Genomic DNA, 576,716 nt, shown 5'->3' with positions numbered 1-576,716 from the left:
ATTTCAGCAAGCCTTCCAGGCTTGGAAAATACTGTACTGTAGATTTCTTTGATTCCTTACAGGATCTGAAAGAGAGGGAGACCTGCTGCTTTTCATGTGTCTCCACACTCTGTGGGTAACATACCTTGCCTGTCGAGATAAGAGCCTGCTACAAGAGTGGGTATGTGTTATATGTATTGTAACGTTGTCTACGGCAGCGGGAGCATCCCCAGCCTGGTGCAAGCCGCTCGCCGTGCCAGCAAAAGGAGGCAACCCCAAAAACGGTGCCCTGAGAGGCAGGGGTGCCAGGCAGGACTAGTGAGAAAAGTACCACATTGGGCAGCTGTATGTCTTTCAAGATATGACTCTCATGGGACAGCTAAAGATGGGGTGTTCCAGAATACCCTGATGAAGCCATAGGCCAGCAGTTTGAGAGAGGAACAGTTTCCATGGCATGCTTGATCATGTCAGAGGGTGAGAGCTTAAGGAGCTACTAGGTTAAATGTCACCCATTAAAGTGTTTCACTCGCCATCCCCAAAGCCATGACAATTTTCCAGGCGCTGGTAAACTGCCACATACAGACGTAAAATAGAAGAGCTTGTTAGTTGGAGGAGGGGGTGAGCAATAAGATCGCTTTGTCATCTCGTCAGTAAAATCTCTTTTTATAGCACTAGGTTTTTAAGCAGAAAAATCTTGACTTTGTATGATTCAGCTGCTGTTACACATTGCAGAGCTGTGAGAGGCTGGTGGGGGCCGCAGGGTCCACTGAGACATCAGAGTATCTGCTTCACTTTTCTGTTTGCTCTTGCACATAGTTTCAAGGCACCACATTTGAAGGGGCACTGTATCTGGCTCATGAGGAAGTGGAGAGTTCTTTCTCCCTTTGTTTTTGATGTTTTTCGCTAAATTAAAATTTTCCAAGCTAAAGGAATTGGGTATTTTTCCAAGCTAACCTACACCAGGTTGAGGGGTGGGGCAGGAAGGTGGAGGGTACTGTCTAATTCCTTTCGCAACAACTGGCCACAGCAGGTCCCTCTGAAAGGAGACATCATGACCCAGCTTGCGCCCGCTGGGTTGTCACCCCTCAGCGTTTCTGGGATTTGTCCAACTCAAATTAGTGATTAGCTACACCCTGCTGGCTCTTCAGAGTCAGCTGGGGAGACATCCCTCCATTTGGTTGGCAGCCCCCTCTGCTTGGCCAACCCCAAGGGGTTCCCCACAGGGCTCCTGGGTCACCTCATAGAGCTTAAGTGACTGCCAAGGTCTTTGTGCCCCTGGGACAGGACAGACCCATGGCTGTTGCTCTGCCCCTCGCTCCCTCCCCATTGCACCTCTTGAGGCAGCCCCACACCAGCGGTTCTTCCAGGCTGGCTGCCAACCTCTGTGGCAAGGACAGCATGGAGGGCTGTGAGAAAGTAGAGCGAATGAATCGATGCAGCTTTCTGGGGTAGCACATGACTAAGAACACATCTTGCTCCCTTGTGAGAGTACCTGGGGTGATTCAGCCAGCAGCTGCTCAAGTGTCCCATGTCCAAGCCATGGAAAACTTTTTTCCTTCACAGTGAAATACTGCATCTTTTAAAATCTGGCTACTACTATGGAAAAAGTCATGAAATAGCAACATGATTGCTGACATTTTAAAGAATGGTGAGTTGTAGGATGCAAAATACATTTAATACTGCAATGATATGTATGCCAAAATAATGGCAAATATTTTTTAATCTACGTTCCTGAGGTCTAGGCTCACGGATGTTTCAGGAGAGCTTTCTTGGCTAGGTACCATTACAGATTTACAGGAAGCCTGATTTTGAAAAATCTAACCAGTGTCTTGAATTTGCACAGTGCTTTAATATTTCAAAGTGACTGCAGAAATTTCTAAGTCTCACAGCTCTTTGTCTCAGAAAGCAAAAGTTACCCAGAGAAGGAAACTGTTACACAGCTCTGAGGGAAAAGACCTGGGGATAGTGTGATTTGCAGTTTCTGGCTTCCTCTTCATATGATCAAAACACTGTACAAACTTGCTGCTTCAGTTACTTTCACTGTAAAAAGGTGGATTTTCTCCACAGAGCTTTAAGTTGAATTAAGCTGAATGAAGTTTAAACCAGAACTTTCATTCTTCGTGTAATGAAATATTCATGAACATAGGAAATAATTCCATGGATTCTATAAATTAACACCTTCGTCCCTGATTTCTTCAGAGCGAAATGGAAAAACAAACCCCTTAATACAACGGAATCTGCCAAAGATTAAAAAAAGCAGAAAAAAAAAAGAAAAAAAAGAAAAAAAGAACAAAGTTCTTTCAAAGATGTCTTTGCAGAGTCTGGCTGGTTTTCTGAAACCAGAACTGAACTTTTTCACTCTACATAAAATTATGCCTTGTTTTGCTTATGCTCTTTTATTGTCTTCTCATGACTACAGGTTCACTGAAAATACAGTTAGGGAAAAACAAAAGAAAATGGTATTTTAAAAGCAGATTAACTGAAAAGCAAATCGAACCCAATAAATAGTTTAGAACCCTTTTTTTCCATAGGTACAGCCATGTTGAGCATGGCAGTGCTTCAAATGTTGATGGATTGTTCTGTGTTAAAAGGATGATACTCGTTTGTGTGAGACCAAACGTGCTGCAAGTCTACCAGATAAACGCTGAGGTGCTGATTTTAGACATAAGAGGCTTTGAGGAAAGAAGTATCTCATTATAAAAGGAAGTTAAATACCCTGGTATTTGCAGGAGATATGATACTGTGGACTACTATAAATGTATTTTGGACAGTTTGTGAACAGCAGCCTCTGATGTCCAGCACTATAGCACATTAGTGATATTTAACCTAAACCACACTTCTACAACCCACTTCTGTGTTGAAATTGTCCAGCTAGTCGTGCCACAGCAGTGAGCCAAACCCTGGGTCACAGCATTGTCCTCCTGCAAGGATGCGTGGAATGAACCATGGAGGCCACTGGCCTCTCTCTGCTGCCTGATCCTGCAGGTTAGTTGCAAGGCAAGCAAGGGTTTGGGAAGTGTCACCAGGATGGGAGTGTCCCCCTTCCCTCCAGGAAATCTGGACAAGGTGGGTCACAACTCAGGTAGTATGAGTGAAATGCTGCAATTTTCCCTGTTTCCTTTCCCAGCACAGGCTGGCGTGCCAGCAGATTGCTCACTCTTGCCAAAACCACCTCTTTCCACCAAGAGCTTCATGGGATGGAAAAGGTGGAAAGCCCAGGTGTTACAGCACTGATAACTAACATAGTGGGTATCATGTGTTCCTGAACAGAAGATCTAGTGACCTTCTCAGTGTCACCTAGTGTCACAGATGGTCTTTTAGGAGCTCAGGATCTGAGGTCTTCCCTGTCACTGTCAGATACTGCACTGATCATACGAAACGAGTCACCAAGCATGCAGTGCTTTTGCTGGTGTTAACAGAAGGCTTAAATATACCAGGACTGTATAAATAGGTCCTTAAGTTTGTTTCCAGGAAGTCTATGTTAATAGCTTCTCGATTTGTGTTTCATGTCATTAGCGTTAACTTTGTTCAATCTTCTCCAGGTCTTTCACCTCCGCTTTCCTCTTCTCCATTGAAGTTCAGGTGACCATTGGTTTTGGTGGCAGGATGATGACAGAGGAATGTCCCTTGGCCATCACGGTCTTGATCCTGCAGAACATTGTGGGTCTGATCATCAACGCTGTCATGCTGGGCTGCATATTCATGAAAACTGCACAAGCTCACAGGCGGGCTGAGACTTTGATTTTCAGCCGGCAGGCGGTCATTGCAGTTCGAAATGGCAAACTTTGCTTCATGTTTCGAGTGGGAGACCTGAGAAAGAGCATGATCATTAGTGCCTCAGTGAGAATCCAGGTAGTGAGGAAGACTACGACCCCTGAAGGAGAAGTCATACCCATTCACCAAGTAGATATCCCTGTGGATAACCCCATTGAAAGCAACAATATTTTCCTGGTGGCTCCCTTAATCATTTGTCACATCATAGACAAACGGAGTCCTCTGTACGATATCTCTGCAGCTGACCTTGCACTCCAGGACCTGGAGCTCATCGTGATACTTGAAGGAGTTGTAGAAGCAACTGGCATCACGACGCAGGCGAGAACCTCCTACATAGCAGAGGAGATCCTGTGGGGTCACCGCTTTGTGCCCATCGTCACCGAAGAGGAAGGCGTGTACTCAGTTGACTATTCCAAGTTTGGCAACACTGTCAAAGTGGCAGCGCCGCGTTGCAGCGCTCGGGAGCTGGACGAGAAGCCATCCATTCTTATCCAGACCCTGCAGAAGAGCGAGCTGTCCCACCAAAACTCCCTGAGAAAACGCAACTCCATGAGGAGAAACAACTCCATTCGGAGGAGCAACTCCATGCGGAGAACCAATCCCTCCCTCATTGTACCCAAAGTGCAGTTTATCACACCTGAGGGAAGCCAGAGTGCCTCAGAAACGTGATAGACAGATTGGTGTGAGGTCAGTGGGCTTTGGAAGGAAGAGGCACCTGTTGTGTGTTGTTTATTTTGTCTTTTACTTAAGAAAATGAGAACACGATGCAGAAAAGAACCATGCAAGAACTATTTATTCTTACTTACTGAAAGCACCACCTGATGACATTAGGCAACACTTAAACACTTAGTGTATGAATTAGTAAAAAATGGCACGTACACTAAAGAAAACACAGATCACTCATGTAACATAATGTGTATTTATACTTGTTTTAATGGCACTCTTGTTTTTTAATCCTATTTTTCCTATCAAGAGTCACTTTCATATCTTCCGCTGCTGGCTGTCACAAAATGGTTTTTTTTCATATATAATGGGTTTCCAACCTGCAGGCAAAAGTGAGTGTGTTTTCAAAACTGCTTCATTCAACAGCTCCCACAGATTTTGTGCAGGGTATTTGATTATCAGTCTTTTGGGGGTAAATTCCTTGTTCTCTTGAAAGAAGCAGCTAAATTAATGGAATCATAGAATCTTAGAATGGTTTGGATTGGAAGGGACCTTAAAGATCATCTAGTTCCAAACACCCTGCAAGGGCACCTCCCACTAGACCAGGTTGCTCAAAGCCCCATCCAACCTGGCCATGTGGAAAGACCAGTGAAATCATTCCTCAATGATTTCTCTTCAGTGATTTCACTGGAGAAGAGCCAGTATTTTACCTTCAGTTTTCCAGACCTTTTCTTTCCATTGATTTATGGCAAAGGCATTTAGAGAGCAAATTCAGGTCCTCCAAAGTGACCTGACAATCCCACAGGAAAACTGGTGCCAGGCAGCACCAGCAGAAAAAACAGTGAAAAAATGGCACGGCCTCTTGCAGAGCACTTCTGTTCTTCTCAGGGTGAGATACTCCACTGCAGGACACCAGGCACCTGTAACTTCACTGTAGCCCAAGCTGAGAAACTCAAGTCCTCCTGGCTGCCATCTGAGCATCCATTTCACTGAAATTGTTCAAGCTGAAAAAGGCAATTGCCTCTTCAACATCCTCTTTATATCAGTGGAAGACTAAATCCTGTCTTGTTTTCTCTTATAGATTCACACACTGAAAGGCAACAAGTGTACTTCCTTCACTTACAGTATTTTTTGTAGGATCAAGTCTGTTTGCTTCAGCAGAAGGTTACTTTTTGCCAGTGGGAATTAATGAATGGGAATGAGAGGGAATCATGCCAATAATATTAAATACAGTATTTTCAAAACTATGTGAATAATTTTCAGGGGGACTTGGGTGCTGCTAGTGAATTACTATTTTTCAGCAGTGTCTCACCTGTTTTTTTCTAGAGTATGGCATTGAGAATTGGTGGCAAGCAGCTTTTCTCTTCAAATTAAAATGGCCATTTGATATCTAGAGCTTTCCTAAAAATGACATAAAAAGTTTTTCTATAAGAATAAATAAATGTATAGCAATGAATTGTATCACATTTGGTAATGCTAAATTGATGCATACTTTTTTCCTCTATGAATAAGAAATATGATTCTAGACAATTTCCTGTTTACATTTCTTACAAAAGTTGTCTTGCTGTGTCTGTGGCTCAAAAGAAGCACTATCCTTGTACTGACTCTCCAAGCCACTCAACCACTTCAATGTTTTGTAATTTAAAATAATTTTCTTACTCTTTCAAGGTATAATAGTCAAAAGCAATGCTGAATTCTCATGGTGTTTGAAAGTCAGTTTATCATAACTTGTATGGATGATTTGCAGGCTTCCTGTGGTGTTGGGTGGTGGCACAGAGGGGCATTGCTCTGTAGTGTAGGCTCCCTACATTTGGAGCAGGTGCTCTCCAGAACTTAATCACTGACAAAATACTTCATCTGAAGCAAGAGCGGAAACTGAAGTTTCTGCTGAAAGCTTTTGTTCCCTGGCCTACCCATTAATGTTCTGGGAGGATGGATGGTGAACATCTGGATATATTAATCTGTCCATTGTGTGTCCAAACAATGAACATCTATAGCTACCAAGAAGAGTCAAAGTGAAGCATACACATTTTTTCTCTGGCCTCTGTTTCCAGGGCTGTGAATTTGAGGTTGTTTGATACGTGGTCAAGGCAGGTGCTTTACAAAAGCAAATTTTCTACAAAATAAAAAAGTGATAATAATTATTTCTTCCGTCTCTGATTTTTCCCTATTTCCCTTTTTTCCTTTGTATTCTCCATTTGTTCTTCTATACTCTTGGGCCTTCTTGTCTCCCCAACTTTTCCATGGTCCTTTTGAGTAATAGTTTTTATATTATCTCAATATTCTCTCAGTATTTCAGCTGAGATTTATTATTATTTTTTATGCACAACAATGTTCTCATTTTTTCCTTAAGAACACTCTTCCTTCCAGTTTTTATTTTACCTTCTTCTCTCTCTCTGATTTTACACCTAACGTACTCTCTTTCCTGTGAGGCTATTACAGGGATCTTGGTATTTTGAGATAACACTAAGACACCTCAGTCATATGCAAGGTTGCTGAACAAATGCAGGAGGCAGACCCTTGTGTCATGAAAGTCATGTTCAGATGGGCTGTGCTCCTGCTCCTTGCAGAAAATCCCTGAGTGCAAAGCCCTTTTCTTCAAGTTTTCCAGTCCTGGAAGGGGCCAGCAGCAGAAGCAGTCTTAAGCTACCTGTCTGGCCACGGAGAGTGGCAGGGAGGTTTTGGGGCTGGGAGCAGCTGTCCTCACTGAAGGACAGTTTTCAGACCCAACTTTGCAGCATTGTGCTGACTGAGAAGGGATGAGCTGACAGCATCACGGGTCAATATGTTTTATTATTTATTCTCTCTGGCATCTTTATCAGGTAAAAAGGGCTTTATTTTAAATTTGAACTTTTCTGTGTTTAAAGTACACTGCCAAGTTAAGAATGACAGTTGAGAATTCTACCCAATACTGCGGACAGTTCATGCTGACATTTAAGCATCTGTTTCTCTCATTGATCATGTAGAATTTAGAAAATAAGAAGCAATAATGTATATGCATCATCTGACTGCCATCCTTTCACACTTACTTGTGTCCCTACCATCCCCCTGTAACAAGATGTAACTGGGACTGCATTACTTGACACTGCTTATTCCGTGCATTTCATATGCTCTGGCTCTTTGAACAGCCTACCAGACAGATGTTGCTGGGAAGCAAAGCTATTTCCTAAGAGTAGAAAAGGGATTATAAATTCCTTCCAGGACAGGCATAATATCTGGGGCTGCATTTTATTTTTTTCTTTCTAGCCTTAACTTAAAGAACTTCTCTGTTTTAAACAGAAAAATGTCAGTAAGACCCTTTGTCCTCTCTTTGGACACCCAGGTGGTTTAGAGTTAACCATGCTGGGGACAGAGAGAGCAAACAAACACAGAGAGTGCTTACAGAGGATACAAAGCTTAATACTCCAGGGTCCAAGCCAACATCTGAGTAATAGGATTTGGAGGAAACTTTCCCTGTTGGCAAGTTAGTCTGCAGCTGTCACCTTCAGGATTTCAAGCACTCTCTTTTGAAACATCTGGTGCAAGCCAGGGACAGAAGCAGCACCCTAGCATGGGTTCACCCAGAGCAGGGCAGGTAGATCAGGTCTCTGCAGGAGGTCTGGCAGACCACAAGCACAAGGGCTTGTCCCTTCCTCCCACCCAGGCTGATGCCATCAAACCCTGCAGTGAAGCCAGCCCCTGGAGACCCCCAGGTGCTGCCAAGCCTTGCCAAGATGGTCACTGAGGGCTGATCATACCTCAAAAACTGGCTTCAGGGAGGAGTCCTCAGTGCCCATGGCATGGTGGAGAGCACTGCTGAACCAGACAGAGCTCAATGTGAGGTCTGGGGTTGCCTGCTGGAGGTGGTAACCTGGCTGATTGGAGTGGCTGGGGTGCTCAGCACCACAGGCAAGGCAGCAGAGTTGCACTTCGAGCCGAGGCTGGACCAGGGCTCCTGTGGATGCAAGCAGGATAGGAGCCTAAGCATTAAAAGCTAATGGAAGTGGCATCCTGACTCAACGAGTAATAACTAGGGGTATTTTGGGTGGCCTGGGGCTGTTGGATGGACACTGGTCACCTGTCAGGGCCATGACACTCCTGCCCACTCAAAGCGTTGCTCTTGGACACCCTTCAGTGCTCCCAGCTGCATCCTGCTCTGCCTACCAAGCCCCCCTAAAGCCTGCTGTGAGCCACACTCAGAACATTTCCACAACAAGTAAAATTATCCCCTTCCTGAGTATTGTGTCATGGGCACGTGTTGCACCACAGCAGGTTGCCCTTGTGAATACAACTGCTTGGCTCCATCCACAGAAGGATTAACCCAGATTTTCTGGGACATTGAAGACATCGTACAACAAGAGAGTGAGAAGTATATTCAGATTTAGTGACTACCTCATGCGTGCAATAGGCCTTTACCCTAACACCACCTCTTACTGTAACCCATTGGCTCATGTCAGTGGCACAGGACTCAACTTACCTCGCAACCACTTTGAATGTATTTCAAAAAACATGTGCCTTTATCTGTATTGCATGAAGTTCAGGCAAGGAATCATGCTTTTTCTTGTCCATCTGGAAAGCAGCATGCACACGCCATTCTTGCTGACTGAAGAAATATGGCTAATTCTGCATATCTTTTTTTGTTTGTTTTCCTTCACAAACTGAGATTGAGGACATTTTGTGAAACCAGTTTCCAAGCTCTCCAGTGACTATTATTAGCAAATGCTTGTTGCTGCAGGCTGAAAAAGTAGTCAGACCAGAAAGGAACTTTGGAGAAGAAGACATTAAATATTATATGATGAAAGGAATAAGGCTTTCATTATTTTTAACAAATTATATTCTCTGCAGACCCTGATATTTTCAAAACATAGGTGGGGGTTTGGAAGGCACCATCAGTCACAGAATCAAAGAATACCAGGTTGGACGGGACTTCAAGGATCACCTAGTCCAACCTTTCTTGGAAAAAGCAAGCAATAAATCATGCCCTGCTAGACTTGGATTTTGTGCTGTGCTGCTACTAGCAACATGCCTTTGTAGCCCCAGCACAGCATCCTACAAGTGTGTGTCAGCCTGGTCTCCAGATGCTTGCAGTCACTGAACATGGTGCTGGGGATTCATGGTGAGCTGGGTGGTGGCTGATTCCATGAGCTCTATGGGAGTGATGCTGGGGCTTGTGGGTGTGGGGCTGGAGGCACCAAGGACTCTGTCAGTGCCCTGGGTTGGTGGCTTGTCCCCAGTAGCAGACTGGGAAGTGGTGTGGCTTCTCAGGTGCTTTGGACAATGTCCTTTTCAGGAAGGTATCGGTCTTCATGTCAAATTGATGGGGACACTCTTGCTGAGTGTGATGGATGACAGTGAAATACAAAATGATGGAGTAAGTTCCTGCTTCTCTAAACCTGATTTCCTGGTCTGTGTTGCCTGCATAGCCAGGTGAGAGTTAACTTTTTCTCCCCCAAATGCTTATGTAAAATAAATTTTCCATATATGTGTGTTTGCATCACATCCAGACTAATATAAGCTGATAGGCAAAAACTTCTAATACCCCTAGCATATTAATAATGCTTCTCAGCCCTATCTCTCTGAATTATGTTTCCTACTTCCCCTTAAGAATTGCTTGAACTTGGAAGAAAAAAGATTTCTCATATGATAACTGGGCAGTAAAGATAAAATGTGTTCCCACATTCCCTTATTGGATAGTGTTGAGAGATTTAGCCTGCAGAGATGAGATCAGTGTTGTCCAAGAGAAATAACCACAGAGACTGGGGCACTCACAGCCAGGACACATCGTTAAAAGAAATATTTTAAAGTACTAAGTACTCAGTAGGTTTCTGGCTGAGGACTCTCCTTTCAGACAACTGATGAGTTATTGGCTAGCAGTGAAAGGAGTATACTATGGCCCTCAAGACATACTACAATGTAAGAAAGACAAAATCCATGCATTTAAGGAAAACATTGTCCATATTTTAGTTATTGCTACCAATAATTTTAACATTTAGGTTGTTAAAAATTTAAAGAGATATACAAAAAAGCAATGGATTATCTCTTAACCTTTAACAAAGGTTTAACACCTTTGTGGTTGTTTTTTCTTTCACTCCAAAAAAAAAGAATTGATTCAACTGAAGACCTTATTTCTACCCATAAACATACCGTAGTTTTCTAAAGAATACATGTTACAATCAACATACTTTTCTGGGCTCAGCGTAGGAATAGCTGTGCATGATGTCATGGCCTGTGCTTCTCGTGAGGTCAGATGGGATGACATAATGGTTCCTTCTGCACTCCACATTTATGAAGAAGGAGGGTTAATGAGTTTTGGTCAAGAGAAAGGCTTCTTCTTCTTAAAAAGTCTTACATTAATCTCCAGCTGAGGAAACAAACATGGGGGGGGGAAACAAGACAAAATCAACAAGGTTAGACACCTACAAACCTACAAAACTGTTGAATTATTTTGACAAATGCAATTCAATGATAATTACGGATCCTTCAAAAAGTACTGACAAATGTCCCTGGGTATGATTTGTAAAAATTAGGCTATCTTACTATGACAGGAGTTTTCTTTGCTTCCTACTGTTTTTAAATTTTGGCTTAGTAGGAAGGATGGGAAAGCCAGCTTCTGTGTGGACCAAAGTGAAATTATATTTCTTGGTTTTATGGTCTGAGTTCTACTGCAAGGATCATTAAATTGAGGAACGGCACTGAAATGACTGCAAAGGGCTGTTGTGGTTTGGGACTCAGTGTCTTCCTCACCCAGGGAATATCTGTGCTCTCCTCAAGCGCTATTTTTGTAACCACAATAATAACAAAAATTAATTGCATCCTTCCATGGCCCTCAGCCTTATGATCCTTCAGGGTATGTTTTTGATGTTAGGTCTTTGATTCTGGGTGATCCGGGTTGGTCTGTCAAAAAGGGGCTGCTTCTGCTGACTGTCGTGCTTTTCAGATTCAGTCAAGGCCTGGACATAAAGCAAAACCGAAGGGTTGCAACATCCAGGAAAAAAAACTCTGATGAGTCTGAGTGAGAGCAAGTGATAACTGTTAGCCCCTTGGGTGGCCAGCTCTGCATCTCCCAGCATTTAAAAAATATATCAAATAATAAAAGATGTTCTATGCTCTGCCTTAGCTAGTGTCTTAAATTATGTTATAAACAGATACTATTCCTGGCTGATCACATCAAATTGTTTCTGATGTGCTATTTTTTCCATATACAAAATCTCACCATATTCTCTAAATCTTTTGTGTTAAATGGGGAGAGCAATAAGATTTCTGAACTGAAGCTCTCCTTAGAGTCAGCCCCTTTCTACTATCTATGCATCAACATGAAAAATGGAATATAAGTATTAATGTGCTTCTTGCAATATTTAATTTAACCTAATTTTAAATATATTAGTATCTTTCAGTTTATACTGGCATTAAGTATGTCATTATCAGTCATGCGTTTTTTTTCCTTCAGGAACAACAATCTGTTCAAATATCAATTCAGATGTTCTCGCTAACAATAAAAATAATGTATTGGTTTAGCAGGTTTTTTTGGTAGTGGGGGAAGGCCCCCAGGGGCAGCTCAGGTAAAAAGCTGAGAAGCTCCCCCTGCTCCAAACCCAGCCAAGGAGCCATTAGAGGGACAATAGATGCACCTCTGCTATTAACATACAAAAGAAACGATATAAGACCTGAGCAGTTAGAAAGAGCTGAGCTGGAGAGGCAGAGCAGTGCCAGGGTGAAGATCCACTGGCTGGTGAGGAAGAAGGGGGAAGAAGATGGCCAAGCAGAAGTTTCCCTGCAACCCATGGCGAGATGGCAGCTGTTCCCCTGCACTCATGGAGGAACATGGTGGAACATTCCCTGAAGGTGCCAGGAAGGATGAACTTGGCTAGTGGACTTGGATTTTGCTGTCAGTGGACTCTGATTGTGCAGCTGCGGAAGACCCCAGAGCCAGGGGAGGTGGCTGTTCCCGAAGCAGCCCCTGACTCTGTGGGAAGCCCAGGCTGGAGCAGCTCCGGACCTCGTGGGAAGGACTCATGAAGGAGAGGTTGGTGGAGGACTCTCTGCCATGGGAGGGACCCCGTGGGGAAGCAGGGCAGGACTGTAAGGAATCTTTCTTCCTGAGGAGGAAGGAGCAGCAGGAATCACCAGCCTGTGAACTGACTCTAAACCCCATCCCCTGTCCCCCTGTGCCGCTGGGGGGAAGGAGGGAGAGAAACCGGGAACAAAGGGATTTGGGCCCAGGAAGGAGGGAGGGGTGGGGTAACATATGCAAGCCCTGCTCTGTGTGTCTGTGTCCTGGATGTGTTTGATTAGTGTGAAATGAAATTATTATTTTTTCCACAATTTGTGTCTGTTTTGCCCAGGACCTTAATCAGTAAAGATCCCTCCTTGTCCTTTGTCTCAACCCATGAGCTTCTAGTTGGGCTTTGTCCTCCCCATCCCACAGTGTGTGTGTTGGGGGAGATGTGAGTGAGCGACCCTGTGGCTGGTTCTTTGTTGTCGGGGTTCGGCCCAAACCACGACACCACATAAAGCCACAAAGCAGCTGCCACCAGTGGAGCCACACAACATTTGTGCTCCTTCTGTCAGTGAAGGCTCAAGGAAAAATGGGCCATTTTCTGTTTTATTTTTCCTTGTTTCAGATCTAGCAAGTATTTTACCCCTGTTTAACTAAACTGAGAAACAGGGCAACCAAAATAATAGACAAACTCCTGAAACGTTTCATCACAATAGTTTAAAACCTCTCATGTTTATAAGCAATGGATGAAATGAAAAAGTTAAGATGACTAAAATAAAGATCTCCTGACCATGTACTGGATGGTGAGTGCAGTAGTATTCAAGGCAGAAACTTTACTGAAGGAGGTATTTAAAATGAGAAACATACACAGACACATAAAAGCCTAATAATTCAGCAGAGAACATGTAGACTAAGTCGCCTTTATCTTTCTAATTTCTGATGTCAACATCTGAACACTCACTCAGAGGCTGCTAGCAATGGCCACAAAATAGAAAGATCTTCTTCAGTAGGTAGCAACACCTTGCACAGTGCCTGCAATTCACTGCAAAGCACACAGCTATCAACTAGTGATAACTCCTTATGTCTAACAGAATACATCTGTGTACATTAATACATTCTTTCCTATTCCACTTCAAGAGCAGGACTATTAATTCACTAAATTCCTTAAACTCAGATTCTCCTTGTGTATATTATCAAATCAAAGGAGAAAAGCTGGTTTAATTTGGTATTTATATAGACAGGTGTGTGGGTATACATACATATACACACACATATAAAAAGAGTTAATTTTTTGCACTACTAGATTTGACAGCAGGGATTCTCCAGGTTATTCCTACTTTGGTTTCCCATCAAAAAGATTCTATTTAAAGCTTAGTCTCTGGCCACACACCCACAAATTTTATATATATATATGTCAGGAGTCCTCATGTCTCAGAGACCCCCTCATGTACTTTACAGAGGAAAAGACCATCACTGTGATGTTCTTCTCTCCCATCCAGGGCCTCAACTAACCACGCTGACCTTTCAGCAAAGCTACCAGCTCCATCTGTTCTGGCAAACATTAAGGAAGGTCCAACACAGCAGAAGATGCATTTTTTTATTAGGGAGAACAGGCTGTGAAGAGGGAATTTTCATCCTTATTAGGGCAACCTAACAGTGATTAATGTGACATGATGTCACAGGAGAAGCACTGGTTTTGAGACTAATTTTTGTTTGTAACTCTTTGCAATGTGTTGGTTTAAATTTCTGCCGAGTGTCTCAGGGAGTTTCACACGACCACTTTCTTCTTTGAAGTTTTCCACTTGACTTACATATATATGCAGTGGTGGAGAAAGGCTGGTACGTGCCAGTGTGTCATCTGAACTGAAAATGGGGCAGGATAGTTACAAAGTAAAACTTGTTTTTCTTTCATTAGGATTTCCAGGCATTTCATATGGGTACTTCAGAGCTGTCAGTTGGAGTATTACACAGGGGAAATAAACTGTAATGGAAAAATGTGTGCATAGGCAAGTGCATGTGTGCAAATATACATGCAGAGATTACGTTTTGTTCCTGAGCTTTTTTGTTAAAAAGGAAGGGTTGTTTTAGTAGAAACAGATTTCAGACCTCCCTTTGGAAAACTTGCCCACAGAAATTTGGCACATGAAAACATCGAGAAGCTGCGGTGGTGCAAGTCAGTAAAACTGCTGTACGTACAGACCTATCTGTCTGACAGCACCTGTCATGGCACACACACAAAAGAGGATACAAACGTTCCTTCCAAGGGGTGAAATATTTATTAGCAAAGCCGTGGCGGGCCTACCAAACAGTTTCATTCAGAGATCTGATGTTTTTAAAAGCTGACTCTTACTCTTAGTACGCAGCCATGGCCCCAGGGAGCTCCGTGGGTGCTCACAGCCACAGGTGATGCTGTATGGGGAGCTGCACACACTGTGCAGGAGATGCTCTTCAGGCATGAAAAGCAGGAGCGACCACACAGCTACGTGCCTCCCTGTTCATATCGGGCAGGCACTCACTTCCAGCTGGGTCGCATGCCGTGGCCATGCAAACTTCACAGCAACAGCAAGGATCAGCTCCAGAACTTCTTGCTCTCAAAAGCACATGTGCCTAATGTCTCCCTGGGGAAGGATTGCTTGGAGCTTCCATAGCACAGTTCAAAGGACTGTGAAAGGCAGATTTCAGATTCTCTTCTACAGCTTTTGATTTTCCTCTTGCTAAACAGTTGATTATTGCATGTAGGGATCTTGCACACACCAAAAGAGGCCCTTGTGCCCTCTAATTGAACATGGATTACCTGGTTTCTCTGTAGTAAACAGTGGATAGTGAACGCTCTACCCATTCCTACAGTGTCAGACATGCCACGCCACTGTGGTGAATCAGTTTGACAAAGGGCTGCTGGGCAAAAGAAAGAGAAAAACCAAAAAAAAAGTAAAAAAAACCATCTTCAGCACACATGGAGTAATGTAGAGAGCCAAGTCCAGGGATACCAGAGACCAAACTACTGCCGCAGACTCGAAGGAACATATTGTCCAAGGGAGAGGAAGACAGGTCCTCCGGGGAAACCGGCTAATTTGGGAATGCACTGCAGAAGTCAAAGGATAGCTGGCTTTTAAAGAAAGGAGAAGTGAATGTCAGCTGTTCAGTGTTTTAAAAACATTTTTACTAAACGCACTATTCTTTTTGGCAAAGTAGATTTGATTTTGGTTTATTTCAGGTCAAAGACTTATGAAAGGGACATCTCCAACTACTGGATTCTAGTTGCTGTGCTGGTTAGGACAAAATAACACATAGGTACCTAATTAAGTGTGAGCAGTAGACTATTATCTGCTAGTATGAATAAATGTGAACATAATTAAAACACTGAGGATGCTGTTTACCTGCTGAGATAGGCAGAAACACCTAAGCACCTCTGAAATCCTAAACAGTTCTGCAGCCTCTGTACCTTTAAGTCCCCTCCAAATTAGGAGTAGTCTCAAGGAAGCCTGAAAAGTTCAATATACACTTAAAAGTCCAGAGGCCAGGCAGAAGAGCACTGAAAGAGAAAAGTGGCAGGATCTCCAGAGCATAAATCTATCTATCCGGGAAATTTTCCTGATCTTGAAGCAGCCCTTCCCAGGCAGCATGGGTGTGTGCCTTCCAACCATGGGGAGTTATTAAGCCCTAAACTTAGGTACAAACCCCAGCATCTTTGTTTAGACATTTCAAAGCAACCTCTGCTGGAAAAGAAAATGGCAGTAAGGTTCTAGCTGCCCTTTCCACATGGCAGCAGTGTACTTTTGTTTCATACGTTTCTGGTAAAAAAAGATTATGTAGCAACAGGACCTTAATTAATGGTGAAACAAAAATACATCAGTAATCAAGTAAGTGAACCAGATTTGTTTTTCCCTGCACTGCAGGGTAGACTGGTGCCATTTGAAATGACAGATGTGAAAACTGTGTCATGAAAATAAATTTAGGTACACTGTTTGGATCACCTGGGTGCATTTATCAGATCTGTTCTTCCAGTGAGTCTGCAAAGTACCTTCCAAATGCTGTGATTGCAAGCAGCTCACATCAGACATCAGTATCAAGTAGAAATCAGAGGTTCAGGTTAGCTAAAATTTGTGATTAGTTCTGACATAATCTGATTGTATCCCGAATCTTTCTAATCCTAAATCTTAACTGGCACAATATGGTCTTCTGTGGAGGACTTCAGGTTTTCCAGATGCAATTCCAACATATTTTACAAGCATTATTCCCTCCAACTATGCTGTATTTCCAGAAGATAATACAAATATGCGTTCATTTTTATAAACAAAACAGAGTTTGTTTCTGGTTCAACGACATAGTAAGTACACTGTAGTTGGAGCAGGCACAAATCATCACTGTCTCCTTACACCATGGGTGCTGCCCTGGTTTGCACTCAAGTCTACTGGCTCTGGACCCCAAATTCCCTGTGGGACAATATGTGAAAGCAGGATGGACAATGGCCCAGTATTGGGAATTGGGATTTCCTGAGCACAGGGAGGACAAACCCCTGTATATCCAGTGTCATAAGCCAGTTTAGCCTTGAGCATAAAGGAAAGAGCCTTACAATTACAGAATTACATGTACTACTTGAAGTCAGGGAAAGAAAAATTACTTCTCTCATCTGAGCGAAGGCCCAGATCACTTGAGAAACAAAATGTCAAGCAAGAGGCATCTCCAGGGTACTGAGCATTCCCAGAGGAGCAAGACTCACATTTCTTCTCAGAAGATTTTCCCACCGACAGAAAGCAAGGTCATCATGCAGTTTACATAATAAAAATTTTAACAGATCTCAGTATTAATAGAGCAATTAAGCTTTTTTGGAGTGTGATTTGTTTTGTTGTTTGTTTTGTTTTGTTTTTTTTCATCTGGTTCATAAACCTGAAATTAAATATCTGCAAACAGTATTTTACATTGTTTTGCTGATAATAGGGCTTTCTATTTGCCATTTAAAACAGAAGAGCCAGCATTACAATGCAAAATCTCATCAATATCAAAATGAGGCTTGCAGGTCACACATCCCCTTCTAACATACATTGTTATGTTATATGAAACATATATGTTTGAAATGTTTGAAAACATTGTAAGGTTTTAATAACTTAATTCACAGGAGTTTGTTTAGTGCTGAATTGTCCCATAGAGCATGTCCCAGAGTTCAGGGAAGAGAAGCTCTGTCTATTCATTTGTGGATCAGCCAAAACTGGATTTTGCACAAAAATGGAGAAACACCTAGACACTCAAAATAGATGCCCTGTTTTTAGATAACCTTTCTTTACTGAATTCTAAACCCCAGCAGGCTAAGGAGAAAGATAATTGTTTTCTCTGTACAATAAAGCAAAATTATGGAAAATGACCTTTCTTCAGTTTAGTCCTAAGTTTTCATTAGCCACACATCCACATGCACACTCCCTCTTTTCCTTTGACTGTTTTTAGCGGTGTCCTCTCCCATTTCTTTTCCCTGTGTGGGGAACTCCATGTCAGCACAGAGCTCCAGGCTGGAGCCACAGCCTGGCTCAGCTCACCCTTCTGCTGCTGACAGTGTGGCCATGGTGCCACACAGTGACCCAGCACTGACAGCATTTCTGGTGATCAGCCTGGCAAAAAAATAAAAATGAGAGATGTAATTGAATTCCAAGAAATATTGTAAGCAAAATACTAGTGAAAAGCCACAGGCTGAGAGAAGACAAGGGAGGTAAGGTTTAAATTCTGTGTCTCTTTCACTATTCAGGTGTCCAGGATCAGAGGGTTTGGGTTTATTTCTCTCTGGGATAGGAATCATTCCCAGGATGCTATTAATTCTTAAATATTTGTTCTCAAATTTTACTAATGATGGCAGACATTTTTTTTCTTTTTAATCTAAAGACTTAACTCAGATTTTAATATCATGGTAAGGCACTACTGTGAAACTTTTCATACTTTTGTTTCTATCAAGAAATCACGTAAGTTGAGACAGAGACACTTTACCTTTGTCTTTCTCTTAACAGCATCTTTAATTGGATTCATGCCAAACCTTGCTGGAACTATGTTTATCACGCCAACTAAAACAGCCAAACTATTTCTGACAGACTTTAAGATAGGATGATATTATAGCCATAGGAATCAAATCTTACTAGTGATCAAGCCTGGAGGCTGTTTATCAGACTGGCTTTACAAGAAACCAAACCATAGTAATCTACAGACATTCATACCTTTCCACAAACTACAAAGCTTTGGGTGAGTGGAAAATTAGAATAAACACTCTTTACTCTGTGTGTATATAGCTACATAAACACATGTGTATGTGTAGCTAAAGGAACAGTTTTAGCAGTGAGGATTAGCAGAGAGGCTACATTATTCCTGGATGTTGATCTTCTAAAAACTGCAATTAATTTCTTCTGAAAGCCTTTAAAAGGTGGATCCTGACCTCTGCTGCATCACTGCCTGGATGGAAGAGGATGCAGAGCAGATCAGGACCCACATAAGAAATACAACATATTCTCACTGACAGAACAGTATTAAGAAATAAGCCACTGAGACAGTATGTCACCCCTTAGTGATAAGAAACTATTAGAGAATGTTTCATTCAAAAGAGAAGGCATATTGCAGCATATTTCTTGTTGCACTCATCAGTAAGAAAGGCAAATCATTCACCAGACATTTTTGCAATCCATTCTCTGAATTTCCCAGGAAATATATTGTTCCATAACTTTGCAATGCCTTACATCAGTGGCCATTTCTCTTACTGAAAAGTATGGGATGACATTCAGATGAAACTCATTTGCCTTCCTCATGCTTTTGTCCTTGTTTTGGACGAGGATGCATGTAATGTTTTCCCTAGTCAGGGAAAAATTCATTCAATAACTATACCCATCATTAGGTTTGATGAAGAGAAAAATGGTGGATGGATGAAGAAGCTTTCCTGACTCTTAAGGGTGGCTGGGAGCATTGCAGTCTTCAGTATCACTGGCCTGTCACCTTGGGGACTTCATTTCCACATAAATCAAATGTTAACAGGACAGGGTAAAATTGTTCTCACTGTTACAAAGCAGGCAGCTGGCCAGCTCTAAAGGACTAACTCTCTATTCCTCTGGGACATATAGAAATGGTCATTACAAGACAATATTTATTTATAAACACACTTGGCCCCATCAATTGGGCTTGAATATATAGACGAAGGGAGCTTATTAGTAAGATAAAGCTTTCCCATGACCTATAGAGGACACTGCATAGGGACCACAGATGTTCCGTATTAGAAAAGCTGGGAAAATGTTGCAAATGGCCATGAAAAGCCCAGTTTGCAAGTAAGTAAATAAATAAATAAGGAGGTCACCAACAAAGACAAGGTTAAGGACACTGGAAAAAGGATATTTAACCTTTATTTATTTAATTAAGTGGAACATATCCTGGCTTGACAGCATGTGTCTCTCCTGAGCGACTCTGCTGAAGATACCAGAATTATTCTGGACCTGCACCAGTGCCAAGCTGGGCAGACAGCAGCTTCTGTGGTGGCTGGTCTTTCACGCAGGTGAACACACATACATACATACAAACATACATACACACAGATGTTTACCTTAGTAATGGCATTACCACAGGTAGTGTTGGGAAAGAACCAGGGAGAACTGTTCTGAATTCAATCCATGCCACTTTCTGATGGAAGTATGGAAAGATCTCTATCCCTGACAGACAAACATGCAAGGACTGATCTTCAGCTGCATAACTTAAACCATGGAGCCTCTTAGCACAGAAATTGTAGCCTACTTTAAGATGGAAAGCTAGGAAAAACTACACAAAAAGATCATGAGACCTGATTCAGTTTTCATTTAGCAGGGTCTGGTTCCTCAGGTTGTGCAAGCTGGCCTGTGTAAGCCCATGGATCATCTCTGCTTACACCAGTTCTGAATCTGGCCCTGACCAGATGCAAACTGTATCACATCCTGGCTGGTCTGAAGCCCTGTATCAAAGGTTTTATGTATCTATGCAGACTGTGCTCATGAAAGTCAGTGAACACAGGCTGATGTATGCATAGCTGCAGGCTCACTGTACACCTGTGGTCTGGCTCACAGCCTCCTTCTGCATTTCAGCTGCCTCTTCCTCCAGCACAACATGGAGCAATCAGACCAGCATCTCCTCACCTATCTGTACAGCAAGGGACTTTTCTGTCACACACTAGCTCCTTGGGCAGTCTTGGTCCCCCCTTCTACCATAAGGTGCTGGCTAGTTACCTTCCAGTAGAGACTTCTGAGAGACATCCAGCATGGACTACTGATTTTTCCAGTCGTTGAAATGCCCTTCTCATGTTCAGGTGTGCCAGGCCACTCACTGATGCAGTAGGAACTAGGTAACAAAATCCCTGCTTTTTCTAGCTGGAACTGAAAGAAGCCCCATTAATCTGCAGGAACAGGAGTGAGGCCATAGAACACTTGGGGTGGTGAGACATCTTCCCCACCCCAGTTTTGCAATGAAAATGCTACAGCTCTCTCATGGCTGACAGCACTATAGAAGTGGGAGTGACTGACTGAACACCATCAGACAAACAAAGTCTAAGTTCTTCTAAACCCTTATGGTGCTGTGGGAGGTTTCCAGCTGTTCTCAACTTCAGAAGGCCTGGCAAGCATTCACTCAAGTGACTACAAGTATGGGTGGAACCTCTACTCTCAGTTTGCTTCACTTTCTATTTTTCCCTAAGCACCTGATCTCACAGATATTCCCACCTTTCAGCTCACTGTAGTCCAGAGCTACTCAGCTTTCTCTCAGGCATGGAGAAGGCAAGTATGTCCTCAGCCAGCTGTCTGCAGAGGCCTGGGCCCAGGCTTCCATGTTCCTATTCTCCTGGGAGCCACTGGTGCCAATCTTCCCAGCAACACAGAGCTCACTGCTTCACACCATGGTGGATTTCATGCTGGGCAAGAGCAATAAAATGTTGAAGGAGGAGCAGTCATCCTCCCCAGGGTCAAGACTTTGCATCTTCCTTTGTTGAGCTTTGTAAGATTCCTCTCAGCCCAGTCCTCCAGCCTGTTGAGATCCCTCTGAATGGCAGCACAACTATCTGGTCTATTAACTACTCCTACCATTTCTGCATTGTCTGCAGATTTGCTGAGGGTGATGCCTCAGTGCCCCATCATCCAGCTCACTAACAGATTTTTAAACAGTATCAGTTCCTGGGGTACACCATTAGTGACCGGCCTCCATTGGACTTCATGTCACTGATCACAACTGTCCAATAACACTCTCTCAAGCAGATCCCTGAAGAGTCTGAAATCTACCCTGCTGAAGTCAAGGATAGTAAGCTTACCGTGAGTCCTCCTTGCTGCCCTCAGGATCTTGAACTCCACCATTTGGTGGTCACTACAACCAAGGCTGTCCTTGAGTTTAGCATCCCTCACCAGCCCTTCCTTGTTGGTGAGAACAAGGTCCAGCATAGCAACCCTCCTTGTATGTTCCTCAATTATTTGGAAGTTGTAGACCATGAACTCTAGGAACCTCCTGGATTGCTTGTGCTTTGCAGAGTTGTCCCTCCAAGAGATGTCAGGATGGTTGAAATCCCCCATGAGTACCATGGCTTGTGAATGTGAAGCTGCCCCTATCTGGTTACAGAGAGCCTCATCTATACTGGTCTGCTGGTCATACAGCCTGTAGCAGACCCCCACTGTAATGTCAGCTGTCCCTGCCTTCCCTTTAATCTTAACCCATAAGCTCTCAGTTGGCTCCTCATCTGTCCCCAGGGAGAGCTCCATGCACTCCAGCTAGTAAAAAATATGAAACGCTTTGTAATTTGCATGTCATCCTTTCTTCCAGTCCTCAGGAACCTCTGCTGATTGCCACAACTTTTCAAAGATAATCAAGAGTGGCCTCACAGTGACATTGACCAGCTCTTGTTGGAGCAACCCATCAGGTCCTATGGACTTGGGTATGTCCAGTTTGTTTAAATACAAGTATTTCTTCTTAGGGAAGGAAAATACTGACATTTACTTCATTTACTTACTTGTTTTCATTGTTTTTTTGACTCATTTGTTATACTTCTAGAAACACTGGTGCTGAATGTGTCATGTCACAGCTCGCAAATTTTTAAGTCCACCCATCATCCCATTATTTGAGTCAGAATTTAGAGACTTCAGTTCTTTCACACTGCCGTCTTCACTCTCTGCTTCATCCCACAAGGAATTCTAGTTTCTGAAACCTGAAGAGCAGGAGAGAAAAAACTATTTAAATATTGTTCTTTGTGCTTTTGCTTGTAATGAGAGCCCAGAGCCTGTGAGTATTATTTACTCTCGCTCCCCTTGAAACAACCAGCAATGTTTCTAACATCAGTGCTCTCTGTTCTGACACTAATCACTCTGGTTCTCACAGAGGCAATTCTGTGTGGAATTAGAAACACTGATTCATCCCAATTATTCCATGCTCAGGGCCTTTCCTCATCTTCCCATGCAAGATTCTGAGTAACCCACAAAGGGAAATGTACTATCACAATGGAACCTTTCTTTCCAAATCCTCTGCTGTCCCTAGATACCACAGGAGCCCATTTCAGCCACAGGGACAAAGACATTTATTTTGATTTATGCTTTCCTATCTGCTCCCCCTTAGCCACAAGAAGCTGATCTCCAAGCAGACGCATCATCTCTGCGTATCTCTGTTCCCCAACCAGACAGTGACCTATTTCAGAAGTCAAACTGAGATCAAATGTTACTCTCTGGTTCATGGGTAAAAAAATTTTGAATCACAAGAGGAACTGGAGGAAAAAGAAGTCCATCCTGCACACTGCTGTGTTTTCACAGTGAGTACAGTTGGTTCCTTTCCCACACATCTTTGCTGTTTATTTTTTTTTTATTAAGCTAACATGCATTTCAGCAGCTGGATCCTTGAGAGTTTTAAAACATATCAAGGAGAAAGCTGACCAGTTAATAAGCAAATAGGACTGAGAGAAAGAAAAATTGTAACCTGGTAGCTGCTGAAGCTTGTTTTTCTCCTAGTGGCTCAACATACTCAAGGAAGTCATGAGGTAAATGCATGTGAGAAGATTTCATGAAGCATGCAAATGACAACACAATGTGTGCTGCTCTTGTTAAAAATGTATGTTCTAGAAGGAAAAGGAGAAGGAAAAGGGCAAGGAAAAGGGCAAGGAAAAGGAGATGGAGAAGGAGAAGGAAGGAAAGAAAAGAGAAGGAGAAAGATATAAAAGGCCCCAGCCAATAGTCCTTGTTTCTGCAAATTAAAGCTGGAGCCATTGACCATAAACAAGCCAGGTCTGTGTCCCAGAATTCATGTTCATGAACTGGTAGTTCATGGTCAGACTGAGGCTTTTAATTCAAGGTACAGAAATAGCACAGCAGTAGAGCCTCCCTATATTTAAGGGCATTTACACTTGAACTCAATAAACTCAGATGCTTGCCACATCTCCCTTTCCCCTTCTGTTGCACCACTAACCTTCAAGTTTTTAGTGGGTTTTGCTATGTACAAAGTCCATGAAAAAAATTATTATCTACAATCCAAAGACACTGGTTGAAATAATCAAGCTATAAATTTGTCTTTGTTCGGTATGTCATCAAAACATCAGTTAAATGAACTTTGTTTCTTTTTATGTTCCTTATAGAAATGATGAAGCACTTTGCCTTAACAAAGATGGATTAAATGCAACAAGTCTGTGGTTTGTTGTTTGGACCACTTGTCTGTCTAAACCAGGTCTGACAGTTACTTGTCTTAGATGGAAACCAGTGAACCTTTAAAAAATGGGGGAAAAAAAGAAGGAATTAAGCAACTTCCTACTACCTACCCTAAGCTTGATCAACCCAAATCTGTGTTATTTTTCATGGCCACTCATACTCCTGGCACTGGAGGTACTGGAGCTCAAGCAGATTCCAACAGAAATAAAAGGAAAGAAGTGCCCTAGAAATAGCCAACACCATGTGAAATGCTCTAGTTTGTTATGAAACACTACACTAGTACAATCATTTACCCAAGGTTTGTTTAAAGAAACGTGGAGACAGGGAGATTGTAAAAGAAAACATGGGTTTACATCTATTAAGGATGGAGGCACAGTTATTTCCAAACAACAAAAACATAACATTGCTAAGTGCAGTGCAAATTGACTTAGAGGTTCAATAGATAAATAAATAGGAGATAGGCAGGCAGGAAGGAAAGGCAGGCAGGCAAGGCAGAAAGAGAGAGAGAGAGAAAGAGAGAGAGAGAAAGAGAGAGAGAGAGAGAGAGAGAGAAAGAGAGAGAGAAAGAGAGAGAGAAAGAGAGAGAGAGAAAGAGAGAGAGAAAGAGAGAGAGAAACAAATAAACAAACAGCCTTGCTGGACAACCTGTTTAAGTGCTTGCTCACTCCCACAGTGAAAAAGCATTTTCTGATGTCCAGACAGAACCTCCTGTGTTTCCGTTTGGGTGCATTGCCCTTGGTCCTGTCACTGAGTACCACTGAAAACAGCCTGACTCCATCCTCTTTGCACCCTCCCTTCAGGAGCTTATATACATTGGTAAGTTTCTCCCCTCAAGCCTTCTCCTCTCTAAGCTGAACAGTACCAGCTCTCTCGGCTTTTCTCACATCTCTTTCTTTGTTCTGAACCTCCTCTGACAGTTTGAGGTGATGCCCATTGGCTTGCATGAAAGAAAGAGTGAGAAGTGGTTTCTTACCCAGTCAATGCACATCTTCTAAATTTCTGTCATGTGCTCCTTTGGGCACTGCTTGCCCAGGCTCAGGGGTCCTACCTCATTTCCACCCTATTGATCATCCTGGATTTGTTTCTGACCCTATTGTTTCTACCACATCTTTTCTGAACTGAGAGGACCAGAACAGTAGACAGTGTTCAAGGTACACCATGGACATCATGATGCTCTCGATTTACTTCAATTTTTCTTTCCTAATGATTCCCAGCATCCAGCTGCCAGCAAAGGTCTGAAGCAGAGGTCTCCAGGAAGGATGCTGCAATCTGTGTTCCTGAAATGGCAAACACAAGGAGTGAGGATTTAGCAAGTAATAACTATTCCTTTCCATTGAGAGTCTCAGTGGCAGCTGTGTGAATTGATTAACAGGAATTAACAGGAAATTCAAACTCGCTCTCTTTTATCTTTCAAAGCCTGAGTTCAGATTTAGGTTCCCTTGTACAGCAGTGAGACAGATATGGGGTTTTCAAATCCTTGCTACATACCTACCAACATCATTAAGTGCTGAAAGAGTTAAAGCCTGCATCTGAGGGTTTTTAATAAAAACTACAGAAACAAGGTAATTAAGCCCATGCTTTCTATTTCCTACACAATTTGAAGTCAGGGAAAAGTGACACATGATGTTTTGAGCTGAATGAATGTCTTTCTCCATCAGCTCATCTGACAGCACAGTGATCTAAAAGACAAAGGGGAATTTCTCTAAAAAAGCAGGAGAGAAGGGGACTTTTCTGCCCTGTTTATCAACCTGAGCAGCTCCAGGTTGGGCAGAACGGAGCAGAATGAGCACCAGCAAGCAAGGTGCCAGCCCAGTTGCATCACCTGACTTCTCTCCAAAGGGGTGTAGGGAACCTGTTAAAGGGTTCTATGCTGCCTACCAATACCCAGGTGCTTTGGCCCCACAACATCTTATGGCTCACAGACTTGCAGCATGGTGATGGCCTGCCATGGTTGTTAAAACTGCAAACTCTGTCAGCTTGTAAAGCTGCTGCTGTTGAGCAAAACCCTAATTTACCTGGAAAATGCAATGACAAATGAGAAAGCTAGAGTGTACTCTGGCTTATTTGTTACCTGCTGTGGTAAGTAAATATTCTAGGAATACTTTTAATATTACCATCAGCTAAAAAATGGCTTTTTCAGTTGTATTTACAGGAAGGATTTGTTTCCTTTGAGTAAGTTTGCTTTGACGTTATTGGGAGAACTTTTGTGGCAGATATTTACACTCAGTTGAATTCCTGTGGCATTCTCCAAGCACATCTGACACAGGCTGGAGGCCCAGGCTGCCAGAAGATGAAATAGCAGTTTGCACAGCACCTTATCTGTTTGTTGTGCTGACTGAGTGGCCTGATTACTTTTCCATGGCTGGGAAGGCTGGCTAACCCTCCCTGAACCATTAATCTCAGGACAGTTTGAACTAAGAGAGATTTCTGTAAAAATAGACCACAAAGAATGCATCAGCAAGGAGAGACTCTGCGTCTTTTACAGCATCTTGACCTCTTCTGGGTGGATTTTTTTGCTAATGGGAAGGATTAAATGGAATATCTTGGTGCCTCAGCGCAATGCAGTGACCAGTTTGCACAGCTGTTCTTAGTCATGTCTCTGAACTGCACGGCTGCTTGGGCCTTGCTATTGAGCACACAAAATAAGGGCCTGACTCATTGCTGCTTCATCTCAGTTTCTGACCAGTAGCTCAGGTTTTTTTTACAGGTCTCAAACTCAACCCTCATATTTTTGAAACTCATTATATTCATGTTTTTGAAGTTTGGTTTCACTGGAAGCAGGCTGGAGAAAAAAACAGAAGAAAAAGGGCGAGAACACCTGAGAAGACCGCTATTTTCCTAGCATGTAACTTCTGTCTAGTTGGTGATTGGTTGTGATGGCAGGCCACCTGGTTGAGAAAATATCACAGCATCAAGTAATCATTGCAAACACAGTCATGAAAGATTGATGATAATAAAACAATTGAATGCTAATGCAAGATATCCTGTGACTACAAAAACATGAAGTGGAGCAATTTACCTCAGCATGGGAAAAAGCCTCCTATTTTTAAAAACTGAATTTGTTATGTAAGGTTATTTCTTTTGACAGATATTTTATCTGGTACCATAAAATAGAAGATAGCTTTTTTATTGTGGGAGAAATGCACTCATCTTACCAAATGATGAGAAGAAGGCTTTAAAAATTTACTACTAGAGTAGTAAAGATTGCAGAATACTGAACTGGTTCTTTAAGCAGAATTAATTTTGTAAGAGCAATAATCAAGTGAGTCTTCATTGTAGACTACAATTAATCATGTATCAGTGTAACTCCCATTATTTTTTGATACTTTTAACTACAACACAAAATTCACTGTTAGGTGGAAGGAACACATTAAGTGGTTATACCAGCTGAAGTGCTTACACCAGCAGATATATATACTAACTTAGGCACAGAAGGAATTCAAATTTAACACCCCAGTATGATTTTTTTTGTGTATGTAAACCTCAGTTACACTACGGTGTTTAGTGTGCTGCCTGTGCAAGGACTTGGCAGCAAAGGTGAAGAAAATACTTGTGCAGTACATTGTTTGGACGTTGGTCCCAAGAACACAGATTCCTTTTCTCTTTTTGGTGAGTTTTCTGTTTGGAAACCCTTAACAGTTAGGAGGTGCAAGAACAGGAGATTGGCCAAGATACATGTGAAGACTCTTTAGCTTAAATTTTGTTGCACTGGAACTGAACCAGTGCCTAACAGCAGTCTTGTGGCCCGAAGCTGCAGACAAATAAATACTAAAGCAAACAGAAAGAGAGATCCTTATTTTATCCTCTACAATATTTTCTATTTAATTTCATTTTAAACAAAAGAAAAGAGGAATTTGGTTGAGCTTTTAGGTTTTAAACCATACACCCGCTAAAGCTGCTGCAGCATGAATCTTGCAACACCTGGGTGCTAATGCAAAAGTGTGAAATCAACCATGAATATAAATATTCCAGCCTTTAAATACAGAAGGCATTTAAAAAGTAAATCTGTAGTGAGCAAGGAAAACTACCCTTTCCTTCCACTGCTCTGTAATTAGCAGCATCTACTCTATCACCAGTTTATGTAATCGAGCTGTTTCTGGCTGTTTCGGGGGGAGCAACGTTTTTCCCACTGCTGGACTATGAGCCTGTGGTTTCCATTTCACGTCTGAAGCCTGACGAGTGTTTCATCGTCGCCTAACAAAGTGTTCACTCAGTGTCATGAACACATGAAATTGTCAGCCCTTTCCTCTAAGAAAAAAAACAAAACAAAACAGACCAACCAAGAAAACGCGCCGTTACCACCACCTAGTGGTATTCTTGGTAGTCTCGCAGCAAGCACTTTTACTGCATAAAAAACTACTTCAGAATAAGGCTGTGGGCACATGATTTATATGACCTGTTTTTAAATTCATGCCTCTTTGGTGTGGATATAAAAGGCTCACTGATTTTTCTGCTTATGCTGCTTTTAACTTGTTCCTAATGATTCAGGATTCTGACAAGTTCTCAGTAAATTACTTAAAAGCGTCTTTTGAACAATTTAAAGTTGAAGCTGTTAAGGAGCCAACTGATAACGCATGAACTTCCATAGTCATTACCATATATATGCTTCAGTGTCTATCCCTTCGTCGTGCTTTTCAGTAGCCAGTATGATGAAAATGAACGGAGTAAGATTGAGAGCCAGCCATAACTCCTTTGTAAACCCCAGCAAACAAAAATAATTTTCTCCATATAGAGGAAGCCAGCCCCAGTCCTGACTCTCCTAGAAATTGTCCTGGCCTCACTTTTTATAAGCATCCTTCCAGCATGCTTGGTAATTTCTAGGAGAGCAAGCACAGCATAGCCTATCCACAGAATCACAGAATATTAGGGGTTGGAAGGGACCTCCAAAGATCATTGAGTCCAACCCCCTGCAGGAGCAGGACCAAAAAACCACACACAGCTAGGGCAGATCACTCAGAAAGGCATCCAGACAGGTCTTGAAACTCTCCGGAGAAGGAGACTCCACAACCTTTCTGGGGAGCCTGTTCCAGTGCTCTGTAACCCTCACAGTAAAGAAGTTCTTCCTCATGCTAAGGTGGAACTTCCTATGCTCGACTTTGAGGGATTCACCAAGACTTCAGAATAGGAGTTAGAAGTAAAGACCATGCAGTATGCAGCCAAATAGTAAGTTTGTAGGAAATGTTTATTTTTCAGTTTCCCAGCAGACTCCTCAGATGCCTTCCAGGTAGGTGTTAAGCCTATGCTGTGTGTAGAGGAGAAGCTTGCACAGCTTCAAATATGAAGCAATGAATATGGGCAGGTAAAACCTGTAAAAACAGCTTCATGGAGGACATCCCTGGTCAGCCAGGACCAGTGATAAATGATGGAGAGCAGCTTAGCCTGTTCTTCTGCCCTCAGCACCCTAGGATGAATCCTGTCCAGTCCCATAGACTTGTTAGAATCTAAGTGGCACAGCAGGTCACTAACTACTTCATCCTGGTTTACAGGAGGGATATTTCACTCCCCATCCCTGTCTACCAGCTCAGGAGCCCAGTTGCCCTGAGGACAGCCAGTGTTTTGTTAAAGACTGAGGCAAAGAAGGTGTTAAATACCTCAGCCTTTTCTTGGTCTTTCATTACTATATTCCCTCCCTCATCCAATGGAGATTTTCCCTGGTCCTCCTTTTGTTATTAATGTATTTATAAAGGCACTTGTTATTATACTTAACAGCAATGGCCAGATTAAGTTCTAATTGAGCTTTCATATCTCTAATTCTCTTTATACATCACTTTACAATATCCTTAAATGCTTCCTGATTCACCTGCCCCTTCTTCCAAAGTTGATACACTCTTTTTTTGTTGTTGTTTTTGTCTTGAGTTCTTGCAAAAGCTCCCTGCTCAACCAGGCCGGTCTTCTTCCCTGCTGGCTCCTTTTTCAGCACACAGGGAAGCCTGCCCCTGTGCCATTACAATTTCATTCTTAAAGTAAGCCCAGCCTTCCTGAGCCCCTTTGTTTTTGAGGGTTGCTTCCCAAGGGACTCTCCAAACCAGCATCCTGAATAGACCAAAGTCAGCCCTCTGGAAGTCCAAGTCAGAGATTTTGCTGATGACCCTCCTAACTTCACCACATACTGAAAATTCTATCATATCATGGTTGCTGTGCCCAAGATGGCCTCTGACCACCACATCCAGTCCCTTCAGCATCCTTGTGACCCTGTCTTGGACTCTCTCCAGTATGTTCACGTCTCCCTTGTACTGGGAAACCCAGCACTGGACACAGTACACTTGCCAAAAGGGGCTTCCTTTCCCCGCCTCCCCCTGCCCCCATCCCTGTGCTTGGAGGGCAGCAGTCTATAGGGGCGCTGGGGCACAAAGGACCCCAATGCCACAGGCTCCTTGACACCCCAAGGCAACACAAGAATGGCCACACCAGGGCCCCAGGGAAGGACCTCAATATGTCCCCAAGTTGGCAGGAGAATGGACATGCCAGGGGCCACAGAAAGAGGTCCCTGAGGCAGCACAAGGATGGCCACACCAAGGGCACAATAAGAGAATAAAGTTGATTGTGGAGGCAGCACAAGAATAATCATGCAGAGCCTCAGAGAGGGACAGCCTCAGTCCCACAGGTGGCACAAGGATGGTGACACCAGAGGATCAGGGAAGGACACAAGCAGGTACCCAAGGCAGCACAAAAATGGCCATGCCAGGGCCCCAGGAAGGAACTGAAACATGTAAGAGAGCTGACATGTGGATGACCATGCCATGGACCAAGGGAGGGATAGATGAAGGTATCAGAGGTGGCACGATGATGGCCGTGCTAAGGCCCAATAGTGGGATCAAATGTGAACCCAAGGAACAAGAAGAATGGCCGTGCTAGGGCCCCAGGTAGGGAGAGAAGCAGGTCCTGAAGGCAGAAGGAAAACAGATATGCCAGGGCACACGTGAGGGAGTGAATGAAATACCAGAGGTGAAACCACAATGACCATACCAACGCTCAAGGGAAGGACAGACATAAGTTCCCAGAGCCACCAGCAGGACAGCGTATGGGACAAAGAGGAAAACTCCACAGACGGCGCAAGTATAGCCACACAAAAAGCCCCGGTAAGGGATAAAAAAAGGACACAGAGGCTGAATAAGGATGGCCATGCCAGAGATCCAGGGACACACAAAAGCAGGTCCCCAGTGAAGGCAAAATGATGGCCATGCCAGAGATCCAGACAGAATAAACCATTCTGTTTATTGTAGAATGGTTGAATAGCAGAGAAAAACAAAAAATCTTCAAAAAATAAATGTATTTTCTATGGCAAAAGATGTATGTTAAAAATGTATGTTTTCACATTCTTCCCTCTTCCGCATCCTAAGTGTACATGAAACAAGATATAAATAATTAAGTCTTTCCTCACTATTTTCATGCCACCATATTTTCAAGTCTTCCTGATATTTTTTAGTATTACAGATTAGCAGTGCTGTTTCATGTCGCCAGACAGGATAACATGCAAACTCCATAATGCCTTGTTGAAGACAAATGGCTTTTTCACCCTTAAATTCCTTAGCAATGTGTATTTAACCTATGAGCAGGATTTGGATTAGTGAGCTCACTGGTTGAAATCTTTGGACCAGACTTCAGACGGATCCTTTCGAGAACATAAAAGGAACAGGAAACTAGCAGTAGTAAATGTTCCCAAGGCTATAGGGAATCATGAACCATGCAGCTTGCTATAGTTTAACAAGGAGAAAAAATCACAGAATCACAGAATCTTAGGGGTTGGAAGGGACCTCGAAAGATCATCTAGTCCAACCCCCCTGCCAGAGCAGGATCACCTAGAGCACATCTCACAGGAACTTCTCCAGGTGGGTTTTGAATGTCTCCATCAAAGGAGACTCCACAACCTCTCTGGGCAGCCTTAATAAACTTCTTGCAGGTAGCTCATCTCCAGTGCCTTCCTCTTCTGCTGGAGCTTTTGCTGCATGAGCATCTGTGCTGCTTTGGCTTTCCCCTGTGTGCTGTGCGGGGGGGCTCCCAGCCAGGCAGGAACAGCTACTAAGGGGGTGGAAAGTCCTGCAGTAGTTGCCCCTGTCTCCTGTTAGCAAGGGGAAGAGTGTTACAAGACTGGCGTAAGCATTTTGTTTCTGATGTGGCAGTATCCCCAGTTAGCCCCACCTTGTAGCAAATGAGGCACAGACCTTACTTCTGGTACAAACAGGAGTTGTTTATTCCAGACAAAAATCTACTATTGTTAGTACATTATCTCTTCTACCCTAAGGCTTGTCCTTGCTACACATTGTTTCTTCCTCTGCTATGTTCCACACTTAGCTAACCAATCAGTTCCCTGTCCATGTCCATCCACACGAAGATTACAGGAGCAGTTGACCTGTTCATTGGTCATTTAGAAAATAAATCTAAATAAGTGTCCACCCATTATAATGTTAAGTCCATCACTTTATCAGCGACTCTTCTTAACCTGTCTTCCTTCTATCAGCAGTGGAGACAGAAGACATTCCTCGTCTCAGTTGAATGGCTTCTTCAAGGACGCTTGTAGTCTATCTCTAAAACTACAGACAAGCTCATACAAAAGAATTTCACAACTAACTAGCAACAAGTTTAAGTGATAGATTTACAGCTGGCCTCTTCTATCAGCTTAACCCCTTAACGACTCTCCACATCTCCCCTTTCTTTGTTTAACAATTCCAGTGCTAACACAATATTAACATGTAGTGTCATTGCATGATGAAGGCTTTGATCAATCATTCGCTGTACACATGACAACAAACAAGGGATACAGATCAAAATTAGAACAAACACTCCCAATCACAATTCCCAAAACTAGCAAGCATTTTAACCACATGTTAACCCCCAAGTTCTCTAACCAAGAGAATAGGTCCCAAAAGTTATTGCTATCATTTTCTTGGAGTTGTTCTGTTAAATCCTTCGATTTACTAATGCTGGCATGGACTGATTCAGAGTGGTCACTGAGATTCATGCAACACATGCCTTCAAAATCTTCACATCCGTGTCCCTGTGCTAAAAGCAAAAAATCTATGGCTGCTTGGTTTTGCAAAGTAGCATGTCTGATAGAATCTACATCCATCAATAAAGCAGTTAGGGCTGCACTTGTAGCATTAGCTTCTTTTGTTAGCCAGCAACCTCACTTATTCCGTGAGTTTAAAGCATGAGCTGTCCCTATAGATGGAACAAGGCTTGCAGAAATTTGTTGTGCTGTGTTCCAAAAAACATCAGAATTACAATCTGCACTAAGTGTATGAGTTGATCACTTACTTATTTTATGATAAGCATTATAAACAGCTGTTCTTTTTGGGTGAAAAAGGGTTAACTGACCAAATGTACAAGGACCTCCCACTGCCTTTGCAGATATGCCTTTCCATGCTTTTTTGCCACATATTAAAAATAAATCTCCAGAAAGTCTTATTGCACTATACAGGGCTCCCCACAACAGTTGTTCAGTGGTAGTATTACACCAGAGTGAGGCGTTCTGGAAAACACCTTTAGGGGAAACATCAACTCCTGAAACTTTCTTGTCAGCAGAAGGGGTAAACTCAATGTAAAAACATACCTATGCCTTTAAGGTTACCAATATATCTAATTCCTGTGGACTGAAAGGCATAGCTGGAGAGTTAAGGACCATCCACAATCTGTCTTTATACCATGTAGAGCTTTCTCCAGCAGTGTGTTGTCACTTCTCTTGGCACCACCAGAGGGGCTGCAGAACTCCTGGGTGGCTGCAGCTCTCTCGAACTGTCTCATTGTACAGGAAGCCAAATCGATGGGTGGTGAGGGGCACACCAGGCACGTACGAAAGGGGTCACTGGGTGTAGTGAGTGAGATGCATAACACCTTGGAGTTGGTAACATTGGCAAGTGTGATCCACACATTTTCTCTGTTCATGGCACGCTTTTCTATGGAGAACCCCAAAGCTCCTACGATGATGCCACATAAGGCCACACACATCACAATGGGATGCATTTCAGCTGAGAGACTGCAGAAACACAAGCATATCTCCTTCCCCAGATTATGAGATCCAGTGGACCTGTCCACTGTCCCGTGATTAAATCTTTTACCACCACTGAAGGCTTGTTAGCTGCATTTAGCACATCGGCTTATGTTGATGTTCATACCCACTATGGCCAGTATCATGACAATTCAGAAAGTTTAAAGCCTACAAAGCTTTCCATAAGCATTCCTGAGGGCTGGAGTTGGACTCCCCCTTCTTTTGTTTTTGCAACATTTCTTTAAGGCTGCAGTGTGAGCGTTGGACAATTGCCTGACCTGTGGGTGAATGTGGAATATCAGTGGCATGGGAAATGCCCCAATCATGCAAAAACGTGCAAATTTTGGCTGAACAATACTCAGGCCCATTGTCTGTTTTGATACATTTTGGTATACCAAGCATTGCAAAACAGCTAAGCTAATGTCTAGACGCATCCTTGATTTTTCCCCTTTGAGTGCAGCAGCTACCATAAAGAGAGTGTGTCAACAGTTACACGGATGTACTTTAGGTGCCCAAAGTCAGGTATATGTGTAACATCTGTTTGCCACGGCTCATTAGCTGTAGCACCTCTGGGACTAATTCCTTCTGACATGGGTAAAGGAGCAAATTGCTGACAGTCTTGACAAGACAGAATAATGTCACGTGCTTGATCCATTGTGAGCTGAAATCGATGTTTTAGTGCACGTGCATTTTGGTGGAAAAATGTATGAGACAACTTGGCCTGAGCCAATGTTCTAGGAACTCGGGCATACAAGGCAGAATCATCTGCCCACTGATTTCCCTCAGCGATGGGTCCTGGTAAATTTGTGAGACTGAATATGCAAAACATAAAAGGCAAATTTTCAGTGGTTAATCATAAAACAGAGTCTATGTAATTCAGCAAATACATGCAGATTAGAAACTTCATGGAGAAAAGAAGCTTCAAGTTTCATAGTAATCCCTGCTGCATAAGAAGAATCTGTTACAATGTTAAGTGGCTCGTCACAAAAAATTTCAAAGGCTATTCTTACAGCAACTAACTCCAATACCTGTACTGAAACCCATTGCATCGTTTGAGCTCTTTCTTCCCATTGCTGAACTTGTGGGTTGATCCAGGAAACAGCAGCTGTCTTGGAGCATCCAGAAGCATCAGTGAAGGCAGTCACTCCAGATACTGGCTGAGCTTGACATCGTCACGTAGCAACCAGAGGCAGGTTCCCTATCTCTGCCCAAAGTCGATGCTTGGGATAACGAATAGAAAGTTTTCCAGTAAAATCAACAAGAGCTATCTGAAAAGATATGTCCTCAGCCATTAACCAGTTGAGATTGTCCAGGTTAGCTGGAACATATATTGTTTCTGGATCACACCCATTCATTCTTTGCAGTCTCTCCCTGCCTTTGATTACAAGCTTAGCAGATATTTAATTTACTGTCCATACTCTTTTAGGAGAAGAATGAGACAAAAACAACCATTCCAGTACTCTTAATGGATCCTGAACATTTGAACATCCCCCTGGAAAATTACTGCAAAAGGCTGAAACTTACTAACAACAATAGCCAGGTGTATAGGAAAGTCAGGGTTCCAGCACCACCCCTGTTGCAGCTCAATTGCTTGTGAGCAGCAATTTGTAGTAAAGCAAATTCTGTATCTGGTGTCAAAGTTCTTTTTGATGATAAGTCAGGGTCTCAAATAATTCAAACAGGGGGTGCAATTTTTCAGCTGAGAGACCTAATATGGGTCGAAGCCTATTAAGTGGCATTTTCTGCAACTCATTCAGTGTCACAACCTTCTGTATTTTAATTTGAATGGGCTGTGGTTTAATTTCCTGCTGAGTGATTTTCCATCCAAGATACTGCCAGGGTTCCATTGCTTGTGTCTTTTCTAGTGCTATCACAAGACCTGCTGCCCCAATAGCTTCATGTATAGCAGGCATCACATCTTGCAGCTCTTGTTGCTGTGCAGCAGCTACCAAGATATCGTCCCTGTAATGATACATGATGACATCAGGATATCGTTGCCACACAGGCTGCAGGGCAGAGACAACTACCTTTTGACAAATCGTCGGGCTGTTTCGCATACCTTGAGGCAGAACAATCCAATGGTATTGTTGCATCGGCTCTGCATGATAGAGTGATGGTACAGAAAAGACAAAACAAGGAGCATCCTGTGGATGTAAAAGTGAAAAACAATCTTTTAAGTCAATAATCACTAATGGCCACCTTGTCGGAATCATGGATGGAGAGGGAAAAACAGGGTGTAGAGCTTCCATTGTCTCAATTACTGCATTAATAGCTCTAAGGTCATGCAGCAAATGCCATTTGCCATTTGTCTTAGGAATACAGAAAACCAGAGTATTCCATGGGCTGGACACTGGGACTATGTGTCCTGCATTTAACTGTTCTTGCACCAGGTGTCGCAATTGCACTAGCCGTTCAGTTTTAAGGGGCCACCGATCGAGCCGTACCGCGTGGTTAGTAAACCATGTAAGTTTCAGATCAGCTTGGAACGGCTGATCAAAGATCCCTAAGCAAAAGCCGTTGATTTACTGCTAGATTCAATTTGCACAACAGTCCCAAGCTGCCCTAAGGCAACCCATCCCCACAGGGTACATGGTCTAGAGGCTATGAAAGGAGCGATTCTCCCGACTTGTCCTGGTCCCAGAACAGTACACAAGTGAGCGCTTTGCTGCTGTCTCTGCACACTTCTGACACCAGCAATAGTTGATGCTGGGGATACTGTGGGCCAATCTATGGGCCACTCAGAGGCTTGAATTATGGACACATCGGCTCCTCTGTCTACCAGGCCTTTAAATTTATGCCCATCATGAGAGCAAGACATTGTCTGCTGTGACGCTGTGATAGTTTTTGCCCAGTAAATCTGAGGGGCACCTGTGCTGCCAAATCCTTGTTCCCCTCTTTTCCCTTTTCCTACCTGGGAAGCATTGTAAAATGGAATCAATTGAGCAAGCCTTTGTCCCTCTGGAATACAGCAAGGAGGAACCAGAGTCCATGCCATAATTTGTATTACCCCAGTATAGTCCGAATCAATTACCCCAGGCAAAAAAAAATAACCAGTTTAGTAGCTGGTGATCTCCTGATTAATAAAGCATGAATGCCAAGCTTAAGAGGTCCCCATACACCAGTGGGTATGAGAACAACAGCCACAGAAGTGAGAGTTACTGACTCGTCGTCATTGGCCAGGTCCAAGCCTGTCCTCCCAGCAGCAGCTGGGAGCAGTTCACTGGCCACACGGTTTGACTTGCATTTGTTTGGTTGTGAGGAGTGTAAGACCTCGCTCCTTGCCTCTCGTTTCCCTGCATCAGAGGTTCCTTCTTGCAATTAAACCTGGAGTGGCATTCATTAGCCCAGTGTCTACCTTTATCACACTTAGGACAATCCCTTGGTGGAAGCTTCCTGGGTCCTCCTTTCTCTAGAGGACAGTTTTTCTTAAAATGATCAGCAGCCCCACAGATATAACAACCACTTCTTCCTTGACCTCCCCCCCCATAAAAGACAATTGTGCTGCTAAAGCAGTCCCCAGAGAGGCAGCATGATGACTTATTAAACCCACGATTTGACATGCTTGGATCATATCAACAATAGTACAATTTGGTTTGTTTCTGCAATGCCCTTCCGCAATCACTGTTTGCATTTTCCAATACTAACTGCTTTAAAATTATTCCACAGGGTTCATCATTCTCCACCTGCCTATCTGAAGTACTCTGTAAACAGTCCAAGAAGGACATATAGGACTCAGTTGATCCCTGCAAAAAATTTTGCAAAGGACATGCCAGCCTTGCCAACCCCCTCCAGAACCTTTCTGAGTGCCTGTAAAGCTAATTTAGCAATCAATTAATACACTTCTCATGGATAATTGATTTGATGCCAAGGAGCAGCATGATCGCCCTCCCCCATTAAGTGATTAAACCCAATGTTTCTCTGCTGATCACCATCATGAGCAGTACAAGCTTCTTGATAGTCAGAAAGCCTATCTGTGTATTGCGTTGTTGTTAAAGCAATTCTGAGCAATTTTTTCCAGTCACTTGGAGTCAAAACGTGTGTATTACTGATTCTTTCTAAAGAAGCGAGCACACGGGAAGAGGAAACACCTCCTTCCTGCACAAGTTTCCGAAGCTCTTTCACCACTGAATATGACAATTCCTGAAACTCTGGGATGTCTCAAGCCCCGTGATAAATGTCACAACATGCAGTCACAACCTGTAAATCATCAGCAAGCAACGCCTCCTCCCAAGACTTTTTCCATTTATCAGCATTAATAAAGGCACACGAACGCTGATCAGGAGGAAAGGTATCTGGCTCCTGCTCCAGGCTGACCTGGCCAGGGTCAAATGGATCATCAGGTTCACCATCCTCCTCCTCCTTAAAAGAAACTGCTGAGGAAGGTGTCGGGGAGGTCTGCATTTTCTTTTTGCCTCATGACTTGAGGTGCCTCACAGGAGCAGCAGCCCTCTTTGGCTATGAGAGATGCCGAAGGCTCAGCGTTGGAAGCCGCTCCAGCGTCTTTCTCATTTTGAGCTGTCTTTAAAGTAATCATGATAACCCCCCATGTAGCCAGATGTTTACAGGCTGCAGAGTCACCACCTCCAACAAGTTCATAGAGTTTCTTTCCCAAGCTTTGCCAAGTGTCTAATTGGAAAGTGCCATCTCAAGGAAACCCCAGGACATTGTCTGCAATCTGGTCTATAAGAGTTACTCATTTTGCACTGGACACTTCCCGGTTTTGTCTTTGCATAAGTCGTTGCAAGGCATCTAGATTCTGTCTTTGTTCTAGGGGTAACTTCCCTCCCATGATTCCCTCAACTGCTCACCTTCTTCGAGGTGATTGGCGCACACTGATTCTGCTTTGCTTTACTCCGGAGCCTTCCTTGGTTCACTTTGGGTTCACTACCGGACCAGCGTTTGAAGTCCCTGTTCTGGCACCGTTTGTAGCGAATGAGGCACGGACCTTACTTCTGGTACAAACAGGAGTTGTTTATTCCAGACAAAAATCTACTATTGTTAGTACATTATCTCTTTTCTACCCTAAGTCTTGTCCTTACTAAACATTGTTTCTTCCTCTGCTATGTTCCACACTTAGCTAACCAATCAGTTCCCTGTCCATGTGTGTCCACACAAAGATTACAGGAGCAGTTGACCTGTTCATTGGTCATTTAGAAAATAAATCTAAATAAGTGTCCACCCATTATAATGTTAAGTCCATCACTTTATCAGCGACTCTTCTTAACCTGTCTTCCTTCTATCAGCAGTGGAGACAGAAGACGTTCCTTGTCTCAGTTGAATGGCTTCTTTCTTCTTCAAGGACTCTCATAGTCCAAAATTACAGATAAGCTCATACAAAAGAATTTCACAACTAACTAGCAACAAGTTTAAGTGATAGCTTTACAGCTTGCAGCTGGCCTCTTCTATTAGCTTAACCCCTTAATGACTCCCCACACCATCTTGCAGCAGGGAGAATATACTTGTGTCAGTTTGGTCTGATCAAACTGGGTGCTGCACAGAAGGGTTGTCTTCAAATACCTATCCCAAAAACCTTCCCTGAACGTTATTTATTGTCATCCAAATAATCTAATATGCATTTCATTATATATCTGGGGTATTTTATATTTCTTCGTATGTATCAACGCACGAGACATGAAAGCCCAAATCAAGCAAGAAATAGGGGGGGAAAAAAAGAGAATAATAACAACAAAAATACAAAAAATTCAGTAGGCATTTGAATTGTTTCACAAGACCGGCTGTTTTTATTGAATCATAACAAATATAATTTTTTTCCCTGATAGATCATATTTCAATTTGATAAGATGATACGTCTGCCTGTATTGCCTTATGTTATTTCCTTAGTTGCTTCTGGTTTGTTTTGTGTGAGGAAAATATGTGAAATGTAGCAAGCAGTGCGGTGTTAAATACTGGCTGCCATTTGGAGGCTGCAGTATTTCACTCCTAGTATTAAAACAAGTCAAAAAGCCAGAATAAAACTGAGAATATGTCAGTTTTCTGATAAAAATGGAATTTTTAGAGAAGCAAATGCCTTCTCAGTTTTCATTTTTACCAGTTTTCTCTAATGCTATTCTCTCCATGTGTTTCTTTTTCAGTTGTTTGGTTTTATTTGGCTTTTTTTTTTTCTATTTTTTTTGGTTAAGAAAGGTTGTTGCAATTACTTTCCATATTCCAAATATTCATTATGACAATTAGTTTTGTCTTCTCCTACTGAGTTTACACCAACCTAAATTAAATAGGAAAATACATACAACAGAAAAGCAAACCAATGCACAAAATGATGTCTAGAATTTCAGCAGGCTGTATTTACGGGGTTTTGAAACCAACAAGAAATATTCAGAATATTTTCATTGGAAAAATTTTGTTTGTCACTTGGCACCCTGTGGAATTTATTTTTCCCAGAGAGTTCTCTTCTTGCCTTCATTTAAAATTAAGACACGTCTAACATATGTACGCTGATTTAAAAGAGAGATGGTTATTCTGAGGTGGCTGGGGATCCCTTCTAGCTGCTTAATGCTAGGGACATGTCACTTCCTGTTGTTCTTAGTTCCACTTGACTCAAAAAACATCTGTCTTGTAAACTGGCTTGGGGTAAAATCTTCATCCTGCTGAAGTAAATGGAAGTTTTAATATTGGCTGCAATTGCATGCTGAGATCTAAGAAGGACACAAGAGATCCCATGCTGTAAGTTTCTTCTTCACTACAATGAAATAAATTATGCTGTAGCACACATGAAGGCTGTCAGTACTTCCTTGGACCACCTGCCACATTCCTGTGCCTTTTGTATCCTTCTCTTCTATGATTCTCACTCCTTCCTCCTACATCCTGCTCCTTTTCAGGGACATTTGGAAGGATACTGTCAGCATACTACCACACTTAAAATGGCAGCTGCACCTCAGTGATTTTTAGGGCAGATTTCATTCTGACTCAATATAAAAATAACATATGAGCCTGTCAAATATATCTGTGCTTCACAGCATGGCTGCTTCAGTATCTACCTGGACTTGTGCTTTCTCTAACCTGTAAAAAGAAATCATCTTGTACATTGTAGTGTCAGGAAGAGGGCAAGAAATACAATCCTGATTTATTGTGGGCTACAGAGTTCACAACGGTAATGAATAAGATGAGATATTTTATCTACATTCCCCATCCACCGTGCTCTTAATCATAGACATTATGTATGATCCAAGAAATGGGTACATGGATGAGGCTTTTGTGATGCCTCTGCAGCTCTAGATGAAGTCAGGAAGCTTTCCAAAGTCAAAGTTCATTTTTCCAGTGTTAGCAACATGCATGTGTATGCACATGTATATCCTTCATATCCCTTAAAGTCAAATATGACTGGAGCAAAGCATCTCCATGCCTCATGCCCTGTTTTTTATCCCACTGAGGAAAGCGAGTCCCATGCTGTGAGCAATGAGTCTTGGCTATTTTATCTCCATTTCACACCAAGCTTGGGGGTCAAAGTTGTGCTTTTTCTCCTGAAGATGGAAAGGGGATGAATAGACTACATCTGTCTAAGGAGCCTCCACTTTTGTGTGCTTACAGTTGCAAAGTTTATCTGCAGACCCTAAGGACAACTAGTCCAGTTTTTTTCCAGCCTACTAATTAGTAGATTATGTCTCCTCCTCTTTGACCCATTAATGATGACTAAATGGTGATGAGTCTGACTTCTGCAGTGGGGAGAAGTCAAATCATGTGATGAAAGCAATCACAAGAGGCTGGAATAAATATAAGCTATCCAAATAGTCCCATAATTCCTGATGGAGGATCTGGGAAGCATATCTGATCTCATGTCTTGAGTTATGGTCCAGAACACACACAAGCAGGTTGGGATGGACAGGTCAGGTCATAGGACAGTATCTGTGCTTGCAGGAGCTATTCACAGTAACACAAATTCAACCAGACTCTCTCCTGAATGCTATTTTCATCCTGGTGCCAGAGGTTAGTCTACCAGAATGAAAACAGAACTAAAATTTTATAGTTGTTACTGATAAGATGAATGTTAACGTCAGCTACCTAAACACATAATAGTAAGGGTGAATGTCATATTCCTATCTGCTTTTCCTTTTAAATTTCAGTAGGACATAGTATTCTGCTTTTTCACTAGATGGAATGTAGTATTATGGGCTGAAAACATGCCATACTCCATCCAAGAAATGGCTGCATGGAGCTCTACTGAATATGTCAAGTTTTTTTATCAGTTCCTTATGGATTTCATTAAGATGCTGAGACACAGTGTGGTTTACTGTTTGTGAAAGCCTGTTGAGATCCTGTAAGGAATGACAATACAGATTCGTGTTAATTTACAGCATTTGAAAATATTTTGCTAAACTTAGAGAAGAAAAAATGCATCAGGTTTGTTTGTCAATTGCCTGTTTTCTTTACTATTTATTCTTTCTACATTTCAGAAGAGTATTGTGATTGAATTTTACATATGAACTCACATTTTCTTTGGAAATGTCAAATTAAAAAAAAAAAACAACAAACACAACAACAAACACTGCAAAACAGAAGAAAGTATCGAGAATCTTTTTGGAATTAATTATTTGCTTTCTAGCAGCTCCTACAGGAAGAGCTGTATTAACAGATCATTTGACTGGACTGCTTGAGCTGACTATGTTGTATCAGCTGTGCAGACTCAAATCTCTGACCATTAACTTTTACATACAGTTCCTCTAGTATTCTTTTTTCTCATCTGTGTTCCTAAATCATTTTGTTCATATGAAGCAAATAATTTAAATTGTGAACAGTGTGATTTCTGAAGCAACTAACAGCTTTGCATTTATTACAACTGGGACAGATTTCCTGGAGAAAGGAGGGACTTGGCTAAGAAGAGGGGGGCTTCACATATTCCAGTGAAGGCTATTAATTGTTTTCTCAGTCTGTTGGTGCCTTCTTCTTCCTACCCCTTCCTTATCCTCTGTAACAACATTGTGGGTACAAGTGGTAAAAGCTGCTAGAGAGCCAGGGAAGGTGCTGAGGCAGCGGACTCATCTGAGGGCTGCATTGCTCTGACTAGACTTCTCCCAGAGCCAGAAGTCTGTCGGTGTGAAGTTGTCTCCCATGCCTGCGAAGCACTGCAAACACTCCATAACCATGGCCTTCAGGAGCAGCACTGGACTGGCACCAGAGCAGAGAGGAAAGTGATCACACTTGGAGAGAAGCTGTGGAGACAGACAAGGTGAATGGGGCAGCTCTAGGGAGAAAGCAGAAATATTCAGCTGAAGTTTCTGCAAAAAGGGAAAACTGTCTGTGCTGCAGATCATTACTGTCCCATCTGAGAGAGACAGAGGTGTCCACTTTTTTAATATTTCCTGAGAAATACCTGTCTGCACAGCACTGATCTGTGCTTCCAAGAAAAAACTGGTCTCTGAGCCTCTAATAGCATGAATATTTGGCAAAGATGAAGAGGTGTTTCCACACTAGAGGAATAACTAAAAGGAGGAGGAGAAAATAATGGATGTGAGCAATGGAGCCAAGCTAGTGTCCATATTAAAAGATGAAGCATTTTCTGATCTCCTCTTTTGTCTTGTAGAAACTGTTCCAGCTGTAAATGCAAGCTGAGGGGAAAAAATGTGCACAGAGCTTATACAGGCAAGGCTTAGATGGGCTCTGGGAAAAATTAATTCTGTGTGGGTTTTGTTTTAAAAAAGCTAAAACTAGCAAATCACATACTTCTTAATAAGGAGGTTTTAGACTTTAAATCTTCAATTTTTATGGATGCTCAACAGAAGTGTGAACAGAGCATTTTACAGTATGTTTTTTTGCTCTGTCATAACTCAAGATTGCAACTTGTCACTCTTAGAGTCTTCATCAGCATATTTCAGAGCATTTTATGCTTGAAACAAATATAACTCCTTGGGTTAGAAATGGGGAACTTTCCAGGGTCCAACACAGCAGTAGCAGAGCTGGGAAGATTATGGACATGTCCAGTACCTTCTTCCAATGCTCTAGGCAGTGTTATGAGTCAGAAAGAATTTTGCTCCAATTTTGTCTCTGGGCACTGCTTCTTTTTATGATGAAAGGCTGAAATGGGGATTTATCTCTCTGCTTGATATATAGTGACAGTTATGGGTAATCGCCTATGCCACAGTCATGGCAGGCACACACAGCACTGTAGTTCATCAGTGTGTTTGATCCTTGTATCTTCATTCCTCATTTTCTCTTCATTGCTTTACAGTGGTTAGATTGAAGCGAATGTATAGTTAATGGATTGCAAGAAGTGATCAAATTAAACCAAATCTATATTTTGTGCATTATCATATTTGTACTTCTGCCTGTGTACATAACTAAATAGCAAGATTCTGGGGAGATCTGCTAGTCCATTAGCAGCACACTGTGTGCAGCACATACCTCTTAGCTGCTCCTCCCTGACAAGCAAGCCACCGATGCTGGCTCAGTAACATTCTTACAGGCAACGAGGTAGAGTTGCTCCTTTTCATGAAAAAATCTTCAATATTTTTTCTTCCTTCCTTTCTAGAAGAGATGAGCCTGCAGCTTTCTAAAATAAGATCATCAAAACTGCCAGTTTAGTTTTGTTGTAGCCTTATGACCAGCGGTGCCATAGGAGTGAGAGGACATGACTTAGCTCCTACTTCTTAGAAAACACTACCAAGTGGCTGTCCATCTGTCTGTCTCATAATACTGTGCTGATCGGCCATTACATCAGCCAGGGTATGTCATTGTTTCGTCCACAATGAGTGAGCACTGCTGTAGTCATGGACACTCCAGCTCCTGGTTCCCAAACATCTGAGAGGAAAAGTAGAATAATTAAATCACTTAGACAGTTTTCAGCAGAAAAGACCATTTTTTGCTCTGTGGAAAGGTCAGCTGGAGACACAGCTGGCCTCCATGTCCCCCACTTGGCTTTGTCTCTGGGATCTTGAATATTAATTTACTTATCAAGATAAAGTCATCAGCTCTACAGTAGAAACACTGTCGTGCATCAAGAGTTATCAGTGGTCTGTCTTTCACAGCTCTTTTAGAAGATTTTTGTCTTTTTTGCTCAATTTGTTTCAAACATTTCCAGTATTCTTGAAAGACAAATACACATTTTTACCTGGTGGCATGCCATCCTGGACATAGACTCATTAAAATCTGCATTATAAATTATGTGTTCTGCCTCTAGCTATGCAAATGGCATATAACTGGATTATTTCATGGAAACAGATAAAACTTACCTTATGCCTGGGCAACACTCTTATTTCTATGCTGCTTGTAGATACTGGCAAGGAAGTGGCAATGGTCCTAAGCGGAGCACTGATAGTTCAAGAGTATGCATCAAAGGCATTTCGTGGAACATGGCTCTTATAAAATCCCTGTAGTAATTTGCAATAGTTTTTCCTTTCCTCAAGACGTATCTTTGGACACGCTAGTCAGACATTGGATGTGCAACTTTTATACAGGTACTACTTTGCTGTTTTGACTGACTTTTTGCCAGCAGTGATCAAGATGTTTAAGCTGCTATTTTGTGGGAGATGTCCCATCTCATTGCAGTCTCCTCCTTGAGCTTCCAGTGAAATAGGTGTGCCACCAGTTCATTGCTATGACTAGGGATTGCATTTATTCAAACTAGTTCTATCAGAGCACCTTCCTCTAGGGGATGCTCCAGTCAGCACACACATCTAAGAGACTGTGGAGATAGTTCTGAGATAATTTACAAAGTCCAGTGGTCCCTAACTGGGTTAGTATCATTAGGTACAGAACTGTTTTGCAGTTTGAAATTTTGAGGGGCTAAAATGTAACCTGTAAAAGTGAGCCAGATTTGCTTTGTGATACATTTAATCAGAAGTTTACCTCTTATTTCTCCAGTTTTTGTTTAGTTCCCCAGGCTCTTCTCTGGGAGAAATGATACTATGATTGTGATCTTCTGTAGTTTCCACTGCTTTTTGTCCATGTTTTTATACAAGAATGTGATAAATGATGTTGCTGATCCCTGTGAGACCTATTAACATATCTTACTGGCAACCCTGGTAGTCTTCTGCTGGCAATTTGATCTCTAAAATACACTCTCAATCATCTGTATCTACTGAGTGGCGTCCAAATTAGATGATATAACTGTGTTTCTTTCTACGTTCACTCTCTTTGGCACAAACTCCTGACAACATTCTGGGTTGGGCCAAGTTACACAATACTTTTAGGTAGGAGCTCTTTTTAGGGCACAGAGTTGCTTGATCTTTGCAAAGGTGAAGCTGCTTCAGTACCTAATATGCTGTAAGTACGTGCCATAGCATTTCAGGATGGATTTGTAATTATTCCACTGGCTTTATTACTCCCATTTCTTACCTCTTCGCATATAGTTGTTTGTGAAGGACCAGACCTATCCTCACACGAACATAATATGCCCTTTAGGTCAGCAGTCATAACTGACTTAAAGATGGCTGCTCCACCAGGCACTTCAAACCCTCTCCTGTCTGCCTGCCTCCTCTGCCGTAAGACAACAACTCAAGACTCCATGAGGGAGGTAACCAGCCTGCAGGAGCAGTGGCGGGAACACCGCAACAGCGTTGCAAACAGCAAGTCAGCGGTGGCAGGGCAGCCGTTGCCAGAAAAAGGTCCCTGCCTGATTGGCAGGGAAGCCCCAGAAACAAGAAACTGGCCAATTGGGAACAAAGGAGAGCCATAAAGAGACTGCGTGCTTGCTGCTTGCCACACGCTTTTTGGACGGACACTGAAGCTGCTGCTCCTTGCTTTTGGGGGTTGGCCTGCTCCTTGGGGGTCCCTGCCTGCCTGCGGTCCCCGTTTACCTGCTCACCTGTGGTCCCTGCTCCCCTGCGGAACCTGCCTGCTGCCAACCATCTGTGGTGAGACTTCTTCCCACCACCCGTGGGTTCTAAGACCAGGTTGCAGGGGAAGTCATCTGCACCTAATATATAAATACTTAGACCATCTCAGGAATAAAGTAAGGGATTACATTTTGGTATCATTCCCTCCATAAGGTGTTCCTGCTTCACTTACCTGCACACAAACCGCGACCCTATATGGGACAGGCATTGGGCATATCCCTCCTTCCTCTTCCCCTCTTAGATAATAAGAGTTAATCTGGGTGTGTAAATAACAAGGTGTATCTATATATAAGTATTAGGGCATATATAAGTGTTTGGTATTTGGTGTTTTAAAGACATTTTAAAGACTCTTATTTCTTTTGATTACCCTCTTTGAGCCTCCTGCCCCGAATTATTTTTCACCTCAGTAAACTGTATGTTCATAAATTTTAACTGGGAGTCGGCTGCTGTTATTAGAAGCATTAGTGAGCATTGGGCAAGTGTCTCACCTGAAAAGTCAGTGCCGAAGTTCCCTGCTCCTCTGTGAGAGGCGAGTGCTGCGTGCGGACCTCTCGGCAGATCCCGCTAGGTTAAAATCATTCCAAAAAGGAAATATAATAGGTCGCAGATCATGACAGTTGTTACTTTCAGCAGCAACTGTTTTACTCTCTGAATAATTTTATCCCAGCCGAAACATATTTGGAAACTATCTTTATGCAAAAACATCCTGATCATCTTTCGGCAGCTTTTGCAAGGACGTGACAGTGCATTGTCTGTCGTGGGCACGTGTTTTGGCTTCCCTTGTGCATCCATTTTATGACTCATTTGTGCTAGTTTTAGTGCCACCAAGTTAAAAAATTCACTTATTTCAGCTGTCATCACTAACTCGGTCTTGTAAGCATTGAGTGAAATCTCAGTCTCTTTTCCAGGTAGTCTACATACAATTTGAGCTGCTGTAGGAATGCTGGGACATGCAGTCTCATCCTTTTAGCTTGGTTTTACTTGGATATGTTTCATTTTTTTTCTTTTGCATTGTTTGTAGTTTGTTGTGAGTGCACTTGGGCTTTCAGCGTCCTGCTTAGTTGCATGCTCCTTCATTGTTTTAGCTGGTGTGTACCATCCATCATCAAAACTGCCTGAAGGAAAAAACATCTTTGCCATTTCTGTCATTTTCAACTATTTTTTGACAGTTCCTTTCAAATTTTCCTGTCTAAGCAGTCTACAGCTATGTGTTTTGGTGGAGATGTATGGGGTGGGAAAGTCCTTCTGCCTTTTTTGTAATGTGGTGCAAGTGCTTTGGAGTTAAGGCCAGCTGCAGAAAACCATCTTTTTTTAATGTTTAAAAAATCCAAGAACTCATTCTCTCAGTCACTTGCTCTCTTTGCATGGTTTGGCAAGCAACTGAAGTTCAGAAAACAGCGTTGCCTAAACGTGTAATTTGCTAAAATATAGTTTAAAATATAAGTGAAAAAATTTTCCTTGAACTTAGGAAGCTTTTCATGTGAAACGGATCCTTTGAAGACGATTTTAGAGAAGTGAAAACTGGAACTTAAAATTACAGATTATTTTAAAATATTAACTATGATGTGTTGTTTGCCAATAGCAAGAGTAATAAATCGTATTTGTGTACAAAAGTTTGGTGCCTTTCCAGATCTCATGGGGCCTTGTGATTTGCGTCAATTTTTACTGTAGTTGTTTAGATTTGACTTTCAATTCTGTTACAAAGAATACCTTCATGTAAGCAAGGGAACAGAGAGCTTTCTTCTCAGGATGTAGTGGGCAGAAAATTTTACACAAGTCAGTCTTCTATACTTAGGCATTGTGGCATTGACAAAACTGTTCTCAGTGCGAGCTCCTATTTACTGGGTTACACTGTTCATAACCTTCCAGCCTTTCGTGTTTGAACATGCTGATCTCCAGAAGTGAGTTTGCATTTTCTGTTTCCATGCAATATAGGAATGAAAAGGGATTTTCTGATGTATACTATTCTAAGGCTGCCAAGGTGAATTAATCATCCAAATCATCAGTGGCTCTGGATTTCATCTAAACAAAAGTCAAGACAGATTTTTCAAAGCACTTCAAGTTTTCAGGTACATGTAAGTCCTAGGGCTGAAGGTGATCTTGGTTATTTATTGAAATAAGTGAAATTTGGGGGGGAAATCACAAAAGAGAGAACAAAGAGACATGAAGACTAAAAACAGAACTTACATAACACTAACACAGCAAGAATTAGAGAAAAACACATCCCTGGTAGTCAACAGCCTGTCTTTGAGAAGCAGGCCTGCAAGACAGATGAAAGGGATGGAAGGGAGTACTCCTGTGACTGACCTTGGTTGCACAGACTAATTTGCCTTACTGTATTAACATCTCATGAGGATATTAATGAACTATTAGCATACTAAAATACCCATCCACAGGCTAGGGGGACCTCCTACTAACAAATAGCCCCCTACCCTTTGAGCACGCGTGGTGAAATTTTTAAGCGCTGTCACTTCAAATGAAAGCGAATCACTAATTAACCAGTCACTGATGCGAGTGACAGATTATCATTAGCAGTAATTTTACATAGCTCTGTGTGTAAAAGTAGCCCTTGTGTTTTGGGGGCTCTGCTCCCTTTTCTTTGCAGAACTGGGTATTACAGCAAATATCTCAACTCTGTGTGTGGATTCACTTAATGCACACCAGGTCATGGGTTCCACTTTCAGGACAACAAAAGACTCAGGACATTATAAAAGTTTTCAAATTTGAGAACAAATTTCCTGAATGAGTTTAATACTTAGAAAGATTAGTTATCAGTTTCTCACTGATTTTAAAAAGGAACCATTTCAGGCTCTTACTTATGAATATATAATATAGTAAGGAAAACCACTATGTCAGGTCACCTGTAATATTGGATAAAACTAGATTTTGAGGTTTGCAGGTATGAGGTTTTTACATTGCTTCAGTGCTTTATCTTAGTTCTCTGATCCTGGATACAAGCAGCAAAAGTTAAACAATCCACAGTAGGCCTGTAGAGAAATGCAGTTTTACCTCCATTATTTCTAAATTACTGCAGCAGAAGAATAAAAGAGCTGCTCAAATGCCCAGTGCTGTCTGGGAAAACACCCCTTCACAAGCCTTGCTATTTCTTTCTAGTCTGAGCATGGAGTTTTCTTCTTAGGTTAAAAACACATTCCCTTTTTGCTAAACGAAGTCCTGAATAAAGCAAGAAGTACAAGAAAGTATTATTCTGGTCAGAATCGGCAAAAGAGAGATTTTGTAGACCAAGGACTTTAATGAACGTTTTCAGGAATTGTTATGCACAACATGCATCTGACTGCAATGGCATGCAAGCACAGATCTTCCCCTGAGGAAGAGCTAAAAACATTAGACTTAAATTTATGGAACAGATACATCTGCAAATATGTTTGTAACAGTTTGCAAATACATTTATCAGAATGACTGAACTGTGGTGTAAAATTGTTTGTCCAGATCACAAGGCACACGTGGGAGGGCACAGAAAAGAGTGGGACTGCATGCACTGGAAGCACTTTTTGCATTTTAAGAAGAGTTGTTCAGATGTTTGCAAACACAAGAATAGGTTTTATTGTGGATTGCTCTTTTACTAAAAGCAATTGTTCTTTACCATCAAAAAGAATATTATGCCTTTTTATTAACAGTGATAGAGGCTCAAATTTTCCCATCAGAGATCTGAACTTTTTCTTTTTTTCATCTCTTCAGTATATGTTACTGGTCTGAATAGCACAAATATACATTTACTTCCAATGTTCAGTAGATAAAATTACCTTGAAATTAATAACACTGGGCCGATTTGTACTGAGGTTGAGTCTTTTCATAATGTGTCACCTGGTCTGAACTAACACCATGTAAAAACTAGGCTTCAGGAATAAGAGGTCTTTCCCAGCCACACTCAGTCGTGCCAGGCCACTTCATTGCATCATTTCAGAATGGGAAATCTGGAAAAGGACTTGAGCAAGGAGTTGTTTTTTACCTTTACTGGAGAAGGAGAGCCACACCTTGGTGAGAATGGCCCTTGAATGGTGACCTAGAATGGCAGCTGTCCAATGCTAAGCTGTCCCAGCGCCTGCCTCTCACTCCAGCAGTCAATGGGCTTGGAAAGCAGGGGAGTCCTGCTAGCCTGCTTCTCCCTTGGGCATAGCTCCCCATACACTTGCCTCCTGACCTTTAGGAAAACAGCTGTATGTTTGTGTCACTGCCGAATGCTGCCCAAATGCAACGGATAGGCTGCCTTCAGCTCTGCACATCTTGAAAAATAAACCTGGGGCAGCAGGAGGGAGGAGGAAGAAGATGGAAGATTTGAAAGCACAGGCATAAAGGACAAAATGAAATGGCCCAGAGGAATCCAATGCTTCATGCTGGAACTGGGCATCAGGGAAGGAAAGAAACCCTCTCCCTCAGCATTAGGTGCCTTGGTGTTCATGAGCTAGAACACACCACCATTCTTGACCAATCAACATGGCTCAAAGCCTCATCTGAAAGGAGACCTTCTTATACCGCCTCATCGCGACTGAGAAAGAGGGATGGGAGCTCCTGGGTCTCTGTGCAGGCTTGTCTATGTAAAGCAGAGGGCCATGCTATGTTAAAGGAAACCATCAATACCTGCATCAGGCTAAGTGTTCAATGCTTACCACTTTGTCTACCCTAACCTTGAGATAAGTAGTCATATGTTCGGATATACTGTGCTTGGCATTCAGAGGATTTCCTTTCCTGGTTTACATACAATAGTGTAACACTTTCTTGTCTTCCTCCAGACATATGCACTGGTTCTGAGTACAGCTGCAGAGGTTTGGACCCTGTCAGATTCACAGTGCTTTAGGCCTGACTCTGCTGCAGGGCAAAGTCACCTGTCCTTTGTTGGAGTTATGGACATGGCCCAAGAGGGACCTGAAAGTAACCCAGCTGGTATGTTGGGCTCTCATCGTGCTCTAAGAAAAGGCATTCCCCTCCCTGTGTAATCATCAGCACTCAAACCTGGGGTCTCAGATTTGGTACGGCCACAAGGCCAGGCGTCTGGCTACATGAGGAAAGATGGGCTTGTTGGGGCCGTGGCTGGGAAGTATTTGAAACACCAGAGCTCGGTACTGCCAGAGATCCCACAGGAAGTGTTAGCAGGGCATGCTGGGCCAGGGGAAGGGGATCTCCAGCTAAGGGCAAGGACTGATGTGGGCAGGGCAGTAATAATGAAGAGTAGATCTTAAGGGAGGCTGCAGAATCACAGAATCACACAGAATCACAGAATTCCAGGGGCTACTGGAGATCATCTAGTCCAACCCCCCTGCTAAAGCTGGTTCGCCTAGAGCAAGCTGCACAGGATAGCATCCAGGCTGGCTTTGAATCTCTTCGGAGGAGATTCCACAACTTCTCAGGGCAGCCTGTTCCAGTGCTTTGCCACCCTCAAAGTAAAGAAGTTCTTCCTTGTGTTCAGATGGAACTTCCTGTGTTCCAGTCTGTGCCCATTGCCCCTTGTCCTGTCGCTGGGCATCACGGAAAAGAGTCTGGCCCCATCCTCTACAATCACAAGAGTCCATCATGGCATTCACCTTGTGGTAGCAACTGATGTTGCTTTGGTTTCCTCCATGGCATGGCAATTGCCTCACAGCACAGCATTTTGTGCCCTGTATTCCCTTAGAAGTGAAAAAAACAAAGCTGGACAGGATGCTGGCATACTTTAGAGATAGCAAAAGAGCCTGTTCATAGGCTTAAGAAAAGAAAAATAAGCACTTGGCACAGATGATGAACCTCTTCTCCATGACAACAGATTTTTTGAGAAAAATTATCTATTCAAGTTACTTTTTGGTTTAAATCTTGTGGTGGTGCATGGAATGAGACAGATTACACATCCATCTCTGGAGAAAATGCTTTGTTGGTGTCTGGTAGCAAGCAGTTCCTTTTGGTTTCTCTCAGATAGTCTTTCATCTGCTCGATTTTGACAGCCTGTGACTGTCATGAGTATTTCTTTCCCTCTGCAGCAAGTGGTGTGTGTCTTGCAGTTCCCAGGTACTACTCTGCAGTCCCTTATTTTTTGTTCAGCAGCATTAGTTATCACACCTAGCAGCTGTGGCTTTATTTCTGACACTGGAATGGATTTCAAATTGTCCAGGACCTCATGCCAGAAAGCTGTAAGGCTTTTCCCTACTGGCTATGCTGTTTCAGTGATACCTCCCAGAGACAGCTATGATACCCCTGTTGACAGAGGCAGCATTTTCACAGCAGGATAGGCTGGCATGAGCTTGAACCTCACACATGCTATTGCAGAACATACCTTTGTAAAATTGTAATGGCAATAGCTCATATTTTTGTCTTGAGCACTAACACTTGCTTTTCTTACGTTTACATTGTAATAGCTTGTGCAGCTGAGTTATCCCAAGGCAAATACAGCTAAGACAATCCTGGTTTTAATCGATACTGCTTCCAGAAAAGGGAAATCCAGACAGAGGCACAGACTGATGTCAAAGACTATGTCAGAGTGAGGTGGTGGTCTTCCAAGGACAGTAAGGAGAAACACACCTGATAATCATCTAGGATCTCAATTATTCCTGAACCCTCTAACCCACCTTATAAGGTGACAAAAGAAGCCATGGCAAGAGCCAAACTGTTCCACACATTTATGCTTAACTTGCTGTTCCTTTCAGTTTGGTATTGAATGAGAACAGGATTAATAAGATTGACCATATTTTAAAGCATACACATGATCCAGACCCTTGTTTGGGACTTAAGGAAAATCCAGAAAGAATTTAACATTTCTGTGTGTCTTCTATAGTCTATAATGACCCTTGCTTCCTAAGTATTTGTTTTAATATTTTTACTCTGGACAGAAAGCTTTTCTGAACCCATTAATAGATTATCCATCTTTCCCTGGAAATTATTACTCCCATTACAACCCTGTTAGATATTTTGGTGGAGTGGTGCCTTCAGCAATGTGTTTGTTGAGTTTGTTTAGTAAATGGTTTGAGCTCTGTGACCTGCTCTTTTCAACATTTTTTCCAAGTATGTTTAACGTTCCTGCAAGTAAAACTGTACCTCTTCTTCACTGGCTCTCTCATTCATTTGCTTTTTCCCAGTGTACCAAAACACTTCAGTCTGGACCAAAGACTGACCTTCTTACTACAGTGTCCTGCTTTTACATTTGAGGGTGGCTGTTCCTGTTTTGATCAAATGTAGACAGCACAAAATCTGGGAAAAAAACTCAGCATATCTCAACATCGAACCATAATGTCTTTTTCAGATGTATACCCTCCTTCCCTTTTCTCACTTTCAGTAATCCTTCCACTTTTACTGAAAGGACAGGCTTGTGCATCCCCTGTTTCACTAATGGTCCCCAGAAGGAGAACCAGCTGAGAAGCCTAGATCTCAGCAGCTAAGGTACAGGAGATCATAGCTTCTCAAGGTATTAGATAAGAAAAATGTTCTGTTTAGGAAAGAACTACAAAGTCAGGACCACAGAACAAAATTAGGGACATCAGACTTGAGTATACTAATTGAATGCACCAGAATCACAGCTGATGGCTAAAGATGAACAATAGATCTTTCATGAGAGACCTTCCCTTAAAATCCTTGGGACCCAGAGCAGTAGCTAAGAAGTTGCAGCCAAACTTGGCAAATACCACACCATATAAATCAAGTCTGTTGAATCACTACTGAGCTGCTATGGGGAAAACCTTCACCTGGGAAAAACACATCTCATCCAGAGTTGTCTAATGTTATGCATCTAGTTTTGTCAGAGCCAAGTATCTTTGTCTTCTTTTTATTGAGCTGTTTTCATGACCAGTAGGAATTAATTTTGTACTTTCATGGTTTTTGCCTACACAAACAATACAGTCAACATTTCAATGACTGTTAAACTGTTGTCTGAAATTTGATTTTAAAATAGCAAGTGGAATTAAACAGAACTTGTAATTTTTACTCCCATGAGACCAAAAAAATGGGCAATCTTTCTGATAAGGAGCTGAATACTTTTGTTTACTAGCTCTGCTGCTCTTTTTAGTTTCAATTAGCTTTCATTCCAAACCATTGCATGGAATTCCTTATGAATGCCAGTAATCCATATTAAATGGTCTCAGACTTCTCCTTCCACTCACATGGAATTTTAGATGTTCAAGCAGTTGGCCTTCTAATAGCAATGCCAATATCTGGCAAGCTTACTCTAAAGTTCCTCAGCAGGTTAGTTTGGACTAACCTGCCACAGCAGGTGAAATCAGGGACTGGGAGAATGAAGTACCCCCTGCTGTAGGAGAACATGTTCATGACCATCTAAAGAACTTGAAGGTGCAGAAGTCTATGGAACCTGATGAGATCCATCCACAGGTCCTGAGTGCACTGAGATGCAGTTCCTAAGCCTCTGTCCATCATATTTCAGAAGTCATGGAAGCCTGGTGAGGTTCCTGCTGATTGGAAAAAGGAAACAGAGCCCCTATTTTTAAAAAGGGGGGAAAGGAAGACCTGGGGAACTACAGACGGGTCACTCTCACCTCTGTGCCCAGCAGGATCACGGAGCAGATCCTCCTGGAAAATCTGCTAAGGCACATGGCAAATAAAGAGGTGATTGGTGACAGCCACCATGGCTTCACTAAGGGCAAGTCATGCCTGACCAATCTGGTGGCCTTCTATGACAAGGCTACAGAGATGATGGATTGTGGCAGAGCAACTGACATCATCAACCTGGATTTGTGCAAGGTGTTTGACACTGTCCCACATGACATCCTGGTCTCCAAACTGACAAGGCATGGATTTGACAGATGGACCACTCAGTGGATAAGCCACTGCTGGATGGCTGCATCCAGAAAGTTGTGGCCAGTGGTTCAGCGTCCCAGTGGAGGCAAGTGACAAGTGGTGCTCCTCAGGGGTCTGTACTGGGGCCAGTACTGTTCAACATCTTCGTTGGAGACATGGACATTGGGATTGAGTGTATCCTCAGCAAATTTGCTGATGATACCAAGCTGTGTGGTGTGGTTGACTCCCTAGAGGGAAGGGACACCATCCAGAGGGACCTTGACAGGCTGGAGAGGTGGGCCAGTGTAAACCTCATGAAGTTCAACAAGGCCAAGTGCAGGTCCTGCACCTGGCTCAGCACAGCCCCAGGCACAAATACAGGCTGAGGGACAATGGCTGGAGAGCAGTCCTGAGGAGAAGGACTTGCAGGTGGTAGTAGATAAGAAGGTCAACATGAGCCGCCAGTATGTGCTGGAGCCCGGAGAGCAACTGCATCCTGGGCTGCATCAAAAGAAGTGTGGCCAGCAGGGCCAGGGAGGTGATTCTGCCCCTCTACTCTGCTCTGGTGAGGCTGCACCTGGAGTACTGTGTACATCTCTGGAGTCCTCATCACAGGTTGGAGAGGGTCCAGAGAATGGCCACAAAGGTGATGAAAGGGCTGGAGCATGTCTGCTATGAAGACAGGCTGAGAGAGTTGGGGCTGTTCAGACTGGAGAAGAGAAGGCTCTGGGGTGACCTTATAGAGGCCTTCCAGTACTTGAAAGGGGCTACAGGAAAGCTGGGGAGAAGCTTTTCACCGGAGACGGTAGTGATAGGACATGGGTAATGGTTTTAAACTGAAAGAGGGTAGATTTAAGTTAGATATCTGGAAGAAATTTTTCACCATGAGGCTAGTAAGGTGCTTGAATAGGTTGCCCAGGAAGGTTGTTGAAGACCCCTCCTGGTAGGTGTTTAAGGCCAGGTTGGATGAGGCTTTGTGCAGCCTGATCTAGTGTGAGGTGTCACTGCTTATAGCAGGGAGGTTGGAACTAGAGGATCTCTAAGGTCCCTTCCAAGCTTAACCATTCTATGATTCTATGACTTGCTTCCTCTTTAGATGACTACTTGTTGGTTTGCAAAGCTCCGCAGAGTCCTGCTTTCATTCCTTTATCCCTTGAAGTCACTCCGCTCAGGAAACCATAATAACCCATAATAATTTAATGGCAAATTTATACTTAGACTATTTAATTTATTTCATTTTAAAGGATCCTGAAGCATGTAGAAGGCAGGATTGTCAAAACTGGCCATAGTGCTCAGACATGCAGGTAGTCCTAAGTCAAATGGGATAAGTCAGTTGGCCTACAAGTAAAGGCAAATGTTTGTCTATGCAGAGCTGTGTGTACAATCCCTTACCCTCTGCTGAAAAACAGCAAGACTATGACATATATTTAGCAGTAATGTGACTTTATTAATTAACAATAAAGTTTAGGTACAGGAGGGGATTTAGTGCAAAGTGATAGTGACCACAATGGTTTGGTTCACATCTGCCTTCTTAATAAATGTCCTGAGAAACCTCTAGGGAGCACAAACCACAGGAACTTTATTTTGTGCCTTTTCAGAAGGCTTGGATCTCCTGAACCACAATGTGGCTCTTCATCAGGTAGGAATATGATAGCATGATATTGCTGCAGACAGAAGATTTCAGCTTACTCAGTCATGAGGGCCTCTGCCTGCTGGGGCTGCAAATGCACATGCACCAAAGTTTAACAGCACAGTAAAAAAAAACTTTCCACCTTCTGTGCTGTAGGGCCTACTCAGCAGCTATTCAGTTTTCTTCCACTTCTACATAACCTTTTCTGATTATTTTTGCCTCAGACACGTGGGTGCTTGATTTCCTGTCTCAAAAACCGTGGCAGTATTTTTGGAGTCCCTAACGCAAGTTTCCAGGCATCAGAGGAAACCCACATATGGCACAGGCTCCCCAATATCCAGGCAGACAGGAGAAAAGACAGAGACACTAGATTCCTGGTGCTTTCTTCTCACTCTTGGCAGCTGGAAAACAAGCTGCAGTTCAGTCTTCACTTCTAGACAGCTCCACTACTGCCAGAATCCCCAGTGGGGATTCAGGCCACAAGTATCTTAACACTTGCAGTATCAAAACCAGAAGGAAACACTGTGGTCTAAAAAAAGAAATCCCATTTTATGTGCATATCTTAATACATCAGAATGAGAGACCCAGGCATAATTTTGTTTGTTTGGACTTACTGTAATTTTAAATGCCTTTCCCTGTTTTACTAGCTCATAAAAAATCAACTTCACATATTCTGTGGTAAAATCTGACAGCTCCATTAATTGCAAGGAGGCAACTCTATCTATATTGCCTGAGGCTCTGGCCCTTTTAAACAAGCTTCATGTGGCAGAGACTCTTTGAGCATACCTTGATGCACTGAGAAGAAATATGTATTTAGGATTCTTGGTTTAACTCTGCATGGTAATGTAAATCATATTGCTTTCATACCCTAATACCAATTTATTAAAAAATTATAACTGCCTTCATTGTATCCCTTCTCTGCTTGTCGCAGTGCAGTATTTCATGTGTATTGATTATACTCAAAAGTACCCAAGTGAATATTCCTCCTTCTTTATTATTCCTGTATTTCATACCCTGTAAGTCTTGATCTGAAACATGTTTATTGAAAGTGACAACTGGGAATGTAAGAACCTGAGCACAAAGAAGACATTACCTACCTTGCAGGGTTGTGCTTCTGGAAGTGTTCTGTTTCAGGCTAGGCTTGCAAGATTTTGTCACCTGAAAAGACATTATTACACAAATGTGACCCTAGAAACATTGATAATGAAATTGATAGAAAAATTTTTTAAACGGCTACTTTTAAAGTCATTTTCAGTCTACAGGATGCGAAAGGAAATAATTTTGTGCCTGACACAGTTTGCAAGCATTTTCATCTAAAATGTCTTTTGTATTTCCTCTTTCATATCCCTTTTGTCTCTCCATATATCCTTTTCCAATCTTAGCACACTGCTAAGCAAATGGAAGAAACAAGGGGAGAAAAACTGAAAAGGTGCAGAAAACTGTTTTTTAAAGGAAGGGGACAAAGATAAAAAGCCCACATTTTCTTCTCTCCTGCTACAGAAATAGCAGAAAAATGGGATGAAGAAGAGATAAAACATTCTTAAAAAGTCCTTAGCCAGTAATTTGCACATTAATTTTAATTTATTAATGACATTAGCTTCCTGCCACCACCACCACTGCCCTGGTGGCATTATTTCATTCTGTCCTCTGTAGAGGCATGGTGGGGGGGAGCAGAATGAGGATGCTACAGCCCATCTCTGCAGCACATGGGGTCTTGCGTTAAGCAGAGGAGTGTGGGGAAAAATAAACCCCCCTGGTGAATCTCAGCAAAAGTGTTAAGCTCTTCTTCCCCTTCCATAGTGGCCAAGGAGGTAGGTCAGGGGTTGGTGGCACATTTGGCTGAGGAGGATGTAGATCCATGCTCCAGCACTGTACAATGTCAAAATCATTAAGGATGTAATTCTTAATTAACTTCAGAAACAAAAATAAGTAACTGATGTAAATCACCTCTTGACAAAACAATGGGATAGAAGGAACATACAGACCTAAAAAAAAACTTTAGTGGGCCAATTGCCCAAGAAGCTTGGCCATACTGCATGAATCAGCTAAAAATGTGCCCTTTTTATAAACTTAACTAATTATAATATGAAAACCACACTTCCAGAAGTTAAGATACCCACCTTCCCTTGAAGACCCTCACACACAGAGCTTGCACAGTAAAATTAAAAGGCACTGTACTTCAAATGAAGCCAAGGATACCCTACACCATCAACTTTAACATAAGGGATTGGAAGCAGTAAAAACCTAGTGAACAATGAATATGCTAAACATGTTAATTTGCAAAGTATAAATGTATGACAGTTCTAATGTTGTACGTGCAAGCTTTGTGGGAATACCGCCTAGCATTCCTTTCTGCACAGAACTGCTAGCAAGTGGCTAATACTTTAGTTCTGTTACTGGCTTGCACACCAGGTAAATGAAACCCATTTTGGGACAACAGGCTGGTCCTTCACCTACAATCTTCTTTTTCCATTGGTGAAAGTACCCACAGTTTTGTGGTGAGACAGATTTCTGGCCAAAATTGAACTTTCTTAGGTACAAAGAGATTCACAGCAGCAGGGAACTACTGTATTCAGGGCCAGCCTGGAGTTAGAACAGATGGATGTTCCAAGGTTGTCATGCTGCATTAGGAAGGTAGCTGTGACAGGGGATGTACTGGTTCATGCTCTAAATGCAGATGCTTCATTGATGTTTCAAATGGTGCTGTACTGTCTAAATAGTCCTGGTAACAGCAGTAGGTCTAGATCTGAAACAGAATACCAGCCCACTAGGAAAGGGGACTAGTGCTCTTCACCCAGTGGAGAATTGTGCTAGAACTAGAGTATGGGTCCACAGGGCACCATGAGCAGGTTCTAGCTGTTCCTATACCCCATATCCAGCAGCAACCAGTTTGCAGCACTTCAGGGGAAATGGAAAGGTACCTTTGAGCTAGTGATTTTGGAATTACATGTAAGCACATAGGGAGTGTTTTCAATTTCAGCTTCTCTCTGTGATAGTTACTACTCCATTGCTAAGCAGTACCAATAATTTCTAAAACACAGAAACACAGCTGTGTACAGATCTATGGATGGTACAATATACAGAAGTAATTATACTTTTCAGCAGAAGTCTAAAAGAGAAGTGATGTCCTCTCCCTGTGCCCAAAAGCAAACAGGGCTCTAGTTGGAAGAAGACAGAAAGGTCTGAAAAGTTTTTATTGTTTTACTGCACTTGAGAGGAGTTCTGTCAGGGCCTTGAGGGCAGTAGGAGGCCTTAATGACACTCAATAGCCCTCACCTGGGGCCTCCACACCCAATCATGGGCTCTATTTAACTCAGCTCTAAAGCACCTATTTCCACCTGAACTATGTTGGAGAAGTGCTAGTCCACAGCTTCTGCTACAACTACCCTTGTTCTGGACCTCAATCCATGGACTGACTTCCTGGCTTTACCTAGGACCTGTCTTGTCTCTGTGGATCTGCAGTTGGTGATACTCCAGTGAAAGGTGGACTAGCAGAACGAGGGGTGAGTAGCACAAGAGAAACACCACCAGACCAGTAGTGTTTTGAAACAGGTTTCGATATCAAGTGACACTTGATTGATAGTCCCAGGCTGTAGAGCAGTTCTCACAGGTAGGATTGAGAAAGCAAACAACTTGATCACAGCAGCCATCTCTCCAGGAGAGAGCTCTGTGACACTTAGAGCTGTACTTGAGGAATTAGGTGTTGTGTATCAGCCTGTTTGGTCTCCCTGGGGGCACGGGGACTAGGATTAGCTCTTGAATAAAATATTAAATCATTGGAACTAGAATGTTCAGCTTACCTTCTCCAGATCTCTGGATGAGATTTGAGCCAGTGTTGGCTTAGTGATGCTTTAAAACTTGAGTTGCAGCTGTTGCCACCAATGAAGTTCTGGCAAAAAGCTTGTATAAGTGTACAAAGAGAACAGCTTAGAAAACATAGTCTACTATTGGCTTTCCATCAGAGAAAGTATTTCAACAGTGACTGTGGCAAGTTTTCAAACAATTTATCTAGAAAAGAATGGGCAAAGGTGTTAAGGGTTATTTGGTGCCAGGCACCTCATGGGCACTGAAACAAACTGGATACGCAGCTCCTGCTTGTCTCCTGTAAGCTCTCTAGCTGATAGTACTGTGGTGTAACAGCCTACATTCCATTTCTGCAACTGATTCCTACCTTCCTATACAGAAAGCCTCTGGAGAATCCATCCATACCATATTCCTGATGTTTATGCAGAGTTGGTGTGTCATGATGAGGCTTGACTGTAAGGTCCAACAGCTTCTGTAAATGTTAACTCATGGCCAGAGGAGACTTCAGATTATCCTATGTTTCCTATCATGTTAGAAAAAAAGAAGGGATGAACACTTGAGTGATGGATTTGTCAAATGTGTTCACTGTTACAGCTTCATCTTGCTCCTTCCCACACCTATTTCTGCTCCAACCAGCTTTGTTGAGTATTGCTGACTAACTCTTATATGGGTGACTGACTCAGAAGAACTTATTCTGGTTCAATATATCACTATGTAATCATAGGGTACCAAAGTTGTTATTAATGTTGGTGCAATGCAAAGATATTACCTTTATTCTCCATATATTCTGTCAGAACAAATGTTATTGCTACAAATGACAGTTCTCTACCAAGTCATACAAATGTAGCTGTTTTCTCCTGCCATTGCTATTCATTTTTACCTACCAAATAGCTGTTTAGAATTCAGAAGATGAAGTGAATCCATCTGTGTTTTGCAAATAACAGGACCATGTGTCTGATGGAGGTCAGCTGTAGACATTTTGTGAAACTGTAAGAGTCAAGAAAAGCAGTAAAAACAGCAGCCACTGCACTGTCTTAATGATGACAGACATCAAATTTGATGTTTAGCCAAATGTTTGTTCCAGATATTTTTTGAAGGAAGCGCCAGTGGCAGTCAGAAAAATCCTCAGAAAGGCAGAATGCTACATCCAGCTGAATGCTGTGAACATTTGATTACTCACTGTAAATATATGAATAAAGGGCATCTTTAAGGAGGTAAGTGTAATGCTCTGCCGAAAAGAGGAAAAGGGTGAGGGAGAACCACTGCTCTGACACTCCTGCTGAGTTGCAGGATTCCAAGTTTGGCACCAATAAAGTCCAGTTTTTGTTCTCCTCTCCTTTAGACCAAGGTCTACTTTCACTTAGTAGGGATGTTACTGATTATTTTTTTTTACCTCCTGAACTTCTGCATTCCTCACTTTCTCCACTGAGTTGAGCCAAGCATCGTGTTCACCACTGAGTCCATTCATAATTCAAGTACTGCCTTTCATTTGGATTTTGTCTTAGGGGGCTTACTGAGCCCATGGCCAAGCTTTCAGTTCTAATATCTTTGGTCTTTGCTTGTGAACAGAGGTGGACTAAATGACTTTTAGCCCACTGTTCTTTTACACAGCATGAGTAGTACTCACAGCTTCAACATAGGACTATGTCCCACCAGCCAACTCTAAAATGTTTACCCACAGTCTGATCATATTCACAGAGCACCCAGAAACTGGAAAATATCTGAGGTAAAAATGAGAATTTGGGGTCTCTCAGATACATCACATTTCAACTAGTAATAGGTATCAGGTTTACCCTCAAAGCACTTTGTATATAGTCTATAGAAGCATAGAATCATAGAATGGTTAAGGTTGGAAGGGACCTTAGAGATCATCAGGTTCCAACCTCCTGGCAACCTATTCCAGCACCTTACTACCCTCATGGTGAAGAATTTCTTCCTGATGTCCAACCTAAATCTCCCCTCTTTCAGTTTAAAATGATTACCCCTTGTCCTATCACTGTCTTCTCTGATGAAAAGCCCCTCCCCAGCTTTCCTGTAGCCCCTTCAGGTCCTGGAAGGGTGCTATAAGGTCATCCCAAAGCCTTCTCTTCTCCAGTCTGAACAGCCACAACTCTCTCAGCCTGTCTTCACAGCAGAGGTGTTCCAGCCCTTTGATCATCTTCATGGCTCTCCTCTGGACCCTTTCCAACAGGTCCATGTCTTTCCTGTGCTGGGGGGCTCCAGAGCTGTACACAGTATTCCAGATGGGCCTCACCAGAGCAGAGCAGAAGGGAAGAAACACCTCTCTCCATCTGCTGGTCATTGCTGTTTTGATGCAGCCCAGAATGCAACTGGCTTTCTGGGCTGTGAGCACTCACCTGCAGGCTTTTCACATTACCATGGTGGTTCTAGTGGTGCTGGTGCTCAGAGCCAGCTCCTTTTCTTGGGTACAGAGAGAGAAAAGATCTGTCAGTGATAATCTGATGCAGTTGATGCAATCACAGCCATACTGATATGCTATCTATACCTTCCTCTGTCCTGTGAATACTTTCCATATGATGTAGTATCATCACTCTGTAGGATGTAGGCAGGCCACCCATTCAAAAATCATCTGAATTTCAGCCAAGGCAGTAAAATTGATTTACTTGTGAATGCCTGTCACCAGACTTGCTTTTTGCTCACATTTTTTGGAAGAAAAGTGCATAAAGTCTCTTTGCTGCCTTCAGTGCTCTAACTTTGGGCAGCTGAATATCTTCCAAAGCAAATCAACAATGATCAATGCAAAGTGAATGAATGCAAGTCACAGACTTGTTAATAATGTGGAATTTATCAGGTACATATGGGTGTCTTTTGTTAAGTGCTTCTGCGCTTGTACAGGAATTTCCAGTCTGTCCTCATATGGCAATAATGAACAGTTTAAAAATCAGTCTGAAAAGGAAAAGGCATTTCTAGAAAGCTTTTTTTAAAAAGAGAAAATATATTTAACTGCATATATTGCATGCAAATCACAACTTTGAATGCACTGCATTGCACTTCTGCAAGGCACTAGATACACAATTCTGTATTTCAATTTATACATGAATACTAAAGGAATTTATAATCAATAATATGGATTTGCTATAACCATTATTTCTATTATTCTAAAAATGTTATTTAATATTTTTTCTTTTAAGATTTAATATTTTTTCTTTTTTAAAGTAATGATCTTTATTAGTGTATTTGCTAGGTGTGCTGTGGCTCAGAGTGGCAGGCTGCTGAATACAAGTTTTGGTCACTGACTGCAGTTTAACAAAAAAAACCCTTTAGAATATGTATATTGGTAAGTTTAAGCATGAAGCTTCTCTATTCACCATGGCCCCTGCTGAATGAACGTCTCCAGTTCCTACAAGTTTAGTGTCTTTGGTATATTGTTACTATTCCTCAGCAGTCAAATATTACTGTGCAATACATTAGGGAACTTATTTCATCCTTTTCATCATTACAACTTCATAGTGTGTTATAGCTCCTTCTTTTTAAAATGTTGGGATTTTATATGGCAGATCATGCCTGTCTGAATTATGCCTTCACAATTTACCAGCAATTGTTTCTTTCATATTTTTTTTAATTTCTTTGTGATTTCAATTGTTATTCCAGCCTAGTTAACTCATTGCTTTAATTTAATGCTCATCATTTAGGTATCATTGAAAGCTAATAGCATGATCACTGCTCTGTTGCACAGAGCACAAGATGTATTAGATGTCTTAAGAAGCGTGTAACTGAAAACAGGTTGGAGACCATAGTGAATGCATTGCATTCCAAAGTAATCCTTCCTGGGTTTGTTTTTTTCTGCTGGATTCCAAATGTTTGACAAACTGATTTCAATTCAGAGTACTGGCTCTGTGGTTCATAACTACTCACCAAATAACTGCTGCAGCTTATGTTGCCAACCTTCTGGTTACTAGTTGTTGATCTTAATTTTTGTATCTGCGATTTACATTGCTACTTTTAAGGGGGTGAACGAGATGTGGTAGCTGTGTCACACAACCATTTCTGTTCCCTCCTTGGATATCCAGGTGGTGGATCGGTGGATTTCACGTCACACCCCTTCTGATTTATGATCAACTGATAAGGGCAGCCCTGTCCCCATCAGCTTCTCTGTACTGAATATGGTGGCCTACAGGCTCAGTGGCAGGAGATCACCTCAGTCATCTGAAAGACAGGAAGTTCCTTTTCTTGTTTCTGCAAACTGATCTGATTCAACACATGGCTGAAAAATCTCTATTTGATGCAATAAAAGTAGTGGGAGGGTACAGCCATGAGAGGAGAGACCAGCACTTAAAGTTAGACACACTTAGGAATATTAAGCTATACCACTAAGTCCCACTAATATAATTAACACTATTTGTAGGTTTAAAGGCAATTGCCCAGAAGAGTTGCTTCTATATCCTTAAGTAGGAGACTTAAGAAATTGAAAGAGTTAATAACATGTGGTTAATGTAATTCATGATTTAGTTCCTTGTAATGGTGGTTTCCAGGATGCAATATAAAGCCTAAGCTTCAAGTAGGCAAAAAAAAAAGGAAAGGTTTTGTAAAGTGTATGTCCTTCGTTTTGGGAGAGCTCATTGAATAAAATCTGTATTTCATATAGAACATAGAATTTTATCTCAAACAGGGAACAGAAGGCTTTCTTCATAGAAAGCAATCCTTTATTTTGCAGTTCTTGAAATTTTTTTATCAGCAAGTGGTTTTGTTGTGTTCTAATCTAGATTAATATCTAGATTTAATTTATCTCATAAACTTGCCTTTTTTCAGATACGTAGGTATATCCTCAGGCAATCTAATTATTCCAGAGGGATGAACAGTGCAACTTTGCAAGCAAATCAAAATCATCATTCCCATTCATGATCATGTTTCTTTTTTGCTTTTCTTGGTTTATTTTTCTGCCTAGTGTAACAACAAACAGCTCAGATGATGAATGCATTGACTTAGGAGAGCTTGGAGGAGCCCTGCATGAAGTGGTCTCCTAAAAATATATCGTGTTTCTTTCATCTGCAAATCTTTCTAAAAGAGGGATGTTGGAAAGAGGGCTGCCTCAGAGAGGATTTCTCTGAATAGAGGAAAAAAACAAAAAGCTGGCACATGTAAAGAACTAGTGAGTGTAGCAAAGATTAAGGAATGTCACTTGCCATATGTGCATGCTGAGCAAAGAAATGCAGCAAAGTGTTTCTGCCTTGTTAGCTATGGGGGTTTTTAAGGACAAATACCTTTATTGGCTTCTCTTTTGGTGTGTTTGTGTTTTCAACCATGTAGAGTTTTTTGTTGTTTGGTTTGGTTTTGGTTGGGGTTTGTTTGTTTGTTGTGTTTGTTAGAGAATTATTTATGAAGCACATTCTCCCCACTGATTGTTTCCTTCCTAACGAGAAACAAATACAAGTAACTATGAAGCTGTTCTGGTTTGGTTTGTTGGGTTTTTTGGTAGCGAGGGAAGGGCCCCATGGGTGGCTCAGGTAAGAAGCTGAGAAGCTCCCCTTGCTCCAAACCCAGCCTAGGAGCCATTAGAGGGACAATAGATGCACCTCTGTGATTAACATACAAAAGAACTGAGGTAACACCTGAGCAGAGCAAGAACTTAAAGAACAAGTGCTGAGCTAGAGATGCAGAGAGGTGTTGGTGGTTGGTGAGGAAGAAGGGGAAGCAGGTGCCAGAGCAGAAGCTCCCCTGCAGCCACTGGGAGATGGCAGCTGTTCCCCTGCACTCATGGAGGAACATAGCAGAACACCACCTGAGGGCACCAGGAGGGGTGAATGTGGACCTGCAGCCCATGGACTTGGATCTGAAGCCATGGACAACCCCTAAGCCAGGGGAGGTGGCTGTTCCCAAAGCAGTTCCTGACTCTGTGGGAAGCCCAGGCTGGAGCAGCTCCGGACCTTGTGGGAAGGACTCATGAAGGAGAGGTTGGTGGAGGACTCTCTGCCATGGGAGGGACCCCATGGGGAAGCAGGGCAGGACTGTAAGGAATCCTTCTTCCTGAGGAGGAAGGAGCAGCAGGAACCACCAGCCTGTGAAGTGACTCTAAACCCCATCCCCTGTCCCCCTGTGCTGCTGGGGGGAAGGAGGGAGAGAAACCGGGAACAAAGGGATTTGGGCCTGGGAAGGATGGAGGGGTGGGGTAACATATGCAAGCCCTGCTCTGTGTGTCTGTGTCCTGGGTGTGTTTGATTAGTGTGAAATGAAATTATTATTTTTTTTCCATAATTTGTGTCTGTTTTGCCCAGGACCTTAATCAGTAAAGATCCCTCCTTGTCCTTTGTCTCAACCCAGGAGCTTTGTCCTCCTCATCCCAGTGTGTGGGTTGGGGGGAGGGGCTAGTTGAGTGAGCAGCCACGTTGCCATTTCTTGGTTGTCATGTTGGGCCCAAAGCACGACAGGAGCAAACTGTTATTTCACTGGAATATCAGAATTTCCACTCTGGCTGCAGATGGTTTCAGGTCTTGTAGCCAACCAAAATTGCCAATGCTTTTGCAGGAAAAGAATGGACCAAAAGGCCCCATTTTTTTCAAATGTATGGCTACTATTTAGATAATCTACAACTACCTCTTCTGTGTAGTTTTTTTCAGTTTGTGAAGAGCATGCTATCCTCAGACTAGCCAAAGGGAAAAACCTAGCAAACCTATCTTCTACACTAAATGCAATTTTTTTCTCAGGCCAAAGAGATGTAAAGATTAGACATGTGTTATGAATTCTAGCCAGGAATCTGTCTTCATCCTGTGCCCAAAATTCCCTGAAGAACTAAAGATGTATCTTCTGAGTAATGTTAGGCTCTCATTTACCCCAAGAATATTTCTGAATGAGCCTGATCCTCCCTCTAGTTTTCAATTACTGCTCTAGCAGACCTGCCCTGGTCACCTCCTTTCCTCCCAGTTCTTCCCATTAATTTTTCTGACATGTTTTCTGTATTTTTTTTTAGTTATTCTTTTTTTATCTCCCCCTCTCACTGTTGTTCGATTTTTGCACGTGTTTTTGTGCATGGTGCCTATATCACTTTTTTCTGCTGTAAGCCTAATTAAATCTAATTGCATTGCCTGGGTAGCCTTCCACAAAGCCTTGCCTGCAGCATCCCATTTGGTTTAACTCAAATGTTAACTAAATGTGCACATGCCCTTCTGAAAGCATGTCAAATGAGATAGAGCCTAGGCTATATAAAGCCAAGTGTGGTTCTAGCACTTTCAGTTTAATAGTGGATAACAAGAAATCAAATGGCAAACCATAGCTGCTCTCTGATCAATGTCTCCTTTGCTTGGAATTGTGACACCAAATATTTTGCAATTTGGGTATTTTTGTTGATGTTTTGTTGTTGTTTTTTTTTAACATTCAGGAACTCATGGAGGTTCCTGAAAGTAGAGGGGAAGGTGAAGGTTAAGGGATTGCTGGAGCAAGGTGAGAGCTCAGTTAATGTTAGAAGACATGGAGCAAGGTCTGAAAGAGCTTGCATCCCTCAGTGCATCATTTTACTCCCCCAAAGGGGAAAGACTCACACTTATCAGGTGATTGGTGTTCACCTCCCATTTGGGGCCTGGATGAAGCCCTCTTGGACTCAAGAACTTATTAATACCTCAGTAGTTATGTTAATTTTTGAACTGACTCACTACATTGAAGTTGTAGTGAATAGCTTAAATTGGTATGATGTTATTGCTTATAAGTTTTGCAGGGACAAGGTACAAAGTTTGCACTGGATATTCTGGTTATGATAATGTTGACCTTTGTGATCCAGCTGACAGGAGCTGTGTCATTGATTTAAATTAAGATAGCTACAGTGCCCACTGCTGAGGACTGCTTCATGGGGCAAGGGGTGGAATTTTAATATGTACAAATTGAGACTAGCATAATGTGAACCCAGATAAGCTGGTGTGCAGGAACAAGAGGAGGAGGACTATGAGATAGGTAGTAAATTCAGGCTATGGTGATGGTTAACCCAGTAACTAGTTTCCCAGAGATAAGGGGAGGGTAAATGCATGTGTGTTTCGCAGCCATGTTGTGACCAACTCTTAGAATCAGATTGTCATGGACAAAGGATGGAGTTTATAAGGAAAAAATACTAAGACTGTGATGATGCTGATAGGAGAGTTTATGATGTATTTTATAAGAACAGGGGTGCCCCTGAGGGTGATGATGGTCCACACCAGGACACGGTGCCCTCAAGGGGCCTGTGAGTGCCCTGTGCCAGAGCAGAAGAAGAGGAGTAGAGAAGTCAAGTGTAGCAGGAAGAAAGTGTTAGGTATACAACAACAACACCCAGAGCTGCCTGACTCCTCACCAGAGGAAATGGGATGGACAGAGAGTGACCTGCTGCAAAATTTTGGAAGCTGGGACAAGGAAGAAGGAGAAAGAAGGGTTTGGTTTAAGGTGAGCAGGGGAAAAATAGGTCTTAAGTGTTTGCACTCCTTTTTCAGTCAAACAAATTGCCTGATTTTATGACCAGAAGTTGCTGTTGATTGGCAATTAACTAGATGAAATACAAATTCCCTGAGTTGAGACTCTTGCCTCTGACCTTGCTGAAGGACCAGGAATACTCAGCTGAAATGGAAGAACAAAGAGTGACAAGAAAAGCTTTCAGTAGGGGGTCCTGGCTATCCAGAAGGCATGGATCCAAACTAAAGAACACATGAGAGAGCAAGGAAATTGAGGCAAGGATTTTTGCCAAGCTTGTTACTTTCTCTAGACTATGTGTTTATTATATTCCTTGGCTAAAGAGTCAAGAAAAGAGACCTTGTGAGATTCATGTGACACTTTGTGTGCATGTGCCTTTGTGACTGTGTGCATATGGTTGTTTACACCTATAACACAACTAAGAAGTTAATTGTAAGCCAAACAAATTGTGTATCAGTCCTCTGTTTGGGACTGGAGTGTGTTTAGGTCACTACAGAACAGGTACTCTAGGAGGAGATGCCAGTGCAATGGTTCCCTAACTGGTCACCATTTTAATGATGGGATATCTCAAAAAAACGGTACTGGCTCTAGTTCTGAACTTTAACTTCCAATCAATGCATCTTACATTACTGTTTGCTACTAGCTTGATTATTCATTTAATATCACAAATCTTGTGATATTAGCTTGTTAAGAGAGCATTATCAGGTCTCCTTACATGTTTATCTTGTATGATGGACTGAAAGCAGGCTTCCCAGTCCTAAAGTCATCCATCTTACCCTTATAATTTTTTTTAACTCTCTTGAAATACAGACACCAGCATATAATCTGCTTTCTTGCAAACAAAAAAGGGAAGACTGAAGAGAGAATGATGTTTGACCTTTTTCATTTTTGCCATTGAATTTCTTTTCCTTTCTCACAGAATTCCTGATATTTAGGTTAACACTACTTTTAGACTAGAAATATTCATGGCTTTCAAATTTACTTGTGTCTCTGTGTGATAAAACACAGATACGTTTTTCAAAGAGCATTTTTAAATGTGGGTGGGCTCTTCCTCCAAGAGCTAGGAGATGTCTGTGTCTATTTAGTATCTTGAAAGATCCTGGTCGTTCACAAAACTTTAGTTGAATGTTTTTGGGAAGGACTAATCACATCTGCTTCTTTTGGCATTAAACATTTGTGCTTTGAATCGTCTCCTCCCCCCACCCCAAAGTATATCCTCTGTTATTCACTAGCTACATAGACAGCATAAGCGTTAGTCAGACTATAAAAGGAGCTTAAGTTAGATGCCTGACGAAGCTGGTGTGGATTTTTGTTTCTGGCTACATCTGCATGGCATGGTACAGCGCTGTGTAAAGATACTCTGACGTCCCTGCAGAGTCCCAGTGAAGTAGGTGGTTCTGTATGTATGTGCAGACTTTTTGAAGCATTGGCACCTCAGCTTTCATTGTTAAAATACACAGATACTCCTCTATAGCCCAGGCTGAAGCACATCTTTTTGATAAGTGCATAATGATGCAGCAAGACTTCATTCTTCTGAATTCTTCTGCATATACACATTCCTCTCTTTGTCAGTGTGACCTACAACAGAAACACAGTGAAGTGACTGCAGAGCATGAAAATGTTACAGAAATATGTCAAATAATACATTTCTGTCATAAAGCTTTATCTATGATGTGTATTCAGGGGGAAAAAAGGGTATTGTGATTTAAGGCGTATCCCTTTTCAGTTAAGTTGCTGGAGGAAAGAAAAAAGGAATTGAGAATGCAGAATTAAAATTGGCTTTTCTGGAGCTCTTCTGAGCTGAGCTGCTGAACTGGAATATGATACCTGGAGCTGAGTTGCTATGATCTTCCTTGTTGAAGAAGAGGAGCTTCATCTAAAATATCTCATGAATGCCACAAAAGTCACATTTACTATTCTGGTATATTGTGATGAATATGTTTTAGATGCAAAAATTATATTTGATCTCTCCACTTTCTCTGCAGATTCACTGTAGTGGGAGTAGGATCAGGCTTTCAGATACTTTATTCTGCACTCTGTCTATCTGTCTGCACCTCCCTCTCTTGTGTTTTCTTTAATCTTTCTGAGCAATTTTCTCTCTTCCTGAAGGGGTGACTGAAATGATCCTTTGAAGCATCCAGCTTTGACACTTGGAAAAAAAATAAAAAATGAAAGAATGCTCTAATTAGGCAAAACATCACTTAAAGCACAAGTAAAAATACAAGATTCTGATGAGTTCTTTCATGTACACTTGAAAACTGTAGTGGGTTAGCAGAGGGGCTCATTAGAGGATGCTTACAGGAAGTCCAGATTATCAAGCAGACACCCGTGAGTGATAGCCAAGCTTGTATGTAGGAAAATTAAATATTCACCACACTTGACAAAATATATGTTGTGACCTAATGCCCAAGCAGTTCAGGAAAAGAGAACATTTTGTTTAAACTGGGGCTATTAAACACTTCTCCAGAAGTAAAAAGGAGCTCAAAAGGGTGTGTATATTCTTCACTTTTGGTTTCACTGAGAGCTGAGCCCTCTGGGTGCAGGTACTTGCACATGTGTGCTTAATTGTACCTGTGTGATGTATCAAATGTATGGCAAGGTTTTTCAAGAAAAAGGTCTTCTCAAGACCACATGGTTTTCTGTTCTTCTGTGGTGTTGCCCATATCTTGGGTGCTCAGTAGACTGAGGAAGTTCTGAAAGTACCAGCTTCATCTTGTCTCCCCATGTTTTACAGCCACCTGATGGAAAAAGCTGAGTTTGGATGTTGTGAGAGCTGAGGCCAGCACTTCTGCACACAAAATGCCCACAGCTCATTGTTCCAGCTGCAATGCCATTGCTGATACGATAGTGATTACTCTTGTTGTGAAAATGACGCACACAATATATTAAAGGATATTCTGAGTTTAACCTCCGAGAGAATCTGTGAGGCAGGGCTGGGGGGGGATGTTGAGGCCCAGAAGGTGCAGCCCTGTGAGGCCTCAGCCAGCCAGTTCACAGAATCCACTTCATAACAGTAGTGAGACACAGCTTAAAAGTGCATAATTGTGGTGCGCCCACACACTACCCTTTGAAAAGCTGTTTAAGTGGAATGATATAAATAGTTTGCATTGTTTTACTCATTTTCCTTTTCTTTTTTTGCTGAGTGAGGAATACTTTTCTCCAGCCAAGTTGTGCACTGCTGAGTTGAGTTTTTTCCCCCTAAGCTTTCTCAGTTAATTTAGCATTGTTGGGCAAAAATGCTAGAGGAGCAAGATAGGTGGAATTTGTAAAATCCCCTGGTTTCAGTCTCCCTGAGTTTGGGGTGTGCCCAATTCCTGGCACAAATGGCTTCCATTTAGTCATAGGCTTTTTAGCTCAGTGTCTGCGGACAGCTACATGCATCCTTAAAAGTACTACCCATTGGAAAGCTGCACGCTCATGGGAGGCAAAATTAATGAAATAGGCACAGAGGCAGGAGGAAGGTCACAGCACTTTGGCAGGACTGGGAGTTTGCTGCCTGTGTTAATAATGTGCTAGTGCAGGAGAAATAAATCTTGAGAAGCGATTGCTTGGGGGGTGGTGGTACTGTGGTGTGAAGACTTTTCCCTGCAAGAATCTATGGCCTTTATTTTGCAGCAAACACTGCCCTAGGGGACTGGGCACCTTCAGCCTGGCTGCTTCAGGTGGTTCTCTCCGGATTTTGCTGACCTTGCCTGGCTCACAGGATGGATATAATGCTCTCTCCCCATGGCCTGCACAAGGGGCCTACTCAGTTAGCTTAGGAAGATAGCCAAGAGTTAGGGTGGCAGTCCACGCATGCATGCTAACACGTTCTTGTGTCCTGTTGCTCTTTCAAGGACACCTTGAAGAAGTCTTGCTGCTGGGGCTGAGCAAGAACCTCTTCTATTGGGCAACAGGAGCTATCTATGAACAGGGTTTACTGATGGACGGGGTGTTTTTTCTGGTGACAGCAGACTGGAGAATTCCTGACCGCTCTGGTCAGTCTCAGTTTCAGCATGAGACAATGCAGCTGATGGATATGTAGAAAAGCTTCTATTCACTTTTCTGTTATCATGGTGGTGTTCAGGAGGTCTTCATAGCGTAGTTAAGACTTTGGAAAGGTGTGGCTGTCTGGGTGGGAATTACTTCCTCATGCAAAAGTACAGCATAGGTAAAAACAAACAAGTGTTTTTGGAAAAAATATGGGCTCTGATGGATTAAAATCTTGAACTGTTGGCAGAACAAGGAAGACCCTGCTCTTTACTCCTTCAGTCATCAGGCTATCGTTGACAATCAATTTGGCATGCATAGCACACATACACACTAAGATTAACCATACATGTATTCAGCCTCCTGCAAAAAATAAGGATTGTGCTGGTCTTTGATTCTGCAGCCTTCTCTGGTGCCAAACATGAGAGAAAATGAGATCTAATAGAGTAAGTCTTGGGTTGCTTTACTTTTAAATACATGTATTTTAGTTTTATATCCCTCCCAGAACATTTACTGGCAGCAGATATGGCAATACCATGTTAAAACTGACTCCTTTGATAGCTTCAATCAGATCTGACAAGGAGTTTGTTCCCAACAGATATTTCCTGGGGCTTCTTGGCTAAAGCATCTTCCCAATCTTTTGACAAATTCCATGTCTCAACACTGAGAATCTCACACCCACCACCCCCAAAAATACTGTCAGAGCAAGTGGCTTTCTTTAGAAATGTCCTCTTTCCAAGTTTCGCATGCTGAAAGTTCCTCTTCAGATTTACTAAGTCTAGCTTGTGGGAGGATCTGATGACATCTTCTCTTTTTATCATCATTTGCAGCGTGTCAGCTGTTCCTGTCCTGCAGACCTGATGGCTTATTCCTCACTGCACAGGCCTCTCCAGCCTGCCTGTGTGTCTTAATGAGGCTGGAAAACAAGTTTCTCGACACCGGTCCTGTGAGCAGGACCTAGTGCTGGAGCTCCTGTGTCACTGCCACAGGCAAAGGCCAGGATGTCATGTCACTGCATGGCCTAGCACAGTTCAGAGAATAACAAATACGAATTGCCATCTGTTGGCTAGCAGTGATGGCTATCCATCACAGAGAGTATCTATTTTGCTTGTTCTCACTTTGTAGATTATCTCCTGGTAAGAAAAGTATAGCTGGATGAAGAGGCCTCTGGAAGGGAAAGGGATGCTCCTTCCCTTAGGGAGCAATTGAATCTGCCCAAGGGAGAGAGACATCCGGATTATGGGGTGGATCAGAGGAAGCAGCAGCAAGACTTTAGCCAGGCAGTAATTAGCAGACCAGTGAGGAAGCAAGAGACTGGTAAGAGGAGCAGGGAGCATGCTTCAAGCTCTGTGCTGATGTGAGATAGAAGCTTCTTAGAGGCTAAGGGAACTCTGCAGATAGTTGCAATGCACAAAACCCTCCAAAATCTATCTTGAGAGCATTGGCTTGCCTTTCTAGGATACAATGGGCGGGGGGAGATTTGTTTATAAGCTTTTTTAACTACTTCTCTGTTTTACCTAGTGACTCAGGATTGTCTGATCTAAAAACAAGTCAGGTTTTCAGTCTAATAGAGACTGGCTTTTAACAAATTTGAACACCTTCTGGGTTGTTTTTGAGGAGCTCCCTGTGAAAGAAAAGGTCTTGACAGATTTGTATCAAAGATTGGGCTAGTCTGGAGTCCTACCACGCAATCTGGTAGTTTTTCGTAAAATTAATTAGCAATCTGACCTGATTTGAATTGAATAATCATACTAAATGACACTTTCATCTCATTTTACCAGACTTAGCAGGAAATCCTGAGACTGAATCATCAGAGCACTATGAGGTTAAGGTGCTTTTCAGTCTTCTGTGCCTGGTCTCTGCTTTGAGTTGCATGCCTGGGTGGAGGAACTTCATCTTTGCAGAACAGTGGACACTTCAATTCTTTCCTTCATCAGGGTATTGTAAATCTCTACCATTGAAAAACTGCCTCCACAAAATGTATCTCCAAGTTTTGCAATGTTGTGGGATAGTTTATGCTTTCATCTGTCTTGTGGAGTAGAGGGCACTGGCAGTGGCCTGGACTACTGATCAGATGAAGTGTGTGATGGGAAGAATAACACTTCCTTGTGTGGCTTTTATTTTTGCCCATCTCTGCTCAGGTGTTGCCTCCTGGGGCAGAAACCATCTGGCACTGTGACACTGTTGTGGTTTGGGCCTTACCACTCACTCACTCCCACACACACTGTGGGGAGGACAAAGCCCAACTAGAAGCTCATGGGTTGAGACAAAGGACAAGGAAGGTTCTTCACTGATTAAGGTCCCAGGCAAAACTTGTGGAAAAAATAATTGAATTTCACACTAATCAAACACACATAGGACACAGACACAAACAGAGCAGGGCTTGCATATGTTACCCCACCCCTCCCTTCTTCCCGGGCCCAAATCCCTTTGTTCCCGGTTCTTCTCCCTCCTTCCCCCCAGCGGCACAGGGGGACAGGGGATGGGGTTTAGAGTCACTTCACAGGCTGGTGGTTCCTGCTGCTCCTTCCTCCTCAGGAAGAAGGATTCCTTACAGTCCTGCCCTGCTTCCCCATGGGGTCCCTCCCATGGAGAGAGTTCTTCACGAATCCCTCTGACATGAGTCCTTCCTATGAGGTGCAGTCCTTCAGGAGCAAGCTGCTCCAGCCTGGGCTTCCCATAGAGGCAAGGGCTGCTTCTGGGAACAGTCACCTCCCCTGGCTTAGGGGTCGTCCATGGCTTCAGATCCAAGTCCATGGGCTGCAGGTCCACATTCACCCCTCCTGGTGCCCTCAGGTGGTGTTCTGCTATGTTCCTCCATGAGTGCAGGGGGACAGCTGCCATCTCCCAGTGGCTGCAGGGGAGCTTCTGCTCTGGCACCTGCTTCCCCTTCTTCCTCACCAAGTTCAGGATGTTCCCCCTGGCCCTGCTGCTCACCTCTAGAGCTCAGCTCTTTCACTTGCTTTCTGCTCAGGTCTTGTATCAGTTCTTTCATTGCAGGGACAAATCAACTGTCTCTTTGATAGCTTGGCCTTGGCCACCTGATTTGGAGCAGGGGGAGCTTTTCAGCTTCTTACAGGAGCCAGTCCTGGGGCCCTTCCCCACTACCAAAACATCCCACTAAACTAGACCAGCACAGTGACTACCATGCATGTGGATGGTCTTGCTCTGACTTGAGGCTGCTGGAAGATGCTCTGAAGAGGGCAGAGGAGCATTTATTTTTCTGACCTTGGCAGATCAGGAATACTGCTCTTGTGCTGCTCCAGGTAGATGCATTAGTGATACTGCCTTTCTAAGGTGCTCACTATCAAATCAAACCCTGTGATCACAGAATTGTAGAATGTATGGGGCTGGAAGGGTCCTTTAAAGTTTATTTAGTCCAGCCCCTCCTGCAGTGCACAGAGACATTTTTAACTGTATCAGGTTGCTCAGAACCTTGTTAAGCCTGACTTTGAATGTTTCCAGGGATGGGGCCTCCACCAGCTTTCTTGGCAACCTGTTCCAGTGCTTCACCACCCTCACTGTAAATAAATTCTTCCTAATGTCTAATCTAAATTTAGTTTAGATGCTCTAGTTTAAGACCATTGCCCCATATCCTATCACTACACACCCTTGTAAAAAGTCCCTCCCCAGCCTTCCTGTAGCCCCTTCAGATATGGGATTGCTGCTATAAGGTCTCCCCAGAGCCTCCTCCTCTCCAGGCTGAACAATCCCAGTTCTTTCAGCCTCAATAATGCAGGAGTACATATTAAACATCTCTAAAGGCTGGTTCAGTAGCTATGCTCTCCCTTCCCTTCTCTGCAACTCTGTATGGACTGAACCTGCCCTGACCAAGGCAGAAGCACATCCCTCCCCTTCCTCTTTTGGAGTCAGCAAAGCTACACAATTTGACTCTGGTACACCAGACCCTCCATTCCCCTTTAGGTTTTAGACTTACTCACCAGCCTTAAGCTTTGGCAAAGGAAGAGAAAAATTTGTTTGAGAGAAGGCGGAAGTTCTTTTCTGCCCAGTATTCACAAAAATGCTAGTGTACATCAAGTCTGTATTGTCCATGTGAGAAAGAAGCACAGTAAAAGGAAAATAGATACCTCCAACAGGGGAAAAAAAAAAGCATCATCGGTGTGCAGCTGAAATTGAAAAATGTTATACAATGTCACTCTGAAACTTCAGCAGGTTTGTAGCTGGTCTAACCAGTCTTTTACATCATGGAATCTTCCCCTACAAATTATTAATTAAACAAAGGTATTTATTAGAGCAGAAACTGCAGCATGTGGCACAGATAACATCTCTAGCGCAGAGAGAAAAAAGCTCTAACCGTTCTTTGGAACACAGGTTGCTTTTTTGTCCATGGCAGGTAATGCTCCTTCAGTGGTAGGGACAACAGCTTCCTGAGGAGCACACAAGATTTCCACAGTCAGAGCATTTAGGAGCCAACAAATGCCCTACTTATGCTTCCACCCACCTTGTTCATCTATGACTGTTGCTCTTGGTGGGCTTTTCTGCCTTGTTTTTCTGCATATTCCATGTAGCAGGCTTCCAGCTGCTCCTGAGGGGCAGCCTTTTAAACCTGTGCCTTTCACTTTTTTCTTTTTTTTCCCATGAACTCCAGAATGTCTCTGATTTTAAAGTGTCCATCCAAAAGTACAAACAAAAAAAGCTATCCTGCTGGTAAGTGGGCTTACGTTTGGCACGTAGGAGGCTGTAGAGTCACTTGTAAGGCTTTACAATTGCACAGCTAAAAGGAGATTGAAAACAGATTAGATGAAAGGATTATCATCCTTGTACCCGTGTATATTTTGGCTGCCTGATAATGGCCACATCAAAGCAAAGGCCATCTCCAAAGGAACTGAAGTCCGTAGGCAGTGTTTACCATTGTGCTGGCCTTTCTTCCAGTTATTTGCATAGGTTGTTTGTCTTTCTCTATTGATGCATGTTTTTCTCTTTTCAATTTCCTAGAACTGTCTCTCTTCAAGGTATCAACAAGAAAAACTCCTTAGTGACTGCACATTGCACCATGATCAAGGATATTTCTCTTCCACAGAGCTGTTCTTTGGAAATGTCATGTCGTGTTGACCAGGGAGCTGAGCTGTTTGTAGGAGAAAAGCTCTCCTTTGAGCAGGAATGCTACAAACCTATGTATGTACCTATCCACGGGGATATGCCGCTTGACTTTTTGAAAATATAGAACTTGCAAACTGTGGATTTGACTGAGTAGCAGACTACCTACTGACGTTCTGTTTTACACAACTCCCAGAGTCTTTTGCCATTCCCCAAAAGAGGTAATGCTCCTGAACAGCTGACATTTTCTCACCCTACTCTTATTGCTCCTCTTCCTGAAAGTGAGCTGCATAAAGGTGTGTGGCGATGCCTTGGTGCCTTATGTAGCCAGGAGAGCCCAGCAGCTTAAACTCAAGAAACTCCTAACCCACAAATATATAAGATTTAATTTGTATTTGCTGTTGGAGGAAGGTCAGCTACGGGTGCTGCTGCAAAAAAGCATTATAAATGAGATGGAGCAGATCTAAACAGTCCTGGGCAGCCAGTCATTATGGAAGCAATGTGTCTGGATATATTGAGAGAGAACAAGCTTTTTTTTTTTTCTTTTTCAATTATTTGGAAACAGCAGTGGCTGTGCAAAGACAGATAGGTTATGTTGTTGGAGTCTTACAGAAATCTCAGATCTTTTTATGGTAATGCTTTTGAAAGAACTGTTACAACCATGGATATAAGGGAGCAAATATGTGTGAATTATAATTTCATTACTTTTAGTCTAGCATCAGGTTTGGAATGTTATTTATTAAAGTAATTTTGGTATATGGATTTTAAAGAAGATGTTATTCCCTGCAGCATTACTAGTGTGCTGCTATTAATATTTAAAATCTGTTACATAGAACTACAGTGAGTTTGATCTTTAGAGTATTAACAGAGTACTAAAAAACCAAACAAACAAACAAAACCAACAAAAAAACCAAACCAGACTCTCTTAAGGAAGAGCTTCAGCACTGTAATAAATTGTTTAAAAAAGCCATGAGAAAATATGAAGTGACAAATTCTAAAATAAAAATATTTTTATAAGAACTTGGAATCACTCAATGATACATGGGAGGTTCTTTAGCCACACTTTTTTCCTTAAAGTCTCTGACATTTCACACTTGCTTCTGAGCTTCTCATTGTTCTGGGAAATTTCAGCATGGTAACTATGTATCACCTCTTCTTTGACAAAGACCCTTAGCACTTAAAAAACGTTTAATGACATTATGAGATGCAAGTATCACTTGTGCAATCTGGGAAATGCAGCCAGCCCAGGCACAGAGTGTGGCAACTGCTCAGTAGCCAGGCAAACATGCTACATGGCATCATGGTCATGGAAGGAAGAGTTGAACTGGATCCAGTAGTGAAATAAACAGTGGTCCAAATTTGTCACCTAAAATTTTAGAAAGGGTGGCCAGAGAAGTCCTGTAACCTAGTTCCTTGGGCCAAAGTGAGTAACTGACATGACAGCGAGAAACCACTTGCCTTACTCCCTGCAGTACCTGCAGCAGGGCCATAAAGAAACCATTTTTACTTCCTGCAACAACTTTTCAACATATTTTTGTTGTTGTTATTAGAGCTGTTCTGCTTTGAGAAAGCCATCAGATACTCCACGTGGCCAGGAGAGCCCCAGTACCTGCCAAGCAGTGAGAGTTTGGGGCAGTCTGTACTGATGTGAAGCACAAGGGAGGTTTGAGAAACTGAGAGATGGAGGCAACAGCGATGCCTGCAGCCCTATTGCACGGTGAGGGAGAGGGAGCCTCTCTGCAGGCCTTGCCAGTAGGGGTGGGAATAGGGTGAGAGGGCAGTGACAGCTGCTTGGATAGATACCTTTTTGCTGCTGGATCTCATCTGCTAGAGATGGAGGCACTCCCATAATTCATGTCTTAACTGTGCAGTTCCCTGAGGTCCAGCAGGAAGGTCTGTGGGCAAGAGCCTGTTTGTGTGCCCAGTTCAGAAACAGAATAGTTTCAAAGACAAGACAAAGAGAGGTTCTCCCTCAAGCAGACAAAGTCATAGTTGTAGTTTTGCTCGTACAGAAGCTGCGGGAGACCTGCTTGCAAATTAAACAGTTAAATCAAAGCAGGAACTTGGGTCCCTGGCATCCTGGACAAGCATTTTCAGTCCTCTGGTGCGTTGTTTATTCTCAGGGCAGCCTCACTAATTTGGATGAAAAGTTTCAGTCTGGATTTGAGACTTTCTCCCTAATGAAAGTTTCATTTGAAAATTACCCAATCCTTTTTCGTTTACAAGTAAACTTAAAATCAGGAGGAAGGATGGTATCTCTCTTTACTCTCTGTGGTTCAAAGCCATGTCATATCTGGGATGGTGGGTGCAGGACTGTGGGCTCCTGCTGGACTTCACGTGAATGTGTGTGTTTGAACAATGCTAAGTGCAAAAAGAGCAGAGATCCCAACTGGCATCTCTGCAGAGTACTACAGTACTGCAACCAGTAATTGTTCTCAGGGCTGATGTGGCACTGAATTGCATCACCAAAGATGCTGATTTTTGTTGTGTCAGCTGAACTGCAGTTTCCTTCCCTTCTCTCATGACTGTCAAGTTGAAACCTCTGCTTTATTTCATGTATCATAGAATGACATGGGTCCTGGGTCAGAAGGGAGTTCTAAAGAAGGTCATGTAGTCCAACCCCCCTACAATAAGCAGGGACATCTCACATGAGGACAGATTGCTCAGAGCCCCATCAGGCTTGACCTTGAACGTCTCTAGGGATGGGGCCTTCACCACCTTTCTAGGCAACCTGTTCCAGTGAGCCACCACCCTCATATTAAAGAACTTATTTGTAATATCCAACCTAAATCTACCCTTCTCTAGCTTAAAACCATTACCCCTTGTCCTTTCGTAACATGCTCTTGTGAACAGGTCTTCCCCAGCCTTCTTTATAGGCCCCTTTCAGGTATTGGAAGGCTGCTATAAGGTCCCCCTGGAGTAATCTCTTCTTCAGGCTGAACAACCCCAGCTCCCTCAGCCTGTCTTCATAAGAGCGGTGTTCCAGTCCAGGACCCTGCACTTGGCTTTGTTGAACCTCATGAGGTTCACTTGGGCCCACTTCTCCAGCTTGTCCAGGTCCCTCTGGATGGCATCCCATCCCTCTGGCCTATCTACACTACCCATCTATCCTGCAATGTTGGCCAAAACGTCTCCAAAATAAAGAATGGTTCTGATGTTCAAAGCTCTTTGTTTATGTTGAATCCATGGTGACAGCCATCTACTGCTGTACTCATATTTAACCTACCAGAACATCCTGAGGTTGGAAAGTTCCTGGGCCACCAAAAAGCAACATGAGATGGGACACAGGATGTCTAAGACACATATCAGTGGTATATCACTGATTTGCTCCATGCCCTTCAGCAACTCATACCTTTTACATCTATTTTGGTTGAAGTATGCTTACTTGCATTTTGGTATTTTACCTACTGCAGCTATTTTGCAAAATAACTATCAGTGTCTCAACTGGATGTTTTGAAAGAGATAATTAATTAATTTTAGTGAAGCATTTGGTATTCTTGGATAAAATACATTACAGAAAACCAAAATATGATCCCTTATGTTGTAAATCAGATTCCACTCCATTCCTAGATACTTGCTCTATCTAAGGCTGATAGCAAAAACCAACAAGCTCAAAACAAAAAAGGTAAGATACCTGAGGGCATCCTTAATCAGATAAGATCTTTCCTTTTCAAATGAAAAAGACATCTACAGTGAACAACTTCACTAAGCCAAGAAACAATAACGAAAAGTCTTTCCATGTTAAGTTAAATAGTGGGTAATTACTTTTGCTAGAGAAGGGGTGTGGGCAGAAGGTTGAGACAAGCATCCCACTTCTGAGCCACTTAAACTGTGAAGGAAGCCAAAGTTCTATAACTCTATTAAGAATCAGAAGTTAGAGGTCTTTATCCCAGCTATCCTATAGCTGAGAAGATTATTTAATCATCTACTTGCACCTCGGTTGCCTAGGTAGATTTTCTTTTCTGCTGTCTGCATCTGTACCTCTGTCCTTAAAAGCCCTATTTGAAATTTTGTGATTATGATTCATCTTCACTTCCCCTGAGCTTGCCATTGTCAGTGCCTCTGACAACAATCCTTTGTCTAATTAGAGGAGATGCACCAGCAGGGACACGTAAAACAAGTGTGCACCCAAAACCTGTTACTGTTCAATAAAGTAAATCCAGCCTCATATTAATTTTAACCAGCTGCTGAAAACTGAGCTTTCTCTGTGTTCCTACTTAATTGTTTAGAAAAATAACTTCTTGGCAAGCTATTGTTCTTGCAGATGGAGGGAAGTTTCTGCCTCCAGTAACATCTGTGGAATGAAGTTGCCTGGAGTGGGCATGCTATGGCTTAACTGAGGACACTCTGGCAGTCATACTGTTTGACAGTGGGAGCTGGTAGTTTTCCACAGCCTTTGCCCAGTATCAGGACATCAACCTTTTTCCATTAACTCATCCTTTCTGCAGCTCTGTGGTTTCCTGTGCTTGTTCTGGTGTGAATTTCCTTCCATCCATAACTTTGTTGTGCAGTTTTTACTTTAGGAGACAAGAGGTTTGCCCTTGCTTTGATAATTGTGAACTGCTGAGGGCACAAAAAAAAGTTCTAACAGCTAACGCCCTACATTTCCCAAAGCTCTACATATTCTGTCTGCTGCTATAGCTGAGACATCTAAAAAACATGCCACCTCAGCCCACTAGGCACCAGGAAATGTTTACTTAAAATTAACTTTACCTATCTCCCGTCTCTTTGGCAGCCTGAGAATATGTGCACCAGAATCTCCAACGACACACAGATGACCATGTTTCTTGCAGAGCTGTCTCAGAGCTTGGCAGTCCAGCACAGCACGGCTTATACAGATGCTCTCTCTGATTGCCTCAGCCTTTACTACTGCCACTCAGGCTTCCCTGGTGAGTAACATCTGCAGCACTGGTGACCCTGCTCCTTTTAAATATTCCAGCTCATTTTTGCCACATAATTAAGTCTCCTCAGTGACATCACCCATGGGAGGGCAAAGAAGCTCATAAACTTGGTGGTCTAATTTAAAAGCTGCTGCTGTCTCTGTCCACATCTCAAGCTATCTGTGTGCAATGCTGCTGCTCCCTTTGGTCACCTAGTGCAGGAAAATGAAGCAAGATGGAAGTTAGTCAGGGTCATGTCAGTAGCCACCCAGACCTGGCCCCTCCCACGAGGTATCTTTTCCTTGCTGCTTAGCACAGACCCTCTGCTAGGCAAGCTCCCTCACGCAGGGAAACCTCCTACTCCAGCCATACAAATTTCTGCCCCCTTCAGCAGCCAACCAGGAGTGTACTTGTATGTGCAAGGCAGCAGCTTGGGCTTTTGCAGTGTGAGTGTGCCCCGCCAGCTCTCACACATGGCCTGCAACCAAAGCCATCTTTGCAAAGAGGTGAGGAGCAGTGAGGGGATCCTTCTGCATCACCACCTTAGCCAGCTGGCTTCACACACCTTCTGATTTGCTAGAAGCACATGTTCAAAAAGGAAATCTGAAACTGGCTCTGGGAAGGGAGGACCTGAAATGCAGAGAATGAGGCTGAGCTGCCTGTTGATTTGGCTCCTGCTGCCTTCCTGGGCATGCTTTGATCGATCATTTCTAGTTTTATACAGCTACTGAAGAGGGCTTGCTGTATCTTATAATATGGGGAAAAATCAAGTATTAGTTCCTATGTACAGACAACTCTACAGCAGCCTGTTTTGCTGCTCTGGTCACCTGGACTGACTACTGTTATAGCACTCCTAGTCTGCTTCTTGATGCACATACATCAGTATTGAACTGATGGGGAGCAATAAAATTAGTCAACACTTTCTCTGAACTGTTGCTGTCTCCATGTTACCAGTTACCAGTGTAGCTATGCTGTACTAAACTCTGCTCATCATCTCTTCTACTTGCTCTAGTAAAAAGTGTAAGTATACAGATGAGACCCTAGTAGGAAGATGTTGCTAGTTAAGAGGGCTTCCTTCTGAAGCAACTGGATGCCTTTGGCTGTTAGCAAAGGATTTGAGCATATTCTGACTGATGCTACTCGATCTGGCTCTGTGATTGAATCCTTTGGTATTTTTTTCCTGTTGTGAAAACCAAGCTTCAGTAAGTATTTCTCACACCAAGATACCAACCATATCAGGGTGGTAATTCACCAACCCATAGTGATCACAAATTAATACTGCAAAATGAGGCTCTGATCCCATTAGAGGTTGCTAATAGAAGGAGTTTTGTGCCCATGCTAGTTTTGATGGAAGTCAGCTGGCTGTGGAGGGTACAGAGAGGCTGCTCATTCAGCTGTAGCTATGATGCTGGTGATCATCATTAAAACCAACTGTAAGTATCAGTTCTCTCATTGTCATGATTGCTAGGGAGCGTGTAGTTTTTAAAATGAAACTCTTAGAACACTTCCAGAGAGAATGTAAGCTGTACATTTTTGCTTGGTTAAAAAGGCAAATTAATGTATTTGAGGCTTCTGTTGACAAATTCAGCTATCAGTTTCTACCCAAAAAGTATTAATAGTGATTCTGTAATATTTGTGGGTCAAAGACCCATCTCAAGTTCCTTTGTGTATTAATTAGTTGTGTTACAATAATTTAGTTTTCTAAAATGAAGACAACTTAAAACAGACAGTGATGAAAATGTCTCTTCTAAGGGCTTTAGTTTGTTCTAGAGACCTACTGTTTGAAAAAATGCCAGATCTGGAGAAGAAACTGCTCTCTGATCCTCAGATTAACTCTTCTTTGCATTTATGGATGAGGGCAGCCAGGGACATTAATTTCATTCTTCTACCACTGATTTAGAAGGGCAAACTTTGTCTTCTCCAGCTTTCTGAGTCAGTCAACCTGATGAAAAACCATAGCTTTCTTCTGTGCAGTAGTGTTGTAGGTTACACAACTCTTGGACTACTTGGTAACGAACTTGATTGTTTCACCATTTAACTGCAGGACACCATGAATTCCCTGGGTATAAATACCCAGTGACAACTCACGCGCTGCTGTTGTCTTTGCAGTCAGTCACACAATAGGCAAGAGTGTACTTTATTAATTGCTTCACAGTCTTAACAATTTGCCCTGAACACTGCAAAGGAGAAATACTTCGTATGATCCTTGCTTCTTCTCTGCTAAATGGTTTTATCTAGTGTTACCATCCAAAAGTAATTCTATTGCAAACACAAATTGGATCAAACAAATACAGTAAGCCACCGATTCCTCCGAAATGGAAGTGAAGCATGAGCAGCCCCTTCTGAGATCAGAAGACCACGCATTTACTGTGATATGATGTTGTGGCATGAACACTCCAAGATAGCCATCATTCGAGTCCGCTTCTCCCCAGCACGGTTGTTCCCTCAGGCGGGACAGCTGAAGCAGGTAGGAAACCAGAGCAGCGCGCCTGCCAGATACTCCAGGCGAGCTACGATTTGATGTGGCTGAAACTCATGGTGGAATTGATTCGTATAAAACTTCCTTTGGTTTAAATCCCTGCAGGGTGTACTTTAAATCCCATTACTCAGACCAAAACTACCAACTACAGACCAGGCAAAACCGCAAGTTCTGGTTGATACGCAGCCGTCAAGCCAACTGCAGCCAGCCAGCATCACGCTGTCCCTGCAGAGGGTTTCATGCCCCGGCAAAACCCTCACCGGGGACCTCCGCACACACGAGTCCTCACGCCAATACCTGACACAAGGCTTGATGCTTCCCAGTGGGCTTCCAGCTCCTCCGGCCCCGGAGCAGCATCCACGTGCCTCGAGAAATGACGCCCTTGGCTTGATGCCCGCGGTCAGGCTCATTTGTGCGCCTGCCTCCATTAAACTCCTGCCTCCACCTGCACCTTCTTCCCAAGAACTACACGTTTGATTTCTCTGCCTCCGTGCTGCTCCCTTTTCTTCCTCCTCAGCAGCTGCAATCCAGCGGGTGGCTGGGCCGGGGAGGGGGTTCCCCGGCCAGGCTTCGCCTCGGCGGTGCCTCCGCACCCCCCCCCCACCCCGCGCCAACACGCTCGGCGCGGAGCTACCGCGCACCGGCCCGTGCTCGGCTCTCAGCCGGCACCCACAGCCCTCCTTACCCGCCGCTCCCGGTGGGGGGGACCAGGGTCCCTCTGCCCACCCAGAGACACCGGAGCGGGGAGGGAAGGAGCTGCCTTTCAACACCCGCGGGCCCCGGCTTGGCGAGAGGTCTCGGGAGCGGGGGCCGAGAGACCCCGCCGCGGAGGGTCCCCGGATTGAGGGTTTCTGAGCGTTTTGTTGTCCCCGTCTCTCCCTGCCGCCGGGCACCGCCCCCCACCCCGCCCCGGCTCGTCCCGCCCCGCCGGCGCGGCTCCCGCGGCCGCGCATTGTGCATCGCGCCGCTGCCCCGGGCGGCAGCACCGGTGGGAGAGCGTCTTGCGGCGCCGTTGGACCTTCCCCCCTCGCCCCACGGGCCGAGCCGGGCCTCCGGCTCCGTCCCTCCGGCTCCGTCCCTCCGGCTCCGTCCCTGCGCGGCGCCGGCCGCGGTCGCGCACGGTGAGTCGGGGGCGGTGAGGACCGCGCAACCCGGGCGAGGCGGGTTAGGGGAGGACCGTGCGCTGCCAGGTCTGTGCCCAGCCTCGGCATCGCCCCAGAAAACTGAGGAAGGGGAAGTGGGTCTGTCCCCGTCCCTTCCCTCTGCCCCTCCCGGGGCAGGCGCGGCGCCTGCGGAAGGTGCGGCGTGTCCGTCCCCTGGCAGCCGCGGGGCTGGGGGGCTGCTCCGCGGACCCCTCTCACCGCCCAGAGGCCGTGCGGCGTTGGGAAGTCGGGGCTTTCCAGGCAGGCAGGTCGGGCTTTGCCGAGGAGCCGTCTCCGTGGTCCATGGGGAGGGGTGGGGGGGCTCCCGGCTTTGTTTATTCCTGTGAAGTGCACTAAAATACGGCCCTCGTAGCCGTTCTGATGATTTCTGCTAATTCTAGATCTCCGGCTGGCAGTTTTTGCACACTATGTGAATGTTAAATTAGTGTTTGTGCAGACACTCATCTCCTTTTCTTTGCAGTCTGAAATTGTTCTCTCAGGTAACTGGAGGTGCCTCTAAATGTGATGCCAGTGGGTTGACTGCTGTAAGCCTTATTCACACAAGTAAGATCTGTATGCATGAGTAAGATTTTTTTTTTCATTTGTTTTTTTTTTTTTTTTTGCAGAGTGAGTTTGCATGTTTCCACCCTGAAGTGTGTAATCTCTTTTGCAAAAGAAGATGGGCTCGTTCTTTTCAATTTTTGTATGTGCTCTCAATTTTGGCAGCTCGCTAAGTGATCGTTGGGAAAGGTCCGGTTTTCTTCATGGACGCATCAAGTTGAATGTGTGCCAGCGGTTTCATGTTGTAGAAGCAGCAAGAGAGACAGCCTTAGAAAAAGGAGTGAGGAAATGGTTTAGCTTTTCTAATGTTCATCATTTCCAGCCAGCGTAGTTTTAAGCATTTCATTTTTAATTACAGGAAACGATCAGTTTTAGGATTTATCAGCATGTTGATTAATAATGGAAAGATAGGTCTAAAACTAAATTCTGATGCTTCATTTAAGAGAAAAGCTTTTCTTCTGTCTCACACCTAGTCGCATTTAGGAAAGAGATGTAGATGATAATTAAACAGCTTTCTCACAGTTTGAATAAAATAAATAGTTCAGTGTAGGCTGTCTATAGAATAATGGACACACTTGGCATCTAGTGCGTAGTGGGAAGTAGAGCTGTGTTGCTGCGTAGCAAAACTCTTGATTTGTTGGTAACTTCTCCCATAGCAAATCTAAAAGTTAGTTCTGTTAGTCAGATGAATGTAACTCCAGTTTCTCTGTAGTAGTCTATTAATCTGTGACTTACTATGAAACATGTATTGGCAGGGATTTTGTCTTTATAATCTACACCATTGAATGAATGGCTCAATGCTTCATCTTTCTCTTATTAATAATTTAATTAGGGGAAGACTCTGGAAGGAATATGGAATTAAGGCATGTTCTCAATAGATATGCAGTAAAAAAGACACTGCAAAGCTGCCAGTGTAAGAGGGATTTCCAAAAGTACTCATCACCCAACATAGAACCAGATTTTAAACACTTGTAGGCTTGTATTTGGGCTCCAGAGTAAATGTCTAGATTTTAAGTTCATTCCTGTTAGTTTTCAAACTTTAATGCCCAAAATTCTTTGGGAGACCCTGAGGGAAATGTATCTGTGTAAGTCAAGTTCTGAGTCTTTCAGCACTTCAGAAAATCAAGCCCTGAGCACTTAAAAAAAAATAATATCTAAGCCTGGAGGTACAGTCATACCTCCCACCATTTTAGAGGTGTTTCCTTTCAATTTTTATGGTAGATAGAATTACAGTTGTAAATGTAGCCACAATAAAGCAAGCCAGTAAAACTACTTCCATTTGTTTTAATGTAGAAGCCAGCAGGATTAATGGAAAGCTCCACATATGCATGATAGAATGCAAGATCAGTAATCGAATTGCACTTCATCTTTGAACAAAAATAATAGGTAAGGGCTAAAAATAGTATTTCCCGTCTCAACAATAGGGTTAAATACTGTAATGGATACTGAATGCAACAAGGTAGATGGGAGAGCTCTGGAGGCTCTGACCATTTGTACCAGCCTACCTTCTGGCCTTACTTTTTTGTTTTCCTTTAAAGAGTCACTCTTGTATATGTGTCTGATAATAAGTCACAAAAGCAAACTGAGGGGAAAAAAAAAAGAGTTCTAAGGAAAAAAATTGGAGCTTTTTTGGAGCACAATAGTGGCACTGTAATTTCTGGAACGTATTCTGATCTTGTGTTGTTCAGTGCAAACTGCTGAGCTGCATTCAGGTTGTGCCCTGCTTCACGTGAGTGTCTGTTCCCCTGCATGGGCAAGAACATCCTTTGGCCAGAAGGAAGGCACTTAGGCCTGGTTCTGATTGTTTAACAGTGTTTGAAGTATTTCGACATCACTGCAAAAAAAAAATTGCCTTCATATTAAGATGAGTGATAAACTGGCCTCTCCAATAGGCCCAGCCGCAGCCTCTCAAGGAACTGTTGAATTGTGAGAGCTGGTAATTATCTGCCTACATCTGTGGCCTGGGATTCATTGACACTGAGCACAAAGGAGAAGAAAATGACAAATGCTTGTCTAAGAGCATGTCTTCTTGGTGGCATTGCTCTCCTCCTGGTTTCTTAGGATAAGACTGTCGAGTTTGGGGTGTGGACAAAACAGTGATTAATTAACTAGTGCATACCTAGCCCTTGGAAGATGGAAAATACTTTACAGGGATGATTAGAATTAAGTAGTTATTCCCTGCTATTAAGGAAATTGCTTGCCTGCTCTACATCTCCAGTTGGAATCATAGGCGATTTTAAAGCATTGTTTGAACTGTGGTTTAGGACTGTTGAAGCAGAAAGGCCAGGGAAAGTCTTTCAATAGGAAAAATAATAGGTAAAGATTTTCTTGTTTAAGCCCTTTTCTTAGTAGCTGGAAAATCTATGTATATGGCAGGGAATAAAGGGGTGTTGAATGGAGCTGAGCGAGGAGCTGTGGTGTGAGGTAAAATTCTGATATTGTTCTCTCATGCCACCCTGCAAATACATTAGCATTTAACATTTTCAGGCAAGCCAAACTGTAGGACCGATGCAGAATGCTAAACAAAACCTGACAGCTAACTTGCAAAACACCACATAGCTATGCTGGGCATTCCCTTGCTTGAACAATTGAGTTGACCGTTGTTTCTTGTAATTATTATGGATCCGAAACAAAGGTGTGGGGGGAAAATGGGCTATCAATTTTATTCCAAGCTCTTTTCACTTGAAAGATGTTTTCTTTCTGCCACATTACCCTGTGAGTGCAGGAAGACTCAGAGGAACTGTAAACCCCAAATCCGTTCCTGCCCAGCAACTAGCCACAGTATCTGCCTTTGTGTAGCTCAGGCTGAAATTCATTCTGCCTGGGAGGCTGACAAGTGGTTTGAGGGGCAGTTGAGATCTGAAAGATATTGGGTATCACCATGGAGGAGGTACCTTTTACACAAAGCAGCAGCTCTTTGGGGGAAACTTAGTGATGCATCTCCTGTATTGGAATAAAATGCATTTATGCTTAGTGGCAGCATGAGGTAGAAGCCAGGATGATGACAACCGAGGGAAGAACATGAGAGGCATCAGAAGAGCTTAGTGCATTTTACCTTTTCATGTGTAAAAGTTGTGTGTCTGCAGTTATTGGCAACGAGCTCTCCCTCTGTAGACAGATCAACGGTGCAGAAAAATCAGAAGAGACTGAGGGATGGAAACAGGAAAATAAAATAAACGGTAGGTTAACGTGTGTATTGGGTGTGAAAGAGCACATGAAAAGTCACAGGGGCTGAAACAAACCGAGGGCCTGTGGTCAGGCACGGCTGCTGCAGTGACGTGATGATACGAGGCAGCTCAGCTGTCTGTGATATCCCAGTTGTGAATGGAAGAATAACAAGCTTTAGGTGTGCTGTATGGATGCATCTGGCTTAAATATGGGACACCTGCCCTTTGAAGGTTTGAAAGGGAAGGGAAGGAGCTGATTAGGAGAGCGAAGGAGCTGATTTCTCTGGCATGATTTAAAAAGCTTAATATAGATAGATTATCTAAGAAGCAAAGATACCCACAGTTTTAGGTGTGAGTACTCAAGAGATAAGCATTTAGCCTTTGCAAGAGGGTGCAACTAGACTTAGCAGGCTGCAAAATAAATGGTAGCTTAAACATCAAGAAAAGCTTCTTGCTGGAATGAGGCTAAATAATCTTCCATGAAAAATGCTGGAAGTGTTGTCAATTGAGGTTTCATAAAGCTCTTATAGAGCCCTGGAAAATGTCCTGCCGGGCTGGCAGCTCAGGGTCACATCTCCCCTGGCTGAACTGTGTCTGAGGATTAGGGTGGAGGTTTGAGGAACAAGGCTTTTGTTAGCAGGCAACTCCTCTGCTCAGAGTCAACTTCTCAGCTCCCCTGAGTTTTCTCTGCTAGCTTGGATTAGTTGCTCAGAGGGAGGGAGATAGGCTGGAGGAATTGATAGATCTTATTCCATCATAGGAGCCTGTGATCCAGAAAAATACAAATACTTACCTTGCTGGCAGCTGAAATGCATACCATTATTCTGTAAAACAAATGCTATAGCATCTCATATGCCTTTCTGGTCACGCCATGAAGGAGGATGAGAGGAAGGATGTGATGGAAGACACTTTTCTGTAGAGCACAGCAGGCTGGTCTAGAAATATTTCTCAGTTTACATTGACTTTTATTTTGTGTCCTAGAATCCATGCTGAATTATGAAGGAAAAATTTTCAAGGAAAAGCTAGAAAGCAGCAGGCTTCAGGATGTTTTCCTGCTTTAAGTTACAGCCATTATTGGGGAAAATAAATAAATATATTCTTGGACAGTAGTTACCTTTTCCTTTGCTGAGTCCTGTAATAGACACAACATTATGTACTTACCAAAATGTGAAGAGCAGCTTCCAAGGGGTGAGCAGCTCTGCTGGAATGGTGGGTGATGCACAAACAGATGAGAAGGGCCGAGGGCTGTGATCCAGTCAGGGCAGAGACCGCTGCTTTGGATCTGCTCCAGCAGTTCTTCAGTCTGAGATCTCATGTTTGCTCATGGTTGGATTTAATCAATTGCTTTGGGATTAAGGTATTTTTTTAGAATGCAGTTCCAAGAATGTAAAGAGATTGCTGGTTTGAACTTAATTAGTTTTATGGCATTGCTGTATAGTAGTAATTATTGTTCTGTTCCTTTTCAGATAAAAAGTGGGTCACTTAATGAAAAGTGTGATTAAAGAGAGCACTTAATAGTTTGATGTATGATAGTACAGTAATGCAACTTTCATGGGTGTTTTGATGTCTTAACATGTAATCTTTCTTCCATGGCATTTCTTGTTGCATCCTAGAATAAACCAGAGTTTGTAGAAATTAGATGTGCTCTTACAACAGGTGGAGTTCTAAGTGCTCCAAGATGGTATGTTGTTGCTAGATGAAGGGAAATATTTTTACTCTGATTCATAGTGGCTGCTCTAAAAATTTGAGACAGTTTGACTGTCTTCTGCATGAACAGTTTATTGGAGGGCAGGCTGGGAAAACATTTACAAACATTTACTACACTGGCTTAAGGATGACTTTCCTTTAATTAAGTGTAACTTGAGTCCCAAAATTTCCTCATCCACTGACTTGGTACCACGTTTTTACTTCCTGCGTTGTCTATTTGAAATGGAAAGTCAGAAGAGAAGAAACAAGTTTTGTTGTCTTGATGCAACGGAAATTGGAAAGCTGAAAGAAGCTAAGCATTCTTCCAGAAAATGCCTTAATTCAGTCTGTATGTGCTCATCCAGCCCCTCTGTGAGCCAGTACTGCTGGTTTTCTTTAACCACAGTATTAATTTTTATTTCTGTAAAGTACCCTCTTAAGGTTCTCTCCAGGAAGAATGGAAGGCGACTTCTTTTCCTTAACCACTTATGCCCTGATCTAGAAAAATACCAGTGAACTGGTTGAAGTTGGTGCTTTTAATTTATTCCAATGAGTAAAGTAATTTCACATCGAGTTGTCCCTATAAGAGGAACACCTGCTGTTAACCAAGAGGTATGCCTTGGGTTTATAGTATCACTTACTTTTTGAAGTATGGGCACTAAGGTTTACATAAAGTGTTGATTCACGCCTGACTGCTCCATTGATGGTTACTATGACGTTATGGTCATGGTTTTGCTTTCTTGTTTTGCTGTTTTTTGTGGTGGTTTGTGTTGTTTTGTTTCGGATTTTTTTTTTTTTTAAATTTTAATTATTTCTCTTGAAGACTAAGCAAAGGCTGCTCTTTGTAGTTTATCAAAATCGACAGATGATTGGGTTGGTTTGGGACAACAAAACCTCAACTCCTAAATAAAGCATCATTTCTGGTATAATTTATCCTGTAGTATATCCTATCTGTGAGGTTTGAATCAGTGCAATTCAAAGTGCCAGGAAAAAGACATTCTTGTGGTAATTCTGGCATCCCTGAAGATAGAAAGTATTGGAAAATTTGATACAGAGCTTGTTCTTAAGAAACATCCAAGCCAGTTTTGTATAACTGAGAAGCAGCTTGGAAAGGTCAGATAAGAAGCCAGATGTTGGTCCAAACTCATGAGCTTTGCTTGCATGGATCAAATTTGGCATTACTGCATGCTTCCTAAATTAATTCTTTAACATGTAATTCCAGCATGAGTTGATTTTCAATTTTATTCTGCATGGCTGTTGTTCATTTATCATTATGAAGCCATTTTCTGGAGATACTCAGACTTAACTATGTGTGTATGACCACCAGAATTATGTGTGGTTATACAGACAGGACAGAAAACATTAATGCAGGTTTGAAGAGAAATTTTTCCCATCTACAGCACTGTGTATACCTTGTTACAGTCATCAAGGATTTCCCAAACTTTATCAGAAATTTAATTTGAAGAATAGTCCTAAGCAGGAACAAGATGCGAGGCTTATGCTCAGCATACCCATGTATAGTAAATTCCTCTTTCTTTTGCTGTTCTTAGGGTCAAGATTTTTAACATTGATAATACACTACTGGCATCATCCCTTTTTACTCTTTTGCTGGGAAAAAAGTATCCAAAAGAATATTTATTAGCTGATTTAAATTCAATTAATTTCCCTTTCATGGAGTTTTTAACAATGTTTAATGAGAGATGCAACTGCATTGCAAAGCTGTTATTTGGGTCTGAATACATCGAGGTCTTTCTGGAATTCCCATTCACATTTTAATCCCGGCCCTGATACTTATTTTGTAGCATATGGAAAGTCCTGTAGATGCTAATTCTGGTAACCTTTGTCATGCTTATTTAACAAATAGTTCCAGTTCCTCACTTATCTGCCTGTATCTGTTGTTTATTGGTGATTTTTTTTTCCTGCGTTTAAACCCTTGGATTGAGGAACCAAGACCACCCTGTGCTAGGCAGAGTACAAACACAAAACAAAGTGCACTCCCCGACCTGCAAATTAACACTTTCTTTTTATGACTAAATGAGGGAAATTATTCTTAACTGAGCTGTACTGAGACCCTCAGTTGCCACTTTAGCAGCGTTTAGATATCCTAGAAAGTAAATCCCAGCTTAGGCAAAACAATTTAAAGCCGGGCACCACTCTTTCAAAAACAAGCCTTGTGCTTGTTGGAAGCTTTAAAAAAACAAGTTTCTAAAGCCTACTTATCATCTGTGTGCTTAGGCAGAAATGTGCTGCTCTTCCCTTTGCCTTGCCTTTCCTCTCATGCCAGCAAATGAGGTGATGAATACTCGGGCGAAATGTGCCCCTTCTATTGTCTGTCTTGTTGCCTTCTTTCAACAACTTCTCTAGTCTGTGTTAAACAACAGGAGAAGAGAACCACCACTAAAAATGAGGATCTTCTATTATCACATAATCTTGTGAAAATAGCAGTTCTGCTTCCCCCACAAATGATCAAACTAGAAAGGTTCCTTGCTGGCCCTAGTATCTGTGATGGCCGGAAAATGGTAAAAGCGCATTGAAATTACAAATCAATGTGTTGCTGAGAGCAAACTCCTCTATGAGGTGCACTCTCTCTACCCTTTGAAGACCACAACCTGGAGTGTGATGTTGTAGGCAGAGCTTGAGGATGTCAGAGGGCAGTTAGCTGAACTAGTCTCTTTTCTAAGCATTCTTTGTTTTCCCTTTGGTTTCCATCCAGGGGCTTACATGCAGATACACATCCAGATGCGCAAGGTTTAACAGACTGGGCCCAAGGCTGACCTGCTGCTCTTAACGCCGTGGCCATCACTCTGCGTGTTTTGCAGTGTGTCCTCCCTAGTGTCCCATGTAACCTTGTTTGGGAAATTAAATGGAATATGACTCCCAGAGAGACACATTGGGTATCTAGATGATGCCCTTCTGGTACTGATACAACTGGTGGAAAAAATGCATCAGGTTTGCCATTCTTTTGATCCAGGAGAAGTTGTGTCCAGATAGATCCCAGACAGCTTCTGTGCAGTGATCCTGTCATCAGCAGCTGTGAGAAGGAATGGTTGTGGCTTTCTGCTGCTAAGATGTATCCTTGAATGCTCCTTGCTTCGTGCTCTTATAGGGAATGTGGGGAATGCTACAGTCATGAAGACCAATGAAACAGCTGATACATCTACTGGGATTCCTGCTATTTCAACTTGAGCTTTCTGAAGCCTGGCAAGATATATCTGGCAAAGCCCTGAGGAGATGAAATGGCTTTCTATCCATCAGCAACGTATACATGACTTGAGGCAGGATCCCCTGTGGTTTAGTCTTGGAGTGTGACCCAAGTCTACCACTGTATGATCCCGTATAAAGTCTAGAGGCATGTTGTGGTTTGGATTGGCCACAGTGATTAGGAGAGCTCTTTCTAGGGAGCCATGGGGAGCTTAAGCAGCCACTGCTACTACTCGGGCTGGCCCCATCAGCTCTGTGCATGCATTCAGAGATCCCAATATGAACAAATAAAAGCCATTTGCTTAAGTTCCCCCCACTGCCTTTTAAAAAGTAATTTATTTAACTCCTGCATCTGCCGTGTTGCACAGTCGCCTGTCTGCCTCTATGAACGAGATGATGATGGAGCAGATTTCTTAAGCTGATAGATTAAGTAACAGGAAATAACAGTGAATTTAGTGGAATTTCAAGACAGTTGTGACCTCTGGGGAGCACAGCATAGTGTGCTGGAATAAGGCTGAAAGATGATGACACTAGTCAGTGTGTTCAGTGTCACAGGGGACATTGGAAGTAATTTAAGAGAGACTCGATTTGCTTATGTTTTTAAAATCACCTTGTTGTTTTGCTGACTCTACATCAAGGCACTTATTTTCTTCCTATGTTGGAAACAAAGTACAAAACCTTTAGCATGCTGGTGATGAGGGTCCCTTTCAGACCAACCCTTGGTTTAGTTCTTAATTTATTATGCTCTTTGCTTACTGAGAGGAAGTCAAATGGATTGTGGTGCTTTGGTGGTGGCAGGAAGTGTCTGGGAGTGGTGAGTCCAGCAATGTTGCAAACAAGACTTGGTGGTCTTGGCTTGCTTTGTGGCTGCCAAGCAGGGTGTGATGAGCTGGGGCTTACACTGTCATATTACAAAAGCTGGTTGAATTCTGGGGGAGCACTCAAGTAAGAACATTAGGTGCAGGATTTATGTGAACAAGTGTGGGGAAGGCAAGTAATGCACATTTAAAGTAGCTAAAGGTACAGTTAGTTTTGCATTGAGTTTTTAGGCATGAATCCTGGCTATAAACGGCACCATGTGCCCAATTGGAGCTTTTCCATGTCAACAGTGCTATCTCGTGCTGTAGCTGATGCCTACAGCACTGACAGCCAAGGCTTCTGTGCTGTCCTGCTTCCCATATCTCTCTCTTCCCCAAGCCTTCCAATTACTTTTCAGTTTCTTCTATTTAAGAACTGTAAATTACTACAGTAAACCTATTACTCTCTGGGGTTATGTTTGTCTGTTGCTGATTTTACTGAACGGAACTGTGCAATATCCTGAAAGATAATACCATGTGAATTAGGGTACTAGGTCATGTTGGGGGATTTTAGTTTCCACTAAGTGGAGGAGCAAATATTGCAAGCTTGAAGAAATAGAAGAGAAAAACTTAATGCAGGCTCTGTGCATGGAATAGCTTCAGGGGAGGATACAGATTCACCAGCCCTGCTGTACCTGAATACACCTGAGCAAAAGGCAGTGCAGCTCCCTGGTGCCTAAGTGGAAGATGGACGTTTGGCACAGGACAGCTTGATGCAGATGTGACCTTGTGCCTTAGTCCCAGCAAGGTTGCACAATGAGAGACAGTGGCAGCAAGGAACCAGCACAGAAGGGAAACATCCTTCCAGTTTTCTCTCCTCCCTCCTGGAAAAACCTGGGCCTTGTGAATTCACCCCAGAGCTAAAGCAGTTAAAAAAACTGAACCCATCACCCTTGCCAGAAAGCAGAAATCTGGTCTTCATTTCAGTTAATTCAGCCACCAAATCCCCTTTGTAATTGGCCCTGATGACAATATTCCAGCTGTTTATTTTGAAGAGCCAGTCTGGCTAAAGCCTTCTTGGGGAAAAACCTTCCTCTTACAGGGCATACCAAGACTGGAGAATCCTCTGGCTCTGCAGGAGGCATTTATATTCAGATAGAAACAAGCAGATCTTTTTACTGAATCACAAATCCCCATTTCTGGTGCATTTGGGGGCTGACTGCTGCAGTGTCTTTATTTGCTGTGCTGTCGTGGCTCCCTGGCAGTGCTCTCTGCTGTCGCGTCTCATTGTAGGTTTTCTGTGAACACAAAGGCATCTGTGTTAATCTCTCATTTTTCAGGCAATTCGATGCTCTTTTCCAGCCTCTGGCCACCTCCTTTTTCTGAGATTTTTATCCTAAGGTGGAAATAAAATTTGGTAAAAATGACGAAAAAATGTGTGTAAGGGGGATTTTCCCCAAGTTTTCAAGACTTGAAAATTATTGTGAAAGGAAACCAAATGGGCTTATGCCCTTCTTTATTTATGTTTGATTTTTTATTTTTTTTTTAATAGAAGCCAGATCCAGCCCAGCCTGTGAGTTTTCATGATCATAGTAAGTCAGGCAAGGCAAGAGGGACTCATGCATTTCTTTCTTGAGCAGAACCTGTAGCCTTCTGGCCAAAAGGCACCACCTTAGAGACGCAGCAGATTATTTCAGCTCTTGAAGGCCTGCCTGCGAGCTGCTCCATCACTGAAGAAAGTGTGCTGGAGAGGCTGTAGGGGAGGGAGCGTTCCCTTGTCTCTGATTTTGTTTTTCACTTTTGAAGACTATTTTCTGTTTTTTTCACTGCCTAGAGCTTCACTATCTCATCAGAAACTAAACCTTTGGAGTATCTTTCTTGTCCTGTCCTTTGATTGGTGGATGAGAGCTACCAAACATTGTCCCACAAATATTTCAGCAAAAACAAGACATTCCTGCTGTATACGCAAGGTAAGCAAATGGAAGGAACAAACCCCAGGATTTTGTAACACAGGTATTAATAGTAGGCTTTCAACTTCTTCTGAGGCTTCAGAACTAATTTTGAGGCATGGAATTAATTTTTTAATTACCTTTAGATAGAGCGCTGAGGAGTAAGCAAAGCTGCGTTGGCTCTCCATAGGGGAGGAATGGAGCAGCAATGACCCAGACTCTCCTTGAGGACCTCTGAGTTGTTGTTGTCTCAGTGAGGTCTTCAGTATTCAGAATCAGATACCAACTCTGTGTGAAACAAATTGAGTCCGCCAGCCTTCTGTGGCATCTGGTAAAAACCTTTTTCTCCCTCATCATTTGAAAGTGAAGGAAATAAGGAGCAATTTTTTGAGTCGTCTGTCTTGCTGCTATAAGATTAAGTGGAAATGCTTTCACTACTCTTTAGTTACCTGTGAATGATTGTGCCTAGAACGTATCCTGAGAGAGCATATGCTTCTGGTTTTACTTATGCTTAATTATCTCTGTTGTGCTGCCTTCCTACAGCACCTACCTTAATCAGATTTTGGTCTTGAGACTGTGGCTGAGGTTCCATAGTTTGAGAATAGTGCAAAAAAGCCGAACAAATAATTATTCAACATCCTTAAATACAACCACTTTTATGCTGTTTTGTAGATGCTTAGGAGCCTGCTCAATAAAACCTGGAGGAAAAATCATCTGACTCATAGCTAATTTTTATTGAGGTGCAGTTTCCCTTGGAGCTCAGAGAGTTTACCCCGAAGTCTGAGAAACTATACTTAGGCTTGTGCAGTCTCTCAGGCAGCTTTCAGGTTTTGGGTTTGCGTTCTTCAGGGTTTCCCCTTCTTCATTCTCTTTGCATCTGAACCCTTGGCAGCTTTCCAGCATTGTTCTCCGACCTGCTGTGAACAAGTGGAGGAGCAATGCTCTCACCACTAATTCAGCAGAGATGGAGCGATAACTTTCAGTAAAGGTTAGAGATGCTGGCTCAGGATTGGTTCAGAGTCGCCCACCCCACCACATGCATGAGCTTCTGCTTCCTCACCACTTGTACATGGCTGTTTCTTAGTGGAGGAAAGCACTGCCAAAGCTGCCTATTGCTCTTTGGGATTCTTCTGATTAGCCTTTTTTATTTTCTTCATATTATTCTTTTTTTTGTGTTGCATAAGTGGAATAACAGATGCCCCAGTGTAAATACTATGGCTCTGGCAAAAGCCTCTCTCTCCCTTTATTATTAATGCTATACAGATGATTGTGTCTCTGTATAATGCAGAACAGTGACAAACAAGGCTCCAGGTAAATTCATCATCAAAACACTTAGCAGTCAGTATTGTCCATCAGCACCCTTTTGATAAGCTCTACAGTGTGCCTTAATATCCAGGCTCTTCCTTCTTTTTCGTTATCACCTAACTTTTGCTTTTGGAAAAGCAGAGCTTCCCTAAGACTTCCCCAAGTTTGGTTTCACATGTAGTGGAACTGGTTGGGTTGTGCTGCTGGATCTGAAATCTAAATCATGTTGTCATTCAGCAGCTTGTGCTACTGGATCTCAAGTGTTTCCTTTGTTTTCATGGAAGCTTGAAAATTTTCCAACTATATTGTCTTTTGTTGAAGCAGTTTTGTTCAAGTTTTAAATGACTCCTTCTTGCATAGGTTTATTACCTGCTTACAAAAGGGTTGTGGAAATAGGGTTTCAGAAGTTTGTAGGTTTGTGTTCTCCTTGCACCAGCTGAAAGTAGCACTGAGGCTTTTGCTGGATGTCTCACATAGGGCATAGCAAAGATGCTGCACGGCCATCCACTTTACAAACTGCTGTTGCTGGTTAAAATATATAGAGGCACCCTGTGCCCCTGCTGTTTGATGCTGCCCTTGCCCCTCTGACAGCAGTTAGTCTTGTGTGTGTCAGCTCAGCAGAACAGACTATGAGTGTTCCCTAACCTACTGCGGGCAAAATCAGAAAGCTCAGGGTAAATTGCAAGTGGGAGCTGCTAAAATGAGGATGGCTGTCTTGGTGTGGCTGCTCCTCCTCTGACCTGGGGACAGATCCCTGGACCTGGGGACTGCTTTAACCCTCCCCCTTGCATTTGCAAAGCGATCTGTTTGCACAGTGTGACAGTATCTAAGCAGAAGCTTAGACTGGTTTAAAGAAATCCATTTAACACCAAGTTCAGCAATCATGTTTTGGCAGAACGGAAGTGCTCCTGTGAACCTGGATAACATCAGTTTTTATATTTGCAAAATCTTCACCTTTAAACTGCCTAGTATTGTTTTTCTATCAGCTCTTTTCCCTCTCCTCTGCCTGGACACTTGGCACTTTCATTTATGAGTGGGTTTTTTGTCCTTGTGTTTTGGTACTTGCTCCCAAAGCTGCCAGGGGCTGGCTGTGCAGGTAGCCGGCTGCCTGTTGTCTCTCAGTGGGTGGTGACTCCTCCTTTGCTGGAAACAAACTCATCCATCCATTCATGAGTAAAAATCTCAACACTCATGGAAATCTTAGTAGGAATGAAGACATGACAATTAAAGTCTCTCAGGACAACCTGGCAAATTACAATGGGGAAGAGAAAGACGCCACCACCCAGACCAAAAAGTTCTTTTTAAAGAAAGTTTAAAGTTGTGTAGAACTGAAGCCAAGTTGGGAGCCAGATGGATAGTGCAGGATAACTTGTTCCCTTTACCAAGTGGAGGAGAATGGGGAAGAATTTTTAGGTTTTTATTTACAAATCAAGAATCCTTTTTTTAAATTCTTCATGTAGTAAGGATGATTCTTTTCAGTTCAGCTGATACCAGTTCAACCCTTAAGATGATCTTGAGGCTTTCATGTTCACAGTAATGCCAGGCTGGGACAAAGCAGTGCTGTGAGGGTTGGCAAAGTGACATTGAATTCTGGCTGTAGAATGACTAAAGGGAGACACTTGGTGATATTGCTGCTGTTGCAGTTATTTAATCATGATTGTACTTAAGCAACTTACTTGCAGAACCATTGTATTAGACTTTAATAAGTATATGGAAATAGACACTTAGCATATATATGCACACACGTGCATGTGTATACACAGTCTAAGTTAATAAAAAATAAGAGGTCTGGTAAGAACTTGGAGTGAGACGGTCAGCCAGCAGCAGTGAGGATGCTACAGCCTCCTTCAGTCACCCAATAAATGCCCAGTATTAAGTCTTAATCGACGAGTATACATATGCCATCCTGCAGGAACAACTTACAAATCATGCTCTCCTCAACTGATAGGCAGAGTTTTCTTTCTTGCTTTCCTTGCAGCTGGGGAGCCAAAGCAGCATGACACCTGCCTGCCGTTCATCCTCCGGCTTTGCCCGTGCCAGAACAGCTGTGCAGCAGCAGTTGCCATCTGTCTGGGGTGAGGGCAGATTCCTAGTACAGAGGCTCGGGAAGGAAGTATAAGGCGAATTTAATTTCCTCTTTGAGTACACTGAGGTCCAAGTAGCTCTCCTTCCTCCCACTGAAATAATTGAGGGGGTGGGGGAAGAAAATGATAGGAAGGAAATATAAGCAGGGAAGAATTGAGCTGCATCCTCGCCATCTGTGCACGGCAGCTCATGCAGCTGCTCTGCCGCTGACAGGTTGCTGTCTCTCCACTCAGCACAGACAGCCAAATGACTTGCATCGTGAACACAAATCACTGAAGATTAATACTAGTAAACAGCCTGGTCAGAATAAACTGTACCTGGAGACAGAGCCTCTTGCTGCTCAAAAACCTTAGGTATCCTCTCTCTTTACTCTTTCATTTCTCCTTTCTCCACCAAAGATTTTCAAAGAATTTGGAAGCAAAACATAATTTTGGTACACATTAACTTTCTGGATCAAACCCCTTACCTCTGAACACAGTGTGATCAGTTTTGGAAAATATTATCTAGAAGCAAAGGGGAACAGCCAGTTGGAGCTATAGTGGGACTATTTCTGTGCTTAAAATTGGTTAAAGATGTGCTTAACTGCTTCTTCAGCTCAAGGCCTCCATCTGCTACCTGGGGCTGCAAAGTTTCTGTCCCAGCTCCAGAGGCATGTGAAAGGTGCCCTCCTTTTATTTGTGAAGAATACGTATTTTGCATCTATTGCTCTGGAAACATGCAAACAGGCAAACATGGACTTCAAGGTAACAAGTGCTAGAAACTAAACAAAAATACCAAGGATGTAGTGTGCTTTTGTGAATGGCTTTTACCTATCTTTCTTGAATTATCAGTGGGGCACTCGGGAGGTGTCGGAGGGGTTCCTTCAGTGCATGGTGTGTGTGGAGTCTACCTCTCCTCTCCTGGAGGCTCTTCAAGGGGGGCACAGAAAAACCTGGCTCCTGATCCAGTAACTGTTGATGTCAATAGAAAAATACCTTGTGTACGCAGTATAAAAAAGTCGAGCACAATATTATTTTTGGTGTTCCTTTCCTGGTATTACTAATGATCGTAGAGATTTTTTCCAGAGATTACTCACTGGCAAGTGTCCCTTCCTGAGCCCAAAGGATCGTTCAGGCAGTTGTTAATCCCCAAGAATAGCTCTATGCTTCAGTCATTACTGAAAAATTGAATATTGTTTAGAGGCTCAATGTGTATCTCGTAACAGTTCAGTGAGGTGATGATGAGATGACACTAAAGTTCCCTAGTGTTTGTGCTGCTGGACTTGAGAGTATTGATGGCAGAACCTCAAAATAGTAGTTGAGCTGAATCCAGATGCTTTTTATGATAGTCCCGTAAGTGCTGCTACATCTATATACGTCTTCTTTTTTGAAGTCTGTGTATTTCCCACAAAACCCTTCCCTACGTAATGCCTCCAGCACACCAAGTCCTGACATTGCTGCTCAGTTTATCTAGTTTCTGGCTAATTTTCAGTGATGGAGGATTGATGGAGCCATGAACTTGCCAACTTCTGCGTAAGTCTGGGCCCAGCATTCATGTCTCCCCAGACTTTGTCAGCTGAGAGATTAGAGACCTGGTCTGTGCTTTCCCAACAGTACTTTATCCTCTGCTATCTAGTCATATCCTCACTAGAGATGAGATAAAAACTTTTAACCTTACATCCTTTTCTCCTTTTATTCTTAAAGGGTTTCAGACAGCAGTACCTGCTTTGAGAATGGCAGCAGTTACAGGCTGTGGAGCTGTATTCTCATGTTACTGGGTTTCCTTGGAAAGCTTTTGACTAAGCAGCTGCTGTCTCATGCATATTCTGAAGCATGAGTGAGTCTCAGAGTGTAGTAGAAACGTCAGAGGAAACACAAGAAGTCTCTGCTTCCACCTATTTGCTACCTTTTTTTAAAATGTGCAAGGCTGGGAGAGCAGAAACTGACTGAGCCAGGAAGAGGGACCCAGCAGGTGCTCAAGTGAAATTCTTCCCAAATACCCTTATTTACACTCACTGCATCCTTTCCCATAAATTCCTTCAAATACTGCTTCAAAAATTAATGCTTTTGAATGCTTTCATGGAAACAAAAGAGAAACCTTTCATTGAAACAAAGGAGAGACCTTTCTGTTTCATTCTGAAAAGGCCTGTGGAAAGTTCAAAGTGAGCTTTTAGTGTTTAGTTATGCTGCATTCACCCATCCAAGAACTCTTATCCACAAGTAACCTTAAGCTTTAATGTGTTATTGAAATTGCCAGGTGATGTTGACTTTCATGTGAAACTGCTAAATGGGCAGCTTGCAAAACAAAGGCACGAATATATCAAAGATGAATTTAGATTAAAATGATGCGTGTTATGAATAGGATTTTCCAGTCTTTTCCTGTTGAAATTGTTGAATAGTTTTCTATAATTTTCATTAAAGCAGAGCCAGGGCAGTGCAGAAATATTTACAATTTAAATATTTTGTCTGTTTTGTTAAGTGGTAGTTGTCCCCTGCAAGTTGTGTTACTGTTTTACCTCCACAATTAAATTCACAGCTTGCTTGCAGTGTGAAAACGGTGGCAGTGATGCAGTTGCATTTGCAAGCTTTTTTTGTGAGATGTTTTCACTTGTCTGAATATGAATTAAACTTGGGGTGCTGCAAAATCCGGTTCACAGGATGATCTCTATGAACTGGAGCATCACCACCTACATCTGTGCAAGCACGCTAGCAGTAATCTATGCACCATTTGTCTGTTCCATCAATTAGTCCTTACATTTAAGATGCAATCTATGGGAAATGAAGAATGAGAGAGGCTTTAAATATGAATTATTAGGCTTTTGAGTGTGGAAAGACGTTTTAATTAGGACTTTTGAGTGTGGAGAAAGCAAAAATGTGAGAGAAGAGGCTAGATCTTTTGGTACTTCTAGACTCAATTGATCCTGTAATGAGCCCCTTAAGATTTTATTTTTGGGTTTGGTACATTCGAGCTTTTTCTTTGTCTCTGTGGAGTAAAATGTGACATATTTTAATGCAGAGCTTCCTATGACATTTTCATCCTACTTAAAAGAGTAGCACCAAGGATTTTCAGGAGAAATTATCACCTTTAGGTTTCTTATCTTCATAAGCTGATGTCCTCAGAGATGTAAGAGCGGATTGTCCCTATTGCAGCAGAAAAGAAACTCAGTGATACATGCAACAGAAACGGACTGTCAGCAAAAAAAAAAAAATCTGCTTTGAGAAGTCAGCATTAAAAACAATCATGTTATTTGTCTGAGGTATAATGTTGCCCCTGGGAAGGTCAAGAGAGGCTTTCGCTTCCATTTCTGTAGCTAGAATTCATACAAATTCATATTTTAATTATCATTTCAATGTATAGTATCAGTTTTAATTCCATTGAAGTGAAATATTTATTTAAAGGAGGAAGATCAGGGAAGTAAAGCCCAGAAGATATACTGCCATTTTTTTATCTCTGGCAAAAGAAAAAAAAATATATTTTTATACTGGCAAATCCTTCACAAGTCTGAAAGAAGAGTGAACCAAAATGCTTGGAAAGCCAGCTATAGCATAGGCAGAACCTCTTGGTTTTGCTTGTTGAGAACAGTTGTAGACTGGCTTGTTGAATGGCTGGGGAGGGGAAGGGCAAGAGCACAAAAGACCACTTGCTTCGTAGACTGAAATGAGGCTTAGCTAGCCCAAAGGAAAATCTACATGTGTGTAATTTGAGGAATAAAGCCAAGAGTACAGATGGTACATTTTATATCAATGTCTTTTCACTTGACTCTTCCCAGGCACTTTTTTCCACACTAATGGTTGATTGAGCTGAGCTTGCAAAACTCTGAAAGTACTGGCCAAGCCTTTGCAATTGATATTCTTCCTGGTCATTGCAACCCCAGATTAAAATCTTCCAACAGAAGAAGGTCTGTAACGGTGCTGCTGTGGGTTTTCACACAGCAGGCCTTCATCACATCAGCCTGCCAGGCTGATGGTAGCTTAGTTGCAATCACCATTTCCAGCCCGTGTGCTGATTCTTGGCTTGCAGCTTTGTAGACTGCAGTCACTGAAATGATAGAGCTTATTTGCCATCCACTCAAGGCTGAATTGAAAGTCATAGGCAATGATACCTGAAATTAGGGCCTGTGTGACTGATTTCTCTGGCCAGAGCTGGCTAAGCAGTAGCTCTAAGTAGGGTAACTGTGTCATCTTTGCTGAAATACTGATGTGTAGCAGCTCTTGTTGTCAGTCCTGAGGAGGAACTGACAGTCCCTTTGCTGAGCACATTCATGCTGTATGAAAAATTAATCCACATACACAAATAAGTTCAAATACTTAGGAAAGGAGGGGAGTGACATTAATGTGTTAGTTATAATGCGCCTCTGATGCGTGATTTTGAGTTTTACCCTGTATTTTTGAATATTTGGACAACTAGCCTCTCTGCCAGAAGTAGCATTTTGGATTTGAGCAAATTCTGAAATAGCTGTTCTTTCAAGCAGCATCACCCGCCATGCTACACCTTTTCCTCCTCTGCCTCACATATGCAGAATATACCCTGTGGCTCAGAGCAGCTTGAACTGAATCTGGATTTGTGGCAGCTTTTGAGTCCAAAAACCTCTGGAGTCGGTTTCTTCCCATGCTGTTCAGGAGGTCTCTAAAGCTACAATGTGATGGTTATGCCTGCAAAAATATTTTGGGTCATTCAGCCTGGTTGCCCTCAGAGACTTGAGTTGCTGCTTTGCCTATAGTGAGGTGGATGGACGGACAATTAGTGTGGGCCTGAGAAACCTGTAAAGCAGCACTGGGAAATGCCTGGTTTAAGGTGTGGTATCAATACCTAATAACAAAGGCTGCAGGATTTGCTTTACCTGCCAAAATAACATACTGATTGCTCAGCTGGTGCATGAGGAATATGTTTCTTTACAGTCCTGGAACTTCTGTACAATAGCAGAAGTTGGTCTTTTTCAGGCATTCTCTTTTTCATTGAACCTATAAAACAGTTTCAGATATGCAGGATATTAGATGAAAGCAAGGTAAATGTAATTCACAAGTTTTAAAAAATAATAATTTATACTTCATGCATGCATTGAAGGAATAGCTGAGCTTTGATCATCAAAGTTAGTTTGATTTAAATAAAAGATGGTGGAGTTTTATTTTGAAATAAACTCCTCAAATCCCAAAGAATAGTACTGTGATGTTGGTTTGTTATGCCAGCTAATCAAATTACTACAGGTTATAGGCAAAACGGAGGATTTTTTTTTGCTAGCATAGAAATGTCAAAGCAGGATTTCTAAGCAAAACACTATTCTCTATAATATTTTGAGAACCAAATAGCTATTATTATATTTTTCCGTCCACAATATCTGTCTGAAATAAATGGGATTCCTTGTATAATTTAGAAGATTAAGAATTTATTCAATTTGTCTTTTAAGCAGGCAAGGGAAAAAAATCCAAAATTTGTGACATGGCCTATTATTTTAGACAGATACTTTGATAGTATCTATCCACTTCCAGCTGAGATCAGTCGGTCATAGCTTTTGGAAGACCTCAGTGCCCTGACTGCTCTAGCAGTTTTGGCAGAACCTCCTAATATAAACCAAGCTACATCAGGAAAGCTCTATTGTGATACACCTTGCTTTGCTTAGAGCAGTTTTTCTGTACTAGTACAAAATCTTTGTCCACAGGAGTTTTTGTTGGTGTAGCATGTTCGTACCCAGTGTGCTATGCTGATATCTTGGTTTTTTTGCTATGCATCATTTCAAATTTGTTTCTGTGTCATCTCCCTGATTCACATGTGCTGCTGAAAAGGTGGTTTTCCTTACCTTGCACCCAGGTACTCAAAGTATCAGTCCATGGCTCTGTAGCCTACAAGCTGTGGGTAATTTCTCCCACTCTGCAGGCTGTCTGCTGAGCAGCTGCTTATGTGTGCGCTCCTTAACACATTGGCAGTCAAAATGCACTGACTTCACATGACACTGTTACTTAAACTAACACTTCTGATTCTGACTAAAGTGCATGATACTAGAATGAGACTTACACCTATAGAGCAGGCAAAATTGGGAATATAAAGGGATTATTTAATTCTCTCAAATACGGGAAAGTTTAACGTTAAAATATGTATTTTTAAATAATGCAGTTATTTATATCCTTACAAAGTCAGTATGAAATGCCACAAAACAAAAGCAAGAGCATTTTGTACCCAGGATAAACTGAGCCAAAAAGGACATCTGTATATTCCTAGTTAAATTTAGCAGTGGATTGGAGCTGGTACTAATGACTATGCAATGTACAAGACATGAAGAACCATTCTCAGAACATAGATGCAGGTGTGTGTGAATACGGCTGTCTGTCTGGGTGTATGGATCTCTGTGTGTGTGTATATATATATATACACACACATTTTTTTTCCCTAATAGTGTTTTATATTTATTGACCAGTTCTTTAAAAAAAAAACACTTTAGGTTATTAATACATTTGTATTGAGGTTGTAGGTCACATAATCACAAATTCTGTGCTGCACAAAAATAGCCACACTGGGGTGGTTTATGGTGTTAGCAGTCATCTTGGAGATGCACTTCAAGACCAGCTCAGGACAGGCAATAGTTTTACAACCATCATTTGAAGACCTAAAGAAAGAATTTCCAGTATTTCTGTAGGATGCACTTAGGACTTTCCTGAGCCTTAGAGGACAGCCGCTCTCCAAAAGTGATCACTGAAGATCATGCAGCATATTTCAGAACTGTTTCTGCCGTCACTTTAGTGCTGGAACACAGAACTACTTGCACTGTTTGCTCATGGCAACTCCCTTGTCCTCTTCAGCAATAGGAGTATCTCTTGGTGTTAATGCATCCTTGCAGAAAACGGAACAGAAGAGGGAAAAGTGCAAGAATAAATGTTTATTTATATCAGCAGTGGGATGGAACAGCATTTGTTTTGTGTCCTGGTGTGTCGTGCATGAGTTTATCAATGCGCTCTTAAGAAAAGATTCTGAGAATAGTAGTATGTGCAATATTAATTGTTGTTAATCTTTTGTTACAGAGTTGCCTTTTTTGCAAGGGGCCGACTTTTTTCAATCAAATTGTATCCTATCTCAAGAATTTTCATGTGACTTTTGGAAACCTGCTGCAGTCATTCCTGTTTGCTATTCAATCCTGTCTTCTCCCTGTAGCAGGTAAGCACATGTTTCTATAACACTGTTTGCAACTGGAAAATGTTCTCAGTTTTAGATACCTGGAGAGTTCTCTTTGTTGGACTCACTACGGTTAGCATCTCTCATCCAAAATTTCCCATAGAACCCACTGTACTTTCTGCCATAGAAAAATATCTGAATAACAGTGCAGGACTCCGGGATTTTTTTAACATCAGCTCATGTCAGACTACACATCGCTCTAGCTTCATTGCAGCTTCAGAAATGGTATGCATGAATTTTCAGCTGTGAATCTATTGACAGCAGTGTTGTGAGCAAGCAATACAGAAAATTGCTTGAATTTCTGCTCTCTGAGAGGAGCCTCTAAATAACTTTATGTCCTTGGGAAAAAAAGCTTTGAAGTAGACAGCCAGACTGGGTCCTGCAAAAGCTCATGTGTTACCCACCATGACGACCTCAAGCTGAATGAGGAGGTTCAGATAGTGTCAAGACTGTACTCAGACAACTATTGCAGAAACAGATTAAGCCTCCCCAGTTGACTGTGCTCTAAAGCATATGAGGAATTCTCAAATGACCTATACAAGATTAAAGTATATGTGGGTGTGGCAAGAAGGAGCACTGAACAGCTGAGTGGTAGAAGTATCTTGTGCAGCTGCAGCTATGTCTGCAGAGGTGCTTGACACAACCTGCTAGAATTCTTTAATATTCACAGCTAGAGTTGGATCTGTGTTTGAGACTCATGGTTTTTAGGAAGGAGGAAATTTTTACCGAACTTCTGAAATCACTTTCAAAAAACAATAGTCATTAATGGAGTGTATGGGGGGGTGTGTGTGTGTGTACATGGCTCTGAAAGGAAAGTGAATGTGCTTAATCTGTATTTTATGTTCTGTTTTCTGTTTATTGTTATCATCCCATGTGGACACACTTATTTTTTCAAAGCGACTTAGGAATTTTCTCAGAAAACAATTGCCAGTTACCTCCTCCAAAATAATTCTTTTTCTGAACATATTAAGAGACTTATTTTCTCTTACAGATGTATTTACTTTATCACTAAACTGTGGAATCTAACCTTTGCCATGACTTCAGGGGTTTTTTTCTGTGTTTTAAGGAAAGAGGTCTTTTCTGTAGGGTTCACTCTTGAAAATGTCTGTTTTGATTTACTTTTTGTGGTAACATGTGCTTCCTTCCCAGTTTGTATCAAGTGGTAAATGATGGGAATGCCTATTCCATGCTACTTCATGGCAGGGGTAGCAGCATTTTGCTACAGTAGTTACTTGGTCTTTTCTCAAGTTGCAGGGGAAAAGGGTCCCTTGCAATCTGCAGCTCCCACCAGGCCCTTATAGCACAATCCAGCACAAAGCTGTGACCTGCAGTAGAATTTAGCTTGGTCTTCAAACTGGGCACAGATATTTAAAAGGGAGAGAAATAATTTTCACTTGTGTTGCACTTTTATCCCCAAGGATTTCCAGGTTTCTGTTACCTACTGCAAGTTTGAGTTCCCTGAGAAGTGAGTTAGCAGTATTAGAAGTTATTTGACAGCTATACACGGTACAACAGGAACTTGACAGTCCCAGATCGTGAAGAGTACGGGTATGAGCATCACTCTTCTTGTAAGCAATTCCTCTGGAGAAGTTGAGGGAAGAATCTGGGTACAACTCAGTCAGGAAATCCCTGCTACATCTCTCCATGTTATTTCAAGCGTACCCAGAAAATTTCTACTCCTGGACTTTACAGTATTTTCTAAAACAAATACCCCTGTCTGCTGTTAGCTAAGTTAGCAGTTTAACAACTAATCTGTTACCAAACAAGTTCTTTCAGCAGCAACTTCATATGCAGCTGTTAGAAGGTTTCAGCCATTGCCAGAAGAACTGAAAGCTGCTCTAATGCTTTGCTGAAATACTTTGAGAAGGTCACTGTGAACAGTACATCTTTGTTTTGTTCAATGTTAAACTTTTTATTCTTGGTATTGTAAATAACTGCCCCTCAGAGTAAACAGAGAGACATGTGCGTGCCTTCTGTTTTTAGAGGAGCATTTGCAAACTATCCCACTGTAAACTTTTCATAGATTACTATGAACATCTTACTATGATGGGCAGTCAGATCAAAGTTCCCACAATACAAGGAAGGTGATATTAGACATTATGCCTTCAGCAGCTCACCGCCACCCTGACTTGAGTGTTTCCTGACTAGAAGTATCAGTGCTTTTTGAAAAAATACTGCCTGCCTGCTGCATTATTCTTTTGCTCTTTGCAAAAGTAACTTCTCACTTGCTGGCAACATAGTAGACTTCAAGTGATGCTTACAGTTTAAAGTGCAGCATTGTAGTAAAATTTTTTATTCCAGCAGTGTCTTTATTTTCAGAATTGCGTTTATTATTTGCTCCTCTTTAATGGAAGAGGCTTAGGAGTCTGGTCCTACTCTAATAGGGACCACAGAAAACATGTGTAGAAGATTTCAGTCTCCCATTAGTTTACATCTGCAATCCATGGCTTTTGCAAATGGTTTACATAGGTTTTACATTCTGTATGTGTAGAATCCCATATTATTCCATGGAAATGTTTCAAATCCAGCACATACAGAAGCCTTGGCGTGGCAGGGGCCTAATTGGAAGCAGCAAATTAACATGTTTTGCTGTGCTCACAAGGAGACAGAAGTCAGTAGGAGAGTGTTGAGATAATAAAGGAGGGTAGCAATGTGTACTGTGTCACAGCTGATAAGCACTCAATCTTTTCATAATTACAGTTATGAGAAGTTCCTGGCATAGTTGTAACTCTCTGTTTGCTTCCTTTTTTCTTCTCCTCCAATACAAGCAAGAGGACCTGACAGTATCGTTCTTTATTTTCCGATTCTGCTTGTCCACTGCTGGAGTGGGTGTTACTCTCAGCTCAACTCTTCTCTAAAATATCAACTGATTCCCTAGCCAGAAAGTGCTCTTAACCAGCAAATCCCTTGTGCCTTTCTGTTGAGGCTGTCCCATGAAAGCTGCAAACTTTGCCCTTTTCCTTTCAATTCTGCAATGCCTTTGGTCGGCAGGAGATTCTCAGAAATACTCCTAATTTAATATCTCCCTACTTGAAATACCAACTGAGCTTGTAAACCAAAGACATCTCCCAAAGGTCACTTCATCTAGGGTCAGAGCATGTACTTGAGGAAGTGAAACATACGTTCAAAGGCGGGTTGGATGAGGCTCTGAGCAACCTGGTCTAGTGGGAGGTGTCCCTGCCCATGCTGGAGGGTTGGATCTAGATGATCTTTAAGGTCCCTTCCAGCCCTAGCCATTCCATGATTAGTTGGATGCCAGATTACTTACATTTATATTATGATCAATCTGGCAGTAAGAGATTGGGGATTGCAATTGATCTAATCTAATTTTAGGTATTTACAGCTTGGAATACCATATAAATATCTGAACTGCTCACTTTATGTTAATTCTCTTTATAGTTGGTGGAGAGAACAGGTAGGTCCAGAGCATGACTTACCTGACCAGTTTTATATAACCTTTATAGGATATGATGAAGTGCACCCTGGATGTGCCTTTTTTTTTTTTTTTTTTTTTTCCTTCTGGCAACTACAGAATAAGGCCTGGATTTTCCTGTATGTATCTACCTGTACTTGTACACATCTCACAGATGCCACTGTTAATGTCTGTTACCCCATTTCATAGTAGCTAGTGCTGAATTAGCTTAAAATGGGAAGATCAAACTAGAGTGACTGAACTTTTATCACAAACATGTCTTAATTGCACCTTCTGATTCTGACCTCCCAGGTCACTGCGCTGCTGCCACTGTAGTCACCAGCGTCTCCTCTCTCTTCACAGCAATTACAGAGAATTTTACCATCTCAGTAAAATACAGACAGTAGTAAAGTGTAGGTAAAAGCATAAAAAGTCTACCTAGTGAGCTGCCTATCAAACTGTATGAAAATAACTATCAACTGTGTAACAGCTGAAGACTTTACATGTATTAGATTTAATTTTGTTATAAGTGAAGGCGGGTGAAAATACTGTATTTCGTTCCTCTCTTGATTTTCCAACTCTGCTCAAATGCAACCCTAAGAACTTCCATAGAGCTGAGCAAAGGAGGACAAGTCACCTTGCTTGGTCTGAATTATCTTCCAAACGTTAGGTAATGAGGTTTACCGAAATAAGGCCTTAAAAATATATACCAGGCACAAAAAAAATCTTGACATGTGCTTGAAAATCTATTTCTTTATTATTATTTCTTTAGAACGTGTATTCTGCTTTTGAACTGAAATGGGACTGTTCCAGCACCTGACACTGAAGACCAGATTGCATTTCTTGATAAAGTAGTAGGAAGAGCATTTAGATAAATGCAAGCAGGTCTAGCCACATTTGCATTAAGCCTCTTAACTAGAACTTAACCAAGAATCCAGTAATTTTGGATGCCTTCTCATAGTGAAAAATTGTTGCGCAGCGTTAAGGATCCAGTCTTTAAAAAATTATTTCTTTAACACTACTGGGTACCAAGACTAGAGTTTGAAAGCCTTCTTGCCTTTAAAAAAAAACAAAGCAAACAACACTTCAAAAATTTTATCCAAGATTTTCTGTTGAAAGCATAGGTAGGAAGCAATGCACTACAGTAAATGAACAGTGAAAATTTCTATTTTATTCCAGATGAATAAGTTTAGATGTGTTTATGTTTCATGTGACATGCTAAAATCAATGCAATCTTGCATTAAAACCAAGGAAACTCAAATGGAGTGAATGAACCAAAAGCCTGGATTTAAAAATTAATTTATCTTTATGCCAGCCTGAGTCAAAAGTTCAGTTCTGGATACTCTCCTTCCTCAGAGTGTTCAAATCGGTATCCAGAGGTTTCTATTGGGGCCAGTCTCTAAACCAGATGACTAATAAAACTAACATCATCACATGCACATATTTGCACGCACATTATCTCCTTTTTAACATGCAAAGTATTAGCTGAGGGCCAGGATTGTTTCAGATTTATGTATAAAGTGACTCAACTCTCCCCTCCCTGTCCTCCTCCCAGGTCTGGCCAAATCTTTGTGCTGGCTTCTAGTGCTGCATAGCCAAATATTGTGGAAAAAGAGACAGCTTTCATTTATTTATTTATTTTTAATTCTATTTTTTACCAAAAAATTGAAAAGCTTTTACTCTTTCTCTCTGTGTTCATCGATCAAATTAAACCGACAGTTTAAAAATTTGATGCAAGCAAAAGGCCTCCAAAGTGACCTTGTGTATTTTATAATTGCACCCAGCTGTGATTACAGTCCCACAGAATATGTTTTTGCGTTTTCTTTCCTTTTGGTATACTTCATTGGTGCTTCACCTCCCTAGGAGGGATTCACCCCTTTAGGAGAGAATTTACTGGTTTCGTGACCTTTTATTTCTGCAGCAGAAATGGGTGACCTCACTTAGAATAAATATGAATCAAAACAAAACATTACACAGGACAAAATTAATTCCAAATCTTACCTTTCTGAATCTTGGAGGCAAAATTAAAATAAAATAAAAAAATAAAAAAGAAAAATATAAAAAGAAAATAAGAAGAAGGTTGCTTCCCTCGGTCTGTTGCCTGTGCCGTACAATTTGCAGGCACCAAAATATCACAGTAGAGTCTAAAGGTTTATGGATGTGTGTCCTGGTGAGGAGTTGAATGGCAAAACTGGAAGACTTGCAGTGCTATGTGCCTGGAGCGTGGTGTAGGGAGCCCCTGCAGCTTCTTGGAACTGTCTGGATGACCAAGCTGGTTTGAAGCCACTGGTAAGGGGTGGTAACGTATTCTGCCTGAAGGATGCTGTCACAAGTCGTGAGGCTCTGTCCAAAAGTTAGAATCGGGTTAAAAGCAACCCGCCTGGGAGCAGGCCTTTACAGACATTGTGGTGCTTTTTTTATTTGGGGGGTGTGTGTGTTGTGCTTTATGCGGCTGTTTTCAGGGCTTCCTCCCCGTGAACCAGGTGGGTGGTGGTTCTTCTCGCTGCTGCGACAGCCCCTGTGCTGCTGGGGGGGACGTGCAGTCCCTGCCCAACCCAGCCTAGCTCCCCTGGCTCATCCTCATCACCTCAGGGCTTCAGCCCTTCAGGTATCATCAAGCTGAAACCTGGTATGTGGGCTCAGATGGTCTTGGAGTTAAAGAAAGGGGGGGGGAAAAAGGCAAGCAAAAAAGCAGGCTGACACAAATGGGTTTGTCACGTTTTAAGAATTGAGGTCAGCAAAGGCTGCAGTTTCCTCCATGAGGCCCAGCTTTGTTTATCCTCCTGTGATCCTGCCCTCAGCAATCACCCTGTCTCACTGTGAAAATAGCAAGTTGGTGAAGCCTGGTACCAGCCTATTTATGAAGACTGAAGTATCTTGAAAGGACTTGAGATGGATTTCAGAGTGAAGCTCACCACATTCCAGGCTTCCCTGGTCATGAGTGGTTTTCAGTTTATTTCTTTTTCCCAATGACATTCCCAAAATGGAGTGTTCTGCAGAAAGGAAACAATTCAAGGAAATGCAGACTGCAAGACAGGGTCTACCTGGCCTGCAGCTTTCTGTATGAAGAAGCCGTGCATCCTAGAAACATGGCTCAGGGCTTTCAGCACCAGGATCCCACCAGACCTGCAGAGGATCTGAGGGCCTTGCTCAAGATAAGTCCTTCAACCTTTCACAGAATCATAGGATGGTTAAGGTTGGAAAGAACCTTAGAGATCATCAGGTTCCAACCTCCCTGCTATGAGCAGGGGCACTAGATCAGGCTGCACAAAGCCTCATCCAACCTGGCCTTAAACACCTCCAAGGAGGGAGCTTCCACAGCCTCCCTGGGCAACCTATTCCAGTGCCTTACTACATGGTGAAGAATTTCTTCCTGATGACTAACCTAAATATCCCCTCTTTCAGTTTAAAACCATTACCCCTTGTCCTATCACTGCCCTCTCTCACTGCCCTCTCTGGTGAAAAGTCCCTCCCCAGCTTTCCTGTAGCCCCTTCAGGTACTGGAAGGCTGCTGTAAGGTCTCCCTAAAGCCTTCTCTTCTCCAGGCTGTACAGCCCCAACTCTCTCAGCCTGTCTTCATAGCAGAGGTGCTCCAGCTCTTTTATCATCTTCATGACCCTTTTCTGGACCCTCTCCCTCTCTTTATGCTTTGGAGTGGGAGAGCTCTCTCTGTGTGTGCTTTCAAGCTTCAGACTCTAGAGCAGCAAGCCTGAAAGACCCTGGCTGGCTCATGTCTCCAGATTCCATGAAGCCTAAAATCTTTGTGGTCCCAGCAGTTTTCTGAGAGGAAAAACAAAACAAAACAGTTTTTGATATGTTTAGAGAACTTGAATTATTTTGCAGTGAAAAGTTAACATAGCCTGAGTTTGGAGAACAGATCATTTGAAATGATTAAAGGAAGCCTGGTGAACAAGAAAGCTGGAGCAGCAGGACTTACCAGGAAACAGAGACAGGAAAGGTAGCATAAAGCTGCTGAAGATGTGCAAACCTTCTAAATGACGTCTCTGTTCTTCTGCCACATCCCTCAGTAACTTGAGAAGGCTGGTGTTCGTGCTGACTTTAGGAAGGGAGGAGTACCTTGCCTAGTTACCTAGTTGTTGCTACCTTGTGGGGAAAATAAAAATGTTTTCTTGGAAGGATATGTAATGGAATTTGCCTTACCTCTTCGATAATTAGATATTCCTTCTAGGTATTAGCTCAAATGACAATATCATGTTGATGTCTGATTCAAGATTGAGACTGACTAATGGGCTGGAGTGAGAGTGAAAGGAGTTTTTCCAAACCTTGCTGCGGAGTCTAAAAAATTCCGGCACTCAGCTCTTTGAGATAAGTTATTTCGCAGAGCCTCCTGAGAAAACACTGACGTGATACATGCTGGGAGGTCATAGTGCTGGGCCTGCTAACCTGGTGAAATGAAGGTTTAAGGGTACAAGTGTAAAATAAGATGAAGGCCTTTTCTACCCTTGCCGTTTCCACTGCCTGATACATCAGTCTGCAGGGTCTGTCTCAGCATTTGTGTACGAAAAGATGGCAAAAGGTCCCTATTTTTAAGTTCCTGATGAAAGCTCCACCATACTGGATGTGACTGAGTTCAACTGCACCTCTAGATGTTTGAATTTCAGATTATCTTTGGAATCTCTGGTGATCTTTTCCATTCAGAAAAATAACCTTGTAATGCTGAGGGAGAATGATAAATTTTCTGAAAGAATCCATCTTTATTGAAGGCCAGGCTTTTGTGACTTTTGCAGGGCTACAAGATTTACTCCAGGGAGCTATTGTACTGTTTGAGTAACTGCAGCATAGTACTGTCAAAGATTTGCAGGGCTGTCTCTTGCATTGCTCAGTACTGAAGTGACCTCCCTGACTTACATACAGGAGGTGGCAGTAATCTCAGGGTAAGGTTCGTGTACATTCTTTTAAGAGAATATCATGCAAGTGATACCCTGGCTTTGAGAGTAAAGCCAGGATATCTCTTGTAACTAATAACTGGCCACTAGTGCAGCTTATTAGAAATTCAGCTAGTTACTGAAGTGGGTTCTTTATCTTGGTGACCTTCCAAGGCAATCAGAGCCTTCTTGGAAGACCTTGAATCAGAAATGTTTGGATATAAGAAAAATAGCACTGTGCAGTACACCATTCTGATCTCCCAGAGTTCACAGATTTGGAAGGCACTGTACCATATATAACTGTAGAAGACAGCACTGAGATACTGTAGCTGCTGCATCAAGGTCATGGTGTTCTGGGATCCAATTAAAATTATGCAAGATAGGCAATTTAGGAAAGAATTCACATAGAGCTTAAGGAAGGAAAAAATGTCATAAGCATTAGGAGCTCGGTTACTTTGTAAGATTAATTTTCCACTATCTCATGATCTTGTAATAAGAACATAAAGTGTTTTAAATGTTTGATTTGCTTATTGATCGGAACTCTTTGGACCTTACTTTCTAAAATCACAGTTATAGGTTTTACTTCCATTTAACACTAAAGTAGTGGGCTTGCCTTGGGGTATATGGGGGTTGCAGTGGTTTGTCACTTTGGTGCATGGGCAACAGTGAAACCTGGAAGAGGCACATTGATGCTCAGAAACCCACCTCCTTCCCTGGAGGTGCTGCAAATACAAGGGTGATAATGTCACAGATCCTGTAATCCACAGCACTTGTCCTCACCTCCTCCAACATAACCATCATGCTAATTCAGATCACAGTGCTGTCTTTAATTCCCAGAACCTATAAAGAGATATTGAGGAATGATAGCTGCAGGCTAGGTGAACTGCCGTTTGATGGAAAGCTTGATATTTTGGGAGGGATTGTAACAGGGCTATTCCTATCCTAATTCTCTCCTATATCCTCAAGGACAAGAATAAAACATTTAGCTGTCTACTGTATTTTAAGAACTGCTTAAATTGTTATGTTCTATAAGCCAAAAACTGCCACTGGCAAACGGGACAGGATTTCATGGATGCTTTGAGCAAAGGTTTCCTTACAGGTATTGCTAGATTCATGACCTGTGTTAGATTAGGCTGCTGACTGGGGACTTAAACTGAGCTCAGGGCCCTGTTTTGCTAGCTGGAGTACTCACTGTTTAAAAAGGATAAGGAAGAGCTCACAGTCCAAACAGGGAAGACGAAGACTTGATTCCCTTAGAGCCAGACAAAGAGTGGTTTGCAAACGTTGTGTTAGTACCAGTGTTTTGGTGTTCTTTTTGTTTTCCCTTTATATTTAACAACTTTGCCTGAGGTGGAATTAGCAAACCAAGAAAGACTAAAAAGGAAGAGGGAGCACAAGCGCAAAGGATGATGGAGAAGCAGGAAGGGAACAAGATGGGAAGACTGAGAGGCTCAAACAGTCAGTGAACAGATAAGAGTTGTCATCCAGCAGAAAACTGAAACTACCCATGTATGGTTGGTTGCTGCAGTCCAGATTGCTGTTCACTCAGATGCAGGTCTCTCTGCTGAGAAAGTATCCTAAGCACATTCACAGTTCTCTGCCTCACACCAAGCAAAACTGGGAAGGGAAAATCCAAGAAAATGACCTTCAATCCTCTGCAGGTTTCAGTGATGATGTGTGTCTGTGTTTGGTGCAAGCCAATGTATCTCCAGTGCAGACAGAAGAACTGCAGCAGCCATGACTGCCTGCAAGTGGGGTAAGAAGCTTTGTAGGACAGATTGTGCTTGCAGGTGTTGCTGCAGAAACAGCAAGGGGGCACATCATCCCCTTCTAGTGGTAGTCAAAGGACTCTTCTTAGTTGTTGCCTTCTGCTTCCTTACAAAGGAGATGCTGTCTTCCACATTTATTCTTTTTCACAACATAAAAGACAAAAGAAAACCCATTTGTGAGTCCTACGTGCAGTTGAAGGAGCAGAAACTATCTCTTTCTACAGGGGGCATCTGTTGTCACGGGCACTATCAGTTACAGGATGCAGAAGTGCAGGAGTACACAGGAGGTGTTTCACAGACAGATGACCCAGTAAGTCCAGGTTCCCTCCTATAAATCAGAGCTTGACTGTGGTGAGGGCAGAAATCAAGCAAAGGACTAGCAAAACCAAGGCTGTCCTGTGACCAGCGTCAATAAATGACAGGCAGAGCTGTCCTTGCAAGTGCCTTTATCTCCAGAGGTTGCAGAGAAGACCATAGGATGGAAGGGAAACGGCAAATAATGCCTGTTTGGTTTCATACTTTCTTTATTCTCTTTATTCTTTGTTTTCTGATGATAAAGGAGCTTTATGTGGATATTGTAGCAAAGGAATAGATGAGTCTTAAGGTTTGCAACTTCATTTCCCCCTCTGCTCCTCTTGTTTTTTTCCTGGTACTCACATCTCCTTCCCTCCTGCCTTGCCACTCCTCTGCTGGCACAGCAGGACGTGCTGTGCCTTTAAGAAGTGTGTTTTTTCAGAAGACTAATTCCTGAGCTTCTGCATGTGTTGAGGCATGCCCTAAGTTTTGTGGTGTGGTTTATGAAAAACTAAAGCGCATTTGTCTGGAGAGGTTGTCAACTCCTTTCTGCCATAGAAACACTTTACCACTTTGTTCTTCATTTGCAGAGCATACACCATTGAGCATTTCCTCAGGGATTTCTGCTCCCTTCTCCAAAACAGGAGGGGAGATAAAGTGAAGTAGCAGGCTTCCCCTCCTCCTCCATAATTAACATTTATATTTATTGAAGGCTTTTTTACATGGCAAAGCTCTGGTGAATAAAGCTGAGATAGCAAATTCTCTTGCTGAATATATCCTCCCACTGGCACCAGTATCGCTGCAGTGTTAACCTGTCATTGCAGTAACAACAGTTTAGCCGAAAACACGTTGACACACAGCAGGCACCACATCGGCAGCTTTACTATGAATTTCATATATTGTGAATTTTTTAATGTTCCTCTTCATCCACGTTACTTTTTACGTCATTTCCCCTCTCATCATGGCCAAAAAGAAACTTGTAAGAGGACAATACGACTGTACTGTAAAAATTATAGTAGCATTATGTAAATAAAACTATGGGTTGTTTTGTTGGGGTTTTTTTCTTTTTGTTTGTTTTTTTTCTCTTTTTTTTAGCAAATCTCATTCTTTAGAAACCAAGTGTATGGTTGCGGAGGTCTGCCTGGCATTTTTTTTTTTTACATTTTCTAGGGGTGGCAATTCAGTCTTTAAAGCACTGCTCCCAACAAGAGTACTGCAGGTGTTACAGACATACCAGTAGGTAACTGCAGAGTTACCCTTGGCGATTATTTTCAAAGCCATGGTTTGCTACGAGGTCCTGGATCTTCATGCTAATATAGTCTCCTAATAACAGCATAAAACCTCTTGGGCTGTCAGCTGATGTTCATGTACCTGTACATTGTTTTAGTCCTGAAGTTAGCAAGCAAGTCCAGGTGAGCAGAATTCCCCTAGGTCTCTGGCACTGTGGCAGCTCCAGGAGTTGCCATGCAGTCACCCGCAGGATGTGGGCCCCACAGATGAAAGAACAGTTTCTAGTAGAGACAGGTCTTGTTTTTAAGAGGAGAGGTGTTGGAGGGGAAGGGAGGGAGCAAGAAGCTGGGGCTGGATGTGCCTTCTGCACTAAGGTGGTTGTGTGGCTCTGATTAAATCACTTAACCTTTGAGCTGAGGGTTTCTTGTGAGTGAAATACTGGTATTAGCATCGTATACGGCACGCTGGGATTAAATGAATTAACGTAACAGTACTTTACAGTCTTGACTCTGTAAATGTGCTGAGTGCAGTTGTTCTATTTAAGAAGCTTGTAGTGCTTGTTATTAAGCCTATAGGAGGGCCCCTGCCAAACGCCCATCCTCCCCTCCCTCCCAGTTTGTCCGGTCAGTGCTCTTATCCCTCTCCATGACCAATAGCAAGCAACTCTGCTCCTTCGCCTTTCGATCTTGAAGCAGTGCTGTATTGCGACAGCTCTCTTCACAAGTGGCTACAGAAGAACGGCTGCATCGCAAGCCCTGGTGAGGAGCTCTCTCTTTTGCATCACCCTCCAGCTGCCCAGGCCCCAGGAGTTCCCGGCTGCTCAGGCCCTGCAGCATCCTTTCAGTAGTGTGCTGAAATGGGAAGTGGAGGTCAGGTCCTGGGATCTCTTGATATCTCTGCCACCTTCTCACCAGGTGGCCTGGGCAAGTCACATCACCTTTCTCTTCTTCACTGTTAATGCTGAAGTACGGATCTTTTACCTTCATACAGAGAGCTGCTCAGGGCTGAAATAACTAATGCCGTGAAGTCAAGGATGTCCGTGGACACAACAGCACAATGTAAATGTGAAGTCTTACTGTGTAATTATGGGTGGAGGTAACTTGCTGAAAATTATTTATTTTATCGTAAGTCAACATTTGATCAGGTGCAATCACAGGAAGGTGGTAGAAGTGTAGAGAAAGCCTCTGTTACCACAATCTGAAATTTTTCAGGAAACTGGAATGCTGCCTCTCCCATGTATTTTGTGCATGTGTCAGCTCTGTATCTAGTACTGGTCACTGAGATTGATGGGGTGGCATAAAAATAGTCTGACTTCTATAGGTGTAATATTTCAACATACAGACAGAGGTCCTTTTTTTTTTTTTTCTTCTCTTAGGATTCAGCATTTTATGAGGAAGCAAAGTACTGCTTTTTGCAGTGTCATCTGGCATATCCAAGGCTGATACAGCAGCTCAATTAGCAAGTTGAGGATTTTAGGTAAAACAGCAGATGAAATGTTATTATGTACCTGCTCACATACTGGCATCATCAGGGTTCAGTTTATAAAGTCTGAAGTGCTGCTGAGGGATCAAAGAGTTAAAAATTCCAAGGGTTTAATCCAGTATAATAACATTTTGCAAGGCCTATCAAATTTGCAGCAAGTGAGAAGCAGAAGAGCAACTGAGCTAGATGGGAAATGAAATTAGATGGAATTATACTGCCACAGGTTTATCTAACTAGTTGTTTCACTTAACAGGGTAGATCCATGTTTATCTGAGCTCTCAGCAGAAGCTCAGACTGAGTGTGCTCCCCTGCTCTTCCAGGCTGTATTATCCACAGAAATGGAGTGCCCTTCATCCGATTTGAACAAAGCAGTATTCTGCTGCATCTATTTTTGGTCACTGATTTGTATGCTGTAGAAACCATCTCATTCCTTAGAATACAGCCATATATTGTTGTGTTTGTTTTCCTTTTGCTGTTGTGTACATAGTGGATTGTTGTTCGTTTGTTTGAAGGATTTAAACATCTGGAAGAGATCAGGGATAGCGAGGTCTTTGTACGTAGGTTAGATACGGAGCTGCTGGTCCCTTCCAAAGTGAAATGTTGTGTGCCATGCACTGTGAGGCTCATTTGTATACTTGACTGTTTTAGTGTGGGAAGGACAATCAATATAATGCTAACCCAAGCAGCTGGATAAAACTACTGATGCTAAAACTAGCACAAGGTAAAAATGGATTTATTTGCCTAGGTAATTCTGTAACTGCTTCCCACAGAAGTAATATCAAATACAAATTTTGGAAGTAAATATTTCTATGCAATAAGCTTAGCTGAGTTTGGGCAAGCACAGAGAGGAATCAGCTTTTACTAAAATGTCAGTAAATTATGCACATAGAGCTGAGCTTGCCATGAGAAATTCAGTTCTGCAGTAATGCAAGATTTGCAATATTATTTGGACAAGCAAGTCAAGTTGTAACCCAAATCTAGACCATGGGTTGTCACAAATGAAAAGAATAAGTAGAAGGTGGGGAAAAAAAAGAAAGGATAAGTTTCTCTGTGGTGCAGCCCCCTTGCAGTGAGTGGAAGGTTACTCTGCAAGGAGCTCTCACGGCTTTTACAAGACTATTTGCAGACCAGTGCTGTAGCAACAGACGAGCAGTTCTTACTCACTGGCTCAGTCTATTGCAAACCATTTCTTTTCTGAGAAAGCTAATAACTGTTTTGTTACACTACTTCCCAGCAGATGAGCCAGGCACTCCTGACTTTAAAACAGAACCATGAGTGAGTGACAGCAAGCTAAGTATGGGCTGGAGTCTTGTAGCAGCATATTCTTCAGCTCCAGTGCTGCAGTCAGGGAGAGAGAGAATATTTTTCCTTTGAAGATAAGACACCTGGGGCTTTTGTAGAAACTGTCCCCTGAGTTGTGCAGCTGTTATCTTACTTCAGGGAAAAAAAAAAAAATAAAGGCAGAGAAAGACAATGCATCTAGCTCTTCTGTGCACACCAAAAATTCCTCAAAATGCTAAAACCAAAACTAGCACTTTTCACTCTGCAGTTGTGTTGCTTGTGAGTACTTTCAGTCTTGTGTGACACTTTGAGCCCCGAAGGAGCCTCCCAGGCGAGCCGTGAGGCTGTGCCGTGTGTGTTTGGGAGAGAGGGAGTGCGGGAGTGTGCCCATGTATATGTATGAGCGAGGGAGCGAGAGCGCCTGTGTGCAGTGTCGTAACGTGGCAGGGCACAGGCAGTTATGAAACTTTCCAATAAAGTCTCAGTGCGTCAGTATTGGTTGCTTGGTTGGTTGTGTTTTTCTTTTTTTTTTTTCCTTCTGTCCGTTGCCCTCCAGTTTCATTTCCATTTATGAGTGCAGAGGGAGGGAGAGGTTGAGAAACGCTAGCAGACCCCCCCCCCGCCCCAAGCTGCTGGAGGAGCTGAGCAGTTCCCACGACAGGTGGAGCACGCCGCAGCACGGAGCGAGATTCCCGGGTTGTGCCCGGGGACAGGGGGAGGGGAAGCTCTCGCTCTCGGGGCAGCTGCTGGTTGCAAGGGGCCCCTTCCAAGTGCTGCTGCAGCAGCAGCAGCCAGAAGTTTGACTTATTTTTTGAAAGGACTGGAGAAATTATTAACCACAGTTGATGACGTCAGAGTTGATCTGATTAAAGGTTTGTTCTCTTGCTGGCAGAGGTGTGCTCCGTAGAGACTGGTTCTCTCTTCTTTTTTTTTTAAGTTTCTTTTTTGAACAGCAAACGGAGGGAACTGCTCGCATTGCTGCTGCCGCTGCCACTGCTCCAGCTGCGCGTGTGTGTGTGTAAACAGGATGGTGTATCTGTAGCCGCCACGCGCAAACACACATTTGACCATGAGGACTCTTCGCAGGTTGAAGTTCATGAGTTCGCCCAGCCTCAGTGATCTGGGCAAGAGAGAGCAGGCAGCCTTGGACGAGCGGGGGACCCAGCAGCGACGGGCCTGCTCCAACGCTACCTGGAACAGGTAAGGTCTGGCACGACGTGCCAACTCCCCTCCAGCCTCTCCGTGCTGCTGCAGCCGGGACGAGCGCGTGGGCAGCCACTCGGTCGGCTCGCAGGCTCTGGGCTGCCTGGCTCCCAACGCGGCAGCGTTACAGTCCGTCAGGCTTCTGCCTTAACGCGTTGCGCGTACTAGAGTTGGTGTTCCAGTAACATACGGGAGGGTTTTTTTCCCCGTTGCTGTTAACCTCTCTCTGAAGGCTGACAGCAAAGAGCCTTTCCTGCAGATGGCTCAGCCTGCTCTTCTTTGTGATGTACAAGGACTTATTTCAAAGGGTCCACCTACAGCTATGTCTTTGTGTCTATCTAGATATTCTCATTCAAGGCTAATTTGGTTTATTTTAGTTTAAAAAAAAATAACAGACAGATGCTAAAATACACACTTATGCAGATAAAAAGAATGCATTGATGGTTGCTGATACAGATCAGACAAAGTATACTCAGTTTACTCACATTGATACAATATCTCTGCATGTATGCGTGCGCAAGTACACACACTTTGGACAGGGAATACTAAGCCCTGGTTGTTTTCTTTATTGTGTTGATACATCTGAATTTTATTACTGTTTGACAAAAAATACCAAAAACCCATGCAAACATTTTGTTGAGAATGTGTCACTTAGCATAGATATTCAGAAAGCATCTTAATGACCATGTTGGTGACACTCTTAAAGATGGGTCACAGAATCACTTCAGGGATTGGAAGGAACCTCTGAAGATCAAGTCCAACCCCCCTGCCAGAGTAGGACCACCTGGGGCAGGTCACATAGAAATGCATCCAGATGGGTCTTGAAAGTCTCCAGAGGAGACTCCAAAGTCTAAGTCTCTAAGTCACTGGGAATTATATTATCTTTTTTGAAAATGACATGTCATATCCTGGTTTACAGCCTGGAAGGCATCATCGGTAATGTTTTATAATTGTATGGCAGTACAGCTCTAGGAAGAAAAACACTGTTGAACTATAGACACATTTGTTAAAGGTATTTGAGTTCTGAGAAAAAAAAAATAATTGTAAAATATCAATTTCTGTTGCTCTCACTACTCAATTTGTGGTTTCGTGCCTGCATTATGAATTGGTTGTTTAATGTTAGCAGTAGAGCAAGCACTGAAACTGTACTGGTCACAAAAGAGACTGAGTTTCTCCTCAAATATTGTGCTATTTACATGACTTCGTGTTAAAAGGCTAGGCTGGGACACTTTGGCTTATGGCAGTTGAGGCTTCACTTGGCCACAGGAAGCAGCAGGGCGTAATGTAGTCCTTGGTGTGAACCAAGGTGACAGAATACAGTGCCCAAAGGCTTTTTGTGATGAAGTGCTGACGGCTTTTGTTGGCAGGGATTAGTATTTCCATGTCTTGCTTGCAGGGAGGGAGCTGTGGAGGTGGATGCGAATGCAGAGCAGGTCAGGGTCAGGCACCAGGCTTGCTGGGATGGAGATTCCTCCAGGCTTAAGGACTGATGATACTTAAACCAGAGGCTTTTCTTAAGTGAGCTGGAGCTAAAGTTTGTTAGTTTTAATTTGGACAGGACAGGTATCGCTCTCACCAGAAATGGTTGTCTATCAGCAAGCTAGACTTGTGCACTTTTCATCCAAATGCTCAGACAGCTGTTCCATTGCCTGTTTCTGGAGATGTCTGCGAATTGTCCTGTTGCTGCTTTGTGTGAACTCAGGCCTAACTGTGCTTTCCTGCCATGGCTTGCCTTTTCCCTGCATGGGGATTACCGGGCCATCCCTGGTGGTGGTGGCATGTGCCTCAAAATCGCGTTGGAAGTGCTGGCAGAGTGACAGTCATGCAATGCCAGACTGGTGCCACCTGCGGTGGCAAGTCAAGTGGGCATCGCGTGCCTGCACTAACAGCTGCCTACAGCTATGGCAAGTGATGCAGGTTATGAGCTGTTTGTGGAGCATGGGCAAATGGAAGGCCCTTTCTTTCTTAATTTATAGCGCAAGGCATTCTTCTGAGTGGAAGAGAGAGTAAGGGTGATACTTCTTTCAAATACAAAAAGGCTTATATCTTCTTTTAGTTTTAAGAAACGGAGCTATTCTACAGGCTGTAAGACTAGAGCTTATCCTCAGGAAAGCCAGGGCTTAAATAATGTTGGATTAATTATATTAAGAATTTATCCACTGTAGCTTCTGTTTATCACCAGTCTGTGTCCTTCTTGACATATTTAACAGGGTGTGGTCTTGAAGAAGTCAAGCTTCAGCTGTCCTGGAGAGACCAGAGTGTCAGTGTCACAAACTAAGCGTCTGAACTTTGACTCACCAGACATCTTGGGTGGGTTTTGAAAATCTTGGGCTGTGGAAGATTTTTTTATTTTTCCCCCACAAAAGTGAAACACTTCGACTGAGGACTAGTATGCCATACTTTGGTTTATGGGAATATTTGTTCTTCCAAATGAAAGGATTGCATGTGCTGTTTCATTCTGTGAAATACTGAGACTAAGAGCTTGGTGATCAAGGAAGTCAAGGTGCACCAGCAGAACTCTTCCCTCTCACCAAGCATGGCTGTTCTATATTTAAATGTATGCTGGTTTCTTGCCTAATGTTGGCAGCTGTGCCTGGGTGTGGCATGTGCGTATCTGCTTTTGAAAGAGGCTTTGAACTAGGTTCATCAAAACTGACATGGGGAGAAGTAAAGCACAAACCCATGGCAGGCCCTGCCGCACACGAACTGCTGTTCCCATGCTGAAAGTCAACCCTTCGGAGGTGAGGCGAGGATGCTGCCTTGGCCCTGCCAGGGACCACACTGAAATGCTGCCAAGCTGGAGGGGTCTTCTGCAAGGTAGAAGCAGCTCTGTGACCACAGGCTTTTTCTGAGGAGGACGTACATGCGGCTTCTGCAGTTGGCTTGTGTGTGGCTGTGGTCTGGCTGCCCAGCGACATCCCCTCTGCTGCCTCCACTCTGCTCAGAGGGTGCCTGCTGCTTTCTGGCAACTGCAGGAGCTTCATTGCAGGGTTCAGTGTGCAGGGGTATGTTATGTCTCAGTTCTGGCAAGGCAGGTCTCTTTAACTTTCCTTCATCTCCAAAGTAAAATGCTGTGAAACTTCTCACCACTGTTAGACCAAAGGGAAATCAGTGCTGAGCTTCTGTCTGCTACTATGCAAATGAATCTTTATATCAGGGCTCTGAGCTTCCTTTCCCATGAACCCCAAAAGATTTGTACGGCAACACACCAGCAGTGCACGTTAACTAGCAACCAACAGCAACGTAGTGGAACAACACAGTTTCATTACAGCTCACAGAATTTGCATTGGATTAAAATAGCTTAGATTTTTTCACTAGCATTGTCTTCAATTCCTTTTCTCTCTCCTTTTCTGCTTGAGGCAAAAAATGAGGACTAAACGCTGACTAAACCAATTGGACTGAGAAACCCAGGGGTTGTAATCTTGAGCTTGCAAGCCAGGGGGGCCCCTCTCAGGGCAAATAAAACCCATTGCGAGGTTTTCATTCTGACTGAGCTAGCACAAACTGCCTAATCAGGAGCTTATACTGTCTGAATTGTCCTGTGGGAAAGCTTCTAGTCAGAGACACTTGGATCCTCGTTGGGGTAAGAAAACGGGGAAAATTCACGTAGAGGTAGAAAATAGCAATGAAAAGGCGAAGAAAACACAGATGAGATGTCTGTGACAGTAGTGAGATCAGCAGTAAATCCAAGGAGACATATGGAATCAGAGTTTTATGGTTTGGGCTAATTTTTACAGGGTTATATTAAGCACAATAACTTGCTGTGAAGTAATTTTTTCAGTCATGGGAACCGTATTTCATCTTCTAATTAAAAATGAATGTTTTTACAGATCACAGGGAGGCTTTTTTAGTGGAGAAAACATTCCAGACCAGCATATTTATCTTCTGTTCTGCTCTGAAAATTTCTTTTCTGCCAATATTTAGTGTTTATTCAGAAATATTTTTTAATATTTCTACATGTCTGAGAATCACCTTTTTCCTGACCCTTTGTTTGGAGCCCTCTTGGGAGCATTCGTCATGGAAAGCTGACAGAATCAAGCTTCAGGGAGGGGAGGAGGGACAGGGGAGTGAAGGGGACTTCCCAACTGGTCAAACCACCACTGCACCTTGGAGCATGGGAGCACGTGCCAGCCTTGACTACAGTAATAGAAAGTGGGGGAGGTGGAGAATTGCAGCTCCCCATAGCCCTCCAGATGTATTTATACTTGGTTGAATGCAGCTATAATTGGAAGCAAAAATCTCCTGAGTCCTACGCTTTTTAGAGATACTAACACTTGGTAACACTTAGGGATGTCCCTTCACCTGTCTGTGTCAACTTCTTAATACAGCAGGGTAATGTTTATAGTTGCTGAAGTTCATGAACTAATGCCTCTTAAAGCTCTTTGAAGATGGAGTTTTGCAGACTAGCTTATTTTCACTTGTATGATCCAGTGCATAATTGCAGCCAATCCCTCTTTGCAGATTGCTTTACCTTGGGTAGAAATTTCAGAAATATAAGTGAACTAGCAGCAGCATGCTTATTTTGAAAGGGTCAGGGCCTCACGGAAGGCCTGTGGAGTTGCAGCTGGACTGAAGCTGTGCTGCAAATGGGCTCTTCCTGATTGGATTAAGCTAACTCAGAAAAATGAGGTTTTATTGTGAAGCTAGGGTGTCTTCAAGGAGATTTAGATGCAAGTATATCAGGTTAATTATTGTTAATTAGCTATTCCCATAACTGTCCAGAGGAAATGAGCCCTAAATCACTTAAAATCTTTTTTAAATAAAAATGTTGCTTTTAACTACCCAGTACTTGCAGGGTGTGATTATTCACTCAGCATTGCTTTTGCATGCAAAGGTAGTGATTGCTTTAGAGAACCAGAATGACCTGTGTGCTGTGCATGAATGAAAACATGGGCTGTTCCATCTGCTTTGCCAGGAAACGCCAAGCTGGGAGGACCGTGGCCACAGGTGAAACAGGCACGTCAGGTATTCAGACAGAGACTTGTGAACCCAATTTTGCAGGTATTCCTCAAATCTGCAGACAGACTGTTTCTGACCTGACAGAAAACAGTGTTTTAATGACACTTTTTTTTCCTTCTTGGCTTCTTAAAAATCTCAGTGAAAGAACAGGGGTGGTATTTCAGTGCTGGGGGTAGCCAATGTTACACCCACCAAAGGCAGTAAGGCAGTGGTATCTGCAGGGACAACTAGCACCTCAAGGGAAATGTATGTTTTGGTAGTATTGAGCTACTTAGGCAGTGGTTTCTATTATGCAAAAATCAGAATAATAAACCTCACCTTCCACGTCTTGGCACTTGCACTGTTAGGCTAGTTGGGAGTGCTGCCAGCAGGCATCCAACTTTGTGCTCTGGGGATTTACACCTTCCAGATCCATTTGTGCTAAAGCAAACCGTGGGGAAAGGTCTGCCTGTGCTAGAGCTGCCATTCCATGCTTTCTCAGTGGCCAAATAGTAAGTCCTGGAGCTTCCACCTTCTCTGGAGGATCAGGCAAATCTAGAATGAATAGTCTTTCCAAAGAGGTGAAGTTTCACTAGGCTGCAGGGTTAATTTTTGTTGCTGTGAGTGCCTTCTTGGTTGTAGGTAGTTCTCTTTTGGCAATCAACTGCAGTCTGTGGTAGTTGTGTGATAGGTAAGTACACTGCTCGAGCCATCGGACATTTTAATCTTAATTCTAAAGGCAACCCCTCCCCAGAAAAAAACTGCAGTTTTGCAGTCCTGATTTCCCCACCTACAACCAGCCTGCTCTATCCCTGTGTCTCTCTTTCCTGCCTACCCATTGACCTGTGAGAAGCCTTCCCCCAGACTTCCTTCTGACCTGCTGCTAGTATCTCAAAATGTCTTCATCTAGGCATAGACTTCAGATGAAGGGTGACCCACGGCATATGTTTCTGTGGAAAGCTGCCTGCACAGTGTATCTTAGTGCTTGGATTCATTTTAATTGCCACAGCGATTTACCCCCGTTCATAGGAGCTGAGGAGCTGACTAATGTATGGTGGTGTGCTTTCAAGAAATGCCATGGTCCTGTAACTCACAGGTTTGCCTTTTCATGCATTGTGAGGGTGACTGTAGCTCGTTTCAAAGGTGCACTGCTCAGGTTCACAGAGCTTCCAGGTCCCTTTTGTTCCAGCAGAAGATACTGCTGGGGAATGTTGAAAATTACTTATTTCCTTAAGCAGGAGAAAGTTCAGCGATGCAGGAGTAGGAGGCTGCATCTGCGCTTCTGTGGAAAATGTGGCTGTTGGTACAATGCGGCAAACAAGAAGCATTTATAACCTGGACATAGACTGTGAGGTCTGGTCTTGATTGCAGACTAGAAGCTTGATCAGGACTTAGCATGGACAATTCAGGAGCTGACCTTTTTTGGTCTCTCTTGGTCTCTTGTCTTCTCTGTGCTGCTTTGTTCTTGTACACCTTAAGCACATTTATAGACTCAGCCACTACAATGAAGATGTTCAGAGTAAAGTCAGTGCATGAAAGCACCCATTATTAACTTCCATGTTGTAAAAGAGTTACAGAAGGGAGTTTACAAGACATTTCCAGTTCAAGCAACTATAAGTTTAATTACATATATTATTGTTGTAAGCCTCAATGGGAGGTGGTTACAGACACAAGTAAAGGTGATCCACCCACCTCAAGCATCTTGCAGGACTTCTGTGTGTTATGCAGCAGCTCAGATTTTCTTTACACCAAAAGGTTGTACTGTTCTGATTAAACCATTTTAAACAATCATTCATCCTAGAAACCATAGCATTACTTTGATTTAAGCAAGGGCTGGGTTTGTTTTTTTCACGAGCTTAGGGTAACTAAGTAGAAATAAGCTAGCTTTTTATTATTCTGACAGCAGCTTATGCCAGTGATAGCATTGCTGTTGCTGCAACTCCTCTTTGTTTCCTCTTGAGCAAGTGTGGAGAGGCAGATCTCCACACCCCCCCTGGGACTCCATGCCTGTAGCCTGCATGCAAGTGCTGCTGTCTGTGGTGGGAAGAAGATGCTGCTGGTCATTGTGGTGGGGCCAAGACTTTTTTCCCAGACGAGGCAGTTGTCCCTCACTACAAAGGAGATCCCAGACTGATTACATGATCACCACTAGAATGTTTTATGTAGGTGCAGTTGTACTACACAAGCAATAACTTACATGCTTATAAGATGTCCCCTAAAGCTCTTGTTAAAAAAGCTTGTTCTGTCTTACATCTTTGAGGAATAATAATGGACCTGTTAAGCTGGAAACAGAAATCCTCCCCCTCATTTAGAAAGGAGTGCCAGAGAGAAGGAGAGAGAGCATGATGGCTTCTAGGAGAGATACTTAGTCATTCTTCTTTGCAGAAGGCTGGCAGGGAACATTGCAAAGTTCATTTCCGAATCAGAAGAGCGTGTAAAGACTGCTTGTTTTATTCACTACATTAATCGTACTTCACATATTACTCATAATATTAAAATACCCAAGTCGCTTCACTGTATACCAGAGACATTTAGCTGCCAATTTTCAAATAATCGTAAATTGAGTGTGTCTGTTTGAGCCAGCCAAAATAAGCTGGGTTAGATCATGAACGTATGTCTGTGCACGTGGGCTTAAGGGAGAGGGAGGCACCAATGGGGGGGAGCAGGTGGGTGCTTAATGCCCTCAGAACATCACCAAAGGAGCAAAAAAGGGAAGAGAATAATGATTCCTATTTTGATGTGCTTGCACTTTTCTCCAGTGGGTCATATCCTTCACCTGCCACTTTTAATTTCCTTTTTCCACAGATGAACAAGGTTAAAATTTTCTTACAGTGCCTCTCTTTTGCTGTCAGCGTTGTTGTATGCCTGCATTTTGAACCTTGCAATGAGTAGAGGCAGTTTTACCTTCCAGCCCAGTCCTCTGCTCCCAGCAAACATTGAAAGGGGTTGTCTTACTGTGGACCTGGGAAGGTTTAATGTGAGAGCCTGAGGTTCCCAGGGTCACTCCACTGCCACCTGCCAGAGTGCCTGCCAATATATCTCACTGCAGTGGGAGTAGCTGCATGTGGCTGGATCTGGCCACATCCACGAGTAGGAATTTGGCTTCATCCCTCTCGGAGCCTAATGAACAGGTGTCACCTTTAGCTCTTCTTTACAAGACAGGGCAATTGCAAATCCTTGGTCCTTCTTTTGCTTTCCAGAGCTCTGAAGCTGATTGTTGCTCCTTTGCACCAGAATCCAAGCACATTGTGAGTAGGGGGAGGTCAGCTGCAAAGCTCTGCAAAATGGTGTTGCAGAGTCACCAATTAAACCAGATCTCCAGAAGAGATGTGCATGATGCAGGTTCTGATCCTCAGAAGACCTTTTCATCGGATATTTTAGGGGTGAGATTCCAAGCTGGTGGCCCCCAAATACACCCCCTGAGCACCCCTGTGGCTAGTTGTTGCTGTTCCTCAGTCCTGCTGAATACAGGCTGGGAGGTGGCATGCAGATTGAGAGCCACCCAGTGAGATGGTACAGAGCAGGAGGACTTCTGCCCTGTGCTTTTTTATAAAATAAATGTTAAGATGTCATCTGCCCTTCTCAGTTGCAACATTGAATAAGAAGAGCCACGTGCCAGAATCCATATTTTACCTATGTCGTTAGTAGGATTTTGAGGGAAGATGAAAAAATGTGTGACAGTGATGGCATGTAGTACTGCTGTTGTTAATCACACTCAGCGCTTTTGGTACAATTTTCATAAATATATCTTAAAACACCCTTTAGTGGTCAGCATCATCATCTTTATTTTACATGTGGGGTGAAAGAGGCAGACAGAAATTAAGTAACTTGCAGTTACTGCCCATTGTAGAAATGGTCATTTCAGTAAAACAAGTTGTATTAAACTGAGTAGCAGCCATATGTGTGGATAAAGGCTCTCTGCTTGTGTGTTAGCGTTTGGAATGGTAAACTGTGTGCATGTTGACTAAAGGCTGAGCTCACCCTGCATCACGTTCTTGGTCACTAAAAGATGCCGCTTCTGTGCCAGCTGACACCTAAAAGACCTTAATGTTTTGGGGACTTCCACTCCATAGTTAAATGTGGTAGAAGTTGTCGAGGTGTTGTAAGAGTGGAGGAGTGGGGATGAGCCGACAGATGGAGGGACCATGTGAGATTTCTTTCCGTTTGGAAGTGGGGAATGGGGAAGGAGACTTCTGCTTCCTTTCCCTAGTGCTGGAACAGGTTTGGTCTCACCTTTCACTGGCATTTCTTTACCTTTGCCCTCAGAACTAAGCTTAGTGATTTAGGCTGGTGTGTCATCGCACTAATTGTGTCGGGTGTATTTCAGGAGCATTTCAGGACTTCATCTTGAACTACATTCTCATTTCAGTAACCCTTTGAGGTGTGGTCTTGTTAAGTTCATAGGATCGGTAGACATCCCTGTTAAGCATGTGGATTGCCAGGTTCCTGCAGTATCTGGCAGATTTTTTGCCACTCAGCATCCTAGAATTTATGGAGCTGTTGGCTTTACACCCCAGGGCTGGACAGCACTGTGTGCGTGACTTTCTGTTGAGCTGGATAGTTTTGTGATCTCAGTCCTATCTTTGCATCTGATTGCAGCAGAAACTCACCACCTCTAAGCAACATCTGTTTGGAGAAAAATTACTAATGGCAATGAAAATGAAAAGGCAGTATTTTTGTAGAGCAGGTGGCCTATGCTGAGCACATCACTGCCTCTCTCACTCTCTGCCTTAGAAACTCTTGATCTGTTGTTCTTGTAGAACAGCCTTGGAAAAGTGTAAATCTCTGAGAAATTAATAAATGTTAGCAGGAAACAGTCTATGTAGCCAGTTGCACCTTTTCTATTGTTTCATTTTTGAAAATAAATGAGAGATTGATTAATTGACTTAGAATTAATAATTGTTCAGTGTTCCTTTAATTTTCTTTTTTTTTAAAGAGCTAAGCATTCCTGAGATTACATTGTAGTAAAGGCATTCTGTATTTATGGGTTAAACATCAGGCTTAGTGTGCAGCCTGGATAAATGCTGATTTGGTGGTAAAGAAACCAGGTAGCTGTAGTTCAAATATATGCCAGCAATGCTGGGAATATCATCTCTGATCTCTTAGTGAAGCTGTTGATCGTCTCTGTGGTGAGCTGTAGAGACAAAAATATACTTTATAATACTTCAAATATATTAGTATATTAAAAGTTATACTTAATATACTTAAAGTACCTAAAATATATAAGCCTAAGTTTTCTGAAATTGCTGATTTCAGATGTGCAGCTGTTGAAGTTGCTGAGTTGGAACAAATCAAAAAGAACTGATTTTCAGAGATGTTACATGTTTTCTAGGCAATAATTCCCTTTAAGGCATCTGGGATGAGGTACCAAAAGTCATCTATGACTTGAAAAACGTCCTGCAGTGTCTAGGCAGAGATGTTAGGCTTGTTGTGGAAGTGATACCCTTCTAAAATGTAATCAGGTGCTAATGTCTCCTAATGTCCTCTTTCAGTATCCACAATGGAGTAATAGCAGTGTTCCAGCGTAAAGGTCTCCCGGACCATGAACTTTACAACCTCAATGAAGGAGTCAGGTAAGAGACTCGACTCTATGCAAGGTGTTAGAAGCCAGCATGCACAGTACTGATCACTAGAGCTCACACTTGAAAGCTTCTACAGCAGTATTGCAGCGTCTTCTCCCCAGTGGTAGTTTCAACCAGTACAGTCAGTTTGGCCTCAGTGAGTAGCTGTTGCTGTGTGTCAACACCTCACTGCGTAGCGAGAGCTGGGTTCCTCCTCCTACAGAGCAGGCATTTACCTGAGAGGAACATGGATTATTTCTGAGTCTGTCTTGATGTACTGGATTGAAACTAAGGAAGGGAAAACTTGGACCTCTCTAGTAATGCAGCACTATGCCACTGCAATGATGCTGACCTTTCTGTAGGTGCTAAGCCTAGCTCTGAAGTGCTTCCTTTGCATCTGTGGAGGATGTAAAGCCTCCAAGTGCTGAGTGGGACATGGCAAGGAAAGGTGTCCAGCCTGGTGTGGTCCTTTACATCTAGCTGCTGCTTCTGCACCAGCTGGGTATGGTATAGATGTTACAAAGCTGTCTTGTCAGCACAATGACCTAGGTTCCTATTTCTTTCTCATACTGTGATGATACTGTTGCAATAGACTAAACAGACCGGTGAAATGTGTAATCGGAAGATTTTTTTCCTAAAAATAAAAAAGAAAAGGTGAAAATACTACCATTGAAGTTATTGAAATCACAATTGTAAAGAAAAGTTTACAAAGAGATAAGCTGGTATCTGGATTTACAGCACTTCACTTTTTACTACTACTTCTAGCACTGTTATTACTTACTAAACCCTCTCTCACTGACAAGGGCAAGATAGCAGATTTCCTTTTAGAAATTTGTCCAAACAGTTTGAAAAATAAACAGTGGAAAAGAAGCTGCACTTAGAGAAGACAGACAGCTTATTACGTTCCCTGGCTGTCTTCAGACAAGCGCCTCAGTAACTCTCTTTCCCTTACTGCTTATTTTCACTCTATCTGGGCACTGGAGTCTGATAAAACCCACAGAACATCCAGATATTCTGGCACTATCTGTCCCTGTCTGGTTCCCAGTCTAGGATCTGGTCTGGTTCCCTTATTTGTGGGAATATCTCCTGATAGGGCCACGTGAATGACATTTGGCCTGTGATCTCTCTTTATTCCCCCTCTCTCTGTCTTTTTTGAAATGAAAAGAAACTTATTCTCCAGTTATTTCTCTGGGGAGAAAGTGACATACAAAGAATAGCTTTTCTAGGATGGCTGTCAGTTAGTACAATCCATCAATCATCTTCAGTTAGTTATTGGAATAATGTTTTATCATTATTACTGTAAGTGCAGTTAGGATTTTTCAGCTTCATCTGAATGATAAAAAATGGTAGTTCTGGGCTAAGATTTCCTGGGCCAATGCATTTGTCTCATTTACATCTGTTAGTGAGAGACAAAAGATGAAATATTATCTGCTGATGTGACAGAGAATCATAGAATCATAGAATGGTTTCGTTTGGAAAGGACCTTAAAGATCATCTAGTTCCAACCCCCTGCCATAGTCAGGGATACCTCCCACTGGACCAGGTTACTCAGAGCCCCATTCAGCCTGGCCTTGAACACTTCCAGGGAGCGGGAAGCCAAAACATCCCTGGGCAACCAGTTCCAGTGCCTCACCACCCTCACAATGAAGAATTTCTTCCTAATGCATAATGTAAATCTCCCCTCTTCAAGTTTAAAGCCATTACCCCTTGTCCTCTCTCTACAAGCCCTTGTAAAAAGTCCCTCCCCAGCTTTTCTGCAGGACCCTTCAAGTACTGGAAGGCCACTATAAGGTCCCCCTGGAGCCTTGTCTTCTGCAGGCTGAACAGCCTGAACTCTCTCAGCTTATCTTCATACGCCAGGTGCTCCAGCACTCTGGACATCTTTGTGGCACTCCTCGCTCCAGGAGCTCTTGTATGTAAAAAAAAATAGAAGGTAGGTAGGTGGATGGGTGGACGGATGAATGGATGGATGGACAGTTGTTTTTTAGTCAATTGTGCCCAGATTTTAATTTATCTGGGTTTATAAACCCTGCACCACCAGTATATGTGCTTATGTAGCTGTGATTAATATATTGCAACATCCCAGGCAGCTGAGCAGGCAAGCTGACAACAAATAGAATGATTTTTTTTTTTTTTTTTCCATTTTATGATGGGTTTCCTGCCATGTCATAGACCCGTTTCTTTTTCTCAGGGTAAGGTTAATGCTGCTTTGTTGTTATCTCGGCTGATTGCTCAGTTTTGTTCTGCTTCGGGGAGAGCAACTCTTGGTGACTCATACCTGAGCTGGTGGACAAAACATTGTGAAATCTAGACTGAGCTAGAAATCTGCTGTTGTAAACAAGGCATCAGCAGCGTAACTCCCATGGGATGATCTCTCCCATTTGGTGAGATGCAGTGTGGCTTTTGAGACTGGTTTGTGTCTCCTGCTGCTTTGAGATTTTCCCTCTTGCCTCTGGCTTGACCTGAACAGCCTTCTAGTTTAATGCCAAAAGCTGTCCATCCTCTTAGTGACAACTCCAGGCTTGTTTTTGTGAAACTTCTCGTGTGTGTCCTGCTTTCTTCATTCACAGAAGAAAGCTAAGATGAGAAAACGGTGAGTGGCAAAGCGGACATTGCAGCCAAAAGATCAGTGTCTAGAGGAGAGCATGGTAGTGGTTTTTCAGACATGCCTGTTCACATGTCCAGCCACCACCTGTTTCCAGAAGCTTCTGCCCTCCTGCTGTGTGCTTCATTTTACTGCCAACCACAGTCAACAAAGTTTTAGGGCCTCCTGACTATTTGCAGTCAAAGCCCTTTTGCCTCACTTAGCTCAAACCTAACTAAGAAATCACTGAATTTACACGAACAAAAAACATCTGGCTGGAACAAGTGCATATTTGCCTTGTGATTGTTTCAGGTACATTTTCCTTGCAGGTACATAAATAAAAAGAAACTTAGAAAAATAGCCATTATTTCCACTGGGCAGAATTTGAGTGTGGAAGCGTTCAGTTAAATTGCTAGTATCAGCAACTTTTTTCAACAGTTACAGGACTGTAAAATAAGTTATTTTACCACTTTAATTAGAGCAGATTCTGGGATACTTTTCATAATTAAACCTTGAATATCCTAGTTGACTCACAGAGCAAGTGTAAATATTTGAACAGTTGGGTCATGCCCGCAGTTCTAGCACACCGTTGTTTTGACTGGGGAATGTCATCTCTATCAACTGTATGCCACAAACATGCAAACAAACAGGTATAGCTTTCTTTTCCAAACACACATCTCCAGGCTTTGAACTCTGATTATGTATGCACTGATTATTTATGAAAACATAAGTGGGTACAAGTCTGTACAGTGCCATTTACTTTTCTTTTAGGTTTGGTCATAAAAGCTGCCCCTCGTTTACACCAGTGCCCTTTGACACTGTTCTTGCATTCCTCTGGCATTAGGAAGTGGCCTTAAAAAAGAGTTATGTAGCACTCAGAAGCCCTATTACTAATCAGATTGGTGTGTTGACTTCAGTTGCTTTCATATTGCTTTAACTCCTCAATAACTCTGTTAATGCTAATGATCTACAAGAAGATGGTGAGAAGATACTTTTGTAACTGGGTGTATCACCCATGTATGGCCTGTATATTACTTCTTCTGAGCCCTTACTAGATTATTTAGTAGGGGATTGATTCAAAAGTCATTTAATAAAAATCTAAATCCATGTACTTATTGTTAGGTATTTCTCTTGATGTATGTGTGTGATATTAGTAATCATACAGTGTTTTTTGCTTATTCATTTCATGCACCGTATGTCATTTCAAAGTGTTTATTTACACTACTTGTAAATCAAGGAAGAAAAAAGAAGGGAAAGGAAACACAGTGGAAGCAGGATGTTCTGTATTAAAGCTAATACATATTTATAGCTGCCTCTTTTCTGAGTTTCAGGATGCTGATTTGATGCAAACAAAGCACATTTTGGTGGCATTTCCTCTTTTGTAGCAAGAGTTCAAATCCAGTACAGTCACTTGTTTCCCTTTGGTTAATTTAACTTTATTTAACAGATAATACACAGTGTTGGACTTTCCATTCTGCGTAAAGTTGTGAGAGTTCATTTCAAAATGAACCAAAGAAGTGGCAGCAGGAAGATACAAAAAAGACAGGAACTATTGTAGAATTTATGAAGTCATTAAACATGCAATGAAGACCTGATACCAAATTATATACTTCATAAGAGTGCAAAAAAAAACTGGCTTCAAAATCAGATGTGCTTGAAATGAGGTCTGCTGTCTGATTAGCGATCTCTTTTAGGCTCTATCAGATTTTTACCCAGATTCCATCATTATGTCCACATATGCAGAGAAGGTTATTCAGTCATTAAGTTATCCAGGATCTGACAAGTGACAACCTAACAAAGGAAATGAAGCAAGGATGAAAAAAAATTGCACACAATGTTTTGAATCCAGTTGTGGATCTCTTTTAAATGAGTATGGATACAGAGAACATCAGACATCAGTATTCTGATATGGCCTCACTATTTCACGAAAAATTTATTAAGCAGCATGAAATATCTGTATTATTAGGGGTTCAAAGAGCAAGATGCAGTAGTTGTTCTGTCAGTTCTTCTTCCATCCTGTAAACAGAGATGCTAATATAACCATAGTGCTGCTTGGTGTGATGGAGTCCAGTGCATGTAGTTAACTACAGGCTGGTTGTTTAGTTCATTCACAGCTGAAAAAATGGGAATGTGGTGGGATTTTCTTTTGTCAGAGGACTAGTTATTGGATAAGTAGAACATGATTTTGTATTTCCTGCCCTAAATGCCAGGAATTATCAGTGGAACCTAAAATATGAAAAGAGAAGGTATTCGCAAATCACCTGTTCAAGACTATGAGGAATCCAGGACTACACTTCAAAGAGCTGGTAGTGTGAGGAGAGGGTAAAAAATTAAGCAAAACCTGTCAGCATGAAGTATCAGTGTTTTTTAAAACAGAGGCACAAAGATGGATATCTGGGAATAAATTGTCTCTGGCCTAGGAGAACTGAAAACTGCAACTTTCTTGTTATTTTAACCTGAAAATGGTTTATCTCTACATGTTCAAAGTAAGAAACATGTTCAGTGCCATCACTTGCAATCCAGAAAAAAGTCAGACCACTTGGACAGGAAATTTCCATTTTGAGTCAGCATGGCATAATTTGGCTATAGCATCCTCGTACTCATTGACATTAAGGCTTTAAGACTCCAACAGTCTTTAGGGGAGGTGGGTTTTAATACCAGCCAAGGCTTGTCAGTGGCTACCATGGAGGATGGAGTCTTAGGGCACTGCAAGGCTGGTCCTCTCCCGTATGTTGCAACAGCTTACCAAGGGAACTAGCTATAAAATGGCCATTCATGGCAATGAGAGACCCTATGGCTAAAGCCTGAGCTGTCTTTGACAATTTTTGTCCATAGATAGTTTGTAGGAATTAATCAGGTTTCTAGCACAAAAGGATTTTGATGCTTACCAGCATCTGAAAACCCAATTCCTTTTGTTTATTTTCTGTTTCATTCATGCCTGGAGTATTTCCTCAGGGTGCTGTGGTGTCAGTGTGGACATGTGCTTGAGGGTAAATAAATAAGATATTGTATTTCGGGTTCTAAAGACAGACCTACCCCTCCTTTCTCTGAACTTTCAGAAGGTCTCAAGAGGCTGTGCTGATCCAACTCCTGCAGACTTTTTCATGGAGCATAGGGATATCCTTGACTTTTAAAACCAGACATGTATTTGTTTACTAGCTAAATAATTTGATTAATTAGGTATTTGTTAGTTAAAAACATAACCCAAAGGGACAGATGATAGCACGCTACCAAATATATCATTTGCATAACTACACTAATTGGAGTGGGTGTTCAGATTTTAAGTCGAATTTGACCTCATTTCTTCATGAGACCTGAGGTGGTTACACAGGGATGGGTTTTCAAAAGAGCTTCAGGCCTGATTTGCCTATGTTCAGAAAACCCAGCTGAGACTACATTTTCATAAGGTCCAGGCTCTCATTTACGCGTCTAAATAGTGACTTGAGTGCAGAGAAATAAATCTAGCATTCCGCGTGTGAGACCTGCATGACATCCAGCTCTTTAACAGTATAGTGAATTTTACCTGGATATAATGGGCTTTCACATTGGATTTAATTCAGTTTCTGAATTTGAAGGTTGTTTGTGGGAACTTTTTTACGTGTGAGTTTGGTTTGCTCTCTCAGATGGTTTTGTAGGTTTCAGTCTAGAGGAATGAGAGGCCGAGCTAAACTGTTGAATTCTTACCTGCTTTTTACCTGAAACCATATGAAACTTCAACTGTTGTGGGTCTCCTGAGTGGAAGATTACGACCATTTCAGTGAAAACTGACCGAGTTTCATGCCTGCAACAGCAAAATCCCATTCTGCTTCAGGTTTCTCTCTAAACATTTTGTCACAGTTCTTTTTTCAACCCTCTGCAGGACAAGGATGATTCGGTTCTGAACACATTAACCAAATCATGTGCTTGTTTTTTGGCTCAGGCCCATGGATGAGAGGGCTAGAAGTTCTCCCGTGTCTGCAACTCCAGGCGCCCGTGAAGTCCTGCCACAGCAGGAGAACAACTCGAGCATTTTTGGAAAGGGTTAGATGGAGCTTCCTCTTTTAGTCAAATCTGAATTTCCTTTCATATGTATTCATGAACCTGAGCCATCTAAAAGCACAGCAGATATTTTTCAACACACAGAAATGCTGTTTGGGAGTCTTGGTGTTGTTGACCCTGTAGCTAGGCATTATTGACAGGCTCTGTGCACATACAAAAATATTTTGCTGTTAGTAACTTCCTCTTTTCCATGCAGTGCACAGCTAATAGAATTTGCTGATTACACAGATCCTTTTCTTATTCTTTTATTACAGGCAATTATTGAAAACAGAACTGGGATCCTTTTTCACTGAATATCTACAGGTAGGCATGTGTTTTCTTTCATGGAAATCAGATTTTGTTATATGCTACTGAGCAAAATCATTTCACCCACTCTAAATGCTGATCTAGAGTGATCTGGAACCCCTTGAAATCTTTCAGAGATGTCTACTGACTTCTCTGTGTTCTGTCATTTATGGACTAATGAGATTTGGATTTTATATATGTATGTTTAGTTATTTAGATAGTAAAAGCTATTGAAGCAGTATCTTTCTGCTTTTGTAAGATGAAGGGCATGCTTTGTGGGTCAGCAGTGGGTCAGAAGTTTGAGAAACACTTGTTACCACACAGTATATGTGCTGTATCCTGAAAGCTGTAGGTGATTATATAGTCATTTGACTTGTGTCCCAAGTGATTTAAGGAAGGTGGACACAGGAGGAGTCCTTTTATGATCAATCATTAAAGTAAAAGATCCCCTTTACTGTCAAAAGTTAAGAAATAACAAAATGTGAAATATGATGGCTGTAGGGAAGTATGTATTGAGTAAAGGTAGTCTGTATTTTATTTACAGAATCAACTGCTCACAAAAGGCATGGTGATCCTAAGGGACAAGATCCGGTTTTATGAAGGTAACTTGGATTTTAGCATGGCTATGTCTGTCACAAGAGATTTAACAAATGCACTCTGGAGGCATTGTGATGCTTCCTGCTATCTTCCTGGGACTGTAGATTAGCTTTGATCAATTAATTGCTGCAGTCTGTGATGTTGTATCCTGCCTTGGTGTTCCCACTGGCTTTCATCAAGGAGTCAAGGACAGCTGGTTGCCTAGAGTAGCAGCAAGTGAGTAAAGAGATGAAGAAAGATGGACACATCCTTCTTCAATGATAGGCTGCTCAGGGTTAAGGCAAAGTGGAAAGACAGAGTGAGATATCTTAATAAATAAAAAACTAAGCACTAAGATCTCAGTTAGTTCAAGTGTCTGGCTAAGTCCAAAATAATGCTGTATGTTGTTTTAAGAGTTGTTCTGGAGTCATGCTTACATAGATGAGGTCAGACACTGTCTCTTTTTTTACAGTCTAGGCTCCATTTGTCTGTCTGCACCTTCTGGAGGTGACACCTTACGGAAGTAAACATCAAGGATAACCTTCACCCAATGTGTCATTTTACAGTAGCCCTCATTTTGTGTCCTAGGCTATTGTGCAGAATTTAGATGTGCTTTATTAAATATGCTTTTTTGTCCTAGACACAGGCATATGTTGTCAGAAGGTTAAATAGTTTTAGAATATATTCAAGTGTTATTGCCCATGTGAACTGTCTGAAGATCTTTGGGTAGTTTGGAGGCAATTTTAAATAAATGCATCTTTCCTTTTCCAGAGCTGTAGTCATAATACTACTTAGTCTAAATATACTGTGTAAGAGGTAGCCTGGAGGCAACTGTTTCCATTAGTTGCAGCTATCTGTAAATCCTAAATATGACTTTCCATTACTGACAGTACCATTGGTCACATTAAGATAGTGCTATGAGATTCAGCTTTTTTGATAAAAAGACAAGATCCCTGAATACCACAAAAAAAGAAAAAAAAAAAATCACATTAATAAAAACACCCCAAGAAAGTGCCCAGACTGTTCTGAAGTTGAACACAGAATTCCTCAGTTATCTGAAATAACAGCTTGGTGGAGAGCATAAGGGGAGTTGTAAGGATCTCGAGGCCTTCATAACACTTTGTAAATCACAAAGGAAGTTGGTTTTCAAGTATCAAATTAGCAAATTAGATGCAGAGACCTACCGAAATCCAACCCCTTTTTCTTCTGGTTTTACTAGCTTCAAAATAAAAAATAGTATCTCTGATGTGTCAGATCAAAGCTATTATGAATCACAGAATTGTCGTGGTTGGAAAGGACCTCTGAGATCACTGAGTCCAACCATCAACACAAAAAAACCCCAAACAACCACACACACTCCACCAAAAAACACCCACAAAAAACTTCACAACCTTGGCTACTAGAGCATGCCTTGAAGTTCCACATCTACAAGTTTCTTGAATACCTCCAAGGATGGTGATTCAACCACCTCCCTGGGCAGGCTGTTCCAGTGCCTGACCACTCTTTAAGTAGAGAAATTCTTCCTAATATCCAATCTAAACCTCCCCTGCTGCAACTTCAGGCCATTTCCTCTGGTCCTGTCATTATTCACTTGGGAGAAGAGGCTGAAACCCACCTCCCTACAGCCTCCTTTCAGGCAGTCATAGAGGGCAATGAGGTCTCCCCTCAGGCTCCTCTTCTCAAAACTAAACATCCCCAGTTCCCTCAGCTGCTCCTTGTATGACTTTTTCTCTAGACCCTGGACACAATCCAGCACTTCAGTATCCTTCTTAAAGTGAGGGGCCCAGAACTGAACACAGTACTCAAGATGCAGCCTCACCCGTGTCTTGTACAGAGGCATGATCACTTCCCTACTCCTGCTGGCCACATTATTCCTGATACAGGCCAGGATGCTGTGGACCTTCTTGGCCACCTGGGCACCCTGCTGGCTCATGTTCATCTGGCTGTCAACCAGCAGCTCCAGTTCTTTTTCCTCTGGGCAGCTCTCCAGTCACTCCTCCCCAAGCCTGTAGTGTTGCCTAGGGTTGTAACTGAAATGCAGGACCCAACACTTGGCCTTGTTGAACCTCATACAGTTGGCCTTGGACCATCGATCCAGCCTGTCCAGGTCCCTCTGCAGAGCCTTCCTACCCTCTAGCAGATCAACACTCCCACCCAATTTGGTGTCATCTGCAAACTTACTGAGGGTGCACTCAATCCCCTCATCCAGATGATTGAATAAAGATGTTGAACAAGACTAGCCCCAAACCTGAGCCCTGAGGAACAGCACTGGTGACCAGCCACCAACTAGATCTGACCTCCTTTACCACAACTCTCTGCGTCTGGGCATCCAGCCAGTTTTTTTACCCAGTGAAGAGTTCACTTGTCTATACCACGATTCTCCAGCTTCTCCAGGAGAATGCTATGGGAGATGGTGTCAAAGGCCTTACCAAAGTCCAGGTAGACAATGTCCACAGCATTGTCCTCATCCAAAAGGCAGGTCACATGGTCATAGAAGGAGATCAGGTTGGTCAAGCAAGACCTCCCTTTCATGAACCCATGCTGGCTGGCCCTGATCCCCTGGCTGCCCTGCACTTGCTGTGTGAGCTCACTCAAGATGATCCTGTCTGTGATCTTTCCTGGTACTGAGGTCAGGCTGACAGGCCTGTAGTTCCCCAGATCCTCCTTCCAGCCCGTCTTGTAGATGGGTGTCACATTATTCACTCTCCAGTCATCTGGGACTTCCCTTTTTGACCAGGATTGTTGATAAATGATGGAGAGAGGCTTGGCGAGCTCCCCTTCCAACTCCCTCAGAACTCTAGGGTGGATCCCATCAGGTCCCATAGACTTGCGTCTAGGTGAAGAAGCAGATCATTAACCACTTCATCCTGGATTATGTGGGGGTCATTCTGCTCTCCATCCTTATCTTCCAACTCAGAAGGCTCAACACCCTGAGAGAAGCAGGTCTGACTATTAAAGACAGAGGCAAAGAAGGCATTAAGTATCTCAGCCTTTTCCTCATCCCTGGTTGCAATGTTCCCCTCTGCATCCAGTAAGGGATGAAGATTCTCCCTGGCTCTCAAATGTGAGACTCTCTTGAAATGGGAGACCACTAAACGGCTTTCAAATGTAGGAGCATGCTTAACAATTAAAAAATTTTAGCAGGCTGTTCAGTTTATTTTGGCATTGTATTTCGTGTATCATCTTTTGGTTGCCCATTGAAATACAGAGCAGAAGCTGGTAAGGTGGGGAATACATTTATTCAGTGGGTCATGTTTTATCCAAGTCCATCCTCAGAAATGTGAGCTCACCTAAACTGGCAGGTTATGGGAGTGTAGGTGTAATTTAGGAACCTCAGTCAGAGACTGAGGTCTTTCTGACAGACAGCTTTCTGTTAGCTTGCTTGGGCAGCTGCTGATGGATGTAAGTTTCCAAGCCTGGAATTTTGGTTTCCTGGCATCAGAGGCAGCACTCCAGAGTCCATCCCATAGAAGGTGAACCCATGGCTCCCAAAACACCCAAGACAAAGTTGGGAGCTCAGAAATCCTAGGAGCTTCTATTCTGATCAGGGCTCCATTCCTGGGTCTGCGGCATCAGCAGTCCTGCCCTCAAATCTCAGGTTGTCCCACATCCCATCATTTAAGATTCCCTATCCAGTTGGTGTTGAAGTTTTCAAAAGAAAAAAATAAATCACTTGAGAACATACTTTGCAGGATTTTTGTCCTGCAGAAGTGTTTGAAAATCTTTAGCTTTTGTTCTGAAATTATTTTTTTTATTATTCTTATATTTCTTTCAGGAGTTTCCATTAATTTTTTAAGAACTGTGAAAGTACTATATGCATTTTTATGTCATACAAAGTTGACTATATTTTGCTTCATAAAGATGAGCAATTTAGAGTAATGCACTTTCCTGAAATTAGGCAAATGCTTCTGTTAAATGTAAGGATCTTTACCAGACAGTAAAACAAACATATTCTTGCCAAGTGCACTGGAGTCACGTTCCTCTGTGTGAAAGATGCTCATCATCAACAAACTGTACGGATCCACAGCCCCCAGTAAAAGGCCTGCCTGGCAAACAGCCATTAACTTTCTGAACAGCCTTTCTGAGCTGCTGTGCAGAAATCCATCACTTCAAAAAACAAGCTGCCCACAGGATGAAGGAGGGTGTAACAATAAAGGCATGTTTATCTCAACGGAGTAATTTAACTTCTTGCAATTCTAGCAGCCAAATTTGAAAAGCACCAATGTCCCACCCACATCTGGAGCCAAATTTGTAAGGGCTTAGTATCCACCTAACCTCAACTTGTGGGCAGCTAACCCATTTATCTGTTTTTAAAACTCTGCCCTCAAGGAATATGGTGGTTGGGTTTATCCTCCATGGATGGATTTTTATCTTTGAAACACTTTAGTGTTTCAGACAGTAGTATATGGAGTTTATAATGCAATGTCGTTGTCGTCGTCGTCGTCTTCTTCTTCTTCTTCTTCTTATTATTATTATTATTATTATTCTTGCTACTGCTACAGCCGCTAGACCTGTTTCCCTGCTATGTTTCACTAGAAATAATGCAAGACAATTTTTTTAAAAAATTGAAGCATAAAATACCCTTTTTAGTCTTTTGCATGAGTATGTAGGACAAGAAGGACTCCTGCCTGGTGGTGCAGAAACAAAGTCCGTGGCATGGTTCACAAGCCAGCAGCTGCGATATAGCATGGTGATCCACATTTGTCACTGAAAGCACTTAAAAGTCATCAACCCAGGAATAATTCAGGAGTTCCAGATGGGCTTGAGCTGGAGCTATTTGTCATGTGCTTAAAAATGCAGGGAGATCAAGTATCCCATAATAAAGACTGGCACTTGGCTAGCTTGGAGTGTAGATTTTGTCATGCAGTTTTGTTGTGATGTGCATACAGTTCTGGGCAAAATGTTCCCTGCTGAGGCCCTAAGTAATGCTATAATACCCAAGTAAAGAATAGTATCTGATTCTGATACTAGTAGTAATATTGATTGATTGCTATTTAATTTCCTTCCTGATAGTTGTATTGTCTTGTCTGAATGCCTCATGATCATGGATGCATTTATCTCCATAATTCTTGCTGCTGGTGGAGGTACAGTGGCATTGCTTTCCTTTCACAGTTGGGTTAGGGGCACAAGGATGCTAAAGAGCTTGCCCACGGTCACACCAGGCCATTTGGGGGAACAGGAATTTGAGGCCAGCATTCAGCTATTGAGCCAGACTCCTGTAGAATTTGGCTCCTACATTTGCCTCTGTGTTTAATGGTATGTTCTGTGAGGAACTCTGTGTCCAACCTGCTTGTAGTGCCTGGTCAGAGCTTCTCCAGTGGGGAGGCTTCCAGGTGGCTGCAGCTGGGGAGGGAGTAGAGAGAGGTAGCAATGTGTCAAGGACCATGGGGAACTCATGTCATAGCAGATTTTGACTGCATCCTTTGAAAGTTATGGTAAAAAGTAGAGCCACAATACCACTTGCTTTTTCCATAGATCTTGAGTGAGATTTTCTATGTAGGTGGAGATACAGGGAAGCTAAGGGATCAGTCTGAAGGAATGCTTTGTGGAAGTTCTCCATGGATCACAGTTTGTTCTGCTGGCTTAAAGGGCAAAGGGGTTCATGATGGGGGAGATTTCTCTGCAGGAATGTTTCCATGTTTAACTTATTGTGTCCCCCTTCTACTGCTCTCTTCTGCAGTCTTGTTCAGTAGATACTACTGCAAAAAGAGGAGGAGGTAACCTCTACTATTCTTTATTTTTCACAGAGTCTCTGTTAGTAAGCTTTAACCTCAAAGTCTCCAAGTTTACTAAGAACATTAGATGTGTCATCTAAAAAGACACAAATACTGAATTACCTGATACAGTGAAAGGAATATTAATTCCACACTGCTAATAGTAGCTGTTACATGACTCATCTTTGTGTATAATAGCAGATCCACACTGTTTCCATTGTGTTTTAGTCTTTGCAGTTAGCTGATTACAACCTAAGCAGTTCACTAGTTTATTTTGTGTTGGTTTTTTTTTTGCAGGGCAGAAACTATTGGATACCTTAGCTGAAACCTGGGATTTTTTCTTCAGTGATGTCCTGCCCATGCTTCAGGCTATTTTCTATCCTGTGCAGGTGAAAAATTACTCTGTTACTACAGAATCTTGAAAAACTGGAAAAAGCAACTCTACTGGTTCATCAACAGATTGATGCAACCCTTAGCTCTCGCTCCTTGGGCCAGCCTCCCAGTGCAGCTGTTCTGTATAGTCATGTCATGCAAATAGGTTCCTTATGAAACAAGTTTGAAGTGCTTGGGTAAAAAGATGAAGGAGAACTGTGAAAACAGGCGTGGAGTACAGGAAGGGTGGTTAGTCCTGATGTCAGCTCACACTAAAACTCAGAAAAGGTTATGAATAATAAACTGAAGTGTGCACACAGTGGAATAAATGGAGCTGTGTTCACTTCAGTGTATGCATTTCCTTCTCTGAAATACAAATTTATCTCTAAGTATCTCCACTTTTGAAAAGGAATTGTATTTCTGAGGTCAAATTCTGTGCTTTTGTGAATGAACAGCAATAGTCAGTGGAATTGAACCAGTTTACGTGAGCATAGAGTTTGACTCCAGTAATTTTAAATCCACCACAGGTGCTCGGTCTGATTTGGATGAAGGCTCAATCCTCTAACATAGCGATGGCCACAGAGTGTTGTTTATCACTTAAATCCCAAGGAAGTCTGTACCAGATAGGTATAAGTGATCTTTTAGAGTTACTCCTAGATGTCTGCAGATTTTAGTGGGAATTTGGTGCCTGAACATATTTGGGAAACTTCAGAGACTTTCACCCATTTTTCCTAGTGCACTTAATGCCTAAAATAATTGCCAGATGTTAATGATATTACCATTTTAATCTGTAGATAATTACAAACATGAGATCTGAATTCAGTGGGAGAGCTGCAATTTTACACAGAATTTTATTCTGACAGAGAAGAGCTCTAAAAACATGTAGGGCTAATTCACCCTTTGGTTTGTGTCTTATCAATAGGAACGTCAAAATGATAGAAATAACTTGGTATTGAAAACCTGTTAGAACACATTGGGAGATTTTTCTAAGTTCCACGGAGTTTAAATTGAGGGCATTTGGGCACCTAGAAATATAGGTAGGCTCTCAAGCTGGTTTTACAAAGCACTTGGCTAAATTAGAACTTGCTCAGATGTTTTTGAAAATTGCACCAAATACTCCTTTTTGCTGTTATGTTCCTGAGGCTTTTGAAAATAATTTAGCAACACAAGTCTCCCCACCTTTCAGATGGAAATAACTGCTTTAATTTTGAAAGGAGCCAAGAGGGGACAAGAGTCCCAAGTCCCATATAATTTCAAATAAATCTAGGTGCCTGATGTTCTCAGGTTACTTCCAAAAGCCCAGCTGGTGCTTCTGTGCTCTTGTAAATTCTATTAATTAGCAACTGAAGCAGATTTGAGGCCTTTATTTCAGCATAAATAATTAACAAAGTGAAAGGGCGTGGGTAGGATTGGGTCATGCTTATTTATTCCAAACTAAGTTAAATCAATACCAGCTGAATACCAGACCTTCCGGAAGTGTTAATATTTGGCTGACAGTGCTCACAGCTACAGGCAAGAATATATAGATGTATAGCCAAATATACCCAAGGAAAAAAAAAATGGATGCCAGAAATAGGGACAGTTTTACAACTCCTCACAAGACAAGCAGTGTTAATCTCTGCAGGTGAAGCTAGCATTTTATTCTTCAGGTGTGATTTTCTTCAATGAGGCATTCTTGAACTGCAAAGAGATGTCTTTGAAAATGCAATGTGAAACCTCAGCTCTGCTTCTGCCTTATAGTGAAGTCTCCCAAACTGTAGAGAAAAGGAGGATCCACAGGTGGGATGAGTCAGGATTCCCACCATAATTTGACAACAGTACCCAGCTGGAAGTAAATATCTTGAGAAATAATGGAAATCCAATGCTTTTTCAACATTGTTGCTTTATTACTTCTCTTTCTTCTTTTCTTTCATTACTGTTAAGTACAAAATATTCATAAATATATCCTTTACTCAGGATACCCCCATGCCCCACCCCTGTCCTTCATCATCTTCATACACAGGCAGGCTGTCATTGTCTGTCGCATTCATTGCTGCCAAATCTAATCCACTCTATAGACTTGTAGGCTGATCCATGTCCTTTGTTGTGTTTGCTTTGCTTTTCACTCAGGTTTACCATTCTTGTAATCCCTCAGAAGTGGAGGAAGAAATTGTGACAGAGGATTTTGAAACTAATTTTCACACTGCTCTTAATCCGTATTTCTTTGTTTCTGTTTTTAAGGGGAAAGAGCCCTCGGTTCGGCAGCTGGCTCTTCTGCACTTCAGGAATATAATTACACTCAACATTAAATTGGAAGATGCATTATCACGTTCCAGAGCAAGAGTTCCACCTTCTATTATTCAGATGCTCTTAGTACTTCAGGTAAATTGGTTATTTTTCTCTTCCTGCACTGTATTGATTAAGTCTTCTTAAGCAGTCTTTGATTTTGCTCATGAATTGAAAACTTCTTACCCAGAAATGCCAGAGCTGTGCAATTAAATGTGGTCCTAATATTGAAAAGGAGAGACTGTAAAGGTGCAGATTGCATGCCTGAAGATCTGAGAGTTTGAGAGTAAAGACTCAGTTTGAACGGTGGGCTTTGAAACACAAAATTTTATGAGCAGACTGGGTATGTGGTAATAACGTCTTCCATTACATGCTGTGTTGCTGCATTATGCTACTAGTTCTGGATGTGAAGCTTTGCATCTAGAGGAGGTAACAAAGTGAATGCAATTTTTTGTTTAATCGTGGTCGTATTTGGTCACAAAAACTTTACGACCATATACTGGTATTTGCCTTCAGTGTTGTTTTCAATCAAAACAGAGGAATTCCAACCAAAAGGCAAGTGTTTTTTTATATATTTTTTTGGCTTCATAAAGGAAAACCATGAACTTGTGTTGAGGAGAAGGTAGATGAGGCGAGAGAGAGACAGCCAGGAGTGGATTCTTAGTGGGTGAGGAGGTTGAGGTTTTCCAGGCTAGCAATTTCTTTTTTAAATAAACAAATAGATTTACATCAAATGAAGGGATATAGTTTTTCACACTTAAAATGTTTCTTTGCTCTTCATCATCATATGTATTACTTCTGTGCCTGCAAAACGTTTAAAGAGCAGCATAATCTAAAGGCCAGTGATGAAAATGGAGCAAGGAGTAAGATTATCTGTGCTGGGTCAAGAAATGATATTTCACTCCTGCTATGGCAGTGTCTATTTGTTGGAGTGTATAATGCTGTGTTTAACCTAGTTTTCTCTGAAAAAGATACTCCTGCAGTGGGACTGCCTGCTTGCCCCTTGTCTCTCTCTTCTCCCTCGCCTCCATCTTGCCAAATGCTTCTTGTAACTCCTGGCTGATTGTGACTCAATGACAGCAATATCAGAGATATTAAGATTCCTAGGAGTTTCATGGAAATAAGCATCTGGAGAGAGGAGAGGAGAGGAGCCTCAGGGAAAAACTGGGAGCATGGACTTAACTGCATAATGAGACATCAAAGAATTAATGTAAGTGAACTGTGAACCTAGCTGTGTTAATAGACACCAGAGACTCTACATGAGAGAGTACCTTTGTGAAAACCTTAGTCACAGGAAGGTTTCTATCAGGCCTTATGCCTGCTTAGACATGAGGTAAACTGTCCATTGTAAACCAGACTCCAGAAGTCTCTTTGCTGACAGATCTGCTCACTTTTTTGCGGCTTCTTCATTAGAGAACCTGCACTGGCTGTGGGCAGGATCGGGCTTCAAATAAATTCAGTGGTGAGCTGGGAACTGAATAACATCCTGATTTAGGAAGTTCATAGGAGGTGATTTGGAGTAATTTGCCAGGATCAGTGCTACAAGAAACAGTTTCTTTGCAAATCTGCTTTCTTCCACAACCAGAGATGGATACCTGTTTAGGGTTAAAGGCCAAATCCATTCTCATTGCAAAGCTGTTGATGGAAATCAGTAACAAAGAGAGACAGATTTTGGCCCTGAGTGTTTATTTCTGCATGCGTTACCTACAATTGTGTGGTGAGGATGGTGAAAGTCCCTTCTTAGCGATAGCTCTGCCAAACTTGTGGTTTAAAATCTAATAGAAATAAAACGTCAGAAGATCTTGGAATGAACTATTTACATGATCAGCAGTGTTAGTCAATTATTGGATTTCAGAGAAAAGACTCTTTGTACAGTCTTAAACGTCATACTAAACAAAAGCAAGTTTTCTACATTTATGATATCATAATGGAATTTTCTTGACTTAGATTAACTCAATACATGAAAAGAACTGAAAGAAAGATAACAGTTCAGCTGTCCAAAGAGCACGTGGGGCTCTTGTGTGCATGGCTTATCCGGACTGAGAGATGATGTCTTGGTGTGGACACTGTCTAATCCCTCTTTCTGTCTACTGTGTATATTTCTTCCACAACAAACTCGGTGGCACTGAAGCAGATTCCCTTGGCCAGATGAGTCTAGTGATGTCGACCCTAGACAAAGTTTTGAACCTGACACCTGTTTCTGTTCTTGACAGCTTTGTGCAGCTGTGTTACACAATTAAGGAGTAGGTCATGTTCTTCAAGACAGCAGCTGTAGTGTCAGCTGAAGGTCACAAGCTGACCAAGGCCCCTGCTGTCTCACATGCACCAAGTCTGTCCTGTTGGACTGGATTAAAGCAGCAGAGATTTGGTAGCTAATGCAGAGTGCATCTGGTATTGCTCCTGTTTTGGCTTGTCGTGGTATAGGGAAAGAGCTCTGTCAGTTTGTCCTTATGATGGAGAAGGGGAGTTCTTTAGAGGAAACAGAAGCTGCAGTAATCCCTGACGTTTAGGTAGGTGCTGATTTGAAAGCTCAGTAAGCTCGAGTTTCACATTTTACCTGTGCGTGGGTTGGCTTCATTGGCTTCAACATATGAGCTATTTCATTGACCTCTGTGAAGTTACTGACCTACTGCACGTTGCACACATTCCTTTCTTGCCTAGCTGGCCACGTTCCGGCAAGGAGAATACTACAGTCCCTGCCAAAGACCTCTTGAATACAAGGGCCTGAATTGAAGTTGACCCCCTTTATTATTTGTGTGATTTATTTGCCTTCTTTGCATCAAATCTTTCATCCTGTCCACAGAAAGCTATTTGCTGGAATTGTGCCTGCCAGCCATGCATTTCATATCCTAGCATATGATACAGTGCTCACACCAGTCCTCTGGCATAGAGTGACATGATAGAGCCAGTTCTGCATCTCACCAGTGCTATAACCTGGACTAACTACAGGCCAGTAATCTAACAGGAAAGAAGCAGTCCCCCAGAACTGAGGGAAGGAGTGCTGTTCCAATGCTGTTGAAGTCATGGTGTGGAAGAAAGGCCTTGTACCTTATGCCGACATAGCCTGACTCAGTTACAAAGCACAAACTGAAATGTTAATCCTTTGTGGTCACTCATAGGCATCATAAGCTGAAGTGCCTCCAAGGTACTCCTGTTTAACTTCTAGGGCCTTCAAGAGGAGAGTCATGGCTGAGGGAAGTAACAGAAGAGCAAAACCTGCTTTTGAGCAGAGAGATGCACAGGAGGTCATGTAACTACACTGAGCTGTGAGTCTCACCTTGATGACCCTTCTCTTTGGGTGGAATTACAAAGCTAGAGGAAGGGGGATAGACAGAGGAAGAGACTAGAAAAGAGTTTTCTCCCTTATGTTCTGTGAACCAAAGAGAGCAAAACTACCACTGGAGTTTAAACAGTATGATTTACTTCCCAAAACATGATGCAAAAGAAGACCTTTGTCTCTGAAACTGCAACATCTTATCTCCAGGTATCTCTCTTGAGGCCTGAGAAAGTTGGAAGAGAAGAATTCAGGTGTATTTATCTGCATCTTTCAGTAAACATGGGGATTATTTGAGTTCACAGACTCTCTTCTGGGTGACCTAAGGCATTTAAAAACCCTAGAAAAGCACAGTACAATATGTTTCATGCTGAGGATTCAAGCTTCACTAAACATAAACTCTGAAGAGAAAAACAAAACCTGTGGTTTCCTTTTTGGCTTCTCTGAGCTTCATTTGAACTCCCTTGTTCATTGTCTTTCTCTGTAAAGGAAGACAAAATAAATACATAAAACTGCCCAGTGGGACCTGTTTGTTATCTCTGTAAAGTTCCTAAATGTAGGTTCAGCTCCTTGCACTTCAATGGGGTGGAAAAGCACATTGTCAGAGCTGAAAGCAAGTGCAAAGAGTGCTGTTTTTCCATCTCAGCAGCCACACAGCAAACCAAAGACAGTGTGGTGGTTAAAAACAAAACACCCTTTGCTATAAGAAAACTGCAGGGTCCTGCCTGTGTAACAACAGGTTTGCTGTAATGCTGCGATGTGTGCCATCTTGGGTCAATTTTTTCTGCCTGTAGGGCTTTGAATTTGGTGGTTGCATTGGAGAGGTTGTCCTACTAATAAGTCTCTTAAACCTGAATTGAACAGATCTCCAGAGGTCCCTTCCAACCCCTAACATTCTGAACAAAGTGGTGTGGGTGCGAGGTTTTGACGTTTTTAATTTCTCTTTACCTTTTGGTAAATTTCTGGTTTATAAAACACAAAAAAATGGACACCAATAAATAAATTTATTGTAGGCTCTGTTTAAGTATGAATCAAAATATCAAAAAGCCTGTGCTTCCCCAGGCTCGTACATAAATGTGTTTTCTTCCTTCCTGGTAAAAGGGTGGCTTGCCTGTGTTATTTGCATCAGCCCCGTAAGGAGTCAGGTAACAAATCTTACAGCCAGGATAGAAAAGGAAGAGTTACTTTGTATTGACATACATGAAACTGAAAATCTGAGCCCCAAGTTTTTCACCTCAGAGTATTTTGTAGAAAGAACACTTACGTTTAAGCAATATCCTCTGTTTTATTCTGTCTTATTTATTACTTCTATCAGGAAGTACAGTTTGCAGTAGTTAAACTGACACAGATTTGTTATCCTGGAATGAATTTGTATTGTCATGATTTTTAACAAGACATAGCATTATTTTGTTGTAGGAAAAAGATCCTTTTCAAAGAATATCTTGACTTTTTTGCTAATCTGGTGGAGTACTTGTCATATTTGATTTTTATTTTCTTTATAAGGTTTTTATTATTGTGATGTTTTTCCGTTGCTGGGAATGATTTCTGCATGGAAGCAGCAAAAATGCTAGAACTGTTTAATCTACATCTCAGGGTATTGCCTCAAATAGATTGGAATGTGCTGTGATAATTAGTATAAGAAAAGAAGCTGAGAACTGTCTGAGAGTTCAAAAAAGTGGCAGCAGCAAAGCCTGAGTGCAACACGAGGGAACCAGAAAGGTCTCCATGTAAGTTAGCAGTGCTAACACTTCAGTCGGCCGATGGTGCCAGGCAGGAATGCTAAATACACTATTTGTACTAACCACATCCCTGCCTTCGTTTGTTTGCATGTCTGTCAGTCAAGAGCAACTCCTCTGACATAGAAGGGCCATTGGTGCACATGGTAAGGACCTGAGTTGGCAATTACCCATTTTCGATTTATGAGCTGTAGGCTTATAGCTAAGGAGGAAAACCACATCCGAAGCATTTTTCCTCTATAATGTTTTTAGCTCTGTTTCCACCTGGCACTTATTTCACAGCTCACCACAAGTATGTTTTTTCTCTAGGGGCAGAGATAAGGGGAGCAAGTGTGGTTGCTATTAACTGTTCTGTAAGGCTGACTGACAGAGGGCTTTTTCAATAGTTACTCCAATGCAGCCAGCATTCCTGCACCACAGACCTTGGAAGATCTGTGCTCATGTGGACTCTCTTTGTAACTAAGGCCAATGGAAGTTCATTGCCATATGAAAAGAACAGATTTTGTTTTGGAATAGAGTGCTTTCCAAAGCTAACTCTCAACATATTTGACAACAGTATGTGTTGCCACTTTTGTAACCTTACGTAGTGGTAAAACAGGGTAGCAGCATAAAATGTTGTAGCTGTTTTGCTTTGTTAGATATGAACCTCTCCCATGAACACCGTGGCGTAGTAATTCAAATGTGTGGCTTGTCCCTCCTCTTAACAGCAAGACAGAGTTCAAGTGAACATGACCATAACCTTGTTCATAGCAATTAAACACAATTGGCTTAGAAGGCAATTTGCATTGTGCAAACCTCCTTTGGGGTAGGCTCATGGTGTATTTTAAGAGTACCTCGCATTAAGTAAAATGTCCCTTCTGTGAAGGATGCCAGGTAGCTAATCAGCTACAGATGGAGTTGGTCAAATGCCGCAGGAGTTGTCCAGGCTGCCCTCAGTTACACTGTCACATCCGTCAGGTTCCCTGCAGTTACTGCCCATTTGCTGTCTTGCACTGTGGCAGGTGAGAAGTGCTTACTTGTCCTCCTTCAAATTATCCAACACCTGCCTAGAGGCTAAAAGTGGGCGTGCATGAATTATGGTGTAGCTGCTGCATTCGGCACCTGAGACTTCCCTAGCCACAGTAATTTACTTGTGCAACCTAAGTGTGAGTTGTTTCAGCTCAAGCCAGTTAGGTACCTGTTTAACCTCAACTGAACCAGGTTGGCCTTAATAAAATATATGTCAGTCTCCTGGAGTTTGCCTCCGTTAATGAATCTGGCCTATTAAAACCACTACAAGTTCATTGGTAGACAAATCATTAATCCTTAACAAAATAGAGTTAAATCAGTAAAATAATTCTTAACTTGAATTAGAGTGTCCCTGCAGACCCCATAATTTTATCAAGGAAGAGGGAGAAGGTTTTAACTAATTACATTAATTAGTAAAAATGTATTTTCTGGACTCATTTGGGCCAGTGGACTAAAACTGGCATAAAGGATAGTACAGAAATTTTGACTATTGAAGAGCTCTGAATAGAAAACATTCCCACAGTGCAAGAATCCTTTGGGGCTGGTTTCTTTAACACTGCAATTCATGGGCTGTCTACAGGGGGAATATAAGAAAGTTAATCTAAGCTACCTTTTAAAGAAGATTAATTAAACCTCATTAAAACTCTGTATGGACACTCATTCTGAGAATTAAAGGAGTAGGAAGGGAGGAAAGTTAAATTAATGACACTTCGATTCTACATCAGAGGTCTAAGCACAGTTATCTAAACAGCTTTCTGTTCTTAATTTAGTGAATATTATTTCATTTTCCTGGATGTCCCCAGGTAGACAAGGCAACTGGGGAACTGCAGCTGTTGAATTGCCTAGGGCTGTACTGGGGGGCCCTCAAGAGGTTGCAGTCACTTCTTGGCTGTCATGGCCAACCACAGACCTGGGAGTCATCCCAGGTACCACCAGCATGATGGTTGGTATCTGTAAGCCATGGCAGTGGTGGTACCCAGCACAAAGGGGGAGGACAGTTTGCTCTCTGTGACTGAGCTGGTTCCTTGCAGGTAGCAAGGTCAGCCAATGCTGTGGTCAGGGTTGCTAGTGCAGCACCTTCTGTTCTGCCCAGCTGGAATTCACCTGGCCTCACTCATGAGAACAGCAGAAGTCACATTGCCAACAGAAAGACTGTGCAGGATTGTTTTGTGGTGTTGCCTCTGCGGGCTTCCTCCTGGTTTTCAGAGATGAGTCCCCATCAATTTCCAGTCAGATCTATCTTGAGCTGCAGCTGTGTGTGGAGCAGCTTAAGTAGTCAGTCCCCTGTGCAGGTACCACCTTGTCCCTGTCTTCTTACTGCCTAAAGCTTTCTGGCTGGGCACGGGGCTAGCAGAACTGCTTTCTGCTAGATTTCAGAGGCACCCCGTGAACTTGTTCTCCTGCTCCTGGAGCCATTCCTACCACAGACAGGGGGTGTGTGATGCTGCAGCGTGCTGCCTTTTGAACAGTAGCGCTTGCTGGTAGCGCAGCTGCTTCTCCCATTATCTTTCTTGCTGCTTTCTCACCTTTAGCTTTCCATGTGTTGTCTTCTGACTCTTTCCCTTCCCCAGTCCCATCCTATCACTCTCACTCTCATCACTGTGAGAGTGACAGAGCACTGGAACAGGTTGCCCAGAGAGGTTGTGGAGTCTCCTTCTCTGGAGACATTCAAAACCCGCCTGGATGCCTTCCTGTGTGATGTACTCTAGGTGACCCTGCTCTGGCAGGGGGGTTGGACTAGATGATCTTTCGAGGTCCCTTCCAACCCCTATGATTCTATGATTTTATGATTCTATGATTCTATTTCCTATATTCCCTCAGGAGGAAGAAGGGAAGTCAGAGAGGGAAGTAGCTGGCAGCATAGTAGTCATAGGGAGGATAGCTGGAAGCTCATCCTTGCAGGCAGCTCTTTCTCTGATCATTTTCCCCCTTCTGGCTTCAATTATGTCCATAAACCAGGTCAAAGCCCGGTAGCACTGCCAGTTGCAGAGTCCCAGGACACACAGCAGGGGGAGCTGTCTGTGCCGTGGGCCCATAAGATGACTGGCTGATGAGCATCTCTCAGCAATGCCCAAACTGCTGAGTCCTTCTGAAGGCAGCAGCAACCTGAGCAAGATACGGGGAGCCAGGCTGCAGCTACTGGAAATGCAGATGCCATGGAGCTCCATTTGCTGTGTAGGCAGGGGAAGCTGGAGCTGGCTGCGGTCTCTGACAGGCAGCCAGATGCCCATTTGATTTGGTGACAGACAGGGGCAGGGCCAGGGCTCCTTACCCTAGAAGGGGTCTCTCCCAGCAGCAGGCACTGCAGTTTGCCTATGCTGATGTGGATGGCAACTTTGTGGAAAAGTCCTCTATGATTGGAGAGAAGTAAAATGAATCGTTTCCTGTATATTAACTGTTTGGAAGCAACCCTGGCAGCTCTTTGCTCTCCATCTGGAGATGGTGTTCATCTGTTTTTCTGTCTATGCTGTAGAATTTTATTATTATGGGAAGATGCGTTTCTGTCAGAGCTGACATGGTAACTAAAACAAATTATATACAATGCCCTAACCTCTGCATTCTCCCCAGAAGATGCACTGAGAAGGGAAAGAATTGTGGAATGTATGGAAGCTCCTGCTCTGAAATGCCATTCAGCCCTTCTCCCTAAACCTCTCCTGTCCCAGTCTGTGATTGCTTGCAGCAGAGCCAGCAAGCCTTGGGGACAGTGTGTACCAGGCTAGTGCTACAGGGACTTGTGCAAAGGGTAACTGCTTTGTGATGTACTTAAAAAACAAACAACAAAGCAAAAAAACACCAAAAAAACCCTGTGTGTTGTATTCTGCAAAAGATAAGGAAGTGTCCGAATGAGTCTCTTGGAGGCGTCCTTTCTCCCCTGTTGAGTGATCATGGTTCATTGTCTTCTATCAGTAATTTCGTAATCTTACCCTTAGTTCTTCTGTGGTTGCAGAAGAAACAATAATGTAGCACAGTGATAAGCAACACGTACTGTAAAATTCATTAACTTGCCACTACCCAATTATTACAGGCAATTAAAAGGTAAACAGGTAATCATGTGACAGAGCAGGATTCAGACTGCATTTTCAATTTAAGCCATTATCTCTTGGGAGCCTTTGGTTGTTTCCAGTTTGTTACCAGATGGTTGCAGCAAAACTCCAGCAGCACCAGGTGGCAATGATGTGACAGGCTCTGCCTGCCAGTCAGGCCTGTGGGCAGTTGCATCCTGGTTTTGCTGTGAAGTGACCGCCCCTCAGAAAGAGCATGAGAGTTGTGGTTGGGCAAGCCAGGGGTGCGGGGAGGAGAGGGAACTGCTCCCTACTCTTGTGCTCTTGAAAATGGATCCAGAAGCCTCCAGTTTGAAGTCGTTATACATGGGGTTCTCTTCAGTGCTCTGAGGTCCAAATGCAAAGCAAAAAGCAAGTGTGTTGTAATCAAGCAGATGTTGGCAAGAGGGAAAATCCATTGTTTAGCCTGGCTGAAGTATGTCAGAAAGGCATTTTGCAAAATACAGCTGTTGTGCTCAGTGTCTCTGACATAAACCAATAAAGTTCCTTTTCCTTGAGCAGCTAAGAGCTGTCATCTGCTTCTTTTACCAGCCGTTGCGTATCTCCAAGCCTCCTTTTTGGCTTGCATGGATTGGCAAGAGCCTTCATGCACTTGGCACTGTATAAACGTAATGGAAGTATGGTCTGCACTAGGGTTCGTGCAGCCTAATGCAAAACACAGTAGATGTATCTGGACAAACAAATGCTAGAAGTGATTTTATAACATACAGTGTTTGCCTTAGTGGTCCAAATGTCCTCTAGAGACTAAGGGCTTTGTTCTCTGGTTGTAGGTTGCCTTTTAGCCTCCAAGAAAAAAGTAGATCCCTATTCCTCCTGTATCACTTATGAGCCTTTCTTGCGGTTTGCTTTTTTTGTTAAAGAGAACAAAACCTTGGAAGAAACAGTGGGGCATTTCCATTGTTTCTCAAAATATCTGAATGACATGAGGACAGATGTTTAGGCAGTATGAAGCTAATGCAGCTGTGCTAAAGTCTGTGTATACTAGAGGAGGAATTGGGCAATAGTTTTGTCTTAAAAGTTTTAGAATACGGTTATATATTTAGCAGTGTTGTTAACATTTAAAACAGAAGCAAAAGGCTTGCTCTGTGGAGATGGCTCTGTGATATTATGTGAGTTAAGTTAAAGCATCAGCCAGCTTGGGGGTTGGGGGCGAGGCGGTGGGGACAGAAATTTTAAAATACTATCACTTCAGTAGTAGAATCATACTAACAGGAGGTGGGTCAGGGTGTCTGTTGTTTTCAACCACACAGGTTTCCGTTACATGTAGATCTACCACAGTTGTTGCAAGAATTGCTGAATGCTGCTGAATTTTGCCAGAGCATGTACGTGATGCGTGATAGGGATGAAGGAGGAAAGCTCAGCCCTTTTAGAGCCACTTCTGTGATCAAATCCATAATCCATGTACTGTTTGTATTTGGGGAGCACACAGCTCAGTGCTCTCTGGCTGTCAACTCAGATTTTGTGTGCTTCTATTTCTTTGTTTCCTTTTCATCCTCAATGCTTTGGGTTGCTGAGAGGGAGTTTCTGCTCTAGATCCAGTCAGTTACTTACCAAGTATTTTTTTATTGAAATTGAATTGTTCTGTAGAAATGTGTTGGTTTCAGCAAAGTTTTTGCTGCAATCCACAAGGGCTTCCACAGGCCCAGGCTGCCAGGCACCTGGGCTCCAAAACTTCTGTGTTCTGGGACTGATGGAAGCTCAGCCTCCTTGTGCAAGAGATTAACCATGAAGCACTCGCTCAGGAGTGCACTGCTCAGTTCCCAGTTGTGCTGGTGTGTTGCTCTGTCCCTGCACAAGCAGCAGGCTGAGGGCAAGCAGCTCTCCTGAGTGGCTGGTTGCCCCAGCAAACAGCTGCCTGCCAATGCTGCCTGAACCATGCACCTTCTTGAGCCAGAATCGATAGGTGGTCTGGAGGTGTTCTGCTAACTTTCTGGCTCACTGGGAGGACTTGGTCATGGTGAAAATTGTGTCGCTACCAGAAAAAGAAAAAAAAATAAATCCAGAGCTGACCTGTCTGCTCAGTCTATTCAAGTGTATTTCAGAAAAGAAGAAAATTTCTGGAGTAGATTCAGTCACCTAAGAAGGATGAAGCGGCATGGAGGATGCTGAGGGATGAATGTTCATGAATGATTTAAAAGGGGAGTGTGTCTGTGAAAGGCAGTATCAGAAATCCTCACAAGCAGCTCTTCAAAAGCATTTCTTGGATGTCTCTTCAAAAGAGCCTTGGTGCTCTGAGGGAAGGCTTTGCCATCCTTTTTTCTGTTTGAGTAACCACCTGAAAATAAATGCAAGATGGATTTTCTTGTAATAAATGTTAAATGAGAAAACACTCAGAGCCAAGAGTGGGTAAAAGACTTGAATGCTCACAGTTAAAAATAATCACTTCCCCAGCAAGGTTAGATGAGCTTTATGTATATAGATCAGCAAGAACTTCAGGAGGGAGCCTGAAAAGAAGTGAGAAGCTTTATTCTCTTGGACATTAAACATCACATCTGATTATTTGGTAACTCACAGGGTTATCTCTGAGTGTGACGGCACATGCACTTCTGTGCATGTGCGTGTTTGCCCATGAGTGTAATGTGGCAGTGCCAAAGCTTTGGTAAATGCAGATAAATTAACTCCAGCTAAAATTTATTCCATAAACAGCTCTTCAGAAACACCTCTGCATAGATTCATTTGGTGGTTTGTTTCAAAGATACATTAGCTTATTTGACTGAGATGATTGCAGCTCTCATCTGTGCCCAGGGGAGTCACTTAAGCCAGGAGTAAGACAATCTCTAGCCCTAAAACTATGAAAGGCAGAAATGCATAGCACTATTTTTGGTGGATCTTTATTAGCTTTTCAGCTTCTGCAGGATCCTAAGCACTGTATTCAAAGCTTCAAAGTAACTTCCTTACTTCTAATCATTTAGTATCTTTTGCTTATCTTCAGTCTTCATCTTCTTCTTTGTCTTTTGCAGTCTCATATAAAATGTTTAATAACAGTTTAAAGAAAAACAATACATTAGATTTCTGTGGGTCAGGGGAAGAATAAACTGTTCTTAGTATTTTATCTGTTCTGGAAAGAAAAATCCTATTACTATCTTTCTGCAGCCGAGCCATTTGAAAAACTCTCACCCAGCTGAATGCAAACTGTGTCTGGGTGTTTTGTCTTCCTTATCTTTTGTCTGTGTCTCAGTGCCACCAATGAAAGGAATAGAAAGACAGAGCAGCTTCTGTGCTGACAGTGACATAACTTGGCACTTGCTGGAGATGCAAGTGAATATGACAAGATCTTTATTTCTGAGGCAGTCACAGTGATCTGAAGTGCTCACTTCTGTCAATGCGGCAATGGCAAGCTTCTCCTCCCTCCCATGATCACTGTTGCTATGAGAAAAGCAAGAGGCAGAGATTAGACAATACATGATTTAACCCTTCAAATATTTTAGATTTTACCAGTATGCCAGTGACTTAGGATAGAATGAATGGAGGGAAAAATAATGTGAAGGAACGCTGCTGGGGGGCTTATAATGATACAATCAGTAATTGTGTGGCTGCATCTGTCCGACACATGCATCCAACACATGTCCTAGAAACGGACATGGAACACACAGGACACTGCCTGCAGTAACTCTAAACCAGTATAAAATTATTAGCCTAACAGGGGTTATTCTGACTTAAAGCAGTTGAGAATTTGACGTACAAGTCATACTTTTCACATTTCCTTCCGCTGTGAGATACACCTGTTTGTGAACACATGTAGTAGAACATGTTTTGTAGAACACATAGAGGTGTACTGAAGATTAGTCCATTGTGAATTCTTAGCCCCCTCCATTGGGCTGAGATAGTCCTACAAGAGGAGAAACTGCTTTCTGCCAGCTTGTTCCAGTCTGCAAAGGTATGGCCTCCATTTCCACCCAGGCCAGGCAAATTTTCTCGTTCTGCCTTTGGATTGCTGCAGAGAAACTCCCACAGGGAAAAGGGCACACATAGGTTAAGTGAATCAGGTGCAGCTTAGTCAATACAGGCTTGGACAAAGCAAAATTTAGTCTGTGCTTGAGGCAGATTGGATCGTGTTATGAGTCTGTTCCCTAAAGGCTAAAACAATGTCTGAGTTGTCTGCTTGGGATGTAAGTGGCATGAATCATCAGGGAAACCCAGGAGGAAGTACCTGAAATTTTCTGTCCTGGCAAACACAGGCAAGCGGACTAGAAGCTGGAAGATTGAACTCCCAGTCCTTGACCTGTTTGCTTGATGCAGGGCATTTCTTTTTACCCAAGTGTCTCTTCAGAATGGATAAATTGATCCTGTAGTACCTCCGAGTGAGCTCCCAAACTTTTAACGTTTTTATGGGATTTTTAAGTTCTCAGATGGAGAGTCTTACAGAAATGCTGAACCAGCAGCATGCCCTTGCTGCAAAAAAACCTAATGGTATCCTAAGCTGCACTAGACAAGGTATTGTCAGCAGGTCGAGGGAGGTGATCTTTCCCCTCTACTTGGCACTGGAGTGATGTGTCCAGTCCTCAGTGTGAGAGAAACATAGACATCCTGGAGAGAGTTCAACAAAGGACCAAGAAGTTAATAAAGGGAGCAGGAGCATCTCTCATATGAGGAAAGGCTGAAGAGCTTGGACTATTTTGCCTTGAGAAGACAAGGCTCAGGGACGTGTTTCCAGTATTTATAAAAACCTGAAGGGAGAATGTAAAGAAGATGAAGCTAAGCTTTTTCTCATTGGTACTCAGTGGCAGGAGCAGAAGCAACAGGCACAAACTGAAATGCAGGAGGGTCCATCTGAGCATAAGGAAACTGTCTTACTGTGAGGGTGACTGAGTACTGGGACAGGTTGCCCAAAGAGGTGGTAGAATCTCCCTCCTTGGAGACATTTAAAAGCAGTGTAGACATGTTTCTGGGCAGCTAGCTTGAGGTGACTCTGCTTGAGCAGGAGTGTTGGACCAGATGACTCCAGAAGTCCCTTCCAATCTCAGTCGTTCTATGATTCTGTGAACATCAGGATTTCATCAGTTTAAGTGGAAAAATTCCTGACTCTCTCCATGCCTGATCTGTTTTCATCCTGTTTTCACCCTTTCTGGCTTGGGCTGGACTGCCAGCTGATGTCCCTCAGCACAGTTCCACTTAACTGCAATTACCATTCAGAGTTAAGCTGAATAATTGCTGCCAACACTCCTGTCCTTCTCTGTCAGACAGCAGAAGGATTCAGCATTGCACTCACTCACCTCCAAAATAGGAAAGCTGCAACTACACAAGGAAAGCATTTAGTGAAATGAAATCCATCTTCTCTGTTCAGAGGACTCAGTGGTTTGGCTGGTTCTTTATTTCTGGAAACTAGTTATCCTATCAATTATTGACCATCTTCATCTTCTTGGTTAAATAATTTCTAGCACAGATTGTTTATGCTTAAGGGCAACTACAGAGTCCCATGTGGCAACTTTTTACATCCCTATTTGCCAGAAGCACCAACATATTCTAAAAAAAACCTACACTGAGTGTGCCTCATTTCCTTTTTTTTTTTTTTGCTGTGCTCTTCTCATGCTGTCACAGTTAGCAAGAAAATGCTTAATTTAGTTAACTTTTGATCTCACACTGCATGGCTGATGCGACACGCTGTGTTATCCTAGGTGTTAAGATTGCAAAAGATGAGAAGAATCCTGCATCACATCTGATATTTCCATTTGTTTACTCATGGGTTTGCATTTACTCCACGTGTAAATGAAAGCCATATGCTGCTCCACAAATTCCACGTGTGTAATACTGGGAGATTCATTCTGCAGGAAGCAAATTAACCAGTTTAGGGATGAAGAGCCCGCTATCTCCACCTACTTGGGCTTTCTGATTTTGTGTTGAAGCCCAGGAAGTTTCTGCAGGGGGTAGAATAGTGAGATCTTTGAGTTTTTCAGTAGAGAGTTGTGCACATTATCTGAAGATGGACTAAATTTGTCCAGGAGACTCCCATGATGATGCTCTGCATTGTATTAAGAGCAGCAGCTCAAAAGAGCTGTACACAGGAGGACAGCCTCAGTTGCTTGGGCAACAGTTTGTGCTTCAAGAGCCACTGTGGTCTCCTCGAAAGCATGAAGCTGGGTGGGCTTGGTCAACAAAAGTGCCTGCATTAGAGAAAAAAATTTTGCACACTTGGGGACTACTCCTGAGGCTTCTCAAGCTTTTCAACCACATAAAACTGTAACATAACTTCACTGCCATGGGGCTGTGTGTGAGCACTGCAAGATCAGTACAAATTGGATGAGTAGATAGTAGATGATACTAAGTATGTGCATGTGTCTATTCAAAGGAAGTTGGAGGAATGCAGACCTAATCCAGAATGTGACCCATAGCATACCTTGGGGCACATGCTGTGCATAGCAGGGACTGCTGGCCTGTTTGTCCCTAGTTCCTCCTTGCAGTGATTTCATGGCAGCTCTGAGTCCAGGTTGCTCTGTGTTGCTCAAGTTTTAGAAGGTTAGATATGATGCAGTGAAAGGTGTTACGCGCACCAAAATGGGATAAGAAGTAGTCATGACTTGTAAGGGCACTGGTTTCCGAATCTCTTTCAAGCAAGGCTGCTGCTATCTCTTGAACTAAGTTAAGAAGCAGAACTCGCTGTTTATGTGGTGACCAGGTTGTGCACTGCAGGCTGCACACCCTTATCAATTCTGCACCAGCAGCATTGGCTGAGTAATATGTGTTTTCACTATAGATATTATTCTGTGTCTGCCTTGCAGTATGTCTTGTGACTTTTAATTTCAGTTTTTTCTGGGAGTAGTTGGACAACTATTATTATCCAGTATTTGTCAGATCATCACCACTGCATGTGTGTTACTTTCAGTCATATTGATCTGAGTTGTTGCCAGTTGAAGAAATGCATTTCTTAATGCTTTTTCTGTCCTCCAAGAAATCTGCTGGTTTTAAGCAGAAAATATTTAATGTTTCTTAGCTGTTTTCCTGTGTGGTTAGCACAGGGCAGTACATGAGGCCAGGACCTCACTTTGCCTTTGGACTCAATACTGTAAATGCTTCCTGCAGCATGTTTTGTTTCATGTAGTACCAGGTCAGGACTGCTTCCCCAGTAGGTTGTTGATTTCTTTGGTAGACCAGAGTAGAGGCCAGCCATTAAGGATGCCCCGGCAGACCTGGGCTGAGGACACCCAGCAGGCTGAGGTTCAGTGTGTGTTTCTTGGCCATGAGCTGCTTCCTGTCTTGTGGGCAGAGGACTTTGCTCTTCTGAGCCATCAAGTTACCAAGAGTAATGATTGCTGAAATGGCTTCATTAAATCATCCAGAAGTCTGGCTTCTGCTTCTTTCTTTTCATGAGTTCTGAAGTCAGTAACCCAGAATCTGACTTGCAGCTGTTTCTGCTTGGGTTCTGCTGTGGTAGAACTGCTCCTGCGTCAGGAACCAAGATGTGCTCTGTCTCCCTTGGTGCTGTGTCCACTTCTGGCAGGGTGCTGGCCTTGGCCTGCTTACTTTGCCAACCCTGACCTCATGACAGATTTTAGACATTTTTTATTTTATTCTATTTTATTTTCTTTTTCATTTAAAAGCTGTCCAGCAGTGTGCCGGATGAAATAGGAGACAGTCTTCTATACCAGTGTTTACTCATGTTAACCTGATCAGCTGAAACGTGAAGGCTAAAGTTGAATGCTACATCATTTAATCAATGACCCGTGTATACATTGGCACATTTGTAGTTGCAGGTGGGGCTGAAGTAGAGCCCACCGTTATGTCCAGTTGCTAGGGTACTCTTAGTGGAGATAATCTTTTCATGGATAATGTATTAGGTAAATGATCCTATAATACTCGGTGCTAAAGTGGGAAGTGAAAAGCAAGTAAGTGAAACCATTTTTGGGTGTTACCAGTGGTGGGTGCTAGTAGTCAGAACTGTAGAACTGTAAAAGGACCTTTTATAAGTACTCAGCAAAACACTAAGGTATGACTGGATGATCTTACAGTCTTTTCCAACCTGAATGATTCTACGATTCTAAGTTACTGCTGATCAGTTAAAAGCAGTTTGGTGTTTAACAGTGGCTTTTGATTGTTTTCAGACACAGCTGAGTGAGGAGTTACCTGGGGCAACGTGCAGTTCTCCAGCCAGAACTGGAGCAACCTGTGGTAAAGTTTAATACAGGGAGGCTCATACAGCAGAGGAGCTCTGCGGATGGCAGGAGGCTTGCCCAGGGCCTGAAAAGGGAGCTGAGAATGGATGTGGGCTAATGTGAAACAGCACATGTCAAAGGGATGAAGCAAAGGGTTAAGACAAAAGAAACCAGGCATTAGAGAGTGCTGGCCACATGGAGATTCAGCTAAGACACTGAGGTGGAATAATGTGAGCCAAGCATCAATGAAAAGCAGCCAGGAGAAGCAGGTAGCAAAAAGAACAGCCAGCAGCTAGGTTTATTTCTAGCCTCTAGCCATGCATGAGACACAACCCCTTCAGGTATGCCTGATAGCCAGAGGACTTGACAGCTTTAGCTGTAGCTCTTTTATCTCCAGCTATTGTGATTTATGAGATCAGTTCTCTGGGCTGGTGCCTCACCTGCCATCAAGAGAGTGAGGCTTTGCAGGATTTCTAGGGTAAGCAATTTTTTCAGTCAGTGTAGCCCACCAATTCCCTAGATTTCAAGACAGTTGGATGAAGTGGTGAATATACTATTCTTCTGCTGCTGGCTGCTCTTCCAGCCCGGAGTGAGCACTTGAGAAGAAAATTTCATCTTTGTTCTTATGGCTGTGCTTAGCAAGCATTTGTGAGTGGGCTGTTAATTCGTGGAGTGATGGGGCAGAAACTGATGCAGCCTGCTGCATGGCCCAGGAGCAGTCTGCTACTAGGACTGTATTTTGTTATTAGTCCCCTCTGGGCAGGATTTTAACAAAAGGAATTTACCACTCATTTTTGCTGCCAAAATAGTGAGGTTTTGCCACATCTTTGCTCCCTAATATAGGTAAAAAGGAGATGTGCAGCTTCATATCCAGGTTTTGGGGTGAGAAACAAGAGGTATAAGCAGCAGACAATACACAAGAACTACTCCCTTTCTGCCATGTGCCAGGCTTTCACAACCCATGCTCACAGGGGCATGGGAAGCCTAAAAACTCTTGTGTCCTAGGTTGCCTGGACTGTCTAATGAGACACACCAGCCCATCAGCAGCCTAAAGAGGTTTTCATGGCTGTGACTGTCTTTGGGGATTGCTTTATGTCTGATCTTTTTACCAGAGCCCGAGGAAGTGAAGTAGCCAAAACCAGGAGAAAAGTGGTGGGAGGCGGATGATAAATTTCTGGGCTCCTTTGCCCAGAAGACCTGAAGGCCTCCCCAGTGGGCTGGGCTTGGTGCAGCCAGGTCTATAGTAATTTCAGAGCTTTTGTTTGGAACTGCTGATACTATCCAGTTACATTTTCAGTGACCTTTTTTTTTTTTTTTTTTTTACCAAAAATTAAAGGATTTCAGTTATGGTGATAAATAAAAAGATGGAGCCAGAGCCTTGGGGAGCATGCAGCAGTGACCAGTCCCAGTTGCAGAGGGACAGAGGCTGCAGGCAAGATTGCATCTTACACTGAGTGGGATCTGGGGCAGGTGTGCCTGCCTGCGTGCTGCTGTCACTGTTCACTGCCTGTGCAGAGAAGAGCAGGGTATTACAAATTGATATAACAGGGTACAAAAATAGAGAGTTGTGATTGTGGTTATTTCATTGCCATGGTAAAATAAATAAAGGATATTTTATACTTTTTTTTTTTTTTAAGAAAGATTGTGGCAAATGTTACCAAAATGGAGTTTAGCTTTCCGGCAGTTTTACAAGTCAAGTAGCCTGTGCTTAGATACAATGTTGATAATGGCTCAAGAGTATTTTTTGTTAAAGTATACATTCATTAAAAATTTTCAGAGTAATCCATCTTTGTTGTACAGCATGCAAAAGGTTAAAGTAATAAACCTTAGCCTCAGGCAGGTTTTAAGGTTGTGTTTGAGGGGGACTCTTCAAGTCATTAAATGCTTGCTGGGAGTGGCCTTCACTTTAGGACCACTTTGAGGCTTAGAGAAGTCCTGTATATTGAAAAAGGAGGCTGTGGCCCTTAACCTGGGGTTACAAACCCCCCAGCTATTATTCTCATAGAGTCAACGTATCTGCTTATTCACAGTGCTGAAAGACGAGTTTATTCTTTCCTCTGTGCTTTCATAAGAAGCCCTTGTGCCCTTTAAAAACTCAGTAGGAGTTTGTGGTTGACTTATGGAATTAACAGGGATGGAAACCTGAGCAGTTTGATGCATCTATTCTCCTTGGAATAGCTTATGGTTTTGACTCACAGGGTTTTGTTCCCAAGCACAAGGAATGTTTTGTTCCAGCAACTTACTGGAGTGCAGCAGTGGGGGGCAGGCAGGGCAAGTAACTTCATAAAGTAGCTACCTCAATAGCCTGTAGTCTTTAGGGTATATGTCCCTTCTAGGAGTGCTTACAGATCTACATATCAAAAATAATAGTGGATAGGGTCCTTTTAGTGCTTTTGAACAACTATATACAATTCTCTGATTCTAAATTATTTAACTACAGGTTAATGAAGTAAGGGACTTGGATACGGTGTTATATGCAGGAATACGTCTCTGTTCTTGATGCTGAATATAGACCTTTTCCATTTGCAATGGTATTCACATATTCAGGACTCACATCACTATTATCCATGCCTTGAGAGTAGGGCAGACTCTTGTAATAACATTACATTATAATCCTTCCAAAGAGAATGAGGTGACTCAAGTTGCATTTCAGAACAGTGTGAGAAAGATGAGGATTTTATCCAGCAGCTACACTGCTACAGAAGTACTAAGGTACTTGCAGCTGTTCGATATTGAGCTATTTTGGCCCTCAGTTGATAAATAAATAAATAGCTCTTTTGAAATTCCTTTGAAAGGAATTTAATAGATACATCTCAAAATTGCAGAGAAGCATGAAACTCTCCTGCTAAAATGAAATTGGGTTCATTAAAGGTCACTGTCATCTCTTAAAGTAAGTTTTTACATGTCTGCAGAGCAAATATTGCGTTGAAGTCTCTGTGGTGGAGTCTCTGTTTTACTGTTAATGCTCCAAGTTTTCTTTTTTCCTCCAAATTACGATACCGTTTCCTAAAAGGTAAGCAGCCAGCCTCTAGATATGACTTTTGTTTTATAGCTATATAGTGACATACCAGTCTAGTTAGGCATCAAGCAGTAAGTGCAAGAAGAACCCTGAGCAGCCAAAATAATAGGAAAAAAATTTTTTTGTTCTTTTGATGGTGACTTTTAAGTCCTGCTATCAGTTTTTCAGAAACTATTGTGACACAGATAACAATCCCAACATAGCTTTGCTCTAACGCTGATTTTGCCTTTATTAGCATAATCACTTAGAACATTGGAAAAGGACTTACATACATCTTTAAATATATATAGATATCCATGTAGATAGATGTATATATGTCTATACAGGTATATCTATCTATCTGTATTTACATACAGATAAAAAAGCCTTTAGAATCATACTTTGCTCCATCCTAAACTTCCAACAGAAGTGCTTTCCCACTGAATTTGGTGTCATACAAAGAGGTGATTTCACATGTGACATAATGGTTGGAGCAGAAACATCTAGTGGAGAGAAGAGTTTAAATGCACTCATGGGGCTGGCAACTAAAGCAAAACAGAAGCTTTCCCTGGCCTGCTAAAGCTTGTCTGCTTTAGGAGGTGTCCATCCTTCCCCTTGAAGGGGGCCCCTCACGCCCCTCAGACCCAAATTACAGTGCCAAATTACAGTTTGAGGTTTGCACACTGCTGTAGTAACAAGAATTGGCAGCTCAGTCACCATTTCAGACCCCTCCTGTCACCCATCTTCTGTATACTAATAGCAGCGACGCAGTAGGAGCTGGGACTCTAGCTCCTCCCCCAGGGCTGTGGTATCTGTTGGCTGCTGCAGCCCCTGTTGCTGTGGGCTTGCTGTTCCCCACACCCTGCTCCCGGCTGTCTCAGAGGTGCTGGTGCCAGAGCAAGCTCACCTCTGGCTGCCCTTCAGCAGCACCAAACTCAGCACCAGCCACACCCAGGGTTCACTAAAGAAGCAAAACTGAAGGAATTGCAGAATTGGAGAGTCCCACTTTCTCGATAGGATTGTGTGCACCTCTGCCCCTGTTCCTACCTTTGGTATGTCTCAGCTAACCTGTTGTGGGCTCATGAATGAAGCTGCAGCTCCCTTCTTCCTGGGACGTGATCTTAAAAGCTCATGAAGAGAAGCAGGGGTTGCCTCGCATCCCATGACCCAACCTTTGACAGCCTACAGCCCCAACTTGGGTCGGGATGCTTCCCAGCTGTGTCATATTGACACAGCTGCAGCAAGGACCAGTTGGCTCTGGGTCAGGGACATTTGGCTTTGTGAGCAGCACACAGTGACAGCAGCATTGTGCCACTCTGCCCCTGGGCAGGGGCTGCGGCCAGGTGGACCCAGCTTGCTCTGGACTTGCAGACACTCCTTTGGGCCACTTGGGCTGGGGTAATTTGTAAGTAAGTGAAGGTGGTGTTCTGCTCATATGGAAAGCTTAGGTTTAGGAAGCTGAGATTGTCCTTGCTGAATACTGGGATGGACTTGTATTTGGTTAAATAGAGGCCTGGAGGATGTTTGTCATTGAATGACACAGCAGAAAGAAACTCAGGAAAAACAGTCTTTTACATGTTCAGGACGTGGTCTGCAGCCTCTTACACTCATGTTCTCACAGAAGCTGCAGACCAAGAAAGTGATTTAAGGGAACTGTCCCATGCAGTGCCTGCAGGAAAGTCTGGAACAATGGCCAATGCAGGAAGGATATCACAGGTGGATACGGCACATTTTTGCCAAGTTGCAGAGCAGAAGAGAAGTCACCATGGCTCCAGCGGATGCCAGAAGTTTTATGACTTTTCAGTATGTTTTGAAAAGCATCCCACAGTTGATCACAGAGCTGAAGAATAAGGCTCATGACTGGCTGTGTTAATACTGGGTGGTTTTATGCTGTAAAGGTCTCTTCACATCAAAGGTGGGAACTAAAGGAGGCTGAAGTGAAAAGTGAGATTAGCACTGGAGAGCAGGAGTGAAACTTGAGGGCAAGACTGAAGAAGCAGCTGATAGAAGTCGGTAGGGAATTAGAATTTTGAGAGTAGAGGGTGTTTCTCAGGAACAGTGAGCCAACAGGCTCTCCAGGCACAGCAGCCACAGGGCAGCAGTGGTGGGGATGATACAAATCTGTGCCCCAGCACAGCTGCTCCCCAGCCCTGTGATGGAGGGGTGTCACAGCATCTGGAGCTTGGGGGTCAAGTCTCCATCCTCTCAACTCACCCCAGGAGCCTACCCTACCTGAACAGAGCTGCTGGAAACCCCTTATATCCCTGCCAGAGCAGCAGTCAACACAGAATACAGCTCAGGCTTTTGAGGTGTTCATCAAGGAAGGAGGAGTGCATAGCAGAACAGATAACTCAAACCAAGAAGGAAACCAAAATAACTTTTCGGGCATGTAAGGCCAATAGGAAATCAGATTGTGTTAAGATGCTATAAAGCAACAGCACTTATCACTTGTACAGTGTTGCAGTTCTGCCAGCAATAAGAGTGATTCTGTAGGCAGCGTGGTACTAGTAAGTCACTGGGTTTCATTCTCCACAATTGATATTTAGCTACCCTCTTTCACAAGTATCAAAAATACTTAAATGGCAGAAAAGTAAATACAGCGTTAACACAAAGTCTGAGCGTGAGCATGGCTAAATGTCACTGGCTTTTGCCACTAGTATTATATATCACGTTTAGGAGACCAGGTCTGGAGGTAATTGGAGTGGAAACCTGGAACAGTGCCAGTGGGTTATGAGCTCGATGCAGTTGTAAATACGTAGTAAGGTGGAAGGTAAGGCATATTGTCCTTCCAGGGGCTGAAAAAGTCTTGGCTAAATCCCAGCAAGACAGGAAGGGAAACCCCAGAGCAGATCTCAACATGATAAGAATTGAGAGCCTTCCTCTTGTTTCTTGAAACATTTCCTCTGATAGAAGTCAGCAATGACTTGGAAATAGTACATGCACGTTCACTAAGTCTTCTGAACCATTCGCATGTTATTTTTGTCTGGTTTAAACTGGTTGACTAGGTATGAGTCCATTCTACTGTTACTTAGGTGTTTGCAAGCTTTCAGATTCACTGCGTATACTCCTCTGCTCATATTTGTGACTCTCCAAAAGTTTGACAAGACATTGCATCTCTCCAAAGATTGCTATACATTATTTAAAACCTACTGAACTGGAATCCAAATTCTCTCCACCCTCTGTTGGCCATAATTTATTTTCCATTCATAAACTAAAGTAAGGCCCCGCACCCAGGGGTGATGTAAGCCATTGACAAACACGTCACAGGCTGACAGTCACTCACAAACACTGGCTGGTGAATCATACTGGGCAGCCAAAACATCCTAAACATCAGGATCCTTTCACATGCCAAAGGAAATGTTGCAGTTTTACTCATTTGATCTGCATATTGCTCTCTGGAGGCTTTCATCCCAACATGTTCTTTTTTACAATAATTCAGGGACATGAATAAGAAATCTGGAATTCTGCTAAATTCAAACTACTTGCTGAGTATGACATTTAGGATCTTAATTCTGCAAGAAGTTACGTCAAACATACGGCCACATAGCAACACAATTTAGTAATTTAGTGATTGTGAACAACAATTTAGTAATTGTGAATTTAATTTGGGTTGCAAGGGGAATCCTACACTAGTATACAGTGTCTGCTCAGACAACACAGGAACACATGCTGCAGCTGCAAGTGGAAGGGAGAGTACAGCTCCATGGGATTTTTCTGCCACCTCTGCAGCCTTGTACACGTATTTGTGGGTGGAAGTGCAGAGTTAACAGCTAAGAGCAACAGATTTTTCCTGTGGGTAAATCTTATAACATGACTTCTGTCTGGATGATGGTAGGTGCCAGTGGGGGGGTGAGGAAAGAGGTGCAAACGTCTTCACTATAAATATTTGTTGTTGAAAATATCCTGGACAAAATATTTCTGAATCTGTTTCACCTTTTTCTTAACCATGTTGGCATTGCTTAGATGGCAGTGACACCCTGTGGTACCAGCTGCTGGTGCAGCACTCGGCAATAATGTGTTCAGGAAGTCAGTGTAAGATTGCAGTAACAAAGTCCAGGGGTGTTTTTAATTCACCTTCACAGACTGCATCCTCCCTAACTGCCTTTGCACTAAGTGGGATGTACCTTTCTGGATTTAAGTATGCTGGAAGTAGCTACTGCCTCTTTCTGAGCATTTGTGCAGTGCCTGCATGGTGAGTCTCTCTGGTTTGACTCGCATCTCTCAGCTTTACAGGAAGAGGAATCAGTTGTAGTAACGAACAGGTTCTGAGTAACACACCAAATCTGGATGCACCTTTCCTATATATAACTCAGTGAAAATGCTTGCTACCTCTCTGCTTTTCCCAGTGAGCAAGGAAGGCTTGTGGTTGGAGAGGACAGTGCTCATCTCAGGTATTTTCTCTCTTTTAGGGGGTTCACGAGTCGAAAGGTGTGACTGAAGATTATTTGAAACTGGAGTCCCTGATCCAGAAAGTGGTTTCTCCTTACTTGGGCACATACGGTCTCTATTCCAGTGATGGACCCTTCACGCACTCGTCCTGTATCTTGGGTAAGGATAACAGAGGCTCGATGTGACATGGCACAGAGGACTTGGTCCAAAAATCAAAACCTTGGTCCGCACAGGGCTGGAGCCCACATGAGAGGAGGCTGCTGCTACTAACACAACACAGTCAGGCTCCTTTTCTAAGGCCATGCTCTTCACAGTGTGCAGAGTCACAGTGAAGCTTGCCAGTGGTAGAAGATGAAAACAGATCATCATAACAGTGCTCATTAATCATTCTGTGAATCTAGAGCATGTTTAGCATTTCCATTCTTCCCTTTAATGAGAGAGCTTTAACATGGGATGCTTTATGGCCATTGAGAGGAAGAAGCAAGAAGCCATTTCAAGAGTGCTGAGTTGTGTCCATTCATTAGTGCTCAAAGGTGATACAAAGCTGTTTCAAGCAGGAAAGAGAGTAGGAATTTGTCCTAGAGAAGAGTAAGCAATAAGCCTTCAAACATGTAAAAGTTTTCTGCAGAATGGAAGGTACTGAGCTGTTCTCCATCCAGCTGGAGATTAGAAAAATATAGTGGAGTGCACACAGCAAGGGAAATTAAGATTACAAGTTAGGGAAAATCTCTATAATGTCGCTTAAACTGTCTCTGGAGTCTGTTAAGTCTTCACATATATACATGTCACATACGTAGGCATACACAGGGAGCAAGGTAGGTAAAGGTGGTCCTGCCTGGTGGCAGAGGCTGACTGTGTGACCTTCTTAATTCCCTTCCAGCATAGTGTCTATGATTCCTTGAGCTCTGAAGCATTCAGTGACTTCCATAAAGGCATGATTAGGCTGAGATTAAGGTCTTTTGAATATCCCATGTAATAATTAAATCTTTTGAAAATGCAAGGGGGATACTACCGGTGTAAGTTAAAAAGGCAGTGCAGTAGTACCTGAGCATTTTAATGTAAATACTCTGATGGCCTCCTTGAATAGATAAAATTGATAGGGAAAATAAAGTCAATTGCATGTTTTCTATACAGTCAATTTAATCTGTTTGCTTGTCAGAAATAGTCAATAAGGTAGTTTATTTTCCCTGGAAACCAAATGGAAAAATGGTTTTATTGCAGTAGGTGTTTAAGGAACAAAACAGTTTTATCTGAATAAGCAGAAGCCTGTTATTTATGGAAAATGGTTCAGGATTGCTACTTGGTATTCATTGCTTGCCATTAAAAGGCCACAGGCATTTAAATGGAGCCCCAAAGTGATGGTTTTTGAATACAAGTTTCTGTATGTCAGGACAGAAAAAATGCACCTAAAGAGAATAGAACTCCAGTGAAGTGGGTCGTTAGAAAATAAGTGTTATATTATATGACTGCAGACAACAGGAAGGTTTTGGTGGACTCAGTACTTCCCCTTGCTGTGGTCTGCGGCTGTACCCCTGAGTAGCAGTTACTGTAGCCAACAAACCTGGATCCAAGAGAGCTGAGTGCTTAAGTCTCTGCTGCTTTTAAGCTAATACATCTACTTCTGTGCAGGTATTTTGCTAGTATGATTTATGTCCTGGTAAGCACATAATTTGATCATAGAATGCCAGGTTGGAAGGGACCTTAAGGTCATCTGTCTAGTTCCAGCCTGTCTAGGTAGGAACACAGTTTAGAAGAGACAGGTCACTGTCAAGCTGAGTCTTAAAAGTGTACAGTCTTGGGGAACCACCAACCCACCACTTCCCTGGGGAGATGATTCCAGTGTCCGGCTGTTCTCAGAGGGAAAACTTTTCGTCTGCTGCCCAGTTGGGATCTCCCCAGGAGTAACTTGCACCCGTCCCCCCTTGTGTTTCTCATGTGGCACCTTGTAAAAAGGGAGTGTCCCTCTCCTGGGTAGCCACCCTTTCGGCACTGGAACATGGCAGCAAGGTTTCCCCTCAGCCTCCTTTCCTCCAGGCCGAGCAAGCCCAGCTCTCTCAGCCTTCCCTCATACAGCAGGCTGCCCAGTCCTTTGGTCATCTTTGTGGCCCTTCTCTGGACCTTCTCCAGCCTGTGCACACCTTTTTTGTATAGTGGGGACCAGAACTGAAAGCAACTCTCCAAGTGTGGCCTGATGAGCGCTGGTTAGAGCTGGATGATGACTTCTTATGTTTCATGGAGATGGCAAAGTGCGAGTAGCAGGGAGAAAGCTTCAAAAGTGAGACCTATTATTCAAGCCACTTATTTTGTTTTGTTTTTTAACTCCCCCCCCAGTGATTCAGAGCAATAGTCTGCAAAAGGTTTACACGATGATCATTTTGGTCTAGCTGCTGCTGGAGAGCACTAGTGGCAGATCTCTGCTCATTTGCTGCCACCTGCTGCTCATTCTTTGGAAAGAGCCCACTTGGTTAACTGCAGTGTTCTTTGGATCCCTGCTGGATCAGTGCAAGTCTGTTCCCCAGAAAAGTTGCTGTGAACACTGCACTCCAGTTAACATTTTCGAACACTCTTGGTGCTTTATGTTTGTGTTGTCTCTGAGTGATACTTTAATTATAAGGTTTTCTTCCAGAATTATTAGTAAGGCTGCTTCTCTTAATCCTTGTGCCTCAAAATTGAAGAGGCCTGATTTTCCCAGGATGGGTGGGAAATTTACACTTCAGCTACTAGAAATCTGCAGTGACCTTTATAGCCTGAACAAGAACAGAATTGCACTTTCTGTTTTCTGTCTAAAGAAAATATTTGCAATTTTATATCAGGTCTCCCACGATATTTACTATTTTACTCTAGCTGTTGAAGTTGTATAAGGGCATCTCAGTTATTATTTGTAAAGATGTGTTTGGGGTCTTCAATATGCTAAAGAAATCTAGGAAATCTGAATCCCGTGGATCTATAAAACCAGCAAAATGTATTCTTTAAAAAAAGTTCTTGTCATTCAAGAAAAGCTCGTGAATATTCAGCCCTTGACTTTTCTTGTGAACATTTTGAATTATTAGTACCACAAAAGTAGGAGGCTCTGTAGATAAAACTCTGGATTGTTCTCTATTTGCAGAGAAGCGGTTCTTCAGGCGTTCAAAATCGGGTGACATCCTTGCCAAGAACCCTGTGGTGCGCTCAAAAAGCTACAACAATCCACTGCTGACGCCAGTAGCCGAGTATGAAACCGAGGGTATGGCTGCCAATGGAACAGGCATCCGAAGGCACTCTGTTTCAGAAATGACCTCCTGCCTGGAGCTACAGGGGTACTCCAACCTCACCACCATCATGGACAGCGGTTCCAAGAGCTCTATGACCGCCACGAAAAGCTCACTGTCGGGAGACCTGGAGAGGCCCAGCCCTGGGTCAGTACAGTGCTCTAGCAAACTCAGCACGGTTGAGCAACAGAAAGGACTCTTCCACTCAATTAACGACTCCCATAGGTCTTTTGAGCTGGACAGGGACCCTTCCTTGATTCCAGTTCCCTCTTCCAGCCCTGAGAACATAGTGGATCAGATTTTGGAGTCAATTGACTCTGATTCTGAAGGCATTTTTATTGATTTTGGCCGAGGCTGTTCCAATTCATCAGCATACAATGTGGACGTGAACAGACAGAGCATCATGTGAAGGACATTGGGAGACAAACCTTGGGTTTTAATATTATATATGAAAGTTACTAATGTGTTGAGTCAGACCGACTGCAGGCAAACCAGATGTGTCTAGGGCAGAGCCTCTGTTGTAGGTCATCACAACTGTACTGAAGTACACAAGTTTACAGCAGGCAGGAATCTGCTGTGAGGGGAAAGAAGCTCCAGCAACTTCTCCCTGTCACTCTGCAGCTGGATTGCCTATTGCCTTTACAAACTTAGGGATTCACAAGCTGACAAGTGGCTGGTAAAATGCTATTAGTGCAGCTGGCAGTGTTCATTCAGTAAAACAGCCTAGCAAATAGCAGTGTTCACTTTTAATTTTGTCAAGAGATTCCTGTAGATGGCAGGTTCAGGTTGTCCTCTGAACTGTAACACTTCAGCCAGAGTAAAAAAAAAAAACATTTTATAAAAAGCCAAAAAAACCTGGAGGCTGTGGGCCTTTATGCCACAGAATAAAGTGATAAAGAAGTCTCTTTTAATCTTTTTCTTGTACATCTTGTATGCACTCCTTTGCCTAATGGTGAGTTAGAGTTCTTGAAGAAAGGCAAATAAACAGAAACGTGCTGCCTGATGTCACGCGATGCCTCATGTCTCAAGTTCTGTTTCACAGCCAATATCTGGTGTTTGTGAGAGAGTTGTTGTGAAGCTGGCTTTTAAGGCCATGTTAATTTGCTCTGAATGTGGCACTTCCAAGAAATCCATGCACTGTCAACTCCTGGAGCATCCATTGTATGGAGGGATTCCAGCAGAATTCAACTTACTTGTTTTCTAAATAAATAAAAATATGGCCTCTTGGTGGAAATACTCTTTATATATTTGTATTCTTAAATAATGCAATCACGCATATACTGACAATTACGTATTGGTGTGTGGGGACTGTGAGCCTTGCAGGTCTTCTCAGCCTGAGCACTCACACTCTTTGATTCTCCTTTGCAGTAACATGGTGTTGTAAGAGATGTGTCAGTGGTTTTACAGAGGATTGATGCACATGATACTAAGGTGAAGTAGAAATCCTAATGGCTGATAGATTTTTTTTTATCAGAATGTTTTACAGTGAAGCAAGAGCTACTCTACTTTAGGACACTCCATTCTAGGCATCTCTTGTGGAGGAGATGGTCAGTTTGTAACTCCTGAGCTGCTCAGCAGAGACTGGTTATCAGTTTGATCTGGCAGCAAACAGCACTTAACTCAGATGCTCAAGGACTCTCCAGCTTTGCACTTGCATTGCTGGCCCCAGCACTCACCAAAGTCTTCCTGCATTTTGACGTTTCTAGGCTCTAGTCCCCACTTCTGATACTTAATTTCCTTTAGCCTCACTACTTGATCTTTTGGAATGTGTTGACTCAGTCTTTTGATGCTGCCCTGCTTCATTGCTGGAGATTTCAGCTTCCAGATGGATGTGCAGGCTGCCCATAACACAGAGATTGGAGAACCTCAAAATCCAGCTGAGGAAGCAGCCCCATAAACGGGGCAGGCGTTTGGTGTCTCCTTTGCTTCTTTGTTTGGCATGTTCAGCTGTGCAGCCTCCCCTGCAGGTAGGCACTTAAGTTAGGTTTTTTACACAGAGGTGAATAATTGCTTCAATCTCAACAGTCTCAAACCTAACAGCCAGTGAATACACCTGGATAGGACCACCTGATGTGGGACACAGCCTGGAGGGACCCAACACCAGCTGGCAGGAACGCAGGTGTAGCAGCACATCTCCTCAGCGAGAGCAGCTCTGGTGCCTGGGGAGAACTTTGAGGTCCAATAAACAAAACAGCTTAGGATGCAGGCACATAACTAGTCTTCTGGATGTGCAACTGAAAGTTGCAGGTTAGCAGGTCACCTATTTGTCCACTTCCCGGTCATGGTGATGCCTGTGCAATGCCATCGTGGTGCACACACTGGAGTACTTCACTCCTGATAGGGCTGAGCATGTTGGCAGCTCCCTCACATCTGAGGTTTATCAGGTTCCTACCAACTGGTTGCTGTTCCCAGCAGGTGTTTGCCCACCCTTTCTTAGCTGGGGGGCATGGCAAGCCTGCAGTCTCAAGACATACTTGGTGCCATGTTTGGCCCTGTGCAAACCACAGGGGAGAGAGAAGATCTCGCTGAACTTTGATCCAATATCTATGATGGGATCAGTGACTTCCAAAAGTGTCCTCAAGTGGTATAAGCCCACATGCTGGCACATTCAGCCCCCACCCTCATTCCATCTGGCAAACACAGTTCTGTTTCCTGAATTACTGTTTAGGTTGGAGAAAAAGATTATCCACAGCCTTGTTCTAAGCATAGAGTGCAGGGGAGGAGAAGATAGATTCAAAACCTTACCAAACAAAATGGTAAAAATGCAGAGAATCAAGGCCTCTGCACACCTGTCCTTAGGGAACATTACATGTAATCAGAATCATAAGCTTACATAATTATTGGGGAATAATTTAAGCACAGTTGCAACTAAGAGAAAGGGACTGCTAGGACCCCTTCCCACCTGAGCTTTTGCATGGTTAGTGCCCTCCCCTATGATAGGAGACCTTGAATTCCCTGGTATGCTGGCAATGAACCAACCTCCCCCACCTTGCATGCATGGAGGGAATGAAAATTCTCCTCTGGCTGTTTTTAAAGGCTATTTAAAGATAGAGTTCAGCAACTGTGACTGCATAAGAGGAACATTCCTAACAGCCACCTCAGAAAACCTCAAAGAGGAGCAGGATTTAAACAATCTTGTCTTCAGTGTTTCCTGCTGGCCTGGGCAGGCAGCCTGGTGCCTTGTAAAAGATGGGGTTTGGAGACTTCACTTTCTCACATGCACTGGTGGGGCGATCCGGCTGTCCGGGAGCATTGTAGCCCAGCACTTCCAGTCTAGCTTCTACATTTCTCTTGTACTTAAAGTGGGCTCTTTAAGGTCAAAGCCTCAGCAGCTGAAACATCTGTAGGCTTTCATTAGCATGCAGACCTTTTAGCATATGCAGACCAAGGCCCATTCACCAGGACCATATTGGAGAAGGGCAGAAAAGCAATGCAAAACCCAGCCCAGCCTTGCCTTGCCCCCAAAGCTGTGATTGCCAGCTGTGATAGAGTTGAACAAGTATTGAAGGAAGTTGGGTTGAGGCCTGTTGGGGCTCATTCCTTGTTCTTAGGAGCTGGGCTGAGCTGTGGGTGCTTCTATGCTGAAGTAAATGGCTTATCTGTCCTCTAGGATGAAGAGGATCTGAACTGGCTTCAGTTTAAAGTAAGTTAAGCTGATGATGCTGTAATGGAACAGGCTGAGCTCTGTTCTGGTGTGGTTTAGAACTTGCTGAACTAAACTTGCCTCTGCTAGCAAATGTGGTATTCAGCAGTGTTTTGTCTGCTATGCTAAGGCTATACTGCTGGGGTAGTGAATGAAGATGGAGTAAATGCTTTCTGACTCTTAAGGATTCAAACTACAGTTTCAGGGCTATATTTTAATTAAAGAAAACATAAAATCAGTAGGCTTGCTATGAAGAGCCTAAAAATCTGAAGTCAGAGTTTATTTCCCTGCTGCAAGTGATAGGGTGGCATTTTGTCTCTCCTTCAAGTTACATTAAAATATGTAGGCAGATATGACTGTAGATTGAAAAGCTGGGTGTGGTGCTCTAGCTAGTTTCTGTGAAAGTCACCACCTCTGTTGCATTCAGGGATAAAGTTCTCATCAACTAATTCCCCAAGAAGTGGTGTGACTGGTGGAACTATGTACTCTGTAGACAAAGGTGCAGGTGGAGCTGTGATCGAGCTTGGTGTTTTGAGCCTTGGTGCAGGTCTGGATTTTAGTTGCAAGAACCTGTATGTGAATGTGCCAGGTGAGAAGGGGTGTGGAGTCACCTGTGGCCCTGGGAGGACAGATCATGCGAGTGATGCTGAGCCAGACACGTGGGGGCAATCAAAGACCAGTTCTCTGTGGCTTTAAATGCTGCACAGATGTGAGACTACCCTAATTTGTGATCCTTCTACCACTAGGAATCCCTGTGCAGGCAAGTCAGGGTTGTGGTGGTCTTAGAGACAAATCATGGAGTTGTTTCAAAGGCAAAATATGTATCAAAGAGTCTAGTGCAGGTTCTAGCCAAAATATATTTATGAAATGATGGCTTTCAGCTTTCAAATGCTGCTACATGGCAGTGTCCCGGTGCACTAGTGGTACTCGAGCTTTGTCCCTTAGGGGACAGTCTCAGTTTGCCAGTTATTTCCCTCCACCTTGCCTCTGTTATGATAAACTGTGGCATTTTGTATCCTAATCCAAAAGTGCTCTACTCTTTCCTTGGTTGGGATGGGTTCCAAAACCTTAGGAGAGATAATACAGTGTGACAGATAGCACTTAAAGTTCCTGTCACCTGTCACTGCAGGGTGAATGTTCTGCAAGCAAAAGGAACTGGGAGACCAACCTAATGAACAGCTGTCGGGCGCTGAGGAGGAGTAAGACAACTCCTTGGAGCACAACTGAAAATAGCAGAATAATTGGCTGCAAATAATGCTGCCTTAAATAGAGGCCTTTTTTTTACCTTCTTGAAATGGTGAAAATTATTTTCCATTATTCAGTGAGCTCCTGGCAAGCTGTTTTGATAGTGCTTTTGACTGAAACAAACGCATTTGCTGAGGCCATCTGAACCACTGGTGACAGAAGAGCTATGGACCACCTTCTAGAGGCACCATATAGACACGCAAGTAGATTAAAACACCTGACTTCTCAAGTTCTGGTTAGAAATGTATGGACTGCCCTTTTATTAGGCTAATGTGCTGTAAGAGCATCGTGGAAATAAAGATGTCAGAAAGCTCATTCTGTTGTTTTTGAGCTGTGGTCTGCAGGGTTGCGACTGTTGTTCCAGAACTTTTCTCAAAGTATCAGCATTTGGAGACAGGGAGCAGAAACCCAGATACCAGTTGAGCTGGCAGTGCTGCAAAGAGCACATGCAGCTATTTCAATAATATATAAATCCTTGCCTTGAAGAGGCTTTTAACATCTCTTTTTCTTCATGTGGCATGGTAGCAAAGACACCAGATTGCTGCACTCAGTGGTTTACAAGTTCCTAGACTCCTCTTCTAGTGCAAAGGGAGGAGAGGGTACTGGGGGTAGGAAGAGCAGGCCAGCATGTCAAGCTGGGTACAGGGTGAAAAGTGCTGAGAAAGAAGCTGTGCCATTGTGTCCCCTAAAATCCAACTCAGGTTTGAGCTGCTTAAGGTAGTTTGACTTAACTGGCTGCAGATTTCAGCAAGCCACAGACCACCACCCTTCCTGGGAGGGTGATTACAGAAAAGAGTTGTCAGACTAGCTGCTGGAGGAATCCAAGGTGGCTCCTCGTCCCTCCATATGGCCTGAAGGACCACAGGCTCCTACCTGTTTTCTGAAGTTACCAGTGGATTAGGGATCTCTGAGGGATAGAGGTTACACCAAATGATTGAACTCCCCAAGCTATAGAGGGAAGTCCCAGAAAGTGGTTCAAATGTTTTGTCTGGTCCCAGGATACCAGAAGCAAGTGGACAAGCTCTTCAGATGCTGTGTGTTGGCCTAGTTGCTCCATCAAAACCAGTGGTTAAACTTGATTGTTTTCATCAGACTCAAAATAAGGCTAATGTGTTGTCTTCCTGAAATCCTCTACATGGCTTAAAGCTGCTGTTTACTTCTCTGAATCTCCCTCAGAAGCCAGTTTTTGGGGTGACCAGCAGAAAGGAGCTAACTTTGACATAGTATCTCAATGTCCTAAGTATGCTGGCATTTTAATATTCTTCAGGCAGGTAACTTGACTAGTAATTAAATAATTAAAAATAGTCTCTTCTTTCACAAATGGTGCACCCCTCAGGTCTTGTAGCACATGATTGGATTAGCAAATTGGCTGCCCTCCTGCCTCTAGCAGGATTGCCTGCCTGAGGAGCTGTCAGGTTGATCTCTGCCAAAGCTAGAGGAGAGGTAAGGAAAAAATGAGCCTGTGAACAGCTGTAGAACTGCTGGGCTAATAAACCTGCCAGAGATTTGCTGTTACTTAGTTGCCCTTGCAAAATGAGTTAGTAGGGGCTAAGTTTATTTTTCTAGTACTGAGGGTCTGTGTTAGCGTTTTTGCCTTAAGGATTGCTAACTCTTCCAGAACATACTTCTTTCCTATTTTAGGACTTTTCTTCCCCTCACAAAGGCGAACAGTGTCAAGCAGAGCTTTAGCTAGATTTCAAAATGTATTCCCTTTATAAACCCTGGCCCTCTGAACTCTGGGTTTGGAAATTTAAAGGGAATTCTTATGGCACAGTTCTTGTCTTTACAATGAAGATTGGTCTTGGGATCAGGTTGCTGAGCTGGAACTCGGAGGCTGGGATGGCTTAATTCCATGTCCTCTGCAGACTTTTTGCATAAAGTCAGTTAATAGCTCTGTACCTCTTCAGATCACGGGGATAATGTTCTCATCTGTCTTTCTTACATTTTGAATTGTTGAATGGATTGTCTGTTGCTTAGAGGCTTCATGATAAAGCGTGCACAGGGAGAGGAGAGAAGGCAGTGTAGTGAAGAATGATTGAATGTAAATTAGCAATGCAACCCTAACTTTCATGCATTTAACTTTGTTGCTATCGTATTCTTTTCATGTAGCTGCATCACTGATTTAGGTCTGTACATGCTAATTAATTCTTATTTATGATCCATTCCCTATCTCTTTACAAGCCTTGTTTGGCTTTCTTCCCCAACAGCAGTCTTCATTGAAACGTTTACAATTACTCTAGGCTCTATTTATGTAGCAGATCTTACCACTTTAATACTCTGTGAGCTTTTAGCACTTAATGTTTGGGGTTTTTTTCCCAAGTAACAAGTCATGTTACTTTGTTGTTATCAGTAGCAAGTTTCTTCTTGCCCATTACACTAAATAGTTTAGGTCCCTCTGAAATTCTTCATGTTCTGTTCTGAATATACTCACTAACCCCCAGGAACAAATCTCTGGTTTGCACTTACTCCATCTCTTCCAATCAAAAAACTGGAAGACATTAGGCTTGATTTCCAAAGAGGAAAATTTATCTTGCCACTTGCAGTAGCTTTGAGGAAAATTGAGATCATAATGTTCTGTTCTTCATGATCACTTCAGCTGTTTTTTTTCCCAGATACAGATGTAAGGGTTGCTAGTTTGTAACTGTTTGGATCATACCCGCAGGCTTATGTTAAAATACAGGTATGGTACTTGTGCTCTCCAGTTCCCTACAATAAATGAGGAGTAACAATATAAATTATAATACAATAAATGTCATTAAAATTATCTTTTGTAAATACTCCATTTGCTGTGAACTATTAAGCTACTTCATTCTTAAACCTCATGGGTATGTGGTCAACTGGGGTGGTAACACACTACAGGAAGCTGGAGAAGTTGGTAACCTCTTGGAATATCCACAGGCAATCTCTTGGCACAGAAAGATAGAGTGGTAAAAAATGGAAATGCTGTACCTAAAAATTGGAAGCAGAATGGTTTATGGATGCTAGAGCAGTCTAAAGATGCAAACCATTTAAAAGCCAATTTTAACTGGATTCAAATGCAGCTAAGATCTCACCTCACATCTGCACCAGCAGATTTGTCTTATCCCGATTTATAAAGTGTGTTCAACCCTCCCTGGGGGAGGAAGGTGAACAGAAATTACTCTGAAGAAAAAAATTGTACACGGCTTTGAGTGGAGAAATTTTTCCAGGCTTGTGAGGGAAGGAATTTGTCAGGGTAAGGGTGGAAAACTTTCAGTTTCACTGATTTAATTTAAATCCTGATTTGTCGTACAAATGTTCCCAATCTTTGGCAAAACTGGCTTTAAAAATTATTTTTAACTGCTTTTTGTGTCATGCATTCAGTGTGAGGAGTGCTGGCAGTCAAGTACATTGTGCTGCCAGAAAACTGGGCAGTACTCAGGTGGATAAATGCTTTTTGAAGAAAACTCCAGACTTCCAGGGCACATTGACTGAGATGAAGAAGAAAGGGTTTTGTTGCACAAACATTTCTGCAACTCCCCAGCTGCTGCTGTGCACAGCGAGGGGGGAGAAGATCAGCTGCACTCCCTGGGATATGATGAACATTGCTGAGAAAAACAGGCTGGGGATGTTTGTTATTTTCTAAATTCCCTTCTCCCTTTCTTGGGTCAAACACCAAAGACCCTGTTCATGCACAAAATGGCATTTGGAGGGCAAGACGCAAGGTGGCATCTGGAGTTCTTCTGTCATATGTAGATACAGCCAAACAAATCTGAGGTGCCTTAAGTCCTCCTGCTTCCTTTTTTGCTTCTACCTCCCACGAACAAGTCACTGCTGATAATCGACAAACAGTTCTAATATTCTGAAATTTATCTTGCATTGGGCAAGCTCTGGAAGGTACTGTGGATGCATCCACAGTGTATGGTTCAATTAAGCTCATCCATGGAGCATTAGGGAGCTTTCTGCAGTTGAAGACTGCAAACATGCAACACAGCTCAGGATCTGTCCCTGCCAATCTGGAATTAGCAAATAATCATAGAATCATAAAACACTTTGGGTTTGAAGGGACCTTAAAGATCATCTAGTTTCAACCCACCTGCAGGGACAGGGACACCTCCCACTAGACCAGGTTGCTCAGAGCCTCATCCAGTCTAGTCATGAACACTTCCAGGGAGAGGGCATCCACAATCTCTCTGGGCGACCTGTTCCAGTGCCTCACCACCCTCACCATAGATAATTTCTTCCTAATGTCTAATCTAAATCTCCCCTCTTTCAGTTTAAATCCATTAACCCTTGACCTGTCACTACACACATGTATAAAAAGTCCCTCTCCAGCTTTCCTGTAGGCCCCCTCCAGATACTGGAAGGGCACTGTGAGGTCTCCCTGGAGCTTTCTCTTCTCCAGGCTAAGCAAATGATGAAGATACAGAGTAAAACTGATGCCACACTTATCGGGGAAAGAAACTGCACATTGACGCCTCCAGTTGGCATTTGCAGTCTGGAAGGACCATGCATGTGTTTCCTTTGCAGATTCTGGAGAATCCAACTTTCTGTCAGCAAGAATTGCTTAATGGTTTGCTCAGGCTGAACTAATTCGATATGCTATCTTTTGCATCTTCCAAAAGTTATTTCTTCAGTGCTTAGTGTGGGCAGGGGTTCTTGGCTGGTAATGCTACAGTCTAAATGCTTCATTTTAAATGCTCACAACGGATGTATCTGTCTTGGTTTGGGTTGTAGGAGTATTCAAATATAGAACCAAGTCACTACTGAACAGTCTCATACATACGAAGATAAGACTTTCCTTAGTCTTGATGTTGTCATATATTTTCCTCTCACTAGTTAAAATTTAGTGATTTACATGTGTGGTGAATAGGGGTTGTTTGTTTGTTTGTTTGTTTTCCCAAAGGGTGCTTTAACTCAAACCTGAACTCCTGCTTTTTCTGGTCTTGTCACACGCTGGGATTATATCTGTCTTTTCTAATACATATTAGTAATCTGGTTTTATTTCTTCTTTTGTATAGAAGCCCTGCCAGCTAGCTCATTGGGACACTCTGTGACATAAGCTGACCACTGGCTTCAGGCAAGAAGATGCTCCCTGAGCAGTGCACCAGTGGCCAGGCTCAATGTATAAGAAGGGAGGCTGTAAACAGGACAGCCTCAAAAGGGCTATGATTTTTGCTCTTTTCACTGGCATTTCTCTTTTACCGTTGCTTATCAAGTTATGGTTGCCTTCCTGACCAATCTTGTAGCTTGTAGAGTCAACAAAGACACCACAATAATTGTTGGGGTTCAGGATGTGTTTCTTGGGCTCCTTTTTGCGTGGCCAAGCAGCCTGTTGATGAGGAGAGGTGAAGATGGTAAGGGGATGCACCCAGAGCTGTGTCTTCTTAGAGGTAGTTCTGTTGCAGCCTGGCTTGCAGAAGACAATTTCTCCTCCCATGTGGTGAACAGTGGCAAACATCTTCCTTCAGCACAACATCCTCCCATCTCTTCTCCAGGTTAAAGCATATGTAGAAACTACATAGAGTAAGGAGTCTACACAGCATAAATGCCTCCCCTTCCAGCAGGAGCTTTTCAGGTGAGCTACACAGCACAAGGTTTGCTCAAGTGACTGCCACAAGCCGATGTTTTGCCAGTGCAGGAGGCAATTTTCTGCAGTCTATTTCTGCAAGATTTCTACAGTGTCACCTCTGTGATTCCTTGGGTGAGCAGTGGTATCAAACCTAGACCATTTCCTATTGGGATAAAAAGATCTTGCAGGTTCACTGCCTCTCTCCATGTGCTCTCCAGGCTAAAATACCTAGTCTATAGCAGCAGACCAAATAAATCCACATTCCTGCCTATAGATTGTAGCCTTCAGAAAAAATCAACATCTTTAAAGTGTTGATGGCAGTGCTAATGCCTTCTAGACAATGGGCACCTTCCTCACTGGAGGGCTTTTATGGAAGTGGTGTGCTCCCTGGTCTGGGGTGCAGGTCCTCTTCTGGGATGCGCTTTCCACTCCAGAGCAGTGTGCAGTGTGGTGCTGGGCCTGGTGCCAGCATGGACAGCCCTGTGCTTAGCACCACAGGATACTCATACTCAGAAAAATGTTAATGAGAGTTGTACAGTTTTGTGAGGATGGGCCCTTCTGCCCCTAAAGAAGAGCCACCCCATGTATTGATTCCAACAGCTCACTCCTGAGTCTCTCTTATCAAAAAACATGGATCTGTGCATCTCTTCAGATCGCACATCAACAGGCACTGCTTCTCTGCAGACTCGGTGGTATCGCTGCTCCCTTTAGGTGCTTTCTGGTTTTGCAGTGGATTAGAGTTTGTACAGCATTTACTGTGTTACTATCCAAACTGGCCACTGGATTGCACCATTGCTCCAAATAAACACATCTGAGCGTGGAGGAGCCAGCTCTGTATATAAAAGGCCTTTTGTATTCTTACTTTCCAAAGTCCCTCTGATTTTCTTGTAGCAAGCTCAGCATGTTGCTGCTGTTCTCTCAGTCTCTGATCAGACTTGTGTCTTCATTTGTGGGCTGACAAGGACTGAGAAACTTGACAACCTTTGCACTCGTTGGTTTCCTCAGGCCATGCACACTCTGGTAATGAACTGGGCAAGAACTGCTATGTGTTGTTTCAGAACACCTCTTCTGTTGTTCCTCATCTCATGGTGAAGGTGAGAAGTCTGATCAGTTTGAAGAACTAATTGTTCCTTTGAAAGACCCTGGTGAGAGGCAGAAACAGCGGATGGACAGTGCAGAACGGCAGAGTCCAGGCTGCCCAACACAGCTGTCACAGAAGGGCCATCTCCTGAGATGTGGAGAGCTGGGATGTGGAAGGCCCTTTTAAAGAACTGGAGCAAATAGCTCTTGCATTACCTGTCTTGCTGCTACCCTGCATGTCACCTTTGTTACCTCAGGCATGGCTGCAGTTGCTGATGACTTCCCAATACCCCAGCCCAGGAGCCAGCAGCCTGAGACATGGGCACTACCAACCACAGAGCTGCTGAAGCTTAGTAATTAAAAGATCCATTACTACATAGAGACCAGATGATTCTCCTGTAGATTTGGATCAGGGTCTGAGGCTTCTCTGCCTCAGACGCTCTGCAAGGTATGGGCCTCTTCTCTGTCACTGGTGTTCAGGTCCACCAATGAGTCTCCTCTGGAGTCTTTCCAGGACCTTCCCTAAAACTGACCTGCCACAGCTTGCGTTTGTATTGGTGGTCTCTGGTCATCCAGTCAGTTAGATCCTTCTTTGTCTTGCCGTGGTGCTGTTCACTTGTCTGAAGTCTCCAGTGGACCATGACTCCATTGTGACTTTTGATTAGCTGCCTTGCAGCTATGGCTCATTTCATATCCTGCCCATCATCTTAAAGCCACAGTTTATGCGTTTTAGGGCACATTCAAGGTGTGCAGGGAAGGCTCAGCAGACTCCTCCACAACTCCTAAGCAAAGTAAATGGGCAGGTTACAGAGAGGCGTGAAGGGGTTAGCACGAGGTTGAGAGCTGAGGGCCAGGGTGTCCCCAGCAAGGCAGTCTCTGGTTCCTTCTCGTGCAGGTGGTTTTCAGGATGCAAAAACTGCTAACAAGCTCACAGGCACTGTGCCTCTGAGAGGCAGCCTCCCTTGATCTCTCTAGGTTCAAATGGCACACTCTTCTTCTAAGTGGTGAAAGAAAAGAGTAGGTTTGGCTTTCAGCCATGAGGTGGTTGACTTCTTCGTTTCACAGCATCTTAACGCAAAATGTGTAGTAGTTCTGTATTTGCTAATGGTGCCTGTGAGACCAGTGGTTTTTATTGTGTTTTCTGCCTGGTGCAGAATTTCAGCCAAGGGCTTGGTCCTCTTTCTTTCTTTGTGCCTGTGCCAGGGCTGTGCCCTCTCTGCTTCTGGCTGTCTAGGCGGGGCTTTTTGTATCTTCCCATCTCATTTGTGCCTCACTCATACCCCACAGCTCAGCATAGAATATTACCTCTTTTCCTCTGGTGGCAGTGTCCTTCTCATGAGTATTAACTTGATTGCTTGTGTCTGAAATCTATGATATCAACTCCATGAAACTTTTTGACAATGAGATCACTGTCAAAGACTCTGTTATGCTGAGCAAAACCTTAATGATGAGGGAAACCATCGATGAGCCACCTTGGTGGGCTTTCTGAGAGATGAGAAGGATATAAGGCTGTTTGCATAGAAGTGGGACAGGTGTGGGAGTCGGAGAAGAGATGACAGGATTGATGGGGGTAGGAGACAAAACTTCTGAGTGGTTTGATTTCCAGGAGACCAGGCCTGCTGGAATTGGATGGGAAGACCCTGTCCCACAGGGGACAAAGGTTCCTAGGGCAGGAGTTAGCGGGGCTCATTCACAGAGCTATAAACTAGATTCAAAGTGGGAGGGGGTTGTAGCTGGGCTTGAACTAGTGGGGCATTGCTCTAGTATTAATGAAGACCAGAAGGCCTCCTGCCTCCCAAGGATGCCACCAGCGTGCTCAGCTGGCTCCCTGAAATGCCTGCACACCAATGCAGGCAGCATGGGGAATAAACAGGAGGAGATAGAAGTCTGTCTGTGCTCTAAGGGTTATGATCTGGTGGCAATTACAGAGACATGGTGGGACAGCTCACATGACTGGAATGTGGTCATGGATGGCTGGTGACAGAGGATATAAAGAGGGCAGAGGTGCTGAATGCCTTCTTTGCCTCTGTCTTTACTGCTGCAGACTCTTCTCAGGAGCCCCAGATCCCTAAAGTACCAGAAGTCAGGATGAAGGAGGAGTTTGCTTTGGTAGATGAGGATTGGGTGAGGGATCAGTTAAGCAATCTAGACATCCATAAATGGATGGGTCTGGATGGAATACACCCGTGGGTGCTGACGGAGCTGGAGAAGGTCATTGCTAGGTCACTCTCCATCATCTTTGGTAAGTTGTGGGAAACAGGACAGGTGCCTGAGGACTGGAGGATAGGAAATGTCACTCCAGTCTTCAAAGAGGGCAAGAAGGAGGATCCAGGTAACTGTAGACTGGTCAGCTTCACCTCCATCCCTGGAAAGGTGATGGAACAACCTGTTCTTGGCACTATCTCTAGGCATATCAAGGATGAGGGGGTCTTTAAGAGCAGTCAACATGGTTTTACCAAGGGAAAGTCATGTTTGACCAACCTTATAGCCTTCTATGAGGAAATTACTAGGCGGATGGATGATGGTAGGGCTGTAGATGTGGTTTATCTTTATTTCAGTAAAGCATTTGACACTGTCTCCCACAGCATCCTCGTAGATAAACTGAGGAAGTGTGATCTTGATGGTCAGGTAGTGAGGTGGATCATGAACTGTTTGAAAGGAAGAAGTCAGAGAGTTGTGGTCAGTGGGACAGAATCTAGTTGGAGGTCTGTGACTAGTGGAGTCCCTCAGGGATCAGTACTGGTACCGGTGTTGTTCAATATTTTCATCAACGACCTGGATGAGGGAACAGAGTGAGCCCTCAGCAAGTTTGCTGATGACACTAAACTGGGAGGAGTGGCTGACACACCAGAAGGCTGTGCTGCCATTCAGGGAGACCTGGACAGGCTGGAGAGTTGGGCAGGGAGAAACTTGATGAAATTCAACAAGGGCAAGTGCAGAGTCTTGCATCTGGGGAAGAACAACCCCATGTGCCAGTACAGGTTGAAGGCTGACCTGCTGGAGAGCAGTGTAGGAGAAAGGGACCTGGGGGTCCTGGTAGACAGGAGGATGACCATGAGCCAGCAATGTGCCCTTGTGGCCAAGAAGGCCAATGGCATCCTGGGGTGTATTAGAAAGGGTGTGGTTAGTAGGTCAAGAGAGGTTCTCCTCCCCCTCTATTATGCTTTGGTGAGGCTGCATCTGGAATATTGTGTCCAGTTCTGGGCCCCTCAGTTCAAGAAGGACAGGGAAGTGCTTGAAAGAGTCCAGTGCAGAGCCACAAAGATGATTAAGGGAGTGGAACCTCTGCCTGATGAGGAAAGGCTGAGGGAGCTGGGTCTCTTTAGCTTGGAGAAGAGGAGACTGAGGGGCGACCTCATCAATGTTTACAAATATGTTAAGGGCGAGTGTCAGGAGGATGGAGTTAAGCTTTTTTCAGTGATGTCCAGGGATAGGACAAAGGGCAATGGGTGCAAACTGGAACATAGGAGGTTCCACATAAACATCAGAAAAATCTTCTTTACTGTGAGGGTGACAGAGCACTGGAACAGGCTGCCCAGAGAGGTTGTGGAGTCTTCTTCACTGGAGACATTCAAAACCCACCTGGACAAGTTCCTGTGTGATGTGCTCTAGGTGACCCTGCTCTGGCAGGGGGGGTTGGTTTGGATGATCTTTCGAGGTCCCTTCCAACCCCTAGGATTCTGTCTTTTCTGTGAAAAGACAAGAAGAGCTTTTCTTTGTTTCAGGTGGTCCGGTCCTTTACTCCAATGAAGGGCAGTGCGATACTTGTATATATAGAGAATCCAAGAATAGTACAGTATAGTCCAGCACTGTTATTTTAAGCAGGAAGGGAAGAATGTGTGTTTATTTCACTGAAAACAAGATACGTTGTGGAAACACGAAAGTTAAGTTTTGCATTCATTGCTGAGTTGTAACTAAAGATGTCCTTAGGAAATTCTGAGTTTAAAAAGCATCTGTCTCTTAAAAATATATCCCCAACATAGGAAGTAACCTAGCTTTACAAGTTGCTAAATATCTTTGATTGTTTTAAACTCTTTGATATAATTGTTCAGTCATTTTCAGGGATGTTTTGGATTATTCAATTCAGCCTCCAAGAAGGTTTAAGAATTGTTGATAAAAACTCTATCTGGCTATTCCTGGGTATGATACAAAGAAAAGTCTGCAATATGACTGATGAATGACTGGATTAAATACATATCTTAGAGCACAAGATAACACGTTTTGTGCTTTTATTTATGCACTGATCCTGTCTTCATATATTAAAGTGTATAGTAGTTGTTTTGTTTTGCACACCTGGCTTAAAAAGCAAAACTAGTAGCTGACTTACTGATGTTGTTGGATTAACATATTTTATATACTATGAATGTGAATGTTGTGCTCAGTTTTTTAAATCTTCATGCACAAAGGGAAGCAAGTTATAGGTAAAGGCAAGGGCAGGTATAGATTTCTACTCTTATTTTACGGTATCTAGGGGTAATCTGGGCCAGCATTCTTGCAGCCTAGGCACACTGTAATATTAGTAGTGTCCTTTGGGAGTTTCTATTATTCCTCTTAAGCAATCAGCAAAAATTATCCAAAAGTTCAAGGGCTTGTCCAAGACTATAATAAGAACCTATCTAAATTCATGATTGAACAGATCATTTCATAGTCCAGTGAACACACAGTCCTCCCAGCTCAGGCATGAAGCAGAGAGCTGGGAGACACAAATGACGGCCTGAGTAGTGAGAACCTGAGAACAAGGAAATGGCAAGGAGATCCCATCAGTGGATAGAATCTAATTCCTAGAAAACCAGATCCTGATCCTCTACCCTTTTGGAAGTGTTTCCTTTTTCTAGCTCTGCTGGAGGCTCACATTGAGGTAGCATAAAGCAGCTGCATCAGACAGTGCCAGAAGATGCCTCTGCCAGCTCCACGTTTGCTGTGCCTGGGCACCACAGCTGACAGAGCCTATGTTGCATATTGGTCTCACAGTTTCTGCTCTCAGGTCCAAGCAAAATGGTCCAGACTTGAAATGGCACACCTACTTTGCAGTCAGCCTTTTCAGGCTCTTTTCTGTTCTGTGCCACATGAGGACAACTAAGAAGAGCACAAACTGCTGTCACCAGGCTGGAGTGAATGTTCAACTCTATTCTCAGTTCAGAGGGTGACATCATACTTCCCAGTGAAGGCCTTCCTCTTCCAGGAGGACAGGCTGACCTCCCGCAACCATGAGTGAGAATGCTCAAAGATATTTTAGGGCAAGGTTTCTTCTCTCTTTGGAGGAGGCAGAGGTGGCTCTGAACCCTCCTGGAGAAGGGACATCAGAACTGCAGGTACTTGCTTGTCTGGGAAAATGAACACAGCCCTGTTTGAAAAAGTTGGAGTCCAGTCATCCTTGAGGACTCCCCAGGGAGGCAGAGTGCTATCACCACTTGGAAAGATGGATGGGGAAGAGGTGAGCAAGGCCAGTGCTGGGGAGTCCTGCTGGGGCTCTGAGAGAAGATGGGAAGCAGGATCTTGAGCCTGGCAACAAAATGTCTCCCCAACTCTGCTATTGGCCAAGGCCCATGGCAAGGGCCACTGCTCACAAAAGAGGTTTTTCAGGGTTATTTTTCCTTGAGAGAACAAAAGCAGTCCAGTTCACCCTATGTCTGCCACCCAGCGGGGGCTCTTGGCTCCGTGCAGCTCTGGAATCCTCTGCAATGTGGCCTAAGAGGTCATGCAAGGGCCTCTGCCCTTGCTTCTTTAAAGGGCCACTCAGCCAAGACTAGTTCAGCTTGACCCAAATGTCTCCTCTTGACCCAAATCTCCTGTGTGGGTGCACCCAAGCTGCAAAAAAAGGGAACTGGCCTTTGCCAAGCCCATAGTGAAATAAAATCCTTGTGCTTCCCATTGTTATCTGCCTGCTGCTTCCTTCACAGGCCTAAGCAAGCTACAGAGAAGACAATCCAGCTGGGGCCCCAGATCATCTTTTGCCTAGATCCTTTCAAAGCTCCAGTGGCCATTGATCTGCTGTGCCAGCTTATCCGGGGAGCCTTGCTCAGTGCAGTCCCAGAACCAGATGGGCGCAAAGCCCATCTGTGGTAGTGCTGGCCACGGAAAGGGGGGCAACAGGGACAATGTCCTGGCAGGAAGACAGGTCTTTGCATGCATCAAGCCAAAAAAGCAACAGGGGTTCCTGTCTGGATGGAGGAACAAGTCAGGACATAAAAACTGATTGATTCTCCAGCATTTCATCAGTGTGGGACTTGTGGTTGTAAGGAAGAGCTCTTGAGCACTTCTTAGGGGTAAAAGGGAGTCTCTGGTCCATAGGTTTCCTTTGGGAAACATGCCTCAAAGGTTGTTCTCAGAAGCAGGTTCTATAGTTCTGCAAGGATAAGATTATCTGTTACAGATAAGCCCTTGAGGAGGACCATCCCTGGGAGAGTGACTGCCGAAGAGCCTGGTGAACTGTCAATTTGGCTGGAATTTCCCATAATCTACATTTAAAAAGGAAACAAAACAACACTACACTTATGCTTCCAAAAGAGAGGGCTTTGTTTTATTTTAACTTCTGATTTTTAATTCTGGAGAACCAAAATCCTTGGTGTGTTTTGTGTGCCTTCAGACTGTGGTCTGGGAAAGGCACTGAGTTCTTGGATAGAGGTGCTTTGAAGACCAAGTTAACAGAGCAAGGCTGGCTTTTATCTCGGGGATAGTTTGGTCCATCCCCATGAAAACATCACAGCCTCCCACAGCCATTTTCTCTTTCTTGTATCTGTCTTGTCCCAAGCCGAGCACTGCAGCCAAGCTGGGCAGGAGGAATCCACCAGAAGAGCAACTTCAGTCTGCCTGCACAGTCACACAGAGTTGGAATTTTCTCAATGACCAAAGTCATAAAGAAGAGCAATAGCGAGGAGAGCAGGGGTTGTTGGTCCTTTTACATCCAGCATAAGCTCTGCATCATGTGTGCTGGCGAACTTGATAGAAATGTGATCACTGCCTGACAGACTGGAATTGTGTAGTTAAGTGATCTGGTCATAGGAAGGTCTGGCATTAGGCTGCTTGGAACTGTATGGCTCCAGATGAGCCACTCAGCTTCCTACTTCCAAGGGAATTTACAATAGGGTTTTTCTAGAGGACACTCAAAAAAATACTTCTAATTTCAAGCACTCGCTGCACATTGGTCTAATTAACAGTGTGAGTGATTGGATGGAAATTCTTTAGCCTTGTGAACTAGAGAAAAGAGCTGGTAACAAACCAGGACTGAGGTGTTTAATCCATAAGCTTATGGGACAGCAACGCAGGAGCATCGACTTGTACTCCCTTTGATAGATTTTTGTGCAGCCAGACATCAGAAGTGCAAAAAGGGGCAAAATAGCAAGTGGAGGTAAAACACCCCAAAAGCCTTGTGGTAGGAGCATGTTTTACATCTGGAGCAGAGCAAGTAACTCCCGGATGGGTTGTTTCTCAGCTTCCTGATCCACAGAAGTTTGGTGTCATCTCTTCTATTGAGCATTAATAGAGAGTAGACATGCATGGGTATAGCCAGCAGAATGTTTTCTTTTCTCTTTACCAACGTAAAGACTGTTTTGAGGCAGGAACTGGTCAGTGTCTGATGGTTGAAAATGGGGGAGGAACAAGATGTAGAACTTGAATTCTCTTTTTCTTTATTTTTGCAATGTTGAGTGATAAAACAAAGGGCTCAGCTCTGTTTCCCTCTCTAAGAATCTAACAAATCATTCGGACTCTCAGCAACACTGGGTCAAAACTCTTCAAATTAATTACTTGGTTCCCAAGTCAGAGAAGGAAACACTTCTGTATTGGTAGTTTTGGTGTGTCTCATATCTGTCAGGGGCGAGGTACTACTATGAAAGACTTTGTACAAGCCAAACTGGCTGTTAATGAGTAGAAGCACATACCGCTGTCCACATTTTGTCCAAGGCAGGAACACCAGATACAGATAGACGTGGATTCTGGGAAGAGATTTCCAGCCTCATTTCCCCCAAAACACTTTCCTCTCTCCCAACCCAAAAACACTGTCTGAGGAAAAGCTTTCTCTGGGCTATAATATTCCTCAATAGCATCCAGCTTACTATCTTACAGGTAGAGCGTGGACTCCTATAAACCTCTGTGAAAAGTGTGACCAAGGGGATTCCCTGCAGAGAACCTTTGGCATTTGCCACTGTTTTTCTTTCCCCAGATGCTGGGGGTCTGTTGAATTCAAAATAGGGAATCCTTTTATTAAAATATACTTGTTATACTTGCTAAGTGGCACTGTGGTGTGGGGATGTGTGAAGGGATCTGAAGACAGTGAAATAACAGAACAAATAGCTGAGTTCTCTACCTTCCCACTGGGATTACCAGGAAGAAGTGATGCAGAAATGAACACTACAGGCTGCAAACGTTGTCCCAGTGAAACAGAAGGTTTGAAATTAAGTTTCTTTAAATAAAAAAGTTCCCCCTCATCCCAAGAACCTGTGAGACAATGAGCAAAAAAGTCAGTACCTTGCTAATTACTAACATCAAATGAAACTTTACCCTGGGCATGTTCCTAACTCAAGAAAGTCAGTGGGTTAATTCTACTTCTTTTTTCTTTCCCCCATTTTAAGTTAAGTCATAATTTAAGGTGTCAGAATTTGAGGAGAAAGTAGAAGATACATTTAGTTGTGTGAAAGGTCACTAGGTAACACCAGTTAATAAATGAAGATCAAGGCCATTAAGATCGTGATACTTAGGAACTACTTATTTGAGGCATGAATCTAGTCTTTGACTCACAGGTGGTTTGGATGCTCAGTGGAAGAGAAGGTAATTTAGATGATAGATCCTGTATCTCATTTCTAACTGCACAGTTATCCCACAGAGACCACCACAATCTCATGGGTTGTCTATTGTCCTCCTTCCTCTTATTGCTCCACTGCAGAAAGCTTATCCTTCAGGAATGACCACGAAAAACATTACACTATTTCTGGTGACATCCCTGTCTTGTAAAAGTGTAACTATTAACAGAGTAGGAGCAGAAGAAGAGAAGAATGTCAATACCCTACACTTGGGGCCCAAATCATGTCTCGTGTAGGTCCTTGCTGTTGAAAACAAGTAACTGTGTTGATGGGGATAGACAAGGAGTGAACTGACTGAATCTCATGACCATATTACCTGTGTGTTCTTCCTCATCAGTAACATCTATAAAAAGGAAACCCAGCTTCATTCCTGAATCCTAATACTGTTCAATCTACTTGCCTAAAAGTCACAGACAGAGCTTTAAAGTTTTGTCCTGAACAGAAATAAAAATGTTCATCCCTTGAAGTGTAAGACCCAGCCTGAGACTTTCCCAGTGGTTCTACACCAACAAGTGAGATGAAACAATCAATTGTGCCTTAGATAGCTGAAAATGGGGATCTACTTGATGCATCTGTTTGGTACGACTGCCCTTCAGATTGATACACAGCTGTAAATACCACAGCCTCTTTCCAAGGTGCTTGTACTTTGAGCCTATTTGCAGTCACCCCTGTGTGGTGTCATTGAGCAATAGCAGGACATCCTTGAGAACCATGATTTCCTTTTGGCATTCCTCCATAAAGCCACACGTCTCTCCAAGTCTTTCTACATGACCCAATTTATTGCAAAAACACATTTAAAAAATCAGCAAACCAAAATGACCCATAATTACTGAGAGCAGATGTTTCCTAAAAGCCACTTTAAGACCAAAACTGAAATCACCTCTGGGGCAAAAGAGTTACACAGCAGCCAGCCTCCAAGACCATCTGCCATTCAGCGTGACCTGGACAGGCTGGAGAGTTGGGCAGAGAAGAACCTCACGAGGTTCAATAAGAGCAAGCGTAGGGTCCTGCACCTAGGAAGAAAGAACCCCATGCACCAATATAGGTTAGGGGTGAATCTGCTGCAAAGTAGTTTGGAGGAGAAGGAGACAGTCTGTGGGAAAGTGATGTCTAGAGGCCCCTTCCAAATCTAATGATTCTGTGATTTGATTTGATTTCCTTCAGTTGTTCTTGCTGGCATTTCTTCCTTTTAGCCCCTTGTTTTAATCTAATTTGTGATGTGTTGGGGCAGAGTATGAATGTGCATGATGGCTACTGCATGTAGCATGTTTCTGCTCAGAGTCTCTCCCATACAATTCTCTTCTTCCATTCTCTTGCAAGGACTGCTTCCTTCCTTCCTTCCTTCCTTCCTTCCTTCCTTCCTTCCTTCCTTCCTTCCTTCCTTCCTTCCTTCCTTCCTTCCTTCCTTCCTTCCTTCCTTCCTTCCTTCCTTCCTTCCTTCCTTCCTTCCTTCCTTCCTTCCTCCCTCCCTCCCTCCCTCCCTCCCTCCCTCCCTCCCTCCCTCCCTCCCTCCCTTCCTCCCTTCCTTCCTTCCCTCCCTCCCTCCCTCCCTCCCTCCCTTCCTTCCTTCCTTCCTTCCCTCCCTCCCTCCCTCCCTCCCTCCCTCCCTCCCAAGGAATCTTGGGGGTTGGAAGGGACCTCAAAAGATCATCTGGTCCAACCCCCCTGCCAGAGCAGAGTCACCCAGAGCACATCACACAGGAACACGTCCAGGTGGGTTCTGAATATCTCCAGCGAAGGAGACTCCACAACCTCTCTGGGCAGCCTGTTCAGGTGTTCAGTTTTCCCCTCTACCAAGTGTCCTAACCAATTGCAAGTGCCCCTCACACCCTTTTTACCCTATTTTGTCTTTTTTCTCTCAATAGCAAAATGACTAGGGTCCTACCAGAAGACTAGGTCACAGCCTGATGCCTCAGAATGGAGAGGTTATGGCATTCAAATGCCATGTTAAAGCAATGCAGAGTTACCCATTTGAGTGTCATGCTTCATACTATACCTGTCTGAGTAATATCAAGTGTCCGTGCGTACCATGCTCTCTGGAGAATTCCCCCCTTATTCTTGGGCTCTAGCCACATCAGTATAGGGGGATGAAAGCTCCAGGGAGACCTTATAGTGGCCTTCCAGTACCTGAAGGGGCCTACAGGAAAGTTGGGAAGGGACTGTTTACAAGGGTGTGTAGTGATAACATAAGGGGCAATGATCTTAAACTATAGCAGGGTAGATTTAGATTAGGTGTTAGGAAGAAGTTCTTTACAATGAGGGTGGCAAAGCACTGGAGCAGGTCACCCAGAGAGGTGGTGGAGGCCCCATCCCTGGAAACATTCAAAGTCAGGCTTGACCAGGCTCTGAGCAACCTGATCTAGTTAAAAAGGTCCCTGTGCACTGCAGGGGGAGCTGGACTAGATGACCTTTAAAGGTCCCTTCCAATGCCACGCATGCTACGATTCTATGAAGAGCTACGGTGTGTCACAGCACAGGTGCAGCTTAGAGACACACGCTGCTCTGTGCTGACTCATTGACTTGCAGCTCCAGAGCAATGCCGCAGTATTTCTGACTGTTAAATGATGATGCCTGGTGCCTTGTGCCCTGAACTCACTGGCACTTGTCTCTGAGCATTCACTTCCACAAAATAAAAAGCACTCCATAAATATAACGCTGTCAAGAAGGGACAATGTTGGAGACAGACTGTGGAGAGGAAGAGATATCATCAAAGCTTGATTCCCTTTTTGATTCTTTCCTTTTGTATGCTACACAGCCCTAACTCATGCCCTTTAAATATTTGGCAGCAAAGTACCATGTGTTTTGTTTTATACTTCTTTAAAACTATCTCTTTTTTGAATTGGTAGAAGACACTGTAAAAATGGCTTAGTGACTTTTTACAAAGACTGGGAAGGTGAAATTATTTTCTGTCAGTATTACACTGTATGTCACATAACAACTGCAAACAACTTGCTGACAATTCATCACTTGGAGGATTTTGTTGTTATTTTTTTTTCTCAGTGTGAGTTCTGTCCTTTTGGAAGAAAATGTGAACTAAACTTTCTATCCAGATAAGAAGATCAGAGAGGCAATCTCATTTTTGTTTGTCAAAATGTGTCAGTCTAACATGGAGCAAGAGACATGTTTTTCATTTGCTCTCCCAGCTGAGCTGGTTGCAGCAGCTGTTGGTTGTGGTTCTCTTGGCACAGATTATGGCCTTCTAGATCTGGATTGATAGCAAAACAGATTATACTAAAATTCTCACATTTCCAGTTGATATGATGGGACTGATTACTTACATAGTTCCGGAGCCAAAGCTCTCAGGTGCTATAGGTGACTTGACTTTTGGAGGTGAAGCAAGAAACTATTGTGTGTGGAAACAATGAATTGATTTACCAGCCAATAGAGCTTTCTATCTGGAGCTGTTAGGCTTTTCCAGATGGTGAGCTGGATCATTAGAAATACAGAAAATTTACCATCCCTGAGCTAAGGTTAGGTTTCAAGAAGGTATGAGCCAAAACAAGTGGGGTCAAACCTTAATTTTCACTAGTCTTGGTCTATGTTGCACTTTTAAGAATAGAAAAGTAAATTGAAATGTTAAACTGGGAGGAATTTTCACAATTTTCTCTGGAAAACTAAGGAATGATGTCCCTGCTTTGCCTCTAAATGGACAGTACATTATCTATTAAAAAAAAGCCCATAAATATTTTATGCATTTACTCAGTTCTGAACTAGGACATATAATGGTAGAAGTTTCAAAACAATTTGGTTTCCACATGGTGCTGATTCTCTCAAAAGCAGTAAAGTTTAAATAGTCACTGTGCAGAGGAAGAAAATCCCATTCTTTGGTGTTTGTGCAAAGAAGTGTGCAAGAAGCCTGGCCCAGGGATGAAATTTGAAAAACTTTGTCCCTTACTCCATTAAATAATGCCACCTAAGAAGCAATCATAACATGCCAGCACTGACATGAGCATACAAGAGTTGGCTCAAAGAATAAGGCTTCAGTGCTCCCTGTCTGCACAGACCTGTTCCTGTTATTTACTAAATGGCAGGCCTAGTTTTGATCTCTACATTGAAGCACAGCAATGTTTTGGGTTGTGATTTTTTTGTAAAGCAGTATTTATCTCTTTTAATACACTTCTTCCTCTCTAGAAAACTTCTTAAGCTGTATATCCCTTTCATCACCAAAGCAGGGAAGATGCTTTCATCTTACATCTCTAGTTATACTTCTCTCAATGCATCTTTAAAAAAAGCAAAATTATTTCCCCTTTTAGCAACAATCCTGTTCAGAATTTTGTTGGGCAATTCTTTGCCCTTGGTAAGCGCTTTGTCTCCTGAAAGGAAACAAGTAAACCCTCTAATTTGAAATGGATGTGATAAAATACCTGTGCGAAGCCTGTGGGAAGCACAAAGATAAATATGTACTCTGCAGCATTGGCTTACACCACCTAACAACTGCAGAACAGAGGATGTGAACTGGAAAGCAGGGAGTCTCTCAAGATAACAAAGATTCTCTTAACAACTTTGATAATTATATTGGTCTACTCCTGAGAGAGGAAGAAGGAAAACCACCCACACAAAATTGATGGGGAATCTGAAAGGGCCTTGCAGCACCAAGGGCAGCTGCATTAATTCCCATTGTAACGAAGGGGTTGTTGCAGATTTCATTTTTCCACATTGAGAAAATAATTTTTGAAATGCCAAGGCATGTGCAAATGTTTAACTTCTTTGGTAGAAATGATGTATTTTAGTTAGATCATCAGGGGGAGGACTTCCCACAGTCTACCCCTACTGCAGTGTGGGGTCCCTTCCATGGAAGAGAGTCCTTCATGAACCTCTCTGACGTAAGTCTCTCCAATGAGGTGCAGTCCCTCAGGAACAGACTGCTCCAGTGTGGGATTCCCACAGTGTCATGGCCTGCTTCGGGAACAGTCACCTCCCCTGCTCCTAAGGCTGCAGGTCCACATCTGCTCCACTGTGGTCATTCATGGGCTGCAGGGGAACAGCTGCCATCTCACCATGGGCTGCAGGAAAACCTCTTCTCTTGCACCTCCTCCCCTTCCTGCCTCACAGACTTTGGTATCTCTGCTCTGGCATTGCTCTCATTTCTTCCTTTCCTCTGCCCCGAGGTATTTTTTTCAATTTTGTTTTCCCCTTCTTGAACATGTTACTCACAGAAGCTCACCCAGCTTCCCTATTCCCTGTCCAGAGGGGGGGCTGGAATTGGAGCCAAGGGACCTTCCAGCAGCTCCTCACAGGAGTCACCCCCGTGGCCCCGAGCCTGCCGAAGCCCCATCTCACTAACCCTAAACATAGTGCAAGACTCCTATCAACTGAACCAAAAAGAAGCTTGTTTTCAACCAAAACAAGCACCCAGGCAGGTTTTCACTGAAGTTTGACTGAATTTGTTTAAAACCATGTATCTTGGTAGACACTGTTTACATGAGATACTTCAGAGTGAAAGGCCTGAGCCTAAGGTGGGCTTGGGATTCCATTGCAGTATCAGGGCCTGACAACAGACAGGAAAGCTAAAAATGCAACAGCAAAAAAGTGGGAAGAAAATTAAGACAGAAGGATCTGGGTTACATAATTATAGACTAAGTAACTATTAAGAGATTAAATTGTTGTTTGTTTTTTTTCGCTAATAGAGAGTATTTTCTTTATATTGTCTTGGAACTACATGGTGCTTCCTTCCTGCTCCTGCAAGTTTTTTCCCCTCCTCTGAAGCCACAGTGCCTGTGTCCCTGAAGTCAGGAAATACAGCTAAGCCTTTTTTAGCCTCAGTGTAAACAGCTGAATTCAGTGCTGTTAAATTTTTCAGCTTTGTTTTACAAGATTTATGGGCACTGAAATGTTAGTGTATTTAAACACTGAGATCAGTTCAACTGTCCTTATCTTTTTGTTTAGTAAATACACAGTGCTAAGTCTGCTTTGTCAGGTTGAGTATGTGAACACAGGTGTGTGAGAGGAAATTCAATGAGCTGCAGTGCTGAGAACAGCAGATTTCTTTTTCTCTTCTCAAAGCAAATAACTGTGATTACAGTTCATACACCAAGAAAACAAAACAAAAACACAAAACAACCCCAAGAAAACAAACAAACAAAACCACAAAACCACAACACAACAACACAAAACCCAAAATCAACACAACAAAAAAAATCCAACAAAACCAAAAGCCAACAACAAAAAAGAGTACAAGGTCTCAATGTGTGTCAGACTGGATTTCGAGTTTGTTGCTCTGACACCTGACTTGGACGAAACTGTGTGGCATTTTTAAATTTGTATTTTGGACTTTGAGCAACATTTCACAGCCACAGTGATGCTCTCTGAAAGCTGTTGGTTAACAGCTCAGTATAATAACTTTGCATTCACCCAGTGGATCTTGCACAATCAGATTTACTTAAGGTAAAAATTGGTCTCAAAATGTTAAGCCAGAATTTTGTGTACTGAAATACTTTCAGAGCAGACATAAATTGATAGTCACATGAATTGACAGAAGGAATCTTCAATTCATGTTTTGATTCTGAAATAGAGAATAATGACATGAAACAAACTGCATTTTGGAAGCATAAAAAACTTAGAATTTTAGGATTCAAGATGGTGAATGTCAGCTCTTGAGATGTAAGGTGCAGTAAAAATGTTGTTATTACATCTTTATTTTTATTAATGCTATATCTTTTTTTGGGAATGTAGTTGGAAAACTGAGATCTGGCTGAATCCCCGGGCTTAGCTGGAATTTCAGGACTATTCAGTAAAACCCTGCATTCCTGTTCCTGGAAATCCATGCATTAGTTTCCTAATTCAGTTTTGGAGATTACTTCCTCGTGTAATACCTTAACAGCTAATTGACACTTTTGTTTTCACTGGCCCAATTTAGCACCAGCTATGTGTGATCTATTTTATTTTCTTAGCCCAGAGGCCAAGATCTGCTTGACTTCTGCTTTCATCTGGCTTTGTTTGGTATATAGCAAAATTGAGCTCAGTCCAGCGAGATGCTGAGCCATCCCCTGGCAGTGAAGGCTACTGAATTTTGAGCAATGCTTTCCACCTTGCAGTACTGAGGCCAGACACCACGTCCTAAAATGAAACACAGCCCATCTGAATGGTACCCACTTTAAATATTGTTGCTCTGATATTAGGGCGAAACTCCAGCAGCCTTGCAGCAGCCCCTCTATTTTGTATTCTGCAGCCACTCTAAAAGCAGTGAGGGGAGCACAGCACAAGGGGTTCAACCCCTCCCCATCCTGAAATGGGGAGAGGGGGTTCCCTTGCAGCATTTGGTTGCAATTTGGATCCAACAGTTTCTCCTTCAACCATGTGGTGGTGGTGAAACATGAAAGGGAAGAGCCAGGCAGCACCAGCAGTCAGTAGAAGTAGGGAAAGCAGGAGCCACAAACAGCTAACAAGTCTCACTCAGTTTTCTCTCTTCCCATGCTAGCTGGCTGTTGCTCAAACCTTGTCTCCTTTTCTCCAGTGTTCTCTTTCTGTTTTGCTTTGATGTCCATATACTGCTTCACCTCCAGAGTAAACCCATGAAAGGAAAAAGAAGTAACAGTAGAGTTGCTGCTTGCCATCACCTTGTCTCTTTAGCCCATGAAGTTATAAATGTGTTCTGAAGAGCACTTTGCAGGGCAAGCATCTGTCCCTGAGTGCTTGTTAGGAACTGCTATCCTAATGTTCATTAAAAACTTTATGCCACCTGAGGATGTTACTATTAGCACTAATCAGTGTAACTCAGTTTACTTCACTTGACATGAGGGCAATTGACAGTCTCCAATGTTTAAGCATCCCTCTATTTGTAACAATACTTCATGCAACATCTTGGTACAACCTCTCATATCTCTCAGGGGCATTTGCAACATCATCAAAAAACCTCCTCTAATTTTTTATTTCAGAACAATGCTGCTTTTTTGGTACTCACATTCCTATTTTTAAAGATTACTGTGCAAAACAAATATCCCTGGAACAGCAATACATGAACAGAGATTAATGTTTTACATACTGGGACAAGTAGTTTCAACTATGCCCGTGTCTTGCCAAAAAGTAACAAAGCTAAGTGAAATTGATAGTATGAAAATTATAGCACTCTTCTTCTCTTGGTAAATGCTCATTTCTAGCCCCCCGTGCCCTTTCCCACAAGCTATGGAATCCTCAGCAAATCACATTTGATCTTTAACATGGGAAAAGAGATTCAAAGACATGGAGCTTTTTCCTTTTAAAGCATTAATGACAGGTGAAGTGTTAACAAAATGAATGGGACAAACTCAGTATTTCACTAGAATCTATTTAATATATGAAGGGTGGATACTTTAAATAATTGCAGACACCTTTCTGTTCATAGTTACCTAAACTACTTGAAAGATGGGTGAGCTCAGTACAGAGAGTTTTGTCTAAATTTAATTGATGATGAGCTACCTAAATAGGCTTTTGGTCTGTTCTTCAACTTTCAGTGATTTTTTCAAGGTGACCAATCATAATTTACAGCAATGGGCAGCAGCAATTCCTAGAAAGCCAGCAGCACCATTGATTTTTACCTAAGCTTTCAACTGGCGAGCTGCTGATTACTTCTATAAAGGCTTCAGCTGCTCTGTGTGGAAGCACAGCACACAGCTCTGGCTCTTGGGCAATCTGAGATGGTAAGATAGCCAATGTATCAATTCTCTTCTATTGATGAAGCTCCTCAGCAGTAGCTGCCGTAGGGCTACATCTAGGTCTGGACGTTTCTGATATCTTTCCCAAGCTGAGGACTTGATGTGCATATATTATTTAGTAGTAATACCCAACTGGCAACAGACACAATAGACACTGATTGATGGGCTTATAGAGAAGTGTGCTAAGCATACACTGTGCCCAAAAATTCCCCTCTCTTTTTGCCAAAGATGGATCAAATATGCACTATCACAAGGAAAATATATTAAAGCATACTAGGCAAATATTGAATTAAAATCTTATTGAAATTCAGCATACAATGCTTGATTATCTGTATGGGCTTAGAGATTTTAGTGTGAAGTGGAAGGTTTATTTCTACAAGAGTCTTGCTTTTTGTTTTGGCTTTTTTTTCTTGGATACCAAGGAATTTATCCAGCTTACAGCTTCTAAGGACACTGTGGAAGGGGTTCTAAAACTACTCCTAATTGCAGTAAGCAGATTTGCAAAATCCTTTATCTACTGGGCATAGATCTTCATCAGATGTAGTATTTGAGTACAAGGAAGGCTATTTGTTATTATCTGCTATCGCTGGAAACTCCAGCTATCTTTATTGCTAGAATCAACCTTAAAAAAAAACCCAAAACTGCTATTGCACACTAAAATGCAGGCACACATACAGGATAAAGAATATTAGCATGACACAGAGATGAGCCTTCCTTTAGGCCAAAAAGTTTTTTAAATTACTTGATTGTAATTGTACTGGTTTGGAGATTTTTTTGTAGGATGATCTAGGTGATAGTACTTGTCCTGCACTGGAAGACCTTCTAATAAGATAGCCTAACTCATTGCTGCCATCACCTTGCTGCTTGATTTTTGTGTGCCTCTTAGATTGTAAGGTTTTAGGGACCTGGTTCCCTTCTGTTCTGCATTTGTGAAGATCTTAGCACAGAGCAGCCCAAGGCTTAAGTTCCTCCAATGCATATAAAGAAATAAAGGGCTATAGCCTAGAGGTTGAGTAATACCATCCAGAGAGTATGTACAATTTCCCTTGTAGTTTTGGGACTTTCTGAAGAAAGTTTCTGTGTAACTATGGAGATTTTTCAAAGAATTTCTAAGTGCTAGATACTTTTCTTTTAATTTTTCCTGCTTTATTTCCAAAGGCTTTTGGCTTTTTCATGTGCAGTGGTTGTTCATAGTAATAACCCTTAAGAGAACAGGCAGCGTGATGCTTCGGAAAGTACAACAGATGCTTGTAATATCATTGCCCTCTCTACAGGGACTTCTGTAAACTGATTCCTTGCTACACTCAGCATGTTAACATCCAGGAGCAGAATATTGTTTATGGAATTTATAATGGGAACAGGGATTCAAAAAATTGATCCACGGGGTCTTATAAGTACAGGAGCTCCAAACTATACATTCTCAAGCTGCCTCGACTTTGCTGGTTTTCAAACATAGCTCAGTTTGCATTTACAGCCCATTCTGAATAATCTTCACTTGGTACATCCTTACAAAGAGACTGTCAAGGAGAATGATTATCTACCAAGTACTGCTGTGTTTGGGAATATTCAGCACAAGTGTTGTGTTATTTAAATGAATGACTTCTTTTGTCATCCTTGGAATATGCATTGTCACTCTGGCAATCTCTGTATCCTGGAAGGTGTGCAGCGCAATGAGACATATAAACATGAGCAAGAAGCAGACAGACTGGCATACGTGATGAATGAGGAAAATAAGTCATTAGGAAAGCCTGGGGTAAAATCAGAAGGGAGAGAAAAAAAAATATCTCACATGGCAGTGAGGTGGGAGAATGGAGTTGGTTTCATTTTGTTCTGTCTTGGCAGATTTCTGGGAGTCCATGCAAGGGCTTAGAGTGAAAATATGCATGAAAAATGCAAAAGTGCATGAAAAAGTATCAACTCCTTGTTTCCAAAATTCAGTTCTTTTATGGCATTATTTTGTTTTCTCTGACTTCTTCTCATTTTCCACTTATTTCTCCAACCTTCCTACGAATAAAGTGTAACCCCCACACTGCCTTGTCAGGCTTCGTAGCTGCAATCATTTCTCTGGCCCAGAAGCCCCTTCCTCCCCATGAGCCCTTTGGTTACAGAAAATTATTTTCAGCCCTAGAAAACTTTAGCCAGTGCCCACAATCTCTATCACTATATTCCTGCCCCTCCTCACCCCACTTGCAGAGACTGATGAGCACTAGCTGTCAGCAGGCTTATTTCCAGTCAATCATCTCAAATATCCAGCTCTGCTCAAAGCCCCATCATTGTCTTTGCATATGGCCCCTACATGCTTAAGGGGGTCTATAACAAACATATTTCCCTCAGGAACTGAAGGGGAGGCAGGCTTGTATCTTTTCAGCTAGAATTTCCTATTATTTTTTTTTCTCCTGCATTTGAATTCCGTACTCTTTTTTTTCCACAGTGATATCTTTAGATCATGATTAAATGGATGAAATGAAATGCTTTTCATATTAATTTTTTATTAAAAACTCTGATATTGGAAAGAGGGATATTTCTGTAATAGTATGCAACTTGGAATTAATGTTTTCCGGAATAATGCATAATGCTAATTTGCTTTTCAATTACTTATGATTTTTACATTTACATGTTATAAATTTTTACAGTCCTGTAATTTGGGAGAACTCAAATCCCAGTGCAAATCTGTGCAACTCTTTTTTTTTTTTTTTTAACTTGCTCAGTTTAAATTTGACTTTCTCCTGTGACTGCCAATAGGGTTCTTGAATATGATACAGTACATGAATCTGGTCTAAATTTTGGTTTACAGTGCATGCTTGCAGCCCAGAGAGCCAACTGCATCCTGGGCTGCATCAAAAGAAGTGTGGCCAGCAGGGCCAGGGAGGGGATTCTGCCCCTCTACTCTGCTCTGGTGAGACCCCTCCTGGAATATTGCATACAGTTCTGGTGCCCTCAGCACAAGAAAGATATAGACCTGTTGGAGAGGGTCCAGAGAAGGGCCACCAAGATGATCAAAGGGCTGGAGCACCTCTGCTATGAAGACAGGCTGAGAGAGTTGGGGCTGTTCAGCCTAGAGAAGAGTAGACTCCAGGGAGGCCTTATAGTGGCCTTCCAGTACTTGAAAGGGGCTTTTCATCAGAGGAGACAGTGATAGGACAAGGGGTAATGGTTTTAAACTGAAAGAGGGGAGATTTAGGTTAGATATTAAGAAGAAATTCTTCCCTATAAGGGTGTTGAGGAACTGGAATGGGTTGCCCAGGGAGGTTGTTGATGCCCCATCACGGAGGTTTTTAAGGCCAGGTTGGACGAGGTTTTGTGCAACCTGGTCTAGTGGTAGGGTTCCCTGCTCATGGCAGGGGGGTTGGAACTTGATGATCTTTAAGGTCCCTTCCAACCTTAATGATTCTATGATTTATTTTTTTTCTTTTTTTTGACAGCCCTAAACACTTTTGTGGAAATACAGCTCTTTGATGAAGTGGGTGGTGCATGGGCACTTGTTTGTATCAGCATCCATTTCTATAGGTAGATGTCCCACAGTAAGTATAACAATCAGCTAAAGCAGTACAATTTTTCAGTGTTGGTAGGATATTATGTGTCACTTTTCCTGGAATATACTTTTGCCAATTAGGCATATAAAAAGCATCCAAGGCCATGAGCCTTTGAACTTAGCTGGGGCAGGTACTTGGTACTGTTAATACAAGGAGCAGCAGTAGTACCACCATCTTCTAGATTCATTTGCCAATCCGCTGTTTACCTCATCCACATGCAAAGTCCTAACTCCTTTCTTCATCTCTTCAGCTAAGAACAGAGTTCTTTAACCACTCCAGACACATTAAATCAGCCTGCAAATATACAGGGAAACTTCCTTGGCTGCACCTCATCCTGCAACAACACAGCATCCAGCACAGATTTTTCCTGGTCCTGTTTTTCATCCCTGGTGGATTATAGATACTGTCTATATTAGTCTAGCTGCTTATCAGCCACACTTTCAAGTTCCCCATTATCTCAGTTGCACAGTTACAAGATCATTAGACTGCCTACCTTTACGTTGGTCAACTTGTGTTATTTAGCTTTAAGTGCCTATATTCCATTGGCTTATGAATGCTTCCTGTTTTGTGAATCTCCTCTTTTTTTTTTCTTTCTTTTTTTTTTTTTTTTAAATAAAATAATGAGGTTTAGGGCACTGCAGGTAGGATCCAAATTTGAGAACTTGTATGACAACATCACTGACTTTTGTAAATACTGCGGTTTTTTTCATGCATACCAGAAAACCAGAACGACCACCCTATCCCAATTGTTACCAAATCTAAAACCTTTTCCAAATTACATTTGCAGAAAGGTGTTCCATGGCCAAAATGTGTGATAGAATAAAGGCGTCATACAGATTAAGTGCAAATTTATTTGGGAAGATGTTTTATTCTCCCTTTCAGGATTACAGAGTCTGTGTTGAGGGACTGATCTTGTGCCTAGCATGCCAAGTGCTTCTGCAATTCTTCTTCCACGTGAGTGCATTGACCACCTCCTGGGATCCTGGAAACTCATCCAGAGCAGAAGGGTGCTGGTCAGCATGTGAGTCCGAGCTTTGTCCTTTTGTTTTATCTGATATCTAGACGTGCTATTTTGAGATTTAGGCAACTCACCTTTCAGAATTTTCTGATGAGTGGTTCACATTTTCTCAACAACCATTGCTTAAAACCCCTTTCTACATGATGGCTTTTGACCTCTGTAATTCCTGATAGTGTTAAAGTATTTACTTTTCTGTGCCTCAACTTGTGCCCTTTCAGGCTGAGGCTGCATAGGTAGGAAAACTAGTGGCATTCGTGTAAGTACATTCATCAAAAAATGCTAATAATCCTACACCACTGGATAGTGATTTGTCTTTTTGGTTTCTTTTTGGTGAGGCCCTGGGGAATTTGTATAAATCGAGAGACAGGCAGGCATAAAATGGTGACAAATGGCTCTCTTGGCTCGAATGCTAAGCAGCAGCTCCAGCTTGAGTGATGAACCAAGGTTATTAAAACGATACTTTTACAACAGTAAGTTATGTCTTCTCAGCGTGCTTCTTCAGCACTGACAATTATCTCTGTTAACGATGCATTTGCAGTGTGGCTTGCTGGACTTCTTGGACACAGTTCAGCCCAATCACAGCACCAGCAGCATCAGCGGAACTCTGGCCTAACATCTAAAGGGAGCCGGAGTTTTTGCACCGTGATTTAAGGCATGTGCTGCCTGAACGAAAGAGAATTGCAGTTGTACACTGGCTTTTAAAAACATTTTCACTCTTGAAAGAAGCCTGATTGACAAAGAATATGAGCCATTGAATTATGACTTGCCAGATTTTACTAAGAACACTAAATATGCAAATTTATGGGAGGAGAAGCAATATTCTTACTCCTATTTAGGATGGGTTTGATAGACAGAAAATTCTCTTGTCACTTGTTACAGAGAAGAATCATTAATTTTGCTTTGTCTGTAGAAAGGCAAAAGCCAGCAATCATTTTACAAAGTAGGTTGCATAAATTGGTTGACTTTCAATGCCTCTTTCCCCATCACGTCTTAGGAAAAAGAAAAGATTTCTTAATGGTGCCATGTTCCATTAGAAGAGCATTGCAACATAGTTTTAATTGACGCATACCATGTCTTAGGAAAATAACAGGCAAACTCCCTGACCATTCAATTACCATATAAATAAGAATGTGCGTATCTCCCTTCATATCAGCATCTTGCTTTTTTTTTTTGTTGTTAACAAAAATATGTTAATGGATAAAAGCAGCTTTTCATTTGAATAATGACTTAATGCTTCTGTGAATTTCAGATGGTGGATTAAGCCCTTTCTTTAAAAGTTTCCAATTTCCCTGTAGTTCACCAGCTGCCATTGCTCAAGGAGGGGAGGGAGGGGGGAAGGCAAATGGGAGACTTCAAATCTCAGCACCTGCTAGGGTGCTGCTGCAGTTTATAAATCTGCTAAGGGAAATGAGCAAGCAAGTCCTCTGCTGCCTCTATTCACAAGACTGTCATGGATGGGAGACAGGAAAATGCCTAGGGGTGTGCATTGTCTTTATGGTACCTTGCTTGCTGGAGGTGACCCTTTGCAGGTACATGCTTCAGGTTTACAAGATCACCGAGGAAAGAAGCTACCTTCTTTTGACTTGACCACAGGAGAGGCATCAGATCAGAATAGAAATTGATTATGTGCAGGGTACTAATGCTAACTGTTCAAGCAGACAGTTATTTACAGGGAAACAGTACTAGCTGCCGTAGTTGCATGCGATGCCTCCTCCATTCTGCACTGCAGGCCATTCTGGCTGCCAGAAGTTTCACATCTCTTCACTTTTCAGCAGCAAGAGGATGGAAACCCCATTTGCTTGGTAGTGGATCCCAGCAGCAACTGCCCCATTTTCACTTACTCTTTCCCATACTTTGGACACCGAACACCAAGCTCACTTTGATCCCGCTAAAAAATCAGTCATACTCCAGTCAAAATGACAGAAAGGGTGGGCAGTAGCACTAGAACGAACCATGAGACATATGTCCAGTAGTATAAAAAGATGTGGCTCAACACCAATCCTCTAGGCCCTTCTCAATTTTTGAAGGAAAGCTCCAAGTTCAAACAGCTATTGCAGTTCAAATAACTTTCCTATTTTAGGAAGAAAAATAAAGGCAATTCCACTTTCCCTACACCTGATTTCTCAAATAATTTAGAACACCGACAGCTGAATAGGAGTTTTGAGCATGCCAGCGAAAGTGAGAAAGTGGTTTGATTCTCTACCATGTATCAGCAAAGCACTCGAATCTGCTGTTACATGTTGTCATATACAGAAACACAGGGCTCTGTGAGTGGTGGTTACTAGACTAAACTTGCTGTTAAAATTACAGACAGTTGTGAATCAGCTGTTAAAAGAAAATAATTTTTAAAAAGCTTCTATTAGATGAAAGGCCCTTCTTTCTGCTTTCTCATCTCTTTCTCCCAGCTCACTGAGTTTTCGCCCTGAAAGCCACTATGCTTTGATTGTACCTGCAGGTCACTTAGAAAAGCACTTACATTGCACTGGCAATTTGCTCTGCAAGGGCAGTTTCCTATGTCTGATTTTCAAAGGGTGTACTTAGCACATCTGTCTGAAAATTCCCAAATGTTAATTATTAGCTCCAAATGAAATATATGTTTAGGCTGAAAGCAGAAAAAGCATCAGGCTTTTCACAACAGTGATTTGTTTCTCCCAATTGAATTTTGCAAAGTATCTGTCTTCCTATCCTTTTCACTGTGGAATAAGAATCTCTGTCCATTTGTCTTGCTAGAAAGGAAAATAATCTATGTTGCACTTGGAATGGTGCAGATAAAGGAATGTGTAAATAGATACCTTTGGTTGTATTTACCGCCAGCAGCCTTTGTGTTTCTCTCCCAAGGTTCAATATTGCAGTAGTTGTGCTATAACAGAAAGACCTGTTTCATTACCGTAGAAGAGGCTCTCCTGGTAGTGGAGTAAGATTTAGCTTAACCATCTTTATCAAGTAGAAAAAAATTAAGTAGGGTTTAAGCACGCGTGACACTCATATGGAAAAAAATTGATATTTAAATAATCCAGTTGAAGTTCTTTTTACAAACCGTCTGTGGTTTTGGGCCTTTGATAGTTCACTTGGATTCTTAATTTCATATATCCATTTTGAAAGGCAAAACATGACACCCCATAATAGAGTACAAAGCAGTTTCAGCATAATAGATACAAGTCACCAGAAGCCATATGGAACATGAATAGGATTGCCTTGCTTTGTTGCCCATTATCTTTCTGGTCTAGTTCCATATGGTGATTGAGCTCTGTTTACATGACTTTGATGTGTAGGCATCTATGTTATTGGAGCTGTTAAGCAATTAATAAAAATCTACAGCCATATGTGCTGATTTACAGTTTGCTGTTTTATTTGCATTGGAAACTGCTTTGGGAAGAACTCGGTTCCCATTTCTGTTCTGATGATAATAATGTCATTTTATACAGAGAAGGCACTCACAGTTGCACTTCTACATCGTTTATATTGAGAGGGAGCTCTTGATATGAGCAGATGCAAAGCTTCAGTAGAAATTCAGATCCAGACAGTTCATGACCTGAAACAAGCCAGTACTCAGTCCATAACTTGGGAACAAACTCTGATTCATGAATGTATGTCAGAAAGCAAAGTTTAAGTCATCACCTTATTTGTAACTGAGGTAGAAAGAAACTCATGAACATGTTTCTGAACCAGGGCTGATGAAAATAATGAAAAGAACTTGATTTTGAGATTATACATCAGTTGTTACAAAATTTAGAAAGGGATTTAATTTCACACATTTTGAAGACCAGGTATTTTATGGATTCCATTAAAAACATCATGAGGGACAGGTTTTATAATGCCTTCGTTCTAGAAACGTGACCTTTTTGACACATCTGGGAGGCATTGAGAGGCAGGATCTCAATTGGGTGGACCACTGCTAGGGGCCAATGTGCTGCTTTCTGAAGTCTGTGGTTGCAGAAGGTATTTCTTAGAAAAATCCGTATCTGTAACTTTCTACATTGATCCTTACTTATCTGTGCCCTCTAGGAATTACCAGCTGGGCTCACTTTGCTTTTTGTTTATATTATCTGCTAAAGCAACAAGTGTATTTGAACAGCAGCACTTCAGTAGTACTTGGTCACACCACACTGCTCTTGCAGCTACTCCATGTCTCACAACAGTTTGTTAGAAATGAAAGTACAGATGATTTCCCAGAATAAATTGTTTTGCTGCTAAATTCAGTGACACTAACCCAGCAAATGAGGATTTGGCCCATATTAGTGTTTCTTTCCTTTAAAAGGGAACGACTTTGAAAAGAGCCTGTGGATTCATGGAACTGCTATTACCATAGCTCAGTAATGATAATTGCCATGGAATTTCCTGTTTGAGGAAATCCAACTGGGAGTTCATAAACACGTGTGAAAGCAAACAGAGGAAAAAAAACAACAAAATTCAAACAACTCCTCAGTCCCTTAAATCTTGCTTTTGATTCACAGCTTTCCTTTGGCATTCAATTCTATTTTGGAGCATTGAAAGGCTCTGACAAGTTGCCTGAATAGGAAAAGTATTAAAGAAACAAAACCAGAAACCAAGCAATTCTTTTATTGACATATATAATTTTTTACTCTAAGTGGTGAAACAGACACTTATTCTTGCCTTTTAAATTAATGTTTTTGCTTTATTATCTATACAGTAGTACTGAACTGCCATTTTATAAATGACAGACACATTGAAAGAATACTTGAGGTTCCACTGAATCTATGTATTTATGTAGCATTCATCGTGGTAACTGATATGTTATACATCATAAATAGACATGGTGCCCCATATTAAGTCTTTTTGCATTAGAGGGCTCTCATTTGCAAGTTTCTCTAAAGCAAATTCTAAGAACAGTGAATTATGTTCCTTAGGTGAACCTCTATATAAATTACAGATTTGGAGATGACAAATAACACACATTTGCTTCTTGTTTATATGAAATGAAAGGCTAGTGGCTACAGTCTCCTATACAGTAGTACTCTCTTATTTTGAGCTAAAAACATTGCATGACTTATTAAGCTTAGCCTGATGAGACCTCACAGCCTTACTCGAGACCATAACCTTGCTGTTTCTGTTATCTTGCCTCAGTTTGCATAGAGCCAGCTGGCCTCGGTACTGAGTCTTATCTTAGAGATCCACCATGCAAACCTGCTGCAGCTTGAGAGAAAGCTGAGGTGATATTTTACCAAGTAAAAATCTGAAGCTTGATGTTACTCCACTATTTTTTCAGTAAAACTTGTTTTCTATCCTTAGCTTTAGATCCTACCTGTAGAATATTAGTCACCTACCAGCACAGGTTAAGTATCACAAGTGGCACATACCATCCACATTGCTGGAAGGCTTCAGTGCTAACGCAGATGTTCATCACTTCCTGGCATCAAAGTCTTCCAGCAATGATCCTCCAGTCCTTACATTTCTCTTCTCATGACTGCTCTGATTTGAATTTTGCTGCTCAGAAGACCTCAGGCCTTTTAAGACCAAACTAATGCTAGAGAAGATCTCTCTCTGGGTCTGTAGAACTACCTTAACACTTCATTTACCCATGAGCTTCACTTCCACATCTTATTTTGAGGTGGCATTTGGCTGCAAATGGAGATGAGAGAAATGGTTTAGTTTGAAAGTAACAAGATTGATTCTAAACCCATTGACTGGACATGTTCATAAAGAAGAAAGTAGAAGCAATGTTCTTCAATTTTTCTTCTTGGGTGGCAGACAAAAAGCTAATACAACAAAAATACAAACATAAAGAAATAAATTTGAAATGAAAAAGAGGTATTCTGCAAAACAATGCCCATGCATTCATATTGTGTACATAAAATCACAATGGCATAACTATGAGTAAACCTGGGAATGAGGCAATCTGAATGTGTGGGATTTTCAGAAGAAGGCTTTGAAGTAAAAAAACTTAACATTTGGCTTTTTCAGCCACAGGAGTTAGTCTAAAATCAATCACAGGCACGCTGTGCCTCCATTTCAGGTCAGACCTAGTGGCCACAGGGGGCCAGAAAAGACACTGAAAGTCTGGAGACTCTTGTATGGAACTTGTACTTGATGAGAAATTGGTCTGATCCAGGCAACTACAGGCTCTTTTATCTGACCTCACTAGCACCCAAAGCTTTAGAACAAATGCTGAAGGAAAAAACTAATTGAAAATGTGGAAGTATATGAAAAACTAGTTAGAATGCAGAAGGACTTCACCAAAGATAGAACATACCAGATTAAGCCACTATCTTTGTCTGATAAATAATTTTCTCAAACAATGCAAATATGGTAGATCAAATCTATCTGGACTTCAATAAAACATTTGAGAGGATGCCATGCGAGAAAATATTAATTTAGAGAGATGCGAACGAATATAAGAAATGAAAAGTAAGGACAATAGTATGTGCTGAAAGGGAAACTCGAGATAGAAGGAGGTTACTAATGCAGTTCCACGGGGACTGATTGTGTCCAGTTCTGGGCCCCTCAGTTCAAGAAGGACAGGGAAGTGCTTGAAAGAGTCCAGCGCAGAGCCACAAGGATGATTAAGGGAGTGGAACATCTCCCTGATGAGGAAAGGCTGAGGGAGCTGGGTCTCTTTAGTTTGGAGAAAAGGAGACTGAGGGGTGACCTCATCAGTGTTTACAAATATGTAAAGGGTGAGTGTCAAGAAGATGGAGTTAAGCTTTTTTCAGTGATGACAAGTGATAGGACAAGGAGTAATGGATACAAATTGGAGCATAGGAGGTTTAAGGTGAATATCAGAAAAAATTTTTTTACTGTGAGAGTGACAGAGCACTGGAACAGGCTGCCCAGAGAGGTTGTGGAGTCTTCTTCACTGAAGACATTCAAAACCCGCCTGGACGCCTTCCTGTGTGATGTACTCTAGGTGACCCTGCTCTGGCAGGGGGGTTGGACTAGATGATCTTTCGAGGTCCCTTCCAACCCCTAGGATTCTATAATTCTATGACTGATCTCAGAACTAATCTTGGTTAAAATGTTGTTAGTGACCTTGGCACAAAAAACACGAGTGTGCTAATGAAATTTGCTGATGACATAAACCCAAGACCTGCTGTTACGTCAGAAAAGGATTGGAATACCCTATGGAAAGAACTGGATGAGTCTGCAGACAGGAGAAAGAGAAACGACATGCAATTTAATATTAGAAATACAAAGTTGTGCACTTAGCAGAAATTTCTACTAATTTTAGAAAGTGGGGTGAGGAGGAGGCTTTTCCAGATGGACAGAGAAAGAAAAGATATTGCATGAACTAATCATTCAGAAGGAGGACTGAGTCCACAGGGAGCCGATTTGTGTCTGGAAAGGGCAGCTCAGGAGGCACACCATGCAGCCAGAGCTGTGAGGGCAGTTGTACTGGGCCAAACCCCATGTCCCATAGCCCACCTTTCTGACAAGTGGCAACCAGCAGAAGCCAAGGAAGATGAGTCTGGCAGGATTTTCCCAGAGCAGTGGAAGCATCCACCCCTTTATGACTCAGTGAAGCAGTGTCCTTGTGCCTCTAATTGTAGTTTGGTCCTTTTTTTTTTTTTTCTTTCTCCCTACCATGGATTTACTTCCGCTTACTTCCCACTCTTATTGGCAATGACGACTTCCTAGCACGCATTTGAGGGAGCACAGAGAAAACGCCAGGATCCTGCTGAAGTTGTGGGGGAAAAATTATCAACCTGGGAGCCTTTTGTCAGGATGCTGATGGGACTTCGGACCTCTCCTAACTGCATGGGGACGTGGACAGAACTGAAGGAGCTTCCCAGCGTCACAGGCTTGTACAAAAGGTCCATGAAGAGGGTGACTGTCAGTCTGCAGCCCGGACAGGGACGCCGGGCAGGTGTTGCCCGTGCAGTCCCTGGGCAGAGGGAGCAAGGCCACCCCACAAGGCCACCCCAGGTGTGCCAGACACGCGCGTGTCTGACGGGGCAAGGCCACCCCAGTGTCACCCACAGGAGCGACCGAGGGTGGGTGCCTCGTCCCCCCCCCCCCCTCCCGCAGCCCTTCGTCGACGCCTTCGTTGCTCCCCGCTGCGATCAGCTGGCGATGCTTTGCAAACCTGACAACCCATTCATGTTTCGCCCCGCACGGTACAGCGGCAGTAACACCAGGTGAACTCCCGCCCCGTGCGGCGGCACCCGGTGCCGCTGCCCGGCGGGGCCCCGCACCCCCACGCACGGCCCTCCCCTGCTCCCCCCCGGCTAAACGCCGCCGGGAAGCGAAACCGAAAGGCCGATGAGCAGAGCCCCTCCCCGCCTGCCCGCGGGAGCCCACCCCGCGCCGCGCCCGCTCCAGCCGGCGGGGCCCAGCAGCCGCCCGCCCCGGGACTGCGGCCGCGGCGGTGACAGGGCGGCCCAAGAGCTGCCTCCCGGGGCCCCGCGGCCTCGCCCTTCCTCCGGCCGCCCGCAGGTGAGGCCAGCCCCGCAGGGCGGCCCGGCCGGGAGAAGCACCTGCGGGCTCCGCCGCCGCCGCCGGGCACCTGAGGCCGGCGCGCCCCGGCTCCTTGTCCGGCCGCTGGGGGAAGGTAAAAGCTGCTGGGGGCAGAGAGAGGGAGGTGGGGGAGGGCACGGCTGCTGGCAGGGGCGGCGGGGAAGGGTCTGGGACAGCCGCGCAGAACACCTGCGGGCTCCGGGAGACGAGGCAGACCCACGGGTGTGCGTCAGACCCAGCGCTCTCTGTGCTTCTCCTTGTCCCCACCCGCCTGTGGTGCTGCCCCGTGGGGGAAAGGTGCCCTGCCTAAGGTGGTCTGGGGTCTGCCCCACCTCTTCCTCCGTTAGGCAGCGGCTGTGCCCGTCCCGCGGGACCTTGCCGTCTTGACTGTTTCCTGCAATAATATCGTTCCGAGGTCGTCACAAGAGAGGAGTTTTCCGCTGTCAGCGGCATGGCACGAGGCTGTCGCTTTACCCAGGTGCTTCCCCCTCAGTCTAAGAACTGAGTCCTGTGGTTATCTGCACAAAGGTGTGACTCAACTCAGTAGGATTCTGTACATTAAGAATACGTGAGAGGGTTGGCCGGGTTTGATGATAGGAAGGTGACTTTGCGCTCTTGTGGCCACCCCCTCTGACTTAAACTTCGCAAGAGGAAGAGCCCCTGCGTGTGAGTCCCGATGCAGAATGGCAGCCTGCATCAATATGAAACTTCCCAAGCAACGGAGAAAATGGGATTACGGTTACAGGAAACGTAATGTGGCTGTCTGGATATGACACAAGCTGTGCGTGTTGAGATTACGCGCTCTTAAGTGATAAAATATCTCCTAAAGAGTATTTCTAGCTATATATTGGTACATTGTGCTTCTAAGGATTTTTTTTCCCCTCCTCTTTGTTACCCAGTCCTTTCAAAATTAGTTCTCTTTCGCCTCCATTATGATAGATATATAAAATGAGTTCACTTTTCTGCACCCATTCTATGCGTGTTGCGTCGTGTATTTGGTGGGTAGGTAGAATCTGTATCCGTGTGCACGTGCAGAAGGGGCTGGCTTCATGTTGCACGTGAAACTTTCGTTCTGACCTTTTCAGGTGTCTGAGTAATGACCTTGTTAATTTTTGTAAGTTTTCCAGGCAGAGGGTAATACAGCATTTAGTTAAGGCCAATTAAACTCCTGGGGGGGGGCTGTGGTAGGCTGGGCGTACAGACAGGAACCGGTTCCTCTTGTTTACTGCTGTTAGCATTCCTGCAATTCCTTCTGTCCATCCCCCTTCCTAAGTACCCTGGTGGAGGTCGTCCTCCGAAGGGCTGGAACCCTCTAGGGCAGACAAAAGGGGCCGCTAAATTTTCAATCCCACGCTTGCCGGGCAGATAAGCAGCTCACCTGAAATCTAAGGGAAGGGCCCATTCTCGGCTAGATGCCTTTCCCTTTCCCACAAGGGTAGTTACGTGCACAGCCAGGAGTTTCCTGTCCTTGAAGCTGTCTGTATGTGTATTGATGACTTTGCTGGGGCTTTGGCTTTCCCCTCCACACCTCCTTTAGAACAGAGATGTGCGGTTGGCCTGTTAGTCTCTGAGCTCAATGATTGCTGAACTTCTTTTCATCTGCTCTTTTACTTCTCCAAGTGCGACCTGGGACTCCAACCAACTCCTCGTGGAGCGGTAGTCAGGGCCACTAAATGCAGAAGCCCTGCTTCCCACACGCGAAAGCCTCTTCCGAGGAGGAGTGACTTCTGCTTTTGGGAGGGGTTTTGGCATCTGAGTGTGATTTTTGCCACTGACATGTTGTAGGCCTCCGGTATGCTGAGCATGTCATTTTAACCTCAAGTCTAGCAGTTTGCTGGGGGGTCTCTGAATAGATCAGTCAGGCAGTGATGCATCGTGATTGTGGAAAACAAAGAAATTATTTTTTAAAGCTGCTTTTACACACGTCACTTATTCCAGTGTCTTCAAACAAAATTTTGCAGGAATGCTAGATGGAACTAACTTTAGTAAATGAAATGAAACTGAGTTCCCTGTGTGGTTTTCTTCATTGTTGGAACAGGAATTCAAAAAGTAAATACACATGGGGAGATGTAAGATGTACTTTGTAAGTTCTTCTGGATTGAATAAATGTTTAATAATAGTACTACTGGGGAAACGTGTGAACAGTATTTTTTGTACTCTTTTGTACTGTTTAATAGGCATTGTGCTATTGAATCTGTAATTCCCATTTTAAAAATTACAAATGTTTTATTTTTTTTAAAATGAGACTTAAGAGAACATTATAACTCCAGGATAGTGACTGTCATTGAGCACACCATACAAACCACAGTCCAAGATGTTGCCGTGGCTAAAGATGTAGGATGCAGCATGCAGGTTTGAGAGTTGGAAAATAGGGAATCTGGGCTGGCTGCTGCTCAGGAATGGGTTGTGCAGCCAGGGCCACCTGGGGGTGACTCTCTACCCAGCATTAGTGTGAGTGGCTCTTGCTGCTCACTATGTCCACAGCTGAGGTTTCAGATTTCTTGTCAGCCTCCACACCATCATAAACCCCCTGCCAGGCAAATGATACAGATCAGCTGTGGGAACCAGGTACAACCTCCTTGTGAGTTACACAAGGCTGGAGTCACACAGGTTGACCCTCTTTGCTCTTGAAGAAGCAAATGACACTTGTATCTGGCAGATTTCCTGCACGTCCCCCACTTCGTTGCCTAGCTCAACTGCAGAAAAGAAGCAGCAACTTCATATCCAGGAATGATGGTTTGGATTTATATTACATAAACTTCCTCTCACCCCCCCAACTCCACATATAATTTTTCATGAAAAAATAGACTATGTGGACAGTGTCAAAATTTTAATGACAAAACAAGTATAGAATAAAGGTAATATGGAAAGTTGGAAAATTTAAAATCTTACTGGTTTTATTTGACAACCCTTCACCAACAAATAACCCAAACAACAATACAAACATTTAGAATATGTGAGTAAAATTACTGATGATGGGAAAATTTGAATCAGCAGTGTCTTAAGACCAAAAAGGAATGAAAGTGCAGAGTAATTGTAAAAGTATTGCCAAAAGACTTTTATTTTAGCAACACTGCTGGATATTACTGTAATAAGGCACAAATTCTGGGGTAGGCATACACTGCTCAAGCTTAAAAACTGACAACTCGGTTGGTGTCTTTTCAGGGAGACAATTATCAAAAAAGCTTTTTTGTTACATCCAGTGAGAGACTGGCAGTTAGTATCACCAGTACAGGAAAGAGTGGCTTAGTTGAACCATCAAATTTTCCCTAACCCTAATAAAAGTAAGCTCTCTTGTTATAAAATGTGAGGCATTTTAAAAAAAGAACTAAATAGCATCATTGACTTATGATACCTGGTTTTGGCAAAGCGAATATTTGAAGGAAGAAAAAAATAAAGAAGAAATTATTCTTTCTTCTCTGTTTCTACTGGAAGCCTTACTTTGTTCATACTTACTGAATCTTTCAATTTTTATTACGGAATTCACTTTATATGATATTGATGCAATCCATATTCTTTGAGAGTTCTTCTCCTCCTCCTGCTCACTCTGTCTTTTGGAGGCATAATCTTTGATCTATGATGACAATAATTTTCACGGCATGTGCAGACAGTGACTGCAGATGAGGAATAAGTATCATGAGCAGACAAAGAGGTAATAACAATCCTCTAATCATGCAAATATGGGATGTGTTGGGTCATACCATGCATTTCTAAGACATTTTGAATCCTGTTGAGTGCTGCCATTTACTACACCTGGGGCTGCAGATTCCTCTGAGAATCAAGGACTACATGTCCAGTGCCAGGCACTTGATACTGAATTCCAGCTGTTATTTCAGTTTTCCTGTAGACTGGTGGCTATACTCAGTTTTCTGTTATTGTCAAACTAATTATTTATGTCAGGCTAGTATCCATTTTTTTTGCTCTTTGAAGAGCAAAGCATCTCTCAGTGGTTTTGGTGAAAACCAAATATATGCTTTCTTTTAAGATATTTTTTCATGCTTTTAAACTATTCCAACAGGAATGATTTTATTTCTGTTTTCACCATTCAGGGAGCATGTCAGGTCTGTCAGTCAAGGGTAGCAAGCTGGGATTGGATCTCCTGAGGGAACTGTTCTGTTCATATTACTTAAATGGTGTCTCTTAGTAAACACATAGGTAGTCTTCAGATCTCCTAAGAGAAAAGTTTTGATTAATGACTTACGAAGTTTCTCATTGGAAATTGTTGGCAGAACCAAAATGGATTCCAGGTCATCCATTTTAACTCTGAGATCATCCCTTCTCTTTCCTGCCTGTAAGCCTTGTGTCTGTGACTACATTACTTAACAAGAAGGAAAGACAATCAGCTTCTCAGTAGAAATGAACAGTTGTTCTTCAGGTCACATTCTTCTGTGCAGAAGCTGAAGATGGAATTACATGGAAAGAAAAAATACTGTTCTGAGCCTGTAATTAAAAATACGCATTTGCACGCATGCACAGGGACAAAAAATCCCATTGTTAAAGCAGACTCATCTCTGGCACTCCTAAGGTTTGCATGCTAGGCCTCAGAAGTGCATTGATATTCTTGTAACAAACTTTTTTGGCTTTGTATCCATATATTAACTTTTAATTTTAAAAAACCAACATAGTAATTCTAGTGTGGGTTATCATGTTGTCACCCATGTAGGTCATCATCAAGGCTGAATCTCAAGATTAGCTGTACAGACTTCTGTCTTGATGTGATGGAATAACTGATAGCAATTGCAGGTTGCTATTTCTGAGGCTAAGCAATGTAAGAGAATGTAACAGCTGATGTGCTGATAGGGAAAAAAATGGTGAGACAGAACAATCTTGCATTTCATTGCAAGCTACATTATTTGGCACAGATTTTCTGCTCATTATCCCCAGTTGGGACTTATTCAACTTCTCTCCTATCTCATCTCTTCTCTCTTATCTTGTTCAAATCCAGTTTCTCTTACTTAGCCTTCTCAGTAACCCTTCCTGAACTCCTGTGTTACTCACGTGCTTCTTTTGAGGTTGGAAAATTTCAGCGCACAAATAAAGTTGTGAAGAACTGGAAATAGTGTCTCAGACTTGGAAGTTTCAGATGATACCAGCTCAGCTATGATACCAATCCTGTCCATAGTAAAGAAGATCCCCAGAAGCGTAACTTCATTGCCTTGCAACAATTGTCTGCCTTAAGGGCTTTTTCTTTGATTTGTTCATTCTGAAGAGACCTTTTGTACTTTTTTTCAAATATATTCTGGTAACATTTCTTTTAACTATAATTCTTAGCAAAGGCTATAGCTGACACTGTGTGCTGTACAGCACTTGTATTTCACTAGATTTTTCTAACTTGGAAATTAAGCCTGATGAAGACTTTGAGCTTCTGCTTCTACATGGCTCCCACACCCATCAGGAATACAGTGTCTTTGGCACGATGCTGCAGGGTCATAGTGATAAAGCTGAACATCAGAGTTCCAAGAACGTTCACCAGGAATTAGTTGTTCTGTGACATACAGTAGGGTTCTCTGATACAGTGACATATGGTGACAGCATAGTGGAATGAAGATAATATGTATCAAGCAACAACCTACAGCAAGTTCCTACAGATAGACACTTTAAAATACAACAAACCAAACAAAAAAACCCGAATGCCTTAAACTGCTAAGAGAGTTTTCAGGCATTTACATTCTCTCATTGTAGTTCTCAGGGGGGATTTTGCTGGCCATCACAGGCATACACTGGTGAATGTGGGAAACTTGGCTAAGGGCTGCACAGGAGAAAGTTACAAAGTTGTTTACACGGAAATAGGCCTCCCCCGCCCAATCTTCCATGCAGAATCTTTGTAAATATCCACATCTTCTTAATATTCTTTTGATACCACGTAACCTGCACTATTCCTGTTTTGCCTGATGTTGCTCCAAACCTCTGTTGCTTTATGCACACACCCATGCTACCAGCTGAAAAGCTGTAGAGCCACCTCTGTGAGAACGTAAGGTCTATAAATGCGTGATGGCGTGCACATTGAGAAACCAGAGTATTGGATGCTACAGCCTGAAATACTTAATGATATCTTTTATCACATAACTGAGAAGAGCTAGAGAAGATTCTGAACATAAATCTAGTGTGTCCATATTTGTTTTTGAGAAGGCATTGAATTATTAGGGAGGAATGCATAATCTGTCATACAAGAAATTGGAAAGATGAAGATGTTTCGATTCACAGACTTTGAACATAATTTTTTACTATTATTCAGTTATTTTAATCTACCATGAGAGGCAGAAAAAAGTGCAAAAATTCTGTCATTTTCCATATACATAATATTTCATGTGCTTACACACATGAAATATGTAAATAAATGGAAACAATTTAAAAAGTCAAGAGTTCTATGGACTTTTTACTCTAAATTGCACTTTCCCTTCTCCTCTGGTAAATGTTACTAATGAAAGCCTGTGGTGTCATGGAACTTACTCTCCTGGATGCTCTTAGAAGTTTGAGAATCCACATGCTTGAGCTTGAGGCTGCCGTTCAGAAGTTTGGCATGTTCTCTACAAAGCTGGATTTGAAAAATAACTATGCACTAAGGGTTGATCTCTGTAGCTTCAGCGAATACTGACACTCCTAGCAGCTCTTTTGTATCTAGCTTCAATAAGTGGTGGCATGGAAACCATGGTAGCTTTAGCTTTAAATATCAGTTTGATATAACTGTGCTCTTTTGCAGGGATATAGCACTTATTGTCACCTATTGGATGAAATAGGAATGAAAAGGTCACTTTTCTGAAAAAAAAAATAAATGTATAGGTTTAGGTTTACAGGGTTGGCACCCTGTGTTTTAGAAGTAGAGAACTGACAGCTTCAACCCACTTGTTGAATGTTAGCTGAGATTGTGTTCACGGTGGGATGCTAGGAAGTTCCCTGCTGAAGCTGGGAGCTGTGGGGGTGACAGAAGGTGGATAATTCTTGAATTTCTCAGAAGAGAGTTTTTAGTATAAGCGTGATGCTATGCTTGGGAGGAAAATACCTGACGGCATAGGAGTAATATTCCTATACCAACTTAGTCACGGTCAGTGTGAGTTACAGTGATGACTTCCTTGGGCACAAAATCTCACTATGTGTGTGCAAGAATGCCACTAAACCTCTAGACAAGTCTTCATATTAAAATCAGAAGCCAGACATAACCAGTGCCTGAAGGCTTTGTGTCATCTTCCCTGCTCCGTTAATGTCTGCTGGATCTTGTTTATTTGGCAATGTTTTTTTGATCTTGCCTAATTATTAGAAAATTCTTCTGTGACAGTGTTCAGATAGCGGAGTGAGTTCTGGTTATATTTGCAGTTTTGTCTCTGCATCTGGATTTATTGTGCATACTGTTTTGCTGGACAGAAAGATTAAGCAGATTTGACAAATTCCCCATTGGAACCTTATCTTTGCAGTCAGAAGCCTACGAGAGAGGATGAAATACATTATTAAGACTCGCAAAGGAAAATACTGCAGGAAAAATAAAAAGCATAAAAAATAAATTTTTGTGCTTAATTCAACAGCTGTGTCTGCAAGTAGACCTTGTAGTACTGCATATTGATGTAATATAAGTATGACTGATATTACAGGTCTCTTTTATGAGTCTTAAATTTTGTTATGGATGTGGTGGCCTCATTGGTTGTTTACTGTAACCTGGTGAAATCCCATGTATACATATGTAATGATTTCCTGTAGTTAAAATAGAAAGAAGAATGACACAGAGATTAACTTGAAACCTAGTAATTTTTTAAGTAATTAATTGTAATTAGCTTCATGTATTGCATTTCTTATTTCCTCTGACAACTTGGTAACTTTTCTCATCTCTTATTTTTTAATAACTTTAAAAAAGCCTTCTCTCCTTCTTCAAAAGACTCCTGCAAAGAAACTGGTTGTTTACTGACAAGCCTGTTAGGATATCCAAATCTACAGTGGTACCAACTAGGAACCATTAAAAGTACCAACTAAATGACAGGAATTGTAAACCAGACAAAAATCTTATCCATAATATCTTGTAATTATCTTTGCTCATGTAGTACCAACAGTAGATAAAAGTTTTTTGGATATAAGTGTAATTTTAATTTTAAGATGTCTTTGAATGGTTAAAATAGCCTCTTGTTCCCTCCATTAACCTAGTAGTGTCCAATTATTATAAATGGGATTACTATAATTTGACCTTTTGGTTTATTTTTTATTTCCTCTCCTTTCTTTTCTACCAAACATGAAGTGTGAATTAATTGACTCTAAAGCCAAGTGATCCTTAACTGCCCTAGGGATAACTAAACATTTTCTTTTGAGGATTTAAAAGTCAAAGAAAAAATTACACTAGTGTTTGAGAAGCCTCATGAAAACCTACAGAAGCCTGCCTGAATCTATGGGGGGAAAGAAAAAAAGAAAAAAAAAAAAGAGGGGAATTGTTAGAAGTTTTATACCAAAGCCTGGGTGAAAAAGCACTAACACTTCACTTGGAATGACTCTTTTCAACAGAAGCACTTGAAGAGCTCTGCTGTGATACTGTTACTGGCACTGAATAGTACATTTCTCCTCAAGGAGTCACATTTATTTTTCACCAAGTGTCTACAAGGTGGGTGCAGGATGGATTGCAAGGGGAAGGTTTTGGTTTTAGCAGCTGTAGTTGGGGGCGAGTGGAACCAAATTTTTTTGTATTCCTGCTACCTGCGAAAGTACTTTGAAGCCAAATATATCTTAACATGAGCTTAGAGTGGCAAGATTTTATTAGGTCAAGAGTGACAGAACTGCTTCCTGATTAATCAAGCAGCTAAGGCTTCTTTGAGGCGTTGATCCATGAAAACCTTGATCACATAATTCATTTTACTTGCACTTCTGTTGAGTGTGTATGGGAGCTAGTACTTTGACTCTTCTGAATGCTTTCTTCAGTCTGGGCCTAATAGGGCTGTATATCAATTTTTCACTGAGTTATGGCAAGTGACTTACAGGTGTTTTTTCTTAAGGCAAGTGAAGAAAAGAATAAAAAATCTTGTTTGGAAGAAGGCAGGATATGCCCTCATGGTTCATTGCATTGGATTGCATGGGATTCTCAAAGTTTATGTCTGAGTGTGTCACTGTTCTTGAAAACTCATGTGATAAGTCGTGTACAATGTTTGGTTTCTTTATTTCCCTCTTTCTGTGTGTGCTGTGTAGTTTTAATTGGCCTTCTGAGGGAATGGAAGGATTTTTCATCTTGGGCATGAATTCTTTCCAGAGTTTGGCATCTAAGCTACTTTTGAGGGGAAAAAACAAACAAACAAACCTCAGCTGGCTTAAAATACTTACTCCAGCTCTTTCATATGGCATTTATTTATTATAGCCAACATCTAAGACAAAGACAGCACATATATTAATCAGCCTAAAGAAGTAATGTTTTTTCTTGCCAGCCACGTGAGTAAAACAACTGTATTACATATAACTTCTGGTGAGATAAGCTGTTTGCCCACATTCTTGAAAAGGGTATAAATGTTGTTCAAGAAAAAATGGATTTAAAAGGTTACATTTTGAATTATGGCATTTAGAGGAGAAGAGCCTCACCTGACAATCTTTCTTATTTTTCATAATTACATAATTACTGAGTAGTTTGTATGTTCTTCTCTCCTATATGGCCTTGCTGTTTTCCACAGATGACTTACAGTAGCCTTCTCCCCTCCTTTTTTTCTCAGACACTGCACCCTATGTTTATATACTGCTTATTAAATGTTTATTAAACATATCAAAGGGAATATTGTTGGGAGGCACATAATGTGATACGTTGCTGGGTGCACAAGCTTTTCTTTCAGGTCGCCTGAAGGGCTTCAGTGTCTGAAAACTTACCAGCTGTTTTTTAACCCTGCTGCATTCTTTAACTAAGTAAAGAACATCACTTTTCTCTCTGTGCCTTGCTTAAATCCAGACCTTCATGTTGCTTCTGTTGTAGTAGTACTTTAGCCTTTAACAACACTGTAGCAACGCTAAAAGTTACTTCAACATGTAAGTAATAAAAAATACCTGTTTTCCATTTGTGTGAAATGCTGACAGAGAAGAATAATGAATAAACAATGTAGCTGTGTTAGATGTTAACATAGGTTTAAGTAAGACTGTATGCAGCTGATGCTCTTATATCCTTAGATTTGTGTAGCAATTAGCATATGTATGTTTGAAAGCTCAAAAAGATCTGCATACCAGTGTTCTTAAGTACCTCTGAAGAGCCTTCTAGTTGTGTTTCATGGAGATTAATGGGCTAATATGCATCATTCCTGCAATATGTTACCAGTGGTAGATTTCTTACAAGGGAAATGAGATTTATTAATTTTCCAGATGTCAGAAATTTTGATTCCTTTCTGGGATGATAATTTGTGCCTGTTTGGGGGAGGAGTTAAAGAGGGAAAGGTAATAAACCACTTGGAGTGACAGCATGGAGTTTAATGTGATGGTAGGGAACTGACAAGATTTCTTTTGAAGTTGACTTTTGTAAAGTATGGGAAAGGTCTGATAGGAGAATCCAGTTAATAATTGTAAGTCATCATTTCAGCCACCATGCCATTACTATCACTTAATTTCTTTTTCTATAGTCTCTTATGTGAGAACTGGTCTGTAACGTGCATAAATATAGACAAATATTGGATAAGGTGATGATGTCTTCAGGGTCAAAGTCCTTATAATGGGCAATGGTTCCACATTCATTATTACTGAATATACATGCAAGCAGATCAGCCAGCAGTAAAAATTTTATCCAGATCATGCAGTGATGCGCAGTCCCATTTCTGTCAATTTAGCCAAAGTACATCAAGGCAGCAAAAAAGCATAAATCTTTGCTTATGTCAGCTTCAGGAGGACAGGAGATACTTGATGCCAAATAAATCTTTCTGATAAAAAAAGCTAGCCTGCCAAAATTATTTGATCAAATTTGAATTTGTAGAGTTCTTTTTGACTGTGTCATTTCTTTCTTTCGTGTGACCTCAGTTTTTCTGATCCAGTACAGGGAACTTGAAAGTCATGCTTAATGTATCATTGAACCATGACACAAGATGCTTCTCATGCAGATTTTAGCTTGTCTTGTTGAAGGTAGTCTCCTGTATGCCATACCAGGTAAGAGAATTACACTTCTAAAAGATGTGGGCATAGTGAACACGAAGAAAAATGGACAGGAAACCTTTTAAGCCGTATTTCAAACTTTAGGGTTGGGTGTTTTTTCATTTTCCAGCCTTTACAATTTAGTATGGAAAGGTCTGCCTTTTCCCCCATTTTCTTCCTCTAGTTCCCATTAGTCCATAGTCTTGACTGACAAATTTATTCTTTTATTCTGCAGTTTTACACATAAAAGAATTATGTGCTCTTCCACAAATGTTACCTATCACAAAATTTTGCTCACAAATAAGGTGTGTGAGAGTTGCTAGTGAGTTTTAGTTTTGGTGGCAAAATGAGCAAGAAACATTTTAACATCCTCTTTGCAATTCTAACATGAAGGAAACAGTTAAAATTCTTAAATAAATGTACCATTTTTATTCAGGTGTAACTCCAAAGGATCTCTAGAAATCTAGTGCAGGATTTGGTTTTAAAAATGAAGATTCTGAGTGTGAGATGTGCTTGATGTCAGTCGAGGGGTTTGAGGTGGACTGATTATAGAAGGAAGTTGGGTTCAAGTTTAGATTTGAAGTGCCTGTTGTTGCTGCTTGATTGTATTGATAATATCGAACACGTGACCTGTTTCGGGCCCTCCTAAGCCCCTTGGCACAAGCAGATCAATGACTTAGTTCTCATCTGAAAAACTTGCCTCCCTGCTATATCAAATTCCTTGACATCACGTGTTGAACTCTTGTACTAAAACACTGCCTGGCTTTACAGTATTCAGTTTCCTGCCCTGCCCAGTAAGTTACAATATTTAATCTTAATACTTGTGAATTAATGGAGATATAATGATTTTGGGCAAAGCAGAGACTGACTGGGCCTTCAACTAAGAAACAATCCAGTGTAAATGGAGAAACGGTGGAACAAAAGGTGCTGTAGTCATCATTTAACTTGATTCTGAAGTGACATTTATAACTAAACATGGGCTGTATGTTCAATATATAAAATGGCTTTTGGAAATTGCCTCCTGTGGTTTACAGTACTGTTTAATTCTGATGCAGCTCTGAGCTGGGAGGGTGATGGTAAGCCTGGGTATTGCTACATCTTGACAAGAACTTGAAACATTGGCCTGTGTTACATAAATATATAAAGAATATTAATTTATTTTAAAAGCCCTAATTTATTCCAGCCAGAGGAATCCCCAGTGAATAATTATGCAATTAAAAATCCCCTTTTTATCATAATACACCAACCCTTTGTCCAGTAACTTGTCATATTAATTTAATTAAAAAACAGTCTTAAAAATTTACTTGTCTGCAATTGAAAATGTGTAATCCCTTGAGATGGAAGCAGTAGTTAAACATGAGTTCAGCCTAAAATTATTCTGCCACATTAGTGTGTATTACAGTATATTAATTTAGAGAGCAAGTTCCATAGATGACTGATCATTGATGTTTATTATTATTACATTATAGTAATCTTTGTTTAGTCAATAAACATTTACACTGAGTCAAGGAATGGTGGTGTAGTGTGTCACATTGCAGCCACTTATCCGTGTTCAGATAATTTTGTCCTAATGCTAACAGCAAGCATACATGGCTTTCTGTTAATTGGTTGTACATTAGGAACTTTTTTTTTTTTTTTTTTAAATGTGCTTGCACAGTGCCAGATGAACAAGTGGATGTGATAATAGCTGCACTGTCTCAGAAAACAAAAGAGTATTTCCAAAACCTATTTGCTAGTAATGGGTAGAAATAATCCTCTTTCTTTGGTGCTTTCAGAGCTGGGAATGGCTGATACATGCAGATATTTATACACAGTAGGGATACAATTTTTATTTCACTTTGACATGCTTAATTCTTCACATAAACAGATTTTTTACTCCTTCCAGCAGAGAAGGTGTGGAAGAGTAGGGGGAAGAGACCATGGTTACATATATCATGGTCAATGAAATTACAATACATCACTGATTTCCCAGTAGAGAAGGAAAACTAGTGGTGTTCAGTCTAGTAGAACTTGTAGGTCCAAAGTATAGTCTGCTCTGCTTCCCTCCCTGCTCCCGTCCTGCAACAGGGGTGATCACAAGCATGAAAGAGGCAGGTAAGTTGCAGTATACTTTGGGACTGGACATAGCATATAACTGTGCAAAAATATTTTCTCAAGTGAGTGAGGTCTGCATGGCAGCTTGCAGTCCAGAGTTAGCTCTCAGAGGAAAGAAGGAGTGGAAGAGTTGGATTTACGCATCCTATGTGGGTTGTTTGTGGCCCCAGACATCCTGTAAAGGATGTCCCAAACCTCAACACAGCCCTTGCCACAGAAGGGCTGTGCTTGTGCTGCGCTAGGCAGTAATCTGTACTTTCATATCTCTTTCTCACTGCAGCTTCTGTACTAATTTAGGTAGCTGTGTTCTGAATGTTCTTACATACAAACGTGTGTATGCATAAATGAATACATTGTTCTCCCCCTGGGTTCTCTCTGAGAGGAAAAATAATTCTAGCCAACAAAACCTAAACTTCTCATTCCAGGAGTGTGCTACACAATGTTTACCATCCTCCCTGCTGAGAATTCACTTTCTTGCACAGTGCAGAAAATGTTGCTTTATCTATTTTATAAACAGTGGATGTTTGCTTTAAATGAAAACAGCACTGGTTAAAATTACCCAGTTGATGGCATCAGAAATTGAAGTCTGATTGATCTGCAGAACAAGTAGTGTGTAGGAACCTCCTTGTCTTTCTTCAACATTAATAAATTTTTGTTCTAAACCAAGTTTGAAGCAACAGTGGTTTAAAAGAATGCTTGAAAATTCCATTTATCATCTTTGATAAAAATGTTAAACCTTTCTGTTAAGTTACTGGTCTCTCCTAGCTTTGCTGCTATACATCCATGTGGTGAACACAGAGTTTGCTGGTAACTTGGTGATGAAAATTATTTGTGTACCAGGTTATTGAGACATTAAGCTTCACAAAACTCTGTATCATAAATGAAAACTGTTGCTAAGAAAATTTTAATTCTGATTGCCATTATAACTGTAAGCACTAAGGGAATACAAACAAATACATTTACTCAGTAAGGTTTCATCCTTAACAGCTCCAGCAGAAAATATATAGTAGCATGAATTCTTAGGCCTTAATGATTTAGGAAGATGTACAAATGAAAAAAAAAAAAAAATCTGCCTGCAAGTTTCAGAAAGAATTCTGTTCTAACAAATATCAGAGTAGCAGTAAGAAATGTAGTGGACTAAAGAAACACCTTTTCTGCAGTTACAGACTTTTCATTCCCTTGTTCCTGGAGGGTCTGCAGCCTTGGAGGTTCAATTATTCATGTGCAGCCTGAGTACTTGAAATCTGATTGTGCTGGGAGTGGGAGAGATGAGAAAGGAGAGAACTTCAGGCAGTAGAACTTGGACACAAGCAAAGCAGAGGGTTGTGTTAAGCACCAGATTTGTTGGTGGTCACAGGTGAAAAATTATGCACAGGGGAACTAAGCCAAAGTGGAGGAGCTACAAGAGTCATGGGGGAAGGGAAAAGAAAGAGATGAACAAAAGGGGAGGCCAGACGGAATTAAAAAGGAAGAACTTGGTAGATGAGAAGACAGAAAAACAAAGCAAGAGGAGTTTAAAGGAAGAACGAAGAGCTACTTGAATGAGCACAACAAAGGACAACTAAAAACATGTGGCGGGAACAGCAAGTAGCAGGTCTCTGACCCCCTCCTTCTTTGCATTGCTAGCAAGGATCAGGTTTACCAGAGTTAGCATTTGGCTGAACTGAAGACAGGATTATACCATCCCATCTTGAAGAGAGAGTGTTATAAAAGTGTAAGCACAAAAAGCCAGGGACGAGTTGCCAGCAAACATTACAACCAGAGCCCCTAGACCTGAGAGCAGTAGTGCCTGGGAGTAAGGAAGAAGAGTTTGGGTGCAGGCTTAGTAGGGGAGTAATGCACTGTGGGGTTCCAATACCCATAGCATGCTTTCCACAGTAATTGCTCTTCCAAGTTGAGGCACCAGGCATGATTTCTGCTAGTGATAGGCTATGCCTGGTGGCTCTGACATGAAATGTTATTTATTTTGTGCCTGAGATTTAAAATGCAAGTGTGCTCTGGGTGGCCCAGGTGTTGGAGGAGAAAAACCACATTTCCATGTGGCTTCAAAACTCCAAAGAAACAGAGGGATTCAGGTGTTTGGGAGACTGGGTAGTTAAAAACTAATGCTTTAGTATTTATCCAGGAGCAAATACGGAAAAAAAAAAACAGCTATGTGAACTTGGGCTTCTTTTAAAGTTTAGAACAATACATACCATCACCAAGTAATTGCCGTTCTATTTTCCGAGCACTGAATGGATGAGCCTAGTAGAAAACTGCTTTTGGAAGAATCAGTGCTGTTTGATCAGTGTGTAACTTGGCATGATAGAGCACAGAGGCTCATGACAGGGAGACTGTCTTCCTTTCTTTCTGATTTTCAAGGCTGTGTCTCATTCCATTGCAGGAATTAACCTTTGTGTGTGCTCCTTCTCTGATCATTATATGAAAAGAACCTTAAAATCCCCCAAACTAATGTGATATAGAAAGGATAAAGTCTTTGTTGGGATCCTTTTTAAGGCCATATGCAATTCCACTTTTTATTTTTAACATAATATTTTTCATCTTAGCCTTAAAACCAGACAAGTTCTTATATTATTTCTGGGACAGAATAGAGATGCTACTACACAATATTATTTTGTATGGGGATGGGCAGTTTTAACTGTTATAAATTCTTTAACCTTTTTGTTAATTCCGAAAGAACAGAGGTGCCAAATAAACATGTAAGAACACAAATAATGTTAAAATTTATGCAGAAGTTTAATGCTAAACAGTTGCAGGAATATTTCTGATATTTTGCTTTAAATTGTAGCATGACATCTTTGTGCGTAAAGTGATATGGAAATATCAATTTATATAGATGCAATTAAGCATAGCAATTATGCATTTAAAGTTGATTGAAATATCCATACATAGTTGGATAACCTTTTGTAAACTTGCATCAAACTGTTAAAAATAATAATTTTCTAATGGTAAATACTGATTTACCAACCTGTGTATCATCATCCTTCAAATTATTTTTTTTCAGCTGGCTGATTTTTTTTTTTCCTTTGAAATTGATTTTGTATTGAAAGTTGCACTAAAAATTTTTTGACATTGCTGAGAAATGTGGCCAGTTCTAGGAATTAGTGTGTGTTTACTGCACCAAAATCAATGGAGCTTATTACAGTAGTAAAATTAATTGGGGATTAGAGCCCAAATGCAAAATTTAATAAAATTAAGGCTGTTTAAATTTTCCTGTATTTCAGAGTTTGATGATACTTCTCGTCAATATTGGTGTGAGGAAATAAGACTAGAATATTTACTTTTCTAGGCTACACAGTATTTTCATTTTGAAAAGGGTATTTTAGTTCTGTGCAAAACTGGAGATGCAGCTTTGCTTGCTGCATGCAAAACCTGGTTATGTAGCTGACGTCCTTGCATGGCTGGGGAGTCCAGGCTGTAGGGTGAACCTGTGCTGGCTCTCAGTGTGGAAGGAGGAGTCATTGCAGCATATAGATGACTGCCTTTATTTTCAGAATGGTTTCATCCATCCCTTTCTCTTTCTTGTTTGAGTACTTCCCACTTCTTGTCCAGTCAGCATGGTGGGTGCAGTTGGATGTTTACATCCCACATCTACATGTCTATCACAGAGCCTACACCTGACTTTACAGCCTTATATATTCTCTAGAAGATGTAAGGTGCTGTCAGATGTAATGGAGAGCTAGCAGTATGTTATAGACTCCCTCCTCCTTCATTCCTTGTTGTTGGGTGAAGGTGCAGCAGCAAGCAGGGCTGTACCACAGCTCCTCCTTACCTGCAGCCTCTCTCAGTGTGCAGTGGTGGCAGTGCCTTGCTCACTTTTGTGGTGGTAGGAAGGCAAAGGAGGCACCAGCTCTTGTAGGAAAACTGGTGGGTGTTTTTGTTTGTTTGCTTTTGTTTTCCCAGGGGAAATACTATACCAAATGCCTCCAATAGTTTGGGAGAACCTGCGTCCTATGTGTAAACCTTTGCTACTTGTTTCGTTATATATACAGTATAAACAGCTGCCTGAGAAAAAGAGAAGCAAGGGAGAGTAAAGAGAGTAGCTGGGAGGTGTTGATATGGCAGCTACAGATTAAAAAAACCCAACAAACAAACAAATAAAAAAATGAGTTTCTATGGTCAGATAATTAGTAGAAACTCCAAAGAGAAAGAGATTTTCCATATTTTCATCTATGATGAAGATCTTAAATAACTCCAATGTTAACAAGTACTGGTATTTTAAAGTAAGTCAGTAAGTACTCCATACCTGCAGGTGGTCCGCCCCCATAATATTTTGCACAAAGTCAGGAGCAGAATCTGAGTGAACAAAGAGGGTTGGTGAGGCCTTGGTACTGCTACAGCAGGGGCAGCCAGGAGTTCAGGGACAGGTAGCTTGTTGGAGGAAAAAGCTAATCTGTGAAGAGGTGGTATGCAGTGAAGGAACGCTGCCATTAACCCTACTGCTTTTCTTACTTGGGTGTACAACTGCTCTGCTGCTGAACCAGAGTTTCCTTTTTAAAGGTTAATCCATGAGTTGTGTATGTGTAAATACAGTAATCCTCTTGATTTTATTTATTCTGTCACAAATATCAGCCTAGGTTGTGGCAGACCCTCTGAGTAGCAAGGCAGGCTTCTGACGTAAGTTGAACGAGACCCAAATCAGTCCCTGAAATAGAAGAAGCCCAAAGAACCATGGTCTTGGATGCTATCTCTGGCAGTTGCTCGTTTTAGTGTCTACTTCCCATGCATTGTCTAGCTGATTTTTCACCAATGTATTGCCAAGAAAGAATGGTAGGTAAATAAAGACTATCATAGAATCATAGAGTAGTTTGGGTTGGAAGGGATCTTTGAAGGTCATCTAGTCCACCCCACCTGCAATCAGGAGGGACATCTTCCACTTGGTCAGGCTGCTCAGAGCCCCGTCCAACCTGACATAGAACACTTCCAGGGTGGGGCTTCTAGCACCTCTGAACAAGCTGGTCCAGTGTTTCACTATCCTCATTGTAAAAAACACCTTCCTTATATCTAATCTGAGTCTACCCTCTCCCAGTTTAAAACCATTACCCCTTTTCCTATTGCTACAGGCCCCACTAAAAAGTCTGTCCCCGACTTTCTTATAAGCCCCCTTTAAGTACTGAAAGACTGCAGTATGAATATGAAAATAAATTATGTCAAATACCTTCAACAAACGCTAATCAAGAACGTGGACTTTGGTTTTGGTAGACCTTGTGTAGGAAATACACTGAGAAAAACTAATATTTAGAACAGACAACCTATGGGAAGAAAAGCAGGATGCTTTGACTATACTTCTCATTAGTACATTATGCACTCAGTTTATATGTTGCTATGTTTATAAATTCCATAGCAAAGTTACTGCAGTATTATAAATAACAAAATCTTCTGAAATCACCTTACTTGGTTTTGTAGATGATACCCCTTAGCAAATACTGGGTGTACACAAAACTCTCATCCTATCAACATGTAAGTTGCAGACTGATGTGACATAGTGAGCTGTGTCACGCTTTTTAAAAGTAACAAAGAATATCAGAGGAAGGCAAAAACACTGGAGAGAAAACAAACAAACAAACCAATAAAAAAAACCCCCACACACAACATGAGAGAAACCACACTATTTAAATTTGAAGAAGAACATATCAGACAGCTGGATGAACAAAAGGAACAAGACATCTATGCCTTGACAAATGTTGGGAAGAATCCCTTGCCTTTGTTTGGACTATCCGTAGATGCGAGTTCATTATCCAGCAGTTCAGCGTCTGTGACCGCCTTCATTTTCAATAAAGTAATGCTCTTTTAGGGATGTCAGTAAGTAATAACCTTGCCTGTGGGGGGATATAGGATGTGGTAGTTTGTGAAGTACTTCCAAATTTCTCTTCTTAATGAAAGGCTTTGTAGTTTGGCTCTTTTCAGGGCTTTTTTTAACTGCCTTTTTGGTGGGGTGAGGTGGGGGAAGGCACTAAATCTGTCAGTTTACTACAAACGGTGAGACGTGGCACGGAACGCTATTAAGGAGATTATGTTATCTCCTAGGAACAGAGAATGCTGCGGTCAACGGGAAATCAATTTCTGAGGGTGCTACAGTAAATTTGTCTTGTAACTGGAAACTTTCTAATTGCTGCCCCAAGGGAACACTAAGCTGAAAACCAGGCAGATGGTTTCTTCCCCATTTCCATTCTTTGATTCCATCTGAATTATTTCTAGCTTCCTAGTAACTTGGTGCATTTAAGATTTGCAAATGTTTTAATGCTAGCATAGTTGCTCTCACTTGTACAGTAACTTTGCTGTTCAGAAGTCAGATATTTTTCAGCAGGTTTGGGGAGATACTTAAATCTATCCTCTTTAGATTGAACCGCTACATCTAATTATAGCATTAGCAATTAGTAGGGAGAAGAAATTGGTTTTTATTCAGTGCTCTGCAGCAGGATTGTGTATATATATATATTTATATACGTATATATATATAATTTTTCTTTCTTCAAGCAGGGGTGTGGAGAACGGCCCCCACTATTGGTGACATTGTCCGTTCGCGACAGGGAACTCAAGGAGATAGCTGCTTTTTTTCTCTATTCAATCAATTAATGCATGCTTTCATTACTCTCATCATCTGAAAAGCATTCTAGTGTCAGATATAGCCTAGTTTTTCTAAGTTAGGATTTTGTGATTTACAGTTAAAATTCTGTAGGATGGAAAGGCCTGGTGTAAGTAGGTACTTTAGAAGGAAGGTAGTGCCTCATTTTCTTTTAAGAGCTTTGGGAAATATTTGGCTGGGATGAAGTCTGAAGATCAGATTTCTTGAATATTGGTTTTCTTTGTTCTGAAAGTTTGGCTGAATGCAGGTGGTAATCTATGACAACTAAATTGAAAAATGTAAGAGAAAAATAAGTCACAAAGAGCTTATTGTGGTTTCAGCTTCAGCAAAGTGCAGAAAGCCCTGCTTGAAATACTTGATGGAGTTCAGAGGTGTGAAGTGTGAGCTGTAGCTTAGAGCCCCTTGAAAACTTCTCAGTATCATTACATTCCTACAAGATGTATTCATTTTGTTTAGGAAAAAAGTTGGAACGAAATTGTTCAGATAAGGTAGAAAAAAGTCAGCTTTCTTTGTTTTGCAACTATTCTTTGCTTCCAAAACATTTTAAAATACTGTTTATTCGAAGTAGATGCTTAGGTACAATTTATTCCTGACCAATACAGGTACACGTGATCAGATAATATATCGAGTACTTGGGAGCAAACTGCATCAATTACTAAATCATCTACAATAGCTGTCACAAATTAGTTGCTAAAAAAAAATGCATTATAACACTAATTGCTAATTGTTAATTTTAGAAATGTCTAAATATCACTCAATAATAATAAACAAATCAGTTACTGGTTGGACTCTCAATCACTAAGTATTTTTTAATCAGAATTTTAGAATAGTAATGGAGTTATGTTTTTGAACACCATGTGGTAAAATTAACATGAACTGAAATATATCTGGCCCAGAATTGCTTCCATTTTTCAAAGAAAATTGTTGTTGGTGAGAAATTGCATAATTTTCTCCTCTGATCTTAATGGAACTTTTCCCTGCATATGTGTTTTTAAATTGAGAGCTTCCTGTAAATTGAGATAATTATTCTCAACAAGAAACAAATAAGATTGTTATAAAATAGTCGGTGTTTGAAAATCTTCAAAGTGGTGAAATTATGTTCGTATTTTGTCTGCAGTGCAGCAAGTTATGGAAATGCATTGGTGATCATTACTATTTCTATGACCATTACTGTAAGCATTGGATTTGTGAAAGATTTTGAAAATACATGGAAAACCTTCATTAGCCATCAGAAGCTCTTTTAAATATTATGATGGGAGCTGTAGTCATACACTGGAATGCAAATTTGTTTTGCCTGTATAAACTGAAACCCAAAGTACAGACTTTGCATTAGCTGGTGAGAGCCTGACCACACATTTAGGTAGCTGTGGTCACTCTAATGACTAGTCCTTTCTCAGCAAAATAGGTGAACATAATTGAGCAGAAGTTTATTTGTTTTGTTGGTATGCATTTTATTTCTAGAAAACTACTTATATATCCCTTGTCTGGTTAAAAATAATGATTAAAAAAAGGGTGATATCTAGCTTAGATATGTGGGTTTGGAATAAAACTTCTAGCCTACATGAGCTTTGGGATGCACAGGGTGGGCAGCAGCAAGAGGAAGACTTAGTGTCCTGGTTTGGTTTTAGTCCAAAATAATTTCCTGGTTTCAGTGCTTTGAAATAGCAATACAATATCTAACCTCTTGGCAGAGGAGGAGAAAATGCTTATATATGCCTTTTCTCAACAACAAGCCATAAATATGCCTGTTTTTTTATTTAACATGCTTAAATGAAACCAGTCTGATATAAAACAGGGATTTTAGATTAAATTAAAAACAGAGTATGAGAATCTCAATTTCTTTCTCACCTCCAGACCCGAGCCTTGGTTTTTAATTTAAGGGAAGCACTCTTATATCTGCTTGGAGCAGCTGCCTGGGGAAACAGATCTTCTAAATTGTATTCTTTGCTCCTGATGCTCACTTTGGGTATGTTACTTAGTATTCTGTTTACAAAGCACTCCTCAGAGTGCTTGACAAAAAGCAGTGATTACGCACAGGAAATGCTGTTTTTTCAGTTTTTTATATGTTAATGCCCACTTGCCATTTTCATGAAGCTCTTTCATGTGAAATGTGCGGTATAAAATGTTTCCTCTAATAAAATTTAAAGCTGCTAGAGAGTAAGTGACTTTGGTGTGAGCGTGTGGAGTATATCTCGTCTTCATCAGAAAACTAAAATGTAAGCAAAGTTAAGGTGTATGTTGTTTCCACAAGTGAATGAATCTGCAGTTCTGGTGTTTATCATTAAAAGTGTGTAAATATGTAAATGTTTTTTTAAAGACACCCTCGTCCCCTGGTAAAACCATATCAATTTGGTGAAAGTCTTGTTATTGTACGTTGCTTTTCGTTTTTGTCTAGTGTTTTCAAATACTTCTAGAATACTCTGTGCTTTGAGAAAATGGTGCCTATATGCAGATGAGCTTGTTCCTCAACAATAATTGGGCAGTAGAATTTTGGGGTGATGGTGGTTGTTTTCTTTTTATGCCTGTATAGCATGTAAAACATGCCACATTGTGATGACAGCTACTTTTGCATATTTTTCCAGGGTTGATGCAAGGACCATTTCATCCTGCAGAAATCACTTGGCGAGATCTGCATAGACTTGTTCCTAAGGGGAAACATGTCTGAGATCGACTATGAGAAGTTAGCTGAAATAGGTAAATATTTTTTATTATACTTCCAATGACATATATGTAGAGTTACAAGTGATTGAATAGAATACCTTCAGTAAGTGAGAGGCTTCACCAACATTTTGTAATACTTCTTAGAGCAATCCAATATGAGTTACAGCCGCTGTACTGATGTGTACCCTATTAAAGCCATTAAGGGTTGAAGGTTAGTTTAATACATGCAGCTTTTATGAATTATTGGTAGATGTTCCTAGTGCAATTCGAGGCTATTGGAATATCACCATCATCACATATTGTGGCACAAATGGGACTCATTTCTCCAAACAGACAAGTATTGAATGAGCATAGAAATTGCTGTATTGCATGTTATCTCCAAAGATGTTAGTCGAGCTGAGTAATACAACCATGGCATTAGAAGCCTCATTATTTTGAAAGATCAGTGTTAATTTTTTTTTTTCCTTGAGTTTTTGAGCATGCCAGGCTGAACCCCAGAGCAAGAGTCTTCCAGAGCTTGCTTTTTCCCCCCTCCCCTACCACCTCAGTCTCCCTGTCCTTCACCTTAGCTCTGATTTCTCTGCCATGATTTCAGCAGCAGGGGGCTGCAGTTTTACCCACAGCCTTGACAAGCTCTGGTTCAGGCTTCTCCTGTTGTCTCCTAGCCTGGGTTGAACCGGGATAACAGTGTGTATTGGTAACAGATGATCTTCTGCGATAGCTCGTGGGGCAGGGCAGTAAACTCCTCTATCATCAGAAGAAAAAAATGGGCCTGAGATCTCCCTCTGTTTGGAGCAATGAATTTTCTTTTTAAATTGTGTTTATTACAAAATATCTCTTGAGCTCAAGTCCTCTTGTTCACTCATTAAAAACAACTAATAGGAAAAGAAAAAGAATAAACCCTAGGAAGATAATTCTTTGTAAATTTTTAACTAGCTTTTCAGTAGATGTGACTGCTTCGTATCCTCACAGACTAACGTTTTCTATTTCTTTTTTTCTCTCCCCGCTGCAACTTCTTGTTACTTTAGGTGGTTACAGTGCTCAGATGTGAAAAAAAACCCTAATAAACAAAACAGTGTTTTCCTTGTTCTGACTTTTAACATGACCTAAATATTTTAATAAGGAACAAGAGAACAGTGAAATTCATGTACTGCATTATGTTTGTGTTCTTCCCAGCTCTTGGGACAAAACAAAATATTTCAAGTGAAGGAATGCTTTTCCAGTTAAGGTTAGTGTAGCTTTTTTAATGATATACTTTTAAGCAGTAGAAAAGTACACATGTTGGAGATAATAATAATAATTTAAACTTTTTTGAGTGTAGGAAGAGGAGTCTAATGATGCATTTCTATAGGCAGGTATTTTTTTCCCCTATAGGACTGCTGATTTATTTTTCTGAGGAGGCTTTAATGTGAATTCAGACATAAAGAAATGTAACTGTAGTATAAGTGTTCCTGTCTCCTCTTTGCCTTTGAGAAGCCCAGCCATCAGTGACATTTTTCATCCTCGTGAAATGCATTTTTGGTACAAATCACGTTAAAAATAAAAGTGAGACAATAAAGCTTTCTTGTGGCTGTTTATAGGATAGAAAGATACTGAGAAGCTGTGAGTGGGAAGCATTCTGAAATATTTAGTAAGAAATTTTCTCTTACACTTATTAGCTACAGGGACATAAATCTGGCTGGAATCAATACTTAATATATTCTTTCTGCCTTAGTGTGTCTTGTGTGGTGGTCAAGGCATATGAAATATGCAGATGATTAGAAGGCAAAATAATCTTGAAGTACTTTTTAAAGTGGCCCTAATAATGTTATACATAAAACTGTTAATTCTACCTTATTAAAACTTGCATGATAAAAAGAGAGGGGTGGTGCACCTTATCAGAACATAGGTTTTTCTCTTAATGTGTGCTTTTTCTTCTCTTAAATCAGTAAGACACCCATGTGTTAGTGGGTCAATTTAATGTTATTCCTGTCTGTTTCTAGAAAATATTCATTTAAATAGTGTGGAAACATTAGTGACAGTCATTATCCCAGAATCTGTATTAATTTGGATGTGTACTTGGGATCAGCTCTTTTTGAAACTGAAAACATTTTGGAAAAAACATGGGTAAATACCTCTCAAAACAAAACCAAAATTCCTGGAATAAGATAGATTGACCTTGTGCTGCTCCTTTCAGTGCAGAGTAGATTTTAATTCTAGGATCTAGTCCAGAATCAACTGAAGTTGGGGGAAGGATGCCCATTGATTTTACTGAGCTTTTGAGCAGACTTTTACACCTTTGCTTGGCCTCTAGTTGGAGGATATGTTGGATGGACATTTAGCTGCCTTGCCTATTTCAAGATCAGAACATTACAGGATTTCAAGGAAACTGGATTTTAAGAGAGGTGAGATGGAGCCTTGTTTGCACTTTGCTACCTTTATGCAAAGTGATGAGTGTGCTCTCAGAGAATGTTCACAAGGGTGTGTTCATGTGGAGTAGCTGTCAGTGCACATGGTAGCATACTGGAACTTTGGCTTCTCCATTTGGACAACCTTGAAGTAAAAGGCAAGAAGTTGTAGATGGATACAACAAGCAGATTGTGGGAATGCAGGAAATGATGAGATAACACCAGAAGTCATGAATAGCAAGGTCACAGCTTGCCAGCTGTCCAGTCATTGTCAAGATTTTTGTAAGCATAATAGCAGATACTAAGGAGAATGTGAAGGAAGCTTTGAGGTATTAAAGGGTTGCTTTTCCACACATGACAAAGATTAAAGAAAAATAGACTGATCTGAAACTGCAACAAACGGCAATAAAGGCCTGTGTCTTTGTTCAACTGAGCTAAAATTCAACCCTTCAATAATATATTAGAAGCAAAAGCTTTTGTTTGTTTGCTAGCACTTAAGCATTCTTGTTTGCTCCTTTAGAACTGCAGAAAGATGAAGCAGAAGATACACAGTCAGAACAGGAAGAAACACTTGTCTCTCCTCCACTTGAGGATCCTGAGTTAAATATCAATCACCCTTACTATGATGTTGCAAGACACGGCATCATTCAGTTAGCAGGTATGTTTATAAAAATACTACAGATTCATGCTTACTAGACCACTTACCACATTTTTCTTACTGTACTCCTCAAGGTGGTGCACAGGAATCATGCTGATGCTTTCAGCCTTCATCCTGAAAAGCAGCTGAATAATAATATGTGAACCCAGTGCTTTTCTATGGATGAATTATGAGCCGAACTTTTGCGCTTAATTTTGCTTTAAAATGCAACTACAGCAATATATTATGATCTGAGGCCTAACTGTGGCTGTAACAGATCTGTACTTTATTTGTGATAAGCTGTTTTGTTTTCTGAATAACCTGAAGTGTTGTGTAGCCTCGTGTAATAATTTTTCTACTCTGCCCTGGGAAGGGCATGAAGAGTTACGGATTACTGTATAAAAACTAATAAAGGGCAGAAAGTCTACTGTTAATGTGAATGTTAACTGTATTTATCACCTGACTTTCTGTTGTGACATGGAGAAAAGCTATGGGTACATAGCATGTTTGAATGTTGGAACATGTAGTGTTTACAGTTATTTATTTTTAAAACATTCTGGCAATGTATAAAACAGGCATGCTTATTTATTTTATAAAAGCACCTCTTTAAAGTATGCATAACATTTTTTTTTTCTTTTGGCTTATTTTTGGCATCAGGATACTTGTTAAAATAGCATTAATAATCACAATCCTGAACTAAAGAACTGTATACTATAAGAAACAAATAGTGCTACTTAACACTGCTCATCCTAATGAAGCCTGAGATTGTGTTCTGTTGTGCATTCTTTTTGTACATCATACTTCAGTGAGCCTAAATTATGGTTTTTCAGGAAAGTTATGAACTCAGGTTGTATGTACCTTCCTGATTTAAGCTATGAACAGGGTGTTACCCAGGTGAATATGAACTCCAGCAAAACCAGTCCCCTAATGCCCTAGACTAGGGCGGTGAAATCCATGGTAGTTTGACTTCTGACTATAGTGGGAGGAGAAATTTACCTATAGTAACTTCTCTTCTTGAATCTTGTAGTACACAGGATAATAATTACCTTTTACCTTCTTCAAAACTAAACCCCCCAACGTAAGACTCAAATCTATAAACAGGGGAATAACAGATTGACATTCTTGTGATTCAAACCCACTAGGATGTTTCTCACTCAAGCACCAGTTTTAGGATAAGGGAAATACCAAGATAGAAAAGTTATTAATGAAACCATTGAAGTCAAACTGACAAAGTGTGAAATAGGCATGTTAACCTCTCCCATCTGCTGTATTAGGCAGTGCTACATGATAATATTTTAAAAGAGATCTTCAAGATATTTTTTTTATCCTGCTGGTATACTCAACATCAAATTGTGATGGGCCATGTATTTACTGTTTCAACTTTAATCATGCACAACTGTTTAGTAAATGTTTATTGTTGCTCCTCATTCTTCATTCACTCAAGACTGCCCTGGAATTCATAAGCATTTGACATTTGTCTGGTTTAGTTGGTCTTAATTCTGAAGGTTCCTTGTGGTTTTATTTTCCTTGAAGAAGCCATTTTCTTTTTTGCAGCTATGGACAGAGCTGCCAGGTGATGAGCTGAAACCCCTGAGTCAGTGCTTAGGCTCCTCTTCTCCATCCTTTCATACTAGGGCAAAAGGAGACAAGTTGGCAATCTTATGGGTCAGTCAAAGAGAACTTAGATGTTCTCTGCTGATTTTAAAAATAAATAAACAGAAGTGTACTTACTCCCATGGTAAAGAAAAACTGTAACTTTTATAGACTTAGAAGGATTCTGTCATTTGACTCAAAAGAGTTAAAATGGTGGGGGAACTCAAGAAAAGGGAAGATATTTGAATGAGAAGATGAAATATACTGGAACGACTCCTTTTAAAAATTGCTTTTACTGATGGGGAAGCAGAGACCCTGTGGTGGAGACAGAATGATAACCAGCCTTCCCCTTCCCCAACAGCCCTGCCTGGCTTCATCTTACGTATATTTCTTATTCCTGTGTTAGAGAATGGGAATGTGCTTTAGTACAGTAGCGTGAAAGCTACAGTGGTTTTTAAAAAGACCTTCCTGTAGCTTCCGTAGTTTCATCTTGGAACTTGCTCTGTGTCAGTGTTTGCTTGGAGTGAAGTCCAGACATTGGGTATAGTCCTGGTTTAAATTCACCAGAGCAAATGGAGGTACTCACAGGATGATTCTTGGCTGAAATGTTGGATTATCTCTGATGGTTTTATCCTTAATACTGCAGTCTTTTGTAGGCAAGGAAGTCCTCTAGCCATTTTTAAACTTAGAAAATAATGACTTGAGCTACCATTTTACTCAGAAATATATGACGGGGTTTTACAAGTGTAGTGGACAATTTAAATGCAAAACACAAGCCAGGAGCCTTCTAAGGCAGCTCTGGTGGTGGGTGTAAGAGGAAACTCAGAGAGGTGCATACGAATGCAGAACAGAGGAAGGTGAAATAAATACATTCCCAAGACACACTTCACCTCCACAAATGAGACTTCCCTATCCCTAGCGTTAACTGGTGTGGAGTCAGGTTTGAATGTTTTCTGGATTTAGATTCAAGTGAGGAAAGGATGAGCTCTTCAGATCTCCTTCCCAGATCTTGCAAAAGGCCAACCCTTTTTGAAACAAATAACTTAAAAAATATTTTTACCTAGTTTGTAATGGTTTTAATTTATTTGAATGAGATGAAGTATAATTTCAGTGTTTGGAATGGCTGTTTTAAAACAATTCTGAAAGCTGTTCCTCCAGTTTTAATTCTGTGATTGAAAGACAATGAGATGTATTGTTTGAAGTGACAGAAGAAGAGGAAAGGATTTAGATGAAAATATTTGCAGTAATTTATCCATCTCTTACAGTGATCTAGTTTCCAACAATTACTTTAAAAAAAAAAATTAAATTCTTTCTTGCATCTCACAAATTAAAATGACTTACACCTGCTTTCCGCAACAAAAGCTTTGACTATATGCAAAGGAGATTTTTTGAGCTGTATTCATTCAGTGTGAAAATACAATTAATTAAATAAGAACAGAGGACATTTTAAAAAGATGTAAGATTTAATAATTTTTTTATTCATTACAGGCTGATTTATGTCACAAATACCAAGGTACAGCTGACTAAGCATATGTAAATGGAACAGCGCTGCAGTGCTGGTTCTTTTTATTTCTGTTTTGAAGGAGAAATTTCAATCTGTTGCCTAAAAAGAAACTCAAGAGGATTTTTTTTGTGGCAAAAAGAAAGAGACATGTAAGCATATATGATGCATCAAGCTTCCTTATTTTTTATATTTTGTTTCTATAATATGATTGCTGACATAGTTTTTGCTGTACCTTTTTTAGAATATGTACTTACTTAGTAGGACTCTGATGCTTGTCTTTTCATTAGCTGTCATTGACATCCTTATATGTGTTATGAAAACTGTTTCATGGAATCAAAGTCCATCCTTGCTTTAAATCTCCATTTCCCTTCTTAGTCTTTTAGCAATTATATTTAAAAATCTCTGGTTGTCAGTCTGAGTTTTTGTAGAGACTGTCCATAGTCTTCAAGATCGAGTTCATTTCATGTCCCTTTCTGATTTTGAACCAGTGAATTAGAAGCTGATTAGGAAAGTATTGTGTAGATCAGACTCTGAACGGTAAAGTTGTTACTTAGTTTTTGTCACATGTGAGGAGAAACTGTAGTAAATTACCTAATAAGCTTAAGATGAAATAATTTTCAGCCCATGTCAGTGACAGCTTTGCTACTTCTTGCAGTACCTTAAGGAGCAGATCTGTAATGCTACAGGAAAGAACTGTGTTTAAAGATTATTTTTTTTTTCCCTTAGAAAATTTACTGGTTTAATTTTTTTTATTTTCAAAGGAGATTCCTAAAATCTGTATATCTGATATTTCATGAGTACCCTTTTGAGGAAAACAAGAAATCATCTGGAGACACCTAGGACTTGGGCACTTCTCAAGAAGAAAGCTGCAGGCCCTGGTTCATAACCTGTTTGCAGCACAAGAGCGAATTTTTATGTGGGCATTGCACATTACAAAGCATGTCCTAACCATTTGGATGTCCTCATGTTTTTTTCTCAATTGCTATGAGAGGAGCTCCAAAATAAAGGTTGATATAAATGAGAAATACTTTCTGTTCTAATGGAGAGGAAACTTGTCAGAGGGATAGAAACATTAGTTCAAATCCTCTAGGCAGGAATTGAACTTGGATTTTCCAATTTCTGTACCAGTTTTCCTCTTGCTTCATTCTCTAACTATCTCCTTCTCAAAATGTCAAATGAAATTAATCCTTATTTACCACATCCATTGCTTTGGCCATCAGCCTGTAAGTTGTGGTGTCTTTTTTAATGACAAAACTGAGATAATTATATCAAAATATATGGACGTGTTTTCTTGTTGAATCTGAGAAAATAAAATGGGTCTGCTTTAAACATCATTTAGTAGAGCAACAGGCTTGCTAAAATCAGTGATGGCTCAAAGTGGCTAATCAAGCATGACTGTGAAGTCATTGTTAGGTCTGAGCATCCTGCCAACATACCATAATCATTCTACACCCAGGTATACCTGAGTAAAATGAAAAGCCTAGCACTGTTTCCCCTTTACTAAGTAAATGAAAATTATATTCCCCTTCTGTTTGACTATTTTGCTGTTTCTTTAGTTTCCTTAAATTTTCTTTTATACTTTCTGTTAATTATCAAAATCCTTACTTTTGCATCACTGAAAGCAGTTCTGATTTTCAGTGCCCCTTTTAAGTCTAGAGCATTGTTCTAGTCCAGAGAGTCAGCCAGATAGAACTGTACTGACATTAGAGGGGTTTGCTTCAGGGGCTTTAACTCACCTTTATTTCAACTTAGTTTACATAATGTAAGAGGAGCACAAGTGAAATCTAAATAATGAATTGCATCAAAAAGCAGGCTGTCCCTTTGCTTTTTGATGTTCAGGAAAAAAATAAAAATGCTATGGCAAAGTATTTTTCTTAGACAAAATTTAAAAGAAAAATTGTTCATAGAGGAATCTTTGGTGGGAAATGTTTTCTTTCTGAGGAGAATGAACAAGGTTCCTAATGTATGAACGTTCACTTGTAGTAATTTCTTTTTAGAAAGACACCTGAGCTTGTACATGATTTGACCTGTGATTTTAGCACTTTTCAGAATTAGCCAGGTGCAGTACAGGTGCAGTCCTTTCATGGGTGGACATGAATGGAATCTGGATGAATGAATGCAGAAATGGAACTTTGTAAAATTAAAATGAGTTAACTCTTGAAATTTAGAGTCAGTGGAATTTTCTCTGTTTCCTTGGTGGATCCTGTCTCTGTCTCACAGGATACACATTAAAATGGATGTTTTAATACTTCATTTTTAAGCTGTCTAATATCCATTGTGATGTGTTTTCATATGATCAGCCAAGGTGATCAGTGCCAGGAGAAAGAGGACTCAAATCTCTCCTGCTAACATTGAGACTCAGCTGTGTTATCTTGGCTGTGTGTTTCCTAACTGACTAAGAAGTTTGCCTTTATGGATGGGCAGAGACCCATAGTGGATCAGATGTGGGTGTATTTACTGTCCATTACTCAGTCTAAGCAAAACACAGTTTCATTATGGCTTTTTTTGCAATCCTGTATTTCCCTGGGTTTTAGAGGATAGGAGGAGACTTGGAAGTACAGCTTATCTTGCCATGTAATGTAGTGTAATTGAGGTTTAGGGTAATTTTCTCTAGCTTACATTCTGTGAAGAAAATATCTGAGCAAGTGTTTTCACTGCTGTGAAAGTTTCCTGGATTTTGACCCTGCTTCTACTCCCATTGAAACAAATGGCAAAACTTGTGTGACTTTAGGATCCTGTTTTACTGTAATGTGATAATGACGAGCTTCAGTGGAGAAAAATGATATTTCACTTTTCACATATAAAGTACTAACATTTAGTGTCATCAGAACAAAAGCTCTTAAAAAGTCATACTAAAATTACAGCACTGTAAGTATCTCATTTTCAAATTGGAATGAGCTGTACCATTAGAAAAAAACATTTCATTTGCAAGAAGCAGTTAGGAAATGCTGTGCCATCCAAATTCTTAATTAAAAAGTAGAACAATCCCCTTTCCCACTTTCCCTACCCCATGTCTCACTGTAACGTTGTTGGGTTTTTTTGTACAGCAAAGTTTGATATTCAAAGTGATGTATGATTCATGTCTGTTTCAGTGAAATCCAGACAAATAAAAGCCCAGTAGATAGCATGTACTTCAATGTGCATAAATGTCACTGTGAACAGCGTGCTTTACACACCCCTTTACGCACAGAGTGCGGAGGAGGCTGATGTCACTGTGCTGTGCTTTCAGGAGTGGCTCCATGGCCAGCACAGTTGGTAATCCTGAGCCTGCCTGGGAATGCATCTGCACGATGGCATGGGCCTGATGCAAGGGCAGGAGCCTCTTGTCTGTGGGCAAGAGAAATCTACCAGGCCTTTGCTGAGCATGAGGACAGAATCTGAGCCAGTGATTTGTAAAAAGGCATAGGTGGGTGGCTAGGGGAGTGGGAATGCCAGAGCAGTCGAGGCACTCAGTCTTGCAAAGCTGTTATTGCACTTCTATTTTGTTTTGTTCCTTGTAGAAAATGAGACATCTTTCAGTTCTAATTTGGTTAAGTCCAAGCAGTAGGGGAATAAAGGTTTTGTGGGATTAAAATATACTGTGTTCTGATTTAAAATGTGCATACTTGAAATTACACTCTCCTTTGAATGTGCAAATTGCTGCCACTGCCCACATTATTCTTCAAACTGCACTTTACCATTTTTGGGTAAAAATTCTATCTTCAAGGTCATGGGATTCTATGTCAGTCTGGGAAGCAAATGCTCTAGCAAATGGGACGGGAATTTCCCAGAATGCTCAGTCATAGCCCTTCCTTCTGGTGGAGGGCAAGGGAAGTTTGTGTCTGGTTTGATCAGCACGTTGTGTGTCATGTTAAAATTTTCTGTTGCTCAAAACATTATTGATGCCTATGAAGAAAGAACAGCTGCTTTCCTTTACTCTCATCGCTAATGTCATTTAGTAATGTCAGTAATGTGTTGAATGAAGGAAAGCTATTACTGTCACTGGTGGGTTTTCATGGAAAATGTGTGTTTGCAAAACTGGGAAGTGTTCTTTTTGTGAGATCATGTAATTTGAACCAACATCAGTTATTACAAATCAGGATGGGTTAAGAAATTGTCTGAAGCCGTTCTACCGAGTTTTCACAGCAATGCTCATAGGATTGTTTTTATTCATGAACTGCCTCTGTTACTGATTTATATTCCCCCATTTTACTTCTATTTTTTTTGTTGTTTATTCATTACAGCTGCTTAATTAGGGTTGAAAGGGGATGAACAGAACTTTAAAGAATATCTAAAAAAAACCCCAATTCTTAACTATGCTGTACTCCTACAGATATCAAAGCCAAACTTCAATGTTTTAGTGGAGATAGAAGCAAGTATTAAATATCAGTTAGCTTGAACATGGAAATTAGACCAAGATTGCTTCAAATATCAATTCAGTCTGAACATTTTCTGGAATGTTTCTGTATTGCTTTAAAAGGAACTGGTATCTTTCATGGAGATACGTGTTAAAATCTTAACACCTCACAGTCTTCAGTCTTCTTTAATGGGTGGAAATTGGAGCATAGGAGGTTCAAGGTGAATATACGAAAATTTTTTTTTACTGTGAGAGTGACAGAGCACTGGAACAGGCTGCCCAGGGAGGTTGTGGAGTCTCCTTCACTGGAGACATTCAAAACCCACCTGGATGCGTTCTTGTGTGATGTGCTCTAGGTGACCCTGCTCTAGCAGGGGGGGTTGGACTAGATGATCTTTCGAGGTCCCTTCCAATCCCTAAGATTCTATGATTCTATGATTCAGTGCCAAGTTACCTTCAGTATGAGCATGGGTTAACCTCTGCCCCCAGCTTTCCAGATAGTGGAACTTGGGTGTGGGGTGGGCATGACGTGGACACAAACCTTGTTTATACAGACAGTGTGGGTGAAGCTGTCATGAATAAAAAAAGTAAATGAACTTGAGTTCAGCAATATATACTTTGTGAGAGAAACTAAAGGATGGACACTGAGAGATTCTCAGGTCATGAAAAGCATACTTGTATGCCTTGCTTGTTGTGTTTTAAATGTGGTTTGAACGTAGCAGTGCTTCTGGAAAAGAATAAGAAAGCTTATGTTGGTTAAAAACTTCTGTCTTAGGTATGTGACAAAGTAGATGCCCAGGGTGCTTGGAGACAGAGCGATATTCTGACAAATTTCAGAAACAGACTGTGAAGAGTTTGAAAACAGGTCACTTCCAAGACTATTAGGGAAAGCATGCCTGTTTCCTTCCATGACTGAATGCTACAGGGATTTAAGTGTTCCCTGTCAGGAACTGAGCACCACTCACCACCTTTGAATCTGACCTTCTCAGCTTAGCTTTGTCATTTGCCCAGCAGCTACTTCATTTTACTGCAGCGGTGGCCAAATTGCTTTCTGTAGGCAACGTGCGATTTGACAGCGCTGTTTTGAGTAATGATGGGAGACAGATGTAGCCCCAAATACCGGAAGGTACAAGCCATTCCTTTGGATCACTGAGGTCACATTGCATAAATAAATTAACGTTGTCTTTACTAACTGTTTTGTTCACTAGGTGATGACAATTCTGGAAGGAAGGTGATTACCTTCAGTTGCTGTCGTATGCCCCCCTCCCATCAGCTCAATCACACCAGATTGCTGGAGTAAGTTTCTCTCAATCTCCTGTGTGGACTGCTTTGCATTTTATGTGTGAACTTCTATAAGTTTATGTCCAGGTGAATGAGCTTTCAGGCAGGAGTTGCAGAAGGCAAAGAGTGAAATGAAAAAAGGATCTAAGATCTACCTGTGTTAATATTAAGTGAATAAGACGTGGATGAAACTCCTGGAGTTACTTCACCTGGAATCTTGACTAGAAGAATCGATTCACTGTGTACCGAAATTAACTTTGTCTCGATTTCGTTAACAAATTCTGATTGTATTAAAAATTGGAATTTATTATGAGAATGGTGAAAGAGAATGAATGAGAAAAAGGAAAGAAAAGTTCTAGTATTTGAGTGCTGAGTACATATGTTCTCGTGAATATCAGTGTTTGCCTTAATTTGCTGTACTTTATTTCCTAAATCACTCAGTGAGAGTGTTGTTTAGTTCCTTTTTAGTGGCTTTCCCATTTTATAGAAAGATCTGCATAACACAGTGTATTATGCTTAACATTTTTATATGTATCTCACTTACCACTTACCAATGTTTGATTTTTTTTTTTTTTTCTTGTGGTAAAAGAGGTTGTGTATATGTAAAATCACAACATTCTTATAAACTTGCTACAGCAAGGTACCATTACATGTTTCTAACTTGTGGTTTGTCACTACAAGATCAGTTTTGCTGTGAGTGTCCTGTCCTTAAGCATTTTAAACCTATTTAGAGTTCTACTACAGCCCCCATTGCCAAAATGTTTGAGCACCTTTCAACCATCAGTACCTACCACCACTGGAAAAGGACAGAAGCAATGTTATCTTGACTTTCCAGAAACAGAGAGGGATTAAAAGACAGGTTACTTAAAAAATGTGTTTCAGACCATGTATATTGGATTTGTGTGGCAATGTTTAGGTAGCAGAGGGGCTATAGGAATGTTGCTTCTGTGAGAAGCTGCTAGGAGCTTCCTTCATGTGCAATAGAGCCAATGCCAGCTGGCTCCGAGATGAACCCACAGCTGGCCAATGCTGAGCCCATCAGCAATGGTGGAAGTGCCTCTAAAATAACATATTTTAAAAGAGGGGGGAAAGCTGCTGGGCAACAGCAACTGGGAGAGACGAGTGAGAATATGTGAGAAAACTCTGCAGAGGGCAAGGTCAGGGAAGGAGGAGGAAGAGGTGTTCCAGGCAGGACTGGAAAAGACTGTGGTGAGGCTGGATGTCCAACTGTATCCTATGAAGGTTAACAATGGATCAGATAGCCACTTGCAGCCTGTGGAGGATCCCACACTGCAGCAGGTAGATGCCCAAAGGAAGCTGTAGCCCCATGGAGAGCTCATGCTGGAGCAGGCTTCTGGCAGGATCTGTGGATCCGTGGAGAGAAGATCCCACACTGGAGCAGGTTTGCTGGCAGAACCTGTGGCCTGTCAGGGGACCCACACTGGAGCAGTCTGTTCCTGAAGGACTGAGTCCTGTGGAAAGCACCCACGTTGGAGCAGTTCATGAAGAACAGCAGCCCCTAGGAAGGACTTGCAGGCAAGTTCATGTAGAATTGTCTCTCATGGGAGCAGAGGAAGGAGTGTGAGCGATTATCCCTCTGACGAGGACAGAGTGACAGGGACGATGTGTGATGAACAGACTGCATCCCTCACTCCCCATCCCCCTGTGCTGCTGTGGGGGAGAAGGTAGCGAAGTTGGGAGTGGAACTGAGCCTGGGAAGAAGAGAGGGAAGGTGTTTTAAGATTTGTTTCCTATTTCTCATTATCCTACTCTGATTTGATTGGCAATAAATTGAATTAATTTTTCCCTGGCTTGTGTCTTTTTGCCCATGATGGTAATTGCTGAGAGATCTCCCTGTCCTTACCTTGACCAACATGCCTTTCATTATATTTTTCTTCCCCTGTCCAACTGAGGAGGGGACACATAGAGCAGCTTGGTGGGTACCTGGTGTCCAGCTAAGGTGAACCCACCACACCATGTTGTTTCACTTTTGTGCTCTTCATGGGTAGGGTGTTTCCTCAGCCTTGAGCCAAAGCTTCCTGTGTAGCCAAGAAGGATTGTTACCTCCTAGGAGGAAGAGCCACGCCAGTCAGCTTCTCACCTAGAGGAGCTACTTGCAGTGATTAACAGGAAGTGCCCTAGAAAGGAATGTGACAAACCGCATTACTGTAAGGTCTAAGAATCTTTCCTCACTCCTGTGAGGAGGCATCTTGAAGAAACAAGGATTTCCAGCCCTCAGACTCTTCTGGATTTAAACAATGACGTGCTTTCCTATATCTGAGCCCACAGCAAATTCACTTGGAAACTGTGTGCTAAGAGAGAACTGAAGGCAGGTGTCTGAAAGTGAAGCTAGCAATGTAACTATCAAATCATCTGCTTTTGAGTGCTTTGACTCAGATGTTGAATTCTGAAGAAAAGCTGCAGGGTAAGCCCAGATTGGTAGGTATTTTGTGATGAAATCACCTGAAGAATTGATTTGGAGAAGCTTTTGTAATGTCCCTGCAATTCTGTTCCAGCATTGGAACAGGTAATTGACTGTAGGAAAATACTGGTTATTTTCTGCCCACAAAACTCTTTTTTTTTTTTTTTTGGAACTACAGGCTTTCTGGATGCAATGTGCCAAGGAATTTAAATGCTATAAAATAAAATGTGAGGCACTCTATATAAGAAAATCTATCTAGAAAAATTATAATTTCAAGCTCTTCTTTTAGAAGTCTTGAATGACTGTTACTACTTCTACTTCCATTGAAATACCACCAGTACTTAACTCAAAGATTAAAACAACATTCCATTAATTGCAGTGTCAGTCCTTGTCCCAGGCTATTTGCAGCCTAAGATTTACAGTATGATGATGGAATAAGCAGATAAATGAGACTGTGGGAGTACATTATAAGAGTGACATTGTGGGCTTTTCCATGAAAAGGTGGGTAGTCACAGAATCATAGAATGGTTAAGGTTGGAAGGGACCTTAAAGATCATCAGGTTCCAACCTCCCTACTATGAGCAGGGACACCTCACACTAGACCAGGCTGCACAAAGCCACATCCAACCTGGCCTTAAACACCTCCAGGGAGGGGTCTTCCACAACCTTCCTGGGCAGTGTATTCCAGCACCTTACTACCCTCATGGTGAAGAATTTCTTCCTGATGTCCAACCTAAATCTCCCCTCTTTCAGTTTGAAACCATTAGCCCTCGTCCTATCACTATCTTCTCTGATGAAAAGCCCCTCCCCAGCTTTCCTGTAGCCCCGTCAGGTACTGGAAGGCCACTGTGAGGTCTCCCCAACGCCTTCTCTTCTCCAGTGTGATCAGCCCCAACTCTCTCAGCCTGTCTTCAGCTTTAGAGGTGCTCCAGCCCCTTGATCATCTTTGTGGCCCTTCTCCGGACCCTCTCCAACAGCTTCATGTCTTTCCTGTGCTGAGGGCTCCAGAGCTGTATGTAGTATTCCAAGTACTTTGACTAGTAATCGGGGTAGTATTGATACTTTCAGATAACCACAGCCTAATAAATGGCACATGAAACTATCTATTTTATTGAATTTAAATGTTTTACCTAGAATTAGGAGCAATAGCTGGGGCTGTGTCACATAATAATAAGACAGCATTGAGAATGACATGAGGAAGTTGAAATCTGACACAGCAAGACATGAGGCCAGATTGTACTCCTCCATCATTGCTTTATTTGAATCATTGAGCTGTGTAATAGGCCATACAGTGTTCTCAACTGCAGGAGAAAGGGAAGAGAAAAGCATCTTAAACTATACCATAAAAGAATGAACACACAGAAATCTGCTTATAAAACATGCAGTATTATTTTGAGATGGGGTAAGTAGAGTAGTTCTTTAAATGAGTTTTAAGGGAAATGATCTAAGAGCGGAGTCCCCACAGTACAAACAAGGGAAAGGCAAATATATTCAACAGAACAGTTTACAGTAACAAGTTGTAATTGGCAGTAATTAGGGCTAATGGTTTTTTGAAGTATTTTAAACGTTTTAAATTGAGAGGAAAACCCAAGATTTATTCTTTATTAATTTGAAAAGTCAAAACACCATTTTTTGCTTGGCAAAAGGCAGGAATTTGCAAAGTTTCTGTCAGTTCAAATGCATTGCCAAAAAACATTATCGGAAAACACAGTCCTGTCTTGTCGTCATCTTTTAGTGATTCGTGAGCACCATAGTTTTTGTAACTAAGCACATTCTTTCAAATTTCAGGCTTTGCAGTGATGTGGAATTATTGGCAACACCACCACTGGAGCAACATGAACTTGTGAGATAAATACATTGAAGCAAACATGAATTTGCAGTCACTAGCATTCTATGCAAAAAAAATAGCACTTTTTTTTTTTCTCAGTTACTGCTTTAAAAATCTCATTCAGTAAAGTGTCTTAAAACTGTTCTCTTTCTCCTCAGGTACTTAAAGTATACTCTGGACCAGTATGTAGAGAATGATTATACGGTTGTCTACTTTCACTATGGCCTGAAGAGTCTGAATAAACCATCTCTGAAATGGTTACAAACAGCCTACAAAGAATTTGACAGGAAGTATGTCTCCAAAAATTTGGTTTCTTCCCTCTGTTGTGTAATGTCTGTAACTAACTTCCATGAAGGAAGCAGATCTTTTCCTCATCTGCTCACAGCTCACTGAGTTAGTTTTGGCATTGCAAAATATTGTTATATGAGTGCTGTTGATTCTCTTGTAAGTCCTAAGGAATGGCCTGGGTGCTGCAGTGATTATCCAAAGGTATAAAAAGCTTTGGGAACAAGCCAGAGAGTCACTGCCTGTCACGGTTTGACTCAGGGTCAGCAATTAAACCAGAGACAATAATGTTCTTGATCCCCTCCCTCTCCCACCTAGTTTGGGAGGGAGAGAGAGAATGAGGGAGAGAAACTCTCTGAATTGAAAACTTAACTAGACAGCTTTAACTAAACACTAAGGATAAAAGAAAACATGTGCAAATGTGTTCAGGAATGTGCAAAACCCCTATTGCCTCCCCCTCGCCTCCAGCAGCTCCCACGGCATCTCCTGAGCTGTGAGCAGTTCCAAATGTCCAAGACTGCTCTGCTGGAGAGAGCAGCAGAGCAGACAGGAGCTTGTATATGCCTGACCTTTGGAGTAACAATGGCTATGGCTCATGACTTCATGGTTTAGTTGCTTAGGGTGTAGTTGAGGCAAAAGCTCCTAGGTAAATAGCATTTTGATAGTGGAAACTAAACTTCTGATATTTATTCTCTGAAAGTGCACACCTACCAATCAAACTGGAAGTTCAGGTAGTCTTTTACTTCTTTGTCAGTTGTTTATAAGTCAGTCTCGAGTGGGCAACATGACTGAAAGCAGAATGATAGCTCTTTTCTGAGAGTGAGAGCTGGGAGTGATGGATCATATATATCTGATTTCCCAATTTGGGAGCTGGAACAAGAAAAACATCTAAAAAAGAAAAAAAAATTCCATGAAAAAGATTACTGGGTGTTTCTAGACTAGACTGGCAGAAGTACTGGTGAACTATCTGACCCTGCTTTGAAAAATGAAGTTGTGGTGTGCACAGCACCATTTGGTTGCCTAGTGTCAGAGCTCACACTCTTTTTAATCTCTCCCAATAACCTCCTGAAACTCTTAAAACCCACTAGGCAAGAACATGAGGTAGTACCTAGCAGTCACCAGAGGAGCAGTGGGAAGCTGTCATCTGAAGTCTCTAACTGTCTTCATGAGGTGTTGATCTCTACTCAGCAGCAGAATAAAAAAGCCTATTTTTGCCAGTAGGTTCTTTCTGGGACTGGGTAAGGAACTAGAAAGGCAAAGAGTCTCTGGAATTTTGTCTTTGGTGAGAGATTCAGACTACTGGTTTTTGCCATGCACTGACCGTTCCTGAAAATAAAGCATCATCCTATTTTCCTTCTGGGAAAATCCCAAGCCAAATTTACAGTTGCTACAAGGGGAGAGGCAGTACAAGGTCAATATCTGTTTTGTTGCCTTTTGCTATGTCTGCAAGAGTGCAATGTGACCTTCATTTATGCCAAAATATCTGTTCTCTACATTCCCCACCCTGACCCAGAAAGCAGGAGAACCAAAGAAGAGCAGAGAAGCCTGGGTAGCTGGGCAAAACCACACACCCATACTTCTTAGCATGCTGTCATTGAGAAGCTCAAAGCAATATTCATAGCCCAACATCTATGTTCACCTATGCTAGCCCAAAAGAAAAATGAAAATAGCATCGAGTTGTCTTCTGTGTGTGTTGTGGTGTCAAAGGAAAGGGAGGACAGAGGAGAGTACAAAGGACAATAGTAACTAGCTAGTATCATGAAAGCAAATATTCAATGGGAATAGTTACAAGAAAATAGGTTTACAACAGAAGCTCATGAAGTATGTGCAATTCCACAGAAGCAGCAGCTTTTGCCCATTGCTTCAAGGTACAAAACAAACTTAAAACAGGAACTTCAGTAAAGCAACTTAGATGTTTTGCTTGTTAGTTCTTATAGTTGATTTTGGGTTCTTATCCATAGTGGTGCCAACTGCACCACTTGTGTGTGATACTGGCTTTGTGAAAACTCTCTTTTTCACTCAAAGATTGATGGGCTCATTTAAAAGGACGAACTGTTACAATTGCTGAGTTGGTCCTTTTTCTCCCTTCCTACCATAACCAGTTGAACTCTTAAGAGTTCATAATAATTTTTTCCCATCATCACTGCTTTCTAATAAATAGTGAATGCTTAGGAGGGGCACTCTCTGCTGGGAAGCAAACTTGGCAAAGTAATAAGCAATAGTTCAGATATAAAAGCAGGATGTTTTGTTATGAATTTCTCAATTTTATTTTGCAATAATGTTGAATAAGAGTATAGTCTTTCTGTGCAGCCTGATCTACATTTCAGTTTCAGCCTATTAGAATCTATTGTTTTGTCATGATATGACACTGTAGAATCAAGCAATGCTACAATGGAGGTAGATTTTTGTTTCATACAAAGTGTACCATCCAATATAAAAAAGCAAGCTGTTGGCTTCACCTTTAGTAATTACTATCAAAACAAGACAAAAGTAGTAGTAAAAATAGAAGATTACATGTAAATATTACATCTGAAAATTTAGAAATTTTCTCCAGCATGAAACTCCTGTAAGCAGAAAATAAAGGGAGATGAAGGAAAGTAATTCTTTGTATCATGGAATTTTCTATAGACTCTTCATTCCCTTCTCAATTTTTTCCAATTTGCCTGATTTCGCTTCTGTCCCTGTGGTACTAAATCCATGAGGCAGCAGACACTGGTTAGGAATGTAATAATGTTATCTTGGCCTACTATTGTATCAACACTGATAATTTTGTAAAATTTGCAATTTTTTTCTTTTTACATTCAATTTTGTCTAAATTAGATCTTTTAAATGTGTTTCTAAAGAATGTTGTATAATGTTGCTGTAATAATACCTACCATTCAGTTGTAGCTATTCAGTTCTGCCATGTCTGAAATTCAAAAGTTTTCTAACAATTTCATTTTCTTTTCCTAGGTATAAGAAAAACCTTAAAGCACTCTATGTTGTACATCCAACTAACTTCATAAAAATTCTGTGGAATATCTTTAAACCTCTCATAAGGTACTTGGCAATTTATTCAGCACATTTTCCTGCTTAGTTTAAGGGAAGCATGTTCTGCAATAAGTTGCTTTTATAAAGGCTTGAGGTAAATTAAGTTAGGTAACAGCACAATACCCATTTAAACTGTTTAACAAGTAAGGTGAGCTTAAGCTTGGGTATGGATAATAGGGCAGAGTTCTTTTCTTTCTAAGAAAAGGGAGTCTCAATTTATAGTAGTTTTACTGGTATGTTAAAGTAAGTATCACTTTAAAACATAGTTATTCTTTTGACCATGAATGACTTTTTTTGTCCTATTTGACAGCACTACACACAATAGAGCTGTGTGCATGATTGGAGTTACTAGGTGGCACCTTAAAGCAGATAATAAATGGTTAACCTTTGGTCTGATCTTAAGTGCTGAGATGAATTAGAATGATACTACTTGTGTGTTCAGAGTTAATGGATAAGCCCTGAAGTGCCCTTAAGAATTTGAGATGTAGTGTATAATGGTGAAGGTGGATGTATTGTATTGGTGCATTTTTTTCTTTGCATGGTAAGAATTGATGCTATCTGCAAGGAAGCAGCAACAATGGGTAGATATTGCTAAGTGCTAGGATGGCTGAGCTTCCTTAGCTTCTGCTCCTGAACTTCTGTCACTCTCAAAGTAATTCCAACATTTTACAGGTTATATTATTAATGTCCTCAGGGCTGAAGGACGAAAACAACTTATTTTGAGAAGCCATGATGAGTCAACTAAAAATGTCCATTGCGGTAACTTGCAATTGATTAAATTTCTGACAGGCAGAAGCTAATTAATTGGAAAGGGAAAGTTTAACTTCTAGGCAGATCAGAACATATAAGAAGCATATGAATATAAAAAAAAGTAGTCACAGGTAAAAATCATTCCAGAATATGCTGTTCTTGATACAAGAATACTGACTGGAGATCTTTATTTTAATTGGCAATAAAGTAAATGCCAGAGATCCAGGACATAGACCAATGGTGAGAAAAGTGTGACAGAAACAGGTGGAATGGTATTTCAGGAATGGGGATGGATTACTTTTTTTGTTTTGTTGTTGATTTGCTGTTGGATGAATATGGAGAGCTTTCTAGAAAAAAAGCCCACAATAAAACCAGAAAAACTCATGATGGACATTACAACACTCAGGTGAAACCAACTTTTTTCTCATAGGCAGCTGATAGCTCCTTGGGAATAGCTCCGGTGGAAGTTAGTTGAAAGGGACTAGGGGGCTTAACAGATCAGATCTGCAGATGCCCTATTGCCCAGCTGTGTAGAGCTTTGATCTGTCATGCTATGTGGCCCTGTTAGGCTGAAAAGCCTTCACAACAGAACCCTTGATGAAAAGAGAGCTTCTAAATATATGGTAAACCTCTGATTCAGTCCTAGAGCTGTACCTTGTTGGAAGTTGGGAATGTGTCCTGGAGAAGGGTCACTTTGTGCTTCTGTTCTCAGTCACTGCCAGAGGAAAGAGCCTGGTTTAAGTGAACACAAAATGGCCTTTAGTGCATTCTTACAGAGTAATGATTTGTGGACCATTGAGAAGTCAGCTTTGGGCCTAAGGAGTTAAGCCAGGTGTTGCATGGTTAAGAGCAAGAGGCAGAGTAAGAAAGGATTTCCTTTTATAGCTCTTTCTTGCATGTATCCAGGGACCAAACCACAGTGTGGAACCAGAACTGGCTCCAGGATTTGCCTTTCCCTGCATATATTTGTAACCCTCCTTGTAGTTCAGTTTGTATTCTCATTGAATACTAAAAATTATTAGTCTAGATTTACTAGAATAGTACAATTTAAAATTTGTTCACAGTACCTTTTCCTCCCAGTTTAGAATAATGTTATCTTAGCAATTCATGATTTTAAGTGTCAATAATAAACCAAAGCTCACAAAAAGCAGGGAGAAGAATCACTTGGACTGTTTTCTAGCTTCGATGGATTATAGCCCAGACTAATTTTCAGATTACACTTCCAATAAAAATTAAAGCTGTAAAATAAATTTCCTTATCAAGAAACGTGTATTTATTTTTGAGAGGCCTGTTAGTACATTTGGTATCTGTTAGTACATGGATTAAGTGCTTTTACATGAACAAAGTGTTGCTAAGAACTGAACAAATGACAAAATTACTAGAGCGAAGAACAAAATTAATAAGTATTTTAGCACATGTATATTTGAAAGTATTTAAGAAAATGCAAACACTTCAAATTTTTCAAGCTCCTAAAGTTAATTCATCTCCTTTCCAGTCCCAAAAGTGTTGGGCAAGAAGGTAATGTGTTAAGACACGTATGTTTTCCAAAGTGCAGAAAACCTAAGAAGAACACATTTCTATGTCTGAGCTAACGGAAGCCACCCGTTATTAAAATATTATACATTTAGGTGGTGGTGATATGGCATTTTTAAGGAACAGCAGTAATTCCTAATCATTCATTCATTACAAATAATATATTCTGTAACTTTCTGTAACATGTTCTCAATTACCCCGGAGTAATTAGACAAGAGAATTCTGTCCTAGCCCATGGTCAGATGGTGCAGTCACAGGCTGTTTTGGATAAAAGCACTGAAGAGCTCTGAAATTGTGCAAGTGCAGACTGGTATCTGTCAGTGTCCCCAAACCATTTGCCTTTTAGCAAAATTTAGCTCGTTTCAGTTAAAAGCTTAAGTGTTGAAGTGACTTACATTAGTACCATCTCCCACTAGAGGGAGTGTGTGTATGCGTATTTGACAATCCAGGGATAAACGCATTAATGCGAGAGAATTTTTTTCTCCAGTTTTACTATCAAAGTAAGTTGCAGTGCACTTTTATCATACACACTTATTATTTTGCTTGACACTTCATTGAAGAACAGATATTTTGTGTTGTGGAAAAATAATAAATTATTCCAGACCACACATATAAATGTGTCACTGAGCCTTGTTTGAACACCTCAGCCTCTAAGTTGTGTGTTCTGGCTGAAACACAAGACTTCACTAGTGATACTTGGTGCTTCCAATTTGGGAGTGTGTTTTGTTCAATGAATAGAAGGACTTTATTATTCAGGATGTTTCTTAGAAGGCATATGGCCTTTATTCAAAACAGATAAAGCTGATGGCCTAACGCTTCAAGGGTATATGCTACCCAAGCTTTGAAAATCTTACCTGTTGCTTACTACTTAGTAGTTTGTGTCTACAGCCTCATTACTTTGTCTTTTGGCAGGGAGGAATACCTATGTAATGCAAATGTTGTTCTGTTGCCCATATAACATTTTCTCCAAAATTAACAGTTCTTCTAGGGAGCTTTCTAATGTTGTGTGAAAGCTGTTTTTCAGTCGTTTTTAAAGCAGTGATTTTCATATCTATGCAAATCACAAAACATTCAGAGGGAAGTAAGTTATTTTTATTCAAATCAGACTCTCAGGCATGCACTGTATATGTTTGATCATACGAAATGAAATACATCTTATGTCTCCTGCTGCTTCAATTACAGTCTAATTTTGAGTTGCATCAGCACTTACATTTTTGTAATAGAAACTAACCCTTCATAAATGTTCCTTCCATGCTGATTTTTGTACTTCTTTATGATTTTTTTTCTTTTTTCTTTTTAGCCATAAGTTTGGGAAAAAGATCACTTACTTGAACTATTTAAGTGACCTGAGAGAGCATCTCAAATATGACCAGCTAAATATCCCTCAAGAAGTCATCCGGTATGTGGCAAGTTTAAAATATGTTGTCTCACCTTTTCTTTGGTAGAGGTGCATCCTGGTCACTGTATTCCAAGCAGCATCTAATCCTATGTCCTCAATGATTAAAAATCTTATTTACTTATCTGTGCTTGGTTGGATTTAATTCTGAAAGGTGCATTGCCATCAAAGACATGCAGAAGTGTGTCAGGTTTTTAGAGAAGAGAACAGTGTGGTTTTCTACAGATTTGGAACATCTCCATCTTGGCTGTGGAGCCTTTTCTTGGTATAGCCACAGCTTCTGTGTGAGCATTAGTGAAATCCATATGTCATTATTGATTATGAGTATCACGTAATGTTCGTGGACAAAAAGTAATCCTTACCTCTTTGTTTGCGTCTTGTAACAGATTAAGTGACTTCTTTCTGCAAAGTGCATTCCCAGTAAGCAAAGTGTTGATTGATTTGAAACTTCATTGATACATCTATTGTTAGCAGATCCATTACTTTTATATCGTGTGTGTGTGTGTTAGGAAGGCATATTGGAGAGGGAGTGGGAGAGGAGAAGAAAAAGTAATGCATAGGGCTGGAATTGTCAAGTGCCAGTATTAGTAACAATAACAGTCTTTTTGACACAGCTCTGTACATGGAAATGCTTTGATGTACTGACAGGAAGTGATTTTATGTCACTGCTGAATGAAAGTAACTGGAAGCTTTGATTATGACTGTTATTGATGCCTGGTAGTTTTTTACACATGTTTTGTGTAAATATGAAATAAAAGAAAATACCTTACAGCTCTAATGTTATAAATTGGATTGCATGGTTGCTAAAGAAAGGGGAGTTGTGTTTTGAGTAGCAAATAGGTCTGAATTATGCTGTTAAATTATAGTGTGGTCCTGTTTTTTGGACACATTTATACTGTACTCCATTGGCTGAAGCAGAAGATCTCTTTTATGTCTTGCTTAAGTATTCTACCACAAATAGTACTAAAATATCACCCTAATCCTTAAATTTAATAAAAGGTCTGTAAAACCTGCAGCTTATACACTATTGTCAGGAGATAAGCATCATAAACAATACTGGTAGCTGTTCATACATACAGTTTGTCAGCCGTGATGCACAGAAAATCAATAATTTCCTGATTTTTGCAGACATGATGAAAATCTTCGGAGAAAACAGAAGGGAAAACTGCCACCTGTGGTTAAGGTTCCTCCACCACGGCCACCTCTGCCTACCCAGCAATTTGGAGTCAGTCTGCAATAGTAAGCTATGAGATTTCTGAACCCTGTAGGCTTCTGTATTCATGGGACAGAACATCTGCACGTATTTTATTTGTTACATGGTTAGTTTCCCATTCCTTTTGAAAGCCACAAAACTGCAAGGCTAGACAATAGGTTTTATGAATTCAGGACAGGTGTCAGTCCCTGTGACCTGCCTGGTCTTTATCTTTACAGTATCTTTGTGGTAGTTAGTGCCAACACAGCTGCACAACTTTTCTCTCGTTTGTCCCTATATGACAGCACCCCAACCTAATCTGTTGCTGGTGGATGCTGACCATGTGACATTTTTTTGGAGATACTTAGATGGTGGACAGCAAAGCCAAAACAAAGCTTCAGACTCCAAAATGGCTGAAAAAAAAGCTAAAATGGATGCTTGAGCCTTTATATTGTTTTGTTGCTCACATACTGTTCTGATCAGAGTTTTATGAAATGAATAAAATCACTCCCTTCCAGAAATGCCCTGACAGCTGTTTATACAGATTACAGCACTGTATGTGGTGCAAAAAAATTATTTACTTTTCACAAGGAATGGGATGGCAATAGTACTTGCAAGATTGAGTTTTAGTAAAAACCAATATAAAACCCCCCAAAATCTTCTAGCTTCCTTTCCACAGTCATTTCTATTACATCTTTCTCAAAAACAGCTGAAGAATATTGTTCACATTCAGCAAAGTCAGTTAAGTTAGTTATGTATCATGTCTGATACATGAGTGTTTGTTCAATCTCCTCTAATGCCCAGTGTACTTTTCTGGTTCTAGTGACTCAGCTGTAAATGAGATACAAAATATAATTTCCCCCTGATTAAATGCTAAGTGTTAGTCCTCTCTGGAAGGCCTGAAACTAGAACAGTCAATATCTATCGTGTAAGAGCCACTACGACAGAAACTTTTATAATGCCTCTTCAAAGTTCAACCTAACACTTGAACATGACTAACTCACTTTTCTAATTCAGATAGTATCTTTTAGGTGGACTCCTCTAGGTAATTAAGAAGGACAATGTTTTACGCCACCGCTTCAGAAGTAAAACTGGGACTGTTTGCAGGCGTCAGGGCACACTGTCACTCGCCTCCAGCCCAGCCTGGCTGCTCAAACAGTTCTATCAAACTTTTTGCATGCTTAGGTGATCAGACAGCATGTTGTGTGCCTCTCTTACCATTTGCTAATCACGTTTTATTTCTCTGACTATGCCTGAGCTGTAAACAGTGTCTTCCACTGGGCTGCACGTGGTGAGCATGTGGTGGCCACCCTTTCTGGCTCTACTGCTTTCCAGCTGCGTTACCATCAGCAAACCTCATCCTTGCTTCATGCCTTAGCTTTCCCAAGTATAAAAAGGGTGGCTAATTACTAAGCTTTTCTGTGGGAGAGCTGTGGATGGCAAAATACTGAGCAGACAGTGAGATGGATTGAGAACGGGCTAAACAGTAGAGCTCAGAGGGTTGTGATCAACAGTGCAGAGTCCAGTTGGAGACCTGTGACTAGTGGTGTTCCCCAGGGGTCAGTACTGGGCCTGGTCTTTTTCAACATCTTCATCAATGACCTGGATGAGGGGTGGAGTGTATCCTCAGAAAGTTTGCTGATGATACGAAGCTGGGAGGATTGGCTGTTACACCTGAAATCTGTACATCCTGTCAGTGAGATCTAGACAGACTGGAGAGCTGGGCAAAGATTAACATAATGAGGTTCAACAAGGATAAGTGTAGAGTCCTGCACCTGAGGAGACACAAACACCATGCACCAGTATAGATTAGGGGCTGACCTGCTAGAAAGCAGCCCCATGGAGAAGGACCTTGGAGTCCTAGTGGACAAGATGTTATCCATGGGACAGCAATGTGCCCATGTGGCCATGAGAGCCAATAGTATCTTGGGATGTATTAAGAACAGCGTGGCCAGGAGGTCAAGGGAGGTTGTCCTTCCCCTGCACTCTGCCCTCATAAGACCACATCTGGAGTATCGTGTCCAGTTCTGGGCTCCCCAGTTCAAGAGGGGTAGGGATATGCTGGAAAGAGTCCAATGGCGGCCTACAAGGATGATTAAGCGACTGGAAATCTGTCATATGAGGAAAGGCCAAGAGACCTGGGGCTGTTTAGTCTTGAGAAGAGAAACTAAGAGGGGACCTTTTTAATGTCTATAAATATCTAAAGGGTAGATGTCAAGAATGGGCCAGTCTCTTTTCAGTGATGCCCTGTGATAGGACGAGGAAAAATGGCACCAAGTTACAACACAGAAAGTTCCATCTCAACATGAGGAAAAACTTATTTACTGTGAGAGTGACAGAGCACTGGAACAGGCTGCCCAGGGAGGCTGTGGAGTCTCCTTCTCTGGACACTTTCAAGATCTGTCTGGATGCGTTCCTGTCTGATCTGCCTTAAGTGTTCCTGCTGCAACAGGGGGATTGGACTCAGTCTTCAGAGGTCCCTTCCAACCTCTGTGATTCCATGATTCTATGATTCTATGAGTGCAGCATTACTATTTGTTTTGCCTGAGAGAGTTCCAGTGCTGGTGGTGGAAGTGCTGATGGACAGATGCCCTCCGTGCATGGGTGCAGTTCACACTGTTTGGGTGTCCAAAATGGACACGCATGGGGATATTCACTCATTCTGTTTGCCCACCCTTGTCCAAATTCCTTCTTGCAGAAGAGATGGTGCTGCATCACCATGCAAAAATCACAAATAAACAAATCCCCTATGACTTCTAAATGAGAAATAAGGGACTTAATTTATACTGGGTTTCTGAAGAAAGGTAAAGTTAACAGAGGAGAGGGAATGATTTGTTTGGAAAGCTTCTAAAATCTGAACCAAAAAAAGTATCAACTTTCATCTTGATGAATGGATTTCTTTTGCTAATTCCCTCTCCTTTTCTGATCGATATGGACTAATGGCAAAGTGGCAGTGACTCCCCAGCTGTCTAGCAAAGAGGCAGGTTTAAAACTTCTCCTGGGTAATGCTTTTCCATTTTACTGGAGAGATACAGGGAGACCCTGATTTTATTTTGTATAGGCTTATGGGAATGTGTGTGCTGTGTATTTCATTACAGTTAGTAAAAATTGTACTGTCAGGGATGCTGCTGAGGGAAGGCAGTTAAAATTAAAGGAGTGTTCCTGTGTGGAGTCTTTTTCTCTAGTTTTAAGAAAGACACAATAAGGCCTGTGGGCCTGAGGTTTCATCAGATTCGGTACCTCTGGGATGATAGTTCTTATTCAGTCAGTAAAAGATTGGTGAATGGGATTTATCCAAAGCCCACATAGGTGGCCTAATTTAGATAAGACATTTGGTGATAGTATCTGAATGACTTGTGACTGTGGAGGGTGGTAAAGCCATACACTTCTGAATGTGCCTCCTTAAAAGCAGGGGGCAATGTTGTCTCTGATAACACCTCCCCATTTAACTTTTTTCTCAGTTTGTATTAGTTGATACATTTGCTTTCCAGAGCTATAATTTAAAAGCCAGAAGAGCAAAAAGTGACTAAGTGTTGGTTCAAAGTACCTCACTTTTGTCCAACAGGCAGGGAGGAAAAACCTGTTTTGTTAGGACAGCAAAATGAAGCTGAAAGAAGTTTGCATCTAGACACTGATAAATGACTGTCTGGGACCAGTGCCTCATTTGGGAGGAATCTGTTAACTCACAAAGACATTTTGAACCTTGAAGAGTTAGATTTTCAAAATGACATAAGGCAACTGGGCATTTTAAAATTATGGCAGGTCTGTGAGAGCTGGGAGTATAATTCTTTGAAATGCAATCTATACTGAATTTGGTTTAATTTATGAGCAAGCTGAAGGGCTTATTATCAGGTTGGTTAAAAACTTTTATTTCTTATGTTGCCACCATCCACTCAGGATCCAAAATCTGAATTTAAAGTGGCTGCATTTGATTTTTTTACCCCTTCTGTGTCACCCTGAACTCTGTGAGGAGGAAAAAACAAACACATGGGAAGCTGACTTCATCTTGAGTGTCCATCCAGCTTTGTTTACATTCAGTTGTCTGGGATTTCAGTGTGTACTTTATGATAGGCACAGATGTGGTGTGGAAAGCCTTTCCTCATTGTGAGCTCCTGTGAGGACTCAATAATTTGGTCTTTGCAGCTAGAATTCAGGCCTGGTACTAAGTTGACCTGAAGTTTCCAATGAAGCAATGATAATTCAAACAATAATAAATGAGCTTAGTAAAGGCAGTTAAATCATCCAAAGATGGCTGTCTTTAGAATAAAGTGTGGAGAACCAAAAGAGCCTGGCTTTCCCCCTATTTAATTCTTTATGCCTGCACGTACAGAGCAGACTTGCCCAGTTTGCTGAATGACACCCTTTCTGTAGCATATCTAATCCCTAGCCTGGATTGCCTGGTTGCCAAATTGCACTTTTAAAGATTTGAGCTCCTGTGAAAAACGATGTGATTGAAAATACAAAATAACACAACTGAAACTAATGTTCATTGTTGTGCAGATATCAGACAGAATAGTACACACTTAATTTTTCAGTTATAATGTAATGGGAATCCATGCTTGGGTTTGACAGGTGCTTGAGAATGTCTAGCACAGAGTGGGTGGGATAGTTTGCACGTTTAGTGTTTATTATGTCCTTCTCTAACTTGCTAATTCAAGCTTCTGATGTGCAGATAAAGTGAGGAGAATGACAACCTTAATGAGCCGGTTAGAAGGTTTGTCAAGCCTCACGTCATGTCTCCAATAGATGGCAACAGCAGAAGTTAGCAGGGAGCAGTGTTAGATCAGGACAAGTGTAGAGAGGTACTTCCTCACGTACAGTGCCCCAGCTTTGTAGTGATCAGAGACTGAGAGGGGAGAGTACAACAGTGCTATGGAAGTGACTTTCTGTTACTCACCAGTAGTTACCCCTTTTATAAATCCAGACATTTCAAAAGATGTTACGTGTCTTTTTGTCTTGATACAGGAAGACTTATTTTTCTGTTCTTTCAGCAATGCTGCCTTGACATGCAAAATGTAGAGCAGCAGGGATTAGCTATTCAGAATGCATCCTTGCTAGTTTGCACTGCGTGTCAGGGTGAAAAACAGCAGTTTTACTCTGAAAGCCATTAGTAAAGATTTTATATTTAAAAAGGCAAGGAAAAATTTAGGGGACCCTCTTATTATGTAGATCAGAGATTTGCAGTTAAAATGCATGAATAAAGCTTTCTGAATCTGCAACACTTTAAAGGAATTAATAATTGACTATATGGGTCAAGCAGCATCATTGTCCTCTGCTATATGTTAGCAAGCTCCTATAGGCCCCTGTTGCTGCACCCGATTGCCTCTGTAATCAAGGAAGGCTGCAGCTGAGCTCCAGCACTGAGCACAGAGTTGACCTTGACAAGCTATTGACATTGTTCTGTTTTCTCCAATTGGTTTAAAAAACTAAAATTAAATATCTTTTGTGGCAAGGGAGGAAATGTTTTGTTTTTCTATCTGTTGCCATGGACGGGGAGAGGGGGCAGAGAAAATGCACAAAATTGCCACAACTGTACAGCTTTTGCTTGTTGAATTGTTGTCATAAACATTTCAGGGTGCTTTCCTTTTGGTCATAATCTTTCCTCTTGTGCATGCTGTGCATGCGTGACCAGGGAGGAAGAATGCATTCTAAACCAAATCTCAGCATGTCTCAGCAGGGAAAAAATGAAAAGGAGAGGAAAAGCAGAGAGAGAGAAAGATTATCAGCCAAGAATACTTAATGACACTTCAGAACAATGTGTAAAAGCCTTTTGTGATAACTGTCCACTGTCTAAAAATGAGTTATTGGGTATATAACATCTTGCAGTAACTAATCATATATCCTGTAGTGAGGAGTACTCATTCTTCCTGGCTACTGTGTTTACTAGAATTAGATCCCTCTTGAATCTGACATGTTGCTGCAATACGATTCAGATGTGTGAATCAGTTACAGAAAACTAGACTGTGCACTGAAATGCTCTGTTACATTTGTCTCTTAAGCAGAAAGAGTAAGAGACCTTGCATTTCAGATTGCCTGTAGTAGTGCCTGATCACCAGTGTCAGTTTGCATCGTCCATCATAAAGCACAGCTGCTCATCACAACATCCTGAACAAGGCAAGAAGAATGCAGATAACTTGACAGGATCCACGAAAGAGGATAGAGGTGTAATTTGATTGACCTCTGAGCTGGTCTGATTTACATTAGCTGAAGTAATGTCCCTATTATTTTCTGTCACCTTCAGTCCAGTAAACTGAACGCTAAGTCCCACATTGTGAAATGGAATGAAAATATGCATTCCTGCCTTCCACAGCGTTGCAAAAACAGAACAATCCTTCCCATGTGACTTTTGGTGAATATCCTACTCTCTTCTAAAATACTGTTTATCTTGAGCACCTATTTCATTGTACTCGAATGGAACCTTTCCTTCAAAGGAAGCAGGAATCCTGTAGAAAACGGTAGAAGTGCAGAAACTCTATCTTTTTTTCTTAGAAAAAGAAATATGATGTGTGGGTTTTATTATTCCAAATTATAGCCCAGTTATTTGTCTCACCTCTCTGACAGAGAAGCAAGTGCTCAGCAGGAGCAAGTGCTGTAAATAATCAGTTTGCTATTTATACACTGAAATGGGAAACACATTTATGGGTAACAATAATAATTAGAAAACATTTATAAAAGCTGCTGGATTGCTATTTGGTGCCTCTGGAGTGAGCAGCTGTAAGAAAGCAAAAACAATCAGTGCAACTTCAGAGAGACTGAGAATGGGTTCCATGAGCTTAAATTGTCAGTAATAAAGATGTAACAGCTTCCAAGCAAATTAAAGCCTTGATGATGTTCCCATTTAAGGCTTTCAACTAATTTTAATAAAAGTTGCCCTAAATGTTTAGGGTACTGATCTGAATACACAAAACAAAATTATTTTACACACACAGAGTGTGTTTTAACTCCCCTATTAGAAAAGCTAAAATGAATGTGGGTTTTTCTCCCCTTACCTCGATTTACTGCAGACTTTTCCTCACTGGTATCCTGAACATTGACCTTGGTACTGACCTCATCTCCCAGACCCTTTTCTTGTTTAGTCTCTTACCGGGGGATACTATTTCACTGGGGCTTTCAACTTTGCATGCTGTGCAAAGAACCCCTAGAACTCCCTTCTTCTTGTGGTTTATTAGCAAGGCTAATTTATTAATGGGGCTGCTGTTTTGTTCTATGTTGTTGCAGCAGGGTTGTTATACAACACTGATCTGCTGTGAGAGAAAACAGTTCATATACAGCAGCTGCCATTCAGAGCAGGGTTGGGGGCTCACATGTTCTGTTTCCATGGTTCTTTTCCCTTTGCTATGGCCAACTTTTTCCAGGGCTGGTGTGAGATCTCATGGTACTGAAGCAAGGTTACTCAATAATTTCTCCTCTTCTGAGTCCAGGTGGAAGATAGGGAGAAGGGGAGAACAACCTGGGTCTTGGAGCTGGTCTGAGAGCACTGCACAGCTCTGTGGCTCTACAGTGTCACCAGCATGCCTGAAACTGCTGTAAGACTGTTGAAGCTGGAAGGAGCAGGAGAGACTAGGAGTGATGGGATCCATATCCTGAAAGGGGCTGAGAAGATTTTTCTACTAGGAGTGGTATTTTACAGAGCTGTCTGGTTGTCACTGTGGGTAAGAAGAGGATACTGCTCCGAGGACTAGGTCATAAACTTGGTCCTGGGTAGCGTTTCAAGCCTTGGCTTTTTCTACTTAGTGGGTTGTTTTCTTGAAGCCCTTATGGCCCCTCGTTTAGCTCTCGTGTTTGTGACAATAGGGAAGATTGAGGTTGGACTTAGAAATCAGGCCATAAATATTTCTTCTGGCAATTATCCTGTTGTTACAATAGTGCAGAGAATGATTACTCCAGCAAGTCCCTTACTGTTTTGTATTGAAATGAGTTGTGCCTTGCCAGCATGTAAGGACACAAAGTTGTATCGTTTCATCAAAAGATCATACTTGCAAGCAGCAGCAAACGCTGGAATTACTAACATATAAAAGCTCATACTTAGGAATTTTCTGAATTAAATTGTTCCTTGCTGTTAGTCTTTTTCTTCTTGCAAGTACATTGCATCCGTTGTAGAATTGGTCAAATGTCTAAAATTACCAGGTTACGATCATGGTTTTGTGAAACTTGGCTGTATTTTAAATCAAAATTCCTATGTCTATGTTTAAATCAAGGAAAACTCCCCTTTCCTAAACAGTTCCAGTAAGATATGGGTACAGTGGTGTCTATGAAGTGGTATTAACCCACAGATACAGCAGTATTGAATTTTATACACTTTAGATTCTGATATGGATACTTTGTTGGAAAAGAGCATAAAAAATGTGTTCATTTGATTGATTTTTTGTGAGGTTCACAGAAGAGCCATAGGCTTAAGTGAAGCAAATTTGACAAAGGAGTGGAGCTCTCACAAATACTCCAAGCTTTTAAAAATCATTGGCTGGGAAGAGAGAAACTGTAGCAGGAATTGAGTTTTCTGTTGTCTTTGGTCTGCTGGTGCACCAGTTAGTGTTGAGATGGTGATTAGTCATGATGGAGTAATTAATTTCCTTTCAAAAAGCAGGGTAGCCTAGGTATTGGGAATAGTAGAGGGAGCTCCAGGAACTGGATTAAAAAGTTGCCATCAAGTAACAAGTTGTATTGTTTTATATAGCACTAGAGGAAGTGACACTCAAAATGGGAAAGAGGAAAAATGAGTAGGACTCGGTGAGCAACAAAACTTTAAGTGGAAGAAATGGCACTGGTGGTTCAGCATTGTGTGCATGGAGTGATGAGTGGGATCAAAGTGTTTGATGGCTGAATAACCGAACAGCATGAAGTGTGTTTCCCTCTCAGTTCATTAGCAAGAGAGGCAAAACCTCAGGGTGATTCAGTACCTAAGTCGTGATCCTGCTCTGGGTCATCCTCTTGGAGGAACTGCTCCCATATGTGAAGCTAAGGGTGACCAACCTCCTTAAGCTTAGAGGTCCAAAATTAACCAGTCTACATATGCTTTTCTGAGTCCTTCATAGGCACAGACAAAAAAATATGAGGAAGGGAGGATTTGACAGTTTCCCTACCACTCTAGGCCAACTTATGTTGCTGTAACTTTACTAAAGTAGATTTTGTGTGTATTTTAAACACAAAATATAATACTGGATTGTTCATTCCATGCAATATTATTACAGATCAAATACACCCCAGATATTATCAGTTATGTTTTACATTAATAAAGGAGTAAGTAAACCTAGACAGAAAGAGAAGAATTTACAATATTTGAGAAAGAAAAAGATGCTAAGAATCATTCTCCTCTGCAGGTGCAACCTCAGCTAGTAGCACTAGTTCAAGGTTATATCTACATTTCCTACGAACATTTCACATTTCCTGTTGATGAGCTGCAGTATTTGTAGCCTCTCATTATACAGCCACAGATCACTGTCTTGTTTTGTGCTTGTGCTTTAGAGTTTGCCAGTAAAGCTGGTCACCTTTTGAATATCAAACATGAAATTGCACACATAAATATATGTGTATTTCAAAACTTGAGATTGGACCTTTTTGTTTGGCTGATTATTATAAAAATGTAGTAGAATCCTTGGTAGATACTGCCTGTCTTTTTTTTGTTACACTTTTTGAACTGGAAAAGTATATATTTTTTTAAAATCAGGGAGATAATTGCAGAATTTCCTGCACTGTCTAGATCAAGAAAATGCTATATTTGATTTTTTTTTTGCCTGAACAGTTCTCTCATGAAAGAAAAGGCAATCTCACTACATGGGAATCTTTCAAAGCGTTAATAAACTCAATCTCGCTGCATCACTTTGCCTTCAAAATAAGTAGTACAATATCCTTTTAATTATACATACACTGTGGCTTAAAAAGAGACAAATGACAAAGGAAGATCTGCATGATAAAAGGCTCCTAAACTTGCAACATCCCTTGATCAAGAGTTATTCTGATGCATTTGCTGCAGACTCCAACTTTGCTGCCTTGAAACCCTGTTCCACCAGCAGCATATGGCCAAATCCAATCCAAGTCACCACCACCACCATCACTGTGTCATGGTTGAATGCAGCCCTTCTGGGGCACACTAAACAAGGGGCACAAAACTGGAAAAAAATAATCTTGAGTCGGTGTAAAGTGAGCCTGGAACAATATTCTGATGCTCTATCCTCGACTCCCCTTCAGTTCAGGAAGTAGGACTCATTTATTACCCAGAACTGTTGCAGTTATGTATCTTTTCTAGCAAGAAGAAAGTGTTTAGGAACAGCTCTTTGAATAGGAGTTCAAGCCATCTATTTCAGTAGCTTGTTCAGTGCCTGTTGCAGTTGTGGAGGACTCCTGCCTTGGTGCAGGCTCCTTAATTTGTTTAATTTGATGTATGCTTGCAGATATGTCTCAGGTTTTTGCTGAGACTGTTCTTGTGTTGATTTTGACTCTTTGTCTATAAATGCCATTTAAAGACTGTTACTTTTTTTTTTTCTCTAACAGTATCAAGGACAAAAATAAAGGTGAACTAATCCCCCCAGTAATGAAGGAAACTGTATCCTACCTAAAAATAAAAGGTGAGTTTTGTGTCAAAAGAGGGTGTCTCTTTCAGAGGAAGGAATATAATATGGAATTGTAATACACTCAGTGCCTGATTCATCAAAGTTTTCAGCTATACAGGGTATGTTTAGATCCTGAAAATATTAGTGGCAATTGGGCACTGCTTTGAGAGCTCTGATGGGTAAGGGAATAGTTATTATCACATTAATTTCCCAATACGAAGCAAGAAAACCAAAACCTTTTTGCCTTTAGGATTAAAATAGGGAATAGCAAATAAGAGATGTCTTGAAATATGCATCATCAATCCATATCATATGGTTGGTTTTAAGTAGAACTTCCAGTAAAAAATCAATGAGAAGTTCTGTTTTTATAGAAACAGTGGCCCTAAAAACTCATTGAAAAAATACATTTTGCAGGAGTAATCCTGAAGTCCTCCCTTCATGAAACACTTTTACTGGCATTTACAGACCCTTTGACTGCAGTTTGTATCTATAGTTACATTATATAGAGACAGAGATTACAAAAGCCTGTATTTAAAATGGGAGCATCCAAATCTGAGTTCCCTATATCACCGTCATGTACAGGGCAAAGAGAGGGCAGACTTTGAACCTCTGGCTGTACCAGTGGGCTCCCCAGTGCATTCCAGACTAACATGAAGGACCAGATATCATGTGCTATCTGTAGGGTAAGTGCACTGTATTCCCTGCACAGGGACAAAGGCACATGCAGGGAGAAAGAGAGTAAGTCTTTTAATTCCTATTGCCAGTATAATCAGACTTTATGTTTTGATCTGTGATTTTTAAGGCAAGCACAGCAACATTTCCATAACCCTTTGTGCTCCAAGGCCTCAGAGTTTCATAAATGTTTGCTGAATCTTACCGTACCAAATCTATAGCCTATGTACATTTATCTTACAGGTGACAGAAAAGAAACAGAGCTTAAAACAATTATGTGACTGGCACAACATTACACAGTAGCAGAACTGGGAATGATTCCTAAGATGCCTGAAAGAAGGGTGTGAATTTTTAATAGGTGTGTCAAGAGAAGAAAATCAAAATGTGTTTGGTTAAGTTATTGAAAAGAAAAAAGAAACATCACTGGTGTTTAATATGCCATGAAGACTGGTTAGTGTTCGAACAAATTTTGAGGATCAGCATGAAGTTTGTTAAGACAAAAAACTCAGATCTCTATATTGCTGTTAAAGGAGTTTAATCTGAGATTTTCCTCATTTGAAGAGCTATTTGTATTGGCAGCACAAAAATAGTGTAAAATATTAATTTTGAGTAAATTAGATTCTTCTGTAGACAGACAAACCCAAAACCTAGATTCCACAATATTCTCAGACCTTAATTTGCATCCCTGAGCTATCATTCTGAACAAGGTAAGTTTTGTTTCCAGTGTTCAAGTAGCATGCATCAGTGACCTATCTTCACTTTAATTATCACCACTAGGGTTTGGTCTGAGTTTATTTGAACCCTAGGTGAGAAATTTCAACTGTCTTTACATTTGTGAAGACAGAAGCAGGGGGAAGGGAAGAAAAACGTTGCTTGGTTTTATTGCTGATTCTCAAGAGAAATTCTGGCTTCCTTTCAATCAGTGCAAGATTCTACTGACTTAGATGAGCCCAGAATAGACACTTAGTATCTTACCCCCCATTGCTGGGCTATGCTCCTTCATATTTTATCTTGCCCCATGGTAAATAAGAACATTCAGTAACTGCCCATTATTATTTTTTATTGAGTTTCATACCTTGAGTGAAGCTGATTAATGATATGCATAGCAGAATGAGAGAGATGCACACTGCAGTGAATACTTGCTTGCAATTTGCAAGCAGTGGAGCATAGCACCTATAGGAATGTTCACGTACAGAACATCTAGCTCCTCGACTCTTGAAATTGCTGATATATTTTCAAAATACCTGTAGCAGCCATGGCCAAGTACTGGAGTGGTGCCAGTTCTGCTATTAAAGGTATCTACCAATCTGCAGTGGATGGAGAGTTCCTAATAGGCCTCATTGAAGGCCTCTTGGTCCAAATTCAGGATTTCCACTTGAGCCCATTAAGTTGTTTGGCTGTGCTGTTTTCAGACCGGTGCTAATGATGAAAACTTTGCAGGTGTAGTTTATATCAAATATTAAGGTTGGATACAGGAAATGTAAATAGTTCACTACTAAGAATGTTGAAGGCAAGTGACTGGCAGCTTGAGACAATCCCTGTAATTACACTTATAAGTGGATAATTAGAGCTTGTGTGGTGTATCAGTGCATGCCCCATCTGCAGATGAAAACCAGACTTTTTTGTGTTTCAAATTGTTATGAAACAGACATTCTTACATATATTTAGCTTGTCTTAATAGGCAAATGCCTCTTCCTCACTAATCACAGGAGTCAAGAGAGCTAAAATGAGGATGAATGTGCACTAACATCATTACTTCTCAGAGCTGTTATTATTTAGAATTTGAGTGGAACTTTAATCACTAAAATGTTAATTGATTTAAACTTTTGACTGTGCTTGGGAGGAGGGCTTTGCATATCTGGCACTTTGTTGGACCTATTTAAAGATTTTAAAGAAGTGGAAGGCTTATGGCCATCATTATATTGTGCTAGTGACCATTAACTAATAATTTTTGCACTGATCTGACACAAAACCTCCTTCATGTCTTGGCTTTGTTCTTGCTGGGTGTTGTAGCTTGTACTATTGCACATACTCTTCCCTCTCAACAATTGCAAAGTCCAGCTCAGGTGCCTGCAGTTTTCTGAAGCAGCAACTTCAACTGTGTAGTACAGGGGAAAACCAGCAAGTTTTGGCTCCCGTTGTTGTGATAAAAGAAAGGGTTGGCTCAACTTTGTCATTGCAGAATTTCTCCTCAAGGAAATGTTTGTTATTCTGAAAGCAGTAAGCATCCTTGGGCTTTGTCCGAACTTCATAATTTTCTTTCCCTCCCCCCCTAAAATTTCATCTCTTCAGTGCAGTATCAGCACCGTTCATAAAGGATGGTCTCTGAGGAAATGTGATTATACTTCTGAACAAAGCCCTTGCCCTGCTTTGTGTATCTGTGCAAGTCAATGGCATGGTAACGCTGGCCACCAATATGTAGTCCAGCCCATGCACTTAGTAGTCAGACTATCTCATTTTTTTTCGCCAGTTCTCTGTCCTTCTGTGCCCCTAGGAAAGAAGGGCATGGGCTCTGTCAACGTTCACATTTTCCAACCAAACCCAGGTTTGCTTAGAGCTGTCATATTCCCTATCATAAGGAGATCTCCACAAACCATATTTATAAGGAGAAATGGCTTGTCAGGCAGTGTTTTCTGACATTCTCAGCCAGCTGATGCTTGAAAGCCAAGTACCTGCCATGCCAAGGCTGTTAAGCAGTAGGTGATAGACATGCTTTTTTTTTGCACTTGATTATAAGTGTGCAGGTATCTGTTGTACCTGCTGTCTGCTATGATTTTAACTCTTTCTTTATATATGGGATGTCTCAATTCTGCCATCAGCTCCAGCGAGTGTTGGTTCTTGTGCTGACAGCCCCAGGAGGCTGACTGGCAGCCTTCTTTGCACTCCAGACGTGGCCGTGAGCACAGTAAAAGCTTCAGTTCATCTTCCGGAAGTGACAAAAATTCACTGTCACTACCCTGTTCCATTTGATTTTGGCACAGTTTCCAGCCTCACAGAATTAGAAGGGAGCAGGTGCAGTATTTCCACTCTTTCTTCCCATTGCTGCATTTTCACATCTATGTACCTGAAATCAGTTTCTGAAACCATGAATTAGATCTAAAAGCTCCTGCAAAATCTTGCTTCACCAATAGGATTAAGAATCCCTGAAACATCAGGGATCCTCTGACATCCCTTAAATCCATTCTGTACTGCATTGGCTCATTTTTTTAACAGATTTGATGCAGAAGGTGTGGTGTTTTTCAAACTAGGCATCAGCCTGCAATGGAATGCTACCAGGCTAAGGAAACTTCCAGTCTCTAAAGTTCACCCAGCCTTTTTCATCTTAATAACTCTGATCCCTTTGACAGATCGCTTCATGTCACATTTTTCCTCCTTGATGTTTAAATTTTCTGCCACAGTTTCAGGCAACACTGTTCACAGAAGTGTTCTTCCCAGTGTGGAGGCATCCTCATCTGTACAAATGAGCCAAAACTCTCCTTCTTGTACCAAGTTACTGACTGGGCTCTGGCAGCAGCAGGCATGTCCTCATGCTCAACAGCCAAATTAACATTATGACAGTGAGTGGGTTTTTTTTCCTCCTATAGTCACCTGACTGTGTATTTAGATAGATGTGTCTGAGCAAGATGGTTCTCACTGGAATCAGCTCGTAAGCCACCCAGCACCTTAACAGAGACTAAAGAATCTACTGTAAGCAGAGATTCTTCTCTGTCTCTTTATATTCCATACACGAGATCTATCATGGCTGGTGCCTCAGACACTCTTACAATGAACACAATAAACTAAGTTTCTTAGTTCCTACAGTGACTTTCAGGTTATTTTTTTCAAGAAGGGGAAAGAAAGTAGCCATTTCACTACTTTCATTCAAGTTTCACTTTAGATTGAAAAATTTTATAATTTTTTTTAATGATTAATTTAAAAAACACTTTATTTCCCTTCCTGCTAACCTTCACAAGGAAGAGTTGATTTCCTAAAACGAGTTCTGAGTATCTGGGGAAATCATCAGCTTTTAAAGACTAAGCCTCAGAGTTCATCTTCTGGACCAAATCACAGAAGTGCTCTCAATTTCAGAAGTAAGATATTGGCATCATCCTGAACCCAAATGGTGATACGGTGAGGCCAAAACGGAAGGACAAGTTTAGCATAGCATGTTTGTGACTATTTCTTCATAGTAACAAGTAAACCTGAGGACATTTTTTTCTATGCTTAGTCTCAAAACCACAACCTTTTCATCTGTTTAATTTATAAATGCAAGACTTGACTTGCACTTGCACTAGATAAGGTTTGTCAGAACAATTCATAAGCATTAATACCCTGGTGTCATTCATTTGGCAGTAATGATCTTGATGCTTTGCTCATAGGCTCTTTTTCTCCAAGAAGCTCAACTTATGCCACATGGTAGTAATTTTCTTTCTCTGGTTAATACGTCCCCACGTGACCTCAGCAGTCTAGTTTGTGCTAAAGTGATACTGTAAATGGTGGCTGTCTCTTCTAAGCACCTGTTTTGGTAAACAGGGATAGAGGTTGTGTGCATAAACACTGTGTCCAATACATTTTTGTGTGTATGGCTTCCATAATGCTGAGGGACAGGGTGGTGAGAGTGGCTGAAGCTGATGGTGCTGCCCACACTGACCCAGCAGGACAGAGAAGGCCCGCTCACTTTGGAGCTGCCCTGCCTCCAGGGCAGCTTTATCTTTCACAGGCTTTAGGATTCAGAAATGCACTTCTGCTTTTAAACTCTAATAAGATGTCACAGCCAAAGTTCCTTTTCATGTCTTTTACTTGCATGTCAATTTTTCTAGAGAAGCAGGTTACAGCCTCGCTATAAGGTACGGTGATAAATTAAAAACTAGACCATATGGCTGGTGGTTTTGTTATTTGTTCAGGTCAGTATTAGTACAATTCACCATGCTCTCCTACTTTTTAAGCTCTGACCTGCAGTTTGAGTGCACTAACAGGGACACGTTAAAAATAAAAGTACAGGGCAAAATCCTTATTTTGTTTGCAAACCCCCAGCATCTGGAGGTAAGAAGACACCTTTCAAGGAAACTTTCACTTGCTTCGTTATAAAGGTGGGTGTAAACTGCACTGTTCAGACCTGCATGAAGATGTCCAATAGGTTACAAAGGGCAGACGGTTCCTCAAGCCTGTATCAAATATTGATACACTGTCACTTGTACTGATCTTATGCAAAATACCAGTTTGAAATATGTAGGTAGGATTATTATTTTTGATGTATTTTATGTTTTAGAGAGTATCCTCAAAGGTATAAGCTACATATTTGTCCATGTTTAAAACAATTTAAAACCTAAGCTTACCTGCTGGTTTTATTACTAACATTTTAAGAAATTGATAATCATCAGCACTTCAGAAATGATGGAACAATAAACTCACCATGAAGGAATCACTCTACAGAATGATAAAGGAGAAAAGGTAATTTGTCCCCTATAGGGACATTATCTTACAGTAGCCCCCATTGCCGAGTCTTTCTCTCTTACCTCATCTCTTTTGTTGACTGGAAGTGCTTTGCAGCACAAAGTTTTTGCTTGATGTTTTCTTGGACTGCTACAGGAGAGTCCAGGGTGATGACTAAGACTTCTAAATGAAATGGTAGCAACCACGCTATGGAAGTTTAACAACAAAGTAATAAATGTCCTGTGGTATGATTGCAGTGACAACTAAAGCTGCCCTTTATCTGTTGAATAGTAGAAGCAGTGGCAAACAGGGATTAACCTTTCCCCTCATCCCCTCCGTGAAGCACAACAAATCTTGCCAATGGAGAAAGTTTTGGTTCCATTTCTTTTAATGTGAATGAAAGCATCCTGGTGGTGATAGTCAGAATGGGTAGAGATGAATGGTTATGCATTCTGAATACATTTGGATTGCTGCAGCTTAGTGAGTTTGCTTCCTGGCCTCCCCTTCTTGTGATCAATCAAATACCTTTTAAAAATGCAACACTGGGAAAACTTGACATTGGGCATATAAACATTTCTGAGTTCTTGGCTCTTTTGATTTCATGTGAGTGTTTTTACCTAGGGTTCATGGAGATGAGATAAATCCCAAGATTGGTTGTTTGCCATAAAATAAAAATGAACCTTGTAATAAGAACAGTTTGTGTTTTTGGTGCTCAGGCATTGTAAATAAATTATGTGCAGAGGTGCCAAGTGAATATTCTTTCATAAATCTAAAGAGCAGAGACTCTGCAATCCAAAACCACAAGGACCCAAATACACTTTGGGTTCTGTGGAGGATGCACAATTCTACATCCTTGCTGCTGCTGCTTCTCAGCTTTTCAGTAGGGCTGGAAATGTCCCTTCTTTTCCTCTCTGCCCTTGATCTGCTGTGCACCTTCTTGCAGTGCAAGTCATCTTTACAAACTGCAGACATCACACTCACTTCTTTATTTGTTGCACAGAGTACAAGGGAAAGAAAGACTGTGCAACCTCCTAAAACTTGTACTCTATTCTAGCTTTTAAATAAAAAATCTCAAATTTCTCTTAATCATAAAAATTCACAATTGCCTCTACTTTGGGCATTTAAGATGTTATACTCAAGGTGGACAACTAACATATGCTAGAAACTAATCAGTCCTCATATTAGAAATAAATCAGTTACAATTTTTAAAAGAATTTTTATTATAATTAGGTAATTGGCTAGAATATGTCTAAATCAGTTGTATTAATGAGAATAAAAACCATTTCCAAATCAGGATGGACACTTCCTGAGTATTGGCAGGACCCCAGTCAAAAGAAACATTTCCAAAGTCAATTTAGGACAGAAGGAATTCAGATGCTCTCTCTTTGCTATTTCTCTTCTGAAAGCAGACAAATTAACAAAGGTTTTTGATGCCAGCAACCCTCAAATCAAAGATGATTGAAAGAAAAAGAATGTAATTTTCTCATCCCTTTTTCTTTGACAAGTTTGCAGCAACGTGACAGCATGTGTTGCTTTAATTTACCTTTATCAGTTTTGATTTTCTGTGTCTTTCCTGTGGGACAACTGATGGGGGGTGGAAGGAGGTTAAATATTTTTAGCAACAGTTTATTAATTTGGAGTATAACTTAGTTGTGTCATTGCACTGTGAAATTCTGTCTACTGTGGTAAAAGCCATCTTATTTCAATGTGGAATGAAGTGCCTGCCTGTTTTAATTTATGATTATTGACATTTAAATAATTACTCAGTTAAGTTCTCAATTGCAGAATCACTTTTCATTGAACACAGATGGCTCCTTCACTAGTCACATCACTGTGTTTTTTCTGTATAATATTAAGATAAAATTTTGTACCTTTTGGTCTGGAGAGCTTAGTGCAGAGTAGCAAAAGTCCACTGATTTCTGTCTGTCTATATATGTTTTTGTGAGGGGCAGGGAGCTGCTTGTGCTAAGTTATCTCAACAGTGGCTCTGCGCTGTTGATGGAATATGTGATTGACACGCAGCTGCATGTTTATCAGAACTGGAAAGCCCAGGCTAGCTGCTCATGTCATTCATCCCCTAACTGTTCTGGCACGCATTGCTGCTCCAGGGCTGGTATTCTCTATGGACTGTGTTACCCATGCTATTAATGGCAAAATACTTCAAGTTGTACACCAGAACAAAAATAGTTTTCTTTAGAGACAGCTGATGTGAGTCATGCTGTAAATAGGATTTGATTGAAGAATACTACTGAAAGAAATCAAAGAGGCTACTTCAAAATTATTTTTTTTACAAGGACAAAAAAGAATGCTTTGAGCTGCAATGACTAGGATTGTCCTTATCCAATTTTGTTACTCAGCCCCTAACTCTGGTGGCTCTGGCATGTGTTTTGTCTGCAAAAAGAAGACAAAGTGATTTCTTTTGTTATGGCCACTTTGTGTTAGCTTTATTATGGTAGTTCCAAGAACCAAGTTTTTTTCCCCTAGTGTCTGAAAAGGAAGAGACAGGCTTGGAGGAAATATTTCCTGACTGTGTATGAAGCTGTGTATTTATCCATCACAGTGGAATAACCATCAAGAGGCTTCAGATTCGTTTCTTCCTTCCCATCTCTTACTATGAGACCCCAGTTGGGGACGTATGTTAATGCTTTCAGATTAAGGGACATGGGAAACATCATCATTCAAATAATGTTTTCAGGTAGCTTTCCTTTGCCCTGCCCAAACACAGAAAGCACTGAGAGCAATATACTTAGACTTCTAAAAAAAAAGTACCCTGCTCAGTTTGTATGCATCCCAGAAATTAGAAGAATTACTGCAAAAGGGCTGTCTCTGTACCCAGGCTCATAGTTTCCCCCCTTCAATAGCATTATGGCTGTTGGCTCATATTTCTGTTTACCATTAAGCTGAAATTATGACCCATGCTTTATTTAAAAATCTCTATAATAGATTATTTCTGGTCTGAGCATCCTTTGTGGAAAAAAGGTGTGGCTATTTTGTTGTTGCAGTTCTTTTACTTTTGAAGGACAAGATTCTTTTTTCCCCTAAGAATTGCACTAACCTACATTTAATTAGTGTCACATCATTTGGATATGTTGTCCACAAATCTAAGAAGGGTTGGAGATATCTGCGTTGGTAGTTGGCTTGTTGCCACCTGCGATCAAACAAATTGCTGTATATCGATTCAGTTTCCAGCTGACCTGGAAAATGAATTCTGGAAGAAGCACAGATATTGCCCATATCCCACATTTCTGCACATAAGGATAAAAGTTGCTTTTTCCCTCTCAAACCTCCAAAAACCATATTGAGCAAGAGCTTAGTGTTATGTGTCGTTACAATAATGTTGATGGGATGCAGGGCCAGACAAGTACAGCTGCTGTCTACAATACAGATTAATGACTTTAATTAGACTCTTGAAAGCTTAGCCAATAAAGGCATAAACATGTTAAAAATTGGTATTTTGTTACATTGCAGTTTATACAGTAGGTTGCGCATCAGATTAAAGCATTAACTATCAAACAAATTCCTGCAAACTGGATTATAAGTGTTTATGATGTCCATTTTCTGAAAAACTTGTTTCTACAGAAAGCCCTTAGTCCACTGACAGCCAGCATAAAATTCTGCAGATTCTCAGGAAACAATTGTATTTCTTGTTTGCTGAGGGCAATGCCTTGACAAGCTAGCTGTTCACAGCTGCCACTTCCAAAATCATGTCTTTGGACAGCTTGCACTATAAATCTAGTGGAACAGTTTTATTACAGTGATGTCATTTACCATAACTTTATTCAACTGAAACATGACCTGGTCAGGAATAAAGCAAGTGGTCAAATAGATCATAATTATTGCCCATTTGGTTCCTTTAGTAATCACACACGTCCTTCTTATATATTGTAGTTTGAGATATCATACTCCTTCCAGAACTGAGTGAATGGGCTAATGTTTTAATATGCAACATGGAATTTAACAGGCAAGTGCATAAATGCTTAGAAAGTAGTTGGGAGCTACATTAAGCTAAACTCCAGCTAAGCCTCTAAATCTCATTGGTGGAACACTTTCAAGTAGAGGTTGGAGTTCTTTGCAGAAGTCTCTGAAGCATGCCAGTGAAAATTTATCTCAGTAAACATTATCAATTATTTTAGCATACTGATCTAAATTCTATATGATCAGTACTAAATATCATTCCATAAGGAATGGGTTCAGACAATCTGAAATCCCACTGACTTCCAGAGACAGGTGGAAGGAGCAGTAGTCAGCCCCAACCTACCTTTAAGCTGGGGAGTCCAGTATCCCTCCTATGGTAAGAAAGAGTTTCCTCCATCCAGTGATCTTCTGAAGTATTCCCCAGGCTAAAGGATCTTATCTCACCCACTAGAAGAGGAAGCTTAAGGGATCTTTGCAAATACCCTCATTATTTTGCTTAAGAGTTTAAGCAAGGAGAATAGCAGATTTACAGGTGTGGTTTGGGGCTCAGTTTGCAGATACACTCAGTGAGAGTGGGTACATAAGCAGCCTGATGAATCTAAATCTCTTGCTTCTATGGCTACTTTTGAATGAAAATTATAGTTGTCAAGACATTGTAAAACGCTTCAGGAAAAGTGGTAGTATTTCTGAGACATGTTTATGAAAGTGCTGTAGGCAACGTTGCAGTATTATTTGATTGTACGTTCCCTTCTCAAGAACTTCATTACCAAAAAATGTGTCTACCAAGTGAGTTTATTCCCAGACCGTCTGCTTCTGTTCTGTTTTCAAGTAAAACTGTAGAGGAAAACAAGAGTGACAGCTTTTACAGGTGACACCTGCATTAATTGTTTTTTCAGGACTACAAGTAGAGGGCCTCTTCCGAAGGTCAGCCAGCATCCAGACTATCAAAGATGTTCAGAAACTCTACAATCAGGGTAAGCTGTCATCATATCCCTGCCAGTAATACTGTGAGGGCTTTGTTAATCTTGATTTTGTTGGTGAAGCAGAAATGCCAGTTTTCTAATAATTAATCATAAAACCCTTTGTAACCTAAAATAAGAGCACTAGTACAGAAACCTGAAAGATAGCAACAGGCACTGAAGGCTTATTGGATAGCAAGTCATCAGTTAATGTCAGACAAGAGCTTACAAAATCCATAGCAGGTAATGAGTGATAAGTCTTGAGTCAAAGGTGCTCTATTTTTTCATAAACTTTTGTATTGCCTCTATGCACTTTGAGTTACTGTAGTTGTGATGTATAATGTCTTTGTGTCATTTTGCCTCTGGTGTTTTAACATGGCTATGGCAAAGAAATGTAATTTTACCTAATTATTTATGAAATGCAGGGGAGTCATTTTGACAATCACTGATGTCCACATGAAGTCATTTTATGAAGTGCCTTTATGGGGAGAATCTCTTATAGCAAGATGAATAAAACTCTATGAAAAATACAAAAAGTGCCGGGAGTCACCAGCAGCAGAAAGCCAAGTGGTTTTCTGTTCAAAATTTAGTGTGAAATAGTAGCAGTAGTTTAAAAAAAAAAATAGAATGTGATTGAACATCTTTTTTGTTGTTTTTCTCCTTTTAGGCAAGTCTGTGAATTTCGATGATTATCATGATATCCATATTCCTGCTGTAATCCTCAAGACTTTCCTTAGGGAACTCCCTCAGCCATTACTAACATTTGAGTGTTATGATCATATCCTTGGAATCACCAGTGAGTATAAATAAGTTTTAGAAAAATTTATACAAGTTGAACTGGGCCTGGCTAATTACTAATCACTGCTGTTTACCAATCGTGACCCACAGTTGTGGGTATATAATATTATTAGTGTTTCACTGTAGCCACAAATGGATACCTTCATAATCTGTACCAGAGCAAGCTCGTTAGGGTTACCAAGACCCTTTCTGCTTTTTACAAGGTTTACTGGTTTATCTAAAAATCATACTGTATTATTAAGAATTGTATCAGGCTGTCAGGGCTCCCTTTCATGCCATGACACAACACTGAGTCAGTCTGAGTGGTAAAATTTATGTCAAAGCAGCTTTAGTTTTAGCAGTAGCATTGGCAGAATTGTGGGAACAACATTTAGTTGGTCATTTGTATGCTTCTTTCCTTTTTTTTCTTTTTTTTTCTCGTGGGGATGGGATTGTTTTTATTGAAACTGTTCCCATGAGATAGCATATTGGGAAGAAAGGATTTAAAGCCATGAGAAGACACTGATTATCTGAAGATCTGGCACCACATGGAAACATGAATTTAAAAATGTGTAATTACTTAGCGTTTGGCAGGAGCTGTTTTACAATGCTGACAAGGCAACTAATAGATGGGAATGAATACTGTTGAATATCTAAGATCCCAGAATATCTGAGATTTAGTACCCAGTATTGTAGAGACTGGTGTTTTGCTTCCCAGGGTATAGTCAGCCAGCAGGGAACCAGTAAAGCTTCCAGTAGCAAGTCACAAGCAGAAAATTTCCTCAAACCTGCTTTTTGAAAAAATTATGTGTATTATAATGGAGTGTGACTTTCAACAAAGTCTGTCAGCATGCCTCTGCTAACTGTGAGCTGATGCTGTTGCAAAGTGTACATTATCATCAGTATTATGACTGTTGCTATTGGGATAAGTCACTAAAATAATTCAGGTTGAGGATAAATCTCAATGATGATGTAATAAAGTGTAGAAGTACAGTAAGTTTACCCAGATATACTGTATTCTATGTAAAATTCTTACAGTGTGCTTTAAAAGTAGCATTTTCACACACTGTTTCATGTAATTTTATTAATGTATTGCTATAAAAAAACTTAATCAGGTCTGTAGTGTTTTGTTGTTTGCAAGTCTGTACATCACCGTGTTCTAAAACAAGGATTCTGTTGACACACTAAGTGTCTCAAGACAATGAGAAAAACAGGTCTATTCACAGGAAGAAATGAAGGGACTAAGAATAGTCACTCTGAACTGGAAAGAACAGGGGAAATTTGGAAAAAGAATGTATACATGCTAATTTTTACTGAACTAATATTGTGCTGACTTTCTGGATATAATATTACTTTGTGATACAGCTAAGTGAAAATGAGAACAAGTCTGAGAAGGATAATCTGAGAGCAGTGCATTGTGCTAGGAACACTGGGATGTTTTTCTTGGCAAAACATCTGTGAAACTTTCATTCCACATTATTTTTGTTTACTGACATTTAAAATGTAGACAAAATACATGGAAAATTGGAGTTTAAGAAAATTCATCCTTTGACTTCCGTGTTCTGCGTTGTGATGTCCACTCGGTTTTGATGCTGTGGTGATATCCTGATTTTAAAAGATCTTAAGCTCGAGAGCCAGCTGGACTGCAGCAAAGACATATTTTTTGTGAATATAGTGCAGAAGGGAGCTGTGAAGAGGTGTGATCACAGACAGCTGTCTTGGGATGACTTGAAAATTCTCATTCTGTCTTCTGGAAGATGCCAGAACAGTGTGAGATGTATCTATTACATCTCTTAACCTGCAAACCCAGAAATACAGTATTTCTGCTTTAGAGTACTTTAAAATGACAGTGAAACTTTTCTCTATAGTGTGTCATCTGAAACATTTTTTAAACGAGTTATTGATGGGAGCTGGGAACTGAATTAGTTGAGTGACTGACTAAAAACAATTAATAGAACCTTGAAGCTTATAATTGTCAAAGAACAAGTTCTTTGGTCAAGAAAAACTTCTACAAGAGCTGCTTTGCCCAGTATTGCTATCCTTCCTGCATAATTTACTTTGCAGAAGGCTGAGCAAAAAATTATTGGGATTCAGATTATTGTGTCTTACAGGAACTGGCAGCTTTGCACTAGGAAAAGTGTCAACATGGCTCACCACAGTATAGCTTCATGTATTTAATTCAGAGCTTAAGGGAACATTTAGCATTCTGGAATTTTGTGCATGCATGCATACTTATACACATGTCTAGCTGTGTCAAGGAGGGGGAGAGAGAAATGCAACAAATGCAGAAAAAAGATCAGCACAAATGGATTGGTTGGGTCAAACATGATTGTAATAATCACACCTTTCTACAAAATGGCATTAAATTTCCAGTACTAAGATAATTACAATATTCCAGAAAAGAAAAGTAAACAGAAAAAAAACCAAACAAACAAACAAAAACAAAACACAACAAAAACCAAGACTAAGAAAAAAAGAAGAAAAAAGACGTTTGGAACAGCATTTGAAATATCCAGTGTTAGTGTAATTGTCACCCAGACTATCTAGGTGATGCAAGGAGTTTGGGGTCTAGTTCTGGATTTGCCCACCTGTAGAAATGAGTTAATGAACCTGCTTAGGTTCATCTCTAGAAAATTCTTACACACCCAAGTGTCCATCTCATAAATTTTTACCAAGACAGAAGAGTTTCCTGCACAGTCACAGAAGTGTTTTTAAAATTAGAGCATGTTGAGCAGGTCTGAGTCTCCACAAGAATAAAATCAGGGTATAAAAAGTAGATGCCTGAATCCAGTGCATGGAGAGATAATGGGATTCAAATCAAGATGTTTGAAAGTCCTCTCTACCAAATAAATTATTTTGGCTATTTCACTTAATCAAGAAAATACTCTGGTAGTTAGTCTTAGCCAGATATATAATAATACAGAATATTATAGGGACATTCAAAGGGGTAATCCTAACTGTTACTGTGATCATGGAGGTTAATAGGGCTGAATTTTTTGGTCAGTTTTACAAATTCATAACTAAATTCCAGCAGATATGAATAAGGGGTTGTTTCTTGTTAATATTTTTATGGTTTTGAGTTAACTTAAGACTGACTTTGACATTGCAGGTGTGGAGAGCAGTCTCCGAGTCACCAGATGCAAGCAAATCATTCAAGGACTTCCTGAGCACAATTATGTTGTTCTGAAATACCTGATATGCTTTCTCCATATGGTGAGTACAGGCAAAATTTCCAAAAGTAGTGCTAGTCTTTTCTTTCTAAATCTGTTCTTGTTAATTCAACACTGAAAATGTCCACAGAAAATAAAACTGAAGTAGTTTAAAACTGTGGTGGCGTGTCAGTGCAGTACTTGCCAATGGAGTGAACCCTCCCATTCTAATAAAGGTCAGTGCTAAAAAATGGTCTGGGCATCCCTTCACCATGGAATTCTTTAGATGTAATGAAAACTATTGTCTAAACTAAAATGGAACTGTGTTTGTTCTGGCATACTTAGTTCTGCTTCCCCGACTCTGTGTTCACAAATGTATGTTTTTTATTTAGTTCGTTTTTGGGTTTTTTTCCTATTTTGGAGTTTAAAAAAGCCTGCAAATAGTGATTGGGTAATTTGGGGTCCAGAGAAAAACTAGAAGTAGTAAATTTTTTTCTCAAAAATATAAACCTTGATCAACTAAAACACCAAATAATGCACTGTAATTTTAGAAAGTAATAGAAATATTAACAAGCTTTAGAACAATAATTGCCAAGATATTTAATATTAAATCTTGCAAATAACATTTTCCTAATTAAAATAGCCTTCCATTCTGTAATTTACTACAATGTTAAATTAAAAACTTTGACTGTGCCATTTTACAAGGATTTTTGCTATGCTTCATGGTAAGTGAATCATGTGTCTTTTTTCCTATTTTTTATTTTTCTGGTGGTTTGTTTTTAGCCCATTTTTGGAAACCTGTAAGTGTGAGGGTTCACCGAACATCCATCATAAATTGTTCTACAGTTAGCTTAATGACATCCTTTGGTTGCCACTTTATGTGCAGGAAAAGACAGTAATATTAGTGTAAGTTTCCCTTCCTTCTGCCTTATCCAATGCATTGCCTTTTCCAGATTGCATTTGTCAAACCCAGGTGCCTAAAACTGAGGATCATGGTGTAGTTGACACCTAAATAAAGTGATCTAGCCTTCAGAATTCCTAAGAGCCCACCAAAGCAATCATGTGTTTGGAATGATGCTGATTTTCACCAGTGGAAGAATTAGACCTCAGTAACTGTTCTTGGGCTACAGTCATCCTTGCCATATTGTAGCCAGTAGCACATTTCAGAAACAAGTGCATTTAATCCCTTTTTCTATCAAAACACTAGAGAAAAGCAAGATTAAAGGAAACACATTGATATGACCCTCAGAGGCAGCACTTGCACAGTTCCTGTAATACCCGTCCTCGTTTACTGTTGCTTAGCTGAAGTCTAATGCTATTAAGAAAATCCGTATGTCATTTGCTATTATTTTAGCATCTGATATCTCTCCTCAGTGTTATGAATCGTGTAAGTGACTTTGTTCCAATAATAGATGCACCATCTCAATGCACCTCTTAAGAGCTGAGCACTTGAGGTGTTAATGAGGTGTGCAAAAGTAATACGGAGTGTTTTCTGTAATTGGGCAGCAGAACATAGCATTATTTTTGAGTATGCCTTGTTATGTAAAGCACAGTGTCAAGTTGATACTAGTGCTCAGATCTGCAATTTTTGCTGATCCATGGCTTTTCATCCTTAATGTCTCAGGGAGTATTTGCATTTGGAAAGGTCACAGGAACATGAAACAATCTAGGAGCTAGAGATTTCTATTCATTGCAGATCGGTGTGCTGCACAAACTGCCACAATTCAAACTTTAACAGACCACTCTACCAATAATCCTAGTTTTTACCTGCAAACATCAACCTTCTTACATGTAAGAGGCAATTTAATTCTTCCACAAGCGCAGCCTTGAGTAGTGCAAGAGGTACTTGTGGTAATTTCATGAAGTGGGATGAATTGTAATCACTAGATACAGGTTTGAGCACTCCAGGATTGATACAGGCTTGTGGAAGAAGAAAAAAATATCCCTGTTTTCTCTGCAGTCTCAACCCCCTTACTTAATGAAACAGCTCCTTCTATTCCAAGGGTGTTACAGCAAGAGAGCACAACTGCTGCAGAAGTAAAAGACTTGGATTTCAAAGATATGTTGGGTTCCTTTAACCTTAGATTAGCTGTGATTTTGCCAGTAATGAGCCCAGCGTGCTGTGAAAGGTGTAAGCTCTCCCTCTCCATGTCGCAGTGCATCTAGCTACTAGAGAGGGATCTTCAGGGTCCCCTTGGAGTTGCAGTGGATTGAAGTCCCTAGGCAGAATTAAGAGACCAGGAGCAGGGGGAAAAATCAAAGGCCATTTTTCACAAGTCAGTCCCTGAATTATGTCTGCAAAAGATGTCTGTGCTGCTCAGCTGACCTCACAAGAGATGCATGTGCACGAACTAGTGTTTGTGTTCCACAAGCCCTGCGTTGCACATGCAGTGAAGTGAATTTATGAATGCACATTCAAACTTAAAGGACTCAAAATCTTCTTGCAAATTACTTGGCAAAGCACTCTGAGGGCTACAGTTACCCAGTTCTGAAGCCAGAAACCATTTGGTACAAAACTGTAATTGTTGTTTTCCGTGACAGTCTAAGGCTAAACAAACAGCAAAGTTTGTAGAGGCAATAATGTCATCTAGATTGTGTTTTTATAACCACATCTTTGGTTTTGGTACCAGCCGATGCAGCCCCCTCTCTGCACTTACATACTTTCCCTTCCTCATGCTTATTTCTGTCCCTGCAGTCTTGTCTGATGCAGGGGGAAGGTGGCTGAGTTGGCTGAAAGAACCGTTGCAAAAACCTGCCAAAGTAAAAATAATGTCAAGCTTGGACTAACTACAAAAAATGGATGAGGTCTGGGGGCCTGTGAGCTATACTTTAGATATGTAACCAAAGCAGGAAAGTTAAAGCCAAGTGTGAACTGGTAAAAATGTTCTGAATGAATTAATGTTTGTCTCAATCACTTCTCCAATTTAAATCTGTAATTAGCACCAGCAAAGCTTGGGGGTGGCTGGGGATGATGGGGCACGTTGGGAAGGATTAGATGACTAAGCTTCATAGAGCAGATACAAGCAGTTGGCACATCTGCAAGGTAGCAGGGGACAGGGGATAGAAACTTTTATTTCCAGTCAGTTTGTGGGGATGTTTTAATAAGGGGTAATTTTCCTTTGAAAATGTTTTGTGGAATTCCTTTCAGCGTTGCAACTGAGAAGCCAAAGAGATGGTTATGTCTTTGTATTTTTAAAATGTTATGGTAATTGGCTGTTTGTATCCTCTGAATTTCACTGAGGTCATTAGGTAGAATCATAGAATTATCAAGGTTGGAAAAGGCCTTCAAGATCATCAAGTCCAACCGTCTGCCCTACACCCCCTAACCACTAAACCATCTCCTGAAACCCCACATCCACCCATTTTTTTAACACCTTCAGGAATGGTGCCTCCACCACCTCCCTGGGCAGCCTGTTCCAATGCCTCACCACTCTTACTCTGAAGAAATGTTTCCTAATATCAAATTTGAACCTCCCCTAACACAACTTGACCCCATTTCTGTTTTCATTCCTGCAGTATCCATGACGGTGCTGGGGTGCAAGTATGTGGAATCCGAAAATCATCACAGTTTTGCTGGGAGGAGCTGAATGTTGATTCTGGGATAGTGAGGATATGTATTTTGCAGTTGTTGATGTGGTACTAAATCCTCAGTATTTATTCCCAATTATGAGTTTTGCAATGTGCAAGGTTTATTTTTCTAGAGGACTTTCTTCCAATATAGGCTGCCATTACTTAATGATTTTACTAGATATGTTTCAATGAAAGGGGAAAAAACCCCATCAAACTGGAGCTGTGTAGTTCTTTGTTGTAATATTTTTCAGTGATGGTCAGATGAATCCTTCAAAGATACTATCTAGGTCCTTGGAGAATTGGCTTGTCAACTTGACAGAGCAAGTGTATTTTCACTTGAAACAGAGATGATGGTTACTAACTTTCCATGGTAATCCGAGAAGGAGTAAGTGGGTTAGTCCAAATCCTAAAGATGTCAATTTTATTTCTCAGGTAGAACATAGCTCTGGGGTGAAGTTCTTTAGAAAGGTAGCCCATGAAGAGGCTGACTGGGGGCATCCTACCCTGATGTGGTCTAGTTTTAGAAGAAAACATCAGCTACTCTTGATAATGTTGTAGATTAAGTGAATGTGTTTGTGTCATTTGAGAAAGAAATCTGGCACTGGAGTAGTGAGGGCGTTAGGACGATGTGAAGCCTGATTCCCTTGGGGAGGGATAAAGCCATTACCCCTGGTGTGACAAGGCTTCCTTGCTCACAGCTCTTGATGAGCCAGCAAAAATTCTTGTGGAGACAGTTGGATTCAGTTGCACACTTTCTCTTGGATCTGCTGAGCAAGGGATTGCTATGCATTTTGGAGTGAAGCAACGTGCTGTGCTGCGTCTCCCTTGAATTCTGAAGTGTCAGCCTGATTGATGACTCACAGATAAGACTTAGTGTAGCTCTGCCTCAGATGATATAATCACTGCTTCGTTTTATCTTATGGATTTTCTCTCTCAAGGGAGAGGCTGTGTCATGGGTATTTTCATTGGTCATTTCAACATTGCCTGTCTCCTTGAATTGTTCATGGTGGGAAGAGATGGTCTCATCTTGGAGTTAGAAACATTATTTGAAATAGTTGGCCTAAAGAAGAACAAAACAAAACAAAAACCAAATCTAGCTCTACCAGCAAGTTGCAGTGGTGTTGTTTTGGACTGAAACATTGGCCTTCAGGGGCAGTGATGAGGTTAAACTGGATGTGATTCAACTAGTGCTTGAAGACAGGACCTGTACATGACTTGCTGGATGGAGTGTGTCAGGGAGCACTCCCAAAAACTGGGGATAGGCAACGGCAACAGGTTTGGCTTCTTCCACCCTCCACTGTCCTCCAGTACTATACCACATGCTTATGTGCCATCACAGGATACCTGCCCTGCATACGCTTAAGGAACTTGCTGTAGAATATACAGCATGTATCTTTGGTTTTGTGTTACAGAAAACACAACGTGATGGGCTGTAGCTCTCATTATTTTAGAGACTTTCAACTGAAAGAAATAATAAAAAAAATATTTATCCTGGACCCACAGGAGTTTCACAGCACAACATTGCAGACTTTGGATGCAGCCAGCATGAGCTGTTTGACCCAAGGGCCACAAACACAGTCCCTAACCTTGTTACATGTAGCAGCATCCAAACACCAGCTCCATTGTCCAGCTACCTTCAGGGTAATACCTAGGTCTGTGTCTCCATATTAACAAGGCCCTCTTTGTTGTCTTAATTGTTTTCCCTTGTCAGTTATTTTGGCAGTAGTTTAGCTTTTGCTATATTGCTGTAGTATAATGAACTCCTGTTAGAGCTGATCTCATCTGAAGCAGATTAAATTAACAAGATGGGCTTGTTTTTTCTCTATAGTTAAATAGTGCATTGTGAGCAGTATGTGAAGGTCAGCAGGCTCTACATCGTTTGTACTCTAAAGAGAATGGTGTGGGTTTTGCATAAGGTCAAGAAGCAGGCATTGCTGTTTTATCTGACGACTCTTTATTCTCAGGTTGTGAAGTCAGTCCATTGAAAAGATGGTCATGGTTAATGACTTTAAAAACAATTGAAGCCTTTAATATTTGTAGCAGAAGTAGCATTACAGTAGCTCTAATGTCCCAGGAGGGTAAGGCAAAGATTGGTGGGAAAAATAGTTCCTATTATTGGAAAAATTAATATGATTAAGAAGAAGATGCTACACTTTTGGGCACGTAAGTGCTTGATGTCCCCCAAAGAAAAGACTTCCACCCTGCACAGGTGTCTAAAGGATGTTATATCACCTCATGGCTGAGCAAACAGGCTCCTTGCTAGGTAATACACCAAGGAGCATGGAACTGTGCTGTAGGAGATAGATGGGAATCAAACCTGCATTACTGGAGTTTATGATTATGCTAAGAAGTGTTTCCATGATCAAAATGTTTCTTAGACTTGCCTCTAGTGCCCTCAGACTTTTCATAGTACTACAGAGCTGCCTTTTCTGGAGGACTTACGGCAAGACAGAAATGGAGAAGCACTTAGAAATGAAATTTTTGCTTTCCTATTCCACTTGAAATTGTAGCAGGAAGAATACCTGGGGGATTTAGCCCAATAATTCCCCATGCTGTTCTGAGATGACAGCTTCAGACTAACGTGTCCATCACAGTTTGTGCCTGTGTGGTCTTCCCATGACAGGTTATTGATCAACAACTGCAACCATCAGCCTGAACTGGCTGAATTACCTAGGTCAGGAGGAATCAAGAGCACCTTCAGTTTGTTGGCTCTTTACAGTGACAGAGAACTTGTCAGATAGAACACCCAGACCATACTGGGCTTTAGATACCAGCCGTGCCATGTGGGAGAGCAAAGCACACACAAATTCCTTGCTGAGCCCACCCAGAGGAAAAAAAAGACTCCTGTCCAGTTCTGGGCTCACATCCACAGAGAGAAATAGGACACATCAATCAGGTGCAGAACAGCATTCAGTTCTGTGTATTTTACCTACAGCCCATTTTCATGTCCATTGCTTCAGAGGAATTGGATGGATGTGGAGGTGTTTGGAAGTGAAGTCATGCATCAGTGGGGGGGGTGGAAAATCCTTCTAAACACTTGCAAACAGCTTCAGAAGTCCTTGAGGTTTATTCTATGGAGGGCTTAGGGTGTTTTGTCTCTCCCTTTCTGGGGCACATGTCTGCATACACCTTATTCATGTTTCTGTTTTTCCAGGTTTCACAGGAGAGCATATATAACAGAATGACAGCATCTAGCCTGGCCTGTGTCTTTGGTTTGAATTTGATCTGGCCATCAAAAGGAACAGCCTCCCTGAGTGCTCTGGTACCTTTGAATCTCTTCACTGAACTGCTGATAGATTTCTACAGGAATATATTCCACTCCCGAACAGTGCCTGGTGAGATCTTACCTTAATGTTCCCAGGAAGGCAAATGACGTGTGCCTGCCCGAGGGAAGGATCTCCATGCTTCAGCTGGTGGGAGCTTTATATTCAGGGCTCTCTCCTGTGAACGAAACTTTCAGTGAGAGTAAAGTTTCTATAGCTTTCCAAATACCAAAGATGTTGGGAGAAGCACACTGCCCCATATATCCTCATCACACAGCGGAAAATATGTATGTGAACATTCAAAGATTAATAGGTCAAAGCGAATCCCCTTCTTAAAATAGAGCAGCTGACAAAAACTATGTTAAAAAAAACATGACACTACATGCCAGTCTGTAATTTCTTTGGTGATCTGGAGACCTTACTATGTGGCATTATTTTCTGGGACCATGCAGAGCTAACTTCTGGACAACTCGTGAGTGTACAGCTTTCTTCTTTTTTTTTTTTTTTTTACTTTTTTTTTAATTTGAATGCAAGTTTGTTAGAAAATTCCCTATTGAGTTAATGAAGGTTAAATCAGTTTTTAAGATGCTAAAATTTCTAAACTATTTTTCCATAAAATCCTGTCTTATTTTACACAAAAAGGTGTGGGGCAGTTGTGGCACATCAGGTTTGCAATTACAGTGGAGAGTAAAGTGTTTCCTGGGTAATTTGAGTCGTGCAGACAGCTAACTAATTATGCTTGCAAACATCTAATATGTGTATTTAATCACTGTAGCTGCACATGCAAAGTGTGTGGAAGTTTTTTTCTTATTATAAGTTCAAATGGGGAGCAATAATATTCTGGGTGTTTTTTTTCTCTAAATACTTGGGATTTCCATCAGTGGACTTAAATCAGCAAGCATATAATACAGAATATAGACTAACTTTGAGAAGAGTACCCCTGATGTTTGGGCTGCATTCTTTTGCATTTAGAGTTGATAGAAATTGGCTCTTCATATCACTTTCTCTAGAAAGCAGTAAGAGCAACTACTTGAATAATATACCTAATATCATTTTTATACATTGAAAGTCTATTATTAGTCCCAATGTGAATAATTAGCCAACACAAAGGGAGAATTTTCAGTGTTTCCTTTCTGACTATGCCACTTGTATTTTATGAACTTTTACACAGTGCTATTTCATTGTTTAACAGTGATTAGTAATGAGGTGGTGTAACAAAGTTATCATTATAGTTCCCTGCAAACCAAAAGAAAATTAACCAGTGGTTAAAAAAAAAAAGGTAAGCAGTATTTTCCTTCATGTTCTGGTCTTCCTGATTCTGTGCAAAGCTTAGAAAACAGAGGGACTGTTTAGACTTCAGTGAAAGTAATAGTCTCAGAAGGACAACTTAGGCATCCCCTCCTCTGGAAAGAGAGCCACTTTTTATCTTGTAGGTTCCAGAGAGTTGAGAGTTTGTCCTTCTGGCCTTCCTCTTAGCAGTTACCAATTGCCTGCCTGTGTGAGGGGTGCAACAAAACCTTATTGCAAAGGGTAAAGAGGGTTCATTCTTGTCAGCAATTCCAGAAATAACCAAGTATTTCAGAAGGCTGTGTAATGCCAGATGTGCCAGACCTTCATTTGCCCAGTAGGTGTCAGCTGTAGCATTAGACAATGATGAAAATTTGAAAAATACAGAGGCTTTAGAACAAGACATGTTAGGACCAAGTTCTTACATCACAGTTGTGTGCTTTCCCCAGTTCCTCAAGTCTCTTAAATACAACTTTTTGGCCTTTGAATATCTGTAAAGAATAACCACCTATGACTCCCATTTAAATATAACATCTTGCATAATACAGAGAAAATAATTAACCAGTATTCATGATTGTTGAATTTCAGCAAAATGAGATTGCCAAGGATAAACCTGTCATGGTTTTGTATTGCAACTCATCAGTTTTACATCTGATTTATCGATGACAGCATCCTAGCCTTGTTGTATTATGAAAACCAAACACAGTTATGCTCAGCACTGTTCAGCAGCACGACAGCATGGTTCTGTGCATCAGCACCCTGTTCTTATCGGGGAGGAATCTGGCCTCTGGCAATTAACAAAACCTGAGGTTTTTGCCACTCTCTGACCTTGGTCAAAATACACGTGCGTTAGTTTTGCTGTCCATAAAAAGAAGTAACAGTTGTCATTAGAAAAGTGCTTTGGGATTAAATGCTGATAAGTCTTATAGAATGGTTGTTTGCCATTTCCCTGTGTGCTCTTCCAAAAAATCCAGCAACATCAAATGGCATTTAGTCTTCAGGCTACACAGAACGGGAATGTGAGTCCTGGGTGGCTTTAGCACAGTAGCATGCCAGAGCCCTGGGGGGTGAAATCCTGAGTTCATGGAAGTCAGCTTTGCTCAACAAGTCCCCAGAGCCTGGGGAAGGGGGTACCCCATAGATTTAGTTCTCTAACTCTTCCTAGGTTGGGAGAGAGGGAATTTGGCAGCATCAGTCATGCTGCTGGTGCAGACCCTCAGGGCACAGCTGTCTCTGACCCCATTACTTTTACAAGTAAAAAGTACAAGCAAAGAGCATCGCTTCTGGTAATTTGCCTGCCTGTAGACACACGATGAGAGTTAAAACCAGACTCACTCTTTCAGTATTGGTCATATGCCAAACTGCTGGTCTTCCTTTTAAGTGCTCTGCAAACTACCATTTTGCAGCAATTTATAGCTCCTCTCACTTAGTCAATGAAGAGCAAAATGGCGTTTTCTCATCTCAAGGTGCCTTCTTCCTTTGAAGAACTGATAACATCTGTTATCCACCCGTGTGGATAATTTGATGCTTAAGGAAAGTGGAGGCTCTGGTTTGGATTGCCACTAGCACTGGTGGGGGGATGTGGGGCTCCTGCTCCCCTTTCCTTTCCTGCCTCCCCAGCAGGCAGCCAAAGCCAGAGGAAAGGAAGGTGCTCACCTCCACCCCAGCCTTGCCCTGCGAGCCTGCCCATCACAGGGAAGGGATTTTCCCAAATCAAAGGCACCTGGGTATCAAAACCCTCCTAGCCATGAGACCCCAGCTTTGTGCCCCCTACCCCAAAGGAACTGGTGAAATCCTTCGTCTGTAGCAGAAGCCCCCGATCTCCGTCCTCAGTGCCAGACTTAACTATGACATTAAATCAGTTCTCATGAATTATTCAGAAGGGTTTGGAGTGAAATTCATGTTAGAGAAATATATGTTTCAAATTTCCTGACTCTAAGAGGAGTCCTGGAGGTGTCCCCTGCAGTTACTTTGATAACAGTTTCTCTTTACAAATGATAATTGCACGATTCGAGCTTTTGTACAGTGTGGCCTTGTGAACTCTTCGCTCATATCAAAGAACAATTTGCAGATCATTTCCATAGCAAAAAGAAAGTGATTATGGAGATAATCTGTTGGAAACACACATGCTGGATTTCAGTTTAAAACAATAAAATGCAGTCATAGAATGAGAAATCAAGTGTTACCTAGCTGACAATATATAGAGAATAAATTGCCTGAGCATTTTAGTTTACCGAGCTGTTAGTAGTTGAAAATTGGCCCCAAGATTAGTCTGATTATCAGGATGCCTCTAGCAACAAGCAGCAAAGGGGGAAGGGAATATCTTCTACCCTGAATCTATGAAGAAATGTAAGAAGATTGAACAATGTCATTAACCAAGGGGGGTCTTTACAGTTCTTACAAAAAACTTCCATAAATGATTGTCACTTAGATGTGTGCAGATGATCTGTCTTATTTGTGCTGCACTCCTGAAGCAGTGTTCCTTGCAGAATCACTCAGAGCCTTAGAAATACAAACTTTAATATATTCATCCACTTGTGAGAAGAGTAATAATAGAAAAGCGCCAGATATTTTATTCACATGTTCCATGTGTACTTAGGTAGCAAGTTGAACTTTTAATGGGAATGACAGTACAGTCACCCACTCCTTCATTCCCTGAGTAGTTTGTCTTCACAACCCTGGAGAATGTAGGCTTGTCAACACTTCCACTTTTCAAGTGGCCATGGGGGTGTTGGGGCGTGGGGGAAGAAGGTCAAAGAGAGTTACTGCCAGCACCTGTAATTTGGGGAGTGAGAAGCTCATGTTCAGTTGAAGCTCTACTGGCCAGGCACATCCCTTCTCATACTCTGTTCATTTCTAACATGTTTTTACCTACAAAGAGAACTCAGAAGCAAACACACCCTGCTTTCAGTAGGCACATCTCCATTGAAGCCAAAGGTATGACTGTGAGAATTATGTAAATCGTGTGAAATGATACATGTGGCTGGTGTGTGAAAAGTGTTCTGTCTTTCCTGGTCGAGCAATACTCATTTTCACCATCTGAAGAGTTTGATTTTTGTCTTTTTATGTCTTTGTCCTGTGGAAAGCCATTTCAGTGGATTGCATCTAAGGTAGCAGAGGATTTCAGGATCCTCCAGCATCATCTGAGAGCAGTGGAGGACTGTAGTGGGATGCTACAAACACTGTCTTCTTTCTTGCTAGCTGGAAAGCTTGAGAAAGGACTGCCTTAACTGATGGGATTGCTTCAGAGTTAGGTTGGTGGTTTGGACAGTGAACTGGCCTGGAAACTAAGGAAACATCCAAATACAACCAGGAGAAAAGCCCTTTTCCACAGAGGGCCTGTCAGCACCTAAGAAATGTTACCCAGAATTGTCACTCTGAGGGAAAAGAGTCTTAGCTTACCTCTTTGAGCTGGAAATACACAAACTTGTGTACAATGGCATGCAAGTTCTCCTCTTTCTTCCTGACTGGAGTCTGTTTCCTGTAGTGTTAGGAAAGCCATGGTAATTATACACGGAAGGGTCATAGGCCTGTTATCTCAACTATTTCTCTCTAGAATAGCTGGCAGAAGTTCAGCCTGAAAAATAATTAGCTGATTGGAAATATATTTCTGCTGGAACATGCCAACTCAACAAAAAATAAAAGCATTTTCTTAAAAGGCTTGGTTTTGGTGCTTTTATTTCAGAAATAATTACTTTCTTCCAGAAAGCTGCCTGCGTGCTTCTGAGCCATGGACCCCCAGGCTCACTCAGGGCCTGGTTCCAGCTCTGCTGGTCACTGTGGTGCTCCAGAGCAGGGGAAACAAGCATTGCTGCTTCTCATTCATGGTCTCTTTTGAGATGGTGTCACCTTTCTTTCTGCACACAGCATTGCAATTATTGCCAGAGGTAAGGAGGGAATTCTGCTGGAGCTGGGGGAGACGACACACATAGCTGACTGATCATTAAAGCTGACTATTTTTTCTGCAGCCCTGATTTCTCCATGGTGCAATCATTGTGCAGAAGCTGCTTTCCTGACTAGCAGTCTGTCTGTGGTCCCCAGAGCACGACTTGTCACTCACAAGGTTCAGGCTTGTGCCTGTAGTTGGGAGCCACTCGATCTGGTGCCTGACCTGAATGCTTGGGGAGCAAAACTGCAAGCTGCAAGATAGAAACACACTTCTCCAAACACAGCCCAGTCTACGACCTCCTTCATTTCCTTTTGCCTTGATCCTCAACAGCTTACTCATTTAAGCTACTGCCAGCCCAGACACTTAACATCAACCTCCTCAAGCCTAATACGAAATCAGAATTTCTGTCTTTTTGGGGTTTTTTCTCTATTACATGGATTGTGTTCACCAGTACCAAATTGTACTCTCAAATTCTTTCTACATTTCAACCTTTAATCGCCTACAAATGTAGTTCACAGACTCTTGCTCTTCTGCCATGAAAATTATCCCCTTAATTAATGGAACAATAAAAAGCAACTGTAAAGCAAACCAAATTTCATCATCTTTAGTGTCTGAACTGGATTTCTGCAGCAGTCATGGAAGACTTTTCAGATGGGTGGATTTTTGACACTTCACCCTCTCAAAATAATGAGGGGCATAGTGAGGTATTTAGTTCTTCTGTTTCAAAAGCTTCCAAAGAAACATGTTCTTCCCCTGCTTCACCTGCCAAGGTGTCTTTTTTTTCTATGTATTTTCCCACCTCTTCAAAGCTGCATCCTCTGCCAATTGCCATTTACATCCTTCTTCATCTGCAGTCTCTCACCAGTCTGCACAAGCTGGGGGGGTGGTGTTCATGCTCATGTGCACACTCCTCACTGCATTTTTTTTTGGAGGGTAGGAATGATTGGAGGTTCTCATGGCCATTCTGTGGCTGGATAAACTGAACTGAGACCAAAAGAGGTTTGGTTCTGCAGGGAAATTTCAGATTACTGTTTGAGTGAGTGAAATTGCCCAAATCATGTTTCCCCCCCCTCTCTGAAGCAGAAAGATGGTTATGCTATTGATAACTAGATTGAGCTTTTATATCCAATAATCCAACACTTTTTGTGATGAAGTGGAAAGGAAGTTAGGAAGATCTTTTCCTTTCTATATTTCCTACCAATTCAATCCTTCCTCATCAGCCTCTGTCTTTTGAAAAAACTGCTATACTGGTGCATACAAAAAAAATGCAGCCACAGCTGACCTCCAGTAAAGCTAATATTGTATTTAATAACCATGCCCAGAATAGAAACATCATGTCATCTGCATAACACCCTGTGCTGAACACGTGTATATTGCTGAGCAAGGCACAGGCTGGTGACAGAGTCTGCCTTTTTCCATGTTATGGATCGTAGAGGGAACTTGCTTCCTTCATTCCTTTCCCTTTCAGTACAGGAGCTACTTCACTGGGCTTTCAAACAGCAGCAGCCTCTAGCCCCCAGATGTTAGCCTCATCTGTGTGGTGTTCTTCACGCTGCTGCGAAACAACTACACAAGCAAGATGTGGAATTATCACAAACCATTTCCACCTTTGCAGGAGGATCAGCAGACCTATATTTTATTCCCATCCCCATATTTTATACTGAAGTTTGAATAAATCTCCTTTTTTTGCCTTATCTTTGGCTTGTGAATGACCTCCCAAACATTGCTGTGGCAAAAGCCTTCCAGAGTTCATGCTGCCAGCCCTCACAGGTAAGCGGCCACAGCACGAGGACAAAACAAATCCATTCCATTCCAAAGTAACATTAAAATTCAGTAAGATAATATCACTGTTTTCTGCACCAAAAGGGCTTTTACAAAATATATAAATGAGACTAAAATGAGCAGCTTTGTAGAGCTCTCTCACAAGCCCTGACACCTGGCATGCCGCTGCCAGAAAGGCAACAAACACCCCATTCTCTGCATGTCACAGTATCACAACTTCTCTGTATAATTACCACGTGAAAGTTAATAGGACTCTGCTCCCAGTGTGACAGCTGTATTTTCTATAGTTGCTGCATGTTCTACATCCTTGGTCATCACTAGGCCCTGGGCTGTGGAAACACCATCTTGGAGGACAAGTTGTTTGAAGCTGCCTCAGAAATCAAGTTATTTCCCTATAGGAAACACCGTTGTACTGAGGCATTGACGATGATGGATAGTGCGGAGACGGAGAGCTGGTCACTCCTCCTCACAAGACTCAGGATGGACACCACCATCCCAAGTGAAGAGCAGGAAAGGATGAGGGAGATAAGGAAACCAAAGCTACCTGGCTAACATAGAAACATAGAATCAAAGAATTGTTTAGGTTTGGAAAGACCTTTAAGATCATCAAGTCCAACCGTTAACCCAGCACTACCAAGGCCACGACTAAACCATGTCACCAAGCACCAGATGGACACATATTCTGTGGTTTCTCAACGTGAGCTCGAGCTTCATCCTTTTCGTGCACCAGAGGCTCCACCAGAGAGTTCCTCTGTTGTGCCTGTTCCTGGGGTGCTTCTGGTAGAAGCTGTCTGTGGCACTGCCCTTCCCCAGCCAGGCAGGGTGGCTGGAGCTGGCGTGGGGCACGGGAAGTGCTGGGCAGGGGGTGCCGGTGGGAGATGCGTGTTCCCGGGAGCCAGCGCGGGGCGGTGGGAGCAGAGGGCTCTGCAGGGAGGGGCAGGTTGGAGACCCCAGCCCCTGCCCAGCTGTCCCGGTGCTCATTTGCATGTGGGAGCCCATTGGCTGCTCGGGTCACTTCCCAGGAGCCTTTGCTCCAGGCGCATCATAAGTGGGGCTGCTGTGCGTTCCTGGAGCAGCCGCAGGGGCGGGAGGAGGTGAGAGGCAGCTCTCCTGTTCCCTCAGCCCTTCCATACCCGTGGCATTGCCAGAGCAGCTCCTGCACCTCCGAGTGGCCTTGGTAGCCATGCTGCGTGGGGAAGGGCAGAGGAGCAGTCCCCCCAAGTGAGTCCAGTTCCAGGTCCCCGGCAGGGTCTGGCAGGAGGAGTGAGAGGGGGAGATGATGGAGGCTTCTTCTGCTGAGCTCTCTGCCCCAACAGATCAGCTGGGTGGTTGCCCATGTGTCTTGGTGGAGAATGGACAGATTGGCGAGGAAGGCTGGCCTCCGCTCAGGCAGAATTGGTGGAGGAGGTTTCTCGCTCGGCTGCATGTATGGAAAGCCCTGGAGCACCATGAAGAGCCCTGGAGAGCTCAGGCAGAATTGGTGGAAGAGACTTCTGGCTCATCTGCATCAATGGAAGGCCCTGGAGAACTCTGGAGAGCTCAAGTAGAATTCGTGGAAGAGACTTCTGGCTTTTCTGGGTGGATGGAAAGACCTGGAGAGTCCTAGAGAGCCCAAGCAGAATTGGTGGAAGAGACTTCTGGCTCGTCTGCATGGATGGAAAGACCTGGAGCGCCATGAAGAGCCATTGGGAGCTGAGGCAGAATTGGTGGAGGAGAAATCTCGCTTGTCTGCTTGGATGGAAAGTCCCGGAGAGCCCTGGAGAGCTCAGGCAGATTCCCCAGCAAAGGCAGATTCCCTGGAGCAGACAGATCCTCTGGTGCAGGCAGATGCCCCCTTGAAGGAGCCGTCGTTGGCACAGCCTGATCATTCTTACATTGTTTGGATTTCTTTTTGACTCTAACATTTGTCATTTCATCTTTAAAAACCTGGTCATTATGTCACTAACATGTTCCAAGCAAGCATTTTAAAACTCCTCTCTGTTGTGTTGTCTGAAAGTCAATGGCAAGTCTGCCTTCCACTGAGTGTTGCTTTGTTCTGTGGTGAAGACACCAGACGACTGCCAGTCGTACTCAGTTGTGGTTAGTAAGGGGTGCAGCCTTCAGGGAAAGCCTTTTTATTCCACATGGTTTCTGCTATTGGGGAAGCAGCCTATGCCTTGGTCCTGGTTCTGCTGGGATAGGATCCTAGAAGCAGTTTTCTGTTCAGGGAAGCTGCATTTCTGAGAAGACCGGCAGACCCTGAACTGGTGGGAACAAAGTTGCTCGGAGCTTTGTTTCAACTTGTGGCCAGCCTGATGTGTGGATTCCCATATTTAGCAGCTTCCAGTCAGCCAGGTGCTAAAGCTGGGAGGAGAGGAAGTCAGAGTAGCTGACAGCAGAAGACAAGACACCATTAAGCCAACCATGTGTATCAGAAGACATACCATACACTTGCACACACCCAGCACTTCTGTCTTAGGCACATTCCTTTTGTCTTTGCACACGTGAGTATAACCACGTGCAAATTAACAATTTATTTGATTGTCATGAGCAAGTGATCAGCTTTGGAGAGGGTTTTTCAAAGGCACTACTTCTTGTCCTTCATGCCAGCAAACTTCTCCATCTACATGTAAGACATTTGCCATACCCTGCCCTACCTCTTGCCAGCATGAGCCCCAAAACTGGCCACAAACTGTGATTGCTGCTGGCAACCTCAAGTTGTTTCAACTTCAAAAGGAGAGAAGGCAAGGTGGGAAAGGAGAAGCAGCTGGACAGACGTATTTCTGGTGAATACATGCTAAATGCAGCTGGTTAAGTGCTGTGCCAAATATGGTCCCTAGCACACCAGCACATCCTGCTTCTTGCCTTCATCACAAGTCCACCTGAAGAAGCCAGCCTTGGTCTTTAAACTAGGTACTTTGGGCCTAATCCTGTTTGCACCATTCTTTGTCCATGGAGAGCAAGGCTGACTGACAAGATCATAGCAGCATGTTGGGGATTTTTTTAGTCCTGCATCTTTCCTCATCCAGGACTTTTTATTTGCCAAAGACTTCTCCTTCATGTCGTGCAGAGAGAAATTAAAAAGACAACTGAAAATACCCAGAAATCATCTAGTAAAGGGAGTCAGATTAATTATTTTTTTTAAAAATTAATTCTCTTTGTGGCTGGTTTTTCTCTGGCTGCACTATCAAAAATGAGCTATCAAAGAAAACTTATCATTAGTTTTTAATTCAGGTTGACTTCAGAGAGCAGCTCCGGTGCGTGGCTGGTGGCTGCCTGACAGTCTTCTCATCTCTGCTGGCTGCAGATGGGCATGGTGCTAGTGGCTCAGCCTGCTGATGTCCTTGCTCACCAGTTGCCACCCCTGGGGCCATGACACCACCTGCCCACCCCACTACCCCTGTGCCCGCATCCCCTGGGGCTGGGATGAGCTCTGGTGTGCACTGGGAGCAGGGCTGGGAGCTGGGGCTGCTGTGCTATGGGGAAGCACTGCTGCAAAATGGTGAGATATTTTCTCTGTGTGGTTATTTAGGGGAGAGGGGGAGGCTGTCATGGGAGATTCCCCAATACATCCATCTTCACCAGGATCCCTGAAGCCCTGATGAGGTCCTTCCACCAGCCCAGCCTTGTGTACAGCCGCTGTCAACAGCAGGATGGTGCCGGCAGCCAAAGGGCATGACTCAAATCCTGCCTCCAACAGGGAGCATCTGAACCCAGAGCTCAGAATGTAACATTCATTGTGTAGGAACAACTGAGATAAAAAAACAGCCTAGCAGCTTGGACCTATGAGCATCTATGAGACAAAGCATGCACCCACATGCACTGCTTAAATGCTTAATTTCTACCTGGGCCTGGGACACATCAGGGGACAAGCATTAAAGCAAATCTGTATGGACACACCAGGTATCTGCCTGGCAAAAGCCCTTGTGTGCCACAGCCGTGGTGACCAGCCAGCTGGCCAGGCTTGAATGAGTGTTTCTCAGGCTGAAAGGTCTGGCATTAGTGGACAGTGACTTTGATACTACCCCGAGAGAGTCAAACCCTCACCGTCAAACCTGTCTCTGCCACCAGCAGTCCCATGGTGACCCCAAGGAGTCCTTGTACCCCTGGTATCTGCTGACCCCATTGCACTGCAGGCACCAATGGAAACCAGCACTTTAGCAGGCAAATTTATTTTTAGCTGTGGTGATTTCGGGGTGGTGAATTGTTTCTGTCTGGGCAGAGTAAAGCAAGGCTTTTCCCTTCCTGTAGCTTTCCCCAGAGATTCTAGTGCTTGCCCAGAGCTTCTAGAGGAGAGGATAAAGCTCTCATGTCCTACTTCAATGCATTTCTGGGCATCCCCAGCTCCTGGCACAGGTGCACAGTTCTTGGTGTTTTGGGTTGTAGTAAGGTTGGTGTGTTCCTCCAGTGGTGCTAATAGCTGGTGAGTGGCTCTTGACAGTTCAAGAAGAGTCAGTTTCAGTCTTGGTGCTTTAAAACTTGCCTGAATCAAAGATCCTGATGTTCATTATGAGCTTAGAGCAGCAGGGCTATGGGGACACACCACGGCTGGGAAGCACCGTCAAAGCCAGGGAGCAGCACTCTAAACACAGGGCTTTTAGGTCAGTGCTCAGTTTTTTCTGAACTATTTTCCTTGAAGATGCACATCTGTGGCACCGCTAGCATCATCATCATTGTCGTATTATTATTATTGTTATTGTTGTTGTTACTGTTATTCCCTGACAACAGGTGAGATGTTGCTCTTTCTTTTTGTAGAGTGCAGTTTATTTTTCTGGGCTGTTAGCTGAGCTCAGAAATCAGGTCTGTCCAACCTGCCCCTGGCTGATACCCTTCAGGCTGGCACCGTGTTGCCTTCCCATAGCATCACTGCAGAGAAACAACCCAGCTGGACCACTGCTGATCCAGTGCTGCCCCGTGCAACTTCATGTTCCAGATTTCAGGAGATCAAAGCCCCGTGGTGTGTTCTTGGCTTTCCTTGCAGATGTGGAGACTCCCACAACCATTCAGGCATCTCCTAGGGGCTGCAGCAGCTGGAGTGGGTGAACAAACGGCTCAGTTCCAGCAAGGGTCAGAGGAAGATCCCCTTATGCTGGCTGGTTGGGGAAGCATGTGGGACCATCCAACCCTCTGTTCTCAGCCCTTTCTGTTCTCAGGGAGACCCCGATTAGCTACAGACAGGCCAATGCTAACATCTCTCTGACATGAACTTTGCATATTCACACTAACAACCTTCTCAGCAAGTTGCTGCTGTGAGTGAGCAGCACCCACACATCAACACCCCCCAACAGGTTGAGACCTGCATACCCTTGGTGTAGCTACTGTGTCTCCTGCTCCTCTGGGCACGTGCTGGCTTCAAGCTTCCTGATGATGTTGTTGCATTGATATTACTTTCATGGAGGCCACCGCCCCAGCTGACTGAGCTAGAACAGGTTGGGGGGATTTCAAGGGGAAATGTCCCAGATGCAGCCTGACCCCTCCCCAAGGTGACCTGGCCCTCCTCTGCTCCCAGTCAGCACTTGCAATGCCAGTTCTAAAAAACAAATTACTTGTCTCTCATTAAGTGAGCTTTTGACCAAGGAAAGCAATTTGATGGCCAGAGGGTTAAAAGAGAAAATCAGACAAACCACCTCACCAGAAAGCCCAGCAAACCTCATCTCTGGAGAGAAAGGGACTAAAGCAGGCTGAGCACAACAGGAGTGGGAGCCCAGTCCCCAGCACAGTGGGGCTGGGAGCATGTTTTATTTATAAACCAAGTGAACCCACTTCTGCCTGATATACAGCCCAAAAAGGAAGGCTTGTGCTAGCGTTTTACCATGGAAATAAGTGTTTATGTTACTTGATAATACTTCATCTTACCAGTACATGGAGGCTTGATGGCATTTGCACAGGGAGTTGTTGGTTTTTTTTGTATTTGCAAATACAAAGGACTGAGTCGATGCTGGAAAGCCTTACTCTGCTCAACAGTGCTTTTAAATTTCAGCACATGGTTTCACCACAGCAACCGATCAAACTTTTACACTGTAGGTCTCTGGTTTTGAGGGCAAATCTGTGCCATGAATGCAAATCAGGAAACGCCAAGTTGAGACCCCTGGAGGCAGTGACATCTGCCTGGCTTTGATAAGAATTTCTGAGAGTCAGAGTAAAGTACTTACTTAGAGTGAAATTAAAAGCTTTGATCTGGTTTTTTTGTTTCATTATTATTTCTTGTTGAGGCCTTTACATGTGCTTTTCAACTCTTATTAGGCCGCAGTGTTCAGGTGCTACTCCGGCACTGCATGGGCATGGCAGGAGCTGGTGGCCATCTGGCAAGAGATGGGCATTTCCAGAGGCACCTCCCAGCTCTGCTCTGAGCCCAGTCAAATGTGACAGATCCCAGACACACACACACAGAGCAGCATTGCCTCAAAAACATGTGCTCCTCTGGCCCCACCACATTGGATACCAGCAGTTGTGAGCCAGCCCTGAATGTCCAGGGCACAGGGGAGAGGTAATGATAGAATCACAGAATGATTTAGGGTGGAAAAGACCCTTAAGATCATCAAGGCTGACTGTTAACACTGCTAAGTCCACCTCTAAACTAGGTCCCTAAGCGCTTGTGCGTTAGACTCCTGCAGCCAGTGGCACGAAGGCCGAGGTGGGGATCACTTGTGTGTGACACAGGAGAAGGGATTCCACTTCCAGATTCTTCCCTTGTCTCTTGCCTGGCCACTAAGGATTAGCTTTTGGGCCGGTTTGGCTTGTGGGGTCTGTGTGTGTTGTTCCAGGTGGCTTCTGTGGTTTGTAAACGTGAGCTTAAGCTTCATCCTTTTCGTGCACCAGAGGCTCCACCAGAGAGTTCCTCTGTTGTGCCTGTTCCTGGGGTGCTTCTGGTAGAAGCTGTCTGTGGCACTGCCCTTCCCCAGCCAGGCAGGGTGGCTGGAGCTGGCGTGGGGCACGGGAAGTGCTGGGCAGGGGGTGCCGGTGGGAGATGCGTGTTCCCGGGAGCCAGCGCGGGGCGGTGGGAGCAGAGGGCTCTGCAGGGAGGGGCAGGTTGGAGACCCCAGCCCCTGCCCAGCTGTCCCGGTGCTCATTTGCATGTGGGAGCCCATTGGCTGCTCGGGTCACTTCCCAGGAGCCTTTGCTCCAGGCGCATCATAAGTGGGGCTGCTGTGCGTTCCTGGAGCAGCCGCAGGGGCGGGAGGAGGTGAGAGGCAGCTCTCCTGTTCCCTCAGCCCTTCCATACCCGTGGCATTGCCAGAGCAGCTCCTGCACCTCCGAGTGGCCTTGGTAGCCGTGCTGCGTGGGGAAGGGCAGAGGAGCAGTCCCCCCAAGTGAGTCCAGTTCCAGGTCCCCGGCAGGGTCTGGCAGGAGGAGTGAGAGGGGGAGATGATGGAGGCTTCTTCTGCTGAGCTCTCTGCCCCAACAGATCAGCTGGGTGGTTGCCCATGTGTCTTGGTGGAGAATGGACAGATTGGCAAGGAAGGCTGGCCACCGCTCAGGCAGAATTGGTGGAGGAGGTTTCTCGCTCGGCTGCATGTATGGAAAGCCCTGGAGCACCATGAAGAGCCCTGGAGAGCTCAGGCAGAATTGGTGGAAGAGACTTCTGGCTCATCTGCATCAATGGAAGGCCCTGGAGAACTCTGGAGAGCTCAAGTAGAATTCGTGGAAGAGACTTCTGGCTCATCTACATCAACGGAAAGCCCTGGAGAACCCTGGAGAGCACAAGTAGAATTTGTGGAAGAGACTTCTGGCTCATCTGCATGGATGGAAAGTCCTGAAGATCCCTGGAGAGCCCAGGTAGAATTGGTGGAAGAGACTTCTGGCTGGTCTGCATGGATGGAAAGCCCTCATGAACCCTGTAGAGCTGAGTTAGAATTGGTGGAGGAGAATTCTGGCTCCTCTATGTGGATGGAACGCCCTGGAGAGCTCGGGAGAGCTCAGGTAGAATTGGTGGAAGAGACTTCTGACTGGTCTGCATGGATGGAAAGTCCCAGAGAGCCCTGGAGAGCTCAGGCAGATTCCCCAGCAAAGGCAGATTCCCTGGAGCAGACAGATCCTCTGGTGCAGGCAGATCCCCCCTTGAAGGAGCCGTCGTTGGCACAGCCTAATCATTCTTACATTGTTTGGATTTCTTTTTGACTCTAACATTTGTCATTTCATCTTTAAAAACCTGGTCATTATGTCACTAACATGTTCCAAGCAAGCATTTTAAAACTCCTCTCTGTTGTGTTGTCTGAAAGTCAATGGCAAGTCTGCCTTCCACTGAGTGTTGCTTTGTTCTGTGGTGAAGACACCAGACGACTGCCAGTCGTACTCAGTTGTGGTTAGTAAGGGGTGCAGCCTTCAGGGAAAGCCTTTTTATTCCACATGGTTTCTGCTATTGGGGAAGCAGCCTATGCCTTGGTCCTGGTTCTGCTGGGATAGGATCCTAGAAGCAGTTTTCTGTTCAGGGAAGCTGCATTTCTGAGAAGGCTGCAGCACCCGAGTTGGGGCATAGAAAGTTGCTTAGTTTTGTTTTCGTTTGTGGCAAGCCCCGGTGTGTGGGTGATCAAGGTGTTTGGCAGCTCCAGTCAGCCAGGTGCTAAAGCTGGGAGGAGAGGAAGCCAGGGCAGCTGGCCCAGGCTGGCCAACAGAAGTGTCCCAGACTTGTGGTTTAGGCCCAGCCAGTAATAAAGCACCGCCTGGGCACTCACTCACCCCTTCCCTGGTGGTGGGATGGGGAGGAGAAAATGCCACTAAAAGCTCATGGGTTGAGACAAGGGCAGGGAGGGTTCACTCACCAATTACGGTCACAGGCAAAACAGACTCAGCTTGGGGAAAAAATCAATTTAACGTATCACTAATTAGATGCAAAGAAGACAAAGAGAAAACAAAGACCAAAGCTTAAATACCTCACCCCTCCCCTTGCTTCTTCCTGGGCCCAAATCACTTTGTTACCGATTTCTCTACCTCCTTTCCGCAGTGACACAGGGGGACAGGAGATGCAGTTTACAGTCAGTTCATCACGTGTTTTCTGCTGCTCCTTCCTCCTCAGGGAGAAGAATTACTCACAGTCTTCCTCTACTCCAAAGTCCTTCACGAACCCCTCCCTCAAGGTGCAGTCCCTCAGAAACAGGCTGCTCCACTGCAGGCTTCCCACAAAGTCACCGGCTACTTGGGGATCAAGTCACCTTTCCTGCTGCAGGGTCCTCCACAGCTGCAGGTCCTGCACAGCTCCACGTCTGCTCCACCACGGTCTTCCAAGGGCTGCTCCATGGGCTGCAGGGTGGCAGCTGCCATCTCACCATGGGCGGCAGGGAAATCTCTGCTTGGGCACAGCGTCCTGCTCCTGCCTCACCCACTTGGTGTCTCTGCTCCAGCACTGCTCTCACCTCCCCCTCTCCTCTGCCCTGAGGTAATTTTCTCCTTCTTGAATATGTTAACCGTAGAGGCACAACCATTGTCACTGGTGGGCTCTGCCTTAGCCAGAGGTGTGGCCAGATGTTTGGAGCCGTGGGATGGGACTTGAGGGGGGGGAGAGCTTTCATCAGCTTTTCACAGGAGACACTCCTGGGGCCCCTCCCCTGCCGCCAGAACCACACCAGCCCAACATAATACCATAAATACCACACTCACTATAAATACAGAAGTCTCTCTGTCTCTCCTCAGTGGTCACCATCCCTGGAGGGTCTCACTCGTCCTGTTCCTACCCTCCTGTTTGTTGTGAACTTGGCACTCTCACTGGTGGGAGTGTGCAGCTCGTGACCATAATATGGGCTGAGTATAACTTTGTGTACTTAGTATTAATGCTGATTTTTTTTATAATTCTTTTATCACATCTGTTTCCATTTCAGCCCATGGGTCTCCTTTCCTTTTCTTGATTCCCCTTGCCAGGTGGGGAGGGGTCACTGGGTAATAGAACAGCTGCCTAAATGAACACAGCTTTTTGGCATTTGAAGGAGGTAACAGGTAGAGTATCATCTTTACAATGGATTAGTCCTCTGTCTGTTGCTGTTCAATGTTGAATTGGAAAGAAACCAAGGTATCTGACAAAAAAAAACTCAAGAGGCTTTTTTAAGATGCTTTAGAAAAAAGAGGAGTCCTGTAGGCTCCGTTTCTCATAGTGTCTAGTAGGATCTGATGTTGGCATTTCTCCCTGTCCCCAGAGGTGGTGCTTCAAGAGCATCTTCCCCCGGTCTCTTTTCCAACTGCTTCTGCTTGCCAAAGCAATAGTAGGATTTTGTGTGTTGCCTGAGGATGGTGGAAGACTTTAAACCTTCTCGGGAGTGTTGCTTGTGGTAGAGTTTCTCTAAGGATGTTTTGCTGATACGTGTAGAAGGACCAAGTTTGGGAGATAATGATTAGCTTAGTGTGTGGAAGAAAAGCTCTGACTCCAGTTCCTGTGTTGATGGGGTAATTTTGTGAGGAACTTTGAAGAGTAATAAACTTGTGCATGGCTAATGACACATGCCCAGCAACTGGACTTGGTTTTCTTGACACGGCTTTGCTTCTCTATGGAAAGCTAAGCTTGAACACTGCAAAAATACACAAGGCAGTGGGAGGTGGAAAGTGAATCTGCATGAATGAGGTAATAGATATTGAGAGACATCCCAGTGGTGTTGGCTGGCTTTGTGCTGTGAAAGCCTCCAAGTCCAGAGAGGACTTTTCCAGAGTTTTGGTCCTTACTTGGCACTGGTGGGAGAAGCACGAGTGGGAGAGGAGGCAGCATGAGTGGGAGAGGAGGCAGGCTGCTGCTGCTGACCTCTCAGCCCCTGCAAGTCCATTGGCCAGGTCCAGGACAAGTAACTGCTGCCACCTGGATGTCGCCAACTCACTGCCACCAACTAGCTGATGGTGACTTCTACACAGCCAACTCAGTGTCACCCCTTCGGGCTGCCGACCAGCAAGGGTGCTCATTCAGCATCATGAACAAACCCCAGGGAGCAGGTGGATCTGCTCACGGGGCTCTGATTTCTGCAAGGAAACTGTGTATATAAAGGGGAGGTCAAATGCATGAGTCACACAATTTGTAACATGAAAAATTATCTATGAGATAAAGGCAACTAAATCAAATGTGAGATATTTTGTAAAGGTTATGTTAGGCAAACACAATTAAAAGAACATCAAAACGTTTCTTAAAAGTGGTGTTTAACAAGTGCACTTACCTATAAAACATCTAAACATTGGGGTTTTTTTAAGTAATGTTAAACAAAAGCACTTAAAAAACCATCAAAACACAGTTTCTAAAAGTGATGTTCAGGACTGTGACCTGAAGCAGGCTGTTTGTAATACATTTGATTGAGTTGACTTTATCTCATCCTTAATGTTTCATTTCTCATGCTCACAGGCTTGGAGCTTTACTCACCCATGTGCAGGGATATGAAGCCCCTTCCTGGGGCTGCACACACCTCCTGTTCTGGCTTGTGCTGCTGCAGCAAGCATCCCCACCTCAGAAAATGAGGCATGTGTGTAGAAGGGGGAGAGATGTAATTTTTAGAAAGATATTGGGCTGACTCAAAACATTATTCTTTCAAGCCTCCTCAAATGGAAAATAATGAACCTAGCGTCAGTCTGATTTTCAGGGCGATGCCTCAGCCGTGCTTCTCGCTCGGCACCCTGGGCTCTCCTTACAGTTCCCTTCGGCTTCTTGAGAGGGAGGTCAGCATGTGGGAGGTCAGGAGTGCAATGAGTGAGCCAGACCACCTGCTCGCCAGGCCAGCCCACCTCCCCAGCAGGTGATGGAGAGCTGCAATCAGGGGAGCACTTCTGCTCTGCGGTCTAGCCACAACCGTGGTGGGGGGCAGGAGCAGCCCATCAGCGACTCGGCGCCGTTCCTGCACGGAGCGGACAAAGCACAGAGATGGTCACAGCAAAGTTACCATCTCAGCAACCGGAGGATCGCCTTGTCAACAGCAACTGGAGTGCTGGGCAGCTATGTTTCCAGCATGAATATGGAAGGGAAAGGCAATTTATGGCTGCAGCTCAAACCCAAAGATGAAATGCAAAAGCAAATCAAAATGTCTGTGGTAACTGCGTAATGAGCGAGGCTGATAATCAAAGGTTGGGGTGTAGCATTTCTGCTGCATTTAAACAGCACAGAAGTAATCTGCAATCCGCCAGTACAAATGCAAACAGCAACTTCAAAGAGTAATGGCATTTTTAAATTTTTTTTTTCCTTCTCCCTGACTGGAATCTCTACACGCCTGTGTACTCTTTGTACTATGTTTTTCTATCATGACAATTTAATTTTTTGTTTGCTTTTTTAAGGGAGAAATAAAAAACAGCTTTTGCTTTAATATTCACCGTGATGAACTTAAAAGTGGCTTACAGAAGCAGTCTGGCATTTTCTGTTTGCACCAGCCAGTTGCTAGTGATTGATCTCGGAAGCCAACCTTCATTTTCTAAGCAAAATAAGCCACACTTGGCAAAACCTGATTAAAGTGCGTGAAGTTTTATCTGATGTGGCTGTTGCCGCTCATTTCAGTGTAATGTCTCTCTTTTCAACTACAGAGGACCTGCAGAACACAGAACAACAAGTAGGCACCAGTTTATAATCTGCTCTTCTAAGTGTTCCTAATAGGCCATCAAACCAACATGCCATGGGTACATCAGCATGTAGAATAAACTCCTAATATAGCTGTTGCAGAGTCTGTGCTGTCATCCTTCCCTAGAAAGCTACCACAGGACAAGCCGCTAGCTGGACCGATGCTACCGTTAAATTCATCATGTAAAAATTACTGCCAGTAATCATGAAAGAAATATTTAAAAATTTGAGGGGTCTTGTCTTTGCTTCCTGATTTTTGAGCCTTTTAAGGCATAGTGGAGCCATTGTGCCTTCTCCTTCTCAGAGTATGAAGCCCAAAAACATCTGTGCTCCTAACCCAAACAAGACATGCCAGTGGTTGTCATTCCGCTCACTGGGAAGGGCTGACAATGCTCCATATTACTCCTCAACAGACATTAGTGTTCCTTTTCCTGTCATTTCTGAGGAAGGGGAAACAATGAGAGAAGGAAGAGTGGGTGAAATTACATTTGAAGAGGTGCAAATATAAAACTGACAGGCTTGGAGACAACACATCGCATTTGAATGGCTATTTGCAGAGCAGCTCCTCTGCGAGATAACTAATGGCATGTGAAAAGGTCCTACACACAGAAAAGAGTCTGTCATGTTAAAATAAAGAGCTCTGAAGCTGTGAAGTCTGGCATAGCTGTAAAAATAACTTCTGCTTGGGAGGGCAGGCTGGGAACCCTGCAGCTCCTGATTCTTTTCAAAGACAATGCCCAGTGCAGCAGCAAGGAACACGGAGGCTACTGTGGCTCCTACAAATCCCCACCAAAACCTCAATTTAAATTACTATTGAAGATTAAAGGCTAGCATGAGCCTACACTCCCTTGCAACTGCATTAATTATTGAGGCAACATGCAGAGCTCTGTAATTGGCTCCTGTCTGTTAGCACAGAGCTGAGTTTATAGGTTAGGGTGGTGGCAGAAAGATGATGATGCTGATTACATACAATTTCTGGGTTTGCTGGTGTTGGAGAGAGGTGTCTTCTAAAATCGGAAGAAATGTTAGGGAAAATCAGGCTGGCCTTCCCATAGCAAAGGCCAGGACAGAGGAGGGTGCAGCCTAGATGGAGGGAAAGCAAGTGCTGAAACCTCCCCCTCTCCCCCCTATTAACCACAGCCTGAAATTAATCAATGACACTGCCAGAAAATGAAGAAAAGACAACCCCCCTGCCTCCACCAAACTAAAAAACACCCTTTCAACTTCCTGGCTAAAAAAACCCCACCCAACCCTGCTTCTCCTCTGCATAAACATCAGCCACTGTGGTAGGTTTTATGCATCTGTGACATTGTTTTGCTTTCATTTAGTTGGTTTCATTGGCAAGTTCTGTCCCTTCCACCAGCCAGAAACTAGACAACTCCTGTGAGGGACCCTAGCTATCATTCTTTAATTACTAGACTCACACAGTGAGTTATAAACAACTTAATAAAACAGTCCCACCACACAACTGAAAAGCACCTGTAAGTATGGGTCTGAAAATGAAGTCCACAGGTTTTCCAGCAGATGTGCTGCAGCCAGCTGCATGTCCTCAGTCTCCAGCAAGTCCCTCACTAGCATCCTGCCATCAGCAAAGACCACACTGCCTGCAACATGCACAAAGGATGTATGGAACACATGCAGACAGCTTGGCTGACCTACAGCAATGTGTTACTCTGTGGTAACCTTTTGTCCACCTTAGAAAAAGCCAAGGTCTCTGCAGTGTTTAAATCCTGGTGAAATCTTTAGAAATCACAACCCACGAGATACGTGAGAGGAAAAGGGAGAGATCTGAGGTACCACCAACAGCTCTGCGTACCGATCCAGAGAAGAGTGGGATGGGAAATTATTCTAAGATACGGGAAGACAAGAAGGGGAGTGGACAAGATGCTCCTGTCTGGGAGACAAGAAATGACCACAGGAAAGAGGCCATCTTCCTGGAACAAGAAAAGCAGAAGGTATTGCAGTCATTCCGGCATCATTTAAATGTGAAAATTGAAGTGAAAAGTGGAGAAATCAACACTGGCCATGTCCTCCTCTGGCCAGGGTCTTGCCAGGGAAGGGGTCATAGCAGCAGACCCCGGGCAGGCCACGCGGCGTCCCCTCAGCAGCAGATATCACCACCACGACAGCCTCATTAAATTGTCAATCAAGTTTAATGCATCATAAAGAAGTAAAACTACATTGGCATATTTAAGACAAACACTTTTTTTTTTTTTTTCCTATGCACACTATCCACTGGACAGTCCCCTTTTCAAAATAACTACTTTTAACAGTCCAAGACACTTCTTCAGAAATTCTTCACATATTCAACCGTCCACTCTTTTCCTTATTTTTTTCAATGTCTTGAGAAGGAAAGAAAATCATTAAACCTGAAAACATTTACATTGCAAGCCACGTTAGAATGCATAATTGGCATACAATAACCAATGTATAACAATTGTGTTTTACTTAGTTCACTTTGTTCATCAATAAAAGAATATAAAAATCTTGTTCAACCGAGTGTTGTGTATTAAAATAGATTTGTATAGTACTGCACAGTTTCTCCCGGAGTTGTGAAAATGGTTGAAGGGACCACGTGCTGCCTAGTGATGGGCGATGAAAAAAGCCAGTCCCCCGTGTTTTGTTTTGTGTTTGTTTTTTTTAATTTAAAAAGAAAAATAGGAAAAAAAAAATAATAAAAGATTCGGCACCGTGATATGCTGATGTGAGAGACCAGCCTTGTGTCGTGCTCTGGTGGCTTCTTGCTTTCCTTAAGTACCTGTTGTGCTAATTGACAGAAAACTGATAAACAACAGAGACGATGGCATCTGGGGCACCTGTGTGTGACATTGAGAAAACCGGGGTGCCCATCACTACCTTCCCAGGCAGGCCACAGGGTGATGGGGGGGAGGGCCTGTGGCTGACTGGGGGGGTCAGGCAGACCCTTGCAGTATCAGGAAGACTAGCTAGTGAAACAAGCAGGTGCACTGGGATTTTCTCAGGCTAACGCTAAACGCTTCCCAAATGTGCTAAAATCCAATAAAATTCTAAAAAGGAATCAAGTTTCCAAAAGAACCCCAACAACTCCTTGAAATTTTCCACAGCCTATCCCTCCCCCCAGAACTCTTGATATTATCCAGTATGAGAAACAACCCCTTGAGGCAGTTGTTTTTTTTGTTGTTTTCTTTTTCCTGTACCATTTCAGCAAGCAAACAAAGAAAAAGAAGAATTAAAAAATCACATTACATATTTTTAACAAGAAAAATGCAGTACAAAAATGTAAAGTTATCTTTTTGGCATATTATCTGTACTGACAAGAAACAAAACCCAGAATATTTATTTGCCTTTTTTCTTAAAAAAAATAAATCCAAAATTAACAAAAGATAAAACCCCCAAAATAATATCTTTTAAAAATGAAACCCTTCCTGCCAAAGATAACCACTATTATGGTTTATGCTAAATCTTGCACGAAAACTCCATGAGAAAAATACACCAATAGCAAAATAAGTAAAAAGGACCTGCAAAAAAGTAAGGAGTTTTACAGTCATACTTTTTTAAATACTTCGGAACGCATATACAGAAGCATCAGCATGAAAATACTTCAATATTTTACTAGAAATGCTAACTTCATACAGTTTCTTTATTTAAATATCTGCAATTCTCAACTCTAATAATACTGAAAAAAACCCGATCTTTTGTTTCCAAGGCTCTGTGAGTGTCTGTGACGCCGTTCTAGTCAAAATGGCCCCATCTCCAGGTCACCTGAATCAACGGGGCCAACTTTGTTCCTCCAGTTAGAATCCAGGTCAAGTCTTAAGTAGTTCAGTTTCTGGTTATCTCACCAGTTTCCCTCCCACACATAGCTTTCAGCCCAACTACTTCTCTACTAGCTCACTAACTCTTTGCATTGAAAATTCTCCCCTTAAAGCAGAACTGGCAACGTGTCTGCTCCCCACAGAAGGATATCCCGCTTCCTATCGGCCATACTTCTCATCCTCAGTCATAAATACATTAAGGCCAACATAACAGAAAAGAAAAACAACCCAAACAAATCTCATGAGCACTGAAGGTCTTGGCAAATACAAAACCGCAGCACAACCCGCTCCATGGGAACCTGCTGCCACAGTGACCTACAAACTGGACTGATTGGTTTGCGAGTTTCTACATGTATCAAAACTGAGACTGTTCCTTCTCTCCTTTGTTTCAGCATAATCTCTCCTCTGCGCATGTGTGTAAAGTTTTCTTCCCCCCTTCCTTCGCTCTCTCGCGGCCGCTCTGTCAGTTATTACCCTGTGATTGCTGCAAGGCTTTGTGCATGGCAGCGGAGGCAGAGGAGGGTTTGATCCAGGGGACAGTTAGCAGGGAGGAGGTGGTGGTGGTCGTCATGGTAACCTGAATCATCTGCTCGTTTTGTATCAGTCTAATGAGGGTTTTGAGACGTTCCAGTGACGACTGAGTCCCTTTCTGCTGGGCCAACAGGCTGGTTTTTAGCTCTAAGCATTTCTGTCAAATAAAGAGAAGGGGGGAGAGAGGGAAAGACTGTGAGAATACATTCAAATTGGTGTCAAACATCTCTCCAAACATCCTTTTGTGTCTCGAGTGCACGTCCTGCTCAAATGAAATATATTCTCCTTTGGGGATAGCAAAACCACAGCTTAACGAATGGAGTAATCACCAGCGCCGCACACGCTGCAGCAGCTGTCTAAGGTAACGATCTCCATCCCAGTCCAAACGCCGTCAGAGGATGCTTCCAAACCCAGCCTGGAGAGAGCCTGGCAGAAACGCCTTCTGCACTCCAAAGAGATTAGTGGCATGGGATTGTAATAGCTGTATTACTGGAAAGTGACAAAGCCACCAATGAGGTGTCAAAATCTTACCAAATGGCACTGATAAACACTTGAGGGGTAAACCTCGCCGTGATGCATTTGGTGGGTGACGCAAATTGAAGGGAGTTGGCAGCGTGAAGGGAATTGGGGATGGTGACCTCTCTAATATCTGAAACCTCCTATTTTCTTTCTGCAAGTGGGCCCAGGGAGGGGTCTGGCAAAACTGGTTGCTTGTCTGCAGATTGCTCCTCTTTGGCTATGGTCTAGGCTACTTGGGGTAGCTGAGCAGTCTGCAGTCCTGGGGAAGGGGTAAGTGCTCACTTGAAGGTCAAGTTGTTCGAAAAGCAACTGCGTGGAGCTGGCCAGAGATTGGTTTAGACAGGTGAAGTCTCAGGTGAAGGATAAATCACGTTCTGTTTTTCCCAATAATATCATTCCATCTGTGGTGTGTATGAGAATTTTCTCCTTAATGTAAATCACAGTGAAGGCAAATATCAGAAATGAAATTGCTTTGTGTTGGAACAACTCTAATACCTTCTCTCCTTTCAAGTGGATATATCTCCAATAAATCCAATCGTCAGCTGATATTACCATTTAAATAAAACAGTGTTGCCCACTGAAAGAATCTGATTCTGCTTAGGTAGAAATCTTAGTGATTTTGACAGTCCCAACATACACCTGATAGCTGCCTGCATCCCCAAATGCTTTTCTTTTTCTGAACACCTCATCCCGCTGCACCCTCCTCCATGCTAAAGATATTCTGTACCCCAGAGTCATTTCTTCATACTTACATGTGTTTCCATTAGTGCTGATGGTGGCTATACACAATTCCAGGGAATATTCCCCCGCTGTGATGTCTTTTAATAAGTTATTGCTTTTCCTTCCACTCTATTTTAAATGTGATAAATATTTTAACATGCCTCCTCTGGATAACTATAGTGGTAAAACAACTAGTTACCAGTTGCTTCTACAGCTGCCACTTTGATTTTTTCAGGGTAAGGAAGTTCCAAATATTTATTTAGATTGTTATGCCAGGCATCCCTTAAGAGTGGGCTTGAGGTGAGGTAACCCCAAATAACTTCCTTCACCCATGAAGGACAGGAATTATGGCTTTGGGCTGAGCCAGAGACTGGTCCTCATAGTACAGTATGCGTGGGAGACATCTCCAGCCTATGTTTAGCTTTGAAATGAGTTCAAAGAGAAAAGGATTGTGAATCCATTTCCAGTCACAAGGAGGTCAGGCCTCAAGAGTTTTGAGCTAATGGACAAGCAGCTGACACAGGAGGACATACCTGTGACAAAACTTTTCACCTGAAGAATGGAACTGTGTTAAAGTGACTGGACAGCTGAGAGCTGTGTATGGCACTACAAGGAAGGCAGGCACAGATACATTGATTGTTTTTTTGTGTGTGTGCAACAGGAATTCAGTCACTGGTGGTTGCTCCCCCTCAGTCTGCCAAAGCAGACTTGCTTTTGTGCATTAAAAAAATCCATGTGTGGATGGACTGGAGAGAAACACACTCACCCTTGAACATCTGTAGTTTGGGAGCATAAATCATTTTCTAGCCACAAAACACCAGGTTTTCAAGCATAAATTCTTTATAAGCATCTCTGCAGGAGACTCTGTGTCCCTAGCCAGGTGTCCTACCTTCACTGCATTGTTGAGAAGTCGATCTTTTTCTTCTAACTGTCTATGCTGGCTCTTCAGCTCACTGCTTCTCTTTAGTAACTTCCGCTTCTCTTCTTCTTTGACTGCAGAGCAGTAAGATTAAGGATGCAAAAGTTAAGAGAAGGACATATGGCTAAACCACGCACTTGAGAGCAGAAAGCAGAAGCATTTATTTTGAATGGTGAGTTTCAGGTCTCATTAGCCTTTTGTCAGCAGGTACAGCCAAATAAATCTGGAATTCCTGCTTGCATGCATACATCTACATCAACAGCTAGAACCCAGGACAAACCAAAAGCTAGAGTGCACCTCTGAGATTAACTAAAATTAATCCTTGGACCACATGGGGTCCTGGAGATCTCTGAGGAAGAGGTGATTGGTATTTAAGAACAGGTCAGACACCTGAAGGGCAAAAGTTCTGCAACCCTGGTTGAAAAGCACAATCATAGCAGTACCAGACTGCAACAATTAGAAGCTGATACTGCTCATTATCTAAGACACTAGTCTCTCATCGTGCTACATACAGTGACAGGACCCTGCCTGGCCTGACTGGGTCTCTCTGCCTCCCAGGCTGATATGATATGATTCAGTATTAAAATCCCTTCTCAGCTCTGTGCTCAGGAAGGTGCCACTTTCATGACAGCCTCCTTCACACAGCAAAGTTCCTAAGAGATCAGTCTTAGCTTCCTCAGAGAGAAGTTAGCGAAGGAGCAGACCAAGGGGGAAGGGACAAAAGTTACCTGCTGTTTCCTAACACAGCCCCTAACTTAATAGTGCCACAACACCTTGTAGCACCGTAACACCACTGTAATATTAGTGCCATGCAGGACCCAAATGGCATCACCCATCACAAGCATAGAATCTCTTGTCAATAGCTGTGTTAACCCCTACCTGTTTTATGAGTAACATAGGAGTGAACAATAGCCAGAGTTCCAGTCCATGGCACATTGTCATCCTTCTTTAACACCTATAAGCCCAGGAAGTAATAAGAAGTTAGAACTCCAAAAAGACAGATATTTATGTTTTTCTTCCTCCAGCATCACAGCTCTACAGGACCAGATCTAGGGTTCTCATCTCAGAATTTGCAAACTGAAAGGTAACAAAAGAATAATACGGGTAGCAATCTCCATTGGGGCTTGCTCCTTTACACATGACTATAAACAGCACTAGCAAACAGTGCTAAAAGGGGCCTACAAATCCTGTTTCTTCTTGTCATGGTCAGAAAACATTCTCCAGCCCCTGACAAGCAGACCTCCGCACTGTCAGGGCTCTTGTCTGCTCAGTGTGGGAGAAGTTGCTGGTCCATATGAAAACATGACTGCACAGATCTAATCCTGGGCCACTCCACTCTGCAACTGCATACTAGAACTTTCCCTTGACATTTTCAAAGGAACATAATGGTGACCTCAATGCTAACCACAAAGAACTCCAAGGCAAAACATCAAAGCCTCGACTCTACAATTTCATGACACTGTACAGTTTTAGTCCTTGTTTTCCTGTTCATGCAATCAGCATTATTCACAGCAACTAGACAAACTGGTATTTCTCACAGGACTACGATCAATAGTTACGTGTAATAAACCTGATTTAAAGAAAAAGAAGTGTTTATCTTAAGAGCTTTCAGATCCACCGGTGAACAGTGTCTCCTTCTGACACTATCTCCCTCATCTGAAAGACTTACATTACGTATCTGGCAACCTATGTGCTTGTGGCTTTATTGTAAAGAAGGGAAACAGAGGAAATGACGAGACATTTTAAAAGGACAAATCTCAGCAGATGTGATTACAGGGAAGATAAGGCACCCAGTGTATGTTTTAACTCTAAGACAATTAAAATACCAGAAACAAATACTGCAAAGTACTGCAAACTATACTAAAAGCCTCTCCTTATTACTTCACCTCATAAGCTGTGGTCATAGATTAGATTTGTTTAGTGGTACACAAATTTGAGGTTTCTCCCATTTTCTTCTCTTGGAGTTCTACGCTCCATGTATCTTACCTTCTGTTGGCACTTTGGGCAGACCCAAACCCCCTTGGGAGCAGTTTTGAGAGGCGGGTCCAAGCAGTTGAGGTGATATGCTCTGGGACATGTACCACAAGGCTGCAAGTTAACGCCACGCTTGCAAGCAGTGCAGTGCTCATCATGGTGGATCTCACTCTGCAAGAAAAGAAGGATGACTTGAGTAAAATCAACCCGTTGGAAACCTCTCTCAGCATTCAAAACCACTTTTGCAGCAGACAGGTTCATTCACACACAAGATGAAATTGTCAAAAGCATCCTGGCCACTGGAGAAGACAGAAATAATGGTGTATGACAGCAACAAATATAAACAAACAAATGAGCCAGAAGCAAGTTCCATAAATTGAAACAAAGAAAAATAAAAGCCAACTAATCAAATACAGGAGGGAGTTGACTCATAAAGGCAGCTTATGATGTAGGAATTATTTCACTTGATTTTGATGTGTCACTCCATCACGTGCATCACTATGTGTAACTATTTTGAAGCATAGGTCACAGTCAGTATGTTGATCACTTGTCCTTCAAGTCCAAAGCTGAAGGAAGCAAGCAAGGAAAAGTTTCTGGGGAAAAAGCACAGTTCTATGTTTTATGTCCATTGCCTCAAAGAACAAGTAGAAGAACAATATGCTCAAGTACAACCTTTTGCTATGTACCCTCTTTTGTGAACTCCTCCAGAGGTCTCCTCTGTTGCTCTGTTCTCCCTGGTGCTAACTGGTCTCTGTTCATCCTCGCTCTGACAACCTTTCTCCAACAAGACTGATTAGTACTTTGTCTGAAGCAATATATAAAATGAACTAAGCCTCATCAACAAAGTTACAGTGTCATGTAGTAAATTGCTATGCTAATCTGGTAGCAATGTTAATTACTCCTTGTATAATTAAGTGCATTTTAATAAAGGAGATAACTGATTTTTAAACTCTCATGGCTTGTGGATTATTATTTTAAAAAACCTTAATCTTTCCTAGCACTTTTCCAGGAACAAGAATAATAGTTTCGTTTATTCAAAAAGTGTATTTTGATTGTTAGGGATATTAATGATAATGTTTCTTCACAGTTTTAGTGAGGCTCATATCTTGAATTCTAACTCAGTCCTGTCAAGAAATCCCTCTCCAAAATGCTACTTTTTAGAAATTACCTGCTCAAAAAGTCTTGATTTTAACTTCAGTGTAAAGAGATTTAGTTTATACAAACTAGAATGGTTACTAATTTTCTTAGAATTTTCATTAAAACCACAAATCTGGACTAGCAATTTCTCAATCAATCAGTGGATTCTCCAAAGAGATTAAACTCAAGCCTTGCACATGGAAGTCCAAGAGTTCAAATCCTTGAAATTCTAACTTAGAGGCTCAAAGATGTAAAGTGGGAAATGTTTCCCATGAGCAGTAGGAAATGCAAAGAACATACTGCAATTTTGTACCTTGACAGAGACAGATGCAAGCACTGAATTACACAGTGATGAGAAAGACACTGATAATACACAAATTTTTCTACACATACCTTCCAGAATGGATCCTCATTTGCTAGCATATGAAAGAAGGGCAGAGAACAGATTAGTGGGAAATACATCGCTGCAGTAAACGCTAGTTCTCAGCTATGGGAGTCATTTTAGTCAAGCTGGGACACAGGAGATCAGGACATTGCCAACATTAACGTGGGCAGGAAAGAATACAACTGCAAGTAGTGAACTTAGCATTTGAGATGTAAAAATTTACATTGCAGGAATCTTGTGTCTGAAGATCTGATGCTAAAGAAGTCCTAGTATGGGAAGCACAGACTCTATTTCAAATTTTCAGAAACTTTCATGTAGACCTTCTCTCTGCATGTCTCTACTCCAAAAATCTTTCTTAAGGACTTCAGCCTCCTGGGTGATGAACAGTCTGGCCATGAACCAGCAAGGAACCAGCAAGGTACTTAAGCAAGTGCTTAACTTGGAGTATGGAAGTGGTGCCACTGACTTACTGTTAAACACATGTTAAAATGTTCAGCTGATTCATGGCCAAAATGCTCTCCTACTTGTGCAACTGAACTTTATGTTATCATCAACCCTTTATCATCAAACTACTCCCACCAAACTGCCAAGATTTTCTGATCTGATGAACCAAGTCTGCTGTGATTGCATTCACAGCCTGACAAGAACAAGAATCATCAGAGCTCACCTGAAAGCAGGCCAAGCCTTTAGTAAAAATATTTGTGAAATTCATCACACTTTGGTTCAAAAATAAAAAGCCAAAAATTTTAACAGCTTTACGGAAACTTCGAGTTGAAATTTTTGCTGCTGATTTGTAAGAGGCTGGTGCCTGCTGATGAGAGGCCTTTCTTTGGGTTAAAGGCAACCAAGCAGATATTTCTGCACTTTGGTCCTTCTTCAGCTCCCTCTCTGATCACAAATGGGAATAAAGCTGCCACAGTGATCTCTCATATACAGACCAATCTGAGAGTTGCTTCCTGCTGACAGACATTTATTTTATACGCTGACATACACACACACGTGAAGATCCAGGCACATTCACACCACACACACGTGTAAGAAGAGGAACATAAGAACGAAGGAACAGCTTCACCCAAGTTAGACTAAAGGCTATAAGGCTTGAGGTCCTTTGCTAACAGTATCCAGCACTGCCATTCATGCACAGAGTACAAGAACAGGGCAAGCACAGAGTAAATTTTTCTGCTCCAGAAGTATCCTTCCAGACACTAGTGGTTTATGAGCTTCCCTAACCTTAGGTTCACATTTTTAAATTTTTATATTTAACATCCTTAGATAGATTTTTTTCTTCCATAAATTTGTCTACTTTATGCAACTATTGTAGCATCCTTTGGCAATGGGTTCTATAAATAATCACAGACTCATAAAAGCTGTAGATGTCACTTCATATCCACAAATACACACACAGAGATCCACTGTGATATGACACTGCAATTACTCAAGGGATATAAATGTTATTCAGATAAACAGGGGCTTGATAATTGAAGAGTCTTTTCTACAAATGATATATGTCAAGGGATGTGACCTCATTTCAGGTAAGACATTTTCAGATAAATGAATCCTGATTAATCGACATTTTGCTAAAAATTTACAAGAATTGCTCTCTTCTGCGTTTCTGGAAATGCCAGTTATTTCCTTACTTCACAGGGATTTTTTTAGTTCATTTATTTCTCCTTTCAGCTCACTTTTACTAGAAAATCTTAAATATTTCAAAATATGTCCACTTATGCCTCCTCATTGTGGAAAAAAAATTAAACTGAGGACAATTAAGCTCTGGCCTGAAGGTGGACAACTGCATCCCTGCAGTGCCAAGCTGTCTGGGACAGCATCTGCCTTCGGTTTCAAGCTTGCACAGCATCTAGCACAATATTGCCTGGTGCACATAGCTAATAAACCTCTACAGAGGTAGGGAGTCCGGCTGTAAAGAAATCCAGCTGAACATTTTATGAATATGCAGGATCCCAGCACAGATTCTGGATGCTGGAATAACCAAAGAGACAGGACTCAAAGTGGAATCAACAATTAAGGAGAGATAGAGAGCCGATTGCCAGTTTTCTGAGACAGCTGCATCACTGGAGCTCTGTCATTTGCCTACTTCCTTGCAAATAAAATAGAAAATGTGCAGCAGAAAGAAGGTTAGAGCTACAAAAGCCTAACTTAGACAAAATCTAACAGTACTGCTTGCTAACACTGCCATTCTCTCCTGTTTTTTCCATCTGTGTACATGGGTAAAACAAATGGTATGATGAGACAAATAATAAATTATAATTTTAATTTTGAAGATAAAACTAAGCCAGGAGTAATGCTCTTTCCACTGGGGGTAACGTGAGCATGGGCTCCTGCTGAGAGGTGTGTCATCATAGCTGTTTACCACGTAATGACCCCTCTTGTCCTCTGAGACCCTATGCATTAGGGGCATATGGTAAGTAGGCCGACTGTCTGCATCTAGCACATGAAGTTTGGAAGGCAGAGCGAAGCACTGCTGCATTTCAGCTGGTGGTCCTCTTGTGCAGGAATTCAAGGCAGGGCCAGAAAGGTGAATTTCGAGCACTAGACATGACACTTGACAGTGACATCAAGCAAACACTGAAAAACCATCAAAACTTCCATGTTTTAATTGAAATTACTTCTGCAAATGTTCCTAGTAATAAAATAATATTTGCCTTAGAAAAATGCCTGTCTTCTGTGATAGGACAAGGGGAAATGGCACCAAGTTGCAACACAGGAAGTTCCACCTCAACATGAAGAAAAACTTGCTTACTGTGAGGGTGACAGAGCCCTAGAACAGGCTGCCCAGAGAGGTTGTGGAGTCTCCTTCTCTGGAGACTTTCAAGATCCATCTGCATGTGTTCCTGTGTGATCTGTCCTAGGTGTTCCTGCTGCAGCACGGGAGGGTTGGACTTGATGATCTTCAGAGGTCCCTTCCAACCTCTGTGATTCTATAATTCTCTTACTTCTAATGCATTACAGTAAAGCCTAAATTGCAAAGGCAACATGAGTGCAAGGACATAATCACATTTCTTGCTCTCCTCTTCTGAAATGCAACTCAAACTTCTTGCTTTCTCTCTTAAAATCCTACATGGGCCTTGTCTGAAAAATCAAATTGTACTCGGTGCTCTTCTTGTTTCATAGAATCATAGAACTATTCAGGTTGGAAAAGACCCTTGGGATCACTAAGACCAACCACCATCCCTTTCATCTCCCACCTTTGAATTCTTTGCCTTTTCTATATGTTGCACGTTTTTCCTGGAATGAGCTTCTTCAGATGAGCTAATCATCATCACCCCCAAATGGCTTCTCTGAGTTGTTCGTTTTCCAGGCTTTTACCATGACATTTTCAGCATCTGAAGTTCTTATAAATACAAGATTGGCAGGCATCTTCAAGGCCATCAAATCTAGATTTATGGCTCCAGCTCTTGGGAGTCAGAAAAATAGTGTGGTTTTTCAGCCATTTTTTTAAAGCAAAAGGTATGTTAAATTTCTAGCCTCTGAGGATGAAATGAAAAGCCCAGAATAGTAGATATTTTCAAAATCACAATTTATATATAAGCACTTGGGATTGGCAACGCTGGCTTCTTCAATCAGTCTCTCTCTGCATGGTGCTTACAATACTAGAGACAGGATTTTCCAATGATTGCAGAGACTTTGGATCCATTTCTGCACAGTTTTGACCTTTAGCCTCATCCTTCAATTGTTTTTGCAGGAAAACCATCTATTTTCACTGCACACTAAAAAGCATGGGGACCTTACACAAAGTAATGCTCTATGGTACCCCAGCAGTAATTTATATGAAATCCTACTAATAAATATTTAACATGTCATTAGAATAGCAGTATATTCATTTTACAATATGCTTACCTCTTGTTGAAAGGAACAAGGGGTTATTCAAATAATTTGATGCAAGGCGTTTCCGCTGCAAGGGAAAAGAAACCAACCACAGTCACTGGAAAGTCCTCACCATTTCATATTAACCATCTCCATGAGCTTCCCCCATATGTAACCACCTATCCAGAAGCCAGTTCTGTGACTTAGAAAATTCATTCCTAACCCCTCAGACAGTCAGTACAAGGAGTTGTATTATTTACCTCCCTGACAGTTCTTCATAAGAGCATTTTTAGGTGCATTAGATTTTATTAACAAGAGAGAAATACAAATTGCAAGTTTTATCAATTGAGTTCCAGGATATGTTTCAGAGGTTGGTAAGAGCAAGGCAACAGCAACTCCAAGCCTAGCAGATAAACAATGCCTATAAAGGAGAAATGGCATAATAAATTGTTGCTGTGAGATTACATCTTTGTTTGCATGTACAGAAATGGTGATGGAGATCCCACCCGCAGAAAAGCATCAGTACATTCTGTGACACTTGCCTACAGTTTGTAGGAACATATTTTGTTTGCAAGCTCTGTATTAGAGTCTAAGCAAAATATTTCTCTCTCAGAGCTTAATGTCTATGACCTTAAGAAGCTGGAACTTATTTCAATCTGCTGAGGTCACCAAGACTTTCAAAGTTGCAAACACCGACCACTGGAAACCCAACTGAGATGTTCAACTAATTCAATGCAGTCCATCACCAGCCTGTCAGATGGTAAAAGCTGTTGTTCAGGAGCAAGCTGGGCTTTGTTAATAGTCTATACAACCCCTAATTGTTTCTCTGAGCCATCCAATACTTGTAAAGCAGGACTGGAAACAGTACCATTTTCTTCCATTAGATGTTGTTAGACTCTGCTTGGGGGCAAATTGGAGGTGTTTTGCTAATACATGATTTATTCTGTGGTCAGTAAACTTATTCTCTTATACAAAGATGCCTGCATGTTAAGTAATTTTGAACTGATGTTTTTTCCTTCAAAAAACACCCAGCCTGAAACTTAACCCTTTCCTATTTAAAAATAAAAAAGAAAAAAAAAAAGAAAAAGAAAAAGAGCTAAGGAAGGTAGGAAAGTGGAATGGTAGAATGTTTTGGGGTTTTGGGGGGTTTTTTTTGGTGTTTTTTTTTTAAAGAAAAAAGCTTAGAAAAGAAAAAGCACAACATTCAAGTGAAGACACAGGACTGTGATCACGTTTCTGTAATCAAGGAAGTTAGCATCACCACTACAGATGCTGAGCTCCTGCCGTTTTGAGGGGTGTTGGCAAATAAAAAGTCTAATTTATATGCAATTTCAATTTAAACAATCATGAATTAAAGATTATTCAGTAGACTAACCGTAAATTAAACTGCACCAAAATGCTTGAAATGTCACAAAATACCTCAGCTCACTGATTAGCAAATCAATCTGAGCAGCTAATTGATCAGAGAAAAACCATCTGCCTCCATTTTACTTGAAGGGCATTCCCCATGGTCAGTACTTAATGACATCTCCTAATGAGGACACAGCTGATCAGCCACAGGACGCTTTCACAGACATTTCCTTCTCCATGCCATCTTTCACTTCTGGATGTGCTTTTGAGAACAGATGTAATGAGAAGCATGGACTAGGGGTTCAGCAGACCTCTTCCATCCCATCCCTGCTCCAAGAGAACTGAGTTTCTCACAAACACTGATCAAACAACAGTCACAAAGCTCTACTACAAGTATTTTAATAAACTCCTCAGTAAAAAAGGCTTAAGGGAAAGACACAACGAACTTCAAGCCAGCAAGGCTAAGGTTTTTACTGTGTTAAAACACTGGACATATGGACATCAGTATTTGCTCTGAAGAGGGTGCTACAGAAAAGTTGAGAAGTTCTGAAGCATTCAACTGCCCAGAGTTGCTCTGGAGCATAAAAATCTCCAACACTTAAAAGAAAAGGAACAAACATGCCACTAAACGGCTTGGCTACTGTGGTGGGTTTCTTCTTAGCCTCATCTGTCCACCAACAAACACAGAAATCTGAAATACTGGCATGGCAAAAATTCTGTATCACTTGTACCTAAATAAAAATCCCTTTCACTAGGCTTGAAGAATTCAGAACACAGAGAAATCTGGCTTAAATGGAGAGCTGGCTGCAAGTCAGTTTCATTGTTGTGGGAAGTTCAAATAGTAAGGCCAAACTGTGATGAAATTGTAAAGGTGGAATTTTAATATGCTGAATAAATACATATGTGCCAGTTCAGAAACAAGGAAAAAAAAATATTTCAGAAAAAGTTGCATCTATTTATATGCTGCTTTTACTCCAGATTTAAAATCTAATATTATGTAGGACCAAACTTTACTACTACCATAAATGTAACAGCATAAATGTAACAGACAACAGTGATTACCCAGAGCATTTTATTTTTAATTATGCATTATTATATTTATTATGCAGGTTTCCATACTCCCTGCAGAGCACACTGATTCTTAAACCAACACATCCCTTTTATTAATGTCACTAATAAAAAAAGCAAAGTTGTCCATTTATTATTTGGCACATAGGAAAAGAGAAATAGCAATGCAAGTTTTGAACATAATGCAGCACTGCTGTTCTCCAGTTCTGACCTGAAGGAATCGTGGAAAGAGTGGTGAAAGACTGATTAGGTCCCACAAAGTCCTTTTGGCCTTTATTAAAACTAAGACAAATTCTTGTTTGAAGCAAGTTCTGCTGTGGGGTGAAAACCTGTTGCTTAGCTACTGAGATGAGGTTTTTTCTTTCTTTTCTGTATCAATATCTCTCTACAAGCAGATGTGTGGTTCTGCATTCATGTATACTTTCATAATATGAAGCACTTAAACCTTTTATTGACATGAAATGGAACTGTGGTAAAAAAATGTGAATTATCAAGTACCTCTGTTTCCAAGAGTCCACTGTAGGCTGGATTTGCTGTGCTTCTTCTCTTTCTTTCCTGACGCTTGCTCTGGATTTCTGTAACCATGGAAAGAAACATGAATTGTGTGTTTCACATTCATCAGGGAAAAATGTAGATCTAACTTGTTAAGCAAGAAGCTCTTACCCTCAACCCCTTGGGCTTTGTGTTCAGTTTCTGTTTCTGAAGTATAATTGGGTTGCATCAGCATTGATATTTGCTGCAGTTCAAGGTTTGACATTAATAAGCTTTTCCTGGTATGATTCACAACATGGGCATTTTTTTTTTTCCCCTCCTCCAAGGTGGACTTCTGCCACTCTACAAGGTTTTTCTTATGATCCACTCAGACACATATTCAGCAAGCATCAACAGAGAGCTTTCAAAATACTATCAATGTCTCCTATTAACAAAAATGAAGCATCTAAAGCAGAAAAGCCTTGTAATTCGTATCAGAGGGAAGCACAGAGATCCTTTTAAATTTTATTTGCATTACTTTTCTTCTGTGAAGGTTAGGAAAAGTATGGTCAGAACAGCATGGCTAGATTTAGCTGTAAGTAGGGTGTGATGATTTATCCATCCAAAAATATACAACTTCACGATCCCGAGCATGCAACATGTTGTTATGAGCCAAACATGTCTTTGTGTCGCTGGAAACAGCAGCGCAAAGTTAGGCTCATGGAATTGCAGCCCTGTTTAGAAAAGGGTGAAACACAAGAGAACTCCCTTCTGCTAAATGGTAACACCTATTCAAGGAGGTATGTGCTGAGCACTGCATTTAGCAACAATTGGTCACGCAGATACTGCTGTAAACACCCGCAGAGAGAGAGAGTGAATTCCTGGCCTGCTGAAATCTGCAGATTTAATGCTACTTTTATTTGAGCCAGGATTTCATTTCTGTCATATGGAATTTCTTTTTCCAGCTCTTGACATAAGTTCATAATGGTGGGATTATTATAACCACATGTTTTAGAGCCTACTTTGTATTTTGATAATAAAGTAAGAGCAGACCTACTTTAGAAAGGAGAGCCACCCAATATCCATCCCATGATGGGAAGTGTGCACAGCTGGGCTGAAGCTCTGTTCTTAAATTTTTCCTATGTGAATATTGTAAGGCAAAGCTTAGACTCTTCACTGGGGTGTCAGAGGGATGTTAGTATAAATGTACCTGAGATGGTGATACCTCTGTTCTGTCTTGCTCTAAACAAATCTCTCAGAACACGAGGAACTGGCAGGAGCACTAGCCCTCCAGCCCACAGGAATAGAAGCACATCAAACAGAAACTCAGGACACCATCTGGTTCTGCAGAAGTTCAGGCATCTTTCATCAGTGTCTGAGGTCTATCTCAGAACATCCTCAGTACCAGAAAATGACCTTCAGGATACTGAGCACCACCTTCCATTTGCAATCCACCAATAAGATACAGTCCAGCTTTCAGGATGTCTACGATTCATGGGAACAGGATTTCCAACACATAGTTCTGGTTTCCAGGCACCCTTTCCAAATGTTGATTGCTTCTCCACAGAGCAAAAGGGGGCACATACTACTTTAAGTTTTGCTACAGTAAATGCTGTTAGTATTGCTAGTCACGTCTTGGACGCAGTGTCCCTAGATAAGGCCAACACTCTGCATGGATTTTGTTCTGCCCTCCGTTCCAAGATATTAATTTGAAACTTTTATTTTATGAAGGGCTACTGGTGCATCCACCACTCTTGCATAGATGTATCAGAAGGAAACTAGATAGACAAGAAAAACGTAAGAGCTACTGTTTGCATATTTGGCTGGGTTTTCTCACTGACACAGGAACATGTCACCTCTCGTGCTCAGAAGGTATCTTCTATGGCAATTCAAAGAGTACAGACCTGTTCTCACAATCTGACATGAGCTACACCTATGCTGCCCTGTGAGTCAGGGAGCTAAACAGAATCTCACTAGCCAAGAAACCTGTGATTCAAGGCTGCACCAAGATGTGTGATAAATGCCATGACTGCAACCATTCCCAGTATCTTGTTAGCATCCTTGGTGCTACACAGACTCCAAAATGGAGGATCTTGTATGGGTACTGGTTCTGTCCCACTGTGGAAATATTTCCTATGAAATGCTCATCTGGCTATGCTGAAATCTCCATCCAGAACATTCCAAACCCTTTGGTATCCTCTGAAGGAAATTAGGCCTCAGCATCAGGGTAAGTGCTTGACACTGATCAGCAACCTGCCACAGAGCCACTAGGAAAGAGATGGTTGTTCTTGATGTCAGCATCAGTGCATACGAGTGGAATTCTGTCAAGGCAGAAAGGTGCCAGAGATGTGACAACAGAGGATTCATGTGCCTTGATGCTGGCAAAGAAATGGAGAAAATGGACACCCACTGACTTTTTACTTTGGTCTCAAGAGTGTGGGCTGGAGCTGTGATTCTTGCAGCCAGGCCCAGTAACACAAGGTCAGTGGAGTCAAGCAGGCTTGCAGAATCTCACCACCCTTGTGGCAGTGTAGGGAAAAAGCTGTAGCTAGGGAAGCCCAGGAGGTCAACGGGATACAAGATCACGACTTTTCACTGTCACAGAAAAAGAAACAAAGAATTTAATACAGCAGAGCTTCCTGAGTGCTGGGGTCCATAGCTGGGCTGAGTTTCTTCACAAGAGGACTGTGGTGGATCTGCAGCTCTCTGCCCTTTTGTGTCCTAGGTTTAAGAGAGAATATCTTTGGTACATGCTCTCACCAAGGCAACAGAAATATTTGATGGAGTCTGAATCACACATGGGGTAGCTACCTGGAATGCAGGTTTGGAAGAGGCATTGCCGTGGTGCAGAGTTAAAAGCTGGCTGGGGCGAAAAGTAATAGCAGTGGGAATAGATGGAAATAAAGAGAGAGAGAGGAAGTAATGAACTGAAACAGCTCTGGATGTACTCCATCTTATGCAGCCATCAGGGAGGGAGAGCACAATATCAGCCCTTTATTTATGGAAACTGTGAACTGAAAATATCCATGCTTGTGATACAAGGAGTATGTGTATCTAAGAGTGTAGCTGTAAATAATCAGCTGTAAATATCCAAGATAGAACAGAAACATATGCTGATATACTATCTTTTGTTACTCATTACTTTTGCTAAAAGTATTGTGTATGTTTCAAAACAGGGCTTAATAAATATAAATAATTTCTTTTAGCTGATTAAACCATTCCAGTCATCTATGTGGAAATTTAAAATATTTCAGGGTTTTTATTTTGCTACGGTAAAACAAAATGTACATTTTTAGAACTACCTGAAGGAAAGAATTCTTTTGAAGTTCTCTTCAGACCTATTCTTTTTTTTTTTTTTAGTGTCACACAATGGTATTGGTAAAAGATGTCTAGAGAAAGAGATTCAGTATGTTACAACCATGCACTGCATCACAGATTTGGGCTATCTTATTCCTTAGTTTATTAATTTCAAAAACATAACCCAAACAGGAAAAAAAAAAAAAAAAGACTTCTAAACTGTAATACATTTGACAGAGATGAATAAATCAGAAGAGAGCTTTATGCTGGAGGTGAAGCTACAATGAGTTGCTGCTTTCCATTAATAAGCACTCTGGATGGTCATTCTATGAGGCTTGTAATGACCATTTATCTTCAGTGGAAGCCGTGCCTTGCAGAATGTCAGTCAGTGGAAGGTGCCATGTTCATTTGCTGGTAAAGGCCTCAAAAGATGCCTCACACTCAGCTCTGCAGAACAGAGCTCTTTCCCCAGTAAGTGGAAAGACAGTCAGTCCTCTGTGTGCTACGTGAAAAAGCTGCTAGGCTTATAGCAAAATCCACGTAGAAAGTGCATCATAGCCCTGCCCCCCAAAATTAACGAGTAAAATAAAGAAAAGCAGTAACACTATGAATTAATTATACTGAGTGAATAAGCTTTTAATGACCCAATCTCGATACAGTTTAATTCCAAAAATGTGAAATTGAGAAATACATTAGAAGTACTAAAATAAACTGAACTGTGTAATGACCACTGCTTCTCAATAGATAGCAATGGCTATAACAGTAAATATGACATAGCACTAAAATAATAACCTTTAGCATTTGAAAGCTATAAGGGTATTTTTGACAGCTGCAATCACCAATACTCTTGAAGAAATACCCCTTCCATAGTAAATAGCTCTTGGTGGGAGCAATTTATTTTAAGCTAGTAGGAATATAAAAAGTGAATTTGTCTGAAAGAATTGATTCTGCAGGATTAGTACTGTAGCAGTTAGGTTCAAAATGTGTGTTTCCACACTTGCTGGAGAACAAACAGTACTCGGCGTTTTGAACATAAGTATTAAATCCACACAAACAATGTATTAGTTCCAATAAAATCAAGGGATAAAGAATTAATCAAAATTAAGTTCTCTCTGTTGTAAGCATAATTCGCACTTCAGCATAATTTCAAATGTTGTCCTATTTTCCTTAGACAAAGAAAACAAGAACAAGTCGTCATTTGCACTTTTTGGATTATAAATCTTCTCCCAAAATTGCTGTAGCTTATTAATTTCCATTTCAATCCATTACCATTAAGGGATTAAAAAAGCCGATGGCTTAAAGTTTCTTTAAACTGCTTTCAAATTCTCAGTCACTGGGACATAAAGTTATTTTCTAAAATGCAGATTTAAAGGGGAAAGACACTGAAAAAATAGGAAAAAAGACCCACAGGAAACCTGAATATACTGAGGAGACCTTACAATTAAGATGTTATTTTCTCACTAATTCACAGCCTCTCTTAAAACCAAAGAACAGAAGCATGGGGAATCTTAATAAAAATAAATCAAGCTGTAAAGTGGTAGATACCTCTTGAGTCAGCAAAATATCTAAGCATCCACCTAAGTCTAAAGCGCATAAATTTTAAACTGGGTTCAATGGAAATTCCTAAGTATTTTGCTGTCAATGGTCTATGGGATGGCGGTAAATATCAATTATCATGAATATTTTTTGTGATCAAGAACCACTGTCAGCTGGCAGAGAAACCAGATTTGTTCTCCTCACACCAATGGAACCACACCAACTTGTATTAGCCAAGCACGTAACTAAAACACATCAAGCTGTAGACTTTTTCTTAAAAATAGATGTATCTTCTGCTCTGCCCATGAAAGTGAAACCTTTCTGTTGAGAAACCCCCAAACTCACCTCACGCCACTGGCAAAGTTGCTGAACAAACTCTTTTCCCTCCCTCTCATCTACGTTTTCAGCAAGGCAAAGCTGAGACAAAGCAAGGTACAAATCTAACTCTTGCAAGGTCTTTTCGGAAAGACCTTACTGGAAAAGGAAACTGAACGGTACGTGATACCGACTTCAGTTTATGTGCAATATTTGTTTGAACTCGTATTCAGAAGCCTGGGAAGCCATATGAGCAGCTCTCCCAAAGAAAAGCAGGATCAGACTGGCAACTTGTTTATTTTTTGGTGAAATGTGGGGAAGGAAGTATTTGAAAGGGATAGTTATCTAAGTTACTTAAAATCTTACAAAACAAAGGCCAGATTTTCACCACTATTTTACACATTATTCTGTGGAACTCTAGAGAAGACAGATTATTACTCAAGAAATAAAAGTCCATCTCACAGGGGGAAGGAGGAGAGGGCATGCTTGTTACAGAAGACCTGAGTAAACGTCTTTGAACCTTGCTGACTCCTCAGCCACAGCATTGCTGGTCACAGCCTCTGCAGACTTTTTTGTTTTACTATCATCCTCCAGTTGTTAACACCCCTTAAAGGACCATGATGACTGAGTGAGCCCGAAGACCAGCTTATGCCAAGCCTGTTGGTGCTGCCTGCAGGGCCAGTTCTCATGCCCCTTGAGCTGTGTAACGGGATGGGAGGAAAGGCTGAAATGCACCATTCTGTACAGGTAACATTTCACCTGATTTTTTTATTGCCCTTCTGAGGATAGCCAAGAGAAGATATTTCACTCAAAAAATGGAACTGTAAAACAACACATGCCATCTTACCTTCCAAATGTTCTGTTGTAACCAGTCCTAATGCTACCATGAAGGCAATTTTCTAAGGAAAAAAACCAAACAGGAGTTAGATCTTCTACTACAACAATCATGGTAGAAGTAAGCAAATAAATAAATTCAACATTGACAGAGTAAACCCAATAAAGGTCTTTTAGAAACCTGTCTTATTTTAATGCATAGTGATATGAAGAAATTTAATTGAAGATTTGCTTCAGATATGCCTGGTCAGTCACATCCTACGTGTATGACTATATGAACCTCAGCGGTTCAGAGACTTAGGAAACCAAAGATGTATGACTACTGATTTTATACAGCACATGATCAAAATTCAGTCAATTCATTCTATTCAATTTCATATTGCTAGCTGCGCTGTTACTCCACTCTTTAGAGAAGTAATTGTGCATTATTATTACTATCACTATCTCGACACAGCACTGCTTTCATTGGATGTGAGCAAGCTGTATGAAGTAAAACAAGATACGAGACACTTTCACTGAGCTTTAAACACTAAACAAGACACTTAAAGCATACTGAAAGGCCCCTCAACCCAAAAAAGCTTTCAGAAATTTCTCTTCCCACGTTATAAAAAGCATATCACATGCACTAATTATTAAGAAGAACACTGATCCAATATTTTCCCTCAATGGGGAGTGAACAAACATCTCCCACTGACACCGGTGAACTCACTTTGCATTGAGGAATTGGAATGAAAGTAACACTTGATTATTTTACACTAGATATGCACAAAATACATATACATACTAACAAATCTTCCCATGCAGTAATAGGGCAAGTACTAGAGCAGATTAAATTTTCTGTCAGTGATTTTTCATCAGGAATTTATTCCTTGCCGAAGAAGTTCTGCTGAAGTTTTTATGCCATCTTTTTCATGGAAAACTGAAATTCTGCTGTGTTGTTCCAAACCCAAACTGAACTGAACTTCTTGGTTTGAAGTCAAATCTGTGGTACCATGAGGCCTCAGGGTTCTCTTCCTCTCTCTGCTGTCCTTAAAAAGTTTGTTGTATATAACCCAAGTGGCAGTTTCACGAGGTGAAATTCCAGAGGAGAGAAAATTTGACTATGAAACCCAAGCTATTAGGAAATACAAGCAACCAAAGCCCACAATCCAACCCAAATAAAGCATCCAATGACCATAGGAAGACACAATTATCACTCATCCAAAACAAAATGTGGAGATTTAGGTCAAACTAAAATACAGTTTTTAGCAGCAGAAGGTCAAAACATTCTGTTTCAATCAAAGAAGTGTAAGGAGAACGTGTTTCAACACTTACAAGTCAAAATTAGTTTGACCTTCGTGTTTTGTGAAAAGCCTGATGATTCAACTTTTCATTCCAGTTCAGGATAAAATCAGCTAGTCAGTCATCAGAACTACCATCTACTTTACAACGCTGCCTTTCACCAGTGAAATTGTGAAAGCAAGCACACCCTCATTCTGTAGATTAGAAGACCTAGCTTTGGAGCGGGTTCTTCAAAATCTGAGGGTCAGGACTGGACATTTATACCCCTCTGGTATCTGTGAAAATACCTTTGTCAAGCAGGGGAACTGACACCCTCAAAAAGCAGCAATACTTTCTTTCCATAATCTTCCCATATCTAACTCTCCCTGTAGATTAAAAAATGGTGATGAGAATCTCATCACTGGCAATTTAGATACATCCATGCTCTATTTCTGCCCTCCACGACTGTGGCAATGGCAAGCACATGTGTGAGGCCTTGATTTCAATAACATTTGCTCTTGACGTGTCTGAAACACCAGCTAGACACAGTGGGGGGATCTACACCTGAAGGGGAAGATGAATATTTGATTGGAGATCCACTGTGCAGATCTGAGAGAAGAAAATTAGCCAACTGAGTGGAATTACATCTTCACTTCATCTCACTCCCACCAAAATGTAACTTCTGCTTTAAGCAGAAGCAATAACAACATTTAGGTATAGACTCAGAAAGTTGGAACAGCTAATGTGTAATTGTATTTTCCCAGTGAATTGCAGAATGCCTGTATGACCTAAAGACTGAACTGTAGGGGAAACACACATTTTTTGACATCTCAACTAAAATGATTTGAGTACTGGAATGCTTGCTAAACAATCTTCTCTCTTCATGATAAAGTTATTTGAATACATACTTAATTAACCATAATGACAGCATACTTGCTTAACATATGAAGAGACTTCATAAATTGACTTGATAATTATCTCACTATTAAACAAGGAAAGGTTAGTCTTTATAGATATTTGAAAGATGCTTCCTTTTAAAAAAATCCCAGGAGATGCTGTATTCTTTTTAAAAAGCATATTATATTAACAGTATATTTGTCTTTATGGGGTTTGCTATGTCACACTCATGTAAGCTCATTGGATTCAACTCAAAACACCACTTCAGCTGCAGTGCTTTTATTTAAAATATCACAGCCTCTGTTGCTTCTCCTCTGTGCAAGAATCCACAAAACTGAGGCCTCAGTGTCTCCAGATTTTCAATGCAGGCCCAACACTAGCATTTAGCTCACAACTGGAATATGTCTCTCTTGTCCTTAGGTGGGATTAAAAAAACTGTTAGCTAAATAATCCAAATTTTTGGCAGCAAGTTTTCTTTTAAATAAAAAATTGCTAGAATGTCTTGGAAGTGTTTCCAGAAATATAAAAAGCTTACTAATATAAAATAAACTTTTGGGCAGAATTCTGTTTCTTTCTGTGCTAAACTCAGGTTCTTTTAAGAAAATAAGCCAGCAAACAAACAAACAGACCTTCCTTCACATCCTCCACAGCCCTGGGGGATGGAACTCACTCAGCTCATAGCCCAGGAGAGTGCTCTAACCACTGGACCTGGGTGGTCAAGAAGCTCCCTCCTGCTTCTGGGAAAGCTACACCACAGCCAGGCATCCAGGCATTCTGGCTGCAAGACAGCCAATGCCAGGTTTGCTTTAGTCTAATGATGATGTACTTGGGAAAGGAGCAATGACTGCCTTATGCAAAAGGCACAGATATTGCAGGGGGCTGTGTCCAGGAGAATGACCACACCAGGAACAAAAGATCACCATTGTCCTCAGTCTTCTCTGTTCATTCTGTTCACACAGGTACGCTCAGTAACTGCACATGGGATTCTTGGCTACTGGTAAGTCCAGTGATTTATCATGTATTTCCTTTCAAATTTCAATTTAGTTAGTTAAATCCCAGTTTGTCATGACTCACATTTGTGTGGAGTCATATTGGAGTTCTTGTCTCAGTTTTGCGCTTCAAAGACAAATAAAGGTGTGAAGACAGGTGCCTAGAGTGCTTATTTTCTTTTAAAGAGTATCATGGAACCTTTGTCACTCTTTGCCTTAAATTTAATCATCTATTGAAAAGCCAGGAGTGCTTTTAGAAATGTGCAGTATGTCTTTTCATGAAGTAAAACAAAGATTTTTACAAAACCATTTCATGTTGTAATTACATGTTCTATTTATGTCATTACATGTATTTACACTAATTATGCTGTTAGTTCTAATTACACTAATTGGATAAATACATGATAATCAACTAAAGTTTACTTCCAAAGAACAAAAGAAATTAACTCTAGACCTACATATTTACATCCATGAAGCAAATCTATGAAAATAGAATAATCATCATACTTGAGGGCACACTTAGGAGCTTCCTGGTGCTTGCCAGAAAATGGTGCTGGCCCAGACCTCCAACATGAGCAGTAGGAGCAATGTTCTTGGTTACAAAAAGGTAGTAAGGATATTCTACTTAGCAATTTAATGAAAAGCCTGTTCAATTTATGAATGCTACACCAAAATGTGTCCCCAGTCTTATGGTCTCTTCCTGCATCTGTCTAGAAGATATTCAGTATTCTTTCTTGGTAGATACATTACAGGCAAACAAAAATGGATGGTTTCTCTAGCACTCTGTTTCTAAGCAGGATCTCCTAACCTTTCTGCCCAAAGGGTGCTACACAACAAATAATCTTATGGAAAATAAACAAAACAGGACCCTACACTCCTGCCGTTCACTGGCAATGGATGTTGATAAGAGGGTCAGATTTTAAAGTTGGGAGGTTTCATAAATGTAGTTCTGTTGTACTTCTACAAAAGGCTGTGAGATGCTAGGCTAAAAGCCACTAGTTATCCTTAACATTGTTTAAACTATACGAACCTCTTAAAATGGCAAAATGAATGACCACCCACATCCCCAAGTAACATTATAAATCCATATTGTAATAATCCTCTTAAATCTACAGCTCCAAGGATGCTTTCTTGCTACACATTTATTAGACTAGTAAGGTTAGGATTTCACAGGAGCTGAGCATTTTCACAATAGATGTAGATTCAATTTGTATGACTTCTCAAATTGCCTTAAAAGTACACAAAATCTACTGTGAATACTTAGTCAAAACCCAAAATGCCTGTTAAAGAGAGACCCCATTTCTACGAGGACTTCTGATTTACATTTTTATTTTACATCACAAATGCAGTTCATGAAAGAGATTTAATCTTATAACCTGCTTTCTGCTCTCTTACTCAAGCTGAAGGATTTTAATGTATTTCAGACTAGGAAGAATCCGTGTACATGTGGGAAGATGTACATAGCAAAAGCAAGAAACGGTATTGTTAAATACAACCTAAAAACTGCAAGTTTCATTACAAAGATGATGTGAAAGCTCAGCTTACAAAAGAATGTTAATTCATCCTCATACACACGCTGTAAACCTGACGTTATATATTTGATAACATAAATGAAAATATCTTAAGCTTGTATACACCTCTCACAAGAAATAGAGCGAAACCCATGCAAGGTGTCTAGATTATTGTGAGACCTACAATTCCTACTTTTTGCAACAGTGGAAGGTTTGAATGATGCAAACCAAATGTGTCAGAACACCTCATTCCCAGGGAAATCACCCGATTGCCCTGATTGGGTAAAGAGATGAACAACTGGTAGAACCACGAGCACAAATGCAGCAATTACATATACACAGAGAAAATTCTTTAGAAATCGTCCCCATAACTTAACCATACTGTTGCTCAGTTATTAAAAAAAAAATAAATAAAAACTAAAATTCACCTCTGGATTTTCCTCCTTTTTCTTTTTGGTAGCAGGGGGTCCCTGAGCTGAACCTTCAGGAGGTTTCTTTGTCTCCACTTTACTTTCTGTCTGGGTTTGGACTTGAGGCTGGATAATGATAACCTAAAAGACAATGTACAAATAAAGGAATAGAACTCACTATACAAAACTGGATTTTTCCACCTGAAGTCTTTGATTCTTCTTTGAAGGGTTACTTGATCACTCTACAGACAACAAATACAAGTCAGAAGCCAAAAATATAAAAACCTGGATACCAAGGTTAGGCTTCTAAATCCATACTTTAAGCTTCTAAAAGTTGTTTTTTAGAGGTGCATTATAAACCTACTGCAGGCTAAGGGAGCCACTTCAGTGCCTCTGAAAATTAGGACACTTTCTATTTAGGGGACTTCTGAAGCTGACTCAGCAGCCTAGCTTTAGCACTCATCTTGTCAGAGATTTTTAAAGTCTTTCCTTCGATTTTATTTTGCATACAGGTAGACCAGACAGAATTACTATATATTCAAAACCACAGTCTGATCTCAGTCATACTAGTGTCATTTCAGAGTGAGTACATGGAGATGGAAATGGAGATGCTCCTCAGTACTACTCATGTAACAGATTAGACTTCAGGCCCCAGCATTTATGGGTTAAGAGCACTGAATGTCCAGTTTTGCATAAACAAAATATTTCTGTTTTAAATTAAAAATCATTCTTGTTTAGAACCTGTAAGAATTACCACACAGATCTTTTATACAGGCATGTATATTAGTATATCCCAGCTGCTTGCATTTGAATTACCATGTGAAGATTTAGACAGTGCAGATAACATTATATCAGAAACTATTAACTTAAAAGGAATGAAGGACAGTTTCTGACCACAGAACTACAAATGTGACTTTATACCCATAATCAAAGCTTCATGAAGGACCGTGGGAGGCCTTCCCAAGCTCATTTTCTTGATGGAAGTTACTGGATTTGAGTGCTGGGCCTTTTCCATCTACTTGCTCTAGAAGATTCAACAGCATAAAAAGGGACAGTTTTCTTAGGCAGCAGCCAGTTTAAGTAAGAGAAAAAGAAATTATGTTTGAGAAGTGGGAACAAGATGCCTCCTGTTATTTACTTCAAAAGTAATTCTACATCCTGTACTCTTTTTTAGCACAGTATGAGAACCTGTGCTCCCAACAAGACCCAAAATAGCAGGATCCCAGTAGTATATTACAACTAATGTCTGCTAGGTACATTGCAGCCTTTATTGAATCTGTTTCTGGTATGAGAGGGGTGAAGTTCTTGCATTTCAAAGCTGAAAAGCAGTACAAAGAGGAGAAAAGTAATTCATAACTTGTTTGCTTTTTTTTTCCCCTGCTGATTCATATGCAGTTTTGAAACCTTGAGCTCTCATTTCATTTGGTCTTCCCCTGAAAGTGTAGAAGGGAATGCCTGATTATTTGATACACTCCCCTGGGGTTAGTTGATATAACTAATATCACTGTATAATTGAAGAGGGAGTCCATAGGAAATTTGAGCCTGCACAGGATTCAGGGATATTATTAGTGAGGATTGGTGTAAGGAAATGGAAGATCATATGGAACCTTTAATGTCAGGCTAGATCATGCTGCATTTTATTCTGCTAAAAAACCATGCATGTACCAGATAAATGTCTGCTGGTGTCCACGTGTCCCTGTAAGAACTTCCTCATTGCTTTCTGATTATTTTCTTCAAAAGGAACCACTGATATCACTCTGCACAGGGCTGTGCACTCCCAGGGGAATATTCTGCTTATATCTGCCACACAATTCTTGTCTTTGATAACCAAAAACCCAACCCAACCCAAAATCCAGGAAAAGCAGAACCTACCTTGTTGTCGGCACTAATGAGGAGTGGCTGCACTTTAATGCTATCGTTGACCACAGAGACAGTTGCACTGGTGCTGATAGGAGTTGCATTGTTGGGGGAGGTGGAAATGATGGCATAGGCCACACCTGCACTGCTCAGAGGTGATGAAATAGCTGTAGACTCGGTGACACTTTGTGACTGGCTGTTGGATGTCTGTACATGGCTGACGGTGTTGTTGGCGGTCGGGAGGGCAGGGCTGGGGTTTTTGATGCTGACTACGGTTGCCTTCTGGAAGGTAGGAGGCTGCTTGGAAGGTTGGTCTCTGCACGGGGAGATGGGGAGGCTGTCTGGAATCAGGGTCTTTGGCCTAACCTACAGACAGAGGGTCAGACATTATTAGGCACGGCCTCATGCTGTAATGAACAAACACTGCATACATGTGCTCTCCCAGTAGAACCTCTAACTGCATTAACCATGGAACCGAAGCATCCAGAAAAATGTGATGTAGCAACTCCAAGTAGCCAGGCATTTATTTGTAAATATATTGCCAGCACTCCTCAGTTGAGTTATTTTGGAGTCCTTTACTCATTGTGATGCTGGAGGAAAAAGTCAATTCCTTGCTTTTATTAGCACACATCCATACAGATGCTACTCAAGTCACATCCAGTTCTCAGTAGCGATGTTTAAGCCAAAGGCTTTGCAAAGAGTGGAAACTCCAAATGCAGCAATTTCCTGTTCTGAAGGACACAACAGTCTTGCTATGAATGAAGGAGTGGGAACTGAATAATTAAGGGAATTGTGTGAAAGCACTTACAGGAACAGCAAGCATATGCATTTATACTGGCGGATCAGTTAATGAAGATCCTCACATTTTTAAGATGTGCTATGTCTAACAGAGAGGAGATCAACCATCCAAACACTCAGCTTACCCACCCCCCCAAAAAAAGAAAAAGTGGGGAGGGGAAGAAACCAATAACTATTGAACCCATTGAACTTTACATTATGTTGCTGTGAGTACAGACCTAGTTTGCAGCTGCAGGTGGGTGCAGAAGGAACTTCCACAGCTGGAGGGGGAAACTGTTTGCCAAGATTTGCAAAGGCTGCAGGTTTACCCAGAGCCATGAGTGATAGCTGCGAACCATTGTTTCCAGCTAATGTGATGTGTTTCCAGTGGGGTAATTAGCGTCACCCTGTCAACATGGTTCTGCCTTAACAACACTTTAAGTACAGTCCCAGGATTGAAAATAAATAATTTAAACAGTTTCACATGAAGTTAACTTCACTCCCAGCTTATTCGTTAACACGGCCACATAAAACAGTCGGTTCCCTCTGTGCTTATTTCGTCCTGTCACTTCTCACACCTTCCATACTGTGAAACGAAATGACAAGTTGTAACAGACAGACATGGGGAACAGCTGCTTGTGTCCCTGCACTGTAGGCTACAGGAGCCCTTCCAACGGTGCCTACTACAATCTCGAGCCTAAGTAAGCAATTTAATGAAAACAGGGGCATTTACTGATGTGCAGAAAACTGTCTCTCAAGGCTGGCCATCATTGTCTTATCGTGTCAAGGAGGAGCTGTACCCATTTGTCCCCTCAGCGAATATTAAGTGCAGGAACACTTATTTTGTGAGCTCTTTGTGTTTTGGTAACTCAGTCCTCAATCCCCAACAGGATCCTAACACCTATGAGCAGTGCAACCATGTACTAGAGGCACAGTCCCGCTCAGGAGTGTCTGCACTGTCAGTATTCAAGGTAAATGAAAAGTGAAAGAGGAAAGAGAGACAAAGAAGAACAAAGAGAAGGGTTTGGTGGAGGTCCTGCAGCAGACTTGTGATAAAGCCAGGAAACCACTGTGTTTGGCTCACAACTTCAGGGTAACACTGGAAGACCTTGCAGACCCACTGTGAAATTATGCAAAACTGCACTAAACTATGACTAACCATATTTGAGATATACTGGCAGTAACAGAAGTGGGTTTTTTGCTCTTTTTCCTCTATCCAAGCATTTATGTAATGATTTTTTCATTTATTAAGTTAAGATACCAGACAAATACCCTAGCCAAGACGTTTAAGAGAGAGTCTATAATTACCTTCATATCTATAATTAGCTTCATATCTATAATTATTTAATGGTCTTATTCCCAAAATTAGTGCACACGAGGATTGGCTTAAACCCATCTAGGCCCAGGCATTCTGCAAAACTAAGGCTTGTAACAAAAACAACATTCAAGTGCAATAGGAGACATGACACTTAAAGCAACTTATTAATGCATGTATCAAAGTCAGTTATACAAGGAGATCTTGTAATATCTACTTTTATATTTTTATAATAATATCTTTTCCCTCCTATGTTATCTCTTATATGTCTCTCACGTGACCCTTTAATTGCTCATGCTCTCAGAGACACATTCACAAGAATAGCTTCATTATTCAGAAAAGAAAGTCTGAAAATGTTGGCAAAATACAGTTAAAGTGTATTATCATGGCTTAAAAATACAAATGTAATTCTTAGCTGTTTGGCTAACATCTAAATTTTACCATCGTTCCTAAAAACAAAATAATTTTCTTGTGAAGTCATGTAAACCTGTTACCAACAAAGATACCGAAACCACAAAACAGACAGGACTATATATACAGAGAAAGAGAGAGAGAGAATAAGGAATACTTCAGATCAAAGATTCAATAGAACAGTCACTGAGATCTTTAAAAGAAACTAAGACTGAAAAAAAATCAGGAGCCAAAAATTGTCACGTAGTCTACCAGGATCTACTGTATCTGTCACTCTTAATTGCACTTTTATATTTAATCAAAAGCCTAATTAAAACTAAATGCCTATATTTATTCCAGCTATATAATTATCTTCTTTACACTGTTAACATACATACATTGACTGTCAGATGTAATACCTCGATGAATCCTACACACACCCTTAATACACATTCTGCAAGCTGTGGATGAATGCATATTACTTGGCTAGAAAAGCAGCTCTTCCTGCACAGAAAATTAAACTGACTTAATTTTCCAAAGTGACGTTTTCACTATAAAGTGCTGCATACAGAAATAGCTGTTAGGATTTTACCAAGGAGATATGCCGGGCGTTTTCTGCCACCGTGTGATACAAAGGAGGCATAGCGGTCCTCAGAGTCCCGGGCAAGTCCAGCTAACGCTGTCAGAGCATGGTTATTTGCAATTACAGCATAATCAAAAGAGTTGACTGCAGAAGAAGTTCCAGGCGCTCCCGAGTTAAAGCTAAAACAAGTTAAAATAATGCTTATTTCTACAGCCCTCAAGCAGGAATCCAAAACACCAAGCACAGAAGCCTCTCGTGCTCGAACACCTCTGAACCTCCCCCCCTTGAATATAAACACTGAGCATAAGCACCTAATAGACAGGTAAGTTAAAGATCTTTAGCAGAGTTTCGCATTAGAACCGAACTGCCACAGAAAGCGGTGAGAATAAATGCCATCAGCTGGAAAGCAAAAAAGAAAAGAAAAAAAGAAGGTAAGGAAGGTAAGAGGTAGCGTAAATTCCTTTTCCTCGCAGCAAAACTGTAGCTTAAATCTGGGAGATGAAAGCAGGGCAGTGGCACCAGCAAAAGTTTGGAAGCTGATAGTCACTGAAAAAGAACTGAAGAAAAACTAGGGCAGGGCAGAGCAGGGGCTGCATTTCACACGTAAGGTATCACTAGGATGTTTCCTACTAAAAGCAGCATAGGTTGGATGGCACAGGTCCCTGCTACGGGAGCCACAGAAATAAGGGGCGCAAAAGTTTAGAGAAGGAGAAGAAAAGAGACAGAGTAACAGACAGCATGTATGTTACCAAGCGAAAACCACAACTGTTGGCGAGCGCTGCAAATAACAATTCTCCTGTAGCTCAGCTCTCCTCTCCCCAAATATATTTCATTTAACTTCTGACAGCTGTCAAAACAGAATGTGATACTACCAGGGTTCTAAACGCAGGAGAAGAGAGAACTGCTTCTTGAATATAATGATTTCACAGGCCCATGTTATTCTTGAGTTTCCTCAATACCCACAATAACAGAAACATTTTATTTTAGGCATCAATACTCAGACACCTCTGGTACTCACACAGCCTGCAGGTGAACACACTGTTCAAGAAGATATTCCTAGACCTGAGAATTCACTATGTGGGGGCTGTCTGCTTTTCAGGCAGGGAAATAACAGGGAGCCCAATCCTGTGAGATTTGTAGAGTTCTCTTTTATTCAGCAACCTCTTATTTCATATATTTTAAAGAGTTTCAGATCAGGAGGGAATCTGCTCCTGTGACTAGTATGACATTTTCTATATCCCATATCATTAAGCTTCATCCAGATGGCCCTACATCAAGCCCAAAGGCTTCCATTACACCAAAACATCATTCCAGCTCTCAAGAGCACAAATTGTTGCATACTGCACAGGTGAATCAACTGCTGAGGTGGGAGAACTTGATGTGTGTCACCATTGACAAAGGCAACTGTGATCACAGGCAATCTATTTCCTGAGCTACATCCCATCAGGTGAGCTGCTCCCATGCTGTAGTGAAGAAAAAGAAGGCAAAAAAGGAAAACTCTTACAAAATAAGCCCTCAAGATCCAACCCAAACAAGTATGGGGTAAAGGAGAGCGGAAGGAAAGCACATGATTCCTCCCATCTCTGTGGGCAATCCTATGTAGTCCTAAAGGACAGGATTTAATTAGAACAGTTATCACTGTGCAGATCTGCAGGTGCTATGAGAATTGTTAAGGCCAATTCTGGTAAATGTGTTCTCTTTACAGCCTAGTGAAGAAGGGAAGTTAACAAGTGCACTTCAATTACAAAACCAAAAGGGATCATCATGGTCCTCCAGCTCACGAACTGGTCATAGAATTTCTCCCAGACACTGAAGACTGATTTTAAAAGAAAATACTAAAGACTTCTTAATGATGGACTCATCACAATCCCAAATAAGCTGTTATAACATTTTATTATGCTCATGACCAGCATTTTATTGCCAGGTTGAATTTGCCCAACTTCAGCATCCAGTCCCTGGATCTTGTTATAGCTTTGTCAGCAACACTGAAGAGCCCTCCCCCTCCCCAATATCAGATATCAGCTGGATCGTGCTCAGCATCAATCAGCCCTTCATACTGCCAGGGCTGATCTGTATGAGAGTAAATTTTTCAGCTCAACGCAATATCACGTTGCCTTTGAGAGGAAGACCATTATTCACACTTTATTTTCACTTCACCCTTGTACTCAGAGCTTAAAAACAAAACCTCAGAATGGATTTGGCACAATTCATATGTCATAGAGGCAAAGTGCTGGGAGCAGCAGACAGAGCTTTCATTCTTGAAAAGCTTTAGAGGATCACACAGAAAACATTTGCAATGGCTGATAAAATGAGTGCAATATGGGGTAATTATACCCTTCACCAGTATGAACAGATGCACACTGACTTCAGTAAAGCTGTGTCTATTTATGCCAGCTGAGAACTGACTCTCTCCCTCTTCTTTTTTTTTTAATCAATAAAAATTATGCAAAAGGTTCTGCACAACTTTACAGCAACAACACACCCTAAACCCCAGGTTTCCCACCTGACCTGAATACAAGTGTTTCCAGCTTGCTTGCTTATTTGTTCCTCTCCTGATAAGCTCCTACAGTCTTCAGCTTGGCCTGAGATGACAGTCAAAACAGACACAGTTTTTTTTTTCTTGCCACACAGAGAAAATCTAAAACCACACATGACTATAGATCCATAATGTCTTCTTCCTTCCTTTTGAAAGGGCTACAGAAAGGGGAAGCTACTCTTCAGGGTGTATCATGAGTCAACTCCAGGCAAGACGACCCAGTCCCATGTGTCCACATACAATATAAGCCTCTCCTTAACATCTACCTGGAACATTAGTCCAGGGACCCAAAGGAGAATGATAGGAAATGGAGGGCAAAACCCAAACAAGTTATCCAGCCCATGTTTCCAGTCCTTGCTGCTCCGGGCAGTGGGGATCAGGGAAGAAATCCTAATCAAACTGAAACCAACAGCAAATTTGAATAGACTTCAGGAAGGCCAGAACTGCAGCTAGCACCACAAAACAAACCATAGTCTCTCATTTTACACACCATGCCACTCTAGAATCACACCGTGGTATTTGCACACATATTCAAATGATGTGCACAGTATCAGACATTTTCCCCTGGACTTGTACACTTACTGTGCTTTGGGTATTTCAGTTTGTTCATTATGAGCAGCCAACTTTATTGTAAAGGTGATACACAGGTAATATAACCCCTATGCAATTTTTAAGAAGACAAAGCTGTTTCATTTAGTTTTCCTTCTCCTTCCACTTTGCTTGATACTACAGAAATGGAAGTTTTGCTGAGAGGGGTATTTGTGTGGGAATCTGCCAGCTCTGCTTTTTGTGGATGTTGGCATAAGGCAGTCAGGTGGGAGTTCTTTATTAAAAATGTTATCAGTGTTTTGAAAACAAAACTGTACTTTCACAGGAACTTGACTGACTTTTGCTAATGAAATGTGCATTTTCTCCTCAGCTATACTGCCTGTATTTTCTAGTTTGGCATTGAGTTGATGATTCACCCAAGTGGCTCTTTTCCATTTGCAAAGGGGGAATCTACCACTAAACCAGCAAATTAAAATCAGTATTATTCCAAAAAATAAAAAGTAGGGGTTGAAGCTGACAAGGATTTCTGCTTTTTTTCTTTCTGCACCATGATTCTGTCCTTGAATATGCAGTTATCTATGTGCCTCTGAGGAAATAATGTAATCCTTATTGTTTAGGAATACAATAGAAATATAAAAGCTAGACCGTGATTATACACACCAGTCAATAACTTACTTCCATCTCTACTCTTTTAAACATTACAAGTCAGCTTGCTTCTCTCTCAGATACTCACCTATGATTAACTTCAATTTAAATATAGTGTCTCCATGAAGCCTTTAGTGAACATGCCTGCTCTCCTCCTATCTGTGTACTTTCACAGGTGAGCCCTGGACTAATCCACACAGCTGGGCATTCACTGGACTCAAACTCTGGTGTCACTTTAAAGACATGTTACTGCTTCGTACTGTCCATCAGTTTAAGAGTTTTTCCTGCTTCCAGACAACAATAATGGCACATTCTGAGGATCTGGCCAGTCTCAACCAATTCAATAGCTAAAATAAAAACACTTGAAGTACAAAATAATAATACAAATAATGACAGAAACAGTTTATGTCTGCTGGCAGCCTGAGCAAGATGGAAGCACACCAAAAGTTTAAAGAACAGGGGATGAAAACGGAGGTTTTGAAGACAGGAAGCAGTGCTGTGAATTCCTCCAAGCCTCTGCTGAAGTACTACAGACAAAGAAAACCTTCCTATCCACCTGTCATTTGGCCAGAGCTCTACCACAAGCTTGTGCAACTGGCACAGAGGCTCAGAGTGACAGCACAATCCAGATCCAAGCCAGTTATGGATTTGAAGCATGGATTCAAATCGTATCAGTGAAAAGAGGGGACATTCATTCTCGTCTTGCTAATATTTTGAAAAGCAGTATTCAATGTGGAGAGACATGAGAGATTTCACCTGGAGAAAAGGTACCATGTCAGGTGTTAAAACTGCTTCAATCTGTCCTGCCAGCTATACGGATACTTTAGACTCCTACTTGGAGACTATCATGGAAACCAGTCTTTCCAGGTCCTTTTTCAAAATGTTCACAGCACTGATGAGGTCTAAAGGTCTTAAGCATTATTAACAGCCAGTTCTGCTTCTCCTTCCCCACCACCCTGGATCAGTCATCTCATTAAGGACAGACAACTGACACTGAAACTCAGAAAGGCACAGGTAACACAGGGAGGTATTTCAGAAAAGTTGCACCTAGGTGTGGTCCCTCTTGATACAACACACACATTCATCTTTGTCCATACTGCAGAAGACTGTCATCACTGTCAACCTCTGGCATACCACCATCCACAAGGAGCAGTTCTTACCTTGCCATCTTAGCCATATCTTCATCTGTCTTGGCTGCACTACAGCAGTGTAAAATACATACCATGGAGCACTCCAGATGATCCAACAAGCCCACACCTCTCTCAGCAATACAGGCTACCTATCAAACCTAATGTGTAACTGAGATTCCCATTGACTTTTCAGTAAAGTACCATGTTTTCATCCCAATTTTCAGAGCTCTCCCTGTAAAGACTCAGTATGATAGGCCAAGGTAGCCACATGTCTCTGGTACAGGGAGTCTTTGCAGCAAGGCAGATGCTCAGTGTAGGCAGATAGATGTCAGAACCTTCTTCTATGAATTAAGGGCACAAACCTTGTAACTTTCTACAGTAAGTATTTCCTATGTTATACACCTCTGACAGAAATATATAGAGGCATGCAATTAACAGTAGCAAGCCGATTCAAAATAAGCAAACTGATAACAAGGAACCTTAACCAGAACTCTCAGCTGCATGCACAACTTCCCAAACAAAAAGGATTAGAGAAGAAATAGCTCATAACAGATGTTAATTTTTGTGCTTAACACATTACCGGAAGGTGCTTCAAATACAGTGACAAGCACAGGATAAAAGCATATATAGAATAAAACAGATTAACAACTATACTTATTAAGGGCTGCATTTTCAGACAGGCCTCTAAAAACCTTGAATATGAAAATGCAATTTTGTTCCTGTTTTCTGCATGCATACAGTCAATGAATATTAAATACTGTTGCAAAACCCTTAGCTTGGTTATGTACCACGCTGATTAAGTTTCCTCGAATTAGATTATCCCTCTTCTTCACTGGGATTCCAACACATCCCCTGGAAGCACTGAGGGTTATATACCAGAAAGGTGCATGACATCCCTTAGGGGATTATAGCCCTTTTCTCCTCTGATATTGTAATAACGACCTTACCCAATTCAATTATTCCTTTCTCAAACAAACAATCAAGTGCTTTTGTCTCTCCATTCTGTGCAACTTCTTAATACAAACAGGTATGTCAGCTAGCTTCTTTTCTTGTTTCACAAAAGGCTGACATGCATTTAGTAATACTTTTCCCCTTTCTAATAGCTATGCATAGTCTTAACACATTACTCTTAAAAATAATGATTTTTTTTTTTTAGACTTTTGATGTAAACAGGGAGAGGATTTGCCACAGGGCAACCTGTTAACACATTTCTTCTACAGTACACAGTGCCACCATACTACTTGGGTTCTGTCTATAGGAGCTGTTTCCTTTCAGCAGATCTTCCAAAGGCACCACAGGAAGCCAGTAGTGGTTGGTTTTGGTCCACATGCGAGGAAAAGCAGCAGCTACCAGTGGAACTGTACTAATGAGAACTATGACAAGAAATTTTAAAAACGAGAATGTGTGTTCAGATTTTGGGAACATCTAGAGACCACAGTGATGAACAAATACATGGTAACAAAACAGCCCCTCTCCCAAAGCCACCCGCAAACCAGCAACCAAATTCAGAACCTACTGAATTATGCATATTAAAATCACAACAGAAGATACAAAAATAAGCAGCACTTGACAGCAGAATTGGCTAGAGACAATTGAAAAACACACGTTTTATCTAAAGCAGTTGTGCATACCTGTTTCTTTTCACCACTAACCTGGGTGATAGCTCCACCGCAGGTGTCTGCTCTACTCTCATCATCAGTGTCATGAGCAAAGCCATCCCAAACCCTGCCTTCAACCAGGACTGGAAAAATAGGTCAGGGAAATAGCATTGTAATCTGATTTAACTGTTTTTCAAATCATCACAGTCTCTCCATTCATTTGAATGAGAATTGGATTGGGCCCAAATTACTGACAACAAAATGGGAGGTTTATTTTAATATCTTCACTGTTTCATTTTAAATCGTCCATTCAAGAACAGAAGATAAGATTTCCCACATGCCTTCAGGTGGCTACAGTGTGACTTAAATTTTTATGTATGCTAGTTCAAAACAGACTGACTTTCTGCACTGCAGCTGAAAATTGGAGCCCTAACCTGACATAAGGTGACATAAGGTCAACTCCTTATAGTTGCTGAGTGCCATAACGCAGAGGGACAGCTCAAGAAGAGTCCATCACTCGTCTTTGAGTAGACAATCTCCAGGATTTTCTTCTCAGAGTGCAGTGCAGAATCTGCAGTTTCAAAACATCTCACCGAGCTGGAAACCTGAAAGGCCACAGTAAGAAGCAAAAGGCTGCCTGGAATTAGCTTCCCAAACATCACAGCTCATAGAAGAAATATTATTTATTTGATAAAAAGCATCAATAACTTCATATTCTGAAAAGAAAAGAAGAAAAACAGAAAAGGAAAGAAAAAAAAAAAGGTCTGCCAAACAGGCTTGTTTTGGCAAATAATGAATGCCTAAAGAAATATTGTTTGTATTGTGCAATGAACTTGTAATTAATGTTTGTTTGCTCACCATTTAATAGCAGTTCTGCACTAAGTGATGGGATTTTGCTGCCATTTGTGAATGTGCAGATTTTGAAACTTCATTCCCCATATGGAAGAGCTCCCAGGGGGTCATATCATAAAACCATTCAAACGAACAAAAGAAATTACAAGTATCTGTACAAATGTGGAAAATGAGAAAGCTGTATGTTTTATTTTACATAAGTATTGTTAAGTGCCTCAGTTTACTTGTGTGGTATTTTCCTGCTTGACTGCATAGGGGTAAATCAAAAGAGGCTTGTGTAGATGAGGAGAACAAAAGAATCAAAAATATAAAACTCCTTTAGATGTGACAAGTGGCCCTTAAATGGAGGAGTCCCCTGTGTCTTTCCAGCCAGCCTGGCAACGTGTATGCTTCTCATGCTCACATCTAAATCCAAAGGGAATATGACATCCCCAAAACATTATGAGACTGGCCAAAGGAGAAATACCAGGTAGCAATTGGTGTATTGTCAAGAATGCAGACAGCAACCTAGATTAATCCCACTTACCTACAAGCACCTGAAAGAGAAGTGCAATCTGTCTGGCTAAGAAAGAAGCCACTTCCACAGGGTGACTCAGAGACGAGTGGGTTCCTAACACGGCAGGGATCCCAAAAGGGATCCATCCAGGCCTTCCACCCCTCCATAGGCAAGAAGAGAGGCAGCAGCACGTACAGACAAGATGAAGCCAGCTTAGGTGATTGCCACTGTGCCCACCACTGCACTGGCAGTGCCAGGACTTAGCTGCTCAAGGAAACAGGCAGGCATGCAGGTGGGCTGACTGAAGCCTTTGCTGCAATGGGTTCATTGCTATCAGGGCTCTGCACAGTTCACTGTTTCAGCTAGACTTCACAGAGATGCAGGACAAGGAAGGTACAATGCCTTGCAGAACAGGAATCAGCTATAGCTAACATGCATGACTATGGGCATTATCCTGCTTTAATTCTTTGAGCAAAATACTGTGGACTTCTTGGTAGTTTTGAAAAAGCTGTCCCTTTACTTTGCTGCTACATGGGCACCCAAAGGAAAGCTTTTAGCAGATGACAAACTCAGTTGGCTGAAACCCTGCTTGTTAGCATGCTTGGGAGACGGTGGCAAAGCTGCCTCTCAGGAAGTCAGTCCCAGATTGTGCCATTAACTCAGAGCAAGGTACCATGCCAGTCACACAGTGGGACAAAAGGACGTTAGTAGCCAGCCTGCTCTGTAACCAAATCTGATGCATAACAGCTGAGAGGACATGGACTGTGATAGGATTTAATTCTGCAGTTTCCAGCTCCTACTGGAAGATACTATACGCCCCTTAATTTCCAAAATAGTTTTTAATTTGGCACTTGTTTTCTCAGACCTATGAGGGAGAAGAGGTAAGAGATGTTCTTTACCCTGATACATTTGTGCTATTACATGACCTTTCTTCCTGGCATTTTTATACTTCTATATGAAGTTTCCAGTTCTCTCAGATCACAGATTGACCCTCCAAATTTGCCAGAGACGACTGTGCACTCACAGGTCTTATGAAGGAGAGCTTTCACAGTGATTCAGTGCTGCAGCTCACTTATAGTGGCCTCCCAGACCACCTCTATCCAGCTGTGTCTCTAGAATAGCAGCTTTACATCACTGATTTATGGCTATATTAAACATATTTTGAAGGCATTTCAGTATTCTGTTAGAAGCATAACTTTCTACTTGTAGATGAAAACTTGATCTCTCTTAAGATATCAAGCAGAAAGCTTTGATGGGTAGAGGGAACTTCCCACTAGGAAACCATATAGAAATTTTAAAATTCACTGTAAGCTTTGAGTGGAAGAGGAACATAGAGACCACAACGCACTGCAAAGGAGGACACATCCTGTAAATGGGGCAGGCTGTTGCTGAAGAAGTGGGTACTGACCTGTGAAAAAGTCAGAGAAAAACTCAGAATATAAGATATACCTCTGATAATGTGGTCTTAGAGAGAGTTGCCTGCTTAATTTTTTGTTTTGATAGAAATGAGATTGCTATGTGGTTACTTCCCATGCTATCAATATGAAATAGGAAATTTAGTGAACTATGGCTTAGGGCTGCTGAGGAATGGTTGGTGTTTCATTAGTATTAAGTATGATTGCAGAAACAGGTCTCAAATTGAAGGCTGTGCTAGGAAAGGAGTGAAACAAAGTGAAATACAAACAAAAACATTGCCATGAGTTAAACAGAAAGATAGAAAGGATATGTGTTCTTTTCAAAAAGTTGAGAAAATCAACTCCTCCACTTTTTCCAATTATTCAAAATTTAATCTAACACTGAACAAAATTTTTTCTACTTAACGAAACCATAGAACACTTGCAATGCCATCATCATGGCTGAAACGTATCCTTAATGGTAATTTAAGCCCCTGTTACAGGTCTTTCAGCTGCTCTTGAACCTCATCTATTTTCAGGAGCAATCTGCTTGTCTTTGACACCCCAAAATGGCAGAAATCAGTGTGTCATTATGCTGTAAAAACAACCGAAAAGCAAAATCTTGAACTGGATAAGGAAACTATAACCTTCCTTTATGTTCACAACTTTGCCTTCCACAAAACATAATCGCAAGGGAGAATTTAAGAACTTTATCTTAGAAATACTCTTTCCTCCAGGCAGATTTAGCTCACAGATCTTCTATTACATTCTTCCACTAAGAAAATATTAGGAAAAAAAATAAAGAAACAATAGGAAGATCTCCAGCATTAACCTCAATGCTAGAAAAGTGTTCACGTATGAGAAACAGACCTCTAAGGGCCACACAAACAGAAATATATTTATACTTAATAATCATTAATCCAAAAAGCAAACCACAGAACTGCAGCAAAACACTTGTTTAAAAATGACATTCAAGAATTTTGAGAAAGAGGTTTGAAATGGGGAATAAAGTGTATGTTCAGGGAAACAATGATGGATATTAAGAAAAAAAACAAACAGCAAACAAACAAAGTTTTAAAGTATTTTTTAAATCTGTGAGTGTAACTCTCTTTTCAACCCTACCCAGCCAGTCTCACCTCAGTCTGGCAGCTGAGATAGTTGGACCAAAACTTTATACTGGGATAGAGAGGGATACGGTAAGTAAGTTAGCAAAAGAATGTGCAAGGCTAAACCTTGAACAGAAAGGTTAATACTTCCACCACTTTTTCAATTACAGAACTGCAGATTTTCACTTCTGGGATTTTTGATTCATCATATAAAGCATAAATTTACATTTCACCATATGTACTTTGTTCTTCCACGACGAATCTACAAGATTTTTTAGAGCTTTTCATTGTGCTAACAGTATGCTCCCAGAAGAAAACTTTTTCTTTTTTTTTCCCACAAATTGAAGGAAATCACAGCTCTGCAGTTTAACACACTGAAGGTGAGTCTTTATTCAGCAAAATGAGTGTGCTGATCTAACCAGACCTGGGCGCCAGACAGGAACATAGTAGAGTACATATAAAATGACACAAACCCCCCTTTGGAACTGTGTTTTGTACCTGAGGTAGCACTGCTGGTCCTTGTCCTGCCAACCTCTGCAAGGAGCTGACCTGAGGAACCTTAATGGGCACTGCAGTGATAGTTCCCAAAGTCTGTTGGAAGAAAAACAATGGAACACAGCTTAAAACACTTGCACAGCTTCCCCACATAGAACCTGCCCGACACAGTGGTTCTCCTTCCAGCTCTTTGTTTGTCTGTTCCCAGCTTATGATAGAAGGGTATAATACATCAGTACATTTGAAGCTTTTGCACTTTTCTGCCTAACGTGCCAGAGACTTTTCCATTTAGTTAACCTTCTCTACAAAGTGCTGTTAACTAAAGCTATTGTCTCCTTAAGAGCATTGGGTAATTCTGAGTGCAAAGGATACATCTCATTGTTGTGAAGATTTTTTTGGTATACAAAGACAACAGAAGTGTGCTGCCAAGGCTGAAGGCTGTCTAGGCACCAGATTGTTCTCAGAAGAAATATGAAGAAAGGTGAAATGCACCACAGTGAAACTTCAAGATGTGCATTGATAAGATGATGCATTTCATGGTAGCCAGGGGTCACAAGAGAAGTTCACTGTCTTACTAAAAGTAAACACTGAATTATTAAAACTGAAAGCTACCTATAAATCTACTACAGCCCACTATAACATAACATTCCCTGGAAACACTAGGTGCACCACAACTTCTCCTGGGCTGCACGTACACCCTCTTCAGAAAGTTAAAATGAGAAGCACTTCCTTCTGGAAGGTCACGCTTACACCGTGGCTGCACCTCTTGTCATTTTTATATATGCTACCTCTGACCTGGAAAGCACACATTCTGATACTCCTATTCCTACTGAAACAAATGAATTTGCAAGGATTTTCAAACTGGCCAACAGAACACAGCAGATTAAAATACAAAGTGCAGACACTGGAGTGAAATTGGGAATTGACTATAAAGATAAGAATCAAGTTACTCAGAAATTAGGTAAGATAAACAAAAACTCCATGTCTGAGCAACACATCTCTTTTTGTGTACTAGAAATATCAATCAAAAGGAAAAATGCCATAAAACTGCTTTGCACTGTTCTCTTAGCTTCACTTGAACACAAAGCCTGGATGTATTTATTGTCTGTGGGTATCAGAGAAACGAACTATTCTAAGTTCTCTCACCTGCACTCTCAAAATTTCCTCAGATTTATTTTCCTGAAGTAGGAGTTCTAGAGTGATCCCAAGAGAAAAAAAAAATCAAATTATGGCATTCTTAGGTCATGAAATTTTCAGTGACAAAGAGGCAGCCTCCTGTTTACAAATGGTTTTATAGTAAGGATCTGTTACTTAATATGCATGGAAACAATCTCAGTAAAAAAATTATATGGCCAAGGGAAAATTCAAAACTTTGATCTCACATTAATAATAGCACTATAATATGTTCAGGCAGAGAGATATCTAACAATCCATTTTACTTTTCATTATTTACATGGGTTTGTTATTGTTTCCCAGCTTGGACAATAAATAGTTCAAGCTGTTGTATCAGCAGAATCCAATGACAGAAACCTCTGCACTTTTCCTGTAACACATTTCATCTATTATCTCAGGGAACTTCACCTAGGTCAGTGTTATTGTCTCTGCTTTAGTGATGAAAAAAAATATCAAGATTTAGAGATAAAATAATGTTGGCAGGGCTAGGCTATTGTACAGCTGGAAGTGCAAGCCAGACTTCGTACTTCCAGTATCTCAGTCATATGATTGATTAACTTCATCTATTGGTGTAGAGACAAATGTGAGTCACCTAATTTTTAGGTCAGATTTTAATGATCAGACCAGGATGTCTCCATGATGATGGGCAAAAGAAGTGAAGCTTAAAACAGAGAGAATCACAGCTGCAATCTCTGTAATGAAGGAGGTGCAGGTGCTAGAATGGACAGTTGGACAGTTTGGCTCTGGGTACATTTTTCAGTGCATTTCAGAGCACTGTTTTGTTCCAGTTTAAGTGATAAATAAACAAGTAGATAAAATCACTTGCCTGGCAAATAAAGAAGTAAATGTCCTTATCTGATGTTCTTGGCCAGGCAATAAGAACTGGACAAACTCCCTACGGCTCAGGCTATGACAGGAAGAATACTGCACACACTCACTTTAATACTTCAGTTCTAACTGGGTCCTTAGCTCAAGCCCATGGGCAGTAAGAGTTGAGCAATCAAGATACCTACTTCCCAAAAAGGGAAATAAACTTCTTTTTCCTCTTGTTAACAGTGCCACACATGTTCACTCACAAACTGTCCCAGCTTGCCACAGTGAGCCTAGTGGATCAAAGACTCGTCATTCACTAATTCTACACTGTCATTTTCATCCATGTGGGCCTTTTTTTTTTCCTCCTTCCTTTTTTCCAATTTGTCCAAAGAGCAAGCTAGTGCACATTCTTATAAACCTTTAATTAACAAGCTGAAAAGACATTTTTCTGGCAATGCCTGACCTTTAAGCACTTTGTATGAATTTATTGATACCAGCAGAAACAATAATTTAAAAGGTTATTTTATGAGTGCTGAATAGTTTATGGCAGCACTTGTGTCAAGATAAATGAATTTCTTATTTCTACATTTACAGCTCTAAGCATTTTAATAAAAAAGGTCCATAAAAGTCAAAGATAACTCCCAATCTCTCCTCTAAGTCTACTGGGCTTTTCTGGTGGCGCCCTGAAACACCTACAATGTGGAAGGAGCACTGAAATGTGCAGTGATGGGGGAAAGTGAAGAAGCAAGTTTCGGTTTGACTCAGGATTGTTTTGATTTGATTCTATGCATTTATACCAGATTTACTATTTTTCTGCTGAGATTTCTTTTCCAAATAAAAACAAATACATCAGGTGTATTTCCTACTGTCTAATTCACTACACTTTACATTGAGAAGCACTGCTTATCCCAAGCAAGGATTGGGGAGCTCATGGCCCCTTGGTAACTCCTACCACAAGCACCAGCCCCAGCCCTGGACTGGAACAGGAACCTCAGCTGCTGAATCACCCACTTTAGAAGTTAGTGGCTAATGAACACATATAGCTGCAACACAAAGCACTTCCAAACCCCTGTCTTCAGTGACCTGCACAGAGCAAAGAAGTATCTGGCATGCAAGGGACACCTTTTTTTGCTTGAGCAATCCACATATGCCCTTAGACAGCAGGCCCACTGCATAGGTGACCTGCAAACTCAGTTTTTGGGTGAATGTTATCCAGTAGCATGCTCCAAAGGATCATGTTTTGAATTGCAAAAAGAGAAGAAGATATGCAAATTAAATAATCTTTTTCAGTGGTTAGTTTACTCACTGATAAAATAACAATTTAAAATAATAATTTTAAAAAAGAAAACCAGCCCAAAAGCCCCAAACCAGAAGGGCACAGTTGCATTAAAAGACAAAAAAAGTGCAGTTCCTCCCATGTAATCAAAATAATCAAATTTAGAAGATACAGCCAAGTGCAGTTACAAAAGAAAATCACTATATTTGCTTTGAATTACAAATTCCTCCCCCCTCTCATTTGGATGTACTAACAAATGCTTAAGGACCTGTTCCTACATTTCATTATCCCTACAAACTCACTGTTGAGCTTGGGTACATGAGCAGTTTAGGATTAGACCACAGGCACAAAACTGTTAGGGGACACAACTCTCCTCCCATTCCAGAATTAGACCAGTACAGAAAAAAATCACTCAAGTCAATCACTGACGAGAATCAGACTCAAGGAGTAACAGAAGGTTAAAAAGCCACATAGTTTCAAAAACCTTTCACTACAGCATGTTACCAAAATAAATACTTATCTCAGGAACATATGGGTTTATCTTAGCAGAACAGTTCAATTATTTGAGTTCAACTGACACTGCACTGCTGTATTATTTGCAAACTATTTTATACTGACATTAATACTGCAGCACAAATACTGTGTTCCTACAATGTATTAGAGGAACACTAATCTTTTTCTTTTTAAAGTACATATGCATCTCTCTAAGATCTAGATCTTCGTGTTGCAAATAAGACACCTAAGCTATTAAAAATGTTTTTGTCTGTTTTGTGTTCAATATTGGCAACAACAGTTTTACAGAATGGATTTTTAATGTGGTAGTGACAGGGGAACAGATTGCTATGGCAACAGCAAAGATGAAAATTCTTAACCTGAATGGATCGTCACTGAAGTAATTGCAGGGGTTTTTTTACCCATTCTACATCCATTTCACAACTTGAATGCTGCATTCAACCTTGAGCTTGCTTTATATAAATGCCAAGCACTATACGCAACCTCCAAGTTCATTTGACTTAAAACTTGCTGCACCTTACCTCAATAATCCAGGATAGTTGCTGTCCTCTACCTAACCTAAACGCTATTATTTTTCCATATAGTCCACCAGCAAAAGCACTGCGTGCTTGGATATTACTTTGAGGCTCCTGCAAGACTTGTATGTGTGCACATTTTTTCTTGCGTTTGAGACTTAACTTCTATAAAAATCTGTGGAAATCATACTTCATTTCCAAAAAGATTAAAATTCTGTGAATGGTATTTATACTAATCTGGTGGAAGAATGGCATAGTTCGGTTTCACACTCAGATTGTACCCAAAGAGACTGCACTTCAAACATATATTTTGTGTAAGCAGTAATTTAATTGGAATTTCACAGAAATTTAAAGATTTCTCTTCCAGCTTTTAGAAGTATTTGTTTTCCTCACTTCTTCTCTCTTTACTCAGAATCATTAATCGTGCTCTCGCATGCACATTTATTACTACTGTAAAGCAGACAATTAGAAACACAACAAGTCCTGCTGCTTTTTTTTTAAATAACACTATTTTTGAAACAATCTTTTCCCTGGGCATTTAAAATACCATTTTAACCAGCCCTCATTATAGCAAATTAACAATGACTCAAATTAAGCCAGATGCCTTTGCACTGAAACAGCCTACCATCACTCTAGCTGCCCCTTGCCAGGGCTCTGTACCAGAGTAGCAAGAAGTAGCAGGAGGCAAAGTACCACCTTAAATTCCAAACCTGCTTTTAAAACCACGGTGTGAATGAATTCTTAATTGCAGCTGAGGTATTCGTCCTCATCCCTTTTAACACCACTAATCTGCGAGGAAACCTACAGTGGTATCAAAGCTCTTGAGGGTATCCAAGGAGTATACACAGAGATAAAGCAAACAATTTTCTGCTTTTACTGTGGCTCTTTTGCTTTTCAGAGCATCATCTAATTTATCTCTGCTTTTACCACAGCTCTCAGACTTTTCAGACCACTATCTCTACTTCTTGCTACTTGCACATTCCCATCTGGGTAAACTCCAAAATATAAACTCTGAACACACTGTGGGTATGTATTCTGGGAAAAGAAAACCATAATGAATACAGTTCATGAGTTTCCCTGGTTCAGAACTCCCACTGGTTACTTAAGCAAGAGCATAGATAGCTGTGCCAACTACCTGTTCTTAAACACAGCTTCCATCACATTGTTTACCAGTTAGTTGAGGTTTTTTTAAGGCACCATTATTTTTATCAAAAGATGGATTTTTCCATCATCCTTAGATCACATTCTAAATTTCTGAAAAGAAAAAAGGAGAAAAAAACCCCCAAAAAAACAGAAGAAAGTCTGGCTGTGTGCATACCTGTTCTGTGTTTATTCAGAAATCGTGTCTGATTAATTAAGTCTCCACTCCCTGCACAAATTAGTATAGTCTCACTGAGTTGCAACAACGCTCAGCAGCTGTGATCACACCTATGGTCTCTTGCTCAGCTGATTCATAAAAGATTTGCTGTTTATCTACTAAACTGTTTCAGTTTGATGTTGTTTTTAATGTCTAATGTTGTCAAATTATTGATTCTCTGTTCACAGTCTGCACAAATATTTCTGAGTAAAGGGAAAATGAATGCACAGTGTGTTGCACAATGCAGTTTCTAGCTCTCCCTCAAATTACTTCAAGCATGAGTGAAAATCTTCAACAGAACCCCAGCACCTGCTAAAGTACTATTGCTCTAACCCAGTTACAGGACAGAAGGATTAGGTTATGGAAAGAAAAGATGGGGGTTTTGTGGAGGGAGGAATAAAGGAGGAATTTACCATCTTCCCTTAGAGATTTAGGAATCCTCAACTATCAGAATGGACCATGCAGCCTATTACCAGCTACTGAAAAATTAACATTATCTTCCAAATAATTCCACTTTAGCACCCATAGGGCTCCGAGCTGTTTTTGCTGTTCTTTCTCTAAGTATTTATTATGCATTCTTCAGTCACTCTGAAGAACTGGAAAACATGAGAGACGTGACAGCCTGAGATGATCTAATTGCTCACTGCCACACAGCCCCTTTTGTCAGGCCCTGAGCTGAGCTAATTCAGCTTGCTAACCAGGATAAAGAAAGTTTTCTGCCAGTTGAATTAGCTTAGGAAAGTATACAACAAGCAACAGAATAAAGGCAAAGGAAAAAGCAACACTTCTTGGGGGAGGAGGGAGGAGAAGACAAAAAACACAAAGGCAGGAGAACAGAAAAATGGACTGATGTCTCCAACCTTTTTGGAGAAAGAAAGCTATTAGATCAGTTCAGTCCATAATAACTGGATGTTGTTACCAACAGTAACTTCCTTGAGCACAGAACTTGGGGAAGGAACACAAAGACTCTGGCTGAATTCCATATTGCCTATAAATACTACCAATCTTAAAATTCTACTGTTAATGTAATTAGAAAAAAGGAAGCAATAACACTCCCAGGAAACACCAATTTGAATGTGCAGAACATGCCATAAGCTTGCTTTATTATTTTTTTTTTAGGCAGACTACCAAGCAATATTGAGCCACTTGCCCATCAACAAAATCCAGTGGAAAATACTGCTTTTGTACAGCATGGCTGAATTACTGTTACTGTTGAATTCTTAATTTTGGTATTGCACAGCTCTAAAATTTCAGCTGTGAAAAATTACTGCAGACATTGCTACGTAGGTGCCTTCAAATTAAAATAAAATGCTGAAATACAGCAGCACCTTATTTAGTTTTGGAGGGTGATAAACTCTACAGTATTCACTTACAAATGTAATCAGTTCTTTGATGATCCAAATAAAAGAGGCAGATCTTTTATGTTGATTTGTTCAGACAGTAACAAGATTTGGCAATTTTATGCTTATATAAATTTATAAATATATGCATAATATACATACATATACACACACACTATTTGTATGCAAAAACACAAGCACACACTTCACAACACACGACACATAGTATTTTTCCAGAGTTGTGTATATACCAAAGTCAGCACCAGTGCTTTCCTACAATGAGAGAGAAAGGAAATTTTAGAGTTAGTAAACAGAAAATCTCCTCTTCTTCCTGAGATGCTGCATTAATGTTAGCGCTAGCAGAACTGGCCTTACAAGCACTAAAGTCAACAAAGTTCCTCTGTTTCTGAGCCTAGATATTATATATGTTTCTGGAGTACATAAATTATAAGAAGAAAACCAGTAAAAATCAAACCACAATTCCGGTCTACTATCTAGCTTGTGGGACGTTTTCTGGCTCCTACTCAGGATGTTTCATCCTGCTAGTCCCAGATAAACCTGCATACTGGCACATCTTCCAAGGTCCTAGTAGGCTGAGTTTCAGAAAAAGCCCCATTGTGCCTGAGTCCAACCTAGCCCAGCTACAGAGTCCAAAATCACCTTCTCAAGTCCCCCTCTTAGCTGCTGTCAAGCCTTAAAGACAGTAAAATCATTATGTGCTTCAGATTTAACCATTAATATTCTCTTCTTCCAAGCCTTTCTGCTACATCAGTGAGTGTGTTGTGGCCCAATGGTTAAGTAACACTTAAGGGGGAAAGGACAAATGACAATTCCATGCTTTGGCCACCTTGCTGTTCAAACCTGTTACCATTACTTCGGACAACGCCCCAGCACAAACATTTGGTGCAGAGGGAATATCACTAGTAGAAATAAAGGCAGTGTTTTATTTCACCTGGGTCCACACTTGATAGGTACGGAACAGAGTCTGAGGATCCTATATGTCCTATGTTTTCAGCTTGCATACTTTGCTTATTAGCACAACAATGGCTTCAGAAAGACAGAACTATGAACTTCTATGATACCTTGTGTGTGTATCCTTATGGAGATCATTGCAGACATCAGGACTTCAACCCAGTCATCCCCAGAGCTAAATGGGGATGAAGAACTGTTTGGTTTGGTTTGTTGTTGTGGGTTTTTTTTGTTGTTTGATTTTTTTTTGTTGGTGGTGGGTTTTTTGGTTTTGTTTTAATTGGACAACACTATCTTCAATACAGAATAACTGCCAGGGAGACAGAAAAGAGAACTTCACTACCTAAAATTAATTTTTTAGACTGCCTGGATCTTACTCAAACAGGGTTATTTATATCACTTCCCTGATCCTAAAAGCAAAACGTTGGTAAGGTGCGCTGCTTAGGTCTTCAGTTATCTTCTACTTGCAGACATGAAAGCTCTGTGTAGTCAACTCCCTGACACTGTAAATTGAAAAATAATGAAAATTAGGATAAATGGGTCACACAGATGGGTTTTGTAAAAAAATTAAGTGTTTGTTTTCAAAGAAAATGTAGTAATAATAAAAATCATTAATGGCATGCTAACCCTATTGTATTGTTATTAGGAAAATGGTTAAAGACATGCCAGTGATGTCATCTCATAGATTAACTCTGCTGGTAGAAATCTAGCTTCACTATACTTGATTTCAGTGGAGATAACCCAAACTCACAGATTTGAAAATGCTCATAATTTGTTGAGTAACACTTCATTATTAAGAAGACTTCTAAACTTACTAAAGGACATCTTGTGTATCAAGACATAGGTTGATTCCAGTTCTGTGTAATAACTTCTAAATTCAGAAATAATTTCTGGACTCAGGCTAGAGGACCCAGAGTTTAAGCTCATATTTCTCAAGACATGAGAACAAAGTGTAAATAAACACTTTGATCATAGCAATGGTTCAAAGCCACTTACTCTGGCTCTGAAGCCCACATTAAGAACACAGATATAGCAGAAACCTGAAGCTAACCTGCTCATACTTACTAGAGAGGCTGGGCTTTTCCTCTCCAGCAATACTAACAAACGCAATGTCTAATTTCCCATGTAACAAGAAACATTAAAAAGTGATACAAGTAGACAGATTATAGATTACTGGCTTATATTTTGAAAAGACAAATGCAGAGGAAATTAATATAGCAATGTTTCACTCTGAAGAAAACATTGTGACATCAGCTAATAAGGTGGTGGGATTTAATTAGAGCAAATGTTAATTAATTACCACATACAGCCTTCTAAAAGACTGTAGTATCACTGTAATACCCCTGCCAAATTTCTACAATATTCTCATTACTAGAATGCTAAAATAGCTGTCTTTAAAAAATATTTTAGCGTATTGATTCTTTAAAGATAAATGTAAATTACAATAAGTTAAACAAGGCTGACTAGTGCTTTTATTTTACACCCATAAGGACAGTAAACATTTAAGGTAAGATCCTTACGTCATCGTTACCACTTCAGCAAACTACATGAAATAAAATGTCACTTAAATCTTATCAAAGCTGTCATGCACTTTCTGGTATTACCTATTCATTCACTGATAGTTCAGTGATCTTGTATGTAAAAATTAACTTATCTCTAATCCAGCCAGTCTCCTTGTTTGATTCAGTGAGGGATGCAACAATCAAATTGTTTGTAATATCACAATCCATCACTACGTGCAAATTTGATGACACAGTCACTGAACTGGGGTCTTAATAAAATCAAACATGAGAAACAGGCTAAACAGAGGTCTATAATAAGGATCTTGCTGAGGGGGAAAAAAAGCCTCAAACCAAAACAAACAGTTGTATCCATTAACTAAATGTCTTGTTGAAAAGCAGTAGGGACGCGTTCTTGCTTTCACTGATCAAATCTCCAAGGACAATATTTGGCTAAAGAATTAGAATAATAAAAAAGATTAAGACCTCAGAACACAAAAGCAGCTAAATACAAACTCAGTGACAAGTACATGATTAATCCTACTGAAGACGTGAATATATACACGTTACACTCAGAGTTATGCTCAAGTGAAGGATAAACTTGAACCAATTTTGTGAAAAGATTGACATTGGAGCCTAAGTGTAAGATCAACAAGAAGAATTTTGGTTTGTCTTACCTTGCCTGGCACCTGACTTATTTTAAAAGGGTCTGTGTTTCAGTTTTCATAACGATAAAAATCCAAGTCCAATGCAAGTCTTTCTACTAAGAGGGCAAAAACACGACTCAAGAATACAACACACCTTCTGCACAAGGATTAGCTGCACTGAAGAAACATCAAGCTCAAGAGTGACTTTAAGGCAGACAAAGAAGAAACAGGCTCACAATAAATAAAAGTTAGTAACTAGTCTTTTCCCACCCATACACACATATATGAGTATCAAAACCACACGATATAGCTGTTAACAGGCATCCGCCAACGCTCTGTCCTTGTCACTGACGGAAATTGAAACATATCTGTCTTGCCATTCAGCTATTCTCTAAATTTAGAGAAGAACAAAACTGGTTAAATTTGGATCAGACCACTTTCCGATTCACAGCATCCTGCGAGTTAGCAAACCTTCACACGTCACCAAAGAAAAGGCCACTGAGTCTAATACATCATCTCTTACCTTTATGAGGCACTGCACACAAGTCAAAACGAGGAATACAAAAATATATAATTAAAAAACACGAATCCCAGACAAACAATTCTGATATAAACAGCAGACCAGTGCTTATGTGTTGAAATATGCATTTTGAAAGGCAAACCTTTAACTAGTGGAAACTCACATTAATGCCCTCATTTTGAACTCAACTCTCTAGATTCCTAAGCAGTGAGGATCTGCCCTTCAGTACAGGAATATCACCACAGACATATTTTTTTCTCTCTCACAAACACTTTTAATTGCTTCTTGTGTAGCAATTTAACTTGAATTTTTATAAAATGTCTGTGATGTGAAGAAAAGAGAACAACTAAACCCTAACATCAATAAGCGCTAATAAATATTAATATAACAGAAGCACCATTTTTATTGCAATGTGAAACCAGTTTATTATCCACAGATGAAATCAAATTGCTGCCTTTATTACTGTCAGGAATGACTTCTAAGATATTTCTATTTACTACTTGAGTATTCATCAGCGCTCTGTATTTACAGCATCTAGTCTCCCTTTCCTTTCCCTCTCCCCATTTATACGTAAAATAATTTAAGAGCAGTATTTCCTGATACAGTTTTCCAATTAATTTAAATATAGCCACAAATGCACATTATGAGATTAGTAGCAGACCAATTGCCAAATCCTGATGCAGTTATAACACCAACATGAAATCTTATCATGTTTGTATTTGCAATATGAACATTGAAAGAAGATAAATACAGAGTTTGCTGTCTAGAATCGAACACTCACATTCCTGCAAATTATTCTCCTCCCCCACAAACTCCACGGATAATGAAAAAAAACCCACCTTCTGACGATAAACAGAACTAAGACATTTGGCGATATTCCAAAGCCTTTCATTTCCTAAAGTGGTGCCTTTTATTAAAGTAACAGTACATGTAGAGTAAGTGGATGTTTTTATGCATCCTGTAATTTAGAAAACCTAAGAGATTATTTCCCCACCCCCAAAGTTGATCATCTTTCATTATTACAAACTGCACTTCAAGTTTGAATCACACAACCCTCAAATTTTCTATCATCCCCCTCACATTTCTCACTCCCCCATTTTAAATAGAACTAACTTGAACATTCTGACATTTTCAACAACGTTTGCTTGGTAATTTCCGTGAGGCAGAGACAGCCTCCAATTACAATGAAATAGCTACAGCGTATTACCATTTTTAGAGCATTCTTTAGTTTTCTGATGTGAATCAAAGCTCTCAATGGGAGCTACTCTGATTAGCGTCAAAACAATAATGTGCTATAAACTCGCAGCACTAGGAGAAGGGACTCAGAACTTTGTTTACACAGATGATATATAAGCATGTATAAAAATATAACAGAAACTTCCATAAGGGGACTGCCTATATATTCCTACGGTTTAAGACTTCCCTTATAAGGAAGTTAAAATAACTCCCAAGAAAAGGCATGAAATTAAAGCAAATGTATTTCCCTGTTTTGTTTGGTTCTCTACACACAGGCCAATTAATTACTTCTGGCTATAAGGACCTAGACACACAAAACAGGCTGAGAGCTCCATCATTCTTCTGCAGTATCAGGAATGACAAAATGTAAGTCATTTTAGTTCATCTCTTTCCGCTCCTTTTCCTCAGTAGACTCTTCCCAAGCCCTTGGCAGGAGGAAAATATGTTCCATAGACAGTGAATTAGTACCTCCATACCTATGTCGCACTTCATATGAACCTGCAGAAACATTTAGTGACACAAATGTTGCAGAAAACAGAACCATAGGATGGTCTCCAAAACTGGGCCTTGCTATTGTTTCCTGGTCGTTCAAGTTCTTGCAGCATGGTTTGTGTTTGCCAGCCCCCACACAAACACATTTGGAAAGGTTGCTCCTAAATTCTCACAACAAAGCTTCAAGTCAGTGTGAGTCCACTTTTGCTTATCCTTTCCTGCTGAATACTTCACTGCCTTCACTGGAAATTTTTGGCTATGTAAGGAATACCATGTTGGGCCTAATCAGGTTTTATTCAGTTGCTGAGAGCCTTTATTCAGTCTTTGATACCAGTGGGTGTTTGACCCTATTGTAGACCAAATGAAAATGCAGATTGAGAAAAGCAGAAATCCATGCACTTTAGATGTATTGACCATATACATACGTCTGGGATATTTAAAAGGAAGCCATTTATAATCAGGAAGCATAAGTGCTTATTCTGAATCTGACATTTAAATATCCCATCAACAGCAACCAGCATTGCAAAACGGTTTAATTAACCTGAAAGGATGTAATTTTATGCTATTTAGCAAGAAATACCATTTTTTAAGTGCTTTTACACGGTATGTATCAGAGTAGCAAGGCCAAATTCTGCTCTTAGCTACCCATATGGAGAAAATTCATGTACCTCCCTTAACAAACCTGCAACTAAGATGGTGTAAATACAATCAGAATCTGTCACACATAGTCTATAATCCATTTCCTAAAATGGCCATGCTTTTTACAACATTCTAATGGTAGAGTTAGAAGTTAGTAAGCCCCAATGGCAGAATGGATCACTATATGCTGTGCAGGGCTGTGAATCCTTAGGGTTCCCCTCTCCTTGCCTTTTTTTTAAATAATTCTATTTAATTTAATTTGACTGAGCCACCTTTCCTCATCTGTATTTACAAATATCTCCTGAAGATAATTCACCTTAAAGCTACCAAAGGATGACCCCGGAGACTGAGTATGTGATATTGAATCACTGGAGGTCCATAACTGAAATAATCCAATGTCTGGCTGACATCCTTCTGAAAGCCTGAGAAGCATAGTCCACTGGGAGAAATGTAGGATTGTGGGGGATGAACCTGGGCTCTATCCTGCAGTGTGACCCCAGAAGTCACTTCATCTCTCTGAGCTCTGATTCTCCCACAAATTTTGTCTTGCCTGCTTGCATTATTCTCTCTAGCAGATGCTCCCTCCAACAGGTATGCCTTCAGTATCTAAACAGACTAAACAAGAAGGCCAACTGAGTACTTAATATGCTAATAAGACTCTGCTTCAACTCCCTGCTTTACAAGAGCACCTGTGTGCCCCCACATGAGACACTTGGGCCCAGGTATCACAAGCAGAATTGCCAATGGGATTTAGGACAGGAAATACTTCAGAAAATCTCAGTCTCTACCTCTGCCTGTTACAATCTTTGCAAAGTTATTGATGCAAAATTCCCCATCTGTGCTATTGTTCTTCACAGCAGCTCAAGTGGGATCCCAGAGAAGGATTTCGGTCCTTACAATCTCTCTGCAGGTTCCTCTAACACTGTCTGGTAGGATCTTATTTCAGAATTCCTCTGTCTGTAACTCTGGTTTATGAATCCATGGGCATGACAGTATGCACAGTGCAACAACCATCTCATCCTTGGGCCTGCCTGTTCAAAATGTTCCTGCCACAGGCTTTCTGTGCAGTCTCTCCTGTATTGTTATTTCTAATAAAGCACTGTTACCACACCAAGTTGCCCTTATAAACTGACAGAAGCAGATAGCTTGGAGTGCTAATTTGGCCCTAGCAGGAGACCCAGGCCCTTCTTCACATTTGAGGAGACTGTAAAAAACAAAAGAATTTTGGGAAAGTCACAGGAACTGTCACACACACAGAGCAATCATTGCTCTCTTCCTCCAATAGAGATATCCAGAAACCAGGACAAGGCCAGATAAAATAGAGCTCAAGTAAGCTTTCAGCAAATCTGTTCATGAGCCATTGTTGATCAACCCATACCTGGAGAAAGATATAGCTGGTGTGACACTAAGACCAGAAGCCAGAGACTCCAGAAATGCAATTATTTCTTGAATGTTACAGTCTAGTACGCTTCAGATGCCAACAAGACTGCCAGTCCTCCTGTAGGTTGTCAGAATGACCATGGTATGGACCATAATGCAATGTCTTCGTATTTCATCTCCCCTAGACCTATGCAGAGCCTCTGGACCTGTCTTTTGTCCTTCCCTGTGCTCACAAGTTATCATTTCTGCATTGATCTTGGCACATCTAGAACAAGATGGATGCTTACGATTGAGCAGCAGACCAAGAAGTAAGTATGAGCCAGACGGGTAAAGAGCTACAGCAAGAACTAAAAGGGGCCATAGCATGCTTGTGGGACACTTCTTGTTCCCAGGGATGCTGTGTACAGCATGGACATGTTTCAGGCATTCTCAAAATGACCAAAAAGGCCTGTGGTGTGGATGCCAATACAGGGATCATGCCCAAGGCAACCTTTAGGAGCTTCCTGTGAAGAAGCATAAATGGATCCTTTATTTCTCAGTTTTTCAACAGCAAAATGTGAAGTAACAACATCGTAGTGATAATCACTCCATATTGTGGGGATAAATTAACTATTTCCACATACTCAGACACTGTAGTAACATGGATCATAGAAAAATGCTATATACAGCCACACAACCAGTACAGATAAACATATCTATAAATAAAACCTCTAAGTACTACTGCAATACAAATAATAAATAAAAGCCAAAAAGACTTAGTCATGCACACAGGTGGATTTCCAATTACGGATGGAGCAATTTTACAGACAGCAGAGTGGGCACGTTAAGTGGGATGGTGAAGAGAAAGGACATAAATCATTCTAGAAATAAATTATTCTGAAAAATAGCCATCACAGGCAGACATATGTGCTTAAACTTCTAGAATGCATCTTTTTTTTTTAGTAAATGGGATATATAGATAGCTAGGAAGTATATATGAATATCCTCCTATACGTATAAAGGCTACTTTTTCCTGGGGAAAAAAAAAAAAAGAAGAAAAAAAAAAGGATACACCCATGTAGCCTGCTCAATCTAAACATGGATACAAGTAGTTCTTTGAGCTGTGGAGTTAATGAAGCATTTGCAGAGAACAGTCTCCTATTTTGCCAGGAATTTGTAACAATATAAATCCTCATACTGTATTTTACTGTGAAATAACCTCCCCACATAGACAAGCCCCAAGACAAAAGAGCACATGTGCATGGGGAAGCTTGCCCAGCTTTTCTCCAGCTGACCATATGTGAGAAGGAAAATATGGAGAGGAGCAGAAGGCACGTTTTATGCTGCTCCTTGTGGAGTCCTGATGGCCAGTCAGTGTCTTGCTAAGATGTCCCTAAGAGTTGCATGGAATAATAGGGGAAAGAGCATCACACCAGGATCACAGATGAGAGATTACAACAGTATCCAGCTGTTCCACCACTGAGTAATATCTAGTTTGCGCTTTAGAAGCATCTGGGACTTAAGATAGGTGAATAGTGCACATAAAGCACCAAACAGGGATATATACAGAGAACACTGTTAGTGTTGACAAAGTGAGAGCCAGTTCGTGCAGCACCCTCACTCCAGGGGCATGGGTGAGTTTAAAGTCAACACCACTCAGCTATGCAGAGACAGATAAGCTAGCTGCAAACAACATCTCTCTGGAACTAGAGAAGTGGAGCTGCCCAAGAGGCAAAGGTTACCTTGAGCAGTACCCAGTGTACTGCTTCCAGGACACTGACTACCTCTGCACCACATTTCTGCAGAGCAACTTTGTGTGTCTGTGTCATGGTGCTTCATGGCCCAAGCAGATCTGCTCTTCCAGTGCTTTTTTCTTTCACTACAGCTCCTGAAAAGCGGCCGAGTGGTCTGGCAGCTGTATTCCCTTCTCTTTGCTTGTTCTCCCAATAGCTGGCTGATCCAACTGTCTTTCAAACAGCCAAAAGGCTTTCTGTTTTCCCCAAACTAGGTTCTGGGATGCCTGCTGGCCCTCAGTTTTGCTATTTAGAAATAAATGAGGAAGTAGCACAGGGGCATTTTCTTTACCCAGTACATTGTTCCAGCACAGCAGATGGGACTTTGTCCTTCAACAAAGCAACCTCAGATCCTGCTTGCAGTCAGGAAATAGTGGCTAGGATAGGAAATGGTAAATACCACCAAAAAATAATAATAATTAAAAAAATTACAAGATATAATTTGAGATTTATGTTAAAATCTCGTTATACCAAGACTACTTTGTAGTTATAGACATGCTGATATCCTACAACTATCTATTAGCTCTAGGGCATTCTCTAGACAGATTAGCAACAGCTATTCTCTGAAGGCAAAGTACTCCTCGCGTGTATATAGCATATGCCAGCAAAATTCAGCTTATGCCAGCAAAACTGCTTTTGCCAACACAACTTGCTCCAGATCATCCAAATGAAGCTCTAAGCTTCATTTCTCTAAGTGGGAGAAAGAGACTCATGACACCCCTGCACGTACACTTTCATCAGTGTAGCTCCATCAGTCATGTCTTCATACACTGGATTTACACTGCAAGGCTGCCAAGGAATAGCATAAACCTAGAGCCAGTTTCTGGAGCTCTCCATTTTCAGTGCTTACAGATTTCAGTCTTTGTTAATATCACAATGTTTCCTGCTTGTAATAAAAATGTGATAAATATCTAAGCAATTCTCCAGTATCTGTTGCGCATCGATTTATTTAGATACATTTTTCAATGCAGATATGACTTCCATTACAGTCAACAACGTTTCAAAATCACTTTAAAAATCTGCTGGGTAAACAACAGCCTAAAATGAAAGTGCTGACACGCAGCTGCCCAAATTAAAATTCTGTTAGAAACTTACATTTAATCCTATCTATACTTGAAAGTTCTGCATTTAGATTATAGTGTTTGATGCCCTACTTTTTCTGCTGAGTTTCATTTAGCATTTCATTCTTCCTGCTAGATACCACTTGAGATGACCACATATACATCCCAAACCCCTTAAATGCTCTCGAGCAGAAACCACTGTTCAGAAACTCATAACATTACATTTCATGCCCTTGCCCTTTCCCTCATTTTGCAGATGCAGAGAAATAGGCTACAGTACACCAGTAATCTCATTTACTAGTATCAGCTTGCCACCTTAACCTGGTTTGCAGAAAGCTGTCATGATCCTCTACCTCACAAACTTCAAACATTGCAGGGAAGGAAGGAAGGAAGGAAGGAAGGAAGGAAGGAAGGAAGGAAGGAAGGAAGGAAGGAAGGAAGGAAGGAAGGAAGGAAGGAAGGAAGGAAGGAAGGAAGGAAGGAAGGAAGGAAGGAAGGAAGGAAGGAAGGAAGGAAGGAAGGAAGGAAGGAAGGAAGGAAGGAAGGAAGGAAGGAAGGAAGGAAGGAAGGAAGGAAGGAAGGAAGGAAGGAAGGAAGGAAGGAAGGAAGGAAGGAAGGAAGGAAGGAAGGAAGGAAGGAAGGAAGGAAGGAAGGAAGGAAGGAAGGAAGGAAGGAAGGAAGGAAGGAAGGAAGGAAGGAAGGAAGGAAGGAAGGAAGGAAGGAAGGAAGGAAGGAAGGAAGGAAGGAAGGAAGGAAGGAAGGAAGGAAGGAAGGAAGGAAGGAAGGAAGGAAGGAAGGAAGGAAGGAAGGAAGGAAGGAAGGAAGGAAGGAAGGAAGGAAGGAAGGAAGGAAGGAAGGAAGGAAGGAAGGAAGGAAGGAAGGAAGGAAGGAAGGAAGGAAGGAAGGAAGGAAGGAAGGAAATGTTTATTAGTGAAAGTCAACAATGAAACTTCCCTCCAACCCTAATGCTAGTAGCTAAGGTGTTTCTGCTGTTGATTTGTAATCACCACTCTGGGAACAATCCAGAATACTGAGCATGAAGCAAGAATAGTTGTTTGTTGGGTTTTTTTTTCATTGGACAAGAAACCTTGCAAAACCAATTTAATTTGGGTAGAAGAGTGATAATTAACATGCAATCCAGTACTAAGCTTCCTGGCAGCTTAGGATAAAAGGTCAGCTTGCATTTTTTTACATTTACAATTTGGTATTTCTAATTGTTTTTATCCATGCCGGCTGACTGTTCCCGAAAGAGAAAACCACTATAGGCTTCTGCTTCAGAAATTCACCATGGCTCAGCTTCTTCCATAAATTACTAGCATCAGAGATACTAAATCACAAAACTACAGTTACTGAAATTTTTCTATGTGAAGACATTTCTAAAGAAAACCATGGAACATCCTCCTCTTGCAAAACCAAGGCAAATGCCAAATGCTGGGCAGTATTTCCATGCTATTCCAATAACAGCAAGCTTCTGCTTAAAATAAAGCTGTACTTTGTGAGAAAAGTCACAATGCCAGAACAAATACTGCTTCAGGAAACAGAACTGAGTGCACTAGTGTTAGGCCGTTGCTCCAGCAGACTGCAATGATCACATGCTGATCACAGCATGTCTAGGGATGAGGAAAGTGTAAGTGGGACCAGTTTGCCCTTTTGAGAAGACAGGAAGCACTGTGGATAATTCAACAGTGAACTAGCTTACCAGGTTAGAAAGCCTTTTCCTCTAACAACACTTGCGGAAGTTACAAGTTTGTGGCTAACTGTTCTAACCAGCACTGTTCTCCAGTGGGCTGTTATTTCACTGCTCAGGCTAAATACATTAAATGTTACTTCAACAGTCTTCCTTCACTGTTTTGATTCTTTTCTTCCTATGGACCTGACAGTGACAGCAAAAGATAGTCCTTCACAAAATGAGAAACCATTGAAATATTAAAACTTTTATTATTTTTATGATATATATATATGATACAGATAACGATATGATATTGTTATTTTCCAGGATTCTAAGTAATATCTACTGGAATAGCTTCACGTATATTTTCAATAAAGCATAAACACCTTCATTAAAGGCCAGCATACAACTAAAATCAATTTCCCCACATCCTACAATGTAACATGTAAAGACAACACCACTTCTCCAGAAAAAGTGATGATCATTGCCTGTCCAGTGTTTAGGAAGGGGCTTCCTGAGCATTAAAAAGCCTTGCACATTCCAACATAACCTTGATTTACAGTAGTCTTCAGGTAGAGCTTGTCTGGTGCCCTTTTCCACATCATGTTCTTTCCTTATTCACATCCCAAGTTTTTGAAGAGGAATTAAAAGTACAAAACCCCAGACTACCACAGCCTCTACGTGCAGAAAGTAGGAGAGAAATCCACATTTCCAACATTAGCAATAATAGTTCACACCTTCTCCTCCAGAATTTTAGGATGGCATTGTCACTTTCTTCACACTTTAATGGAATTTGCATCATTTCCCTCACTTGACACACACCACGACTGGAGTAAAAACTTCTTTTGTGGCTGTTAATGGACTATACAAAACAATGTGTCCAGCAAACAGCATCCCTTCCTCTTTCCTCCTTTCACTAATTCAATACATTTCTTTCATATTTAGATTACAGTGAACATAAGCATGAAACATATATGTATATACATGCATACACCTGGACCTGGAAGCAACAGCCTGCCAGCTTCCATACAGTTTGTGCTTTTGCCCCCCTCCCAGGGAAGGTACTGGCACCAAACCATGGCTACTTGAAATGACAGCACAGCCAGGAGACCAGCCATCCCGACAAGCAGCAGCATCTACACTCACAACGTGGCAACCAACACTTCTTTACCTATACCTTCCTGCTTTTAAGAAAAGCAGCCACAGAAGGCGGGCAACTGGGGGCAAGCAACAAAAGGTTGCCAACCTGACTCCCTCCTACCAATGCTGCCAGAGGTGAGGGGACCTGCCTGTCCCCCAAACCCTCTGGGCAACCCTGCTTGTCCCCCAAACCCTCTGGACAGCCTTGTCTGTCCCCAAAACCCTCTGGGCAACCCTGCCTGTCCCCCAAACCCTCTGGGCAGTCCTGCCTGTCCCCCAAGCCCCCTGGGCAACCTTGCCTGTCCCCCAAACCCCGCGCTTCGGCTCAGCTCCCCGCTCCCCTGCCTGCTCTGCACCTGCTCTGTCTCGGGCAGGGCAGGGGAGTCCCCGCACCCCCAAGGGGGCAAATACCCGCACCCGCCGCGGGCCGGAGGACCCCCAGGGCACCAGAGGGGGAAGCCCTCCCCCTCCCAAAGCAGCGGGGCGCCGCCAGGTACCCCGAGGGCACTACTCGGACGAGGAGGCAGCTCTCCCGCCCCCAGCACCTCCCCTAGCCTGACCCCACCTGCCGCCCCCGCGCCCCCATCCCCTCGCAGACCCCTCCAGCCCCGCCCCCGCCCGCCCCTCCCGCCCCCGCCCCCCCACCGCGGCGGCGGAGCCCTGGGCGCCCCGCCCTGCCTTACCTGGGCGTTGGAGCCGAGCTCGGGCTGCCGGCGGGCACCCAGCGGCTTGCCCGTGGTCTGCAGGTTGATGGGTGCGCTCTGCGGGGGCTCCACGCCCGCCGCGCCGCCGCCCAGCCCGCCGTTGAGGTGCGCCGTCACCATCGCGATGGGCGCCTTGGCCGGCAGGACGGAGATGGCCAGGCTCTGCCCGGGGCTGCCGCCGGGGCTGCCGCCGCTGCCGGCTGCCTTCAGGAGCGCCGGGACGCCGCCGGGCTTGGCGCTGCCGCCGCTGCCCACCAGCACGGCCGCGGGGCAGCTCCGCACCGCCAGCTTCTGCCGGGGGAGAGAGAGAGGAGGGGAGAGAGAGAAGCGGCATGGTCACCTCCGGGCTGCAGCCGGACCCCGAGCCCCCCTGCCCACACCGCTCCGCCCCCCCACGGCGCCCGCAGCTGCCTTGCCGGGCTCGGCCCCGCCGGAACGGATTTGGGCTTGTTTCCTTGGACGGTTTTCTTCTGGGAAGGACAGGCAGGGGGAATGTCGGGCTTCCCCTGCTCGCTCGGGAACCCGCGGTCTCACTCGGGGTTTTCAAAGTCTGCTGTTGTTTTTTTTTCAATCGGCACCTGTGCTACCTGAACTAATGATCCTGTCATAGGTCTAGATAGTATTGCAGCTCTAATGAATAATAAAAGGCTTAAAGAATATTATTTTCAGCTTTCTCTGCCATTAATATGAAAATCCCTTACACGTGCTCATCATCTCACTCCAGTGCTTGGCTACTTCTGCTCTTCTACACCAACTTACTTTGGGAGTCGGTTTGTTTCCCTCACACCCTCCCCCCCTTTTTTCTTTTGTTCTCACAAATGTTCACTATTCTTCCAGTCTTTTGTTGTTTTGTGTTTTTTTGGACTTGGTTTTGTTTTCAAACTAAACTCTTCTCCATAGCACCGATTTTAATTCGCAGTTCTCCGTTTTTCTTAACAGTTGTACTTTTAAATTACTGCAGAGGTTATTCTGTCATCTGTAATAGGTATACATTATGATTTTGTTATAGTGGCTTTTAAAAGACTCGTATTTGAGATTTCTATAGACAGTTATGAAGTCGCCATACAGAAAATGCCAGTGTCGGCATAAAATACTTCTGAAAAGAAAAAAACTTTTTATAAAAAGTTGTTGCACTGTAAGCTCAGAAGCTGTTCTTATTAATGCCATTTAGGTATTTATGTGAAAAAAAAATATCCTGGCTCAGGCCTCTTTCGATACTTTCAAGTATTAATCCTCTCATTTTTACAAGAGTTGACATTAAAGGTACTTAATCCTGCAAAAACTGATGCCTGTGTTAAACTTTACTTGCTGACTGGTCCTATTGGCTCTTTGGTGCAATTACATCTAGCCCTTCAGGAAACTTCACTGGCTGTCTAGGTCTGCTGCTGCACTACTAAAGTCTTTAAGTTTTGTTGTCAACTTATCTTGTTTACAATACAGTGAATATATGCATGTGTGTATTTAAAGTCACAGACATGCTTCGTTTTTTTCCAGAATCAAAGCTTCAAATCTCACTTCTGGGCATAAAGTAGATGCGTTGTCATACAAAACTGACTCACTTCTAAGAAAATACCTTCCTTCTTACCTTTAAACCCATTATACACTTCAAGGCTGTCTGTAAAGCCGTAATTGTCAAGTAAGTTTGCTACAGGAATTGTAGCTTTTGGATTCGTAAGAAATGGCAAGGATGTATTTTATCAGAGGTATCTGCTTCGTATTTTAATACAAAGAAATCACTTTTTTTTGTCATCTTTATTCTAGTAATCATAACTTCATGTAAATTGTTTTAAGCTTTGTTCATTTTTCCCTTTACCTTTCATTCTCCATTATCCTAACAGTCATCCCAAGGAAGCACAGGCTATATTTCCCTTAGGCTATGCTGTTGTAGATCGTAGATGTTTTGAAGAGGAGAGAACTTTTCTTTCAGTATTCTTTCAGTATTCCTTTCAGAAATACACCTGTCTGAAATTTTGAAAGTACTCAAGTGAAAGCCAAGAAGCTCAGGTGCATTTTATGTAGCTGGAAAAAGCTGTTCATGACAAATTTCTATTAAACTACTATTGCTCTGTTTTGTTGTACAGTGGAACAGAGCTACAGATGCAGAACAACTGCATGTGGGAGAGCCGAATGCCACTTCTTGTACTCTACCCAAAACCTCCTTGCATGGCACTTGTTTAACCTGCACAGTGATACAAAGCTTTCAGGTTTAGAGTTCAGCTTTGTGGCTGTACTTTCTGACTTTTTTTTTTTTTTTTTTTAATTTATGTCATGTGAAAAACACTAAAAGCTCACAGACTGTCAGAAAATGCTGTACTTGGTTACAGTGCTATAAATCCCTTACCTCACTGGAGTTAGTCCAGGAAGGAAATTCTAGCTCTGCTGCAGACAACCAGGGGTTTGCTGCTGATGTCAGCAGTGCCAGGGTTTCTCTTTTTTTGTGGAACTAAGAGAATCTGCTATTCCTGATAGGTTACTGTCTTAATGAAGTGTCTTGTAATGTTTGTCCTCAGACATGTGAGCATTTGGATTACTGAATGAAAAACTTCTCACAGAAGCACTCAGTGTCACTGTACTGATTTCATGTTTTCACCTAAAATAAACAAAATTTGTACTATGTAGTACTCTAGTGGTATTAGTACAGCTTTACATTTCTCTCAGGCAGTTCGGCAACACAAAACAGCCAAGCAAACAAAACTCCCATAATCCCAAAATATCTACAGTCTTTTGTAGGACACTGGAAAAAGCCATTAAATAAGCAGTAAATTAAGACTTTCCTGAAAAAATCCAATAGGAAGTAATTTCTTTTTATCTTGTTCCAAAGATGGGAAATGTATCAAGAAATACAAAAGCAGAAATTCTGTAAACAAAATATTCGCTGCCCAAACTACCATCTAGACAATTTCTACTCTTCTCCCTATGTGCATTAACAACGAGTTGGTTTGTGTGTCCTGGCATGTGATGTGTATTTTCCTAATAAACTGACAAACCTTATCTAGTTGTGTGTATGCAACAAAAGAAGCTAACAAAATAAGGGTTACTGCTTGCTTCAGTCTACGTTGAGATAAATATTAAACACTTGTAAAATTGAACATTCATCTCCTAACAGAAAACTTTCATTTGAATTTAGGTTTTGGGGCTTTTCAAAATGTTAGAATCTAAATATGGAAGCACATACAAAGGATCAGGTGCTTGAGATGAGCTTCCAAAAGAGAGTTACAGAAAAATTGGCTGTTTGGGGAAAAGCAGCAACAATATCTCTTCTGTGCCTCATTTATTCATTTTCTGAAAATGTGCCTACCAAAACTTCAAAAATACACACACACCCCCCCCCCCCCACCTTAAGCAGATTGAGTTAGTTAGGAGATGAGCTGTTACACTGTTTTTCTTTGTAAGAACTATTTTTATTTTATATCCCTGGGAAGACATTGATAAAAGAGTGTTGGCAGGAACAAAGATTATGATATGAGAGATTAAAAAAATCCTCAACAAAACCTACATCTGCTGTATTCTATTTCTGCCAGATTAATTAAAAGAATAGTCTTGGTTCTTAAAGAGAATTAAAATCTGCATTTTGAGAATCAGTCAGCATAACATATTCTCTGACGCTTTTGGAATTATGAATAATAAGAAACTAAGCAAGCTTTCGACATGGCAGCTGAAAACATGTGCTGATATAATGGAAGAGCCAAAAGAGGGGGGAAAAAAGAGAAAAAAATTGGCTTTAAATGCTGGAAAGCGGGTCGCTGCTTCTTATCCACAGCATAACAGTCCTCACAATACACCAATTTTGAAGCAGCGCCTTTTCAATAGCAACACAACTTTCATTTTCACTGCAGGATGCCACAGGCAAACCGGAGTTTGAAATATGTATGCCAGTCACATGCAAACACACTACAGTGTGCTGGAAAGCTGCCTCTTGTTTGTGATTTCCCATCTTGTACGTGGCATGGTCTCAACTTCTTAAAGCAGAGCTAATATTTTTTCCATACATATCAAAATAACTCCGGCCCTACTATTTGTTTGTACATGCAAGCCCTCTCTCCACCCCCTCCTTTCTATTGAGGTCTGTGCTGTAAAGGTTTGCAGATGACAAGGCAATGGGGCAACAGTTTGAGCCTCCCCTACTAGCAGTTACTCAAATGCCCCTTCTCCCATCACGTACCACGAATCATTCTGTTTACTGAATAAAGAAACGGAAAGAGCAAAAGGAGAAAGCATTTGAAGGTGGCTGTGCTGTTGTGATACACATGCTGAGCACATGTGTGCACAGACTCCAACTGGACTCTGCATGAGCAGCTTCCCTTTTAGCAAAAGGTTTTGGTTCCTTCTTTTTTTCTCTCTTCAAATCCTTATCAATCTGATGTCAACTTCACTTCACACTTCCATCTCAGATAAGAATATGGTCATGTTCTGCAACGGAGCAATACTTGGCTACTGGCTGCTCTTCACCATGACAGTGATTTAAAACAGATGCATGCCTCTCAGCAAACCCTCACATTTTCTTAGTTAAATACAAGACCTGTTTAAAAAAGACCTAGAATTCACTGTCGATCACATTTATATTTTAACACTTATATGCTGTAGATAGAGACTTCAGTCCATTAATCTTTCTAGAACGATGCCTTCCTGACAAAGCAGTTTTGCTGTGGAAAAACTGCAATTGTTTTCAGAGCAGTATCAGTTCTTTTCCTTAGCAGCCCTATGGCTAAGAGAAAACATTTGGCATAATCCTGAGAGTTTATGTAGCTTGCAGAAGACTGGCAATCCACTTTCAAAGCAAAATGATGGCTTGTCAATTAATAATTTAACATTAGGCACTAATCTAAGGCCCTGCATGCAAAAACAGCTGAACAGACTTCTCCAGCAATGAGGGCCATGACCTCTGTTCATTTACTCAGTTGTCACAATGTAATTCTCTTGAACAACAGAAGATTTAGTATTAAAAAAAGTGACAACACACAAATGCACTGCGAAAAGACCACTGGCTATTGCACTGTATAGTGTCTCAGGATTTTGGTACAATACTATGAATTTCCATGTATTTCTAATGTATTCCCAAGTTTCTACTGACATACATGGCTGATCCTGCCTGATCCGTGCTTTAAGTCACAAACCAACCAGCTGCATAACTTTACACACTGAAACAGAATTGAGTGGGGCTTAGGCTGAGCATCTGAGCATACATGTATGTACCTATAAATGGGCACCCCTAAGAGTTTGGTGGATGTTGGTGGAGGAGAAAGGCTCCATAGTTGTATTTTACCTTTGGACTCTCCTAAAAAATGCTTCCCTTTGTATACAGCCCTTGGGCACCAGGTTGCCTGTGCCCAAAGAGAAGACAATTAAAGCAGGTTTTCATACAACCAAGGATGGAGACCCCCTTCTGGAAAAGTTTTATGTACTGTTCCTTAAGGAACACAATATTTTGATGTAACCGTGCTCAAGACACGCAACCGAGGAGGAGGAGCCTTCTTAAGAAAGGCTGGGGTAGTTCCCCCTGCCAATCTCGCGGTAAATGACCTGTCAGTTTGATGCAATGCTCTCCCTGAGACGCCCCAGCTAGGGCGGGGGGAAGGGATGGGGGCAAAGGAGGAGAGGGAGGAGAAATTGCTCGAGAGAAGTATTTTGAATGACCCCCATGGAGGGGTCACTGCGGCGCGGGATGATGTGCGGTACCCGGGGGCAGGAAAGCCTCACTGCTCCTCCTCCTCTTCTAGGCCAGCGCTGCCTGGAGCTCAGTGGACATCCCACCCCTCCACCTCGGCTGATCCGTGCAGCAAAACCCTCAGTGTCCCCCCGTCCTCTCCTAAAGGAAGCCCCCAAAAGCGCAAAGCATAAAAGAGGAGGCAGTGACTGCCCGACGAGGTGGAACTCGTGTGGTAGGTTTTGTCAGGAGGATTAAAAAAATAGCTGAAGAAAATCTGGGACTCGATCGAAACAGCCTTTCCAGGGGCGGATTTCCAGCCGAAGGAGGCTGAGTGTGAAACACAGGCGGGGAGGTTACGTGTGCTGAAGTACAATCTCAGGGCTGTTGGTTTTTTTTGTTGGTGGTGTGGCTGGGGTTTTTTCTTTTGTTTATTTTTTGTTTTGTCTGGTTTTTTGGTGGGTTTTGTTTGTCTGGGTTTTTTTAGGGATTCTTTTGGCTGTTGGTTTCTTATCCTTTATTTTTCTTTCTCTTTTCTTTCTTTTTCTTCTCCTTTCCTTCCTGCCTGTCATTAGAAGTAAAGACGTATTCCTTTCTCTCTATCAGATCTCAGTTAATTAGCCATCGCTGCAGCAGGCTCAAGGATTTAAATTCAAAGTGAAACTCATTCTAATCAAAACTGCAGCAAACTGGGGGTTTTGTTTGACTTTAACCTGCAAGTCAGTTATTGTACCACTGATGTACATACCACATTACCAGCTGAGTGCTTTCAGCATCCCTCTATCAGTGTGAAATATTTAATCGGCACAAGGATCCAATCAGCACAGCAGAGGGGAATCTAGTGTGTGCATTAATTTACTTTCAGTTGAAAAGCAGTAAAGCAGGTCAGCAACATATAACCTCCTCCCTTCCCCCCTCCACCCCCCCCTTTTTCTCCTCCCAAACAAATACACGGCACATCAGAAGAGTTTTGGCGGCAGGGAAGGGAATGAAAGCCACGCTGTATGAATCCAGATTGGAGAGTCAGACAATAAATTAGTCACTCTGGCCAAGGAATGACAAACACTGGAACAGAAGAGGGTAACAACACCCCCCTCCCCTTCCAAACATACCCCCCAAAATCCCCTCTCAAATTAATTGCGTTGGGTAATTGTGTGTTTTTTTAATCTTTGACTCTTTCTAAGCTAGAAAGATGGCTGAATGATTACCCCTCTGTGTATGACATTAATTGGAAAGAAAGCAAATGCCAGGAAATAATGAATCAATCTTTCTATTAAGGTGCAATGGGTTTGGATTTCCTGACCAGCCACGTTCTCCAGGAAAGGCTTCCATTAATATTATTTGTATTAAAAATCTGTTTTAGAAGCATTCCTAAGCTCTTCTACACATCAGCAATTCTGTATATTGCAGAAGCACACTACAGTGTACAAAAGCTAAACTTTTTTTGCTGCCAAATCTACCCTCGTATTTCTTGCTTATCCTCTGAAGACAGTCAAGTTCCTTAACTCCATGATATCATGAAGAGAATATTGATACAGAATTTTCTTTCACAAGGGATCATTTACAACATGAATGTTACATGAACAAAACTGCACCTTCCTGCAAGCAAAACCATAATGCAGAAATATGACGACAGGCAATGATTAAAGTTGCACCAAGAAACCCCACCTCAGCTCATGAGTCTGATGTGGCCAAAGCTCTTCGGCGTGGCTCCTTTCCAGGACAGGGCAGCAATGAAGTATTAGCAGATTTATGTAAGAGAGAATTTTCCAAACTGGTAAATACCTTAATAATGGTAACAGTGGGCTTAGAAAAGCACATGTTCACTCAAGTGCAATTATCCTTTAATTTCTGAAACCATTAAACAGCTTGCTGACTGAAGAAAACGCTTTTTTCAACTGTATTGCTAACTGGCAATCCACTCATCAAAGCACAGAATTATCTGCTTAGTGACTTGTAAACAGCACTTTCTAACTAACAAGGAGTAGGGGGGAAAGAGGACGATATTTAATGAGAAAAGTCAGATTCATATTATGGAACATTCTGGAAATGCCTGCGCATCTTGAAGAAGAGGAGGAGGGGGAGCTAGGGTTTGGGTTTTTTTAATAACCTCACAAATAATCCCTCCTCCTTTCTCTCAAACCATGTCAATGATCAAGGAAATGAGAACAAGGCGCTTGATTCACAGCTGACTCTCTCTTCTTGTTACATCAGATCAAGAAGGAGCAGTCAAACGGGGGGGGGACGATTTCTGCAGGGGGAAAAAATCTACAAGCTGGCATTTTGTCTCCTACTCCTATTAATTAGCCCACTTTTCTGTCAGAGCTTTTAAAACTTGTAATGGAGTTACACGTGAGCCCACTCACATATACACATCCTGAAAATTAAATATTATGCATGTGGGATAAACCCCTTCCAGTCGAACCTTCAAGGAAAGAGTGGTTGGTTTCCTGCTTTATTTGATGGATGGTTCTCTATTCTTTCCCTTAATCCCAAGAAAAACTGCATAGTAAACTGCTAATAGTAAGATGCCGCCCACGCTAAAGCCCCTGTTAATGACAGCCTTTGGATGGGGTGCATTGTGGATCAGGACTGTAGCAACAAGACTGCAGCTTAGTCTGCACTTCTATGAAATGCTTCTTTTAAACCCAAACTTACAACAAAGGAAAACTTTGGCTTGATCTCACTTTGAATAAACTAGAAAGCATACAGGCATCCTCTTGGCAGGTCAGAGGAGGGTTTAAATGGCTCCCTGCTGTGTAACATGGAGTTCTACCCTAGCCCCAAAGTAAAGTCCTACTTGCCATTAGCAGCTCAAAACTGACCTCCTTTTGCTGTTGCCAACTTAAGTTTCCCATGATTTGCCATTCAAGAGGACTGCATTCATCTGCCTTATTTCATGCTAAAAAAAACAAAAACAATTCTCTGCAAACAAACACACAAAAAAGGGAAACCTGAGTGTACAGGATATAAACACTAATGTGTCTCTAATTTAAGTTTTGCAAAAACAAAGGCAGAATGATTAAAGGCCAGGAGCATGCAGCTCAGCATATGGAGCCTCAGTAAGTGCCCTAGAACAAGTTGAATGTTTCCATTGTGTGAAAGACTCATTCATTATAGCTACAAGATGCAGCGCAGACATTTGCATTTTTAGAGGGGCATCCTGTCATTTTTAGATAAATCATGGGATCCAGACCCTTTCTAAATGGCATCAAAGCTTGCATTTCCTGATATCCTGCGTCCTTTTGTTTCAGTGCTCTGTCTCACTGTTTTCTTTTCCTCTGCATGACCGTCATTAAAGTTTGCAACCTAGTATGTGTTCAGACCAAGGCATGAACTCAATGCCTTCTCGTTTTTGCCTAAATGTGCACTGCTTGCTATGATCAAACAAGGCAAAAAGAGATGCAACTGCATGCGATCAGAAAAATAAACCATGCATTAGAGTAATTTATTGTATGCAGTTTCAAAGCTGCTGCATCCTGATTCACATTCCCTCCCCCCATATTCCTCCCACCAGCCTCCCCACCCCAGACCTGATAATGATTTCTTTGATTTCTCCCTCATTCACCCCAGCTTAAAATCAAATTTAGAAAGGTACATCTTCCTTGGTGTGGCAGGAAGACTACCCACACAATAAACTAAGCCAATTATTATTATTTTCTCTCTCTTTTTTCCCCAGATAACAGAATCCTGCTAAAATGACCAAATGTAACTGTGAACAGATTCAGACTTCCCATGGGATCAAACCATCAGTTCCTCCTATACATATAAAGAAAGAAGTTAAATGGTTGCATCTCCTTCAATGGAAGCCAGAGCTTCAGTTGCGAAGTATTTCCATCAGAAATTCTGGGTAAGTTGCAAAGGAAAAAAAAAAAAAAAAAAAAAAAAAGCCCTGCCTCCTCTCCAGACCTTGTATAGACATCTCCCCAGCAATTCTATGTATGCACACTTTATCCCGACAGCATGAGCTTTTAGTATTGCTGTGTTATTCTGGAGTGATTACTGTTTTCCAACAGCAGGCATATTTGCATGGTAGTCATGAAACTGCTAAGAGCAACCTTTCAATTTTCTGACACTCCAAAGTATAGCTTTGGTGAAAGCAAACAAAGCAGAAGGGGAAATTAAGAGCCCAAACTGAGTGCCTGTGTCTAAGCACCTCAGTACAAATCCAGGCTCATGTCCACACGGACAACTGGCGTATGGGAAGCAGCAGCCAGAGGCTAAGTCACCCTGCGCTCATGTACCCTGAATCCAGATGACCCTGCTCATTTTTGCAAGTTAATGTTGGTAAGTGAATGAAACTGAGCTCTACACTTTGTGGCAAACCTGAAGAGAGCACTTAGTTCAGGGGACAGAAGAGGAAGGCAACATTATAAACAGTTTTTTTGCAAAGCCCATCAGCTATTAGCACACCTTAATAATGAGAACCCACATGGCTTGGCAGCACAGTGAGTAGTGTCCTTCCACCTCAGCCTCTTGGTAGCGTGTCTGCTTCTGGCTAAGCAGATCAGGACTGAAACATCATCAGAGGTGTCTTCTATGATTTAGATAAATCCCTTTGCCTCAGTTTCCCAATTTGATAACATCTTCTTCACAAAGGTATTGTGGAAATTAACATCTATTAAATGCTGTTTGTTTGTTAATAAAGGCAAGTTAAGTCATAAGATATCATCTTAATCCAACTGGATTATGGCTGTCAAATCAAAGGTAGTGCACTACCACACTGTTTATCTAATCTTGCCTGATAATATTATTTCTTGAAGACAAGACTTCACAGCTCCAAGCATTCTTTTGGGTCTGTGTTGGCAGGCCTGGCCACATATTTAACTAAGTAGAGGGCACAAAGTTAATTACACAACTTTTTCTTTCCACAAATTGCATAAAAAACAATCTATAGATCTGGAAGCATAGCACAGCCCAGAGCTAGAGATGACAAACACACTCCTGATAACTACACCTCTGAAAAAAGTGCTGTAAGGCTGAGGAAGAAAGTCATTCAATGGAGGAATGGGAGATGAGAAACACAGGGGGACAAATTTCTCACAACAGCACTCTTGGAACTCTGCTTGCCCATGGACAGAAAAGGGTTGAAGTGGCAAGCTTCTGAGAGATTTTCCTCCTGCATAATAAGATAAAACTATTTATTATAAATTACGGAATGAGATTGATGAACAATCGTGCAGGTGCTTTGCAGAAGTAAATTAGAAGGATGAGCTGACAATGAACTTCCATCTCAAGACCCCCTACTTTCTAATACACCTTAATATACAGAGGATTATAATCTCAATGCCTCTCTCTGTCCCTTCCCAGGATCTCCAGGCATGTCTGTATTATTCATTGAAACCTCTTTGGTCTGATGAAATGCCTCCAGAGGTATCACCTGTGAGTACAACTATGGAAGGAAGCTGCAGGAGCTAAAACTGAGGCCACAGAGACACACTCGCATGACATATCAAGTAAAAGCTAGAAACTGAACCCTGATGTCGTAAACCCAAAACTTTAGTCATCAAGGGAGCACCTTCACTCCTCACTTCATTTTTCCTTCAGTTGCACCACTTCGTTTGCCATGTGCCTTAACCAAAATATAAATTTGAGTTGTCAAACCTTCCTGTTTATCCAAGCTTATTGCTGACTGTGAAGGCAGAGTGGCTGCCACAGCAACTGAGGCAGCAACTGCAGCGAGTGTTTTATTCTGTCTTTCAAGAAGTGGGTGTTCAAAAAGGTAGGGTATCAAACAATGGAATATCAAAGACACAAGGTCATTTTCAAAACCTGGCTGAATTAATACCACCTGATGAAACATCACCCCTTATAGAAGTAGAGGATACCGGAAATTAGGAACTCCAAGCCCTCTGTCATGTGCTCAGATCACAGAGCAACACTCTGCTTTTTTATGGGAGACATATAAAGGCCTGGTTCCCCCAGGGACATGGGTGGTTTAGACAGATAAAAAAATAAACTAACTTCCCCACCTTGATCCCCCCCCAGTTTGACAAAGGATGCTGTGTGAGTACACGCATGTGAAAAATCAAAAGCAAACTTTTACAGCTTGAGAACAACAAGTAATACCACTTGACTAGATACAGATAATTTATCAGTCCTTATAAGAGGGGGATACAGCATGTAACACTGCTCTTTTAATGAGACTTCAGAAAATGCACGAAAAACTATTTAGAATGACTGAACTGTACAAATATATTAGCAGACGATGAAAATATTGGGTAAATTTAAGAAACAAGGGAATTATATGCTTTCACTCTAACTTAATGGAAATGTAAATTATGAGATAATGCTTAAAGGGAAGGAAAGGTATACAGCAGCAGTTTTGGGAAAGAATATAAAAAACAGACAAAGGAGCTGCTAATGAAAAACTGTCTAGATCCTAGGATGAAACTAAGACACTTCACAACCACTATTCCAGAGGCCAAAGAGAGAGTAACGAGCAATAAATAATGCAGATCATGCTAGTGGCAGTAAATAAAATGGAATGTAGGAGAGGCAAAAAGAAAGAACAGACTGGGCCCACTTCAAAACAACAATAGGAGAGGAACACAATGGCGATGGAGAAAGCAAGGACACAGTAACTGCCATTCCCCTCACACAGAAAGATGGAGGTGATTATGTAACTCACAGTTAAAATGGAAATTATCTGCAAAATTTGGACACTAGTCTACAGTTGTGAGTGTCTCAACTAGTTTCTAAACTACTTCCATGAACAGTGACAGGGCAAATACAGGCATTTTGTATGTTGATTTTCTTGCTATGGTAGCGGAAAGCACTTAGGTAATTCAGCCCTGAGATCTGTGTAGGGAGCTGCACAGAGTGACACAGGTCTGCCATTATAGTCTTAGAAAGGACTCAAGGGCACAGACGAAAGGTGAGAAGAGAATAAGAAGCTTTAGCAAACTTCTTTACAACTTTGTTACATTTAAGGATCAGAATAAACAACAGCCTCTTCACCTTATTTCCCACTGTGTGCTACGGAATGCAAAATATTATAGCCACTTAATACATACTCTACCTCAATCAGTCACCCATAGCCTTCACCTGGAACGTTTAGTACAGCCAATAGCTTTTCTTCTGATAAAAGCCATTTTGCAAAGAAGCTGAACACAAAAAATGAGAGTGGCCAGTAAGAACTGATGCTCTAGCTCTCCAGTTTTGCAGTGTGTCAATTTTTTTTTTACATTTCCATTTAGGCTAGCCTTTTATTCTGCAAGAGTGGAACATGTTATATCACTTCAGAGCAGAAGGCAAGGATTAGGACACAGCCATGGAATTTTGTGGCAGGTTTGTGCAGCAGCCCCTAGAGATCAGAGTTCAAATACAGGTCAAGTCAGAAGTGGGAAAGAAAAACAAAGGCCTTGTTCTAGCTCCTGTGCTCCAAAACCATCTTGAGTGTAACCCTGTCTCTGGGATAAGACTAGGCTGCAGCTATGTTAATTGCAATGGCATGATGTAAAACAAGGATGGGGCAAATATGGGGCAAAATGATGCTTTGCTCACTCCAGTGGACTCCAGCTGAGCAGGAGGTGAGGATGTTAACAATACTCAATGTGGAAGGAGTAGCTCTCTGCACAGCTTCTCTATCTATACTGTGATTGCATCCAGCCCTATGTAATTTTATTCCTGCTTTTGCCCCTGCTTTTATTCCTTGTTTTTTCCTGAAGAGCTAATAAAGCGTTTAAAAGGAACTGAGTAAAAATAAAGCATTATAATGATGGCCTTCTCCAGGAGGTGAAGGGAACAGGCCATGTTTTACCAAACATTGTATTTTAATATAAATTCAGAGTGCTTCCAAAGGAAGTCATCCCATGGTCTCTTGATCTTCCTCCTGTGACTGCACCAGCACTCATATAGCTGTGCAATAAACCAGCTCTACTAATTAAAGCTAACCTGGCAAAGAAAAAAGTTGTGTTTGGGCAGCTATGGGCATAGGCTTAGCAACTTCACAATGAATTTTGAAGAAACTGGGAAATACAAAAGAAAGGATTAAAGAATAAAAGGAAGAAGCAGAACACATGTTAGGAAAATGCACCTTGGCCAAATGAGCCAAGCTGTAAGCCACCGAGCCTTTCACCACTAGGCAAAGTTGTATTAATACTACTTCCAGAAGTAATCAACACTCAGTTTCTTCAGTTGAGTCTTCAGCAGTTGTTGTGGAAGCAGTTCCACTTCCACCAGACCACTGCCTACAACATATCAAATGACAACATGCAGACTCAGCAGAGAGGCTAAAGACTTCATGGACACAGTGAGTAAATTACCCTCTCAACCCTCAGAGGATTATAGGCCTCAGAGAAGTCATTCAGATCTAAAATCTGACCTGTTGTAAAGCATTCATAGCTTGCCAGGGAATGCGTTCCATATTCCCAACAGTCATTTCAAGCAAAATAAATATATTTATTTTCAAAATTAGTATATTGTTATATTTAATAATTCTAATAACAATTTCCACCTATGAACAACCTTCGCCAAAAAGCTTATGCTCTGGAAGTTCACACCTCAGCTTAATATACACTCAAAATCCCCATGTAGACACATCCACCTATAAGATATTACCCTGAGTCTCATGCTGACATGAAACATAACAAATAAACCAAAATAATGGGAGGCATGAAAAAAACAACTCAGCAAAAAATTATTAAAAAAAAAATAAAATCACTCAAATGCAAAGGAAGAGAGAAGACAAGAAATAGGACACTAAGGGAAAAGCATTCAAAAATTATTATTTTTTGACAGTATTCTTTCCAGGAACCAAAAGCAAGATATGCTGGAATGCAGTGCTGTGCTAGGCTAAAGGTAAATCACTTCATTTTTTAAAATAAAATTTTCAGGATGAAGTAAGTACAGCATCAGAGATGTTTTCTTAATGTGAAGGTGGACAAAGTGGCAGGAAGCAAAGACTGCTGAATTCAGCAGTAGCTAAATCTATAAATGGGAAAAGCAATCTGTAAATAGAAACTTTTCTAAGCTGGAAAGTAAGCAAAGCTACAAAGTATTTTAGTGGTGACCATGACTGAATCTCCTGCTATTTATCGTATCATTATAACCATTAGCATGACTGCACTTCACAGCTTATCAGCTTTTCCATTCTAAAACTTCACATGATAGAAATTTATTAGTTGATTGTTTATCTGGGGAGGGTGTGAACGAACAAAAGACAGAACGTATGTTGAAACAGGGCACGTGTTTTCAGCTGAGAAATTTGTGTTGTTGGTTTGTTGTTGTTTTTTAAATGCTCTCTAAGACACATGAGCAATTTCCTAAGAGAGTTCACAGGTTCACGTACAGTCTGAACGTAAAAGGACTTGCAGTGCCACCCATGCATAAACTGCAGGAAAATAGAGCATGTCCTGTCCAGAATGACTGGAGTACAGGGGGAAATAAAACCAGGCTTTTGATCTTGACAAATCTGGCTTCACAGCAGCCAGTGCAGTCATTATGCTGTTTCAAGAGAAATTCTAGGTCTGAGGAAAACAAAAAACAATCCAACTGGTTTGGACTGGCACATGTCCACCATTCTATGATTATATATATCACAGAATCATCATGGCTGGAAAGACCTTTAAGACCACTGAGTCAAACCATCCACCCAGGGAAGGGAGGGAGGGAAGGAAGAACAAAACCACATTTCCTGAATACCTCCAGGGAGGGTGATTCCACCACCACCCTGGGCAGCCCAGCCTGTTCCAGCGCCTGACCACTCTTTCAGTAATTCTTCGTAATATCCAATCTAAACCTCACCTGCTGCAACTTCAGACCATTTCCTCATGTTCTATCATTATTTACTTGCAAGAAAAAGCCAACACCCACCTTCCTACCAACCTCCTTTCAGGTAGTTGTAGAGGGCGATGAGGTCTCCCCTCAGCCTCCTCTTCTCCAAATGAAACAATCCCAATTCTCTCAAGCTCTCCTCATAGGAGCTCCTTCTCTAGACTCTTCATTAGTAGGAGTTCAGACTAGCCTCTCCATAAGCATAAAGGACAGATGAGGTGCCCACTCTCACAACGCAACAGCTATTGGGCCAAGGAGATGAAAACAACGCCTCAGATTTTGCGATACTTACTAATCTTCCAACTGCCTCTGCAGTTCCCTCCTCAATGAACTTGGCAACTGCCTATTTAAAACTGACACACCTCCAGCTCAGAGCACTGCTGGACTTACAGAGTCAGAAAAACCTCTACTTCAGTTTATGTCCCCACTAAGCTTTGTTCTTCCCTCTTACAGCAGAATTCCCTATCAACTTCAGCAGAATTAGTTTTGGTTCAAACTGGTGTTAAAAGCAAAAAGAAATACAATTGAATATATTTTAATGATTCTGCTACTTTTTCTTTGGTAATTACTTTAATAAAGAATAACTACAAGCAAGGCAGACTAGCTTAAAGAGGGTGTCTTCACTGTCAATTGTGAGAACTAGCTCAAACATGGACCAAAATATTATATTTCTCAGTCACCCCACATGGACCCTACAGACCCCACTGTGAGCTGACAGACCTGTCATCTCTCTGGGATCATCCTACTATTGCCTTTACATGGAAAGGGACAAGCACTTCTGAGAAAATCACCCCACCTGATAGGTGAACTCTCCTCTGAGGAAGTCAGTCTCTCTCCATGGACACTGGGCATGTGGCCTTCTAATTTAATCATCCCTGTATTAGCTGATGAAGTTGGAGAATAAAAGCCCAGAAAACTAAAGAGTGCAATGTTTGGTCATACAAATACATCTTGAGAGATGTGTTTTTTATAAAATTAGGCTATCTCAGCGGGAAGTGAGCTGCAGAAATTCTGCTCCCAAACCACGAGTGAGACTCACCTTAGTCCAGGACTTTAAACCTTGGACCTTGAATATCTCCCAGTGATGTGAAAACTCCTGTATGACTGATGTTAGCATTTAGTTAGGCTTCCAACAGGTTAAAAATTAGTCTAAATGACAAAAGCAGGGTAATTTGTGTATTGATCTCAGGGACAGGCAACTTAGGTATAGATATTTCCTGTCCAGGTGTTCAAGACCCAGACTGATGCAGTCACAATGGTGCATAACCTGTCATTTGACAAAATATCCTGCCATCCCTGAACGGGTTCTGCTGTCACCATGCATCTGCAGCAATAATAACCTCCCTCGCACATAGACAGTCTGCTGACCAGCCAGCATTCCCCAAGTAGGGAACAACATTGCCTGTGAAGCTTGGTACCCTCACCTTCCTCCTTTTCTGAAAGTGCCAGTTAGTTTTTCCTGCTTTAAAATAAAGGCAAAATGCAAAACAGCTCCTAAGATGTGTGCCTCTTGATACACAGGCAACAGGCACAGGTCTTTTTGGCACAGCCTTGTGTAAAAGTCTTCCTACCTTGAAAAGTTCTGGTTTTCCTTGGGAGGCTGCAGTGTAATATGAGAATGATTCTGGTTAGGAAGTAGGCTGATACTGTCAAGGTTGCTCATGCTGAGCAATGAATAAGGTGTGACCTTATAAACAAGGATTTTTACAACTGTGCAGGAGACAGAGCAAAATCTGGACAAATTCAGTACCCTGGCAAAGAGCACAAGAACAAGCAAAAGTTGCCTTATGGCAACAAAAGTGTGCCCTCACATCATTATGACTAAACTATAATTAGATACCTCAATTTTTTTTTTTTTTTTTTTTAATCATTCATGATTCTTTTTAAGGGCTGGCAATACGGGCATAAATTTATTGCAATTTTAAATACACATTTTTAAACTGACTTTTAAACCCTTTTCATGCTGAAGTCAAAAAACAAGTCTCACAATGCTTAGTTTCTTTCAACTAATAGGAGAGATGCTGTAGGTTTTAGGCCTGGTACAGTAAGAAAAGGCAAGTGAGTTTTAGGACAATTACTCCGCATTGTGTTATATAAAAATATAAAGAGCCACGTGTCTGCTGGATCACGAGCAACCACAGAAAACGCACTGTTTATTAAAAAGACACTTTTCAAGGACAATAACAAACTTTTCACAGGCATCTGCAGGAACGGGAATGCATTTAGCCATTGCCTGCCACCACACCTGACTGCCAACACAGAAACAACGGGAAACTACAAAAGCAATTTTATTTTCCTTGGCCTCTTGCTATGTTTCATAGCACGTGGACAAGAATGAATGAGGACTGCATACCTTCATAAGCACCTTGAGGAACTGTTGCCCCTGCAAAGCAGTCACATTTACCTTGGAAACAGGCCGAAGCACTCCAAAACTGGTTCCATTATACTTGGAACAAGCTCCAATGAAAGAGCATGTGGAATGACTGCTAGAGGAAGCCTGTCCAATCTGAAGGACATTTATTTGCTAATGTCCATTAGTGCTTCAAGCCACAGGGGGTGAGTCAGGTTCCAGCCCAAAACTGCTTAACTAGGTGTGCACAGTAATACATTTCCACCAAAAAATATGCTGAAGAGACAACAGTAATTGGTGCAGGTACACACCAAAACTCCTTTTAATCACCATTGGTTTCCATCTCATGGGCTATCACATCCTGCTGGTTATCACAGAGTGGTCTGAACATGACTATATGCACAGGTAAATGTTTTAAGGCAACTTAGGATTATCTAACTAACTAATAGCACCAACTAGAAAACATAACTCAGGAACTCCTGCATGACCCTTACAATTTCTTCCCAGAAGCCATTCTGAAACCAAAGTTAAACCTCAATTTAAGGATTTCAAGTAATAGCATATACTGTTTTGCTAGGTTAATGACTTTCATTCTTAAAAATCCCCATCCTATGTTCAGCTTTTATCTTCTAGACTCTCACACCATTTTCCCAGCTACAGAGAATAACTGCCTGCTAACCTGCCTTCATTTCCTGAAAGGCAGACATGATGATTCTGTTTTTCTCCATGAGGGCACTTATACCACAAAGGGGACTGCAGTTGGTGTAGAAGATAATGAAACACTTTTAACTGTTTCAGCTTAGGTATGGGGCCAAATGAGCTTGTTCTGTTCCTGGGAAATGCAATGCTTTCTTTACCAGTCCCTGAACCCAGCTCAACACTAGGACAAAAAGGAACAGGGGCAGAGGACCCACCAACAAGTTATATTTTACTTTTAGAATTTTGCGCATTGAAGCCAAATTCTCTTGATTCAGGTCAGGAGATTTTCCCAGGAGACAGTTGCCTAACATAAAATTAACCCATTGTATTAACTAATGGTGTGTAAATAAAACCCATTTCAATTACACTAAATCTAAATTCAATGAACAGATATTCATTGTAAAGAGCTGAGTCAAAGGGAAGTTTGCCTATGGCACAGTGGTAAACTTTCAGTAAGATACATTGCTCTTTCATAAAATAGTTTTGCAAACTCTTATCGCTGGTTTTGCTTTTAAACCTACTAATATAAAAATAATAACTAGAAGCAAATTAAAAGAATATGAACACATTAAGCAGGCAATCTGAATACTTTGAAGATTTAGCAGTACACTTACAGACCTGTGCTGAACCTGAAAGAATTCCCAGCCAAGCAAAGGCCCAGTAGCAGTAGCAAGTAGTACAGCTAAAGGGAAGAAAAGCCAACATATTGCCATTCATAGGGTCTCAGGCTACAAAGGATGAGCCAGTTAAGCTAGTCTGACATCTCATATAACACCACCTTAACATTCAATCAATTAGGGAGTAATAACTTATCTTCAGGTAAAACTTGACCTTCCAGAGAAGATACCTTGCCTGATATGAGGCTGTCATGAAACAGCAAATCCTCTATTTCCTTTGGTCATCCCTTCAAACAGTCAAATTTCCTAGCCTCCCCCTTACAGCCTTCAGCCTTGTTTCTGACTTGAATTGCTCAGGAGTTTTACCTGCAGTGGTTGCTAGGTTTGCTAGGGCTACTGGGCCTCTAGTATGGCCAGAATTTCAAATGGTTGCCTTCTTGCTCTAGGATTTCTGTATTTAAATCAGACTTAGGGAGCCAAAGCAGGGCGAGTGTGCAGGAGCATGTGGTATTGATGTGCAGTGCCACCTGCAATCCAGCCTTTTGCCTAGCTCTCAGCCATTCGCATTCTGGCAACGTCTCTCTTTTAAGTCCCCAAACATCCCCAGTCCAACAAAGAACAAATACCAGCTTCTGTGAAGCTACAGCAGAGAGAAAATGGTAGCTAAAAAACTGCAAAAACCCAACTTCAAAGTTGTTGAATTTGGTGTTTGGGCTTTGAAAAACCTGTCATTTGGGAGGATAGGTGGGAGGCTGCTCTTTCCCCCTCCTTTTCAGTAAACGGCTCCTCAGAAGTTGGGAGAGCTGCTGCTCTCATTATGCATTCCTCCTTCTGGAAATAAATACTTGTGTGGGTTGTCACATTAGTCAGTAGATAGATGTCAAAAACAAATTACAGCCTGGCATGGAGCCAAACATTGTGTGTCTGTGTGTGTATGTGTGTTATAACCGAGTACCCGCTCTTAAGAAAGTAGTTGGTTCTGCATGTCAGAGGGTGGAGTCTTTTCCAGAAGCAGAAGTCTTATAATGAGGGACTTTTTAAAGAAGGAACAGAGAATCACGATCTTATTTCATTCCTTTCCCCACAAGGAGGTATTACACAAACTCCCCATATGGCTCATCACTACACAGAGAAATCCTACTCCTTCAGTGCTTCAAGCTCTGTGAAGTCAAAAACAAGCTAAGCAGTCCCACAGCTCACTTCAGCCTTTCAGTAAGCTGGGGCTCTCCAGAAGGATGGGAACCCAAACTTATTTGTCTTTTCAAGGTCCAGTGAATCTATCTCTGCCTCCCCCACTCCCCCTTTCCTCATCTTCTTTCTCTCATATGTTTAAATTGGTTCTGGCATCAGTTATGATAAGCTGCCCCAATCTTAAAAAAACCACCCACAGTCCAACTCTCATTCTGAACCACTGTTTTGGTTTTTTTTTTCAGTCTGAAAGATCAACATTTACCAACTTTACCAAAGTGGCCCTTTGTGAATAAGATAAGCCATACTGCACATTCCTCCCACCAAGTTTTGCACGTGTGTAGATATGATCGAAGGAAGGCATTCACCAAATAGTAAAAATCCTGCACTTGATAAACAGAGGATTGTATTTGAGAATCTAACGGCAGAGAAGACAAAGTTCCATAATCAGATTATCTGAGGAGAATATTTTTTAAAAATGGAGTTGTTTCAGTTATTTCTGGAATAGTTTGAAGATTAGCTGTTGTTATGACATGCCTTCCCACTGCTGTGCTAATGTAACTCTGGAACCATAGTGTAAAGCAGAGTGCAGGGTATACAATTGCATTGTTTTTCATCAGAGATGAGAAAGAAACCCACAGCCTTTCTTCCAGTTTACCAGATACCAGATACCACATATCTAATCTTAAAATACCTTTATGGGCCATGTCTCTAATCTTTAGATACTTTTATATATCGCAGTGCAGTGACTATGCATGATTTCTAAGGGGACTGCACCAGTAGCATCACTGTTCGAATATTTCTGAACCAGGTGACTCCTAGTAGTGAATGTACATGAAAAATATGTATAACCAAAAAACTGTATTTACATTCATTTTAAAATTAATTTTAAATAATTTTGTTTAAATATTGGCAAAACTCACATCTTCAAATATTGTAACTCCAACTAATCACAGAAACAATTAAGAAATATCAGACTTTTAAAAAGCAATAAATTTTAACGTCTTTTTTTTCCCCCTCCAATAATTCATTCTATAGGAGTGGCGGTGTCAAACTTTGAGGAATAATGTAGAAATGCAAATTGAAGTAGAGATTTTATACAATCAGATGATCAGAACAGCTAGGGCTTCAAAAACTAAACATCCCTGCTAGGGTTGGCGGTGCTTCATTTATATGCTGTATACCCAAACTGGACAATGAAACTAAATTTTCCAGCAGCATTTTACCTTATGCTGGTGTTCAAAATTTCTGTTTCAGTCCTTACTCATTCCTGGTGAGTCACAAGCTTTTCAACTTCTCAGATTTCACCCTCCTAACATTTGCATATCAAAACAGACCAGGACTTCAATTACTGTAAACAGTGACAGGGCACAAATTTATCTGAATCACCAGTAACCACATGCACATTTGAAGGATTATGCCAATTTTGCATCCCCTAAGGATCAATACTCATACACTACTCGAACTTTTAGAGACTAAGCCTGGCACTGTTAGCTTATGATACCTCAGCAAGGACACCGTGTCCTGGATTCATATAGAGATCTTAAATTTCAAAGTACTAAGTGCTTTTCTGAAACACAGAATTACCTGTTAGTGCCATTATGGAATACTAATATTGTGTGATTAAGCCCCCCCCAGCCCCCGTTTGAATAACTTCTTTGCTCTAAGACACCCACACACTACTGCAATGTTTGTCTTATGAACAACTCGGAGTAACATTAGAGGTCTGTTTACTTGTGGATTTTTAATTTGTTTGTTTGAACGAAACTGCAACAACAAAAAGGAAATATGGGCAGCAATAACCTTTTGTTTACAGCAATATAATTTTGCCAGATTTTATGCTTTACAGGATTTTGCTAACTGTGGTGAAGTTCAGAAAGAATACAAAACAGTTTTTAAAACTCCTCTCCATAAAAGCAACAAAAAAGCCCTACCTAACATCTACAACATGAGATTTAGAAGTACCAGCTATGAAAGTGTTGGGTTTGTTACTGTTCTTTTATTTTTCAACTATAAGAAAAAATAACTCCTACAGCACATTGCTAGCACAAGCATATACAAACGTAGACTTAATAAGTGCCCTTGACTGCATCCATGGAGGTCTTTCTATCTTAGTTATCGGTCTCTAGTGAAATATTTTAAGTCACAGGGCTGTCTCACGTTATCTTTCACACATAAATGCCAATCATGTAAGAAATATGAGCACTGTCTTTCAGAGAGCCGCAAGTCACTCTACAGTCTCCTTTTTTTCTTTTTTTTCTTTTTTTGGTGTTTTGGGTTTTTTTCACAAGGGTAGTTAATTGTGACTGCTCACAGTGCACTTGTCATGATCTTCAAGTTCTCCCCTTTCTCCTCCCTTTATACATTTCAAAGGCTCTAGACTACATTCATCAATATGCTTAAATTATATGACTGTACTGGCAACTTCTAGCACTCAGTGTTGTCCTTTCAGGGGACTAGACCTGCAGGAACCTTCTTCTGGGTGTCATTACTTTCAGCCACTGTAGCCAACTGCTGGGACTGAAGTGCTCCTATGTCTGAACATCAAGTAAGATTGGGTGATCTGCAATACAGTGAATCAGAATGCTCTCCTCACAATATCATATGTGAAACAGGATCTGGATGCTGGAATCAGGGTGGAGGAATGAATGCCTTATTATATCTGGCTATAATGCTTTGGGTTCTGTATCTTCCCTCTCATTTTGTATACATAAAATAAACATCTGCTCCTGAACTATTAACTCAGGGAAAGTGCCTGCATTTCTTCTGTTAGGAACTCTCCAAGCACTGTTTGTTCTAAAGGGAGCAGCTTCAACACTGTGGAGTCACTCACAGCGTGCAAGACTCAGGCTTTATTAGAAATTCTACATCAGTTAATAAATAGCACACGGTGCTTTTGGTTTGGGTGACAGGTTCTCAACACTTTTTAGAAAAAGCTGGATAAGTATACATAAAAAAATTAAAACAGACTGGGTATTTTAGATAGTCCAGTCTCTGCTGTGGATTGGATCTGTGGATCTGCTGCTCATGAAATGAGATTATTCATATGGCTTCCAACTGTGGCATTAGTTCTAAAAATTTGGCAGGGAAGGATAGACATCAGGAGCAGCATCTCACATGACTAAATATGTCAAATGAGGACACAGAGTGGAATTGGAAAATAATAATCTCAGTGAGACCAACCTAAAGGTGTGTCTTTATCTTTGAGGACTTATCCATCTAATAGGAGATTTGGCTATATGGTTATCTTTCAAAGCACAGAGCCATGGCTTTGCTTGAGGGAGCTATGTTTTAACAGATATTCCAGAGAGTCCTGATATGCCTATGTTTCATGCCTGTGCACATCTGAAGTGTTTTTTTTTAATTTGACTGCCTCCTTCTTTCACTGAGGCCATCTTGGCATGTATTAACAATTTGGGCATTTTGAGGATTTTTCCAGCTTTTTTTCCTTTTTTAGCAAACCATTCAGATTATAACTTTCTAAATTTTGTTTTAGCTTATGGGCATTTTATCTGGTTCTTAAAGTAGCCTACTAGGAGAAAAACTACAGATATCAAGTAAAGGTGAAAGACATTTAAAAAAGGCAACTCAATAAAATCTTGCAGGCCGTTTCTATTACAAATGTAAGCTTCGCAAGGAGATAAGGGGAAAAATATGTTTTTAGAATGCAACATTAAGCCATCTACAGTTGGTGCTTTTCACTTTTCAACTCTTCTACCATGCCTTTCTGCTCCGTCTCTTCCTAGGGAACTCCCTTCCCCAAGTACTGCAATATTAATTCTGAAGTTCTCCATTTTCCTAACGGGTAAGGGGTTTCTTTACAATTAAAGGGAGTGTTCTGCTGTAATCACTTTCATTCTCTATATGATAGCCAAACACAAATAAAGGACATTACAGATTAGAGAAGCAAGTCCTGATGTTCTGCACCCTGAGTACTGTTCTTACCCCATCACTGCAAAAGGTTACTGTTAGACCTTGAAAAGCTTCAGAGGTCAATAAGGTAGTGAAATAGCTTCATAGCATGACTGTAGGTAAGGAATCTCTTTTATACAAGAAATTACTAGAATTCTAATTCTTCAGTTTTGCATGGCACTGACACAGGAGAATGAGAGAGATTTACTGAATCTCTCTCATATTGGCTTAGAGAAAATAAGTGGAGTTTCATTGTTTATGTCTCATCCAGTGAGAAAACTGGTCCATCAGATGAAACCTGTAGAAGCCAGATTAAAAATGGAAGAGCCTTTTGAAAAGACATGGTGGGTGCTGAAAGCTCACATGGGTTTAGGGGAAAACTAGTCATGTTCATGATAAAAAAATGCCACTGAGGGTGTCTGAATACATGGAGACTATGTTTGGGTCAGGAAACCTGAGATGAAGTTGAAGAGATTGGGGAGTCTTTAAGAATGTATCCCATATATTTGCGGTAACTCTTCTATTTATTCACATTCACTTCTGGCCACAAATGCAGACAGGATGCCGACCTGGACGGACATCGAGTCTGACTCAGTGCAACCATTATTCTGTTCTTATAACAGCAATCAGACCTTTGTTTTTTAACTTGATTTTGTGGATGATATCTAATCGAGAACTCAACTTGATTTGCAGAAAGTAGGATAATTTTGAAGTTATAATATTTAAGAACACCATTTTTTTCAAATGGAAACCTGATTTCAAATCAATAAGAGCTAATAAGTATGGGACTTCATGGTGCCAATTACTCTGAATAATTTTCTTAGGATTAAAATGTGGATATATGAAAGACATAGGAGGAGGAGGAAGAGTTCAGTCCTTGCTTATGATGTAAAAAGAAAAACCAAAAATATTTTAGCAGCAGTTTTAAGAAAGGCTTATTTCTTATTTCAGTTAGAAAAAAAAAATCAATTAATCATTTTCTTAAGGAAGACCTTTGTTTTCTAGTTAATTTAATTCCTTTTGAAAAATCTTTCCTTTTCACTCAAATGCTGAGTTATCTGTATTTTGTTTCATTGGTTACTGTGCTGCTTTCTGCCGAATCTCAGTGAGCAGAACTGGAATAAAACAAAACAACAAAACAGAAACAGAGTCTGGCAGGAGTGTTAGCCATGCTCAAAGCATGTGCTATCTGAATTAAGAGTGTGAAAGTAACTGTAAGCTGGCAAAAATTTTGAAGCCACGCTGGCATCTTCTGCAGGCTGACTGAGGTCACTGTTTTGTCTCCTAGATTGGCATTTCTTCTGCTTCTGATAGAAACTGAAGTAAAAAAAAATATAGTGGGCTGTCCACACAGTCTTTGAGCTGAAATAAATGGAATGTCCTTTCAGTACTACACAGCTGGCAGATGTCAAATCTCTTCCTCATCTAAATTGGGGTTAAGCGACACAGTGGAAATGGGAGGGACTTTTGTAACTACACAGTAAATGGTAACATTTCGTGCACGAGTTCTACCTTTGAATACTCCATTATTTCCTCTTTTTTTTTTCCTGATGAGTGCAAGCAACATTCAACTTTGATCAAATGCCAACAAGATTGTCAAGAAGCCAACAGCCCCTACCACTCCTGCACACGACATTTAAACAAATTAGATCAAGCTCAGGGAAGACTGAAATGTCTGACTTGTGCTGAATTGGGAGGCTGTAATCCATTACAGCACAGGCTATGTCTGATATCCTGCTATAGGACCGTGCTCTGTTTCTGCTTATGTCAGAATTTCATCAGTAACTGCCAATTAGATGGGAACCTTTACCAGCTACAACTGCTTTTTTCCTCCAATAGCGTGAAACGCATGATCATCCAAAGGTCACCAGACAGGGCTCCACTATTCTGCACCAGGATGGTTTAACATGATAACTCTTCAGGGTCAGTTTTTACTCCATTAAAAAGTTAGTAAGTATGTTTGAGAAGAGAAGGCTGAGAGGGGATCTTATTAATGTCTATTAATATCTGAGGGTGTCAAGAGGAAGGGGCCACCCTCTTTTCAGTGGTGCCCAGTAATCGGCCAGGGAACATGGGTATAAGCTAGAACACAGGAAGTTCCACCTCAACATGAGGAGAAACTTCTTTACTGTGAGGGTGACAGAGCACTGGAACAGGCTGCCCTCTGGGTTGTGGAGTCTCCTTCTCTAGAGACTTTCAAAATCTGCTCAGTTGCATTCCTGAGTGGCCTGTCCTAGGTAGCCCTGCTCTGACAGGGAGGTTGGACTAGATGATCTCTAGAGGTCCCGTCCAACCCAAAACATTCTGTGATTCTATGATTCCATGTTTGAGCTACTGCTAAAATGCATACATAATGTTATACATGAAACAACAAATGAGTATTACCCCTACAGTGTTGGCTAGTACTTAACTACTCTCAACATCCCTTGTTTTCAGGTATGATTATAAGCAGGCATGGTAGGAAGTGACAAGCTAGCAGCATCTACTGTGCTCATCTTACATAGCCACATGCAGCAAATAGATTTTATCTCAACACATTTCTAAAATAAACATTAGTACATACCTGTAAGGTAAAACTACTTTCAGAAAGTGAAGGAATAGAAATTTAAGGAAAAGTGTGAAAAAGTCTGCATTATGTTTCTCATAACATCTCTACTGGAAACAAAAGACTGGTCTACACATGTAACTATTTCAGTTAGCTGTAGCAATTTACATTTACATCCTAATTAAAGCAAGTGTAAACAAGCTGAAATACGCTAACAAACATCAGGTACTGAAATCAAGGAGATAAATACACATGCAGACAGACACATGAGAACATATATATGTAGGTGTATATATACATTAATGTGTATGTATGTGTATATATGCATGTATAAGATTTTAAAAAGTGAACCACTTAGCTAGTGTACTAGGATAGGGATTGGTTTTTATTATTTTGAGTTCTTTTTTGTGTTGTTGTTTTGGGTTTTTTGTTGTTCTTTTTTGGTTGGTTGGTTGGTTTGGGTTTTTTATTACAAGCAAATTGTACAACAGAGCCTGTCATTTCAGTAATCAGGTCCTCAATAAACGTCTCCCTGCTTTGTCTTTGGCTGATTTTATTACATTAGTTTATTACGTAAGCATCTTAAATATTATTGATGCAAAAGGATAATGAAAGAAAAAAAAACAACTTGGTCTTCAAATACAAGGAATTTTTTCCTAGTTTAATCTTCTAGAAGTAAAAAGTTTGGATCTGTGGAGTAAATCAGTGAAACTCATTAAAGAAATGTTTAGTATTTCATATAGCATCTTTCCTTTAGTTTCTAAGAAAAAAAAAAAAGAGGGTGGACAAACTCTTGACTTTTCTCTCTGTCAAACTACCACTTTTGTAAAGGTCCTAATGTGTATTATTTCTGACTCACATTTTATACAGTGTTTTGAAAATGGACTGCATATTTGTATTTTAAGAACTTTCAAATCCAGGAAAAGAACCGGCGTAAAAAAAGGCAATGCGCTATGTCATTGTATTTCTCAGTCTTCCTTTGGATACTGCTGTCAGTCCAATGTAACAGAAGTGACTGATTTTGAGGAATGACAGTCTATCTCTGGCCTTTGAAATCTCTCCTTGGCCATACCTCCATTTAAAATTAGCAAGAGAGGAGAGGAGTGAAAGCAGCCTCCAAATGTCATGCCAAGAAAAATGCCAAGGTCACACATGACAGCATTACAAAAGAAGACGTGGTGCCGCAATGGCCGTGACACACAAATAAAGCCTCCTAGCACTCCTCCACTTTTTGCTTTTCTCCTTCAGTGTTCATCCATTATGTGGAGCCTAACCTCATGAAAAAGCATGAGCTCGTTCAATAGCTTACACTGAAGCTTTCTGGAGTCATGAAAACAACTATATGACCAGCCTCAAACAGCATTCACAGAACACATTTGTAGCAGGAGTTACGCACACAGCCAGCTCCTGACTAAGTGGTACTAAACATTCCATTCTCCTCTGAGCCTGTACTTTTAGAAAGAACAGCATATTTTACTGGAAAAACTGTTGAAAATCAGCTTCAGACTTTTAGTTTAAATGTACAAAAAAAAATCTTATAATGCTAAATATAGTTAAAGATTAGTTTTGCAGTTTTAATCTTCCTGAAAGAACCTCCAGTCTTTTTCCTGCACTGGAATGAATTGATTGGCCATTTTCTCTGGGGACACTTAGAGCAGCACTAGTTCTTTCTTCCATTTTTTTTCAAGTACCACATAGAAATGTCACCCGGGAACTTTCCTAAAGCTTTCTGAGTAAAAAAAAAAACAAAACAAAAAAACCAAACCACACACTGCTGTGCTAGTGGTACAAAAAGAGAATTTGGTAATCGATATGTTGATTAAAAGGTTTCTTGTGGATATATTTTTTTTTTAACTGTAGACTCAGAACTGTTCCTTCCACTCTGCACACCAAGAAGATTTTCTCTGTGCATTATTCACATTTGTTTAAACAACATTGTTTGCACCTGTTTCAGAAAGTCGTCCATCTCATGAAACAGTGTTTTTTTGCAAATGATACAATATAAATATCTCACTTTTCTGCCTTAGTTAGACAAAAAGTAAGGTAACTTCGAACTTTCTTTTATCATGCAGAATGTTATTCTATTTCTCTCTCCAGGACTCAGATTATACTCACACTATTTTACTATCTTTTACCATAGGACCTCCCACTGGAGAAGCATGCACTACAACTGAAAACTGTTTCACATTCTAAATGCACTGTGTTCTTCTAATGATGCTATCAGAGATTATTTTAACACACTCATTTTATACCTTTTAGCATCTCTTGGACACCAAGCAATTAAAAAAATACATGAGCTGGGGACAGTACTAACTCAGTGCCAACTGATCCAAGTCAAAGAATTAAAAAAAACCTCTGATGACACTGGATCAAGATTCATTCATGCAAGCAAAGCAACAGGAGATTGATTGTTTTTTTGCCTCTTGGCACATTTACAGTTAAATTGCTTAATTTTAAATTAATCAATATATCTAATTATGTCAATTGCAGTTTTATAAATACAATGATCTACAGCGGAAGTAAACCCAGGATATAACCTGGTAAAGAATTCTGGATATATCTCAGTAAAGTTTTTAGATCAAGATATATTCTTTATGCAAGTAAAGAAATAGAAACACAGAAAATGTTGAGTCCCAGGGACTACAGGCAGTCATCTCTGCACCCCTGCTCTTTGGCAGGCTCAAATGCACTCAAGCATATCTAGACATCCCCCCCCCCCCATGTTTGTTTAAGCCAGCCACTGAAAGATGGGGTCTACAGTCACATGCAAATGCTGATGTTTTTTAATGCTCATTAAAATAAATCCACCACCTTTTTTTCACCTCAGCTTCTGAACTGATATTCCTAGTTCCCTGTGTTCTAGAAAAGACAGTTTTTTGAAGTGACTTTGTGCAGCAGCCTTTTTTAATTGCTGTAAGTTAAGAAGCCCTTGATTACTAACTGCTAAAATACAGAGAAGCATTTGCTGTCTGTGATGACACAGGAGACTAACTATGTAGAGCTCTGTTGTACATCATGAGATTGCTGTATCATGGAATGCCTCAGTGTATACCTGTGCTGCCCTGTGCTGACAGCACTTTTTCATGCATCTTCCAGCCTCCAGACAAGAAATGGCTGATACATCTTGAAGGCTCCACCTCAAGTGGTTTCACTTAAGGCCAAAGTCTGAGAAAATCAGTTTGGCCATGCAGGATCTGCAAGGGACTGACTGAAGGAGCTGGCTCAGGGTCATCTATAGTCTTTCCAGAAAAAAAAAAGAAAGCCAGGGTAAAATCTGGAGTTCAGAAAACAAGCCTGAGAAACACATGCAACATGAGTGTATAGAGGGGAAAAGTCATGCTGCCAGAAACGGAGAAACTGCAGGCACAGGTGAAGAAACACAAGCATCATAGAACAAGTCATAACCTTGTCATGGAGATCCCCGACTTGCTAAGTCACAAGCAAGAGCAGAGAGAGAATTGAACTGGGTAGAAAAAAACTCTAAGTAATCATTATTTTGCCAAAATCTGTATATTTCTAGTGTTAGTTTAAAGGTGAATGCTTCTGTGATCCTTATAAAAATCAATGTTTACTGCTTTATACAATGACAAATTCCCTAAAAGGAAAATTGTAAACGAGGTTTTCAGTGCCCACAACTCTCCTGGAGACACTTAGAAATCTATGGGCTCAGTACTGAAGAAAATTAAGACACACTTGTCTAAGGTTAACAGCATTTACCAATCAGCTGGAAAATAGGGGTTTTCATCTGTATCTACTAAAAACTTTCCTCTGCCCAGCCCAGTGCTTCTCAATGATGCAGCATTTTGGGCACAGTTTACAAGGATGGGCTGAGTGTGTAAATGTACTTCCATAAACTCGGGCTTGGGAAGTTCTGTTTCCTTTACAGTTGTGGCAGAGAGCAGTTACACCCTGCATCAGTGGCACACCCCACACCCTACCCACTAGTGCCTCGCCCTCCGTGTCTGCATCGCTAGAATTCAAAATGAAGATCGATCCAAGGGACTGATCCCAGAGATGGCCCACTGGTGAAACACTTGGCTTGACATAATTATTTTCACACCATATAGATTAATCTGAGTACTTAAATTCTGCTTGCGAGTTCCTAACTAACATTACTTGACTGCAGAATTTCTAATTATAAGTATTACCATTTCTAATCTTCTGAAGCTCTGCCTGCTGTGTCTGCATCCGAGTCATCACATTACAAGGTCTTCTATTGTCTCCCTGCACTCTTCTCAGGCCTTCAAATGTTAATAAACTAGGATAATGAAAAAGGAGGATAACAGTAGATCTGAGTAGGATGATAGTACATTTTAATTTTAAATTTGGGGCTTTCTAGTAATGGGGGACAGCTGAAAGCTAATGTAGGCTTAACACAGGCAGACATCAGAAAAAAAAAGAGATTTCCTGGTCACACCACAAAGAACCTGAGCTGAAGCAAGCAGAGGAAATAAAGGTGGAGATCACTGACAAATCTGAATTAAACATAGGTCCTAGAGTGCCAATAAAAAAAAATTAAAATACAATGTAATGCCAGCAAGAAAGTCAAGGAGCAAAGACAGCTGACACAGTCATAACCAGCCAGATCCTCCTGCAGTAAATAACATCTCTGGCAGAAGTGGTATCACACAGGCCAGAAACAGAAGGCCTCCAACAAGTAGCAGTAAGGACAGCTGTGGCCATTGAATCAGGGCTTCAAACCTCCTGTCCTTGAGGTGCCTGGTCTTTGCAAGACTTTGAAGTGGCCTGCATACCACCCAGGAGACACACACACCACCTTTTTTGTACTTCCAAACCCAACAAACAATGAAGTGATGCAGAACAGAAAGAATAAAGTAATTTTGGAATATGTGACAATAAAATGCTATCAATCCAACTATGAAAATGCAGTAGGAGAAAGGCAGTATAATTTCGGTATAAATCAATAGAGAATAACTGCAGGGGGAGTATTAGTGTTACTATACAGTTAATCCATGGCTGAATTTACCTTAGTGAATTGTTAATGTCTTTCCTAAAACCAACAGGCCTGGTCATTTTGTTCCTTTTTACCTTGGCAAGTTCCTTAGTTCCTTTCATTACATCTCAACATCCCTTCAAAATAAGCCAAACCATGACTAGTTTTTTAATCTATAAAGGTAAAAACCTCTACAGTGGGGAAGAGAAGCAGCAGAAAATTATAGTTCACATGACTAAATACAGCCTGCCAAGAGAAAAAAGTTTAATTTGCCAATGCTGAGTTGTGGATTTGGAGTGCCAAAATTATAAAGTTCAAAACACTGCACTGAATGGCAGGCATAACACAGTTTCTCAGCACACATCCATGAACCTGACTGTACACAGCACTGATCAAAGTCAGCTTTGAGAGGACATGTAACAATGAGATCATCCTTCAAAGAGGAAAAGAAGAGATCTTGTGCAAAGGAACTGGAGAAATCCTCTATCAGCAACAAGAGAGAAATGCCCAATGCCTTTAATAACAGGCCTGTTTTAACTATTGGCTCATGTGGTGACTCTGCATTGCATGGCTGGTAGGAACAATGCTGCCACTTCCTCCACCTGTAGCACTCAAGATGAACCAGTTACCTCTGAGGATAGGAAACACTGGATCAAAACATACCTATTCCACTTTCCTGACCCCACGTCAGTCCCCACTGAAATGACTGCTAATACTGGAACTGCACATTCAATCATTGAAGCAGCTTTATACATGTCAAGCCTCGGGCCTCATCCTTAGACTAACCATGGATGATAGCAAGTGGTTAGTTTTACAAACCACTCACTCATCCTGTAATTGACAACTCCAGACAGCTCAGTCCAGAAGACTATAAAATTGACCTTTGGTGGTATCAGCAGGAGGAGAAAAAACTGGGGAAAATGTCAGTCTGTGTAATTTCATTTGTACTTACACATCCTGTAATATATAATTACGGAATGATACCATAGGAGAGATAAGGTAAAGTTGTTTCTGCTTGCTTTAATTGCACATCTCTATAACTAAATAAAGCTTTAGATATTGTCTGAGTTGAGCTCGTATTTCCTGATTTAGTGGTTTTCTAAGAGCAACATCCTAGTAGCGATTTTTACTTTAAGGTTACTTACACGTGCTTTCAAGGTTTAAACCACTTTACTATTCCCACCTGTAAGGGAATAACAGAGGGAGAAAATGTATACTTCAAAAATCTTGATAAAAAATAGTGAATATGTTCAAATTCCATCTTTCTTATTTTCTAACCAATAATAATAATAAAATCTACCGGTGTCCCTCCTGTCCCATATCTCATTTCTTTCCTCTGCCTGTGAGATCTAACATTATCATAGACGTATAGTATAACATATTCCACTTCATGCAAACAAAGGCAGCACAAAGAACGCAGAGAAAAAAAATACAGTGGTTTCAAATCATTCTTCACAAATAACACTAACAAATCATCTTCCAAATGAGCTTGATTTTCACCAGCACTTTGATTGCCTATTATACTAGGTGGAATTTTGTTTACTGCCCACCACCAATTGTTATTTTTCAGTCACGTGTATGCTACTGTTCAACATTTACACTGCATTGTCTTCCCCTGATACATTCCTCTTCCTCCCTTCCTTTCTCACTCCATCTCACTCTTTGTTCTGCCAGTGCCAAGGGCCCAGGCACACAGAAACCCAGTGGGACATCACTGGAGGCAATAAGGATGGCAGTAAAGCAGCAGGGCTCAGTGTAGTAAAGTCTGTTACAAAGTCTATTGCTTACCCAGGTGCCACTGAGACTGGCTCAGAGAATTCCTCTCATCCTAAAGAGATCTCCCAGAAGACTGAGCCACCTGGCTCACAGGCACCTCCCAAAACTCATGTGTGGCAGCTTTGGACTGAATTCTCATGGACTTTGTTCTGTTAATGAAAAGAGGCTTGAAATGCAACGTGATACTCCTTTATAAGGGTCTTAAGACCTCTTTGAGCACAGACAGAAGGAGTAAAGGATCCCTTTTGTATAAAAGAAACATCTTTCATAGGTGCCCAGCTTAACCAAGAATGCTTGTAATGCAACTACATTGCCTTCAAACCTTAATGCAAAGCAACAGAGTTTTTCCTATTTTTGCACTCCTAAAATTTTCCCGTGCACATGTTAGTATCAGAACAATAAATTTAAGCATGGTAATAATATGAATGGCTTCCTTAGACCTTCTGAGCCTTTTGTTACCTCTCCTAAACCCCTCAGGTCATGCTGAAAACCATTGATCTAGTTATAACCTTTTCCACGGGGAAGTGGAAGCACCAGTCACAATAAAGCACCAGTAATAAACTGAGCCCTAATGAAACCAATTTCTTCCTGGGATTCCAAAGAATATCTAAAACACTGGTGAACTGCATTACACTTCATTCTTTACAAAACATGCTTTACAAAACGATGTACCTTTACAAAATTGAGATATTACTGTGATTATTACTTCTGTACAGGAGACAAAGAACTAGTTTTAGGATTATCAATGAAGGCAATCAAGTGTATTTCCCAGACACTCCTAAATATGAAGTTGAATAGCTACTGGGATCAAGCACAACTAAGGGCATTTAGCACTGAGTAGCCTTATGTGTCTTTTCCAACCTAGTAGAAAGAGATGGTGACAGGGGCAGGAACTGAGCCAAGACTCTGCTGAGAAGTTAATTTATAAGAAATATACTATTGCAAATGGATCTGGAAAACCCACATCCAGTGAAAAACATTACTGAACTCAGGACACTTCACAAGACTGTTTCACTCATTCACTCTGATTTGGGAATTACAAAACTCTAAGTCTCAGGTGGGGTAAATTCTGCCAATGCATCTTAAATAAAGGATCATAAGAAATTAATTTAAATTCATTCCAACCTCTTTTCTAGCAATTTTTCTATTATTTAGACATTATCCAGAAAGGATTTTTACGCATCTGTGCTTTCCCCACCTTAAAATGTGAAGACTAATGAGTGAAAGCTAATTTTTCCACTGTTATGTCAAATCAGAACTGACTTTGGAATCTAGTTAGAGATACAAATGTGTGAATTACAACAGTCCCATTCTCATTCACATGCATAACAACACAGCTCCTATTAACATCACTGGAAACACAAAGGAGCTCGGAAAAGGAGAGTGTTTTCTTCAGCCAATATAAGGTCATGTTAATCTATTGCCTTTAAGTAGCTATAAGCAAAGCAACACCAGGTGAGGGTCTTTTACTTTAGATGTCAAAAATTGACTGAAATAATACTCACATAACCATTTTAAAAACGTAAAACATCTCACGTAATTTTAAAGATACTTTTCCTACTTGCTCCTTACTGCCTAAAAAGTGTAGCCACACTGGTCTGAAAGCCTTTGAGAGCTTCCATGGCTACATTCACTTCTTCATGTTCGTAATGAATGATGTAACAGAGCATAAAGCTTTCTTTGTCTCTCATTGTCAGATTTTCAAAAGTTACACACTCTAATTTCTGCTAGTTAAATTGGAATATCTAATAAAAACTGTGTTAGCAACCATAAAACCAGCGTGCAGCGGGAGGGGGAGGAGAAAAGGCTAGCTTGTTGGCAGCTGGCACTTACATTATGAGGCATTTAAAAAGCCTGACAGCTAATGCACTTTACTAAGTCGCTGCAAACTACATGCCTTCAGAAGATATTATAATAGCTAATGAGGTTTGGGTTTACTTGTACATTATATTCCCTTGTATAGTTTATTTTCAGGGAGACATATGCAGCATTCTATATATGCTCTCTGTGCAATATGAATTCAGATGGGAGCTGACAGGGATAGATTTGGAAGTAAGATTTATCTCCAAGTATGTTTCCATGTTTACACACTCAGCATCATTTTTCATATCCACCTTTAACCATTATTCCTCCTTGGCAGCAGAAGTCAGGTTCTTAATTATATGAAATTTTTCATTGTAATGAAAGGAAATAAAGATCCTTGTGAACACTCTCAAATTTATAACTTATTTACAATGCGTTTTCGGAGTTCCAATAATTCACAGTGATAAAGGTGGAAGACTCCACACACTACCTGTAGTATTAATGCTTTGAAAAATTATTAGCCAAACTAGAAATGTTATTAGTCAGCTTTTCATGTAAGATGTGCTCTGCTGGGATTTCACTATACCAATGCTTACTTCATGTTCTGACAATTTTTCCAACTAGCCTAAGATATTATTGTATTAGATGATGATGTACTCATTCTGTTAAGCCCTGACACTAAATACATTTTATGCTAAATTAGTTCTTTCTTAAAAAGAAAGACTTTCTTTCTGCTAGAGAAAAAAGAAAAAAGAACCCAGTTCAAATTAAGAGACAAAAATAAACCTCTGCAAGATCTGAGAGCTAATAAACTTATTAATTGTCCAACCTTTTCATGAAATAAATACTTTCTCTTCATGGGGAAAATAAAAGTGACTACAAGCTGGTTTTGAGGTCAAACACATAACAGGATCTACGTCCGTTCTCTTGCCAAAGAGCATAATGTTGCAGGAAAGTCTGGGTAACTGTTTTGGTTTTTGTTTGTAATGTAAAAAGGAGCAGTACTTAACCACTGGTTGTGTTGTCAGGAAAGCCATAGGAAATTAAGAGTGACACTCTTGACTCTTATGGTGTCCAATGAGTGGCAACAGGAGAGCCAGTCATAGCTACATTAGTACAGATTCTTACCTCTGGGCAAGTCCATCTGGACCATATAGCCCCAGCCTCAAAGCTGCTGCAAAAACTGTGTGTTTTTGTCCATAGTAAGTCTATCACGATAAAGCAAGGGCCAACATACTGAAAGCAGGGTAAAGCTCAGCTGCAGTATCAATGACAGATAGGATTTTATACACGTTCTCAAAGCGCTTTAGCAAACATGGATCTAACAAAAACACTATTTCAGATCACTCCACTCTTTTTAAAATGAAAATTCTCTGATTGCCACTGAGAACTTTCCTTGGTCTGAATGATTGTACTCATAAATGCTGATCATCCATCCCATTGCAGCCAGATCTATTTGTGATAAAACTAAAAACACGCTCTGTGACAGAAACAAGTGGCGACTTCTGTTGCACTAATTATATAATTTTCAGGAGGAGAGTACTACTGGCTTCTGTTTCAGGCTACTGGCATGTAGATTCAGTTTTCCTTATAAAAGAAAGCATGGATTGATACCTCTCTTAATCTAGAAACAACAGAGACAATGCCACAAAGTGTCTGGCAAGGTATTCATCTTCCTATCTTAATAAGCTTTGAAAATGAGGCTTTCATAGTCCATTGTATAATTTCTACTTTTGAGTGATGGCTACCCAACAATAGATGTCTGACCCTGCTCTTCCTTGATTTCTGCCAGATTGCTTGTATAATGAGATTTTATTTGAATGCTGAATTTCTGAAGATCTAAGTAATCATTTCCCCTTCAGGATATTTTGGCATAAGAACCTCAAAAATCAAGAGCAAGGAACACAGATCTCTTGTTCTTGGTGTCCTCATACAGGACAGACATGTCTGTAGCCATTACAAACTAAGCATACAAGATCTGATTCACACAGTCAGACATACTAGCAGAGAACAGAATCACATTATCACCATTTAAGAATACTTGGTGCTTTCCAGGGCACTTTGATAGGCCCTCAACTTGAATAAATCACTGCAACTACATTGATACACCAATTTACACCAGCCAGCACCTTATTTACTGTCTTTTGACCAAGCATCTCATATAAACTTCTCAGCAATAATTCTTGCATCTGATTCTGGTTTGTTCTTACAACCATAAACATTTTATAATGCATTCTGATTACATAAACTGATAATTTTAGTAATTAATGATGAATCTCAGGTCTGGTCTACACATACAGAAATCACACCGATTTAACTAAATCGGTTTCTAAATCAATTTAGTTAAATTGGAGCAGCTCCCAAGCGAGGACACATAAATTGGTTTAAGAATGGCTAATATCATGTTAGCTTCACCCAGTTTTAAGAATGTCCACACAAGGGGGTTGCAATGATTTTATTAAATTGATTTAGAAACCAATTTATTTCAGCCACTACTATTTGTGTGTAGGCCAGGCTACAGAGAGAAGTGCAAACTGCAAAATATAATATTGTCGGTATTCTTGCTCCCAGGAACTGAAAAAGGGGTTAGTTAGAATAAAGTTTTAACTTCATTCGTTGATGAGTAGCACATGTGCTAGAATAAAACTAACAATATTATCTTTACATGATACTTTTCCTCAAGGTAGTTTATATGCCGTTAGTCATTAAAGTCACACGTTGCTACATTACAGCCATAGTGTGAAAAAGTTGAAATATAAATATATTTAAGCATCTTGAGGCTATTGTGATTATTGCTAATTTTTACTCATGATGCAACACAGATGAAAAAATAAACTTTGACTTTCTATTTGTAACCTTCTTTTTCCTTAATTTTAGGTTTTGGATAAATCAATATGTGAAGAATTTAATTCTTACTTATTTCCACAGACACTTTAAGAAATTAGTCTTTTTAAAAAATATAACATCTACAGATTAGTTAATGCTGTGGTGATAAAATACTGAGATGATTCCTCCTCCATCCTAATTGTCTGCAAAAAGGTAAAGGCATCTGAGTAGTGGTTAAGGATATAAATGAACTGACAAATACTCAAATGTGTCCAGTGCCAATTCCAGGGCAAAAGGCAGAATTTAAGTTTCCTGACATGAGGGCAGTCCCCTTAGTAACAGTGACCTGAGTTCAAAGAGAGGTCAAACACCTTTTGATTTGGAGGATATCAGAAAACAGCCAGATCTATTCTCTTTTGGTAGAAGGGATGTAATAATGATGTCATCTCAGAGAAAGAAGACTTTCCTGTGAAACACTGCCTCATGTTCCACAGGCCTCAAAACCATTTCACATGAGGCAACTGGAAGTGAGTGCAGAAAAACTAATTTTGTACCTCTTTCTCCATAATATGCAGGAAGCCACTGAACAGTGATGATCACAGCCCATTGAAGTGTAAATGTCACTTGAATAGCCTGGACAGATGGGTCTTTTCATGGAGAGATTAGACTATGGCTAATATGTCCTGGGGAGCGAGGCAGACAGGACTTCTGTGCATGTATGGTAGCACATGCAATACCTTATGCCTTTTAGTTCTACAGATAGAAGTAGGTCTTGTTTCTTCCTCAGGATGTTAGGATCTCTTGCAGGTATTTTTTTGATCATGGCATTTAGAAAATGGAAGGATTTCTTGACAAGCTGTAAGAGGGTCTTAGAGATTAATAGCTCTTCATATCAATCATGACATTCCCCCTCTCCTTTCCACCAGTCTCTCCGCAGCCCCTTCATGCACATTGCATCTTTCACAAGATTCTTTCCAGTTCAAGACAAGTTCCCTCTACCCTGCACATCTCCCAGCACTAATCCTAGTTGTTGCAGACTTTGTGGCTGCAATGTGTCTCGAATGCTTACCATACTTGGCTGTCTCTCTGCCTCTCAAGAATTTGTTCAGAATCTGATTAATTACTTAGTGTTTACAATGCACTTTGAAGATGAAAGGAACTGCAATATCAATAGTTAAGTATCATGGTTGTTTCCTTTTCTGGCTTCCCTCTCTGTCCTAGTAGAGAAAGAAATTGGTGACCACCGATATTTTTATCTTTGAACAAAAAATTGCATTTGGCCTGCGGAATTCAGCAGCACATGACACACACGCTCTCTGTGTTGCTGAACCAAGGAAGCTCACATTTAATTTCTGTCATTACATTCTCATGTGGTGGCTGACACTGTTTCCAGATAGGCAGAGTATTTCAGTGACATTTATTTAACAATTAAATATCTCTGCTATTTTTACAACTACTGTTTTCTCACTTGACTGAGGACAAAAATTAATTCCCAGCTCTTGAGGGGCTAGTCAGGGAGGACACACAGGGTCAGCCTTTACCAGCACACAAAAGTGAGCCAGGGAGTTACAACACAGGTATGGTATCACCAAGAACAAAGAAGAAACAAAAAGATGTAAAAGACAAAGGCAGAACTTCTAAGAGAGGCTCACAGGAACTCTCAATTCTGTGTGAACGCTTTGTCCCAAGATGGGTAACTGGAAGTGTTTGAAAGACTCCTACACAAAAAACGCGGTGTCCTTATTCGAAAAAGATACTGTAATTGGTTTATTCTGCTTCATTATTGTTCCTTAGCAAACTAGCCTGCAACCCACACTTGAAGCACCAAAGTCACAGAAGTTTCTAGATTATTGCCATGATGATTTTAACATATTTGAGAATTACACTAAATTTCCATATTTTTTTTTCCACAGGATTTAGTAATTTGCTTCAAATAATCAATATCCTTTCTCCAAATTCAGCCTTAATCTGAGGCTTTCCAAACATAGGATTAAGAGAGATATTGTCCCTTGCAAAATGAACACTTTCCTTGAGGCAATAAACTAGAACTTGCTTAAAACAACTCATCTTTGAGCTTCCCAGGTAGTCTGGCACAGCCACTGGCTTTCTTGGCTGTGATTGCAAATCTCCTGATAGCTTCTGAATGAGTGGAAAAATGTCAGCTTGGATTAAAACAACCAACCAACAAACCAACACACAATAACAAATGGACCCTAACTACACAACTAACATAGGTGACAGCATTAGAAATAGGTGAAAGAAATGCTGTTTTCATATGATAAGGTACTGACTGCTACGCAGCTTAACTGTAAGACGTGATTAGCTGCAAACAGGTAGGACTGCTCTTGCCGAGTTCAATTATAAGAAAGAGCTGATGGAGACACAAAGAAGTTTGGTATGACTGCACATTCAACTTGCCCAGAGCCAAAAGCCTTCCGTGTTTGAGTTATAAATCACTTCCCTGACATCCCATTTGGACACAGGGGCATAGAAATATTCTACAGAAATATTCTAAAGACATGCCTTTAAGATGTTTCACAATTAAAGTTCAGCAAGAGTTTCAGTCTGTAGTAACCTCTTCTGAATCAGATAGAAAGCTGTCCTGGTTTGGGCCAGGATGAAGCCAACTTTCCTTTTACTGATTTTTTTTTTTTCCCTTCAGTGAGCTCTCTTTTAACTAGCAGCAAGCTTTCCAGCTAGTGGACTGATAACACTGGAATGTTTATGTTGCTGCTGGGACCTCAAGGTCATTTCCCTCTACTTGATGAAACCGCAGCCTCAGATGGTACCGGGAGCAGAAGAGTCGTATCTGCAACCCCCCATAGGGAGGACTGAACTAGATGGACAGCAAAATTTACCAAAGTATTCTATTCCATATATCTACATAAGCTCGGTGTAAGGTCAGGGACCACAGAAGTCAACTCCCTTCTTCATCTTTTGTTATTCTTCCATCCATGGCCAGCATGTGGGGAGGACTCCATCTACCCATCACCACTGATCCCCAGGCCTGTGCATTCCTGACCCTCATAACTCTCCCCTCAGCTCCTGTCTGCTCTGTCGCTCTCTCCAGCAGTTCCAGTACATTTTGGAACTGCTCACAGCTCAGGAGATGCCATGGAAGTTGCCGGGGATAGGGGGAGGCTATTGCCAGGGCTTTGAACATTCCTGCACATACTTGTATATAATTGTACATATTTTCTTTTGACATTAGTATTTAATTAAAGCTGTCTAGACTAGTTTTAAATCCAGAAAGTCTCTCTTTATTATCTCTCTCCTTTCCCTACCTGGGGGAGGGGATCAAAACCATTATTGTCACTGGTTTAATTGCCGATCCTGAGTCAAACCGTGACAAAAAGCCATGTTCTAAATGAATTTTTCAGGAAGCCAGTTAAAACTCCCTGCTGGAGAAGGGGCGACATTTTTAACCATTAAATACAAGTGTCTTTTAAGTAGTTTCATACCATATACATGAAATCCAGAGTTTCATTTGCAAAAGGACAAGGAGAATTCAGGCATTTAAAGGACTTTTTTCATTTGATTATGACTGAAGTGCAGTTCCTGAATGACTAGCGCTTGTGGATGTGTTGTTTAGAGTTGCATCTGTCTTTGGCAACTGGGAGCAGAAGTCCATCTGTCAGAATGCGTTTGGAAAATCTCTTTGCAGGCTGCCATTTTGTGAGCATAGATGTATACACCCCCCTGGGTGACCCCGCCCTAAACCCATTTGTATAACCTGCCAGCTGTTCCTTCTCTGACTCTTCTTCCAATTACCCTTTAGGAGAGGGTGGAAAGGGGGGACAAAACAACATACACACTTCCGCACACACATATGCATGCAGAGCCACAAGGAAACTGAAGGGGACAAGAAGACCCGCCCTTGACAATGCAGACTGGTATTTTCTGGTGAAGAAATGGCCAGGCAGCAAATCCCACCTGCCACTGGGACATCTGCAGCAGCAGCAAGGCAATCTGCAGTCTATAGCTTTTTTTTCCTTTGTGCTTCTCCTTTCCCATTATTCCTTCTAGAGCTGCCCAGCTTGGGTGGAAGAAGGATAAAAAGCATGAAAGGAAGACACAAATCTCAGTGAACAAGCTTCCCAGAATGAACCGGTACAAAATTCCACTCTTAATTACATTAATATTAAAAGACTTCCTGGAAGATACTATAAGAACCATTTTTTCTGAATACTTGAATAGATGAGCATGGCTTTCCTGTTCCCACTTCAAGTTCTCTTTATTAACTCCTAAAATGTTTCAATTGTTTCTAATGTTTCTTCTAAGAGGAATTTCTTGTAGTACAGGAAAAATGTTTTGTTGGGTTTCTCATGAGTAATTCTCAATGGAAATTCTCATCATTAGAAATCTGACCTTACATTTAAAGAGCTGCAAGGAAGAAAAGCATAATTAATTAGTCACACTCATTTTCCTCCAGCATATTTTAAAGATTAGCAATCGGAAAATGAAGGAGGTGGGGGCTGATCCTCCAGCCCTTTCACATGATAGTTGTTGTACTGATGCCTCCAGGAATGCACACAGGGACAGCAGGATCAGGCCAGCAGGCACAAGCCAGGCATCAGTAAGGCCTGCGGATAGGCACAGATCAGGCCTCTGTAGTATCTGGAGCACTCTCATTCCCCATTAAAGTCAATGGGAACAAAAGAGGCTCTATGGTCACTACAGTGGGTGCCTGATCTAAAACCTGATCTAAAATCATCAGCATTTTACAGCATGTGGACCTTCCTTAAAAACTGGCAGCCCTCCTAAGAATACAAGGTGCTGATTCTCCGTTCCCATACACATCTGTTCTATGCCTGCCCAGCTCTGATGATATTGTGTCATATCAGCTTACTCCAGCATAACTGAACCAAGAAGCAGTCCTGATATCTAATCCACAAGTAACTCTACTTCAAATATCTCTTTATTTGCATTTCTTTCCTGCGGCATCATTTATCATTAGAACTATTCAGTACACAGGATATTAGAATTTTATGTTCCTGACACTGCACCATTCCAGTAACTACCTCTCCCAAAACAGAGAAAACCGGCATTTCATGGTAGGAACTGTGTTTGAGACTTTGATCTGAGCCTTCAGTTGTGTTGTCTGTTCAATCCTGGCTCACACATATGGAAATGCCTTCTATGCTTCAAAAATCATCAGTTTAGACATCTCTGACTATCATTTAATTCTCACTTGCAGCAACAGAATAGCAACTTTATGGCTGCTTAACTCACGTAATACAAGAATAACAATTCAAATTTAGGCGAAAACTCTATCTCAATTAAAGATTTCGTGGGCAGGGCTAACTGGAAATCTGAGTTATGTGCTATCACTGTTTTGAAACCTAAGGTACACTCCTCTCTGCTTCACTTTCCCCAGCCTTTTGTTAGCTTCATCTACACATCAAGATCACTTACTTTTTCAGTCTGGGCATGGTCTAGCAAGTCCAGCTTTAGCAGACTTTATCACTTTATCAAGCTCATCTGTCCTCACCCAGGACTACCATTCCCTCAGCAGAGTTTTTGAATACAAGGTACATAGGTGTTCTCCCTGATTGTTTCAAAGCGAAGTCCAGGCTTTGATCAAACCCAATTTTCATCATTAGTTGAAGTGAAACTTTTATACCCAGGAGGCTGAGGTGAGTTTACACAATACTAACAGTTTCACAGAAGGCACCACTTTCAGCTCTGACTTGGAGAGAGACCACTCCAAAGCAGTAACATCACTGCAACGTGTCCTACTACCAACTGCCTTTCTATAGCTTGTGGATTTGAGATCTCATGTGAGGCACCTTTTGATGCCTTTCTGCTGGAACAGGTATTATTTCTAACCCAGGCAACCAACACAACAGATAATTCTTAATATCCTGGAAGCTGTTTTCAGAAAGTTTTCAAGATTTCTATTACTTTTGGACTAGCTTATAAAATGAAAGCATTTCAGTAAAAAATGTAACGTGCAGAAATTATTTTTTAAAAAGCAATAAAATCCAACACATTAAAGGTTTGCAATGTTCAGCCACGTCAAACAAAATAATCCATGTAAGTATATTAAAGATTAAACTAACTATTCCAGAGTCTCTGATCCCAAATATCTGCTACCAGAAAAAGAATTACAACGACAACAATCAAATATTGTAATTATCTACTTTTTCTTTCTCTCTTTGGTGAACCTGGTTTACGTTTTCTTTCTTAACAGTAGAAGCTTTACTCACTATTTTGAATCAAGACACGTTTGTTGTCCAGCATTCGTATCTGGCCAATTATCAAAATGCAAAGATTTGTTACAGACTTTAAAAAAAACTATTCCTTCTGAGAAACAGGAAGACAAGTCTTCAAACGATATTAATCAGTATAATTCCATGCATTCAAAAGGAATTACACAATTTACACCAGCTCAGGATGTGGTTCACTATTTTAAATTATGATCTTGGTTTATCTGATGTCTTATTACAGAGCCCTGAGACTCCAAAGCCACTCTGTCCTTACTTTTATCTATTTACAGATAAGCATGCTTCCTTAAAACAGCTTCAACTGCCACAGTTAAAATCTTAAAACCTGCTTAGGTCTAAAGTTATTACTTCCTGCCAGGAATGTCTGAAAAGAGCTGGAATATTAATCTCTCTAAATAGGTCTCCTGGGAATATATCAGTGTTTTTCCTTGATAGGATGCTTTCTGTGGAATTTGATAATCCCTGGCATTTTCAGCATTACACACAAAGCATGATTCTTAAGGAGTGTCTTCTTATATGCTAGCTTTAAAATATTTGGAAAGGACTGAAAGGCAGTTCTACCTTTATCCTGAAGACAACTTGTTTTCATTCTCTAACAGCAATAAAGGCAGGATTTCTAAAGAGCTGTTTAAGGGAAGGCTGTCAATATGAGGTCTTCTGTTTGTTGGCTGTATACACTCAGCTTTTTTTTTTTTTTTAATGGCTATTGTTTCTAACATTTCACAGACTGCTTTGTGTATTCAGTCCTACACTCTCTCTTCTTGATTTGTACCATACCAGAGCTCCACTAAAACATGCAGCTATCCATCCTACTTCTGGAAACAAAAATTCTCTCTTGCAAAGTTATGGTTCTAAGAATTTGCATGTCAGAAAAGGATCTGCAGTTCAAAGATCTCAAGGTCAGCAGGGATTGTTTCATCTTACCTTCTACCATCTGAGCAGGCATGAAGTCCCACTGAGGAACTCCTATATCTGCTCAGTAACTTCCATTTAGGCTTCCATTCTAGCTCTGATTGTACCAAACAATTGCCCCAAATTTATGTTCCACTAATTGCACCAACAATCTGCAGCTGCTTGAAATGTGTTTTCAGCTTGAAAACAACTAGAAGTCTGGAAACAGCAGCAGAAGACCTAAAATGTTCAGGGTTCATCATGGGGGGTGGTTCTATAAGGTATGGAGAACACTGAGAAGCAGCATGATTTTTAAAAAGATAATCAGTCTCAAAGACAATGTTCAGAGAGGTAAATGCCTTAGCTTGCAATCATACCTGAAAGAGAAAGAAGCCTTTGCTCAGTGAAAAGCACAATCTGGAGTTTTGCCTGAGGTAGCCATTGGAGCATTCTGTGTAGAGGTTCTCATATACTGCCAGACATTCTCCTGTTTCTCAGCTGCGGTCATTTAAAACTAGCTGCACTCAAGTATTGAATTGTTTGTTATCACTTTCAGCAATCCATGTATTTCGGGCTAACGACAAAACCCACCATTCTCACTTCATGCAAATTAAGACAGTAAATGTATTTCATTGTGTTCTAATTGTATGATAAGTTCACATTTTTAATGCTTTTTTTTTTTTATATTCACTTTCATTTCCTTTTAGCCAATCTAATTTATTAATTAATCAGCTGTCTTGAAATATAATCCAGCCACAGTGTATTTCATTTAATGCAATTAAAATTACTGAATGTTTTCTGGAGGGAATGTTTCTTAAATGGAGTAGGTCTTGCCTCTGGGAATTGCTGAACAATTTAGAGCAGTGTAATCCAGAGAAGACTTTTCTCACTGATGAGTAATTTTGTTTGTCTATACCTTTCCCATACAGAAGCTCTTTTTCTGAGCAACACAAAGGACAAAATTCTGAAATCTTTACTCAGTTATTGAGTAAATCTTTCACTGAACTCCCTCTCCACAGTCCTTGATACTGTTATTTCCTTCTCAGTTTACACTCAAACAAATTCTCAAGGTGTTCAAATGGATTTCAGCTAAGTAAGGAAACAGTGAAATTCACCCAGTGCAGGAGGCCAGACCAAACCCAAGCTACTATGTCAGTCTACATTCAGCCCTCAAATCATATCTTAAATTGCAACTGAATGATCGCTTTGAGTCCTGTATGAAAGATGTATGAAACAAATATTAAGTTGCCTTAACTGAGGGACTATGACAAAATGAAACTTAAAAAAATTATGTGTGTTTATCCAGGCAAAACCGCTGTTGAAAGATTCATCAGTACAGTGAAACATTGTGATATCAAAATTACTTACAATGCTGAGATTATGCCACAGACAGAGGGTTATGGCCTCAGTTGTATAATAATAAACATTGGGATTAAACTGTGAATTAGGTAAGGGAAAGAAAAAAAAGGAAATATATACTAGTCCTATACTATGCCACAGAATCATAGAATCATTGAAAGGTTAAGGTTGGAAGGGACTTTAAAGATCACAAGGCCATAGGACAAGGGGTAATGTTTTTAAGCTAGAAAAGGGTAGATTTAGGTTTGGACATTAGGAAAAAGGTTTTTAATATGAGGGTGGTGGATCACTAGAATAGGTTGTCTAGAGAAGTGGTGGAGACCTCGGTCCTGGAGACATTCAATGTCAGGCTTGATGGGGCTCTGAGAAATCTGGTCTAGTTGGAGATGTCCCTCCTTAGTGTAGGGGGTTGGACTGGATGACCTTAATAGGTCCCTTCCAACTGAAGACATTCTATGATTCTATGATCATTAGGTTCCAACCTCCCTGCTATGAGCAGGGATACCTCACTCTAGACCAAGCTGTACAAAGCCCCATCCAACCTGGTCTTGAACACCTGCAGGGAGGAGGCATCCACAACCTCCCTAGGCAACCTGTTCGGTGCCTTACTACCCTCATGGTGAAGAACTTCTTCCTAATATCTAACCTAAATCTACCCTCTTTCAGTGTAAAAAGCATTACCCCTTGTCCTATCACTACCCTCTCTGGTGAAAAGTTTCCCCCCAGCTTTCATGTACACTTCCTTTAGGTATGGGAAGGCTGCTATAAGGTCTCCCCAAAGCCTTCTCTTCATTTGTTCTGTAGTAAACAAACCTCAGATTAAATTGTCTCTAGAGCACAACTTTTTAGCTAACCTATAGCCATTAACATACACATAAACTGCAGCAAGCAGAAGGCCCAACCTTGCTTTAACTAAGGTGGGGACTTTTTTTATCCCAGATCAAGAATGGACCAATAAAAATAAACTTTGAGTACCCACTTGCAGAAATCTGCAGCTGTTTCAACTGCTGGTCCGAATTAGGGCCTGCACAGTCTTTACCTACACTGGAAACAAATAGTTGGCAGCTTCACACTTTCTTGTCAGCCAGTGGCTGCATTGTTGTAATGGTATATCTTTTAATTCTCAGGCAGTATTAAGTCACAGTATGGCTGCTTTCAAATTGCATTAAATTGTTTAATAAATATTACCTACTCTAGGAAAGAAATGCACATTCTAGGTTATCACAGGTATGGTTAGCACATTAGATTACAGCCACACGGTTTTCAAGTTACCATTTTCTTTGTATTACCTAGATTATCTCCTTAAAAGGAAATCTAAACTGTGCCATTGTGGTCAAACTCAAGAAACGCCCAACATGCACAAGATTCACTTAGAACTGCTGAATACTGAGGAGGGAAAAAAAAAAAGTCTGATCCACCTTGCTCTGGACACATGAAGTAATTATTTATCTGTGACACTTGCAAGCTTTCTGTCTTTCTATTTTATTCCTGCAGTCATCACTAAGTTCCATTTACATTTTAGCTGTCATCCCTAATACCTACCTTTGCAAACATAATCCATTTAATTAGCAAATTACCTCGTGGCTTTTTTTACCTTTTTTCCCCTCAAGCCTTATTAAACATTTGTCAGGAGCATCTTCACAGGAAGCACACCACATAGATGATAGTTTTTTGCAGACTTCAGATCCACATTCCTTATTTCATAACCCACCTGGGCAAGCAAAGCCAGGCAAAGCAAGTGTCTCACAGAAGCACAAACTTCATTTAGCACCCTTGCCAACAGACTAAGATGGGGTTCACACACTGGACTCTCCTGTCAGCTCAATGGAACATGCAAACTTTATAGCATGGTAACTTCATGGTGAACATATTAGTTTAACTGGCAAAGGAGATAAAGTTAAGTAGTTCACAATTTTAACCAGTAGTGTGCTTTTAAATCCTCCACCAACTAAAGGACAAATTTAAATCCAGAGGATGCAGAAAGCTGTCCCAGAAGACAATGGGCCTGAATTTGAGCTCCTTAATATTTTTTAAACCAGGCACAACCCTGCTGAAGTCAGAGCCTGGGATGGGTGGTTACAGGAAGGACTGTCTCTAGAACAGGGGGCCACAGTCTTAAAAAGGGCTTCACAAAGCCAACCCAAAGACCAGACTCACTGCTGCTGGGGACAGCAAACTTGGAAGCTCAGGTCCCAGCATAGCCTCTGGACCAATATGCCTGCATGTTACCAGACCCACCTGGACAAGGCCTTTTGTGAAACAGCTTCAGGACACCTGCAAAGCAGGACTCCTTGTGTGGGACATAGGATGTACAGGAGACCCACCCAAGCACAAGGTCAAAGCACCTGCTTTGAGTCCAACATCCACCTTACGCTTGTTCCAGCAGGTCCAGCCACACAAGAAAGTGTTTGTGCTGGTGGCTAGCTAGCTGTCTGCCATCAATAAACTGCATAAACATTATGTGAAACAGGTCTGCCATGCTGCAGCAAGGATGAAGGAATCCCAGGGCCTCTTGCAAAGCCCTGGATGGCAGATGGGAGCCGCCACAGTCATAATGCAAAACCTGAGGCAGGATTTGTTCCCAGTCTCTCGTTCCGCAATTGATCCTCCCATCAAAACAGGAAAGCAGAAAACTTCCATGAACAGCTCACTTCTCTGCAGCTAGGAATAGGAGGTGGTATGTCTGGGCCTGCTGCTACTCCTCTTCAAATAACAAACCAGAATTAGGTCTGGCTGCAGCTGCCAAGTTTAATGCAATGCCTATTCAGGAACATCAGTGTCACAGTCCTCTCAAGACCCAGCTGCCTTTTGTTTTTACTGTCATTTCTCATAGACTTTGATTGAGAAAAAAAAAACACAACAAAAACAAAGAAAAAAAAAACACACACACACACAAAAACCCAAACAAAGAACCAAAACAAAACAAACAACAACAACAAAATAGAAAAACAACAACAACAACAACAAACAAACAAACAAACAAACAAAAAACCCCCCACAAAAGACCTAATGGCTTAGCCTTAAAAACCTCTAGATGGTTTATGGCAACACAGACTGCCACTGCAATTATATCCAAAGTCAGATCATAGGTTGTTTAGCAAAGCGATCTCATATACTCTATTAAATTCATCCCAATCTTTTCTGTGCAGCTGAAGACTAGGATACTAGAGATGCATGGAAAAGAGAGGTCAGGAGTTGACCACCTAGAGTTGAGGACCTTACTTGCAGGAGAAAACAATTAAATAAGGAATAATGTAGCAAAGTTGAAAACCCAGAAGGCATTAAAGGCAAACAGAACCATTTTAATAGGTTTTTCTATGCTTGCCTGTACATTACAGCTGCTTTTTAAATTTAATCACCTTAGAGCAGACTTCATCATACACAGTAATGGTGGCATTCACCAGCTACTTGTTTGAATGCACTCCTGACAGACCCTCTATTTCATGAAGAAATGCAAATTCAAGTGAGAAAAATGTTTACATTGTGCAAACTAGAATCTTGGAGTGGATATTTCTGGAGTCTGGAATGGACAACTGAGAAAGATGGGAAGATTTGTAAAAGTAAGCTCAATTGAAAAGAAAGATTTAAACTCTATCTGATCTCTGGGTTTTAAGCATGGAATAAGATGAACTCCCCATTCTTCTTAAAGAACACTCTTTGCTGTCCCTTTGAAACCCAACAATTCTGGGAAGTGCAAACGCCAGTGGTGGTGGTGGACATTACTTGTTTGGATCATAAATAGTGGTCAGCACCTGAAATGCTGCTGATTTCAACAGAAGATGAGAGCACTCAGCACTCCATGGGAACCAGGCTTTTTACTTTTAAAACAAGACAGTAGTCCCTGAGAGACAACAAGACTTTCTGCAAAGAAGGTGTAGATTTTAATCGAGTTGGCAAAATAGTAAATTAAAAGGAGACAGAGGAGAAAACAGGTATGTGTGTCTAAGTTGCATAACACTATCCCAGGCAAAACCCAGCAGCTGAAATTGCTTTCTAAGATAAGCTTGCAGAAGGCAATAAGGTTAACGAGAGCTGTAGCTGGCCCCTGGGCACTGCTGTCCTCTGTGGCAGAGCACAGGCTCTGGAAAAAGCTCCAAGTCCCTCTGCTGGCTCATACAAACAATTCTGCTGGAAACAGAGTCAAGTTGGATCTTTGTAGACAGAGAACTGCAGTTACCAAATTCTGCCATGTTATAACAGAGGCAAGTGCTGCAACAGCAGCTGCTCCTAACAGCTTTGTTACAAATTTATGAAGTGGAAGTCCTGACACAGAAACCCAAGACGAAGTCAACTCCCTTACTATGTCAAGTGCATATTTTTCTCATTATTCAACACTTAACAGGGATGACAGCCAAGATTAAATAGTCACTCATCTTCTGCACCATTATAGCTCCTGCATGATTGCTTCAAATTAAATCTAACAGTCAATGAAATAGTCAATATTTAATTTACTCATTGCAGGTGGCGATTTAGCTCCAGTTACAATATCATTTAATGACAGAAATATTGGTATTTATCACTTTTTATGAGTCTTCAGAAGATATGGGGTTCCTTCGTTAGGCAAAATGGCCATGCAGCTTCAAGTCTTGTGTAACTCTTAGAGAGTGCAGATTTTGAACACTAAGGGCACATTCCTTTTCCCTCCTTGTCTGGGTGCTTACTACCAGTGAAGACGCATAAGGGTGCTGTGTGAGTCTCTGGAGTCCTAGCAACCTAATCTTGACAGCACCTACACTTCTGTTCTTCTAAGAGCACCCGCTGACTAGCTAGTGGTGCAGAACATTTGGATTTAGAAGAACCTGATATACCAGTGACAGTCCAGGGCAATGAGGGTTAATTCCTACTCTTTTGACCTTGCTGGCTTACTTACATAAAAGCCATTACACAAGCAGGGGGAGTCCAACCAGAAACATTTTGGTGACATTCATTACTGACCTTTTGACCACTTAAGAGTTCATCAACTGAAGACAGATCATTTTCACCCTGTTTCTAGAGAAGAAAACAAGCAGCAATGTTACTGCTCCCTTTTAAAGAACATGCTATATTTTTTGCTTTTTCTTAGCACCACTTTGGGTGAACTTCAGCTCCCTGATGAGATGGACTTCATACTGAAACCACTCTTCTCTGAAAAATGGAGCTTCTTCACATACCATCAGTTATTGCAATATAGGAAACAGCATATCTGCCATGGACAGTTTGCTCTTGCTTAAAGGTCAGAAATTAGAAAGAAAAGGCACAACTAGGCCTTTCTCTCATCCCCTTTCTTGCTGAGAAGGGACCGAGGGCCGAGCCTGCACAAATTCCTCACTCAAGTCAAAGGAGTATTTGCTTGTATAAAGACCCACATTCAAGTGACTCCCTGGGGAGTGAGTGAGGAGGTATTTTCAGGATAAGAGGAGGCTAGCAAGCACCAGCTGAAAGCTCATACAGAGCATCAGCAGACAAGCACAAAGGCTTCAGCCCTCTCCCCCCACCCCCCTCGAAAAGCAACAGAAGCTCATCTGTGCTTTGGGACCACAGCAGCTTTGCAGAGGGATGCCTGAGGATGGCCTCTACCACTCCCTAGTCCCCTGTGACTCTGCCCGCAGAAAAATGCAGCTGAGTTTTTTCCAACACTGCCTTGAACAGGGTCCCTTCTGCACTATGAATACTGGCAGCACATGATTTCTCCCTGCATGCAGGCTCAGGTGCAGGAACTCACACAGGAGGGGATCTTGCTCAACCCCTCACTCCTTGCTCCCCACTGACTTGAAGTAAGAAACCCTGTGCTCACCACAGCCACTGGCAGTCAAGGTTTCCCACATAAAAAGGTGTCCCCTCTATCTGCCTGTGAAGCTAGAAACAGCTCAGCCCTAAGACAACATTACAACCTGTGCAATTACATAGTTGACAAAGAAAGTTTCAGGAAATGTGCTTTTGTTTCCTCTAAGTGATTTAGTTAAAAATCTGCTTTGGGATTAATTTGGGTAACAATCTGCTTTGCTAATCATGTGTTTGCATATACTTGTTTGGAATCCATGTGTTGTGTATGGCATTACAGAGCACACAGTTATACTTTGCTTTCTGGTAATGTGTAAAAATCTTGTTGAAAAACAGGCACACTTCACAAAAATGTCTCTGAAATTTTGTCCCTATTTTCCATCACAAATGCTTCTGTTGGTTGGCATGAGCATCTGTACCAAACAAAAAACTTCTCTGGTTTTCATTTGGAAATTCCTCTTTTTAAATTTTTTAACCAGACCGAAGTATTTCTAATCTTTATTAAATTGCCATAATGGAATAATGAGCTTGATACTAGGAAGATTTTTATGCTTCACAAAGCCAGGAAATTCTAATAGTTTTATGGTGCATTGAATTTCCAGGTCTAAACACAGACTGATTATCACTGGGGGGGGATGTGCAGCAGAAGAAGGGAGAAAAAGATTTTTGTAGCCATATGCTCACTCTCATAAAGCTGCACAGTCAATTAATGAGTTGAATAATTTCATATTTGTAGCTATTTGAAAATAAAATCATGCCCATAGCGAAAGAGCCTTCTTCTTGTTTAGAAATAAATTTTTATTTATCTGAACTTGGAATGTAAGTCCCCACAAACTGTGGGTGCATTGTTTACATGTATGTGTGTGTTAATGATCCCATGTGAAAACTACAACACTAACAATGGAGTGCCAGATTGTATCTTTGCCCCAAGCACCGTGGAGAACTCTGCCCCCTCAGCATCAGAAGAGAATAAAATCTCTGCTTCCCCTGTGCTCCAAGGGATAGTAATTTGCTCCTGATCTACAGCAGCAGTAAATTACAATGCACCAACCCCACTCAGCGGCACTCACCGATACCCTTGGGTGACCCGAGCAAAACCCTCTCCCACTGCTCCATGTATCTGATCATGGCCATGGGAAGAGGCAAGAGGAGGTGCACCACACCTGTGTGGCTGGATAGAAGCACTGCTCCAGGGATTAGCAGGTCAGGTGATGATTTAGCAAGGGTTTCCTCTACATTTACCACACATGCATTTGCAGTCTGACCTTGTGCTGGCCTACAGGTTGTTTGAGTGTTTACATTCCCTGTATCCAAGGCCCAGATCTGTCACCTCAAACTGCTCCATGATGCCCCCATGCTTTCCAAATAGCCCGGCTGTCACACAAGTGTCCCAGCAAGTCCATGAATGGTGATAGAATTGTAGGAGGCAGAAAAGTAGTTGGACAACAGAATGCTTTAAGGATAGTGTCATATCATTCATCAGCCAGCTCTTCCAAGCTTCTAGCCACAAATAACAAGGAAAGCCCTACTGTGAGGAAAAGCAGAGATCTTCAGGCAGAAGTGGTGTGCCCTTGCTAGGGAAAAGCATGAGTGCTGCGAAAGCAGAAGCAGCAATAACCTGCTCAACCAGTGATCCGCTCTGTGTCTCACATGAGTCAACCACACACAGGCTTACTTTGTCTGTCCTCAACCCTCTCAACTTGCTTTGCTCTCACCACCCTGCCAGCCACTGCTCCATTCCCATCAGGGTGGAGCTCACGGCTCATCTGAAGAGTACAAGAGCACTAGAAATGACTCCTGGATGTCTGCAAGGGCTCCTCAGGCTGCAAATCTAAAGGCCAACCACTCAGAAACACCTCACTAAGGGTCTAAGGCAGATTTTCAAAAGGGCTTCACATACTGGGCACTGAGCTGCTTAGAAAATCTATCATCTTCCAGTGAGAGCTTTGGGTATTGAGCACTTTGAAAAATCTGGCTATAAATCCACAGCCCATTCCTTTTGTTTCATTAATGGGCTGTGGGCTTTAATTTCTTCATCTCACTTTCTCCCCTCAAGTGTAATACTATAATGAAGTCAGCTGATAGGGCTTCATGTTTCTCAGCACAGCTAGATATTATGCCTGTGGTGATTTACACTTAGAAACACATTCTGGGTTAGGCAATGGGCCTCTGGCGTTCAATATAAATACACCTCCAAAATTATTTCAAGTCCAAGTAGGCAAATGATTACTTGAATTTTAAATAAAGACATTTCTAAGGACCAGTACAGAGATGCTAGAAAAAGACCACCTCTGGCTTAGGAAGTTCCCCAGCCACAAATTGTGGGAGGTTGAGTGAAGTATCCTTGTTTGCCTGCCCTGTTCTATAACCCTTCCCTTGCACCTGCTGTGGGCCACTCCACTATCAGAGATGGGATAGTGGGCTAAATGGACCTTTGATTTTACCTTGTAAGTCACTCTTAGGTTCTTATGGATATTTTTGTTATATTTAAGAAGCCAGCATCAGTAAGAAGTGAGGATGGAAAAATGTCAACACAAATACTGTTTCAAGTTACCATCACCAGAATAAAAAATAGCAACTCAGCAGACACATGACAAACTCTGACACTAGGTTCCCAATTGACTGGCACCAGAAAGAATGCCTAACCTTGACTTTCCAGTATTTCCTAGCATTTCCAGAGCCAGAATGATTGCATTCATCTACAAAGAGTACTCTGGAAATCACATCTTAAAAGGAATTTATTTCTCCAAACATCACAGTCAAAAATAGCAAGTCAAATCCCGTAAATTGCTGTGACTGACTGCAATTCAAAAAGAAAAAGCTTCAGCATATATCTTCTTGCTAACTTACTTCCAGAAGCTTGCAGAATAGACAACATAGGTAATTTTAAGTTCTTTTAGGGATTTTAGAAACTTTGCTTCCCTCCAAAAGAATTTTACCGCTGGACTATTTCAAAGAAATAATAACCTGGACTGTGAAGGTATGACCTAGTATGAAGCTGGAAATCAAACTTTTAAAGGTATTTAGGTGCTTCTGCCCTCTTTGATTTCAATGAGAGTTAAAAGCTATTGTATGCCTAAAAATCTGGGACTAAAAACTTGCAGTGATACATAAAAAGCAACACTGGCAGCTCCAAACATTCAAAACCTAATGACTGAGGCCCCTTCACACACACACAAGAACAGAAATGAGCTTGAAAACTGTAAAATGTGAGCAAAACAATTCAGGTAGGCTCCAATTGAGCTTTCAAGCTTCTCTCCACCATCAGGTGAGCTAAAAAATTTTCTTTTTTTAGAACGAAAGTTTAAAATTTCCTGAGAAAAGCTGAGCCTTAATCTGAAAAGTACTCGCCACTGTGTGAGCTATGATAAAACCCATGAGGGCTGCCAGAAACATAAGCCTCAAAATGTCCCAGTGTTTTAAATTAGGGCATCAGGCTGGGTTTGAAGCCTGGTTTAAATCACAAGCAGTAAAATACGCCTTTCATCTCATCATAATCCCTGTCTGTCAACATCCCAAAATCACAAAACATACTGGGACAACTAGAGTATCTCCCAATAAGACTTCTGGACTTGCAATAACATGATCTCAGTGCTCACATCAGCCCTGCATGTAAGGATACTTGCTAGGCACGTAACTGTGTTCTGTGTAAATGTGACACTTCCAATAGGTCACTTCAACAAGGAACAGACTTCACATTAGAGCAAAAATACAAGATCAAATACACAAATGAGGTCTTGTTGATGTCTGTAAACTGCAGGAGGAAAAATCATGGGTGAAATGTCTGAAAATGTTTATATGGAAGTCAATGCTTTGGGTGTACACTGCAAGAATCCAAGCAGCATCACTGCCAAGTCCCTAAAGCAGCCGACTCAAGGTTATGCTGCTCCTCTTTATAACAGCACAACTCTGCCACAGAACAAGAAGGCAAGGGGAGACATGGGAAGATCTACCCCACTGCTAACAAACTTGAACCAAAACTTCTCCAAATGAGTTTCAGGTGATCAATGAACCATGGTGGAATTAGTTCTATTTCTAGTCCTGCCAAAAACTCAGATTAGAAATGCTCACTTTTGGAATTGACCCTGAAAACACCGAAAGAAGCAAAAACTGCTTCGACCCTCACCTGCCCCAGTCTCCTGCAAATGCCGCTGTATCTCTTTGGGCTTCTCAGTAATCCTGCATCTCATGCCAACAGGACACAGGGTAATAACTGCACAGGAGAGTCTCAGAAAGCAAACCGGTACAATCAGACAGAAAGAGTGACTAAACTCAGTGTGATTAACCAACACAATAAATTCTAATGACCAAGAAGCTTGGACCAATATTTACCAGCTCATGCTGTTGAGTTGATCAGAATAGAGAACTCTCTGTGCATGGAAGAGATAGTCTGTTATCACACTGCAGCTTGTCTTTCACACCACATGCACCACTTACTACACAACTGAAGCACAGCTTAGCAATTTTATTGAGCCGGTCTGCCACAAAAACTCAATTTAAAAACTGCATTATTGTAACTTGTGGATATGGATCCCATTAACTAGCTCCTTGTCACTTCATATAAGCACCATTTCTTTACATTTAAGGTACAATTTTAGTAGAACCTTTTATTTATTTTTTTCCCTTCTCTCTCCTGTGTTATCTCAATCTGACTAAACTTTTTCTATCTGCTTCACTGTACTTTTGCCATCCCTCTGGCATTTTAAGACAGGAGATATTGTTAGAAGCCTGTTCGTTCACTGCAGAGGCACATCATTGCTTAATATGAAGGGAGGTGAGGAGGAATCCCTTCAGGTACCTAGAAGGGGTTTAAAGACAATTTGTTGCTCTCCAAGATTCTCCATTATTCAACAACATAGCTTGAAGACTAAATAGAAAACTCAAAATCTGGCATTCCAAGGTTCTCCATTCCAGGCAGATAGTTTCATACCATCAGAACATAATATGTGAATGTCCATTAGCCTCAGGTAGCCTCTCCAGTGAGTCACACGTTTATACCTTGCAGGTCACTATGACATCCTGTTAACTTTGCTCCCCTATCTCCTTCTCATCTGTCCTGTGTTTTTTTGTAGGATCTTAAGTTCAATTCCGTGGTAACGCCATTATCAAAGCTCTGCCAGCCCTTCTCTTCCAAATTCTTCTTTTTAAATACAGGACTTTGCTTTCAGATGATTTAAAACAGACTGCTCTGAGCTGAAAACATGGGAAGTATTATCAATCCTGTAATATTTTCATCTACCCAATATTAACTTATTTTGCACTTTGAAAAATGCACTTCAGCCCTGTTCCAGCTCATACATATACTCAGCAAGGCGGAGTCTGGCCTTTTTTATAGTCTTTACATACTGTGCCCTTTTCAGTTTCCAGCTGGGACAGTGGCCTTAAGGCTGCTTGAATTTGCACCACAGCCTGAAAGCCAGGGAAAGGCAAAGTGTCCATTACCTACATTCCTCCTCACAATTCCTTAGCTTGACAGAAAATCAGCCAGACTTGAGGCAGGATCTCAAAATCCTTTGGCTTCATTCTGTGTTCTCTGAGAACCATAGTGCTGAGTGGGGAATACTAAATAAGTAAGGTGCTCTGATAAGGGTGTCCTGGCAAGCGAGTTGCAGAGACTGGAGGGTTTGTGTGAAGGGCAAGACTTAGTGCCAAATAGGACTCATTCCCTAACTGGATGCTGTCGGCAGTTTTACGGGATCTACAGCAAACTAAAAATAATGGAGTAACACAAGTATTTATTTGTATTATATGATTACATTTTTCAAAACAAATTATGTTGGCTGAAAACTGTGTGGGTATGGAGAATACCTCATTCATCCTCATACACTTTCTAGAATAACAAGGCCAGTAAGAAGTCAATTTTAAGTCAATAATATTCACTCTTCTTACTGTTTGCTTCTATTTTGCTCATCTTAAAACTCTGACAGATCAGTTTCCATTTATAGACAGGTTGTCATAATGCTGCTGGACACTGAAACATGCCACTAAAACCATGTGAAAAAAATATTAATCCTGGCAGTTAGTGACATTTCAGTTCCAGATCAGTGAGACCGGGATATGAGGAAAAAACAAACAAACAAAGCCTTAAGTCTCAATACTTGTTTACTTTGAAAGAATTTGAGTAATATCTACCTACTGTGTATCAGTCATGCTCATTTTTGATGGTTTATACAGCTCAAAAAGGAATTTTAAGACTGCTGACCTGACTTCCCTCCCCTAGCACTTGGGTAAAATTACTGTTGCCAACAAAGCCATTCCTAATGTAAATAAAACTGAAACCACAATCATGCCTTACATTATAGTCCTAAGACACTGGTTAAGCAGTCAAGAGGTCATGTATGGTGTGTGGCAAACCACAGAGAAGACAAAGCCAATCCGTAACTATTAAGATTCATGAAATCGTGCTAGTATGCATTTTTAATTGCTGATACTACTGAAGATCTCCTGAAGGATCTGTGTTGAGCTTTCACAAATGACTTTGATCTTGAAAGTCCAGAAGTTACAAAGGTATTTCACAATAATGCACCTGGATTTTTATTTGCCACAGCATCACAGCCAGCACAACAACAGCTTTACCATATTTGTAACACAGACACAGAATGATGCAGCCAAGGTCATACATGATTTCTTGCTGAAGATGATGGGAATGCCTTCACTGGGAATCAGATCATTCCCACAGTGAAAAAGCCACAAGGCTGCAAGGAAGAACCCAAGCATCCTGGTTCTCACCCCTGTGCTCTACACATCAGACAGCACTTTCCATATGCATTTGTGAATAGAGGATTTAAAGGCCCCAGGCTGCAGGTCAATAGGCACATACCCTGGTTAGAATGGAAGGCAAAATTAGTTAACAGTAAAACATGACACAACTTAAACTCACAGAAAGGTAGTTCTCTCACAACCTGGTCATAGTATTTACTTGGCATTCAGAAGGTAACTTTTATATGGGATGAGGAAGGGAAAATAATATTCCATGGAATAGAATTTGTAAAGTCTATGTAGATTATCAAGACAAAAATGGTCTTAAGTTGGCCAAATGGGCTTCTTTTTAAGTGAGCACAATTCCTCAAATTCTACAAAAAATCCTGCAGCAGTTGATCATCATAATGAAGTATCAAGGACTTTTGTATAACTGCTCAGGTTCTTTCACAACAAGTCTGTCTGGAATAAACTGCACATCTAACAGTGACAATTATTAATGATCCATGTTGTCTCACCCCATGCAATTTCTTTATCAAGTGTCTCATGTTCGGAAAAAAAAAAGAAAAAAAAAGTTTTTTCCTGAAATGTGTTTGCTTATTTAATTATCATCAGTATGTGAAATTAAGTATCTGTCTCAAAAGGAAAAGACATTGTAGTACTTTCAAAAATAAACTTTCATTATCGCATGAACTAAAAGACAATATTTGAGCATAAATATTGTTTCTTGCAAAGCAAGAACTGCTTTGATGTCTTTGTTGCAGTTAATTGATACATTTTGGCATGTCAGAGCACTGGGGGGGGAAAAAAAGACAAGCAGCCTGAAATTATAACAAAGGCCTAAGAAAACCTTTTCTCCTTGTACATGCTGTACTTACTTCTTTCCACACTGGTCCTGAAAACAAAAGCCCAATTTTCAAGGCAAAAGACACCTAGGGGGACTTTATAGGCAAAGCATTTATCTTCTTAAAGTCCTCTTTCACAACATCTAACCAATGGGCAGTGTTAATTAAGCTGCACAAAACCCCTTCCAAATCTATTCCTCATTAAAGCACTACAATAACAAACCACTGCTAGGTTCCGCTGATCTTGGAGAATGTACACAAAAAAGGCTGAGTCTTGATGCAAAGTTAGCTGAGACTTTTACATCTTTCCCATGTTAAAATTGCAGGGCTGGAGCCTCAGTTACCAGTGAAAGTCTCAGTTTGGATGCTAATGATATGCAGGCTTGGGCTGTTAGAGGGACCATGCAGCAGCAGTCACTAAAGAACTGTTACTAAGGCAGATCCATTGCTTTGCCATTGTATGTATTTAGCAGTTCTACTCTAGCCTGTCTCTACATTTAAACAGTTTAGAATGGAAAAGCTCTCTGTTTTAATCAGCTAAATGCAGTGGGCAGTTAAGAGGATGCATAAAAATGCTGCTCTTTAAAAAAGAAGAAAAAAAAGTTACAGATTCTTTTCACTTAGCTTTTAATTAAAGGAAGAAGAGGTGAGTTCTTAGATGGGAATGAAGCAAGCCTGTGCAAACGCGCTTGGGACCCAGAGCACAGCACCTAGATGATGTCTTCCACACACCAAGCCTGAGGATGGACTGTGACCACTGGAGCGCTGCTGCACTGGCCTGATTTACTACGCCTTCTGCTTCAAGTGGTCGTCAAAGCAAGTTCAGGCACGGTTCATCATTATTATTTCATCAATTAAATGCACTATGCTCAGCTGGCAGCCACTGAAGTAGGCTGTCACAGATGCATCCAAATCCAGGTCAAAGGGGGTCTTTGTTCTTAAAAAAAATAAATAATAATAATAAAAAAAATCCACTGTGGAGTGAGAAATGGTGGAAAAAACAAAACCTTAAGATCTAGCAGAAGTTGACCATGGGGAAAAATAGCACACTTTTGTCTTCTTGGGTTCAAAGAAACTTCCATTAGGCAAAAATTCAATACTCTGCAGAATGCCCTTGCTGCAAGAAGCTTGGAAAAAATCCCAGGCATTTGAGGAATTCTTTTCTTCCCCAGAAATCTTATTGTTTTATTTTGAATGCAGTAGACAAATGAACAATACTGCCCAGTCAGTGGAATGCCCTCTAAACGTTGCTGCAATCCAAAGCCCCTGCTACAGGCAGCTTTGCTCTCCCGGGGTGCTGACAGAGATGCAGTTACCTCAGCAGGCTCAAACCACACAGCTTCATCTTCTCTGAAGTAGGCGTCCACAAAATTCCTTTACGAGCCATGTCACTGCAACTAGAAAGTGACTCAGGTGTTGCTGCTATTTTTAAAGCACACCTTTCCTTTGCTTCAGAATCTGTTTTTGTATAACTTTGATCTTACAGGTATGCTGAGTGGTCAGTACTGTTGGCCTTTGAATCTAGCAGCTTTGGAGCTGTTTAATTTTACTGTAGAGTCTGTTTTTACAAATGCATAGCGATTATTTCAGGCATCAGATGGATTACAGAGACATTTCAAAGGAGTTCTGTGCATTTTATACCCCAGTCCTGTTACCTCCTATCGTGGATATTCTCATTTGTTCCAAGTCACTATATGTGGCTTTATACAACATTGATTGTAGGGGTGGGTGACAAATATGTTTTCTTTTCAGGGGTTATCAGCTGAAAAAGAGCTACCATTAATCTTGGCTCTCCATCTAAGACGTAGCGATTTAGCCCCCATCTCCTTCAGAAATTTATATTGGAAAGCAGTTCAGAAAAGGAATGGGTGTATCCTTCCTTGAATGGCAGCCAATGAACTAAGATCCTATATGGAAGGAGGAGATTGCAGCCAGCATCATTAAACTAAAAGCCCAGCCCACACAGCTGACAGGACTTCATTTGATCATGAGCAGCAGCTCAATCTTCACTGTGACATCAAAAAGGCAGGCCAAAGAGGCCCAGCTCTGCATTGCTGAAGAGTCTTGGTATTATTTTTTTTCCAAGTGGTAAGATAATCAATACTGAAAATGACAATAATCAATAATGGTTCCAAACCTAATTACAAGCCATTCTCCACTCATACTAAATTGTCAGTATCATTAATAAAAGGCAAGTGCTCTGATCTTGCTCCCCTTACAATCAATAGGTTTCAATGGGTGAGATCCCAGTCAGAACATGTTGCTGTTTATCCTTTACCCCTTTTCTTGTGTATAAAAGATGGCATTCACTGCCTTGCTTCTGTTAGCTACAGAAAAAAAAAAAAGAAAAAAAAAAAAAAAAGAAAGTTGTGATACACTAGGCATCTCCCATTTTTAAAGAGAAATAGCATGTGCAATAACTTGAGTGGAAATTCCATGACAGCCTTTTGCGTGCAGGATTTCAAAGCACATTAACTGTCACATTAGAGTTCGACCATCCTCAACAACAGAGGAGGAAACTGAGGCTTGAGATATGTAATGATCTGCCCACAGAGATGAGAGCTTGGAAGCTGGACACGGGGTTGGACTGTGCTGTGTTTTGTTTGTGGTATTATTTCAACAAGAGCCACATGAGAGTCCTGCCTTTTACATACATACAATACACTTTTAGCTGCATATTTTGTAGAGCTTAAGCCAAAGATAAGTATAAGCTTTGCCCAAAAAATTTGAGCATGGCCCCTCTGGTAAGAGTCTAAGGAAGTCAGCATCTTCTATTACTCCTGCTCGTAATAGAGGAAGGGGTCATTCAACAACACCTAAGAAAAGGGGAAAGGGGAAAGGGGAAAGGAATATTACCTTTCCATTGGAAGAGATCTACAATGATCATCTAGTCCAACTGCCTGATCGCTTAAGAGCTGGCCAAAAGTTAAAGCATCTTATTATTTTAAAAACTAGCTGCAGATAACTCCTTGCATTTCAGCACCATCTTGAATAATGTGCCAGAAGAAACAAGCACACAAGAGAAGCACACCTCTCAAGGCAGTGCATTTTCTAGCAGCACTCCTGTCTCAAGCTCTACCCAGCTCTGCCACCCCTTGCCCCAGCCAGCAAACCAGCAAAGCATTAATCTGACTAACATGTTTCATCTGGCACAGATGACCCTGGAGCAGGACACTGGGCCCTGTACCCTGCTGCACTTCAGTGAGGTGTCCAGTCTGCCAGCAGGAGAAAGGGAAATGAAAGGCATATCCTGTTGAGACCCTTCTCTAAGCAAGAGGCATAACAGGTCTGAACATAAGATGCAAGCCCAAAACCTCTGGCATCAAAGAGATTGGGTTGCTCAAGGTTTGAATCCCACCCACCCGGTGTAGCACCTCTTTTAAACTACTATTAATGTATTCTACAAAGGTATTCATGAACATTGTACTCAGGACAAGTTTATGATGTTAAGTAAGCTCCATTTGCTTAAAGCACACTGTTTCAAATAAGCTTACCCACCTAGAGCTTGCTGTAGTACACACTGACTACAAACTCTAAGATGGAGAGACAGAATGATAAAATGCCATGCAGCACAACTACCAGTCAGGGTTTTCATGAAAAGCTACTACTCTTTGACAAAAGACTCCAGAATACCTAAGACTTTACTAGAGTTTTAGCATTGACATCTTCACAACAGCAAAGAACATGGTTCATTTTTCTTAATTTAAAATTCATTTTACTATTAATGTAAAAAATTATCGTTACACTTGTCTAGAAGTCAGTTCATAATACAAGTACCTCACTGCATTATTTCAGATCAGAATAACACTGTGTGCTAATTTTTATTATAAATTCAGGTAACTTAGACTGTAAGATCTTGGGATTGGGTCTATCATTTTTGTTCTGCATTTCTGTAAAGAGCAGGAGAAAGGATCTTGAGCTGTGACTGACATTCATAGGAATCGCCACAATATTTATGAAGTAACAACAAGAAAGTACTAATTCTGTCCTTCTATTATTTGTGTTAAAATGCCACAACTATAGCATCTCTCTTGCACATTTAACCACATTATAGCACAGAAAATCAAGCCACTCTTACCCTGTTCTGAAATGATAGCACTAGCACAAACACAAAAATAAGCAAGGACAAAAGCCTTCCTGTGTTTTGAAAGAAACCAGATCAATCAAAACTAGTGCTACAAACAGTAAATTTTAGTAATCACAATTGTATGGGTAAGGCTAGTCCCTGCTTGAATACAGAGTTAAAAACATCCATGTGGCTACATGTTGCTATTCCATATTAAAACATGCTTGATACACTTCCAAACTTTTTTTTTTTTTTTTTAAATTCTATTTCTGTGTATGCATAATAGGTATTTCTGGGATAATTATTACAACTCTGCAATGTTTTACTCCTTTTGAAATATGCAGAAGATTATAGCATATATCAAACTGCAAAATACTAAGATAATTAATCTGCATGAACACACTGAACTTTGTAACATTTAACAGACATCCAAACCTTTAGCATTAGGCAAGTAGTTGTACACATGCACTCAAGATAGTAAAGGACTATAAAATACGTATCTTCTCAGTGCTTCATTTCAATTTACCCTAGAAAAAGAAATATCTGCTGGTTCAGAGTTCAACTGCTCCAGGTTTTTCAAATTTCACAACAAACTATGCAAATGATCGTCTTGAATCAGAATATTCTGTTTTTTGACAGAACGTCCAAAACCTTCACGTATTCTTTGTTAACATAAATGAATCATCTAGTGCCCATTAATTTTGCAAAACTAAAACAAAATTGAAACTCAATTAAAAAAAGAGCTATTCCAATCTTTTAGAAGAAGCATGTGTATAACATATATGGAAACTGCAGTAGTGCATATTAAACACACTAGAACTGGAGCTAAAATACACATTAAATATTCAATGAAATGGTTTCAAAAAAGCAACTCCTGTCTCCTGGATGAGGACACTCAGGTAACTACATTTAGTTAGGGACTTTTGTGGGCTTCCTGGGCAAATAATGGGCTCTAATCTCAGTTATTCATGATGAAAAGAAGGCAGAGTCATAAAATGGCATTAAAGGCACATTATCTGCCAATACAGCCTGCTCCAAATGTGATTATTACTTGTAGAACATCAGCTTTAACAAGAAACCCATTTGAAATCACCACATTTTTTTCATCAGTGTTTGTTCTGCCTAAGTCAGTTCCTTGTAACTCCCGATTCCCTCTTGTTCTTAATAGCATCAGAGAGACTGCTGTCACAGAGGGAACATGGGTGGTACAATAACTGGCAAATAGCTTGGGTGCTCCATGGGGTGCTCTAGTAATGCATAGTAAGAACTTTCCTGCTCATGGCCAGGGAGCTTTCCTGAAGATGGGTCAAATTAATGAACGACTCCAAAGTGCATGTTCCTTACTGGAGAGATGTCTTGGACATTAGATAAGAAAGCACTCTTTTTTTCCTTTAAATAATTCACAACTATTAAGTTACCAGTCTTTCATATGCTTACATGAATATATATGTATATATTTTACCATTGTTGTTATTTACATGTTTCCAGGCATGTATCTAAATTCTTTTTCCAGAGCTCTCGCTACACAATCATTACTAGTCAGGACTGGAAGCTGAAACTTTGCCAAGACAGATTTCTGGTTAGGTATCATTTGTCTCTTTGTATAAGAACTTGTTACATGCAATAAATACATGAAAGGTGCAAGTCTTGTATGGGCTGCCAAGCAGGGACCATCATCTCAGACAGCATCCTCAAGCTGCGCTAGAGTACTTTCTCTTTCTATACATTACATACATGTAAATAGAGAGGGACAGTGTATAAGAAAGCTGTAGGAAAGCAAGCACAAGTGTACCACTCAATAATGACACCGGGTTACTGTCACTTTAACAAGCTTCTACTACAGTGCTATTATCATTCAAAGCTCCTTATCACACCAAGTGCAAATATTATGACTAGCTGAACATCTAGAGTAATCATTGCTGTAACTATGTATGTATATTTGTGTTTAATATTGAGGGCTGTTGCTGTCACCAGGCTATAAAAACCAAACTGGCATTAACATCAGTGCTGAGGATTTGCATAACGCTGACAAGGATAAAGACTGGCACGTTGCTTGATGTGTGCTGTGCAGGCAGCTTCTCGTCGTGGTGCACAGCAAATGGCTGACCAACACTGGCCAAGATTAGAGGGTTTCTCAGCAAATGCCATCCTGACAGATAACGGAATAAAAAGGAGAGCTGCAAACAAGCATTGTTCAAAACAGAGGGAGCCCCGTCAACAAAGCTAGAAATGATCTTGTGGCTGCCCAACTCAAAAATGACTGAACAGAATCTGAGTGGAAACTCCAACAAGTCAAACAGGGCCCTTCTCCATGGGGCTCTTTCAGGTGGGAGGTGTGCTAATGGCAGGGACTCTATGAGGATGGGCTGCTACCAGATCACACCTGCTGAAGAGGCCAGGGAGAATCTGAAATGCTACACACAGCCACCAGTCAAATGCTCAAAGTTGAAGTGTAGGTTCTTATTTTCCAAAGAAGATCTAGCAATTGGATTTTGGCAGATTTTCAGAGCATGAAAGCTTTCAAGCTGTACCTTTATGGTTCACTGACACTGGTGAACCCTTTGTGGTGTTGCCCTGGGACTCAAGACAAGAGGAGCTGTGTTCCCATCTGCTACAAAGCTTCATCTTCCAGAGCGGCCAGGGGATCCCACTGACAAGAGTGGGGGAAAATGCTGGGCATTCCTGAAAATCTCTTAACTGATCTTGTGGTGCCTCATAGCGTAAAATGGCAATATCTTACTGCCTGGAAGACTGAAAAGATCAGACACTGCAAAAAGTAAGAGGTACTATGACTACAATGACCCCTCACTCTTACAACTGCTTCTTTAATGAAAGCAATACAAAACTGTCTTAAACATGTAGAGGTGTTGTACCACTGTTCAACTCCTAAAGTATTGGAAAGACTTGTGACAAATACATGTCCAAATTAAGTTCACTGACTTACATCAGAAGCGAACTTGGAAGCTGTCATTAACTACACTCTGGTCACAAATGAGGTGGGTTTCTGCAGTTTCAATTTATTACAGAACAAAGGAAGCAGAATGTTCTGTGAATTAATGTACAGTAAGATCACAGAAAACTATATCCACAAAGAAATCATGAACACATGATCACCTGTGCAACACCTACCGTTACTGACAGCAGCACATTACTACAGCTTCCATTTTGAGGAATTCACTCTCCAGACAGAGAAATGCACACAGTGAGACAGTCAGATTGAAACAGAAGAGGAAGGAGCATATGCACTGAAGCACCAGGTTTCTATAATGGAATATGGGCTCTGTGTCACGGAAACATACACTGGATTATTTCTGTTTTGCTTTTCACTGGCACTAAATTCATCAATATGAACAAAGTTGAGAGCCCTCAACAGTGGCACTAATTATTATTTTTTAAGTGATTTTAAATCCTAAATCAGATTTTGTAAATTGCTACTTGGATCACTTTTGTTGGTACCAAACTAGCTGAATGATTCATAACAACGGCACTAATAAAATTCTGAAAAGCCAAGTGACCCTCTGCTCTCGCTTGATAACTGGAAAACAGTGTGAGAGAGGGCAGAAGGCTGCAAGATTAAAGTTAAAGAGGTTCAGGAGAAAATTGAAGCCAGAAATGCTTTATCTTGCAACATTGTGCTAGGAAAGCAAGCCAGCATATTTGCTGTCCTAGAAAAGGAGATGGCATCTGCAAAAGTTTCCAGTGCATATCTTCCAGAAAGCGACTGCTCAAGTGTAATATATAAAAACACAGCTTCATTTTGCAAATGTTTTAATACACTCAAGTATTTTGGATACATACTTGGATGTGTGCAGTGATAAAACACAACTGCATAATTTCTAATGACTTTGGGTTCATAATCCTGAGCATAGCAGTAACTGGCTCTAGACAATAATCACCAGTGTAGTTAGTATTCCCTACCCACAAACAGCAGCCAATGTCTGCTCCAAGAGGTAACTTCAGACACGTCTAGGTTTTTATTATTTTACAAACAGACAAGCCTACACTGAACATAGGCCTCATTGAGTTTTCTAATACAGCTGCACACAGACATTATAATGCACTTTGCTGCACCAGCTTTTCTGTGTTCATTCAGTATATGGTATCACTCAGTGTGAACCAGCAAAGGATACTGGGTATCAAACAACACTAGAAAGCAGAAGAGAAATAAAAATGGCTCTTTTATATACTAGGAACCATTCCCTTCCACCTAGAAGGGCACTTTAAATCAGTATTTCCTAACTATGATAGTAATGGAAATTCAACAGGCAAGTATATGAACACCACCAAGTATGTTTTATATAAAGATCAGATGTAATAAGACACTTGTCATATATTGCACAACTGCCCAATGATTTTTAAAAACAAATTTATGGAGGGTGACCAGCTGTATAAAAGACTGTATGACCTGTAACACTGTAGTTAAAGAAATATTACCAGCTTCAAAAAACAGGGAAATTACTTCATCTATTAAGGCTACAAGTGGTGACTAACTCTTGTTACAACTGAACTATGGTAGCAAAGGGAAAACTGTTCCCTGCATTTTTTTTTAAGTAAGCTTCATTGTACATGTGGCAACAGTTTGTGTCTAGATGGGTTCAGAGTTTTGCTTTTGATTAGCTGTCTAAGGCAGTAGCTATCTGCGGTTGCTATGCTCATATCCATTTACTTCCTCTTGGCAAAAGACTTTTAGAAGAATAACTGAGGATGCAGAATAAAGTTTTTACATTTTAAAATTACGTATTTTAAAATAACTCAGTTGAGGCTTCTATTTTTAAGGATGTTCTGTAAGTCAGTTTCAAAGACTTAAAAATCTGTAGTGACTTTAAGCTTTATGCTCACACTGAGATGACATATATATGTAAAAATACATATATGCATACATATACGCAAAAATGAATAAACATAATCAAGCTACGAAATCCAAAACTAACTTCATACTTTAATTTTTAAGATATCATCCTGAGTGGCAGAGGGACTGTCATTTGGCCAAGTAACTAAGAAAAGACACAGTTGTGAATTTGGTCTCTGAGCATTTCTCCAGGCTTTCTACCCACTTTCTGAAATGAGTACAGCAGGCTGTGGCAGGCCCTTAATAAAACAATCTGATCAGTGCAAGAATCCAACTAATGTTTTTACAAACACAGTTTTTAATAGCCTGGTATAAGGCTAATTCCAATTTTAGGTATGACTTTTTTTTTCATCAATGAAAATTCATGCTCTTACATTTCAGAGCTTTCAAAGAAACAGTTGCCAGGGATGATCACTACAAATATACACTGTCAGCATGATACCATTATCACCTCTTCTTAAATTAATATCAGGTAGTTTACTCCATCTCAAGCATATATCCTGAGACAATCAGTTTAATGGCCTATGCAGGTGCGCTGCCAAAATTAAGACAGATAGAGCAAGTCAGCCAGAAGGTTACCTTATGTCTTTTCTAATGCCTAGTTTTAAGTTACCTTTAATTCTGCAAATCCAATTTTTCCATATTTGAAGCTCCTCATAACAAGATTTATATCACCTACCCTTTTTCTCCTTCATTTAAATTTCCTGTTTCAGCTGACCAATAAATATGCCAACTTCTACAGTTCCAGTAAAGGAAGTTTTCTATGGGCTGCTGTCAAGACAACGTAGTTTACAAATGCTCCATGCATTCACAGATGGCTTTCAACTCATTATGTTAACCAGCTAATGATAAACATGTAAGACTCAAGCTGGAGAAAAGTATTCTGTTGACACCGGGAACATGTAGGAAAGCTTATATACTATCTAAAGAGATACTGTGTAGTTCCTGTTTACTACAGCTGCAAAGCCACATGAGCATAATTATTTCAGTGAAGTCTCTTCTGCTGACTAGGTAGAAACCACAAAGACAGTGCAGCTGTTAGAGATAAGATCCAGATCCATAAATATAAGCATTTGATTTCAAGGGTCTGTTAGCTGCAAAATGCCTCTATGGATCTGCATACAAGTCAGGAGATCTCTTCCCATCTCTGCCACAAACTCTTAGCATGACCTTTGTCACATCACTTTAGCCTTATCCTTTACCTCACCTATATATGAACAGAGGAAAGGGGGACAAGCATTATCTACAATGATGGCTTGGGGAGTCTGGTATTAATTTGTGCTTATTAATTGCTTAGAGAGCTGAGGAAGAGAGGGAAATGTAAAAGCAAAGTCTTTTTATTAAAGGAAGTTGGAAGACAAAAAGTGGGACAACTTCTGCAATCTTGAAGGAAGGCTCCCAACTGGGAAAGGGTGTACAGAGGGAAAGAGCAATTGTCAGAAGGAGCACTGTGGAGGAGTTTCCATCAGGCTTGCAACTAGTCAGCTCTTTCCTTCATTCCTGCCCTCTGCACACTCCCCAACTCTTGTTTCTTATGTACTCCTCAACCGTATTTCATTTCACATTTTGTGTACTTCTTCCAACCTCTCTGACTGATTTCTCCTCAAGCAAGATCAGAGCTGGCACTTTGCTCCTGCTGCAGCTCACTGCAAGCTCTGGGCTCAGTCCCACCAGGTGCTGAGCTCCCCCGTGAAACATGCCACAGCCAAGAAGTCCGCAAGCACCGACCGAGGGTGCTCAGAGCTTTGCAGAAGGGCAGGATCGCAACATCAGAGATAAAAACTCAGCAAACTAGTCTCTCCTAACATTTCTAGACAACACAACTTAGCTGATCCTTCCTTACTTGCTGTACAGTTACCCTAATTTTACACTGCAAGGTAACAACGGACCTGGAAAACTGTACAAGGTAAAAGTCACCCAGAATGATCCCCAGTACAGTACAATGCAGGAAAATCCTTCCATGTTCAATGTTATCAGAGCAGTGACAAGGGATAGGTGATCTGCCAAAAGAAACATACAGAAATACAGCCTAATTGGTAGAGGATGTAAACATCTCATCTCTAGAATGATAAGACACAGTCTACATTTTTTTTTTTCTAATTAAAATTTGACTCATAAATTCACCTGGCTGCAAAAAGGCACATATTTCTAAAAGAGCTGATAGGCATGAAGTGACTGGTCACGCAGTATTAGCAATCAAGACCGTTCTTACAAAGCTAGCTGTCCAGAAATCATAAAATGTTTTTCATGGGCAATTCCAGATGTTTAACCTCTGGCTTTTCCTACTGCACTAGTAAGCAACTGTGTCACACATTTAAATGATCCCTTTTTCCTGTGACCTATCATATCTGCCAACTGATAGAAGTACTTTGTAAAATCTGTAAGCCATTGTTTTGAAACAACAAGCAAATCACATGTACAGTAACACAAGATGTATGTTTAGGAGAAACCTGTAAACATTTGGCTCATACAAATTCGTATTTCTAGATTATCTGTCCCCAAACAGCTCACAGATGGTGCACAGGTCTATATTAATACATACTATAATGCACTTTATTCTGGGTGACTGATAATAGGATTATTGCTCATACACTGAAAGCAAGACATTCAAAATTGTATCAGTTTATTCCTAAGGAACAGAATGATTGTCAGAGCCTAAAATGTTTATCATCTTGAGGGCAAGCCAGCAGGGTTAGCTCTATATATTTCCTGGAGATTATGGAATATGATTGTGCCACAGGATTCATAGTCAGCATTTGACAGAGCAACTGTCTATAAAAAAAAGAACACCCAATCTGAAAAGTGATTCTCTTTGAAGTGGTACCTGTAATTCACAGGAATGTTTCAGGACCTTGTAACTAACAAAGCAGTGACTGTGAGGTGGTTTATAGACACATGAACTGAAGCTCCTGAGTGTTCATTTTTTTTCCCCATTTGCTACTCAGTCCAAACATGGTGATTTGGTTTCCACATTTCGCTGCACAGGCTGGCCTGAGTGAGCCAGCTGAAGAGACAATTTCCACCCTGTGGTCCCCAAAATGGTTTTACTCTACCTAATCTGACCCCAAAAACAACCTTTTTGCTGCTAATCCTAACTGCCTAACTGTCCCTACTGGGTTTTACAGAGATCAAGGCTGAATGGACAGAGAACCTAGATTCCTCTCTCACTGCAGGCATCTGATTAAAAGTCTTCTGCAGTCAAGGCGAAACTCTTGTGGTATTTATTGAGGGTTGGATTGAATTTAAGGACAGGACTGATAGAAAGTAGCACAGATGATGGCCTGGGCTGTAACCATTTCCATGGAGAACAAAAGGCTTCAAGGGCATCAATATGAGAAGATGCACCACTAAGGTGTATTTTCCTGGTTTAAACTTTACTTTTAAAAGGGTACTTGTATTTGCAGCGCCACAAATTAGAGTATCTACAGTGGAGACTTCATTAGCAAACAATGACAAGACAAAGATACCACCAGAAGAAAGTCTCAGAATCACCACCAGGGTAAAGCACCCTATTTCAATACTGTAACACGGAAAAACATCTGTCAAACAGTATTGCAGTCTGAAGTAATCAGTGCAACTAATTATCACTAATTGTAATATAGTTTCTGTCTTGCTGCTAATACATTTAGACTTGCTAATCAAATCAAACTATTCCACCTTGCTGTGCCACTTTCAAGTAAACATTTCAGCAAGGATAAAAAAGAAACTAAAAAAAATTGAAGCTTTGTTCTCATGTTTTTTGTTATGGCTGTCTGGAGAGGCCAGTGGCTTTTTTCATTTATTTCACACTGTGACAAAAGTAGTACAAAATGCCATCATGAAGACTATTGAATGTTTTCATCTAAGAGCCCAAGCAGGTGAGCATACACATGCACAGTACTGCACTGTCTCTCAGCCTAACACAGCCACAGCTGCTGTTGCCCACTAAGAAGGCGAATGGCTCAGATCACTCCCAGCAGAACTGCAGGTGAGCAGCACCTTTAGAGGATGTCCACACATCCATTCTGCTAAGGACATTGTTGAGAAACACCTGATTTCAATGGTAGAAAGTGGTAATTAAAAGACAAAGCAGTGTTGTGGGGAAACTGATAAACTAGACACAGAAACACTGGATTCGATTTTCAGCTCTGCTGCAAACTTTCCCGCACAACCTTGGCTGCCTTGCTAAATACCTTTGTGCCTCAGTTGCCTGTCTGTGGAAGTGGGATTATAATGTGTCTTTGTCTAAACTGAAAGCTCTTCAGACAGAAATAGTTCTCCACTGCCTTTCTGTGCCTGGGTTAACACACCAAAAAAAACCCACATAAAAATCCCTAACAGGCTTCTGGAAGCTCTTTTAATAAAAATAATTACTTTGTGGTTTCCAGAAATGAAATTACATTTGCAAATATATGACTTTCCTTCACTCTGAAAAAAAAAATAATAAAAAATGGAACTACTTCCTGTAAAAATTGCACTGTTCTACACATTTTTAATAGCTGACCATCTTGCTGGGGGCTGTAAGGTGTACTAGAGACGTGCATATTCTGGAAAGGAGTTTTGGGCAGGAAAAAGGCAGTTCCAGAGTATTGATACTATTGAACTGAAATGAACTCTAATAGTCCACCTACAGTCCTGCACAACATATAGCACAAATTGCCACAGACACACTTGAACACTGAAGTAAAGTGGGAGCTTATTCCCCAAAGTACTGATAGAGCCCATAGCAATCTTCAAGATTTCTGAAAGATCAGACTCTGAAACCCTTCCATTTTTTTGGAGGACATTCTCCCAAATTAAATCCAACCATTTCCACTTATGCAGCCAACAGCTTTCTGAGAAAAAAATCAACATCCAACTTCTTGTATTATGTCACAACAGAAACACGTCCTCCAAATGCTGTCATCAGTAAATGTGAGCCAGTACTTTTACAAATGCAAATGCAGAAAAGACCGTGTTATTGTACGTAACAGTGGAACTGTGTGTGAATATTTAGCAGTGCCTTAAAAAGCAATAACCAATTTAACTCGCAGCTACCATTAGTTGCCAATTTAGCACATTTGACATTCCTAACAAAGAAGAAAGAAAACAACTAAATATTTTATACTGAAGAGTGCCTCAGATTTTAATTAATTTCTAGTCTTTGAACTTTGTAAACAGCTACTTGTAACAGAGTTTACAAGGGCCATTTAGAATTGTGATGTTGATCTAGGAATCAATGTGCTTCCACAAAAGGCAACTCGTTAGGAGTAAACATTCAGAACTGCCAAGTTTTCCAAATACAGTAAGAAGCACCTGAATGCTACTGAACCAAACAGTAATCAGGGAGGTTTAAAACTGTGACAAGATGATCAAAATTAGCTGAATACAAACATAAACAAATCCTGACCTGCTTAAGAAGACTTAAGTATTCCTAAAATTCACAGCCTGAATCTGTTCTCCCCTACGTTAATTTAAAACAATTGTTTTGGAATGTGAAATCTCTGAGGAAGCCTCACTGTGCTGTGAGAGGCACTGGCATCCCACTAAATGCAAGAGTCACACACACCAGAGAGCAGAAATTGCCTGGCAAGCTGTACACCAGTTCTTTAAGGCGCTTCCTAAGAGGTGCTACACATCTCCAACTCCCTGCAGTTCAACAGGAGTGTGAGGCACACATTATCTTCCTGATGTTTGAAATTACCAAGATAAAACCTGAGGCAGTGGACAGATGTGACTATGGCCATCCTGAACTTTGGAGTGCCTAAATTCCAAACCCAGACTAAGTATCCATTTCAAGTGATGCAAGGTGTATCTAAAAGGTTTTCTAAATGGCAATGCTGGCATCAATTGAGTGTACAGCTCAACCTACCAACTGTACTTATCTGTTGGTTCCAACTAGGAAGCAGAAAAATCAATTTCTCATGCTATCACCAAAGAGAATATGCTTGGAAAGTAACTGAACCTCAGAAAGGTACTAGGACCTGTGATCAGTGCCTACTGGAAAGCTTCATCCCAGAATTACAGAAGCAAAGACAAAACTTCATCAAGACCTCTGTTCGGCCATGAAGCTCTTGCCTCCAGCCCTCCAAAATCAAATAAAGTCTGTGAAGCAATCCACAAGACCAATACTGCACTTCAGCAAATCACATAACTTCCAGACAATGCATGCTTTTTATGAAAACTCTGTATCTTACCACCACCTAACTATGCACAGTTAAGATTCAAGAAATTTAGGAGAGAACCCCTAGAACAATGTAAATTACAGAAAAACAAAATCAACCTTTCTCTGGTGGAGGATCACATACTGCTTCAGAAATGAATTTAACCTAAGGTGTGTTAAGGAATTAGAGCAATTCTGGCTTTGAGAAGGAACCAATGATGTGGGTGAGAGTTCACAGATGAGTAAGTACAAAGAAACTGTGTGGGAAGGAGCAAGAGCTTGCACGGTACACATCTGTTAGCTCTATCAGAATTCCAGCTAGAACTGTAGCAGCAATAGGCACCCCATGGATTTTGCTTGACTTGTTGAAGGCCTGTACAACTGTAAATTACTATGCTGATTGCACCAAAGTATACATGCAAATCTCTGTTTCTGGGAGACAGAATATGGTTAATATTCCTCATTTGAATTTTTCTGTGATTTTTCATGTAAAAATTGAAGCATACTTTAATATTACAGTTATAGTATTACTAACACAGTTATAAACAACCTTTAACTGCTACAGAACATTGTGTGAAAAGAAATCAACCAAATGAAAAGATTTTATATGACAGGTCTGTGGGACTAATCCACTCTGTGGCATGATGCAAGCCTATCCTGAAAATATCAGGCATGTCACATGTTTTCAGATTGTAAAAAAGTTGTCATTACTTTACATGTGACATATTTGATCTGTGTACCATGTGCTACAAAATACATACAGCCCAAATGGCACCCATGCTCCTTTACAGAACTCTTACTAGGCAATCCATAGATGGGGGGAAATATTTTATCTGGGTTTTTGTTGGTACTGTTAGCTCTGGCTGGATCAGCCCCCTAAGCTGGCTCACATCACTGCAGGAGCATCATGCTAGGGCAAGGCAAAAGGTAGCTACATCTTCACTTAAAATAGCACCTAAAAATGTGAACACTTCTGAGAACTGAAGAAAAATTAAATCTTGCCGCTGGTGTCAGTGACGGCAAGAACTAATTCTCATGAAAACAGGACTTATTTGGGGGCTTCCAGAACAAATGAGTCTGCAATACTATGAAAACATTTCTCCTAGCTTCATTTGGCCCTTGGCCAATACATGAGTATACAAGTAGCTCTTGACAATATATTGACCTGAATTTGTCCACCAGGTTTTCAGACCTCTCCTCAAAACTTCTTTAAAGACTGTTGACAAACCAGTGAACAGCAGTGTGGTTGGACCTTCTGAAGAGAAGAAGAGCTTTGTTTTGTTTTGAACACAGAACACTCCCAGTTTCTCTGGCATTTCTGTGCTGTACATCTTTGAATTTAGGTATTTAGTTATCTTTGAATTCAGATATTTAGTTATCTTTGAATTCAGATATGTATATGAACACAGCAAAAATACAGTTATATCGTTTATATGTATAAATGTATATACAATGCAATTTGACTACTCAGCATTCTCTTATTCATAATCTTGAAGCTACTTATACTGATATAGAGCAGGGGCTGACCTGCCTAGAAAGCAGCCACATGGAGAAGGATCTTGTGGTCCTGGTGGACAACAATGGTGGGACAGCAATGTGCCCTTGTGGCCAAGAGAGACAATAGTATCTTAGGTTGTATTAAGAGCAGCGTGGTCAGTAGGTCAAGGGAGGTTGTCCTCCCACTCTACTCTGCCCTTGTAAGACCACATCTGGAGTATCGTGTCCAGTTCTGGGCTCCCCAGTTCAAGAGGGCTAGGGATATGCTGGAAAGAGTCCAATGGAGAGCTGTGAGGATGATTAAGAGACTGGAACATCTGTCATATGAGGAGAGGCCAAGAGACCTGGGGCTGTTTAGTCATGAGAAGGGAAGACTAAGAGGGAACCTTATTAATGTCTATAAATATCTGAACTGTGGATGTCAAGAATGGGCCAGTCTCTTTTCAGTGGTGTCCTGTGATAGGATATGGGGAAATGCCACCAAGTTGCAACACAGGAAGTTCCACCTCAACATGAAAAAAACACTTGTCTACTGTGAGGGTTACGGAGCCTTTAAAGCACCACCTAAATTACACACAGGAAGAAAGCACCAAGACAAGGAACTGACCTTACATCTCCAAGGACCCAAGCCAACAAGCCAGGCACTAGAATATTCTTCCTAAGTCACATCAAAACTGGGACCTTCCTATACCTCCTTGTTCTTCCCTTTCTTTATCACTGTCACAACTAAATTAAGTTTATACCTAGCTATGAAGTAGTCAACTGCTGTGCTGCCCTTACACCAGGTTAGTTGCTAGATGCAGGATAAAGATAGTAAACTCTCTGAATAACAGTCTTTTAGACTCATACCTGCAGTACATTACAACTGTGCATTAACTTTGTCTGGCACATAACTCTGCACCTAAATAATAACACCAAACCAAAATCTTACAGGTTCCAGAAAACTTCTGCTTCATTCATGAGGTGCTTAGAGTGGCCTCCTCTGAGACGCAAAGCCAGCCTACAGCCCTGCAGGAATAAAAGCAGGGTGCTTGGCCCAGCCAACACGAGGGGTTTCCTATAGCTGCTCTTGCCCTCATAGATCGTATCATAGAATGGTTTGGGTTGGAAAGGACCTTAAAGATAATCTAGTTCCAAACCCCCTGCATAGGCAGGGACACCTCCCACTGCATCAGGTTGCTCAGGGCCCCATCTAACTTGGTCTTGAACACTTCCAGGGATGGGGCTTTCACAACTTCCCTGGGCAACCTGTTCCAGCATCTCACCACCCTCACACTAAAGAATCTCCTCCTAATGTCTAACCTAAATCTCCCCTCTTACAATTCTGATCCATTACCCCTTGTCCTATCACTAAAAGCCCTTTTAAAAAGTCCCTTCCCAGTTTTTTTGTAGGCCCCCTTCAAGCACTGGAAGATGGCTATGAGGTCTGCCAACAGACTTCTCCAGGCTGAAAAGCCCCAACTCTCTCAGCCTGTCCTCACACAAGAGGTGCTCCAGCTCCCTGATCATCTTCACGGCCCTTCTCTGGACTTTCTCTATGAGCTTCATGTCCTTCTTATGTTGGGGGCTCCAGAATTGGACACAGTACTCCAAGTGGGATGTGGGATCTAACAAGAGCTGAGTAAAGGGGCAGAAACACCACCCTGGCCCTTCTGGCCATGCTTCTTTTGATGCAGCCCAGGAAATGGTTGGCTTTCAGGGCTGCAGGTTGCCTAGACCCCAGAGGGGAAATTAAAAAGCTGTTCCATTATAAAATTTTATTACCCTGTGCAAATACCAATTCAAAATTCAAAATACAGTTTCAGCTGCCCAATCTGATGGCAGCAGCACAGACAGAACAAAAGCTGACCTCTACTCCCATTAGAGGGAGCACTGACATTGCCAGCAACTCCTGGAGCAGATGTCCTGGATGAAGTCTCATCCTACAAGATTCTTAGCTCTTTCTGGGAACAGCTGAATGCCCCTGCTGCCTACTGAAATAAATGGGAAAATACACGTGTTGTTCACTAGTGCTGAAAAGGGTGCAAAGATTCTTCTCATGGCTTCCTAAGTAGGAAAGAACACAGAGCTACTTATGGCAAGGGCATCTTTTCAGCTCCCAGAGCCCACCACTCCCACTGGATGGCAGATGAATCTCTTAGATAAGACTGAGCTTAAAAAAAAATACAATTTGTATAAAAATATTTTAATAGAACCATTTTAAAGCTAATTTTCTAAGGAAGAGATACTTAAAAAATTACAATAGCTCTGTGTGTTACTTCAAACCTGTTGTGCAATTTCAACACAACTGGACAGAAGGGCAGACATCTTAAGGATATTAAGTTAGCGGCAAGCTTCACAAAAACATGAGGTTCAGTATTTGGCCTAATTGAAGGTGAGGAACCACAGACTCACCAAGCACTAGAGAATTAATCTTTGAGAACACCTCTGTATGCCCCTGTCACTGCAAACCTGGAATCAGAGTTTGCCTCTTCCTTAAGCACCAAAACAAGGCACAAAACCATCTAAAACCTAGTTTCCAAAGAATTCATGCACACAGAACAATGTATTTAAGACAGCAAAAATGCCCTAAGACCATCAGGCCTAAATAACCACAGCTATGCATTTGCAGCAAGTTGAGACTCACTCCAATTTGGTAGCCTGACTTAACTGGGCCATGTTTTCAAAGAGTTTTGAAGGTCAACAATATTACAGAAAACTTCCTGCAGTGTCTGTTACAGAAACAAAGCAACACCTATTATAATTGCATTTCTACAAATGTGTAAGTTGGCCTTGGAAACACGTTTGCAGAATGAATTGTGACTCCAGGTTCTCTATCAAATTAAACCTCTCTCTGCTTTCCTTTGCTTCGCAGCACCAGTTTTTAACTCTCATCTGAAACTTTCCAGGTCACTGCTTCACCTCTGGCTTTAGCATTGGGGGTTTTCTTAATCTGAACCAAACCTTTCAGATGTTAGGGGATTTCCAAGAGTGAACGTTTTAAACCCGTACTGTCTCAGCTGTCAAGGACAGCAAGACTCATACGTAGCCCAGTGAGAACTAGCCTAAACAGTAAAGAAGCGGAATTGAATCCAGGTTGTATGCCAGGGACCTTTCAATTGACTTTGAAATGGCTTTGAATCTGGCTCATTCTCTACTGGTGACAGCAACTTACTAAATCTGGAGAGGAAAGAAGAAAATGTTAAAGGTACTTGGGAACAAAGTAACTTCTGAACATGTTCCTTGGGCAGTTCCTACAAATTTAGTGAAGTTTAATGAGCATCAGTCCTACTACCTATTGTACCTTCCCAATCAAAAAAATCCCAGGGGCTACTGGTCTGACATTGGAGACAGAACTTCACTGATCAAGGGCTTGGGGACAGGTACCAGAGGTGCTGCTGCGATCAATCCCTTGTGCGACAACATACACACAGGACTGTACTTACAGATAGGTTTCAACAAAAGCTCTAGCTGTAGAAGAAGCACTTAAGTCTGTCTGCTTCAGCTGAAGTCAATAGTAAAACTCGTATTGACTTGGAAGAGATAGTACAGGCCATTGTCAAGAGCTTTTGAAAATCCAATGCTGCATCAGTAAGCTACACAGTAAAAAAGCAGACTGTTGAGCAAGGAAAGTCAGGCTGAACACACTGATACTTCTCAGAGCAAAGCTGCACTTAACTATACTACTCCTCCTTATGCCATAAGGAATACACCAATGGAGAGACAATGCAACTACAGATATAGAACTGCATTTTAATCCTTTTAATTTTAATGCTTCTGACTGTAATCCTGTAATGTTAGCTTTATACATGCACAGCATTTCCTCCCCCCCACTGTGCTTAGTGCAGTTTCAGTTCGAAAATTACATTTTGTTACATCATCTATAGACTCTTTACACTTGGAAGCATCTCATCTGCAAAGTGATTCACATGATACTGCACAGATACAAAATTCCAGAATGATCCAACACAATGTTTACTTCTAACTACAAACTAGACCAATAAAGCCAGAAAAAAAGAAAGAAAAAAGAAAAATAAGAGTCTGATCCAAAGCTTCCTTCAGCTCTCTCTGACTGTGAAAATACATGGGCAGCTTTTCTAATCTGCCAGCCACCAGGGAGTTCCAGCATCCTGAATGGATAGGTTGAGATCCCAGTTAAGATGAGCTACTCCAAAGAAGTTTGAAATAATTATCCAATGTCTGAAGGCTACGGTGAACAGTGTAAAACAATTACCGTCTCTTCACATTTCTACATACACACAGATTCTTTGCAATATAAACACACACCCGGCTTTAGCATGAAAATCCATACTATACAGCTCTGCACCTCAATGTGCTTATGTGTCTCTGCATCAGAACACAGAAGTTATCACAGAAAATGAAAGGCATCATCTGATGAGACACTAAGTGAACTGAGTGCACTTATCTGATAGTTCTGCTAAAATCCCACCCTTACTCAAAATGAGCCAAGTTCTTCACTAGCAAAAATTTACCCATTTCAGAAAATTTTAAACCAGCAGAAAGTATCACCTGCCCCCCTAGATGTCCCGGTAAGTTCAAATAACCCCTTTGCAGAAACAAGCCTATAGGATGGCAAAGAACAAATTTCAAGTATCCCTGTATATACTGGGGCCAGTCTAAAAGCAGTGTCAATGTTACAGCACTCCACCAACTTTTGCAGCTATTCCTGGTGTACTCTACAGAATCAGACTCTACATCAAACTCTCTGCCTCAAAAATTCATACAAGACCAAGCCACAGACTTAAACTCAACCTGCCTTTTAGAAGGAAGTACCAGTGTTTGGATAGTTCACACTATTAAAAAAAAAGTGTTAATAAAAACCAAAGCAACTGTGTATTATCAACCTTAATCACATAGTTCTTCTATGAATTTTACAATGCAGTGATTATCAGCCACAACATGTCACATGCTGAAACAATTATCGTAGGGAAGATAGTTCAAACTAGTTCTTCTCCTGACTGAATTCATAACCGTACAAATTAATTTTTAACTAAGAATTTGTATAATTTTTACATTTTCTTAGTTCTTTACACTTAAATAAGGCTAGAGAAATATTAACCAATTAGTCCATAATCTTGAACTGTTGCACTGAAGTATCCTTTCATTAAACTGGTAAAAATCTTCACCAGTTTCAGCAGTGTGAAAGCAAACTTTGAATCCAGAAAAGTACAAGCAATCCTTTTCTTCCCATATTTGATCAAAATAAAAATTTCCTTTCAAATGTACCCTCATGCATTATTGCCTCTTATAGACTCCTTGTCTGAGCTTTTCAAACACCAAAAAAATAACCTGAATGTTTTCTTGCTGGCTCAGTTCATTAAAGTGAAAATAACAGCATCTTTTCCCTTCACGTCATACACAGCTCCTCTCCTGTTCTCCTCTTCCTCCCACAGGAGAAACTAAATACATTTTTGTCTCTATTGTAAAAAACAGATTATAATGTGCATTGGTCAGGCTTAACGTGACCCCACCAATTCTCCACCCCCTGGATGGCAGCCATGACCCCTGTGCATGGAAATGGGCTGCAGAAGGTGTGAAAGCCTCCCCCTCTCCTCCAGTGAAAATGTCAGGAGGCCATGCAGAGCCTGCTAATGCTTCAGAATCCCACAAACACAGCTTTTTAAAATACACCGTTTTTCTAAAATTATGATTGCTACAATGCAACAAATACTTATACACTCTGTTCTCCAAAGCTAGCAACTCTGGCACTCCAGTTAAGATGGTAAAATAGTATCTTAATACGCTGTGCTCTGTGCATTTTTTCAGGGAAATGCTCAGCATTTTTTCAGGGAAGTGCGTGGAGAGAAGGGGAAAGCAAGAGGCCTTTCAAGGAAAGAGGCCACAAGGAAAGCCTGTGCCTTTCAGGGCTGAACTGATGGACACAGAGGGGACATGGGAAGTTTTATGTCAAAATTCTTGAGAGCAAGTGATGTCTTTTTCAGTTACCCCAATAGCCTTTTTTGTCAGGCTGACCTTTCTGTGTATATTGCACCAAGATTACATCACACTTGCTTTCTTTCCACTTCTCCCTTCCCTTTCCTGGGCCATCCAAACTCAGAAAAGGATAGGTAGATAGGCTGTACTTCACTGCTGTCCCTTACTGGCAGAAAGGAGAAATAAGGATTAAAATATTGAATGTCACTGCTTTTCTCTATGACAGTGTTTAACAACCTACCAAAGATTATTAACAGCAGTTTCACAAGCTCTCTCATTCACTTTCAAGCTTGCATCTGTACAAACCATGCCATCTTCTGGTGCTTCCTGGCAGCAAAAAAGAAATACCAGTGTCAGAACTTAAACTGCCACCTCTAACTCTGACTGTGCAGGGAGCCCTCTCTCTGTGCCACCCTGTATCTGAGCTCAACATTGCACTGAACATTGCAAAGAACTCTGCATTCCTGTTACTACAAAAGACACTCCTATGACTGATGCTGTAAGAACAAGATCAGAAAATAATTTTGAAATCCACTTCTTAATATAATAGGTGTCAAGGCATCAAAAAAATTATGACAGCTGGAACTGACTCCCCATACATAGTAAGAAGAGATTGATTAACAGGTTGAGTTATCCTTTCATCCCTTTTTTTCCTGTATCCTGCAGAAATAGCTTCAAACCTTATAGCTCACAAACAGGTGTGGCTGCTACGTGTTTTCTTCCCCTGCAGGCAGCCAAGGCTCCTCGACGCCTTTGCGTGTCACAGATTCCCCTAGAAATTAAGAGGCTTGTTGTTTCCTTCCACCTTCCCTACTGGAAAGTTCTTTGAGAACCTCATTCTTCTTGTTACTTCTTTGAGGCTAACACAAGACCCAACCTTCATTTCTCTTGTGGTAGCAGTAAGAAGACCACTGTATAATTTACCTTTACAGACCACGTGTCTCACGAGCATTAAAGAAACGTTTGTTACACTCTGAGTACACCATTATACACTAATCCCTTAGCATACATTTAATTGTGTTTTCCATTTAATTGTGTCATGTAGTCACCTGTTTCTATGCAGACTCTTTACTGTGGAGGAGTGTCACATAATCAAAAAACATCCTGACACCATGAAATCATGACTGTGTGTCAGGCAAGAATCAGGTAAGGTCAACTATAACTGTGGTGTCTGAGCACTACTGGGAAAAAAAGGAGTGGTCAGTTACATTATGGTACAACCCTTACCGTGCTAGGTCAGTGTGAGACCTAACCCAACCTATACAGTCCCCAGTCTGGTAAGAGGAAATATCACTGGCATTTTGATGCTCTACCAGGCTGCTTATGCAGCTCAGAGTAGCACTGAAAGTCAGCAGTGGTAAAGTTTTGGGTGAAAGAACACTACTTTTTTTTTTTTTTTTTTTAAAGGATGCTAGAAGACTAGTCATTTGTTCCCTTGTTTTGTAATAGCCAATATTATTTAACATTAAAGAATGGCACTAGCATGCTTTCTTCCAATTATGCTTGCTTACTTTTCTATAGTGAGCAAAATGTTAAGAGAGAACTAAGCCAAATAAGTTTAAACTGCGTTTATGAATCACATTGATTTTTCATGTACTGGATAATGCTACAAACATTAGGGATCTGAAAAGAGAGGCAACAATTCCTACTGAAAAAGTGAACTGGTGACATTTTCTTCAAGAAATATAAGGAGTTCCAAAGTGTCCCTCTAATGTTATATCCAAGCAAGGCAACAAAATTGACAGACATTAACTTCTATTAACATAGATAAATTGATTGCAGACTGCCACCCCAAATACTGCTATGCCACAGAAGAGACTTTCTCCTTGAAGCACTGATCCCAGCCATAGTGAGGTATAGGTCTTACATCTGAAATAAAAAAATGTAAACTTTAATTATGATTCCAGAATTCCTAATGGACCTGTAATGGTGCACAGCTCAGGGATGTAAAACATTTCTGGCCCTCAAAATAGCGTGGAAAAAGACAATAGGAAAAGGTTCTTAATTTTCTTTCCCTCCAGCACTCAGCATACAAAGAAATACAGTTGATACACTCATGCTCACAAGGAGGTCAGCTGTATTCCTCCCTCATCTCTGATCATGGCCCATGACACCATTAACAGAAGGGCTACAGTTAAGTGTTGTTATGTGTTAGAGGATATCATCAGCAAGGAATACATATTGAGTAAATCCACATTCATTATTACTCCCAAATCAAGAACTCACTTCTGAAGCAGATCTTGTACTTGGTTCACATTACAAAGTCATCTTGGAGTAGAACAAGTGGATTCCTTTCAGACTAATATCAATAGAAAAGTACACTTCTGGAGCCCAATCAACATATTTCATGCACCAAGAGACACTTAGTTCCTGGAACTTGACTAGGTCTAGCCTGAACCCTCAGGACATGTACAGTGTTCTCAGCACCAACAGGTTCTCAGCACAAATTGTTCTGCTTTCCAGATCCTTCCATTGCACTGCACTACTCACTGATGTGGGCATAGCCACAAGAGACTAAAGAAAAGGGTATCTTATCACAATAAAGTATCTTCTTGTCTTTCAGCCTTAAAATCCTTTAGGGTGAAAGAGCCAAGGCCATGCAGTAAAGACAGGAAGCCAGCTGGGAGCCACCACGACTACCAGTGACTAGCAGAAGTTCAGGTTTCGCTGTACGGTTGCTTGCACTACTCAGCATGATAAACATCCACATTAGAAACAGATAATCTTAGTCATGGGAAGTGGTAGCATCAAATGTCAACATCTCTCAGACAACACTGATGTCTTTTCTTACTTGCTCAATGAAAGCTGATGTAGCTTTACCTACCTAAAGAGAAAGAGGGGACCCCTTATGCATTTTTCTAGATCAGCTTTATATTACCTCTTGTTACACAGGCAAGGGAAGAAAACTCATACATCCATTCTGGGAGTCAAGAATAAGTTCAAATGAAATTACTTAGCTTGAAATTATTACACTGAGAAGAGACATCATAACTCTAACTAGAGGGTTATTCAAATATTTTAACATGGACATCTGAATATAGAAAGGCTAGTAATGACCCTCCAGTAGAGAAAATCAATCACACCTCCAGTTATAGTAAGTAGTTAAAGAAAAGATGGAGCATATTAGCCTTAAGAAATTAAAATGCACAGCATTCTGAAGACTTCAACCAATACTGATTTAAGTCACATTAAAACTCAGTTCCCCCACATTTCCTGGGTACACATTCAGCAAAAGTTTGCACCATACAAGAATGGATCAACTTCATGCAAATAAACAGCTCATCTTAACTCCCCATCCAGCCTAAAACTTGCAGAACAGAATTTCTGCCTATCATCATTAGCCAATTAGTCTTAAAATGTTAGTTTCTATTTCTTCTGGGAAAGGAGGAAATGTGGGAAGAGGAACCTGTTCAGAACTATGCCAGCTACAGGTGTGCACATAGTCACAACTTGACTGCTAGCAGTTCTTCCACAGAAGCTTCTCACCCTCCCTTTGTTTGGAATTGGGAAAGACAATCAGCTCCCATCTCAAACTTTTACCTGTCCCTCTTGATATTCAGCCCCAATATTGGGGCCTCCCTGTTAGGTTCACAAAAAGCCTGAAAGTTTAACTTCACTCCGTTTGTTCTAGATATCATCTCTTACTCCTGTTTCTCCTATTCTTTGGGTGTTTTGATGTCTGTACAGTCTGGAAATCTCTTCTGTCAGGTGGAGGGGATTTTTTCTCCTTAAAATTTCCTTATGCCAAAGCTCTTCAGTTTGGCAGAATCTGACCCTTGAAACAGAAATCTCTGTGTCTACTTCTCCTTCTGAGCCATTTCCACTAAAAAGAAAAACATTTCGGATGCTCTTAGTCTAGGCAGCAGACCATTCTCTCAGAATATTGGATAGGCTTATAAAGCAACCTTACCTTTGTTGTTTAAGACTTGATCCATTGCACATTCAGCATATCAAACAAAATTCCCATGGAAGTCCAGTACTCCATTAATGCTAATTTCAAGCCTTCCTAAGTCGAAAATAGCATCATGACTTTGCAGAAATTGTTCCTACCTAAAGGATCCTTAACCTGGGAAGGTACAATTCCCTCAGTGGATCACAGCCCAACAGACTGTAAGTGCTCTGAGTGTCAAGATTTTTCATTTTAATAAACTTCAGGTCATATATATGTCAAATCTGTCCAATTATGCATTTTTAAAACTTTATGTATTTACATGACGGGCTGCAACAACTCAGATGATGAATACGTAAGTATCTGATGATGAAAAGATATTTTTCAACAAATAGTGAATTGTTATGTAAATATCTCATATTTTTCAGCTAGTATTTATTTGGACTTTGTTCTGGAATAACATTTTTAAGGCTATTTTTGAAAGAAGTAACTGCAAATGACACCAAAATCTGAATGTCTAGCCACAGTCTTTAGAGAAAGACCGCCAGAAAACAGTGTCTTCTGTTGAAACTAGCTTAATCAAAGAACAAGAATCTTGGGGATCAAGCCAAACATTCTATCAGTGCTTGTCCAATTTAGGACCTTTTTTTAATAAAGAGTAGTTTTGAGGATGGTGGGGAAAATTATGTCCACTTGGCCCAGATGTTCACTAAGTATCAACAGACACAGATCAACTGTTGAGTTTGAATCTAACAAAACTACAAAATCTTAATTTGACTGATGTCATACCTTTTCCTTTCCTTTCCTTTCCTTTCCTTTCCTTTCCTTTCCTTTCCTTTCCTTTCCTTTCCTTTCCTTTCCTTTCCTTTCCTTTCCTTTCCTTTCCTTTCCTTTCCTTTCCTTTCCTTTCCTTTCCTTTCCTTTCCTTTCCTTTCCTTTCCTCTCCTTCTCCTCTCCTCTCTTTGTTTTTTTCAAATGGTGAAGCAAAATGGAAGACTACCAAAAATTGTAATTATGCACAAAGCTTTTGAGCTTTTGGTTGCCACTGTGTCCAGCTAACACCAGTAGAACCAAAAGATGCCATACCATAGGAAGATCTTCAGAAAATACATTAGTGAACTTCAGTTCAGCTTTCAGGACATTAGATCATCTTACAAAATCCATCATTACCACTTGACAGCATTCAGTTTAATAGGTGGCAATTTCTAAGAGCAACCAGGGATTGAACTGAAAAAAACCCCCAACGATTCAACTTCAAGTAAATAACTATATGTATTATTTTCTATAAAACTACAAACACCTCTATGGGACAGCAAATCCCTAACAGTGGCTGGAATGGACCACCTCAGCCAGCCTTAACCAGGAAAACTCCAGCCTTCTTGCTCTGTATTTTTAACAAATATGTTTGGCAAAGACACTCAAAGATAAGTTCTGGGGAAAGTTCTGCCACTGTGTATAGCAAAGCATCAGCCACTACTGCCTTCAACTAATTGCTCACTGTTTGCGTTACCTTATGGGTCTGGGAGTCCTGGATGAGAATCTCATTAAGCCAAACACACTGTATGGACACAGGACACAGAAAGACCCAGATCCAACAAGCTTAAAAGTTCAGCATCTTTAGGAGAATGAGTTTAGCTAAAAAAAAACGCAAGAGGGAAAAAAAGAGAAAACAACTGACTATAGTCAAAATTTCGAAACCAAGAGGACTGAAATCCAGAGCTTAAATCCAGATTCAGTCTCATAAATCAGAAAATCTCTAAAGGTACTAGAAACACATGTTCATAGTGAAGGCCTCCTAAGCTCTCTGACTTAAAAAACTACGAATGCTAACAAAGCCAGACTCACAGCCACAAATACAGACTGATTCTCAAACCCTCTTCTTAACACAGGTCTTCGGCCTTTCTTCCACCTACCTAAGGCATGTTTAAAGCTAAGTGTTGGCCTAGATTTCAACCTAAGTTCCATCAGTTTTACGAATTCACACCCAAGTCTCAACATCACAGCATAGGAGCTGCTGATGACTTCCCTCTTTAATCATCAGGGCTGGTTCTCTGTGTCTATGTTTGCACATACACCTGGAGTGAGAGAAGAGATGAATCTCCAGTGTTGAAAAAATCACCTGAATGCTGCACTCCCACACTGAGTTTGGCATATGAAAATCATAGGCTTTTCACAACCCTTGGTTATATTATTCATGCAGAATGCACTCAGCTTTCTATTGTTCCTGCTCCCATTGTTTATAAATGAGTCTTTGCTTCATCTGGGAATGGAAGTTCCTTCAAGTTTCCCTTAGTAAAAGAACTTCTGTAATGAGGTGCAATGCTAGTGCTCAGAGGGTTAAAGAAGTTTCTGGACATGTTTGTGCATCTAGAAAAAAACAATATTTTCTTTCTTTATTGAAGAAAAACTGAAAAACTGGAGCTAGCTGGCTTTTTTTTTAGCCAGTCTGATACACAGGTTCCTAATTGCTTCCTAAAAGTTTGGGAAAATAATTAAGTTCTTAATTTTATTCTGTTACCACAATATGTGAGAAGGAAATCTCTAAATATGTAAAGACTCTTGCACTTACACTTCACTTAAATATTCCCAGCACCACCACATTAAAAAAATCAACCCTGAGACATGGTCTTCAAATGTTCTGTATGGTATAAATACTATTTTTCATGCCAGGACATCAATTGTACCAGAAACTGCTGGTCTTTTCTGTTACAGCCAATACAGCTGTAGAAAAACATATAACCTTTTGTCTAGCAATATTGCGAATTTCATGATTTAGCTTGTTTGACAGTTGAGGCTGTCATCATTAATCCTGGTGATTGTGCAAGATTCTGATGTATTCCCCCAGCTTAGAGTTTTTTTCAATCCAATTGAAGTTAATAAACAGTGGACTGAATTGCAAAAGAAAAAAAAAGTAAGTTAATCACATGGCAACTTAATCGCTTTTGGCTTCAGAGGACATCCTTCTGCTTTTTGGGTCAATATCACAGTGTTTTAAAGGTAGATGGTAGGCAGGACTGTGTCCTATACTCCTCCAGTTATGGTACACTTTTTTTTTTTTTAAAGTTCAAAGGACTATTTTTATGCTTCTGCTAGGGCTGAGATATTGCAGATCCAAAGGGGACAACTGGCAGAGAGCCATGCGACATACTGAAAACAGGAAACTGGAGTAATATTCACCCATCCATCCCTGTTTTGGAGTAAAAAAAAGAATTCTATTTTGAATTAAGGATTCCAGAAATGCAACAGTTTGCCAGTAAACGGAAATACATTTACATTTTACTAATGTTAAGCAAAGAAACAATTCAATCTCTTTCAAAAAAACATCTTCTGTCTACTTGCAAATATCAACGGACTTCAGGAAATTGATGGGTTTTGTCTTTTTAATATCAACCCCTAACATATTAGCTCTTTACAGAAGTCTAATGAAATCATCCCAAGAGCTGTATCTCTAAGCCAGCAATCTCCATCTTCTGTGGGTTCTCCTAACACGCTGGACTGCCTTCATCTCCTCTCTTCTCACCTGCTTTTCTCCCTCTGACCAGATTCTGATTTTTATCACACCAGTGCAAACTCTGGGAAACTCCAGTGAACTCCAGGGAAATATATTTCTGGATTTACACCTGCCTAGCCAGCAGAAAATGTCGATTGAGCTGAATAGTATTTCATTTGCTCATAAAGGCATTTTTTTCCCTTTAATTTATGAGAAGAAAAAAACCAAACGTCCAGATTCTATTGCTCATACACATCTTCAGTAGTACTGCATTCCTCAACCCTGCTGAAAAAAGCCACTAACAGACTGTTTCACTCAAAACATACAAGCACAACTTGGTCTTCAATCAGTAGTGGAGAGAATAAAAAGTATTTCTTTCAACAAAGATAAGCACTATGCGTCACTTGAAGGAGTGACAGTAGTGCACTATTTCAAATGGTTTTTAAACCACAGCTTGCTTTATATATCTGCCGTTTAAGTGTTAGGTTTTGTCTAAGAAGAAAGAAAAAAAGATTGCAAATGTTCCTGTCACTGCTATATTCCAATTAGTTTTAGAGGAGTGAAAAATGACAGATTAAAACAACCCCTTGTAACCGTGGAGAGAAAATAACCTACAAATCTGAAGACGCATCTGTGTGTGCAGTGAGGACTAGCACTAAGCGGAGCACATACAGGAAAAAAAAGTGCATTGAAAGAAGCTTGGGTTGTTTTTAATTTAAATCCACACCTATTCAAAACAGTCCTATCTGAATTTCTAGGAGCACGCAAAATCACTACGCATTTACCATACTAAATGTCTTTTTCATCAACTAGCAAAACAGAACAGATACAAATGAACCAATCGGGGATTTCCACTGAGCTATCAGTGTTAGAAAAGCTACTCTGCACATTCCAGTTGAGTCACCACAGAGAAGTAGGAAAAAAAGGGGGGGGAATAAAGGGGGGGGAAATAAATTACTGTGTGCAACTCCATCTGCAAACTGCTTCTCCCGCACTGGTATGTAATAAAATGTGTTGCTAAGATACAAGCTGCTAAAGAAGTTCATTAAAGGACACTTTAAACAAAGCTGCCAGACTCTTTTCCCTTTAAAGACTGCTTATTTGGTTCTGTCCCTTGTGTTTATAATTAGATCCTCTATATAAGAGATTGTGCTCCATTCAAGCCCACTCAGCAAAGAATGTTAATAAAATAACGTAAATAAGACACTGGCTTAGGTTGTATATATTTATGGGCTACGGGGCTGTTCTTAGAAATACATTCGGATTCCACTAGTATTTTTAAATGCAAAACAAAGCTTTTCCAAGCAGCTTCTCCTCAGGTTGAAGAGCATAAATGTCAGTTTTTACACCCAGCACTCTAACCTAACTTTTAGAAAACACTTTCAGGCAAAGAAACCTGGCTTCTTGCCTGAAGTTTGGAGTTTCTGAGATGCCTCTTGTGTAAGCTTTTATGTGTGAGCCTTTGTTATCCACACTGAAATAAAGGCCAGGATTGTTTATATCTTTCACCTGGCAATCTTTACCTTTTTCCATCTGCCTATGAGTTCCTAGATGTTTGTTAACAATTTGCAGAATTTCCCTGATCTTACTATAGTAACAACAGAAGTTAAGTCTATTTTGTCACATTTTATTGCCAGGAAAGACGTTATCAAAGAGGTCTTTATCTGACCTCATACAAAACACCTTAAGTCTCTGAAGTCACATTTTCATGGTTAGGTGTATTTTGGCTTTTGTCTTTGTTGAAGGGAAAAGAATGGGCAAGGCGTACTTTGCATACACTCACTGTGGTGAAATTATATCTAAAGAAATAATTTCAGCATTTATCTGTTCAACACTTAATAACATGAGGTGCATAAATCACAGATGAGAGTTAGTATCAGCGTTTATATAGGAAATGTTACTTGTCACTTTGTAACCTGTATCTCATATTAAATTCTGTATCACAGTCCCCAGTATGTATATATTTTTAATTACATTTTCAGGCTCATTTACATGCGCATATTGGCTTTCTGCCTGAATGATATCAAAGAGAAAGACCTTATGCTCACATCCAACCACACACACACGCACATTTATATACAGAGACGCTCAAGCCTGTACATTTCTGAGAAGGGAAGCTTCTCTCATCTTTCTCATTCTTAGAAAAGCTTTGGTTCACTAATAAATCTTTAGGCAATCTTTGCTGATTCAAGGGGCATTAGAAAAACAGAAAATTACAGAAAAAGCAGGTTAATCTCTGCTGCATGTCAAAAGTATCAATGGTTGTCACTTAATTCACGTTAATCAAAATGTAATACACATTTTCACTTTCTGTGACCTTGTAAGGTTCGTCATCGATAGCTGAGTTTGCGCAGAAAAGCTATTCCATTCCTTCTCTCTGCATAAGAGGTAAGCTTCATGGCAAAGTACCAACATGATCAGGTTAAATAAATGTGGAAAAGAAAATGACCTATACATTATATAGATTTCTGTTTCAAGACCAATTGTATGCTTCTCTTGGTTAAATACAAGCAATCAAAAAAACTTTAAGTGAACACACTTTCTTGACACAGCCTCAACACTCAGGCGCTTAGGACTAAATTCCAGCTCTGATAATAAGATTGCCTCTCAAAAACTCAAATTAACACCAGCCATCATATCTACACAGTTCCTAGATACCTATTGTTTTGATTTTACTGCAGCCACATTTAGGGCCAGTTCACTGGTTTTACTTTCATTCCATCAGAAGGGTCATTTTGTAGTTTAAACTCAGGCATATATTAAACTCCTCCATGGGTTAAAAGAAGAAAATACATCATTCTATTTCTCCGCTATCTCTGTATTAACCAAAATGCTTTGCCTGTACATGTGCAAAAAAGCCGTGTGGTACATACTAGATTTCAATAGATGCTTACTATTGGCAGTTGCAGGTTGTAGCTAGAACTAAGCCGCATCAGCAATTTCGTATGACACTCTGGAAATTGCTACTACATAACAATAAGTAGCTGATTCAAAAAAAAAAAAAAAAAAAAAAAAAAAGAGGGGAGGGAATGAGGGGGAGAAAACCTCTTTAAGGAAGTACATTTTGGCTCAAGAAGATTTTCAAATAAAAAAGTAGTACCACCTTAAGTTAACATAAAAAATGTAATATTTATATACACACACATACATTTATATACCTGCATATAAGGAAAGTGTGTTTAAGGTGATTCAATTAAGAGGACTGAATAGACCAAATACGAGTCTTAGATTGAAATAACTGTCTACTTTAATGGCAGAAAGACAAATTTGCATTTCAATTAGTCCAATTCTTTTTTTTGTTCTTCTTTGTTCTTATCTTAAACTTGCAGCCCATTTTTACACTTCCCTTACCTCCAACTACTCTACGTATACAAATTGCCCACATACACCATTTACCACAGTCTTGTCTTACTGATTTGCAAACTTCTGCCCTTTAACTTTATTGATTACAAATTGTGTTGATGCTTCAAATTTTCTTTGGGGGGATAGAGGGGAAAGGGAGGCATCATTTTATAATCAAGTACAAAAATACTGCATATTTTATCTTTGATCACAAAGAAAAAGGCATAGAGGGAAAAGTTAAAAGTAACTCTGTATTAACGTGCCTTTATACGCCTTCATGCTTTCAACTTGAAAATCAAATCTGGAATGAGATGAAAAGGGGTTTTCTCTACTTAAACATACCAGAATTGTTTAGAGTGGTGCAGTAGCCCATTGGAAATGTGATTTAAAATCATTATTCAAAACCCCTTCTTTAGCAACATGCTATGGTAAGGAGACAAGTACAGACATACTCCCCTTTTTGTCCAGAAGAAGCATGAGTCCGTCGACCAGCTACTGAAACAAAGTGAACTGGTATGAACTGGTATAAACCTCTGACATGATACACTGTTCTGGATGAGCTGCACACATGGCACGAACCAGTGAAGAATTAATTCAGAGCTCTAGACAAAGACTTGCAGAAGCACCACTTGCAACTGTCCAAACGTCTACCAAAAAAATTAAAACAAATTCTAACTCCACAATGTAAAGTTCCTACATAGAACTAAAGTTTCTTTGAAAGGGTGCCCCTACCAAAGTATCGTGAACATCTGAACCTGTTTGCTGCAACTGTAAATTAGTTATTTTACAATGTGTAACAGGTAGCAAGTAATGCTAGTGTAAAACTAGAAGTGAAATAAAAAGGTATTGTTGGCATAATCCCTTTTTCTGAATAGACAAAGGCACTGTAAGGAAAAAATTGCTAAATCACAGGGATAATCATCATAGCCAGCTCCTCTAATGAGGCATCATGGGATTACTGGAGTTATTATAAGAGTCATCTTACTGAAGAAATTCAAAGTTAATTGAAATCAATTGTACTGTTCTGACAGCAGGTGTTTTAAGTGGCTAAAATATCAAAGTGAACTCTTTAAAATGGTTTAGAATGAATGTAACATTCACTTTTCAACTCTTAGCCCTGCCAAGTGATACACTGAACAAGTAAAGAAAAGTGTACAGTCAAAGAAAAATGCTGGAATGAAATAGTATTACACATGCCAGTCAAGCAGCTACCATACAAAAGGTGATTCTAACCCCCTCTAGTACACATTTTCATTACGGATGTGCAATTTCCATGAATCTTATAAGGGCAACCTGATGGAAGGCGGAAAGCCACAAGTATACACATTTCCATTGTGTTTCGCCTCCATGAAAATGTCCTTTATTACCCTTTTCCCCCAGTATGAACAGGGAATTCTCAATGTGGTATTACTGAAAGCACAGAATGCTAGGATTGTCATTATGCAAACTATATTCCCAAGTTTCTCCTCCAAGGAGCTGGAAATAAATTCTTCCCTAGTTTTGTCACTTTTCCTACAGATGACAAAGCAACCAATAAATTACTAGCTGATTCCAGAAAAAAAAAAAAAAAAAAAAAAAAAAAAAAAAAAAAAAAAAAAAAAAAAAAGAAGAAAAAGGAATTGAAGCTTTCTGAATTCCAATCCAGAACTAATCTTCACTTTGATCCAGCAAGTTCATTTGATTCTGCAGTTGTTCAGGTTTCCCAGCAAAGTCCTCAACATGAAGAAGAACAGCAAAGTTAAGCCCATATTTAATACCTGTTGACTTTGTGTTTAAAGATTCAGTGCAGTGACTGAAAAGTTTTATACTCCAACTGGGACCTCACCACCCTGTCTCCCTTGACTTTAGGGTCTTCAAATCAAGATCTGCTGGGATGAACATACATAAATGCAATTCTTCCCACAATAAATGGGAGTGCTGCGTGTACCCTGGGAAGAGTTTCACATGAGGTTCAACTTGATTTGGAAAGTCTTTCAGGTTTTAGCTCAGTTTACACTGAAGCTTAATAACCCTTAGTTTACTTCAACAATTTTCAAAGTACCCAGCCGGATGAAATACTGAGCTTTGGCAAATGTCAATAATTTCCCCTTTAACATGTGTAAACAATGCTGCCATTTCCAGGTACAGCATAGCAACAAACTAGAAAAACATTTCCTCCTTTTCCCCAAAACAAAGATACAACATCAATAAAACCCGACATCTTGAGCTAAATAATTTCCAACAACTTGCATAAGAACTGTACTTAAATTTTAAGAAGTCTAACACTCTTCACAAACAGGCTTTGCTGGTGATCACCACAGGCAAAATACAACCCGCGATTCAATTTCAGATATACTACCTAAAAACACAAACCAGCAATAACACAGGCTGGGAGAGTCTGCCTGAAACTAATGTTGATTTTCTGCATAGATAGTAAATTATGGTAAAGAAATGAGGCGGTGCACAAGTGAATGGCATATACATAATGTCTTTCAGGAAGACATATTTTTATTACTGTGCTCCAGGACAGGCTGTCTGAATTCAGAGTTCATTGCAGTTGAAAACATAGTAGCCCGTACATGCTCACTGTTAATTTTTAAGACCTGGCTTACCACCTAATGTCAGTAACAAGGAACTTCCACCTGGAGGTTAAAGGTTTGTTTATTTGTTTGTCTTGATCTGTTAATTAATAAGATACAACTTTCTAAAATTAAAATACCCCTAATGACTCTTTAAGGACATAAAGAAAGCACAAAACACATGCAGCAGAGCACCTCTGGTGTGCTTTTAAGGGCAATGCTGGCTCTTATGATAGCTCTTTTATTTACATATAAATGCTTGTTGCTTGACAATTTAGATAAAAATGTTACCGCTGCTCTGCATGTGCTGAAGATTGAAGGTGTAAAACCACTGGACCAACTAATGGAGTCTTCACACATCATATCTTGTTAAAGAAGAGGTAACCTGCTCTCAAATGTTATTAGAATTCATCAAAACTGTGGTATACGAAAGAGACTTCTAACAAAAGTCTAACTTTTGTCTTTCTGAGTTGGATGCCAAATTGAAGCTGCACCACTTCAACCACAACTTCAACACTTCTACAGTACTTATTTGAAAATACTGAGAAAATATTAAAACTACGTTTAATTCCATACTTCTCTAAGCCATCAATGTAAAAGATAAATTACTGACTGGCCAGGGATCCTTAATTAGGTTGGAACTTTAAATCCAACTGCTTGTAAAAGCTTACTTTAAACATTTACCTCATGCACCAAAAGTTAAATGTGTAATTCAGTTCCTTCTGTCTTTATTTGTAACTTTCAAGAAAAGGCCACAAATGCCAATGACTACCGTGGAAATCTGATTAATAGGGATACTGAAAGATAACACTCACTCCTGCTATATTTCTAACAGATGTGGATGATGTGATCATCCATTCATTTTACTATCTGTTTCATCATCCACATGTGCAGTTTAATTGAAACGTAATTTTAGCATATTTTGTATTCAGAGCATGCACAATCAAAGGTATACATTATTGAATTATGAATTAGTTGTGCCTAAACAAAGCGGGGGGGGAGGGGGGGGGGGGGAGGGAGGGAAGCAAGGAGGGAAGAAATGTAAATACATATGTAAAAATAAACTCCCTACTTAACACTGTCTTCTTAAGTTTACTTCAGTGTTTTAGTATAGCCACAAAAGTGAGAGCCTGAAACCATCAAACAGCTCCAACATTAGCCTATCTGTTCTCTCAGTAGCCTTTACTGCACCTTCTTCATCAAGGCCCAATAGTTCATTTAAAAGCCATTGGGTAAAGAGCAACTACTAACTGTAAAGTTACACAGTGGTTTTGCGACTTGGTCAAAGGCTAAGACCTCTAAACTCATTTCAGTTGTGACCCAAGAAAGATTTCACTTTAGACCTCCAGAGGTGGCAGTCTGGAGCAAGAAGATACCACATCACCAGTGAGGCTCTTATTTACAAGCTCTTGTTGCACAGGACCTTAAAATCAGTAAAATAAATCTATGTTTTTCCCTAAAAATAGTAGGTTTCCTGCTAGCCCAAATTTGCTGTTTACAGAATTTCAGTATTTTATGTTTAATTACTTGGTAGTTTCAGGATTTATTGATAAGATTATAAGAAGGGCAAGTCATAAATGCACGATGATTGTTTACCACCTAGTTTGGATTATACATAAATATGCTGTGCAAGCTTGACAAAAACCTTTTTCACCGAGTTGAATAAGAACACTCAAACTGTTATTTTCAGATGTGTCTCTCTGCCTTATCTAAATTCCAACATGACACATAATAAATAGCTTCTCATTTACTATCATCATAAAAATTTAAACAGCCTTGATATAGTTGCTACAATACAGGGGGAAATGATCAAATGTATGTTCTAAATGCCCACTTAGAATAGTAAAACTATTTCCATATTGAAGAAAGAACACATAAAGATGCATTGTTGCAGTAAAGGCTGTTACCTTGTTTAAAAAAAATAAAAAATCTTCTACTCAGTGTAGTAGTATTAGAGTCAACAACTTGCTGTTTTACACTGCAAAAAAGGACTAACAGCCCTTAGCTATCATGTAGTGTCAGATTTGCTTTAAAAAAGAAAGTATCTGATTTGATTCTATACAGTGATTAAACATCTTTGTGCTCTGCTGAGTAGGGTATTCTGTCCCCTCCCCCCTCCAAAAATGGCATCAAAGCAATCAAAATGGTAATGTTCAGCATGAATGGGGCCCCATCCCCCACCTTCAAACTCTGCAGACTTTTCTCCATGTTAGAAGAAACCAACACCCCTTCCTCACAAAATGGAAGCTTCCACTACCAAATTGAGAGTGCTGACAAATTCTGATTACAATAAACTGGGAGCAAAAGGGTGGCAGATAATCACCATCACCTATGGGCAGAGATTGCCTATGCACGGATCACTTTGCAACTTTAACTGCAACTCCAGCCAAACAAAACAAAACACACAAAAAAAACCGCCACAACAACACAACCAAACAAACCCACCAACAAACCAACAACAACAACAAAAAGAACAGATTATTTTTTTTTTTTTTTGTAAAGGATGTTTAAAAAAGGGGGAAGAGGGGGTGGGATGGGTGGCCAGGGCCCCCTTCCCGCTCTCCTCCGGGGGTCCCTCGCCCGGAGAGGGGCTGGGAGGGGACGGGGGGGGCCGGAGCCCCGCGGGCGCTGTCCCCGGTGCTGAAGAGGCTGCTGCATTCCGGAGGAACCGCGCTCGCTCCGCCGCACAGCGCGGCACAGCACCTCCCCGGCCCCCCAGGGAGGTGGAGGGACGGGGCACGAAGGCCAGCGAGTGGAGAAGGGAAAGTTCACCCCCGGGGGGGTGGGGTGGGGGGGCAAGGGTGGCTTTGTCACCTGCCCTTCCTGCTCTGGAAGTGGTGAAAAGTGGGGAAAGGGGGGGAAGGGGACGGGGCGGGGGAGGGGGGGTCGGTGCAGATGGTTGGGCGCCCGGCGGCGGGCGCTGTCCGCGGTGCTGAACTCCCGCCGCCCCCCCGCGGCGCCCCGCAACTTTCCTCCCGGGGGAGGGGGGGAGCGGGTCACGGGCGGAGCGGCGGGGTCACTCGGCACCCAGAGAGGGATGAGAAAGTTTGGGGAGGGAGGGGAGGGAAGGGAGAGGGAGGAAGGTCTGCCGATTTGTTCTGTTCCCCTCCTCTGGTTTTGGTGGTTTGGTGGTTTGGTTGTTTGGGTTTTTTTTCCCCTCTCTCCTCCGGCAGCTGAAACAGGTTAATGTGGTTCTTATTCGCGTTTTTGGAGCTGGGGGGGGAAGTGAAAGTGCCTAAGTGAACTCGAATCAAAAGCTAACACGTCAGATCAGACCAAGGGAAGAGAAAGACAAGTGGGGAGGGAAGGGGAAAAAAAGAAAGAGGGGAAAGAAAAGAAAAAAAAAAGAGAAGAAATAAAGTGATCAATAAAAATCAGTTTTGTAATCAAACCCAGAAATGGCTCCGAACTGGGCTCCAGCCTCCTCCCTCCCAACTCCTGCTCTGCACATTACACGGAAGTGCACAAAGTAGCCCAAGACAGGAGAATTTTCCATATTCCTAAAACATGTCGACCAACTCAAAATGGACGCCTCATTTTTTTTTATTATTATTTTTTTTTAACGTTTTAACTACTGCTTATCTTTTTACTACTAAAACTGAAATCATGCTTTTCCCCCAGCAAAGACACCCAAGAATCCGACCTCATTTTGAAAACATGCATTTTCTTACTTAACACTTAGGAAAACGGATGTTATATTCTCCGCTGTCGGCATTTTTCAGCCTAACGCAGACACTTTTCGGATGTTTAGAAAGTGCAAATTGTAAAAACAAGAAGAAAAACCAAACACAACTGAATCGATCTGTTTCCTTACTTGTTTCTCATTAAGAGCTGCTATTCTTGATTGCCTTTCATGGATTTGTTTCTTAAGATCCCCGTTCTGCAAAAACGGCAACAAGATGCATATTAAAGGCAAAGTGGTAAACTAACCCCTGGAATGAACAAAACTTGCGATCTAGAAATTGTTCAAAGGCAAAACCCGTTCCACCGAAGCCGTACGAAAGCATGCACACACAAAACACCCTCCTTAGTAAGAAAGCTCCGTGCAGACTACAAAATGAGATCTCTTACTGATAAAGTTTTTTCATCCTGCTGTCCCAGCACAACTGCGCTTATTACAGCAGGGAGAAAAATACTGAAGAAGAGGAGAAAAAAAAAAAAAAAAAGGATCTGCATTTACCTGTGGATCTTGCTTCATCTGTGCAACTAGTTTCTATAGAAAAAAAAAAATCACCCGCAAAGAAAAAAAAAAAAAAAGGAGGAATTAGAAACTGTTTCAAGTTTAATGGATTTTTTTAAATGTATGTATGTGTGTGGACGGGGGAGGGAGGGGGGTAAGGAACAAAGAGGCAAGTAAACACTGCGAGTCAGTTTCAAGCAAAGCTCATAAATATTCAAGTCTCGTCCTAATCTCTCCAACACACACATACACACACACACACTCGCACACACTCACTCACACTCACGCACACTCACACGAGCCCCGACCGCGACGCTGCTTTAACTCCGCACCTCCCCAGCAGACACACAAAAAACTCAGCCAAACAAGCCGCAAAACTACTTTGGCGAAGTGCTCGCCATTGCCGCGGGGGGCCGAGGGGGGCCCCGCCGCCGCCCCGCACTCCCCCGCCGCCCCGGCCCCGCTCCCCCGCCCCTGATCGATAGACCCTGCGACAAGAGGAAGGAGAAGCAAAGGCTACTTGATAAGCATGCAACACTGGCTGCCTTCCGATCCTCCTCTCCCTCTGGAAAGCGCCGGGGATAGAAGAGCAATTTTTATTTGCTTATTTTCTTTTTTTTTTTTTTTTTTTTTTTTTTTTTACCTGATGACACTGGATTTCCACTTTTAACGCCTCCTGCAAGCTGTGTAGCTCCATCCCTGCAACTTGCCAGGCACTTTTCCTGCCACTTTCAGATCCGAATGAAGTTTTTTGTTTGTTTGTTTGTTTGTTTGTTTGGTTTGCTTTTTGGTTTGCTTTTTGTTTGGCTTGTTTGGTTTTGTTGTTGTTGGTTGGTTTTGGTTTTTTTTCCTCCCTTTCTTTTCTCTCTTTTTCTTTTTTTTTTTTTTTCCGGCTTTTTTTTTTTTTCCTCGGCTTTTTTTTTTTTTTTCCTCTCTCTCTCTCTCTCTCTCTCTCTCTCTCTCTCTCTCCCTTTTTGCAACGGACCCGCCAGCCAGGCAGGCAAGTCACCCCTCCCTCCACGGGAAAAAAAAAAAAAAGAAAAAAAGAAAAAAGAGGAAAAAAGAAAAAAAAAAAAAGGAAAAACCAGGAAAAATTGAAAAATTTAAAAAAAAAAAAAAAGGAAAAACGAATGGCAGTAACAACCACAACAATGTTTTTGAAAAGCGGCCACAACAACCGAAAGAAACAACTACTCAGGCTGCAAAGCAAGTTCTTTGCCTCTTTGCTGGGGACACAGACTCATCACTCACTTTCCGCCAAAGTAGGGGGGCCCCTCCCCCCGCGCCTCCGCCCGCACACCCCCCGCGTCCCCCCCCTCCCCCCCCCCCTTTTCCTCCGCCACCCCCGCTCCGCCCCGCAGCCCTTCCGCCGCCTCCCGCCGCCCCCGCCAATGGGAACCGCAAGGGCTTGGGAACGGGAGGGACTATATTTCCTCGGAGTGCGCGCCTTGATTTCCCTTTGCCCGAGGAAAAAGTTGTGCCTCGGCTGTCAATGCTAATTCGGCGGTGCCCGGATGGAGCTGGGGGGGGGGGGGGGGGGGGGGTGTGTGTGGGGGGTGGGGGGTGGGGGGAGGGGCGGAGCGGGGATGGGGGGGAGTTGTGCAGGCTGCCGGCCCGCGCATGCGCCCTGAAGCTGCTGCCGCTGCTGCTGCTCCCGCCGCCGCGGTGGGCGAGGGAACAACAGAGGGCGGGGCCAGGGGAGGGGCGGGGCCAGGGGAGGGGAGGGGGCGGGGCCAGGGGAGGGGAGGGGGCGGGGCCGCCGTGACACACACACACTCACACACACACTCACACACACTCACACACACACGCACAGACACACACACGGGAGAGACGGGGCCCCACGGCTGAGAAGCAAGAAGTTACTTCCAATCCTGTCCCCCCCCGACGCCACCTCCTCCGTGCGCTCCCCCCTGCCTGTCCCGCTCCCGGCTCCCCTTCTCCCGCTGCTGGGCGTCCCTACCCGCCCCAGCCTGGCCCCTCGGCCCCTAGAAAACTTAGCTCCGCAGCCGGGGCTCCTGTCAAGTGTCTCGGCAGCCCCGGGGAACCCGGGCGGTGCCTGCAGCCACCGGCATCCGCAGCAGCAGGGGCTGGCTTCGACACCGAGGGGGGTTTCACCCGCTTCAACTCCCAACGGGGGTTTCACCCGCTTCCCCACAGAACTGGAAGGCAGCCTGGTGTCACCCCATCCTTGGCCAACCCCTCCTCACCAGGCGAAGCTGCTGCACCCCCGTGCGGGGCCGAGGCCAACGCTGGGGTGCTCACACCGTGAAATGGGATGGATGACGCTGAACCTGAACCCCATTCGCAAGGAGACGAAGTATCTTCAGGGCGAGTTTTTTAGAGCTTGTTTTCTGTAGGGTGAGCTGGGTTTAGGTCTGCAAGTAACTGAGCGCATGAGCGCACAAACGGGGAGTTGCAGCAGCAAAGGGAAGATGGGATGGGACCCGTGGGGCGCTCAGGTGTGCGACCCGCCCAAAGGAACCAGCGGCCGAGGCTGGAAGCATGGACCCATGGCCTCAGTTTAGTGACTGAGTAACAGCAGCAAGACTTAAAACGAGCACGGGAGGGTTGGGGTTGGCCTAGGTGGGTGTGCCAGTTCAACCAAGCCAAGCCAGAGCTGCTTGGCTGTCAGTACAGATACATGTGACAGACATGGTCTAGACAAAAGCACATCACCTTAGTGTCTCTTCTGTTCCACCAACATGCGACTCAGCTTCAGGTCACACATGCAGATCTACTTGATCCCACACAAAGTGTGCTGTCAATTTAAAAAACACATTTAAACCAGCAGCACCATTTTTTTGAAGTCACTGTTCTGCCATGTAGCTGCACTATTTTTGATGCAGTAATAAGAGCCATGGACGTAAATTTACTGTTGTCTCGATGCATGGCTGGAGTGGGGTAGGAAGACGAAAATAGTGCTCGGAATGATTTTATTGATGATAGTCAAAATTTAGGGCACATTTTAACAAGCAGTTAAATAATAGAGTGCTGGGGACAAGAATATTAACTCCCATTCCTGCAGTGACTGAATGCTGGTAGTTTATTTAAAGTGCACTAAAACATTAGGTTGAAACTCACCCTAACTGATTAGTCAGTATTTAAAACACCACAGTGCAGATGTGCTTGGATGCCAATTTTAATAACTAATTAAATTAAGCTCAAAACTAATTAAAAACACCAATATACACCAAACCAACTTACATTAATTATACTGTAATTACAGCTGTTTTGAGATGTAACATGCTCGGAGTCCAAAACACTGAATCCAAGTTTCATTAAACTTCTCCAAAAATATCCTGTTCAAACATGATGCAATTTCTTACATTACAATCTTATAAAGATTCATGGTGAAATATTCTCAGTCAGCCAAAATTAGGAATAAAGACTACATTGAATATTTCTATTAACCTTATCATTATTTTAGAAGAGCCATATTTAAGTTAGTAATATTTGTTACGGTAACAGACTGTATTTGCAGCATTTGTTCAGTGTCTGCACAGGGCATGAACAGGAAAAAACAAGAAGCTAGTTTTGTTTCTTTTTCTCAAGACAATGCCTAAGCCAATTTGTTTTCCATAGTGTGCTTGGTGTCTGGATTGAAAATATCGGAGGGGGTGTTTAATTCTCAATCAATAAAATGATTTCGCTGCTTGGGTTTCGTTGTTTTTTGTTTTTTGTTTTTTTAAATCTAAACTCTACTCACATTTCTAAGGACAAATATCTTAATCCTGCAGTTACTGAAGAATATGAAACTGTTTCAGTGTAGAATCAGTGTTGTTCTCGCTACAGTACAAAAGTATTTTGTAGCACTAGACCCAACTACTGTGGGGCTTTGCAAGGTGTGTAAGTACCTGGTACTTCTGAAAAAAAGGAAGCGTGATGGTTTTTGCACACCAAGAATGTTACCTTTGTAACCTCTGGTTATATCAGTGCAAAATCCTAAATTCAGAATCAGGCCATCCACTAAAATTGACTAAACTAGTCAAGTTATGACCTCCTTATTATGAGTTGTTCATTCATAGACATTATACCGGTTGATTTGTTTCAATGCATGTCTCATTGGTGGAGTAAAGAGCCTTTTCCTCAGCATTATAAAAGTCAATTGTTAATCAGAATACAAACAGGAATTACAGTTAGCCTAACTTCTTTATGATGTTAACTGCAAGGGGTGAGATTATTGTGTTGTCCTTCCCACATCAGTGGGATGACAACAGAAGAAGTTTAGAGATCTGTTTTGAACTGCCTGCTATCCAGTAAATGGTTTATATGTCTACAATGCTATGATGGGTCACAGATTTTAATATAAATATAAATTAAAAAACATAAATAAGTACATTGCTTTTCATTTATTGTTGCTGCTTATGTTGCTTTCTAGCAAAGCGGTGTAAAATCCATTAATCTGTCAAATACAATTTACGCATAACATTACACAGTCACCTATCAAAAATATTAACAGCTTTATGCCATTTACTTGGAGATTATAGTGGTAAAAGTCATCCTGCTTGCTGGAGGAGCATGGGAGCTCAGTGAGGTTCCCTTCCATGCATAGATAGAACTTCCATCTATATGGGACACTTGAAGCTTAGCTGGAAAACGCAAAGGTGATGGAGAGCAAGTAGAGCAGCTGGCAGCCTTGCAGAGGGGTCTGCTTAAGCATGGAAATTCATGGTCAGTGCTATTGAACACATTTTTCATTGACCCCTTGAAAGACTGTCCTAGCTCATAGAGGTTGGGGAACTTCAGAACTCCTCCAGAAGTAACTGTACCATTCTTTTCCCCTCACAGTGGAGATCATGTTCAAAGCCTGGATGGGGACATTTACACATAAAAATCCTCTGCAGTCCTGGAGTGAAGGTGTGTGTTCTACAGTGAGATACAAATGTAACCCCTCTCTGTGACACTGTTTGGATGAATAAGGACCAAGAGGTCAATTTTACAAACACTTCCACTCATGAGAAACTTTATGAATGTGAATCAGTTTCATAGTCCTTGATAACCAAATTACTTACGTGCACAAGCATTTCTAAATCTGTCTCTTTTTCTTCAAAAACTTATTACAGAAATGTATTTGATAGATTGACCTACCTTATAGGACCACTTAAAAATGCACAGTAGGGTATCAATAGAAGAGCAATAAATTACACTTTTTGTAACAGTATTTCCTGCATACAGAGACTCAGGACCAATCATTGTATCAAGAGCACGAGACACCAAAAGTTCTTGCTTCTGATGCATCTGATTACAGGTAGCCAGAAATCCAACACCTGGGAGTCAAATCTCACACTTTAAATCCCCACAAGATATTACTCCCTTCTTGGATACAATTTCTGATTCAGAAGGAGACTAATTGCTTTTGGTAATGCCATATTTCTATCACAATTAACTTGGAAAATCCACCTACCCTTGTGTAATACGCTCCCTCTCTTTCCTACAAAGAGTCCTAAAAAGACGTGGAGGAATAAAATACTGCACAGTGGTTTGTAAAGACAATAAATGGCTTCATTACAAATTCTGTGCACTTTGAATTCCTCTTCCCAAACTGGCAAGGTAAAGTTTCTGAGGACAGTAAGATCATGGGGAGTTGAACAAGAAGGGAGCAGCTGCTCAGCACAGGTTGCCCTGGGAAAGTACTTGACGTGAACGGCAACGTACCATGCAGGTTCATTGTTGTACAAGCCAGCATCTACTTTCCTGTGAAAGTGAGGGCTTCTTCTGCTCATGGGAGTAGCCGGTGGCAATAAAACTTAGGAACCAGCCAGGTAAGAAAAGAGTAGAACCTGAAGCCACATTGAGAGGCTCAAGTTTAGCTGGTCTATCCATGGTGAGTAGTTTGTCCTCTGTTTTCTGGATACCTCCATCCAGCAGTAGGTTCCTCCCCCTTTTAACATTGTATCTCCAGCTTAATTGAGAGGATGCTTTTGAGAGCTGGAACTATGTTATAGAAGCACTTTTTCCTCTTCCCAAAGTCAACTTAACTAAGGTCTAGAGACAATAGCCATCTCAGTGAGATCGACAGATGTAGCCAGCTCTTGTCTTTGGCGGAAAAGCCTTCAAGAGAGGCAAAATGAATCAGGAAATTAATTTCCTGTCATTATCAGATGGAAGGGACTCAAAGAACAGTGAAATGCCCATGTTTAAGATATGCAAGAGGCTGCAACACTCATACAAGCTGAATGAGAGTCAAGAATGAGCCTGTCAAGGCTGTTGCAAAAAGGCCCAACATGCGTAAGTGGGAGTGAAGTTATTAAGATATATGAAATTATCCTTCTGCTCTACTCAGCACTGGCAAAGCATCAGCTGGACAACTATGTTTAATTTTGAGTATCACACTTCAAGAAAATGTGGCTTAATTGATGAGAACACAGTGGACACTAGCAAAAGCAATCAAAAAATCGGACAATGTCTGATCTACAAGGAAAGAGTTAGTAAAAGGATTGCAGTTACTTAGGCTAGCAAGAGGACTGAGGAGTGACACTGTCTTTGGGGATACAAAAAGAGGAAGGGAATAACTGATTCTTCTCATCTAGAGAAGGAAGGGTTAAATTTATTTGGCAGGGATGGAGAGTCAGACTAGACATTACCAACAACAAATCTAAAGGCAACAGTAGGTAATGCTGGTACACATTCCCTTTGGAGATGCTGGAATCACTCTTAAGGGATATGTCTAAAAAAAAGTTTAAACAAGCCACCTCCAGAAAGGACGGGAATATTGTTGGATACTCTCTTGGAGGAATGGAAGATGCAAGGTGACCTCTTAAGACCTTCATTGGACCAGTATACTGTTATCCCTCTGACAACACAGGTTATGCATTATATTAGGATACTCCAAATTGCATCTACTACCAGCTTTTCTTCTTCCTTGTCCTTAGTGAAGCCATGTTGGCTGTCATCAATCACCTCTTTATTTTCCATGTGCCTCAGCAGACTTTCCAAGAGGATCTGCTCCATGACCTTGCCAGGCACAGAGGTGAGACTGACTGGCCTGTAGTTCCCTGTGTCTTCCTTTTTCCCTTTTTTAAAAACATGGGCTATGTTCCCTTTTTTCCAATCAGCAGGAACCTCACCAGACTGCCATGATCTCTCAAATACGATGGACAGAGGCTTACCAGTTGCATCCACCAGCTCCCTCAGGACCCATGGGTGAATCCCATCAGGTCCCATAGCTTTATGCATCTTCAGGTTCTTTAGATGGTCACGAACCTGCTCTACACCTAGGGTGGGGGGTAATTCATTCTCCCAGTCCCTGCTTTCACCTGCTGTGGCCTTTGTGTTGAGGTTGGAGCACTTGCCAGAACAGACTGAAGCGAAGAAGTCACTGAGGACCTCAGCCTTCTCAATATCCTGTGCTGCTACCTCACCCGCTTCCTTCTGGAGAGGGCCTACACTCTCCTTGGATGTCCTTTTCTTCCCAACATACCTAAAGAAGCTTTTCTTATTGTTCTTAACATCCCTGGCAAGATTTAATTCTATCTGTGACTTGGCATTCCTAACCTAACCTGATCCCTAGCTGCTCAGACAACCTGTCTGTAATCCTCCCAGGATACCTGCCCTAGCTTCCACCCCTCTTTGCTTCCTTCTTCAGTTTGAGCTTTTCTAGGAGCTGCTTACTCATCCACACCAGTCTCTTGGAGTTTCTACTTGACTTCCTCTTAGTTGGGATGCAATGTTCTTGGGCCTGGAGAAGGTGATCCTTAAATATCAGCCAGCTTTCATGGGCCCCTCTACCCTCCGGGATGTTATCCCAAGACACTTTTTTGAGCAGATCTCTGAAGAGCCTGAAATCTGCCCTTCTGAAGTCAAGGGTAGTAAGCTTGCTGTGAACCCTCCTCACTGCCCTGAGGATCTTGAACTCCACCATTTCATGGTCACTACAACCTAGGCTGCCCTTGCGCTTGACATCCCTCACCAGCTCTTCCTCGTTGGTCAGGACAAGATCCAGCATAGCACCTCTCCTTGTTGGGTCCTTGATTACTTGGAAAAGGAAGTTATCATCCTTGCACTCTAGGAACCTCCTGGATTGTTTGTGTTTAGCAGAGTTGTTCTTCCAACAGATGTCAGGGTGGTTGTAATAATTTCCTATAACCACATTCCAGTTACTAGGACTTTTAGACTTTCAGTCACCTTCATCTAGGGGGTATAAAAGAAAGCAAGCAGACATATTTTCTTTGTAATAATTCCAATTATAAAACACACCTTGAAAGAAGTCCAAAATACTTCTAGTCTTTAAAGAACTATGAAGATGTTTCTAAACATGTTTGTCTTCTTGTTTTACTTCTTCTACATCCACAGAAAGGATTTACACACACTAACTTTTCAGAAATGCTAATAATACTTGTCAGGACAAGCACAAGATCCTTCCTAACTCTAAGACTCTAGAGGCTACTATACATAAACACACTCTCCTGACTTTCTTAGCAGGAGAAGGATTACACCAAAAACACTGTGGAAGCTACAAAATCAATAAAACAGAAGACAGGATGCTGTCCTCAGGTACTGTCATAATCCAAAAGCAGACATGCAGCAATTTCAGAGTGCAACCAAAAAGACAGCAATACTCACTTTGGCCTGTCTCTAGAAGTTACTTCTACAAAACTGGCATCCACAATGGAACACCCTGAGACTTTTCCGCAGTTTTTGTCCCATTATTATAAGGACAAATTTCCTGGTCTTCACTCTAGCAAGGCATTCAGGATTTGGCTTGTGGGATTTTTCTATCACACTACATTACTTTGTATCAGCTGCATCCCAGTTCTGGAACACAGATTTCCTCAACACAGAAGGTTTGGGGGCCCAGAAGACCAGATTTATAAAGGTATTTACACCTCTAACTTAGAATATCAAGCAGCTTTAGAAGTCTGGCTCGTTCTGCAAAACATCAATTTGCTTGATTTCAAAAGGTGTTAGATGCCTGTATACCTTTAAAATCTGGCTTCCCGTGAGGCAGGAGCTCTTAATCCTGAAGTCTCAAATCCATTGTTTGCAATTAAATAGTTTCCATTATCATCTCTAAGCATTTATCTAGTTATAACACTATTCCTTTTTCTCCCATTGTGTTGCAAGCACTTTCCTTTTCTGCCTTTCATCCTGGCCTTCCATCTCTCTCTTATATTTCCCCTGATTTTTACCAGCTCTCTCATTTTAGCTTTCTATCTGGATCACAGGATGAGACCTACCAAGCAGATTATGAACCTCAGGATAGGATGAAATTCTATTCTATGTACAGACAACTTCACTGACTTCAACAGAAATTGCCTGATTACATCTGCAGATCCTTTTGATGCAAAATGCCACCAGTATTTTTATGCATTTGACAAACTACCACTGGGTTATGTGACAGTGTAAATCATCAGCGGGGCTTTTGCTTTCACTTCAGTCCTTGGAAAGTTACTCCCTGTGCTGTCATACCCACAGGTAGAAGGACTTCTGAAAAATGCAGACATTCCAATGGAAGAAAAAAATCCCACACCTATTCAAATAAGAACTTCTGGCACATTTGCAAGTCTCAGCAGCACTGCCCCATGCCGTTTTTACGAAAAACAGCTGCATCAGTAAGTGTAACATAGAACTTCAGGTAAAAGGGATATACAACACATTGCTCACTTGTCAGGAGTGATCATGGAGAACAGACTTAAATTCTGTCATTCATCCCCCAAAATCAAAGCTAGGCACACACACCTCATTTGGGAGCAAAAACGGCAAAGTCAGCTGCAGTCTATACCCAGTTCCTTTTTATTCTAGCTACCAAATTTAGCTTTTGTATGCTGCTTCTCACCTATCACATGCTCTACAGCACGTGGTAAAAACTGGTAAAATAAATGAGCTTTTTTTGGGAGCATGATGCCCCTTAAGGCATTTTGTATTCTTTTCACTAGAAAGAGCTAAAACACAGTTCTTTCTCACTTGATTCTTTTTGTTTTGAAATAACAATATATTTCATCTCTCTGAACAGACTCTTTCTTACATGCATTCAGATGACCATTCTAAGTGTAATACTGTGAGAATCCAAGCCCTAGTATCGTCCCCATGTTATAGAACAACATCTACAGAAAGGTAGCTAAGCTCCACATAGACCTGGACGGGGAAAAGCTGGTCAATTAAATGTTTCTGGAAAAGGCAAGGAATGTCATGGAATCATACAGTGCAACCAGTGCAGAAAGAACATCAAGAGTCTTACTCAGAGAAGAGTTTGTGCTTGGGCTGAAGTGCAGAAGCAAGTCCTGAGACTGCAGCACATCCCTGATTTACACCCATGGGGTCAGTGCAAAGTATTATCACTGCCTGTGAGATTTAAATCAATGCAGTGTAATTTTTAAAAGCTTTCATACTGGGTTAACATCACAAACTTTGAAGTGAAGGGTAAAATTCAAATGAGGTATAATAATGCTGACCACTTCTGAAAATGGCTCCCATGACCTTGAGGCTCAAGGAGTACTTTAAAATTCAATCAGCAAATTCTCGGTGTTTCTTTTCCCTTTTTGGGAAGGGTGCTATCTTCCCCCTTCCCCTCCCCCAGAGAATCAAGTCACTTTGAGATGTCTCAAGTTATCAGAAAACCAAGAGTAGCCAAATTCACTACCTTTTAAATACATATATATATATAAAAATTAGGTTAAAAGCATAAGGACTGGGGCATATAGCTAGTAAAGAATAACATTTTGTCAAGGGGTAAAAGGTTTAGAAAATAAACATGCATCCTCCAAGTGACTTAGTCACTTGGACTTACAATGCTCCATCCCCCTCAGGACGTGTGCATTTACACTGGAGTCCAATTGAATCATTGAGATTGGGCTTCTAAATTTCTTTGGAAAAAAGAATCCTATCTCTGCTGAGTATCCCCTACTCCCAGATAGTTCACAATAATAAAGAATTCACAGGATATTGAAGTTCATCACAAGTTGTCTCCTCACTTTTAGCTGAGGAGTCTCCTTCCTCAGGAAAGGAGCAGTGCATACCTTCCAGCATCATTCTCCAGAGCGTGTCTTGACCTCCTTTTCAGGCAGGAGGTAATGAGCCAACTGTTTCTACAAAATGCTTTCTGAACCTGTTCAGCTCCCAGGAGCACATGGGAAAACTTGGGCAGCTTGATACATAAACCTGGCTGAAAATCATAGTAATGCAAAAGGTCTTGCACTCATTCTGAGGTTTTCCAGGATGCCAAGGAGATTTAGAAGCCTCTTTCCAACACATGTTATGAATCTAAATCTCTTGAGTAGTTTAGAAAATAGTTTAGTTAAGCTTCCTAGTAGAGAAAGATAGGAAAGAAAAAACAACTATCAGCCCAAGCCTACTCAAACTTGAGCCATATTGTTAGGGAAGAAGTACCTGTGCCACTAATACCTTCATCCTACCAAACAAGTTATCTGTCATGGGAGAAGTAGTGTGTTTGTCCTAATACCCTAGTAATCAGGTCTGGTTACTGATCAAATTTTTTTATCTTTGTCATCTTCTCATGGCCAGTGTGGAAAAAATCCTGTAACCTTGGCTCCATCCTAATTGACTTAGCTGCCTGATGCCACACTTTGCTCTTACACAAAGTGCCTGCAAACGTATTTCTAAGGTTTTGTTCCCCTGTGTGCCAGCAATAATTTAACCCAACACCACTTTTACTTCAAAGAAAAATATTAAATTAATTTCTGTGGCAGAACGCAACAGGGCTTTCTAGTGCAATGAACAAGACAGTGACCCAGCAGGGAGCAAAAGGAGTATTACAATTAAGCCTTCACCTCTCTTTGGCTCTGTGCAAAAGACCTCAGCAGTACTGAGAAATATTTTCATGGGACAGTCAAATTTCTGCTGAATAGGATGAAAAGATAAAGAAACTGATTTCACTGTATTCAGCAGGCTTCTGCACACAGAAGCCCTGCTTAACTTTTTTGCCGAACAGAGCCCTAGCACAGAAAATACATTGAACTCTCATAGTGGAGTATTAGTAATGGCTTTTTAAAACTATATAAATCTGTATCATTTGCAAAGCACACATATTTAATCAGGTTTTAATTACAGAAACTTCCTAGACATTGTATCTCTCTTTCTGTCTTCCTCTGCACCCTGATTTTCAATTTTGTTGTTGCTACTGTTGTCCTGCACTTCCCGCCTCACTCTGTTTTGCAAGGCGGATCCAGTCACCAGAATCCTTTTATCATTCTGCTTTGAAAAAAAGAATTAGATTTCTTTCGTACATTGGGGTGAACTTGTAAATAACACTCGTTCAACAAATTTTGCTCTGAGGATCGCTCTGGGAATATATTCAGATCAATATAAGCCCTGTAAATATCACTTGAAAGCAACACTGCACAACACCACAGCAAGGCTATGGGAATATCATCTTCAAAATAGGAGGTATGAGAAAGCCAAACAAGAAATGTTGAGCACCAGGATATTGTACATGCAGTTTGTGCACTCATTCTCCAGAGCAGGAGATAATAATTATCTCCTAGCAATGCAGCAGCAGACACATAAGCTTCCCAGTATGACAACTGTGTTAGGAGCTGTACATGCTGATGTTTTAAAAAAAAACAAAAAGTAAAAGAAAATATTTTTTTCATGACAGAAAGTCCTTGTATTCAATGCAATTACTAGTTGTTGTGTCTTATTTAACATGTAATCATGGGGAACTGCTCCAAAGAATATTAAAATGTACATTCTACACTCTCAGGGTTTTTTTCTCTCTTCTTTAAATAAACAAATTGAGGTTCTTTAAATAGTTCTCTCTGCACTAAGCATAAGTGCAACAAAAGATGTGCAATGGCTGCAAAACAGAAAAGAGCATCAGAAAAAATAGATTAAAACCCTGAGTGAGTAAGTCCTTCCGTCCTGGCCACCAACATTCTGGTAGAGTATTAAAATGCTCCCATGTCATTCATAAGCTCTCCTCCAAAAACTAGCAGAACAAAAAGCTTCTGAACACTTTCTAAAAGTTACCAGGGCTGTCAAAATAAAGAAGGGGTTATATACGCTAGAATTATACACCTTACTCCTTCTCCTTTGCCAGCTGAATGTAGAAAGACTTTAAGTGCCTCTGCAGGTTTTAAATATAATGGTGTCTCCCATGGGAAGTTACTGTCCCCCAGCCAGGCCACACGATACGGGTAAGAAAAAACAGATTGAATTGCACTCAGACTGAAAGTTGATGCAAATCTCTGAGCTGTAATTCATCCAAGTTAAGCCAAAAAGGCCACTTGTGTCCTGATGTATAAAATTCCTATGTATTTTCCACACTAAATTCTCAGCTTATATGCTTTCCCTGCCTTTTTCTGGGCTAAATGTCAGCCTCCCTGTCCTTGTCCCAGTTAAATACTAGGTGAGTTGTATAAGGATGCTGAGCAATTCATACTACCATGTTCTGTAACCCCTGTTTTACTGTTTATGTCTCTGCAGAGAGCTTTTTTTTTTCTTTTCAATTTTGCCCATTCTTGCAAGACTAGAACTTGACTTGCTTTTTAAAAATACCCTTTTTTTCTGGACTTAAATCCACCTCTAGCCCTTTTATTTACTGAGAAAAACTTCCAAACATATCCCAGGCATACAACAAAACCAGAATCAGAAAGCAAGCAAAAGGAATCCCAAATTTACTTTGAGAACACCTCATTATTTTTTTATTCAGTCTCATGATTAGCTAGGAACTCGCTGATTCATGATGTTTGAGTGCTCTGGCTCAGCAATATTGTTTTTGCTGTCAGAATGTCTGTGTATATCCTCTGGTCACCAAGCTCCTTCATCTCACCCTCGGCTGATTCACATGCCTGGGAAAATACATGACTACAGAAGTTAAAGGAGAGTAATGAAAAATAATTTGGATCTAAAGAACGTGACTTGGAGAGGTCTCTCCTGTAATGGCTGGGTTCTGTTCCTAAAAGCTTCCCTTCAAATTTCCAGTCATAAATCTACTCTGTAAAAAGGCAAAACTAAAATAAATGTGATCTTACTAAAAGGCCTGGCCCAGCGACTGCCTGTCCTCACTTTCTTCTAGTGATGTATCCCTTTATAACCACTTCACAGCAACCATGTTAAACAAGACAAAAACTGTTGCTAAGATTCAGGTTTTCCCTTACCTGATTCTATGGGACTGGAAGTGAGCCTATTGGTCCCTGCTCTTCCCTTCTGTTTCTCAACTTTTGTTATTTGGTACAATGTCAGTGATACAACACTTTGCATTAATCTTTTTTTCTTAATTATCTTTATGTTAGGTTCTGAAACACATGACTGAATGCATTCCACACTCATATGCACTAAAGCAATAGGAAAACAAAAAATGTATTTGCCACTAACAATATATTTGTATCTACCTGTTATAAAACATCCTCAGTTATTGGTTCAAATGTTATACATAAAATATTAACAGGAATCCAGCAGTAATCATAAACAGACTAGCAACCATAGAACCAGCTTCAGGTCTGGGCATCTGTTTTACAGTACGAAATACCATCAGTTTTGAAACACTATTCTGCAGCTCACATGAATAAATCTTGACACATGAGATGAGAACTACAGGAATCAATGAATTCCTTTATTCGGCCTTAACGCGCATTGACTTCAATGAGGCTTGCCTAAGGACATGCAGGGTTTGTTCCAGTGGCCCAGGTTGTTTGAGTTCGCACTCCAAGACTGAGCTTACAGCTTGCCTTTCATGCAAAGGGTAGTCCTGATCCTTCTTAAACCTAGGAGATCTTTCTTTTCATCAAAGCCAGATCTGGGCTTAGTGTAACAAGGCAGCTAAATTAGCTTTTTAGCTATGTAATGAGAAGAATTCTTAATGAAATTACAGCAGAATAGGAGAGAAATTCAACGAGAACAGGGCAAGAAGAGTAGTGTTTTCATTAGCCACATGTTGAAATGGAAAAAGTTCTATTTGGGCCCAGTCTTACAGAGCTTAGAAACATCACACTCTCACTGAGCTTAGGAGGAATTCAATGAGCACAAATGTGAGATGGATATAATGACAAGAAACAAACATAAAACAAAGAGCTGCAGAAGAAATGTATGTGGTAAAGTTGTTAAACAGGAGACCAGAAAAGAAACTGTTTAAATAAAGTTTACCTAACTCATGAAATACAGAAAGTTGTAGTGGAAAAACTACTCTTCTGTTTGATTCTACATTCAGCTTTGGGAAATCAAAGAATTCTAAAAATTACTCCATTCTAATCAACAAATGGTTTAGAAAATGTATTTACCTTCCTTCTTACCTTATACATAATCTGAAAGCAACTGAATGTCTGAATGTAGGATCATAGAATAGTTTGGGTTGGAAGGGACATCTAAAGACCAACTACTCCAAACCTCCTGCAATGAGCAGGGACATCTTCAATATCTTCCAACGAACGTGGAAAATTGTTCTTCATCTGGTTCTAATCCATAGTTCCTATATCAGAGTTGAAGAAGCTGCCCAGTTTGTCCTATAGACAAGGTTAGTCTAATGCTCACCTCAAGATGGACTGAAACATGCAGTATAAATGTTCACCATTCAAGCAAACATCCTGGCAGAGCTTTGTCACTACTAGATGACTAGACTGTGACTCATACTACAGCTCAAGCACCGGAATCTGAGCAAACCCACCATTACCACCGCACGTGCACACAAAACACAGCAGAGCCTGGACTTCAGACAGAAAATATAAAGCTCAGGTATTTCACCACTGGAACAGGTGGAAAGGAGAGAATGGTGGAATGGAGAGAACCTGCCACCATCCCGCCAACACTCAGTGGATGGGATCAGGAGGTATTTGGAAAAGGAGGTAGCAACATGCTGTTTGGTGGAATTGGTTTGTATTCTTAGGTGCAAAGGGCATCTGGGAAGAAAATGTGACTTCAAGGGGCCCATCTGAGGCTTAGTGCCTCCTTACCACTTCTTCTCATGGCTGGGGCCTGAAGTCACAAATCTGGCTCACAACTCTCTTTGCTATATTTTGTGTAATAAAAATATAACCACCATCTAAGCCCTACTCAGTTGATGCAAAGCTACCACCCTGATATTGATTTTAATTTCAGTGAAAACAATGCTGGTTGCTAATATATTTTAAGAATCCTCCGTAAGATTGAAGCCCAGACAAAAGTGAAAGTACAATGGAATGAGACAGCTTGCACTACTACCTTTGTTATAATTCAAAAGTGAACAGAAAACACTAATGTGAAAGCTCTAGATTTAAAATTATTCCCTCCAGAATGGTTATGCACTATCAGCATCCCAGGCAAGTTGTTCTTTTAGTATATACATATAAAGGTATTTAAATACTCATCATAAGGTATCCTAGGACACCAAGGACAAAATACTGCGATGAAATCTACAGCTAACAAGAATAATATACTCTGCCAAACCAGCCAGAGAAGTTAATCTAACTTACCCTTTAAAATAAATCAATCTCATGTATATTGACATTATATTTGTCTTTTGTCACACCAACAATAGTGTATATTGACATTACGTTTAACTCTTACCACACAAACAATTGATACACACTGGATATGTGGTGTTTATATACCTATATATGTTTACACACATACAAATACATGTATACAAATACCTGTACACAAACACTTATACACATATGCACACAACCACATAGCTTAAAGTTTTGTTTCAGTCATTCGAATTTGGCTTCTAAACACATGCACACACTGTAGCACACAACTGTGTGAGTTGAATCAGCTCCCCAAGGAGCAGAGGCCTGGCAAGCAGCTTCCTTAGTTCATTATAATCACTGCTTTCAATCTCTTGTTAGAGAAACTCTATCACCACGATTCTTTAGGAATCTGAGGCTGACATCTTTCATTTAAACTGGCATCGCTTTGCTGAAGTCAAAGGTATAAATGAGAGGGCAGTGTTTACAGGAAGCTGACTTAAACCCAACAATTTTTAATGTGGTTTGGTGGGTTTTTTTAAAGCCTTGTTAAGGTTTCAGCTTCCACCAGATCTCCGTTAGCACTAACCACTTTTACACCAACAGGTTCAATATTAATTAAGCAAACTTCTTTCTCCCTAGCGTAAAAACATTGGGACTAAAAATAAACCTGTTAGAAAATACGCATTTTGTTTATACATATTTACAAAGACCTCAGATCTGAATATATGCAGTACCAGAAGGATGAAGCCATCTGATGCAGAAGATCAGTAAAGCAATCTGTAGGCTCTGCAGGGGCCAGAAAAGAAACATTTGTATGGTGGCAAACAACATTATGCAAGACACGCATGTGCTTTAGTTTGTCGTTGAGAAATAGTTGCATAAGTTGTGAATCTAGAGTGACTGCAAATGATCTTGTTCATCCCTGCACACAAAAGAGCGAAGTATCATCTCTATGTATTTATTAAGATTTCAAAGCTCAGGACTGTGTTCTTCTTACTTCAGATTTTAACTGTTTTCCTTTCTTTCCTTTTATTTTTTTTTTTTTTAATGCATCTGTGGGGTTTGATTTTGGAGGCAGCAAGTTCCTCTTTATATTCCCTAAACGCGTTCCCGCAGCCCTGCCCCTCTCGCAAGCTCAATGCACATGATGTGTCAGCAAAGTGAATAAGGCTTTCCCACCCCCCCTCACTGAGGAAGGAATGTGATGAGGGAAGAAGGGTGGAAAAGCCTTTCTCCCCCCTTTTGCCCCTCCTCTATAGAGCCTGCTGGGAAATGTAGTCCAGCCGGAGCTGCCTTGGAACAAAAGAGAGCCGGGGCTGCTGTGGGGAGGGTCTGGCTGCTGCGACCCTTCCCGCAGCCCCTGTTGCAGGGTGACTTGCTAAGGGCACCGTGGCCAAGGGGGCGGCTGGGGAGGAAGAGGGGAGACCGCAGGAGAGCTCACTCCCTCACATCACCTTGGCTTCATTGTTCTTGGGGTTTGGCCAACTTCGTGAAAAAGCCTCGGCCGCACTGAGAGAGCTGCTGGGGGGATGCTGGAAATGGGACAAGGATATGGCACGTCACCCCTCTGTGTGTGGCAGGGCTTGAGCAAGGGGAATTGCTGCTCCCGGTCCTAGGGGTGTCCAAGCAGGAGAACTTCTGCCCTGCTTTCTGTCTGTATGTAAGAGGTGTTTCATTTAAACAGAAGGAAAAATTCTCCTGCAGCCGTGGATTTGATTTATATTTTATGCCTTCAACTTCGCATCTCGCCAGGACTACACAACATTTCTCTCAGCTTTTAACGCATTCACTGAAATGTTTCTAAATGAAAAATTAAGGAGGTGTTCTTCCACCATTATTGTTGGTATTTTTAACCTACACCCAGTTGCATAGTTACCCCCTACACCACTACTACCACTCGTCTTCTCTTTATTTCTGTATTTATTTTCTAGTTAAGGGGGAAAAAAAAAAAAAAAGTGAAGTAATTTCTTCCTTTCAGCCTCCCGGGCAAGCAACCGTGGGGGTAGAAAATGCAAATTCTTGGATGCCCTCTGGGATTTATTTTTTTTTTCAAGGAAATCAGGTGCTCAGCCTCGTGCTTTTAAAGGAGCAGGGCATTGGCTCTCGCCAACGCAAAAGCTTTTGCTAATGTCTAGTCAGGAGTTTTCCTAGTGATTCCTTCCCGGCGAATGCAGCACAGGCAAGGCAACAGCCCGGATCTCTTTCTCTCGCTCTCTCTTTTGCTTTGGTAATTACTTTAAGTTTATGCTCCCCATCCCCCCTCCCCTGCCCGGTTAACCTTGGATCCATAGTTTTTGCTGATGACTCCCCGCTCTTTCCCTCCAGTACATCAGCTGTTACTTTTCATTTCATGGCTCACTGGTGAAACTCGAACTCTTTTTCTCTTTACGTGTCCAACCAGTTTTCCTCCCCAGCTGCTTCTGACTTTTCTCAAGGTCTCGTCTTTTATCACATTAAAGCTACTGAGTGCACGTGTTTTAGCGAGGAGGAGGAAGGACAGACGGTGTCTCCAGCCAGCAGAGGGATGCCAGATCAGCCGGGCAGCAGGGAAAGCTGCCGTGGGAAGGGGAGGGATGCTCCGGCCTCTCCTCCTTGCCTTGCTGCAGGAGGTTGAAGGCGGGGCTCGTCAGGACGGGGGCTTTGTTCTAAACCCAGGGCTGGCAAAGTGCGCCCAAGTTCAGCCCCTCTTACCCACCAACACCTCGGCCCTGGGCTTGCTCAGGACTGCTGCAACTCAAAGCAAGCAAAGAAAGCACCACCTCCTCAGGGTCTTAACAAGATTAATTTCACACCACCACCCCCCCCTCCATCCTTGGGTCTCAGCCGGCGGGGTTTGGAGGGGTGTAAACATTGCACTGCGGCCACATCCCTGCTATTCCTGTGTTCCTGTGTCTGAGGGTACTGCTCCGGCCATAAAGGTGGGAGCAGGAGTGGGCTGGCTTGGGTTTGGTGTGGCTTTTTTGTGTGGTTTTGGGTTTAGTTGGTTGGTTTTGGTCTGTTTTGTTGTTTTGGTTTTTTTTTTTTTGTCTTTGAATAACCGAAGCAGCAACCGGCAGAGAGTGCGTGAAAGGAACGATCAGCAGGCACTCATCGTCACCGTGGCAGGTGGGGGAAGGGAGACACATCCGACTGATTTAGTGACTGGCTGGGGAAAACAGGCTTTGAGTGGGGAAAGGGTCTGTTTGGGGGGAGGGAGAGAGGGGAAGGGTTAAGGAAGGAGCATCTGCTGAGATGAGGAGGCAGCCCTGGAGAGGCGACTCTGCCCTGCGCTCCCTGAACAGAGGCTGCACAAGCATCCCCGAAGCAGCTCTGCCTCCGGGTCACTGCCTGGGAGGAACTGCGAGTCCATGCCGCCAGAGGTCCTGGATCTCCAGCTTCGAAGAAACCATGGGGACTCCCACAGACTGTCCATCAGACAGAGCACTACCTCTCTCAGAGCTCCCGAGAGCACCCAGCAGGCAGGGCGGGTGTGTGGGGACCACCTCCCTTTCTCATTTCAGGACTGCCCCAATTTTTACACAAACTACAAAATCTGTAGTCAAAAATTAGATTAAGGGTAGGAATACTCAAATTTCCAGCCCCCCACACTCTCTAAAAAGAGTGCTGCCCTTTTTAATGTGTACTTAAATACTTTTTTGGCTGTTAACAGGTATCCCTAGTCTTTCCTCTCATCTCTGCCAGCCTTAGTGACTCGGGGTCACTTAGAGATGCAAGCCAAAGCCACGGCCTGCCCATGGAGCACAGGGACATGGCATTGACCATGCTGCCTCAAAACCACAAACTTTGTTCAGGAGAAGCAGCACTGAACACACACAACCGGGAAAATCGCCTCCTTGTGGGACAAAAGCCGTATTGCAGTAGGGGAACAGAGCAGGAATCCAAGGGTCTTTGCAGTGAGACTGCAGGAGAGGGTGGGTCACAAATCCATAAGGAAATGAATTTCAGTATTTCTATCATCCACAGTTTCCTGAGAGACTTTAGATGTCTGCGTCAAGGAGATACTTCTAAACTGAAGTCCAAAGGGTCCTTAATGCTGCCTGAGACATCTCAGACTCAGACAGGAATGGAATTTTAGAAGTGCCTTCCTCCTCAAAGCTTCTTGTTAACCTTAAGATGATTCAAACTGAAAACGAGGGTAGATTTAGATTAGATATTAGGAAGAAATTCTTCACTATGAGGGTGGTGAGACACTGGCACAGGTTGCCCAGAGGAGTTGTGGATGCCCCCTCCCTGGAAGTGTTGAGGGTCAGGTTGGATGGGGGTCTGAGCAACCTGGTCTACTGGGAGGTGTCCCTGCCCATGCAGCAGAGTTGGATCTAGATGATTTTTCAGGTCCCTTCCAACCCAAACCATTCTATGATTCTGCTCTGCTTGCTGACTTCAGTGGATTTTATTCAGAAGCTCTCTAGCTCTTCCTGGCCATGTTGCATTTGTAACCCAGCACTGCACCTGAAAGGCTGCAAATTCCACTCTGTAGCTGGGCCCACAGAAATGAGCCATGGCAGCACTTCACATCAGAGGGCCACCTCCACCACAGAAGTGGATGCTGCACCACAGCAGCACCTTAACCAGGAGTGTCATGCTCTGCTTTCTCTCCTGCTTCCATTCACACATTCCTGCTCTCCATCATCACCCTCCTTGCAGCAGTGGCACTTACCATTACATGGTTAGCCAGTTCCAAGAGCTGACTCAGCCAACCACTACCCTCTCAGCAAAATAAATTGTTTTTCAAAGCAGATTTCCCCTCCACACACACTTTCCCATCCCTTTAAAATGCTTGTAATTAACACTAGCCATGGAAACATGGTCATCTGGGGAGTTACCAGCTACAGGAAGAAACTACCTGTTACATTGAAGATAGCAGTTCCCTTGCTAGCATTAAAGGAATTTCAATCCCCCTTCCTTCTTTGTTCCCTTTATCCAGATGTGTAAAGTAGCACACTTCAACACACCAAGGTGCTGCTATGCATAATGTGTACTAGCAAGTATAGTACTTCATTATACCTTATTCTAATTCTGTACCACCCTTTAGATACAGCTATACTTTGGTGACAAAAAAGCAAATTTCTGAACACAGTGTTCAGTACACACAGCTACAGCATTCCACATGGTGACAGCAAGTGAAACCTTTTAGCAAAAATAAATTATAAGAAAAATAGACTTATCATCATTATAACTTAGAGTTAAGAAAAAACTAACAACATTGAATCCACTTGTCACGTGGGCCCAATAAGGAGTCTATGACATTTTTAAAAGGGGCAGAAAGCCACCTTCCAACTACCAGCCCAGCCCTCTGTATGCTGTGGAAATAAGTGTGTATATAATAGATCTAATAATAGGTAGCTGTCATGGTGATGGGTACCCAGAATAACTAGTATACCCCCTCTTGCCTTTCTCTCTGCTTTCCTCTCAATCCTCCACTCATACAGTCTGTATGTCCCCCCCAGCATCTCCTCACTGAACTCAGTGGAGACCCAGGACCACCACGTCTGGCCCTGTTGGCACAGCTGGATCCTAAAGGGTAACATACCAGCAGTTAGCCTAGACTACCAAAATAAATCAGGCACAGGCTGTCTATACAGAGATAAATCGTGCTGGTACAGTAGCAAAAGAAAGTCACAGAGCTGCTCCACTTGACGAACACTCAGTGGATGCAAAATTGGTGGAGACCAGGTCAGGCTGACCAGTCCAGCCCCTCACTGGTGTTAGAGTAAGAGAAGGAACTTGTGCTGTGGAAATAGGGCTGGGGAAACAAAGGATAAAATATCTAGGTTTCCACTGGCAGTTGTAAGGAAGTATCCTCCCTGTGCAAAGACAAACTTCAGTGTAATCTTTGCATTTTCCTACAACATCACCCACCTCCTACTGCTCTCTCTCTCTCTCTCACTCTTTTAAGGACATCAGTATTTTTCAATCATAAAAAGAGTCTTTGTAATGTACTCATTTTGTAAGGCCTTTTGTTACCTCTATATAATTCTCCCAGACAATTATTATCACAGCCATTGTTACACAATCCAGTTAAAGTAGTTCTTCTGCGCCTCTCTTTCTCCTGCTACAGAATGAAATGTTTGAATGAAGAGTTACATTCCTCAAGATAATGAACACTCCAAAAGGAAGGTAATGGAAAGTACATATTAATTAAAAATGCTAAATTGTGGCATGGTATTTATATCGCATTGAGAGATTAAGAATGGAGAAAAAAAAATTAGTTTGTTTTACCTAGCACAGGCTACCTCATTAAAAAAAAACAGAAAAAGAAAAAATCAAGCCCAACCCAGGAATACAGAAACCTCTTCTCTTATTCAGCTTCCTCAGAGAAATGAGTGTACACATTTCCTGTCAGTTGATGACTTCCTAGAGGATACTGCGTCACTGACCACAGACAGGTGAGAAAATTTCAAATCTTCCCCTAGAAGTACTAGATATCCTACCAAGGACATCTTGATTTGCTTTCACTGGAATAGATAGGAGAATTACAAAAGCTTCACTGTATCTAGGTTTGAGACGACACTGTACCTTGTGGTTAGACTCGCAGGGGCACAAGTTGTGGGCTTCCTCTGTGTTTGGATACCAATCCACACCAAGAGTGGTCCAAGACTGGCTTCAGGAGCATCACAGTACAACCAGATGCAAGCACAAGTCTTTTCAAATCATATTAATTACCTATACCTGCCATTTTCACTGCACATTTTCCAGGTGTCCCAGAAAGTCAGCTGCACCCCTGCTGGTAAAACGTCTTCCTCTTACTGCAAAAGAACCAGTCTCTCCGAGGAGCATGTGAAGGGCATTTCAGGCTCCAGTCCACATGGGACTGCAGTCAATACAACTGTCAGCTTCCAGAAGTTTACATCAGATCAGCGTTGGAAAGCCTTCTCCACACCAAAGACCATTTTTTTATACTGCTCTGCCAATGTAATCATATTGCTTGTGCTCCCTGGAGCAGATACAGCATCCTGCTGAGGGAAGAAGTAGCTGCAACCACATCAACAGTGGTGTCAGCATCCCCTGGCACGCAAGGCACTGTAATGTAAATATGAATAAATCCAAATTCATTTAGCAAATTGAAAAACTTCCAGATGTTGTGCTCAGAACTCATAGCTGTCATCTTTAGACCATTTTAGAGTTTCAGTTTCAGCTGTCAACTTTTGCTAGCCATCTCAACCTACAGGCTCTTTGAACATGGAGAACTTTGCTACTGAAGGTGTCTTAGTTTGGGACACACCTTCAGGTATTTCTTTTAATTCAGATTTGGCTTTTTTCACTGAGTTCCGAGGAAGAAACTATGTTAAGATATAACTCCAGCAAGAAAAGACTTATAATGCTTTAATGTCTTGCACACTTAAACTCAGCAATTTTTTACCGAGAAAATTTTTTAAAAATTGAGGAAACACTCATGTGCCAAAAACCTGTTTTTCAATGCTACCAATTGCTCTGAACAAGGATTCTGTATAAAGAATATATTTCCATACCATGTGACAATACTATAGCTATAACATGGAAAGAAGCAATCTTTTCCATGTTCACAAACCAGGAAACTATTTGTGGCTATATACTAAAAACTGACATGGTTTCCACCTGGCTTAAACTCTACTTGAAGACTTGTTTGAGCTGTGAGAAGCAGATACTACTTTTCTTTACACCAGGCAGGTTCTGTGATGTGACTTCAGATTCGATCCAGTGGGAAAGCAAGCCTTTGAATGCTGTAATTGCAGTCTTTCTGACTGAGGATGATCCTGATGAGTCTAGCTGCTACAGACATCAATCTAAATATAGACAGGCTCTATGTGACTGTATGACAGATGTCAATTTGCTATTTAAACCCTGCTCTCCCTGGGACTTGCAAAGAAGAAGTCAGTGATCAGAGGAAAGAGGGAGACTCCAAGATTTTACCCATTTAGTCGTATGCAAAGTTAAATCTCCTTGCAAAAGTTGCTAAAAATCACTAGCAGTAGTCAAACAGCACAGGGAACGCACATCTGAAGACCAGAGTGGAATTATGACTTTGATAGTGTAATTTTAATCTTAAAAGTGTATTTGCCCCTCAGATAAATGGACAACAGGATCACATGCAACTCAGTCAACCTGGTGTTCATGTAGACTAGGTGACAGCTTGTGCCACTTAGAAGAGGAGCTGTCTCACTCCTGTGGCATGGCAGCATGGTTCAAATAGAGTTCAAAACGAGTGGAAGTCATAGTCCACAGTATTAGGGCAGAAGGGAAAGCAGAGATAGAAACTTTTCATTTTTACCACGATTATCTCTGAGATACATTGCAACACATTGACCAAAATTAAAAATAAGTCAAATAGTAAATGAGCAGTAGGTTAAATACTAAAGAAAAGTGACCCTACATCTAATGCAATATAGCAGAATATGCCAGTGAATTTTTAATCTATATGCCTTTTAACCTGAACTCCCAAAACCAAAGTATCTTACTAGATACAGTAAGTAATACAGATACTAAGGCAAATAGTAAAAGCCTGATATTGATAATTTATATTATTTTTTTCTGCCAGGAAATGCTGCCCTGAAGCGAACGTCCTCTGTAAAAGACACTGTATCTGCAGGTCAGTTTTAGAAAGAAACACATCACTTTGCTGCAGAGATGCAAATTTTGCGCTGCCTTATGTTTGACTCAAACATATTAATCCCAAAGGGGCAGTAGTATAAGAATTTTCTAGAGTGACGGATTCCAAATCAGACTTAGCAAGAGGAGTGGAAGTGCGGATGATATGGGAAGACCTGTATCCTTGTGATGAAGGCTGTGACCACTTGTTCAACACATCATCTGTAACAGTAGAAACAAAATCATGGAGCTGAAGCTTAAATTCTCCCTTACAAGAGATCCATGCATCCACAGTACACAGGAAGAAAGGTATACAGCCCTGAGATGGTGCCTTCCCTGGCTTCCTCTTAGTGGGCCAAGGGAACATGACTGAGAGCAACATCTACCCAGGTATCTCTATGGACAGTCTGTTCTCTTCTTGCCTGTTTCATACAAATAATTGTGTTGGCTTCACGGAGTAACAAAAAGGGTTTCATCAGTGATGTGTGATTCCCTGACAGTGTTGAAAAAGAAAGAAAAAGGACCTTCTACCCATAGTAGTGAAAAAAGTTTGATGGATTCATGGAAGTTATTTCACGTTTACATCAAACGGGAATTCAATCAGAATCTGTCCCATTGTATCAGATAACCTAATAAGCTACAGACAGCGCTGACAGTTGTACTGCTTATTCTTTATAATTATTTTTTAAGTTACTATCCAATAAAACATCTCCTCAGTTGAAGAAATTGTCCAAAATTGTTTTCACTCATGATTCCATAATTTAAACTTATTTTCCAGCACCGATATAAAGTTACTATTTTCATTCACTTCTGTATAGTGTTACAACCGTAACACTTTTCCTTGTATTCCAATGCATCATACCTGAGCCTTGCTCAGTTGCTTGAATACCAAAGCAAGTACTTCTCTTACGTACTTGTCTTAGGTTTATTTCAAAGACTTCATCAGTTTTCTCTGACATAGCCTAGAACTGCAAATTTTAACAGGACCAGCTTTGACTTGTTATTGGACATACCTGAGATGTTAATATATGCCAGCAGAAAATACACCTTCTTTTTCCTTAAAATATATGTTCTTTTTCCTTGTTCCTTGACAGAACATGGGGTAATGGGCACAAACTGGTACACAGGGGATTTGACCTTAATTTGAGAAAATACTTCTTTACTCTGAGGGTGACAGAGCACTGGAACAGGCTGCCCAGGGAGGTTGTGGAGTCTCCTTCTCTGGAGACATTCAAAACCCACCTGCACGCGTTCCTGTGTGATGTGCTCTAGGGGATCCTGCTCTGGCAGGGGGGTTGGACTAGACCATCTCCAGAGGTCACTTCCAACTCCAACAATTCTATGATTCTGTGAAATGAAATTTTGCCTTTGAGCCTCTTTTCCTAAGCACAGAAGTTATATCACTAGCGGGAATCAACACCACCAGGCTTACAGCTTAGCTAAACATGGAAGTTCAATCACATTCATTTAAAAAACAAATTATGGAAATATAATCACAAACAACTAAATGAAAAATATCTCAAGATGCTACCAGAACAGTAAATAGGATAAGCTCATTTTACTTCACATTTGAAGCAGGAAATTACTCATGATAACGTCAGCTGAGGGATATTAACTCTCTAAAGCACTTGAACTCAATTGTTGAGGTCCACCTGACCACATTAAATTAATTTTACTTTTTTTAGCATAACAGATAAAAAGGAAAATCAGGGGAAAACATGCATTGTGCTCCTTCAAGTGAACACTATTTATTAATCAAACTGTGCCTCCAGAAAGAGGCACAGAACTGAAAACCATATTTGGGGTGCCAAACCAAATAGTTAAGTCAACCTGAAGCTTCCTGGCCTATTAATCTTTAAAACACATGCTTAGCAGCATTTTTAAAATGAGGCATTACTTCTAAACATAAGATAGTATCCTAAGTAGTTAAAAAGATCCAGATTTTCCTACTTTTTCAGCCAAACCCCCACTTTAAATGAGTAAACTCTGTTTAAAAATTTGACTACTTCTACCACTGAGAGATCTTCTATGAAATATGATTTTTCTATGCAAACACTTCATTCATAATAAAAGGAACACTGGCCTGAGCTGTCAGTCAAACTTAAAAGGGCCATTTGTGACAATATTAGAGAGACCACATGGGAAGTTTTTGTCATTCTGGTAACAAAGGCCTTGAAGCATGACTTTTCCTTAAGAATAAGTACATTTAGGATTGAATTTGGAATACGCATTCTCTCAGATTAATTTATCAGAAATGCTTTGTTTTAGGTAGAATAATCTTGGTTTCTATTTCTGTAACCACACAGAAATTATAAGGCACTCCAACAATTTTTGCTATTTGCCTGTCTACTTTCTCAAAGGTATTTGTGCAGGGCTTTCAGTAGTGGAAAGCTAGATTTAAAAGCATTGACACTGAGCACACAAGTCATTATTCCTAAATTGCTTACACAGTTATTTAAGTGCTAAATGTCAACTGCCAACATGAAAGTTACCTAAACAGATTTACATAGCCTCCCTCCTTAATGTTTACAAACTTGACTTGTTCCATAACCCCCATACCTGTTTTTTCTGCTGGCATGGTTTTCAGTCAGAGCATAGGAAAGTGGCAGAAAAAAGGAGAGGTTGGAAGAGAGATTACTAAAATTGCAAAGACCCATTATCAAGGCTATATGTCTTATACGCTGCTTTTCCCCCCGTGCTGTGCTAGACCAACAATAAGCAGGCCGCTGTCATCAGCAGTAGGAAGAGAAGAATATTCCCCAAAGCCTGGAGATGACGAGACCCTTCCCAAGTGTTTGTAAGTCTGCAACAGGGAATTCCTAAAGCACTGGCTGGGAACAGTAGTCTCCAATCCCCCAGGTGACATCCTCCATGGGAAAAATGGGGAACGGTCTCACACCATCTCAGGAGGATGCACTGCCCACCTGAGGACTCCTCACCTAACTGAGTGAGAAGGTTCAAGAGTGTTATAAATACAACAAAACCATCAGAAAAAAAGAAGACAGTTCATACAGTGTCGATGAGAGGAAAGGGGCTGATCTGTCCCCCATGTACTCTGCTGCCAAAATTCCTGTCGACACTAGCAGGAGCAACCCTGGACTCGAAGGAGAAGAGTGACTCAGAGCACACTCTACTTTTCAAAAACATTTTCCCTATCAGCATTTTCACAGCCCATTTGCTTTGCCTTTTGGGGTGGGTTTTTTCCCATCTTCTTCTCTTTCATGTAATTTTTGGAGTTTTTCCTACTTCAGCTGAATGGCATGAAGAGCTGAGGTTGCATTTTTTTTCTTGCTTGCAAAACAGTTTAAAATATTGCAGGGCAGAAGCCAATCAGAGCAGAGGGGTTGCAACAACCAGTCGAATGAGAGAGAGTCACTTATTTTCCATCTCATTACAGAAACAGCAAATCCCTGCTCTCTGGCTGTCTATCAAAGGTGCCAGAGCACCAGGCTCTCACTAGGAGCTACACAAATTAAATACAGAGCTATCTTCAAGAAAAAATTAGCAACCTCAACACCTTTGACAGTATCATGGTCCTCCTAAGAGCCACAGCAATTCCACTTTGGTGCAGTCCTAGTTGTTCTTGCATCTCTGTCTTTCCTCTTCATTTTGAAACTGTACTTAGCTGGACGGTACCTCTGACAGCCTTCCTACTCCAAGGAAGTTTACACTGTGGTGACAGCACTGCAGCCTTCCAATCTTCCTGCAAAGCTGAGAAACAACACAGCATCTGAGGTGCACTGCCCTTACAGGTTGGCCCTAATGCTGCTGTCACCTATTTAGATTACAGGCAACTGACAATTAACCTATTCCTTGATTTTACAAATACAGAATAACTTCCTCATCTTCCAGTGTTGCTGCAACATATGTAGTGAAGTTGCAGGAGAATCCTCATGACTATGTCTCAGTCATCAAAATGAAAACTTTTCACAGCAGCGTGTGAGTTGCAATGAAGGGAAAGACTTCTCAACACTACAAGGAAATCCTGGGAGCACTCCAGCAAAGTCAACAGCCTAACAGGCACCTTATGAATGCAGGTGGAAAAAATTAGGCTGGGCTCCAACCTGTGACTTTCCAGGGATTACTCCACATAGTGAAATGTTGTAGGGAAGCATCTTTCAGCCCCTTTGCCTTTGCTGCTCCCTCCTACTTCCAACTCCTCTCAGCTGTAAGCAGGATAGGAGTTCTTCCTCATGCACACAGACACCCTTGAAATGAGAAACAATATATAAGACCAGAAAAGCCAAAAGCCTGCCAGGAGAAAGAATGCAGAGAGAGCAGGGAAATCTTTTGGGAGACAGCTGACTAGAAGGGGACTCTGAGCTGTGACCATTGCTCATAACCTCTGATTGATCCTGGTGCGCTCAAAGAAGATTAGACATGGTTACAAAACCATGTAATGGTACTTTTGGTGTATAAACTTACTCATTTGCATTATTTCAGTGATGGGGGAACACAACGTGAGTATTGAAATACACCAAAATGTAGAGCACAGACAAAGTCTCTTAAAAACAGGATCTCAAAGTACATCTTCAGTTTTGTTTACACTGACTTTTCTTCTGCACAGCTCTTCAGGTAATCTATCAGTAGTTACTTCTATTAAGTATTTGTACTGAAGTTATTCAAAATAATGTATTTGTGCCAGGTGTTGTTCAAATACACCACAAAATCAGTCTTCTCTTAAGCAAGCTCCAATGAGCTTAAAAACTCACGCACTTCCAGTTAGAGACTGCCCTTTTAATGGGAAATTTTTTGCCTCTGAAACAATTTACAGACACTCTTAACTGAACACAACCAAGGTCACAAACTCCATACTTGCTTCCAAACCAGCAATCATGTCCACCTAGTTGTACAGATCAGATTCCATACGCGGCTGCCACTGCTGCACTCGTCTTGCAAATACCTTGAAAATAGCACCCATCGATGTCCTGTTCTACCAAAGGCATTTTCCTACACCTCTGTTGAACTCACACTTGCCCCAACCTCCTCGGGAGGCACAGGAGGTAGATAGCTGGTAGTCATCTTTCTGAACTCCCCATGAGGGCCACCTCAGCTATGTGAGCAAATTCTTGCCACCTCAGGCATTACAATGTCATTTTTTTTCTCATGGGCAGCAAAGGCAAAGCTCATTGTCAAGGCTATGGCACAGCAGATCCCAAGGGCAGGCTGAGATGGTTTGGATGGGCTCCTAAGGCAGCAGAGTGGGGTCCTAGGAAGTGTTGCTGCAGGCTGTGTATGGAAAGGGCTTTTTTTCCATCCTGTTTCTGTCTGGCATTGTGACTTCTGCAGAGGAATAACAGAATCTGGCCCTGAAAGGCTAATCCTGTGTTTGGCCATCAGGGAGGGTAGGGAGAGGTACCTGCTCAGTTTATTCTTCTCAAGCTCTGCAGCCCCAGCCCCTTCCATCTTGTCATCTTCTCCTCCTCAGCTTTCCTTCAGCTCACAGAGCCCCAAAAGTATTTGGATTATCACAAACCACTCACCATTCAAAACATCACTATAAGGCTACACAACCCCTTACTTACGTGAACTTGTCTTTGTTAACTTCCTGTGTGTCCCTTAAATGGCTTTTTACTCTCCTCATTATTATTTCTCTTCATCTCTCATTTCTCTTTGTTGTTTTTGTTGTGTTTTTCTTTTTCCATCATTACTGCTGTGTTCCAAGACTTCTGTGCAGTTCTAAATTTGCCTATGCATAGTCTGTTTAAACAGAGTATTTTTAAGGTGCTAAAATAATTTGAGTTCATTATTAGAAATCTAGGGGAAAACAATCAAGATAAGTTTACCAGCTGCTCATACTTCTGGTCCTTCCAAATAATTTCCAAATAAAATAAATAAATACATTTGTCAGATTTTCTTTTCTCTAAAAAGTCTAATACCATTTAGTAGTTTGAAGGTGTCTTTCTACAGCAAATGAGGAGAGAATGCATACATGCCATCATTTTAAAATCTTTTTGTAACTAATATTTTTGTGCCTAAGGAGATATTTACGGGATTGATTCTGTCAGTCTGAAGTCACTAGTACACCACAGTTATTCAGTATGTATTTTTGTGCCTGCGTGGGGTGTACTTGCAAATATATGCAAATAATTTAGGATAGAGCGGAACTTTCTTACAGTGACATTGTCTCCCTTTCACAAAAAAATAAAATAATTCATCTAAAAGGTATTTTCAAAGCTGTCATTAAAAATCCCATCGCTGGAAGCTGAATGGAGACTATTCTTCCCCAAATCTCTTTGGTCTGGCTTAGAGGACAGACCACGGGGCAGGGACAGCCCAGTGCTGAGGTCACTCTGCTGGCTGGCAGGGTGATTTGGAGAAAGTAATTTCACCTTATTTCCCTACATTCAGCATGAGTGGCATGTTCCCTTTTGTGATCTACTGATGAGGAATGCCATGGAGATGAGTATTCTTCTGATATCTGTTATACTTGGATATCTCAATAAATCTTCCCCATCCCCCAGAGTTGTACCCTTCCCCACTATTATATGATGCAACTATAAGCAGTAACTCCCAGCCAGCCCAGTACCTTCCCACAAAGGCAACAGCAGTTCCCATACGTGCTGGTATGTGTCCTGCTTCTTCCCCTACCTTGGTGCACCCTTGGTGCACGTAGCCACACTGCTTCAGCTACAGCTCCTGGAGACAAGGCAATTTGTCCATGGGGCTCCCTGGGACCCTTCAGTCTAGGCAGTGGATTTTCTTTGGCTTTGATTTCCCCAAGCGTTGCTTCTTGACACAAGCTGAGAGCTGGTATGGCCACCAAAAGCACCTTGTCTTCTATCCCTTTTGGTTCTGGTTCAGGTAGTTTAAATGGCATAGGCTGCTCCTGGGGTAGGGGCTGCTCCTGGGGTAGGGGCTTCCAGGACCCCCATCCAAAAGGAGAGGCTGTTTCTATTCCTGTATTAGGTTCATAGGGCAATGTAATCTCTGGCCTCTCAAACCTAGGGCTTGGACCATACTGTCCCATCTGATGATCCTTTTGTGGGGCTTCTGTTTGCAGCAAATGCACACTACAGGATTGTCACCTGTTGCTTGGGGAGCTGTTTCTTCCCTCAAGGCTGGACGATGGTGAGACCAATCACAGAACAGTTTGGGTTGGAAGGGACCTTAAAGATAATCTAGTGCCAACACCCCTGCATGGGCAGGGACACCTCCCCTAGACCAGGTTGCTCCAAACCCCATCCAACCTGAACTTGAACACTTCAAGAGAGGGGGCATCCACAGATTCCCTGGGCAACCTGTTCCAGTGTCTGAGCACCCACACAGGCAAGAATTTCTTCCTAATATGTAACACCTACATCTACCTTCTTTCAGCTGAAAAATCATTCCCCCTTGTCCTGTCACTACAAGATCTTGTAAAAAGTCCTTCCCCAGCTTTTCTGTAGGTCGCTTGAGGTAGTGGAAGGCCACTATGAGGTCTCCCTGGAGCCTTCTCTTCTCCAGGCTTAACAACCCCCACTCTCTCAGCCTGTCTTCATAGGAGAGGTGCTCCAGCCCTCTGATCATCTTTGTGGCCCTCCTCTGGATTCACTCCAACAGCTTCATGTCCTTCCTGTGTTGGGGGCTCCAGAACTGGATACAGCACTCCAGGTGGGGTCTCACAAGAGCAGAGTAGAGAGGGAGAATCACCTCCCTTGACCTGCTGGCCGTGCTTCTTTTGATGCAGCCCAGGACACAGCTGGCTTTCTGGGCTGCAAGCACACACTGCCAGCTCGCTTTGAGCTTCTCATCAACCAACACTCCCAAGTCCTTCCCCCCACAACAGCTCTTAATCTATTCTCCACCCAGTTTGTATTTGTGCTTGGGATTGCCCCAAACCAGGTGTAGGACCTTGGACTTGGCCTTGTTGAACTCCATGAGGTTGGCACTGGACCATCTCTTAAGTCAGCCAAGGTTCCTCTGGATTGTCTTCCTTCCCTTCAGCATGTTGACCACATGACATAGCTTGGTGTCATCAGCTAACTTGCTGAGGATGCACTCCATTCCACTGTTGATGCTGCTGACAAAGATGTTAAACAGCACTGGTCCCAGCACCAAACCTTGAGGAACACCACTCGTCATTGGTCTCCATTTAGACATCAAGCCATTAACCACTACTCTTTGAGTGTGACCATCTAGCCAGTTCCTTATCCACTGAGTGGTCCATCCACTGAATCCGTATCTTTCCCATTTGGAGACCAAGATGTCATGTGGGACACTGCTGAACCTTTTGCACAAATCCAGGTAGATGAAAACAGTTGCTCTCCCTTTGTTCAATCACACTGTGACCTGATCATAAAAGGCCACCAAATTTGTCAGGCACAATTTGCCCTTGATGAAGCCATGTTGGTTACCACCAACCACCTCCTCATTTTCCATGTGCCTTTTCAATGCCTTTAGGAGGATCTGCTCCATGATCTTGCTGGGCACAGAGGTGAGACTGACAAGGCTGTTGTTCCCTAGGTCTTCCTTTTTTCCCTTTTAAAAAATGGGGATTGTGTTTCCCCTTTTCCAGTCAGTGAGAACTTCACCGGACTGTCACAACTTCTCAAGTAAGATGGAAAGCAACTTCATCTGCCAGTTCACTCAGGAGCTGCAGATGGATCTCACCAGGTCCCACGGACTCACGAATTTTCAGGTTCTTCAGCTGGTCTCAAACCTGCTCTTCTCCTACAGTGGGGCGATCTTCCGTCTCCCAGTCTCTCCCTTTGCCTTCTGCACCTTGGGTGGTGTGGCCAGAGCCCTCGCCAGTGAAGATCGAGGCAAAAAAAGTAATTAAGCACCTCAGCCTTGTCTATATCCTCCATGACCAGGTCTCCTGTTTCCTTCTGAAGAGGGCTCACAGTTTCCCTAGTCATCTTTTAATCACTGACATTCCTGCAGAAGCTTTTCTTGCTACCCTGGATGACCCTGGCCAGATTTCTCTCTGGGCTTTAGCTTTCCTAACCTAATCCCTGATTACTCAGTATCTTTGTACTCCTCCCAGGCTACTTGCCCTTGCTTCCACACTCTGTAGACTTTCTTTTTACATCTTAGTGTGTCCAGGAGCTCCTTGTTCATCCATGTGGGCCTCCTGGCATTCTTGTTTGCCTTCCTGTTTGTTGGGACACATTGCTTCTGGGTTTGGAGGAAGTGGTCCTTGAATACTGACCAGCTTTCTTGGGCTCCTTTTCCTTCCAGGGCTTTATTCCATAGTACCCTACCAAGCAGATCCCCGAAAAGGTCAAAATCTTCTCTCCTGAAGTCCAAGATAGTGAGCTTCCTGTGTATAAGTCCAAGTGAAACATTAAATCTGGCTGCTGAGGCTGGACTGGTAGTTCAGGGCCAGCTTTGTCCCCCTGCTTTATTGCATTTCTGTCTTCAACAAGACCCAGAGTGCTTGCACTGGAAAAACGGTTTAGGTCAGCTCCTGGTACAAAATTGCCATCAGTGAGTCTGTATGTATGCTGTGTCTGAAGTTGTACTGCCTTTTCTGAGTAAGCATGTTTTGGTAGTGCTTGGAGAAACACAGAAGACTTTTTAAGTCCAAGGATGATGATTACACACTATGGTAAAATCTTCCCTGTATATGGAACTGCTCCAGTGTCCACACACAATTTATCTCTTGCTTATGTCCCATTTTGAGTGCTCCACTGGCACACAAGCTCTGTCAGCTGTTGGCATGGGGGTAGCTTCACCCTCTACGCTGAGTTTCTTTACTCATGCAGTGATGACCTGTTGCTCTGAAAACCCAAATGCATGGAGCCAAACTCAGGCAAAAAGCAGAAGGTCACATGGAAGGCAATGCAAGCAGACTGGCACCTTCCCCAGAAACACCATGTGTTCAGTGGGAAGCTTGTGCCCCTCGAACACAGGGGAAAGATGAGATGAAAGTTGTGCTCACCAAGGGTGCTGCTTTCACTCGTTTTGCCACTTATTAGCATAGCTGGAAGGCATTGGTTTCCAGTGGCAGCTGAGAGAAGCCCAGGGATGAAAACTCAGGACTGAGGGCAGAGGTGAGAAGACTGGAGAGGCAGCCAGCAAAGTCACTGCAGACACCAGCCCGTCACCCTCACACCTCAGCTCAAACCTGGACTTAGCACAGGGGTCATTCTGCCCCCATAGACATTTATTTAACTTCTCCTATCCTTATTTTGGAGAGGAACCAGCTGAGACCTTGCAGACCTTTCATTCAGCTTGTCACACTCTTCTTTTCCTTTGATACAGGCCCATTTTTAATAAGGTCTGTAAAGCCAATCCTGCAGTCTCTGTACAGTAAAAACACTCACTGATCCCACTAGGATCAGGCTGCAAAACTAATACTTTCAGGTGCTTTTCCAAGTAGAATAGAAAAGCCAGACCTTTGAAGCCATATGGGATCCCTTATTGACCCAAATACATGACACGGATGAACAAACACTCCCATTCATTTAGACTTTGCAGGATACATGTAAATACAATTGTAACTGGCTGGGTTTCTGAAATAACACCTTAATAGCACTGAAAAAGTCAACTCTTTTATTTCCTGTTTTGTTTTTTTTTTCCAGTTCATTATGGCCCCAATACTGCCAAGACTTAAGCAGGTGCATTATTTTAATTCGTTATTCGTGTGTTATTTTAATTCATTTGACCTCAATCAGACTATTCATGTATGTAAAGTTATGCACAAGCTTAAATCTTTGCAGAATCAGGATTTGTGGGCTTAATCTAAATCCTACTGAAGATTTCAGCTTGGTTTGGATCAGGCCTCTTTCCCTGCCTGCAACAGAGCTGCCTTTCTAGCAAAATACACAGTTCCTGCAACAGGGGCTTGGCTGGGGACTCAGCTAAATCAGGGTCAGGGCCTTTTGTGGACCTCACAGAAGACACTCAGGGAATGCTTACACTGCAGAAGAGACTGTGGTTAAGCAATGCCTGGAGCTAACAGGGAGCAGGGATGTAACAGCTGGGTCTGTCAGCGCTGGGCTTCCTCAGCCCCTTTCAATGCCACCCAGCTCCCACCAGTTACTTGCCATTTTCCCCATGGCAGAGCCAGAGCAAACCCGGGTCCCTCTTTGTGCTCCAGGGCAGATGCACCTCAGGCATCTTGCAGCAAAACAACCGTGGTGCTGTTACTTTTCCTTCTGGGGAAACTGGACACTTAAAGTCACGAATGACTGCAACAGGTATAGACCAGAGGCAGGTCTGGAGCAGAAGTGGGTGGTCAAATAGTCTATCACAGTCTTGAGCTTGGGATCGCACATTTACAGGAATATCTGAGTTATTCCTTTGCCCAGGTACTTCAAAAAGACCATGCACATGCATATCAATATATAAAGGCCAGATGAAAGAGTCCTTGTGCTTATATACTTTCCTTTTTCTTTAAAATCTGTAACTGTAGATAAAATTTGTGAAATGTGAACTCAAAACTAACAGTAATTATGCAGTTCAGTCACTACTGGGTTTCATTCTTCTACTACTCAAGTCCATTTTAGTGGGGGATTAGAGACACCCCCTTTACATGTCACCTACAGGCATTAACAGTCACAGTAGTAAAAATTGCAGCTGTATGTACCAGCCACCTCTTTCTCCTCTGGGCAGCTCAGGAATCCTCAGGGAGTCAGGTCTCTATCCCTTGGACTCACCAGGATGATACCCTGACTTAAAGTCATAGAAACTCTGCCAACAGGGTCCACTCCTAGTCCACAAGTTGCCATTCCACCTACCTTCAGAAGCCATATACCCACCACTGCCAAAAAGCTGAAAAAGGAAAATTCCAGAAGTGGCTCAGAAGTCAGAGATGACAGGGGTTCTCTGCAAGAGACCCAAACACCCCTGTGGACCACAGCAACTCTTTTGCCTCCATGGCAATGCATCAGCTTCCAATGGCTTGTGTCCTCCAAAAGTGAGGAATTCCAGGCAGCCACCAGCACTTGTGTCTGCAGAGCCCTGCTGCCAGTGATACCACTGGCACAGGATGGGATCTGTATCTGAATTCCTCAGGAGAACAGAGCCACAGAGGATGGGCACCATGCCTGCTCTAGCCCCACTTCTACACCTGATGCAGAGAACCCCAAATCATTGTGAACTGAAATATGTGGCACTTTATTGGCAGGTGTGACTCAATTCAAAAGCGAGGACAAACAAAGCAGATCTTCCAAAGTTATCTGTGACACTCTTTGGAGGTACAAAGGAAAATATTCCTTAACCTGCAAAAGTCACTATTGATTCAGCGAGAAATCTACCAAAATAATAATAGTTGTTTTTAGTCAGTAAGGTGCTTAGAACAGGATTTAAAGGCTTTGGAAGTCAATGCAAGAATTCTGGTTTATTTGAATACATTTGGATCAGGCCCTGGACAGCACAGAGAAAGACCCTTTTAGAGTAAGTGTAGAATTCATTGGGGAGATTCTACCTTAAAACATTTAGGAGGATATTCACATCTCTTCAGCAGCTCCTTATGTTTCCCATAAGGCATCCTGACTTTCACCAGCAGTGAAGGCAATAAAGACACAGTGTGGTTTCTATAAAACCTTATGTTTTCAAATGCTCAAATATTTACAAAAAAACTGCCTTTTACAGTTAAAAATTACAGGCATGGCCCTTAGCCCACAGACAGTTTGCTGTTGTTTTTAAAGAAAAATCACTGCATTGTTAAATACTGAAGTGTGAACTACTTTTTTTCCCTTTAAAAAGATATTATTTTTCTCCCCCTTTTGTTCCTGCAAAAGTATAATGCTGAAGGGATGGCATTCATTGGATCACAGATGAGATAAAAATGATGTTTTGAAACAAGAAAAGGTACAGAATTTTTCAATAATTAATTAAAGCAAGCAAAAGAGCCAGCATTCTAGAAAAGAAATGCAGACAGAAGTATACACAGCTGGCTCAGGAAAGCTCCTGCATTTATATTAAGACACTTCAGTAACATTAAGCACTTTGCACAAATCTAAATTTTGATTGTTAGTTCTTCAAAAGGGACTACTATCCACAAAATAAACTGTTGACCTATAATAAGGTCTTTATGACTGCTGGATCACTTAGGCCAAGCCATCTTTAAAGGGTCTCTACTGTATAATCCCATTAGTTAAAGGCTTGACAACTCATTGCTTTAAGTGTCTTCATGCTTTAACTCCTTTCAAGCATTTTGAAAAATCCATCTGCTTATTAAAACAACAACTTAAACTGACCAGTTACACTGAAAACAGGAGGAATGTGGCCTGCTGACTCTCTTAGCACTATTTGTTTTATGCAGTATTGGCAAGGAGAAGGAAGGATCATCCAGTTAGAATCTTTTCTATTCCAGCTATCAGAGAAAATGATACTTTCTGACCTGAAACCCCCCATTGCACTTGTGCTCTTCAAAAGAAGCAAGCAACCAAAACCATGAAGGAAACTGGAAAAAACTGTCCAGTCTTTTCTTAGAAGATGGATTTAACTGTTTGCTCCTGATGCACATACCCTACTCTCCCCTCCTCCTTGTAGCTTCACACTTGAAGAAGTCAACTTACTCTACAGTCATTCAAGGTGCAATATTGCCAACTCCAAATGTATAAAAGATTCATTAGACGGATTCACACACTGGATGGATATAGTTTACCAGAGACAGGACACAAGAAAGGAAGAGAGGGGAGAAGAATGAAAAAAAATCTTATGTGCTTTCATTACCCACTCATTACTAAATAAGTTTGGGCTCATTTTTCATTATGTGTTAGAGCTTTGGTATTGGCAAGGGACAGATTTGCAAGAATCTTGGTGATTTATTTAGGAGCCAAAAATCCCACCAGCTTTTGTTTAGCTCAGGGTTCCTTGGGATCTTTCTGAAATTTGAAAATAAGGCTCTTATGTTACAGGCAAACTTTTGAATTTATTTTTTCCTTTAAAATTCTGGAAAAGGGGCAACATGAAGCCCCTAATACCCACATACACTGGAGCTGGATTTTAATAACAGGATTGTATTTGTGGCTTAATCCACAACATATGCACTATGAAGACATTTTAGAAGCCATGCAATTAGTGTCAGCCACTGAAGTAATGAATTGTTTAATCTTTTGTCTTCTCCCCCAGAAAGGTACACAGCAGAAAAAAAATTCTACCAGGCTTGTCTGCTTTGCTGCATTTCCTTGCCAGCACTGACCGTTCATCCCTGCCCACATTAAAAGACACACTCAATACACATATTCATTTCATCAGCCCTCTTGGTAATCTTTGTGCTTCCCTACAATAAAACCTTCTCACTGCTCTGGGTGTCTGAGCAGCACGACTCACACAGCCACATGCATGTGTTGGGCTAGGACAGGCCACAGGAGAAATAAAACTCGGTCCTACAATACCACAACAATCACAAGACTCCCCCGATGCTTTGCCTGGGCACACACTACAAAACTGATACTTACTCACTGCTTCTCTGATAAAATTAAACCTGCTTAACTCTACAACAGTCACATAGATAGAAAACATACTTAGGCTGGGTGACTATACCCATACCGATCAATGCACTAGGGGTTGGTTAGGAGGTCCTCAGAGCTCACCATAGACTTCCACCTTCTGCACAAACAAATCTCTTACAGAGGGGGACTTGTAAAAAATATCCATCAGTAGATGTAGTCTTGGAAGTCAAAGCTATGAGCAGTTTGCTTGGAGGAACAGATGCAATTCCACAGGGCTTTGGTATGTCACTGGAATAGGTGGAGGCAGAATGATACTAGGAATATTTTAGTTACTCTCTGCAAGGCAGAAAAATTATTGTGCAAACATGAAAGGAGCACTGACAGTCCACACTGTGTGCAGTTATACCACGTTTTTCTGAAACCCTGCATTTCTGTCACACTATGATGCCTAGATGGTTGTCCTAATAAATATATACCTCTAGTTTAGATTCTGTAACACCTGAATAGTTTATAGCACCAGTTCTGACAGCAAGTGATGAGAAGGTCTCAAATTATCATCTTCAAGAGTAAAAGTAACTATTAAACTATGGCCTCACAATGAAAATATTAATGATAGTGATTTGTTCATTGACTGAACTGAAGAACACAGGAGAAAGAGTATTTCAGGTTAATATGAAGTATTTTTGGTTGATTGTTTTTTCCAGGGGAAGTAGAAAAACTGCATATGGTGATCAAATGAAAGCTGCTGTCCAAACTCTGTGGTTTTCGACTTAAAATTATACATGAATGTCAAAACATTTAGAATATGTCAAAACAAAAACATTTGGGTTTTTAAAATGAATTTTTTTTTGAGCATTAAACAATTTAGTGAATTAAGTACTAATCTACAGAGCATTTTGAGGAAACAGGGTTTACATCTCCTAACAAGAAGTTGTTACTCTGCCATCATGAGGTCGCCCCACATACAACTGGAGTTACAGCACTCTCGATGCCCAGCGCAGCCTTTACACTATTTGTTCAGTCAGGATTTTACTTGTGTCACTTAATTTCTGGCCGTGCTTTTTCCAGACCAGCCACAACCTTTGGTGTCCTCCACTGTGCACCGTTACAAATTATTTTGTGCCAAACAATCTATCTTTTCCTGTGCTCAGGTGGGTATCACAGAATGTCAGGGGTTGGAAGGGACCTCCGAAGATCAAGTCCCACCCCCCTGCTAGAGCAGGACCAAAAAAAACTAGGGCAGATCACTCAGAAAGACATGCAGACAGGTCTTGAAAGTCTCCAGAGAAGGAGACTCCACAACCTCTCTGGGGAGCCCGTTCCAGTGCTCTGTAACCCTCACAGTAAAGAAGTTCTTCCTCATGTTGAGGTGGAACTTCCTGTGCTCGAGTTTGAATCCTTTGCCCCTCCTCCTATCACAGGGCACAGGGGAAACGAGGTTGTCCTTGCCTTCTTGCTGCCCAGCCCTCATGTATTTACAGACATTAATTAGATCCTCCCTCAGTCTTCTCCCCTCTAGACTGAAAAGGCCCAGGTCTCTCAGCCTTTCCTCTTAAGGCAGGTGTTCCAGTCCCTTAATCATCCTCATTGCCCTCTGCTGGACTCTGAAGTAGATCCTTGTCCCTCTTGAACTGGGGAGCTCAGAAATGGACACAATACTCCAAGTGAGGTCTCACCAGGGCCAAGTAGAGGGGCAGGAGAACCTCCCTCGATCTGCTGGAGACACTCCTCTTAATGCACCCCAGGATACCATTGGCCTTCTTGGCCACAAGGGCACATTGTTGTCACAACTTGTTGTCTACCAGGACTCCAAGGTCCTTCTCCACGGAGCTGTTCTAGCAGATCACCTCCTAGCCTGTACTGCTGCATTTTGTTGTTCCTTCCCTGTAATTTCACTTCACTTTTCCTACTCGATAGAAAACAGCTCCCTTCATCCTCCACCTCCTCAGAGGAAGGTACAGCCACAGGCCCATCAGCACGTCATCTCCTGCAGCACGTACGAAACCTCTGTGATGGCCGAAAACCGGAACATTTTGGCGAGATGCCTGCAAGGCTGAGCGCAGGGAGAGGTGGAGAACAGTGCACAGTGACCACTAGATGGCTTTCTCTGGCAACCCTAGCCTGCCAGCGTAAGAAGACTTTTTTCCCCACCTTACTATTTCAGTCTCAACAAGGGGCGGGGGAAAAAAAAAAAACAAAAACCACCACCACAAAAAAACCCCAACAAACTCAGTAAGTGTAACCACCCTCTCTCTAGAAAACATCACCCTGAAGTTTCAGAGTACACGTCTTCACTGTCTTCCTTCAGTGAGCTGCATGCAAGTGAAAGCTTCCCAGGTGTTTCTTTCAGAAAAATCTTCCCATCAGCCCAGAAACATTTTTACACTCTCCTGACAGCCAGACAGCCGACACAGCTACAACCTGGATATTAAGATGGGGCATACTGCATTGGCATTCAATGTCTCCCTTACCCAGTTCTACCTACCCTTCACATGATTAGCCAGCAAAATTAGACAAGACAAATTGCAGATACAGTGGCTATAGTTATCAGATCGCAGTGAAAGAAGAAGCATTTTAGTCCATTCAAAAATTGGTTAATTGCATCGTGAAAAACACGATGGGAAAGGCAAAGACAAACGTGTGACCTTCCCAGAGCAGCTTTATCTGCCACTCCATTCTCAAGAGGTAGCAACTGCTCTTCACGTGGCAACTGGTCTTCATATGGCAACTGCTCTTCATATGGCAGCTGGCTCTGCTGCTGTCTCACGGCTCTTCCCAGTAGTTAAAATGTTTTCCTGTGTCATGATCACCTTTTGCCTTGATTAATACAATTTCATTTACTCTGATGTCTCTTCTGATTTGCTTTTGGCTCAGCCAAACTGCAGTTGTAGAAGTTACGAGCATCTCAGGTCCATGACAAAAGGGGAGGAAAAACAGATGTCTCCTCTATACCAACATCTCACTGGTGTTAGTGTTGGCAACGATATATATATATATATATATATATATATATAAATAAATACATAACTTAAGAAAAGTTACTGCAGTAGGACAGTGCTGCATACAGAGATAAGTTTGGAAAGAAAAGGTACAGGACTGCAGTATTGTTAATACCATGCCTGCTCAACTTGGTATTTAGTCAATCTGTCTTGTCTTTAAAGTCTAAACAAGTAATTTTTAAAGAGTAAAAGAAACAGTTTCTGCAAATAGGCAGAAAACACAAAGCCTCTGGAATCTTAAGTACTTTTCTTCATGCAACATTTAGCACAAGTTCGTCAGTTCCACAAAATGTACTTATTTCTTTATAGAGACCTGGGCGTCCTGGTAGACAGGAGGATGACCATGAGCCAGCAATGTGCCCTTGTGGCTAAGAAGGCCAATGGCATCCTGGGGTGCATTAGAAAGGGTGTGGTTAGTAGGTCAAGGAAGGTTCTCCTCCCCCTCTATTCCGCATTGGTGAGGCCGCATCTGGAGTATTGTGTCCAGTTCTGGGCCCCTCAGTTCAAGAAGGACAGGCAACTGCTGGAAAGAGTCCAGCGCAGAGCTACTAAGATGATTAAGGGAGTGGATCATCTCCCTTATGAGGAAAGGTTGAGGGAGCTGGGTCTCTTTAGCTTGGAGAAGAGGAGGCTGAGGGGTGACCTCATCAATGTTTACAAATATGTAAGGGGTGAGTGTCAGGGAGATGGAGTTAGGCTCTTCTCAGTGATGACCAGTGATAGGACAAGGGGTAATGGGTGTAAATTGGAGCATAGAAGGTTCAAGGTGAATATCCGAAAAAATTTTTTTACTGCGAGAGTGACAGAGCACTGGAACAGGCTGCCCAGGGAGGTTGTGGAGTCTCCTTCACTGGAGACATTCAAAACCCACCTGGATGCGTTCCTATGTGATGTACTCTAGGTGACCCTGCTCTGGCAGGGGGGGTTGGACTAGATGATCTTTCGAGGTCCCTTCTAACCCCTATGATTCTATGATTCTTTACATTAGCTGAAGTGTCTGAGGTGACCCAGGTAACTCAGTTTAGCCAAACTTCCTCCTGGAGTCAGAAAAACAGCTGGACCTGTATAATCTCTACTGTCTACAGGCAAACACTTTTAGCTTCATACATGGCTATTAAAATGTACACTATTAATAGCAGGAGAGTGGCCCAAAATGGAGATGGAAATGACAGAAATAAGAAAATTGCATGCTACTTTAATTGTTTCACAAGGGGATGACAAGTTTCTAAGAGGCTGATTTCTGCTGCTCCTGCTCCTATTTTCCATCCTCTGATGCTCCACCCTCTCACCTAATATCAGCTGTTTCAGCAGAGATATGCCAGTTTCTGCCTAGTAAGACTTGGCCCAGTAGAATTATTGCCCAAGAAGACAGAGTAAGTGGAGTCAGGCTGTGCTTGTATCACATAAATGAGCAACAACAACAAATTGGGTAACTTTCAGGCAATAAATCTCCACCATCAGACAGTGCTCATCCAAGTATTCTCAGTGCACTAAGAACCAGAGTATCTGAAGGTACCAGCAGATACCATGTATAACTTCCCTCCCCTTTGGGCCTTAAACTTGTAGGTACTTCCTATGAGAAATTAGCTGAACTCTGACACTGGGGTGGAACAGTTTATAGGCCTTGTTATGAAACTACAAAAAGTGACCACAAAGGCACTGTGGTAAGTATTATGGAGAAGAAAAAGACTCAAAACAATAAATAGGAACATGCAAAGATATCTTGCTAAGACTGTAGCTCTGTGTACTTTTCTGCCAGTGACACTGGTTTAAGTTGTCCCAGTCCCTATTTCTGCCCTTGTGCCTTGTTTTGAGTAGTGGGGGTAGGTGTTTTTTTTTCAACCTGGATCACTTCCCTGAGCCACTGTGCTTTACAGCACAGATTTTTTTTTGCTGGCAAAACTGAAAGCAGAATGTAGAGGCAGAAAGGAGCTGTTTCTGTGCAGGGGGACAGCAGTGTTTGGTAAATTGCTTTTGAGATTTCCTTGAAGAAATGTATTAATTGGTAAGAGAGACGTGGGGTAGATAAAGTACTAGGATCTCACAAATAGCTTTTTCAAAGCTGCTCAGAAGAGCATCTCTCAGGTGTACATCTACTATCTGTAGATAAAGGCACAACAGGATTTGGATTACAGAAATAGTAACAAGATACATGGCAAATAAACAAGACTAAAAAGGTTATCCCAACATTTGTTAGGGTATGAGCAGCATGCTTCTTCTGTGGAAGACCACTTGTTATACCTATTTCATATGATGTATTTATTCCTTTACTGCCAAAGGATTAGAGCAGGCAAATATTTGGTCTCTTAACAGCATATTTAACATTTAGTGCTGACTATCCTGATTTTTTAGAAGGCTGTCTCTGACTTATGCTTTCCAGTGTTCCTCGGTGCCTCTTGTTCTCACAGCCTCTGCACTGAGCAGACTGAAGTAGGTACCCAAGCTTCATCCAGCCGCTGAAATTGCTGGCATCTGCTCTGTAATGTGCAGCTTTTCAATATGATAATAAGCAATTAGCCAGGCATTTATTAACACGGAGAATGGAAGATCTGTACATAGGGCAAGATTTTCTGCTGAACACACCAATAGATACTACAGGGATAATAACAGGCCAGATACCTGAAGCTCCAGGTGTTTCAAACAGCAGCAAAAAGGGAGAGGTCATTGAGTTACGCAATTATCAGTCACTAGTTGAGTGCCCAGAAGTTAACAGGAAGCACAATGTTTATTCATCTATCCAGATTTATATAAACATCAACAATCTTAGGTTAAATTCCTTTCATGTCTTATATGGAGAGCTTAATCTTAAAGCTCCATTATATATTGTAAAAACACCAACAGAAAATATATAATTAAAAAAAAGAAAGCCAAAGACATTATTCTGTCAGATGTGCCCATCCAAACAGTGTTCTTTAATCAGAGCTAAGCAGTGACAGTCGAGCTCACTTCATGATGTTTTCCAGTGTGAAACAACTTTTCTCTCCCTTTACAAAGGAAATGAAGGCTTGGAGATCATTATTTTATATATAACCAAGATTTTTTTGCAAGCGTACTTGTGCACTGCAACCCCACAGTAACCTGTTGGGTCTAGAAAGATGAATTCCTTAAGGGAACACCAGAGATGACCAGCCTGTCTCCTATGGACTTCAGACTTATACACAGAGGGCAGAAATGTAGCAAAGGTCCCGAGAGCAGAGGAGCGTTTTCATACAATCCTGCCCCCAGGGTGATCAGCTCTACCGAGAGCACCACGAGGCGCAGAAAAACTCCCAACACAGCAGCAAAGCACTGCAATATGCTTTCTAGGATGCCAACTTACTTGAACACAACCAAAGACTCTGTACTGATGTACTTTGCTCAGCACAGACACACCTACAAGCCCCCAAGAAAACCACATGCACTTCTGCCCCCAAAATAACATTTGCGAGTCTGTGCCATCTTTTTCTTCTACCCTACCTGCAAGATGTGGAAGCCAAAACTAGAGAGAGAATTCAAATAGTGCTCCACAGCATGGAGAGAAAGTATCACCACCCTGCTTCTACTCACTGCTCTCCCTTGCTAGGGCCGTAAGACCTCTGTTTTCCCTCTCTACAACATCATAATGGATGCTGGAGACCATGCTTTTCCTTATCTCCTGTAAACCCTTTCCAGAGTTTGTCCCATGGGGGAACAGGGGTTATTAATCCCTGGGTCTCACGCATTGAACCTGGTGTTTGCCCTTGAAGAAACAGGTCATTTAAATGAGCCTTTGCTATACAGCAACCCAGAGGAACCCAACCACCCTTTGGATTGTGTACTGCTGGTCCAGACTTTTTGCTCATACAAGTCTTACCAGGAATTTACACTTTCTCCTGGTCATTAGTGAAAAGGAGAAATGAAATTGGACTGACCATACAAAACTAAGCATGTTATATCAGGATTTGTAGTCAAATTAAGGACTACGTGAGATTTCTTTGATGAACTGGGTTTGGCACAAAGTTGCATCTACTAGCAATAACTTAATAACACGGAACATGGAGGTCAGAGGAAGAGCTCCATTGCCAAGCAAGCATTCCCAGAAGGACTGCAGCCCACAGAAGACCCATGCAGAGCAGAGGAAAAGCATGAAGATGAAGAAGCAGCAGAGAAACAGTAGCACGCTCCCTGCCAATCCCTCCATATCCCTTGAGCCACCCATCTCCTCTCTGAATGGGCTGAGTGTGACCTCCAGCAATAACAAGGGTAGAAGAGAGAAGTCTCTTAATTACCCAAATCGGTAATTAAATATATATTAACTGGCAATAAGTTCAGTTATTTTCTCCAAGTTGGAGTCTGTTTTGCCTACAGTGGTAACTGGTAAGCAATATACCTGCCTTACCTCAACCCACAAGCTTTTCTGCTCTTGTTCTCCCTATTTCTTCTTCCAGCCTGCTAAAGCAGCAGGGAACCAAGTGAGTAGCTGTGTGAGATTTTGGTTGCTGGTCAGAGCTAACCTGACACACTTTGTTCTTTTTTTTTTTTTTCTTATTTTTTATTTTTAATTAACACACTGTGCATAATTTTTTTACTTTCCTCAGGTTTCTTTGGGGTTTAAGTTATATTAAAAACTACTCAGTTGAGATGTCCCTTCAGAAAACCCAGGCAAAAGGTATTTCCACTGGAATTTTTATTTTCCTCAGCAACAGAACAGCAACAGCATGAGAACTGCTGGTGCAGTTTTACTTCCCACACACTTATACCAGCACTCCATATCCCAGCAGAAAACCAGCATCTTCTCTTACACCTGAAAACATAGAGACTCTATTCTAGAAGTCACTGATGTTGATGGAAAGACACTTTAGGTTCACTTTAGGTGGATTTAGGAACTGGCACATGGCCCCATGCCTGCTTGTTCATTGGGTTTCTCATTGCCACTGAGCATACTGAAAGTGGTAGGAAGCTAATTTTCACGATACTATATATGTAGATACACACAAAGGTGCACACAGACCAAACAGTGGAACTAGTTTGTTTCTTCTAATGATAGAACATCCAGTGCTCATGTTTCTAGTGGAAAAAATTGTCCTAAGAGTTTATTAAATCCTCCATTTCTGTAACTGAAGCCAGAAATACATATCAGTGCACCAAATTTCAAATTAACTGAAGGAAAACAGGCTTAAGTGGATCTAGGATCCCAGATCCAGGTGTTAAATAACACCAGCACATGGTTATATTGCAAGGTTTAAATGCTAGGCCAGTAAACACAAAACCTCCAGTCACAAAATTTCAATTAAGGAAACAATTTTTATTGATTTATTATGATATGTCAGTGTACAACAACATGGAACAACCACCTAGAGGACGTGCTGAGACAGCAGCTCTGCCCGCTGCCAGAAGGACATGTCAACAAACAGGAAAGGACCTTCAAGAACTAGGCAGTGGTACCTACAAGACTATTACCGTATAACTGGAGCGTATCAAATGTAGGAAAAATAAACAGCTACTCTGCAAGAGTAGAGAAGCTGTGGAGCTGCTGGCTTAGAGGCTGATGCTTTAAATTTACTGGATAAGAGCATGAGGTCTGGTGTGGGATCACCTACTAGCCAGCCCAATGGGTGAAAGAAGAGGGGATGAGTTGTTGGACATGGTCAGGCTGGAAGCAGAGCTGGTGACTGGGGCAGAGACTCCTCCAGTTGCTGAATTACTATTAAAAGCAACGAGAAGATTTTGTAACTGTGATTAAGCGCAAATGCTTTGTATCTTATTTTGGAAACAAAGCTGTTTTCATTTCTCTCAACTGAAGTTGTTATTGCCAGTTAGTGTGTATTTATAATGAAGATGCCAACATGAACAAAACCTTTCCTTTTAGAAGAGAGCTTTGCATGGTTGTTTTATTTAAGTGATTTTGACATTGCTGTGGAACATGATGAAGCTGATCTTTTAAAGGTACTTGTAGAAATGTGTTCTTTGATGGCCAGCCTCTTTCCTGTCTTTAGGTCATATCGCAGCATTGATTTTAAACCAGAAATCAATTGAAAACTTAAAAAAAAATCAATGCTATTATATGGTTTGTGAGCTGCTATCTTATCCAATGTTTTCTCAGATAGTCAGTGAGCTAGTTAGAGTCTATAAAAAAATCCCTGGAAAGAGGGTGTGTTTATTAACAAGTGAGTTGATAACAAGATAACAAATTAAACTCAAAATCCTGCTCAGTTTATTCCAGAGTGACTCTATAAGGGCTCATTTGTCCACTCAGTTCATGCCTTACATCTTTTCTACCACTGTATTTCCTCACCTCTCTTCAGTGTGCGACTAAAGCTGAGTCAGTCACCAGTATCCCTGAACCTCTCCCAGCCTTGCTTGTTAACAGGGTGCCACATCTGAGGCCATGACAACTAATCCAATAAAAGGCTGTGACATACTTGGAGGACAAAATGTGGCTTTTTGGTTGGAGAGAAGAAAAAAAAAAAGTCAGTCTTATTTTATTCCCAGAGGGAACCACATTTTCAAGAGCATCCTAAAAGTAAAGTCTTAAAGACAAAGAATGCTACGGGTTTTCATCAGCCATTGAAGTTTACCTCATTACAAAAATTTTACTTGAGATACAACTTGAGCATTTTGGTGCTTATAGCCTCAGCCACTGGAATCATGTGGTTATGAAAGATTCCTAGCTTCTACTTCCCAGCAACGTTAGAGAAAGATGTGAATTTAAGCTACAGGTAAGCTTGAAAACAGAAGCTGCAAAAGCTCAAAACATGAGACAAAAGCAGCTTTTTGCTTGTTTAAAAAGCACAACGTGAACTAATCATTTAGCTTCAAATGCTTTTAAAATGTTGTTGCTGGTTGAAGAGTACTACATCCAAGTTTGGGAAAAAAAAATTAGTATGAGCCCCACTTTATATCAGTTTATTGAGCTATACAGCAAAAAGTTATTTGCTGCTTACATAGCACCGTGAGATACTTGGGACTGTGGGAATGCAATAGGTAGTGCTGCTTGTTTCTGTTCTCATAGGGCAATTCCCATTTATTCTAAGGGTGCTCTTGCACTACTTGTACTTGAATGAGCATACATCAGTAAATGCAAGTTCTCACTTTAATACCCCATAGCAAACGGACATCTGTCCCACCTGTTTCAAAGGGGTTTGAGAACAAGCACAGAGTGTCACAGCTGTCAACAGTTCAGGCTGTGAGTTTACTTCCACATAACAGTAAAAATATTACTTTGAATTTTAAAACTCCTCCATATGTTGTGACCTGGATGTTAGGAAAAATAATCCTCTATCTCCTGCCACCTTGACTGAATTTACTGGTTCAAGGCAGGGGCTTGAGTTGGGGTTTTCATACTTTTGGCATGGTAAGAAGGCATCATCCCACAGGCCTCAATTTTAGAATTTGCAGTATAATCACAGTATTTAAATAGTCATGATGAGAGTTGCTTTTCCTCAGTATGTATGCATGGCATAATTTAAGTTCCTAAAGCAGGATCAGGGTGGGGAGCTAACTTTATTGCATGGTCACACAGGACACATTCATGATCTCCATGACCAGCTAATACCATGGGTATGCACTTAAGGTCCAATTGAGCTTTTACATTCCCTTCCAAGGTCCATTCCTGCATCTTTGTCACTTTTGACAACTGAGTGAGCTGGTTTAAAGTTAGCAAATGCATGGCTACCCAGGTGTATCTGCCCCTTTGCCCTCTGCATAGCTCTACTCTGACCCTTGTAGATTATAAGAACTAGAAAAAAATATATTATTTTAAAAAAATACAGCTGGTTTAGCTCCCGAGTTTCTCAGCAGTCATCTCTGACTCCTGTAATGGCAACGCATAGCGCAAGACTGTGCATAGTGTGAATATCTTGACTCACTAAAGGGAGCTCTAAGTGAAACACAGAAACAGCTCATGAATGCAGCCCAGGTGTCTCATGTGCCAGGAGCAAGAAGCAAGTAGAGATGGCTTAATAAGTCACCTCTGTGGGCTCTGAGAAGCAATCATAATCAGCCTGTTTTGAATAACGTCCTGAAGTGACAAGAGTGTTATAGGATGAGGATTCACATACAAAGATGCTTTATGTAACTGGCTTTTTTCTCTGGCAAATAGAATGCTCCAGGGTGTGAAAAGGGGAGTCATTAAGGCTCACTGGATGTTTAAGAAGAGACAACTCTAGCTTTCTACTCTGTGCATCAATGTAACTGCACTGCCTCTCTTTCAATGGCACGATTTCTGCTCAAGCTGTTAAATCCTTCTCTGATCTGCCAGCGAGGGAGGGGGTTCAGAGCTCCTTTGTCTCCAGCAGTTTAACTTAATTCCACTGATGTCTCACAGTTTATCAACTACCACCTCTGATCCGATCACCTGGATGAGCGATCAGAGCAGAGTCATCTAATTTATACCAAGAGCAGGAACAAAGCAGAAGGGAGATCCTTGCTGAGTCCTTACTAGACAGAACCTATTTTGCTAGGGCAAAGTAGAGCTCCATAATTACTCAGATGCAGGGTCACTCAGGTTAAAGCTTGGACTCTAACTTTCACGTTCACTTAAAAAAAAAATAAATTATATATATATATAAAAATCTAACAGTGTTACAAGAGCTGGCAGCAGTTACTGATTGATGCACAAGAGCATCAACTAGGAGTAGTAACCATGGTTATCAGTCAAGTTTCCGGATCCCAGCATTCAAAGGGAAACCTGGAAGTTAAAGAACAAGCTCTCACATTGTCATAGGCTCAACTGCAAATAGCTGACAAGGCACCCCCAGATTTAACCCAGTACAGGATATTAGCAGGTTCCTCATCTAATAACTTGGGAAGATCGCATCTGTAGCTCATGAGAGCACCAGGAGCTCACTCCTGAGAACAGCAAAGCATCATTCTGATTAGGTTTATGGCTCACAAGGATCAAGCAAGAGCTGGAAGGGGCCAGAAAAGAGGAGCCTGGGACAGTCCGAAAAGCTTCTCAAAAAGCTTTCAGAAAGTCAGAAGAGCATTAATATATTGGGGCACTTCTCTAGACTGAAACTTCACTCATGAGAACTGCCAGTTAATACTGATTTGCATTTTTCTGTTGAGCTTTGCAAAATTCACTACTTTGGCAAAAACAGAAGCTTGTTTCATCTTCCCCTGTGCTTTCCAGGCCAGCAGAAAACAATTCCAGACTGAGCCTTCAAACTTGTGCTACGCAAGAAATCAGTAGCAAAACAGTTAAATTCGTGTCTATTTACTGTTTCTTCCATTCTGTGCCAGGAAACTTGGGAAAATTCAGAATATAATGAGAAATATGCTATGGGAACATTGCATTTTTCTTGCACTAGTAGGTCCTTCTCCAGTCCTAGAAGGAGATTCCTTATCAAATCCAATCTAAAAAAAACAATTGGCCTGACAGCCTTGGCAGGCAGAGCTGCAGATACAGTAACACACACACAAGTGTAAGTCAAGCACACGTGCCAATTTAGCCAGGGCTTCTCTCATACAAAAGCTACAACTGCCACCCCTTCGTGCACAGAAAATATCACCCAAGTTTCAACTGACTGGTCATTTGCAGCTCTGGGAGTGGAATTAGTTGAGGATCATGCCCCAGGATTTAAAGTGGGACCGGCTGATGTCATCCAGAAAGAGCCACGAGTGGTGGCAGGCTGGGCATCCCAGGGAATGGCTCAGAATGAGCCTCATGGGGACCCCTTCTCACCTAAATTACCGTATCACTTATGACTTTCTATACACCCCAGAAAACCTACTCTTTTTTTCCTTCAGCCACCACTTACTTGTGTAAGCCACATGTTCGACTTTGATAATTGAAAAAATAAACAATGAGCTTCCTAACAGGCCCTGACTTCCAATAACTTGAAGTCTTAACGTAACAACCATTATCATTATTGCCATTCTTGTTACAATAGTCCTTGCTCTAAACTGGATTGAAATTACTAATTTAATTTGTTACAGGAAGCCAGGAACACACCACACTGCAACAGCAATCAGTTGCTGCCAACCATTGACGGCCCCCACCAGCTGCATTCCATCTCCTGCTACCCCAGGCACAGATATGCTAACATATCACAATTCTCACACCCTGCAGTGTGTCTGCGCAGCTGTCCTTGCCCAGCCACGACTCAACAAGGAAACAAAAGTTAACATATCTTCTGCTAATCTTCCCTACTCCTGGTCTCCATCAAATAATTGCTACCCTACTTTACAGGTCAAACACAGTATTTAAGCTGTTACCATCAAGGACAGGGCTCCCATTTGCTCCACTAGGGAGTGGGACTTCACCTTCTAGCTTCCAACTTCAACAAAACATTTGATTTGCCAGCAGAAATTACTTTCACTGCCAGCTGTAGTACCTCAGCAGGAGTTGCTAACATGTCTTCCCCTCCCCCCTCCCATTTCAATGCTGTGCACATCTGCCCTTGTGCATGTCAGGGATGTGTTTTGGATGAAGAAAATGAAACTTAAATTAAGGAGGTTGCTGCTTCTCCCCTCCACATCCCCCTCCCCTGGCCCCTTCCCTTTCTGATGTTCCAAGAGTTGCTTGCACTAATCACCATTGAGATGTGTTAGTTTATACAACCATATTTTAAGATTCATGCTTTTAGAGGTCATTTGACTCATTTATACATCCACAGGGATGGCCTGATTTGCTCAGCTCAGCTTCACAGCTTTCACTTACAGCAGGGCTGTGTAATCGGCTTTGATGAGCTCATGAAAAGAGACAAAGCAAAAATGTACAATGTTACAGAGAGAGATATAGCGATAGAGTGAGAGAGAGAGAAGTTTCTGCTGGAATTAATCAGGAAGAGCTGACTGCTGCCTGCAGTTCCTGCCCTGGCTTTATTATGATTTAATGTCCCAAAGATTTTTGTATTTTATTTTATTTTTCCCCTCCTTTCTTCCAGGCCACTGCCACCTTATGGCCACAGGAAGATGATTCAGTGGAAGAAATGCATGCACTGCTGCACCTTAATATTTAGGGAGCTGACAGCATACTAAACAGGAGTTTTTCCAAAGCACTCAAACTCTTCACTTTGAAACATCTTGATAAAAATACCTGTAATGTATTGAAAATGGGGGTTTTAAAAAAAACCTTTTAAAAAGGCAGTGCAGACAGTAGAGCATGTGCTTCTGTGATAATCGCATCACCATTAGCAGTCATGGGGATTTGGTTAAGCCAGCAAGGCTAAGAAAGTTGTTAGCATAAAGAATTATTCTTTTCTACAACTTTTCAGAGTTCCCAGTGCTATATCAACCAGGGGCTCTGCAATTTTAACACATTCATCCACTGCACACTTGGGATGGAAGATGCTGTCACTAATCCTCATTTTACAAACAAGGAACTGAGGCACAAAAGCAAAATCCTCTTCAGTAGTCATAGGGGTAAGCAACTCCGCTAAATGAAGGAGACAATGCTTTTCCTAGGGCAGTTGTTATCCTGGATGTTGGAAGACTCTGGGAGCTGACAATGAAAAGCATGGCAAGAGCCCAGGTGAGCTGTGTAACGGGCACCCCTTTGCAAAACCCAGCCTGGCAATCATGCCCGGTGGAGGAGCTTCTCAGGAGGTTCAATTCACTGCTGCACAGAACAAGTAAATTCTATTCAAGCTCATTCTGGCTCATTTTGGGAATTCCTTGGGCAATTCCAAAAAAAACAGTGAGGGAGGTGATGGGAAAATAGCATCAAGTCCTTCACATCCAGCTTTGCAGAGGGGTGGACTGAGATCTAATTCAGGCAAGACCGGCTTAATCTAAACTGGCAAAGGTCCATGAAGTAGCATTTCACTGTCTGGGTGAGCTCTAGTGAGAACAGAATTCCCACCTCAACGCACAGCACCACTCAAATCCAGCAGAAGCTGTGGTAATGTTTAAAACAAAGCAGGCCTAAGGTAACTTTTGTACACAATTTAAATCTTCCATTACGTTGAATGTCCTAATTTTATGTAAAGCCAGGAAATGGTAACAGAATTAGTACCATTACTGAAACTAAAGGTAGAAACGATCATATTCTCCGACCACTAGAGCAGCTTGTGGGTTGTAAATGTGCATGCAGTTTGCAGAACCATCAAGGTTTTTGGATGTCTATTAATCCTGACAGTTTCACACATTCAATTAGAAATCAAACAAAAATAGAAACACTTTGCATTTGCAGGGAGCTATTAATTGCCTTATGGATATGGTTGGTTTGTCAGCATACAGTAGGCAAATGGATTGCATAGCTTTGTATCTACCATTTTAATGCAGATTTCTCAACTGTGTGCTTATAGCATCTGTTTATCAGCTACTAATCCTTCTAATAAAATATCAGCTAATAGCATCTTAACAAGAATCCTACATTAGAGCCAGTCCATGGCCCCCCTGTTTATCATGGTAGCCTTTCCAAGTAGTCAGCAAGACTTGTTCATAAGTAGCAGCAGTTGAGGGCCAGCTCTTATTCCAGCCAGCACTTAAACTTTCCAGGCACCTCAATGGATGAAGACACAATCATTTTTGGCACAAGTGAGAAAGAAGATTCAAAAACAGTTCTTAGCTGAGAACAAAATTATGAAGTCACCCTACCTCCATGCTCAATAAAACCAGGATGGTAAATGCAAGGTCCACTGTTCAGCACATACTAATTTCCCCTAGAAAGTTTTTTAAGTGAAAAGGCTTCTTTTAAGTGCTTCCTTAATTTGCTTCCGGCAAAACTGCCCTGGATCTACCTAAACAGCTTCACCTGGTCTGAGTTACTAGCCTTATTTTGCCTGAAGCACAAGGGACAGCTGAGTGCAACCAAGGTATCTACCCTCCTCTGAGAGAGATCCTACTGAAGGTGCTTTGGCTGGTACTTCAGCACATTCCTTAGGCCATCAAGAGAAGCAAGTCTTGCCTCACGGCCATGAAGAGACTCTCTTAAACCCAGTGCTACAAAAGTCCTGCTACACATGTCAGCCTTCTGACAAATCCAGCTGTGCTCTGCACAGGATCACTGCATCCAGCACCTTGGCCTTCTCTTTGAAAGCAAGTTACCGATGGTGAGTGAATCTTTGAAACAAAACCATCAAACTGCTATTTCTCTGTCATCCAAATGGTGTATTTCAGATGAATGTCAAAAAAAGCCTTTACCTCCACCACAGAAAGTACATGCTTGTTGGTATATTCAAATCCACAAGGAAATTTGACACAGATAATTTCTCACAATTGGTTTATAGTCTCACAATCAGGAAGTCCTAAGAAGCTTCTGAAGGAAAAAAAAAGCATTAAGTTACAAGAGATCTTCCATTCACTATCGTACGTGCTGGGACAACGCAAACCTCACACAGCCTTTCTTGCTGCCTGTGCCACTGAATGCGCTCAAATTCCTCTTTACAGCTCAAGTTTTGAGTAAAGTCAAAATCCTTCAAAGAACTGACAGTCTGCAACATTTTATTGCATAAATCTTCTTTAATGTTTTGGCTGTTTTCTTGTATCATTTGTGTTGTGGTCACTGCATTTCTGTTTTTCTGTTAGAAACTATCATCCCTGTAATTTTAATTTAATTATGCATCTGATTTTGAAGTCTGTCAAGGATTTAAATATTTCTGAATCTCTGCTAAGAAAGAAGCAAGACAACTTGTGATGGTATTTTCCAAGCATATATGGGCTCTGGTGGTTTTGGATAGCCTCTGAGCTCTTGCTGCCCTTGCCTGGCTGTGATGCTTATACAATCCCTGCTATCACAGTATTGGCTTGACCTTCTCTCACCCACACAGGCTCCACAGGGAACAGTGACAGTGGTAGTCACAAACATGGTCACAACGTAAGGTCTGAGCAGAAGTATCACCCTCCTTTTCTATTTTCAACTCAGTAGTTGGAAGTGCCAATGGAGTACTACACCATACGTGAAAAACACGGGTTTATTCTGAACTAGAAGCAACCTTTCTAATCCTCTAAAAGAATCCCATCAGTGTTAAATTTCTGTTCCTTCTCTCTCAGCCCCCATTAATTGTTTTTATTCCTGTGCTAGGTAAATGGGAAAGGCTGCAGAAAAAACCCTGCTCCTGCCTTAGGTAAGCCTTTAACCTAAGTGCCCTTGCAGAGGTGGGGGAATAAAACCCCCATTTACAGTGAAAAGGGTTAATGGTACTGATTACAGAGAAGTTCCTCCTCAAGATTTGATTGAAAGTGTGGGATTTCAAAATCAGCTCTGATCTCAACATACTGTCTTTCTTGCCTTGGGTGGCAGCAAGTGAGCTGGTCCTAGTCTCCATCTCTTACACAGACCCCATGAAAAACACTATCACTTATACATACGTACAAAAGCACGTAAACACACACATATGCATGTATACATATGTGTACCCACACGTACAGCTAGTGGGTCTAACTTAGTATAGGGAAAACCTGCTGCCTACATGTAACTTGGAGATCAGAAAGAGCTTGTAGTCAAACACAAAGGGAATTCCAAGGCTCATGAGGGCTGGGGAAAACAATCTAATGAGTGGGTTTCCCTTTTTCCCTGAGTTGGCAGACCTGGCTGGTAAGCTCAAAAAATGGCATCCCATCCGAGCCCAGGAGGTCGGGGTGAGGACAACATACTATTTAGTGTTAGGCTGAATGGCTTGGTTCCTTTGCCTCAGAAAATTAAAACCAATAAAAATAACTAACACAAAAAAGCCAAGTCTCCAAGGGAGAAAAAGGAAGGAGCAGTGAAAAAGAGACTCTACCTCAGTTTCCCAGAGAATACATTTATACTGTCCCCAGGTGGTACTTGTCTTCAAATAACATGAGGCATGGCATGTTGTCAGAAACCTGCTCCTGAGAGCATCCACACCAGTTGGAGGACATCAAGTTCAGTCACTCAAGACCAGAGCACTGCAAAAGCCTTGGAAGGTGCAAGCAAGGCCACTCCATCCCCTTTGCTGTCTGCTCCGCCACCTTCACATCATGTTCCTAGACTAGTTGAAAGGAGACCAAGGAGTCAGAGCACAGTAACTGCGCAACAGATGGAAGGATTCTGACCTGGGAAGAGGGGCCTCCAAAACATGAAACTCAGGGCCAAAGGAGCTTCTACCTCTCTGATATAAAGGCACACAATAGAGCTGCATGCATTCTGGGGAGGGGTCCTTCAAATTCCAGATGAGATCCTTGCAAAGCAATGCAACCACGGTGATGAGGGTGCCATGCAATGGTACTGAAAAATAAAAGGATTTCTCAGCTCTGAAAAAGCATGATGGAAACTGAGCATGAGGTGGGGACCACTTTGGTGCTGAGCACCATGACTTGAAAACGGGGCCTTCGCTGCGAGATGTAGGGTCACACGTCCACAGGACAAAGAGTGGTTTCCTTCACCCTTCGCAGCTGGCAGTCACATTTTTAAAATAGTCCACACAGTGTAAACTCTGTGCTCATGACTTATTAAAAACTCCTTTTCACGTATTTTGCCACCAGTGCCAAAAGTCTATAATTACCCGATTTCACTGGTTCCTCTCTCCCTTTGTCTGCAATTGCAGTGCAAGCGAGCACGATCAGTTGCAGCTGTCCTGAAGGGAACTGGACATGGAAAGCTATGCCAATTGCCCTGCGTGGCAGCCAGACAACACGAGAATTTTGAAAGACATGGGAGAAATATGTGACCTAAAAGTTTGGTGTCATTATTTTCTCGTAATTGTGTATTGCTCCCTACCAGCTGTTTGGCACACAGCACCTGTTGTTTTAATATTGCTGGAATATAGGTTCTTCTAGCTGTTAGAATACTATTGCTTGACTCTAATTATGGTTATTAGCAAGGATCAGAACTTGACCCACCCAAGGCTGTATGACATGACTGTGCAGAGAAACACAGTTGGACTAATGGTGTCTGCAATACTCCTAATATTTTTCCAGGATATATCCTTTTTCATTTGCATCACAAAGACTATAAAGTACTTATACATGACACTTCTAAATCCTTTATAATGCATCGTGTCAAACAGCCCATTTAGTAGTGACTCCATGGCATAACGTAGCACAATACACTGAAGTTGCTATATTGAATTGTGTCAAAAGATCTGCTTTTTTAATTCCCCCATAATCTTATGGATGGAAATAGCACATTGTAGCAGCAGTTCAGAAGCAGTTCCAGTGTGGCATGTCAAATGTTACAGCAGCACTATTTTGACTGTCAGTCATCATGCAAGACAATGAATTGAGACAAATATTGATGTGCCACAAAGTTTTCTTTCTTTTTCTTTCCCCCCCACCCCCCTCTTTTTCTCAAATCACCATAGTGGAGAAGGGAAATAAAGTGAGTAGGAGAGGCAAGACAGATTTCTCATGAAGTGGCTGAACCAGGGTTCAGGAGCCCTGGGCTTAGCTCCCAGTCTTCTCACTGGAACTGGCCTGTTGTGAGCCATTGTCCAGCCTGGAAACATGCTCTCACCCAGTATCCAGAAAAAACCCAAAAGAGCAGAAACACAGAACTCCACTCAAGAGACTAAAGGGATAATGAAGTGAAGGCAGTGTATCTAGAAAGCAACCCCATCACCTGCAGAAAAGATTCAGGACAAAATCTTTTCTCCCTTCACAGGAAATTCGTATTTTCTTTGATGTAGATTATCACAGTTCAAGTTGGTTATGCAACCAGCGAACAAACTCACATGTCAAGACCCAATTCACATGCAGGCGCAAAAATAGAGCTGGTTTAGTGAATTCACTTATTTGAGAGGTACAGTGTTTATGCAGATTTCAGTGTTTTGCATGCAAATCCCATCAGCCAAGAGAATTAACTAATGTCCCACACCTTATCTAGTTTAAATGAGAATGGGGCTGCTCTGGTTTACATGATGTATCTGTCTGAAGAAAGTCGTGTTTCAGGCTAAACCCAAGATAGTTTTAGAACTACCTACAAAGGGAAAGCAGAAAAACAGGAGTGACTGCAACATGCACATTACACCATTAACTAACACTTCACATCCAGTTTCTCTCTGCTTCTCTGCCCTCCTTTTCTTCAGCAGAAGGTGATCGTTGCCTATTTGTATCTAGTACAGTCAAATCTGTGCCAAGTGAAAGCAACCTAATTATATTTGTTGGCATGCAAATACAGCCTACTATTGCTTAAGCAGGTTTTAAAAATATAGTCATGCTAGTAATTAATATATGTGATACAGTGAGATAAAAGCCATATGACAGAGAACCTTGTGCTTACTACATGTCATATGCATTACTGGCATGCAAATCTGAATCCTGATGTCCACAGACAGGTTTCTAAATGCCTTCCAAAGGTAAGCAATCAGCTACTGCGTCCACTCAGGGGAGTCTACTCAGTCACCAGGGAAGAGGGTTAAATTAAGCTGAAATCCATGAGCAGCAGGCTAAGTACGTGCAGTCAGTGGCTGTGATTCAGCTGACACAGTTATTTATTGTGCTGCATTAACTTCCTCATGTCTTTGAAGATCTCACTGGAAATAGGAGACCGGCTCAGATTTGGGATCAATGCCCCTTTATCAAGAGTATCTACCTGTATGAGAATGGCAAGAGGTGTCCCTTTAGCAGCTGTCAAAGAATTGGACATTGACATACTTCTGCTCTTGCAGGGGTGACAGTAAGGTGCCATCATGGCTGGATAGTGCTGTGGCACTTGTGTTCCTGGTGTAAGGGCAAATTTAAGCACTGAATAGAAGACGTGAATGCAAGGGGCTTTTTTCAACACATAGGACTTCCTCTCTCAATCCAGAACTGGACTTTTCCAAGCAGCTACCTTTCTACAGCATTATAAGGTGCTTTTGAACTTGACAGCAGCATATTTGCTCTCACCAATTGCCAAAATAAAATACTTCTTACAGTGTTGGCTCAAGATAATCTATGCTGCTGCTGCTCAGAGCAACAACAGATGATGATCTTGTCCATCACTATCCATTAAATACTAGCACTGACATCATCTGTAGACATGGCATCCACATCTCAATTATACTACACTATCGGAGTGATGCAAGTCAAATTTTTCAAGTAATCTGAAATATCATCTGGAATGAAAGTGTGAGGGGCACAAAGCAAGCCTTTTGTCGAAGTGCTTTTTCCCCCAATGGCATATGAGCTACTCTGAGTGGTTTTACGTGATCTCCTGCCAAAGGCCACTTGCCTGGCCGTGTAGGAGGATTGCCCCCCTGCTAGCAAACAGCTTCTGGTCAAACTGTCCACAACAGGGTTATAAATGCCTATTACACAAATACAATTAATGTTACCTTGGGATTTCTGTGTGTGGAACTTGTTTACATACTATCTGCACAACTATTAATACTGTTGCATCTGTAAGATGTCATCTTTCCAGTTTAGTGTTGAATTTGCTCTGCGATACAGGATTGCTGTCTCTTGTTCTGTCAGCTCAGTACTAAATCCACTTCCTGTGAACACAGGTATTTTATGTTTTTCTTTTCATTTGTGGTGATCGTTTGATTATGTATTATCTCATGCCTCAAACACCTTTCTAGGTACATTCTGTAGCAAAACATCTGTCCTTTTCCAGTTGAGACATTTTTACCACAACAAGATGTGCATCCAAAGTACATCTGGGCTTTGTACTCATTAGCAAAAAGTTGGTAGAAACGTGATTAAAAAAATAAAAGAAAAAAACCACATGAAAATCTATAAAATAAGGATGAAAGAGCTAAAGTATGGGTCTTTATTTTCTACTCAATAAACCTGCCCAACAAAATTTCTGGCTGACTGCCAAATCATTTTCATACTGGATCACGACATCAGGTGGTTGTGCATTGAGAGGAGAAAATGCACTTCCTTCTCTCCCAGAAAAAAATCACACGTCTCTTTAAAATCAAATGATCTTTCAGGGACTCCACACTTTTGATTCCAATTTCCTCAACAGCTACCTTGATGCCATTGCTGTACCTTTGCCAATATTGTATTTGCAGTATTCAGTAAAGAGACTGGTCCCTGATTTGATGTATATTCTTTCTCTCCTCTCTTGTAAATCAATGTGATTAGCTCTTCCTGCCTCTCAGATCCTGTCAGATCACTTTTCCACAGTGTGTTGCTGTAAACTTTTAGCAGCTTCTTCCCTAAAACATCCCCAAAGTTCCAATAAAACCCTCTGGGAAGCCCATCACTCTGCCACTCCTTGCCAGCTCCAATGCAGGTTAGAGACTCAGATGCTGTTTTTTGCAGCCCTGATTGCAATTGTCTCGCTTATGCAGAATAGCATCCTCCATTGTGAGTAATTCCCACTGAGCCAAATGACTCAATTATATATAGTGTTACTGTGATATATAGCATTATACAGGAGGAACAACTGTATTGCAGTTTGACCCCTTCCCCAGTCTTAATTCCATGACAAACCCAATGGCAGGAGCTCTGTGTGTTTCACTGGACTGGGAGCAGGACTCGGGTCTGCTAACAGAGCTTATTCGTAGGCATAGTTCCCTATTTTGTGAACTCCTCACTTGTAATGAGTAGTTTGGGAATACTCACTCATACCAAGTTTCTCACATAGTTTCCTAAAATTTGGTGTTATTTTTTCATTAAGCATTAACAACTGAAACTCAGTACTATGATTCCAACCCCTCAGTTTTCCCTCTCCTTTCTTCAAAGTACTGACATTTTAACTGACATTTTTAATTACTCTTTTCAAATCAGTTTTAACCACAGGCTTTTCCTTACAGAAACAGCCAAATCTTGTTGACTTCAATAGTACCAGAGGAAGTGTTTAAAGTACTGGCTTGTTTGTAGAAAGAACAACGGGGTTTTGTGTCAGTTCTGATTCATCCCTACTGTTCTGCATTCAATTTTTAAAAAAGTTTAACTTCTGTTCATCATTAACTCTCATTTTATTGCTGCCTTCTCCTTTCATTCTCACCTGCATCAAGCATCTTGGTTGACTTTTGGGCGCATAGATGAAATACTATCAACTTCAGAGGCCAGAGGACGTCCCTTGGAAGAGACGCTCACAGAGGAAAGGAAGTTAAAGAAACCCAAGAAGCAAAAAGGGCTTTAAAAGAGTATAAATCATTAGACCTTGTTAGAACTCAGTAAATTAAAGGAAATTACATGCAAAAGGGGCACATTTAGGGCAAGTCATGAAGAGAGCTTAGGAGAAGGGGTGCTAGCCTTGTCTGTGTTCGCTGACAGCAGGAAGAGTTAAAACCTGGAAGTGCTCACTGGGACATCACCATCCCAGAGTTTTGCTGGACCAAGATTAAGTTCTGTAAAAGAGCATCTCCTTGTGCCCTCTTTCAAACAGACTTTCTTACGAACATCAGAGACATTTTCATGGTGACCTCTCCTTTGCTAAGACTGGCTCCCATTTTTTTTTTTCATTTTTAGTGTTTTCTTGCAGCTATCTTCTAAAAATGTGAGGTATTTTTCACTAGGACATGCCCATCCTCCACCCCAACTGCCCCACCACAGTCCAGTGAGGAAGTGTTAACAAGAGACCACAGTGCCTGGGCCAGCCCTGCTTTTTCCCTAGTATTCCTTCAGACCCAATCACTCAAGTCAGAAAGAGCCACTGGTGGGGCATCGTATGAGGTACACGGTCATCTCCATCTACACTGCTCCAGCTCTCTAGTTAAACAGAGAACTTCCCTCTCCAAGCCTGCCAGCACAGCTCCTTTCATGATTGCTAAGTTCACACACACAAAAATGAACAATTAGAAAAGCCAGCTTGTCTCAGTGGGAGGGAATTTAGCTCCACGAAAAGACAAGCAAGCCATGTGGAGCAAGAGCCACAGGGCTCTGGCTGCCAGACAGCTGGAAGGCAGATCCAGTGTGGAGAGAGGGTGACATATTCTTGGTCCTTATCTGGGGACAGAGCAGAGTACCTGTACAACCCTCCCTTGAGACATGTATGTGCACTGCAGGGAAAAGTAGCCTCCTGGGGTGATTCTTAGCCTTGGAGGGGTAAATATAGATTATCAGCTAATCACCTTAAACCCTGAGGATTAATGGATTATCTAATCTCTAATGATCTAATTCAACATGGAAAGGCCATCAGCACTTGAAGCCGGGAGAATATACCCTCACTGAATTTTGGCTCCAGTGGAGTATGATAAATAATTTTCTATTTTTTAAGCAGAGTTGCAAGACAGCAAAAATGCTTCCATTTTAAGTGGTCACCACAGCACCAAGTAAATATTTTATCAGTGTTTTACAAACCAGACTCTATAACTGTACATATATTAACAGTGTTAGCAGTGCAATTATTAATTTTTCATATGCTCTTGAAGTGTAATTAATAAAGCCCTGCTTCTTCCCAGACCACAGTAGGCATAGTTTCATGCTTTAGAACAAGTTTCTCACAGATGATGGGAGAAGGCCAGCTGCTCAGGGTAATCTCCACTTCCAGAGCTTGCAGCCTAGCTGATGAAGAGCATCAACATAAACCCTTGGCTGGGGACATTAGGCTATAAATTTGGTGTACAGGTAGGTTGATGTATCTGAGGAAAAAGGGGGTTGCATGAGCATATGCCACTAGCATCAGCCAAAAGGGATGCAGCTTTTTGTTGCCCCATACAGACCGTCAACTCCTGCTGCCTCACATGCCAACATCTGGTTGGCAGTGGAGCAAAGGTGAGGTGCAAGTGTGTGGGTTGGAAACCTCCGACATGGTCAGCATGCTGGGTAAAATCCAAACCCAGAAGAGGCTGCTGAGCTAAACGTGTTTGCAGATGTTGTGGTACAGGGATGGTTTACTCCTCGAGTGCTCAGCATCTGCTGGAGCATCAGGTGGCCATAGGCCCATGCCAGGTGGCCTATGAAGAAGATGCTGGGTGAAAAACAGGAAAGATAACCAAAAAAAATGTAAAACTAGTTGAAGTAACCATTCTTATGTGTTTTCTTCTTCTTAGAAGCTTTTCCTCACACTTTCCCTGTATTTAAAAATAATTTTAAAAAGAAAAAAGGGGAGGAGAAAACAAGAAAGCAAACAGAGTTAAAACCAGGGCAAACACAAACAAGGCCAGAATCCAGACTGGCTCAGACCATTTTTTTTAATCTAAAAGTAAAACTGAACCATTAGTTTGAACTTCTTGACACTGGATTGCAGTAGAACCAGGACACTGATAACACTAAGTCTGACCTGAATAAAAAATGAAGCAATTCAGCTTCCAACATTCACACAGAGTTTTCAGAACCACCTAAGCAAACTACACAAGTGAAAGCTACTGAATATCCAAAGGATGCCAGTCACAGATTCTAAAAACGATTCGGTAATTTGTTAAGTTTGGTGAGAAACTCCTAATAATATAAAAAAATGCCAATAAAAGAGAGACAGAATCACAGAATCACAGAATCACCAAGGCTGGAAAAGACCTTTAAGATCATCAAGTCCAGCCTATGACCAACACCACCACACTGGCTAGACCATGGCACTAAGTGCCACATCCAGCCTTTCCTTGAACACATCCAGGGATGGTGCCTCCATCACTTCCCTGGGAAGTCCATTCCAATGTCTAATCATCCTCTCCGTGAGGAAGTGCCTCCTAATATCCAACCTAAACCCCCCACGGAGCAGCTTAAGATTGTGCCCTCTTGTCTTGCTGCTAGTTCCCTGGAAAAGATCATCTAAACCCAGATGACTGGAATTCTTTGAAGAAAATTTATCTGTGTATTTGTTCTGCTTGTCCTCAGTGTAAGCAGTCAAATTTCTTTGTTCTTCTCTAGTATTTATTTCCTTTTGTCAAAAAATTGAAAGTTTTGACTGATAACTTGAAAAGTATGGTTATTGTAGCAATTGTCAACTTTATATTTTTTCCTAAAAAATTGCTATTAGCTGTTCTCCATGCAAATTTAAATTACTTTTTTTTAACAAATCTGCTCTTGAATTCTGTACCAATGATTTTCTGGAGAGCATTTGCAATACCCTATAGCTCCCTGTCTATCTGTTCGCTCACCTATAAAACCATGCTAATAAAAATATTTACCTCCCTTACTCAAGTTTTGTGAAGCTTCATTAAGGAACATTTTCAAAGCACTTTGGGATTCTTAAAGAAAGGCTGCCCAGGCAGTATAAAATGCAATTACACTAAAAACTAAAAAGCCATTATCTAATCCTTAGCATCTGGGTAAAATAAAAAGCTAAAAAAACCCAACTCTATTATAACTAGAGACCAGAAACAAAAAATACAATATGAGAGGCGGAGCTGTGAGCACAGTTAATACGATAACTGCTTTCATGTAATTTACCTCAAATAAATTAGTTATGGCTTGTCAAACCAAATCTGCAGCTATCCTGGTGGATAAAAATGGAGAAGCGAGCTGCAAACATCCCTGCTTACAAAGTGGCTTTTTTCAGCTACAGGACTTGAGCCCAGCAATATCCAGCACCTTGTGGCAGATGATGGAGGGATGGGGAGCAGAAGCAGAAATTTGTATCTAGGCAACATCAGGAAGTGTGCATTTTGAAGAAAATATTCTTTCTTTCCTTAATGAAAAAGTGTGCTAGTAAGGACATGTAATTTGAGGTATAATTGGCTGAGAGATGTTAAAAACCTTCTCACCCCAAAGTAAAATGTGACTTCTGGACGATCACCAAACAGTAACCGGCAAAAAGACAACAAAACACACCTGTGCCAAAGCATTACCAGGGAGGCTACTGCCTACTCAAAGTTTGAAGTTTGCTGCTTTCCTTTGTAATCCTTTCCACAGCTCTCCCAAGGAAATATATGACTGCAACACATAAACCATTCGATGCAAAGATTTATGCCATGCTCCTATCATTAGCATGACAGTCAGTGGGTGCAGGACCCTGCTTCAATAATTTACTGTGAGTCTGGCTTTTGGTCTCCTACCAGTAATCAAACCTGCCCTGGCTGTGTGACACAGCTGTGTGACACAGCAGACACACCAGCTCATCCTGCTGCTTCATAGCACCTAGGGGTTAATATTGCAGTAGAGTCTAGGAAGGATTAAGTATCTTCTTAACTGACTCAAGCCCAGCACAAAAGGGAAGAGCCTTCAAAACCTCAAAATTGTGCATTTTGGTTAATTCAACAGAAATGGAATCACTTGCCCTGCCTGCTCCTGGTTTAGTATCTGTAGCGAGACAATGCCTAAGTTCACAGATCTGGTGTTCATATTCCTGGAAGTCTGGTCCCAGGTTACTGGGCAGCTCCAAGCAACAAACTATGTACTGTTGGTACAGGTAAAACTGGTGAACTCAACAGCACCGTGTGATTTGTTACGCAGCCCGGAGCCTGATCCCATACATATACGAAGGGGGTTGCTGCTGTTCTTTAAGTTACTCAAGTGCGCAGGAGTTTGCATGACTGAAGGATGCGCTCTTTCAGAGATTTCTGGATGAGCTCCTTGCGGCTTGCCTGTTTTCTAAAGGCTTAGACAGAGCAGCAGAGGCAGCTTTTCACACCCTGAAGGCTGAGGTTTGTTTTAAGCATGATGTGGGCAGTCATTATCTAACCTTCTAGGTGGACCTAACACCACGGCTTGGATATATAGACAACTGGTTGTCGCGTGGCAGAGCAGAGTACGGTTCAGCCTCAGCAAATTTCAGTCGGTGTGCATCAGATGGCAATCACTTCAGTCCTGAACTAAGTTAAAATTAAATAAAAGCAAATAAGTTTTTTTCCTTGATATACTTGCTTTCTGTTTCTCTGATTTTTCAGAGCTTGTTGATATTTTTTGAGGCTACAAAGTGGAGAGCAGCAACCTTTTTTAATGTGTGTTGCTGAGTCCCAGGGGACCTGGGTTATTTCTCCTTTAAATTGTTTTTGCTCTGAGTCCCATCAAGGACAAAGGATGGGAAGTGTCACACACAGAGCACAGGCTACAGCCTGGCAAAAAGGCAAAACCATCCCATGTTCTGTGGAAGAGTTCGGGTCTTCTGTGAAGAGTTTTATTCCTATGCCTTGACTGAATATTTTATAAGTTACTGGCTGTTTTCTCTCTTGTACCCCAGACATTTATTTCTGAGGAATGTTAGGTACCAGGTGGGTTTTCATGACAAGGAGTATTTAAGTGATAATTTCCTTTATAAGTATGTAAATACTTACAAAGCTCAAAATTTCTCCTGAAGTCTTAACCCTTTCTTATGAAAATACTTATACTGTAGCTTACAAGCTAATGAAACCTTCCTGTGAATATGTGGTATTTGTGCTTTTTTGGGGGTTATTCTATTTCTATCAGGTTATTTATGTGACAGAAACCTGCACAACTGCTTTTATTTAACCTTGAAACAGGAAGACTCAAGGGCATATTTATGCTCATACACATACACATACACAGAAATAAACTACTGAGTTCCTCTCTTTTAGCCAGCAACATGCACGAATAAAATCTTTTCAAATAAAATCTCTTCCTCCACAGTATCCAGATAGAAATGAGGCAGACAATTCTTCCTCCCAGCCATAACATCGTACAAATGTTTATGTGCATTACTGCTTGTTTTAGGTTTTTTTCTTCAAATCTCTATAGACAAAGACATCAGGCATGAAGCTGACTCTGAGTTCTTAATTCACTAACAACAATTAGCCAACTTACAAAAACATCATAGTGGAACTAGGTTTGCAATCTCTGATTTTACATCGCTTTCAATGCTAAGCGTGTCTTCTCTTTTACCAGTGGGAGGTGATAACAAAGCTTCAGTTCACGGATTTTCATGAGAAGTGGTCCCAATTACTTGCCTAGACGGGGAACTTGTAAGAAAAACTTGCCATTTTTATCCTAAGCAGAAATTGCTATCAAGAACATTGCAAGGTGCACATTTTTTTGAGAAGCTCTCTTGCTAGAGGAAACTCACATTGAGTTTGAGGAGGAAAGGCATGGGTACCACAGCTCCTATGTGACTCCCTTGAGATGCCTCTTAGCAGAAGCGTTCAATGACATTCACTGCCCTAGCAGCAGCCTACTCAGATGAAAGATTCTTTTTTATTTTACCATGGTTTATGAAGGAGGTGCTCTGTCATAGCTCTTGGCAAACAACTGGGTGCCTCCTGATGCCCAGGAGGCAGAAACTTGGTCACCCCTTTCGTTCCTTAGCTGGGCCAGGCACAGCAGCTAGAATGGAGCAGCCCTGCCAAGTCTCCTCCCAAAAGAGATAGCTGTTGAAGGATCAGGGATAGTCAGAAAGGGCAAGGGTTTTCCCCACAGGAAAGGTGGGAGAGAATGAAAACAAGTGCTTCTTCACCTTTTTCCATGAAAAAGGTCAACTTTTCACAGGCCAAAGCCTGAACACTCTCATTTGAAAAGCCAGAGGCACCTACAAGCAGCTCTGCACTGTCTACTGTGATGAAGAAGCAGATCACCTGCATAAAGGCAAAATATTACCTGCAGCAAATTAAACCATACAGTGGCAGCATTATGTGGAAAGCAAAGTATGGATAGTCCATTGCTGCAATGCTCATTGCTGCAATGCTCATTGCTGTAATGCCAGAAATTTTCTCAGCCAGGACCAAAACAAGCAGCTGAGTCCATGCAGTGCAGAGGTGCTCAGATAACCATAACCCTTGCAGAGCCAAGCTGCCTCATGCAGACCTAGTTTAAGTGTCTTTGTTCTCAAGGCACAGTTAATACATCTTTTATTTATGGTAGGACTCATCTGAGTTTTAGAAGGGCTGGAAGGGAGTATCTTGGGAAGCACAGTTCAGGTGTTCCCATATTGCTCTTCTTCTCCATGGGACAGATTCTATGCCCCACCATGTAACATGGCCAAAGAATCCCATGGCTCCCATCAGTTAAGTAGGTCTATATGAAAAGCATCTCTTTCTACCCCACCTCACCATAAAGCTTGTTCTACCAAATGCATTGTATAGTGCTAAACTGATCTCGAAACTTAATCTAAGCTGTGGATACTGTTTTTATTTTTAAATTTTTATCTAATTGAGAAGAGTATTTTGCCCCTGAAGACCCCACTTTTTGGGGCAAGCTCACTAAAAAGTAACAATGATTAAACATTTGCAGTGTAGTTAGCAAGTGTTCATATGCAGTAAAATACATGTGAAATGTTTCCCTCATCCGATAGGGACTTAGATGAAAAAGAAGCAAAGTAGTTCATAATTTTTCATATGACCCCATCCCTGGCTCTCACAACATTAACTGGTTTTGTTCCCTAGAGCCTGCCCGAAACTTTGCAGCCATTTTTGTATGTTAACCTTGAACCTTTAATCATTTTACAATGTGCTAAGGAACTTCAGTCCTTCCCAGTCAGCTCACTGATCCTTTCTGGATGCAGCTGCATTTTGATCTTCACCTAATAAACTAATGCTTGGCCCATAGGCCATCCACCCACTTTCAGACATCACTGGTTTCTCCTAGGTGATCTGTCCACAGATCCAGATGAAGCTACAAATCAATACAGCTTTTTATGCTAAACTTTGGCATTTAACTGTGCTAACAGTCTCCTTTTGCCTCAGGTCCCCACTCCCACTTCAACAAGAGTTTTGTCCTTGTAAAAGCAGTAAGCATAAATGACATCTTGCACTTTTCTATTTGTGTATTCTACAATACTGTGAGATTACTTACTAGCAGATAAAGATTTGAAGACACATACAGCATTTAATGGTATGTTTGGGCATTTTGGTCACACAGACAAACAGATATGATCAAACTTAACACTCACTAAATATACACCTTGCCTTGAATAATTCTTAAAGTCTAAAATTAAATTAAGTCCTGCAGATATAAAATAAAAGCGTAGCCTGGAAGCTGTAGTTTTTCTTCTCATAAAGTAGTGAAATGGTTACAGATTTTTTCCAAAGAACTTTAGAGGCACAATGGAGAAGCACAGAAGCATAAATCTGAAGGTTAAATTTGTATTGGCTCTGCTCCTCCTTCCCATAGGAGCACAGATGGTAAAAACCTTAAAGCTACCCCTGCTATTATCATGGAATAAATGAATTATCAGGTTTCTCCCTCACAATGCTAACTATGGAAGGCGCCTTCCTACTCACATCATGATCGAGATCATTTAAATGAAGAACTGTTGCTTGTTTAATCTGAAAGAAAACGGAAAAAAAAAAGAGAGAGAGAGAGAAATCTCTAAAAGACCTGAATCATCCTTTGGACTTGGGGCAATTGCTTCTACACAGTTGCCTAAAGCCACAAAGCCAGCCAAGCCTGCTGGATTTCTAAAACAATGCAAAGGCTCTCTCCTCAGCTTCTGCTTCAAAGAGCTGCTGTTTGTTGTGGTGGCTGCAAGAGATGCCGATACCTGAGCAGGGGCATTCCTATAGGAAAGGCAAAGAAAAAAAGAAATCAGCCTTGCATGTAGCTTCCCGGGAAGAGGGCGAGGCAATGCGAAGGGTAATGGAAACAAGGCAGTGCAAAGCACTAAGAAATGTACTGGAGGGAAATATTCTCTCTGATGCTATGATGAAAACTACCCATTGGAACAGATGAATCCCACTCTGCTCGTGCTTGTGCAAGCCTTCGTGCACAACTGAAGACCACTTTAACTAACATAAAGACCCTGATAGCTTCAGGAAAGCAACTCTCTTCAACAGAGCACAAAAACAATTAAAGCAGACGAAACTGGGACTTCAGCTTATGTTCCGGTGTTAAAACATGGATGAAACAGAAATCAGGATTTAAATCTTTATGCCAATTTTTTTTTGTCAAATCCAGTGAGAAAAAGGAGCAGACTATAAGAACCCAGTGGCACGGGTCTTAACTAAATAACATTACCATTTGAACACGGAAGGTTAAAGTGAGCACTAACTCTTGTGTGCACTGCCTACAGTTACTTAGTGGTTCTTATCTAACTGCTTCTGCTGTGCATGCCTGCAGATTATTGCTGCTGTACGATGAACATGGGCAGGGCTGTACTCTGCTTCCTGGGTAGAGCTGTGCCCTGATGTGTCCTAACATATAAAATTAATGGGGTTGTGTTATGCAGGTAATTCATAGCTTGAGATATCAATAAGACGGGTAGGAACTTGAAGAAACGCAATTTTACTTTAAAAGGGAGGGAGGGTAATCTAAAAAAAAAATATTTTTCTTCAGTAAATGATATATAGGTCCCTTTTCCCTTTAATTGTCACAGCATATAATTTGGAAAATATTCGTCATTCTTCTTTTCAAAAATACAAGTAGGGAAATTACACGGGCACTGAAGCATTCAGATGTAAGTGATATCATTTAAAAATAGCAGAAAGACAGTAAGGAGAAAATTAACAGTTAGTTGTTCTCTTCAAAAAAGTTCAGAAAAATTATTAAATACTTCCTCTGAGTTATGAATTGAGTCATTTGTGCTGCATTATTTGTACAGATGAAAGCCAGTTATTTCATGATTGAATAACACAATTAGATTTTCATTGTTGAGCTCTACCAAGGTATTTTACAGCTGTTGTCTGCTGCACAGCAACTGTCCCCACCAAGCAGGGCTGCTAGGGACTGGTACTGGGAAGTACAGCCAAAAACCAGCAGGACTGGAGGCTGATCATCCGCCAATGCCAACACAGGTGAACTCAGGAAGGGAAGCTAATTATCTTTAGTGCAACAGAGACTATTTTTTGCATCAAATACTCAAGTCAAAAGTGTGGCTTTTACATGTTTTCCCTTTGGATGCTTTGCGTGGCTGGCATAACCTTCTGGCCAAGACATTTGCAGCCAACTGCTTACACATGCCTGCTGATTGCTTTATTCAACACTGAGGTTTCTCTGGCTTGTGAAACAGTCCCTCTGGTCCCTTCAAATTCTCAGAAGTTCAGGAAGGAGCTCCTAGTACAGACAGCAAGTAAGCTCCTTTTCCCAACTCCTCTGTCCTTAAATAAGGAGGACATGTTAATAGGTGCTTTTAATGCCACTGGACCTCAAGGACATAATGCAAAAAGCAGGATGGGTACAGAAGTAAGTCTCAGAAGTAGTGGCTTTTTGGATTTACTTCTTGTTCACAACCCTTTTTTGTGCACCTGAACTAGCAGGAACCTCACTTAGTAGCTTTATTGCACAGAGCAACAGGAAACAAAGCTTGTTGAAGACAAGGCAAAAAAAAAAAAACAAAACAGCAAGAGGAAGACAGTAGGAGCTCAGGTAATCACCACTTAACCCGGTGGGATGAAAACTCTAAATGGATAAAGAATAATATTGCATCTCTATCAATAGTGGAATTTCAGCAATGAAGCCAAAACAGCAACAGCAGCGCGCTGGGGAGAGGAGGGCTAGCACTGAGGACAGTAAGAGGGAGGGAACACAGCTCACCCTGACAAACCTCTCATGGATAAACAGGACAGTTTCCTGATTTCTCACCTCTGCATCTCACTCTGAAGCCTGCTGTAAAGGCACAGATAGGCAAAGTCAGCCACAAATGGCTGGGCACACAGTTTGTATGGACAGCAGGTAAAGAGTACCTCCCATGCAATGAAACAGCATGGAAGAAGAACGTATCCTTGCCCAAGAACACAAACTGAGGTGTGCTTAACTGAGCAGAAATTGTTCAAGCTGTTGGGCTCACCAGCGCAGGGGAAGGCATAACAGGCCTCTTTGAATGGAAACAGCAAGGTAACATGTAAGGTGTGGGATACTGCAGCAGAAGGGATCAGATCTGGTCTGAAGCTCTGCTGCAAATTATGCACACAGTAGATACTTCACAGCATCAGAATGTCCTGACCCCATGAGGGTCATCAAGTCTGACTCTCGACTCTACACAGGACGATCTAAAAGTTAAAAGCATACATCCAAGAGTACTAATGCTTCTTGGGCACTGACAGGCTTGGGGCCATGTCACCTTCCCTGGGAGGTTGTTCCAGTGCTTCACCACCCTCTCAGTGGAGAGCTTTTTCCTAATATCCCATCTGAACTTTCTCTGATGCAGCCTCAAGCCAGTCCCTCATGTCCTACCACCTGACACCAGAGAGAGAAGCACCTCCCTCTCTGCTACCCTCCCTGAGGAAGACAGCAATGGCGTCATCCCTCAGTCTCTTCTTCTCTAAGATTAACGATCCTAGTATCCTCAGCTGCTCTTCATAAATCATGTCCTCTAGTCTTTTAATCGTCTTTTTTTTTTTGCCCTCCTTAGGTCACATTCTAGTATCACAGAATTGCAGCATCATCATGGTTGGAAAGGACCTCTGAGATCACCGAGTCCAACCATCAACACAAAAACAAAAAATAAACCCAAACAACCACACACACTCCAGCAGAAAACACCCCCACAAAAAAAAAAAAACAACCCTGCAACCTCTGCCACTAGAGCATGCCCTGATGTGCCACATCCACACATTTTTTTTTAATATCCCCCTTACACTGTGGAGCCCAAACCAGCACGCAGCACTCGAGGCGAGGCCACAGCAACGCTGAGAGAACTGCTTTTTTCAGCTGCTTAGTTAACGCTGTGCTTAGTTAACGCTGTGCTTAGTTAACGCTGTGCTTAGTTAACGCTGTGCTTAATGCATCCCCGCAGACACCCGGCCCTCTTGGCCACCTGAGTACACTGTGCACTCCCACCGAGCTGGTAACCACCCCACAGCCCAGATCCATTTCTGCACGCCGGCCTTTGTCCCCCAGCCCATCCGTGAGCCCAGGATGACCCCATTCCAGGTGCAGACACTGGCACCTGTTCCTGCCAGATGCGCCAGGGAAGGGCGCTGGGTTCCCGCGCTGCCAGCCCAGGGCAGCCGCCGCTCGCAGCCGTCTTCCCGCGCCAGCTTCTAACCGCACCCCAGCCCCGGGACATCGGGATTACCGGGAACAACCGACATTCCCGGAGCTTCCACGGTCTGGCACGGTGAAATTGTCTGAGGAAGGAGGGGAGTGATTATCCCAGACGCCAGAGAAAAGGAACCGAGTAAACGCGCAAGACAGCAGCAGCAACCCCGAAATGGCCGCCGAACGCCTTCGGCCGCCCTGCAGCCAGCAGGGCCTGACCACAGGAAGAACGCACCAAAACAAAAAACCCAGCATCTCTGTCGCAACGAAAGCCATGCCCATGCTAAAAACTGCTTTCTGAGAATCCTCGTGAGAATCGCCATTTCAAATAATTTATTTTTTTTTTCAGTTTCAATTTCCAAACTTTACAGTCCTTCAAAATAAAACCTAAATTTCGTGTCCCATGTTGGGCGTCAGTTATTCTGTCCTGGTTTAAAAGTTAAAGGTGAATCCCAGAAAAGACAGAGGGCAGAACTGCTCCCTGTTAACCTTCCTCCCCCTCCACCCTCCCAAGGGAAGATAGAAGGGGAATAAGGAAGAGAGACTTAAACTTCGGAAACTGAAACCAGAAACCAATTTACTGTAACACAAGGAAAAAGGGTAAAACGTGGGGGAAGAAAACTTCCCGCTCTCCTTACCCCTTCCAGTCTTCCGGGGTCCTAAGGAGAGCTGGTCAGTATTCCCACCCGCTCCCTGTCACAACTTATAACAGCCAGGAGAGGGGGAAGGGGTCTCTTCTCCCTACCTGCTCTTTGCTTTTCCTGGGGCTGCTGCTGGTTCCTGCAGCTTCCCACGTGCTCGCTCCAGAATCCAACTGCATCGGGTGCTGTGAGGAGCCGCAGACCTCTCCCCTGGAGCGGCCCTGCTTTTCCCATATCCCTGCCATCCTCGAGATCAGTTTCTTATATAAATACTTACCTGTTCCTCCCCCACGTTTTACCCTTTTTCCTTGTGTTCTAGCAAATTTGTTTCTAGTTTCAATTTCCAAAGTTTAAGTCCCTCTTTCTTACTCCTCTTCTATCTTCCCTTGGGAAGGAGGAGGGGGAGAGGTAATAGCAGTTCTGTCCTCTGGGGTTTTTTGGGATTCATCTTTAATATTTAAACCAGGACAGGTTAGATTTGTCCATCTTGGACCCATTCCACATGCAGGGTGTGTCCCATCAGCACACCAGCAAGGCACTGTCTGTGATGACTAAGATTCAAGCTCAAATCTGGACTCATGATTGAGATATTTCAATAGCAAACGCTGCTCTCCAGCATCTAATGACATCTTTTTCTCTGAGCAGTCAAAAATGAAATTCCCTCTGACCATGACTAATCAGCGTGTGAACTGCTATCTTTTATTTTCACAAGACTGAGAATGAGTTTGCATGGGGGAGGAGCTGTAAGCCAATACAATCAGACAACAAAAGGGGTGAAAAAAGCACATTTCACCTGAGGACCACTGTCCGTTGCACAGAAGCACTCCATTATGTTGAGCTGGGAGAAGGTGAATCCCCAAAATAGAGATAATCTATCTTGAGCAAGACAGTGTACATGGAGGGTGATGAAGATTTCATTCATTTTCTCTTGAATATTAAAAACCAAAAAGCAATAACCATAATAATGGCTTACAGACAGAATTTATTCAGAATAGCTGCACTCTGAAACAATCTAAGCATAAGAGGTTATGTACAAAATACATGGAATGTTTGCATTAAGGTTGGTCAAGTAATAAGTATTCAAAGCATACCAAATTCCATGGAACATGTGACAGAAAGGGCTCAGCACTGTAACACTCACTCAACATTATTATTTGTCAAATGCTATTTGTCCAGTCTTTGTTTCATCATGATGTCTTGCCCTGGCTGATTTTACGCTATTTAATTACCTTTCTGTGATAGAAGCACAAGAAGGCATTTGTTGAGTGATTCACACAGACATTCCTCACCTGCCTCTACCCCCGGGCTTGCACAGCTGCAGGTCTCTGACTGGCACTGCTTACCCCTCAGCATCCACTCGAGTGTGCTCTGGCATCCATGGGCTTAATGACAGCTGTTAAATAAGAAATTATTTTAATTGGTTGCTTGTCTAAAAGAGGGAAAGACAAAATCTAGTAGCATGAACACTAGATGGGGGACACGGATTTCTCAAAAAAACACCAAATTCCTCTCTAGCCTGCAGCCAGTTATTTCAGTGCTTTGGTTCAAGTGTCCCATTTGTAAAACAGAAATCCTATCTCTTTGCATCACGGACGTGTTGTGAACTGCATTCCCACTTTATTTCACCATGCTCACTTATCCCTCCAGATTGATAGCTACAGTTTTTAAAAGCTAATGCTCTTATTTAAGGAGAAAAGGGATTTCAGATTACTGGAAGTGAGGGCCTTCCGAGTTTGAAAGCAGGCTCTCCTAGCTCCTGGCAGTGCTGATTTACCCTGGCAGCTTGTAGGCTTTACCTACAACAACAACAACAACAACAAGGGGATGCAGGAACCAAGACAAATAGATCTTGGGGCAGATTCTGAACCTAGAAGGTGAATTTCACATCCACCAGTATCCTGAGCACAAAAAGAGGGAAAGTGGCAGCAGAGCATTTTAATCCTTCTTGCTGACCACCAATGAGTGTTTGAAAACACAGGGAAAGTTGCCAGAGGTGTAAGCAGACCCACCAGGAGGGTCAGTGTGTGCACACATAAACTGAGTCACCAGCAGGACCTCCTGAGTAGCAAAGATTCTGCTTGAATACTTCAGCTTGCATGTGTCTCCATGAGTGAGGGCCTCTGTTTTTCAGGTTACAGTACTAAATGTCTTAAGAGAAATTTTTAATTCTTCCGATCTTCTCTTACTCCCTGGCCATAGTCAACCTGAAGTGATGTGAGGTGCGAGCTCACGTGCATTGGACTGATTCATTGCATCAAAGAAAACTCAGCTTCCAGATTTCTTCCCCCACCACATAAAGTTACTTCACCCCAATCAAATGCCTGCTCCAACAGATCACTGGTAGATGTTTGGCATTAGCGATTCATTACTGGGATTCCCCTTTGATATATAAATTGTAAAAAACACTTTGCCCCCTTGTCCTCCAATCTATCTGATCCGCAGTTTTAGTTGAGCAGGCTGTCGTGCTCCATTTGGTCTGGAGCATGACAAGTAAGGTCACTGCAATTATTCAGATGTTGGTTTTACAGGTTACTTTTCTGATTTTTTCCTCCCCATCTCCCTAAGTGGAATCTTGGAGTAGGTACAACACCTAGAAGTGCTTAATAATGATCATCCATATCTTGGAATTTTTTTTCTGCCTGGTATCAAATGCATTGACCTCCTCTTTATTTCAGTCAATAGATCCTGATTTCAGTCTCCAGGTAAATTTGGGTACACTAATCATGATCACCTTCCTTGTGATGGAGACCTTGTTACAACATGCTGAAATGCTGACTTCCAAAGTGTCTAGGTTTAGTGGTCAAAGCAAACTAAAACTTAGAGAACAGAATTGCTTTTTATTACTCGCTTCCAGCCTCCCAGGGGAAGATAGAAAGAGGAATAAGGACAAGAGCCTTAAAAGGTTGGGAGTTAAAACTACCAGAGGTTCAATAGAACAGAGACAGGATAGAAACACATGGGATAATGAAAAAAAAAAACAACAAACAAGACAACAAATATATCCAAGACCCAATTTCAATGGTCACTGATGTGTCTAAAAGTCCCTTGGGGCAGAGCCAGCTTGGGTAAAGGCTCCACAGCTCTTGCTAGCATCTGATGGAGTTGGATCCTGTAGAGTCTGTGGGTGCTGAAGATAATGAGCACGAGCCTCTCTCCAAGACTTCTAAGCACAGGAAGGGAGCAAGGAAGAAGGAAGCAGGAATGGAGAAGGTGTGTACTTCCTGCCCTCCTGGTTTTTATACAGTATGACAGGAAATGGGAGGAAATACTGACCCTTCTTTTTTCTGCTCCCTGCATCCCTCAGGGACCTAAACAATGCGCTCTCTCTAGGTCCTGCTATTGATATAATAAAATTAGCCTGTGGCACCCTTGAACCACAACATGAAGAGGAGTGAAATTGTGCACAGGCAGACAAGGGGCTCCCCCTTTGGAAAATTAATGGTGTGGACTTTCTGCAGGTTAAGGGTAGCCCTAACTGAAGATGCTTGTTTGGAAAAAATCAGTCCTGTACAGCGTTCAGCAGGGACATCCACTTCCAGAGGCTTTGCTGCTCCCAGGCCTCAAAAACTGACCTGGAGAAATGCAGAGCTACTGCAGCTGCTATCAGGCTACTTGCAAATAGCAGCTGAGGTAGGAAGAAGGGAAGCCCAGGTAAAATCCTCCCACCCTCTGCAGCTCAGGTGCTGCAGGTGCAGTCCCACAGGATGCTAGCTGTGAGGAGAAGGAGGATGAGGTGTTAACCAGAGTCAGAGGGGATGTACAGGAGAATGGTACATGGTGCAGGTGGATACTTGCAGGATACCGAAAACACTGGTGGGCTCAGGGTGAACCTGCTTGGCTGCGTGACACCAGGCCAGATGCATTCAGCAGGCCTCCATACAGGCAAAGTACCTTAGCAACTGCTTGCAAAAGACATGCTCTAACATCACCCACAGATGTCCACACATCTGTGATGTGTCTGCGCAGAGTAATTCAGGGTAATGAAGACACCTGAGGTAGCTCTGGAAAAAACTGTCTGTTAGCTGGAAGGACTTGGTTAAGACCTATATCAACACTTCTGCATTACTTCTGGCACCTGCATGAGCTCATTTAAACGTCACTTGGGTGTGCATAGTCTGGCATTGTGTTTTCTAAAGACATGTTTTGGTTATTCCTAAAGAAGAGAGGGGGAATCTAGTTCCTCTTGACAGCAGTCAGCTCCTCCAGTCCATAAATACTTCATTTCCCTTCCTAAATCTCCCACCCGATTAACAACTAATGGCTATTTCAATAGGAAATGATACGGAGGTCCTATGAAAAAAGCTTTCTGCATTATAAACCCCTGACTACACCACTTGGAACATCCACTGTTGAAAGGGCCTCATGGAAGAATAGCCAAGCTTATTATTAAAGTTATGCCATCCTGTATACACAGGAATGGCAGCCTTAATACTGACATTTCACAACCTTTTTATGCTTTATTTGGTAACCTTCATGCCATTCTTTTAAATACAGTTGTTTGCAATGTCATGAAAAATGGTAAACGTCTTACTCGACATAAAAAGTACCCCCTTAGATTAGAAACACCCATTTTCTTTCCTGGAATTATTATTTCTAGGAACTGACAATGAGAGATGAGTAGTAAACAGAGCTCTTTAGGATTTCTGTGCTTAGTGTCAAACCACTGAGCCTAGGTGTCTTGCAGCTCTTGCTTCTCTCCCAAGGTGTGAACCTGTCAGGGTGGCACATCCAAGGGATGTGTGGAGAGCTGGAACAAGCTGAGGATACCATCCAGGCACCATGAAGAAGGTGGGAAAGGAAATGCTCGTAACCTCCTGCTGGCGTCTGCTCTTGCCCTGTGGTACCTCACTGAGAGACTGGGGTGCCAGTACCTACAGCAGAGTACAGACACACAGATAGATCCTTAATTTGCCGTGGCTGGGCTGTGTCCCATAGCCCTGGGCAGGGCAGTGGTAACCCCCTGGAGCTACCCAACAGCACAAACGCTGCTGCTGAGCTTTGGAGCTGGATTGTACCCCACTGCAGGGGTTTACAACAAGGGTGGTGTGAGAAGTGTTTCACTGAAGAGCTTGAAGCCTCAGGTACTGGTTTAAATAAGAGACACGTACCAGGAGAACTTTTGCCTCTGTCTCAGTTATACAGAAGGAAGGAGACAGTTTTCCCTGCCCCCCTGCACACTGAATCACCTCCTCAAGCCCAACCCTACAATGTAAGTCACTTTCAGATATTCCTCAGCGGTTATGACAGGAATTATGCCTTCTGAATAGAGGCACATAAATTCATTTTAGACAAATAAAAGCTCTCTCTGTGCAATCCCAGTTTTGTGCCGTTTGACTAAGGAATGGCATTTTGTACTAAATCGTGGGTTGCGTTTTTCTCCGTGCGCCTGCAGCTTTTCCCAAAGTGTAACCTTTGCAGTCAATAGAGGGACTCCAACACAACTGGCGGCTCTCCAGCATCTCCAGGCTGTAGGGAAAAATAAAAAAAAAAGCTTTTATGAAAGAAAGAAAAGTTGTTCCTTCCTGCCCAAGGTCTGTTAGGTAGCACAGGTTCACTGGCAAAGAAGTCTTTGGACATACATGATGACTGAGAAGAAAACTGTTGATTAGAGGTGACTGGCTACTGAAATAAGTGCTATTCTTTTCTACCTACAGGCACTCACCAATAACTTCCAGTTGGTGGGCTACCTAGCTTTACTTGTAAGCTGAAAAATATCTGGGGCAAGGGGGTGTCTTTGAACCACTTAATAATTAAACTAAGACTGAGCAAAGGAGGAAGAAGTTGAGAAAAAACTTAATTACTGCAAATTTAACCTTGGCATAGCTCAGCTCATAGCTAGGTTCAATTTGGCATGGTATTTTTTGAAAAAATACAAAAGAAAGATAATAATATATCAGATTGAGAGGAGGAGAGATTAAGATATCCTAAAATTTGTTGTGGTTATAATCTTTTTTCCTTTTTTTTTTCTAGTAAAACTTAATCCTAGTTTCTACCTCAGATAACAACTGTACAGCTCTCTGTGTCCTGAGACCTGAAGGACACAAAGATATGCTTGTGTTTGAAAGATGGAGCTGTTGAATCCAGCTGAAAAGGAAACTGCAGTCATCACCCCTCCCAGCTCACTGGGACACTGTCATGACATGGTGTCCAGGACAGCCTGTCCCTGGTGCTCAGGGCAGCCTGCCCCATACAGCATGTATTTTACCTGCTCATGGAGCCCTCCAAGGAGCTAGGTGAGCAGCAGACCTTCCCTCCCTCTGAGGAGAGGCAGAGCTTAAGCTTCACGACATCTCTAAAGAAACCTGAAGCCAGAGATAGACTGTCTCTAGGGTATCCCTGAGAATCCTCTTAGTTCAGAGCTCTAGTCTACATTAGGTGACCAAGCTGGGCTCACAGGACACACCAGCAACAGCAGGTCAGTCCATCAGTCACCATTTCTGCTTAAGAGTGAGTAGTCATCACTGGAGCTCAGTCACCTCCATAAGACACAAACCCTCCCCAGCTCCTCTGGACCATTTGCACCAAGAAGACACCTTAGGGGCTCCACCATCAGCTGGAGGAGATGTCTCCTGGAGTAAAGGTGGATGAAGGCTGCTCTATATCACCTGTACCATAATTACTGATTCAACAGGGAGTCCTCAGCTTCAGAGTTTGGGGGGTTTATCTATTTTGTTTAATACATAGCTCTTCTAAAAGCCCATATCAAATAGAGACAAACCTTGAAAAATTTGGTTTCTTGCAACCCTGCATTCCTGAGTTCCTAGAATAAATGTGAGGCAAAAAGGAGGAGAGGGGCAGGAGTGAAGCGCTAAGAAGTGGGGAAAATGGGAAATGGAAACAGATGAGCAACTTAAAAAAAGGCCCCAAATCCAGTTTTCCACACAAGCTGTGACAAACCTTAGCCTGGAGATGCTGTGGGAATACCACCTACCTGCATGACCAATCTGTCCTAGCAGTGTGCAGCGCTTTCCTGGCCTGCAAATACTTGCATGCTCATACATCAGTTACATTTTATGGCCTGGAAACAATAGTAATGATGATAAGAGTAAGCACCTATAATATAGCAAATCAGTGTTGCTAGCAAACTGTTCGATATTACCTTTTCCAACAATGTTGTAGAGATAGGAGAGAGCCCTAACAAATTACATGCAGAATATAAAACTAATAAATTAAATTACAAGTGAACTGCAACTCAATATTTTGCATGCAAAATCAATTTTCTCTCTCAGCTTTGTTGTACAGCCAGCAAAAGAAAGAACTCAGCATATTATTTCCTCAGACTCCCAAACTGCCCAAGTAGATACCTTCTTGTTATTTTTCTAAGGCATTCTTCCTTTTGTACTGGGGTTTTTTTTGGGTTTCTCCTTTCACCCTCCCCTGACTCCATGACATGGTAACTTTACAGGAGGAGCTGACAGGACTGCCTGATTTTAGGTCAGTTGGTATTTGATATGGTGAGACTTGTTTTCTACTCTTATAACTTGGCCAAATTTGAAGCATTTCAGGTGAATTTTACCATTTCAGTTATCAGACTGAGACAGGTTGCAGGGTGTTTGCATTTGTTTAATATTATTTCAGTCCAAGTGAATCCACTCTTCCTGTAAACAAAATGATGGAAAAAGATGTAGCCCTACACAGGTAAAAATAAACACACAAACTTACTGCTCCTTCTCTTGAGAAACACATCCTTCCTTACGATTTGTATCCTGACATTCATGGGAGACAGCTTGTTCAATGAAGGGAGCCTTTTGTGGGGAACATGAAATTCTGGCTAAATTTGGCCAAGTTGCAAGACCATCAAAAAACATTTGTACATGCACAGAAGATTCTTCACAGGCTTCATGCTTATTTCTTGAGTTATTTTATCCTCACTGAGCTTGAGGCAGGGGAGATTAAGCAGGGCATTCCTTGAAACTGTAAATTTAAGCAAAGGTCTCGAGGTGTTTTGAAATAGCAGCCTGGAGCACACTTATCTAGCATAACTGGAAACCCAGGTGGGAGAGGACACTGGCCAAGGACCCAGGAGGTAAGAGATGGGGCTCAGAAGAAGCCTGGGAATGGATGGAGGTGGGCAGAAAATAAGACTAATATAGGGCTGGGAAAGGAAAACTAGGTGGAGATGGCTAAGAGACAAAGACTAGTGACCCAGATATGGGAACAAGAAAGGAGAAAGTGTGTGACACTGTCTTCTAGGATGGCATAGTACTGAAGAGGGATCACCTTCCTTTGAAAACCAGCCAGAAAAGTGCATCAAGAAGTTTCATCCCTCTTTATGATCAAACTGAGTGCCAACACAATGCCAAACAACAGGACTTTTGTTTACATTTGCTACTGAAAACCCCTAGGCGATTTCATAAATTCATTAAAAGGACATCATTGAGGTTGAAAAATCTACCATTAAGTAGTCAGAAAAATGCCCTTGAGCATCCAACAGTGACACAGAATTATACTGCCTTGGTTTTGCCTTTTATTATATCTTTATTTGACTTTATAACCCCAGTGATGTTTTTTAATGCAGCCCGTGTATTTGCTTGTGTGTGCACATGCAAACATCCAGAGATACTCACCAGTGGATTTTATATGGGTGGACTTAGGAATATCCTTTGCTTGCCAGCAGAGATGGCAACCAGGCTGCACCTGAAATTCCACCACTGGGCTCTGTCAGGTCAGAAACAAAAAAAATAAAATGAAGACACAGCGGGTGAAACATCTCCCACACAACCTGTCCCTTGAGAGCTCCACCCAAAATCCAAATCTTTGCAAAAACGTCATTCTGTAGTTCTGTCACTAGGATTCATTGCAATTAGCTTTGGATCAGTAATTTTAATTTTTTTTTACCAATGCAGATTTCACAAATAGAATATTGGGAAGCCACTGAATAGGCATTAGGCAGGCTGTATGGGGAAAAAGGGCCATGCTGTAAATCAAAACTTACTTGGAGCCTTTTTTTCGTTGGATCTTTCACATTCCTGCTGATGCTTTCATCTCGTTACCAGGAGTGTAGTGCTCCCCATTTTTCTCTGGAAAGTCAGGAATAAGCTTATCAACTAGGTCTTGACAGGTTTTATTTTCAGGAGAGCTAATAAGTGTTGGCTCCAGTTGAAGGCTGTGCACAGCTATAGGTGTATGTTGCTGCTACTAGTTTTGGAAAGCTGCCTTCTAAGGATCACATGAAGATGAGCTTAGCTGAAATACATGTATCTGTCATTCTGAAGTTGATAGGATGTAAGCCCAGTTCCTAAAAGTATGGAATACCATACATATGGCACAGTATTTGGGAGAACAGGTGTTGCCCACTTCCTTACCTTGATAAAAACTGGTAAGCTACAAAAATTTCTACTGATGTCCCCGGAGGAAGAGCAGCAATGAAAGCATTACTGTCATGGTCATGTCAGAAAATGCCCCGCTGTGTGAGACAAAAAAGAAAGGGTGTTGCAGAAAAGACACAGTAGCCCCAAGAACATGTACGGTGAGGGACTGTGAACATTGTCCTACCAGTGCCTGTAGGGAGGTCAGTCACCTGCCTCAGAGGTGACCCTGTGCCTCCAGCAGCAGCTCCCATGGGGTTACATGCTGAGTCCCCTGTGTCCAGCCTTTTCTGTGCTGGGACACTTGGGTCTACTTTGTCACACTTTGGTTTGCTTCCAGTAGGGATGTCTCTGTGGGCACCAATCCAAGCTCACTTGGCATCCCTGGATTTTGGAGGCACCTGTCCCAAATCCACTGCTGTAGGATGGATTTTGGTAGAGGACTGGTTCTGTGCCTGGCAGATAATGGAGAAGTCACATGCATGTGCTCATCCTCACCCTTCTCCTCCAGTCAGATTTTGTGGAGGAAGTGAGATACACAACCCAGCACAACAGCTTCAAAATCTGGATGTAAAAGATGCTTGGAGGATGCCTTTATCCTCTTTGTGCAGCAGGAGGGAGCAGTCCCACAGCAGCAAGGCAACACCCCATCAGTGGGCTGCACAGTCATCTACCCTGCATATGCCACCACGGAAGGCTACAGATTTAGCTTAGACAATATTAATGATTCAGACCTGCAGTTTTCAACCTGTAGTAGAAATATTCCCACAGAGCAAGAACAGCTTCTGAGGGGTGTGTGACAGGTCATGCAGGGAAGCAAGCCTCTCTTCAGTACACTTAAACCCACTAGACAACAGGCTGCACCATCACTGGAAAATATTTAGGGGGCTGCAATTGAAAAATGTTGACAACTTGCTGATTGAGACTTATAAAGCAATAGCTCAGCTTCTACAGCAAAACAAAAACCACAAAAGTGTTGTAAAAGAGGACAGTGATGCACTCACCATGAGCAAAAGTATCTGTTAGGACAGATAAAGTCAAATGAGTGACTTCTAGAGTCAGTGTTGGGCTAGAAAACAAAGACATTTTTCCTAGTCCCTTTGAGCATCACACCACACTAGTATTGCTTCCTCTTTAGTGATGGCAGCTGTGGTCTCCTCACTTTCTGGACATTTTTAATGAGAGCCATGTGGGTAATTTGACCCATAGGAAACTTGAATTCAACAAGTACAACTTTATGTCTCCATCAGTATTAGCACACTCTTTGCACAGGCATGTCCAGCATTACAGAGTTGCTGTAAGGGGCACTCACCCTTCAGACTTTGGAAGAAATCCAAGTTCTTAACTCCCTTCACTGGGGAGGTAATGAAGGCAGTATGGTAAAAGCTTCATGACCTATTTGCAAAGGTAATGGTTACAGTCTCGGCCCTCAATCTCCAGGTGACCAGCAGCAAAACCTACTCCTGGGTTGTGCCAACTATTACCAGGCAGCTCCATGGCTGTGCAGAGGATGGGTGTGTGAGGTGAGTACAGATGTCAGAAAAGGAGCTGCACACCCAGCTGAGATGCTGTGCTGCTCCACTAATGAGGTAACAGGGACAGATTTAACTTAACAGAGATGGCTTTTGTTGCCCAGTTCAAAAGCTGGCTGTGCTTTACCTGGTTCTGTCAAACCCCCTCCAGCATAGTCCTAACATTCTTAACTAGGAGTAGTACATCATCTGCTCAATATTGGGAGCAATGATTGGAGAGAAGTGGGGAAGTGCCTGCACTGTTGGCGTCATGTGACAGGCATGAGGTTGACAAGCACAGTCCTACAATCAAGGCAAGGTCCCAGAGTGCAGCTTTTCCAGAAGGCAGGGCTTCCAGGGCCTCCTTCAGCAAAGCCACCCCTCAGAACACCATACCCAGCAGCAGAGAATAAAAACATCCTGTGCCCATTTCAGAACACCTGCAGGCTTGGGACAGCCCAGCCAGTGATTCACATCCAGCCTTTCTGCTTATACCAAAAACAAACAAACAACTAATCAGACTTTTTCAAAAGTGGCATTTTGATAAATATCCAAGACAGATGCTTCATCTGTTCTGCAGCAGTCTCATCTAGTTTATGTAAGAGGGCAGAAATGTCAGCACAAGAAATTAAAAAAAAAAAAGGCACTGACATCACATGAACAATCCTTCTCCCCCTCACAGTTTGTGTGGATTTGGGTTTTGCTACATTTTTGGGTCTAATTAGATTGAACTGCAAGAAGCGGTGTGAACTCTTTTACAGTGCTGTGCCCTGGTCTATGGTTTGAAGGGGCCAAAGCAACGATCTGTGAAATAGGAAGGAACAGTAGGAGCAGATAGCTGCTTCTCACAAGTGGCCCTTTCCACGTGAGAAAGAAAAATCATTTTTACCTCTCAAAGCAGCCAGCTAAGGCTTAATGAACACTCACAAGCCAGAATAAACTTAATAAGCCTGAACTGATGAAGATAAAGATAATCACAAGAAAAGCTCTGCTTCCATGGCAAGATGAGCCTGGGATCATCTCAGAACCAGGACTGAGATGAAGCCAGAGGCAGGGAAGTCTCTCCCCAAAGCATCCTGTGAGCTACAGGCAAGTCTTGCAGCTCTGGAGAGTTTCAAGCTCCTCAGACACACCCTGAACCAGATTGTACTCAACCAGCTCACTGCCCACATCAGTGAGAAGAGTTTACTTGAGTTCACTCTTCATGTTACAAAACTTCATGCTTCCAACAAAAATATGCCCCAGAATAATGCCTGGGGCCCTGCCTCTTGGCAGGCTTCAGACTCATGCACCAGTGAAAACAATTTGTGGATATAAGGGAAGAGGATAGAGAGGAAATATTTTAGTTTTTTGGTGTTTTTTTTTAAGGTGCCAATACCCATTTCCTTATTTTAAATGTGTTTGATTCCCAAACAGGCAAGGTGCAAGGTTTGAAATACAAGAATAGACCAATGGTCCATGCAAAAAAACACTGTGTAGTCAAGACCTCCTTGACTTCTGCTTTCTTTGTTTTGCCAGAGCTGTGGCTGGACCCATCATTTTGTCTTTTTATCCTCTTGCCAGTTGTGAGAAGAAATCATGGTATTTCTGAGAAGAATCTTTCTCATCACTGACAGAGACAAAGCTTTGGTGTGAAAGTTTTTAACTCTTGGGCACAAGAGGGTGAATTTCTCAAGGCAGTAGTTTCTTAGATCATTTTACTTGGGATTGAATTTTCTTTGAATGCTGCCTACGTATTGGAATGGGTTCCTGGGGGTCACCAGCAGTAGGGCGCTTCCGCACCCAAAGAGAAGAGCGTTGACACACGAAATAACTAATAGCTCTGGTATGCAAACATCATTTAATCTTGTCCTATATAAACTTTCCCACAAAAATGTAAATTTTTCTGTTTTCTTGCTTGATTCCTTCATTTTGGACTTTTTCTTCTGACGGCTGAAACCAAATACATTCCAAATTTTCCTTAGGGAGGAAAACTTATTCTCCCTTTCAAGTCACACCAAAAATATAGCTGACCCAGTTACCACTGTGTGCTTTAGAGCTGCTCAGTCAGAAATCAGCTGGGGAAAGCAGGATGAATAAATGACATACTAGATCAAATACATAATTAAAGGGTACTAAATACAGCTGGCCGTAATTTTTCAAAGGAAGAGAATTTTATATAGTCTTCTGTAAATCAACATCTTTTAATGTTTCTCATGTCATTTTTTTTTTAATGTCTTAAGTATTTTGAATATAGCTATTTCTACCAAACAGCTAGAAATTATTACCAAAAAATAAACGAAGGTAGTTTTCACAATAAGTTTATTTTTAGTGTTCTTTGTGGAAGGTAAATCCTCTTCCTGGAAACTGCAACTTTAGCAAAAAGGGAAAATTTTAATTTTGCTCTGAAAACTTTTTGCCTGGAGGTATTTCCTTTTTCTTTTTTCTCCCCAGAACATGTGCAAAGTAACAAGTATTTTGTTGTTATTAATTGATTACACTAATTAAGCAGAGACTATTGATCAAATCATCTTGCAAAGGGGTTACTTACAATTTTGAGGTGATATCAGTACTTTGTTTTCTCGAAAGACTACATTACACTCTGTTTGTTATTCAATTACTATTTTCCTAAAGAGGTGAAAAGAATTCTCTCCATTTCTGTCTGCCAAATATAAGGACACATTTTGGACTCCACAAAATGAAAAAGAGCTATCAGCCTTCTCCTCATGAAGAAAATAAAGAAAACCTAGTTTTCAAGGGAAACAAGCATTTGTTACTTCCTTCTGTCAGTTTAAATCAATTTAGAGTAACTACATATGCATTTACATTGCTGACTGTTGTATTACTGTTATTTGATTGCATAGCAGCTCTTCCCTTTCAGAAGCTTAACTGCTTTCAATAATAATGAGAAAAAATTAACCTCAAAACTTCCTCACAGCATCTCTCTTCTCATTTTTCTTCCACCTTCAACCTTCCTCTAAGCTTCCTCCCCCCAGAAAGAGGGGTGTGAAAGGCATTAATTAATTTATCTATCATACGCATTGGTGGAAAGCACATCCCCTAAACTGTTTCTTGGTTAGGAGTAGGAGACTCATCAATCTCAAGCAGATCAACCTGCAATATGCAACCAAAGCCAAAGACAGTAACAATGGCTGTGACCTGAGGGCACGTGGTACAAGATCCCAGGAACATACACAGCAATGGCTCATTCACCATGAGCATACGGGCCTCTCCTCTTGTGAGCAATCTTAGAGGGCAGAAACCTTTCTCTAGCCAGCTAGATAAGGCTTTGGCCAATTTCCATAACCATCACCTTGTTGAAGAAAGATGAAGCCTGGGAGGGCAGGAAAGAGGGAAGCAAAGACAGAGCACTCGTGAGGATTTTCTAGGAAAGCTTTATGGCCTCTCATTGGGAAATGGGCTGCAGGAAGTCACATCCCTCAGCAAGCACTTTACTCCCATAAAGGAGGCTTGAAGCTCTTCAGATGATGCTTGGGGATCCTCAGACTAATTAATAGCCCAGGTGACTGCTTGATGTAAACACAGCTCAATCCCTACCTTGGCCACACGATGCTTCATGTGCAGCAGTAACAGGAGAGTGACAGTAAGATGAGCAAAGGTGAAAGTAGAGAAGGAAGCACTTTTTACCATTTACTACATGGGTTTCTTATCTTTCTCTGGGCATAACATTCAAACTCAGAATTTTTCTTTGCACTTCTTTACCTCTAGTTGATATTTGGATTTCCTCTTCTGTGTTTATCTCTCTCCAAGTCATGTTTTACAATTTGATTGCAACATGAACAAAGTAATTATTTTTACTAATTCTTTCCATTTAAAAAGTTCACATTGACTGAAGTGCTGATTACAATTGTTTTCATCAGAAAAAATTCCAAATAGAATTTCTTTTAATCAGTTCAGACTTGTTTTACTGTTTTATTGAAAATAAATTTAATCATGAAAATCTGAAGTTACTTGCAAATGTTTTACACTGTTTTGACTAAACTATCTCCTCTCAACCTAGAATACAATTAGTGCCATCTTGGCATTAATGCTGCTTTGACTTCCTTTACTCCAAATTATTTTTTTCATCATTCTTTGGCACTTTGAGATGGAAAAAAAATTATTTGCAGAGCTCTAGCCTTTGTAGCATGTGTGTGTCTGCGTATCTGTGTGCTAATCCACAAATGTTCATCTATTCTGGGAACTTGATCTTGGATTGAATAACAGAAATGCACACTGATGGGTACATGGCAACTGGAATCATGATATTCTTGCAAGGTTTCAAATTCATTTAGATGGAAAAGTCTTTTCCATCATTACATATTATTGCATTAGAGGAAGAAGTCGCTCTGTTCCACCACAGAGAGGATGGCATTTAGATCTAAACCTTGTTAATAACTTCCATCCAGTAGGATGAAAGATATTAAATACTGAATTATCTTTTTTTGTTTTATGGTCTTCCACCATAGCTTTATTTCCTAATGAAGTTAGAAAAAAGGTGAGTACATTTTACATCTTAAACTTCATAATCAAAAAGGCAGTCCTCCAACAGGGTCCAACCAAACAGGCAAACAAAAAAGCTGTTGAGGAAATGTGCAGTAAGGGGCATATGCCAGGAAAATGATGCCATTTGTGCCATCTTCTCCCCAGGCTGCAGAGGTTTAATATGAGTTGTCTTTGCCTGATCTGGTGGACCCTTTAAGGTCAGTGGAGAGATATAGATGCTCACAGAGCAAAATTTTGGTTTAGACATCTTCCTTATACAAGTCATTGTACTTCAGTAACACTGATTTCTTGCTGTTGCCTAGATAGGAAAACCCAACCATACATCTAAGTGTGTAGAAAATGTAGACATCTAAACGTGGACAGACAAGGCCTATCCAGATGCCTGCACACAACAGCAAAGAGGTTCCAATTCAAATAACCATACTTAAAACAGGAATCAAGTCCTTAAACTTTACCTTCATAGCCTTGAATATGATAAGCTACCACTTCTATTGTAGAGAGCTCAGCTTCTAGTCAAACTGTACATCAGCCTTACTGTGGTCAGCGTTGAGAATTAGTAACTTAAGAAATAAGCAAAAGTGGGACTTACAGTCTCTGATAAATTAGGACAAAACTGTAAGTGTGATACTCAAACTAAACTTTTTCAGAACACTTGAAAATTTCCACCCAATTCTGTTTTCCCCTCTCTTGGGTGCAGAATAAACATTCTAAGCTTCAGCAACTGATACAACAGAGAATCTGCTCATAGGGTCCTTTAGTACATACGACAGCACTGAACACAGAGCAGCAGTCTTGTGGAAACAAAAGCATTTCTCTAGCACTGCAAGATGGATTGAAAAGGAATTTGGGAAACTGAGTGCTTGAAAGCAGAACATGGGGACTAGGCAGGCTAGAAGAAATGAAGTTATCAAAACACAACAGTAAAGTAACACAAGGGATATACACTAAGCTGATGAAAAGCAGTACAGAAATAGGAACGAAAGCTGCTTGTCAAATTTAACTAATCAGTAGGCAAGCATTTGGGTGGAGGTTCTCTAAACAGCAAGTATCTGTTGAAAGAGTATTTGAACTTCCTAGCATCACTGAAATCCCTTTGCATTAGCCAAGACAGTCAGGCTCTGAGCTGCACAGGGAGTGTAGAATTGTCAGCGTTAGCTCTGAATTTTTCTGGCTTTTGTGAGTTCCATTATTTTGCCACTGTATGTTTCATTGTCAGGGTTTTTTCCATGTGTACATGCAGATTACAATTCTGCTCACAGAGCTGCAACAAGTGAAGAGAAAACTGGCTGCCCTGGCAGCATTCCCCAGTATACTTTGTGCAGCTACTGATTGCATTCATGTTTCTCTCACAGCAGCCCCCTGCGTGCAATGAGGAAAACGTACAAGAAGAAAAATCACTGTCAGAGCAACAAGCTTTGAATAGCCTCTCTATTGCCTGTGAATGTATGTGAAGTGAAGAGAGGTTGTGGGGAATCTAACCATGACTACTGTTTGCAAGTGAATACAAATTTCATGTCTGGGTGACCATCTCCTAATTGCTGCTGAATTTAATATGTTTCTTTCCAGTGGAGCTGACTTTTGAAGCTGGTTCTTCTTCAGCAGCCTGTGTGGAGCCCGTGCCTGCTAGAAGGCAATTATCAAGAATTAGTGCAGGTGTTTCTCTTGGCTCCCATCCATGGGAGTCAGCAGCACAGCTTGGAGCTCCTCACCTTCCACACCAACCTGGGAAGACTCCTCTGGCAGGGATGCAAAGTGCTGCTCAGCATCTCTGTGCAACACAATTGAGACTTACAGAAGGCAAAATTTTTGTCTGGGTGTTGGTTTATTTAAAGCTGAGTTTTCATTCTAGTTACTGTCTCTGCATAATGGGCAAGAGCACTTTAGCTTCTAGCCTTGTCACTGCTGATCAGTATTGATCTGAAATGTAGGTATAGTCATTGTGTATTTAGTGTCTTTGAGAGCCAGAGCTGAAAAAGTAACAATTTATACATTTTATACATTTAATGCAAGTTAGTCATGGGATAAACTGATTTACCATGCCAGTAATTCTGAGGTGAATTGGTAAGGTGAACAAAATTATGTTAGAGTTTAGCAGCATAACTCTGTGTTCAGTGTTAACAACTCTTGCTTCTCACTACCAGTTACCTGATTTTGAAGTAGCTTAAGAGATGGGTGCATTTAGACAGAGTCACTGAGGCAAAGTTAGGTGCAGCGACTTCCAAAGTTGTTCAACAGATGCATTGAGAAAGTTAAGAATGGAAACAGAGTATCCTGAGCTATAACCCTCCAACCTCTAGTAACATACTCTCACTCTATAGTTCCTTCATTATCATTTCCTGTTTACCGTCTTATTTCTCCAGTGTCAGTGTACACAGAAATGGTTCACTCACAAAAACCTTCTAAGTGCAAGAACAAACTTAATTGAACTTCATGAGAGGGGCAAGGGCTCATGGAGAGGACCTGACTTAATCCTATGTATTTATGTGGTGCCTTGCAACTGTAACCGAGGCCCCTAGGGCTAACACAAATGCCTGAGATGCCACAACTAGTATGTTGATTCCAATATCTGATTCTTCACAATGTTATTGCATCCTTGGTTGTCAACAATTCCAAAAAGATAAATTAAATTGCATGGGCAGTTGAGATACTGACATTTTACTGGTGGGCTAGAAGAGTGTGTTAGGTGAAGCACTAGCAAGAACAGCAGCAATCTCAGATGTCCTGATAAACTGGGGGAGAAATACAGCTGTTGAAGTGTGGGTGCTCTCAGTCACTTGTGCATGCACTGGTCTGGATTTGTTCCCCCCCTACCACAGCATCCCCATTCTCTACCCCATGCTGGATAGATACATGCCAGCTGTGCTAAATCACAGCCACTGATAAAATATAAGCATGAATTAGAATTTGTTCGAGAACTGCCTTAACTGTGACTGCAAGTTTCCAATATACAGAATTTCATACAGTGCACAGAATTGGATGATGCAGTAGGCACTTCTCTGTTCTCACCCATATTCCCTAGCTGTATGTAAGCTACAGAATAGAGTTTCATTAAAGCAGTGAATATATCAGAAACCACTGGCACAGTAGAACTATATTCCCAAACAGCATAATTGAGGCTGCAAAAAAAATGGCAGGTTGTCCTTCATAAATATTTTAAAATTAAACTATAGAAAAGTCTGACTTAGACTCATTCTGTGAACTTTAGAGATGACTATTTCTATCTCTACACCTACATATATTCCCACACAAAATACTGTACTAATTTACAGTAAGAGAACACAGAGGATTGTATCCTGACTGAGACTTAGACCTTAAAGCACAATAGCAGTAGTACTATTCTGAGATGCAAAAAGATATATTGAGGGAGGAGGAATAAATTCACAAAACCCACCAAAAAGTGGGGTTGTGAGGAGAGTTTCAGCTCTGTTGCTGCAGCTAGAAAGGGCAATAGACAAAGAAGAGTCATGCCTCATGATATGATGAGAACTCAGTTAGCATAAACAAGAATTAAGACTGATATGTGAGTTTAGCTTTCATATATGGACTTATATATCTGAGTGTCTAGATTTAAAATATTACAGGAAATGTAGAAAATCCCAGATTCAACACAATGTTCAAGTACAAATAGGGCTTTAAAAAAAGCCTCCTCTAAGAGGACTACATGTTTGCATCCTGAGCTGCACAAGTAACGCCAGTAAAAAAAAATCAGTAGGATTTTTTCCAATATTAGCTACTTTACTCCCTCCAGCCAAACCCCCAAATCAAAATCCCCAGAACATGGCAGCTTCATCTTCCCAGCTCCCCACCTCTTTTGGGATTCATGCGATTTTTACCTCTGTTCTTCCCAGGTCTGCCTCAGACAGGCTGGAATGCTATCAGGAAGTCACCTCACTGAGGAATGCTTCCATTTTCCAGTTTATAAAATGCAAATAATGGCATTTCCTTTATGCACTGCAGACAAATAAGGAAAGGCACAATAAAAACAAAACAAACAAACAAAACAACCTAACACCCAAGAAACCCAATAAAAACCAACAAGTTGTTATAATTAGCATAAATTTCCCATGCACAGCTGTTGGCTAGAAGAAACAACAGAAACCTTACCTGCCACATCTTACTGGTCCCAGTTAAACCCATCTAATATTTGTGACCTTAGAGTTAAGTGGGTTCCAGAAAAATCCATCTAGGCTGTAGCTTTGGGCTTCTACTCCACAATCAAAACCACCACTGCCACACAACTCAAAACAGTGTCCTAATATAAGTTCATCCTCCCAGTTTAAGTATGCTCAGAAAGTGTCAACAAGAGAGCATAGTTCTGGCAGGTTCTTATACTCAAGCAGCTAATGTCTGTCCTCCTGCAGTTGGTGGAAAGCTAGATAAGGTGCTCTAATTTGGGGAAAAGAAAATCATGTGCCCACACCTGCTCTGGGTCACAGTGGTACTGTAGGTGATAAAGTTGGGCACAGT

General features: G+C 41.5%; 4 protein-coding genes across 9 annotated transcripts in view; 3 read left to right on the top strand and 1 right to left on the bottom strand.

Annotated features, from left to right (window-relative positions):
* KCNJ8 (potassium inwardly rectifying channel subfamily J member 8) overlaps positions 1-6,560 on the top strand; it is a 7,788-nt gene extending 1,228 nt beyond the window's left edge. For all 3 annotated transcript variants that reach the window (XM_051615150.1, XM_051614312.1, XM_051613440.1), the window contains one exon: positions 3,522-6,560. In XM_051615150.1, coding sequence (XP_051471110.1) covers positions 3,522-4,422 — 901 coding nt within the window. In that variant the 3' untranslated portion in view covers positions 4,423-6,560. The remainder of the gene's footprint in view (positions 1-3,521) is intronic.
* An 80,824-nt stretch (positions 6,561-87,384) lies between these two features.
* Positions 87,385-179,453, top strand: PRR5 (proline rich 5). Of its 4 annotated transcripts, XM_051636128.1 has the most exons (10): positions 87,385-87,426; positions 108,603-108,735; positions 124,194-124,307; positions 134,741-134,821; positions 141,686-141,734; positions 142,261-142,318; positions 148,304-148,395; positions 150,599-150,739; positions 175,218-175,356; positions 178,304-179,453. In XM_051636128.1, exons 3-10 carry the CDS (start codon positions 124,204-124,206, stop codon positions 178,852-178,854), a joined length of 1,215 nt encoding a protein of 404 aa, XP_051492088.1. In that variant the 5' UTR covers positions 87,385-87,426; positions 108,603-108,735; positions 124,194-124,203; the 3' UTR covers positions 178,855-179,453. The 4 variants fall into 4 exon arrangements, with proteins under 4 accessions (XP_051492088.1, XP_051492097.1, XP_051492079.1 ...); XM_051636119.1 differs by lacking the exons at positions 87,385-87,426; positions 108,603-108,735 and adding an exon at positions 123,949-123,979; XM_051636137.1 differs by lacking the exons at positions 87,385-87,426; positions 124,194-124,307.
* Positions 179,454-220,342: 40,889 nt separating this feature from the next.
* Positions 220,343-304,113, top strand: ARHGAP8 (Rho GTPase activating protein 8). Its single transcript, XM_051636101.1, has 13 exons — positions 220,343-220,428; positions 242,652-242,763; positions 245,638-245,775; positions 254,396-254,483; positions 258,877-259,008; positions 261,956-262,042; positions 265,617-265,715; positions 266,841-266,951; positions 277,393-277,466; positions 288,347-288,424; positions 289,077-289,205; positions 292,296-292,399; positions 299,060-304,113. Exons 2-13 carry the CDS (start codon positions 242,727-242,729, stop codon positions 299,255-299,257), a joined length of 1,275 nt encoding a protein of 424 aa, XP_051492061.1. The 5' UTR covers positions 220,343-220,428; positions 242,652-242,726; the 3' UTR covers positions 299,258-304,113.
* Positions 304,114-321,946: 17,833 nt separating this feature from the next.
* PHF21B (PHD finger protein 21B) lies at positions 321,947-483,424 on the bottom strand. The gene is made up of 15 exons (XM_051608007.1): positions 483,226-483,424; positions 482,583-482,615; positions 482,217-482,282; positions 382,764-383,075; positions 362,073-362,165; positions 348,219-348,569; positions 346,365-346,487; positions 341,293-341,344; positions 335,325-335,401; positions 332,442-332,496; positions 328,595-328,617; positions 327,077-327,235; positions 325,970-326,045; positions 325,061-325,164; positions 321,947-323,089 (listed from the first exon to the last, which is right to left on the bottom strand). The coding sequence occupies exons 1-15, from the start codon at positions 483,277-483,279 to the stop codon at positions 322,865-322,867; spliced, it is 1,803 nt and encodes a 600-aa protein (XP_051463967.1). The 5' UTR covers positions 483,280-483,424; the 3' UTR covers positions 321,947-322,864.
* Positions 483,425-576,716: the final 93,292 nt, after the last annotated feature.

This window comes from Apus apus, chromosome 1 (genome assembly GCF_020740795.1).
Source record: "Apus apus isolate bApuApu2 chromosome 1, bApuApu2.pri.cur, whole genome shotgun sequence".
In the NCBI taxonomy this organism is placed as follows: domain Eukaryota; kingdom Metazoa; phylum Chordata; class Aves; order Apodiformes; family Apodidae; genus Apus; species Apus apus.
Note: the sequence above shows the minus strand (reverse complement) of the source record. Positions and strands in the feature narration are given on the sequence as shown.

What these genes read in the sequence shown, in the direction of transcription:
- PHF21B (XM_051608007.1), bottom strand. Translation starts at nt 483,279, where the DNA reads ATGGAGCTACACAGCTTGCAGGAGGCGTTAAAAGTGGAAATCCAGTGT. An exon ending in AGATGAAGCAAGATCCACAG is followed by an intron (nt 482,283 to 482,582) that starts GTAAATGCAGAT and finishes CCGTTTTTGCAG; the next exon opens with AACGGGGATCTTAAGAAACA. An exon ending in GTGGACTCTTGGAAACAGAG is followed by an intron (nt 332,497 to 335,324) that starts GTACTTGATAAT and finishes TTTCCCTTGCAG; the next exon opens with CGGAAACGCCTTGCATCAAA.
- PRR5 (XM_051636112.1), top strand. Translation starts at nt 124,177, where the DNA reads ATGAGGACTCTTCGCAGGTTGAAGTTCATGAGTTCGCCCAGCCTCAGT. An exon ending in TCCAACGCTACCTGGAACAG is followed by an intron (nt 124,308 to 134,740) that starts GTAAGGTCTGGC and finishes GTCCTCTTTCAG; the next exon opens with TATCCACAATGGAGTAATAG. An exon ending in CAAGATCCGGTTTTATGAAG is followed by an intron (nt 142,319 to 148,303) that starts GTAACTTGGATT and finishes TTTTTTTTGCAG; the next exon opens with GGCAGAAACTATTGGATACC.
- ARHGAP8 (XM_051636101.1), top strand. Translation starts at nt 242,727, where the DNA reads ATGTCTGAGATCGACTATGAGAAGTTAGCTGAAATAG. An exon ending in TTTGGAGTCAGTCTGCAATA is followed by an intron (nt 266,952 to 277,392) that starts GTAAGCTATGAG and finishes TTTCTCTAACAG; the next exon opens with TATCAAGGACAAAAATAAAG. An exon ending in ATCCTACCTAAAAATAAAAG is followed by an intron (nt 277,467 to 288,346) that starts GTGAGTTTTGTG and finishes TTGTTTTTTCAG; the next exon opens with GACTACAAGTAGAGGGCCTC.